The sequence below is a fragment of the Oncorhynchus mykiss genome, chromosome 5, assembly GCF_057628025.1.
Source record: "Oncorhynchus mykiss isolate SJ-2025 chromosome 5, ASM5762802v1, whole genome shotgun sequence".
Taxonomy (NCBI): domain Eukaryota; kingdom Metazoa; phylum Chordata; class Actinopteri; order Salmoniformes; family Salmonidae; genus Oncorhynchus; species Oncorhynchus mykiss.
The window spans coordinates 40,484,491-40,951,583 of NC_143026.1; the positions used below are offsets into that span (position 1 = coordinate 40,484,491).

General features: G+C 42.8%; 31 protein-coding genes, 1 long non-coding RNA gene and 3 pseudogenes across 50 annotated transcripts; 6 read left to right on the forward strand and 29 right to left on the reverse strand.

The window, feature by feature from the left end:
- Positions 1 to 39,084: 39,084 nt before the first annotated feature.
- LOC118964588 (5-hydroxytryptamine receptor 4-like) lies at positions 39,085 to 51,828 on the reverse strand. Its single transcript, XM_090236676.1, has 5 exons — positions 51,776 to 51,828; positions 51,371 to 51,517; positions 50,034 to 50,234; positions 41,235 to 41,388; positions 39,085 to 39,785 (listed from the first exon to the last, which is right to left on the reverse strand). The coding sequence occupies exons 1-5, from the start codon at positions 51,826 to 51,828 to the stop codon at positions 39,198 to 39,200; spliced, it is 1,143 nt and encodes a 380-aa protein (XP_090092802.1). The 3' UTR covers positions 39,085 to 39,197.
- An 8,906-nt stretch (positions 51,829 to 60,734) lies between these two features.
- Positions 60,735 to 96,396, forward strand: LOC149983271 (uncharacterized; annotated as a pseudogene).
- Positions 96,397 to 155,317: 58,921 nt separating this feature from the next.
- Positions 155,318 to 162,336, forward strand: LOC110523806 (dual specificity protein phosphatase 4). The gene is made up of 4 exons (XM_021602838.3): positions 155,318 to 156,182; positions 157,018 to 157,151; positions 157,842 to 158,061; positions 159,953 to 162,336. The coding sequence occupies exons 1-4, from the start codon at positions 155,795 to 155,797 to the stop codon at positions 160,333 to 160,335; spliced, it is 1,125 nt and encodes a 374-aa protein (XP_021458513.1). The 5' UTR covers positions 155,318 to 155,794; the 3' UTR covers positions 160,336 to 162,336.
- A 7,389-nt stretch (positions 162,337 to 169,725) lies between these two features.
- On the reverse strand, positions 169,726 to 284,870 carry LOC110523807 (poly [ADP-ribose] polymerase tankyrase-1). Of its 2 annotated transcripts, XM_021602843.3 has the most exons (27): positions 282,442 to 284,870; positions 280,252 to 280,476; positions 266,174 to 266,269; positions 220,875 to 220,911; positions 215,329 to 215,404; positions 190,675 to 190,769; positions 190,389 to 190,455; positions 189,744 to 189,930; positions 189,455 to 189,576; positions 189,240 to 189,331; positions 189,048 to 189,126; positions 186,017 to 186,188; positions 185,849 to 185,928; positions 185,196 to 185,341; positions 184,691 to 184,856; positions 182,947 to 183,166; positions 179,495 to 179,604; positions 178,165 to 178,353; positions 177,577 to 177,904; positions 177,264 to 177,343; positions 175,126 to 175,246; positions 173,608 to 173,705; positions 173,291 to 173,365; positions 173,033 to 173,138; positions 172,605 to 172,791; positions 172,189 to 172,345; positions 169,726 to 172,044 (listed from the first exon to the last, which is right to left on the reverse strand). In XM_021602843.3, exons 1-27 carry the CDS (start codon positions 282,869 to 282,871, stop codon positions 171,958 to 171,960), a joined length of 3,828 nt encoding a protein of 1,275 aa, XP_021458518.3. In that variant the 5' UTR covers positions 282,872 to 284,870; the 3' UTR covers positions 169,726 to 171,957. The 2 variants fall into 2 exon arrangements, with proteins under 2 accessions (XP_021458518.3, XP_090090933.1); XM_090234807.1 differs by lacking the exons at positions 266,174 to 266,269; positions 280,252 to 280,476; positions 282,442 to 284,870 and adding an exon at positions 221,153 to 221,402.
- Positions 284,871 to 287,232: 2,362 nt separating this feature from the next.
- LOC110523810 (heat shock protein 30) lies at positions 287,233 to 291,368 on the reverse strand. Its single transcript, XM_090234808.1, has one exon. The coding sequence runs from the start codon at positions 291,241 to 291,243 to the stop codon at positions 290,599 to 290,601; it is 645 nt and encodes a 214-aa protein (XP_090090934.1). The 5' UTR covers positions 291,244 to 291,368; the 3' UTR covers positions 287,233 to 290,598.
- On the forward strand, positions 287,310 to 288,143 carry LOC110523808 (heat shock protein beta-11). Its single transcript, XM_021602844.3, has one exon. The coding sequence runs from the start codon at positions 287,310 to 287,312 to the stop codon at positions 287,937 to 287,939; it is 630 nt and encodes a 209-aa protein (XP_021458519.2). The 3' UTR covers positions 287,940 to 288,143.
- An 882-nt stretch (positions 291,369 to 292,250) lies between the features above and the next one.
- LOC110515957 (heat shock protein 30-like) lies at positions 292,251 to 293,165 on the reverse strand. Its single transcript, XM_021594659.3, has one exon. It carries the CDS (start codon positions 293,032 to 293,034, stop codon positions 292,390 to 292,392), a length of 645 nt encoding a protein of 214 aa, XP_021450334.3. The 5' UTR covers positions 293,035 to 293,165; the 3' UTR covers positions 292,251 to 292,389.
- Positions 293,166 to 294,041: 876 nt separating this feature from the next.
- LOC118964590 (heat shock protein 30-like) lies at positions 294,042 to 294,982 on the reverse strand. The gene has a single exon (XM_036977488.2). It carries the CDS (start codon positions 294,823 to 294,825, stop codon positions 294,181 to 294,183), a length of 645 nt encoding a protein of 214 aa, XP_036833383.2. The 5' UTR covers positions 294,826 to 294,982; the 3' UTR covers positions 294,042 to 294,180.
- Positions 294,983 to 295,832: 850 nt separating this feature from the next.
- On the reverse strand, positions 295,833 to 296,747 carry LOC149983272 (heat shock protein 30). Its single transcript, XM_090234809.1, has one exon. The coding sequence runs from the start codon at positions 296,614 to 296,616 to the stop codon at positions 295,972 to 295,974; it is 645 nt and encodes a 214-aa protein (XP_090090935.1). The 5' UTR covers positions 296,617 to 296,747; the 3' UTR covers positions 295,833 to 295,971.
- An 875-nt stretch (positions 296,748 to 297,622) lies between these two features.
- LOC118964591 (heat shock protein 30) lies at positions 297,623 to 298,539 on the reverse strand. Its single transcript, XM_036977489.2, has one exon. The coding sequence runs from the start codon at positions 298,404 to 298,406 to the stop codon at positions 297,762 to 297,764; it is 645 nt and encodes a 214-aa protein (XP_036833384.2). The 5' UTR covers positions 298,407 to 298,539; the 3' UTR covers positions 297,623 to 297,761.
- Positions 298,540 to 299,413: 874 nt separating this feature from the next.
- LOC149983273 (heat shock protein 30) lies at positions 299,414 to 300,330 on the reverse strand. Its single transcript, XM_090234810.1, has one exon. It carries the CDS (start codon positions 300,195 to 300,197, stop codon positions 299,553 to 299,555), a length of 645 nt encoding a protein of 214 aa, XP_090090936.1. The 5' UTR covers positions 300,198 to 300,330; the 3' UTR covers positions 299,414 to 299,552.
- An 874-nt stretch (positions 300,331 to 301,204) lies between these two features.
- LOC149983274 (heat shock protein 30) lies at positions 301,205 to 302,121 on the reverse strand. Its single transcript, XM_090236643.1, has one exon. It carries the CDS (start codon positions 301,986 to 301,988, stop codon positions 301,344 to 301,346), a length of 645 nt encoding a protein of 214 aa, XP_090092769.1. The 5' UTR covers positions 301,989 to 302,121; the 3' UTR covers positions 301,205 to 301,343.
- Positions 302,122 to 302,995: 874 nt separating this feature from the next.
- Positions 302,996 to 303,793, reverse strand: LOC110523813 (heat shock protein 30). The gene is given in 2 exon segments (XM_021602848.3): positions 302,996 to 303,220; positions 303,222 to 303,793. Coding segments are annotated over 2 exon segments (663 nt in total). The 5' UTR covers positions 303,780 to 303,793; the 3' UTR covers positions 302,996 to 303,115.
- Positions 303,794 to 304,648: 855 nt separating this feature from the next.
- On the reverse strand, positions 304,649 to 305,636 carry LOC118964592 (heat shock protein 30). Its single transcript, XM_036977491.2, has one exon. The coding sequence runs from the start codon at positions 305,568 to 305,570 to the stop codon at positions 304,926 to 304,928; it is 645 nt and encodes a 214-aa protein (XP_036833386.2). The 5' UTR covers positions 305,571 to 305,636; the 3' UTR covers positions 304,649 to 304,925.
- A 941-nt stretch (positions 305,637 to 306,577) lies between these two features.
- Positions 306,578 to 307,361, reverse strand: LOC118964593 (heat shock protein 30). The gene has a single exon (XM_036977492.2). It carries the CDS (start codon positions 307,359 to 307,361, stop codon positions 306,717 to 306,719), a length of 645 nt encoding a protein of 214 aa, XP_036833387.2. The 3' UTR covers positions 306,578 to 306,716.
- A 1,007-nt stretch (positions 307,362 to 308,368) lies between these two features.
- LOC118964594 (heat shock protein 30) lies at positions 308,369 to 309,152 on the reverse strand. Its single transcript, XM_090236644.1, has one exon. It carries the CDS (start codon positions 309,150 to 309,152, stop codon positions 308,508 to 308,510), a length of 645 nt encoding a protein of 214 aa, XP_090092770.1. The 3' UTR covers positions 308,369 to 308,507.
- Positions 309,153 to 310,159: 1,007 nt separating this feature from the next.
- On the reverse strand, positions 310,160 to 311,100 carry LOC118964523 (heat shock protein 30-like). The gene has a single exon (XM_090236645.1). It carries the CDS (start codon positions 310,941 to 310,943, stop codon positions 310,299 to 310,301), a length of 645 nt encoding a protein of 214 aa, XP_090092771.1. The 5' UTR covers positions 310,944 to 311,100; the 3' UTR covers positions 310,160 to 310,298.
- Positions 311,101 to 311,950: 850 nt separating this feature from the next.
- On the reverse strand, positions 311,951 to 312,859 carry LOC118964595 (heat shock protein 30). Its single transcript, XM_090236646.1, has one exon. The coding sequence runs from the start codon at positions 312,732 to 312,734 to the stop codon at positions 312,090 to 312,092; it is 645 nt and encodes a 214-aa protein (XP_090092772.1). The 5' UTR covers positions 312,735 to 312,859; the 3' UTR covers positions 311,951 to 312,089.
- An 881-nt stretch (positions 312,860 to 313,740) lies between these two features.
- Positions 313,741 to 314,657, reverse strand: LOC118964596 (heat shock protein 30). The gene has a single exon (XM_090236647.1). The coding sequence runs from the start codon at positions 314,522 to 314,524 to the stop codon at positions 313,880 to 313,882; it is 645 nt and encodes a 214-aa protein (XP_090092773.1). The 5' UTR covers positions 314,525 to 314,657; the 3' UTR covers positions 313,741 to 313,879.
- An 874-nt stretch (positions 314,658 to 315,531) lies between these two features.
- On the reverse strand, positions 315,532 to 316,448 carry LOC118964597 (heat shock protein 30). The gene has a single exon (XM_036977493.2). It carries the CDS (start codon positions 316,313 to 316,315, stop codon positions 315,671 to 315,673), a length of 645 nt encoding a protein of 214 aa, XP_036833388.2. The 5' UTR covers positions 316,316 to 316,448; the 3' UTR covers positions 315,532 to 315,670.
- An 874-nt stretch (positions 316,449 to 317,322) lies between these two features.
- LOC118964598 (heat shock protein 30) lies at positions 317,323 to 318,136 on the reverse strand. The gene has a single exon (XM_036977494.2). It carries the CDS (start codon positions 318,104 to 318,106, stop codon positions 317,462 to 317,464), a length of 645 nt encoding a protein of 214 aa, XP_036833389.2. The 5' UTR covers positions 318,107 to 318,136; the 3' UTR covers positions 317,323 to 317,461.
- Positions 318,137 to 319,113: 977 nt separating this feature from the next.
- On the reverse strand, positions 319,114 to 319,911 carry LOC118964599 (heat shock protein 30-like; annotated as a pseudogene).
- A 992-nt stretch (positions 319,912 to 320,903) lies between these two features.
- Positions 320,904 to 321,701, reverse strand: LOC118964600 (heat shock protein 30-like; annotated as a pseudogene).
- A 993-nt stretch (positions 321,702 to 322,694) lies between these two features.
- On the reverse strand, positions 322,695 to 323,637 carry LOC118964601 (heat shock protein 30). Its single transcript, XM_036977497.2, has one exon. It carries the CDS (start codon positions 323,476 to 323,478, stop codon positions 322,834 to 322,836), a length of 645 nt encoding a protein of 214 aa, XP_036833392.2. The 5' UTR covers positions 323,479 to 323,637; the 3' UTR covers positions 322,695 to 322,833.
- An 856-nt stretch (positions 323,638 to 324,493) lies between these two features.
- On the reverse strand, positions 324,494 to 325,437 carry LOC118964602 (heat shock protein 30-like). Its single transcript, XM_090236648.1, has one exon. It carries the CDS (start codon positions 325,267 to 325,269, stop codon positions 324,625 to 324,627), a length of 645 nt encoding a protein of 214 aa, XP_090092774.1. The 5' UTR covers positions 325,270 to 325,437; the 3' UTR covers positions 324,494 to 324,624.
- Positions 325,438 to 326,276: 839 nt separating this feature from the next.
- Positions 326,277 to 327,205, reverse strand: LOC110523814 (heat shock protein 30-like). The gene has a single exon (XM_036977500.2). The coding sequence runs from the start codon at positions 327,058 to 327,060 to the stop codon at positions 326,416 to 326,418; it is 645 nt and encodes a 214-aa protein (XP_036833395.2). The 5' UTR covers positions 327,061 to 327,205; the 3' UTR covers positions 326,277 to 326,415.
- Positions 327,206 to 328,068: 863 nt separating this feature from the next.
- On the reverse strand, positions 328,069 to 328,922 carry LOC118964603 (heat shock protein 30). Its single transcript, XM_036977499.2, has one exon. The coding sequence runs from the start codon at positions 328,850 to 328,852 to the stop codon at positions 328,208 to 328,210; it is 645 nt and encodes a 214-aa protein (XP_036833394.2). The 5' UTR covers positions 328,853 to 328,922; the 3' UTR covers positions 328,069 to 328,207.
- A 937-nt stretch (positions 328,923 to 329,859) lies between these two features.
- Positions 329,860 to 330,810, reverse strand: LOC149983275 (heat shock protein 30-like). Its single transcript, XM_090236649.1, has one exon. It carries the CDS (start codon positions 330,641 to 330,643, stop codon positions 329,999 to 330,001), a length of 645 nt encoding a protein of 214 aa, XP_090092775.1. The 5' UTR covers positions 330,644 to 330,810; the 3' UTR covers positions 329,860 to 329,998.
- A 475-nt stretch (positions 330,811 to 331,285) lies between these two features.
- Positions 331,286 to 341,259, forward strand: carm1l (coactivator-associated arginine methyltransferase 1, like). 2 transcript variants are annotated; one of them, XM_090234812.1, is made up of 14 exons: positions 331,286 to 331,964; positions 333,162 to 333,287; positions 333,391 to 333,500; positions 333,594 to 333,698; positions 333,812 to 333,922; positions 336,589 to 336,766; positions 336,872 to 336,962; positions 339,561 to 339,642; positions 339,748 to 339,833; positions 339,972 to 340,061; positions 340,186 to 340,323; positions 340,432 to 340,521; positions 340,761 to 340,871; positions 341,004 to 341,259. In XM_090234812.1, the coding sequence occupies exons 1-13, from the start codon at positions 331,793 to 331,795 to the stop codon at positions 340,783 to 340,785; spliced, it is 1,404 nt and encodes a 467-aa protein (XP_090090938.1). In that variant the 5' UTR covers positions 331,286 to 331,792; the 3' UTR covers positions 340,786 to 340,871; positions 341,004 to 341,259. The 2 variants fall into 2 exon arrangements, with proteins under 2 accessions (XP_090090938.1, XP_021458528.2); XM_021602853.3 differs by lacking the exon at positions 340,761 to 340,871.
- pum3 (pumilio RNA-binding family member 3) lies at positions 341,258 to 354,118 on the forward strand. Of its 3 annotated transcripts, none has more exons than XM_021602852.3 (17): positions 341,258 to 341,462; positions 342,484 to 342,560; positions 342,685 to 342,906; positions 343,089 to 343,227; positions 344,524 to 344,599; positions 344,876 to 344,969; positions 345,092 to 345,158; positions 345,887 to 346,061; positions 346,244 to 346,347; positions 346,455 to 346,533; positions 346,619 to 346,717; positions 346,818 to 346,871; positions 346,975 to 347,198; positions 348,078 to 348,300; positions 348,549 to 348,636; positions 351,236 to 351,326; positions 353,614 to 354,118. In XM_021602852.3, exons 2-17 carry the CDS (start codon positions 342,497 to 342,499, stop codon positions 353,738 to 353,740), a joined length of 1,926 nt encoding a protein of 641 aa, XP_021458527.1. In that variant the 5' UTR covers positions 341,258 to 341,462; positions 342,484 to 342,496; the 3' UTR covers positions 353,741 to 354,118. The 3 variants fall into 3 exon arrangements, with proteins under 3 accessions (XP_021458527.1, XP_021458525.1, XP_090090937.1); XM_021602850.3 differs by lacking the exon at positions 341,258 to 341,462 and adding an exon at positions 341,971 to 342,130; XM_090234811.1 differs by lacking the exon at positions 341,258 to 341,462 and adding an exon at positions 342,095 to 342,144.
- Positions 354,119 to 356,223: 2,105 nt separating this feature from the next.
- On the reverse strand, positions 356,224 to 358,822 carry LOC110522940 (potassium voltage-gated channel subfamily V member 2). Its single transcript, XM_021601376.3, has 2 exons — positions 357,515 to 358,822; positions 356,224 to 356,532 (listed from the first exon to the last, which is right to left on the reverse strand). The coding sequence occupies exons 1-2, from the start codon at positions 358,820 to 358,822 to the stop codon at positions 356,224 to 356,226; spliced, it is 1,617 nt and encodes a 538-aa protein (XP_021457051.2).
- A 4,379-nt stretch (positions 358,823 to 363,201) lies between these two features.
- On the reverse strand, positions 363,202 to 378,894 carry LOC100136015 (ovary specific vitellogenin receptor). 2 transcript variants are annotated; one of them, XM_036977501.2, is made up of 20 exons: positions 378,411 to 378,749; positions 375,208 to 375,327; positions 374,049 to 374,171; positions 372,362 to 372,484; positions 371,816 to 372,187; positions 371,385 to 371,507; positions 370,885 to 371,007; positions 370,328 to 370,447; positions 370,010 to 370,135; positions 369,444 to 369,615; positions 368,733 to 368,957; positions 368,510 to 368,628; positions 368,246 to 368,385; positions 367,666 to 367,807; positions 367,110 to 367,259; positions 365,877 to 365,939; positions 365,298 to 365,339; positions 364,726 to 364,806; positions 364,285 to 364,454; positions 363,202 to 364,041 (listed from the first exon to the last, which is right to left on the reverse strand). In XM_036977501.2, exons 1-20 carry the CDS (start codon positions 378,475 to 378,477, stop codon positions 364,006 to 364,008), a joined length of 2,637 nt encoding a protein of 878 aa, XP_036833396.1. In that variant the 5' UTR covers positions 378,478 to 378,749; the 3' UTR covers positions 363,202 to 364,005. The 2 variants fall into 2 exon arrangements, with proteins under 2 accessions (XP_036833396.1, XP_036833397.1); XM_036977502.2 differs by lacking the exons at positions 365,298 to 365,339; positions 365,877 to 365,939 and having other exon boundaries at positions 378,411 to 378,894.
- Positions 378,895 to 381,863: 2,969 nt separating this feature from the next.
- On the reverse strand, positions 381,864 to 400,039 carry LOC110523817 (SH3 domain-binding protein 2). 13 transcript variants are annotated; one of them, XM_021602862.3, is made up of 13 exons: positions 399,813 to 400,039; positions 393,521 to 393,660; positions 392,382 to 392,484; positions 389,941 to 390,061; positions 389,779 to 389,846; positions 389,460 to 389,545; positions 389,303 to 389,380; positions 385,042 to 385,690; positions 384,791 to 384,911; positions 384,482 to 384,537; positions 384,205 to 384,280; positions 384,027 to 384,086; positions 381,864 to 382,695 (listed from the first exon to the last, which is right to left on the reverse strand). In XM_021602862.3, exons 2-13 carry the CDS (start codon positions 393,654 to 393,656, stop codon positions 382,558 to 382,560), a joined length of 1,692 nt encoding a protein of 563 aa, XP_021458537.2. In that variant the 5' UTR covers positions 393,657 to 393,660; positions 399,813 to 400,039; the 3' UTR covers positions 381,864 to 382,557. The 13 variants fall into 13 exon arrangements, with proteins under 13 accessions (XP_021458537.2, XP_021458534.2, XP_021458532.2 ...); XM_021602859.3 differs by having other exon boundaries at positions 399,174 to 399,833; XM_021602857.3 differs by lacking the exon at positions 399,813 to 400,039 and adding an exon at positions 398,295 to 398,670.
- Positions 400,040 to 402,080: 2,041 nt separating this feature from the next.
- On the reverse strand, positions 402,081 to 407,723 carry LOC149983276 (uncharacterized). The gene is made up of 2 exons (XR_016496053.1): positions 407,423 to 407,723; positions 402,081 to 403,519 (listed from the first exon to the last, which is right to left on the reverse strand). It is a non-coding gene; the product is annotated as an uncharacterized LOC149983276 (long non-coding RNA).
- Positions 407,724 to 438,398: 30,675 nt separating this feature from the next.
- Positions 438,399 to 442,786, forward strand: spp1 (secreted phosphoprotein 1). Of its 2 annotated transcripts, XM_021602864.3 has the most exons (7): positions 438,399 to 438,686; positions 440,065 to 440,178; positions 440,688 to 440,750; positions 440,900 to 440,953; positions 441,318 to 441,419; positions 441,631 to 441,936; positions 442,049 to 442,786. In XM_021602864.3, exons 2-7 carry the CDS (start codon positions 440,080 to 440,082, stop codon positions 442,487 to 442,489), a joined length of 1,065 nt encoding a protein of 354 aa, XP_021458539.2. In that variant the 5' UTR covers positions 438,399 to 438,686; positions 440,065 to 440,079; the 3' UTR covers positions 442,490 to 442,786. The 2 variants fall into 2 exon arrangements, with proteins under 2 accessions (XP_021458539.2, XP_090090947.1); XM_090234821.1 differs by lacking the exon at positions 441,318 to 441,419 and having other exon boundaries at positions 438,552 to 438,686.
- The last annotated feature ends 24,307 nt before the right edge of the window (positions 442,787 to 467,093 follow it).

The following is a 467,093-nucleotide window of genomic DNA, read 5'->3' on the forward strand; positions in this document are numbered from 1 at the left end:
GACTAGTTTGCTGTTTAATTTCATCTTGATTCCTCAGGCGCTGGTCCATATGGTTGTTCTTGCCAACATATAATGTGATCAGTCTTAAAGTATAAACTCTGAAACCTGGAGGACTCTGGGTGGAAATCAAACCCAAACACTGGACCTGAGACACCTCAGACATGAAGAGCCATGGAGATCACATGTTGATTGGCTTAATAATAATAATATGTTTTTCTTCTGACATGACATCAAAGAATGTTGAAATTGAGCTACAGTATATGATACAAACCACTTCTACCTTATTTCACAGGGGTCAGAAAACAGAACCTGGCATGAGTCCATGGGGTACTTGAGTATGCTGAATGTCTTACTGCCAAAACATGCTACGAAGGATTTGTTCTGCCTCTAAAAACAAATAAAATTGCATTTTTTAAACTATCAAATCCCAAAGTCCCAGATAGTTTCAAATGTAGTACAACCAAAGCCCATTTCTGGTGCAACTTGTCAGGGAATAGCAGCAGGCAATATTTGTACAAATGTAGAGCCATGGTACATTTAACAACTGTTTATTCCCAGACCAAAAAATAACAGAACAAAACATGTTTTTCTTTTTTACCTTTATTTAACTAGGCAAGTCAGTTAAGAACAAATTCTTATTTACAATGACCGCCCTATGGGACTCCCAATCACAGCCAGTTGTGATACAGGCTGGATATGAACCAGGGTGACTGTAGTGAGTGAGATGCAGTCCCTTTAGACCGCTGCACCACTCGGGAAACCAGGCACCCCAAAGGAAATTAAAACACCAACTTTCCAATCACCAGACCATTTTTCCGTGCCCCCAACCGATTGTATTTTTTTTGTTTGTTTATCTGCGTTGTTTTTAAATATTTTTTTTACTCATTTTGTGCATAATGTTGCTGCTACCGTCTCTTATGACCGAAAATAACTTTGAGATATCAGGACTGCGATTACTCACCACAGACTAGCAGAATCCTTATTCTTCTTTCACGACTCTGATGAGCCCGAGGCGGAGGATATACAGTGCCTTGCGAAAGTATTCGGCCCCCTTGAACTTTGCGACCTTTTGCCACATTTCAGGCTTCAAACATAAAGATATAAAACTGTATTTTTTTGTGAAGAATCAACAACAAGTGGGACACAATCATGAATTGGAACGACATTTATTGGATATTTCAATCTTTTTTAACAAATCAAAAACTGAAAAATTGGGCGTGCAAAATTATTCAGCCCCCTTAAGTTAATACTTTGTAGCGCCACCTTTTGCTGCAATTACAGCTGTAAGTCGCTTGGGGTATGTCTCTATCAGTTTTGCACATCGAGAGACTGACATTTTTTCCCATTCCTCCTTGCAAAACAGCTCGAGCTCAGTGAGGTTGGATGGAGAGCATTTGTGAACAGCAGTTTTCAGTTCTTTCCACAGATTCTCGATTGGATTCAGGTCTGGACTTTGACTTGGCCATTCTAACACCTGGATATGTTTATTTTTGAACCATTCCATTGTAGATTTTGCTTTATGTTTTGGATCATTGTCTTGTTGGAAGACAAATCTCTGTCCCAGTCTCAGGTCTTTTGCAGACTCCATCAGGTTTTCTTCCAGAATGGTCCTGTATTTGGCTCCATCCATCTTCCCATCAATTTTAACCATCTTCCCTGTCCCTGCTGAAGAAAAGCAGGCCCAAACCATGATGCTGCCACCACCATGTTTGACAGTGGGGATGGTGTGTTCAGCTGTGTTGCTTTTACGCCAAACATAACGTTTTGCATTGTTGCCAAAAAGTTCAATTTTGGTTTCATCTGACCAGAGCACCTTCTTCCACATGTTTGGTGTGTCTCCCAGGTGGCCTGTGGCAAACTTTAAACAACACTTTTTATGGATATCTTTAAGAAATGGCTTTCTTCTTGCCACTCTTCGATAAAGGCCAGATTTGTGAAATATACGACTGATTGTTGTCCTATGGACAGAGTCTCCCACCTCAGCTGTAGATCTCTGCAGTTCATCCAGAGTGATCACGGGCCTCTTGGCTGCATCTCTGATCAGTCTTCTCCTTGTATGAGCTGAAAGTTTAGAGGGACGGTCAGGTCTTGGTAGATTTGCAGTGGTCTGATACTCCTTCCATTTCAATATTATCGCTTGCACAGTGCTCCTTGGGATGTTTAAAGCTTGGGAAATATTTTTGTATCCAAATCCGGCTTTAAACTTCTTCACAACAGTATCTCGGACCTGCCTGCCTGGTGTGTTCCTTGTTCTTCATGATGCTCTCTGCGCTTTTGACGGACCTCTGAGACTATCACAGTGCAGGTTCATTTATACGGAGACTTGATTACACACAGGTGGATTGTATTTATCATAATTAGTCATTTAGGTCAACATTGGATCATTCAGAGATCCTCACTGAACTTCTGGAGAGAGTTTGCTGCACTGAAAGTAAAGGGGCTGAATAATTTTGCACGCCCAATTTTTCAGTTTTTGATTTGTTAAAAAAGTTTGAAATATCCAATAAATGTCGTTCCACTTCATGATTGTGTCCCACTTGTTGTTGATTCTTCACAAAAAAATGCAGTTTTATATCTTTATGTTTGAAGCCTGAAATGTGGCAAAAGGTCGCAAAGTTCAAGGGGGCCGAATACTTTCGCAAGGCACTGTACGGCTTCCTCGGGAACAGGCCACGACAACCGTGATCTGAGTGAAGATGAGACGGAGAAAGAGGCGCAAGAAAGCGGGCCGTCTTCTGAGAATTCGAAGGCAATCGAATAAACCCCCACTTCCCTCAATTCTGCTAGCAAACGTGCAATCTTTGAACAATAAAATAGATTAGTTACGAGGAAGATTAAACTACCAACAGGACATTAAAAACTGTAACATCTTATACTTCACGGAGTCGTGGCTGAATGATGACAATATCAAAATACAGCTGAACTGGCTGGTTATACGATGTACCGGCAGGATAGAACAGCGGCGTCTCGTAAGACAAGGGGCGACGGATTATGTATTTTTGTAAATAACAGCTGGTGCACTATATCTAAGGAAGTTTCGAGCTATTGCTTGCCTGAGGTTGAGTGTCTCATGATAAGCTGTAGACCACCCTACCTACTGAGAGAATTCTCATCTGTATTCTTTGTAGCTGTTTATATACCACATCAGTCAGAGGTTGGCACTAAGATAGCATTGAATGAGCTGTATTCCACCATAAGCAAACAAGAAAATGCTCACCCAGAGGCGTCGCTCCTAGTAGCCGGCGACATTAATGCAGGGAAACTTAAATCAGTTTTAACAAATTTCTATCAGCACGTTAAATGTGCAACCAGAGGGAAAATAACTCTGGACCACCTATACTCCACACACAGAGATGCATACAAAGCTCTCCCTCAGTCTCCATTTGGCAAATCTGACCATAATTCTATCCTCCTGATTCCTGCTTACAAGCTAAAATTAAAGCAGGAAGCACCAGTGACTAGATCAATAAAAAAAGTTGTCAGATGAAGCTACAGGACTGTTTTGATAGCACAGATTGGAATATGTTCCGGGATTCCTCCAATGGCATTGAGGAGTAGACCACATCTGTCATCGGCTTTCTCAATAAGTGCACCGATGACGTCGTCCCCACAGTGACCATATGTATATAATCCAACCAGAAGTCATGGATTACAGGCAGCATCCTCACTGAGCTAAAGGCTAGAGCTGCCACTTTCAAGGAGCGGGACTCTAACCCAGAAGCTTATAAGAAATCTCGCTATGCCCTCTGACGAACCATCAATCAGGCAAAGCATCAATACAGGACTAAGATTGAGTCGTACTACACCGGCTCTGACGCTTGTCGGATGTGGCAGGGCTTGCAAACCATTACAGACTACAAAGGGAAGCACAGCCGAGAGCTGCCCAGTGATATGAGCCTACCAGATGAGCTAAACTACTTTTATGCTCGCTTCGAGGCAAATAACATTGAAACATGCATGAGAGCACCAGCTGTACAGGAAGACTGTGTGATCACGCTCTCCGCAGCAGATGTGAGTAAGACCTTTAGACAGGTCAACATTCACAAGGCCGCAGGGCCAGACGGATTACCAGGACGTGCACTGTGAGCATGCGCTGACCAACTAGCAAGTGTCTTCACTGACATTTCAACCTCTGCCTGTCCGAGTCTGTAATTCCAACATGTCATGGCTCACATCAACACCATCATCCCAGAAACCCTAGACCTACTCCAGTTTGCATACCGCCCCAACAGATCCACAGATGATGCAATCTCTATTGCACTCCACACTGCCGTTTCCCACCTGGACAAAAGGAACACCTATGTGAGAATGCTATTCATTGACTACAGCTCAGCGTTCAACACCATAGTGCCCTCAAAGCTCATCACTAAGCTAAGGACCTTAGGACTAAACACCTCCCTCTGCAACTGGATCTTGGACTTCCTGACAGGCCACCCCCAGGTGGTAAGGGTAGGTAACAACACATCCGCCACGCTGATCCTTAACACAGGGGCCCCTCAGGGGTCCATGCTCAGCCCCCTCCTGTACTCCCTGTTCACTCATGACTGCATGGCCAGGCACGACTCCAACACCATCATTACATTTGCCGATGACACAACAGTGGTAGGCCTGATCACCAACAAAGGCGAGACAGCCTTGGTGGAGGTCAGAGACCTGGCCGTGTGGTGTCAGAACAACAACCTCTCCCTCAATGTGATCAAGACAAAGGAGATGATGGTGGACTACAGGAAAAAGAGGACCGAGCACTCCCCCATTCTCATCGATGGGGCTGCAGTGGAGCAGGTTGAGAGCTTCAAGTTGCTTGGTGTTCACATCATCCAACAAACTAACATGATCCAACCACACCAAGACAGTTGTGAAGCGGGCACGACAAAACGTATTCCCCCTCAGGAGACTGACAAGATTTGGCATGGGTCCTCAGATCCTCAAAAAGTTCTACAGCTGCACCATCGAGAGCCTGCCTGGTATGTCAACATCTCAGCCTCCAACCGCAAGGCACTACAGAGTGTAGTGTGAACAGCCCAGTAAGATCCCTGGGGCTAAGCTTGCTGCCATCCAGGACCTCTATACCAGGCGGTGTCAGAGGAAGGCCCTATAAATTGTCAAAGTCTCCAGCCACCCTAGTCATAGACTGTTCTCTCTGCTACCGCATGGAAAGCGGTACCAGAGCGCCAAGTCTAGGTCCAAGAGGCTTCTAAACAGCTTCTACCCCCAAGCCATAAGACCCCTGAACATCTAGTCAAATGGCTACCCAGACTATTTGCATTGCCCCCCCTCCCCTCTCCACACCACTGCCACTCTCAGTGGTCATCTATGCATAGTCACTTTAATAACTCTACCTACATGTACATACTACCTCAACTAACTGGTGCCCCTGCACATTGACTCATCTATACATAGTCACTTTGATAACTCAACTTACATGTACAGTGCCTTGCGAAAGTATTCGGCCCCCTTGAACTTTGCGACCTTTTGCCACATTTCAGGCTTAAAACATAAAGATATAAAACTGTATTTTTTTTGTGAAGAATCAACAACAAGTGGGACACAATCATGAAGTGGAACGACATTTATTGGATATTTCAAACTTTTTTAACAAATCAAAAACTGAAAAATTGGGTGTGCAAAATTATTCAGCCCCCTTAAGTTAATACTTTGTAGCGCCACCTTTTGCTGCGATTACAGCTGTAAGTCGCTTGGGGTATGTCTCTATAAGTTTTGCACATCGAGAGACTGAATTTTTTTCCCATTCCTCCTTGCAAAACAGCTCGAGCTCAGTAAGGTTGGATGGAGAGCATTTGTGAACAGCAGTTTTCAGTTCTTTCCACAGATTCTCGATTGGATTCAGGTCTGGACTTTGACTTGGCCATTCTAACACCTGGATATGTTTATTTTTGAACCATTCCATTGTAGATTTTGCTTTATGTTTTGGATCATTGTCTTGTTGGAAGACAAATCTCCGTCCCAGTCTCAGGTCTTTTGCAGACTCCATCAGGTTTTCTTCCAGAATGGTCCTGTATTTGGCTCCATCCATCTTCCCATCAATTTTAACCATCTTCCCTGTCCCTGCTGAAGAAAAGCAGGCCCAAACCATGATGCTGCCACCACCATGTTTGACAGTGGGGATGGTGTGTTCAGCTGTGTTGCTTTTACGCCAAACATAACGTTTTGCATTGTTGCCAAAAAGTTACATTTTGGTTTCATCTGACCAGAGCACCTTCTTCCACATGTTTGGTGTGTCTCCCAGGTGGCTTGTGGCAAACTTTAAACAACACTTTTTATGGATATCTTTAAGAAATGGCTTTCTTCTTGCCACTCTTCCATAAAGGCCAGATTTGCGCAATATACGACTGATTGTTGTCCTATGGACAGAGTCTCCCACCTCCCAGCTGTAGATCTCTGCAGTTCATCCAGAGTGATCATGGGCCTCTTGGCTGCATCTCTGATCAGTCTTCTCCTTGTATGAGCTGAAAGTTTAGAGGGACGGCCAGGTCTTGGTAGATTTGCAGTGGTCTGATACTCCTTCCATTTCAATATTACCGCTTGCACAGTGCTCCTTGGGATGTTTAAAGCTTGGGAAATTGTTTTGTATACAAATCCGGCTTTAAACTGCTTCACAACAGTATCTCGGACCTGCCTGGTGTGTTCCTTGTTCTTCATGATGCTCTCTGCGCTTTTGAAGGACCTCTGAGACTATCACAGTGCAGGTGCATTTATACGGAGACTTAATTACACACAGGTGGATTGTATTTTTCCTCATTAGTCATTTAGGTCAACATTGGATCATTCAGAGATCCTCACTGAACTTCTGGAGAGAGTTTGCTGCACTGAAAGTAAAGGGGCTGAATAATTTTGCACGCCCAATTTTTCAGTTTTTGATTTGTTAAAAAAGTTTGAAATATCCAATAAATGTCGTTCCACTTCATGATTGTGTCCTACTTGTTGTTGATTCTTCACAAAAAAATACAGTTTTATATCTTTATGTTTGAAGCCTGAAATGTGGCAAAAGGTCGCAAAGTTCAAGGGGGCCGAACACTTTCGCAAGGCACTGTACATACTACCTCAACTAACTCGGCACCCCCCTGTGAATGTTATTTTTTACTGCTGCTCTTTAATTACTTGTTTTTTTTATCTCTTATTCTTATCCATACTTTTTTATAACTGCACTGTTGGTTAGGGGCTCGTAAGTAAGCATTTCACTGTAAGGTCTACACCTGTTGTAGTCGGCACATGTGACTAATAAAACTTGATTTGATTTTATTTAGTTCTACAATATACGATGCTGATAGATGAAAACACTGACAAGTGAAATTACCATCCGGATCAGCCTCCTCGGATCCCTGGTATGTGGATGTTACTTGTTTCAATTTGTATTGGGTTTATTGGATTGAGGCCGAGACACACTGTTACATTTTCCAAAAATGTGGTTCTAAACTCAAAACCTTGATCATAACCAGATGACCATCAGTATGGTCAGAGCAGGACAGGAGTGAGAGGGACTGTGTGAGAGAGAGGGTGGTCTGTCTGAGGAAATGGACCCTGCTATTGGAGGAGCCTTGCTACAGTCCCTTCAGAGAGTATTCACACCGCTTGACTTTTTCCACATTTACAGCCTGAATTTAAAATGGATTAAATAGAGATGTTTTGTCACTGGCCTACACACAATACCCCCATAATGTAAAAGTGGAATCATGTTTTTCAAAATATGTACAAATTTATAAAATATGAAATTGAAACATCTTGAGTCAACAAGTGTTCAACCCCTTTGTTACGGCAAGCCTACATAAGTTCAGGAGTAAAAAGTTGCTGAACAAGTCACATAATAAGTTGCATGAACTCCCTCTGAGTGAAATAATAGTGTTTAACATGATTTTTTAATGACTCCCTCATCTCTGTTCCCCACATACAATTATCTGTAAGGTCCCTCAGTTGAGGGATGGTGAATCAGTACGTTTTGGATGGTGAATCAATACACCCAGTCACTACAAAGATACAGGCGTCCTTCCTAACTCAGTTTCCAGAGAGGAAGGAATCCGCTCAGGGATTTCACCATGAGGCCAATGGTGACTTTAAACAGTTACAGAGTTTAATGGCTGTGATAGGAGAAAACTGAGGATGGATCAACAACATTGTAGTTACTCTACAATACTAACCTAATTGACAGAGTGAAAAGAAGGAAGCCTGTACATAATAAAAATATTCCAAAACATGCATCCTGTTTGCAACAAGGCATAGTGCAGGAAAGTGGAAATGTGACAATGCAATTCACTTTTTGGGGCAAATCCAATACAACACATTACTGAGTACCACTCTCCATATTTTCAAGCATATTAGTGGCTGCAGCATGTTATGGGAATGCTTGTAATCATTAAGGACTGGGGAGTTTTTCAGGATAAAAAATAAACAGAATGGACCTAAGCACAGGCAAAATGCTAGAGGAAAACCTGGTTCAGTCTGTTTTTCACCAGACACTGGGAGAAGAATTCACCTTTCAGTAGGACAAATAACCTAAAACACAAGGCCAAATCTACACTGGAGTTACTTACCAAGAAGACAGTGAATGTTCCTGAGTGGTGGAGTTAAATCTGAAACCTGGAGGACTCTGGGTGGAAATCAAACCCAAACACTGGACCTGAGACACCTCAGACATGAAGAGCCATGGAGATCACATGTTGATTGGCTTAATAATAATAATATGTTTTTCTTCTGACATGACATCAAAGAATGTTGAAATTGAGCTACAGTATATGATACAAACCACTTCTACCTTATTTCACAGGGGTCAGAAAACAGAACCTGGCATGAGTCCATGGGGTACTTGAGTATGCTGAATGTCTTACTGCCAAAACATGCTACGAAGGATTTGTTCTGCCTCTAAAAACAAATAAAATTGCATTTTTTAAACTATCAAATCCCAAAGTCCCAGATAGTTTCAAATGTAGTACAACCAAAGCCCATTTCTGGTGCAACTTGTCAGGGAATAGCAGCAGGCAATATTTGTACAAATGTAGAGCCATGGTACATTTAACAACTGTTTATTCCCAGACCAAAAAATAACAGAACAAAACATGTTTTTCTTTTTTACCTTTATTTAACTAGGCAAGTCAGTTAAGAACAAATTCTTATTTACAATGACCGCCCTATGGGACTCCCAATCACAGCCAGTTGTGATACAGGCTGGATTTGAACCAGGGTGACTGTAGTGACTGAGATGCAGTCCCTTTAGACCGCTGCACCACTCGGGAAACCAGGCACCCCAAAGGAAATTAAAACACCAACTTTCCAATCACCAGACCATTTTTCCGTGCCCCCAACCGATTGTATTTTTTTTGTTTGTTTATCTGCGTTGTTTTTAAATATTTTTTTTACTCATTTTGTGCATAATGTTGCTGCTACCGTCTCTTATGACCGAAAATAACTTTGAGATATCAGGACTGCGATTACTCACCACAGACTAGCAGAATCCTTATTCTTCTTTCACGACTCTGATGAGCCCGAGGCGGAGGATATACAGTGCCTTGCGAAAGTATTCGGCCCCCTTGAACTTTGCGACCTTTTGCCACATTTCAGGCTTCAAACATAAAGATATAAAACTGTATTTTTTTGTGAAGAATCAACAACAAGTGGGACACAATCATGAAGTGGAACGACATTTATTGGATATTTCAATCTTTTTTAACAAATCAAAAACTGAAAAATTGGGCGTGCAAAATTATTCAGCCCCCTTAAGTTAATACTTTGTAGCGCCACCTTTTGCTGCAATTACAGCTGTAAGTCGCTTGGGGTATGTCTCTATCAGTTTTGCACATCGAGAGACTGACATTTTTTCCCATTCCTCCTTGCAAAACAGCTCGAGCTCAGTGAGGTTGGATGGAGAGCATTTGTGAACAGCAGTTTTCAGTTCTTTCCACAGATTCTCGATTGGATTCAGGTCTGGACTTTGACTTGGCCATTCTAACACCTGGATATGTTTATTTTTGAACCATTCCATTGTAGATTTTGCTTTATGTTTTGGATCATTGTCTTGTTGGAAGACAAATCTCTGTCCCAGTCTCAGGTCTTTTGCAGACTCCATCAGGTTTTCTTCTAAGATGGTCCTGTATTTGGCTCCATCCATCTTCCCATCAATTTTAACCATCTTCCCTGTCCCTGCTGAAGAAAAGCAGGCCCAAACCATGATGCTGCCACCACCATGTTTGACAGTGGGGATGGTGTGTTCAGCTGTGTTGCTTTTACGCCAAACATAACGTTTTGCATTGTTGCCAAAAAGTTCAATTTTGGTTTCATCTGACCAGAGCACCTTCTTCCACATGTTTGGTGTGTCTCCCAGGTGGCCTGTGGCAAACTTTAAACAACACTTTTTATGGATATCTTTAAGAAATGGCTTTCTTCTTGCCACTCTTCCATAAAGGCCAGATTTGTGAAATATACGACTGATTGTTGTCCTATGGACAGAGTCTCCCACCTCAGCTGTAGATCTCTGCAGTTCATCCAGAGTGATCATGGGCCTCTTGGCTGCATCTCTGATCAGTCTTCTCCTTGTATGAGCTGAAAGTTTAGAGGGACGGTCAGGTCTTGGTAGATTTGCAGTGGTCTGATACTCCTTCCATTTCAATATTATCGCTTGCACAGTGCTCCTTGGGATGTTTAAAGCTTGGGAAATATTTTTGTATCCAAATCCGGCTTTAAACTTCTTCACAACAGTATCTCGGACCTGCCTGCCTGGTGTGTTCCTTGTTCTTCATGATGCTCTCTGCGCTTTTGACGGACCTCTGAGACTATCACAGTGCAGGTTCATTTATACGGAGACTTGATTACACACAGGTGGATTGTATTTATCATAATTAGTCATTTAGGTCAACATTGGATCATTCAGAGATCCTCACTGAACTTCTGGAGAGAGTTTGCTGCACTGAAAGTAAAGGGGCTGAATAATTTTGCACGCCCAATTTTTCAGTTTTTGATTTGTTAAAAAAGTTTGAAATATCCAATAAATGTCGTTCCACTTCATGATTGTGTCCCACTTGTTGTTGATTCTTCACAAAAAAATGCAGTTTTATATCTTTATGTTTGAAGCCTGAAATGTGGCAAAAGGTCGCAAAGTTCAAGGGGGCCGAATACTTTCGCAAGGCACTGTACGGCTTCCTCGGGAACAGGCCACGACAACCGTGATCTGAGTGAAGATGAGACGGAGAAAGAGGCGCCAGAAAGCGGGCCGCCTTCTGAGAATTCGAAGGCAATCGAATAAACCCCCACTTCCCTCAATTCTGCTAGCAAACGTGCAATCTTTGAACAATAAAATAGATTAGTTACGAGGAAGATTAAACTACCAACAGGACATTAAAAACTGTAACATCTTATACTTCACGGAGTCGTGGCTGAATGATGACAATATCAAAATACAGCTGAACTGGCTGGTTATACGATGTACCGGCAGGATAGAACAGCGGCGTCTCGTAAGACAAGGGGCGACGGATTATGTATTTTTGTAAATAACAGCTGGTGCACTATATCTAAGGAAGTTTCGAGCTATTGCTTGCCTGAGGTTGAGTGTCTCATGATAAGCTGTAGACCACCCTACCTACTGAGAGAATTCTCATCTGTATTCTTCGTAGCTGTTTACATACCACATCAGTCAGAGGTTGGCACTAAGATAGCATTGAATGAGCTGTATTCCACCATAAGCAAACAAGAAAATGCTCACCCAGAGGCGTCGCTCCTAGTAGCCGGCGACATTAATGCAGGGAAACTTAAATCAGTTTTAACAAATTTCTATCAGCACGTTAAATGTGCAACCAGAGGGAAAATAACTCTGGACCACCTATACTCCACACACAGAGATGCATACAAAGCTCTCCCTCAGTCTCCATTTGGCAAATCTGACCATAATTCTATCCTCCTGATTCCTGCTTACAAGCTAAAATTAAAGCAGGAAGCACCAGTGACTAGATCAATAAAAAAAGTTGTCAGATGAAGCTACAGGACTGTTTTGATAGCACAGATTGGAATATGTTCCGGGATTCCTCCAATGGCATTGAGGAGTAGACCACATCTGTCATCGGCTTTCTCAATAAGTGCACGGATGACGTCGTCCCCACAGTGACCATATGTATATAATCCAACCAGAAGTCATGGATTACAGGCAGCATCCTCACTGAGCTAAAGGCTAGAGCTGCCACTTTCAAGGAGCGGGACTCTAACCCAGAAGCTTATAAGAAATCTCGCTATGCCCTCTGACGAACCATCAATCAGGCAAAGCATCAATACAGGACTAAGATTGAGTCGTACTACACCGGCTCTGACGCTTGTCGGATGTGGCAGGGCTTGCAAACCATTACAGACTACAAAGGGAAGCACAGCCGAGAGCTGCCCAGTGATATGAGCCTACCAGATGAGCTAAACTACTTTTATGCTCGCTTCGAGGCAAATAACATTGAAACATGCATGAGAGCACCAGCTGTACAGGAAGACTGTGTGATCACGCTCTCCGCAGCAGATGTGAGTAAGACCTTTAGACAGGTCAACATTCACAAGGCCGCAGGGCCAGACGGATTACCAGGACGTGCACTGTGAGCATGCGCTGACCAACTAGCAAGTGTCTTCACTGACATTTCAACCTCTGCCTGTCCGAGTCTGTAATTCCAACATGTCATGGCTCACATCAACACCATCATCCCAGAAACCCTAGACCTACTCCAGTTTGCATACCGCCCCAACAGATCCACAGATGATGCAATCTCTATTGCACTCCACACTGCCGTTTCCCACCTGGACAAAAGGAACACCTATGTGAGAATGCTATTCATTGACTACAGCTCAGCGTTCAACACCATAGTGCCCTCAAAGCTCATCACTAAGCTAAGGACCTTAGGACTAAACACCTCCCTCTGCAACTGGATCTTGGACTTCCTGACAGGCCACCCCCAGGTGGTAAGGGTAGGTAACAACACATCCGCCACGCTGATCCTTAACACAGGGGCCCCTCAGGGGTCCATGCTCAGCCCCCTCCTGTACTCCCTGTTCACTCATGACTGCATGGCCAGGCACGACTCCAACACCATCATTACATTTGCCGATGACACAACAGTGGTAGGCCTGATCACCAACAAAGGCGAGACAGCCTTGGTGGAGGTCAGAGACCTGGCCGTGTGGTGTCAGAACAACAACCTCTCCCTCAATGTGATCAAGACAAAGGAGATGATGGTGGACTACAGGAAAAAGAGGACCGAGCACTCCCCCATTCTCATCGATGGGGCTGCAGTGGAGCAGGTTGAGAGCTTCAAGTTGCTTGGTGTTCACATCATCCAACAAACTAACATGATCCAACCACACCAAGACAGTTGTGAAGCGGGCACGACAAAACGTATTCCCCCTCAGGAGACTGACAAGATTTGGCATGGGTCCTCAGATCCTCAAAAAGTTCTACAGCTGCACCATCGAGAGCCTGCCTGGTATGTCAACATCTCAGCCTCCAACCGCAAGGCACTACAGAGTGTAGTGTGAACAGCCCAGTAAGATCCCTGGGGCTAAGCTTGCTGCCATCCAGGACCTCTATACCAGGCGGTGTCAGAGGAAGGCCCTATAAATTGTCAAAGTCTCCAGCCACCCTAGTCATAGACTGTTCTCTCTGCTACCGCATGGAAAGCGGTACCAGAGCGCCAAGTCTAGGTCCAAGAGGCTTCTAAACAGCTTCTACCCCCAAGCCATAAGACCCCTGAACATCTAGTCAAATGGCTACCCAGACTATTTGCATTGCCCCCCCTCCCCTCTCCACACCACTGCCACTCTCAGTGGTCATCTATGCATAGTCACTTTAATAACTCTACCTACATGTACATACTACCTCAACTAACTGGTGCCCCTGCACATTGACTCATCTATACATAGTCACTTTGATAACTCAACTTACATGTACAGTGCCTTGCGAAAGTATTCGGCCCCCTTGAACTTTGCGACCTTTTGCCACATTTCAGGCTTAAAACATAAAGATATAAAACTGTATTTTTTTTGTGAAGAATCAACAACAAGTGGGACACAATCATGAAGTGGAACGACATTTATTGGATATTTCAAACTTTTTTAACAAATCAAAAACTGAAAAATTGGGTGTGCAAAATTATTCAGCCCCCTTAAGTTAATACTTTGTAGCGCCACCTTTTGCTGCGATTACAGCTGTAAGTCGCTTGGGGTATGTCTCTATAAGTTTTGCACATCGAGAGACTGAATTTTTTTCCCATTCCTCCTTGCAAAACAGCTCGAGCTCAGTAAGGTTGGATGGAGAGCATTTGTGAACAGCAGTTTTCAGTTCTTTCCACAGATTCTCGATTGGATTCAGGTCTGGACTTTGACTTGGCCATTCTAACACCTGGATATGTTTATTTTTGAACCATTCCATTGTAGATTTTGCTTTATGTTTTGGATCATTGTCTTGTTGGAAGACAAATCTCCGTCCCAGTCTCAGGTCTTTTGCAGACTCCATCAGGTTTTCTTCCAGAATGGTCCTGTATTTGGCTCCATCCATCTTCCCATCAATTTTAACCATCTTCCCTGTCCCTGCTGAAGAAAAGCAGGCCCAAACCATGATGCTGCCACCACCATGTTTGACAGTGGGGATGGTGTGTTCAGCTGTGTTGCTTTTACGCCAAACATAACGTTTTGCATTGTTGCCAAAAAGTTACATTTTGGTTTCATCTGACCAGAGCACCTTCTTCCACATGTTTGGTGTGTCTCCCAGGTGGCTTGTGGCAAACTTTAAACAACACTTTTTATGGATATCTTTAAGAAATGGCTTTCTTCTTGCCACTCTTCCATAAAGGCCAGATTTGCGCAATATACGACTGATTGTTGTCCTATGGACAGAGTCTCCCACCTCCCAGCTGTAGATCTCTGCAGTTCATCCAGAGTGATCATGGGCCTCTTGGCTGCATCTCTGATCAGTCTTCTCCTTGTATGAGCTGAAAGTTTAGAGGGACGGCCAGGTCTTGGTAGATTTGCAGTGGTCTGATACTCCTTCCATTTCAATATTACCGCTTGCACAGTGCTCCTTGGGATGTTTAAAGCTTGGGAAATTGTTTTGTATACAAATCCGGCTTTAAACTGCTTCACAACAGTATCTCGGACCTGCCTGGTGTGTTCCTTGTTCTTCATGATGCTCTCTGCGCTTTTGAAGGACCTCTGAGACTATCACAGTGCAGGTGCATTTATACGGAGACTTAATTACACACAGGTGGATTGTATTTTTCCTCATTAGTCATTTAGGTCAACATTGGATCATTCAGAGATCCTCACTGAACTTCTGGAGAGAGTTTGCTGCACTGAAAGTAAAGGGGCTGAATAATTTTGCACGCCCAATTTTTCAGTTTTTGATTTGTTAAAAAAGTTTGAAATATCCAATAAATGTCGTTCCACTTCATGATTGTGTCCTACTTGTTGTTGATTCTTCACAAAAAAATACAGTTTTATATCTTTATGTTTGAAGCCTGAAATGTGGCAAAAGGTCGCAAAGTTCAAGGGGGCCGAACACTTTCGCAAGGCACTGTACATACTACCTCAACTAACTCGGCACCCCCCTGTGAATGTTATTTTTTACTGCTGCTCTTTAATTACTTGTTTTTTTTATCTCTTATTCTTATCCGTACTTTTTTATAACTGCACTGTTGGTTAGGGGCTCGTAAGTAAGCATTTCACTGTAAGGTCTACACCTGTTGTAGTCGGCACATGTGACTAATAAAACTTGATTTGATTTTATTTAGTTCTACAATATACGATGCTGATAGATGAAAACACTGACAAGTGAAATTACCATCCGGATCAGCCTCCTCGGAACCCTGGTATGTGGATGTTACTTGTTTCAATTTGTATTGGGTTTATTGGATTGAGGCCGAGACACACTGTTACATTTTCCAAAAATGTGGTTCTAAACTCAAAACCTTGATCATAACCAGATGACCATCAGTATGGTCAGAGCAGGACAGGAGTGAGAGGGACTGTGTGAGAGAGAGGGTGGTCTGTCTGAGGAAATGGACCCTGCTATTGGAGGAGCCTTGCTACAGTCCCTTCAGAGAGTATTCACACCGCTTGACTTTTTCCACATTTACAGCCTGAATTTAAAATGGATTAAATAGAGATGTTTTGTCACTGGCCTACACACAATACCCCCATAATGTAAAAGTGGAATCATATTTTTCAAAATATGTACAAATTTATAAAATATGAAATTGAAACATCTTGAGTCAACAAGTGTTCAACCCCTTTGTTACGGCAAGCCTACATAAGTTCAGGAGTAAAAAGTTGCTGAACAAGTCACATAATAAGTTGCATGAACTCCCTCTGAGTGAAATAATAGTGTTTAACATGATTTTTTAATGACTCCCTCATCTCTGTTCCCCACATACAATTATCTGTAAGGTCCCTCAGTTGAGGGATGGTGAATCAGTACGTTTTGGATGGTGAATCAATACACCCAGTCACTACAAAGATACATGCGTCCTTCCTAACTCAGTTTCCAGAGAGGAAGGAATCCGCTCAGGGATTTCACCATGAGGCCAATGATGACTTTAAACAGTTACAGAGCTTAATGGCTGTGATAGGAGAAAACTGAGGATGGATCAACAACATTGTAGTTACTCTACAATACTAACCTAATTGACAGAGTGAAAAGAAGGAAGCCTGTACATAATAAAAATATTCCAAAACATGCATCCTGTTTGCAACAAGGCATAGTGCAGGAAAGTGGAAATGTGACAATGCAATTCACTTTTTGGGGCAAATCCAATACAACACATTACTGAGTACCACTCTCCATATTTTCAAGCATATTAGTGGCTGCAGCATGTTATGGGAATGCTTGTAATCATTAAGGACTGGGGAGTTTTTCAGGATAAAAAATAAACAGAATGGACCTAAGTACAGGCAAAATGCTAGAGGAAAACCTGGTTCAGTCTGTTTTTCACCAGACACTGGGAGAAGAATTCACCTTTCAGTAGGACAAATAACCTAAAACACAAGGCCAAATCTACACTGGAGTTACTTACCAAGAAGACAGTGAATGTTCCTGAGTGGTGGAGTTAAATCTGCTTGAAAATCTATGGCAAAACCTGAAAATGGTTGTCTAGCAATGATCAACAATCAATTTTACAGAGCTTGAAGAATTTTGAAAAGAATAATGGGCAAATGTTGCACAATCTAGGTGTGGAATGCTCACAGCTGTACTCGCTGCCAAAGGTGCTACTACAAACTATTCACTCAGGGGTGTGAATACTTATGTAAATTAGATATTTATGTACTTCCTGTTCAATACATTTGCAAAAATGTATTTTTTAAATATTTAATACATTTTGAATTCAAGCTGTAACACAACTAAATGTGGAATAAGTTTGCATTTTTGAAAATGTATTGACAATTATATACAGAAAACAAATTAACAACATACTTCCAGCATGCTTATAAGGAAGGGCACTCAACATGTGCAGCACTGACACAAATGACTGATGATTGGCTGAAAGAAATTGATAATAATAAGATTTTGAGAGCTGTTTTGTTAAACTTCAGTGCAACCTTTCATATCATTGATCATAATTGCTGAAAATAATTAAGTGTTATGGATTAACATTTTCTGCCTTATCATGGATGGACAGTTATCTATCCAATAGGGTTTTCTTTAATGGAAGCCTCTCTAATGCAAATTTGGTTGAGTGTGGTGTACCACAGAGCAGCCAGCTTGGACCATTATTGTTGTCTGTGTTTACTAATGACCTTCCACTGACCTTGAATAAAGCCTGTGTGTCCATGTACGCTCAACAACTCAACAGTATACATGTCGGTGGCAACAGTAAAATAAATAGCTGACGCTCTCGACATATCGCTCCAATCAGTTTTAGAATGGGTAACAAGCAATTGGCTGATGCTAAATATTTGAAAAATGAAATGCACAATTTTTGGGACAAATCACTCACTAAACCTAATCTGGATCTATTATTGAATCTATTACATAAATCTGTCGATGTGCCTTTGAGCAAGGCACTTAACCATAATTGCTCTTGTAAGTTGCTCTGCATGAGTGCATCTGCTAAATGACAAAAATGTAAAATACCCGATTTACATAGGTATTTTACACCCCTGAGTTGTTACATGTTAGAATCACCTGTGACAGTGATTACAGCTGTGAGTCTTTCACGGTAAGTCTCTAAGAGCTTTGCACATCTGGATTGTACAATATTTGCTTCAAGCTCTGTCAAATTGGTTGTTGATCATTGTGAGACAACCATTTTGATGTCTTGACATAGATTTTCAAGCAGATTTAAGTCAAAACTGTAATTCGGCCACTCAGGAACATTCACTGTCTTCTTGGTAAGCAACTCCAGTGTAGATTTGGCCTTGTGTTTTAAGTTATTGTCCTGCGAAAAGGTACATTCATCACCCAGTGTCTGGTGGAAAGCTACTGAACTGGGTTTTCCTCTATGATTTTGCCTGTGCTTACAGTAGCTCCATTCTATTTATTTTTTACCCAGCCACCACTTTGCTGGAAAATATGTAGAGTGGTACTAAGTAATGTGTTGTATTGGATTTGCTCCAAACATAACACTTTGAATTCAGGATCTTCACTCTGTCAATTCATTTAGTATTGTGGAGTAACTACAATGTTGTTGATCCATCCTCAGTGTTCTCCTATCACAGGCATTACACTCTGTAAATGTTTTCAAGTCACCATTGGCGTCATGGTGAAATCCCTGAGTGGTTTACTTCCCCTCTGGCAACTGAGTTAGGAAGGATGTCTGTATCTTTGTAGTGACTGGGAGTATTGATTCACCATCCAAAGCCTAATTAATAACTTCATCATGCTTAAAGGGATAATCAAGCATCTACAAATAGGTGCCCTTCTTTGTGAGGCATTGAACCCCCCCCCCCCCCGGTCTTTGTGGTTGAATCTGTGCGTGCAATTCACTACTCAATTGAGGGACCTTACAGATAATGAAGTAGTCATTCATAAATCATATTCACCACTATTATTGAACACAGAATGAGTCCATTCAACGTATGTGATTTGTTAAGCACATTTTTTACTCCTGAATTTATTTAGGCTTGTCAAATCAAAGAGGTTTAATTCTTATTGACTCAAACATTTTCTACAAACAAAGTTCCACTTTCACATTATAGGGCATTGTGTGTAGATTAGTGACACATCTAAATGTAATACATTTTAAATTCAAGCTGTTACACAACAATATGTGGGAAAAGTAAAGGGATGTGAATATTTTCTGAAGGAACTGTATATGTATATTTTGTACTCTGGTCTGGAAGGTCATTTCCTGCAATTTCATCCATTTTGCCATGGGTGTTTTGTACTGTGTATTTAAATACTGTATTCTCAACATACAGTACCAGTCAAAAGTTGACACACCTTCTCATTCAAAGGTTTTTCTTTATTTTTACTATGAACACTATGAAGTAACACATATGGAATCATGTAGTAACCAAATAAGTGTAAACAGATCAAAAGATATGTTATATTTTAGATTCTTCAAAGTAGCCACCCTTTGCCTTGATGACAACTTGCACACTCAAAGGCATTCTCGCAACCAACTTCACCTGGAATGCTTTTCCAACAGTCTTGAAGGAGTTCCCACATATGGAGGTGTGTTTTGGGTCATTGTCCTGTTGAAAAACAAATTATAGTCCCAACCAGATGGGATGGCATATCGCTGCAGAATGATGGCATATCGCTGCAGAATATTGGTTAAGTGTGCCTTGAATTCTAAATAAATCACTGACAGTGTCACCAGCAAATCACCCCCACACCATCACAACTCCTCCTCCATGCTTCATGTGGGAACCACACATGCGGAGATCATCCGTTCACCTACTCTGCGTGTCACAAAGACACAGAGGTTGGAACCAAAAATCTAAATTTTGGACTCATCAGACCAAAGGACAGATTTCCACCGGTCTAATGTCCATTGCTCGTGTTTCTTGGCCCAAGCAAGTCTCTTCTTCTTATTGGTGTCATTTAGCAGTGGTTTCTTTGAAGCAATTCGACCATGAAGGCCTGATTCACGCAGTTATAAGGGCACAAGGCGGGACCCAAATGCAGACACAGGAGGCAGATGATTGAGCTCTGAAATGTATTATGACAAAAGGGGTAGGCAAAAGGCAGGTCGGTGTACAGGCGAGAGTTCGTAAACCAGTTCAGAGTCCAAACAGTACCAGCAGATAGGCAGGCTTGAGGTCAGGACAGGTAGGGGTTCTGTAACTAGGTCCGAGTCCAAACAGTACCAGGTGATAGGCAGGCTCGAGGTCAGGGCCAGGCAGAGTGGTCAGGCAGGCAGGCTCAGAGTCAGGACAGGCAAGGGTCAAAACTAGAGAACTGAGAAACAAAATTGCTGGTTGACTTGACAAACAAGACGAACTGGCACAGAGAGACAGGAAACACAGGGATAAATACACCGGGGAAAACAAGCGACACCTGGGGGGGGGGGGGGGGGGGGGTGGAGACAAGCACAAGGACAGGTGAAACAGATCAGGGTGTGACAGCAGCAGTCTCCTCTGAACATTTGATGTTGAGATGTGTCTGTTACTTGAACTTAGTGAAGCATTTATTTGGTCTGCAATTTCTGAGGCTGGAAAGTCTAATGAACTTATCCTCTGCAGCAGAGGTAACTCTGGGTCTTCCTTTCCTTTGGCGGTCCTCATGAGAGCCAGTTTCATCATAGAGCTTGATGTTTTCTTCTTGAAATGTTCCGTATTGACTGACCTTCATGTCTTATAGTAATGATGGACTGTCATTTATTTTTGTTATTTCAGCTCTTGCCATAATATGGACTTGGTCTTTTACAAAATAGGGCTATCTTCCACAAATTAACTTTCAACATGGCACACCTGTTAATTGAAATGCATTCCAGGTGACTACCTCATGAAGCTGGTTGAGAGAATGCCAAGAGTGTGCAAAGCTGTCATCAAGGAAAAGGGTGGCTACTTTGAAGAATCTCAAATATAAAATATATTTTGATTTGTTTAACACTTTTTTGGTTACTACATGATTCCATATGTGCTATTTCATAGTTTTGATCTCTTCCCTATTATTCTACAATGTAGAAAATAGTACAATTCTAGAAAAACCCTTTAATGCGTAGGTGTGTCCAAACTTTTGACTGGTACTGTAGCTCATTCTAATATTTCTACTACTGTACAATGCATTTTAGGTACACTGTTTATGCACAATGCATATTTATTTATATACTGGATTCTTGACATAGCTTACTCTAATATATCTACTACTATACACATCATTCTTAGTATAACTGGTGTAAATTCATCTGTTGTATTTACATATAGATCACATTTGGATTACTGTTACACTGCTGTTTGGATTGTTAATTGGATTCATTTTTGACATTTCTAGATCATTTTTTGTATTATTTGTGTACTTGTTTGACATTTAACTCAATTGTTAGGAGCTAGTAACATAAGCATTTAGCTGCACCGGCTATCTGCTAAAAGTTGTACACAACCAATACATTTTGATTCTGATTTGTCAAATGGTACAGGGGCCCACTCAGGCCGTGAAAAGAAAACCGGTCATGTTACATCATGAATAAATGTTGCTTGTAAAAACAAATTCCTAGTCGCAGCTGTTATTATCTGAGTACAAAGTAGGACACTTTGCAAACTTTGTTAACAATTTCATTAAGAATTAATTATGAGTGTTGATGTGAAGGTGTATCATTTATGGAATGCATTTGATCTTTGTTATATGGAATGTTTGTCCAGAGTTAATTGTGTTGCTGCACAATGTGGAGGAGAGCTCGACTTAAATCAATTATCAACGCTCTATCAACAACTGTCAAAGCAAACACGCTGATATGGAATGCTCATATCAAGGCTAATTAAACGTAAATAAACCTTCCACAAACTTCATTCCAACTTAATCAAAACCAAGAGGTGATACAGTATCTGAACAATCAAAAGGTCTGTCCTTAAGATCACCGACTCTCCAGACATTACCGCGGACTGACCAAATCAAGTGTTCACATACTTCAATAATCCACTCACATTGCCACTCCGTACTGTTCGTCAGTATTACTCAGTGTTAATGGAACAGTGCATATTTATACTGGCAATTTGCTTGTAAGCAAAATCCTCCAAACGCAGATCCTGCCAAACGCCTGTCTTGAACTGGGACGGGAAAGACTAATCAACATGATCATTTTGGACAGATCTGGCAGTATCACCACCGTGGTTAGATTTGAACACTGACATCAGACGATACACATGAGATGATGTACCAGTTGTTTTGCTGTTACTATACAAACAAACATGATGGAAAACAACTTCTTTGGTTGTGAGTATCATTCTGAAAATACATGGGACCATGTCACTGAGCAGACATTTATTGTAATCAAATTAGTCCTGCAAGCTGGAGAAGAGACTGGAACCTTTTCCAGGTTACACGTGTTACAATGATGATTACTGAGATTGTCAAAATACAAGTCTACCACAAAGCTGCTCTTCTGGAGATGAAACCAACTACATTTCCAGAATTAGCTAGATATTTCAGTATGCTGTGTTGGGCAGACACGAGAGGCAAACCTGAAAAACAATGGATGTTTACTAGGACTAATCAATGTGACTGCCTGACAGCCGTAGTCAACAGACTGACAAGGCTGGCCATCAACCTGAGATGAGTTGATTTGTTGCTTCATAGACAAAACTTTACCCAAGTTTGACCAAATATGGAGATATCATTCTAGGAAATGGATCACTGTAGCAGGTGATATCGACACACAAATGGGTATTTTCTTGGTAAGTCACCATGGTGATAAACGCTGATAGGAAGGCTGATCATTTGGAGACAAATTGTTCAAGACAGCCTCATTCAATCCACTATTGTAATCAGCATAACAAAATGCTCTGTGATTTTAGAAAAAACAGGATTTGATGAATTCTAGTGGTATATCAAAAATATTGATCTCACTACTAACAGTGCAGTTGACTGCAAGGGCCGTAATACTATGTGGGGGGATTGTATATTTACTTTTGATCTCACACTCACAGGTTCTAACACCCAATATCCCTGATCAAGCCAGAACATAAATAATACCTTTCATCTCCTGATTCTCCTCATACATAGAAACAAGTGGAGACAGAGTTTCCCATGTACAGTAATGTAGTCAAGTCAGAGTAGGAATAATAGAACATGGCAATGTGATTCCAGAAGGTAACTTACCCTCTTCATGCAACCTAATTTCACTTCCATACAAAGAATTGTATTTAGGCGTTCAGGTCAGCAAAGTACAGCTGTTGGTGATTAACATTGGCAGCATGAGGGTACAATATACAATAGACTGCAACACGACAGTCTCTACAGAACACCTTCTACACTAGACAACAGAAGCCCAAAGGGTGTCCACCGAACCAGACCTTCACAGCGCTATCAACATATACATTTCATTAAACATTGTAGACATTTGCAGGATATCCCCACACATATAAATTGCAATGTATAGACTTGTTGAATTCTTTGTCACACACAACATAGTATAGGCACGTGTCTTTTTAAAATATCACTCTCTCTAAACCACGGAGGCTGTTAGTTGACATTTTAGGGTGCTACAACGACTGGGTTCCAGATCCATACAGTTAACATCTGCAGATATACATACACACATGCACAAACACACACAGTGCACACAGCTAAACACCTGTAATGTACCAAAGGTCAAATCTATGTAGCACTTAGCCTGCTTCTTTAGTGAGCTTCTTGAAATGCCTCAACCCTTCTGTCGGTCTACCTGGAAGGAAGGTTAATAGTAGTGTGCCAAATGGTGTAGTGATTACATTTAACATATCTTCTATTCTGTTAAGCCTACCCTTTACCACAATGAAGATGCACAACACAAAGGACGCTGATCATCATCTTTGTATCAGTTCATGACTGCAATGTTCATGGGAAAAGCTAATTGTGACAAAAGAAGCATCATGACCCGATGTAGGCTACAGTACGGCTGTGTCAGTGAGAGAATCAAAAAGAGTCCAGGTCTGTTTGAGGTGAAGAACATTAAACCCAGTGTTTCCCCAAGGATTGGTAGTGGTACTGTAGTGATAGTGGGTGTGGCCAATTGCACAGTCTTGGCTGCAGAGACAAAATGTTGCTGTTTTAAAGCTAATTTCCTTACATTTTTTCATGGGCCGGAGACAAATATGTACAGTTTTAAAGTTGGTTTTCTGCAATACTACACATTTTATAATGGGCTGAGAGAAAAGAAAACCGTTTTAGAGCTAATTTCCTGCAATTCTACACATTTTAAAGCTAATTTCCCATGCCTTATGCCATTCTTATGCTATCAGAGTGACTCAAACCTTACAACAAAATCAATGAAAAAAGTTCTTAGTAGCTAGCTAACTTTTTAATTTGGATCCCGCGACACAGTTGGCATCAGTTGCTGAGACTGGTAGCTTCTGTCCAGTGATCCTGCCATCCAAGGACGGGTCTGAGGAGCTATTTGGGCTTGCAGCTAACCTAGCTGCTAGCTAGCTGCATATCAAGCTAGCAGGGTTTTCTTGAGGGCTTGAACACAGCCAGCGACGCGGTTAGCCATTGTGTCTGGGACTGCGGATTGTCCCGGGTTTGTGACTGTCTAGATCCTTGATGTTTGTTGTTCTCAATCTGCCCTGTGACTTGCCCTGTCTCAAACTGCGAGGAGTAACAGAGTAACCTACGTTGCTAGCTACCATGACAAAGACCAAAGCCGACACCACCGTTGAGGACAGTGGTGTCTCTCTATCAAACGTGAAGGATCTTTTAACAAACAAAAATAGTTCTACAAGCTGTTGTTACAACAACAAGGAAATAGCTTAGAGTGTTTTGTCCAAATACTGGTAGATTCAACTAATACAAGAATGGACAACCTGACCAGAGAGATCCAGGACCTGAAGAACAATTTGCAGTTCTCCCAGGGTCAGCTCAATGAGTTGAAACAGGAGAACGGCAAAATGACAGCAATCTGTAAGTCATTGAGAGAGGACATCAGTTATGTATGTGAATCCATGATAAAAATGATGGATAAATCAGATGGAACAACATGGTTGTGGACGGAATTGCAGAATTTCCACATGAGAATTGGACGGAGTCTGAGGACAAAGTGAGGGAAATGATCTCTGAGAAACTGAAGATAGACCACAGGAAGATTGGAGTGCACACACAGGACTGGAAAACCCACCCCCGGCCCAGGTGACAGGCCCAGGCCAATAGTGGTAAAATTCCTGAGGTTCAGGGACAAGGTTCCTGAAAGAGCCAAGAACTTGAGAGGAATGTATATCTTCCTCAACTAACCTGAAGCTGTGCGCCAGAAGAGGAAAGAACTGATCCCAGCCATGAAAGCTGCCAGAGCGCGTGGGGACATTGCTTACATCCGCTATGACAGGCTCATTGTCCACCCTCCCTCCCAGAAGCCTGGAGGGGATGAGAGAGCCAAGTCTATGGGTTCGTAGTTTCAACCCCGCAGCACACGCACGCACGCACGCACGCACACACGCACGCACACACACACACACACACACACACACACACACACACACACACACACACACACACACACACACACACACACACCAGTTGATTATAATGTACTGCTGAATGTATATTTTTGTATCTTGCTTTGTATGCTATTTTCAGTATTATGTCTATCTCTGATAAGCTACCCAGGAAAGGGCTGAACATATTAATATGTGTAGCCTTAGAAATAAGGTTAATGAAATCAACAACTTGATAACATCAGATAACATTCATATTTCAGCCATTTCTGAGACTCATTTTGATGATACAGCAGTAGCAATACACGGATATAACATCTATAGAAGAGGCAGAAATACTTATGGGGGAGGTGTTGTGGTATATATTCAGAGCCATATCCCTGTAATTCTTAGAGAAGATCTTATGTCAAGTGTTATTGAAGTGTTGTGGTTGCAGGTTCACTTGGCACATCTAAAGCCTTTTCTTTAGGGGTGTTGCTATCGGCCACCAAGTGCTAACAGTCAGTTTCTAAACAATATGTGTGAAATCCTTGATAGAGTCTGTGATGTAAACAGAGAGGTCTACTTTCTTGGGGACCTGAATATTGACTGGTTTTCATCAAGCTGTCCTTTCAAGAGAAGGCTTCTTACTGTAACCGGTGCCTGTAATCTGGTTCAGGTTATTAATCAACCTACCAGGGTGTTTACAAACATACCGGAACAAGATCATACACATGTATTGATCACATTTTTACTAATGCTGTAGAACTTTGTTCTAAAGCTGTATCCGTACCCATTGGATGCAGTGATCACAATATAGTGGCTATATCCAGGAAAGCCAAAGTTCCAACAGCTGGACCTATAATAGTGTATAAGTGATCATACAAAAGATTTTGCTGTGACTCTTATGTGGATGATGTTAAAAATATTTATTGGTCTGATGTGATTAATGAGGAGCATCCAGATGCTGCACTTATTATTGATAAACATGCACCTAAAAATAAACTAACTGTTATAACTGTTAAGGCTCCATGAATTGATGAGGAATTGAAAAACTGTATGTTTGAAAAAGACAGGGCAAAAGGAGTCTGACTACACATCTGACTGGCTGAACTACTGCAAATTGAGAAATTATGTGACTAATCTCAACAACAACAAGAAGAAACTTTATTATGAAGCCAAAATCAATGATATAAAGAATGATGGAAACTTTGGAGTACTTTACATTAATTTATGGGCAGGAAGACAAATTCAACTCCATCTTTCATCGAATCAGATGGCTAATTCATCACAAAACCATTTGATGTTGCCAATTATTTTAATGATTACTTAATTGGCAAAGTGGGCAAACTTAGGCAGGAAATGCCAACAACGAACAGTGAGCCATCATATTCATGCGTAAAAAAACTATTAATGAAAGAAATGCATTGCAGGTTTGAATTCTGTAAATTTAGTGTGGGAGAGGTGGATAAATAATTGTTATCGATCAATAATGACAAACCTCATGGCATTGACAACTTAGATGGAAAGCTACTGTGGATGGTAGCTGACTCTATAGCCACTCCTATCTGTCATATCTTTAATCTGAGCCTAGAGGAAAGTCTTTGTCCTCGGGCCTGGAGGGAAGCCAAAGTAATTTCGCTACCCAAGAGTGGTAAAGCGGCCTTTGATACTATTGACCATGACCTGTTGTTGACCATAACCTGTTGTTGAAAAAACATACATGATGTGTTATGGCTTTTTTAGTGTGGATTCAGAGCTATCTATCTAATAGAACAAAAGGGTTTTCTTTAATGAAAGCTTCCCTAATGTCAAACATGTAAAGTGTGGTGTACCGCAGGGCAGCTCTCTAGGCCCATTAAACAAAGCGTGCGTGTCCATGTATGCTGATGTTTCAAACATATACTCATCAGCAACACAGCTAATGAAGTCACTGAAACTCTTAACAAAGAGTTGCAGTTTGTTATGGAATGGGTTGCCATTAATAAACTGGCCCTGAACATCTACAAAACTAAGAGCATTGTATTTGGTACAAATCATTCCCTAAATTCTAGACCTCAGCTGAATCAGGTAATGAATGGTGTGGCTGTTGAACAAGTTGAGGAGACTAAATTACTTTAGTCTTAGCATTACCTTAGATTGTAAACTGTCATGGTCAAAACATACAGATTCAATGGTTGTAAAGAAGGGCAGAGTTCTGTCCGTAATAAAAGAGATGGTCTGCTTTTTAGACACCACACTCCAAAAAGCAAGTTCTGCAAGCTCTAGTTGTATCTAATCTTGATTATTGTCCAGTCATGTGGTCCAGTGCTGCAAGGAAAGACGTAGTTAAGCTGCTGCTGGCCCAGAACAGAGCGGCATGTTTTGCTCTTAATTGTAATCAGAGAGCTGTTATAAATATTATGCATGCCGGTCTCTCTTGGCTAAGAGTTGAGGAGAGACTGACTGGATTCTTCTTATTTTTATAAGAAACATGAATGTGTTGAAATTCTCATTGTTTGCATAGTCAACTTACACACAGCTCTGACACACACACTTACCCCACAATACATACCACCAGGGGTCTTTACACAGTCCCCAAATCTGGAACAAATTAAAAAAGGGTACAATATTATATAGAGCCATTGTTGCATGGAACTCTGTTCCATCTCATATTGCTCAGATAAACCAACCTGGTTTCAAAAAACAGATAAAGCAACACCTCACAGCACAATGCCGCTCCCCTATTTGACCTAGATAGTTTGTATGCATTGATATGTAGGCTACGTGTGCCTTTTAAAAAAAATGTATGTAGTTCTGTCCTTGAACTGTTCTTTTCTATTGATATTCTGTATTATGTCATGTTTCATGTTTTGTGTGGATCCCAGGAAGAGTAGCTGCTGCTTTTGGAACAGCTAATGGGGATCCTAATAAAATACCAAAAATACCAAATATACAAATGGTTGGGGAGTAACGGATTACAAAAAAACGGTATCTGTAAATCTTTACGTTACCAGCAAAAATATTGTAATCAGATTATAGATACTTTCAAAAAACTAGATGATTACTTTGAGGATTCAATTTAAATTCAGAAAGGATGTGCGGGAAAAAAATCATTGACACTTCTCTGTTTTCTCATTGACATTCAAATCAGCATTGAAAAAAGGCACAAGTTTAAGTTTATTCGACCTGAGCGAATCTGACCACAAGTCAGAGACCACTATGATGACACACTATATTTAAAATGTATTTGGTGGATTGCGGGAAAAGAGCAGGAATGGGCTTTTTGTAGGCTACAGTCAAAGCTATCTCTTCCAATGGTGCAACTGCTGTCAGCATCCAAAGATTATCCAACTGAAATAAACGCTTGGAGGTCAGGATGACAGCAGTGGTGTAGTGTACGGCGATACGGATATCACTTATTATTGATATCTACATAGCGCATTGATGTGAATCACACTGATGCTCTCTCATTTAGCTATTTGTGTCTTACGGATTGTGGTTGTTGTGGATGGCTGTTCACAAATCTAAATGTGTATTTGAACCCAATAATGGTTGAATTAAAGAAGTTTAAGCTGCCTATCAATCATTGTTTTTGATACCAGTGGGCAGCAAGTGAAAAATGTGCTCTTGTAACAGCTGCATAGTTCAGATCCCAGCCTATGGAATAAACGTGGGGATTTTATTGCTCAGTCTAATTCATTTATTTATTTAAAAAAATGTAACCTTTATTTAACTAGGCAAGTCAGTTAAGAACAAATTCTTATTCACAATGACGGCCTACACCAGCAAAACCCAATTAAGCTCAGCCCTATGGGACTCTCAATCACGGCCGGTTATGATACAGCCTGGAAACGAACCAGGGTGTCGGCTCTAACATTGAGATGCGGTGGTGATAATGCAGTACAGGGCAGTGCTGATAAAAAAAATGGACACCTCCTCAAACTCTCACATTTTTGATAGACTTTAAGGGGCAATCTGTCGCTATATACATTTTTGGACTTATAAATTATATTTATATAACTGGTTTCCTTCCTCTCCGTCATATATATATATATAAATATAATTTATAAGTCCAAAAATGTATATATATATATATATATATATATATATGGCCAGCAACTGTATGTACATTTTAACATTTTAACAAAGTTCAATTGGTAACATACATTTTTGTCTTCTTCTATTGCCTATTAAGGGGAACGTAATCTAAAAGTAACTGAATGTAATCAGATTACGTTACTGAGTTTGTGTAATCCAAAAGTTACCGATTACAATTTTGGACAGGTAACTAGTAACGGTACCGGATTACATTTAGAAAGTAACTTACCCATCCCTGCATTTACAGTGCCTTCAAATAGTATTCACACCACAACTTTGTCCACATTTTGTTGTTGTTACAGCCTGAATTTAAAATGGATTACAATTCGATTTTGGTCACAGGCCTACACGCAATGCCCCATCATTTTAAAGTGGAATGAAGAATTTCTAAATGTTTACAAGTGAATTAAAAACAAAAAGCTGAAATGTCCTGAGTCAATGAGTATTTAACCCTTTGTTTATGACAAGCCGAAATAAGTTCAGGAGTAGAAATGTGCTAAACAAATCACATAATAAGTTACATGGATTCACTCTGTGTGAAATAATAGTGTTTAACATGATTTTTGAATGCTTACCTATGTACTATCTGTAGCCCACACATACATTTATCTGTAAGGTCCCTCAGTCGAGCAGTGAATTTCAAACACAGATTCAACCACAAAGACCAGGGAGGTTTTCCAATGCCTCGCAAAGAAGGGCACCTGTAGACGGTTTTTAACAAAGCAGACATTGAATATCCCTTTGACCATGGTGAAGTTATTAATTACACTTTGGATGGTGTATCAATACACCCAGTCACTACAAAGATACAGGCATCCTTCCTAAATTGCCAGAGAGGAAGGAAACCTGTCAGGGATTTCACCATGAAGCCAATGGTGAGTATAAAGCAGTTACAGTTTGGCTGTGATAGGAGAAAACTGAGGATGGATCAACAACATTGTAGTTACTCTACAATACTAACCTAAATTACAGAGTTAAAAGAAGGAAGCCTGTGCAGAATACAAATATTCCAAAACATGCATCCTGTTTGCAATAAGGCACTAAAGTAAAACTGCAACAACAACAAAAATGTCAAAGAAATGTATCTTTTTGTCCTTGAATACAAAGTGTTATGTTTGGGGCAAATCCAACACAACACATCACTGAGTACCACTCTTCATATTTTCAAGCATGGTGGTGGCTGCATCATGTTATGGTTATACTTGTCATTGGCAAGGACTAGGGAATTGTTTTGGATATAAGTAAATGGAATAGAGCTAAGCACAGGCAAAATCCTTGAAGAAAACCTGGTTCAGTCTGATTTCCAACAGATGTTGGGAGACAAATTCACCTTTCAGCAGGACAATAACCTAAACCACAAGGCCAAATATACATTAGAGTTGCTTGCCAAGACAACGTTGAATGTTCCTGAGTGGCCTAGTTACAGTTTTGAATTAAATCGGTTTGAAAATCTATGGCAAGACTTGAAAATGGCTGTCTAGCAATGATCAACAACCAACTTGACAAATTTTGAATAATTTAAAAAATAAAAATTTAGCAAATATTGTACAATCCAGGTGTGAAAAGCGCTTAGAGACTCACAGCTGAAAAACGTACAGCTGTTATCGCTGCCAAAGGGGATTCTAACATGTATTGACTCAGGGGTGTGCATACTTATGTAATTTTAATATTTCTGTATTTCGTTTTCAATACATTTTAAAACATTTCTAAAACAACATATTCACTTTGTCATTAGGAGTAATTGTGTGTAGATGGATGAGACAAAATATATTTAATACATTTTGAATTTAGGCTGTGGAATAAGTCAAGGGGTATGAATACTTTCTGAAGGCACTGTATATTTATTGCCGTGGCGGCGGAGACTGTCCACAGTTTTTGCTCAAGCTCTGAGGTAGAATAACTTAGTGTTCATTAGATTAACAGATACTGCATCTGCAGTAACTTCCCCTACACCCTAAAATTGTAATCTAGGAATGTCAAATGCAGAAACGTGTCCCAATGGTGCAGAGCTGTTGACAGGGATGTAGAGTTGCTACAGGAAGTAGTGTTGGTGGCCATATTGAGAGCAGTCCCAGCTAGCACATTTGGTTTCTTGGAAGTAATGGTAGCGTACATTTTTGGTTTCCCATTGGTTCTGGGAACGAAGATATATGTTTCTGAGAATCTAGTGTAGCACATAGGGATGTGTGAAACTTGCTCCTCAGCCTTAAGTATCCCGCTTGCTTTGCCTCATTAGCTAGCTTTTGAGGTGGTGCGATCGGCTACCCTTGAGGAGGGCGGTCACGTGTGTTTTTAAGGCAGAGGTCCCAAGTTCGCGCCAGGTATGGGCCGAATTGGGAGGAGGTAGTACTCCCTAAGCAAACAGGGTTACGTCCTTTACAGTGGTTCCTAGTGACTCGGATCTACAGTTGCACTCAGTTCAGTGCTGGGGTCACTGTTAAGTAAGTTTGAGGGGTGAATGTAGCACGTGGGGATGTGTGAAACTCACTCCTCACCCTGTAATAGGCCTACGTAGCGCTCATCTGCATCTTGTTTTGTTGCAGGCTTCGTTTTTAGTAGCCTAGCTAGGACTGTGTCTGTACACTTTCCCTCCGCTGTGCACTGTAAATGGGACAAACAAAAGCAGCGCGATTGAAGTTGATTTCACCGATGCCAGGACATAAGGCTCTAATTTGATAAAATAGATCTCAATTGTTGACTCGCTTATGTGTCCTGTTCGGCCCACGGGCCTTATGTTTGACATGTACGCTAGCCTATTAGCCACGCTATAACTACGTTATGACCGACTTGTGATCATTGCCCTGAAACAGTACATCCCGCCCGAATGGGTGGAGGCAGCAAACAATGTACGGGGCGGGGCGCCAGCTGTGATTTACAGCTATACATTTTTGGGAAAAAAGTGAATAAATGTATTGGTGAATTATATTAATCATGTATTGAACTGCATCCATCTATTGTGCCAATAATGCCTTACTGTACATCATGGATTTTTTAGTAAAGTAGAACCTATTTCAAACCTCTTATAAAGTTGGTTTTGTAGCATAAAGTAGGAATTTGATATTTTTCACTGATATTATGATTGTCTGTTTGTTTCATATCTGCAAAGTAGTTAATGCTGTCAGTTCCACTTTAACATTATCTGAACGTTCTGAGAACATAATTTAAAATAGAACCATAAGGAAACCTGTAGGAAACGTTATGCTGAAGTACTAATATTCCCACAGAAGAACGTTGTTTCTTAACGTTTTTTGAACTTTGAGAACATTCCCAATGCCAAACCAATTGGAGAACATTCCTAGAACAATACAAAAAAATGTAATTAAATGTAACCATGTTTGAACTTTTAGGAACATTCCATTAAAGTAATAACGTTGTTTTGTCATGTTCCTTAAATGTATTGAGGATGTTCCAAAGCCAAGCAACTATCCTACACCATTCCAATAACATTTTGGGAAGGTTGCAGGCAACATAACCATAGGACAACCATACTCTCACGAAGCTCTAAGAAACATATGGTTCTCAGAACGGTATGTGCTAGCTGGGGTAGGAGGCACTTATGTCTCTGTGGTGAACCAACACACTGAGAGTGAATGTATTTACTTTACAAATGAGCAACAGCAAACAAAGAAAGTAGGGGTGCTTGACAACAATGACAAAAATCCATCAAAGGGGCTTACCAAGAAACATTTCCAAAAGGACTAATTGCAGGCAGAAAGGAGCACTCAACAAAAAAGGCAGAGATCAATGTTTTATTTGCTCACTTTAATCCATTGTTCAGGGTAAGTACAGGTGATTTACTCATCCTGAACAATGGATTAAAGTGCTGAAACTCCTTTCTGCCTGAATTAGTCATTTTCTTGTAAGCTCCTTTGATTACTTTACAAATGTATTTCTCTCATACCACAGGAGGTTGGTTGCATCTTAATTGGGGAGGACGGGCTCGTGGTAATGGCTGGAGTGGAATCGGTGGAACGGTATCAAATACATCAAACACATGGTTTGGTGCCATTCCATTCGCTTTGTTCTCGCCATTATTATGAGCCATCCTCCCCTCAGCAGCCTCCACTGCTCTCAACCCTTGTGGGCAATAAAGATTCAATGGCACCTATAGAGTACACATTTTTATCCTAACCTTGTGGAATTCCCAGTCAAGCTAGGTTCCATTTGGTTGTGTTGACTCGTCACCTTGCCACCAATAGAGCTTATACACAGGAAAGCGTATGTCCTGGTGGAAAATGGATTCTGTAGCTACATCACTTAGATATAGACATTTTTAGATAAAACATAATCCATCCATGCTTTTATCTTTTTATTAACCTTTATTTATTTAAGTAGGCAAGTCAGTTAAGAACAAATTCTTATTTTCAATGACGGCCTAGGAACCCTAGTGGGTTAACTGCCTTGTTCAGGGACAGAATGACAGATTTGTACCTTGTCAGCTCGGGGATATGAACTTGCAACCCCAACACTCTAACCACTAGGCTACCCTGCCGCATCTTGGATGCAACAGTGATGACAAGAGAAGGCTACTTCTGGCAAGATGGTGGAATGCTTTCAAGATGCTAGAACATTGTGTTAGCGGTTAGCTTGAGGCAGTCTTGAAGATGGTGATATTGCTTTATTATGCGATGATGTGAAGTGTAGTTATTTCAGGTTGTAAAAGCCCAGGTAGCTACAGTATAGGGCTTGTAAATTGTTGAACAACATAGTGAAAGTTTTAACAGTGTTTCCACTATATATTCATTTTGAATCCTTCCCTTTTTGCTATGTGAATAAAACCAGAGTGCTCAGCGAAGTGCATCAAAGTGGATGGTAGTCTGTGTGTGAACCAAGGCTAAACCTGCTTTTCAGCCACAAGTACTTAATTCTCTGTGTATATTATGACCTTGCTACACAAGGCTTGGTTTTTGACGTGTAATGTCCTTATGCCTTTTTCCTGCAGATGACTAAACACACACTCTCTATCGACACTTTGTTCTGCTGCTGAAAGCAGCTTCAGAATAAACAAATACAAACTAGAGCAGCTAAAGCTACTAAGCAAAAGGAAATCCATAACAAATACTGAAAACAATGAATGCACAATTCAACACAGAATGGATTTTGACCATCCTATGTAGGCATTATAACATAACTAATAAAGTGTTATTCAACATCCTGAAACCTCGTGGAAAGACGACCAGTGCTCTATACTATGAATCAGGTTTGAGGAGTTAGCGAGGTCTAGGGAATACAAATTAGGAACTTCTTAATTTCTCCTCCCCAGGCACAATCAAATCAAATTTTATTGCTCACATGCGGCAAATACAACAGGTGTAAACTTTACAGTGAAATGCTTACTTAAGAGCCCATTCCCAAAAATGCAGAGTTAAAAAGTAAGACAAACATTTGCTAAATAAAAAAGGAAATAGTAACAATAAAAACAATAACGAGGCAATATACAAAGAGTACCAGTAACGAGTCAATGTGCAGGGGTATAAGGTAGTTGAGATAATTATGGTAATACAGTATGTACATGTGATTATAGGGGTAAAAGTGACTAGGCAATCACTGAACAAAATATAAACACAACATGTAAAGTGTTGGTCCCATGTTTCATGAGTTGAAATAAAAGATCCCAGAAATGTTCCATATGCACAAAAAGCTTATTTCTCTCATTTTTTTGCATAAATTTGTTAACATCCCTGTTAGTTAGAATTTCTCCTTTGCCATCCACCTGACAGGTGTGGAAATTCAAGAAGCTGATTAAACAGCCTTATCATTGCACAGGTGCACCTTGTGCTGGGGACAATAAAAGGTCACTGTTTTTGTCACACAGCACAATGCCATAGGTGTCTCTAGTTTTGAGGTCATGTGATATTGGCATGCTGACTACGGAGTGTCCACCAGAGCTGTTACCAGATAATTTAATGTTAATTTCTCTAGCATAAGCTGCCTCCAGCGTCGTTTTAGAGAATTTGTCAGTACGTCCAACCGGCCTCACGTGCATGACGCCGTGTGGGTGAGCGGTGGGGTAATGGTATGGGCAGGCATAAGCTACAGACAACGAAAAAAATAGCATTTTAACGATATCAGGAATCAAGGTAAGGCCCAAGTGCAGACTATGTGAAGTACCAATATTTATTTGAACCACATGGGCAGGCAAACGAGGCCAAGGTACAAGACGTCAGGCAGGCTCAGGTCAGACAGAGGTAGGTAATCCAGAGGTGGAGCAAAGGTATAGGACGGCAGGCAGGCTCAGGGTCAGAGAAAGACAGTGGTCAGGCAGGTGGGTACAGGGTCAGGACAGGCAAAGGTCAAAAACCAGGAGGACGAGAAAAAGAGACTAGGGAAAAACAGGAGATGAAACAAAAAGCTGGTAGGCTTGAACAAACAAGACGAACTGGCAACAGACAGAAAACACAGGTATATATACACAGGGGATAATGGGGAAGATGGGTGACACCTGGAGGGGGGTGGAGACAAGCACAAGGACAGGTGAAACAGATCAGGGCGTGACAATAGACGGCAATTTGAATGCACAGAGATGCCGTGGCGAGATCCTGAGGCCCATTGTCGTGCCATTTATCCACCTCATGTTTTAGCATGTTGCTAATATCTCTCTGTCCTAACATTTTTCCTTACTAGGAACTAGAACGAGAGAATCCTTTCATAATGTCCTCCCAAAAAATGACCTGCCCTATCCAGTCTACTTCCTCCCTTTTCTGACAGCTGGAGCAAAAGTCCTTTCACCCTCTTCCATGACTACAAATGCATTTGGAGCTTGTGTTTTAATTCCCAATGATAAAGATCAAGATAGATAGCTAATAAGACGTTTGCTAGCTGTTGATATTTGATTTACTTAGCTATACAGTAAAGTTAGCAAGCTAGCATCTCATCATATACAGTGGTCTACCTGTATGCTAGCTAATAATAATATATACATGTATATTATTATTACTTTTTTTTCAAAATGTATTTACTTCCATGAATAAGTTCTCCAACTACCTCTGTGTTTTGGAATCCTTATAAAAATCTCCAAAAAAACCCTCTCGCAAATATTCTGTCATCATCGCCTTCATTTGAGGAAGATGACTGCTTAAATATTTTATGAATCAAATATTTTTTTGTTTGTAAAAAATAGTAACGTTAAAATAACTACCATATTACACGTGTAATAATGACAGCATTTGCTTCCCAAACTATACGTTTTTCACAAGACTGTTTTGGACATTTTCAAAAGGCAAACTGGCACCCACAACCAACCATAGACATATTTATCCATAGATGTAAGTTTCCATTTAAGACAAAACTGTCAGCTATTCATAGTGTACCCAGGAGTTTAACAGTCAAATTGCCAGGGTTAGAGGTTCCAAAACCCTTCTATGGATTATTTCTATGGCCATAACACAACAAGCTTTTCCATCAACATGTTCTCTGAGCATTTCGTATTATTCTGTATGTAAATCCGACACACTCCATTTAGTGTGATATGTTTATTATGGTATGTATTCATTTGTGGATGTCCATGATATGATATGTTACGAATTACAATTCATATTATATGTTACAAATTTGCTAAACTTACAGTATGTTATGAATTTGCAAAACATTCAATATGTTACAAATTTGCAAAACGTATGATAAGTTACGAATTCTAGCTAGGTAGCTAGGTGGCTAACATTGCCTAGGCTAGGGGTTAGGGTTTAGGAGTTAGGTTAAAAGGTTAGGGGAAGTAAGGCTGTCCCCAACTAAATAAAATCTTGGTAGACTGAAAGTAGTCTGTTTTTTCGACCAATCAATTGGTTGACATTTTCACTATGTGACTGACTACTGACCACTTTAATGCTAGAAGAAAAAGTATCTTACGCAAAATCCGTAATGATTTTCCAACAGCTTCTATTAGTTGCAGTAATTTGATTCTGAGCGGAAAAAATAGACATCTGCTTTGTGTCTCAGACATTTTTTTAATAGAGAGACATTAGGGTGTCTCTAATACCGTTTGTTTTTCTGCCTACTATATTACACAAAAATGAATCCAAGGAGTAACCACTACAACTGTGAATATGGCCGCAGAGTTACCAGTTAAGAATGAAATGTTATTTTCCAAAACGTAATAAAATAGAAACACATGGACGGTAGACTTGTAACATTTTGTATGGAAACAAAGTCAATCATTATGTGAAAAACTCACAAACAAAACACTGAACAATAAAAAAAAAGGCTAAGTCACCCGGGGGAGAAGTATGTAAAACCAGCTACTTCTCTCTCTCTTCTCTCTTTCTCTAAACAGCCTTTGAGAAAGATAAATGATGACACAAAAAGATCACAACATCCGGCACCTCATCCGATTTCAAAAGGAAAACATAATCATAAAAACATGAATAAACAAACACTATCCCATTTCAAAATGCCAATGTGGTTTAAAAAGCACATACATACTACTTCTGGGCCAATTGACAATCCAGGATATAGTCACATGCATTTTGTTTTCCCCCCTCTGTATATCCAGTAGTGTTGATGAGGTCATATAGGCGCGGGCTGAGTGGCCTAAGTGCCTTCCTCACACATGGGCCTCTGAGTCTGGTAGAAGAGTACAGCACTGCTCAACGTGCCCAACCAAATTGGGTATGGAAAAAAACAGGGTATAAGAGCAAATCTAAATATCCCTAATGATGCCCCATCCTTTACTTGTCTTCACTTGACGATAACCTATTCTGGCTTCCTGGTTGTCTAATTAAACATTATTATTTTTTTAATAACACACAGACATTCAACAGTTAAACAAACTCAAGCTTCTGAGTTTGAGTTAAACTCTCACTATGTTGTTCAACAATTTAAATATTCATTCTTTGATGACCCTGATTGGAGAATAACCAGGTTTTCTCTTCAGACCTCAAACTGTCACACCCTGATCTGTTTCACCTGTCTTTGTGTTTGTCCCATAATTTTTTAAATGTTTTTATTTAACATTTATTTAATTAGGCAAGTCAGTTAAGAACACATCCTTATTTACGGCCTACCCCGGCCAAACCCTAACCGGAAGACGCTGGGCCAATTGTGCGCCGCCCTATGGGAATCCCAATCACGGCCGATTGTGATACAGCCTGGAATCGAACCAGGGTCTGAAGTGACGCCTCTAGCACTAAGATGCAGTGCCTTAGATGTCAAATCCTACCTGTTTTCCGTGTTTCCTGTGCTATAGTTTTTGTTTTTCTTAGTCTTCCCAGGTCTGACCTCTGCCTGTCCTGACCCTTATCCTGCACGTCGTGCTGTACCTGCATGACTCTGATTTGGATTACGACCCTTTGCCTGCCTTGACTTCTTTTGCCTGCCTTCATAAGGCATTGCAGTAACAAAAACGAGAGCACAGGAAACACAGGAAAACGCTGGTAGGACTCGACGGGACAAGCACAAAGACAGGTGAAACAGATCAGGATGTGACACAAACGTCTTGGGCAATATCTCATCTCAGATGAATCAAAAAGTATTAGAAGTAAGATGGGGCAACAGAGACTCAGCTTAACCCACCTATCTGAGAGAACATTATGTGTCTGTACCTGAGAGAGAATGATCTTAATTCAAGGCTAAATGATAAAAGGTAGGACACGTGTGGGTGGTCCAGTATCAGTTCCTTACCTGAGTGCGACGGAGGTCCCATTGACAGATCCAGAGTAGCGTCTGGTGGGGCCGTAGCTCCCCTGGCGTACGTATCTCTCACCACCACAACACAGTACCATGAGGAAGGCCCGTCTGAAGGCCCTGTTCAGGAAGGCGTAGAGAAAGGGGTTAAGGCCAGAGTTAATATAGCCAAGCCACAGCCAGGCGGTCCACATCTGCCAGGGCACACTGTAGTGGATGAAGGGGTCCACCACGTTGGTAATGAAGAATGGGGCCCAGCAGAGACAGAAGCAGCCCATGATGACAGCCAGGGTCTTGGCAGCTTTGGTCTCTATGCGCATGCGACTGGAGCCCTGCTGCTCGGAGCTGAGGTAGTGATGGGGGGGCGCCGAGTAGTGGGCGGAGCCTGCCCGCTGCAGCGTGCCGATCTGCCGCGCGTGGCCCATGGCGGTGATGTAGATGCGCTGGTAGGCCAGCACCATGAGGCCCAGGGGAACGTAGAAGGCCACAGCGGAGCAGATGAGAGCATGCGGACGGTTCACCACAAATACACAGTTGGTCTTGTTGTTGCTGCTGCTGCTGCTGAACTTCCTCTCCTCAATCTGGAGACAGACAGCATGCAGAGAGAGAACAAGCAATGAACGAGCAGATCCACATACAGGAAGAGGCATGTGCGTTCTGTTGTATCCACATATGGAATAGTGACACGCTTGTATCCCCTTCAACCCGAGAGTGTAACGATTGCCTAATGTCCATTTACTGACTCTCTTAAAACAAACTATGAACGGGTAGACGTTGACATATAGTATTATTTGTGTTCATAAACTGGTAGCTGTGAATTGTGCTCAGCACTGACTCCAGTGTTTAGATCTCAGTGCGCTTGGAATTTTCTTGGGTGTTTATGTCTATGTAAATGGTAGTGGTAGCTTTAGCCTAGGATGGTTCAGTGCACTTGGACGGCACTTACACTGAGAGAACAAAACATTAGGAATACCTGCTCTTTCCATGACATAGACTGACCAGGTGAATCCAAGTGAAAGCTATGATCCCTTATTGATGTCACCTGTTAAATCCACTTCAATCAGTGTAGATGAAGGGGAGGAGACGGGTTGAAGAAGGGTGTTTAAACCTTGCGACAACTGAGACATGGATTGTTTATGAGTGCCATTCAGAGGGTGAATGGGCAAGACAAAATATTTAAGTGCCTTTGAACAGGGTATGGTAGTAGGTGCCAGGCACACCGGTTTGAGTGACAAGAACTGCAACAATGCTGGGTATTTTCACACTCAACAGTTTCCGTGTGTATCAAGAATGGTCCACAACCCAAAGGACATCCAGACAACTTGACATAACTGTGTGAAGCATTGGCGTCAACATGGGCCAGCTTCACTGTGGGACGCTTTTGACACCTTATAGTCCATGCCCCAACAAATTGAGGCTGTTTTGAGGGGACAATGGTGTGCAACTCAATATTAGGAAGTAATGTTTTGTACAGTCAGTGTATATGGATAATTTGAATTTTGTAAACAATAATCAATGTCATCATTTGACAAAGATACGTTTTTTCAGATGTCAAAGGTGAAACAATGAGTCATTGTACTATTTTTAGAACTAAAAGAGGGCTTGTGTGTTTGCTCTCCCCAAAGAGCTTGATGCATGAACAGTTCATGATCTCAGCAGCTCAAAATCGGCACTATGTCAAAAAAACGTTTTAACTATTCAAACATACTGTAGGTCTCCAGTTTGATCTGTTGTGCTTGTTGCTGAAAAGGGCTGTGAATAGTGCAATTGTTTTATGACTACTACAACACCATTCTACGAGATTGAAATGTTATTCAAATAAAAAAATGTAATTCTTGATGTTAACCATGTGTCCTTCACTTAACAATATCTGTCCACATTTTCAAGGATCAACAAAGCAATTCATGGTAGCTCAAAACATCTAGCATGTAAATTGATTTGGATCAAACGATTTAGACGACAGAGCAAGACTCTGTCTGTAGTAGAACCATCGGATAGACAGGCAGGCCACAAGCTGCTTACAGACTTACAATGTCCTCTATGCCGATGGCATGCCAGCTTTGCATGATGGGAAGGAAGGAGATGAAGGAGGCGATGACCCAGCATCCCCCCAGCATTAGGGCCACTCTGACAGGAGTCATCTTAGTCCTGTACACCAGCGGCTGGCAGCAGATCGCATAGTACCTACAGTATCAAAATAATATAACAACATTATAACATCAACATCATAGATTCAACAGAGGACAAAACCTGTAATTTATTGATAGTGGTTTTCTGAATAACATTTATATCTACAGGCCACAAATATCTACCTGCTATTTACACACCAAAATATTGCCAATGATGACTCATTCCTTATTAAGATAATCTCATTACTTGTAATACCAAATAATAAACTAAACGGACACCCTCTATTAAATGCTTTAGTCCTATATAGGTGGATAAGAAAGACAAGCAGTGACTCATCACTTCAAAGACTACTTTTAAAAAATAAATATCCTTCTAATGATCGATTGCAGTTTGATAAATGTTACACAAAAAAATGTGGGTCATTTCTGTAATCCTGCACTGGGTCAATATAGTACCTACCGTGCTCCTACATCTACATTGCTTGCTGTTTGGGGTTTTAGGCTGGGTTTCTGTACAGCACTGTGTGACATCTGCTGATGTAAAAAGGGCTTTATAAATACATTTGATTGATGGATACCTGGCACTAGGTTATTTTGACCCAGCAGTGGGTTGGTTTTTACTCTTGCTGGGTTATTGTTATTCATGTATCTTTAACACAGCCGAGGATTATTTATTACTTTATGGCTGGGTTATCATTATTTGTATGTTTATTTACCCAGCAGTGTTCATTTCTTAGTTTCTTGCTGGGTTCTCTTTTTCTACCTTCTCTCTATTACAGAATCTGCTAATTTTCTTAAAGTACAAATACTGTTAACAATCAAAGTTACAACGTTACTACACAAATGTTTATTTTTCAGCTCTTAATTTCAACTACAAAATGAAGTCATGCAAAAGATAAAAAAAACAAATAAGGAACACACAAATCAACCAATTTTTTAAAGCACAATCCATCATTTGAATATCTCAGCAGCCCTACCAATTAAAGCTGAGGAATGGGGCTGAAGAAAAGTCACCACCCCACAACTCCTACCAGGTATACATTTTCAACATGATTTTATGTCAAACAACAACAACAAGGAAACATAATGTCTTCTGCTCCAGAGCCTGCCCATTCATGATGGTGAATGCCAGGGAGTAGAGGTGATTTGTCCCCGAGAGTCACAATGAAGGGTTCGGGTCTCTTGTTCTTTTGGTCGCCTGGCAGAGTTATTCAGCCATCTTTGTAACAACCTGGGGATTAGAGAATATTATAAATGTTGAAAAATGATCATGACACTTTTGCACAAGCCCGTGCACGCATGCACACACACACACACACACACACACACGCACACACACAAATTGTGGCCTTTCCTATTTCTCAGAATATGCTCTACTCCTATACAGTCTATGATTATTTTTTATGTTTTTATTTCACCTTTATTTAACCAGGTAGGCTAGTTGAGAACAAGTTCTCATTTGCAACTGCGACCTGGCCAAGATAAAGCGTAGCAAATTCGACACATACAACAACACAGAGTTACACATGGAATAAACAAAACATACAGTCAATAATACAGTAGAACAAAATAAAACAAAAAGTCTATATACAGTGAGTGCAAATGAGGTAAGTTAAGGAAATAAATAGGCCATGGTGGCGAAGCAATTATAAAATAGCAAATAAACACTGGAATGGTAGATCGGCAGAAGATGAATGTGCAGGTAGAGATACTGGGGTGCAAAACAATTGCTGTGTGCAGGACGTTAATCTGCATTGAGTTGAGTCCAGCTCCTTTGTGCATGGTTTACAGTGTCACATATTAAATATAATTCAATATTCCACATGTACAGTGGGTCAACAAAGTATTTAGCCAGCCACCAATTGTGCAAGTTCTCCCACTTAAAAAGATGAGAGAGGCTTGTAATTTTTATCATAGGTACACTTCAACTGTGACAAACAAAATGAGAAAAAAAATCCAGAAAATCACATTGTAGGATTTTTTATGAATTTATTTGCAAATTATGGTGGAAAATAAGTATTTGGTCAATAACAAATGTTTATCTCAATACTTTGTTATATACCCTTTGTTGGCAATGACAGAGGTCAAACGTTTTCTGTAAGTCTTCACAAGGTAAACACACACTTGATGGTATTTTGGCCCATTCCTCCATGCAGATCTCCTCTAGAGCAGTGATGTTTTGGGGCTGTTGCTGGGCAACACGGACTTTCAGCTCCCTCCAAAGATTTTCTATGGGGTTGAGATTTGGAGACTGGCTAGGCCACTCCAGGACCTTGAAATGCTTCTTACGAAGCCACTCCTTCGTTGCCCGGGCGGTGTGTTTGGGATCATTGTCATGCTGAAAGACCCAGCCACATTTCATCTTCAATGCCCTTGCTGATGGTAGGCTTTGTTACTTTGGTCCCAGCTCTCTGCAGGTCATTCACTAGGTCCCGCCGTGTGGTTCTGGGATTTTTGCTCACCGTTCTTGTGATCATTTTGACCCCATGGGGTGAGATCTTGCGTGGAGCCCCAGATCGAGGGAGATTATCAGTGGTCTTGTATGTCTTCCATTTCCTAATAATTGCTCCCGCAGTTGATTTTGCAGGTCTACAATTTTGTTTCTGGTGTCCTTTGACAGCTCTTTGGTCTTGGCCATAGTGGAGTTTGGAGTGTGACTGTTTGATGTTGTGGACAGGTGTCTTTTATACTGATAACAAGTTCAAACAGGTGCCATTAATACAGGTAACGAGTGGAGGACAGAGGAGCTTCTTAAAGAAGAAGTTACAGGTATGTGAGAGCCAGAAATCTTTCTTGTTTGTAGGTGACCAAATACAATGTGATTTTCTGGATTATTTTTCTCTCATTTTGTCTGTCATAGTTGAAGTATACCTATGATGAAAATTACAGGCCTCTCTCATCTTTTTAAGTGGGAGAACTTGCACAATTGGTGGCTGACTAAATACTTTTTTGCCCCACTGTATACTTACAGTATGACTTTCGGGAATCATCAATGCTTGGGCAGGCAGTCTTCTTTCCAACTTGTCACACACGTCTTTAGTATCTGTATCTGGGGAATACAGACGTAACAAGATTTTAGGGGGCAGTCAAAATGGACAAACGTGGATAAACATTTGAGATGCTACTTTAATTTCCATATGTAGCTGCCTGCACTCTGTACACTGGTGGTGGGATAAGTACTCTCAGGGCCATGCCGCCTTTAGTATCTGGGGGACAAAGACATGACAACATTTAAGTGGAGAGTCTAATTGGATAGTTTAAACTTGGCTGAACAATTGAGACACTCCTTTCATTTCAATATGTAGCTAGCTAGCTATATCCACCTATCGTTAAAGTAACTGTGCCTGCATCCAGACTGAGACTAGCTAGCTAGCTAGCTAACTCATGGAAATAATTAGGTTAAAAACCATACAGTAACTGAACCACCATAAAAGCATGAATTATAAGCTTGACAACTACTGTAGCTACCAATCATGTTAATTTTACTGCAATGGGCACACACAGAATGTTTCTTGGTACAAATCTACTTTGAACAAAAGCATACACCTTACACACATGGGTATGGGCTTCAAAAAGAAGAGACCTGCAACATGTCAGATATAGAATTGAAATGTATTTAATTTTAAGTTTGCATCCCAATACTATACTTGATCTACATCATATAAGACTGAAATTTAACAGAACCATTTGACATAGAAACACCAGATTTTTGGCAGTTAAGAAAACCCTATGTTTATTAATTATGAAATTATGAAAAATATTAATAATATTGCACCCATGAGGCCACTAGAGGGTGATTTGGTAATTTGACTACAGGACAGGGCTACATTAACTCAGAGAGAGGGAATACTCCTAGCTAAGTAAAATCTAACGTTTGGCTAGATAGATAGCTAGCTAAGATAAATTAGCTAGATACCTGAGAGGAAACAATGCTGCACACAGTAGGCCTACAGAAGAAAGGTTTTATTCAGGCACTGATATAGCTATCTTCAACAAAAACCTTACATTTCTGCTTTCACACACAGCACATGAAAATAGCTTGCATCATATGATGCAAAACGCAGCATCATATGATGCAAAATGGCATTATACAGGGGATGATTTCTGTATTTTGAAAGTTACATATCTTGAAAACTTGAGTGCTGACAAGCAAAACATTTTGGGACTATGTCAACAATCGACTAATGAAACAAATACCAAAAGATCATTTTGGGGTGGAGATTTCCATTAAGACCATCAAAACATTAAATACATTACACAAAATCAACTACTTCTATCAAAACATACAAATATGTCACACAATAGCCCATTAAATAAAGGGCCTTCAGAAGGTATTCACACCCCTTGACTTTTTTCACATTTTGTGGTGCTACAAAGTGGGATTAAAATGGATTTAATTGTCATTTTGTCAACGATCTACACACAATACTCTGTAAAAGTGAAAGAAATATTCGAAAACATTTTTTGAAATTCATGAAAAATAAAACACTAATATATCTTGAGTATATAAGTATAATTCAACCCCCTGAATGAAAACATGTTAAGCCGAAACGACACAGACAGACGTCGTCAATGGCGTCAAAATTTGCGTGCGAGAGTAGAGAGTCAATTCACATTACAATGCCTAGTGTATGCCAACTTAATGGTCATGAGAATCCATAATAAACTGTTGTAATATGTTATGTTCACTTTGTGAATTATTGTTGTGTGTTCCTTTTGACTAATCTTATACTGTATGTCCTATGGGAGCCCTGTACCTGCCTCCTGTTACGTCGGCTCACAAACATGAGGAGAGTTGTAGCTAATACACCCTAGCAGTTGATAAAGAATTTAGCTAGTCTCATTCTTTCTTCAAAACAGTATTCTCTCAAACAGAGTTCTGCGAGTTTCCCAGCCGTGGCCTGCATAGGCCATATGCCTGTGCTCAAAATCAACAAAGGTAGGCAAAACATTATTATTTTTAAATATGTATTACTGGCACTAGCAGCTAAACGTATAAACACAAAATAGACACTTTTTAAAAGACCAGACATAACAATTCACAAAATCACATAACAATTCATTTTACCAGCATTGCTTCGCGTACACGTAAGAAAAATTGACTTGTTTTCTAATTTGAAGCGCTTGATACCGTTGACGGCATTGAAGCTCGCGCCACGTCTGTTTTCTCTCATTCACTACCGTGCATTCTAATTCCAGCATGTACGCGCTCATTCATGCCGTAAACAAACTAAATGCTTTTCCTTTGATTTGGGCTTTAGAATCACCGTTGGCAGCGATTACAGCTGTGAGTCTTTCTGGATAAGTCTCTAAGAGCTTTCCACACCTGGATTGTGCAACATTTGCCCATTACTCTTTTCAAAATTCTTCAAGCTCTGTCAAATTGGTTGTTGATCATTGCTAGACAACCATTTTCAGGTCTTGCCATAGATTTTCAAGCATTTTTAAGTGAAAACGGTAACTAGGCCACTCAGGAACATTCACTTTCTTATTGGTAAAAAACTCCAGTGTAGATTTATCCTTGTATTTTAGGTTATTGTCCTGCTGAAAGGTGAATTTATCTCTCAGTGTCTGGTGGAAAGCAGACTGAACTAGGTTTTCCTCTAGGATTTGCCTGTGCTTAGCTCCATTCTGTTTCTTTTTCTTCCTGAAAAACTCCCCAGTCCTTAATGATTACAAGCATAAAATGATGCAGCCACTACTATTGTTGAAAATATAGAGAGTGGTACTCAGAAATGGTTGTATTAGATTTGCCCCAAAGATAACACTTTGTATTCAGGACAAGAAGTGGATTGCTTTGCCATATTTGTTGTAGTATTACTTTAGTGCCTTGTTTAAAACAGGATGCATGTTGTGGAATATTTGTATTGTGTTCAGGCTTCCTTATTTTCACTCTGTCAATTAGGTTAGTATTGTGGAGTACCTACAATGTTGTTGATCCATCCTCTTTGTTCTCCTATCACAGCCATTAAACTGTTTTAAACTCAGTTTCCTTCCTCTCCGGCACCTGAGTTAGTAAGGAAGCCTGTATCTTTTTAGTGACTGGGTTTTATTGACACACCATCCAAAGTGTAATTAATATATGCAACTTCACCATGCTCAAGGGGATATTCAATGTGTGCTTTTTTATTTTTACCCATCTACTAATTGGTGCCCTTCTTTGCGAGGCATTGGAAAACATCCCTGGTCTTTGTGGTTGAATCTGTGTTTGAAATTCACTGCTCGACTGAGGGACCTTACAGATAAATGTATGTGTGTGGTACAGAGATGAGGTAGTCATTCAAAAATCATGTTAAACTCTATTATACTCCTAAACTTATTTAGGCTTGCCAAAGGGGTTGAATACTTATCGACTCAGGACATTTCAGCTTTTAATTTGTTTTACATTTAAAAAGAAACATAATTCCACCTTGACATTATGGGGTATTGTATGTAGGCCAGTTAATTTTGTATTGATCCACTTTAAATACAGGCTTTAACACAACAAAACGTGAGAAAAGCCAAGGGGTGTGAATACTTTCTGAAGGCACTGCACTAACTACAACTATCAATATACCCTAACCTGGTTAACCGTCTTTGGCTGTGCCATTTGTTGATACTATAATTATAGTATGCACCATAAAAGGCAAGTAAATTATATTATCACAGCATGAACTGTATTATTTTGTCCTCAAATGTAATTCAGAGCATGAATATCCAGAAACAAAAGGCTTTATTTACCCTTTTCCATTTTAACTGAGAGCTGAACTATCTTCTTCTATGGGTCCCTCTACAGTACCTCTCCTTTGTCCTTTTCCTTGGCCTCTTACTTGGTCCATTCTTGCAAACAGCAACTCAGATTTGACCTCTTTTATACATAAGGACTGATTGCTGATTGAAACATTGTGCATATAAGTTTTGCACACGTTTAGAAGAGGTTCGCATTCATGGGAATAATTTGTATCAGCTGTCACCAAATGTTACATTTTGTTTTTCATTTTTCATGATTTACTCAACTTGCACCTTTTGTAGAGTGTTGTGTTTACTGTTTTTCAATAATGTGCTTAGCATTTGCATTGTGTGCGAAAGCAATAAGAAATGACTTGGAGATCAAGTGGACTCCAGTTTCATTAAAAGTGTCTTAGCAATCGAGAAAAACTGTAACCTGAATGGATGATCAGTAACGTTAGCTTTTTACTCACAGCTTTCAGTCAGCCACAACGCCTTGCCCATTGGTCCGTCAAAAAGTAATTCCACTCAGTGCCTGGCTGCACTGGTAGACTTGCTACAGCTGCAACAGTCCTCATTCACGAGCTTGCCGGATACGTTTATTCTTCTGGATTTGCCAGGAAAATTAACCCACTCACTGGGTCATCATATGTCAAGAGTACCAGTACTGAGGTGATGTGCAGGGGTACGGGATAATTAAGGTAACTATGTACAGTAGTAGGGGTAAAGTGACTCGGCAACAGGATTTTTAAAACTTTCACAACAGGAGTGTGAAAGTGTCTGTGTGACTGTGTGTAGTCAGTTGACTAGCTAATTAGCAGTCTTGTTCAGCAGTCTTATGGCCTGAATTCTTCGGGGCATGGATTCTACAAATTGTGTTAGTTTCAGTGACCGCGTGCCCGCTGGAGGAGCCGCTTCTTCTTGTTTTTAACTGATAAGCGTGGATCCCGTTGGGGTCGTGGTTGTCTGCTGCAATAGCCCATCCGTGAGAAGGACTGACGAGTTCTGCGTTCCTAGATACTGAGGTACTGAGACGGGCGCGTCTGGCACCGACGATCATGCCACGCTCAAAGTCACCTAGGTCACTCGTTTTGCCCATTCTAACGTTCAATTGAACAGCAACTGATTGCTTCAATGCCTGTCTGCCTGCTTTATATAGCAAGCCATGGCCACGTGACTTACTGTCTGCACGAGCAAAGCATTTTTTGAATGGGGTGGTGTACCTAATACACTGAGTGTATGTCCAAACTCTGAATCAAATAGGTTTCCCCAAAATAACATGGTCGCTGAGGTAAAACGTTTATTTTGATTGTCGATCTTGTGCATTTATCAACATTTCATCAGGTAGACTGACTTCAGATGTGTCATGTAAACAAGATTATTAGGAAATGGTTCTTCTTCCACATAACATGTAAACGTTTAAATCAAACTATTATATTATTCTGACTAGTCACAATAATCATATTATTGTGTGCCAATCGTGTTCTTATTGGTCAGTCACCAGTAGACCTAGACCCTGTCACACTGGCCCGCAAACTCCCCCAAATTAAAAATAATAATAATTTGTTGAAGGCCCACTGGAGGTCGGGGGCCCGGGGCCCTGCATACCTGTTCGGTAATCCGGCCCTGGTCCTGTAGAGAAGCATACATTAGATTTGTTTGGAGCGAGGGGGTGAGCTAGCAGGTGACTTACTCCAGTGACTTTTGACTGTATGGGGCAGGTGCAGGACAGGACAACATATCTGCTCATGTATCAGCCATGACAGGCTGCCATATGCTTAAGGACAGAGAAGGACAGAGAGGTGCTAGAGAAGGGCCCTCCAAGACATGTGCTAATGCTAACACACAGCTGGGTGCTAACAAAGGTGTACGGCTATTAGGCTGAATGGATGTATCAAGGTGACTGGGCTGGGGGGGCGTGGCAACAGTTTGCAATAGTTTTGCAATAATTACCAAAGTGAAGGGATGTTTTTCACTATGTTCATTGCTCACCTGTCTAGTGCTATGCAGCACAGGTGTAGGATAGATGCAGTGGTCAGAAACACATCCAACGAGGTCCTGACCAGACAGAAGATCTCCCCATACCTCCACTGACCTGTGGTCAGCTCAATGGCTGCAAATGGCATGACAACCACAGCAACCAGGAGGTCTGCAAACGCCAACGACACTATGAAGTAGTTGGTCTTCTTTTTCCTTGAGGCAGAAGGGGAACAAAAGCATTTTCATTCATTTCCAGAAAGGCGCATGAGTTGAATGCAAAGATAATAATATTTTTTTTATCTAGCTTTTAAAATGATCGACTGATCTGCACTAGACAGAACAACCTTTTTTTTCTCATAACTCTTTAAAACCATACCGCATAAACATAGAACATGACAGAAACAATGCCCGTGTCTAATGTGAGAACAGCTGCTTTGTTGTCACCCAATAGCCAGAACGTGGCATATTCATCAGTCTGTCAATCACACATCTCCTACTTCAATTAAATTCTGTCCAATATTTTTTTTGTACATGACATCATATGTAATTTTATAGAAAACAGTGCGCTTAACAAAAGGCCCATATGAGAATCCCCTAGAAGCAAATATACAGACTTGTTGACACACAGCAACAAGATAATGTTCTCTAGAGATGTTGGGACACAGGATGTAAACACAATTATACTATCCATCTCTGTGCTAAAAAGCACACTCTAAAGTAGTGGTTCTCAACTCCAGCCCTTGAGTACTTCCAACAGCACACATTTTTTGTCGTGCTTTAAAGGGGTCACATTTCCTCCTTTGAGCACTTAGGCAATTTCTCAATTGGATTTGCTCCTGAGTCCTCTCTCCTCCGTACTCTCACCTCCTTTTGAAAAGGGTCAAAGGGAATCGAGGAGAGGCGGCGAGGAGTGCTTGTATGAAATGAGACTCTCCTTCTCCGCTCGCACATCATCAGGAAAACTACGTTTACAGGGATGGATCCCGAAATAAATGTGTGAAGTGATGAAAACAAATTCAGTTAGTTGTGCAAGACATTTTATAAATAAAACAATAAGTAGAACATTGTTTTAGAACGTGTGCATGGTTTTCTCTTTCGACAAAACAAAAGCTGATTCAAAGGTGGTGTGGCAGATTTCAAAACTCTTCCGTGAAGGACACATGACTTTCCTCAATGAAAGGTGGCTATCGAGGAAGGGAGGATACTTTTTCGTTCGCAACTCGACCACTTATCGGATTCTGGGTCACGGAGGAGAGAGGAAAGAGGGTGGAGCATGGACATTTGCCCAAATTGGAAAAAGCCTTTGATTTGACAGGACGTGACCTACATGTAACAGGAAGTGGGCTTACCGAAGATGTCTGTCCTTGCAGAGCGCCACCATCACCAGCAGGTTTCCCAGAACAGTCATGATGATGATGATGGAGAGGAAGATGGTGAGAATGACCCTCTCCAGTGAGTTCAGTACATGCTCCATGTTTACCACGTCATCGACTGAACTACACAATCAAACAATTACTGTTATTAAGGTCATCATCATAACATCATTGGAATATGACTGATAAGACATGTATGAATGAAGACCTTTCATAACATTAAAAATATATATATTTTCAATAACAGAGAGCATTTGATGTGTGGGCTGTGTCGCCTCTAAATGGTATTTAGTTTAGATCTTTCATACAGACCATCATATCGCAACAATGAATTATGTTCCCTCTCAGGAAATAAAAGTGATTTGAATTTAAATGAATTACTCGTGTTCCACTGTGTGTTCGTACTGTTCAGGTGGGTGGGATTCTGTGGCCATCGCTGTTCATCTGCATAGAGGGTGCTAAAGGAGAGTCCTCCACACCAGTCGCTGTGGCCCTGAGGACAAACACAACTAGGCAGTTCATCACAGCTCTAATACTAACACTGTGAATTGTTCACATCTACAGCTTCAAGGCTGTACGATGTTACAGCTGTAATACTGTACGATGCTACAGCTGTATTACTGTACGATGCTACAGCTGTATTACTGTACGATGTTACAGCTGTAATACTGTACGATGCTACAGCTGTATTACTGTACGATGTTACAGCTGTAATACTGTACGATGTTACAGATGTAATACAGTACAATGTTACAGCTGTAATACAGTACGATGTTACAGATGTAATACTGTACGATGTAACAGCTGTAATACAGTATGATGTTACAGATGTAATACAGTACGATGTTACAGATATAATACAGTACGATGTTACAGATGTAATACAGTACGATGTTACAGCTGTAATACAGTACGATGTTACAGATGTAATACTGTACGATGTAACAGCTGTAATACAGTATGATGTTACAGATGTAATACAGTACGATGTTACAGATGTAATACAGTACGATGTTACAGATGTAATACAGTATGATGTTACAGATGTAATACAGTACGATGTTACAGATGTAATACAGTACAATGTTACAGCTGTAATACAGTACGATGTTACAGCTGTAATACAGTACGATGTTACAGCTATAATACAGTACGATGTTACAGCTGTAATACAGTACGATGTTACAGCCAATGACAGACTGCCCGTCTGGAGCACCGGGAATTTTCCCGGTGGGCCGCTTGACAATTGGGGTCGTTGCAATGCAAAATATAAATAACCCCAGTCCGCTTAAATAAAAATAACCAAGTGCTGTGTGTCTGACTGGCCTAGGCGAGCGGGCTGCCGGCCCACTGCCACTGCTGTTGGGTATTACATCTCTCCCAGCCAATTACTTTTGGTCCAGTCCATTCTAACTTTACCTGAGCCCTACCCCATTTCCTATCTCTGTTAAGTGGTGACATTTGGATAAATAGTGAAGCGGAGCAAGATGGACAACCAAAAAGAGAAAAACGTAAAGCTGGTGCTTAAAAGCAGAGAGAGAAGAGGTTGAAGTCCCTTGAGACTGATGCAGCCAAATGTTTTAAAATAACAAATTATTCATTTGGCGCCGTTACCAGTCAATCATCTCAGCCTCGTGGGCCTGAAGGCACTGGCAGCAGAGGGGAGAGAGAGCAGAGAGAGCAGCCCATTGAGCCCAGCGATACCAGTTCAACTGTTCGTCAATGTTTTGCAGGTGAACTGGTAAGACAATAGGGATAAGATAAACAATGTTTGGGTTTAGCTAGCTGGCTATTTAGCTATATCAGTTGCCTTTTGTTGAAACAAGCACTCGTCAATGTCACTTTTCGTGAACCGACCAATCACAGCCTGGATGGGGCGGGACATTAAAAAAAGGTTGACGTGCTACAGGAAACTTTTGAAATGTTGAACTCATTATTATGCATGAATGGTTATGATTATTGACAAGTTAGTACTTGGCATTATCAAATTAGAGACTAACCACCAATGTAGACCATTTTTCTTGCACAAGGATTTAATGACGGAACAAAACCTACAAAATTATAAATGTTGGATGTGTAGTTCATAAACTGCTGTATTGTTCAATTGGAATTAATATTATACTAGTAGTATACAGTATACTATTATATGAAATTATATGAATATATATGAACATTATATAATTAATATATTAATATTATACTAGTGGTATACAGTATACTATTATATGAAATTATATGAATATATATGAACATTATATAATTAATATATTAATATTATACTAGTGGTATACAGTATACTATTATATGAAATTATATGAATATATATGAACATTATATAATTAATATATTAATATTATACTAGTGGTATACAGTATACTATTATATGAAATTATATGAATATATATGAACATTATATAATTAATATATTAATATTATACTAGTGGTATACAGTATACTATTATATGAAATTATATGAATATATATGAACATTATATAATTAATATATTAATATTATACTAGTGGTATACAGTATACTATTATATGAAATTATATGAATATATATGAACATTATATAATTAATATATTAATATTATACTAGTGGTATACAGTATACTATTATATGAAATTATATGAATATATATGAACATTATATAATTAATATATTAATATTATACTAGTGGTATACAGTATACTATTATATGAAATTATATGAATATATATGAACATTATATAATTCATATATTAATATTATACTAGTGGTATACAGTATACTATTATATGAAATTATATGAATATATATGAACATTATATAATTCATATATTAATATTATACTAGTGGTATACAGTATACTATTATATGAAATTATATGAATATATATGAACATTATATAATTAATATATTAATATTATACTAGTGGTATACAGTATACTATTATATGAAATTATATGAATATATATGAACATTATATAATTCATATATTAATATTATACTAACATTATACTATTATGTTATAATATTATACTAATATACTAATTTATACTAATTACTCATCCAGGTCGAGAATAATGCATCTGCGGTGAACAGATGTAGATTGAGCCAAAGCCAGGATTCCACTGCCACCCAAATTTGTGATTAATTTAAGAGGCCGAAGTCAGGGGACCTAGATATGTTTTTTTAGCTTCCACCTCCAACAAAAGTGTGAAAAGTCTGTGGTGCAGAAGGTTTTTCTTTTATAAAGATGAGACCAACAGGAAGTGGCTGTCATACAGTGAAGAAAACCATGCTTTATTCTGCTTCATTTGTATGGCATTTGCAAAGCCCACCGAGAACAGCCCTTTCACGAATGGAATGGCAGACTGGAAGCATATCCATCAGGGAGTGGGAGAGCATGAGAAGAGTGTTATGCATAGAGGTCATGCTGAGGCCTACTTTCTAAGGTCCTCCAAAGGTAACATTGAGAGCCTGTTCATCAGCAGTCAGACTGCTCATAGAGAGCAAGTGAACAGAAGTAGGCAAGTGCTAGAGAGCATTATAGATGTAATTATAGTCATAGGCAAGAGGGGTCTGAGCTACAGTGGAACGCAGTCTGAAGCAGCTTATACGCTAGATGACAACAGCATTGACTATGGCAACTTTTTAGAGATTATCATTCTGCTGGGAAAGTACGACCTGTGTGTGAAAGAGCATCTCACTGCCTGCATAGAGAAAAGCAAAAAACTGCTTGAGTCTGGGTCAAGAGGGGGCAGAGGCTCTCCAATCACTCTATTATCAAAGACTACCATCGATAACGTCATTACCACCATCCAACCCACAATGCAGGCCACCATAGCAAGTGAAATCCAGGATGCTGGTATGTTTTCAGTCCAGATTGACACTATGCAGGACATTACAATGCAAAATCAATGCTCTGTCATAGTCAGATATGTGACGAACGTCATCCATGAGAGGTTTGTGACTGTTATGAAATGTGAGGCATCCACTGGACAATACTTTGTCCAGGCACTGAGTGAAGTACTGGAAAACATGAAGCTTGACATCAACAAGTGCCTTGGCAATTCCACTGATGGAGCCTCCAGTACGCAAGGCCAGTATACAGGCTTCCCTGCCCTGCTCTCTGCAAAGTCAACCAATCAAGTGCATGTGTGGTGCTATGCATACATTTTGAACCTTGTTTTGGCAGACACAACAGAGAGTGTCTTGGCAAGTGGGTCACTTTTTTCTCTCGTTAACAGCACAGCTGTGTTCTTCCGTGAATCCTACCAGAGGGTGAACATTTGGGAGAAGGAGAACAAGGACACAAGACACAGACATCTTGCTCCAATTGGAGAGACACGCTGGTGAGATAAAGACAGTGCCTTAAAGAAGGCCTTTGGAGCTTTTGGAAATCCAGATGAGAGTCTGTATGTTGATGTCCTTCTCACTCTTTCAACCATACAAGATCAGAAAAACATCAACACTACTGCACAGGTCAAGGCACAAGGATACATTGACGGGTTGCTGAAGTATGAAACAATACCTAAAGCTCAGATATTCCTCAGAATATTTCAGGCCACCTCACCAGTCTCAAAATATCTTCAAACAAGTGGAATGGACATTCTGTCTGCGCATCATATGTTTGTGTCTACAGAGGAGCAGCTGAAAGGAATGGCAAGAGATGTTGAAAAAGTCAAAGCAGCAGCAGACACATTTGTTCAGTGGGCCAACAGGAAGTTGCAGGAACGGGATGAGGAAACAGAGCTGGAGTTAGAGACCACTCTGCCAACGAAAAGGGCTTGAAAGAAGAAAACCATGCCTGGAGAGATTGCACAAGATGAGACTTTTACTGGGGCAGAGAGTGCATACAGGATTGGTGTCCATAATCAAATTCTGGATAGTCATAGATAGCATCCATCGGCGATTTCTGATGACACTTTGTATGCCGACATGGCTCTTCTGGACCCTAAACACTTTAGTCAGCTAACATCCAGTGCCAGTGGCCTTCCACAGACAGCCCTTCAAGAACTAAGCAAATGTTTGATCAAATCTGACAGCAGAGCAACGGTGGCCAATTTAAAGAGTGAGCTCATGAGTCTGGCAGAACAGTGGACTAGGTTAAAACAATCGGGATTTGAAGAATACACAACCAGGACAATGGAGGGTCATGGACCTGAAGGAAATGAAAACGAGGTGGAGATGGTTAACAAGAGCTGTTCATCTTGCAAGGACTGTCCAGCGTGTTGCTACCGTATTCTTAGTCAGTACAACCTATTGACTGACGTATACCACATAATGGGCCTTGTTTACAAGTTCCGACTTACACTGTCAGTAACCCAGGTAGCTTGCGAGCGGAGCTTCTCTACTCTGAAATTCATCAACAGTAGGCTCAGCACTCTAGCTCAACAGCACCTGGAGGCTTTTATGCTCATGGTTACTGAGCGAGATATTTTAATGGCCCTGGACAGTGACCTGGTTATAGATGACATTGCTGAGAGAAGTGAGCTGCTGCAGAAATTGTTTAATTTAAGGAGGTAGGAAATATGTTTATTTAAATTTTATTCTACGACACCAGTCTTTTCACCAACAAATGTATTCTTGTAATATTTATTTCACTGGTCAGATTGCTGCCAGTGCCTTTGTGCCAGTATCTGCTCCTTCTAGCCAGCCTCCTCCTGAGACCCTTGTTCTTTTTTTACATCTATTTTACTAAACTTATTGATTTAAATATTGTTCATGAATCTTGTTTACATAAAGTGTGGCGTCGGTTGTGTGGGTGGTGGTGTATCGCTGGGGGGGTTTTGGTGGGCCGGTCTGAGTCAAAAAGTCCAGGGCCATTTTTCATTCCCAGTCCGTCCCTGGTTACAGCTGTAATACTGTATGATGTTACAGCTGTAATACAGTACGACATTACAGATGTAATACTGTACGATGTTACAGCTGTAATACTGTATGATGTTACAGCTGTAATACTGTATGATGTTACAGCTGTAATACTGTACGATGTTACAGCTGTAATACTGTATGATGTTACAGCTGTAATACTGTATGATGTTACAGCTGTAATACTGTACGATGTTACAAATGTAATACTGTATGATGTTACAGCTGTAATACTGTATGATGTTACAGATGTACTACAGTACGATGTTATGGCTGTAATACTGTACGATGTTACAGCTGTAATACAGTATGATGTCACAGCCGTAATACTGTATGATGTTACAGCCGTAATACTGTATGATGTTACAGCTGTAATACTGTACGATGTTACAGCTGTAATACTGTACGATGTTACAGATGCAATACAGTACGATGTTACGGCTGTAATACTGTACGATGTTACAGCTGTAATACTGTACGATGTTACAGATGTAATACAGTACGATGTTACAGCTGTAATACAGTACGATGTTACAGCTGTAATACTGTACGATGTTACAGCTGTAATACTGTACGATGTTACAGCTGTAATACTGTATGATGCTACAGCTGTAATACTGTACGATGTTACAGCTGTAATACAGTATGATGTTACAGCTGTAATACTGTACGATGTTACAGCTGTAATACTGTATGATGTTACAGCTGTAATACTGTATGATGTTACAGCTGTAATACAGTACGATGTTACAGATGTAATACTGTACGATGTTACAGCTGTACGATGTTACGATGTTACAGCTGTAATACTGTATGATGTTACAGCTATAATACTGTACGTTGTTACAGCTGTAATACTGTATGATGTTACAGCTGTAATACTGTACGATGTTACAGCTGTAAGATGTTACGATGTTACAGCTGTAATACTGTATGATGTTACAGCTGTAATACAGTACAATGTTACAGCTGTAATACTGTATGATGTTACAGCTGTAATACAGTACGATGTTACAGATGTAATACTGTACGATGTTACAGCTGTAATACTGTATGATGTTACAGCTGTAATACTGTATGATGTTACAGCTGTAATACTGTATGATGTTACAGATGTAATACTGTACAATGTTACAGCTGTAATACTGTACGATGTTACAGCTGTACGATGTTACGATGTTACAGCTGTAATACTGTATGATGTTACAGCTGTAATACTGTATGATGTTACAGCTGTAATACTGTACGATGTTACAAATGTAATACTGTATGATGTTACAGCTGTAATACTGTATGATGTTACAGATGTACTACAGTACGATGTTATGGCTGTAATACTGTACGATGTTACAGCTGTAATACAGTATGATGTCACAGCCGTAATACTGTATGATGTTACAGCCGTAATACTGTATGATGTTACAGCTGTAATACTGTACGATGTTACAGCTGTAATACTGTACGATGTTACAGATGCAATACAGTACGATGTTACGGCTGTAATACTGTACGATGTTACAGCTGTAATACTGTACGATGTTACAGATGTAATACAGTACGATGTTACAGCTGTAATACAGTACGATGTTACAGCTGTAATACTGTACGATGTTACAGCTGTAATACTGTACGATGTTACAGCTGTAATACTGTATGATGCTACAGCTGTAATACTGTACGATGTTACAGCTGTAATACAGTATGATGTTACAGCTGTAATACTGTACGATGTTACAGCTGTAATACTGTATGATGTTACAGCTGTAATACTGTATGATGTTACAGCTGTAATACAGTACGATGTTACAGATGTAATACTGTACGATGTTACAGCTGTACGATGTTACGATGTTACAGCTGTAATACTGTATGATGTTACAGCTATAATACTGTACGTTGTTACAGCTGTAATACTGTATGATGTTACAGCTGTAATACTGTACGATGTTACAGCTGTAAGATGTTACGATGTTACAGCTGTAATACTGTATGATGTTACAGCTGTAATACAGTACAATGTTACAGCTGTAATACTGTATGATGTTACAGCTGTAATACAGTACGATGTTACAGATGTAATACTGTACGATGTTACAGCTGTAATACTGTATGATGTTACAGCTGTAATACTGTATGATGTTACAGCTGTAATACTGTATGATGTTACAGATGTAATACTGTACAATGTTACAGCTGTAATACTGTACGATGTTACAGCTGTACGATGTTACGATGTTACAGCTGTAATACTGTATGATGTTACAGCTGTAATACAGTACAATGTTACAGCTGTAATACAGTACGATGTTACAGCTGTAATACAGTACGATGTTACAGATGTAATACTGTACGATGTTACAGCTGTAATACTGTATGATGTTACAGCTGTACGATGTTACGATGTTACAGCTGTAATACTGTATGATGTTACAGCTGTAATACTGTACGATGTTACAGCTGAAATACTGTATGATGTTACAGCTGTACGATGTTACAATGTTACAGCTGTAATACTGTATGATGTTACAGATGTAATACAGTACGATGTTACAGATGTAATAGAGTACGATGTTACAGCTGTAATACTGTACGATGTTACAGCTGTAATACTGTACGATGTTACAAAGCCACTATTTACCCACTGTCTGGTACTCATGATTGAACAATGACTTTATAGAGGAATTCTATATCAGTCGTGAATATTTTTAACTCAGAAGTCCAGGAAAGTCCATCAAAGTCTAGGAAAATGGTGTTGTCATATTGGCAACAGTTATAAAGTTAATGTCATAACCCGCTATATCTAGTGTGTGTGAGGTTACCCTCATGTTACAGTATGATGATTCTGTGTCAACATATTTGAGAATATCCCTCTATGGTCCACATTTGGCCTTGATATAAGACAGCTACAGTAGATTACAACTACAGGCTGAGAAGGGATTTCCGGATGGAGATCAACAAGTATGGTCTGAATCCCTCAGACATTGACGAAGCAATTGTGAAAAAGCAAACAGAGGGCAGTGTCTGCACACAAATCTCCCCTGCCGCACAAAGCTCAGTGGCTCGACAACAAACAGAGACACATAAGCACACGTGCATACTGTGCACCCACACACACCTTACAGAACAAACACAACCCACCAGCCAATGGAATAACAAAATATCTGCTATATCTGTATTTAATCACATAAAAGGGAGCAGAGAAAGCTTTTAGACAACGCCACCATTTTCTTTGACAAACTATTACTCTAGAGGTGTCTACATTTCCGAACATAAATGTGTCATCTTTCAGACTGGGAGTTTAGTTAAACAGGAAGGTTCCCCTACACAACACGAGGAAGGGAGGCGAGTTTTGGCACATTGTTATTAACAGGGAGTCCTCTGTGGCCAAATTACATCTCAGCCTCCTAGGAGGGGGGGGGGGGGGGGGCAGTGGGTCCAACTCACACATGACTTCTTTGCCTGGAGCCCCTGCTGGGTAAATACATGGGGACAGTGAGAGTGATGTGGGAGTATGCCGAGATCCAAGTGGGTAAATACATGAGAAGACTACGGTGTTCACCATTCTAGAAGACTCCTCATTCTAATATAGATCACACCCTAAGCACTGCTCTTCAAAAGAAAAGCATGCCTCCCATATTGTCAAAAGTCCTCAGCAATGCACTGCAAGTGTCTTCCGTCGCCAACAGAGATGGCCGCCTCGCTTCGCGTTCCTAGGAAACTATGCAGTATTTAGTTTTTTTTACGTGTTATTTCTTACATTGGTACCCCAGGCAATCTTAGGTTTCATTACATACAGTCGGGAGGAACTACTGAATATAAGAGCAACATCAACTCACCATCATTACGACCAGGAATATGACTTTCCCGAAGCGGATCCTGTGTTCTGCCTTCCACCCAGGACAATGGATCGGATCCCAGCCGGCGACCCAAAACAACGACGTCGTAACAACGACGTCGTAAAAGGGGCAAACGAAGCGGTCTTCTGGTCAGGCTCCGGAGACGGGCACATCGCGCACCACTCCCTAGCATACTACTTGCCAATGTCCAGTCTCTTGACAACAAGGTTGATGAAATCCAAGCAAGGGTAGCATTCCAGAGAGACATCAGAGACTGTAACGTTCTTTGCTTCACGGAAACATGGCTCACTCGAGAGACTTTATCGGAGTCGGTGCAGCCAGCTGCATCACGCTGACAGAAACAAGCATCTTTCTGGTAAGAAGAGGGCAGAGGGTTATGCCTTATGATTAACGAGATGTGGTGTGATCATAACAACATACAGGAACTCAAGTCCTTCTGTTCACCTGACTTAGAATTCCTCACAATCAAATGTCGACCACATTATCTACCAAGGTAATTCTCTTCGATTATAATCACAGCCGCATATATTCCCCCCCAAGCAGACACATCGATGGCCCTGAACTAACTTTATTTGACTCTATGTAAACTGGAAACCACATATCCTGAGGCTGCATTCATTGTAGCTGGGGATTTTAACAAGGCTAATCTGAAAACAAGACTCCTTAAATTCTATCAGCATATCGATTGCCCAACCAGGGCTGGTAAAACCCTGGATCATTGTTATTCTAACTTCCGCAACGCATATAAGGCCCTCCCCCGCCCTCCTTTCGGAAAAGCTGACCATGACTCCATTTTGTTGCTTCCAGCCTACAGACAGAGACTAAAACAAGAAGCTCCCGCGCTCAGGTCTGTTCAACGCTGGTCCGACCAATCTGATTCCACGCTTCAAGACTGCTTCGATCATGTGGATTGGGATATGTTCCGCATTGCGTCCAACAACAACATTGACGAATACGCTTATTCGGTGAGCGAGTTCATTAGAAAGCGCATTGACGATGTTAGACCCACAGCAACGATTAAAACATTCCCAAACCAGAAACCGTGGATTGATGGCAGCATTCGCGCGAAACTGAAAGCACGAACCACTGCTTTTAACCAGGGCAAGGTGACCGGAAACATGATCGAATACAAACAATGTAGCTATTCCCTCCGCAAGGCAATCAAACAAGCTAAGCGTCAGTATAGAGACAAAGTAGAGTCGCAATTCAACGGCTCAGACACAAGAGGTATGTGGCAGGGTCTACGATCAATCACGGATTACAAAAAGAAAACCAGCCCCGTCGCGGACCAGGATGTCTTGCTCCCAGACAGACTAAATAACTTTTTTGCTCGCTTTGAGGACAATACAGTGCCACTGACACGGCCCGCTACCAAAACCTGCGGACTCTCCTTCACTGCAGCCGAAGTAAGTAAAACATTTAAACGTGTTAACCCTCGCAAGGCTGCAGGCCCAGACGGCATCCCCAGCCACGTCCTCAAAGCATGCGCAGACCAGCTGGCTGGTGTGTTTATGGACATATTCAATCAATCCTTATCCCAGTCTGCTGTTCCACATGCTTCAAGAGGGCCACCATTATTCCTGCTCCCAAGAAAGCTAAGGTAACTGAGCTAAACGACTACCGTAGCACTCACTTCCGCCATCATGAAGAGCTTTGAGAGACTAGGACCAGATCACCTCCACCCTACCTGACACCCTAGACCCACTCCAATTTACTTACCGCCCCAATAGGTCCACAGACGACGCAATCGCAACCACACTGCACACTGCCCTAACCCATCTGGACAAGAGGAATACCTATGTGAGAATGCTGTTCATCGACTACAGCTCAGCATTTAACACCATAGTACCCTCCAAAATCGTCATCAAGCTCGAGACCCTGGGTCTCAACCCCGCCCTGTGCAACTGGGTACTGGACTTCCTGACGGGCCGCCCCCAGGTGGTGAGAATAGGAAACAACATCTCCACTTCGCTGATCCTCAACACTGGGGCCCCACAAGGGTGCGTTCTGAGCCCTCTACTGTACTCTGTGTTCACCCACGACTGCGTGGCCATGCACGCCTCTAACTCAATCAGCAAGTTTGCGGACGACACCACAGTGGTAGGCTTGATTAACAACAACAACTAGACGGCTTACAGGGAGGAGGTGAGGGCCCTCGGAGTGTGGTTTCAGGAAAATAACCTCATACTCAACGTCAACAAAACAAAGGAGATGATTGTGGACTTCCGGAAACAGCAGAGGGAGCACCCCCCCTATCCACATCGACGGGACAGTAGTGGAGAGGGTAGTAAGTTTTAAGTTCCTCGGCATACACATCACGGACAAACTGAATTGGTCCACCCACACAGACAGCGTTGTGAAGAAGGCTCAGCAGCACCTCTTCAACCCCAGGAGGCTGAAGAAATCCGGCTTGTCATCAAAATCACTCACAAACTTCTACAGATGCACAATCGAGAGCATCCCGTCGGGCTGTATCACCGCCTGGTACGGCAACTGCTCCGCCCACAACCGTAAGGCTCTCCAGAGGGTAGTGAGGTCTGCACAACGCATCACCGGGGGCAAACTACCTGCCCTCCAGGACACCTACACCACCCGAGCCACTGCCTGTTCACCCCGCTATCATCCAGAAGGCGAGGTCAGTACAGGTGCACCAAAGCAGGGAACGAGAGACTGAAAAACAGCTTCTATCTCAAGGCCATCAGACTGTTAAACAGCCACCACTAACATTGAGTGGCTGCTGCCAACATACCGACTCAACTCCAGCCACTTTAATAATGGAAATTGATGTAAAAAATGATGTATCACTAGTCACTTTAAACAATGCCACTTAATATAATGTTTACATACCCTACATTACTCATCTCATATGTATATGTATATACTGTACTATATATCATCTACTGCATCTTTATGTAATACATGTATCACTAGCCACTTTAAACTATGCCACTTTGTTTACATATCCTACATTACTCATCTCATATGTATATACTGTACTCAATACCATCTACTGCATCTTGCCTATGCCGTTCTGTACCATCACTCATTCATATATCTTTATGTACATATTCTTTATCCCTTTACACTTGTGTGTATATGGTAGTAGTTGTGGAATTGTTAGGTTAGATGTCTCGTTGGTTATTACTGCATTGTCGGAACTAGAAGCACAAGCATTTCGCTACACTCGCATTAACATCTGCTAACCATGTGTATGTGACAAATCAAATTTTATTTGATGATTTTTGATTTGCAATAGTTTAGACATAGGAATGTCAAGCAGAATGCACTGCAATCCTGTGAAATAGTGCACAGGGTTTGCAGGTATCTTTTCATGACCACAAACCAAAAGGATTACTAGTAAATTGATAACGACCATGTGATTACAGTTCCCTGGAAAGTTTGTGTGACCGACTTCATTAGAGGTCGACAGATTAATCGGCATGGCTGATTACTTAGGGCCGATTTCAAGTTTTCATAACAATCGGTAATTGCCGTTTTTGGACGCCGAATATGGCCGATTTACATTGCATTCCTTCGGGGAAACTGCGTGACAGGCTGACGCGAGTGCAGCAAGGAGCCAAGGTAAGTTGCTAGCTAGCATTAAACTTACCTTATAAAAAAAAATCAATATTCACATAATCACTAGTTAACTACACATGGTTGATGATATTACTAGGTTAACTAGCTTGTCCTGCGTTGCATATAATCAATGCGGTGCCTGTTAATTTATCATCGAATCACAGCCTACTTCGCCAAACAGGTGATGTTTTAACAAAAGCGCATTGGGCAAAAAAAGCACAATAGTTGCACGAATGTACCTAACCATAAACATCAATGCCTTTCTTAAAAAAAATTGAAACCTGCATATTTAGTTCAAAGAAATTCATGTTAACAGGCAATATTAACTAGGGAAATTTTGTCACTTCTCGTGCGTTTATTGCAGGCAGAGTCAGGGTATATGCAACAGTTTGGGCCGCCTGGCTTGTTGCGAACTAATTTGCCAGATTTTTACATAATTATGACATAACATTGAAGGTTGTGCAATGTAACAGCTATATTTAGGCTTAGGGTTGCCACCCGTTCGATAAAATCTGGAACGGTTCCGTATTTCACTGAAAGAATAAATGTTTTGTTTTCGAAATTATAGTTTCCAGGTTTGACCATATTAATGACCAAAGGCTCGTATTTCTGTGTTTATAAAATTATAATTAAGTCTATGACTTGATATTTGATAGAGCAGTCTGACTGAGCGGTGGTAGGCAGCAGCAGGCTCGTAAGCATTCATTCAAACTTTATTGCATTTGCCAGCAGCTCTTAGCAATGCTTGATTCACAGCGCTGTTTATGACTTCTTCAAGCCTATCAACTCCTGAGATTAGGCTGGCAATGCTAAAGTGCCTATTAGAACATCCAATAGTCAAAGGTAAATGAAATACAAATGGTATAGAGAGAAATAGTCGACACGTCAAAATTCCTATAATAACTACAACCTAAAATTTCTTAACTGGGAATATTGAACAACCAGCACTAACCACACAGTATGTTCTGAGCAAGGAACTTAAACATTTTTTTTTTAAATGGCACATATTGCACTTTTACTTTCTTCTCCAACACTGTGTTTTTGAATTATTTAAACCAAATTGAGTATGTTTCATTATTTATTTGAGACTAAATAAATTGTATTTATGTATTATTTTAAGTTAAAATAAGTGTTCATTGTTCATTCAGTATTGTTGTAATTGTCATTATTACAAATATATACACTGCTCAAAAAAATAAAGGAAACACTGAAACAACACAATGTAACTCCAAGTCAATCACACTTCTGTGAAATCAAACTGTCCACTTAGGAAGCAACACTGATTGACAATACATTTCACATGCTGTGCAAATGGAATAGACAACAGGTGGAAATTATAGGCAATTAGCAAGACACCCCCAATAAAGGAGTGGTTCTGCAGGTGGTGACTACAGACCACATCTCAGTTCCTATGCTTCCTGGCTGATGTTTTGTTCACTTTTGAATGCTGGCGGTGCTTTCACTCTAGTAGTAGCATGAGACGGAGTCTACAACACACAAGTGGCTCAGGTAGTGCAGCTCATCCAGGATGGTACATCAATGCGAGCTGTGGCAAGAATGTTTGCTGTGTCTGTCAGTGTAGTGTCCAGAGCATGGAGGCGCTACCAGGAGACAGGCCAGTACATCAGGAGACGTGGAGGAGGCCGTAGGATGGCAACAACCCAGCAGCAGGACCGCTACCTCCGCCTTTGTGCAAGGAGGAGCAGGAGGAACACTGCCAGAGCCCTGCAAAATGACCTCCAGCAGGCCACAAATGTGCATGTGTCTGCTCAAACGGTCAGAAACAGACTCCATGAGGGTGGTATGAGGGCCCGATGTCCACAGGTTGGGGTTGTGCTTACAGCCCAATACCGTGCAGGACATTTGGCATTTGCCAGAGAACACCAAGATTGGCAAATTCGCCACTGGCGCCCTGTGCTCTTCACAGATGAAAGCAGGTTCACACTGAGCACATGTGACAGTCTGGAGACGCCGTGGAGAACGTTCTGCTGCCGGCAACATCCTCCAGCATGACCGGTTTGGAGGTGGGTCCGTCATGGTGTGAGGTGGCATTTCTTTGGGGGGCCGCACAGCCCTCCATGTGCTCGCCAGAGGTAGCCTGACTGCCATTAGGTACCGAGATGAGATCCTCAGACCCCTTGTGAGACCATATGCTGGTGCGGTTGGCCCTGGGTTCCTCCCAAGACAATGCTAGACCTCATGTGGCTGGAGTGTGTCAGCAGTTCCTGCAAGAGGAAGGCATTGATGCTATGGACTGGCCCGCCCGTTCCCCAGACCTGAATCCAATGGAGCACATCTGGGACATCATGTCTCGCTCCATCCACCAACGCCACATTGCACCACAGACTGTCCAGGAGTTGGCGGATGCTTTAGTCCAGGTCTGGGAGGAGATCTCTCAGGAGACCATCCGCCACCTCATCAGGAGCATGCCCAGGCATTGTAGGGAGGTCATACAGGCACGAGGAGTCCACACATACTACTGAGCCTCATTTTTACTTGTTTTAAGGACATTACATTAAAGTTGGATCAGCCTGTAGTGTGGTTTTCCACTTTAATTTTGAGTGTGACTCCAAATCCAGACGGGATGGGTTGATAAATTTGATTTCCATTGATCATTTTTGTGTGATTTTGTCAGCACATTCAACTATGTAAAGAAAAAAGTATTTAATAAAAATATTTAATTCATTCAGATCTAGGATGTGTTATTTTAGTGTTCCTTTTATTTTTTTGAGCAGTGTATATATAAATATTGGCCGATTAATCGGTATCTGCTTTTTTTTGGCTCTCCAATATTCGGTATCAGTATCGGCGTTGAAAAATCATAATCGGTCGACCTCTAGACTCCATAGAAGGAGCCAAAGTGACAAGAATCTGGGGACAGAATAAGTGGTGCTCATTTTTTCTCCCCTGAATCTGTACAACTGTCCCCTGGACATTCTAATAGAAATTACTAATCCAATTGAAAAGAAAAAGCATACAAATTTCTACCATGTGTTTCAAATTCCCAAGACAAAGGAAGATGAGCATTGTCATTATCAATTACAAGACTCAATATTGCTTTAATATTTCCTAAAAAGTCTGAATTGAATTGACCTTGCAGATGATGTCACGTTCTGACCTTAGTTCCTTTGTTTTGTCTTTGTTTTAGTATGGTCAGGGGGTGAGTTGGGTGGGTTGTCTATGTTAATTTGTCTATGATTTTCTATTTCTGTGTTTGGCCTGGTATGGTTCTCAATCAGAGGCAGCTGTCAATCGTTGTCCCTGATTGAGAACCATATTTACGTAGCCTGTTTTCCATTGTGTTTTGTGGCTGGTTATTTTCTGTTTAGTGTTGTGTTGCACCTTACAGGACTGTTCGTTGGTGGTTTATTGTTTTGTTTTCAGTGTTCATTAAAATATTTAAAATATGAACACTTACCACGCTGCACCTTGGTCCTCCTCTCCTTCCCCAGACGACAAGCGTTATAGAACCACCCACCAAGAAAGGACCAAGCAGCGTGGTAACGGGCAGCAGCAGCAGTGGCCGGAATTGCAGGACTCCTGGACATGGGAGGAGATTCTCGACGGAAAGGGACCATGGGCACAGGCTGAAGAATATCGTTGCCCCAAGGCTGAGCTGGAGGCAGTGAAAGCTGAGAGGCGGTGGAATGAGGAGGCAGCACGTCGGCACTGTTGGAATCCCGAGGCAGCCACAAAAATGTATTGGGGGGCGGGGGCACACGGGGAGTGTGGCTAAGTCAGGTAGGAGACCTGAGCCAACTCCCCGTGCTTACCGGAGAGCGAGAGGGACCGGGCAGGCACCGTGTTATGCCGTGAAGTGCACGGTGTCCCCGGTGAGTGTGCATAGCCCGGTGCGGTACATTGCAGCGCCTCGTATCGGCCGGGCTAGAGTGGGCATCGAGCCAGGTGCCATGAAGCCGGCTCAGCGCATCTGGTCTCCAGGGCGTCTCCTCGGGCCGGTGTACATGGCACCAGCCTTACGCATGGTGTCCCTGGTTCGCCAGCATAGACCAGTGCGGGCTATTCCACCTCGCCGCACTGACCTGGCTACGGGGAGCATTCAACCAGGTAAGGTTGGGCAGGCTCAGTGCTCAAGAGCTCCAGTGCGCCTTCACGGTCCGGTCTATCCGGTGCCACCTCCATGCACCAGCCCTCCGGTGGCAGCCCCCCGCACCAGGCTGTCTCTCCGTCTCCTCCCTACAGGTGCTCCCGCCTGTCCAGCGCTGCCAGAGCCTTCCTCCTGCCCAGCACTGCCAGAGTCTCCCGTCTGTCCTGAGCTGCCAGAGTCTGCCGTCTGTCCTGAGCTGCCAGAGTCTACCGTCTGTCCTGAGCTGCCAGAGCCGCCAGTCTGTCCTGAGCTACCAGAGCCGCCAGTCTGTCCTGAGCCGTCCATCAGCCAGGAGCTGCCAGAGCCGTCAGTCAGCCAGGCGCTGCCAGAGCCGTCAGTCAGCCAGGAGCTGCCAGAGCCGTCAGTCACCCAGGAGCTGCCAGAGCCGTGAGTCAGCCAGGAGCTGCCAGAGCCGTGAGTCAGCCAGGAGCTGCCAGAGCCACCTGTCACTCCGGCGCTGCCGGAATCTTCCGTCCATTTGGGACCCGTGGCTAAGGTCCCCAGTCCGAGGTCGGCGGCAAGGGTCGCCGCTCTTAAGAGGCCACGGAGGCGGTTAAGGAGGCGGAGAAAGACTATGGTGGAGTGGGGTCCACGTCCCGCGCCAGAGCCGCCACCACGGACAGACACCCACCCACCCAAACCCTCCCCAATAGGTTCAGGTTTTGCGGCCGGAGTCCCCACCTTTGGACCTTAGTTCCTTTGTTTTGTCTTTGTTTTAGCATGGTCAGGGCGTGAGTTGGGTGGGTTGTCTATGTTAATTTGTCTATGATTTTCTATTTCTGTGTTTGGCCTGGTATGGTTCTCAATCAGAGGCAGCTGTCAATCGTTGTCCCTGATTGAGAACCATATTTAGGTAGCCTGTTTTCCATTGTGTTTTGTGGGTGGTTATTTTCTGTTTAGTGTTGTGTTGCACCTTACAGGACTGTTCGTTGGTTGTTTATTGTTTCGTTTTCAGTGTTCATTAAAATATTTAAAATATGAACACTTACCACGCTGCACCTTGGTTCTCCTCTCCTTCCCCAGACGACAAGCGTTATAGAACCACCCACCAAGAAAGGACCAAGCAGCGTGGTAACGGGCAGCAGCAGCAGTGGCCGGAGATTCTCGACGGCAAGGGACCATGGGCACAGGCTGAAGAATATCGTTGCCCCAAGGCTGAGCTGGAGGCAGTGAAAGCTGAGAGGCGGTGGAATGAGGAGGCAGCACGTCGGCACTGTTGGAATCCCGAGGCAGCCACAAAAATGTATTGGGGGGCGGGGGCACACGGGGAGTGTGGCTAAGTCAGGTAGGAGACCTGAGCCAACTCCCCGTGCTTACCGGAGAGTGAGAGGGACCGGGCAGGCACCGTGTTATGCCGTGAAGTGCACGGTGTCCCCGGTGAGTGTGCATAGCCCGGTGCGGTACATTGCAGCGCCTCGTATCGGCCGGGCTAGAGTGGGCATCGAGCCAGGTGCCATGAAGCCGGCTCAGCGCATCTAGTCTCCAGTGCGTCTCCTCGGGCCGGTGTACATGGCACCAGCCTTACGCATGGTGTCCCTGGTTCGCCAGCATAGCCTAGTGTGGGCTATTCCACCTCGCCGCACTGACCTGGCTATGAGGAGCATTCAACCAGGTAAGGTTGGGCAGGCTCGGTGCTCAAGAGCTCCAGTGAGCCTTCACGGTCCGGTCTATCCGGTGCCACCTCCATGCTCCAGCCCTCCGGTGGCAGACCCCGCACCAGGCTGTCTCTCCGTCTCCTCCCTACAGGTGCTCCCGCCTGTCCAGCGCTGCCAGAGCCTTCCTCCTGCCCAGCACTGCCAGAGTCTCCCGTCTGTCCTGAGCTGCCAGAGTCTGCCGTCTGTCCTGAGCTGCCAGAGTCTCCCGCCTGTCCTGAGCTGCCAGAGTCTCCCGTCTGTCCTGAGCTGCCAGAGTCTCCCGCCTGTCCTGAGCTGCCAGAGCCGCCAGTCTGTCCTGAGCTACCAGAGCCGCCAGTCTGTCCTGAGCCGTCCATCAGCCAGGAGCTGCCAGAGCCGTCAGTCAGCCAGGAACTGCCAGAGCAGTCAGTCAGCCAGGAGCTGCCAGAGCCACCTGTCACTCCGGCGCTGCCGGAATCTTCCGTCCATTCGGGACCCGTGGCTAAGGTCCCCAGTCCGAGGTCGGCGGCAAGGGTCGCCGCTCTTAAGAGGCCACGGAGGCGGTTAAGGAGGCGGAGAAAGACTATGGTGGAGTGGCGTCCACGTCCCGCGCCAGAGCCGCCACCACGGACAGACACCCACCCAAACCCTCCCCAATAGGTTCAGGTTTTGCGGCCGGAGTCCCCACCTTTGGACCTTAGTTCCTTTGTTTTGTCTTTGTTTTAGTATGGTCAGGGGGTGAGTTGGGTGGGTTGTCTATGTTAATTTGTCTATGATTTTCTATTTCTGTGTTTGGCCTGGTATGGTTCTCAATCAGAGGCAGCTGTCAATCGTTGTCCCTGATTGAGAACCATATTTACGTAGCCTGTTTTCCATTGTGTTTTGTGGCTGGTTATTTTCTGTTTAGTGTTGTGTTGCACCTTACAGGACTGTTTGTTGGTTGTTTATTGTTTCGTTTTCAGTGTTCATTAAAATATTTCAAATATGAACACATACCACGCTGCACCTTGGTCCTCCTCTCCTTCCCCAGACGACAAGCGTTACAGATGATCATGCCATGAACGCAAATTTAACTTACTGTAAAAGCCTTGAATGAATCCCAAACCATTTACCAGCGCCTCCATATAAATAATTTACAAGTAAATATTCCAAAACAACTTCACACATCATGCTTTAAGAGGTCTGGCATGCTGTGGATTTACATGTGAGGAGGAGGAGTGTCAAATCTGGCCACTGGCCGCTTGGACGTCTCCATGTTAAAATATGATTCCCCTGTGGTGCTCTCATTGCTCAATGAGTGATGGTCCTGCTATCATATCTACAACCTATGGATTTCAGAATACACTGATAGACATTTTATTGAAAATCTTAGAACTGCATGTCTTTGCATCCTAAAATAGTAATATAGTTAAACTAGAACTGGATAAATAAAATCCTATTTTTTACTACTAAAATCTAGGAAAATAACACTTGTCGCCTTCATTCATTTTCATCCATAGTCCCATGATGTAAAATCTGGGCATTTCACTTTCCAGTGTGTTCAGGCATACTTCTGTCCCAACACATTCAGGCAAGGAGCCGAGTTTAACCCAAACAGACTTGCGGGAAGGGAAATTGAAGGGATTTTGAGAAATAGCATACTTGTAAAGTTTGTTTAAGAACCAATATACATGGGCTCCTTGTCAAACTTCTGTCCCACATTCATTTGTTACAAAGTGAGAGAATAAAAATAAGTAAATCAGAGATCCTGATATGTTTAAACCCCTGCCACCATCACAATCCGGAGTTATTGAGAAAGACCAAAACAGATTCATTGAATTACAATACATTACATTACATAACATTAGTGGAGGAATAAGAAAAAAGTTACGACAATGATCTGACACCTTCCCACACTGGCTGTCTTTACTGTGTGGCTGTTGAACAGGCAAACATGTTCATATTCTATACACCTCCACTGACCACTTGCCACAATTTGTTTAGTTTAGTGAATTTTAGAGTACGGAATATATAATCTAACCATGCTATAATCTCCACCACAGTAGTTTAATACAGTAAGAGTAAGTAACTGTAACAGTAGGTTGACAGTAACTGTGCATATGTAGGATCTTCATTTGAGCCAGTTTGGTACAGCAGGAAAATAATCGTGCAGCAACAGGATATGTAAATTATTATGTGGATTATAATTCATGTTAAAGCTCCCAATTCACCACTTTATTGACAACGTTTCGATTGAAACGTTGTCAATAAAGCGGTGAATTGAAAGCTTTAACAGTGTGCGGGCCTTCTTTGTCTATGCTAGTACTCTAATTTATCCCAGCACCTATGTTTTTAAGGTTGTGCGTATGACCACAAACTTGACTATAATTTATGGACCTTTTTGTAGGTGTTGACACATTTTTCATAAGGGAAAATCAAGTCTGACATTTTTAAGTTGAAATTACAAACTTCATAAACTTTAAAAAAATCTCTAATACACTACAACTAAAACATTTCCTGTATTGCAGGAAAGTTATCCTGCAACAGGGTGATCAAATGAAGATCTTACATCTGTACCAGTAGTTTGGACAGTGTGTTCCATGTACCGTATGTTCTATGTGTGTTCTCTGACATTTACTCTAATGGCTGACAAATTGGGCTTCTCCACCGTAATCCAATCGTATCATCTATTCTAATTCACATGACAAGCATTTCAAAGCCTCTCATTTTCTCCAGAAATAACACCATAAAGAAGACTTTTCCATGTGCTTAGGGAGACAATTTCACACGCTATTCAAACCAACGACAGGGACAGGATGCAAACCCAAACTCTCATTCCGTGCAAAGAAACATGTTTTATGAATTGAGCTACTTAGATGACTGTAATGATTTGTGAAGGAGTAAGTGACTATGCAGGGCCACTCAGGAGTCGTTGTGACGCGTGTGATGGGGGGTTAACGGAGAATGAATACAGACACACCAGGCACCATGGAATAAAACAGCTATTCGCTACCATCAGGCAGCTGTGGATGTGGTTTTCCCTCTATTCGGTGGAAACGGACTAAATCTCCATTCTCTCATGGCACCACATGGCAGCACTGTCAAGATCAATGATAACTAGATGCTTGGGCTAGGCACTGTAACTGAAGCTATTGAGAGTATGATACGTTGTTGGATCACACTTCTGCTAATAGCCTCTAATAGACACGACATCCTACTTATCAGGATGTGGATACTTTTAAAATGGAACCGAAGTGGAGCTTGGAAGTGGAAACAACCTGAAACAGAAAGAAACTAAGGGAAAGTAGTAGCAGAATCTTATGGGCATGCTACACTGAAGCACTAGTAGAGTCAAAGACTAGTAGAGACAAAGCCTAGATACTATCTTCCCGATCATGTCTGCTGGTGCCTTAAAAGACAGTGCAAAGTTTCTAATCCTACTATACCTACCTATACATGCAAACATCCTCTTGAGAGTATTTCAGCAAGGCTATACATGATGCTTTGGATATGAATGGAATGAAACAGGATTGGTCACAGCATAAGCATTCCTCCTTGGGGTTAACGTTACATCATCACTGGAGCTCTCCTAAACACTGCAGACCTAGTAGCAACTAACGTGTGTGTGTGTGTGTGTGTGTGTGTGTGTGTGTGTGTGTGTGTGTGTGTGTGTGTGTGTGTGTGTGTGTGTGTGTGTGTGTGTGTGTGTGTGTGTGTGTGTGTGTGTGTGTGTGTGTGTGAGAGAGAGAGAGAGAGTGAGAGAGAGAGAAAGCAAAAGGAAGAGAGAGAGAAAGTGTGTTTACTCTGTGCTGTGAAATTGATGTGAATGTTTGCCATTAACGGTTCAGTACTTTCTAGTCTCTTTTAACCTCCATTTAGATCCGGGGTGTTGGTTTAGCTGCGGACCAGCTAGCCTGATCTCTGCTCTAATGAAATCCACAAGGTGTAACAGTATAAAACCCAACAAGGTGTTATATATATACCAACCCAGTAAGTGGTAGGCTACTGTTTACTAAAGGGTGATAAAGTAACAAGGATCGAAGAAAAAATTACATTTAACGCGTTGATGAAATGAGCTTGCAGTCTATGAGAAAGTGGAGACATGAACAGTCCTGAGAGGCAGGAACAGGGACCTTGAACCTCATTTTAATATCTGATGATCATGGCATATTAATGGCATATGATCATGGCATATACAGTAGGTTCAGAAGTTTTGTGAAATAGTACAGTTGAAAAATATTTGGCAAATAGAAATCAAAACTGGATGGTAATTTAGAGATAGATGGGAGGGGTTGAGGGTAGCTGAATGTGACTAAAAACAAACAAAAGATAACTATTGTAAAATATACTGTGTCCGTAAAATGTATTTAGTATGTACATTAGTTTAGTCCAATTAGGGGAGGGGTGGTAGGGTTAGGGGAAAATAAAACATTAAAATATATTTAAACATCTATATATATATATATATATAAAAAAATATATATGGGGGATTTGAAATGATGCAGACAATTACATTGATAAAAGCCACAATCTATATTCAATTTTAAAGCTGATCTACCCCCTAAACAATAAAACACTTGGATTTGCCCTTTAATTGCCATCAAGCAATGAAATGCAATGTTAAGTTATGGACAATAGGCTAAACTGTTCTATGCCAGTTTGTATGAAAACTGGGTTAAGAAAAACAGTGCACTTTAATTGACAATGCTATGCACAAAAAGAGCAAGTGAAATATGTTACAGCTCTGTTCACTGTCAAATTAGCTACCCAGGTCACAAATAACAAACTAAAGGTAGCCTATGCCTAATCACGGACACATAATAATAATGGCTAGATAATTATCTCGATTATAACATGCATTAATTAGTGAATAAATATAATAAACAGCCTATACAATTCAGGGTTCGTATGGGGTTTGTGTACGTTAACAACCATAATAATGCCTACTTCAATCATAGTCGGGTATAAGAGTACATTTGCTGAAAGTCTCGTGCGTAATTGTGTTATGCACAACGACATTGCCCAAGCAGAATATCCTCAGGCTGTACTACTACAAACTCTTCAATTAGGTCATATTATTTTCGATGTAACCAATTCATTTTCAGTGTCTGAATAGCTACATAAACCCCCAATGCTACTGAGGTTTTCCAAATTTGATGTCAAAGTTTTCCTCACCTTTTAGGGGTCGGCAGCTCGGTTTTCGGGTTTGAACAGCTCCCTGGGTTGCTATGGACTCTCATATTCCATAGGTGTCACGGAATAATTAAACACACCAAGCAATGACCACTGAGTGCCATAGGAGCGGGAAAGTTACATGCCATGGTGCGCGAGCCGATGTGCAGGAGAACAGATGAGTGGATCACAGTTTGCAAATGAACTAAATTTCATTTCATTTCTACAGCTGGGCGGTAGATGGGAAACCCGCTTTTAACGCCAGTTTTTCTCGAATGAGAGAAAAGGTTGACTAGACCGTCCCCATGTGGTTCCAATAAGGAGACACTAGGAGACCACAACTTTCCCCCTGTGAGACACATTATTGTGTCAAATGCTGGAGACTTTGATTCATTTTTGTTTGGACAACTTCATTGTCCTCTTTCCCTCCATGCACTGACATTACTTGGCTCAGAATGTGCGAAGGTCTGCAGCTTCAAATAAAACAAAGTCATGTTCAAACAGTATTAGAGTGATTTTGCAACTATGGACACTTTTGGCATTTCTTATTTGAAATAAATACTTTTCATGAAATAAACTTTTATCAACAGAGATATTTTATAAGGAACCATATACCGGTATTGGCTGTGACCATTTTATTCGACAATACATGGATTTTTCACGAAACACAGATAGATGACACTGCAGATGACATTATCATCACATCATAAAACATTTAATTTTAGTTTAAAACTGAACGACAAGCACAACGGGTTTTGGGGTTATTGGGTTTATCTGTCTATAGGGATTGGTACTACCACATTAAGAAATAACAGAGTAATGGTAAATTGCGTTAGTTGTTAAAAAAATAATTGTGTTAGTTGTTAAGAAATAAGTGGGTGGAAATGGATATCTACAATATCATTGATTGCTATAAAGACAGTAAAATATAATTTGATAAGCTGTATTGAGCAGGGGTATATGAGCAGGGGTATACCCATTTTATACAGAAGTTGTTATTTTCTGATAGTAATCACCTTGAAATCCTCATTTCTGACACATTTTGTGGTGGTAATGACAGTGTTGGTTATGACAATTTGCAAATATATAATGATTTAACTGCCAGGCCATGTGGTTTACTTGGTTAATATGATCAGCTATCATTTTATAAATCCCAACCACAACATAATGAGATGTATTCTTTCAAATAGAGGACAATAGAGCCCCACAGTGAATGTGTCATAACACCCATAAAACCTAGTGGTCAGACAAGGAAATGGTTCCAATCGTTTTTTGGGGGGAAAAGCTAACGATTTGATAACCATGTCAATTTATTTCGGACAAGGTGACTTTTATCAATATCTTCGGCTCTACTTACTCTCAAATTGGAAAATGCTAATTAGCATCAAAGCAGACTACAAATCCTCCTGCACATCATCTCTAGCTGACACCTTTACTAACAGGTATTGTGTCCATTTAATAAAACTTGCCCAAGACAGTTCACAGAGTTGTCAATTTAAAGAAATGTCGCCAATTTATTAATTACTGCATTTAGCTAACATTATATAGTTAATCCAGAGATTCTTACCTTTGCCTCTCATCCAGATCATCATGACTCTTTACTTATCATGAGTAAAGAATGGCGCCAGAGGAGATGGCTGCTGTTTTACATACTTCTAACCAATTGTGCTCTTTTGTGTTTTTTTGCGTTGTTTGTAATTTATTTTGTACATAATGTTTCTGCCATCGTCTCTTATGACTGAAAAGAGCTTCTGGATATCATAACAGTGATTACTCACCTCGACGTGAAGGATTTACTCCAGATACCTGACCATGTCGGGTGCCTTGTGAGAATTTGTTGTCGAGTGAGTAACCCTCCTCTACCATCTTTCCTATTGGCCAATGTCAATCATTGGAGAATAAACTGGATGAGCTCCATTCAAGCCTATCCTACCAACGGGACATTCAAAACTGTAATATCTTATGTTTCACCGAGTAGTGGCTGAACGACGACATGGATAATATACAGTTGGCTGGTTTTTCCAAGCATCGGCTTGACAGAAACGCTGTCTCCGGTAAGACAAGGGGTGGCGGTCTGTTTCTGTTTGTCAATAACAGTTGGTGCACAAAATCAAATAATAAGGAAGTCTCAAGGTTTTGCTCGCCTGAGGTAGAGTATCTCATGATAAGCTGTAGACCACACTATTTACCAAGAGAGTTTTCATTTATATTTTATGTAGCTGTCTATTTACCACCACAAACCAATGGTACTAAGACCGCACTCAACGAACTCTATAAAGCCATAAGCAAACAAGAAAATGCTCATCCAGAGGAGCTGCTCTTAGTGGCCTGGGGACTTTAAAGCAGGGAAACTTAAATCTGTTTTACCTCATTTTTACCAGCATGTTATATGTGCAACAAGATGGGAAAAAACTCTAGACCACCTTTACTTCACACACAGAGAAGTGTCAAAGCTCTCCCTTGCCCTCAATTTGGCAAATCTGACCATAATTCTATCCTCCTAAATGCTGCTTACAAGCAAGAATTCAAGCAAGAAGTACCAGGGACTCGCTCAATACGGAAGTGGTCAGACGACACAGAGGCTAAGCTACAGGCCTGTTTTGCTAGCACACACATATGTTCCGGGACTCATCCGATGGCATTGAGGAACATACCACAGTGACCGTAAATACATAACCCAACCAGAAGGCATGGATTACAGGGAACATTCGCACTGAGCTAAAGGGTGCACCTGTCGCTTTAAAGGAGCGGGACTCTAATCCGGATGCTAAAAATAAATTGCGCTATGCCCTCAGATGAATCATCAGACAGGCAAAGTGTCAATACAAGACTAAGATTGAATCGTACTACACCGGCTCCAACGCTCGTTGGATGTGACAGGGCTTGCAAACTATTACAGACTACAAAGGGAAGCACAGCCGAGAGCTGCCCAGTGACACAAGCCTACCAGATGAGCTACAGTGCCTTGCGAAAGTATTCGGCCCCCTTGAACTTTGCAACCTTTTGCCACATTTCAGGCTTCAAACATAAAGATATAAAACTGTATTTTTTTGTGAAGAATCAACAACAAGTGGGACACAATCATGAAGTGGAACAACATTTATTGGATATTTCAAACTTTTTAAACAAATCAAAAACTGAAAAATTGGGCGTGCAAAATTATTCTCTATTGCACTCCACACTGACATTTCCCACCTGGACAAAAAGAACACCTATGTGAGAATGCTATTCATTGACTACAGCTCAGCGTTCAACACTATAGTGCCCTCAATGCTCATCACTAAGCTAAGGACCCTGGGACTAAACACCTCCCTCTGCAACTGGATCCTGGACTTCCTGACGGGCCACCCCCAGGTGGTAAGGGTAGATAAAAACACGCTGATCCTCAACACAGGGGCCCCTCAGGGGTGCGTGCTCAGTCCCCTCCTGTACTCCCTGTTCACTCATGACTGCATGGCCAGGCACGACTCCAACACCATCATTAAGTTTGCTGATGACACAACATTGGTAGGCCTGATCACCAACAACGAGACAGCCTATAGGGAGGAGGTCAGAGACCTGACCGTGTGGTGCAAAGACAACAACCTCTCCCTCAATGTGATCAAGTCAAAGAAGATGATTGTGGACTACAGGAAAAGGAGGACCGAACATGCCCCCATTCTCATCGACGGGGCTGTAGTGCAGCAGGTTGAGAGCTTCAAGTTCCTTGGCGTCCACATCACCAACAAACTATCATAGTCCAAGCACACCAAGACAGTTGTGAAGAGGGCACGACAAAACCTATTCCCCCTCAGGAGACTGAAAAGATTTGGTATAGGTCCTCAGATCCTCAAAAGGTTTTACAGCTGCACCATCGAGAGCATCTTGACGGATTGCATTACTGCCTGGTATGGCAACTGCTCGGCCTCCATCCGCAAGGCACTACAGAGGGTAGTGCGTACGGCCCAGTACATCACTGGGGCCAAACTTCCTGCCATCCAGGCCCTCTATACCAGGCGGTGTCAGAGGAAGGCCCTAAAAAATGTAAACGACTCCAGCCACCCTAGTCATAGACTGTTCTCTCTGCTCCCTACATGTACATATTACCTCGACGAACCGGTGCCCCCGCACATTGATTCTGTACCGGTACCCCCTGTAAATAGCCTTGCTATTGTTATTTTACTGCTGCTCTTTAATTATTTGTTACTTTTATTTATATATTTTTGGGGGTATTTTTCTTAAAACTGCATTGTTGGTTAAGGGGTTGTAATTAAGCATTTCACTGTAAGGTCTACACCTGTTGTATTTGGCCCATGTGACAAATACAATTTGATTTGATTTGTTGCTTTGCTATGGTCCCTGGTCGCTGAAGAGAGAGAGAGAATGTGTACCAGTCACAGAGGCACTCGCTGTCATTTTTTTTAACACAGCGCGATCAAGCTCGTCCCAAATCAATTGCAGTCGGGCTCCCTCACAGATACATATGAGGGGGGAGTACAAATCTTACAAGCTTGTTTGGCTGGTCTGTAGCTTATTCTTTAGATGTTTGGGGCTGCTTGTGAAGCATGATCAAAATCAAAGTGACTCTGGACTATCGCACTTGCCAGAGTCTTTAGGATGTCTATAGCTAGGTTTCCATCCAATTGACGACAGATTTTCATGAAAATATTCTAAAATCTGCATAAAAACAATACGCTCATTTCAGAGTTTCTTTGGGAAAATTTGGTGCCAGACAACTGAGCTTGAAGATTTTAATTTATTGGACATTTGAGGAATTTACCGACATCCATATGCCTTAAGATCCAACCTGGCTTCAGATTCGACCTGGCGCAGCAAGCATCATCAATAAACGAGGGATATTGGCCAAATGAGCCACATTTACTTAAAAACAGCCTGTAACAAATCGATGTGTAGCATACGCAAAAAAGAATTGTCCACCTCAAGGTTCAGCTGTCAGAGATTTGAGCACTAATTGCATCAGGGCATTGCATGCTTAGGCATATAGGCTTAGTTGTCCAATGCATGACATTAATATTTTAAACAAATATATATAGCCTATAAATTGGAAAAGAAGCTTAGCCCCAGAGAGACAGAAACTTTTGAATGGAACGTTCAAATCACAGGGCTTTTGCCCCGTTATTCAAATCACATTTTCACTGCAGCCTAGAGTAGAATTTTGTACTGGCTTGAAAACAATAGCGAATTATTAATTGCATTGTGGTGTTGTAGGCTAGTCTAGGTAGGATAATTGTATTGTCCCTAAACAAGATCAATAGGGGAGCTTAACTGTTCTTTCATGTGCAATGGGCTCTCCACTGGCAATCAGCTATCCCTTTTTGTTCTTGTGGATTCATATTTTTTTTACATTTATGCAGCTTTGAATGCTTTCTTGTGTGGTATGATTGCTAATTAGCCTATTGCACATCTGGATAAATGATCCACCTAGCACTATTGTCACTATGAATAGTGAATAAAGGGCAGGATGGACCATTAGACTGGTAGACTATACTGATCTGTAGTATAGTAAACGTTACCACACAGAGAAGCATAGTGCATGAGGGAAGTACCAAAACACCTTGACATAGGGAAAGAGCATGTAAGCAGATAAGGAAATGTGTCTAGGTTGGAAGAAATTATATAGTAAAACCAGAAACTAGCTAATGTAAACCAGGGAGAGAAATGCACTACCCTCCCCTGTGCCCAATTAAAAAAAACACAACCCTCACCAAACCAAAAAAAAGAAAGTTTGAACACCCCTCCCACCCAATCTGTCCCTTAAACTTAAATGCTTTGAAAGCTGACAAAAATGAAATGTTATTTGTGTGTGTGTGTGTGTGTGTGTGTGTTCTGGATTCTGTCGCAGTACATTTCAAGAGTGCTGAATAAGTAGTAATATTTACTTTGTCCGTCTTAGCTTGCTCATTAATGTCTTAATTGAAATTACAGATATCCTCTTGTCCGCTCATCGTTCCCTTATGCCATAGTTTATACATCTCAAATGTCAATTGTCAGAACCACATTTGTTTAAGCAAGTCAGCCATATCAGCTATCAACTAAGGCAGTAAATGAGGCTGAATGAAGTGTGTCGCTGCCACCGTTAGAGTGCAATTCATGCATTGTTTCGTGTTGTGTTGTGTAGTAGCTTTGCTGGCATGATCTAAAAAAAATTATATAGAGTTTGCACCACCAAGATTTACATGCTAAAATCGCCACTGGCCAAAATAGTACAGTAGTCTGAAACTCTGCAGAGGAGTGTGGGACTACTGGTGGGACTACTTGTGGGATTACTGGTGGGACTACTGGTGGGACTACTGAAGTCCATCCAGGAAGCGCTTTGCTGAATACTTTCGGTTGCGGTCGAGATATCAGGATGAGATAGCAGTGTGATAGGTCTGTGTAATATAATATGACAGCTGTCATAAACAAACAAATTGGGCGACTTTAGTCATGCTTTCAGTTAGATTGGAGTTTGTTTTATGGAATAGTTAGACAAATAGCCATTTTGATCTTTAAACTTGTTGCAGAATGGATAGAAAAGGCTATATGCAGAATAAACAGGTATTTTTTGCATCACTCCAACAAACTAGACCATGCCATCTAATCCAACTACTGTTTGGTTAAACTAAACATTGAATTACCACTGCAGAGTGATTTAAAACAATGTTGAAACTACCGGGCGACAAGTCTGGAGTTTTGCCGAGATGCAGTGACTTTTTGTGAACAACGAATTGAAAAGCAATCAAGATTGCCGAACAAACCAACAACCTTCGTCTGTTAGGAATTCTTTGTGATAGTCCTATTATAGCCCTATAATAGCCACTTATTCGCACACTTGTGTGTGTGCGCGTTGGTGTGTTGCAATAGCCTAATCAGTTGAACTTTGTCACGTTTGCCTAATAGGCTTACATTGTTATACATTAATACATTGTTTTGCTTTTCATAGCCTACATACTGTATCCGTTTAGACTTGATTTCTATTTTTAACACATTAGCAGGCAATGATAGGATTTAATTTATGATCATTCATCCATGGATTAGACAGGGCTTGGTAACTGACCATGTCATGAGATGCACCAGTGACTTTGTCTGGGGGAGTAGGGGTTCAATGCATTCCACATGAGGTTACAGTTTCTGGTCTGAATGTAAAATGATGACATTGTAGTCTAGTTTTGGACCTATCCCTTGCCAAACTCACTGGCTCCAGGTCATCTACAAGTCCATGCTAGGTAAATCTCCGCCTTATCTCAGTTCACTGGTCACGATGGCAACACCCACCCGTAGCAAGCGCTCCAGCAGGTGTATCTCACTGATCATCCCTAAAGCCAACACCTCATTTGGCCGCCTTTCGTTCCAGTTCTCTGCTGCCTGTGACTGGAACGAATTGCAAAAATCGCTGAAGTTGGAGACTTTTATCTCCCTCACCAACTTCAAACATCTGCTATCTGAGCAGCTAACCGATCGCTGCAGCTGTACATAGTCTATCGGTAAATAGCCCACCCAATTTAACTACCTCATCCCCATACTGTTTATATTTATTTACTTTTCTGCTCGTTTGCACACCAGTATCTCTACCTGTACATGACCATCTGATCATTTATCACTCCAGTGTTAATCTGCAAAATTGTAATTATTCGCCTACCTCCTCATGCCTTTTGCACACAATGTATATAGACTCTTTTTTTCTACTGTGTTATTGACTTGTTAATTGTTTACTCCATGTTTAACTCTGTGTTGTCTGTTCACACTGCTATGCTTTATCTTGGCCAGGTCACAGTTGTAAATGAGAACTTGTTCTCAACTAGCCTACCTGGTTAAATAAAGGTGAAATAAAAAAATTTAAAAAATAAAATTAGAAGATGACAGCTATACCCCTTTGCTTTCCCATTGAAAGAGGAAATTACAACTGATGGGCAAATGTGGTCATGATATTACTGTTTTTCAGAGAAATTATCGGTGTTCCTGAAAGACTCTGCTGATGTAATTCACAGCATGTTTTATTATATTTTTATTTCACCTTTATTTAACCAGGTAGGCAAGTTGAGAACAAGTTCTCATTTACAACTGCCACCTGGCCAAGATAAAGCAAAGCAGTGGAACACAAACGACAACACAGAGTTACACATGGAATAAACAAACATACAGTCAATAATTCAGAAGAAATATAAAAAAAATCTATATACAGTGTGTGCAAATGAGGTGAGATAAGGGAGGTAAGGCAATAAATAGGCCATAATGGAGAAATGTATGGAGACAACATAGTGACTGCTAATGCTGAGTTGATCCCCTAAACCTGCATGCTTTGGTGCTATTTGGATAGGTGAACTGATGGGAAGCCAGGCCGTCCCAAAAATTTAGTCTCTCTGTGTTTCATAATTTTCCTTCAATTCCCAAGAGGTTGAATGTGTCTCACAGGAGAAAGCATTCGAGCAAAACAGCATCCTTCGGGCTCTCTATTTGTAGGCCATCTATCTGCTGCTGTCTGGTCCAAACAAGTATGCTGCCCGTAGCATTGAAGCGTTGAGTTAAACTGAGCGAGTGTCACGCCCTAACATTAGAGCCTTTTTATTTCTCTATTTGGTTAGGTCGGAGAGTGATTTGGGTGGGCGTTCTAGTTTTTCTATTTTTTTGTTGGCCGGGTATGGTTCCCAATCAGAGGCAGCTGTCTATCGTTGTCTCTGATTGGGGATCATACTTAGGCAGCCGTTTTTCCACCTTTTAGTTTGTGGGATCTTGTTTGTGTGTAGTTGCTTTCTGCACTGCATGTAGCTTTACGCTCGTTTTAGTATTATTATTTTTTTCCGGTGTCATTTAAATAAAAGTAAAATGTATGCTTACCACTCTGCACCTTCTAAAACGCAGTGACAGGGTAGCCTGGTGGTTAGAGCGTTGGACTAGTAACCAAAAGGTTGCAAGTTCAAATTCCCCAGCTGGCAAGGTACAAATCTGTCGTTCTGCCCCTGAACAGACAGTTAACCCACTGTTCCTAGGCCGTCATTGAAAATAAGAATTTGTTCTTAACTGACTTGCCTAGTTAAATAAAGGTAAAATAAAACACGATCGTGACAGCGAGCTCAACTGTGAGGGGAAGCCAGCTTGGATTTTGGCATCACTTCTATCAAATCCCATTGAAAGCATACGTCATTGACATAAAAACTTGAATTGTTGTATCTCATTGTGTTGTTGTCCTCCGGTGGCTGGCTAGCTAAAATTGTCCTTTTCCTAAATTAGAAATGAATGTAGCTAGGGATTTTGACTTGTGGTTTTACTTAATTCTCCGTACTGGCCAATAATTATAATGGTGATTCTGATCCAACCATTAATTCATACATTGTTGTGCCCCTGGCCTGAGAGGATGGAAGATCAATATGTAGCTAACGTTAGATGTAGAAGACTATTGTTAACTAGCTAACGTTGGCCATGAATGCAAGTTAGGCTAGCGAGCAAACATTTTAGCCAGGTAGCATAGGACAACAACAAATAAAAGCGTGTACTGTATGACTGAGTTATAGACCGTTTCGTGACATGAAAGAGAGGAGGATGGCATTGGTGTTTCTCTACAAGTAGGGTGAGTCAACATGAACTCAGAACCATGGACAGCCACATCATGATTTGATGATGTTAAAATGTTGAAGTTTAAATGGTGCTGGAATAGTGGAGGCAGCTCCTGTTTTCTTTGCGACTTGCGGTAACTCTGTGGTTCTAAATCAATAGTTGTTTTGTGGTTCGAAAATGTAGGAAACATTAACTTGCTTGACCATGCTGTAGGGCAGGTTACTGCACATGCAATATGCTTTGTGGACTTCACCAGACAGAGGCTGGGATAAAACAAGGGTGTGGTTGAATTTATTCTGCCACTGTGTCTTATTTTTGTCTTGGCCTTTAGGCCTACACTGCATTCGGAAAATATTCAGACCCCTTGAGACTTTTTCCACATTTTGTTACGTTACAGCCTTATTCTAAAATTGATTAAATAGGTGTTTTTTGGCGTCAATATACACACAATACCTCATAATGACAAAGCAAAAACAGTTTTTGCAAATGTAAAAAATGTAATGGAATATCACATTTACATAAGTATTCAGACCCTTTACTCAGTACTTTGTTGAAGCACCTTTGGCAGCGATTACAGCCTTGAGTGTTCTTGAGTATGATGCTACAAGCTTGGCATACCTGTATTTGGGGAGTTTCTCCCATTCTTCTTTGCAGATCCTCTCAAGCTCTGTCAGATTGGCTGGGGAGCGTCGCTGCACAGCTATTTTCAGGTCTTTCCAGAGATGTTCGATTGGGTTTAGTCCAAGCTCTGGCTGGGCCATTCAAGGACATTCAGAAACTTGTCCTGAAGCCACTCCTGCGTTGTCTTGGCTGTGTGCTTAGGGCCGTTGTCCTGTTGGAAGGTGAACCTCCTTTGCCCCATTCTGAGATCCTGTGCACTCTGGAGCGGGTTTTCATCAAGGATCTCTCTGTACTTGGCTCCGTCCATCTTTCTCCCGATCCTGACTAGTCTCCCAGTCCTTGCCACTGAAAAACATCCCCACAGGATGATGCTGCCACCACCATGCTTTCCCGAAGGGATGGTGCCAGGTTTCCTCCAGACGTGAAGCTTGGCATTCAGGCCAAAGAGTTCAATCTTGGTTTCATCAGACCAGAGAATCTGGTTTCTCGTTGTCTGAGAGTCCTTTAGGTGTCTTTTGGCAAATTCCAAGCGGGCTGTCATGTGCCTTTTACGGAGGAGTGGCTTCCGTCTGGTGACACTACCATAAAGGCCTGATTGGTGGAGTGCTGCAGAGATGCTTGTCCTTCTGGAAGTTTCTCCCATCATCAGATCTTTCAGGGACCATCTGGTTCTTGGTCACCTCCCTGACCAAGGCACTTCTCCCCCGATTGCTCAGTTTGGCCAGGTGGCCAGCTCAAGGGAGAGTCTTGGTGGTTCCAAACTTCTTTCATTTAAGAATGATGGAGGCCACTGTGTTATTGGGGACCTTCAATGCTGCATAAATGTTTGGTTCCCTTCCTCAAGTCTGTGCCTCGACACAATCTTGTCTCAGAGGTCTACGGACAATTCCTTCAACCTCATGGTTTGGTTTTTGCTCTGACATGCTCTGTCAACTGTGGGACATTATATAGACAGGTGTGTGCCTTTCCAAGTCATGTCCAATCCATTGAATTTACCACAGATGGACTCCAATCAAGTTGTAGCAACATCTCAAGGATGATCAATGGAAACAGGATGCACCTGAGCTCAATGTCTAGTCTCATAGCAAAGGGTCTGAATACTTGTGTTTTTTATTTTTAATACATTTGCACAAATTTCTTAAAACCTGTTTTCACTTTGTCATTATGATGTATTGTGTGAGGGACAAAAATAATTGTATCCATTTTAGAATAAGGCTGTAACGTAACAAAATGTGGAAAAAGTCAAGGGGTCTGAATATTTTCTGAACGCACTGTATATATCCATTGAACGCACGGTCACAAGGCATATAAAATAACAGGTTATAGAGAAAACAATTCAATTATCACAACACATAGGGTAAAGCTGCTTCAGGCCTCCACACTATTCCTTATTTAGACCAATAGATGGAGTCATTGTACTGTGTTTCTTTATTTCTCATATACTATGAGCAGCTCCATGATGTTGTCCATTGTATTCTGTGTTTTTTAATTCATGCGAGGAGGCCTGCTTGCTGCTTCTGTCTATCACCAACCTCTTCACAGGAAATTGTCTCGACTCAGGGTCTGACCTCATCAGCAGGTAAAGACTTGGGTAAGACAAGGTGAAAATGTCATTACAAATAGGCATGAATTTAGGCTAGCAGTGTTTCTTTCCTGCACAGTGTTTGTGAAAAGTGATTATAGGGTCTTTCTGCAACGTAAGAACCCTTTAAAACCCCCAGTCACATGCCTTCATGCAGTCTTACTCAAAATACACCGGCAGGACCATACCAGAAATGTATGTTTTGTTCTACCACTTCTTGTGGAGTGTACCCCTTTTTTAAACAGCTGGGGACAGAGCTGGTGTTAGGGCTATTCCTAAACGTGAACCCACAGTGAGATTACAGGCTCGGTACCCTACACTTGCACAGTGAGATTACAGGCTCGGTACCCTACACTGGCACAGTGAGATTACAGGCTCGGTACCCTACACGGGCACAGTGAGATTACAGGCTCGGTACCCTACACTGGCACAGTGAGATTACAGGCTCGGTACCCTACACTGGCACAGTGAGATTACAGGCTCGGTACCCTACACTGGCACAGTGAGATTACAGGCTCGGTACCCTACACTGGCACAGTGAGATTACAGGCTCGGTACCCTACACTGGCACAGTGAGATTACAGGCTCGGTACCCTACACTGGCGCAGTGAGATTACAGACTCGGTACCCTACACGGGCACAGTGAGATTACAGGGTCGGTACCCTACACTGGCACAGTGAGATTACAGGCTCGGTACCCTACACGGGCACAGTGAGATTACAGGCTCGGTACCCTACACTGGCACAGTGAGATTACAGGCTCGGTACACTACACGGGCACAGTGAGATTACAGGCTCGGTACCCTACACGGGCACAGTGAGATTACAGGCTCGGTACCCTACACTGGCACAGTGAGATTATTAATATATGTTCTATTGTCGGATGCACCAGATAGGTGCAGTGAAATGTGTTTTACAGGGTCACCCATAGTAGTACGGCGCCCGTGGAGCAGGGTTAAGTGCCTTGCTCAAGGGAACGACAGATTTGTCACCTTGTTGGCTCAGGTATTTGGTTACGGGCCCAACCGCTAGGCTACCTGTACCCTACAATGGCACGGTGAGATCAGCCTCTGCCACCCATACTGTAGATTTACCCCTCTTAGACATGCTGCTCACACTGGGCCTCAATTTAACACATATTTTAGTCTCACTTCAAAGAATTTCCTGCCCCCTTTGCACATACAGTATATTAATTGATCAGAATGTGACTGTAGACCTTTCAACCCGCTGTCCTTCCCTTACAGGGATCATCTCATCTCTGGCTTCTGCACAACGCTGGAGGCTAAAGACAAGCACATGGACATCATTAAACACAAGCTGGAGTGTGAGAGACAAGGGCGAGTCCATAAACATGTTGTCATAGACACATACCTTGTGATCACATGTAGTGGGTCTTCTCTCCTCACTTTCATTGTCACTGGTTCTCAAAGCTCTATCACTTTCTCTCTTTCTCTCTCTCTCTCTCTCTCTCTCTCTCTCTCTCTCTCTCCCCTCCCCTGTCTCTCTCTCTCTCTCTCTCCTCCCCTGTCTCTCTCTCCCCCCTCTTTCTCTCTCTCTCCCCCTCTCTCTGAATAGCCAATCAGGTGAGTCCACTACATTGCTTGTTATCTCATCTCTCTCTGTCCATTCATGATCTGAGCTCTAGGGGGAGTAGCATGCCCACTTCTCTAAAGAAGTCTGAATGTAAAGGGAACATCATGTCTTTTTCTAGACTTATTATAGCCAATTGGGATCTCCCTGTGGCACGCAGTGACAATTACTTTCTTTCTTTCTAAATTGTTTACAATGATACGTCAGTATTTTCCCATATTCCCCACTTTCTGAAATCAAGCATGAGTATACAGATATCAACTCTATTTGTATTTTCCTTCCCATCCCAATGTATATTATCTCTGATATTAGGAAGGGTATTAATCAAAGCAGGCCTCCTACATCTCAGTCAGTGTTTATGATGCAGTTGCTGAAATGTATGGATTGTGTGATTAAAAATAAGTTATTGAATATTGTCTTACTCCCATCGCCAATTCATTATGGTCCAGTTGATGACGTCCATCTTGGAATAGTGTGACCTCATGCCTCTTTACGCATCAACTACAGCCCATGAGGGGAATTGATTGGGCTTAAATTGATTGACCCTCTTGTGTTTTCTGTGTGAGTGGAAAAAGTAATAGCTTGCATTTGCAATGGCTTAAAGTGTGTGCTCGGATGTTGTGTAATGTCTTTTTCATATTTTTTTAACACTGAGTGAGTGTGTACAGTTAGTACAATCTTTCTCAATTAAAGTTGTATTTTTTATTAGGAAAAACCCTTAGTCAATTGGACCGATGTAAAGATCTCTCCCTGTGTGAGTCCTGACCTGGAGATGTCGTTAATAAGAAGCGGCTTGAGACTTCAACCAGCCAGTGAGGCGCCGACACAACTAAGAGCAAGAAAAAACAATTACAAGTGTTGAGATTAATCAGACACAAACAGGTGATAATAGATGCATATTTAATACTAATAGCTCATGAATATCAATCTGTCGTACAGAGTGAACTGTCAGGGTGGGGAGGGGAGGATGGAGAGAGGGAGGATTGCGAGGGAGAGGAGGATAGAGGAAGGGAGTCGGGAGGGGAGGATGGAGAGGGAGATGATGAATAGAGAGAGGGAGTCGGGAGACGGAGGGGAGGATGGAAAGGGAGAGGGAGAGAGAGTAATAGAGAGATGGAAGAGGGAGAGGTAGGATAGAGCGTGGGAGGATAGAGAGAAGGAGTCGGGAGAGGGAGAGGAGGATAGAGAGTGAGATGGAGGAGAGGATCTAGAGGGAGAGGATGGTGAGAGGGAAAGGTTGGAGAGAGAGGGAGAGGGAGAAGAGGGGAGGAGGAGGAAGGGAGAGGAGAGGAACCCAGCTCCCAGTAGACCTCCCCCTCTCGACAGGTGGATGAATAATGCATACTTACACGCCCAGGTTATGATTGGTAATTGATTGAGGCATAAACACTGATGATGCAGGGCTGGAGTTGGGTGGAGGATGGGGGGGGGGGGGGGGGGGTGTTCGTCATGGGTGGAGGGAGGTTCGTCACGCCCTCCCCTCACCTGAGGAAAAGCAGCCACAACAATAACAATACCAGGAGAGTGAGAGAGAAGGAAAGAGAGAGTGGGAGAGAGAGAGGGGGAGGGAGAGACAGAGAGAAGACAAAAGTGGGTTAGCGAGAGAGAGAGTGAGAGAACGATAGAGTACTTTAACCAAGACCCAGGCAGCCAGCCAGGCATCATAGCCGCAAGGCCTCACCTGGCATCATTAAGGTGGCGGATTAAGATTCCCGAGCTGTCGGAAAGACGTGAGTAATCCTCTCAAATGGAACGAGGGAGTGTGCAGCGGCATTTTAAGCCTGTCCTGTTGTCGCTTGCTGGTGGAATATTAACTCTGAGGTCAGTGAGTCTTACTGTTCTCTACAATGACCTGACTGGGGATGATGTGGCTGAGCTAGTTTCCACTAACACTGTCAGACTATTGCTGGACTCTTTCTTTCCTACTGCACTCATTCACTTAGCCCTGGACTCTTGGACTCTCACACTTCATTCTGGGACCCATAGAAGACTTTATATTCCAGGACAGTTGCTGCATCATCTTTGTGCCAGCCTATGATCAGAGATGGAGTCGAGACAGCAACTGTTGAGATCCAGACCCATCTTTGCCCCATGTTGTGTTTATTTATTTCCCTCAGAACTTTGTGCCCAGAGCCCCGGCCAGGTGGGCCCATATGCTGTCTGCTAATGTGGTTATACATAAAACATCCACATCTGGCCTGCTGCCTGCCTCACTGCCTGGTAGCAGGATGTGATGTCACTGGGAATAAGTACTAGGCCTGGTGAGGGGTTGTAGACCTGTGATACAAGACTGTAGCTCCTCGGCTTCAATCAGCCATCTTTAAATGCCAGGGATCACGAATACAGACATCCTAAATATGTGAGGTCATTTTAGACCATAGAACTAGTGTACACATTGAGGAGATTTTTTTTCCACTCGGTTTTTGATAGTTCATTGGAATAAAATGTAAATGTATCTTCCCAGTCTTCAAATAGTTGTATTAGAATCGTATTAACCCAGATTCTCTGTCCCTGTACCATGATCAGTATTTATTTCAGAGAACAAGGATCAGTATTCATAAAAGGGTTTTGTCTAGCACTCTGCAGAGTGGTGACACGTTAAGCAATGTTTTTCAAAGCTTGTGTGTGTGTGTGTGTGTGTGTGTGTGTGTGTGTGTGTGTGTGTGTGTGTGTGTGTGTGTGTGTGTGTGTGTGTGTGTGTGTGTGTGTGTGTGTGTGTGTGTGTGTGTATGTGGCCATGCTTGAGTGAGTGCGTGTGTGACCTGTAGACATGCTCTCTGCTCTGCTCAGAGAGGAGGCTCTCTATCTCCCACTGGTAAACAGGAAGCAGATTCTCTATAATGACACATCAGTGCCTCTCTGTGATGGACTTAATGCCTTAACAAACCCCCCACTACCTCTAATTGAGTTAATGCAAGAGGGACAGAGGAGAGGAAGAAGGAATTCTTCCTCGGGATTCTCTCTCGGTATTGTGCCAGTCGAACACTAGTCATTAAGAATGATTACTGATTGCATACCAAATGTATGTTGCTATAATTAAATACCTCGGTTTGTTCCTGCCATGTTCATGTCTCTAGGATTTCTAGGAAAAGCAACCACTGATGTTGAGTTAAGGTCAAATTACTGCCCTCACAATGCAATGCCAGTCTCCCTCCAAAGGACACTACTCTGGGAGGCTTCCACATTCCCACGGGTTACGCTGCCATGTACATCAGCCACGCCATCAAAGCGACCTGGAGGTGTTGCAGAGGACTTCCTGCCAGAGAGTTGGGGTGGAAGGTGAGGACTTTACACATAAACTCTTCTCTTATTGCTTTTACAGTAGCATTATTCACTTTTCCTCTCAAACAGTGCATCAAAACAGTGTAGCAAAACAAAAGGGAATGAGCTCTCAGTGGAGGCACGCTCTGGGCCTGAATGTCTTGTCCCTGTCTGTGTACCTCTGTCCATGCCGTTAGCCAGACTGCAGCTGGAGCTAATCATTATTCTCTCTCTCTCACTCGCTCTCTTTTAGAATATAGCCCTTCAATCTCTCTCTCTCTTCTCTAATACCTTCAGAAAATAGCCCTTGTAATGTAAGGATTTTATGCTTTTGCCATGATTGAATGTTGAGATCGAAATTAAAGTTTCCATTATGCTGATGATCACATACTTTTCCTGGGTCAATCGAGCTGCCATCTGGCATTATAGTTTTATAGGAGGAACTTCTATATTGTGAGCTTATCTTGTCCTCTTCTGAAGGATTTAACTTCGAAAGGTGGTCCTCTTTAGCTCAGTTGGTTCTAAGCTGACATATGGAATTGTTTTGAGGTCATACCATGGATCATTTTGCTATTTCATTTAGAATTTTAGGACCCCTTTAGATACAAAAAATATATATATTTAAACGCTATTTGATAAAATATTGAATTTGGCCTTTTACTAATACTTAATAACACATTCATAAATGTCAAAAAAAGAATAAGGTTTTGAAGTGTCTGTCCTATATCTTGGCGATATAAGACAGCTCAGAAAATATATATATGTTTCCACATATTAAACCCCTTATTTTTGTTGGCACAAAATTACCTGTATACTTCCATTCATTTGTATGGGTTTAGACGAGTCACTTATGGGAGTCCTAGAGCAAAACGAAAATCCTGTTTGTGAGAATCTCCCCTTCCCATAATGGGGTCACATTAGTTTGTATCCCCAAATGGTTCGGACGCTACAATCAGAAGTTGGCACATCGACGGTACGGACTTCAGACGACTCTCCTGACACTTAATATTGTAACTACAATGTTGTTGATCTTCAGTTTTTTCCTGTCACAGCCATGCAACTCTAACTGTTAAATGTCACCATTGGCCTCATGGTAAAATCCCTGAGTGGTTTCCTTCCTCTCCGGAAACTGAGTTAGGAAGGACACCTGTATATCTGTAGTGACTTGGTGTATTGATACACCATCTGAAGTGTTATGAATACCTTCACCATGCTCAAATGGAAATTCAATATTTTTTACCAAGGTACCCTTCTTTGCGAGGCATCCTGCCTAAATGACTACCGACCCGTAGCACTCACGTCTATAGCCATGAAGTGCTTTGAAAGTCTGGTCATGACTCACATCAACACCACTATCCGAGAAACCCTAGACCCACTCCAATTTGCATACCGCCCCAACAGATCCACAGGTGATGCAAGTTCTGCTGCACTCCAAACTGCCCTTTCCCACCTGGACAAAAGGAACACCTATGTGAGAATGCTGTTCATTGACTACAGCTTAGCATTCAACACCATAGTGCCCTCCAAAGCTCATCAATAAGCTAAGGACCCTGGGACTAAACACCTCCCTCTGCAACTGGATCCTGGACTTCCTGACGGGCCGCCCCCAGGTGGTAAGGGTAGGTAACAACACACCCACCAAAGAAGTCAAGGGATGTGAGAAACTCCCCAAGTACAGGTGTGCCAAGCTTGTAGCGTCATACCCAAGAGGTTGTAATCACTGTTAAAGCTGCTTCAACAAAGTACTGAGTAAAGGGTCTGAATACTTACGTAAATGTGATATTTCTGTTTTTGTATTTGAATAAATATGCAAAAAGGTCCAAAAAACAGTTATTCCTTTGTCATTATAGGGTATTGTGTGTAGATTGATGAAGGGGAAGAAGGAAGGAAAAACAATTTAATACATTTTAGAATTACAACACAACTGAGTAGCTCAAACCCATTAAGAAGGAAAGAAATTCCACAACTTTTAACAAGGCACACCTGTTAATTGGAATGCATTCCAAGTGACAACCTCATGAAGCTGGCTGAGAGAATGCCAAGAGTATGCAAAGCTGTCATCAAGGCAACCTTGACTACTTTGAAGAATCTGAAATATAAAATATATATTTTTTTGTTTAACACTTTTTTGGTTACTACATGATTCCATATGTGTTATTTCATAGTTTTGATGTCTTCACTATTTTTCTACAATGTAGAACTGGTACTGTATATATATATATATATATATATATATATATATATATATATATATATATATATATATACGCTCCAAACTCTGACATTGCTCCTCCTAATATTATATATTTCTTAATTCCATACCTGTACGTTTAATTGTGAGCATTGTTGTTGTCACGGGTCCCTTCGGAACATTCATCACTCACACCTGTCCCTTATTCCCACTGATTAGTATCGGAATATATGTTCCCTTTGGTTTCCATTGCTGGGTCGATTATTGTTCCCATGTCCTTTGGTGGTGTGAGTACCTATGCGTTGGTGCAGCTGTTATGCTGCGTGCTTTATATATTGTGTATTATGGGTATCGTGTCGTTCAACGAGGTTTACCCTCGCTCTTTTGTTTGGGTACAGCCCAGTGTTTTTGTATACGTGTTTGTTTTGGGTGTATTAAAAACCACTATTGTGTATTCCTGCGCCTGTCTCCAAATGCTTAATATCAGTGTGACAGTTGTGAATTGTTAGATATTATACTCCACTGTTGGAGCTAGGAACACAAGCATTTCTCTACACCCGCAATAACATATGCTAAGTATGTGTATGCGACCAATAACATTTGATTTGATTATTCCTAGCACGCAATGACTTCAGAAAGCTTGACTCCACAAACTTGGATACATTTGCAGTTCGTTTTTGTTGTTTTTTCAGATCATTTTGTGCCCAATACAAATGTATGGTAAATAATGTAGTGCCATTTTGGAGAATATAATAATAATATATAATAATAGATTTTTACATTAATGTTAATTCTACAATGATTACGGATAATCCTGAATTAATCATAAATAATGATCACTGAGAAAGTTACAGAGGGTCAAAGATCATACCTCCAAGACATGCTAACTTAGTATGTCTTGGGGTTATGATCTTTGACCCTCTGAATTTTTATCTCTTATGATTATTCACGATTGATTCAGGATTATCCGTATTCAAGGTAGCAGACACACTAAGTGTTATTCATTTTATAAAGTCATTATTGCTAATCTTTATCAAGGGTGTCAATAATTTTGGACCCCTTTGTATCAGTGGAGGCTGATGAGGGGAGGACAGCTCATAATGTCTGGAACAGAGCTAAATGGAATCCACACTTAGTGTTTGGTGTATTTGATCCCGTTCCACTCCAGCCATTACCATGAGCCCGTCCTCCCGAATTAAGGTGCCAACAACCTATTGTGCACTGTTTATACTGTACAGCGCCTTGCGAAAGTATTCGGCCCCCTTGAACTTTGCGACCTTTTGCCACATTTCAGGCTTCAAACATAAAGATATAAAACTGTTTTTTTTTGTGAAGAATCAACAACAAGTGGGACACAATCATGAAGTGGAACGACATTTATTGGATATTTCAAACTTTTTTAACAAATCAAAAACTGAAAAATTGGGCGTGCAAAATTATTCAAACTTATTCAAACCTTAACAATTGCAGATTGAAAAAATTGGTTCTGTCAAGAGGAAAATCATACCATCCCTAATCATATCCATTCAATATTCTCTCCAATATTTTTCCTCCACATATTTATCTAATTATCTTATGTTGACTCAAATAATAGCAGAACGCTGTCCTTCATTTTCTTTAGATTAATCAGAAGTCCTACAGGGGAGGGGAAATATGAGTCAACAGTGGTAATCTGTTGATTAGCCATGAGTCAACTGTAGCTTCAAATGCCTGGGTGCAGTGAGTGAGTCTCTCTTGTCATTTCTACACTGCGGCAGTTATAGCATAGAGCATGATGCCCATGGCTAATCAACAGAACAGCGTGTAAAAACTCTCTCTTCCTGTCCACTTTCCACACCGGCAGATGGAGGCTTAATTTTCCCTGGAGGGTCCACCACTGCCCACCCCCATCCCAACCCCAACTCCGTGCCGTCCCCAGGCCTCTCTCCTCTCACTGAGCTCTGCTACCACCCCCCCCCCCCCAACCTGTCATCCCCTCTCAGTGGTCCAATTCCCTGCCCCCAGCAGAGGCCGTCACAGCTGGTGATATGGGAACAGGAAGTGAACTGCCACTCACTGTGACCTCATACAGGGCAGCCAGGCCAGGTCTCATCATGCATCAAACCCTGCAGCAGTGGGAAGCATCCGTGGGCTTCCGACTGACAATGAGGCCAGTTTGATTCACTCTCTCCACCTTTCTGTCCTTCTATTATTCTCTCTCTCACCGACCCCCCCTCATCATCATCATCAGAGCACCTACCCTGTTGCTGCTGTATCATTTCATGGTATGAATTTCACACATTATCAGTCACTTATCAGACATTATCACAGTGTTACCACAGAATTTCACTGTAACTCTATCATGACTGTATGACTGAATGTTGTCTCTTACCAGATCCTTGGGCTCTAAGCATTGACAGCCTTATCAACATTATCTCTGATACTCAGTTGTTCTCATGATAGAATAGAGATCGAGATGAATCCCCTAGATATACAGACGCTTGTGAAAGTCTGCACACTCCTTGCACAGTCTTCACATTTTTCTGCCTTAATAGTACATGTAAAAAGGATTATATTATATATATTTTTTCTTACCAATCTACACAACCTACTCCACAATTTCAAAGGGAAAGAAAAATAGTAGAACATTTTCCTAATGAATAATAATACAAAACCAAAGATGTGTTGATTGTGTTTGTCTTCACAACCCAGAGTTAATACTTGGTGGATGCACCTTTGGCAGCAATTACAGCTATAAATCCTTTTGAATAATATTCTACCAACTTTTCACAAATCTTAGGGCAACATATATCCAAATTGCTCAAGCTCAGTAAATTCTGCAGGCAATCATTGACGGACAGCAATATTCAAACCTCTCTGATTTTCAAGCAGATGTAAGTCAGGACTGAGACTAACCCACTCAGGAACGCTCAACACCTCTTGGAAAGCCATTCTGGTGTGTCTTTGGCATTAAAATTTGCGTAATGGTCCCGCTGAAAAATTAAATACTGAGACATCTTTTCCTCTTTTTACCTGGGCTTTGCTCCATTCATATTTATTTTGATTCGGAGAAACTCCCCAGTCCCTGCCAGTAACAAGCATACCCATAACTTGATGCCACCGCAAAACTTGAAAATACAGAAGGCGTCACTCTATCGTGTTGAGTTAGATTTGATGCAAACCTGTTTTTGATTTAGGTCAAACAGTACATTTATTTGATGTTTGTCTTGCGTGTAATGCCTGAACATATATTACAGAGATGTAGAAAATAGTAAAGGGTCTGAATACTTGAAACAGGGTTATAAATGCTTTGTGAAGCCTTAATTGAATATTATTTATTAGGCCTTTATTAAGCAGTGCTTATGCCACCCTTTATAAAGCACAGGTTTATGTCATATTTGACATTGGTGGTTATTTCACACAGTTATGCCACATTTATGAACCCTTTATAAAGCATGACATACGGTTCTAGATGATTTGTAACACGTTAATGTAGTGTTTATGAAGGCGTTATAAACTGCACTTCATTTAAAGTGGGACCAAATGTAATGTGAGAATTGCATTGTGAAAGGCATTTATTTGACATGAACGTGTATTGTAATGTGAAACATGGATTTCTAGGCGAAACACTAAGTTTGGTGAAACTGTACGATTTTGTGTGTTCTTAGTCTATTGAAATTGTGCTTAGCGTTTTCACACAAACTGCCTTTTGGATTATCTGTTTTGAATTTTGTACTAAGAGTTGTGAAAATGTACGACATACTTGTGGAAATTGCACCAAACCGTGTTGACTATAACTTGACATGAACAATTTTTGTAGAATTTGTATCCAATGATAGGTTGTGAGCATGTTAAGAAATATGTCGGTCCTACGGGTAAATCATCAGAAATGGGGGTAATGTAAAGCAGTTGACTGCTATAAAAACGTAGTACGGGGTTTTATGCCATTTCTGCCCCATGTAACATTGTACAAGACCACCTTTTCTTCACGTGACTTGTCAACTGATACATTATCACCTGTCCCTCTGCTTGAAATGTATCAACTTAGTGTATTAATACAATTCAGATAATGATTGGCATATATTGTTACATTCAAACCAGGTATTTCAGCAGTGCATTGTATACTACACTACATGTATATTCCAAATGGTAGAATATATATTGACTCTTACAACTTTGTCCTATTGATGCACACTGGCTGATGGAGAATGATTGGCGTATTATTTACAGCCTCATCCATATTTGGTTTTAACTTCAACCATAAATTTATGTCAAATTGATGCATTTACGAGGTAAAAATATAGAAATGTACAGTGTTCAGCAGTTATCAAATGAAATACATTAACTATGCACATAGTTATCTGTTTTCAGCAGTTTGATTAAGTTCATTGTATTGTTAACAAATTAGAATAGAATTTTGGAAAAGCAGATACATAGATTGAATATGTATCCAAATTGAAAGAGTAATTTGGTGCAGTGAACAAGTGACTTGTGAATTTGTTTGTTGTACTCAGTCAATTGAAAATGTGCTTAGAGTTTTGAAACATCGGTTTTGATTTTTGTGCCGAAGTGCTAAAAAAAAAACATTTGGGGGGGGTGCATTAGAACCCATTTTCATAAACAATAGGGGGGAAATTATATAAATTATATACATTTTTCATAAATGGACTGTTCATTATCTATTACTATTTTTTAAAGCATTGCAAAAACAAGAGGGAAGGACTATGTTTATGTGTAATGTGGATGAGTTCAGAACTACACAGGCTGGTTTTCAATCAGGTTGAGTTTAATGGGAGAGAGTCCATATGCTGCATAGAAAATAAACCAGCTAATAGGGTTTATGTTGTTGATTTTTGTTGTGGTGTTGCTCAAGGGAGGAGATGTACAGTCTGTTGTGCTGTCTGCTTTTCATGCAGCAAAGAAAAAATAGGAAGTAATTCAGCCATTCATTTCCACTTCTCACTGTAGCACTGCACCACCTTCAGGACTGGTAGACTGGAATGTGACGTTTTAGGGAGGACAGTGATGGAGAGATGTGGCTATCAACAATAAACTGCTTAGTACTGCTCTCTCTATCATCACTCCCAGAATAGAGGCAAGCTAATAAACAACCTATTTACAGTGCCTTGCGAAAGTATTCGGCCCCCTTGAACTTTGCGACCTTTTGCCACATTTCAGGCTTCAAACATAAAGATATAAAACTGTATTTTTTTGTGAAGAATCAACAACAAGTGGGACACAATCATGAAGTGGAACGACATTTATTGGATATTTCAAACTTTTTTAACAAATCAAAAACTGAAAAATTGGGCGTGCAAAATTATTCAGCCCCCTTAAGTTAATACTTTGTAGCGCCACCTTTTGCTGTGATTACAGCTGTAAGTCGCTTGGGGTATGTCTCTATCAGTTTTGCACATCGAGAGACTGACATTTTTTCCCATTCCTCCTTGCAAAACAGCTCGAGCTCAGTGAGGTTGGATGGAGAGCATTTGTGAACAGAAGTTTTCAGTTCTTTCCACAGATTCTCGATTGGATTCAGGTCTGGACTTTGACTTGGCCATTCTAACACCAGGATATGTTTATTTTTGAACCATTCCATTGTAGATTTTGCTTTATGTTTTGGATCATTGTCTTGTTGGAAAACAAATCTCTGTCCCAGTCTCAGGTCTTTTGCAGACTCCATCAGGTTTTCTTCCAGAATGGTCCTGTATTTGGCTCCATCCATCTTCCCATCAATTTTAACCATCTTCCCTGTCCCTGCTGAAGAAAAGCAGGCCCAAACCATGATGCTGCCACCACCATGTTTGACAGTGGGGATGGTGTGTTCAGCTGTGTTGCTTTTACGCCAAACATAACGTTTTGCATTGTTGCCAAAAAGTTCCATTTTGGTTTCATCTGACCAGAGCACCTTCTTCCACATGTTTGGTGTGTCTCCCAGGTGGCTTGTGGCAAACTTTAAACAACACTTTTTATGGATATCTTTAAGAAATGGCTTTCTTCTTGCCACTCTTCCATAAAGGCCAGATTTGTGCAATATACGACTGATTGTTGTCCTATGGACAGAGTCTCCCACCTCAGCTGTAGATCTCTGCAGTTCATCCAGAGTGATCATGGGCCTCTTGGCTGCATCTCTGATCAGTCTTCTCCTTGTATGAGCTGAAAGTTTAGAGGGACGGCCAGGTCTTGGTAGATTTGCAGTGGTCTGATACTCCTTCCATTTCAATATTATCGCTTGCACAGTGCTCCTTGGGATGTTTAAAGCTTGGGAAATCTTTTTGTATCCAAATCCGGCTTTAAACTTCTTCACAACAGTATCTCGGACCTGCCTGGTGTGTTCCTTGTTCTTCGTGATGCTCTCTGCGCTTTTAACGGACCTCTGAGACTATCACAGTGCAGGTGCATTTATACGGAGACTTGATTACACACAGGTGGATTGTATTTCTCATCATTAGTCATTTAGGTCAACATTAGATCATTCAGAGATCCTCACTGAACTTCTGGAGAGAGTTTGCTGCACTGAAAGTAAAGGGGCTGAATAATTTTGCACGCCCAATTTTTCAGTTTTTGATTTGTTAAAAAAGTTTGAAATATCCAATAAATGTCGTTCCACTTCATGATTGTGTCCCACTTGTTGTTGATTCTTCACAAAAAAATACAGTTTTATATCTTTATGTTTGAAGCCTGAAATGTGGCAAAAGGTTGCAAAGTTCAAGGGGGCCGAATACTTTCGCAAGGCACTGTATATTTGCTTTTATACTTACAAGACCATCAGGCTTGGTTGACTGAGCTGTTTTGTCGTGTACCTGCCTGTTTTTCCCTAAACCTTTATTTTAGCAGTACATGTGACTGAGATACTTAAAAAAAAAATCATAACATCAGTAGGTGTCCAACGTAACAACAGGTTGGACACAGTCACTCATACAGATATAATGAGCTAGCCTGTCTGCATTCCTGGTTCTTGTAACCCGTTGACTACCTGTGCAATATTGCCATGAGCTCAGAACCACTTTTTTTTTTTTAGCAAACATGGTCCTTCCTGTCTTATCAATTGCTGTGCTGATCAATGGAGAGTTCCTTACCTCTGTCAAATGAATATGTAGCTTAAAGTTATGCTTGTATGTGTATTTATTTTTTGCAATGAAAATGGTGACAGTGCAACAATACACATTTACAATAGGCCTTTATCTACAAATACATACAGCCTAATATACTGGACATATTTATATATAGTAATATGTTATTTTAATAATAGAACACTGTAAAGTCCATTACCCCCTATAAAGAGAATGAATTAGGCTGTTTGAGAAGGTTTGCCATTGAGCCCTCCATTATTGAATGTGAGCTGCAGATCTATGAATGAACCAGGGGGTATTTCTCCCTCTCCCTCTCCCTCTCCCTCTCTCTCTTGCTCTCTCTCGATGTCTCTCTCTCTCTCTCTAGCAGATAACTGTTGTCATGGCAACTGGCCACCTGACTGTGTCTTTACCGATGGGGATTCCCCTATCAAAGGTTCCTCTAGGATTTTTTTTACAGCAGCGGTGGCAAAGGCAGTGGGGGTGGGGTTGGAAGTGCTCTTTGCTGGGGTGGCCCAGCAAATGTTGTAAATGACTACTGTAGCTGGAAACGGCAGATTATTTATGGAATATCTACATAAGCGTACGGAGGCCTATTGTCAGCAACCATCACTCCTATGTTCCAATGGCACATTGTGTTAGCTAATCCAAGTTTATAATTTTTAAAGGCTAATTGATCATTAGAAAAGCCTTTTGAAATTATGTTAGCACAGCTGAAAACTGTTGTCCAGATTAAAGAAGCAATAAATTTGGCCTTAAGACTAGTTGAGTATCTGGAGCATCAGCATTTGTGGATTCGATTACAGGCTCAAAATGGCCAGAAACAAAGAACTTCCTTCTGAAAATCGTCAGTCTGTTCTTGTTCTGAGAAATGAAGGCTATTCTATGCGAGAAATTTGCAAGAAACTGAAGATCTCGTACAACGCTGTGTACTACTCCCTTCATAGAAAAGCGCAAACTGGCTCTAAGCAGAATAGAAAGAGGAGTGGAAGGCCCCGTGTGCAACTGAGCAAGAGGACAAGTACATTGTTAACTAGTTTGAGAAACAGACGCCTCACAAGTCCTCAACTGGCAGCTTCATTATATAGTACCTGCAAAACACCAGTCTCAACGTCAACAGTGAAGAGGCGACTCCGGAATGCGGGCCTTCAAGGCAGAGTTGCAAAGAAAACCCATATCTCAGACTGGCCAATAAAAAGAAAAGATGGGCAAAAGAACACAGACACTGGACAGAGGAAGATTATAAAAAAGTGTTATGGACAGATTAATCTAAGTTTGAGGTGTTCAGATAACAAAGAAGAAAATTTGTGAGATGCAGAAAAAATGAAAAGATGCTGGAGGAATGCTTGACGCCATCTGTCAAGCATGGTGGAGGCATTGTGATGGTCTGGGGGTGCTTTGCTGGTGGTAAAGTGGGAGATTTGTTCAGGGTAAAAGGGATCTTGAAGAAGGAAGGCTATCACTCTATTTTGCGACACCATGTCATACCCTGTGGACGGCGCTTAATTGGAGCCAATTTCCTCCTACAACAGGACAATGACCCAAAGCACAGCTCCAAACTATGCAATAACTATTTAGGGAAGAAGCAGTCAGCTAGTATTCTGTCTATGATGGAGTGGCCAGCACAGTCACCGGATCTCAACCCTATTGAGCTGTTGTTGGTATATCTTGACCATATGGTAAGAAGTGCCCATCAAGCCAATCCAACTTGTGGGGGGTGCTTCAGGAAGCATGGGTGAAATCTCTACCTCAACAACTAGAATGCCAAAGGTCTGCAAGGCTGTAATTGCTGACAATTGAGGAATCTTTGACGAAAGCAAAGTTTGAAGGACACAATTATAATTTCAATTACAAATCATTATGTATAACCTTGTCAATGTCTTGACGATATTTCCTGTTCATTTTGCAACTCATTTCATGTATGTTTTCATGGAAAACGAGGACATTTCTAAGTGACCCCAAACCTTTGAACAGTAGTGTACTGTAGGTCATAGGGTGCCATTTGGGACCCAGCTTCTGAAATATTCATCATGCAAAGAGAAGCTTGGCTTCTGACCAGAGTATTGACTGACTTGATCCTGTGTCTTTTCACCAAATGTTATGGGTCTTACTTTTTAGGAAAGAAAGACAGCTCAGGGGTCATCAGTCTGTGTGATGATAAGTCCCTGTGTCTCTATGCCCTTCACCGCACTGCAGACAGAGCAGCTGTAGAGGATCCTCCCCCACCCCCCCTTCATCAGCTGAGGCAGGGCGGCAGGGGGGCAGGGGGCTGCTCCGCTCTGACTCACTTCTGAATCCTCCCCCTCCCCAGGGTTTCATGGGAGAGAGCAGCATCCCTCTCACAAACACACACTCAGACGTTAACACAAACAGAGACATTCCACACAAGTGCACACACACAAACACACACCAATGGACATTGCATGGATGCAAAGAGACATATCGATAAACAGACATGTAAGAGATATGTAGACTACAGTACTTCAATCATAAGGCTAATACAACATAAGAATGGAGGCACAGCCATAGATTGATTTAAAACCGTTCATTTTATATGAATATGAATCATTGCGGCCACTCCAAAAAACATGATTACATGAATAAAGCATTTTGTCGAGATGTGCTTCTATTTTTTATTTTTTTATTTCACCTTTAAAGCGATAGTGCGTGATTTTCGCAATTTAGGCCCTTTTACTACTTACCCAGAGTTAAATGAACTAATGGATACCAACTTTATGTCTGCATGCAGTTCGATGGAAGTTGCTAACTAAGTGCAATTGCTATCTAGCGTTAGCGCAATTGCTAACAACATGCTAGCTGTTCCTCTAAGCTTCTAGTCATTGTGCTAGTTAGCAATGGTTTGTGAAACTACCTTCAACTTCCTTTGAACTGCAGGTAGAGACATACCAATTCTATCTATGAGTTCAACTGACTCTGGGTAAGTGGGAAAAGTGCTTAGTTACCTAATCTTGCACTGTTACACTGATCAATTTGATGTTATTTTAATGGACAAAAAAATGAGCTTTTCCTTCAAAAACAAGGACATTTCTAAGTGACCCCAAACTTTTGAACGGTAGTGTATCTAGGGCTCTATCTTGGGAACAGGGTGCCATTTTGAATGCAGACAGAGCCTCTCCTGCTCTCCTTATCACCTGCCTCTTCAAATCAATCAACTCGCTCTTTGAGGACCAACATCCTTCCTAGAGCCTCTTCATTTACATAAACCCTTTGAGACTCTAGCGCTTTCATCAACATACGGAGAACAGTAACCCCTAACACCTATAATACAGACTGGGGTTCTTTCCCTCTTGTCCTGATTGCTGTCGCACTCCTCTTCAGGCCTCGTCGTGTTTAATTAATGCAGAAGGAAAAGTAATGCCCCACCTCTTTTTGATGGTGTCCATTGCTCTCTTCCCGTCATTGAGTTCTTCTCTTTCTCTCCTCTGCTTTCTCATCTCTCTCCCCTTTCTCTTCTCTCCTCTCTTAGTTCCTGTCTTTTCTCTCTGTCCTTGTCTCCTCAGTGGACATCAGATGGAGTGAACAAGGTGCTGGGTTTCAGTCAGCTCTGAGGCTGGATCAGCCCTCTAAGCAACACTAATGACTGTCCGGTCCTGTTATAAAATGTCATGCATGGACCACAACCCTGATCTCAGCAGTCAGGAAGGCAGGGTAATCTCACTTCTAGGGCCCACTGACAATAGTACACCACTCAGACTGGAGTAATCATGCTGTAAGGCAAACAATCATTTCTTAGAATGTGGAATCTCTCGAATGTGCTTTAGAAGGTCATTTCCACAAAATCCCATAACTTGCTTGTTGGGACAGAGAAGAATATATAACTCGCAGCTGTGGAAACGTTATCTGTTCTATCATACAGAGGGACTGGAGAGGAGGAGATGCTTGCCCTAGTGTGAAAATAAATTGGCCTGAAGAAGGATGACAGTGAGATGTCCTGCTGCAGCTCATTCACACCTGGCTAGTAGTCACTGACAATGTGTGCTGTGCAGGAAGAGAGAAGAGCGGACCCCAAGAACACCATTCTCAGTGTAACATATCTAACATTCAATACGACGATGATAATGGCGATATATAATTTTACAAGAAAACATTCGGCATGCATCTCTCTTTCTGAACAACCAGACATTCTAGAGACTCAAACGCTCTAAGCTGTCGTCATTCTGGCAGACACTCTGACTGAACAATGACGGTTGTATACGTTCAGCTATTGTTTGTGTGGGCCGTTTTCAACCTCTGTTTGTTTCCCGGAGACTGTGATATGCTTGACCGCTGACATGTCATTCATCTGCAGGTGTGACTCATAGCAGAGTCCTGGACCCCTCCCTGCATCATAGTGACTGACTGCATACTCACTGGTACACACTGATAGAGATGGTGAGGCAAGTCTTATGTGCCTGTATGTTAGGTTGAGTGTAAAAAAAGACAAATCAATATACTGTATATGTTTCCCTACACTCTGTGGCATCTAAAATACTGTATGTTTGTTCAACGTGGTTTACATGATCACAGTTGCACAACTCCCAGGAAGTACAACAAAGGAGATGGAAAACCATTTCACACATTATAATAACAGTGTTGAAGCTGACCACAGCATCCGATGATCCGGTTGGAAAACACAGCTCTGCTGGATTTTGGAAGCCAGCCACTCAGAACCTGCACTTCATCTCTGTCCACTTAGTGCATTAGTCCACACTCCTGTCTCAGAGTAAGCCAATATGCTTCCTCTCACTCGGCTTCCTTCCTGTAATACTAGTGGAGAAAGAGAGCTGAAGTATATTCAAAAACGTGTCAGTTAATATGTGTGGTGCGGAGACGAGTAGGTTCCTGCTGTCAGTCTAACTGCTACTCTACCACCCATAGACAGGTAATACAGAATGAATGTAGGTAGCTAGTTATAGAAAATTATAAACTGGGGGGTTCGAGCCCTGAATGCTGATTGGCTGACAGCCATGGTATATCAGACCGTATACCACAGGTATGACAAAACATTTATTTTTACTGCTCTAATTATGTTGGTAACCAGTTGATAATAGGAATAAGGCACCTGGGGAGTTTGTGGTATATGGCCAATATACCATGGCTAAAGGCTGTATCCAGGCACTCTGCGTTGTGCATATACTACACCCCTTGGGCCTTATTGCTTAATTATACTCTGAAAAACAGACCATATGGACATATATTTTGATAACATAAGATGATGTCAATAATATGGATTTATGGATATCTACAAACCTCTGTTGTGTATTAAATTAAGAAACACTGACCGGACAGTTTTTTAGGTACACCCATCTCGTACGGGGTCGGACCCCTTTGCCTCCAGAACATCCTGACTTCTTTGAGGCATTCTAGTCAGAAACATTCCAACAGGGATGTTCGTCTGTGCTGACGCGATGGCATCATGCAGTTGCTGCAGATTGGACGACGGTACATTCATGGTACGAACAGCCCGTTACCTCAGAAACAGACCATTTTTTGTTTGTCGCACCATTCTTGGTAAACCCTAGACACTGTCGTGCGTGAAAAGACCAGGAGGGTGGCGGTTTCTGAGGTACTGGATCTGGCGTGTCAGCAACCGACGATCGTACCACGCTCAAAGGTAACTTTTTTTCTAACGTTAAATCAAACAGTAACTGAATGCCTCAACTCCTGCATTGGAGTCCAGCTCAACAATGTTTTTCCCAAGGTTCCTCCTCTCATTTACTCTCCTCTCATCGCTCTTATTCCTCTCAGTGTCAGTGAGATGCACCGTCATCGTTTCTCTTTTTGCTCCATGGATTTAGCATGATTCTACCAATGTCCCTTAAAAATAAGCAGCATTTGGTCTATGTAAATGTCCAACATTGCTGACCATTTAGATAGGAAAGATCTGTCTCCAGTGCCTGAATGTCTGTAGCCAGTTTCTCAGCAAGTAGAGCACCACTCAGGAGATAGAGACTGGTCTGTTCAGTAGGGATTGCTCTTGGCTAAAGGGATAACGCTGTTGCGGTGGTAAGTGTTGCTGTAGGTATTCTATTTGGCTGCTTGTAAACACAGGCCAGCTGTGCAGGGCCCTCTGTGGCGTCACTGCCAGGCAGGCAACTGTTAACTGGGACCATCAGACTGCGTCCCAAATGTCACCCTATTCCCTATGTAGTGCACTACCTTTGACCCTAGCTGTATGGGCCCTGGTCAAAAGTAGTGGCTTATAAAGAGAATAGTGTGCCATTTGGGATGCAGAAACTTCTGTCTGTCCAGGTGAGAAACAGGACAGGTGTGCTGCTGCCATGATGACAGTGAGGTGGGCGGGGATCCTCTTCCTGTTGCCGGTGGCTATGACGACGTGTGTACCAATAGTCTATATCCAGTGGTTTTGACAGGCAGGAGCCAGGAGTCTTAGCGTCTGGTCACCAGATCGCTCGCTGCTTATCAGTCAATGGAACAGAGATGTGTGACGGGCCCTGTTGACAGGGATATTGATGTCCAATGTTTGCTGTTCACAGTCAGGGTCGGCCGGTGGTGGTGACACAGGATGTCCAGTCATTACACTCTAAAAATATCACCAACACGGCAACGATTGTTTTAACAACAGCAGCTGCTTAAGCCCCCGCAGATCAGATCCTCTGTGAAGCTGTGAGGGAGCCTGGGTGCCTGCCTGTCATGCCTTGGCTGTGTCCCAAATGGCGCCTATTCGCTTTATAGCATACTACTTTTGACCAGGGCCCAAAAGGCTGTGGTCAAAAGCAGTGCACTATAGGGAATAAGATGGCAATTTAGGAGGCAGCCCTTATCCTGTCAGATCAGCCTACTTCCTCTGACGTACTGAGCTGAGTGTCTGTACTGAGCTCTCTGATGCCCACTGATAGACAAGGCTCTGGGAGATTGCCATCCACTAAGCAGGGAGTATGACTCACTCTCTATTGCTTTTCATCCAAGAGAACCAGTTAATGTCAGTCATATAGACGATAGGTACCACACTACTTCATTCAGCCCATCACTCACCCTGGGAATTGCAGATTTTCAGAACTATGCGGTAATACGAGACCCCCCCCCCCCCTCCCAAGGCCTAGAATCATGACAGGAGCTTGTGTATGCTTATGGACGTCATCAACTTCCAAAAATGATCATCCTTTTCCTGTTTAGTGATTTTATGATTTAGTGCATGCGGGCAGAGAGGGGTATTGTGAGGGATGGCTCAATCCTGATCCTGATAATGGAAGAGCTGATGCTGAAGTATACTTACACTGCCTCCTGCATACAGATGTGCTGGCTGACAAAGGCTGTCTTACGGCTGCTATGAGAACTGTTTTTCTCGCTTACTGTAGCTGTTTTGTTTGTAGGAAAGGAATGCACTCACTGCTCAATGGTGGTGTAGGTAGGCCTATAGTGAAAATATAGATATCAAGCTCATTATATATGAGATATTGTGTCTGCCTGAGTAACTGATCGTTGATGAAAGAGCGAGAGCATGAAGCATATCTTTGAGACGGGTACCATGGCAACAAACAGACATTGGTTTGAGAGGATGAGCTGTACTGAGTACTGTCTGTTTTATTAAAGCAAGCCATTTTACCGACCTCGGGTCAAAACCTCAAAGTAATAAAAGCATAATTTCAACGTGGATTTCACCCACTCAAAAAGACATCCAAAAGTTTGTTGAATTTCCAATGTAGAAGCAAATTCCATTGGATAAACAATGTCAGACATTTTGTTTAATTATACAACCGATTGTGTTATCACTGTGCTTCATCTAATAGCAGAACCAAATGACCTGGGGCCTCATTTATCAACCATGCATAAATGTCTTACTAAATTCTGGCATACATGGAGATTCTAGGATTTGCGTTCGCCACATATTATTTGCATTTCTCAAACGTGAACGAGCCCTACAACCCCGCCTGGAAAATGCACCCCATTCACCTTATATGGTAAAAAAAAAAAAATTGCTGTATGATTTGATGATGTTGGAACTGGACCATGGTAGTTCCTAAAAGAAAGCGCAATGGCAAATTTGATCACATTTCTGTAGAGGCGTGGGCAAAATGCTGCAGTGACTTTTCCAAACTAAAAATGCATACCGCCTAGCGTGTGCCAAACACTGGCCGCGCACTCTGCTAGATTGATTGCCCTTTCGAAAAATTGAAAAGTAAAAGCTGCAGTGCACACATCGATGCAAAAGACAAATTGTTGTTCAATATTTAGTTTATCAATGCATGATTGTGTTTCTATTTCCTGCCTTGCTATAGGCTCTGAAATTCAATAGGCTAGGCTATGATGTCGTTCACCTTAGCTAGAGATATCCAGCATGGGCTGCGTCTCAATCCACCTCATCCGCCAATGGTGGCCTTCCGCATCTAAGGTGGAGGGTGGCCCAGCTACCGTGGTGTTTGTCAGACCACGAGACCACGAGAAAATTGCTCTTCTCATGAAAACGTCTGTAGTGTCCGAACGGTTTGACCCCCTCTAACTAATTTGACCCTTTATGGAAAGGTGAGACTCTCACGAACACCTAGATGGTGGTTGTTTTGCTCAGAAGATTAACAACACTCTCCTGAACGTAGTAGCCCGGTACCAGTTAAAAACGTTTCTGGAAGTATATATGGAAGTGGTTTAGTGCCTACAAAAACGGGTTAAATGTGTCAAGAAAAATGTTAAATAGTTTCCTGATCTTTCTTCGATCTCTCAGATATAGGACAGACACTTCAAAATAGACTTCCTTTCGATTTTTTTATTTTTACTGTTTTACTGTTTTTTTCATGTATGAATCTGTTATTCAATGCATTTCTATTGGCTAATAGCAGTATGACCAAATTCAATGTTTCATAAAAAAATATATATAAACCTAAAAGGGTCCTAAAACTCTAAATCAGATAGCTAAACGATCCTTGGTATAACCATTTTAAAACAATTTGCTTAGTAGAACACCCCTCCCCCCAATAAAGGGGGAGGGGTGTTCCTAATCCTTTCCTAATCCTATCACACAGAAATACTGTAGCCTACCCATACTGTCACATACTGCCAAGGCTACCGGTCTATTTACTTTAGAGCCTGCTTGGCTATTGAATGAGTGATTGATGAATGGTACCCTACTATTGAATGAACGATTGATGAATGGTAGCCTACCATTGAATGAGCGATTGATAAATGGTAGCCTACTATTGAGTGAGTGATTGATAAATGGTAGCCTACTATTTGTTGTGTAGCGGGAATCATTTAAACCAGTTAAGTCAGAAAATGAAAGACATGTCCTGCAATATGATTATGATTTAGGCCTATATAACAAAAGTAAAATAAACATATTAGATGACATGCTGCTATGCGATCTCCTTACCAATGGCAAATGCACCCCCATTTCCCCCAAATGAACAAGAAGCCTATTTGCTTGCAATACAGTTGATCAACATTCTAGAAGTTGTGTGCAGGCAGGGGTTCTAGTTTTGCGTGGATACACACACGCTTACCCGTCAAGTTCAAAATGGATAAAACCCAACCTTTGCCGAAAAACTGGCGCACGCAGGGTTTAGAGTATTTTTTGTGGGCATGCACCTTTGATATAAAAGTACATGGCGCAGGGGACCGTTGCCGTTCGCGATTCTGTGCAGATAATTACAGCAATTGTGAAGATCTCCACAGACCTGCGATGACCTATACATGCTGTCTTGAACATGCACACTTTATATGATCACATAAGAAGACATTTATAGTTACAGTAACATCAACAGGTGGCCATGGATGTATTGCTCATTTTAAGGTGAATGTCACATTTGTTTGTAAGATAGCCTTAACTTTAGGCTATTTAATGTATTACAAAAGTACTATTGCATTGTGTTTGGTTGACAACGCAACCAAATATTAACATTTAATGGAGATGTATCGCCTGCTTGGATAGTTCCATCTGACTTAGTCTGGCTTTAATTCCAGTTTGTCTACAAATTAATAATCGATGTCATCAACCAAAAATCTAAGTTAAAGAATAGGACAAAATCAAATCAAACTGTTATGCACGTGAGTGAGGACCCAAAAGCGGTTTAACAAAAACAGAGTCCTTTAATGTCAAAACACAAATGAAACATAAAGTCCTTCTGAAAATCACAGAAGAGTTCCCCTTCTAGCAGCAGAGAAGAATAGCTGGGTTGTAGAGGACAGAGGTACCTGATCACACGTAGCCTCAGATGAACAGGCAGATTCCGACAGGACAAGGTTGAAGCAAACGAGACGATAGTTTGGTTCTGGCATGAGAAACTCAAACGAGAATCTGACAAAGACAGAAGCAGGAACAGAGAGAGAAATAGAGACCTAATCAGAGGGAAAAAAGGGAACAGGTGGGAAAAGGGTGAACGAGGTAGTTAGAGAAGATGAGGAGCAGCTGGGGGAAGGAGGGGAAGAGAAGGTAACCTAATACGACCAGCAGAGGGAGACGGAGTGAAGAGAAAGAACAGGATCAAGACATAATATGACAATACATGACAGTACCCCCCCACTCACCGAGCGCCTCCTGGCGCACTCGAGGAGGAAACCTGGTGGCAACGGAGGAAATCATCGATCAGCGAACGGTCCAGCACGTCCCGAGAGGGAACCCAACTCCTTTCCTCAGGACCGTACCCCTCCCAATCCACTAGGTACTGATGACCACGGCCCCGAGGACGCATGCCCAAAATCTTACGGACCCTGTAGATAGGTGCGCCCTCGACAAGGATGGGGGGGGGTGGAAGACGAGCGGGGGCGCGAAGAACGGGCTTAACACAGGAGACATGAAAGACCGGGTGGACGCGACGAAGATATCGCGGAAGAAGAAGTCGCACTGCGACAGGATTAATGATCTGAGAAATACGGAACGGACCAATGAACCGCGGGGTCAACTTGCGAGAAGCTGTCTTAAGGGGAAGGTTCTGAGTGGAGAGCCAAACTCTCTGACCGCGACAATATCTAGGACTCTTAGTTCTACGCTTATTAGCGGCTCTCACAGTCTGCGCCCTATAACGGCAAAGTGCAGACCTGACCCTCTTCCAGGTGCGCTCGCAACGTTGGACAAAAGCCTGAGCGGAGGGGACGCTGGACTCGGCGAACTGAGACGAGAACAGCGGAGGCTGGTACCCGAGGCTACTCTGGAAAGGAGATAGCCCGGTCGCAGACGAAGGAAGCGAGTTGTGGGCGTATTCTGCCCAGGGGAGCTGTTCTGACCAAGACGCAGGGTTACGAAAAGAAAGACTGCGTAAGATGCGACCAATAGTCTGATTGGCCCGTTCTGCTTGACCGTTAGACTGGGGGTGAAAGCCGGAAGAGAGACTGACGGAAGCCCCAATCAAACGGCAAAACTCCCTCCAAAATTGAGACGTGAATTGCGGACCCCTGTCCGAAACGACGTCTGACGGAAGGCCATGAATTCTGAAAACATTCTCGATGATGATTTGTGCCGTTTCTTTAGCAGAAGGGAGCTTAGCGAGGGGAATAAAATGAGCCGCCTTAGAGAACCTATCGACAACCGTAAGAATAACAGTCTTCCCCGCTGACGAAGGCAGTCCGGTGATAAAATCTAAGGCGATGTGAGACCACGGTCGAGAGGGAATGGGAAGCGGTCTGAGACGGCCGGCAGGAGGGGAGTTACCGGACTTAGTCTGCGCGCAGACCGAACAAGCAGCCACAAAACGACGCGTGTCATGCTCCCGGGTGGGCCACCAAAAACGCTGGCGAATGGAAGCAAGCGTACCCCGAACGCCGGGGTGGCCGGCTAACTTGGCAGAGTGAGCCCACTGAAGAACGGCCAGACGAGTAGGAACGGGAACGAAAAGAAGGTTCCTAGGACAAGCGCGCGGCGACGGAGTGTGAGTGAGTGCTTGCTTTACCTGCCTCTCAATTCCCCAGACAGTCAACCCGACAACACGCCCCTCAGGGAGAATCCCCTCGGGGTCAGTGGAGGCTACTGAAGAACTGAAGAGACGAGATAAAGCATCAGGCTTGGTGTTCTTAGAGCCCGGACGATAAGAAATCACGAACTCGAAACGAGCGAAAAACAGCGCCCAACGAGCCTGACGCGCATTAAGTCGTTTGGCAGAACGGATGTACTCAAGGTTCCTATGGTCAGTCCAAACGACAAAAGGAACGGTCGCCCCCTCCAACCACTGTCGCCATTCGCCTAGGGCTAAGCGGATGGCGAGCAGTTCGCGGTTTCCCACATCATAGTTACGTTCCGACGGCGACAGGCGATGAGAAAAATACGCGCAAGGGTGGACCTTGTCGTCAGAGAGGGAGCGCTGAGAAAGAATGGCTCCCACGCCCACCTCTGACGCGTCAACCTCGACAACGAACTGTCTAGAGACGTCAGGTGTAACAAGGATAGGTGCGGATGTAAAACGATTCTTGAGGAGATCAAAAGCCCCCTGGGCGGAAACAGACCACTTAAAGCATGTCTTGACAGAAGTAAGGGCTGTGAGAGGAGCTGCCACCTGACCGAAATTACGGATGAAACGACGATAGAAATTCGCGAAGCCGAGAAAGCGTTGCAGCTCGACGCGTGACTTAGGGACGGGCCAATCAATGACAGCTTGGACCTTAGCGGGATCCATCTTAATGCCTTCAGCGGAAATAACAGAACCAAGAAATGTGACGGAGGAGGCATGAAAAGTGCACTTCTCAGCCTTCACAAAAAGACAATTCTCTAAAAGGCGCTGGAGGACACGTCGAACGTGCTGAACATGAATCTGGAGTGACGGTGAAAAAAAATCAGGATATCGTCAAGGTAAACGAAAACAAAGATGTTCAGCATGTCTCTCAGGACGTCATTGACTAATGCCTGAAAGACAGCTGGAGCGTTAGCGAGGCCGAAAGGAAGAACCCGGTACTCAAAGTGCCCTAACGGAGTGTTAAACGCCGTCTTCCACTCGTCCCCCTCCCTGATGCGCACGAGATGGTAAGCGTTACGAAGATCCAACTTAGTGAAAAACCTGGCTCCCTGCAGGATCTCGAAGGCTGAAGACATAAGAGGAAGCGGATAACGATTCTTCACTGTTATGTCATTCAGCCCTCGATAATCTATGCAGGGGCGCAGGGACCCGTCCTTCTTCTTAACAAAAAAAAAACCCCGCTCCGGCGGGAGAGGAGGAGGGGACTATGGTACCGGCGTCAAGAGCTACAGACAAATAATCCTTGAGAGCCTTACGTTCGGGAGCCGACAGAGAGTATAGTCTACCCCGGGGGGGGAGTGGTTCCCGGAAGGAGATCAATACTACAATCATACGACCGGTGTGGAGGAAGAGAGGTGGCCCTGGACCGACTGAACACCGTGCGCAGATCGTGATATTCCTCCGGCACCCCTGTCAAATCACCAGGCTCCTCCTGTGAAGAAGAGACAGAGGAAACAGGAGGGATAGCAGACATTAAACATTTCACATGACAAGAGACGTTCCAGGAGAGGATAGAATTACTAGACCAATTAATAGAAGGATTATGACAAACTAGCCAGGGATGGCCCAAAACAACAGGTGTAAAAGGTGAACGAAAAATTAAAAAAGAAAGGTTTCGCTATGATTACCAGAGACAGTGAGGGTTAAAGGTAGCGTCTCACGCTGAATCCTGGGGAGAGAACTACCATCCAAAGCGAACAAGGCCGTGGGCTTCCTTAACTGTCTGAGAGGAATGTCATGTTCCCGAGCCCAGGTCTCGTCCATAAAACAGCCCTCCGCCCCAGAGTCTATCAAGGCACTGCAGGAAGCTGACGAACCGGTCCAGCGTAGATGGACCGACAAGGTAGTGCAGGATCTTGAAGGAGAGACCAGAGTAGTAGCGCTCACCAGTAGCCCTCCGCTTACTGATGAGCTCTGGCTTTTACTGGACATGAAGTGACAAAATGACCAGCGGAACCGCAATAGAGACAGAGGCGGTTGGTGATTCTCCGTTCCCTCTCCTTAGTTGAGATGTGGATACCCCCCAGCTGCATAGGCTCAGCACCCGAGCCGGCGGAGTAAGATGGTAGTGATGCGGAGAGGGGGGCAACGGAGAACGCAAGCTCCTTTCCATGAGCTCGGTGACGAAGATCAACCCGTCGCTCTATGCGAATAGCGAGTTCAATCAAGGAATCCACGCTGGAAGGAACCTCCTGGGAGAGAATCTCATCCTTTACCTCCGCGCGGAGACCCTCCAGAAAACGAGCGAGCAAAGCCGGCTCGTTCCAGTCACTGGAGGCAGCAAGAGTGCGAAACTCAATAGAGTAATCTGTTATGGATCGATTACCTTGACATAGGGAAGACAGGACCCTGGAAGCCTCCTCCCCAAAAACAGAACGATCAAAAACCCGTATCATCTCCTCCTTAAAGTCCTGATACTGGTTAGTACACTCAGCCCTCGCCTCCCAGATTGCCGTGCCCCACTCACGAGCCCGTCCAGTAAGGAGAGATATGACGTAGGCGATACGAGCTGTGCTCCTGGAGTAAGTGTTGGGCTGGAGAGAAAACACAATATCACACTGGGTGAGGAACGAGCGGCATTCAGTGGGCTCCCCAGAGTAACACGGCGGGTTATTGATTCTGGGCTCCGGAGATTCGAAAGCCCTGGAAGTGGCCGGTGGATCGAGGCGGAGATGGTGAATCTGTTCTGTGAGGTTGGAGACTTGGGCGGCCAGGGTCTCAACGGCATGTTGAGCAGCAGACAATTCCTGCTCGTGTCTGCCTAGCATCGCTCCCTGGATCTCGACGGCTGAGTGGAGAGGATCCGAAGTCGCTGGGTCCATTCTTGGTCAGATTCTTCTGTTATGCACGTGAGTGAGGACCCAAAAGCGGTTTAACAAAAACAGAGTCCTTTAATGTCAAAACACAAATGAAACATAAAGTCCTTCTGAAAATCACAGAAGAGTTCCCCTTCTAGCAGCAGAGGAGAATAGCTGGGTTAGAGTCCCCTTCTAGCAGCAGAGGAGAATAGCTGGGTTGTAGAGGACAGAGGTACCTGATCACACGTAGCCTCAGATGAACAGGCAGATTCCGACAGGACAGGACAAGGTTGAAGCAAACGAGACGATAGTTTGGTTCTGGCATGAGAAACTCAAACGAGAATCTGACAAAGACAGAAGCAGGAACAGAGAGAGAAATAGAGACCTAATCAGAGGGAAAAAAGGGAACAGGGTGAGCGAGGGTGGGAAAAGGGTGAACAAAACAGGGTGGGAAAAGGGTGAACGAGGTAGTTAGAGAAGATGAGGAGCAGCTGGGGGAAGGAGGGGAAGAGAAGGTAACCTAATACGACCAGCAGAGGGAGACGGAGTGAAGAGAAAGAACAGGAACAAGACATAATATGACAATACATGACACAAACTTTAAATGGCCTTGAATTTAGTCCTAATCCTTTAAATTAGATTTTTGGTTGAACTGGAGACCTTTTGGTTGAGATGTGAATCCAGCATATCAATTATTAATTTGTAGACAAACTAGAATTAAAGCCAGACTAAGTCAGTGGCACAGATGGAACTATCCAAGAAGAAGATACATCTCCTTCAAATGTTGATATTTGGTTGTGTTGACGACCAAACACAATTCAATATCACTAAATATCATTCCCTTTGAAATTAACCAAGCTTGAAACCCTAGGCCTCTTGTATTGTCTATGATTAGTTGAATCCTGGGTTGAACTGAAACTATAGCTGTTGATGACTTTGCAAATGATATATAGTCCTAGTCATTCGTATAGTCATTGATGATACATGAGTGATAAGTTCACATTTCATTTGCTCTGTTAAACCTACCCTTTGGAATGACTTCAATAGCAACAGTGAATCTATTTAGTTTTTAAGTGGTGATTGCACAACAGTCATTCTCCCCATAGCACATTGGTAATAGTCAGTGACAAATGTCATAGCTGGGCTGGGATTGGTTAAAACCTTGGTCGGGAGACTGAAGGGTAGCTGTAAATAGTTCCCTTGTCCAGTAGGAAGTGCTGTCTATCCTACTGTTTATTTTTTCTGATAGTGGATATAATGTTGAAGATCTGATGTTCAAAGGTAAAAATTCAAGGTTTGTCTATGTTGAAATTTGGTTACCATGATGACATAATCCTGTGGTTGAAATGTCACCCTCCAGAGAACACTTGAGAGTAAATTACATTGATAACCTTTTTCAAATCCAATGTATTTTCCACGTAAATTCCACGTCACAATACGTTGACAAACTATGTTGAAACAACATTGATTCAACCAGTTTGTGCCCAGTGGGACATTACTCTCCTATGTTGACTTGACTGCAATTCTCCCTTGTTGTGTACAGACAGTAACAGGTTTTGATGGTATATATAGGTTCCGAAGTGTCCACTGCGGTACTTGAGACAAGATTCACAACTCTTAAGTTTAGATCCTAGGTGATGGTGCATTGTAAATAAGTATATCCTACAGTATCTCGTCATGCCGGGGCTGCTAGCTAGCTGCAGTAGGCAGTGACAAGAACATTGAACCCAGACATATCCATTCTGAGGAGCTGGGGCGGGCTCAGTCATGGGACAGATGATGTTGGCTTAGTGAAATCTAGCGTGGCCAGCCCCCCAAACCTAGGTCACCCCTGAGGGGACAGTCCATTTGTCATCTTCCTTTACACATGGCAGCCTCCACACCCACACACACATCAGCAGGGCCAAGAACACTACTAATGTAGTGCTGAGCGATTAACCGACATTTGGTTAGTTGTTTAAAAACGAAAAAAATAATTGATGATGGTCGGTTCAATTATTTGAATTCCATTTCATTAAGTTTTTATCTGTGATCTCAATGCGCAGTTTCTACAGAGATACATCAGATCAAGACCAAAACTGTGTGATGAAGTAGGGAGTTGTAATTTCCAACAGGCCAATATTCTACATAGTTTAGCACGGCAAAGGTAGTAATTAACTAGAATTACTCTAATCCATTGTGCACTTACTAGTCCGGTCTGTGTGCGGCAGACACGGAGAGGGAGAGAAGAGACAGAAGACGCACGATCGAGAGGGATAGAGAGCAGTTGCTTCGTGAGGTATCTCTACCTGAAAAAACATGAGCTAAGTGATTGATAATTGGTATTCAGCAGTCATAAAAGTATACCTCGTTTACTACTAAAAATATAGTAGTAATATAGTAGAACTACTCAAATATAGATTTTGTCAGACAGTATAGGCAGCAGCTCTATAGAGATGAGATGATTAATTGGAATGAAATAATAAAGTCAAATTAAACAAATGTAATATACACAACTGAAATATTTTATAAAGTAAAAAATAATGTGTTTTTTTATGGTTAATGATAAGCAGTAATGAACATTCACTACCATCATGAGACTTTATTAATTGTTTTAATCTGTGTTGTTACAGTATTCAACCCACATAATGCATGGTGCATTTAATGTTTAAAAAAATATCCATAATCGGAAACCGTGATTATTTTTCTTTATAATCTAACAGAAACCGAACCGACCTCTAAAAGCACTAATTGCTCAACACCATTCTATAGGACCATGAGTTGTATGAGAGGTGACAAGATGTGTGTTTCAGAATCATGGATCTACTCTAAGTGTTGATTTATACGTAAACAAAATCATATACGTCCCTTTAAGCATAAAGGCATATATTAAGAGAAGAGACATGGGGTGTCTTTCAAAAACAGTCAATTAGTGTATTGCATGGAACCCTTCTTTAGCTTTTTAAATCAAATGCATTGGAATAGCCTCTTGGAATCCATTCGAAACATGCTCTCTGTATTCTTGTGATTTATTACCTGGCCCATCCCAACTTCAGCAGTGTTCTCAGTGGTCATTACTGAGGCACCATCACAAGAGGGGTAGCTGGCAGTTTCTGCCTTGGCCAGGCTAGTGATTGGGATTTGTGTGACCAGAGAGGAGACTCTGGAGAGCAGTAGGATGTAGGTCGGAAGCTATGAGTCATCTTCCCCCTTCCCTCTCCCTTACCCTCTCCCCTTACCGCCCCTGGCAACGGCACTCACTCAGAAGGAAAGAGAGGAGGGGCAAGGACGACCTGTCATTCGTGTACTGTTAGCATCAAACTGGTCACTTCAGAGATCCTGCAGTTGACGAACAGGACACTACGTCACCATATGTGACCCACCGGTCTTACGTAGCAAAATGTTTTTATTTTTTATTTTTACATTGGATAAAAGTAGAGACTCAGAGCTAGAAAAATAGTGTATCGTATACTGCTGTTGAGGAACAATGTGAAAGTGATTCTGCTTTGAAAGTTGATAAACTTTTGAGAAAATGGCCCCTTTTGGAGAGTTCTTCTTTGTCTACACCCGTTCAGCATCGTTCACACCCCACGGAACCCAAACCGGCTGCGCGAGTGTGCCATCGTGCATAAATGTATTTTGTCCCCCCACACCAAACGTGATCACAACACGCAGGTTAAAATATCAAAATAAACTCTGAACCAATTATATTAATTTGGGGACAGGTCGAAAAGCACGCGACGCGAGCTGTGTAGTCAGCCTGTTAGCCCTACCTATCTCTTTAAGGAATCACATGTAAGGCCATGTGCTAAACAGAGTAAGCTAAACAATTAACCATAATCCAAACCCATATTATTAGAAATAAAAACTGATTGTCATAGCTAGCCACCATGCATGAATTTGCAGCTAGCTAAAGCTAACTAACTAGGTTTAATGTTAGCTAGCTAGCTATAACTAACAATGCAAATGAATTTCTGAGATATAAATAATATTACTACACAGAACATACACGTATAATGTTAGCTCGCAAGCCAGTCAGCTAACGTTATCTAGCTAACAGTACACTTTAACTTGCAATGAAAACAACTTTCTGACGAAATTAGAAACATATAATATCTGAAAATGTAGCTAGTTTCTTAACCGTTTACATGAATGAATGCTTCTCCCTCTCTGTCATTGATGCCATGGTTGCCCTTAGTTTGAAGATGTAATCCAGAGACAGGTGTTTTATTACAACAGCTTTCTGTGTTCTCTTTTCAACTCCCTCCACATTCACAAACATACTCTGCTTCAACCGGGCATTCCACTGATTTCAACACTCGTTCAACTTCTTCCGTGACAGCAACACTGTTGATTGCTGTTTCTTCCCCATCACTGTAATCAGATAACTCTACAATGTATGATTCAATGAAAATGTTTTTTCCTAAATCAGGGTTTTCCTCATCGTCTGATTCGTTTTCAGAGTCAGAGAATGTCAGCATGGCCCGATCGTTCTCCAGAAAGTAGTCCCTCACAACTTTTTCCCACTGATCTTTGTCGATAGAGCCTGTTAAATTCAGGGCAGCAATATTGAGAGCGGTAGCAACACTTTTACAGTTCTCTTTCCAAAAAGAGGCCGTAGCAAGGATTATCTACACATGCTGAGCAGCTCATGTTATAGACAGAAGCACGCTACATGGCAGACCAATCCAAACTCATCTCGGCATGTCCAGCCCTTCCATTAGCTCAGCCAATCATGGGTAGCGGGAAGGTTCCCCCCTTTTTCCATGGCTAAACCAACTAGGCTCATAATTTAACAATTGTATTTGTATATTCAGGTGGCATACACATTTGTTATTAAGGCACATGAAAGATTGAGAAGGCATTTCTGCCAAAAAACGCACTTAAAAAAATGTTTACGTTCAGCTGCATCTCCTGTGAAGTAGTGACGTGGGTCACATATTTGGACCTCAGTAGCCAGATTGGCAAGAGTGATAGTTTATGTACCCTAATGTGTTTTGCTTAAAATAACATCTCTATTGAAGAGGGACATCTGTGCCTGTATTTCTGTTTCAGGCAGCGTGTGGGTACCTGCTCCAGTACTATGACTGGGACCTGAGCCAGTATAAATGGCTCCCTCCAGTATAAATGGCTGTGTCCTGCCTCACTGTCCCCCTCACTGTGCTTCACTGGGCTGGAGCTGGAGAGCAGTGCTTCAGACCTGCCTAATGGTACACCCCTAAAGACCAGAGCATGGACACTGAGAGGCAGGCAGATTAGATCAGGACAGGCCTCTCTATGGCAGTGGTCCTTGGTCCCCTGTATGTACGGGCCTTAGTCAGTACCAGTTACTCGATCTTCAGGTACTGACCTTTAAAGACGATTTCAATGTTGATATGGTTCACTGTTCACTTGTGGATACTGTATATTGTCCAGAACAGGACTGACAACAGAGGAAGTGTCATATCTCTGTTGTTGATGTAAACTGCTGCTTTTTGATTGTCACGTGGCTTTCAATGACTGGAACACAGGTACAGTATGTACTGCAGCCTACATTAGATCATGTTGGCCTATTTTAAGATTGTTGCTGTTGTTCTTGTTTATACGTGTGTTTATTGAGGATGCTTTAGGGCTGTCTCTAACACTGCGGCATTAGCCTGTCATATGAGTGGAGTTTGGGTTTGAAACAGTTTTGCAGCAGCACCAGCTGTCAAGGAATGCCCTCAGATTTCAGCATTGCACCAAGGGCTCCCCAAATGTTCTCACTCTCACTTAGCAACCAGAAGTGCTTAGCAACGGTTCGCCCCAGCGACTCAGAGCTACCCAGCCCATGTTAGTGTCTGGCTGCTAGTTATCATGCAGCTCTCATCCTCACACAGACAGACATCTTCACATTAAATATTTTGTTTATTATAGCAGATGGGACGAAAATAACGTATGAATGGCAATGAAGTGCAAGCTGTTTTGGGTGAATTTGAATATGTCAATGGACATCTTGTTTCAATATTTACTCAAAAATGATGGCAATGCTAGAGCACTTTTAAAGGTTAATTCTAAGTTCTGTGTGATATATTTGAATCCTTATTTATTTAAGACTACGATAGACTGAAAAGACGATGCTGTATCTGAACATTAGGATAGTTATTTGTGCCCTTTTTTATTAGCCTGATTGTGATGATATAAATCATTACTTATTTCTCCAGATCATGCAATGTACTCTGTATTAACCTCGAAACACAATTCCACTAGAGGTCATATGTCCTTGTGTTTTAAATGTGGTGTTATGAAGTACAGTTTGAAAGTTAGGTCAAATATTTATTATGCATTTACCGTGTACAGATTTCTTTCTACCATGTAACAATGGTTCCACTCTGTTTTTCTGTCAATCACAAGTAGAGAATCCCTGATGAAGCTATTTGAATGTAGAAACACTCACTGCCTAACGATGAGCATTTGCACAACAGTAACTCAGTTCTAGTTAGTGAAAACAAATCAATGAAATGTAAGCTATGCTGCCTATCCTGGATAATGTTCCTATAGATTCTACAGGACACTATTGTCCAGCACTGCTACACTGCACAAACCTCGTCAGCACACAGGAACGCACTTCAGACATCCTGCTTGTTCCCTCACAGACAGAGCACAGAAGGTTCTGGTAAGTAATAGCTTGTTTGTGAAAATGTAAGTAATGCAGGAGTCACTTCATTTTTTTTTGCTTTTTTCATGTGGAATAGTATGGACATTCCAAACTACTGGCCTATGTGTGTTTTGTATTCCTCCCTGTTTTGTGCAGAATAATTCAACCCATTCCATCTACGTTCTCACACACTGCTGTATTCATTATGTTGCATTAATGTAGCATTTTGCGCACATAGTTCTGTCTGTAGGCTCCTACCTCCTACTCTGCCTCCTACACGCAGGAAGCACAGTAGCACGCAGTATGCCTCCAGTAAGGGTACATAGCTCTATACATTCTGTCTGCAGAGGCCAAGGCCCATGTAATGAACTAGCGCTCAACACTGTCAACGGAAAGAAAGAACACATGTATGAGAATTCTTAGATGACTTTGAACGTGTACATAATATCACTCAGGCTACAAATACATGCGTGAAGTCCAGCTGAAACGGAAAACATACAGAGGCCCCCTACAAGATCAGTTTACCGCTCCTCGTGCTTCATATTTTCAGACTTCCTGTACAGTAGTACACTGGAGAGAAAAACGCACACCCACACATACATTTTAGCACCTCGAGATCCGGTGGTAGCTCTTCCTGTCCCTGACCTATCACCCCATGCCCTGTCATGGTGTTGAGGCAGTTATAGACCACTTCCTGGTTTTGTTTGGTCTGTTTCTCCACCCCTGATACAGGAGGTAAACGGGGAACCAGATGTCACTACAAAGGCACAGGGCCTCTTTTAATTACCATGCCTAATTAGAGCATGGCGGCTACAAGGAGCCCTGTGCCATTCAGCCTCACAGGACTGCCTTTCACATTGTAATCAGAGGAGGAAGAGGCCACAGGATACACCCCTGCATGGTCTGGAACTGGATACTATATGGACGGACACCGTAATTGATCTGCTTTGTCGTTATTTGACTTTAGCATGTTGAGCGTTTCCTGTCTTACATAGTGCTCCTTATATGGAGCTGTTTGGTGAAGATATAGGTCACTAAGACGGTTCAATAAACATTAGGACACAGCATCTGCGGTCAATGTAAATGAAGTAACATCCCAGTGCTGGGAGAAGACAACCATCCCTCCCTCCATCCTTCCGCCCATCGCTCCCTCCATCTCTTCCTTGGCCCAGCAGGAACCATGTCCAGGCACAGCCACCAGGGTCAGGTCAATTCCATTAGGACAGATTGAATTGGCTTCCTGTGCAGCTCTGGGACCGTAATAACCATCGTACCCAGCTTCCTGTGAGGCTAAGGGACCGTAATAGCAGTCACACACACAAACAGCTCCATGCTGGACCACAACCTTGAGTAAGGGAATGGAATGGCAGGAGGGTGGGGGGAGGCTGTCTGAGACAAGGATGGCTCTTCAGACTGTGAGGGCAGCATAATCAACAGGGCCATTGTGATCATTTAAGTGTGCATGCTTAGGCGTTATTAATGCGTGCTCCTATCTTATATGACCAGCCAACAAGCAGTACAGGCTTTCTTCCTCTGGCTGAACATACGATAAATGGCTACAATAACTTAAGCGATTGAATTTTAAAGTGTTGGTCCTGTCTGTGTGCATTTGCTGAATTGTTGGGAAGGGGACACATGCCTTCTCTCCTCATAGCTGGGACAATCTCTACCCTTCCATAGAACTATTCATGCTAACTGTAATGAATACTGCAAGCCCATTCACCACCACAGCTGAGTCATACACTCTATTTGCAGCCACTTGGAGGCTCATACCATGAATCGTTTTGCGCACTACATGCCTACTAATGTTATGGCATAATCTGCAATAAATCAATTACCGTCCTGAAACCACACATTTTTCACTGTCATCTCGGCAAGCACAGAAGATCATTTGTTTAGATTTTTCTGGCTTTATTGTCATATTCCATTAGGCAGGAAGTTAGAAGGTGATAAAGTAGACCATTAGGTTTCACAGAGACTCAGGGCCAAGTGTGACACCCACAGAGCCCAAGTACCAATAATCTATTCAATCTTTCAAGCAAACATGAACTGTGTTATATTACAGAGGCAAGTAAGAAGGAGAAGGATAGATACTCTGTAGTGGATATCTTACTATGCCATGTAAACTCAAGCCCAGTATACACCCACCTATACATACGTACCTGCTCTCTATGCTCCTTCCACTGATTGCTACTCACTGACACTCAGCACTGACATCCTCTGTCTCACTCTGCACCTGCATGCTCAGCTCAAGTACACACGCACGCACACATGCATGGACACACGCAACACACACACACAGACACAAGCACACACACACACTTCCTCTCTCTCTGATGTGTGAGTGTTTGCCTGCCTGGCTGGCTGGACCTCCAGAGCTGGCAAGAAGAGGGGCCATTACTCACTGGGGTGCCATGAACGTCTCTTTAATTGTGTCATTTTTCATCCCAAGAGCCACAGCTCTCTCTTGTCTCCTCAATCAACACTAGTCGTTAATTGCAACACTATGGAACAGCACTTGAGCTATTTTTACACCAGAATGACAACGGCACTGTGGAAAGGGGAAGAGAAGTAGGTTAGAGACAAGACAAGGTGAACCAAGGTGAAAAACATTTCCTGAAGAGACAAACAATGGATTGCATTTCATACTCAATCTACAATACCTGACAATATTTGAGAAAAAAACATGGCCAATATAGCTATTACTAAAAATGACATCTAAAATCCAGGAAAGGACTTTTCAGTCTCTTGGAATACAGTAAGGAGCAGTACATCATCAGTAAAAGTCAAAAGTTTGGACACACCTACTCATTCAAGTGTTTATCTTTATTTTTACTATTTTCTACATTGTAGAATAATAGTGAAGACATCAAAACTATGAAATAACACATATGGAGTCATGTAATAACCAAAAAGTGTTAGACAAATGAAAATATATTTTAGATTTTAGATTCTTCAAAGTAGCCACCATTTGCCTTGATGACAGCTTTGCACACTCTTGGCATTCTCTCAACCAGCTTCACCTGGAATGATTTTCCAACAGTCTTGAAGGAGTTCCCACATACTGAATGCTGAGCACTTGTTGGGTTCTTTTCCTTCACTCTGCGATCCAACTCATCCCAAACCATCTCAATTGGGTTGAGGTAAGGTGATTGTGGAGGCCTGGTCATCTGATGCAGCACTCCATCACTCTCCTTCTTGGTCAAATAGCCCTTACATAGCCTGGAGGTATGTTGGGTCATTGTCCTGTTGAAAAACAGATGATAGTCCCACTAAGCGCAAACCACCCCTTTAAAAAAACAGATGGGATGGAGTATCGCGGCAGAATGCTGTGGTAGCCATGCTGGTTAAGTGTCCCTTGAATTCTAAATAAATCACTGAAAGTGTCACCAGCAAAGCCCCCCCCACACCATCACACCTCCTCCTCCTGCTTCATGGTGGGAACCACACATGCAGAGACAATCCGTTCACCTAGCTAAGGCTACAACTGGGGAGTTTAGAGAGTATTTAGGATATTGTTATCCACTTCGGCACCAACGATGTTAGAATGAAACAGTTAGAGGTCACCAAGCGCAACAGAGCTTCAGTGTGTAAATCAGCTAGAAAGATGTGTCGCTTCGAGTAATTGTCTCTGGCCCCCTCCCAGTTAGGGGGAGTGATTAGCTCTACAGCAATCAATAGTTGAAAACTGTTTTCTGGCCCTCCTAGAAGATAGAATTTGTAGATAATTGGCCCTCTTTCTGGGACTCACCCACAAACAGGGCCAAGCCTGGCCTGCTGAGGAGTGACAGACTCCATCCTAGCTGGAGGGGTGCTCTCATCTTATCTACAGTGCCCTGCAAAAGTATTCAATCCCTTTGATGTTTTTACTATTTTGTTGCATTAAAACCTGTAATTTAAATGGATTTTTATTTGGAATTCATGTAATGGACAAACACAAAATAGTCCAAATTGGTGAAGTGAAATAAATAAAAAATACTTAAATAAAAAATTTAAAAACGTATTACAGAAAGTGATGTGTGCATATGTATTCACCCCCTTTGCTATGAAGCCCCTAAATAAGATCTGGTGAAACCAATTACCTTCAGAAGTCACATAATTAGTTAAATAAAGTCCACCTGTATGCAATCTAAGTGTCACATGATCTGTCACATGATCTCAGTATATATAACCTGTTCTGAAAGGCCCCAGAGTCTGCAACACCACTAAGAAAGGGGCACCACTAAGCAAGCGGCACGATGAAGACCAAGGAGCTCTCCAAACAGGTCAGGGACAAAGTTGTGGAGAAGTACAGATCAGGGTTGGGCTATAAAAAAATATCAGAAACGTTGAACATCCCACAGAGCACCATTAAATCCATTATTAAAAAATGGAAAGAATATGGCACCACAACAAACCTGCCAAGAGAGGGCCGCCCACAAAAACCCACAGACCAGGCAAGGAGGGCATTAATCAGAAAGGCAACAAAGAGACCAAAGATAACCCTGAAGGAGCTGCAAAGCTCCACAGCGGAGATTGGAGTATCTGTCCATAGGACCACTTTAAGCCATACACTCCACAGACCTGGGCTTTATGGAAGAGTGGCCAGAAAAAAATAAGCCAACATGTTTGGTGTTCGCCAAAAGGCATGTGGGAAACTCCCCAAACATATTGAAGAAGGTACTCTGGTTAGATCAGACTAAAATTTTGCTTTTTGGCCATCAAGGAAAATGCTATGTCTGGCACAAACCTAACACCTCTCATCACCCCGAGAATACAATCCCCACAGTGAAGTATGGTGGTGGCAGCATCAGGTACTGGGAAACTGGTCAGATTTGAAGGAATGATGGATGGTGCTAAATACAGGGAAATTCATGAGGGAAACCTGTTTCAGTCTTCTGGAGATTTGAGACTGGGATAGAGGTTCACCTTCCAGCAGGACAATGAACCCAAGCATACTGCTAAAGCAACACTCGAGTGGTTTAAGGGGAAACATTTAAATGTCTTGGAATGGCCTAGTCAAAGCCCAGACTTCAATCCAATTGAGAATCTGTGGTATGACTTAAAGATTGCTGTACACCAGTGGAACCCATCCAACTTGAAGGAGCTGGAGCAGTGTTGCCTTGAAGAATGGGCAAAACTCCCAGTGGCTAGATGTGCCAAACTTATAGAGACATACCCCCAAGAGACTTGCAGCTGTAATTGCTACAAAAGGTGGCTCTACAAAGTATTGCCTTTCGGGGGGGGGGGGGGGGGGAATAGTTATGCACGCTCAAGTTATTTGTTATATGTTTGTTTCACAATAAAAAATATTTTGTATCTTCAAAGTGGTAGGCATGTTGTGTAAATCAAATGATACAAACCCCCCAAAACTCCATGTTCATTCCAGGTTGTAAGGCAACAAAATAGGAAACATACCAAGGGGGGTGAATACTTTTGCAAGCCAGTGTATGAACATAGACAGGGTTCTAGCTCCACAATGAGATAGGGTGCAGGCCAGGCAGCAGGCTGTTAGCCACCCTGCCAGCTTAGTGGAGTCTGCCACTAGCACAGTCAGTGTAGTCAGCTCAGCTATCCCCATTGAAACCGTGTCTGTGCCTCGACCTAGGTTGGGCAAAACTAAACATGGGGGTGTTCGCTTTGGGCAATCTCACTGGAATAAAGATCTCCTTTATTCCTGTCATTATTGAAAGAGATTGTGATATCTCACATCTGAAAATATGTCTACTTAATGTTAGATCCCTCACTTCCAAGGCAGTTATAGTCAATGAACTAATCACTGATCATAATCTTGATGTGATTGGCCTGACTGAAACATGGTTTAAGCCTGATTAATTTACTGTGTTAAATGAGGCCTCCTGGTTTCACTAGCGACCATATCCCCCATGCATCCTGCAAAGGCGGAGGTGTTGCTAACATTTACGATAGGAAATGTCAATTTACAACAAAAAATATATTGTTTGGTCTTTTGAGCTTCTAGTCATGAAATCTATGCGGCCTACTCACTTTTTATAGCTACTCTTTGCAGGCCTCCTGGGCCGTATACAGCGTTCCTCACTGAGTTCCCTGAATTCCTATCGGACCTGGTAGTCATGGCAGATAATATTAAATTTTTGTTGACTTTAATTTTCACATGGAAAAGTCCACAGACCCACTCCAAAAGGCTTTCGGAGCCATCATGGACTCAGTGGGTTTTGTCCAACATGTCTCCGGACCTACTCACTGCCACAGTCATACTCTGGACATAGTTTTGTCCTGTGGAATAAATATTGTGGCTATTAATGTTTTTCCTCATAACGATGGACTATCGGACCAACATTTTATGACGTTTGCAATCGCAACAAATAATCTGCTTAGACCCCAACCAAGGATCATCAGACAACCCAAAAATCATCAGACAACCCAGACAATTCTCAGACAACCCAAAGATTCCTAGATGCCCTTCCAGACTCCCTCCACCCACCTAAGGACGTCAGAGTACAAAAATCAGTTAACCACCTAACTGAGGAACTAAATTTAACCTTGCGTAGTACCCTAGATGCAGTCGCACCCCTGAAAACAAAAACTATGTGTAATAAGAAACTAGCTCCCTGGTATACAGAGTATACCCGAGCCCTGACGCAAGCTTCCAGAAAATTGGAATGGAAATGGCGCTACACCAAATTGGAAGTCTTCCGATTAGCTTGGAAAGACAGTACCGAGCAGTATCGAAGGGCCCTCACTGCTGCTCGATCATCCTATTTTTCCAACTTAATTGAGGAGAATAAGAACAATCCAAAATGTATTTTTGATATTGTCATAAAGCTAACTAAAAAGCAGCATTCCCCAAGAGAGGATGGCTTTCACGTCAGCAGTGATAAATTCATGAACTTCTCTGATGAAAAGATCATGATCATTAGAAAGCAAATTACGGACTCCTCTTTAAATTTGCGTATTTCTCCAAAGCTCAGTTGTCCTGAGTCTGCACAACACTGCCAGGACTTAGGATCAAGGGAGACACTCAAGTTTTTTAATGCTATATCTCTTGACACATTGATGAAAATAGTCATGGCCTCTAAACCTTCAAGCTGCATACTGGACCCTATTCCAACTAAACTATTAAAAGAGCTGCTTCCTGTGCTTGCCCCTCCTATGTTGAACATAATAAACGCCTCCCTATCCACCCGATGTGTACCAAACTCACTAAAAGTAGCAGTGATAAAGCCTCTCTTGAAAAAGCCAAACCTTGACCCAGAAAATATAGAAAATATAAAAAACTATCGGCCTATAATCTCCCATTCCTCGAAAAAAAAATATTTAAAAGCTGTTGCGCAGCAACTCACTGCCTTCCTGAAGACAAACCATGTATACAAAACGCTTCAGTCTGGTTTTAGACCCCATCATAGCACTGAGACTGCACTTGTGAAGGTGGTAAATTACCTTTTAATGGCGTCAGACCGCGGCTCTGCATCTGTCCTCGTGCTCCTAGACCTTAGTGCCGCTTTTGATACCATTGATCACCACGTTCTTTTGGAGAGATTGGAAACCGGACAAGTTCTGGACTGGTTTAGATCTTATCTGTCAGAATGATATCATTTCGTCTCTGTGGATGGTTTGTCCTTTGTCCTCTGCTTCCGTTTTAGGACCAGTATTGTTTTCACAATATGTTTTACCTCTTGGCGATGTCATTCGGAAGCGTAATGTTAACTTTCACAGCTATGCGGATGATACACAGCTGTACATTTCAATGAAACATGGTGAAGCCGCCAAATTGCCCTCCATGGAAGCCTGTGTTTCAGACATAAGGAAGTGGATGGCGGCAAATGTTTTACTTTTAAACTCAGACAAAACAGAGATGCTAGTTCTAGGTCCCAAGACAATTAATCTTGATGGTTGTACAGTTGTCTCAAATAAAACTGTGAAGGTCCTCGGTGTTACTCTGAATGCTGATCTCTCTTTTGACGAACATATCAAGACATTTTCAAGGACAGCTTTTTTCCATCTACGTAACATTGCAGAAATCAGAAACTTTCCGTCCAAAAATGATGCAGAATGTATCCATGCTTTTGTCACTTCTAAGTAGACTACTGTAATGCTCTACTTTCCGGCCACCCGGATAAAGCACTAAATAAACTTCAGTTAGTGCTAAACACGGCTGCAAGAATCTTGACTAGAACCCAAATATTTGACCATATTACTCCAGTGCTAGCAAGGCCTGATTTCAAGGTTTTACCGCTAACCTACAAAGCATTACATGGGCTTGCTCCTACCTATTTTTCCGATTTGGTCCTGCCACACATACCTACACTTACACATACGGTAACAATACGCAGGCCTCCTAATTGTCCCTAGAATTACTAAGCAAACAGCTGGAGGCAGAGCTTTCTCCTGTAGAGCTCATTTTTTATGGAATGGTCTGCCTATCCATGTGAGAGACAGACTCAGTCTCAACCTTTAAGTATTTTTTGAAGACTCATCTCTTCAGTAGGTCCTATGATTAAGTGTAGTTTGGCCCGGGGGTGTGAAGGTGAATGGAACTGCACTGGAGCGACGAACCGCCATTGCTTTCTCTGCCTGGCCGGTTCCCCTCTCTCCACTGGGATTCTCTGCCTCTAACCCTGTTACCGGGGCTGAGTCACTGACTTACTGGTGCTCTTCCATGCCGTCCCTAGGAGGGGTGCTTCACTTGAAGGGTTGAGTCACTGACGTAATCTTCCTGTCCGGGTTGGCGCCCCCCTTGGATTTGTGCCATAGGGGAGATCTTTGTGGGCTATGCTCATCCTTGTCTCTGGGTAGTAAGTTGGTGGTTTGAAGATATCCCTCAGGTGGTGTGGGGACTGTGCATTGGCAAAGTGGGTGGGGTTATATCCTGCCTGGTTGGCCCTGTCCGGGGGTATCGTCGGACAGGGCCACAGTGTCACCCCGACCCCTCCTGTCTCAGCCTCCAGTATTTATGCTGCAATAGTTTATGTGTCGGGGGGCTAGGATCAGTCTGTTATATCTGGAGTATTTCTCTTGTCTTATCCGGTGTCCTGTGTGAATTTAAGTATGCTCCTCTAACTCTCTTTCTCTCTTTCTCTCTTTTCTCTCTTCTCTTGCAGGACCTGAGCTGTAGGACCATTCCTCAGGACTACCTGACCTGATGACTCCTTGCTTTCCCCAGTCCACCTGATCGTGCTGCTGCTCCAGTTTCAACTGTTCTGCCTGCGGCTATGGAACCCTGACCTGTTCACTGGACATACTATCTTGTCCCGGACCTGCTGTTTTCGACTCTCTCTCTCTTCCCCAACTGCTGTCTTTAACTCTGAATGATCCAAATGAAAAGCCAACATTTACTCGCCATGACATTTACTCCTGAGGTGCTGACCTGTTGCACCCTCTACAACCACTGTTATTATTATTACTTGACCCTGTTGGTCATATATGAATGTTTGAACATCTTAGCCATGTACTGTCATAATCTCCACCCGACACAGCCAGAAGAGGACTGGCCACCCCTCAGAGCCGGGTTCCTCTCTAGGTTTCTAGAGAGGTTTTTCCTAGCCATGGTGATTCTACATCTGCATTGCTTGCTGTTTGGGGTTTTAGGCTGGGTTTCTGTATAGCACTTTGTGACATTGGCTGATGTAAAAAGGGCTTAATAAATCAATTTGATTGATTGATTGATTGATTGATTGACCTATTCTGTGACTCACAAAGATACAGCGGATGAAACAAAAATCTCAAATTTGGACTCATCAGACCAAAGGACAGATTTCCTCTGGTCTAATAACCATTGCTCATGTTTCTTGGCCCAAGCAAGTCTCTTGTTATTATTGTTGTCCTTTAGTACTGGTTCTCCTCTGAACAGTTGATGTTGAGATGTGTCTGTTACTTGAACTCTGTGAAGTATTTATTTGGGCTGCAATTTCTGAGTCTGGTAACTCTAATGAACTTATCCTCTGCAGCAGAGCTAACTCTGGGTCTTCCTTTCCTGTGGCGGTCCTCATGAGAGACAGTTTCATCATATCGTTTGATGGTTTTCGCGACTGCACTTGAAGAAACTTTCAAAGTTCTTGAAATGTTCCGTATTGACTGCCCTTCATGTCTTAAAGTAATGATGCACTGTTGTTTCTCTTTGCTTATTTGAGCTGTTCTTGCCATTATATGGACTTGGTCTTTTACCAAATAGGTCTATCTTCTGTATACCACCCCTACCTTATCACAACACAACTGATTGGCTCAAACACATTAAGAAGGAAAGAAATTCCACAAATAAACTTTTAACAAGGCACACCTGTTAATTGAAATGCATTCCAGATGACTACCTCATGATGCTTGTTGAGAGAATGCCAAGCGTGTGCAAAGCTGAGTAGGTGTGTCCAACTTTTGACTGGTACTGTACATCTACATGACACAGGCCTCTCCTCTCCTCCGGGGATTTGATCAGCTCTACAGATGTAGGATCTTAATTTGATCTATATTGTCATAGCTAAAATAATCCTGCAGCAACAAGATTTAAACGTTTAGTCATTCATGTTGCTTCATCGGTGGTTAGGCTATTAGCTGCCAAAAGTAGGCTACATGAAAAGTGCAATGCTGTTAATATAACCGTGTGTTAATGTGGGCTTTCAGTGAATTTCTGGAAATCACAAAGCTCCTTTGCATTTCCTGCGGTGCAGGAAAATTCTCAGCAATGAAAGATTGATCCAATGAAGATCCTACATCTGTATCTCCAGTGGCAGGCAGCCGGCCGGGCGATCAGGATGGGCTATGTCTCTGGTGACTCACTACAAGGGAAGCTGACAGGCCACAGCCCAGCAGCATATCAAACAGAATGATTCATCCCTGTTCTATTCTTCCCTATAGACAAGACACACCTGGATGACTGACCTCTGACTATGTGATGTTACCAAAGCGATTCATCTCCTTCGTTCTATGATGAATGCAGTTTGAATTGGTTCTATCTAACAAGGACAAAATGTCCTTTGTTTCACTATTTGGAAAAGAAGCATCAGGATGTTATTACTACTCAGTTACTATGGTATTACTGTAGTCCATTATGTTCACTAATAGCTTTAGTTTCAGCAAAAACTCTCTTATCCATCAACTTCTTTGAAGGGTATGATAATACTTGCTTCAGTTGGTTTAAGTCAATATTAGACATTTAAATAACCAACTGTAGTCGGATTCTGTCTGGTTCTGCGGGAAACATATGGTTTCTCAGAATCAGCAGGCATTCCATACATAGAGGAGTTGTGTGACAAACATACACATCAGACTCTCCAGCCTCTCAAGTTTGTAGACGACACAACAGTAGTGGGCTTGATTACCAACAACGACGAGACAGCCTACAGGGAGGAGGTGAGGGCACTCGAAGTGTGGTGTCAGGAAAACAACCTCTCACTTAACGTCAACAAAACAAAGGAGATGATCGTGGACTTCAGGAAACAGCAGCGGGAGCAGCCCCCTATCCACATTGACAGAACAGTAGTGGAGAAGGTGGAAAGTTTTAAGTTCCTTGGCGTACACATCAATGACAAACTGAAATGGTCCACCCACACAGAGTGTGGTGAAGAAGGTGCAACAGGAGGCACCGAAACTTTTACAGATGCACAATTGAGAGCATCCTGTCGGACTGTATCACCGCCTGGTTTGGCAACTGCACCGCCCTCAAATGCAAGGCTCTCCAGAGGGTGGTGCGGTCTGCACAACGCATCACCGGGGGCAAACTACCTGGCCTCCAGGACACCTACAGCACCCGATATCACAAGAAGGCCAAAAAGATCATCAAGCACAACAACCACCCGAGCCACTGCCGCTATCATCCAGAAGGTGAGGTCAGTACAGGTGCATTAAAGCTGGGACCGAGAGACTGAAAAAAAGCTTCTATCTCAAGGCCATCAGACTGTTAAAGAGCCATCACTAACTCAGAGAGGCTGCTACCTACATACAGACTCAAATCATTGGCCACTTTAATAAATGGATAACTAGTCACTTTAAATAATGCCATTTTAACAATGTTTACATATCTTACATTACTCATCTCATATGTATATACTTGTATCTTATACCATCTACTGCATCTTGCCTATGCCGCTCGGCTATCACTCATCCATATATTTATATGTACATACTCTTATTCCATCCCTTTAGATTTGTGTGTATTAGGTAGTTGTTGTGGAATTGTTAGATTACTTGTTAGATATTACTGCACTGTCAGAACTAGAAGCACAAGCATTTCACTACATCTGCTAAGCATGTGTATGTGACCAATACGATTTGATTTGAGTTGATTTGGGGGGGAAAAGCCTAGTAGTACTTCAAATCTTCATCTGAATTGGAGCGGACTATACGGTCGTCAGCCTTATCCAATCATGAGTAGAGATGGCTGGCCTCACATGGTTGGCGTCATTCATATCATCAGAGTAAAGACTACTGTGTGTTCTACTGCTTCATTGAGACCAGAGCTTCATTCTGACCTTTGCACTGGGTCAGAGGGCCCAGGAAATAAGCATATTTATCCTGGTTGGGAAACAGGGTTTTACAAACACTCACTGATACATACCCAAACAAAAGGCCACTTGTTTCGGCGTTCTTGCTTTTATCGTTGCAGCAGACCAGACCAGGGCAGAGTTAAAAAGGGTAGGACATGTTTCTGATGTTCGTTTCACATCGAGGAGGTCAGCTGCCAAGCTAGTATTTGTCCTTATAAACATTGATTTGTGATGAACAACCAAAACTACTTTAGACTCTTTTAAATAGACAATGTTATTAGTTGCCTTGTTGCAAACACGACTACACCAATCACACTGTGTGGTACGAAATCAAATTGTTCCTTAGATATCCCCATGGTTCCTTGGAACCACATGGTGTGGTACGACATTCACATTTTCCTTGGAAAGTACAGAGGGTGGTTCTTTGCAATATAATGTTTATTGCAGTATCATCCGCTGTGCTACCTGAGTAGAAGACATATTGGGGTCGTTGTTAGGCAAGCTCCTCTTCCTCCTTCCTCAACAGTATAAATAGGCAGCAGATTACCTAGACAACTGTGAGTAGCTGTCATTAAGGCCTAGATTCACGCAGAGATAGTCATACGGCCATGAACAGCCCTCTCAAACAACGTCACGATTCCTTACTTGAAATTATCGCAGCACTTGTTCTGCATATTTTCTACCAGATTACTCATTCCAACCAGATTTGTTCAAGAACATTATACTGCAAACTATTATAATCCTTCAGACAAGCTGGACAGGAATAGTTTATGAAAATGAAAGGGTTGAATTACGGTGATTCTGTGCAGAGGTCCTCATTACTCCAGCGGAAGTTTCTCCCTGTATTGTGAGAGGTATACATAAGTAAGTCATTAAGTCATAGAAGTAATTATACGGTCAATAATGAACGGAACCTCTCTTCTGAAGGCAATGTTTTACCCTGAATGTATTGTCTTCACATGTACTTTTCGGCTTCGTTTTTTGTCTATCCTACAAGCATATTACCAGGGCATTCACATTCCCACTGAGGCGTTTCCACGGCAACTCATCTTCCTATCAGGAACCGACGTCCTTGATACCTCACCTCTCTCGTCTCCCTAAAATCACTCCAACCCACACCCCTGTCCTATGGGCCTACTTCTTTTGTACAGATTTCACTTTCAATCATTCTAACTGTCTCTGGATTCAGCCATGGGCGTACAGCCTAAAGGATGTGAGTAAGAGGAGAGGGCAGTGACTGGCACTGACTAATTAGGGCTTGAACAGGAACCTTGGCACCACCACCAAGGTTTGGTTACTGTTACTTTTGGTTTTCATTTAGTTTCATTTCCCAATACACACATCAGTAGAGGAGGTGCCTATCTTATCACCTTGCCCCTGTGTGAGTTATGCATTGCATTTTCACTACCTCATTATATACTGTCAGTAGCCCGCCCTCCCGCCCCACTCCAACAACTCACAGGTTCTCAGATGGTTGTCAGATAGTTGTCAGGTTTTTACAGCGGGTTCAGCCCACTGTGGCAGTTTGACCAACAGAGTCTAACAACTTTTGCTTATTATCTATTTCACTTGCTTTGGCAATGTAAACATCTGTTTCCCATGCCAATAAAGCCGTTTGAATTTAATTTAATTGAGTGCCATTCAGAGTGCCATTCAAGGTTACAGCTAGTCCCTCACTGGCTTTGTGTCGAATGTTGATTAATTCCCTTGGAATCCATTACAACATATTTTGATGTCTGTCGGCTGACTGCACAAGGATCATTTTATTATTGGCCAATAGTACACACACAGATGCTTGATTATCCATTCTAAACACTTTAGCTGTCTTGATCTGTAAGAGAAGGAAGCATACATGAATTAAAAGTCAGGAAAGGAAATTCAATCACTTGGAAGTACCACTGTCACATTAGTGAGAGGACTTTGCTTCCTCCCTCCTGTCCCCTCTCCTGTCTGTTTCGTCGCTATCACCCCTCCTGTCCCCTCTCTCACCCCTGGCCTGCTGGGGAGGGGACCAGGTGCCAGAAGTCTGCACGTTGAAGTCTGCCTCCTCCCTTCTAACTTTCACTGACATGAGAGGGAGGCTTCCTGTGTCTGGCCTTTGTCATTTTTTAGTCTAGCAAAGCATAAAAGAGAGGACAGCTCAGCGCATATCTTACTGAGCATAATCTGTCTTTTAACATAATTCAAAAAGATGAAGGCTGTAGTGCTTTAAAATACCAAGATCTTGAGCACTTGAGTTTTCCCATTAGAACACAGGCAATTAGCATTACATAACACACACTGGCTTGGTGGATGTGTGTGCCATTTAACGGGTCAGTATTCATTTGATTAAAGAAGGTTAATTTAGTTCAAAGTAAATTACATTTCACCAAAAAAAGTATATTGATTCAAATGTCTATTCAAAGCTTATTATGTTCTCATGATCTGAGTGTTGAAGAAATGTATCCCAGCACTGAAAGAAAATGTTGGCATGGCAAACACTATCATATCTGGCAGTTGTTTACAAACATATTCAAAGAAAACCGGTGACAAAACGAGGCCCATATTTTCAGTAGGAGTAGATGTGTCATCATCAGACAAGCTGCATTGCCTTGGTTACTGTGTTCCCAGCTATTTCTTAGTTTGTCTCAAACTCAAAGAGTGAGAACTTGACAGGTGATGTGACGTCGTGACCCCTCCCAGAAGCAGTATAGCAGCCTGTCCATGGCCACAGTGAAGGCAAGGACGTTAATGTTAGTAAACAGCTGGACAGTATAGTGTATATGATTCATGACACATCTCTGGATGCTGGTTCTGTGAATGCGTAGGACACGTCCAAGCCAGAGCATCAAAGGGTGCATATTTAATTTCTATCTCAAGTCATCATATTATAATGCCGCCTATAACCTCATAAGTTTACAAGGCTTTTGGTCCTAAGCCCACACATATTGCTATGTTTGGAAGGGCATCTTTTGACACATGCAAAGATTGCATTGTAGCAGAATCAGTATTCATCAGTGAATATGATTCATTGTTGACGAAGAGATGCTGCTATTTTGCAACTTCGACACTCCCCACTCACCGCTCTCTTCTTTCTGAAGAGACTTCCCATAAGAGATAGGTGAGCCTGGTGCATAGATATCCAGTTGCTTAGCAACAAATCAAACTTCATAATATCCAATATCCTGCTTATTATGGAGAAAATGGTTGTAGTGTGGCTGAAAAGGGTGCTGTAACCTTATCCAGAGAGAGAGAGAGAGAGAGAGAGTGGAGAGAGAGAGAGAGAGAGAGAGAGAGAGAGAGAGAGAGAGAGAGAGAGAAAGGGGGGTAACAAGGTCAAAGTACTGATCCACTTCCTGCTGATGTCATTTGCGATTAATGTCAGTTTTCTGCTTTCCTGTTAGTCAAGATACCTTGGCCATGAAAATAAATATCGGTATGAATAAAATATTGTTGTTAAGCACCCTTTGAGAGCTTTGAGGAAATGCAATATTACATGTACTTTTCTTCCAGGAGTAAGTAGGAAGGTTTGAAAATACTCTTGTACTTACTGTGTGTATACTTGTGAGAAGTATCCCATCTTTCACAGTATAAAGATCAACCCACAAGTCTTTCTCATCGAAACAAATCTACATAAATTACTGCTGGGTGATGTAAAATAGCTTACATGAGTATGAAAATATAAAGAGAGAAACACATGCACACATACACATACAGTACTCACACACTCACATTATCCCTGCTTCAAAGGACATCTGCATCCTTTTGTAAAATTGAATATCAAAGAGGTATCTTAAAATCTGCAATATATCAGTAGCCTACGCATGTAAACGCAATTGCAGGGTAACCATGACATTTTTGCTGTTGTTTTTGAGAGAGCCATAAGACAAAACCTGTACACTGACGACTTTTTGCAAATTGGGCATGTTGTTGCAACATGATTGTAGTCATAACAAGTTGAAATGACCATTCTTTTTGACCAGGGGGTGGGGTATAAGATAAGAGTGAAGAGAGAGACAGACACAATGCCTTCAGAAAGTGTTCATACCCCTTGACTTTTCGCACATTTAGTTGTGTTACAGCCTGAATTTAAAATGGATTACAATGAGATTTTGGTCACTGATCGACACACAACACCCCACAATGTCAAAGTGGAATTATGTTTTTAATAAAAAATGAAAAGCTGAAATGTCTTGAGTCAATAAGTACTCAACCCTTTTGTTATGGCAAGCCTAAATACGTTCAGGAGTAAAAATGTGCTTAACAAGTCACATAATAAGTTGCATGGACTCACTCTGTGTGCAATAATAGTGTTTAAAATGTTTTTTTTAAATGACTACCCCATCGCTGTATCCCACACATACAATTATCTGTAAGCTCCCTTAGTCAATTTGAATTTCAAGCACCGATTCAACCACAAAGACCAGGTAGGTTTTCCAATGGTTCGCAAAATTGGGTAAAAAAAAAAAAAGCCGACATTGAATGTCCCTTTGAGCATGGTGCAGTTATTAATTATGCTTTGGATGGTGTGTCAATTCACCCAGTGACAGCAAAGATACAGGTGCCCTTCCTAACTCAGGGATTTCACCATGAGGTCAATGGTGATTTTTAAAACAGTTACAGAGTTTAATGGCTGTCAAAGGAGATAACTGAAGATGGTTAGTCCACAATACTAACATCAATGAGTAAAAAGAAGGATGCCTGTACAGAATACAAGTATTCAAAAACATGCATCCTGTATACAATAAGGCACTGAAGTAATTCTGCAAAAAAATGGGGCAAAGAAATTAACTTTTTGTCCTGAATACAAAGTGTTATGTTTGGGGCAAATCCAACACAACACTGAGTACCACTCTTCATATTTTCAAGCATGGTGGTGGCTGCATCTAGTTGTGGGTATGCTTGTCATTGTCTGTAATATTGCCTGTGTGTAGCTGGTGTATAGAAGTCAGGCGCAGGACAGCAGATATGAGTAATAAACATATTTACTCAAGATTCCACAAATAATCGAGCCCACAATAACGGACCGTATTACAAAACAAACAAACAATCACTCACAGACAAACATGGGGGAACAAATGGTTAAATAATGAACAATCAATTAGGGAATTGTAACAAGGTGTGTAAGACAAAGGCAAAACCAATGGAAAATGAAAAGTGGATCGGCGATGGCTAGAAGGCTGGTGACGTCAACCGCCGAACGCCGCTCGAACAAGGAGAGGAGACAGTACCCCCCCCCCCCCCCTTGACGCGCGGCTCGAGCAGCACGCTGACACCAACCTTGGGGATGACACGGAGGATGAGGTGCAGGGCGATCTGAATGGAGACGGTGGAAATCCCGCAGCAACGAAGGGTCCTCTACCGGCACCCAGCATCTCTCCTCCGGACCGTACCCCTCCCACTCCACAAGGTACTGAAGGCCCCTCGCCCGATGCCTCGAGTCCAGGATCGCTCGAACAGCATACACCAGGGCCCCCTCGATGTCCAGAGGAGGTGGAGGAACCTCCCGCTCCTCAGACTCCTGGAGTGGACCAGCCACCAGCTTGAGAAGAGACACATGGAACGAGGGATTAATACGGTAATTTGGGGGAAGCTGTAGCCTGTAGCATACCTCGTTCAGTCTCCTCAGGACTTTGAATGGCCCCACAAACCGCGGGCCCAGCTTCCGGCAGAGCAGGCAGAGGGGCAGGTTTCGGGTCGAGAGCCAGAACCGGTCCGCCGGTGCAAACACCGGGGCCTCACTGTGGTGGCGGTCGGCACTCGCCTTCTGCCTCACGGCCCGTTGCAGGTGCACATGGGACTCCTCCGAGCACTTAAACCATTCGTCCACCGCAGGAGCCTCGATCTGGCTCTGATGCCAAGGTGCCAGAACCGGCTGATACTCCAGTATGCACTGGAAGGGGAAGAGGTTAGTAGATGAGTGGAGGAGTGAGTTTTGGGTCATCTCTGCCCAGTGGATGAACGCCGCCCACTCCCCCGGCTGGTCCTGGCAATATGACCGCAGAAACCTACCCACATCCTGGTTTACTCTCTTCACCTGCCCGTTACTCTCGGGGTGAAAACCTGAGGTGAGGCTGACCGAGTCCCCCAGAGGTTCAATGAATGCCCTCCAGACCCTGGACGTGAACTGGGGACCCCGATCAGAGACTATGTCCTCAGGCACCCCGTAGTGCGGGAAGACGTGAGTGAACAGGGCCTCCGCAGTCTGTAGGGCCGCAGGGAGACCGGGCAAATGGAGGAGACGGCAGGACTTAGAAAATTGATCCACAACGACCAGGATCGTGGTGCTGCTCTGTGATGGAGGAAGATCCGTCAGGAAGTCCACCGACAGGTGCGACCACGGCCGTTGTGGAACGGGTAGGGGTTGTAACTTCCCCCTGGGCAGGTGCCTGGGAGCCTTGCACTGGGCGCACACAGAGCAGGAGGGAACATAAACCCTTGTCCTTGGCCAAGGTGGACCACCAGTACTTCCAACTAAGGCAACACACCGTCCGACCGATACCAGGATGACCAGTGGAGGGTGGTGTGTGGGTCCAATAGATCAAACGGTCGCGGACAGCTGACGGAACTTACAGACGCCCAGCTGGACACTGGGGGGAGTGGGCTCTGTGCGTAACGCCCGCTCGATGTCCGTGTCCAGCTCACACACCACCGGTGCCACCAGGCAAGAGGCCAGAAGTATGGGAGTGTGATCCATGGACCGCTCCTCTGTGTCATACATCCGAAACAGTGCGTCTGCCTTAGCGTTCTGGGAACCTGGTCTGTAGGACAGAGTGAAAACAAAACGGGTAAAGAACATGGCCTACCTTGCCCGGCGAGGGTTCAGTCTCCTCGCCGCCCGGATGTACTCCAGATTGCAGTGGTCAGTCCAGATGACAAAAGGGTGTTTAGCCCCCTCAAGCCAATGTCTCCACGCCTTCAGAGCCTTGACAACAGCCAACAGCTCCCAGTCCCCCACATCAAAGTTTCGCTCCGCCGGGCTGAGCCTCTTCGAAAAGAAAGCACGGGGCGGAGCTTTGGTGGTGTGCCCGAGCGCTGAGAGAGCACAGCTCCTATCCCAGCCACGGATGCGTCCACCTCCACTATGAATGCCAAAGAGGGATCAGGATGAGCCAGCACGGGAGCCGAGGTAAACAGAGCCTTCAGGTGACCAAAAGCCCTGTCCGCCTCAGCCGACCACTGCAGTCGCACCGGTCCCCCATTCAGCAGTGAGGTAATGGGAGCTGCTACCTGACCTAAACCCCGGATAAACCTCCGGTAGTAGTTGGCAAACCCTAGAAACCACTGCACTTCCTTTACCGTGGTGGGAGTCGGCCAATTACGCACGGCTGAAATGTGGTCACTCTCCATCTCCACCCCTGAGGTGGAAATGCGGTACCCTAGGAAGGAGACGGACTGTTGGAAGAACAGACATTTCTCAGCCTTCTCAACAGTCTACCGAGCACCCTGCACACCAGGGACACATGCTCGGCGCGTGTAGCGGAGTATATCAGAATGTCATGGATATACACCACTACACCCTGCCCGTGCAGGTCCCGGAAAATATTGTCAACAAAGGCCTGGAAGACTGATGGAGCATTCATCAACCCGTACGGAATGGCGAGGTACTCCTAGTGCCCTGAGGTGGTACCAAATGCCGTCTTCCACTCGTCCCCCTCCTGGATACGCACCAGGTTGTAAGTGCTCCTGAGATCCAATTTTGTGAAGAATTGACTCGATCGCACTGGCGATGAGAGGCAGCGGATAGCTGTACCTCTCAGTGATCTGATTGATACCCAGATAGTCAATACACGGGCGCAGACCTCCATCCTTCTTCTTCACAAAAAAAGAAACTCGAGAAGGCAGGTGAAGTGGAAGGAAGGCTCAAAGTATCCCTGCCCAAGGGATTCAGAGACATATGCTTCCATAGCCACCGTCTCCTCCTGTGACAGAAGATACATTGGGAGACATATTCACCGTTCAGCAGGACAATAACCTAAAACACAAGGCCAAATATACACTGGAGTTGAATATTCTTGAGTGGCCTACTTACAGTTTTGACTTAAATCGGCTTAAAAATCTTTTGCAAGACTTGAAAATGTCAGCCTAGCAATGATCAACAACCAACTTGACAGAGCTTGAGGAATCTTTTAAGAATAATGGGCAAATGTTGTACAATCCAGGTGTGCAAAACTCTTAGAGACCTGTCCAGAAAGACTCACAGTTGTAATTGCTGCCAAAGGTGATTCTAATATATATTGACTCAGTGGGTTGAATACTTATCTAATCAAGATATAAAATGTGGAAAAAATCAAAGGGTATAAATACCTTCTGAAGGCACTGTATAGCCAAGCCCTACTCTATTTAGGAGTGAGTCAAGAGGCATATAAAGAAACATTAGCAGAAGCAGCAGCAGCAGTGTGGTGCAGAGGAGTCCACGTGTGCTGGGCCTCTCCACAGCTCCCTGGATCCAGGGGGTTTAGCTCTCACATGTTGTTTAAACCTCTTAAATGTAACCCACTCCACAGATCATGTGGATATCTTATTTGTCAGCCTGTGACCTATCGTTATTGATCACCAGCCCCGACAGTCAAAATGTTTTTACACAACGTTTACATCAAACAGCAAACATCTTACAAGGTAAGCTTCGATTTGGTCTGGGTTTGAGCTATAGCTACATGGGAGGTATCAAATTAATCCTTGGTTGGTAGAAACAAATCTAGCCTATCGCCAATGTTATCTGATGATGTATGACTTAATGGCAACATCGAATGTCCACCAAGTGATTATATCTTTGCGCATCAAAACAATTATGTTGTCTGCTTATCCATATCCCGTGTATGTCCCCAGACACCAGCACAATGTTTGAGAGAGGTTGGTGTTGTAGAAATGTTGTTTTTATAGTGAACAATAACTTTTAGGCACATCCAGTGTGCAAAAACACTTTGGAGAGTTTGAAAGGACACTTGAATGTACTCTGAAAACCCCCAGAACCTCATACTTTAACAAACAAACTGTTACAGGGGATATTTAATGATACAATATCATGTATGTACTGTGTGAATGCCCATTGGTTGACTACAATCCCCTAACATTAACAGTGCTGTATAGTTCAGTCTTAAGTGGATTCCAAGCATCTTTTCAAGACAGTCAAAGCCGGTGTCCAACTTGTGTCTGTCTGGCTTTTTCCACACAGCCAAAGCTCCTGTCTAGGCTGAGGCTCTCTACCCTCCATCCCTCCATCCCCAGCAAGTCCAGATTCAGGCGGTCTGCTCTGCTGTGCTATTGAGGGGATGAACATGGATTATCCCCGGCCCGGCCAGCCCATCAGGCCAGCCAAAGTGGGAGGCATGGGGAGAAGCAGTGCTAAAGAGTGGTAAGTGGCAAGCGAGCAGTGTGGACACTCAGGGATAAGGGAGCAGAAAAACACTCATATTAAAACCTCTTAAATGTAATGGAAAATGTACATTTCCGCCTAAATAGACATACCCAAAAGTAACTGCTATTCCTGTGTAATTACATGATTCTGACATGCAAAAATTGGTATATCTGGAAAGAAGACATCTGGGAGATTATCAGGAAATTAACAGAAGATGGATAGGAGTCACAGTTCAGAATACACAAGATCAAGCACATACAAAATAACATTTTCTTTGTTTTCTGTTTATTTTGAAAGTCATCTTTCATTGACAAGCTAAAAGTGAATTATTGATGACTTTGAAATCCCTAAATGCTCTTTGTTCAGTATAAAAACACAATTTCTACTCACTCAAACATTGTGGTGGTGTTATGGGGTATGAGGTTCTGCAATCTAATATCATCGAGTAACATCTTGTCAGTGGCCTGACCTGAACCCATCTGCTCCCATCTGCTTGACAAATTTGACTATACAAAACAGGGAGTTTGAATGAGGATACAGCAGTTTCCGGAGGTGTGTGGGTGGAATTTGTGTCTGAGCACACACACACACACACACACACACACACACACACACCTAAACACAGGGGGGGGGGGGGGGGGGCGATAGCGAGGCTGTGGTTCTGGGACTTATCGCATCTTTAGGGTCGTTCAGCGAAATGGGTGCCTTTTGTGTCCCTTTGGTATTTTCAGTACGTTGTCCACCAATTTTGAATTTTAAAAACCTGTTATGTTCAATAAAGTGTCCTTTTAATATAGACCACATGGATAATTCAATAAATCTGATTTCTTTTTTATGAATAAAGACTTGCTAAATAGCCAAAATGCAGTATTATGACATGTCCCTCTTTGCACTCCCTGTGACTACCAGGAAGATTTTAACCCACTTAACCCTATCAGTTTTCACCATCATTGCAAAGCGCTAGTTATTTTGTTGCTTTGACAGTCATTTCTGAAAATTATTTAATGTGATTAATGATTGATTTTAAGCTAAAAAAAACAATAACATGTACCTCATTTTAAGGTCAAACCTGTTACATGAACTGAACTCTCATTTTAATATGGTGAGACATAATTATAATTTTTTATTATTTAAAATGAATGCAAAACAGGGGTTCCCAAACGTCTTTGGCCCATGACCCCATTTTGATATCTGAAAATTCCCGCGAACCCAACCATGTGAAATAATGTATGTAATTAACAGCCAAAGTTAACATTTTGTTATTTGGGACTATGGCAGTCAATTGAAAAACATTCTAGCAGTATTTCTGATGGTCTTCTCAACTCACCATCACATACTTTTAATAATGTGGGGCTACGACAGTCAATTTCAAATGAGTCTGACATAAGAGACATTATCTCACTGCCACTAATGAGGTGGGTGTGCTTGATGCATGTCGAGTCAGAGCTTCTCAAAGTCAGGGGGCGTGGTTGATAATGCGCACCTCCTTTCTGCTCACATCCAACCTGGATCGATATTAGGTTTTAATGCAGACGAGAGCACTGCATCCAGATTCACACAGATATGAGCTGGCTAAGGGTAGCCTACCATGAGTTTTATGGTCAAATCATGATGTCAGTGATCTTTAGGTCAGAAAATCGGAGCTCTAGAAAGGGGCCTGAGTTCCCAAGTTGGAATTTCGAGTTGGATGACCGTTCAAAATTATTTTTCCCAGTCGGGGCTCTTTTCTTTCCGAGTTCCCAGTTGTCTTGAACTCAATGGTGCAGCTGTAGAACATTTTGAGGATCTGAAGGGCGCATGCCTAATCTTTTCAGTCTCCTGAGGGGGAAGAGGTGGTGTCATGCCGTCTTCATGACTGTGTTGGTGTGTGTGGACTAGAGGTCTAGTCTGGACCATGATAATTCCTTTGTGATATGGTCACCAAGAAACTTGAAGCTCTCGACCCGCTCCACTAAAGCACCATCAATCTGATGGGGGCGTGCTTGTCCCTTAGTCCACGATCAGCTCCTTTTTATTGCTGAAGTTGAGGAAGAGGTTGTTGTCTTGGCACCACACTGCCAGGTCTCTGAATTCCTCCCTATAGGCTTTCTCATTGTCGTCGGTGATCAGGCCTACCACTGTTGTCGTCAGCAAACATAATTATGGTGTTGGAGACGTGCACGGCCACACAGTCGTGGGTGTGCAAAGAGTACAGGAGCGGACTAAGCACGCACCCCTGAGGGGCCCCATTGTTGAGGGTCAGCATGAGGGATGTGCAGTTCCCTAGCCTCACCACCTGGGGGCAGCCCGTCAGCAAGTCCAGGATCCAGTTGCAGAAAGAGGTGTTCAGACCCAGGGTCCTGATCTTAGTGATGAGCTTGGAGGGCACAATGATGTTGAACGCTGAGCTATAGTCAATGAACCGCATTCTCACATAGGTGTTTCTTTTGTCCAGGTGTGGGGTGCAATAGAGATTGTGTCATCTGTAGATCTGTTGGGGTGATATGCGAATTGGAGTGGGTCCAGGGTTTCTGGGATGATGGTGTTGATGTAAGACATGACCAGCCTTTCAAAACATTTTGGCTACAGATGTGAGTGCAATGGGGCGTTACCTTGGCGTTATTGGGCACAGGGACTATGATGGTCTGCTGGAAACATGTAAATATTACAAACTGGGTCATGGAGAGGTTGAAAATGTCAGTGAAGACACTTGCCAGCTGGTCAGCGCATGCTCTGAGTATGCCCCTGTGGCCTTGTGAATGATAACCTGTTTAAAGGTCTTACTCACATCGGCTACGGCGAGCGAGATCACAGTCATCCGGAACATCTGGTGCTCTGATGCATGGTTCAGTGTTGCTTGCCTCAAAGCGAGCATAGAAAGCATTTAGCTTGTCTGATAGGCTTGTGGCACTGGGCAGCTCGCGACTGGGCTTTATTTTGTAATCTGTGATAGTTTGCAAGCCATGCAACAACTGAGAAGAGTCAGAGCCGGCGTAGTAGGATTTGATCTTAGTCCTGTATTGACGTTTTGACTGATGGTTTGATGGCTAGTTGGAGGTTGTACTGGGATTTCTCATAAGCATCTGCCGCTCCTAGAAAGCGACAGCTCTAGCTTTTAGCTCAGTGCGGATGTTGCCTGTAATCCATGGCTTCTGGTTGGGATATGTACATACGGTCACTGTGTGGACGACGTTGTTGATACACTTATTAATGAAGCCGGTGACTGATGTGGTAAACTCCTCAATGTTATCAGATGAATCCCGGAACATGTTCCAGTCTGTTCTAGCAAAACAGTCCTGTAGCTTAGCATCCGCTTCATCTGACCACTTCTGTATTGAGCAAGTCACTGGTACTTCCTGTTTTGAGTTTTTGCTTGTAAGCAGGAATCAGAAGGATAGAGTTATGGTCAGATTTGCCAAATTAGAGGCGAGGGAGAGTTTTGTTTGCGTTTCTGTGTGTGGAGTAAAAATGAGGTAAAACGGATTTCAGTTTCCCTGCATTAAAATCACTGGCCACTAGGAGCGCCACCTCTGTATGTGCATTTTCTTGGTTGCTTATGCCCCTATGCAACTCATTGAGTGCGGTCTTAATGCCAGCCTTGGTTTGTGGCGGTAAATAGACAGCTACGTAAAAATATAGTTTTTTTTTACCCTCTTGGTAAATAGTATGGTCTCCAGCTTATCATGAGGTATTGTAACACAGGTAAGGAGAACCTTGAGACTTCCTTAACATTAGAAATCATGCACCAGCTGTTGTTAAGAGACACACACCTCCCCCTTAACCTTACCAGAAGCTGCTGTTCGGTCTTGCTGATGCACAGAAAAACAGCTAGATGTACAGTATATTATCCTTGTACTTGTTCAGCCACGACTCCGAGAAACATAGGACATTGCCGTTCTTCAAGTCCCGTTGATAGAACAGTCTCAAATGGAGTTTCTTGTTTGTTCTGTAGTGATTGTATGTTCGCCAAAAGAACAGAGTGTAGAGGAGGTTAATTTACTTGCAGACACAGTCTCGTCAGCGTGCCCGCTTGTCGGCCTTCGAGTCCCGGGGATTAGGGCCTGGTCTGGTGCGCTGCTGACCCGTTGAAGTAGAAATCTTCATCCAAATCAAGGTTAGTGATTGCTGTTCTGATGTCCAGAACCTCATTTCGGTCATATGAAATGATGGAGGAAATATTATGTACAAAAAAAGTTGCACATCTCAAAAGGCACCGAGTTGGTGGAATGACCCAGTAGCAATAGTGACTACCCATTAGCCATCAGCTTCCCTGTGATCTGAGACCTATTTAGATAGATGCTGTCCACCACTCCTAAATATCAAAACAATTATTTGATTAAGCAACGGAAATACAACGTAAGGTTTTATTGATTGAGATACTGTAGCTTGCTTTTGTGGTCTGTCATAGATGTAAATATTAACATTGTGAAAACGTTTATATTTTCTATTTCTGGACATGATCAATTAACTCAGCCACTTACATTGGCAATGATTCCAGGATGAATTTCTCATAACGGTCATTATATGTTAGGAAACCCTCACTTTGAATAAATAGCCTGAGCACAATTGATCTGTTTATTTATTTAACCAGGTAAGTTGACTGAGAACACGTTCTCATTTACAGCAACGACCTGGAGAATAGTTACAGGGGATGAATGAGCCAATTATAAGCTGGGGATGATTAGGTGACCGTGATGGCATGAGCGACAGCTTTGGAATTTAGCCAGGACACCGGAGTTAACACCCCTACTCTCACGATAAGTGCCATGGGATCTTTAATGACCTCAGAGAGTCAGGACACCCGTTTAACATCCCATCCAAAAGACAGCACCCTACACAGGGAAATGTCCCCAATCACTGCCCTTGGGGCATTGGGATAATTTTTAGACCTGACAAAAGAGTGCCTTCTATCAGCGCTCCAACACCACTTTCAGCAGCATCTGGTCTCCCATCCAGGGACTGACCAGGACCAACCCTGCTTAGCTTCAGAAGCAAGCCAGCAATGGGATGCAGGGTGGTATGCTGCTGGCTATCTGTGGTGCTTGTAACTGTTGTAACAGCCAGCAGAAACATGCAGGCCATTGGGTATAACTGGAGAGGATAGAAGGGAACAAGAGAGACTGCTCCTCAGGACTAACTGACTAATTAGGAAAAGATTACTCAGCCCAACTGAGCCTGCGGTTTTCTTATTCTGTCTGCACTGCCTGGCATCTGTGGGCAGAACCCAACTGGCATGTCTCAGGCTGAGCAATATGGCTATAGGGGAAAAGCTATACAAGACTATAGTCCCTAGACAAAATAACTCATTATTCGAAGAGTTTAGTTAAAAAACACAATGTCCACCAATTTGTATTTTTTCCATCAGAAATGATTGCTTATGGGTACTTTCATGTGTGTGTGTTATTGCTCTCAGATTTTTCATTCATAGATTTTAGATATGTATTAAAATGGATTTAGTTGCAAACTGCTATATATCCATTGTTCAGCTGGAATGGAAAGTTCATGTCCTGTATATTTGACTGTGATAGGTGGTTGTCTCACCTAGCGATCTTAAGATAAATGTTCTAACGAACTGTAAGTCGCTCTGGATAAGACCATCTGCTAAATGGCAAAAATGGCAAATGTAAATATTTTACATACAGATCTCATATTACTATATTGATAATTTTTTTAAATGTAGTTATTTGTCACATTTGACTGTGTAAAACCTAGTAGTACTACTTATTTATCTGAGAGTGAGGCGGACATAGCTATTTGCTAAAATATGATTATTTGTCTGTCATTGAACAACCCCATGCCAAGATAACATGCTGACCAGACAAGTCGCGTGCGCGAGCATCGCAAAATAAATGTAGAAATCCATGTTATTCAATTATTGCACCCACACTGCTCGCACGCGCCAACGAGCGTCTGCGATGCCAAGGGCTAAAATAGAACTCCTTTCTATTTCTGACGCAGATCGTGCTGAATGTCCTGCCTCTTCCATCTCCTCATTGGTTTATAGAAGCAGGTACCCACGTGCCATCTCGTCATTGGTTATACCCACGTGGGTGATTGAAAGATTAAATGTTTTGCCTTGTCGTGGTAAAAGTGTAGATGCCAATCACCATATAAGTTCAAAGATGAAAAGGCCTGGAAGGAGGAGAGATGACTAGAAATGATTCGGTTGACCATTTTATGTGTGGATTAATTGTCGGAGTAGATGACCTTGTGCATTTCAGGTAAAATAACAACTCAATGTTTATATTCCAGTACAAATTAGCTAGCAACAGCAAGCTAGCTAAAATGGACAAATTAGCTAGCAAGTGCAAGCTAACTAGCTAAATTGCCATTCATGTTAAATACTTTTCGACCTGTCCACAAATTAATGTATTTGGTTTAGAGTTTGTTTTGATATTGTAACCTGCGTGTCGTGATCCCGTTTAGTGTAGGGGGGGACAAAATAAATGTATGCACGAGGGCGCACGCACGCAGCCGGTTTGGGTTCCGTGTAAGGTGATGAAAAAACACACCAATCTCTTTGATAAGTTCTTTACACAATAAAAGGTCATTTACCAACATTTCTAAAATGAATATATAGCATTTTGGAATGAAACTGTTCATTTATTCTGTATTGAGCAGAGTAGTGAACTCATGACCTCTTCAATTGTTGCGATTCGATCCACCTTTGTACACCAAATGAAATGGACCCTGCTCTGAGTCTGAGCTGGTTCCATCCAGAGTGAAAGGTCTCTGGCTTGCCTTTACGGGGTGTAGAAGCACAATGTTTGCCTTCCTATCCTGCTCTTACACTAATCTCATGGTCCCAGCCGCATAAAAGATGTCCTTTTAAACCAGCGAGTTGCGGATTCCATTTCCGCTCGTTACTGTGCATTGCACGTACCTCAACAACTCAAAGCCTGTATGACTGCACGGTACATAAAGAGAAGGAAATTGTCAAGTCACATAACATCCACAATGGAGTTGGAGCTGCAGATTCCAAAGTCCCAACCTCAATAAGCTAACAAGCACTGAGGTTAGGGTGAACTTTCCATGCCTGGACTGAAGTCTGCTGCCCAACCAATATACTATTTTACAGATCCAGCACCAGAAAACAGGTGAGAAGTCCACAGACGGGTTGAGGTTATTGACACAGTAACTAGGTCATTGATTAACTCAACAGATGTTCCAAAAACACCACTGTCGTTTAACGTCATACTCTACACGTGTCATATGAACTTTTTCTTCACTTAGAAATGGAAAAAGCAGCTGGCACGTACACTGTAGCCGTCTACATTACATTCACGTGGTTGGGTATCTTTCAAATCTACTTCCTCATGTATCTCATAGCCTGACATCGTGAATGATTTTATCCAAAGCCCTGCTACATGTTTTGCCATGATGAGAGGGGCAGCCCGTCTATGATCCAAACAAAACTCAGAGGGATTTCCACAGGAGCAAATTTAATTGAATGGATCTCCTGGCCTTTTTGAAATGGTTCTTGGTCTACCCCCCCACCTCCCTGCTCCCTCAGCCCAGGCCAGTAATCCCAGGAGAAATCAAGCTGTCTGGAGTTACAATCGAATCTAAAAGCCTGGGACAAATGACACACTGTATGACAAAAACATACATAACACATATGCAACCTGTCCACATGATGCACACATGCAACCTGCCCACCCATCACTATGTCTGCCCCATATAAACATATAGAAACACACACTTATACCAAAACACCACATACACATTCATAAAAACACACCACTTTCAGTTGATGCTTAAATACGGGATTAAAATGGTTTATGGAGAAAAGGTTTAGAGTGCAGGGTACAGAGAGATTTGTGAGTGGTTTCCATGAACCTGAGAAAGGGGGGTGGGAGAAAGAGAGAGGTACAGACGGAGAGAGAGTGGATGAACTGAGGCAGACGAACATACTGGTGTAGTCAGGGAGGGACACACAGCTGCCCTGAGAGGAGAAAGCAGAGAGAGGAGAGCGAGGGAGTGGGATGTAATTCCCATGGCTTCAACGGGTGACTCATACCCTGCACAGCATGCAAAGTGATGGATGTTTATCATTCCAATGAGGGAGGGAGGGAGCAAGGAGTGTGTGAGAGGAGGAAAATTAAGCTTCACTTGGGAGTAGTCTGTGTTTGGGAGGATGTGGAGGGAGGGAACCCAGCCTGTGTTGTGTGCCTGCCTAGGCGTCCTCTCCTGGGGTGTGATGTGATGGGGACCGGCGGATGGAGGGTGGTGGAGTATAATGACGTCAAACAGAACAGAGGAGGGCCACACACACACTAACACACACATCCAATGACAGCCACATCCAGCCGTCTCTGCACCCACTTAATATACCTTTCCCTTGTTGCCATGACGGCTGAGATTCATTGCAGCTCCCTCGCTGCATGCATACGTGGCGCTGGGAGCCATGGCGATAGCAGGACAAATTCCATTCTGACACTTCTGACCACTGTGCACATGTTGTCACACTCGCCTGGGTGTTCTGTCAGTGAATATCCTCCTTCTGCGCACACACACACACACATCTATGCCACCTCTTTCTCTCGTCCTCTCTGCTCTGAAACATTCAAGGCCTTCTATTCATTATTCAGCTGGTACCGCAATGCAACACTGCCAGTACGCCTGACACCTCAGGATGCTCACAGGATATTCTTATTTACTATTTGTCCTGTTATGCTGTCTTATTGTAACCCAGACACTACTACGATGTCTGTACCTATCTAGCCTTGTTGTATAGTAGCAGAGTGCAGTCGGTCTGTCCATCTCCTATGTGCCCTGCAGCCCAGGATGTTGTGTTCATTTTTACATCAACACGTCCGCCCTGTGTCACCTCATCTCCACCTCCACCTTACCAAAGCCATTCAGACAAAATCGACATGCAAATACCTGAGCGCTCTGAAAGGTTTTGTGTTAAACTATGCAAATTATACACTTTTACCTCAGAGAGAGAGAGAGAGAGAGAACAAAGATTCTACAGTAGGCTATGACGCTATATACAGGTAACTGCCAAAATAATGGAAACAATTGAGTAAATGAGGGATGCAAAGTGTATTGAAAGCAGGTGCTTCCACACAGATGTGGCTCCTGAGTTAATTAGCATGCTATCATGCTTAGGGTTATGTATAAAGACCCAATTGATTCTGGAGCGGCACCTGAGACAGCGTTTTTCACCACCATCAATGAAACACCAAATGATGGAATTTATTGTGAAAGAATGGTGTTGCATCCCTCCAGTAGAGTTCCAGACACTTGTAGAATATACCAAGGCGCATTGGAGCTGTTCTGGCTCATGGTGGCCCAACGCCCTATTAAAACAATTTATGTTGGTGCTCCCTTTATTTTGTAAGTTACATGTATGTAGGGAACCACTAACCTCTGTAAGATGAATGACAACGACATGTTCTCTGAATTGAAAGTGTTATTGTGGCCTTTGACAGATTTGAAGACTAATTAATGATGACACTTGAGTGAGAATGGGGCATTAGGAACTGGAACTCTCCAGAGACATTGAACCTTAATCAGACTGTAGTGACAATGACACCAGAACAAAGATTCAGGAAATCACTTTGTGGACACTCAATGTGGTGCCTTCATCTATTCCTTCAGATCTGTCTGAGGAATTCAATTATGCTTCCTTCTTTTAAAGCCGTGACTTCCTCCGTGAATGCTTGATCAAAACCACTCAGAGAGAGACAAAGTAGAGTGGACATGGAGGATAGATCTCCAGTAGATATCTGACAGAAATAGAACATATAGAGTGAGAGAAGAAAGAAAAGAGAGTGATTTTCCAGCATGACAAGAAATTGAAACAGTTCATTATTAATGATGTCGGTGAAAAAAGAATTTGGGGCTGATTATAATGGGATTTTTTCTGATAGGGAGAGCAACCATGCTGCAATTATAGGAGAAGAAACCAAAAACAATTTGAAACACTCAATAGGGTTTCTGGCACAACACTCCATTACTGAGGCTCATCAGCCAGGAAGAGGCGAAGCGAGAGCGATAACTGGGCCCAAAATCTGTCTTCTCCAGCAGGGGATGTTTTTCTTCGCTCACCAAGTGAGGAGTTTTGTATAGAGGTCAATGAGAGAATGTTGAATTTAGTTAACAAAAAATGTCTTATCACTAGTTACCTGGTCTAGCCTCGTCATCACTAGTTACCACAGCCACAAAGTCATAATCCCTGCCTATTTACTACATTTATCTTCTTAAATGTTGATTTTAAACCTATCCTTAACCACACTGCTAACGCTACGCCTAACTCTAACCTTAAATTAAAACCAAAAAGCAAAAAATACAATGAAAATTATACTTTTTCTGTTCACTAAAGTAGTGCACTGGGTCTTTACTAATCCTGTATTAGCCACTGACTGATATAACCATCTGAAGAGCCCCCCCCTTCACAGTGGAAGTGAGGGATAGCCTACTGATGAGGTGTGAATGTTCTAGAAGACATCTGCCATGGACCAGAACAGTGAAACTACTGATTGCTTGAAACTGAGAAAATCTGCATACCCTGCTTTCAACACTCTGATCCTGTTGCTAAAAACAAGTTTGGGCAAATATCATTGGTCATATCCTGCAGGATCCTGTAACGGCTGTGTGAGCAAACAAGAGAGGTATCCTGGCCCTCTGGCACCCAGTTGAGAGAAAGGGATTGGGGGAGGGAAAGCATCGTCTGTACCAGAGGAGGCTGGTGAGGGGAGCTATAGGAGGACAGGCCCATTGTAATGGCTGGAATGGAATCAATGGAATGGTATCAAACATGTGGAAACTCTGTTCTGTTAATTCCATTCCAGCCATTACAATGAGCACATCCTCGTATAGCTCCTCCCACCAGCCTGTACTGGTTGGTACCCTATCTACAAAGGTATATTACTTAGAATCTAAATCAAGAATGGCAACGGCATATAACACATTCATAACATTTGACCAATTTCTCTTCATATGAAGGAATATAAAATAATAAATGATTAAATAGCCTAGGCATGGTAGCCTATATATAATTACAGAAGATTTTGACTATCGTGGGAAAAGAAGTAGACTACTGCATTTTGCATTCATTCAGCAGAGAGTCAACACAATTTTCGAGGTTTGGCAGCGGTAATTTCATCTTCTGTCGGCTTTGATTGTTGACTTTTCATGAATGAAGAGAAAGGAGAGAATGGTTAATGAATGGTGCTAGCGGGTGACGTCACCTCCAGCGTGACGCCACCACCCATTCATAAAACGGATAGAGGTGACTGCTCGTGATAGTAATGCTCTCAGAAGAATAACAGCACAACATTGCGCAGGAGCTGCTCAGGATTAACGCACATCCAGCACTCTCTTCGTGTTCTTCAACACGAAAAACACGTTTTTTTCTTCATTATGGGGGAAAATATGGTTATCATGGATGAACTTTGCGAAATGGATTGCAACGTTTTGAAAAGGTTGTTGAAGGACGACAGTGCGAAATGTCTGGTGCTGGACTGCAGATCATTCCTGGCGTTTAGCGCTGGACACATTCGGAGTGCAGTGAATATCCGCTGTAACACAATCGTGAGAAGGCGAGCAAAGGGCTCCGTGAGTTTAGACCAGATTCTATCCGGTGACGAAGAGGTCAAAGCCCGGCTGAAATCAGGACTGTACTCCGCTGTGATCCTCTACGACGAGAGGACGCCCGACATAGACACGGTTAAAGACGATAGCACAATCACTCTGGTGCTCAATGCATTATACAGAGACACGTTTGGAACTGAAATATATCTACTCAAAGGTAAAATGATCACAATGCACTTAAGGTTATCAGAATTTAAAAACATGCCCAAATGCTGACTTTGTTTACAAATATAAATAACAACAATTAAATATCACATCTGTCTCATTATATCTGACAAGTGTGTTATTACCATGTTATCATATTGTCTCAATCAGTTTAAAATGGTAGGGTACATGTACTGCCGTTTTGTATTACTGCACAATTCAACCCACAATGGGCATTAGGCTCTAACAATGATGTAATGCGTAGAGAGCCACATCTGGGTGCACGAGGATGTGCCGCAGTGAGTATCTTGTGATCCTCAACAATTGGTTCATCGTCAAGATTTCGCATAACATTTTTATTTGATAATAGTTATTATTGTAAATGGCTCATTATCGCAATGTCATTATCCAAAATAGATTTAAATGACGCACACGCATTGAAGCGTGAAGTGTTGGCAGAAAATCACACGAGAGTATTTCTCAATAAATTATTGGAAGTTAATGGGGAAATGCAAAAACATTTAATCTATTCGAGTATTTAATAGGTTTTCAAATGTAATTAAGGCCTTAACCGTTAGGCATAGGCCTACCCAAATTATAAATGACATTATAAGAAATTGAAATTCAAATTATGATTGTGTTCTATAATGTTTTATGTAATTATTCAGAAATATTTTATTTGGTTGTTATTGAAAAAATGTATGATCTGTAGCCCTATCAAGCTAGGTAGGCCTAATTTGTAAATTATACAGTCGTTTTTTAACGCACACGGTGCGCTATTTTGTTGTGTTGAGAGTGTGGCCTGTGATTGGAATATCCCGATGTCTAACGGTAATCTCTTTTCACAGGGGGCTATGACACATTTTTCACGGAGTATCCCGAGTTCTGTTTGAAGACCAAAACGTTATCTTCGTTCTCTACGCAGTCCAGTTTGGACTCCTGTTCTTCCTGTGGAACTCCACAGACGTTGCACCATGACCAGGTAAAGAAGGTGCCATTGAGTGAAATACTAGGGGACTCGTCAATTTTGTCCATCCACTGGTTTCCGGGCTCGATAAGAGCACCAGTTATGCTTCCGTTTTTTCTCTCCCTCTCCCTCTCCGGCCTGTGTGACGAACAGTGACCCGGCCGACCTTCCCTATGCACATTTGTTTCACATAGCCCTTATCGATCATTTCTGCCGTTTGAAGCGGGACCATATCAGCAATGACATAACAGTTTTACATAGCCCTTATCGATCATTTCTGCCGTTTGAAGCGGGACCATATCAGCAATGACATAACAGTTTTACATAGCCCTTATCGATCATTTCTGCCGTTTGAAGCGGGCTCATATCAGCAATGACATAACAGGGCCCAAATCAATAAGCTGTCCGGAGATAAATAACTTGCTGGAGTTCAAATCATTGCCATTGGTGATTGGCCAAGATTTTATATGACCACATGTCAGACCCTATTACTGCTACCTTTGTATTAAAATCATTCACAATGTAAATTGTATTTATCAGAACCTTTTAATTTATTGTTAATAGCAAATTGTTAATAGGCCCCTTCTCCAGTCCTATTTATTGTGTTAATTTGTGATGTTTGAAAGAGACATTCTGACTGTAAAATATCCTCTATTCTCTCTTGGCCCTGTATTAATGCCCACTTTTGTCTTCTCTATGCTCCAGGCTGGTCCAGTGGAGATTCTTCCCTTCCTGTACCTTGGCAGTGCCTTCCATGCCTCCAAAAAGGACATGCTGGACGGCATGGGCATCTCAGCCTTGCTCAACGTGTCCTCTAACTGTCCCAACCACTTCGAGGGGGTCTACCAGTACAAGTGCATTCCTGTGGAGGACAACCATAAAGAGGACATCAGCTCCTGGTTTATAGAAGCCATTGAGTTTATCGGTAAGTTTCAATCTCTTAGAAGAATACATGGGACCTGTCCCGAATGACACCCTGTTCCCTATAGTGCACTTCTTTTGGCCCGAGACAAGGTAGTGCACTATAAAGGGAATAAGGTGCCATTTGGGACACAGACTAATGCCGCTTAATCATCATCATCATGAGCAGAAGGAGAATTACATGGTCCATGATGGTCCCTGTAGGACCCAGCTGCCGCATAGCCCAGTAGAATGTTAATTTGGTCATGTGATTGAAGGTTGTCTTCTTGCAGGGACGAGATTGTTACTTTAATTGATGGCTCTTCAGGAACATGTTGTACAGATGGCTCCTTTGGTAATTAATGCTAGTGTAGTGTATGAGTAATGGTTGGCAGTATCTTTCAAACCTGGGTGACGTAATGCATTTGACAGAACATTTTCATTTCATGCTAGGTAATAGCCTATCTGACGGGAGAGCATTTTAGAATAAATAATTGGTAATAAATAGAGAGTAAATCATGTGCTCATGCAGAATCTCAGTGTGTGTGTTGCCCATGCTCAAAATGCTTTGTTGATATGGGCGACGGAGGAAGAGGAGTGCTGAGCTATAGTTATTGCGGTACTCCAATGGTTAGGGATTACCATGAGGGAGGATAGGAGGGCGTAGCTCCTAGAGGTTCCATCTTGGTAGAATACACACACACACACACACATGAAAGCCTCTGCACTGTTCTGTGGAGAACCCAGTAGGCTTGAAGGTGTGTGTGTGTGTGTATAAGCGTGTATGGACTTGAATGCGTCAGAGCTAGCTGCTTAGGGAGTCTGACTCATCCACTGTTCTTGGGTGCGCCGCCTCGTTAGTTGGAGTTACCTGTGTGTGTGTGTGTACGCCAGAGAACACGACTGCACTTGTATAGAAGTGAATACTACATTTCTATGTTTTAATGAGTATTTATGAAATTCTATCTATGTGGAAATATGTGTGTATTACTACTCAAAATGGCCTCCCTGTGATGAGGGCATATCCCCTGTTGCTGCTATTTCTCATGGTGAGAAATGTTTATGTATGGAAAGGGCTGCTGTAGGTGTCTGGATGCAGGATATACTGGAAACTGTATATAAAATAAAGGAAACACCAACATAGTGTCTTAATAGGGCGTTGGGTCAACACGAGCCACCAGAACGGCTTCAATGCACCGTGGCATATATTCTACAAGTGTCTGGAACTCTATTGGAGGGATGTGACACCATTCTTCCACAATAAATTCCATCATTTGGTGTTTTTTTGATGGCGATGGAAAAACGCTGTATCAGGCAGCGCTCCAGAATCTCCCATAAGTGTTCACTTGGGTTGAGATCTGGAGACTGACACGCACATGCAAGCGTCCACACCCTAAACCCCTAACCCTAATTGTAAACCCTAACCCCTAAGCTTAAAATAGCCTTTTTCCTTTGAAACCCTCTTTCAAAGTCACCCATATCTGTTCTTCTAGCCATTGTAGCCAAAATAATGGGCAATTGGGCATTTTTATACGTGACCCTAAGCATGATGGGATGTTTTAATTGCTTAATTAACTCAGGAACCACACCTGTTTGGAAGCACCTGCTTTCAATATATTTTGAATACCTCATTTACTCAAGTGTTTCCTTTATTTTGACTGTTACCTGTACATTTGCATGTCTTTTCTCTTGGGTGCAGAGTGTTGCTGTTTGTGTTTTATAGTGCTACAGATTAATATATTGCTTATGAGACACTGAGGTGTAAGAGGCTGGTGTCTGCTTTTGTGGGGGGTCTCTATCATCAAAGCTTATGGACCATGGCAACAGATCATCCTGAGCACTATGTATTACCTATCATGTACATATTAATATCCTGGAGTCAGTTCTGAACCCCCTATCTCTTTGTCTTTCTTCAGACTCTGTGAAAGACTCTAACGGGCGTGTGCTGGTGCACTGCCAGGCGGGCATCTCTCGCTCTGCCACCATCTGCCTGGCATACCTGATGAAGAAGAAGCGTGTTCGCCTGGACGAAGCCTTTGAGTTCGTCAAGCAGCGCCGCAGTATCATCTCCCCTAATTTCAGCTTCATGGGTCAGCTGCTGCAGTTTGAGTCCCAGGTGCTGGCTACGTCATGTGCGGTGGAGGCCGCCAGCCCCTCGGCAGCCAGCCTGGGCCCCAAGTCTTCCTCCACCCCCACCTCACCCTTCATATTCAGCTTCCCCGTCTCCGTGGTAGCACATGGCCAGCCCAGCAGCCTGGCCTACCTGCACAGTCCAATCACAACCTCGCCCAGCTGCTGATGCCCTGCCCCCACAGACAGACATCAACACTGAACTGACCCAGGGGGCTCCTGTCAGCCCCATTTCTCTCACTATCCAGGGCAGGGAGAGAGAGAGAGAGTTTCTCTTCTCCTAACTTGGTGTAAGCTGAAAGGTCCATTGACAATGAAAAACTGAGGGTGCCTATGCTGCTGCCTGACTCAAAAAACTGTATAGAATATGACACACACACACTCATTCATCACTATTTGGTGAACATTAAATAAGCTTTTTCTGAAAACAGGCTCAAGGAGATATGCAGTTCCTGTGGTTTAGTGCGAAGGACGTGGCGGCAGACTTCTAAGTTGCAGTCCGTCTCTTTCATTTCCTGTGGAGTTTTCCAAAGCCTCTCCAGTCCTGCTGAGAGGGGTGAATGGCCATGAGCAGAGATGCAGAGAAAAGGAAAGAGCAAAGAGGGGAGGAGGGGGAAAGAGAGAGAAAGAGAGAGAAAGTGCGCTCAGTCATTTAGTCGCTTCCTGACGGAGAGCAGGAGGCCCTTCAGTTGTGACAGGTGCTCTACTAACGTCCTGTCCGGCTTCCTGTCCTCGACATCCCCATCCTATCTCCCATGTGCCCCCCTCCTCTCCTGGAGCAGGACTGCTGATGAATGAGAGAATAAAAGCGTCCCCCATGTGGAGGTGGAGAGGCCGTTGAGATAAAGAGACAAGCTTTCTGAGACGGTGCCAAATGAACGCCTGAGCCTCTGCTACATAGCCCCTGCTAATAGGCTCGGTCGGATGGACAGATAGGCTTTTGAGGAGAAAGTTTGTTTTTTTCTGTTTGTTGGTCAGTGCCTTGTTCAGAAAAGGTATAGGATGTTTTTTCCGGTGCTTTGGATGTGCTCAAGTGCCCCAGCGCCTTTCCTTTTCAAACAGACTGAGGCAGATAAGCTGGGAAATCACTAAACAACAACGTTTCAAGTCAACACTGCAATGCAGACAATGTAATCCCATCCGTTCCTCTCCCCCAAGTAGAGCAATAATCCGTTTCTCTCTTTTCCCAGTTGCCACCAAAGCACTACATTGTGTTGTGTATTTCTGATCATGTTTTTTAGCTTCATATGTATATTCACTCATCGATACAGACCAGATATTTCAGAAGTGTTTTTTTTGCCTTACCAATAATTATTTGTATAATTCTCAAGATAAGAATGTGTTGTTTTTCATCCTTTCATCCATATTGTCTGTTACATAGGTACTATTTCTGTCCAGACAATAGATGTTGATTGGTCTAATGCTTGTTGAAAGACGGAGGCTTAATTGGGAACTGACCTATGAACCTGACTTGTCTTTTTTGTCTTGTCACTGTCACTCCACCAATGTCTAGTAGATCCAGTCTACTTTCTAATTGGGATGATTTCCCAGCTACGCACAAACACCCCTAAGAAACAGACACTGGGATATCAGACATCACTGGGAAAAGATAAGGTAGAAAACTGCTTGTGTGTGCTGCCACTGGTCTGACTCCTGAGAAATGGTTCATTGTTTTCCTTTTCATGTTAAACAGACAGTTCTCTGAGCGTTTGAGACAAAATATTGCCTGGAAGCATTGGCCTAGGTGACGATCAGAGCCAGGAGCAAAGGCTTCTGGGGAAACCGGATTTAATTCCCTCCTCTTTTTTGAAGAATGTTGGCACCTTTTATAGAGCACTTTTAAGTGATGCAATACTGTATTATTTAATTGGTTTGCACATTATTGTTATACCAGGTGGTAACTGATTACTTTTCATACACTCATTATGTTGTTTTCTTCTTGAGCAAGGGTATGTAAATGATATGAAGATGAGAGGCGCTCCCTGGTCCAAAATCATTGAATAATGCAATACTTTTTACCTGTGTCAAGTGAAATGCTGTCGTCTCCTTATGGCAGTATCATTCATCAATTTAACATTTTTTAAAAACTTTTTTGGTTCAATTGTAAATGCTTTATTTATTTCTAAAATTCCATTGTTAAATACAACATTGTTCTTAAAAAAAAAAGAATCTCTGTGTCTTATTTGCACGAAACATCACACATGGTGTCTGGGAGGACTATATAGTGGTGGTATTTTTCATATTCATGAACACTTTATTACACAAACACCTTGGCCATAAACAGGCAGATGACTCATATTCAAATACAACCTTTAATGTAAACATTTTTGGTAGTTCTAATCACCAGATCATAATTGCAAGCACAGGTAATGTATCAAAATAATCAAAGGCATCTTACCAATCACCTCACAAGGAAAAGGCTGGTGTTTAGATGTAGCCAGCATTAGACTATGCAGCAATTTTTGCCGCAAAACTTGGATTGTGATGGTCTGTTTATAACCGGTGTTGGTCCTGTCTCAAGATCTGCACAAACTTCAGTGCATTGACCAGAATAGGGTTCGAGGAGCTGTGTTGCGTTTCCCAACATTAATGTAGGGTTATAACACCCCCTAGTGGGTGATCTTAATACTTCACATCCTCTTAAACCTCTCCATAGAAATCAAATGACATTTTATTTGTCACATGCTTCGTAAACAACAGGTGTAAACAGTGAAATAATTACTTGCAGAGAGAGAGAAAAAATAATGACACGAGGAATAAATACACAATGAGTAACGATAACTTGGCTATATACATGGGTACTAGTACTGAGTCGATGTGCAAGGGTACAACGTATTTGAGGTAGATTATGCACATGGTTGATTTTGCAAATAAGGGCATGTTAAATGTTTTTGAAAAGAAAACCTCTTGAAACTGCTTTTTATCTATCAGAATATCTTCACTCTGTCTGGAAACAAGATCTAATAGTGGTAGAGAACATACTATTTAACAATATAACAATTTTGATCAGTTATCAAATACCTGAGGAGAAATGTCATTACCACCAAGTCAGAAAATGGGATATTTTAGTTGAAAATGAAATTACAGTTTTTTTTGTGTTTTTTTTTACTATTTGGAAGTTTTCTTAATTATATGTATTCCTCATTGTCAAGTTTAAATGCCCATATATGCCTTGGTGATACTCAGAAACATGTTTACCACACCAATATCTTACTATTTTACATTATGTTAGGAATTATCTTAAGAACAAACATATAAGGTTCACATATGGGAAAAATCATCAATATCAATTGTAAGTTAATACACCGTTTCCTCAAAAAGATGTGCCGTGATGGTAATGAACTAGGGTTGTGGTAATGACAGAGTGTGGTGGAAAGGATATTTTATATAAAACTGATGAAAAATAACATTAAACAGTTTAATGTCACAGTTGTACATGTTCAACTTGATTGAAGACATAGAACACACCATTCAAAACCTCAAAAAACAAAGGTTACATGCCTCATGAACTTAAAGCATATTTTAGAACAATTTTGGGATTCAATGCATTAGGCAGAAATACATGTACAAGGTTGGAAACACTGTTTGACATTGAACAAATGACTGTTCACTGGCTGCAGTCTATTAATTCAGACTCGTGAGACAGGTGTGGGCTCACTCAAGATTAGGTTTTGCCCTTAATGCACTCTATTGCTTAACGAGAGAGCAATTTTTCTCCCAGACTGCACCATCAAGCATTATATGTCATTTTGTCACTGGATGAGGCTCAGGGACAAGCCTAAGCACATTCTCTGGTTGGTCCTCTCTCATTGGTCAAAATAATCAGTTGGCTCCCACACAACTCTTCGTCTTGACTAGAGTGCTACTCTCTGCATCAACATCTTGTATAATACCAGGGTAAAGGTCTTCATCATATTTCATAACACACCACTTTCCAATCAGTCTCTCCTGTATGTCTGCAATGGGCTGTATTGCGCTAGAAGATGGCTGTGATACTGTGCAGGTGGAAGTGGAAGGTTGTGCTTTGTCTGCTTCTGTTGGTTGAAATATCACGGTCTGTCCGCCAAAACAATCACATAGACGTGGAGACATTTGAGGGTCAGGTAGGTGTGGTGGTGTGTTCCTTGCCAGGTATGACTCCATAACCTCTTTTCTGGATAGTTCATCTGCTGTTTCTTTGGTTCATTTCCCATTTCCTCCTTTTTTTGCTTTTTCTCACTGGGAGAGTTGTGATATGGATTTCAGTTTACTGCTTTATTTTCTCTTGAGGTGTCTTTCTTTTTTGTTTCTTAAGATACTCCTGGTATGTTTGATTTTGTTTATATATAGTATGTCCTTGTCCTTTCCTTGGTTGATTTAGGGGGTATCTTATAGAAAAAATAAAAATAATTACTGTCAGTAATAACCATAGTAAGTTACATTACATAGACATCAAAATCACTCAATTATCCTAGCATTATACAAAATGTAATGGTCTTATTTAGAAAATAAGTGTTCAATTTAAACTTAAACATGATCCTATACAGTACCAGTCAAAAGTTTGGACACACCTACTCATTCAAGGGTTTATCTTTATTTAGACTATTTTCTACAATGTAGAATAATAGTGAAGACATCAAAACTATGAAATAACACATGGAATCATGTAGTAACCAAAAAAGTGTTAAACAAATCAAAACATATTTTAAATGTAATATTCTACCACCCTTAGACTGATGACAGCTTTGCATTTTTACGATATTTGGTCATAAATAGCAGGGATTCTAGCATGCTAACTCCAGCTGAACAGCTAGCATACAATGTATCCTAAATGCACATAATTAAAACATAATTTCAAAAATCTAACATCATTTCATGAAATTAGATTCAATTTGGTAATGACGTACAAAATTATCTTCTCAAGTCATATTTACCTTTCTTTTTATATCCTTTCCGGCATCAACATTTGAATCTCCCTCCGAGACATCAATGTGCTCCACGGTCACTATTTATAACCATGGAAACCAAGTAAACAAACTTAAGAAAAATATTATCATTATGTAATCAAATCAAATCGGTCACATACACATGGTTAGCAGATGTTAATGCGAGTATTGCAATTTTTTAAATTTATTTTACTAGGCAAGTCAGTTAAGAACAAATTCTTATTTTCATTGAAAATAAGATTTGATGCTGTTCAGGGGCAGAACGACAGATTAGTACCTTGTCAGCTCGGGGGTTTGAACTTGCAACCTTCCGGTTACTAGTCCAACGCTCTAACCACTAGGCTACCCTGCTTGTGCTTGTAGTAACTAATGGCCTTGAGATAGAAGGTGTTTTTGCAGTCACTCGGTCCCAGCTTTGATGCACCTGTACTGACCTCGCCTTCTGGATGATAGCGGGGTGAACAGGCAGTGGCTCGGGTGGTTGTTGTCCTTGATGATCGAAGAGCCCTCACTGCTGCTCGATCATCCTATTTTTCCTACTTAATTGAGGAAAATAAGAACAATCCGAAATTTATTTTTGATACTGTCGCAAAGCTAACTAAAAAGCAGTATTCCCCAAGTGAGGAGGACGTTCACTTCAGCAGTAATAAATTCATGAACTTCTTTGAGGAAAAGATCATGATCATTAGAAAGCAAATTACAGACTCCTCTTTAAATCTGCGTATTCCTTCAAAGCTCAGTTGTCCTGAGTCTGCACAACTCTGCCAGGACCTAGGATCAAGAGAGACACTCAAGTGTTTTAGTACTATATCTCTTGACACAATGATGAAAATAATCATGGCCTCTAAACCTTCAAGCTGCATACTGGACCCTATTCCAACTAAACTACTGAAAGAGCTGCTTCCTGTGCTTGGCCCTCCTATGTTGAACATAATAAACGGCTCTCTGTCCACCAGATGTTTACCAAACTCACTAAAAGTTGTAGTAATAAAGCCTCTCTTGAAAAAGCCAAACCTTGACCCAGAAAATATAAAAAACTCGGCCTATATCGAATCTTCCATTCATCTCAAACATTTTAGAAAAAGCTGTTGCGCAGCAACTCACTGCCTTCCTGAAGAAAAACAATGTATACGAAATGCTTCAGTCTGGTTTTAGACCCCATCATAGCACTGAGACTGCACTTGTGAAGGTGGTAAATTACCTTTTAATGGCATCAGACCGAGGCTCTACATCTGCCCTCGTGCTCCTAGACCTTAGTGCTGCTTTTGATATCATCGATCCCCACATTCTTCTGGAGAGATCGGAAACCCAAATTGGTCTACACAGACAAGTTCTGGCCTGGTTTAGATCTTATCTGTCAGAAAGATATCAGTTTGTCTCTGTGAATGGTTTGTCCTCTGACAAATCAACTGTACATTTCAATGTTCCTCAAGGTTCCGTTTTAGGACCACTATTGATTTCACTATATATTTTACCTCTTGGGGATGTCATTCGAAAACATAATGTTAACTTTCACTGCTATGCGGATGACACACAGCTGTACATTTCAATGAAATTTCAATGAAAATTGCCCTCGCTAGAAGCGTGTGTTTCAGACATAAGGAAGTGGATGGCTGCAAACTTTCTACTTTTGAACTCGGACAAAACAGAGATGCTTGTTCTAGATCCCAAGAAACAAAGAGATCTTCTGTTGAATCTGACAATTAATCTGTATGGTTGTACAGTCGTCTCAAATAAAACTGTGAAGGACCTCGGCGTTACTCTGGACCCTGATCTCAAGATCACAGGGGTGGCCTGTGAGCATATCCCCTGATCTCATATCAAGACTGTTTCAAGGACAGCTTTTTTCCATCTACGTAACATTGCAAAAATCAGAAACCTTCTGTCCAAAAATGATGCAGAAAAATTAATCCATGCTTTTTTACTTTAGGTTAGAATACTGCAATGCTCTACTTTCCGGCTACTCGGATAAAGCACTAAATAAACTTCAGTTAGTGCTAAATACGGCTGCTAGAATCCTGACAAGAACCAAAAAATGTGATCATATTACTCCAGTGCTAGCCTCCCTACACTGGCTTCCTGTTAAGGCAAGGGCTGATTTCAAGGTTTTACTGCTAACCTACAGAGCATTACATGGGCTTGCTCCTACCTATCCTTCTGATTTGGTCCTGCAGTACATACTTACACGTACGCTACGGTCACAAGACGCAGGCCTCCTAATTGTCCCTAGAATTTCTAAGCAAACAGCTGGAGGCAGGGCTTTCTCCTATAGAGCTCCTTTTTTATGTAATGGTCTGCCTACCCATGTGAGAGACTCAGGCTCGGTCTCAACCTTTAAGTCTTTACTGAAGACTCATCTCTTCAGTGGGTCGTGTGATTGAGTATAGTCTGGCCCAGGAGTGTGAAGGTGAACGGAAAGGCTCTGGGGCAACAAACCGCCCTTGCTGTCTCTGCCTGGACGGTTCCCTTCTCTCCACTGGGATTCTCTGCCTCTAACCCTATTACAGGGGCTGAGTCACTGGCTTATTGGTGCTCTTTCATGCCGTCCCTAGGAGGGGTGCGTCACTTGAGTGGGTTGAGTCACTGACATGATCTTCCTGTCTGGGTTGGCGCCCCCCCTTGGGTTGTGCCGTGGCGGAGATCTTTGTGGGCTATACTCGGCCTTCTCTCAGGATGGTAAGTTGGTGGTTGAAGATATCCCTCTAGTGGTGTGGGGGCTGTGCTTTGGCAAAGTGGGTGAGGTTATATCCTTCCTGTTTGGCCCTGTCCGGGGGTATCCTCGGATGGGGTCACAGTGTCTCCTGACCCCTCCTGTCTCAGCCTCCAGTATTTATGCTGCAGTAGTTCATGTGTCGGACAGCTAGGGTCAGTTTGTTATATCTGGAGAACTTCTCCTGTCTTATCCGGTGTCCTGTGTGAATTTAAGTATTTCTCTTTCTCTCTTTCTTTCTCTCCCTTGGATGACCATGCCTCAGGACTACCTGGCATGATGACTCCTTGCTGTCCCCAGTCCACCTGGCTGTGCTGCTGCTCCAGTTTAAACTGTTCTGCCTGCGGCTATGGAATCCTGACCTGTTCACCGGATGTGCTACCTGTCCCAGACCTGCTGTTTTCAACTCTCTAGAGACAGCAGGAGGGGTGGAGATACTCTTAATGATCGGCTATGAAAAGCCAACTGACATTTACTCCTGAGGTGCTGACTTGCTGCACCCTCGACAACTACTGTGATTATTATTATTTGATCATGCTGGCAGTTGCAATTCCAGGCGGTGATACAACAGGATGCTCTCAATTGTGCATCTGTAAAGGTTTGTGAGGGTTTAAGGTGCCTCCTGTTGCACCTTCTTCACCACACAGTCTGTGTGGGTGGACCATTTCAGATTGTCAGTGATGTGTACGCGAGGAACTTGGAAGCTTTCAACCTTCTCAACTGCGGTCTCGTCGATGTGGATAGGGGGGTGCTCCCTCTGCTGTTTCCTGAAGTTCACAATTATCTCCTTTGTTTTGTTGATGTTGAGTGAAAGGTTATTTTCCTGGCACCACACTCCCAGAGCCCTCACCTCCTCCCTGTAGGCTCTCGTCATTGTTGGTAATCAAGCCTACTACTGTTGTCTGCAAACTTGATGATTGAGTTGGAGGAGTGATTGGCCACACAGTCATGGGTGAACAGGGAGTACAGGAGGGAGCTGAGCACGCACCCTTGTGGGGCCCCAGTGTTGAGGATCAGCGATGTGGAGGTGTTGTTTCCTACCTTCACCACCTGGGGGTGGCCTGTGAGCATATCCCCTCCATATATGTATAGGCCTATACACTATGCATAATAAACACATCATCATACAAGCTCTAGGTCCATCCACATCATCTAGCAGAGAATACAATTTAGCTCTGTGTGACAAACAGGAGGATAGATTGCTTGGTTTGACCGACTGATTTCTAATGGGCCTTCTGAATGAGAGGATTGATTAAACATCCGTCTTTTCCTGCATGGGATCGCTGAGGTAATGGTCAACTCTGTCCTCACACCTATTCATCTCCCCCACTTTGCAGGAAATCAATTACCCTCTACAGGAATGCAAAGCATGGACAATACCGTTTCAGTGTCTAGTGAATTTTACCCTCTCCAGGAATGCATAGCATGGACAATACAGATTTAGTGTTTAGTGAATTTTACCCTCTACAGGAATGCATAGCATGGACAATACTGTTTCAGTGTCTAATGAATTTTACCCTCTACAGGAATGCATAGCATGGACAATACTGTTTCAGTGTCTAATGAATTTTACCCTCTACAGGAATGCATAGCATGGACAATACTGTTTCAGTGTATAATGAATTTTACCCTCTACAGGAATGCATAGCATGGACAATACTGTTTCAGTGTCTAATGAAGTGAATTTTACCCTCTACAGGAATGCATAGCATGGACAATACTGTTTCAGTGTCTAATCTAGACATTTCCATGAATGTCCTGTACAGTATGTAGTGTAGCCAATACAAGGCCCTGCTCCTTAAGCGGGACACTTATATGCTGTGCATTTAACTTCAACAAAAGCCATTCAAAGTCTAACATTAAGACCGAACAATCTTCAGTGAACTACTTCATCGTGAGAAAAGTAGTAGGGAATAGGCATTGGTCGGATGTGAAGTTATGTACTTTATTAAGACTCTACAACACTGAGGAGTGTTACATTAGTCTGCAGATCAGCTGTGAGTGGGTCATTGCAGGATCTTTCAGCACCAGGAAAACAAAATGAACCGGTGGTAAAATAAGATAAGAACTGTAGTAGGAAGTAGGTAGAGGCAGCGAGGCTCTCTCCAGGCGCTGTTGGTCTGAAGGAACGCGGGGGGGGAGATTGAGACCACGGTTCCATCCCAAATGGCACCCTATTCCTTATATAGTGCATAATCTTTGACCAATGCCAATAGTGTACTATATAGGGTTTAGGGCGCCATTTGGGACACATAATTGCCATTTGGGAATCACTCCAGGCTGTAGTAACAGATGCGTTAACATTCCGGTCAAAGCACAGGCAGTTATGGAGGACTAGTGATCCTAGCAGTGGAAACAATAGGGAAAGCACAGTACCACAGCAGCAAGATGCAGATAGAGCCCAGCTAGTGAGAGGAGACCGAGACACCGTCTTTCAATTCAAATCAGTCACTACTACTTCTGTCGCTTCAAACTGCCATCTCCCAGAGGATGGTAGACAAATCCACCAGGAAGTAAGAAAAGTTATTGTTTACGCCTCAGAAAGAGGACAAAGAGCAGAGGGACGAATATGGCAAATAGTGACTAAGAAAAGATGAAAAACACAGCTGCAAACAGTTCATCCAGGTACAATCTTAAGACGGTACAATTGAGAAACTCACTCAACTAAAAAAAATCTATTTCATCCCAGAAAAAACCCAAAGCATAAAAGATCCACAAAAACCCCCACTTAATTTACAGTACTAATACAGCCCACTCTTCATCCGTTAACAACATGGTGAGCTTTACAAAGGCATCGTCTGCTACACACTGTACAATACTGGACATCTTTTTTTTCAACGTTATTTTCAATTAATTTTCAAATAACTTAAAAATCATTCCCGTTAAAAAGTGCAAATCCATTAAAAGATGAGCTTGACTGGATGGGCGATGGTCATGAAAAGTCCGATGTTCAGTGTTTTCTTGTGCAAAGTAACGTTATAATAATACAAATAATAGTAATTATAAGAGTTTTACAGGTGTCATAGCTCGCTGTACTTTCTCACATAACTCCATTCGAGTCTCAATCCCACTTGCTTTTTGTTCCCAATCTGAAACCTTTTAGAGGATGTTCCATCAAATCCAGGAATGGAGAGAAAACCCTTAATGGTCCCAGAGAGGAATACTATATATCACCTCAACTTACATTTTTTTTTTTTTAATCAGAAAGGGGTCAAAAACCGGCAGGTCCCCCGTTTTGACATGGTCCCATTATAGTGTACACATCTCTAAAAACAAAGTCAAAACAATAACGTAAAACCAACTTGAAAATAATCATAAAATAATACAGAGCTAATTTCATAAATGAGGTCTAATGCTTTTATGAGTTTTTTGCTTAAAATATTAGTGTGCTGGAAAGGAAAGGGAGAGGCCATTGGTTGTCTTTTTAATAACACATGATCTGTGTTCGGGGTCTGTATACTGCAGCTTCCCTTGCCAGGCTTGTTGAAGACACATGGCTCTGAGTGAGGCTAGTATATGCACTACTACACCCACCCTAATCTCTATCCTTGTCTGAGGGATAGGTAGAGAAGCCTCTGCCCGGCTTCATTAGGGCAGCTAACACTCAGGTAAAGGCAGACTGGCATGGGTCCTCATCACAGACCCTAACTGCTCATCAATGAGCTGTGAGTCCCCATCTCTAACCTTAACCACTAACCAATGAGCTATGAGTACCCATCTATAACCTTAACCACCAACCAATGAGCTTTGAGTCCCAATGTCTGACCTAACCATTATCCATTTGGTTCTCTCTATTTGGCCTTAACCAGTGACAACAAAGAGCAACCATGAGCGAGAGACCGGGAGATGGGCACTAGGGGGCGACAACATGACTTGAGACAATTTCCCGGGAAGGCAACATTTTCATGTAAACACTGAAGTAGGATGAGGAAAGAATAAATGGGTGGTGGTTGTGAGAAACTGGTCGTTTATAGTGAAATGGAACAACAACAAAACAAGTGGAGGAAAGAAATCTTTCCAATGGTGTAGAGTTGAGTTAAGGGGCTGGGGTTTGTCCCGGCTCAGCCCAGAATGTGTGAAGTGTTTCTGGTAAGAGTCTCTGTGGTTGGTTCTTTCCCAGTAAAGGTGGGTGTGAGTTGGTCTGGTTCAGTCTGGACTAGGACTTCTGTTCTTCTCCGGCTGTGGATGAGGGTGTGCTCTCTGGCTTCAGGATCTGATACGTGATTAGGTACTCTGGGTACGCCTGAGGAATACAGTGGGAGAGGACAATCATTGTCATTATAAACACCAACCATACAGTCTCAACACATCTACAGTATGTGCTTTTCGACAGACTTGCACTGTGGAACCGTGGCTCTTGTGAAAGGTGTGTGTGTGTTAGACTGACCTGTTCTCCTCTGTAGATTACGTACTCTGCGTAGGCCAGTCCATTGACGCTGGGCCGGCCAATCACAGAGTGGTGTCCAGGGGGGGCGTGGGCCATCTTCATGGCACTGAACTGGAGGAAGGACTTACCCAGGGTCACCCTGCAGAACAACAACTGCCTGCAACACACAACAACCCAACACACACATACACACATTAGAACAAAACACACACCTCCCTGTAATAAACAACAACACACGCCAGAACATTACACAACTTGAGATCATTCATAACACACACACACATCGGAACAGCACATACAATTGGCTGCAATTCACAACACCAGATGGATTAGAAACAGCAGCATACACACAGCCTTTGCTTGCAGAACAGGCTACACATCACACATCATTAAGGAACGTCTGGAGTGAGTCTGACCTGTGGCAGACGTAGCAGGAGCGGTCTTTGTGAGTGGGGCAGCCCGTGCCCCCACCTATCCCGTACACGTACTGGTTACTCTTGGAGGAGTTCTCTGCAAAATAGATGCCCGCGCCAAACATGCCCCCGATGTAGGCATGCCGCTCGTCAAAACCCTTATGGATGATGGCGTTGATGAATGGAGAGCCTGGCAGAGGAAGGGGGGGGGGGGGCAACCCTCATTCAGAAACAAAAGTTGTAAGAGAAATGTCTCTCTTCAACAGAAACGATAGGTAAATGGTAGAGGTACTGGGTAAATGGTAGAGGTTCTGGGTAAATGGTAGAGGTACTGGATAAATGGTAGAGGTACTGGATAAATGGTAGAGGTACTGGATAAATGGTAGAGGTACTGGGTAAATGGTAGAGGTACTGGGTAAATGAAAAACTACCGTGGAAGAGCATGCGCTCGTTGTGGTGGTTGTGGTTTTCGTCAGCGATCTCTTTCTGTCTGTGCGAGTACCTCTCCCTCAACTTCTTATTCACCACCTTCTGGATCTACAGACGGACAGAGCGCACACAGTCAGACTCAACAGAACTGCCCACGTGCTCAAATCTTCGTCTTATTACAAGTGTTATTAGAGAGGTGTTTATTGAGGAGGAATAGGGATTTGGGGAGGTCGTCTCCTCTCCAGACGCCAACGACTCACCTTTAGGATGTTGTACCTGCTGAAGACCCCACCTGCGTTGCCGCCGTCCTGGTGCTCTCGGATCGTACTTTGCAACTGTGAGGACGGTAAAGACAGAGCTGTTATGACAGAGCTTTTGGTCCGATGTCCTTTCTTCTCCTAAGTCGACCGTGTCCACTTCTAACACTGATAGAATCTAATTGAACAAAGGCCTGTTTTCGATTGTCCGTTTGATTGAGGAAATTATCTGCATCGTTGCGCTGCCGACTGAGCAAGTAGCCCTTGGAACAATCTGCAGTGTTTACATGGTAGAGGAGAGCTATAGTTATAGCACATACCTCCTCCTCTACAGACTGGAACTCCTTATCGTCAGTGGCCAGGTCTATGAGCACCGTACCCTGACTGGCACAGTGGAACGTGAGGTACGGGTTAGCACCTGGAGCAGAGGGACGAGAACACAGCATATGAAAATAATTAATCATGTGAAATTGTATCAGGTAACAATGTAAATGCCCGCACCAAAGCCCGCTACCTCATCCTCCAACAAAGACGCTTCTCTATAAATTGCCTAATTGACCTTTTGTCCACTGTACTTGTTTTATTTTTTCCCACAAAGTAGAAATAAGGGAGCAAAATAAATAAATAAATAAATACAGTAAGGTAGTTGTTTGGGCTAAATTATAGATGGGCTATGTACAGGTGCAGTAATTTGTGAGCTGCTCTGACAGCTGGTGCTTAAAGCTAGTGAGGGAGATAAGTGTTTCCAGTTTCAGAGATTTTTGCAGTTCGTTCCAGTCATTGGCAGCAGAGAACTGGAAGGAGAGGCGGCCAAAGTAGGAATTGGTTTTGGGGGTGACCAGTGAGATATACCTGCTGGAGCGCATGCTACTGGTGGGTGCTGCTATGGTGACCAGCGAGCAGAGATAAGGGGGGACTTTACCGAGCAGGGTCTTGTAGATGACCTGGAGCCAGTGGGTTTGGCAACGAGTATGAAGCGAAGGCCAGCCAACGAGAGCGTACAGGTCGCAGTGGTGGGTAGTAAATGGAGCTTTGGTGACAAAACGGATGGCACTGTGATAGACTGCATCCAGTTTGCTGAGTAGAGTGTTGAAGGCTATTTTGTAAATGACATCGCCAAAGTCGAGGATCAGTAGGATAGTCAGTTTTACGAGGGTATGTTTGGCAGCATGAGTGAAGGAGGCTTTGTTGAGAAATAGGAAGCCGATTCTAGATTTAACTTTGGATTGGAGATGTTTGATGTGAGTCTGGAAGGAGAATTTACAGTCTAACCAGACACCTAGGTATTTGTAGTTGTCCACATATTCTAAGTCAGAACCGTCCAGAGTAGTGATGCTGGACGGGCGGGCAGGTGCAGGCAGCGTACATAGAAGATGTAGTGTAGTAGTGGAGTATAGATGACGCCTGTCCCATGCTTGACTGTTTGTTTTCAGTGTCTCATAACTCATTTTGATTGGTCCACAATGTGGTTTCAAAACATTTAAAAAAAAAATCTGTCTTTTGTATTACTGTGTCATAGTGGAGTGACACTTCAATACATTTGTCGAACTCCACGAGAAACCACAATAACACAGAGCTAAAGGTGGTGTCCTCTGAGTAGCAGGCTGTACTGAGAGACATTGGGTATGGGTAAGCAGCAGTGTGCATGTCTAGTATTACTTCATAAGAGGTTAAACGGCCCTCCAAAATAACCTTAAACGCTCGTGATTAAGCCAGTGTGGCCAATTAAGCCACTACATACTGTATAAGAGAGTTCTTAAATATTAAATCAATAAGGGATGAGATGAATGGAAAACGATCCGGCTGGCAGTATCTTGGCTGAGATCTGGCTCTCTGACCTTGCTGTCCTCCCAGGAGTCTCTCCATGCCTTTGATGAGTTTGTGGCGGTGACCGTAGGCGTTGATCCCAATCTCCTTCAGCTCCTCGTGGCCCATATCGGCCAGGACATCCAGTGTAATCTGCACGGAAACAGAACAATCAGCCAATCAAGAACAGGAGCTGAGACAGAGCATCCTAAACACAGCAAATCGGAGTGGCTCTCCAAAAAAATGCATCCAATCATAATATCATTAGAACGAAGAGACGGTGACAGTGCAGAGAATAGCAAGTCACAGATCGCTACGAATAATGTGACATTCAGAAAGAAGAATATCAACAAATTCCAGAAAAAAATAGTAGATTTATCTTAGTTCTCTGGTTAAATGTACTTGCTGGCCACCATTTCTAGCCCTGCAGCCGACCATGACCCATTTCTACCAAGATATGACAAGATATGGTTTTAGAGCCGTCTCTCTCCCTCTCGGTCTGTGTCAACCCTCACTCATCCGGCCAGTGCAGGGAGTTGTGTAAAATCTCTCCAGCCACTGAGGGGATACACTTAGCCAGTGGTTGAGGAGAAGAGAGGGGTTTAAATGGGTAACTCACTACTCAAATGCATATTCACTGATCAACAACACTGGAGAATCCGCACCCTTAACACAGCATCATCTAGTCTACTCACCAAAAACAAACCTTCAGATATGGACAAACAAACGCTCACACATAGAGAGAGTGTAATATAGAGAAACTATGAAGAGGCCGTGGTGTGAGTGTGGGGTAGGTTAGTGACTGTGTGTGGGGGGGACACACTTCATCATTTCTATTCCCTGAGCATATATCCTCTAAGGCTGAATCACCTCTTCTCTCTCTGACACTCCCAATCTCAAATAGCCTCCTCCTTGGCTATCCATCACAAGTAAGACAGGTCTGTCACACACTGACACCCGGGCCACTGGCCCTGTCTAATCAATCAGGAAAAGGAACTTCCCACATGTGAATAACATACAGATGTGATAACGCAGCACAGGAGGTTGGTGTCACCTTAATTGGGGAGGACAGGCTTGTGGTATATATGTTATTTAACCTTTATTTAACTAGGCAAGTCAGTTAAGAACAAATTCTTATTTACAATGACGGCCTACCAAAAGGCCAACTGCGGGACGGGGGCTGGGATTAAAAATAAAACAAAATAAAAATATAGAACAAAACACTCAACAGCTGGAGCGGGAATCTGTAATGCAGTGATAATGGTGAGAAACCAAAAAAAATCTGGTACGAGAACAAACCACTCCAAACCACTCTGTAGCTTCTCTACATCTGAAAGACTGGAACTTTTTCCTTTAGCAGTAAACCCTCCTTCATGTAACTTCTTCCTTTCCTTTCCTTTCCTTTCCTTTCCTTTCCTTTCCTTTCCTTTCCTTTCCTTTTCTTTCCTTTCCTTTCCTTTCCTGGCTGCTCTGATTCTGAACTTGTCTTTAGGAGAGACAGGAAGGTTGAATAAGGTCTGATTTGCTCTCCTCTCCTGACCTCCCTCCTCGCTCCCGTTCCCTCGCTGCAGGGATCCCTCTGCTCATCTATGTGCAAATGAGATCCCTCTCTGTTCCAGCATGGCTACCATGTCCCCAGCCTGATTTCACCTGACATGTCGTCCCGCACACCCCTAACACCACACGCTGCTCAGCGTGGAACCCAACATCCCCCTAAAATCAATCAGCGATGGGATGAAGAGGTCAGTCTAAACTACCCTGCCGGAGACACGGGGCACTTTGAGCTGCTGCAGACACAGGCAGAGAAAGAGACAGGGGGGAGAGGGAGGGAGAGAGAGAGAGTACAGTCTGCTCTGCAGCATGAGGGAAATTTCATAGTGTCTGGCCATGCAGCACGGTGAAGTCTGATTTCAGCCTGTCTGAGATGATCTGTCTATGCATAAGGGGGGCAAGTAATACTACTGACTGACTGACTGACTGGCTGACTGGCTGACTGGCTGACTGACTGACGGTCCAGTAAAAAGGCCAGCTGCAGACAGAGCGGCACGGATGACAGATTGACTGAGAGTTCAGCTTTTTAGACTTTTAGTCGTGAGTGACGGAGGTGCATGAACGGGAAACAGTAAAGGTGATTGGTTTGTACAGGGACCACTAGGATACGTGCATTTACCTGTTCCCTCTCGAAGATGTCGCGCAGGTGCTCCAACCCCAAGCTCTTCAGGAACTGGCTGATGTTCATGTCTAGGATGGCTGTTGAATAAAACACAAAACAGACAGTGTCAAATGACGGCTTAAATACGGTCTACTCAGACAAATCAGACAAACTCTTTTTCACACGTATTGCCGTATTATGGGAGTCTTCATTTTTCACATTGATGGCCTACTTTGTATGGTGATGCCGAGGGAAAATGTCCACTCTTGGCTGGATACAAAGTTGAATCATATTCTATCTGTGATATATAAAAGACGGAAGGGTTACGTACGCTGTCCTTCCTTCCTGTCGGACCCGGCGGCTCCGTCTGCAGGCCCGGTGGCTCCAGCCACAGTGAGCTCACTGAGGGGACCGGCCAGGTTGTCTATGCTGCTGGCTGCAGACAGGCAGGATGGCGTAGAGGCCGGAGAGATGTCCGCTGCACTGACCACCGAGCCGCTGCCCACCGAGCCGCTGACCACGGAGACGCTGCCCAACGAGGCGCTGACCACCGAGGCGCTGACCACCGAGGCGCTGACCACCGTGGCCTGAGGCTTGAAGCAGCTGGGCAGGGCGTCTGGAGGCATAGCATCAATCAGCAGCGCTCTGATGTCATCAGCCTGAGACAGAGGAGACAAGAAACAGACATGTAATGAGGATACTATGATAAACATATTCATTGATTTACACAGTAAACCATCTATCGCGTTCATCTGAAGGAAGGTCTTAATTGCCTAAAGTGAATTACTTCTCAATATCAGAACACGATGGAAATCCTAACAAGCTACAGTTGTGTATTCCAGAATTAAAGGGCAGAGTGACTTTGTGAGAGGCCATTTACCGGAGGTAATTACAAGTGTGTGTGCGTGGGTGTGTGTACCGTAGCCAGGTCCAGTGGCGTCTGTCCCTCCTGGTTCTTCATTGTAGGGTCAGCTCCGTGGGCCAATAGCAGAGCACACAGCTGGGTCCGGCCTTTCTGAGCCGCCTCGTGGAGGGGGGTGAAGGCCCACTTATCTGTAGCGTTCACACACGTGTTGTGCTTGATCAGGAGAGCAGCTATATCCACGTGCTGCGGGAGAAACAACAGGGACGCGTTAGGCTCAAATCTGAATGACCCGGAAGAAACAAATCCTTCAGTGAATGATGGAGTGAATCAGTTCAATGACTTAACTTAGTGAAAGAGAGAACTTAGAAACCCTATCAACGTCTGACGTTTCTAGTGTTCTGTGATCATCTCAGTGTTGAGCCGAGCCCACTGACATTTCATCATCACCACACACTGTCACGCACACCCACACAGTGGTCCTACGCAATATAGACGGGACAGGCCCAGTCAAGGTCAGCCAAGGCCTGCCTGCAACCAGCTGACCCATGGGCCTAAGGAGCACACACTCCACACCTACACAATGGAAGTCAGAGCAGCACACAGGCAGATAGTTGTGCAGCGGGAGCAGTTCTCGGGACCCATGCCAAGGGTAGCAGGCGCTGGACTGAACTGAGAGCCATCTCATAACCCAGGGCTGTTACGTAAAACAGACTGCTCCGAGCTTCCTACTACTGGACTAAATGGCATAAAGAACACAAACAACGGTCATTTGGACTGCCTATTAGCTTAACAAATGGCCAAGTTTCCCCATCTGTGTCGTCGCAATGGTCAGAGCTGTCCCTGAGAATGCGTTTGATTTAGGGTGGGAGAAGGTTTAGTTGTGGCTTGTCCCTGAGAATGCATTTGATTTAGGGTGGCAGAGGGTTTGGTTATGGCTTGGACATTTATTTTGCTTGTTTGATTTAGACCGAGGTTGTGTTTCCTGTCAGTGCTGCTGTGCTCTCTCGCTCTCTGTGACCACTCTCCGTATCATCTCCATATCAGCCAGTGTTCACAAAGCGCCTCCCTCAATGGGCCACGCCAGTGCTTCACTACTAAATGAATGATGAAACGCAGTGTTGTATGAAAAGTTGATGAGATTCTTCGGCCTTGGAGGGACCTCTACAGCACAACATTTACACGCCCGACACAATGTGTCACACTCAGGAACACAACAGAGTGTTTGGTATAAGCAGGGAGCACAGAGAGGCCGTGTGGGGGAACAGGACTAGAGAGGAGCTCTGATTGGCTCAGTAAATGTCATTGGCACACTGGTGTTTATAAGTAATAGTCCACTTTTTGGGCTGTGCTCCATGGATTGGAGATGATGGATTATGGCACTCACCCCGTAAGAGGCAGCGTTGTGGAGGGGGATGAGGCCCCCCTTGTCCTGGGCGTTGACATCAGCTCCATGCGCCAGCAGGTACTCTGCTACCTCCAGGTTATTGTAGCCAGCTGGTGGGGGGGGGGGACACACACAATGGATTAATGCAGACACCGAAATGTGCTCATATGTATTGCCATGAATGCCTCATTTGGTCAGCCAAAACTTTTCAGAGACCTTTGCGAGGAAAAGGGTGCAAAATGGATTACTCTGGCACCATGGGGCTCAGTGTTCCATCTGACACTGGTATCTCAATCGCTCTCTCCCTAGCTCTCTCTCTCTCCCTAGCTCTCTCTCTCTTCCTCTCTCTCCGTAGCTCTCTCTCTCTCCTTCTCAGTATTCTTTCAAGGTCTCAAACGAGCTCAGCTTCAAAGGAGAAGTGACCCTATACCACTGCAGCAATTTATGGTGTGAGAAATTGAACAGAAATCCAGAAATCGGTTCCGCAGCGGTGTGTTGGAGGCACGGTGAGCACACTGTTCCCTCTAGTTGACTCCCCTCCAGGACCCAGTCTAATTAACACTCATTATTAGCTTCAGCCCGATGCCGATCCACACACGGCTCTGGGCGTGTGCGTCGCTTACACTCTCAGACTCTCTCATTGCTACTTTAATGAGGAGACCGCTAATCAAAGTCATTCTCATAGATTAGGTCTCTCGCTCCTCTCAGCTCTTCACGGTGTGAACATGAGGGGGGGGAGATGTCTGCCTGGCACTCTCTCTCACACACACACACACACACACACACACACACACACACACTTCTTACACTATTAAACACACACATCTCTCCCAGCAGCAGGGTGTTTGGACTTAATGTTCTGCTAGGGGAGATAATTGAGCTGCCGTGTTATGGAGTCTAAAGACCTCCGAAACCTCCACTGCAGCACGGACCTCTAGTTAGCAGAATGGAAGTGAATGATAGACTAGAGACACTAAGTTTAAGTGGTATTATTGCATGTAAATGTAATTAAACGGTTGAATCACCACACACACACACATAGACAATCTTCATTTCCGCCGCGCGGTCGAAAGTTGCTAATTTAACTGTGAAATCAAGCTGCGGTAGAAAGTGGGTGAGCGCATGAAACGAGGGGCGTCTGTCCTGATCATCCGCCACCTAGAGAGAGGCCATACTGTAGTAAACACATGGTGTGGTGTGAGGTTTGTGTCAGGTCAGCCGTTGACTGTTGTCCCAGCCCAGGTCCGTTCCCGGTTGCCTCCTGTGACTGTTTGTTCACCCTCACCCATCTGTTGTCCCCCCTCCACTGAGCCACGGCCTTCCACGGGCACAGGGAGGGCAGACTTGTCCAACAGCCCTGGCCATCTGGCTACACACACTCATGACCATTCGGACCTACAGTGGGGCAAAAAAGTATTTAGTCAGCCACCAATTGTGCAAGTTCCCCCGTCTTAAAAAGACGAGAGAGGCCTGTAATTTTCATCATAGGTACACTTCAACTATGACAGACAAAATGAGGGTAAAAAAATACAGAAAATCACACTGTAGGATTTTTTATGAATTTATTTGCAAATTATGGTGGAAAATAAGTATTTGGTCACCTGCAAACAAGCAAGATTTCTGGCTCTCACAGACCTATAACTTCTTCTTTACGAGGCTCCTCTGTCCTCCACTCGTTACCTGTATTAATGGCACCTGTTTGAACTTGTTATCAGTATAAAAGACACCTGTCTACAACCTCAAACAGTCACACTCCAAACTCCACTATGGCCAAGACCAAAGAGCTGTCAAAGGACACCAGAAACCAAATTGTAGACCTGCACCAGGCTGGGAAGACTGAATCTGCAATAGGTAAGCAGCTTGGTTTGAAGAAATCAACTGTGGGAGCAATTATTAGGAAATGGAAGACATACAAGGCCACTGATAATCTCCCTCGATTTGGGGCTCCATGATCTCACCCCGTGGGGTAAAAATGATCACAAGAACGGTGAGCAAAAATCCCAGAACCACACGGGGGGGACCTAGTGAATGACCTGCAGAGAGCTGGGACCAAAGTAACAAAGCCTACCATCAGTAACACACTACGCCGCCAGGGACTCAAATCCTGCAGTGCCAGACGTGTCCCCCTGCTTAAGCCAGTACATGTCCAGGCCCGTCTGAAGTTTGCTAGAGAGCATTTGGATGATCCAGAAGAAGATTGGGAGAATGTCATATGATCAGATGAAACCAAAATATAACTTTTTGGTAAAAACTCAACTCGTCGTGTTTGGAGGACAAAGAATGCTGAGTTGCATCCAAAGAACACCATACCTACTGTGAAGCATGGGGGTGGAAACATCATGCTTTGGGGCTGTTTTTCTGCAAAGGGACCAGGACGACTGATCCGTGTAAAGGAAAGAATGAATGGGGTCATGTATCGTGAGATTTTGAGTGAAAACCTCCTTCCATCAGCAAGGGCATTGAAGATGAAACGTGGCTGGGTCTTTCAGCATGACAATGATCCCAAACACACCGCCCGGGCAACGAAGGAGTGGCTTCGTAAGAAGCATTTCAAGATCCTGGAGTGGCCTAGCCAGTCTCAAGATCTCAACCCCATGGAAAATCTATGGAGGGAGTTGAAAGTCCGTGTTGCCCAGCAACAGCCCCAAAACATCACTGCTCTAGAGGAGATCTGCATGGAGGAATGGGCCAAAATACCAGCAACAGTGTGTGAAAACCTTGTGAAGACTTACAGAAAACGCTTGACCTCTGTCATTGCCAACAAAGGGTATATAAAAAAGTATTGAGATAAACTTTTGTTATTGACCAAATACTTGTTTTCCACCGTAATTTGCAAATAAATTCATTAAAAATCCTACCATGTGATTTTCTGGATTTTTTTCTCATTTTGTCTGTCATAGTGTACCTATGATGAAAATTACAGGCCTCTCTCATCTTTTTAAGTGGGAGAACTTGCACAATTGGTGGCTGACTAAATACTTTTTTTGCCCCACTGTATACACACACACTGCGGGAATCTAGAATCCCACTTACGCCTGGCTTGAAAATACAGTGGATTCCATGAGGTCACACTAGACGTGGTATGGCATGTGACTGCTGCAGTGGATGGGAGCTGTCTTATTGGCCCATGACCATTTTGTGTGTGTTTTTTTTTTATTATGCTGATCTTAACGTATCTGCCATCATTTCACCGTGTATTTTTTCCATGTGTCACAATTTGTATGTTTTATCTTTAACCGCGCATTGTGGGAAAAGGACCCGTAAGCAAGCATTTCACCGTTAGTCTACACCTGTTGTTTACGAAGCATGGGCCAAATAAAAATTTGATTTGATTAAGCTAGTCATCAAATCTGGCCCTTTTGACAAGTATAACAGCCATTGATAATTGTTAACAGAAGTTCAGTAACAGACGTCCAACTAGATGGGTCTATGTGCCCCTGGCTATGTCTTACCTGCAAGGTGCAGGGGGGTGGAGTTGCGTCCCTGGGTGTCTCTACAGTTGATGTTCTCTGGGCTGCAGAGTTTCTGGACGCGGGCCAGACAGCCCTTCTTTGCAGCGTCCAGCAGGGCAGCGTCTCCTCTCAGCAGGTCCTGGATGTCCGTGTCCCCCTCCTTCACCATGTCCAGCGGAGTGTTGCCGTCACGGTTCTTCTTGGTCGGGTCCGCCCCATGCTGAGGGAACCAGCAGAGCAGAGAGGCTTGTCATGGATTGCTAAGGAAAAGCACTGAATATACACTCTTTCTCTATGTATTTGAACTGTGAAGCTACATTTTTACATTTGGCTCTATACTCCAGCATTTTGGATTTGAGATCAAATGGATTTGAGATCAAATCAAAAGTTCCTATTGGGGAAAAAAACTCCAAACAAATGCAAATGAATCCAACGAGTTTGTGGAGTCGCAAGCTTGATGTGATCATTGGGTGATAGGAATATGGGACCCAATGCTAAACTTTTGGACTACTTTAATACCCTGTAAGGGAATTTGCCATAATACCTATGACATATTCGAATAGGCAGACAAGATACATAAAGTGCTTTCATTTCTAAACGGTGAAACAGATATGTATGAATATACCCTCAAATAAAAAGTGACATTCTGTACTGTCGCGTTATATGAAACATTTGATCGCAAATCCAAAAAGCAGGAGTATAGAGCAACCTTTGTTATTTTAGCTTCACTGTCCAAATAGATATGGAAGGAAGTATGCCTCTTGACTGCTGCAGTTAGGCACAGTTAGATGTTTGGGTGATGGGCGAAACTAAACAAACAAGCTCTCTTTAGATAGAAATTGTCTCAGTTGATGATTGAGGTGACGGAGTCATTTCTTATCATGTGCATCAAGTTCAATGCAACACTTGTCCCTCTAACCATGAGGTGGGAAGTAACACGTTCCAGCAGCTCTTGGCGTTCTTGTAAGATAACGCTACCAAAAATAACTCCCCAGCTCACAGCTCAGACGCACATGTTTCTGAGGTCCTTGTGATTTCAGAACTCACATCAATTGGGACCTGCTTAACCCTAATGATGAACAAAACCATAAAAAAGGTGCTTACACACGGGACGCGGTAAATGGCAACTGAAACGAAAGAAGATCCGCCTACCGCGTGTAGAGACCAGTGGTCCCGGTTGTTGTCTGCTCAAATGTTGTCATTAAAACATTGCTTGATTGGCTGACAAGATGAACTCTGCTAATTGGTCAACCACGCCCGGTGGCCGCTCAAGACTTCGGACAATTTTATCTTACGGGCGCTCGAGCCAGCGGCACCGCTCATGAGTGCAAGCGCAACACACTGCGCCGCTTGCAAAACTTCTTGCGTTTTGCCGCCCTACCCCCATTGAAGTCTATGAGACCTTTGCCGCTCACTGCGGCCCGTCTCTAAAGCGCCTTTTAAACACCCTTCTCGAGTGATGTTTTCCTGACCGGAGATCTAATGAAAAAAAAGCCCATAAAACACAAGTGGTGTTCCTGTCTGCTATTCAGCCGTAATAAACAGTGTAACTACCACTGGGCTTTAACATGTGGTAAAATTCTAATACTGAAGCGTTATGACTTTCTACAGTACCTCTCTGTGAAAAAGGGCTTAAAACAGAGAGAGAGGGAGAGATGGAGGGAGACAGAGAGAGGTTTAGAAAGCGTGTGACAGTCTGCAGAGACTGAGGGGACTGACTAACTCGGTTTTAGACAGGACATACCTTGAGGAGCAGCTTGCAGATCTCATATTTGCCCTTGGCTGCAGCCTCGTGGAGAGGGGTGAACTTCCACAGGTCTGCTACGTTCACCGACGCCCCGTGTCTCACCAGCAACTCAGCCACCTCGTAGTGACCGTAGGAGCAGGCATTGTGCAGGGGCACCAGACCTCTGCACAGAGAGGGGGAGGGAGAGAGTTGAGGATAGAAAGTGATAGAGGGAGAAAAAGGGAGAGAGCAAAGGGAGACACAGAGGAGGGAGGGTTAGAAAGTGATGAGCTTCTACCTACTCTGAAATGTCTTGGGTCTAATATAAGAGACATAGCCTGAGGAAACACAACAGAGCGATAACATCTTTGATAGAGATTCTATATCATCTGGGGGGGGGGAGTGGTGGAGCGGAGAAGATGAAATCACTGCCGAGACAGAAGGTGATAGACAGACATATAGATTCCTGAGCAAACAAGATGGCTACAGAAAGACAACTAGCCAGCCAGCCAGAAAGACTCACCCCTTGTCTTTAGCGTGGACGTCGGCCCCATGATGCAGCAGGTACTCCACCACCGCCACACGGTTGTAGCCGGCGGCAAAGTGCAGCGGCGTGGAGTGACGACCCTCCAGGTCCCGACAATTCACATTCTGTGGAGAGCACAACGACTGCAAGGAGAGAATCAGTTTACATTCTGACAGTGGCACAGGAAGTCTGCAGAGAGCATGGTCACACACGCGTGGGAAGTGCACACACACAGAGAGGGGGAGAGAGAGAAGCAGTCTAAAGAGTGACACACTCAACATTCTGACAGCAGCACAAGCTGTCTGCAGGCAGAATGAGAGTATTAGTGTGAGCTGTGAGACCAAAGCCTAGTTCAGATCAAACCGGCAAAAGCAGCCGTGATGAAACTGGCAAGTTTTCAAAAACATTCTCAGAATATCTTGAGCTGAAGGCGACGCAGTCCAGTGAGTTCATACACCAGAACACGGAGTAGCAGAAAATCAAATAACAGTTTCCATATCAACGGGTCCTGGGCATGTCATGTAAACTTGCTTATTAGCCTTCTTTTTTTCCTGTGAGTCAGCTCGCTATACATATAGTAGGGACACACACACACACACACACACACACACACACACACACACACACACCGACTTAAATGAGAATCCTACCTTTACAGTGTCCATGTCTCCAGCTTTAGCTGCCTCCAGGAGACGATAGTCTACGTCAGAGTTCCTCACTGGTACATTTTCTGGGGGAGAGAGAGAAGTACAACGTCACAGTATCCCCGAACCAGTGTCTTAGAGTAACACACACACACGCCCTCTCGCTCTCCGTACCATCAAGTATCTGCTGCACGGCCTCGTTGCCCATCTGTGAGGCGGTGAAGCCCTGCAGTGAGAGGATGGAGGCGTCTGCTCCGTAGCTCAGCAACAGCCTGCAGGTCTGGAGGTGTCCCGCCATTGCAGCACGGTGCAGGGCTGTCTGCCCCAAGGTGTCCAGGGCATTCATCTGAGAGAGGGAGGGAGAAAGGGAGGGAGAGCAGAAAAGAGTGAGGAGATGAGAGGGAGAGAAGTTGAGAGTTGTGGGGATTGAGCTTTGCAACTAAATTCACGCATTTTGAAATGAACACAAACAATAATTAATCAGCCGAGCCCTCGGGCTGCTGGAGCTCTTCAGAGACTATCAGCACCGAGCAGGAACTGGGAGAGATAGTGTTATTATGTGTGTGTGTTTGGGAGGTCAACTGCATATGTACGTGTATAAATGTATGCTCGTCTCACTGTACAATTGTGTACCAGAGCCGAGCGTTTCAAGTCTGAGATGACTTCCTGCCTGACTTTTATATATTCTGCCCTGTCTTCGTTTCCCTTAGCTCCTGGGATATCCTCATTTCGATTTATTACTGATTGTACAACTCCAAATGAAAGGGGAGGCTCTGCCTAGAACATACACACACCACAGCGCTGCTCCCCACAGACCCACTGATCAGAGCACAGCAGCAAAACTCCAATACCAGGCGCTGCTCGACTTTACTTGTTAACCCTGCACACTCATGGGAATTGGCCTCTTTGAATAGGGCCAAATTGAAATGCTTCTAACAAAATAAACATGAGAAACATAATCATGGTAGAAATTGAAGAGAGATGACAGGGAAATGATCAGACCAAAAGGCGAGGACAACAGAGCTCATTTGACATTTTACTGTACTTTTTGCAGCGTTTGTTGCAAAATCTGATATATTCAGTAAGACTAGAACGATATTCATAGAAAACGTGGGGTAGGTTCAACATAAAACACCAACAATGAAAGGGTTTGAGTGAGAGGTCTCACTGGTGTCTCCAAGTGGTCACACACATCTCCAAAGTAGGCACAGCTCCTAAGTCATTCCAGTGCACTTTTCTGACTCAAAGAAGAGAGCCTTTAACTATAAAAGGTGCTTTCTTGAGCTCCCCTAGCTGTGCCGTTGAGGAACTAGAGCAAGGACATCCGTATTGTTTTGTTTGGAACACAGCCCTGCATCCCCACCATCACTGAATCACTGTTGTTGTTTTGTTTGGAACACAGCCCTACATCCCCCACCATCACTGAATCACTGTTGTTGTTTTGTTTGGAACACAGCCCTGCATCCCCACCATCACTGAATCACTGTTGTTGTTTACCCAATCCAAGAACGGTCCATTATAAATCGCAATCTGGGTCGGATGGGTATAATTTGAACGCTTGTCCTATTGCCGACATGACTAGCTAATTTAGAAAATACCATCGAAAGTTGGGCCCTGTACAATCGGCACTGCAAAAAACGTGGATGGAACCATGGAATCCAGACATAAAAATGGAATGAAATAATACTCAATAATGCTAATAATAACCTTTTGGTAGAGATGGAAAGGCTTTCCCAAAAACCGTCTCAATTAAATGCTAACTACTTAGTAGCCTACTCCTACCTGGCAGAATGACATCATGATTATTTGCATCAATCCAGTGGCCATGTGTTATGCAAACTCAACAATCACATGAGCGCTTGCTGGTGTGCACTTGCTTTAAAAGGTTCAATTCACCCCAATGTTTTATGTATTTTTCCTAGACTTCAAAAGTCGTCTCCTGATGTGGTTTAAGCATTGATGTGGACTTAGAACACCAAATGCTGTTGTTTTTCATTTTGAGAGCAGAAAAAAACATAAATTAAAAAAAAATTAAAATTAAACTTATTTTTTTGGGGCCTACACAACGCCCTTCGGGGAAACGGTAGTAATTTTGGTGCACATAGAATAGAGTCATTAGCGCATTCAGGTGTGTGTTTTGGGCTAAATTTCTTCACAGCATAGGCTAATTCTGTTCAGAGCAACCCAGGTTTTGGCATGTCATCCTTGTAACTGTACATCAAACATAGCGGTCATAAACATTGATACTGTAAATTACATGCACATTTGGAGTCGGAGACCCTGTAACATGTATAGCATGTTACTGCGCAGCCAATGCGTTCTAATACAGGCACTTAAAAGTGATCAAATCTTCCATTTACACACCGTATACCGGCAGCGAGTTTAACAGGCTGCCAGCTCTGCTCAGGGAAGTGCTGCGGTTTACCTTTCGTTGTCTGTTCCATCTGTCATGCTCCCTAACCAGCTAAGTAGTGCTGGGCCTCTGTGGGGGGGATAGCTACCTCCCCTTATAACTATGAATAAGACAAGCCCAGACATGACAGTCAAAATACCACTGTTTGGAGGCTTCTCTTCTCTGGATAGATACTCAACTGTCAAAAGCACCCAGGAGCCTCTCTCTCGTGTCCGTCTCTGACGTCTTTCTTTAGAAAGTCATATAAAAACACAACTCACGCTATTGAGAGAATTCCATCGAGGGAAGCTATCAAGAGGATTCTCTTTAGTGGCTGTCTGGCTTTGAAACATTGTGGAACTGGTGCACGTCTTTCACTAGGTCTGCATGAGGGAAGGACCGCCTGTGAAGGTGAGGATGGGCTCTTCAGGGGGGGGAGCTGGCAGGCTCTGAACACTCCATCCATCTGCTCATTCTTATCTGATGGAGCTCTCAGAAGCAGGCAGTTGATCGGCCAGGAGGACAGTCTTTCCCCCCAGTCCGTCCTGTCGTTGGTCTCAATAATACTATAAATGACTGAGCTCTAAAACAAGTGGTAACTTCAGACCCACCCGGACACTGAGGAGACAGATCTCAGCCTTCTTTTTAGTTAGAAAAACATCCTGTCTCACAGGGTCTGGGTTCACTCAAACGGCTGCAGATTTACACTCCGATTAAGTATTTTCCATTGAACTTGCCCCTTTTGCTGATACAAGCAGCAAGACCAGTAGAGAGCATGGCAGAAGGGATGGACGGGTGAGGTGAACACTGTACCTTTGCTCCATGTTTCTGCAACACCTCCATGATGTCATTGTGGGCCCTCTCAGCAGCCACGTGTAGGGGGGTCATGAAGCTGCAGAGACAGACAGACGCACACAGGGTGGGTCAACATCGTCATGATATAGCAGTGGTTAGAGGATCGCTTTAGAGGTCAGACAGAGTTCAGCTAAACAGGAAGAGACTCACTCCTTGTTCTTCTCGTTGACGTTGGCACCTTTACGTAACAGCAGCTCTGTGATCTGCTTCCGCTTGGGGTGAGGAGAGGCCACTGAGCAGTGCTGCAACAGAAGAGGAGGAGTCCATTTAACACTGTGTGGTGTGTGTGTGTGTGTGTGTGTGTGTGTGTGTGTGTGTGTGTGTGTGTGTGTGCGTGTGGGGTGTGCGTGTGGGGTGTGCCTCACCAGTGCCGTCTCGTGTGTCTGTGGGTGTTTGAAGTTGATGATCTCCAGAGCGAGGGACTTCTTGGCCTTGGCCACGTCTGCTTCCCGCGCAGCCTGGAGCAGAGTGTGCCCCTTAAACTCATCTACACAACACACACAGGGGGGAAACCATGTCATCACTTACACACATGCCATAAGACTTCCATTATTCTCCCAAGTCATCAAAGGGGAAAACTATTTCAGCATGTGAGTGCATAGGAGAGTCTATAGGTCAGTGTGTGAGTGTCAGTAAGTAGATGTCTTTTCTCACAGGTGAGTCTCTCTTTGAGCTCCGGGGTGGGGGCCATGTCCACAGCACTCTTCCCGTGACAGTTGACCAGGGAGGGGTCAGCCCCGTGGCTCAGCAGCAGAGAACACACCTCCACGCGGTTCTTCGAGGCAGCCTCGTGGAGCGGGGTGAACTGCCACAGGTCCATGGCGTTCACACACGCTCCATGCTAACAGGAAACAGAGAGGGCCGTTACACACCGTACACGTGGTGAAGGAAATAAAGTGGCAGACATGTTTCTGAAAAACTATGTTTTGAAATCCGAACGGGTTCAATAAGAGCAAAGAAAAACGGCTTATTAAAGTGTGAACACGACCCAGGTGTTACAGCGCTACTGACGCGATGTCTGACATTAAAACATGGCTTCCCTTAGACATGCCAGGCAGTCCTGAGACTTCATCTCAAAGACAAAGTGAACAGAGAATGAAGTCCGAGTCTGTCTGTCTCCTGTCAAAGGAGGAGAAGCCGGTCAGGCTTTTCGGCCTGTGACGAACCCCTCTGAAAACACCTGACAATAAAGGCTTTCTCAGGGCCCTCTATCTCTACCCAGAGCTAAAGGATTCTCACTTCCATAGCCGCCACGTAACAAGCATACCAGCACACAAAAAGCAGCATAGAGTTTCTAACCTTCAGCAGCAGCTCTGTGACTTCGTAGTGACCATAGGAACATGCATTGTGGAGAGGAACCAGACCACTGAGGGAGAAAGGAACACAGACAGCATTAGGTCATTACAGGGACAGAGCATTTATATCTCTGTGCAAATAGAAACTAAGTTCATTAGGTAAGGAGGTCGAATGAAGTGTCTCAGCAACGTGTGAACTTCAACATTCCAGAAACATTATTGGGGGGGACGGACGGACACTCCAACACGACACTCACCCTAAAGCGCATGCAAACAACAAACACACTTACCCTTTGTCCTTAGCATGTACGTCTGCACCGTGCTGTAGTAGGAGCTGGACAATTCTGACCCGGTTGTACCCTGCAGCCAGGTGGAGAGGGGTGGACTACAGGAGGGAAAGGAGAGAGAGAGAGAGAGAGAATGATCAGAACAAGACAAGGACATCTGAGAGTACAATCTCTAACTTAACCACAGAAAATACCTCCTACTGGGCAGGAGCACGATGCGCATTACAGCACCTAAAGCACATTAGCAACGCACCTTAGTGCTAGCCTATGAGCGTGTCTGTCTGGGGAGAGAAGTTGATGTGAGGTCCCAAAGAGGGAGGAGAGGACTCAGGATGGAATGTTTATCCGGAGGTCAGAGTTCACGGAAACAGAAGCGCAATTCTGAACCGGAGTCGGCAACATAAAGAGTTGATCTGGGAGGACAATATTCTTTAGGTCATTATAGTTAATGCTTCATATCAGGTGAAAACCTGGGGGGCTAGCCTGGGCTATAGTGTGACTGCTTTTATATCGTATCTTATCTTATCTTAACTTATCTCTGTGTGTGCATGTGTGTGTAACCTAAATGAAGTGCATCTCATCTCACAGATTCTGTCCTCCCACTGAATAGTCAAATAGATTACTTCACCTCATTGAAAACAATTAGTGCAATTAGGAAATTGCAGATTCAAGCTGGATCAAAAATGTGAATCAATGTCTTCCTTCAGAGCAGCCATGTGAAAGCCTCTCTCAGCTGTTTCAGCCTTGAGCAGAATGCTCTACACTGCTGAGTCAACAGCCAAGTAGGGAAGCTCTAGAACAATGGCTGCTTTAACAACACAGGGAACACGTTGATTTGCATGTTTTGTTGTGGACTGTCCTACAGTTGTGATTCTAGTAAGTTGTGGAAATGACTTAGCGACGTTTGTTGTGAAGAGGCAGTGGCAAGACAACACAGACAAAACAACAATCTGAAGGAGGAACTCAAAGGAAAAGGCAGCATCAAGGTCGTTCCATCAACAGAACAAAGAGATGAGCAGCGTAGCATCAACGTCATTCACAGAGACAGGAGTTAGCCTAGCGCCCGTGCATTGAGTGGGTATCAGAGACAAAATAAATGGTAATAACCAGACAGTGAATAAACAGAAAGCAGGAAAAAGAGAGGACCCCATCCCCCTTCATATATACTTTCTAGGTGAGGAACAAGTATGTGACTGGAGAATAGTGAACCAAATAAAGAGAAACTGTGCCAATGAGGCGTGCACAACAACAAACACTGACAATTTGTCATTGTTTCCTGCATTCCACTGATTACACAATTAAGGAACTGTGTAAATTGTCTACCCATAGATCATTTACAACTCTTATTTGGTCTGGACAATATTACCAAGATGCAAGAAACAAGCTTTCGTCACGTGCACATGATAAAAACAACAGCAAAGTAGACAACAAACCGAGTCAAGAACAATATTCAAATGTGTGACTCAAGCTATGGGATGGGCAGGGTGTCACAGTAAGGCATTACAGTAGCAGTTGCAGACAGGGGAGGGGAAGTAAGGTGGAATCAGGAACACCTCTTAGAGAAGGTTCGTATCCCAGGGTTCTTTATCCTGCCCCAAACTCACCTCCACCCCAAATCATAACCTTAACCCAGGACACAGCAGGAGCATTGGTGGGTGGATGAAATATGACCAACAAAAAGGCCAAGGTTCCAAAATGTGCACAAGAGGTATCTTAACTGATAAAACCATAATCCAAGAACCCCAAACAGAAATCAAAAGGAGTGCATCATCTTACAGCTGTTTGAAAATAACTTACCAGCATTTTTTGGGTCGTTGACTGATAGACAATGTCGGCAGAATCACAAATAAAACAAAACAAAAAAAAGGAAAACAAAAACACAAAAAAATGATATGAAAGCATCATGTTGGTATTCCAAGCTAGTAGAAGTTCCGTAGAACCCATTTGATTCCTCCCTGTATTTTCAGCTGTTCACTCGGCCTACGCGTTTATTATTATTTGAACAAGTTGTGGAGAACCGCGTGACTGCACTAGAACTTTCAGGGACAGTTGGTCGGGTGGGAGGTGCAGGTGAAAGGCATTAGCAACCATAACATTTACAGGACATTTGAACAGAATCTGGAGGGAGGCGACAGGGCTGTTCATCATCCTGTCTTCTCTGTCCCCATCTGGCCACAGGAAGGGTTGGGCCTGGCGTCATGGGGCACCAGTCAGCCCTGTTCTGTTCCACCCCCAGATAGATAATGCTACATGAGCAGGACTGGGAGGATGATTCAGCCAACACATGGCAGAGCAGAGCTGTTGTGTGTTATTTAGGACAGGATGCAATACTGGGCCTCTCTCTTCAACGTGACAGCTGTGAGTCATATGCTTTTATTTCTATGCTATTTAGCAGACACTTTTATCCAAAGCGATTTACAGCCATACTGAGGGTCTCAATACAAGACCGCTATAGAACCAAAAAAGCCATTGTAAGACTTCAGAACTAGCACCTCAGGAGAAACCAGTACCATGCACGTCTTGATTGCTGATTTTACAGTGAAAGTAATAAACCACTGTACAGTACATTCGGAGGGCATACAGACCCTTTGACTTTTTCCACATTACGTTACGTTACAGCCATATTCTAAAATGTATTAAATATTTTTTATTAATCCCTCATAAATCAACACACAATACCCCATAATGACAAAGCAAAAACAGGCATTTCTAAATATTAGCACATTTAAAAATATATATATGAAATATCACATTTACATAAGTATTCAGACCCTTCACTCATAACTTTGTTGAAGCACCTTTGGCAGCGATTACAGCCCAGAGTCTTCTTGGGTATGAAGCTACAAACTTGGCACACCTGTATTTGGGGAGTTTCTCCCGTTCTTCTCTGCAGATCCTCTCAAGCTCTGTCAGGTTGGATGGGGAGTGTTGCTGCACAGCTATTTTCAGGTCTCTCCAGAGATGTTATATCGAGTTCAAGTTCGGGCTCTGGCTGAGCCACTCAAGGACATTCAGAGGCTTGCCCCGAAGCCACTCCTGCGTTGTCTTGGCTGTGTGCTTAGGGCTGTTGTCCTGTTGGAAGGGGAACCTTCGCCCCAGTCTGAGGTCCTGAGCGCTCTGGACCAGGTTTTCATCAAGGATCTCTATGTACTTTGCTCCGTTCATCTCCCCTGCTGCTGAAAAACACCCCCACAGCATGATGCTGCCACCACCATGCCTCGCTGTAGGGACGCTTGACATTCAGGCCAAGGAGTTCAATCGTGGTTTCATCAGACCTGAGAATCTTGTTTCTCATGATCAGAATCCTTTAGGTGCATTTTGGCAAACCCCAAGCAGGCTGTCATATGCTTTTACTGTTGAGTGGCTTCCGTCTGACCACTCTAACCATAAAGGCCTGATTGGTGGAGTGCTGCAGAGATGGTTGTCCTTCTGGAAGGTTCTCCTATCTCCACAGAGGAACTCTGGAGCTCTGTCAGAGTGACCATCGGGTTCTTGGTCACCTTCCTAACCTAGGCCCTTCTCACCCGATTGCTCAGTTTGCCTGAACAGCCAGCTTAAAGAAGAGTCTTGGTGATTCCAAATTACTTCAATTTAAGAATGATGGAGGACACTTTTTTGGGGGACCTTCAAAGCTGCAGAATTTTTTTGGAACCCATCCCCAGATCTGTGCCTCGATACAATCCTCTCGGAGCTCTACAGACAATTCCTTCCACCTCATGGCTTGGTTTTTGCTCTGACATGCACTGTCAAATGTGGAACCTTTTATAGATAGGTGTGTGCCTTTCCAAATAATGTCCAATCAACTGAATTTATCACAGGTGGCTCCAATCAAGTTATAGAAACATCTCAAAGATGATCAACGAAAACAGGATGCATCTGAGCTCAATTATCGCATCTCATAGCAAAGGGTCTGAATACGTATGTAAATAAGGTATTTTCAGTTTTTTAAATTTTTTTTATGTGAAAGTGTCTAAAAACCTGTTTTTGCTTCGTTAATATGGGATAGCGTGTGTAGATCGATCAGAGGGAGAGAACAATGTAATTAATTTTAGAATAAGGCAGCAAAGTAACCAAATGTGGAAAAAGTCCAGGGGTAAGAATGCTTTCCGAATGCACCGTATATGCCCGACATAAAGCAAACCACAAAATAAACACCAAAATACCCACAAAAGGTCATTTTTTGTTTCCGTATTTTATATGCATCCCATACCAATGGCTAGACCAATGATAAGACTAGGCTATTTATCCCAGTTACATGCCACTATTCTCTAACATGTTGATATGATTCACACACCATTCTGACAAAGAGCCTTCTTTCACTGCATTTTTCATTAACAGTTTTCCCTTGTCTGCCAGTCTGTTTTTATTAGGCTGTGTCTAACCCAGGAATATTGCAAATTCAATGCATCACAGGGCTGCATCACCATGGCGACAGTTGTAGCCGAGGTTGGGCTCAATCGCTTAGGCTCCGCCCGTCAATCTGTCAACCCGGAGGGGCGGGGATGAGGGGAGAGGGGGAGGTAGGGAGGAGGGCGAGTCAGTCTACTGATAGCTAGAGCATCCCACTGGCTTTATACAGTACACAATCAAACACTGCAGCTCTAAAAAAACACACAAAAAAACACTTAAGGACACAATAACAAACCCTGTTGTTAAAAATAACTAAGTACTGCTTTCGCTCTCTCCCCCTCTGCAATCTCTTACATGGCTCATTGACAAGACCGGGTAATGTTCCATCTGCTTTCAGACACAAAGCTGTTCACTGTTAAACAACTGACTGGAAATTATTACAATCCGGCCTCCACTTTCGAGAGTCATCATGACCTTCCAGACAGTCTAGTCAACTACTACACAACTCACTACCCTGTCCCCACCTCTAATAACGTACCGTCCCCGCGGATATGAAATCAAACAACAGTTTTGATTTGGAACATGACGTACTGAAGTCATACAGATAGAGGAATTGCATGCTGGGGCATATTGTCTCGGAGGCCCGACGTGAAAACGTAGAGTTTTCATCTTCTAACCAAATCTTAAGTATTTGTAAGGGAACATCTGTGATGGAATAAAGCACTGTTTCATTTCCCGGTGGACATGGAGAGGGCAAGGCAAAGCTGAGCTGCTTGTCGGAGAGAATATGAGAGAGAGAGAGAGCGAGCGAGCGAATGAGTGAAAACGGATGTGGCAGGATTAACCTATTGTCTCCCAGCCCTTGGAGATATGTACTGTAGTGAGTCAGATAAAGGGAGAGAGAGGGGGAGAAAGAGAGCAGGTTCAGGAGGGTGGAGTGTTAGAGAGTACATGTCTGTGTGTACTATATTGCATTGTTCTTTGAACTGTTACTTGGCAGTTAATGTTGCCCTCTTCATCTCCAATACACAATGAGTACAGATACATCCACACAATAATACAATTGTGAATAATCAGATTGATATAATAGTTTGATTTAAACGTACACATGCTTTGCAAGAAGAACGATTTCCCTAATAATCTTTTTTACATGGACAAAAATCAAATAATTTACGTGACGGGAATCTGAAATGGAGAAAATCAGCAATCCAAATAAACGTTCCACCACAGCGACCATGTTATTTTTGTGACGCATATTTGATTCTGAGTTCGAACATACACAGTTTGTATGTGAAAACTATTTATATGATGCATACTGTTTTAAATCAGTGTATGCTTACTCGATTATGAGCTTACGTCGATAACCCCAAAAATGTCTAAGAAACAAAATACATTTGAATTTATCTTAAGCCTCTGTGTTTCATAATTGTCCTTCGATTTGCAAGAGGCTGAATGTATCTCACCGGAGAAAGTATCCGGGGCGAGTGAAACAGTGCCCCTCTGTCTCTGTATGTGTAGGCCATCTATCTGATGCTGTCTGGTCATAAAGACTGACATTGTTGCCACCCATGGCATTAAATGTAAGGGAAGCCAGCGAGTATTTGGCCTCCCTGGATAAAAAATAAAAAAAGTATTAAATAATATCCAATCTGCATTGATGTAAACTGAGTAAGCGCAACTGTGAATGGTCCTGGCACACAAAAAAAAAAATTGACAAGGGAAGCCAGTTTGGATTTGGCTTCACTCCTATCACATCACATCGCATCAAGAGAAATACGTCATTGACAGAAATAACTTGAATTGATGCATCTCATTGTGTGGTTATCCCCTGGTGGCTGGCTAGCTAGCTAAAATCGTCCCTTTCCTAAATTAGCCATGGATGGAGATAAGGATTTGGACTTCTGGTTTTACTCAATTCTCCATACTGGCCAACGATTACAATGGCAATTCTGATCCAACCATAAATTCATCCATTGTGCCCCTGGTCTGAGAGGACGGAAGTTCAATATTTAGCTAGTAGAAGACTAATAGTAGTAGAAGGCTAATATTAACTATTTAACGTTGCAAGAATTTTGCCAGGTAGCCTAGAACAACAAATAAAAGTGTGTACTGTATGACAGTCATAGACCGTTTCGTCAACATGAACGAGAGGATGGCATTGGCGTTTCTCTACAGGTAGGGTGAGTCAACATGTTTATTCTACTTGCACGAACGCACGCACGCACACACAAATCAGAACCATGGTCAGCCACATCATATTTAGCTAACGTTGATTGGACTTTTTGGTATGTTTAGTTGTCACTGCATTAGACTAAGCGTAGGTGATTTGATGATGTTGAAATGTTGAAGTTTAAATGGTGCTGGAATAGTGGAGGCAGCTCCTGTTTTCTTTGCGGCAACTCTCCGTGGATCTAAATCAATAGTTGTTTAGTGGTCTGAAAATGTTGGAAACATTAACACCCTCTCACCATTCTGTAGGTCACGTAACGGTTTGTTACATGCAATATGCGTCGTGGACTTCACCGGACAGAGGTTGCAAGGCATATGAACTAACATTATAGAGCAAACAAGGCAATCATCACTACACAAGGTGTAATTTGGCTTATTTTTGGTCTTGGCTTCCCCTGTGATTTTACCCACACACCGCTACTGCTTGTAGAGTCCATTCCCTGACCAATTAAGGCTCTTCTGAGCGCAACTCAATATAAGGAAAGTGTTCTGAATGTTTTGTACACTCAGTGTATATTCAGTCTTCAATTACACCAGAGATTGTATGACACACTATTCCATTAGACTAAACAGGGACATAGCAGACTTCCAAACTTAACTGGATAGCCAGTCGGTACTTTATGAAATCGGCACTAAGGTAAAATTGAATAAAATACGTTGTGTTTTTAAAATCTAAAAGCAGACTGCCAGGCAACCGGAGCATATACAGAGTAGCAGATAGGAGAGCGGCAGGGGTGGGAGTATGTCGCAAAGCTGTGATTCCTTCCTTTGCCATTACTTTCGTCAGCTCCAGTCCTTTGTCCCATTTTCTCTCCTATTTCCTTTGCCCCCTCTCTCTCTCTTTTCACAGAATTGTAACCTGTAACCATGCCAACAGTGACTGCTAGCTGTCAGCTGTTGCCATGGCGGCAGTGCATGCTATAACTACCATAAAATTGGTAGAGTGTGAGGTTTGGCCGAGGCACTGCGCTTTCCTGAGCGAACCAACTTACAGAGAATCTCTCTCTCCACTGAGATAACCATGCATCGACAGGCTTAACCCTGGGGACACACCACCAGCCAGGGAGGGAGGGAGGGTGACTTTGTCTTCATGTCCTGTTCCAGGGGATACGGTAGAGTAGACAGCCCGGTCCAAGGGGAGGCAGGCGAACACAAATGTTGGCAAACAGAGAGCGGAGGATAGCCCACTCTTTCCCTGGATCGATAATACATTAGGCCTCTCCACTCCCCTCCTCCGCCCTGCTGACGGCTAACTGCTGGGGGAGATATACGGCCCTGCCCCGGCCCCTATCCCCAGCCACTCTGTGGTAATGATGCATAACACAGCCCAGGTCCCGGGGGGATGGGTGCCCTGCCCATCCTCCAGACATAAAGCAGCACACTACATGCACACCTCTGTTAATGTGTCCTTCTGACCTCCATATATTCCAGGCTAGCGACTACGTAAACACAAACACCACCACCGTGCAGGTATCTTCCTGAAACCTTACAGCAGGCTATTTCTATTGGGTGCCCCGTTTCATGAGCCGATAGTTGACAAATGTTCAGAAAATGTACTTAATATTAAGCACATATTTAAACAGTCTGTTTTCCCATAGTACAGACAGTCTTCACACACCAAAATTGGGAGCCGTCTTAGCATGCTGCTTTCATCCAGAAATATGATGAACATCTTAACAAGCGCCTTTGATGAGGGCTACAGAGTGACTCCCTAATCGTTAGGTCTTTGATGTTGTAGTTAGCTGTGGCAGGCGCGTGGGTGGTACTTCACTGCCACCTTCTATTCCCATTACAGCTAGACTCAGACAAAACACAGAGTCAGGAAGGACAGCCGAGCAGGCGGCCTACATTTATATACGGTCAGAACATGGATCAAGAACATTTTCGAAATCACATACGCCTTGCAACTGATCTTTCAAACCTTGAGGCGGCTGCGGCACGATAACGGTGAACGATCTAAACCACACGAGGCTCAAAAGAAGCTCAGAATCCCTGAGTAGCAAACTCACAAAAGCTGCTAGTGTTAATTGGGTTGAAAAGAAACACTCACCCAGCATTGGCCGCAGACTCTATTCCCAGTCCAATCCTAGCCCTCACACCAGCAATAGATCATTTTTACGTTCGAGCCAGGCGATATCGTCAAGTAAATATTACCCCTGCCAACATGATAGCAGAGTGTAGGTGGACATTCTGCCAGTAGTTCTGATATAATCTTAATGGAATAACGTGTGTGTGTGTACAACGAGAGGCTAACAGTCAAGTCTATACACAGTAGCCTACACAGAGAGAACTGAGAAGTCTTCCCCCGGTACAGAGTGCGCTAATTGGAAACTATGGGCCTAGAAAGAAGCAGCTCAGTGAGATAAAGATGAAGGACTTGGTTCAGTAGTGGTGTTACCAACTCAATATCTATGCCATGAACCACGACAAAAAAACACCACTACATTTGCCTGCCGGGCTGCTTTCGCAGATGGTTCAAACAAGCCAAAACACTCCATATATTAAGGACCCTGTCTCAGTTAGGTCCTGCAGAACATAACGTAACATTAGCCCTCTCTGTACCACACTCAGGCATCTATGCTAAAATTTGTTCCTAGGGGCACCGGTGCTCCTAAATTACAATTCCAGGTAGCACAGTAAAATATCTAGGAGCATATGCGACCAAAATTGTAGCACTGTAGAGCCCTCTCTCACAGAACTAGTATGAATGAGGAATACATAAAAAGGAGAAAGAGGGGATAAAAAGAGAGGAGAAACCAGAAAGGTCAGTGAAACAATTGAGGGGGGACTCTCATGGCTGCGCTGCACATGTGTGGTGGAGTAAGTGATTGGTTTTTCAGAAGGCATTTTGATAATGCTCTCCAGCGAGCTGCCGCATCGAGCCGTGCCGCGTTAATAACGTCCTGCACTCCTGAGCTCTCCATCATCTTCAGACACACCCATGGAGTCTCTCTCGCGCACACACACACAAAATCGCACCCCTCTCTCTCGTACACACCACACACACACTGTTACTACAAACTTCCAAATGAAAGCTTCTGTTGGAGGCAGGATAGCGTAAAGAGGGCGGCTGGTGTTACAGAGACGCCTTTTCAAATGATGCTTTTGAAGAGTTGCTTCATTGCAGACTGAGTTAAGTGGCACACTCCTGTCAGCTTTGATGTGAATCATAGGCAGCAGTATGAATACCTGGCCGTTGTTTCGTATTCCTACTCCCTCCACAGGTATTGATGGTGGTTGTCACATTTGCCGGTAAAACCGGCGACAGATTCAGGAGTGGGCATTCCAATCTGCATGAGCTGATGATCGTCATGCATTTGGGACGTCGACTGCTCTTTCAGTTCACCACAAGGGAAAACAGCTGTCAACATCCAGCCACAAGCTTGACTCCCATCAGTATTCGTCACATTGCACAATGCACATTTGCACGTATGATCATTGAACCTGGCTGGCTATCAGTCCTCTCAGACGGGGGGGTAATGATGTGATCTTCCTCTCCATGACCCGCCTCTATGACCCAGCAGTGTTTTGGACTGCTCCGCTCTCTCCCCCGAAGGCTCTCGGAGTAAAACCTTTAATGCGTGGGCGGCTCAGGAAACGTACTTGGGCCTCCATATCCAGGACAAGGAAGCACAGAGGAGCATTAACTAGTAATACCGGAGCCTCGCTACAGCAGACTGGGTCAACACAATGGAGCTTACCTACCCATCTTGGCCTGACAGAGCCAGTAGCAGAACACTTATGCGAGGAGTGTTAGACAGCATTAACCCCTTCCTGGCTGGATCTTCTACTGCAGACTAAGGCCATCCAGACTAATCTACTGGATGCTACCTTTGGTCTATGACACAACTTGTTCTGCAGAATGTGGAGGACCAAAGACCTGAGATTGGTTTCTCTCTTCTGGTTAAATGTGGACCAGTGTAACACCAGGCACTGGTTACAGCATAGGCTGATGGGTGAAGAGGTGGGATGCCTACGCCCAATAATTACCCTTAATTACACAGGCAATCACCAGCTAATCATGACTATTAAAGGATGAAGCATAAGTGCCATCAGAGAAATTATCACCTCACAAACATCTCTTATAGGACGGTGTGAACCAGATGGTTAACGGATTAGGCTAGACGGAATCAGCTCTGTGAGAGAACACTAATGTAATGTGCCTTCAAGAAGTTTGCAGACCGCTTATCTTTATCCACATTTTGTTAAAGCCTCATTCTAAAATGTATTAAATGAATAAAAATAAGCAGCAATCTACACATAATACCCATTATGACAAAGTGAACAGGTTTTTAGAAATGTTAGTGAATGTATTAAAACAAAAAAACAGACCTTATTTACATAAGTATTCAGGCCCTTAGCTATGAGACTCGAAGTTAAGCTCAGGTGTATCCTGTTCCCATTGATCATCCTTGAGATGTTTCTACAACTTGATTGGAGTCCATCTGTGGTAAATTCAATTGATTGGAGATTATTTGGAAAAGCACACAGCTGTCGATACAAGGTCCCACAGTTGACAGCGCATGTCAGAGGAAAAACCAAGCAGTGAGGTCTAAGGAATTGTCCGTAGAGCTCTGTGAGAGGTTTGTGACAAGGCACAGATCTGGGGAAAGATACCAAAACATTTCTGCAGCATTGAAGGTGCCCAAGAACACAGTGGCCAGCATCATTCTAAATGGAAGAAGTTTGGAAACACCAGAAATATTCCTAGAGCTGGCCGCCTGGCCAAACTGAGCAATTGGGGGATAAGGGCCTTGGTCAGGGAGATGACCAAGACCCCGATGGTCACTCTGACAGAGGTGTAGAGTTCCTCTGTGGAGATGGCAGAACCTTCCAGAAGGACAACCATCTCAACAATCAGGTCTTTATGGTAGAGTGGCCAGACGGAAGCCACTCCTCAGTAAAAAGACACATGACAGCCCGCTTGTAGTTTGCTAAAAGAAAAGGCACCTAAAAGGCCATGAGAAACCAGATTCTCTGGTCTGATGAAACCAAGATTGAACTCTTTGACCTGAATGCCAAGCGTCACATCTGGGGGAATCCTGGCACCATCCTTACAGTGAAGCATGGTGGTGGAAGCATCATGCTGTGGGGATGTTTTTGGGTGGCAGGGACTGGGATACTAGTCAGGATTGAGGCAAAGGTGAACGGAGCAAAGTACAGAGAGATTCCTGATGAAAACCTGCTCCAGAGCGCTCAGGACCTCAGACTGGGACGAAGGTTCACCTTCCAAAAGGACAACGACCCTAAGCATACAGCCAAGCCAACGCAGAAGTGGCTTCGGGACAAGTCTCTGAATGTCTTTGAGTGGCCCAGGCAGAGCCTGGACTTGGACCCGATATAATATCTCTGGAGAGATCTGAAAATAGCTGTGCAGCAACGCTCCCCATTCAACCTGAGCTTGAGAGGATCTGCCGAGAAGAATGGGAGAAACTCCCCAAATACAGGTGTGCCAAGCTTATAGCATCATACCCAAGAAGACTCAATGCTGTAATCGCTGCCAAAGGTGCTTCAACAAAGTACTGAGTAAAGGGTCTGAATACTTATGTAAATGTGATATTTCAGTATTTTATTTTTTCAACATTTTTTGCTATGTCATTACGGGGTATTGTGTGTTGATTGATGAGGGGGAAAAAACAATTGAATTACATTTTAGAATAAGGCTGTAACGAACAGTTGAAGTCAGAAGTTTATACACACCTTAGCCAAATACAATTAAAGTCAGGATTTCACAATTCCTGACAGTTAATCCTAGTAAAAATTCCCTGTCTTAGGTCAGTTAGGATCAACACTTTATTTTAAGAATGTGAAATGTCAGAATAATAGTAGAGAGAATGATTTATTTCAGCTTTGATTTCTTTCATCACATTCCCAGTGGGTCAGAAGTTTACATACACTCAATTAGTATTTGGTAGCATTGCCTTTAAATTGCATAACTTGGGTCAAACATTTCAGGTAGCCTTCCACAAGCTTCACACAATAAATTCAGTGAATTTTGGCCCATTCCTCCTGACAGAGCTGGTGTAACTGAGTCAGGTTTGTAGGCCTCCTTGCTCTCACATGCTTTTTCAGTTCTGCCCACAAATGTTCTATAGGATGGAGGTCAGGGCTTTATGATTGCCACTCCAATACCTTGACTTTGTTGTCCTTAAGCCATTTTGCCACAACTTTGGAAGTATGCTTGGGGTCATTGTCCATTTGGAAGATCCATTTGTGACCAAGCTTTAACTTCCTGACTGATGTCTTGAGATGTTGCTTCAATATATCCACATAATTTTCCTCCCTCATGATGTCATCTATTTCGTGAAGTGCACCAGTCCCTCCAGCAGCAATGCACCCCCACAACATGATGCTGCCACCCCCGTGCTTCACGGTTGGGATGGTGTTTTTTGGCTTGCAAGCCTCCCACTTTTTCCTCCAAACTTAACAATGGTCATTATGTCCAAACAGTTCTATTTTTGTTTCATCAGACATTTCTCCAAAAAGTACGATCTTTGTCCCCATGTGCAGATGCAAACCGTAGTCTGGCTTTTTTACGGCGGTTTTGGAGCAGTGGCTTCTTCCTTGCTGAGCGGCCTTTCAGGTTATGTCGATATAGGACTCGTTTTACTGCGGATATAGATACTTTTGTGCCTGTTTCCTCCAGCATCTTCACAAGGTCCTTTGCTGTTGTTCTGGGATTGATTTGCACTTTTCGCACCAAAGTACGTTCATCTCTACGAGACAGAACGCGTCTCCATCCTGAGCGGTATGACCGCAACGTGGTCCCATGGTGTTTATACTTGCATACTATTGTTTGTACAGATGAACGTGGTACCTTCAGGTGTTTGGAAATTGCTCCCAAGGATGAACCAGACTTGTGGAGGTCTACAATTTTCTTTCTGAGGTATTGGATGATTTATTTTGATTTCCCCATGATGTCAAGCAAAGTGGCACTGAGTTTGAAGGTAGGCCTTGAAATACATCCACAGGTACACCTCCAATTGACTCAAATGATGTCAATTAGAAGCTTCAATAGCCATTACATAATTTTCTGGAATTTTCCAAGCTGTTTTTAAAGGCACAGTCAACATAGTGCATATGTAAACTTCTGACCCACTGGAATTGTGATACAGTGAATTATAAGTGAAATAATCTGTCTGTAAACAATATTTGGAAAAATGACTGGTGTCATGCACAAAGTAGATGTCCTAACCGACTTGCCAAAACTATAGTTTATTAACAATAACTTTTTGGAGTGGTTGAGAAACGAGTTTTAATGACTCCAACATAAGTGTATGTAAACTTCCGACCTCAACTGTAACTAAATGTGGAAAAGGAGAAGGGGTCTGAATACTTTCCGAATGCACTGTAACCAGGGCTGACCCCATTTAGTCGAATATTAAATTGTTTGGATCCATGGTCGACCAAGATCTCTTTAGTCGAGCAGTCGCAATTTATTTGTAATTTTTTTAATGGTGCACAAGACACCAGTCTGATTCGCGACTGTCTCAGTGGACTAATCCATTGCTGAGGCCACGGGGATGGAACAGTCCATCGCTCTAAGACATGTGATACTGAAATTGTCTACTGTGATTGTGAAATTATGTAAAAAATAATGTTGCAACACTAATACATTTAATATTAACAAATGCACTTTCTCCCGCGTTGTTTACAGGTCGCTGAAACATTCTTTAGTGCGCCGTAGAAGTGGCTCTTTTCCCTATGTTGCTACGTGCATTATAGCAGAGTTAACTTGTATATGGGGATTGAGAACATTGCAGCGGAGGCAGCAGCAAAGACGAGGAAACAGCCCATGCCTAATTGTCTAATCAAATTGAGGAGAGAGGAAACCCCAACTTAATTAGGTCTATAATAAATAGCCTAACTGTTAAATGTGCCTGGCTTTACAAATATGTATATGTATGTATGTATGTATGTATGTATGTATGTATGTATGTATGTATGTATGTATGTATGTATGTATATATATATATATATATATATATATATATATATATATATATATATATATATATATATATATATATATACATACACAGAAATAAGACCGAGCTTGCCTTTGTTGCCTGTTTGAGTGCTTGTTTAGTTGCCTACTGATTCGTGAGAACCAAGCATCATGCAACGGCAAAACAGATTTGGCTGTTTTTAGCCTTTACTATACTGTAATATTTTAACACACCCGGGGTGGCAGGGTAGCCTAGTGGTTAGAGCATTGGACTAGTAACCGGAAGGTTGCAAGTTCAAACCCCCGAGCTGACAAGGTACAAATCTGTTGTTCTGCCCCTGAACAGGTAGTTAACCCACTGTTCCTAGGCCGTCATTGAAAATAAGAATTTGTTCTTAACTGACTTGCCTTAGTTAAATAAAGGTTAAAATATATATATATATATATATATTTTGTTAGAATAGACAATTTATTTAGTGTTGTTTACACTGTTCCAAACAGGCAGGAAAAAATATATTTAATCTAACAGCATCTGTTTGTCACACATTATAAGCAAGCATCTCTCGGTCTTATACCCTCCATTTTATTGATCTCATTCTTATTGTTACAATTATCATTATAATAAATATTGTCATTCTCATTAGTAGGCTTTGTACTGTAGCCTTGTATAACCACCACCGAGCTGTAGGCCAGTCTTAAACTTAAACTGTAACTTACTTAGGCCTATATTTCAATATACACTGTGTCAATCAATCATTTGTTCATTCATGCCATCACACAGCATATGAGACATTCCTACTTTGAAATGCAATCAAGCATAATTAAATATCAAGGGGAGCTTTGAATAAGAAGCCTAAACAATAAATAAACTGCAATGCTGTTTTTAGTCTGCTGTAATAAAGGCTCCATATTTATTATTTTTCATTAGAACAGACATATTTATTTAGCGTTGTTTACTGTTCCAAATGGTCCCAACATTTTGTTATGTAATAGCAACTGTTTGGCACACATAATACTCACGCAACACTTGCTCCAATACCCTCCTCTTTCTTAATCTCCAGGATTTTCCACAACTAAGTCAAATTTCTTCCACAGATCTGACTTCCACTTTTCCTCCTGAGCAACCAGTAAACAAACCACTGAGTTGATTTTTCACCTGTTTGTTATAACCAATGTATTGATGTGATTATGGTCACATGCATGTGATGCTTACATGTATCAAATCAAATCCAATTACAAGTTAAGAAAGCAAATATTGAGGGAATAAGGGAAAGTTTCTCCGAAACAACATAGTGATTTGGGTAACAGTGTTTTTCAGTCAGAAACAGGCAGGAAACAAATGGCTGAAATGTTGCAGCTTCAGCACGAACAGCACAATAAACACTTGCTGTGGTACCTTGTCGCTGCAGTAGGGAGGAGAGGAGGCAATGTGCGCCAGTCACACAGGCACTCGCTGTAATTCTTTTTTTTTTTTAGCACAATGTGACCTCCGGGGTCTTTGACTCATCTGTGTGTCTTAATAATTTAATCAAACAGTGTGCTTAAAGCATCAGACACGCTCAGTGCATATGTAGTTGATTTTATTAAAACACATAGGGTGTGCCTGTCTATATATGGAAAAATAAGGTGAAACATTTTGACCAATCGATTGGTCAAAAGAACTGGACCACTCTCGGTCGACCAAGATTTTTTAAAGTTGGGGACAACCCCAAATGTAACAAACACTTGTGTGATGACGTAGTCCAGCTGGTGTCACGCAGAGACACCCAGGAACCTGAGCTACCCAATCACATGATTGATTCACTTAACTCAGAGATTCATCCTCAGCGTCTTATGCTCTCCATTGAAATTCTAAAGCCGATATAATTCCAAAACCGATAAAGCATTTATTTTAGTCGCCCCCTCTCTCATTTTCCCCTGCGGTACAATATGCGGAGGCGGATGTCACTTCGAAGTCAGTCCCTGAACACAGAGGCAGTGATGGTTATGACAAGCCTTGATGTTGATGACGGTTAAGACAAGGCAAAAAATGGTGAGGTTTGAGACAGGCCCGGTTCATTCGTCCTCAGCACATCCCACTGTTCCTAGGGCCGTTGGAGGGACAGGATGGCAGCAGGTTGTTGAAGTAAATTGAGATGCCATTGTGCCCGGGGAGACGGGCACGTGTCTGCTCTGCTCCTCACACATAGACAGACTGGATCTCCTCCTCCTGAATACTGGGCAGCTTCCGAAGGCGTTTGGCCGCATCCGGGTACTGGGTTGAGGCAAACCGGTCATTACAGGGAGCGTCTCATCTCAACGCTCCACTAAGCTTCCCGTCAGTGTCCACCCAAGGTAATTTCTTTACACACTACTGAAATGACAGAGCGGAGTTACTAACAGCAGACGCCAAGGGATAGGCCTTCTACAGATTCCTCCACAGTATCAACACCAACCAGTCAGAAAAGCAAAGTAAGGATTTAGTAAATCCAGCTACATAAAAGAGGATGATCAAAAACAACTAGGGCCTATTGTTCATGCCTTGAACCTCAATCTAATAGGGGTTTCTAACAACTAACTATACCAGTGCTGCAGACACCGCAGTAACCTAGATTAAAAACATGGCTGTTGGCAGGGGGTCCACGTATGGCTAATATCACAGGTTCGGAGTGGATTCATCACTTTACAACGTTCTCTAGTATCGCCTACGCCTCTTCCCCTCCTTGTTGTAGCCATGGAAATAGCCTAACACTGAGGACACTGCCAGGGACAGTATTCTCCATTTCCTATTGTCCCTGATCACCCCATCATCGCCAAGAGCCTTTTCTGTCCTGGGCAGCTGCAATATCCATGGTTGAAGCAAACTGTGACAAACGCAATGAATTTACAGAACAAACTGTGTTTCAGGCCATGAAGATATCGGAGGATGATAACAGCCCTTTGCTGCTTTTTTTTAAAACTCCGGGTGTGGATTCAACACAAAACAGAAGAGGAGAAATAGAAGAGAGACTGGTACAGCAACAGAGTCCCATGACAAATGGTGCCGCTCGGAAAGAGCTAAAGTATTCTATTATATACTTCAACAAAATAATGCCCCTGTAAGCTGGAAATGTATGACAAATGGAAAACAGAAGACTTGAGCAGCCAAGGGCGAGCTTCTCTTCAATTCTTTCCCTGGGTTATGGAGGCGGAGGGACAGAGAAGCGAGGTGGGGGGACAGGGGCAGAGGCAGCAAATGCGAGCAGTGGATCTTTAAAACGCACATAGGCAGACCACTAAGGAGATAAAAACAAGAAGCTAACTGAATGGGTTCAGGAAGCAATTGTGATCAACTTTTTATTTATTTAGCCGAGTATCAAAGGAGAGATTAGCTGGGCATGGAATGACTAGACAGGTGAGAGCATTGACTGACTGTGACTCTAGTCTCTTTACGGGGGGGGGGGGGGGGGGTTAAAGTAACATGTACTGCACCTGAGTGGTAGAATCTCCATGAAATAACCTGTGCCACAAAGTCACTTCTTAACTACCACATGCATGGCACACATCTCTGAATAAAATGCACCAACAAAACATCAGCAAGCTTAGTACATTTTCAAGTTCACTCTTCTCTCTCAAGGCGGGCCTTAGACCTTTACTTCCATTCCAGTTGAGTCGCTCATTTCTTTATTAGTTTTGACAACAGAAATTACAAGTGGAATGGGTTATGAGGACGGAGAATCCTCAGAACAGAATATCATTAGTATGCTAATCAGAATCCACACTTACAGTATTTGCATATTGCACGGAGAGATCACGCAGATGGCTCTATCTCTGGCTCACACGCTCAGTTCTCCCTCTTTCTTAGGAAGAAATCAGGACAATTTTGTGTTAGCATTAAGTTAAGTGGAGTCCAGGTAATTACAAACAGTGAGTTGCCGTGTACTAACCATCTTAGGATAGCTGAGAAGCTCCCCTTTAGAGGTCAGAGTGGGAAGGGGACGAGAACACACCTGACAGACTGGATGTAGCCTAAACACCGACAAAAAGCTCCCTTGGAAATATCTAGGAGCCCCATGAATTGCACCATGTCGGCTAAATGCTGACCTCTCACTTTCCCATAATCTCCTCCATAACTCCTGGGTCTCCCTCCTAGGTAAAATACCTGTGACTCACTGGACAGTCAAATAAAGGGCTATATAGTAGCAGGGAAACAGAGCTGTGGCCTTAGAAAAGGCTTACTTGGCCTCTCCTATCTGAAAAACTCTTAAAAACACAATTATAGTACCATCCGAACGAACACACATGGGTGTTTGTCAAAATACATACTAGCACAGGAGGGTCAGAGTACGAGTTCAAATCAAAGTATGCCAAACGGAGCACAGAGGGCACTTCTCGAATGCGTGCTCCGTTTGTACATATCTTGAAGCATGCACCGATGCAAGCGTCAACGGAAAGTATGCAAAGAAATATGACGCAACAACGTAAAAAGTTACCCACATTTTCTTGAAATCAATGGTGGCGACTATTTGAGCTGAAGTGAGAGAAAATACACTCCGACTTTGAATGAAATGTTGCCTATTGGCCTCCCGAGTGGCGCAGCGGTCTTAGGCACTGCGTCTCAGTGTTGCGGCATCACGACAGCCACGGGTTCAATCCCAGGCTGTGCCACAACCAGCCGTGACTGGGAGTTCCATATGGCGATGCACAATTGGCCCAGCGTCTTCCGACACATTGGTGCAGCTGGCTTCCGGGTTTAGCGAGCGGGTGTTAAGAAGCGCGGCTTGGTGGGTCATGTTAAGGAGGACGCATGACTCGAATTTCGCCTCTCCCGAGCTCGATGGAGAGTTACAGCGATGAGACAAGATCGCAATCACCAAATTGGGGAGAAAAAAATATGAAAAGTAATAAATAAAGAAATAAAAAATGTTGCCTATTCACCTCTCATATGTTGCCTGACTACAATATTTTAACTTCATACCTTAATAAATACATGCTGTGTTAATTTTGGCATGGCTACCATACCCACTGTGGTGTGCGTAGACCGCAAGCCATAGTAAGTCAATAGTTAACTGGCTAGCTACTACTGTTAGCTAACTAGATAGCCACAAAGAATTGTTAGCTAGCTACCCATGTAGAATTCACATCTATATTGGATAACATTGGTTTAAGGTCATTTTTGCCGGTTATACTATCTGGTTAGCTACATTATTACGATTCACATATAGCTAGCTGATAGTTATGAAGTAAAACTTTTGTTTTGTGTACATCTGGTTTCGTCTCTATTGCCATTGTCCTGGCTAGACTGCTGCTCCCAAGTGGCGCAGCGGCCTAAGACACTGCATCTCAGTGCTAGAGGTGTCACTACAGACACTGTGGTTCGAATCCAGCCTGTTTCACCACCGGCCGCGATTGGATGTCCCATATGGTAAAGCACAATTGGCCCAGCGTCGTCTGGGTTTGGCCGTCATTGTAAATAAGAATTTGTTCTTCACTGACTTGCCTAGTTAAATAAAGGTAAATAAATAAATACAAATAAAACGGAAGGTTCAGTGAATGGGTAAGTCCATAGTAAGTCAATAGGGCTAACTGACAAGCCACAAATAATTTTTAGCTAGCTACCCACGAAGAGTAAACATCTACTGTACCTTGCATAACATTAGTTTTAGGTCATTTCTGCCTGTTTAACTAGATAGCTGGCTAGCTAGATTACAACGATTCACATATACAGTATATCCAGCTGATAATTCTGAAGTAACACGTTAGCTTGGTGTACATCTTGTTTCGTCTATATTGTTGCCATTGTCCTAGCTGGAAGAAGGTTTAGTGAATGGGGCGATGCAGCGTGGGGTAATACAGTACGGGGAGTGAGAGTGTTTATTAAATGTTATGTTTTATGTGTCCTCCACACCCTTGTCCTCACAAGAGCATACTCAAGAGAACTTCCTTGGAGAATGCACGTGGAGCACGAGTGTGGGGAGCACGGTAGTACGCATATCGAGAAACACCGAGGACTCAAAAACCCAAAGCAATGTAACTAGCAGGAGCAACCCTCTCATCTGCCTTAGAACAGAATCTCTGAACCGACATGCTGTGCTGCCTGGGCCACAGCAACTCATTAGCACAGAGAGACTAACCGCACTGCACATTAGTGACGACTGTAAAGGAGAATACATTCTCTCTGTTCATAAACACTGAGGTCTGGGGAGCAACCAACTGGCTGGCTGGCTGGCAGGAACACTGCACCCTGCAGAGCTGTATTAGGAGGGCCGTGATCTGGCAAACACAGAACCAGCCATAAACATCCACAGCGTCTAGAACAGCACTGCTCACATAAAAGGCAGAGAATTGGCCAGGGAGGTGGAGGGAGGGATGGTGGCATTTTAATTAAAAGGAAAAAGGGGTAATAAAGAAAGGGGTCTTGAGATGGAGGCTATGGCGACAATCTTTGGGAAAGCTTCATTAGCATTTTAATATGCATCATTGTGTCAGTTATTATTATCGCTGTCATCGTACCCTCACGGAAATCAATCCAAATCTAAATGTCATTGCATGCCTCCTGAAGCAGGCAGGGACAGAATTCAGATATACAAAGCCACAGCACTGACAACCCAGCCGGGGGATGATCAGGAGTCATTGAATGCTAACGGCTTACTTAATAGCCATAACTACAACCTACACTGCTGTGGTGTAGGAAAACAAAGAACCTCACTGCAGAACCCCACACAGATCTCCAAATCCCTCTACCGGAATAATTCTAAACTATAAAACAGGTTATTTGGATCTTGGATGCTGATTGGTTGATAGGAGTTAGTAACCACAATCCCAGGTAATGAATTGACTCAACCCCACCTACATGTACAAATTACCTCAACTAACCTGTACCCCCGCACACTGACTCTGTACTGGTACCCCATGTATATAGCCTCGTTATTGTTACTTTTATTGTGTTACTTTTTATTATTTTTTACCTTGGTTTATTTGGTAAATATTTTCTTAACTCTTCTTGAACTGCACTGTTGGCTAAGGGCTTGTAAGTAAGCATTTCACGGTAAGGTCTACACTTGTTGTAGTCGGGGCATGTGACAAATACATTTTGATTTGATAATGCCTGTTAACAGCTCCATTTGAATCAATGCGCATCCACTGTCTGACAGCCTAGCCAGGTAATTTATACACTTCATCTCCCCTGGAAAAGAAACGTCTAGGCAATATTTCCCCATGCTACTACTCTAGCATTTGGTTTGCAACAGTCGAGGTTTGTCTAAAACTTGCTGTCTGCTTCTCCAATCCGTGCCATGCATATGAACGTGACAGATTCTCTGGTTATAATTAATATATCCCAAGAAACTGCAAAAGGAACAAAAGGTAAAAACAAACAAAAAATGCACATAGCTTGCTGTCATTTCAGCTGCTTGATGTGATTGTCTGTTTGCTTTAGTTGGCTAGGCTAGCAAAGGAGAACGTGCTAGTCTCATAGCAACCTTTATTGCTTAGACCAGGGGTGTCAAACTCATTCCATTGAGGGCTTTGTGTCTGCAGGTTCTTGGTTTTTCCTTTCAATTAAGCCCGAGACAACCGGGTGTGGGGAGTTCCTTACTAATTAGTGACCTTAATTCATCAATCAAGCACAAGGGAGGACCGAAAACCCGCATAGACTTGGCCCTCTGTGGAATGAGTTTGACACCTGTGGCTTAGAACTGTCCATGCCAATAGAATGGATGACCAGCCCATCTGGCTTGCAACTTCAGGATTCCTGAACTAACGACTGGCTTTTCTCAGACTATATCGTAAGGTGGAAGGATTAAAGCAAACAAATTGACTGAATAAAAAAAATGAAAACATGCCGTTAAATCTGTTTTTTAGTTATACGCTGGTAACCGTTTTATAAAAGCAGTAAGGGCCACGAACCCAGGAATTATCTTGAATAACACCCTCCTAAGGGCTGTTTTCCCGTCCCTCTGCTCTGCGTCAGGCCTAAGAACAGCCCTTAGTCGGGAGTTATTCACACGATAGTTCTCAGGCCTTATTGCTAAAATATTCCCAGGAAGATAGCTTTCAGAGAGAATAATGTAATGTTTGGATATGATGGATATCACAGCGTGTGGCTACACTGTACAGTCGTGGCCAAAAGCTTTGAGAAGGACACAAATATTCATTTCCACAAAGTTTGCTGCTTCAGTGTCTTTAGATATTTTTGTCAGATGTTACTATGGAATACTGAAGTATAATTACAAGCATTTCATAAGTGTCAAAAGCTTTTACTGACAATTACATGAAGTTGATGCAAAGAGTCAATATTTACAGTGTTGACCCTTCTTTTTCAAGGCCTCTGCAATCTGCCCTGGCATGCTGTCAATTAACTTCTGGACCACATCCTGACTGATGGCAGCCCATTTTTGCATAATCAATGCTTGGAGTTTGTCAGAATTTGTGGGTTTTTGTTTGTCCACCCTGGGGAGTTTCCTGGCCATGGACTCAAAATATCGATGTTTTTTTCCCCGAGCCACTTAGTTATCACTTTTGCCTTATGGCAAGGTCCTCCACCTTGCTGGAAAAGGCATTGTTCATCACCAAATGGTTCCTGGATGGTTGGGAGAAGTTGCACTCGGAGGATGTGTTGGTACCATTCTTTATTCATGGCTGTGTCCGTAGGCAAAATTGTGAGTGAGTCCACTCCCTTGGCTGAGAAGCAACCCCACACATGAATGGCCTCAGGATGCTTTACTGTTGGCATGACACAGGACTGATGGTAGAGCTCACCTTGTCTTCTCCGAACAAGTTTTTTTCCAGATTCCCCAAACAATCGGAAAGGGGATTCATCAGAGAAAATGACTTTATCCCAGTCCTCAGCAGTCCAATCCCTGTACCTTTTGCAGAATATCAGTCTGTCCCTGATGTTTTTCCTGGAGATAAGTAGCTTCTTTGCTGCCCTTCTTGACACCAGGCCATCCTCCAAAAGTCTTCGCCTCACTGTGCGTGCAGATGCACTCACACCTGCCTGCTGCCATTCCTGAGCAAGCTCTGTACTGGTGGTGCCCCGATCCCGCAGCTGAATCAACTTTAGGAGACGGTCCTGGCGCTTGCTGGACTTTCTTGGGCGCCCTGAAGCCTTCTTCACAACAATTGAACCGCTCTCCTTGAAGTTCTTGATGATCCGATAAATGGTTGATTTAGGTGCAATCTTACTGGCAGCAATATCCTTGCCTGTGAAGCCCTGTGCAAAGCAATGATGATGGCTTCCTTGCAGGTAACCATGGATGACAGAGGAAGAACAATGATTCCAAGCACCACCCTCCTTTTGAAGCTTCCAGTCTGTTATTCGAACTCAATCAGCATGACAGAGTGATCTCCAGCCTTGTCCTCGTCAACACTCACACCTGTGTTACCGAGAGAATCACTGACATGTCAGCTGGTCCTCTTGTGGCAGAGCTGAAATCCAGTGGAAAAGTTTTTGGGGGATTCAGTTCATTTGCATGGCAAAGAGGGACTTTGCAATTAATTGCAATTCATCTTATCACTCTTCATAACATTCTGGAGTATATGCAAATTGCCATCATACAAACTGAGGCAGCAGACCCTGTGAAAATTAATATTTGTGTCATTCTCAAAGCTTTTGGCCATGACTGTAGTATCCATTGTCACTAGAATGTTGTCAATACTGTACTAACAATCTGTTACTTATAATCAACATACTATAGAAACTGAGTGTCTGAAAAACAAATTTAGTAGAAAAGAGAGCGGAGGTACTATCCTCAACTCTGACCTATCTATGCATTATGATTACCTTGCAGCAGACAACCGGGTATCACAAATCCTCTCATTTCTCGTATGAAAGGTCTGTGAGAAGGGATGTCGTGGCTCCTATTAAGCCTCTTCTCTGGACTGACTTGGATCCTGTAGCTTTCCCTAAGCTCAGACCAGGCCTCTAACACTGACACCTGGAACAGGACTATGACATCAAGAGGGCCACATAGCCCTCCTCACCCTGTTCCACTTGTGTTCACTTACAATTACTACCTCCGCTGGCAAAGAATGTCTCTAGATTTACCTGAACTGATTGGTCCATTTCACTATGACTTAACGATTGAGTTGGAATATCATGGTTTGAGCGGGGATCGCTTGGGTAACAATGTGTGTGCAGACACGTGCGTGCTGGTGGAGCAAGCCCTTACCTTGCGGCCGTCGCTTGCGTGGCAGTTGACGTTTAACGGAGTGAGCAGGGCCATGAGCTTCTCTTCATTTCCACTCCTGCAGCGGAAGAAAACCATAGAAAATAGGGATCGAAAAAACAAAAAAATATATACCCTGCATTAGATATACCCCAACGAGTGAGCAAGAACGAGAGATAGAAACAGAAGGGAGGAGTGGAGGATTATCATTAACTAAAAAAGGAGAATAACAAAAGGCTAGGAGAGTAGAAAACTTGCCCAGGGAGTTGCCCAAAATGGACAGAATGGCGATCTAAACTAAAGAGCATTATTTATGTCTGCAGTCAAAACCAATCTTTAGATCTCTGAAAACACTGGTCAAGATAGTTAGGTAACAGAAAACAACAAGAGTGAAAAACACTGACGCAGTATAAATTATTTCCTTATCCCAACAGAAACTTCCTTTTTGCCAATGGCTATGCATGGCTGTAGAGAGATTCAGAGAGAAGGCTTCCGGATAACAGAGTCAGCATCTCTACCTGCTGTGGAGGTCTTTCCTGTGTTCTGCTCTACCATCCCAAAACACAGCAGGACATTACACATTGAACACACACTAACAGCCGGTCCTGAAGTCTGGTCCTAAAATCTGGTCCAGAGTGATGGTCCAGTGTGGTCAGGAGACATGTAAAGCCTCAGCGTCTCCTTCCAGTGTCACTGAAGCCAAGGGCCACCCTCTCCGCTCCACTCTCAGTTCTCAATGTGACTGTATGGCACTTCGAAGGATCCACAGTTAAGAGCCAGGGGGGTAAAAGACAGTCCTGAATATGGGATGGACAAAATAAAAGACTACAGTAAGGCCCTACTACTGTGCTGGGTCAGGGTAATCCTACTCATTCTCCTCTATCCGTGTGTCTCTTCACCCTTTGGCTGTTACCAGAAGCCCTGCTGCCTGCTCTGTTCTGGATCAGGGTGGCCGTGTCAGTCAGTCTTAATGTTGGCACGCTCTGAGAGTTTATTTATTAGGGATGTCCTCTGCCTCCTGTGGTTGGTGCACGGTGCCCAGACACGGTGACGGGAGGCCTGGCCAGGATGCACTACCCTGGCAGCGGAGCCGGCCAGTCTCCGCATTACCCAGATGACGACAACTCTTTAAGGCCGTCAGAGAAAGGAAGAAAGGGATCTTTCTCCCCCCAACTCTCTTTCTCTTTCGTTCCCCCTGTATCAACCTTTGCCAAAGTTCCTTCAGCGAAGATGCATTCATAGTCGGTGGCTTTGCTTTCTTCTGTTCCTCTCTTCTCTCCCCTCCTTCTCCTTCCGCCGGTAGACAACGCTAACTGGGCTTAAGTGAAAACAAGAGATTCTTAATTGAGATGCACAACAACATCCCAAGGTTTAGCAGAGAGTGGAGGCCACTGGATTAAAGCTAGTGTGTTTGTCAGTTTCATCTTCCTAATTACCAGGGCGCTAAGATGGAGCCCATACAGAGTAAACCTCCTGTCATAAGTCAATCAGCTATATGAGGCTCGCCCCCTCCATGATACAGACATCTCAGAAGAGCCTTATCCCTTACCGCAGAATAACCAATAGCAGGCCTCGTCTTAATAAGAAGTGCTGAAAGCAAAGCCCTGGATGGATGGAGCTCCATACAGTACATGTGATTGTTGTGGACATAGTGAGTGGTACATTTACACTCCATGGCAACCCCTCTCATCATGGTTTCAACCGACTAACTGCGTTCCCAGATAATGAAGACGGAGTCTTTATAGTTCTCATGTATTCAAGTTGGGTCTGCTGGCCAAGGGCCAACAGAGGCAGGCACTTCAGTATAATGAGCTGAATGTGACATACATGCCTTGCACCGCAAGACATGTTCAGGTGGTTCAAAGCACGACTATAACAGACTTTGCTATGCTGGGGTGGCCATTGTGGGAAGGAAACTGTGTGCGTGGAGCGACCACAACAGCCATTGTGGGGCAGCCTGTATGTCCTTCATTTGTAGGAACAAGAGAGAAATCCCCTCATGTTTATAGCGGACATGACAGGAGTTCCCAGTGGGCATAGGGAGTTCGTGTTCAGGCAGCAGGAGCACCGAGAGCTGGGCGGACAGAGGGTGGGAGCACAGAGCAGGAAACCAGGGAATCTCAGCTGTTCAGATGACAGGAGGAAGACTCAGTACTGCTCCTCTTCCTCTCGCTGGGGGCTTCACTCCTTCCCAGAGTGCACCTCTCGAGGGACGGCCGTGTGAACTGTGAACCCGCTGGCCAATCAGAAACATCCATCCACCACAACGGTGTTGTCATGTCAGTCATAACAGCGATAGAGAGAGAGATAACCCCTACTCTGAATCCCAGCCGCATCCGGACCAGACGGTCTATCTAGCCTTCTGTTGTTATCCCTGCAGCAGTTTATTTGTTGTTGTTGAGCGGATGGTAGAGGGCAAGAACATAATTACGAATAATGTATAGACTGCAAATTGACCGCAAGAAGCTCAAACACATATGTTGGACTAAAACATAATCATTTTAAACCTTTGTATATGATCACGTGTCATTCGATTATGTGTGGGAATACTTGAAAACAGATGTTTTAACTTAAAATAACTTGGAGCTGACTTCCTGGTGTTTTTACAGTATTTTATGTCCAACAATGAAAAGACAAAAACGGTTTGGTAATTTTTTTGCTCATAAAGCCACCATTTGGGGAACCCTGTCCAAAAAGGGTCCTTCCATATGATTTCAATCACTTTCTGACCGCACCCCTTTTGATTTGAACTAAACCTTCCATACACGTTTTCCCATGGTAGAAGTGGTCAGAAAAGGGGACTTTTTAGACATGAATGCCAAAAGATTCAGGAGATAGAGGTTCTCAAAGTTGACCCATTTTGCATACCCCACCCTACCATGAGACATCCATGTCGTTGTCACTGAAAAAGATAAACGGTTGAGTTCGACATAATTTGAAAGCTCACAAAACGGGTTGTCAAAGGATTGTATAATAAAAAATAAAAAAATATATACAGTACCTGTCAAAAGTTTGGACAGAACTACTCATTCATCTTTATTTGGACTATTTTCTACATTTTAGAATAATAGTGAAGACATCAAAACTATGAAATAACATATATGGAATCATGTAGTAACCAAAAAAGTCTTAAACAAATCAAAATATATTTTTAGATTCTTCAAAGTAGCCACCCTTTGCCTTGATGACAGCTTTGCAAACTCTCAGCATTGTCTCAAACAGCTTCACCTGGAATGCTTTTCCAACAGTCTTGAAGGAGTTCCCACATATGATGAGCACTTCTTGACTGCTTTTCCTTCACTCTGCGGTCCAACTCATCCCAAACCATCTCAATTGGGTTGAGGTCGGGTGATTGTGGAGGCCAGGTCATCTGATGCAGCACTCCATCACTCTCCTTCTTGATCAAATAGCCCTTACGCAGCCTGGAGGTGTGTTGGGTCATTGTCCTGTTGAAAAACAAATGATAGTCCCACTAAGCCCAAACCAGATGGGATGGTGTATCACTGCAGAATGCAGTGGTAGCCATTGCTGGTTAAGTGTGCCTTGAATTGTAAATAAATCACAGACAGTGTCACCAGCAAAGCACCCCCACACCATAGCACCACCTCCTCCATTCTTCATGGTGGGAACCACAAATGCGGAGACCATCCGCTCAACTAATCTACGTCTCACAAATACACAGCGGTTGGAACCAAAAATCTAAAATTTGGACTCATCAGACCAAAGGACAGATTTTCATCGGTCTAATGTCCATTGCTTGTTTCTTGGCCCAAGCAAGTCTCTTCTTCTTATTGGTGTCCTTAAGAAGTGGTTTCTTTGCAGCAATTTGACCATAAAGGACTGATTCACGCAGTCACGACTGAACAGTTGATGTTGAGATGTGTCTTGTTCCTTGAACTCTGTGAAGCATTTATTTGGGCTGCAATCCCTGAGGCTGGTAACTTCAATAAACTTATCCTCTGCAGCAGAGGTAACTCTGGGACTTCCTCTCCTGTGGTGGTCTTCATGAGAGCCAGTTTCGTCATAGTGCTTGATGGTTTTTGTGACTGCACTTGAAGATAGTTTAAAAGTTCTTGACATTTTCTGGATTGACTGACCCTCCATGTCTTAATGTAATGATGGACTGTCATTTCACTTTGCTTATTTGAGCTGTTCTTGCCATAATATGGACTGTTGCGTTTGAGACAATCAGTTGTGTTGTGACAAGGTAGGGGAGGGTATACAGAAGATAGCCTTATTTGGTAAAAACCAAGTCCATATTATGGCAAGAACAGCTCAAATCAGCAAAGAGAAATGACAGTCCATCAGGAATTTAAGACATGAAGGTCAGTCAATCCAAGAAATGTCAAGAACTTTTAACGTTTCTTCAAGTGCAGTCACAAAAACCTTCAAGTGCTATAACGAAACTGGCCCTATGAAGACCACCACAGGAAAGGAAGACCCAGAGATACCTCTGCAGCAGAGGACAAGTTCATTTGAGTAACCAGTCTCAGAAACGGATGTCTCATGGTAGGGTGGGGTATGCAAAATGCCTCAACTTTGAGGGCCTCTATCACATGAATGTTTTTGCATTCAGGTCTAAAAAGTCACTTTCTGACCACTTTACCACGGGCAAACATGTTTGGAAGGTTTTGCAGTCGGAAAGTGATTCAAATCAAATGGAGCAACCTTATATGATCCATTCTGGTTCTGCTCTGGGTCTCTGGTCGGTGAGCTAGCACCTTACCAGGGAACACAGTCCGGACTCCCGTCAGTGTGTCTTAACATAGTGTGTTCTGTGTTGATTGAATGACACGTCGCTGTCCTGCCACCCACACCAAGCAGAAGTAACAACTAACACTCCACACAGACAGGGGCCTTCCTCAATTGGATTTGCTCAACTCCTGCGTTCTCTGTCATCTCTCGCCTCCTTCTGAAAAAGGTCAAAGGTAATCGAGGAGTGGGAACGTGGACGAAAATGCTCTTGAGTGAAATGAGAAGCTCCTTCTCCACTCGCGCGTCATCAGGCCAATGACGTTTACAGGGGTGGATCCCAAAATATATGTGTAAAGTGCTAAAAAATAAATGAGTTGAGTTAGTTGTGCAAGACAGTTTATAGCTAAACGGATACGTAGCTTTCTGGTCTTTAAATGTGTGCATGCTTTTCTCCTCTGACAATACGACAGCTGATTCATAAGGTGGTGTGGCAGATATCAAAACTCTCCCGCGGTAGGAAACATTCGTGCTTCCTCGCCAAAAGGAGGCTGTCGAGGGGGATCTTCCGTTTGCCTACTAACCAATTGACACGTTCCTCGACCACATCGGTTTCCGGAGCAAGGAATTGAAAGGACGGAGGAGAGCGAGGACGGACTTCTGCCCAAACGAGAAAGGGCCACACACAGTCCACGTGGGTATCCCTTCACAATAACAACCCTCACCGTGCACCAGCTCCCAAACCACAAGCTCAGCCCTTTCACAACACCTGTCTGCTAATGCCGGAGGGGAAGAGGGGAGAAGGGAGAAAAGGAGGAGAGAGATGGAGAGATGATGAGAGGGGAGCTTGTACTCACCTAGCCGCCTCCAGGAGTTCGTCTTTCTTGTATTCACCTAAATGGTTGCAGAAAATCATAGTGTCAGAGACGGGCAGGGAGAGAGACGCACAGCAGCAGCACAGAGCCAGTGTCACAGTCGAGAGAGAGGCAGCTACGGCACAGAGAGAAAAGAGAGAAACACACACAGACACTGTGTGGGAGAAACACACACACACACACACACACACGGTGCAGCAGAGCACCCACACATTAGACAGAGAACCTTCCTCAATGCCTGCCTATTTCTCTCTCCTTACGGCTTTCTCTCGCTTTTCTCTCTCCCCCTCCCCTCCCTCGCACATCTCTCTCTTGGCTTGGGTGGCGTAGCTCAGTGCACACCCCTTTGGCTGATGTTGACGTGACGTTGGGCAGCCTGTGCACACAGCAATCATTCTCTAGGAGACGGCTTGTTTCAATCTTCAAATTAAACGGCTTTCTTTCTTTCTCTCACTCACACACACACATCCAACCAACGCCGCCCATCTCTCTCTCTCCTCCTGTTTTTCTGTTAGCACAGGAGGAGGGGTTGCAGTGATAACAGAAGAGAAATAGATATCATGAACAGAAGTGGTCCCACCCTCATCCTCCCTTCTCCCTCTCATCCCTCCAACCCACAGCCTTGCCCCCGCCACTACAGTCGCAACAAATTCCATCCCCCTCTCCCTCCTTCCGACCCCCCTTGATTTTCCTCACCATCAACCCCCCCATCCCCCGTGTGTGCGCTTTCTCTGCCAGGACCTGAGGAGACTGAGGGGGAGATGGGGAACGAGGAGGAAGAATGAATAACATGATGAAAGAGGAGTGGTTAAGGGTCCTGCGACAACATGCGTGGATTTGACAGGACATGCCTGAGGGGTGCCACAGAGATGGAGGGAGAGAGAGAAAGCATTCTGGAACACAAAAAGAATACACGCAGAGTCAGACACAGTGGCTTAATTGGAGGAGTCCTTTGTTTCCATTCCAACAACCGTGGATGTGGAGACAGGGAGGGAGGCTGCCTGGTGTTAAGATCAGAACACACAGAATACATCCGGGAGGGGGGGCTCGCTGGGGTTAGAAGACTATGGCTGGGATGGACTCCCATACAAAGAGAGGGGACATGTCTAGGCAGGCTTTTAGGTCTCTATGGACATAATACATTTATTAACTCAGAGACATATGGGCAGCAAGATCAAACAAACAACACCCCCTCCTCCCCTGAGATAAAGCAAGGCGAGAGGAGAGCACACACACCATCTTTCCTCGCCATGTGTTCTTAGTGTTGATGCCCCTGCACTCAGTAACCCTCCCTAATATTTGATTGGCAGCTGACGGGGACATAGTGATAGACTGACTGGAATGGCCGGACCCCAGAGGGCAGTTAATGGATGCCATGAATTACATTGTGTTTCTGTGGGGGAGTAGGCTGTGTGTATGTATATTCGGGGTACGGTTGCCTCAGTCAATATCAAACAGATGTAAATCTCATCTGAGGCATGCATGCGGTGCTCCCATCCATCTTTGCCAGAGCAGTGGTTGGTTTCCTCTGTCTCTGCTGTGGTGTGCCTGACTGCCTGTACTCTGACTCAGATTGGATCATTCTAACAGATATGACATTATCGACAGGGAGGAGAGGATATAAAAACAGCAGATGGCGAGGCAGAAATTAGCACGGCATCTAGGGCTGACCCCAGTCGACTGACTGGTCGATTGTTTGGTCGATAGGCTGTTGGTCGGCCAATATTATTTTTTTTAAGTCGAGCAGCAATTATATATATTATTATTTTTATGCCATGAGACACCGGTCTGATTCACGCATGTCTCAGTGGACTAATCCATTGTAGGCCGTGGGAGGGCACACCAGTATCACCAGTAGTACATTTACTGTTAATTCCCATCATTTCAAATCTACAATGTTTGGTTAAGGTCATTTCTGTTAATGCATTCAAAAAATTATTATTATAGTCTTTTACCGTTCTCATTGTCTGGAGTGGACAAGTTGTTTAAGGACCACACAACCTAGGCTACAGTTATGAGGAACAAGTTTTGGTTTATTTCATTCCATTTACGAGTTGTCAATTCATTCAATGTATTTTATTTGTAGCGCTCTGGTAAATGTTGAGTAAGGACCCGCACCAGATTATGCATAGCAGTAGGCCTAGGCTGCCTGGCCTGCGCGCAAATGTAGACCTATAAATGATAAATGTGCCCATTTGGGGATCTGATAGTATTTCTGATCGTCTTAACTCACCAACACTGTGGAACATATGAGTCATTTTTTCTTCACCTCAAACAGCAAGTAAACAAAAGTCTGTTTTTACATGTATTGAGAAAGACAACAAACAACAAACAAAAAAATCCATCTCTCTTTCAATCACTCGGTGTGAAAGGGAGAAAAATGTGTATGTTCTGATCCGGTTGATTACTTCTTATCCCTTGCACAAATAGCCTACAGCTCTGTCTATCTGGAGCTCACTGGCACGGGAAACTCTGAGGGCCCAGAATGTTTTATACAGTGGGGCAAGTTTCCTAGGGTGAGCTTCAGGCCAGACCACGTTGACACAATATTTCAAGTTCCTTGCAGACATGCCATGCATAGCCAATGTGATTAATAGGATATTCATTTTTTAAATCTGGATGTTTTCTACCTGCAAGTTGCAACGTTTTTATTTGTTGGCTTTATGTTAGCACTTTTTACATAGTTGGCAATGGTAATAGAAGTTCATTTTAGAATTTTGAATAACCACAAAGATTTTGAGATTCAAAGACTTTATTATGAATGAAATGACTGTTCCACAAAAATCATGACTGGCACGCAGATCAGTAGAAATGGTCAAAGATAAATTGTCACTCCAACAGGAAAAGGTTGCTGACCCCTGGTGTAGCCTGGGGAGGGGGGGGGGGGGGGGGGGGGACAGGGTTTTTCCTTCTGGTTATGCTATCTTGAACTCTGGTTCCCTCATGAGTAGGGTTGCAAAGGGTTGGAAACTTCCCGGTAATTTTACATGGTAAGTTAAGCCCAGGAATTTTGCTTAAATTCATCAAAAAAAGTTAGCTTATAACAGTGAACCTTTTTTTTGTGGGATACACACAAGGAATTTCTTGGTCTTGTGGCATATTTTGGTTAAACTATCTCAAATTCAATTGAATTGCAACCCCCTGCATGCACAGTGCATTCCTCCATCACATGCACAGCTGACTCAAGATCTTGCACACTTATGAGATGCTATTGAGCCCACACTACTACACTGTCTGAGATAAGGACTACATACTTTCTGGTAAGGTTTGATTACAATACTGGGTTGGTTGAATATATTTGATATGACATACATGATTTTTTTGTTAACTAGTAAATAGTGGCCTACAGCAAAGTGTGTTTAAAAAATGTCTAACTTAACAATTTCTGCTAGTTAGTTTTTGCTTCCATGTGGGTTTTAGCTTGCTTGAGCCTGCTAACTGAGAAGTGTTAATTCACCTGTTTCCATACATGTCAAATTTTAAAACATTTATTACAAAGGAGTTGTTTAATCTAACTGCTTCACTAAACTCAGCAAAAAAAGAAACATCCTCTCACTGTCAACTGTGTTTCTTTTCAGCAAACTTAACATGTGTAAAAATGTGTATGAACATAAGATTCAACAATTGAGACGAACTGAACAAGTTCCACAGACATGTGAATAACAGAAATGGAACATTGTGCACCTGAACAAAGGGGAGGGGGGGGGGGGGGGGTCAAAATCAAAAGTAACAGTCAATATCTGGTGAGGCCACCAGCTGCATTAAGTACTGCTGTGCATCTCCTCCTCATGGACTGCACCAGATTTGCCAGTTCTTGCTGTGAGATGATGCCCCACTCTTCCACCAAGGCACCTGAAAGTTCCCAGACATTTCTGGGGGGAATGGCCCTAGCCCTCACCCTCTGATCCAACAGGTCCCAGACGTGCTCAATGGGATTGAGATCCGGGCTCTTCGCTGGCCATGGCAGAACACTGACATTCCTGTCTTGCAGGAAATCACTCACAGAACGAGCAGTATGGCTGGTGGCATTGTCATGCTGGAGGGTCATGTCAGGAAGAGCCTGCTGGAAGGGTACCACATGAGGGAGGAGGAAGTATTCCCTGTAATGCACAGCGGTGAGATTGCCTGCAATGACAACAAGCTCAGTCCGATGAAGCTGTGACACACCGCCCCAGACCATGACAGACCCTCCACCTCCAAATCGATCCCGCTCCAGAGTACAGTCCTCAGTGTAACACTTATTCCTTCGACGATAAACACGAATCTAACCATCACCCATGGTGAGACAAAACCACGACTCGTCGGTGAAGAGCACTTTTTGCCAGTCCTGTCTGGTCCAGTGACGGTGGGTTTGTGTCCATAGGTGACGTTGTTGCCGGTGATGTCTGGTGAGGACCTGCCTTACAACAGGCCTACAAGCCCACAGTCCAGCCTCTCTCAGCCTATTGCGGACAGTCGGAAGGCAGTCATCAATGACCTTGGACCACAGAAGGTATTTGCACTGGTGAGAGACAATGCTGCGAACATGAAGGCTGCTTGGTCTAAAGTGGAGGATTCCTACCCTCACATCACACCCATTGGCTGTGCTGCTCATCAGGTAGTTCCTGGTGTAACTCGAGCAGTTGTTGTTGCCATCCTGTACATGTCCCGCGGGTGTGATGTTCGGATGTACCGATCCTGTGCAGGTGTTAGGAATGGTCTGCCACTGCAAGGATGATCCGCTGTCCGTCCCGTCTCCCTGTAGCGCCGTCTTAGGCGTCTCACAGTACGGACATTGCAATTTATTGCCCTGGCCACATCTGCAGTCCTCGTGCCTCCTTGCAGCATGCCTAAGGCACGTTCACACAGATGAGCAGGGATCCTGGGCATCTTTATTTTGGTGTTTTTCAGAGTCAGTAGAAAGGCCTCTTTAGTGTCCTAAGTTTCCATAACTGTGACCTTAATTACCTACAGTCTGTAACCTGTTAGTGTCTTAACGACCGTTCCACAGGTGCATGTTCATTAATTGTTTACGGTTCATTGAACAAGCATGGGAAACAGTGTTTAAACCCTTTACAATGAAGATCTGTGAAGTTATTTGGATTTTTACGAATGATCTTTGAAAGACAGGGCCCTGAAGTGCTGAGTTAATTTATTTGTACATGTATTTTTATTTTTTTTAACCCTTTCTTTACAGGAAAATGCCACGGGCACTATCTGATGTGTGGAGACATTTCACTGCAGCTGTAGATGGAAAAGCTGTGTACATTTGCAAATACTATGCCAAATCATATGTGAAGAACGCAATAAAGATGCAGAATCATCTGGCCAAGTGCATAAAGTTCCCTCAGAGCTCACAACAAGCAACCTCTGTCAAAAGTCCCTCTACTTCTATTCGAGGTGAAAGTTATAAATCAGACACCTTTTCAATGGCAACAGCTCATGGTGCTCCTGGAATCAGAAGTTTCTTTGACTCAATGGAGGAACATAGTCAGAGAAATGCTGATTAATGTCTTGCTCGAGATGTGTATGCAACTGGTTAACCTCTGACGCTCACAGGCAATGTGTATTGGAAGGGATTTCTGAATGCTCTTCGCCCAGCATACACCCCTCCAACCAGACATGCTTTATCTACTCATTTGCTGGATGCAGAGTTCAACAGAGTTCAAGTGAAGGTCAAGCAAATCAGAGAAAGCTGACAGTATTGCAATCATCTCTGATGTTTGGTCAAATGTTTGTGGGCAAGGAATAATTAACTAATCTCCACACCCCAACCAGTATTCTAAAAGAGCACAGACACAAGAAACAACAGACACACCGGTCTCTACATTGCAGATAAGCTGAAGGCAGTCATCAATGACCTTGGACCACAGAAGGTATTTGCACTGGTGACAGACAATGCTGCGAACATGAAGGCTGCTTGGTCTACCCTCACATCACACCCATTGGCTGTGCTGCTCATGCATTGAATCTGCTCCTCAAGGACGGCATGGCACTGAAAACAATGGATAAACACAAGAGAGCCAAGGAAACGGTTAGGTATGTGAAAGGTCATAAAGTTATAGCAGCAATCTACCTCACCAAGCAAAGTGAGAAGAATAAGAGAACCACATTGAAGCTGCCCAGCAACACCCGTTGGGGTGGTGTCGTCATCATGTTTGACAGTCTCCTGGAGAGGAAGGAGTCTCTCCAAGAAATGGCCATATCACAGTCTGCCGATATGGACAGCCCCATCAAGAGGATCCTTCTGGATGATGCATTTTGGGAGAGAGTGGTAAGCAGCCTGAAACTACTGAAATCTATAGCAGTAGCCATTGCATGGATTGAGGGAGACAATGCCATCCTGCCTGATGTTCAGACTCTGCTTGCAGATGTAAGAGAAGAAATCCGTATTGCCTTGCCCACTTCACTGTTGCTCCAAGCAGAGGAAACTGCAGTTCTGAAATACATCAAAAGGCGTGAAGACTTCTGCCTGAAGCCGCAACTTACATGCCGCAACGTACATGTTGGACCCCAAGTATGCTGGCGAGAGCATCATATTCCCTTTTGTTGTTCAGTGAAATCATCCCATATGAAGAGTCAACTAATTTAATTAAAGTTAAATTCGTAACTAAATTGAAAAACATATACTCTATTGTATCGATTTAATCATTCGCAAAGATCAACAAGGCCAATGGAGTCATCACTACAGTGTCCCGCCACCTTGGCCTGGAGGAGGGCAAGTTTCTTGGCAGTCTGGCAAAGTATACTTCCAAGCAAGGGCTTTGGGATGGAGATACGGCAGTCATGTCAACATATCTCATCAGCCACCTGGTGGTAGGGACTTCATGGATTTGAGGCTCTTTCCCCGGTTGCCTCCATCCTCCAAATCCCACCAGCACAACTGGTCCTTGTTTGGGAACACACACCAAAGCATGCAACAGGGTGACTAATACAACGGTTGAAAAATTGGTGGCAATTCAGGTAAATTTGAGGCTTAATTGAGCCTGACACCGAGCCATCCTGAACAAGGTTGGAAAGTGACAGTGAAGATGAGGCCTCGGAGTCTGATGTTCAAGAGGTGGACATTGAGGTCCAGGGAAAATATATGGAAGCCTGAGAGGAAGACAGTCTAGAAACTAAAGCTTTGGTTATCATTTTATAGATGTTGAAAATGTTTATGGGAGATAATGGATCATTCAATATTCCCTTTTGTTGTTCAGTGAAATCATCCCATGTGAAGAGTCAACTCATTTAATTAAAGTTAAATTTGTAACTAAATTTAAAAAATATACTCTATTGTATGGATTTAATAATTTGCAATTATGTCTACTTATGATAAGGTATAAGGTTTATGTTTGTCTCCATATATGGTAAATATATCTAATGCAAAAAACATTTACATTTAAATGGTATTAATATTTATTTGCATATATTCCCGTTAATTCCCACTGAAAGTTCCCACCTCTGAATATTCCCAAAATGTGCAACCCTACTCATGAGTCATTTGTGTGTCTTAATAATTTAATCAAAGTGTGCTTAAAGCATCAGACACGCTTGGTAGCCTAGTGCATTCGGAAAGTATTCAGACCCCTTCCCTTTTTCCACATCGTATTACATTACAGCCTTATACTAGGATACCATTTTTTTTCCCTCATCAATCTACACACAATACCCCATAATGACAAAGTAAACCGTTTTTTAGAAATGTTTGCACAAAATAATTAGTAAATGAAAAACCTTATTTACATAAGTATTCAGACCCTTTGCTATGAGGCTCAAAACTGAGCTTAGGCGCAACCTGTTTCCATTGATCATCCTTGAGAAGCTTCTACAACTTGGCGTCCACCTGTGTTAAATTCAATTGATTGCACATGATTTGGAAAGGTCCCACAGTTGACACTGCAAAAAACAAGCCATGAGGTCGAAGGCATTGTCCGTATAGCCTTTATGATAGGAGTGGCCTCCGCCTGGCCACTCTAAGTAAATGGGCACATGACAGCCCGCTTAGAGCTTGCCAAAAGGCATCTAAAGACTCTCAGACCATTAGAAAAAATTATCTCTGATCTGATGAAACCCAGATTGAAATTGTTTGGCCTGAAAGCCAAAGGTCACATCTGGAGGAAACCTGGCACCATCCCTACAGTGAAGCATGGTGGTGGCAGCATCATGCTTGGAGGATGTTTTTCAGTGGCAGGGACTCGGAGACTAGTTAAGATCGAGGGAAAGATGAATGGCGCAAAGTACAGAGAGATCCTTGATGAAAACCTGCTCTAGAACGAGCAGGACCTCAGACTGCGGCATGTAACTTCCAACAGGAAAACGACCCAAAGCACACAGCCAAGAAAACGTAGGAGTGGCTTCAGGACAAGTGTCCTTGAGTGGCCCGGACTTGCACACGAGCGGACTTGCACACGAGCGGCGGTAACTCACCAGAACTTCCAGAATTACAACCAGGATTATGACTTCCCTGGAGCGGATCCCTTGTGTCCCCAGAGCTATTTAACTTATTCCAGAGGCTGACCCAAAACAAAGCCGGCAAAAGAGAGGTACTCGAGGCGGTCTTCTGGTTCAAGTTAGGAAGCATGCACACCACCCACCGCTCCTGAGTATTTTACATGCTAATGTGCAATCTCTGGATAAAAAAATGTATGAGCTCAAGGCGAGAGTTATTTTCAGAGAGACACCAGGGATTGTAACATACTCTGTTTCACGGAAACACGGCTCTCTCGAGATACACTGTCTGACTCTGTAAAGCCAGTTGGGTACTCAGTACATTGCGCTGACAGGAACAAACATCTCTCCGGGAAGCAGAAGGATGGAGGTATACAGTGCCTTGCGAAAGTATTCGGCCCCCTTGAACTTTGCGACCTTTTGACACATTTCAAGCTTCAAACATAAAGATATAAAACTGTATTTTTTTGTGAAGAATCAACAACAAGTGGGACACAATCATGAAGTGGAACAACATTTATTGGATATTTCAAACTTTTTTAACAAATCAAAAACTGAAAAATTGGGCGTGCAAAATTATTCAGCCCCCTTAAGTTACTACTTTGCAGCGCCACCTTTTGCTGCGATTACAGCTGTAAGTCGCTTGGGGTATGTCTCTATCAGTTTTGCACATCGAGAGACTGAAATCTTTTCCCATTCCTCCTTGCAAAACAGCTCGAGCTCAGTGAGGTTGGATGGAGAGCATTTGTGAACAGCAGTTTTCAGTTCTTTCCACAGATTCTCGATTGGATTCAGGTCTGGACTTTGACTTGGCCATTCTAACACCTGGATATGTTTATTTTTGAACCATTCCATTGTAGATTTTGCTTTATGTTTTGGATCATTGTCTTGTTGGAAGACAAATCTCCGTCCCAGTCTCAGGTCTTTTGCAGACTCCATCAGGTTTTCTTCCAGAATGGTCCTCTATTTGGCTCCATCCATCTTCCCATCAATTTTAACCATCTTCCCTGTCCCTGCTGAAGAAAAGCAGGCCCAAACCATGATGCTGCCACCACCATGTTTGACAGTGGGTATGGTGTGTTCAGCTGTGTTGCTTTTACGCCAAACATAACGTTTTGCATTGTTGCCAAAAAGTTCAATTTTGGTTTCATCTGACCAGAGCACCTTCTTCCACATGTTTGGTGTGTCTCCCAGGTGGCTTGTGGCAAACTTTAAACGACACTTTTTATGGATATCTTTAAGAAATGGCTTCCTTCTTGCCACTCTTCCATAAAGGCCAGATTTGTGCAATATACGACTGATTGTTGTCCTATGGACAGTCTCTCCCACCTCAGCTGTAGAGCTCTGCAGTTCATCCAGAGTGATCATGGGCCTCTTGCCTGCATCTCTGATCAGTCTTCTCCTTGTATGAGCTGAAAGTTTAGAGGGACGGCCAGGTCTTGGTAGATTTGCAGTGGTCTGATACTCCTTCCATTTCAATATTATTGCTTGCACAGTGCTCCTTGGGATGTTTAAAGCTTGGGAAATATTTTTGTATCCAAATCCGGCTTTAAACTTCTTCACAACAGTATTTCGGACCTGCCTGGTGTGTTCCTTGTTCTTCATGGTGCTCTCTGCGCTTTTAACGGACCTCTGAGACTATCACAGTGCAGGTGCATTTATACGGAGACTTGATTACACACAGGTGGATTGTATTTATCATCATTAGTAATTTAGGTCAACATTGGATCATTCAGAGATCCTCACTGAACTTCTGGAGAGAGTTTGCTGCACTGAAAGTAAAGGGGCTGAATAATTTTGCACGCCCAATTTTTCAATTTTTGATTTATTAAAAAAGTTTGAAATATCCAATAAGTGTCGTTCCACTTCATGATTGTGTCCCACTTGTTGTTGATTCTTCACAAAAAATATACAGTTTTATATCTTTATGTTTGAAGCCTGAAATGTGGCAAAAGGTCGCAAAGTTCAAGGGGGCCGAATACTTTCGCAAGGCACTGTATGTTTTATGATTAACGACTTATGATGTAACTGTGATAACATACAGGAACTCAATTCCTTCTGTTCACCCGACCTAGAATATCTCACAATCAAATGCCAACCATACTATCTCCAGAGAGAATTTTCATCAATAATAACCACAGCGGTCTATATCCACCCCCCAAGCAGATACCACGACAGCCTCAAAGAAATCCACTGGACTTTACACAAACTGGAAAGCACATATCCTGAGGCTGCATTTATTGTAGCTGGTAATTTTTACTATAATTAAATGTCAGGAATTCTGAAAAAAATTAGTTTAAATGTATTTGGCTAAGGTGTATGTAAACTTCCAACCGTATATGGCATGGTCTACAGACAATCATGGATTATAAAAGGAAAACCAGCCACGCGGCGGACACCGACGTCTTCCGGACAGGCTGAACACCTCCTTCGCTCGCTTTGAGGATAATACAGTACCATCGACTGCGGGCTCCCCTTCTCCGTGGCCGACGTGGGTAAGATATTTAAGTGCATTAACCCTCGCAAGGCTGCCGGCCCAGATGGTATCCCTAGCCGCGTCTTCAGAGCACGCGCAGACCAGCTGGCTATATTCAATCTCTCTATATTCAATCTCTCCCTTTCCAAGTCTGTTGTCCCCACATGCTTCAAGATGGCCACCATTGTCCCTGCCACCCTAGACCTACTTCGATTTGCTTACCGCCCCAATAGATCCAGACGATGCAATCGCCATCACAATGCCCTGTCCCATCTGGATAAGAGGCATGTAAGAATGCTGTTCATTGACTATTGCTCAGCATTCAACATTATAGTAACCCTCCAAGCTCATCATCAAGTTTGAGGCATTGGGTTTGAACCCTGCCCTGTGCAACTGGCTCCTGGACTTCCTGAAGGGTCGCCCACAGGTGGTGAAGGTAGGAAACAACATCTCTTAGCTGATCCTCAACACAGTGGCGCCACAAGGATGTGTGCTCAGCCCCCTCCTGTACTCCCTGCTCACCCATAACTGAAGTGCAACAGCACCTCTTCAACCTCAGGAGGCTAAAGAAATTCTAAAACCCTCACAAAAGTTTACAGATGCACAATTGAGAGTATCCTATCGGGCTGTATCACCGCCTGGCACGGCAACTGCACCGCCCACAACTGCAAAGCTCTCCAGAGGGTGGTGCTGTCTGCCCAACCCATCACCGGGGGCAAACTCCCCGCCCTCCAGGACACCAACAGCACCCGATGCCACAGGAAGGCAAAAAATATCATCAAGGACATCAACCACCTGAGACACAGACTGTTCAGCCCACTATCATCCAGAAGGCGAGGTCAGTACAGGTGGATCAAAGTTGGGACCGAGAGACTGAAAAACAGCTTCCATCTCAAGGCCATCAGACTGTTAAACAGTCATCACTAGCACATCAGAGGCGGCTGCCTATAGACAAAGATTAGGAATCACTGGCCACTTTTAGAAATGGACCACTAGCCACTTTAATAATGTTCCGTATCTAGCATTACTCATCTCATTTGTACAAACTGCACTCCACACTATTCTACAGTATCTTTAGTCACTTTTAAATTGTGCTTACATATTGCATCACCCATTTCATATGTATATACGGTATTGTATTCTATACTACACCATTGACTGTTAAACAGCCATCTCCAGCACATCAGAGGCTGCTGCCTACAGACACAGATTAGGAATCACAGGCCACTTTAATAATGTCTCCGTATCTTGCATTACTCAGCTCATATGTGTAAACTGTACTCTATAACATTCTACGGTATCTTAGTCACATGAATTGTGTGTAAATATTGTATCACCCATCTCATATGTACATACTGTACTCTATACTATGCCACTGTATCTTAGTCCAATGCCGCTCTGACGTATCTGTATATACATTCTTAATCCTTTCCTTACTTAGATTTACGTGCATTTTGGATTTATGTTGTGAAACTGTTAGATATTACTGCACTGTCGGCGCTAGACGCACAAGCATTTCGCTACACCCGCAAATACATCTGCTAAAAACGTGTATGTGACCAATAACATTTGATTTGAACAAGTAAGTGGTCTGGGCACGTTAAGAGTTTCTGGCAAAACTATCACGACGTTGACTAATTAATATGCAGTTGGTAAGGGAAACTTTACAACAAAAAGCAACCATAGTCTATGAAGTCTGTGCAATTGACAGTGTGTGTGTGTGTGTACGTACACTGGTGCGCATGTCTGTGTGCATTCTACAACAATGCTGACTACAGGAAGACCGAGAGGACAGGGCAAAAGCTCAGGACACTGCTACCATCCACCTCTGCTGGCTTGCATGCAAATCTCCCACCACAGAGCAGAGTGGCTCTGTGCTGTGGATGTTCCCTCGGACAGCAGCACAGCAGTCAGTGCTTCTCCCTCCACAGCCTGGGAGAGCATGTGTCTAATAACAGCACTATAGAAACTAAGTGACCTTACTGAAACAGACAGCTCAGTCCACCTTATACTACGGTGCCTGGCCTGCCTGGCCTGCCTGGCCTGCCTGGCCTGCCTGCCTGCCTGCCTGCAACACTAATACCGGTTATTGGAGGACCTAGAAAAAGCCGATACCAATTAAATCGGCCAATTTTTATTTCTATATTTGTAATGATAACAATTACAACAACACTGAATTAACACTTATTTTAACTTATTAACATAATACATCAATAAAATCAATTTAGTCTCAAATAAATAATGAAACATGTTCAATTTGGTTTAAATAATGCAAAAACAAAGTGTTGGAGAAGAAAGTAAAAGTGAAATATGTGCCATGTAAAAAAGCTAACGTTTTAAGTTCCTTGCCCAGAACATGAGAAAGTTGGTGGTTCCTTTTAACATGAGTCTTCAATATTACCAGGTAAGAAGTTTTAGGTTGTAGTTATTATAGGAATTATAGGACTATTTCTCTCTATACCATTTGTATTTCATATACCTTTGACTATTGGATGTTCTTATAGGCATTATAGTATTGCCAGTCTAATCTTGGGAGTTGATAGGCTTGAAGTCATAAACAGTGCAATGCTTGAAGCACAGCGAAGAGCTGCTGGCAAATGCAGGAAAGTGCTGTTTGAATGAATGCTTACGAGCCTGCTGCTGCCTACCAGCGCTCAGTCAGATTGCTCTATCAAATATCAAATCATAGACTTAATTATAATATAATAACACAAAGAAATATGAGTCTTAGGTCATTAATATGGTCAAATCCGTAACCTATCATTTTGAAAACAAAATGTGTATTCTTTCAGTGAAATACGGAACTGTTCCGTATTTTATCTAACGGGGGGCATCCCGAAGTCTAAATATTGCTGTCACATTGCACAACCTTCAATGTTATGTCATAATTATGATTCTGGCAAATTAATTACGGTCTTTGTTCGGAAGAAATGCTTTCACACAGTTCGCAACGAGCTAGGTGGCCCAAACTGCTGTATATACCCTGACTCTGCTTGCACAGAACACAATCGAAGTGACACAATTTGCCTAGTTAAAAGACATTCATGTTAGCAGGCAATATTAACTAAATATGCAGGTTTAAAAATATATACTTGTGTATTGATTTTAAGAAAGGCATTCATCTGTATGGTTAGGTACACATTGGTGCAACGAAAGTGCTTTTTTCACGAATGCGATTGATAAATCATCACCCGTTTGGCGAAGTAGGCTTTGATTCGATGATAAATTAACACTCACCTCATCGATTATATGCAACACAGGACAAGCTAGATAAACTAGTAATATCATAGACCATGTGTAGTTAACTAGTGATTATGTTAAGATTGATTGTTTTTATAAGAGTTTAATGCTAGCTAGCAACTTACCTTGGCTCCTTGCTGCACTCGCGTAACAGGTAGTCAGCCTGCCACGCAGTCTCCTCGTGGAGTGCAATGTAATTGGTCATAGTCGGTGTCCAAAAATGACGATTGTTATGAAAACTTGAAAATCGGCCCTAATTAAATTGGCCATTCCGATTAATCGGCCGACCTCTATGTTGTACCCACTGTGACTATTAAAACCTTCCCTAACCAGAAACCGTGGATTGGTGGCAACATTCGCGCAAAACTTAAAGCACATCCCACCGCATTTAATCATGGCAAGGTGACGGGAAACATGGTTGAATACAAACAGTGTGGTTAATCCCTCCGTAAGGCAATCAAACAAGCAAACCATCAGTATAGAGAGAACGCGGAGTCGCGAGAACGTGGAGTAGCAATTCAGCGGCTCAGACACGAGAAGTATGTGGCAGGGTCTACAGACAAGAAACCCAGCCCTGTCGTAGATATCGACGTCTTGCTCCCAGACAAATTAAACAACTTCTTTGCACGTTCTGAGGACAATACAGTGCAACCGACACGGCCCGCTACCAAAGACAGGGTTCTCCTTCTCTGTGGCCGACGTGAGTAAAACATTTAAACATGTTAACCCTCGCAAGGTTGCCGGCCCAGATGGCATCCCTAGCCGCGTCCTCAGAGCATGCACAGCCCAGCTGGCTGGTGTGTTTATGGACATATTCAATCAATCTCTATCCCAGTCTGCTGTCCCCACATGCCCCAAGATGGCCAACATTGTTCCTGTTCCCAAGAAAGCTAAGGTAACTGAACTAAATTACTATGCTTTAAGAGACAAGTCAAGGATCATATCACCTCCACCCTACCCGTCACCCTAGACCCACTCCAATATGCTTACAGCCACAATAAGTCCACAGACGACGCAATCGCCATCACACTGCCCTATCCCATCTGGACAAGAGGAATACCTATGTAAGAATGCTGTTCATTGACTACAGCTCAGCATTCAACACCATAGTACCCTCCAAACACATCATTAAGCTTGAGACCCTGGGTCTCGACCCCGCCATGTGCAACTGGGTCCTGGACATCCTGACGGGCCGCCCACAGGTGGTGAATGTAGGAAACAACATATCCACTCCGCTGATCGTCAACACTGGGGCCCCAGAATTGTGCATTCTCAGCCCCCTCCAGTACTCCCTGTTCACCCATGACTGCATGGCCACACACGCCTCCAACTCAAATCATCAAGTTTGCAGACGACACTACAGTGTTGGGCTTGATTACCAACAACGGCGAGACGGCCTACAGGGAGGAGGTGAGGGGCCCGGGAGTGTGGTGTCAAGAAAATAACCTCTCACTCAATGTCAGCAAAACAAGAGATGATCGTGGACTTCAGGGGACAGCAAAGGGAGCACCCCCCTATCCACATTGACAGGACAAGCAGTGGAGAAGGTGGAGCATTTTAAGTTCATTGTGTACATATCACCGACAAACAAATGGCCCACGCGCACAGGCAACAGTGCCTCTTCGACCTCAGGAGGCTGAAAAAATGTGGCTCATCACCAAAACTCAGGTGCACAATTGAGAGCATCCTGTCGGGCTGTATCGAGCCTGGTACGGCAACTGCACCGCCCACAACCGCAAAGCTCTCCAGAGGGTAATGCGGTCTGCACAAAGCATCACCGGGGGAAAACTAACTGCCCTCCAGGGCACCTACAACACACAGGAAGGCAAAAAAGATAATCAAGGACAACAACTACCCGAGCCACTACCTGTTTACCCCACTTCCATCCAGACGGTGAGGTCAGTACAGGAGCATCAAAGCTGGGACCGAGAGACTGACAAACAGCTTCTATCTCAAGGCCATCAGATTGTTAAACAGCCACCACAAGCACAGAAAGGCGGCTGCCTACCTACAGACTTGATATCATTGGCCACTTTAATAAATGGTACACTAGTCACTTTAAGAATGTTCACATATCTCGTATTACTCATCTCATATGTATATACTGTATCCTTCACCATCTATTCTTTACCATCGCATCTTAGCCACTCTGTCACTGTTGACTTTATACTTATACATTCTTATCCCATTCCTTTACTAGATTGTGTGTATTAGGTTTTGTTGTGGAATTGTTAGCTATTACCCGTTAGATATTGTTGCACTGTCGGATCTAGAAGCATAAGCATTTCGCTACACTCGCAATAACATCTGCTAACCACGTGTATATGACCAAAAAAATTTGATTTGATTGTCTGTGTGTCTGTGTGTGTACACACACACGCACACACACACACAACTGAAGAATGAGGGACAAGTAGTGAGAAGACAGCATTTCAAGCATGACTGACTGACAGGTTAGCTGAGGGGTATTGTGACATAATGACTACCATAGAAGCAGGGGTGGGTCTGTGTCCACACTACCGATGCCCACCTCTACAATATCTCAGCTTTTAGATGGATCTCTAAAGGCACAGGGAAGGGACAAAAGAGAGACCGTTTCAATGCCATTCACTAGGTCTTCTCTAAATCTTCCCATCCACATTAGACATTTTCTATAGATTGTCAGCTGACTGGCTCAATTTGTTCTCATTCCCACCCGTGTCGGACTCTGATTAACCAGGGAAGTGAAGCAGGGAAGAGAAAGGGGGGTTGACAGGAGGAGGGTTGCTGTAGGATGGGTTCAATAACAAAGCAGAGCAGCCGCCCTCCGAGTAGGATGGGTTCAATAACAAAGCAGAGCAGCCGCCCTCCGAGTAGGATGGGTTCAATAACAAAGCAGAGCAGCCGCCCTCCGAGTAGGATGGGTTCAATAACAAAGCAGAGCAGCCCCTCTCCGAGTAGGATGGGTTCAATAACAAAGCAGAGCAGCCGCCCTCCGAGTAGGATGGGCTCAATAACAAAGCAGAGCAGCCCCTCTCCGAGTAGGATGGGTTCAATAACAAAGCAGAGCAGCCGCCCTCCGAGTAGGATGGGCTCAATAACAAAGCAGCGCAGCCGCCCCCCGAGTAGGATGGGTTCAATAACAAAGCAGAGCAGCCGCCCTCCGAGTAGGATGGGTTCAAAGACAAAACATTACATGGTCCTTCTGCCGCTAAAGCAATCTAGCCTAGTCGCTTAAACGTTTAGTGGTTCTAGCATTCAGATAGTTGGTGAGATCGCCTCTAAGTGTCTTCTTTCAACTAAGGGTTATTCTCGTTCGGTCAGCTGTGTCATTATTATTCAAAACAAATTAGATATAGCCAGCATAAACATTTATTTCCATTAGAAGTATTTCCATCATGGGATCGACACACTGCATGTATTTCTCTGCATGAGTTGTACTACACTGCTGCCATTTCAATGGCATTTGAGAACATCTTGGAAACATGAACACACTCGGTATAGGATTTTATGGCAAGGAAGATATCGGATATCGGTATCGGCCAAAAATGGCATAGGTACATCCCTATTTCCAACTATAACTGGACTAGGAGTATTACATGAAATATCTAGAATTCTAGATGTGATAAGGTGATCACCACAGCATAAAATGGTTAAAAAAGTACGATAACAGACAGACAGTACACTAGAAACTGCTTCTCCAATAGAAATCCCCAGTCATGCTTGAAGACGATGTCGTGGAGACGTTGGCTAGCTGAGCTCATGCACAGAAACACGTCATCGGGCATGACCGTGCAGGCCGTCAAATCAAAAGGCACTCGTTCGATATGAACGTCTTTTTGGCGAAAATGAAAACGTGTCAGTTGGTCACATTCCTGAGGATGGAGTAATAACACATTCAGCTACTTCAGACATTGGCTCGAATCTACGTTGTGTCTTTAGATTGAGAAAATGAACAACTAAAAAGGACGAATTTTTCACTTCTCCCGTTGACTTCCCAAACCCGCCTGGTCTGTCAAGTCTGCTTTGTGAAGCGTTACCGGAAGTATCACGATGTTGGGCCTCTGGGTTTAACTCTGATAATATGCTAGCTACATCCATAACAGCATTGTGGAGCAGAGAGACGGGCACAGAAACATTAGTAGTGGAGTAAATATGGTAATTTCTCCTACTGTACCATCCTCTCTCAGACGGGCACACACAGCAGAGCCAAGTGGAGCAGCCATGTGAAAAACTAGGCAATTACAGCTGGATGATAACGGCCACCAAGGCCAACAGCCTGGAAGATGAATCACTCCCTGTGCCATCACAAAGTGGAAAACCAGCAGCCTCACTGCCCGACCCGCTTGTGGGGACTAGGGAGGTTGAGTGCGCGTGCGCTCATCTGTTTGCTCATGTGTGAGCCTGTGCCTGCGTAGTGTGCATGTGCGCCTGTGTGTCCCGGAGGACGACTTCATATCCGTTCAGCCTGTCATCTGGCCCAAATGTTATGAGTGGAGGACATAAGGGGACAAGGAAGGAATGTTTCCGGGAAGATTCTGCATTTTCTCATGGCAACAGAAAATAGAGATATTGTGCTCTGCCAGAAGAAGAATGATGAGTGCTCGCTGGATATCTTAGGCCCGGGCCCATTCATCACAGGGGACCAATCGAAAGGCAGTCGCGACAGTAATCAATGAGCCTGTCACTGATAAGGAGAAGGTTTCTTAAGCACAAAGACACTTGCACTTTGGTATGCATTGTCTCTCCCTCTCACGCACACTCTCCCTATCACACGCTCAGAGAGAAAGAGAGAGAGCAAAAGAGGGAGAAAGATAAACAGAGATAAACTGAAAGAGAAACTGAAAGAGAGAGAAAACATCAAGTCAAAGAGTTTCTCTCTCTAGGGAAGGTTAAAGTCTGAACGGAGAGGATTTCTCCATCGTTCATATTTATTCACCCCTTATTTTACCAGGTGAGTTGACCGAGAATACATTCTCACTTACAGCAACAGCCTGGGGAATAGTTATAGGGGAGATGCAGCTAAATCTATAGGACGGCCTTCAGAGAGTCCTACCCGTCTGGCTCCCTCTCTGTGTCCCTCTTTGTCCTCCATCCTCTCCTCATCCTCTGTCCTGGGCTTAAACCTCTTCTGCTGTGGGTTTGCCTGGCACCCTGAAAGGCTTCGGTTCCAGCCCAGTAAGAGGTTTATCCTCTACACATTCACAACAGAAAGAGCTCCAGAAAGAGTCTTAGTGGCTCAAGGCGACAGAACAAGGTCCTGACTGAAAGACTACCTGAATGGGGCTGTTAAAGTGTGTAACACCAAGAAGTAAAACTCCATTGTAGAACACATTTCAATGCTCCAGCTCATTGTCTGCTTCTATAATTGATTCCTGGAAAGAAAAAAAACAACGGTAGTCAGAGAGATGGATGGTATAAAATAAAAAATACCTGTAGTGACACGTGTCGATTGGTTTCATAACCAAAACCTATTCAGAGTGCTTTTCCTTCTGTCCTTTCTCAGTTCCCTGTGGTGTGCTGGTCAGAGCTATATTATTACCTGAGTCACCGTGCTGCTGCTGCCTAACTGATGGCCAGGCTGGGTTGAAGGCTGCTGAGATCACTCCCATAGGGGAGCACTCTGACTCCTGAGACTCAATACACAGCACGCACACACACCCTTTCATAGACGTAGAAAAAAATATAAGCTAGGCTACACACACGCGCCAGTGATTGTTTACCTTGACAAGAGACCCTTCAACCTTAAAACACACTGAAACCCCTGATTCCTCTTTCCCATTTGCAATTACCCGGGTGTGCGACATTATCCCTCGCCAAGGAGAAGTGGCTGTTTGTGGTAGAGGGAGAGCCTCATGCCTCGTGGGGCCATGATTTAAGATGTTGTGCTTTATGACGCTGGTAAGATAGAGTAGATATTTACCTCAGCGGAGCAGAATGGGAAAAAACAACAGTAAAGGCAAAAGGGTGCTACAGATACAAATAACTCTGGAAGATCCATTACGGTCCAAGGTGAATTCACTGAACAATAACGCTAGCTACTACTGTAGCTGTGGGATTGAAATTCTTGTGTCTGGGGCAAACAATTAGCAGCTGGAAGGAGTGTTTAATAAAAAGTATACAGCCAGCTTCAAAATCAATACTCCATCTGCAGCGCCATTCATGCAAACCCTCCCTACAGCGTCGGCCCTTGGGAAACCAAGAGAGCTTGGCTACTCTTCAGAAACAGTGTTTCAAAACACAATCGTCTGACGATAGAGCCTATCAATTGACAACACAATCACTGGAATCACTCTTCTAAAGAGTCTAAAAATAGCCTAGAGATGCCCCATGCTTCAGTTTAGACTGGCATTCCTCCCGAGCCAAGGTTAGTGAGAGTGACAACCCCATTGGGCCCGGTCAAACAGTGATGAAGTGGCCAGTGAATGGAAAGCTACATGCCACATTATGTTAGTTATTACACAGGAGAAAAAGAGAAGGAGTAAGGAGATGATCAAGGTCCTCTCTTCCAGTGCACCGTCCGGTTAAGAGAATTGATCCTCCCCTCCCCCCTACAGGCAACCAGCCTCTGAATACCAATCACAGAGGTAATTAATAGGAGGAGTTAATGTTGCCTAAGATGGCAGTTTCTCTGAAATGTCTCTGTGAACTCCCATTACTGTTGCCCCCCCGAACATTGTCTCATCAGCAGAAATAAATGAGCTTTTTGGAGGAGAGAAGAGGCATGAAAAAAGAATGGGATCTTATCACCCCTGGAAAATCCCAACAGAGAAAATCTGATTTGAAAATGATTTAAGGGTAGGATGGTTTCTGTGGTAGTTTTTATTTTTCACTTGTGTGTGCCAACTAACAGGCTGGTGGTTAATAGGTGAAGAGCTGTGTGATATGACCTCCTCATGCTCTCCCAAAGCAGGAAAAACAGTCTCCGTGAGTAATTCTTCCACTTAATTAGCAAGTTGCCTCATTAAAACGGGACTCCGAGAGATAAGCCTAGATAGATGCTGCATTAGGTGGAACGCTAACACAAATACAAACCAATAAGATTATAGGAGCCTGATGATGAGCCCACTGTGTATAAAGTCCAGAGCCAACCATGACAGAGCGACAAACAAATGACGGATGAACAGGCTTTATTCAAAGCCAGGAATTAACTGGATTTGTTACATGTTCCTTCACATTACTCCCTAACCACAAGACCACACATCGCATACAAACTAGGGTTGTGACAATACTAGTATAGCCATGTTTTTTGTCCCATGGCAAAAATGAACACGAAGCAGACCAAACTCTTTGTTCCTTTAAAAATCCACTGTATGTAGAATATTGTGTGCTATAGTTTGGACTCTGGATGACAACATTTGTTTCCAACATTAGGGCTGTTTTCCTAAAGAAGTTAAACCCACTTCCTGTTTTGTTCCCTTGCCACAAAAGAACTAGAATCGCGATAATGGTATAGTCCCAGCCCTAATACAAACTGTGTGGCGCAGAAATGCACCTAACCCTCCCACTCAGAGTCGTTTTGAGAGGACAGTGCCTCAATCAGTCAGAGAGACAAAAGCCAGACAATAAACCTCCTCTGCAGTATTAGTGATTCAGTCATAGACAAAAAATCCCAGAAACAGCCTTTCACACTGAGGGGACTGGAATGGACCAAAAGCGCCAAGCCTCTCCTGCTCCAGATCAATGAGAGCAGTCTCCATAGCAGGGCCACTGCTGGCCTGGGTAGCTATTTCTGGAGAGCCAGTGGAAACCATATAGTCAGCCTGAACACAACCCCGTCCCCACCCCATTGCGGCTGGCTCCTGTTGTGGACCGGGCAGGGAGAAGAGGACGTGGCCTGCATCGCAATCAATGGGCAGGTGATTGAATAGCGTGTCAATTTTTTTGCAGTAACGCATTGGGCATCTGTGTGGTTAAAGAACTTTAACATTATCATGGCTAGACTTGCTACAAAGACAAGGAGCCTCTCTGCAGCCTCTCCTCTCTGCTGTCCTGAAGGCTCGCCCTTAGTGAGGATCAACACATCAGAATGACACTGAATCTCGGGATTTAGGACTCAGAGAACAATGTTTGAGATAGAGGCTTAACAAAGTAGGAGGACTGCGCAAATCAGAAGTATACCTAAGGTTTGGATAGCCAACTGGAGATTTCAATATTGTTGTTGCAGTTATCTGCCTTTGTGCTTTAATTTTTTGCAGAGAGAGAGAGACAGAGAGACCTCTACCTGTGGGAAAGGACGGAGAGGAGAGGTTGGTGGAGAGAGCGATTCGAGGACATGGTGCGTTTGCTCTCACAGATCAGAGCTGGCTTTCTGACCAAGCTAACATGACCAGAGAGAAGACTGACAGGAAACCAACCGTAGGGCTGTGAAGGTCTTGGAATTTGATGTTATGGTAAATATGAATCAATACATTAACAAATGCCAGGTTGAAGAGGCTCTGTCACATTTTCCTACTGACAACTTTAACAGAGTCAAAATAAAGAAATATGCCGACCTTTCCCTGGTCTGTTGGCTTTTCTGCATATAAAAAACATGTAATACAAATCGTATTTTGACGCACAAAACCAGTCCTATGGGTTTTGTCACACTTTTCCCGAAATATTTGCATAACGTCACTAACTCTGCTGCTGCGGTCATTCAACAGCATTGGCATATGTTCTTCAAAGAGAGGTGGCCGTAATGAGAAAAATAATGTAGCCTACTGAAAACAGGCTTTTTACCAGATTAAATCTTGACAGGAGCATTTGATTCTTATTAAAGAGATGGAGTCCAGACATGCTAACTTCGGGAAAACCTGGACATATAGGCCTATAGAGAGAGAATCAGTGAACTCTCACACCCCCTGTAAAAGCACCTGTCAATCAAAGCAACCAGCGTACACTACCGGTCAAAAATGATAGAACACCTACTCATTCAAGGGTTTTTCTTCATTTTTACTATTTTCTAGATTGTAGAATAATAGTGAAGACATCAAAACTATTAAATAACACATATGGAATCATGGAGTAACCAAAAAAGTGCTAAACAAGTCTAAATATATTTTAGATTCTTCAAAAAGCCACCCTTTGCCTTCATGACAGCTTTGCACACTTGATTTCTCTCAACCAGCCAAAATAGCAAATATTTCTCCTCCACTTAAAAGTTTTTTTTTTAAAACTAGGCCTACTTTAGGCATTACTGAAAGTAGGCTATAATATAATGAATTGACAAGTAAAGTATGACAGGGACAGCTATGTTATAGTATGAAGATGAAATGTCCAATCATTAAAATAGAAACCAATACATGCATCATGTCCATAACCTAGTTATCAGCGACACGGATTATTGAGGGGGAGAGTGTTGGAAAGAGTCTTCAAATACTGTGAGACGTCAGTATTTTTGGTCTCGTCTAGGGCAAAATACTGGTTAGGACCGGATCAGCATTGATTAGTGTATAAATTGAGTAAAGATTATGTATCATATTATACCATGCCAAATTGGAGAGGATTGGCGCATTGTCCATTTGACACAACATTAGCTCATAGCAGGAACAACCTTGTCGACTGCTGTTGAATAATTCATGAAGTCAGACACATCAACCTTTTTTAAAAGACCAATTTATTTATTTACTAGCAAGCAACAAAAACATACATTGTGTAAAAGAATGTCCACACAAACAATTGTTTTAATGAAGTGCCATAACACTCCACGCACATACACAGGGGCGGCAGGTAGCCTAGTGGTTAGAGCATCGGGCCAGTAACCGAAAGAAGAATTTGTTCTTAACTGACTTGCCTAGTGACAAAGGTTAAATTAAAAAACATTAGCATATTAGCTGCTCAAGCATCAAAGGACAGTTGGAAAGAGGACTAGATGTAGAAAGTTCAAGTTAGCAAAACAATTGCTTATAATCATTAGTGAACACTCCTGCTATTAGGTGATGTTGACCTACATGAAAATAAAAACAATTCATGAGGGTCTTGATCCATAAACGGCAGTTACACGGTTATTCAATTACCATCGCAGCCCTATCCAACTGTACAGCTCGCTGCCACTCTCAGACTTCATTCAAAGACAGCACATCGACACCAATATGTCAAATAGCTTAGGTGTATCCAGTGGATTTCAGAAGGATTTTGTCATGGCATCTCAACCGTATTGGGAAAGCACAGTTGGCTATAAGCATCTTCAATCCAGGTATAATGAAAATGCCAATGTAAAGAGCGGCAGCTGAGATACCTGAGCACTCACTACGCCATCAGAGAGATCTATCCCCCAGAGGACACACAACTAAACACAGTGGGGACCCATGAGGGCCATCTAGACCTTCGGAGAAGGCCTAACGATTTACGAAAATGTAGTTCAATTTATATTTCATCTTTACAATTGGAATATAAAAAAATATCCAATCAGGATTTTCTTTGGTGGTCCCCGGGTAGAAAAATCAAGCTTGGTCAGCCAGCCATAGGCTCAGCCTTCAGAATCTGGACAGAAGGCCTCTAACATTCAACTGTATTAGAGCAGAATTTTCGAGTGACAGTGGAATGAACCAATCACATTTTGACTTGTAAAGGGCGGGATCGTAAAAACAAAAAGGTGACGTGTCTAGGCTTTCTCAGAGGTCTACTGAGAGCACAAGAGGAAATCAGTGGTGCAAGCAGTAGTTTCCCCCGCTAAAGCAAGTAAAGTTAGCTGGCTTGTGTTGTAGTATTTTGACAATAACAACAGCGGCTGCAGCAGCTGTTATCAACGTCAAGGTGGATGCCCTCGCTAATTTGTTAAAAATCACCTTTTTCAAGATTAACTTTTCATCTTCTTTCAAACCTTATTTACAAATTATCATCTGGTGAGTGGCACAGTTTTTTGTTGCAGCTCGCTTGCTGTTAGTTATCACTTTGAAAACGACTGAAACGTAATGGCCAGATATAAACTTTATATCACCGGTTAGTGCGATTAAGCTGATGAAATTGAATTTGCAATCGGAAGTAATAGCTGGTTTGTTAATTTCATTTTTGAAAATGCTTTTGTATCGTTATGATTTCATGGGGCTTACTGGAGTGAATGGACTGCTTATTATTTAACATTAATTGATGCGTGACTGCTGTCGTCCGTCTATCAGCCGTGTCTATGTGTTCGACCAAAGCGGTCTCTCCTTCAGGCCAGTTGAGTGCACAGGTATTACGGTCGCTGTCCTTTCAGCACAACGAGCCTGTCACCTTTGATGTGCCACTGTTGTTGTCACTATTGGTGATTGTGTGATAGTGGCCAGCATAGGTGTTGTAAACAGTGTTTTTTTGTCTTGCTGGTCGCATTATTTTATGCTGTGTGTCACGTGTTGTGTCCATTTGTACGCAGCCGGAAGCGCGGCCAGGCCTGTTTGATTCATTCATGTCGTCATCAAAAAGCCTTGCTCCTCCTTCACTACAACTAGAATTGTCCGACTACAGAAGACATCATGTCGGGCGCTTTAAGTGATGCTATGTTTTTTGTTATTTTCTTGAGTTTGATACAACGTATTGGAAGATTTTTGGATCCTCTGAGGGCCTAGGTCCTACAGTGGTCCTATAGTCACGGTTCACCACTGACTAAACAGCCCCACATCTGTTTAACTCACCATCAGACAGGCCTGCCTGCCATCTCTCTACATCTGGGTTGCATAATACCTCCCAACTTTGGCAGCATGTCTCCCTGATTGTTAATGAGCAGCCGGACCTGTCTGGTCTGATGTGCTGCTCTGCATGTTGTGATCTGATCCTTCCACAGATGCAAAGCTTGATTTCTCACTATGGATAAGATACATTTTACATTCACCACCAAGCCTAGAAACTGCTGCTGGGCATTGTTGATGAGGTACATTTGTCATTTCACAATTAAATCTCCCACTGTGCCAATAGCACACTTTTTATAATGTACGACTCACTCAACACTGGTCACTTTAATATGGTTTTACCTTACATACTGTATTCTAGTCATAGCTCATTCTATTTAACTACCGCTATACAAACCAAGTCACATAAACGTCCATACACACACCATTCACATACATATTGTGAAAAGCAAGAGCAGCAGCATAAATTATACACGTAAGCCATCTGCATTGTGAATTCACATGGATTTAAGATAATTCATATGAACTCCTTAAAGTCAATAAAACCCAGAGAGAAGACAGAGCCGCTAGGAGACACCACCAGTGTGTAAGAGAACTAATCAATGGCACACAACGGCTGGTGGACCGGAATTTCCTCGCGATTAGAGTGCCAGCCAGCCCAGCCAACAGCTAGCACTCAGGAGCTAACACTTTGACATAATTAATCCTCCAGCTCTCCGTGCCTCCTGTCAGCAGGTAGAATAGGCTGACAGTGGCCTCTGTCCCCTCAGACAAAGACTTAAAAGGTGTGTTCCCTGGCCAAGAGTGTGTGAACTGATATTGAACCATACTTCCTCCCTATGGAGAGGGGGAGGAGAGAGAGGACAGAGGGATGGAGGGACACCCTAAGAGAACGGGAGTATGAAGATTGAGAGAATCTAAAATAGATGAAGCGCAATAAGACATTTCTAATATTAAAAAAAGGTGTAATATGTAAAAACCCCTCCGCCATTTCCTTGTTGCTAAAATTCCAACTTGACAGCTGTGGGAAGCATTGGAGTCAACATTGGCCAACATCCCTGTGGAACACATGACACCTCGTAGAGTCCATACCCCGGTGAATGGAGGCTGTTCTGAGGGCAAAAGGGGTGTGCAATTCAAAATTCAGGAAGGTGTTCCTAATGCTTTATACACTGTGTTTCACTCACATGTCTATGTGAATCTGGTCGGGGCGCCCAGAAGGTTACATACTGCAGCTTTAATTCATTGTAAAGTTATCCAGGTCTATCTAAAATGTGCGCATGGCTACATAATTACCTGGGGCAACACATGGGAGGTAGAAACTAGTCCCAGTCGTTCAACATTAACTTATAGAAGAAATCATACTCCCTCATCCACATTGAGCCGCCTTCCCTCACACACTCACTGTCAGTCGTGCAATGGTTGCAGTGCACTTTCCAGATCGAGTTAAACACACTGCATTCAACTGCCTTACATGATGCCATTACATCGTTATGTGCTATTATACTATTATACTTAACTTGTTTTTCCTTTTAATTGCGTAGAAGAAATGACCACATTCACACGTTTATTTGGGGATAAAAGGCAGGAAAATTAACAATAGCAAGCTTAAATACATCCCGCTTAGTTGGACCCACAAAAAAACGAATAACCACATCACGCAAGCCATTTCACTTATCCTGGTATTTAAGCTAAGCAAAGAGGAAGTAATAATGGAGTATACCTCTTTCAATAGTAATGGAGCTTGGAGCTCTGGAATAAAATGACAGGCGAGCAGTCATTTGCAAAAAGTCTTAAAAGGGATTTGCATTCTCAATGTTAACTCTTCAAGACCTAGAACTCAAGTAAAAAGGGGGAAAAAAAGAGTTCTACGCTAATACTAGGCCCATCTGTGAATCCCTCCTCACTGGTGCGCCCAGCACGTTGTCTGGAGACGGGAGAGGTTCTGGCTGGTGCATAGCTTCCTGCTGGGGCATAAGCTTCCTGCACATAGGACTAGAGTTGGCTCTATAAAGGACATTCAGAGATACAACTTTTTAAGCAATTAAGTGTTAAATGAGGCCTATGGCCATTTAACAACAACAAAAAATGACATGGAGGAAATAAAAGTCTCCTTGCTGTCAGATGGTGAAAGGGGCCAGAGAAAAAGAGGAACAGAGAAGGAGAGATAAATCCCCACTGTCAATGCCAAGGACTGCCTCAAGTCAGGATCATTAAACTGGCTTCTAATTGATGAGAAGAAGCCAAGGCATCCCAAGGACACAAGGACACAGGATAACGACCTGAAAGTCTTCCTTCCACTCAGAGTACGGAGAGGAGGATTATTCATAAATGAAGAAGAGGCCTTGCGCTTAGCCACTTACGGTACTGCAGTCTCAGTCAGACCAGGGACCTCCGTCCTTCAGAACAAAAAACACCCAAGGCTATAACATTTTTCTGGCTATCATAACAATCTAAAGCTTTGGCTAGCAATTACTCTACTCAATGACAATGGTGCTTTCTTAGAGGGAAGCTTTTCTCAACTGAGATCCTAAGCATCATTAGACTGCTGTGGTATAGAGACGTTGATCATGAAGCCAGAGCGTTAATAAGTAGACCTAGGCTAATTAAAATAATATCCAACATGGATAATCTGGGTGATAGCTAACTAGCTATTCATTATCTAGGAGGGCTGTAATTGAGGAATCCCTCAGTTGCCACCACGAGAGAAGACACACGGACATGCTCTAAGGGCTGGGAAAAGGTTGAAACTTTCCGGATCGCCGCTGCGTGCGTGTTCATTGAGATTTCCCAGCGACCTTGACATTCCATTTTCCACTAACAGCAAAGTCATTTTTGTGGTACAAGCTCCGGTCTGGCTTGTGTCAATGGCGTCCCCTGGCTACGTAAAAACCTGTCACGGTCACATTCACAGGCTGTCATAGCAACCGCAATTCATCATAATAACTAAAACTCTTGGAAAACGTCCACTTGAAAGTTCCATGCCTTGACAGGCAAGAAAAAGTATGTGAACCCTTTAGAATTACCTAGATTTCTGCTTAAAATTGGCCATACAACTTGATCTTCATCTAAGTCACAAAAAGAAAGTCTGCGTAAAATAATAACACACAAACAATAAGTTTTCATGTCTTTAATGAACACACCGTGTAAACATTCCCAGTGCAGGTTGGGAAAAAGTATGTGAACCCTTGGATTTAATAAAACTGGTTGACCCTCCTATGGAAGCAACCTCAACCAAACATTTTCTGTAGTTGCGGATCAGACCTGCACAACGGTCAGGAGGAATTTTGGACCATTCCTCTTCACAAAACGGTTTCAGTACAGCAATATTCTTGTGAAGTCTGGTGTGAACCGCTCAAGGTCATGCCACTGCATCTCAATCGGGTTGAGGTCAAGACTGACTGGGCCACTCCAGAAGGCGTATTTTCTTCTGTTGAAGCCATTCTGTTGTTGATTTACTTCTGTGTTTTGGGTCGTTGTTCTGTTGAGCTTCAATTGGCGGACAGAAAGCCTAACATTCTCCTTCAAAATGTCTTGATAAACTTAGGAATACATTTTTCCGTTGATGATAGCAAGTTGTCCAGGCCGAGACAGCAAAGCAGCCCCAAACCATGATGCTCCCTCCAGCATACTTTACAGTTGGGATTAGGTTTTGATGTTGGTGTGCTGTGCCTTTTTTCTCTCCACACATAGTGTTATGTGTTCCTTCCAAACAACTCAACTGTAGTTTCATCTGTCCACAGAATATCTTGGAACATCCAGGTGCACCTTTGCAAACTTCTGATGTGCAACAATGTTTTTTTGAACAGCAATGACTTCTTTCGTGGTGTCCTCCCATGAACACCATTCTTGTTTAGTGTTTTAGGTATCGTTGACTCGTCAGAGATACAAGCATGTTCCAGAGATATCTGTAAGTCTTTAGCTGACACTCTAGGATTCTTCTTAACCTCATTGAGCTTTCTTGCGCTGTGTTCTTGCAGTTAATCTTTGCAGGACGGCCACTCCTAGAGAGAGTAGCAACAGTGCTGAACTTTCTCCATTCACAGACAATTTGTCTTACCGTGGACTGATGAACATCAAGGCTTTTAGAGATACTTTTGTAACCCTTTTCAGCTTTATGCAAGTCAACTCTTAATCTTAGGTCTTCTGAGATCTCTTTTGTTCAAGGCATGGTTCACATCAGGCAATGCTTGTTGTGAATAGAAAACTCAAATTTTATGACTGTTTTGTATACGACAGGGCAACTCTAACCAACATCTCATCTCATCTCTTGGACTCCAGGTTAGTTGACTCCTGACTCCAATCATCTTTTGGAGAAGTCATTAGCATAGGGGTTCACATACGGTTCACATACTTCTTCCTACACTGTGAATGTTTAAACGATCTATTACATAAAAAAAATAAAAATACAATAATTTGTGTGTTATTAGTTTAAGCACACTGTGTGTCTACTTTTGTGACTTAGATGGTCAGAACAAATTTTATGACCAATTTATGCAGATATCCAGGTAATTCAAAGGGTTCACATACTTTTTTCTTGCCACCGTATGTATAATGTATGTATGTATATACATATACAGTGCCTTGCGAAAGTATTCGGCCCCTTTGAACTTTGCGACCTTTTGCCACATTTCAGGCTTCAAACATAAAGATATAAAACTGTATTTTTTTGTGAAGAATCAACAACAAGTGGGATGCAATCATGAAGTGGAACGACATTTATTGGATATTTCAAACTTTTTTAACAAATCAAAAACTGAAAAATTGGGCGTGCAAAATTATTCAGCCCCCTTAAGTTAATACTTTGTAGCGCCACCTTTTGCTGCGATTACAGCTGTAAGTCGCTTGGGGTATGTCTCTATCAGTTTTGCACATCGAGAGACTGACATTTTTTCCCATTCCTCCTTGCAAAACAGCTTGAGCTCAGTGAGGTTGGATGGAGAGCATTTGTGAACAGCAGTTTTCAGTTCTTTCCACAGATTCTCGATTGGATTCAGGTCTGGACTTTGACTTGGCCATTCTAACACCTGGATATGTTTATTTTTGAACCATTCCATTGTAGATTTTGCTTTATGTTTTGGATCATTGTCTTGTTGGAAGACAAATCTCCGTCCAAGTCTCAGGTCTTTTGCAGACTCCATCAGGTTTTCTTCCAGAATGGTCCTCTATTTGGCTCCATCCATCTTCCCATCAATTTTAACCATCTTCCCTGTCCCTGCTGAAGAAAAGCAGGCCCAAACCATGATGCTGCCACCACCATGTTTGACAGTGGGTATGGTGTGTTCAGCTGTGTTGCTTTTACGCCAAACATAACGTTTTGCATTGTTGCCAAAAAGTTCAATTTTGGTTTCATCTGACCAGAGCACCTTCTTCCACATGTTTGGTGTGTCTCCCAGGTGGCTTGTGGCAAACTTTAAGGACACTTTTTATGGATATCTTTAAGAAATGGCTTTCTTCTTGCCACTCTTCCATAAAGGCCAGATTTGTGCAATATACGACTGACTGTTGTCCTATGGACAGAGTCTCCCACCTCAACTGTAGATCTCTGCAGTTCATCCAGAGTGATCATGGGCCTCTTGGCTGCATCTCTGATCAGTCTTCTCCTTGTATGAGCTGAAAGTTTAGAGGGACGGCCAGGTCTTGGTAGATTTGCAGTGGTCTGATACTCCTTCCATTTCAATATTATCGCTTGCACAGTGCTCCTTGGGATGTTTAAAGCTTGGGAAATATTTTTGTATCCAAATCCGGCTTTAAACTTCTTCACAACAGTATCTCGGACCTGCCTGGTGTGTTCCTTGTTCTTCATGATGCTCTCTGCGCTTTTAACGGACCTCTGAGACTATCACAGTGCAGGTGCATTTATACGGAGACTTGATTACACACAGGTGGATTGTATTTATCATCATTAGTCATTTAGGTCAACATTGGATCATTCAGAGATCCTCACTGAACTTCTGGAGAGAGTTTGCTGCACTGAAAGTAAAGGGGCTGAATAATTTTGCACGCCCAATTTTTCAGTTTTTGATTTGTTAAAAAGGTTTGAAATATCCAATAAATGTCGTTCCACTTCATGATTGTGTCCCACTTGTTGTTGATTCTTCACAAAAAAATACAGTTTTATATCTTTATGTTTGAAGCCTGAAATGTGGCAAAAGGTCGCAAAGTTCAAGGGAGCCGAATACTTTCGCAAGGCACTGTATATGCACACACACACACACACACACACACACACACACACACACACACAGTGCTGTGAAAAAAGTATTTGCCCCCTTCCTGATATATTTTTTTTTTTGCACATGTGACAAATGTTTCAGATCAAACCAATTTAAATATTACACAAAGATAACCCAAGTAAACACAAAATGCAGGTAAGTTATGATTTCATTTATTATGGGGAAAAAAGCTATCCGAACCTTCATGGCCCTATGTGAAAAAGTAATTGTCCCCTAAACCTAATAACTGGTTGTGCCACCCTCAGCAGCAACAACTGCAATCAAGCGTTTGCGATAACTGGCAATGAGTCTTTCACATCGCTGTGGAGGAATTTTGGCCCACTCTTCTTTGCAGAATTGTTTTAATTCAGCCACATTGGAGGGTTTTCGAGCATGAACCGCCTATTTAAGGTCACGCCACCTCAATCGGATTCAAGTCCGGACTTTGACCATGCCACTCCAAAACCTTTATTTTGCTTTTTTAAAGCCATTCAGAGTAGGACTTGCTGATGTGTTTTGGATCATTGTCCTGCTGCAGAACCAAAGTGTGCTTCAGTTTGAGGTCACGTACTGATGGCCAGACATTCTCCTTCAGGATTTTTTGGTAGAGAGCAGAATTCATGGTTCCATCAATCACAGCAAGTCATCCAGGTCCTGAAGGAGCAATGCAGCCCCAGACCATCACACTACCACAACCATATTTGACTGTTTGTATGATGTTCATTTTCTGAAATGCTGTGTTACTTTTACACCAGATGTAACGGCCCTTCCAAAAAGTCCACAGAAAATTTTCCCAAAAGTCTTGGGGATCATCAATATGTTTTTTGCCAAATGTGAGACAAGACTTTACATTATTTTTGGTCAGCAGTGGTTTTCGCCTTGGAACTCTGCCATGGATGCCATTTTTGCCCAGTCTCTTTCCTATGGTTGAGTCATGAACACTGACCTTAACTTCTTGGTGACTGGGGGGCAGTATTGAGTAGCTTGGATGAAAAAGTTGCCCAGAGTAAACTGCCTCCTACAAATAAAAGCTAGAATATGCATATAATTAGTATATGTCTGTGAGTATAACATAACTCATATGGCAGGCGAAAACCTGAGAAAAATCGAACCAGGAAGTGGGAAATCTGAGATTTGTAGGTTTTCAACTCATAGCCTATCGAAGATACAGTGGGGTATTGGTCATATTGCACTTCCTAAGGCTTCCACTAGATGTCAACAGTCCTTAGAACCTTGTTTGATGCTTCTACTGTGAAGGGGGGCCAAATGAGAGGGGATTGAGCCAGGTATCTGGCAGAGAGCCACGAGCTCGTGACACGCGGTCATGTGAAAGTTAGCTTGCGTTCCATTGCATTTCTACAGACAAAGGAATTCTCGGTTGGAACATTATTGAAGATTTATGATAAAAACATCCTAAAGATGGATTCTATACTTCGTTTGACATGTTTCTACGACCTGTAATATAGCTTTTTGGACTTTTTGTCCGACCTTTCGGCTGGACTTGCACGCGCATTTGGATTTGTTTACCAAACGCCCTAACAAAGGGAGCTATTTGGACATAAATGGACTTTATCAAACAAATCAAACATTTATTGTGGAACTGAGATTCATGGGAGTGCATTCTGATGAAGATCATCAAATGTAAGTGAATATTTATAATGCTACTTCTGACTAATGTTGACTCCACAACATGGCGGTTATCTCTTTAGCTGTTATGATCTCTAAGCGCCGTACTCAGATTACGCCATGGTATGCTTTTTCCGTAAAGTTTAAATCTGACACAGCGGTGAGATTAAGGAGAAGTTTATCTAAAGTTCCATGTATAATAGTTGTATCTTTTAGCAATGTTTATGAGTATTTCTGTAAATTGATGTGGCTCTCTGCAAAATCACTGCATGTTTTGGAACTCCTGAACATAACACGCCAATGTAAAATGAGATTTTTGGATATAAATATGCACTTTATCGAACAAAACATACATGTATCGTGTAACATGATGTCCTATGAGTGTCATCTGATGAAGATCATCAAAGGTTAGTGATTCATTTAATCTATATTTCTGTTTTTTGTGACTCCTCTCTTTGGCTGGAAAAATGCCTGTGTTTTTCTGTGACTTGGTGGTGAGCTAACAATCGTTTGTGGTGCTTTTACGGTAAAGCCTTTTCGAAATCAGACACTGTGGCTGGATTGAGAATTTTATCTTTAAAATGGTGTAAAATACTTGTATGCTTGAGGAATTTTAAATTATGAGATTTTATTTGTTTTAGAATTTGGCGCCCTGCACTTTTACTGGCTGTTGGCGGGATGGGACGCTACCGTCCCGAATATCGCAGAGAGGTTAACTGAGGCAAGTGAGGCCTGCAGTTCTTTAGATGTTGTTGTGGGTTCTTTTGTGACCTCTTGGATGAGTCGTCGCTGTGCACTTGGGGTAATTTTGGTAGGCCGGCCACTCCTGGGAAGGTTCACCACTGCTCCAAATTTTCTCCATTTGTGGAAAATGTCTCACCTTGGTTCGCTGGAGTCCCAAAGCTTTAGAAATGGCTTTGTAACCCTTTCCAGACTGATAGATGTAAATTACTTTGTTTCTCATCTGTTCCTGAATTTCGTTGGATCGCAGCATGTCGTCTTGCTTTTTGAGTGATTTCTTGATTCAACAGGTCTGGCGTAATCAGGCCTGGGTGTAGCTAGTGAAATTGAACTCAGCTTTCCAAAAAATGTGATTAACGACAGTAAATTCATGATTTAACAAGGGGGGTCCAATTACTTTGTCACATAGGGCCAATGGAGGTTCGGATAGCTTTTTTCCTTTAAGAAATAAAATGATCAATTAAGGTGCATTGTGTGTTTACTTGGGTTATCTTTGTGTAATATTAACATTTGTTTGATGATCTGAAACATTTAAGTGTGACAAATGTGCAAAAAAATAAGAAATCAGGAAGGGGGCAAATACTTTTTCACAGCACTGAATAAATATATATATTATTTGTATATATTTATTATTTAACCTTTATTTAACTAGGCAAGTCAGTTAAAAACACATTCTTATTTACAATGACCAAAAGGCAAAAGGCCTCCTGCGGGGATGGAGGCGGGGATATTACAAAAATAAAAATATTGGACAAAGCACACATCACGACAAGATAGACAACACAACACTACATAAAGAGAGACCTAAGACAACACAGCAACATGGCAGCAGCACAACATGGTAGAAACATCATTGGGCACAGAAAACAGCAAAGGCAAGAGGGAGAGACAACAATACATCACACGAAGCAGCCACAACTGTCAGTAAGAGTGTCCATGATTGAGTCTTTGAATGATGAGATGGAGATAAAACGGTCCTGTTTGAGTGTTTTTGTGGCTCGTTCCAGTCCACTAGCTGCAGCGAACTGAAAAGAGGAGCGACACAGGGATGTGTGCGCTTTGGGGACTTTTAACAGAATGTGACTGGCAGAACGGGTGTATGTGGAGGTGAGGCCTAAGAGGGTTTTATAAATAAGAATGGGTCTTGCGTCGGGTACACAGAGATGAACAGTTTACAGAGGAGTACAGAGTATATACAGTGCCTTAGGAAAGTATTCAGACCCCTTGACTTTTCCAAATTGTGTTACATTACAGCCTTATTCTAAAATCTATTAAATACATTTTTCCCCATCAATCTACACACAATACCCCATAATGACAAAGCAAAAATAGGTTATTAGAAATGTTTGCAAATATATAAAATAACAAAAATAAACTGAAATATCAGATTTACATAAGTACTCAGACCCTTTACTCAGTACTTTGTTGAAGCACCTTTGGCAGAGATTACAGCATCGAGTCTTCTTGGGTATGACGCTACAAGCTTGCCACACGTGTATTTGGGGAGTTTCTCCCATTCTTCTATGCAGATCCTCTCAAGCTCTGTCAGGCTGGAAGGGGAGCGTTGCTGCACAACTATTTTCAGGTCTCTCCAGAGATGTCAGATCGGGTTCAAGTCCGGGCTCTGGCTGAACCACTCAAAGAAAGAGACTTGTCACGAAGCCACTCCTGCGTTGTCTTGGCTATGTGCTTAGTTGTCCTGTGTGGAGGTCAACCTACACCCCAGTCTGAGGTCCTGAGAGCTCTGGAGCAGGTTTTCATCAAGGATCTCCCTGTACTTTGCGCCGTTCATATTTGTTCGCTCCTGACTCGTCACCCAGTCCCTGCTGCTGAAAAACATGCCCACAGCATGATGCTGCCACCACCATGCTTCACCGTAGGGATGGTGCCAGGTTTCCTCCAGAAATGACGCTTGGCATTCAGGCCAGAGTTCAATCTTGCTTTCATCAGACCAGAGAATCTTGTTTCTCATGGTCAGAGTCCTTTAGGTGCTTTTTGGCAAATTCCAAGTGGGCTGTGCCACTTACTGAGGAGTGGCTTCAGTCTGGCCACGCTACGATAAAGATCTGATTGGTGGAGTGCTGCAGAGATGGTTGTCCTTCTGGAAGGTTCTCCCATCTCCACAGAGGAACTCTGGAGCTCTGTCAGAGAGGCCACTGGGTTCTTGGTCACCTCCCTGAACAAGGCCCTTCTCCCCCGATTGCTCAGTTTGGCCGGGTGGCCAGCTCTAGGAAGCGTCTTGGTGGTTCCAAACTTCTTCCATTTAAGAATTATGGAGGCCACTGTGTTCTTGGGGACCTTCAATGCTGCATACATTTTTTGGTACCCTTCCTCAGATCCGTGCCTCGACAATCCTGTGTCGGAGCTCTACGAATAATTCCTTCGACCTCATGGCTTGGTTTTTGCTCTGCCATGCACTGTCAACTGTGGGACCTTATATAGACAGGTGTGTCCCTTTCCAAATAATGTCCAACAATTGAATTTACCACAGGTAGACTCCAATAAAGTTGTCAAATCATCTCAAGCAGTGGTGTAAAGTACTTAAGTAAAAATACTTAACTTTTGGGGTAGGGGGCAGTATTTTCACATCCGGATGAAAAGCATGCCCAGAGTAAACAGCCTGCTATAAAGCCATAAAAGCTAGAATATGCATATTATTAATAGATTTGGATAGAAAACACTCTGAAGTTTCTAAAACTGTTTGAATGATGTCTGAGTATAACATAACTCATAAGGCAGGCAAAAACCTGAGAAAAAATCAGACCAGGAAGTGGGAAATCTGAGGTTGGTCGATTTTCAACTCAGCTCCTATTGAAGATACAGTGGGATATTGGTAATGTTGCACTTTCTAAGGCTTCCATTAGATGTCAACAGTCTTTAGAACCTTGTCTGATGCTTCTACTGTGAAGGGAATGAGTAAGGTCTGCCATGAACTGACCGTGCTCTGTTCCATCGCACTTCTGAAGACAATGGAATTCTCCGGTTGGAACGTTATTGAAGATTTATGTTAAAAACATCCTAAAGATTGATTCAATACATCGTTTGACATGTTTCTACTGACTGTTACGGAACTTTTTGACATTTCGTCTGCTTTTAGTGAACGCGCTTGGTGACTTTGGATCTAACAAAAGTAACTATTTGGACATAAATGATGTACATTACCGAACAAACAAACATTTCTTGTGGAAGTGGGAGTGCATTCTGACGAAGATCAGCAAAGGTAAATGAAGATTTATAATGCTATTTATTACTTTTGTTGACTGCATAATATGGCGGATATATTTGTGTCTTGATTGGGCTCTGAGCGCCGACTCAGATTATTGCATGGTTGCTTTTTCCGTAAAGCTTTTTTGAAATCTGACACAGCGTTTGCATTAAGGAGAAGTGCATCTAAAATTCCATGCATAACAGTTGTATCTTTTTTTTTTATATATATATATATATATATATATTTTTTAGGTTACCCCCTTTTCTCCCCAATTTCGTGGTATCCAATTGTTAGCAGTTACTATTTTGTCTCATCACTACAACTCCCGTACGGGCTCGGGCGAGATGAAGGTCGAAAGCCACAAGAGGTTGGCGCGCACTGTGCCTGGCCCGCCACGGGAGTCGCTGGTACGCGATGAGACAAGGATATCCCTGCTGGCCAAACCCTCCCTAACCCAGACGACACTAGGCCAATTGTGCGTCGCCCCACGGAACTCCCGGTCGTAAATTGATGTTGCTCTCTGCAAAATCAAAGGATGTTTTGGAACTTCTGAACGTAAGGCGCCAATGTAAACTCAGATTTTTGGATATAAATATGAACTTTACCGAACAAAACATACATGTATTGTGTAACATGAAGTCATATGAGTGTCATCTGATGAAGATCAAAGGTTGGTGATTAATTTAATCTATATTTCTGCTTATTGTGAATCCTCTCTTTGGCTGGAAAAATGGCTGTGTTATTCTGTGAATAGGCACTCACCTAACAATCGTTTGGTTTGCTTTCGTCATAAAGCCTTTTTGAAATCAGACACTGTGGCTGGATTTACAACAAGTGGTATCTTTAAAATGGTGTAAAATTCATGTATGTTTGAGGAATTTTAATTATGGGATTTCTGTTGTTTTGAATTTGGCACCCTGCAGTGTCACTGGCTGTTGAAGAGGTGGGACGCTACCGTCTCACGTACCCTAGAGAGGTTAAGTCGTTTTTGGGGTATCTGTACTTAACTTTTTTTTAAATTACAACTTTTACTTCACTACATTCCTAAAGAAAATAATGTACTTTTTAATTTTCCCTGACACCCAAAAGTACTCGTTACATTTTGAATGCTTAGTAGGACAGGAAAATTATCCAATTCAAACTTAAGAGAACATCCTGGTCATCCCTACTGCCTCTGATCTGGTGGACTGACGAAACACACATGTTTGTAAATTATGTCTGAGTGTTGGAGTGTGCCCCTGGCTATCCATAAATAAATAAAATAAAAAAGGTTGCATCTGGTTTGTTTAATATAGGGAATTTGAAATGTATACTTCTACTTTCAATTCGTAAGTATATTTGAGCAATTACATTTACTTTTGATACTTAAGTATATTTAAAATCAAATACTTTTAGAATTTTACTCAAGTAGTATTTTACTGGGTGACTCACTTTTACTTGAGTCATTTTCTAATAAGGTATCTATCTATACATTTACTCAAGTATGACAATTGGGTACTTTTTCCACCACTGATCAAGGACGATCAATGGAAACAGGATGCACCTGGGGTCAATTTTGAGTCTCATAGCAAAGGGTCTAAATATGTATGTAAATAAGGTATTTCATGTTTTTTTATATACATTTGGAAACATTTCAAAAAAAAAAAAAACTTTTCTCGCTTTGTCATTATGGGTTATTGTGTTTAGATTGATGAGGAACATGTTTAATTGTATCCATTTTAGAACACGGCTACAAAAAAGGGAAGTCTGAATACTTTCCTAAATGCACTGTACATATACAAACATATTTCCACACTATGAGGTTGGAATAATACTGTAAAATTGTGAAAATGATAATGTAAGCGTTTTTTAAAAAGACTTCCTAAATTTCCGCCTGTTTTGTTGGGATGCTGTTTTGGCCTTCCATGGTGACATCACCATGTGGTAAAGTAGTTAATAGACCAATAAGAAAGCGTTCCAAAACTCCCTGCCAATAACATCTAATTTTCAGTTTTCCCCTCCCACTCCCAGACAGTCATAGCAAAATTCTTGCTTGAGAAATTGCTAAGTCGTTTGTTTTCTATTAAAATGGCCAAAAAATAATCAGATACTTAATTGTTATCCAGAAATAATTTAAAATTGAGATAATAACTGCTTCAATGGACCTTTAACACTCCGTGAACCTATTGTCTCTGTGTAGCCTCAAGAGCAGCTGGTCTCTACGCACCCTCACTCTATCACTGTCCCTTTTAGCCAGCCTCTCTCTCCACTGCTCTCAGCGCCCTTCTCACTCCCTGTGATTCTAAGCACGGCGGTGGGGTGTGGTGGAGTGGGGACAGGGCGGCTGAGAGCTGGGGGCACTGGGGCAGACACTTCATCAGTAGCAGGTAGAGGTCCTGGCTGCAGTAGAGGGACAAGAGAAAGGGAGCGCCCACACAGCATCTTACTCATCTTGCTCAGATTTTGGCACTCTTATCTAAATCTACCTCGCATAGGGGGTAGAGCTACAGGTGCTACTGGGGCTAAACTTCAGAATCAAATCACGCACAGACCACTCAATCCGTGTCTTTCATTTGCAGAGATGCAAAGTCAACACAGCCAAAATGACATCCAAATAGGCACCCGATACTAAATGGGTGCAATGTCGACTTGCTTCAGCATGTACAATCCGCATAAATGTTCCTCCATCTTCTTATCTGCATGTCATTGTGTTCTGTTGGAGAGGTCTCCCATCATATTGGGGACCATCAGCCCCCCTCCAAGGGGCCGAAAGAACATCCTACACATCATACTGGGGCCTCTCAACATGCCTTGCATTTTTCCATCACAAGATGAGATGTGTGAAACAAAATTACACAATCCTTTTCATACCCAGAGTACAGCGAATTTAATTTCAAGTCGTCTGGAAAAAGTCAATAATTCAAAAGCGATTCATCCGAGTGTGGAGGACGACGTGGAGCAGCATGCATCAAGCGGTGTTATAAGGCGATTTCTTTAATGGAAGCTTTGAGGATCCAACAAAAGACTAACCCCGGGTGTCGTCCGTAACACTAAATTACTTCTAGCCGGGATTTGAAAATGCATTTTCGTGGCAGTTAGTTACGGATTACATGTAGGGATATATTCTCTGCTCAGGAACCGTGGCAACACTTCAAGCTTTGCTGGAACGGCGTAGATCTAAATTTGTCATCGCTACAGGATATTTGTTCCCCGTCACCCGGGTAGTTTATAGGTCAATATAATCTTTAATCAAACAGTGTACTCGCTGTTCGCTCTGGGGTAGAAGAACTGAATAACAGCTCTAAATCCATCCAAAATGCAGCCTGCAACTAGGAGTACACTACAGACAGGGGCTAACAGAAACACACGGTGCCACAGTGTTTTGAAGTACGGTGTGGACTCCCAGGTGTGGCATCTTTAAAAGAAGATATCATTTCTCATCTGGTGCCCTCTAGAAAACAACATGTCAATGTAAAACAAGTTAGACCAGAGTAGAGTATGATATACAGTCCTGTGGATGAGAGGAGTCAGTTTACTTTAGGTTGGTACGCGAATGTCCGTCTTGGACAGTTCCTAGACCGCAATAGTCAATCATAAGTAAATATAATTATATTGGCTGTTATTGCTGTGTATACACAGTACATCTAGCTTATTTCATATGACAGATCTATATAGATTGCATGTAACTTACCTCATTTCACAGACATAGATAACTGGTAGAACATACCAGATACCTTCATAATTACACTGTGTTCTTGTCCATGGGGTAGTTTGGAACAAAAACCTAGCCCATGGCCTCTAACACTGTTCTCACGGTGAGATGGTTATGGTTTGTCGCTTTGTGCCTTTTCACAGCCAAAGGCTTGGGCTTTTTCCTCGAGACATCAGTCCTGTTACTACTGTATAAGCCAACACCCAGAGGATGTATAACACAGCCAGAGCAACACCATGATCATTGAGCCTCTGCTTGGTCCTCTGTTCAAGACTAACCTTGAGGGGGATTGTTTATGTAACACAGTCAGCACAGTACAACGTCCACTCCATTTAGGTAGGCCAACTGAGAAATCACAACATTACCCTGCTATGAATGGGAAAAGCCTCGTAAGGGCCCTGCAAATAGTGTTCAGCTAATGATTTGACAATCTATTGCGACGTGTCCTTGGTTTTTACATATTATAAACGTATTCCAATGTCTAAGCTAAGTGCTGAATAAAAAAAAAGACATTCAACCCACATGCAGTGCCTCTGTTCTATTCTCCCCTTGTTTCATTGAAGTGCCATTGAGAGTTTGAGATGGTCTGCATAAAGAACATCCATATCGATCCAATCTGGCAAAAATATTGCAGAGGAAAAAAGAAGGACTCCTCGAAAGGTTGTCGGTCTCGTTTCCACTCGTGACATAAGAACTGAGCTCTATATTACAAGAGGAAGATTGTGCCAGGCGAGGAGATAAAACTAAGTGTCAGTGGAATCTCCTTTTCAAGATAACAGTCCTATAGTTTCTCTATCTCAGAGAGAGAAACTGTGTGTGTGTCTTGTTCTTCTGTCCTCGGTGGGGACCTGAAATCCCCAAAAGTCACCACAAGGATAGGAAAACAAGTAAAAATCTCCCTCATGGGGACATTCCCCACATCCCCGCGAGGACAAAAGCTATTTTAAGCTTAGGAGTTAGGTTTAGGGTTACAATTAGGGTTGGGTTTTAGTCAGGGGAAATAGGATTTTGAGTGGAAATCAAATTTAGGTCCCCACGAGGATAGAAAAACAAGTGTGGCGTTTATTCTAAATATCCAAATGAACATTAGTATTGGAATATACATATTTGCGAGAAAAAAATCCTATTTTAACATGTGTAGCTTGTTGTTTTTGTTGGCCAATCAAAGAGGCTCAATGTGTAGCAAGTGGAGTGAGAGTTCACTAACACAAAGCAAGATGGAATAAAGTTACAGAATTAAAATGTTACCGAATTGAGAAGTAGGCCACAACGAGCAACCAAAAGGTAGATTGTTGTTTTATCTGAATGGGGTTGGGAGGGGGGTAGCCTCAATTATCCTAGCTAGCTATAGCTGGCTAGCTTAGCTAGCTTCTCTAGTAGGCTGGACAGATTACATTTTTAACAACGCTTTTTTTCCGATAAAAGCTAGTTCATTGCATCCACCGTGGAGCCCAGTTTCATAATGTGACCATTTTTCCAAGCTGCTTGTCGTCGATTTGAAGTAATCGAGAAAAACAGGCCTTATTTTAGGTTATTTTTCACCCTGCCAGCTCCTATTAGTTCTATTGAGCACCAACTCGCCTTCCGAACGTTCTATTCCCAGCTTATTGTTTTACGTCACAATTCTTCGCTATTGTTGGCAATGAGACCTGCTCATGTTGTTAGAAGTTCAAATGTAAACAAAGAAATGAAACTGAGGTCGTCCTATTGATTCCTATAGGGGAAATCATGTCGGTCTATTTCGCCAAATATCTTGCAAAGTGTATATTTGGATTTTTTTCTAGTCAGACGTCATTTTAAAATCATGAGAATCTCCTCTTTCTAATTATGTAAATCTGGGCAGCGAGCTTGGTTGTCATCAAATGCTAGCCCCAAAATACTTTTTGCCCTTGGAACGCTGAGCTCCCCCATTGTTTTCCTATGGAGAGGCATGCCAGTCTGTCTATTTAGCCAAATATCTCACCATGTGTATATTTTGATTTTTTCAAGTCGGGCACCATTTCAAATCAGGAGAACCTCCTCTTTGTAATTATGTATGTCTGGGCAGCGAGTTCTTTTGTCATCGATCACTAGACTAGAAATAGTCAGAAGTTTATCTTTTCCTCTACTTTCATTACGCAGACATAAGCACAGTTGACACCATCGAGGTGCAGATGTTTACTTTCTACACAAGTTTTTTTTTTTTTACAGTTTTGTCCGACGAACAGATTGTAGTGGTAAAATAAAAAGGGATACATTTTTTGGTGCATTTTATGTGAAATGAAATTCTAAGCATCAATCCAGTCAAAACAGGCTCTGCGAATGTTCGATTCCATTCATTTGCTATGGGCGTGCGCTAGTGTTCCAGCTTAGCCAATATTATTTTGCTGTTTTTCAGACTTGGGCGAATTTTAACTCGCTCTATTGTCCAGCCTCTCTCTAGGCTACTTCAGTCAAGACGGGTACTGTTATGTGCGATGATAAATAACATTGTGGCTGCTACAAGTTAGCTTGTCTTGGCCGTAGCCGAGTTGCTGTGGCTAGTGGCTACCGTGACACTCCGTCTCCCTCCGTCTGCTCGCTCCAAGCCCCTTTACAGCTGCAGCAATAGAGTACCAGCCTCTCTCCCTCACGCAGCAGTGAACAGGTAAATAAAAAATCATTGTTTTTCAAATAAAAATTTAAAATAAAAATGTAACAAAACAAACTGTTTAATTTTTTTTTAAATCATGTATTTCAAATTTCCGGACTTAGGGCAAAAATTCATGATACTATTTGAATAGTACAATTGTTTAAAAACCCCTTCCCTAGTATGTGCGTATGTGAACACTGTTAGCTTTGCTCTAGGAGAGAGAGTCGGGGCCTTGAGCAGCATGAGGGTCGGACAGAGTGCTGGCGCAAAGTGCAGAGAGAGATAAGAAAAGTCGATATGTAACAATTATCTGGAGTACTCCAGTGACTGGAGGGGTTCTCCTCTCTCGCTGCTACACTATTTATACAGACAGTACAGTCCTCTCGGCTGCTCTTTCTCAACCCATGAAAGTCGTCTGGTGATTGTTGATAGCCGGGTCATGATACTACAAGGCCAGAGTTTAGTGTGACAGTGATGGGCATTTTCTACCTGGATCGCATCAGTTCACTGACAGTGTCTCAAAACGAAAGTCCAAGCAGGTGGTATAATTAAGATGTTGTATCATTATACATTCATCTCCAAGAAATCTAAACACACACGCACGGCTTAATACTGCGGTCTACACACAGCAATCAATAAGAGGAAGTTTTTCTCACGGTCATATTCAGCAACAGAGGACAAATTGGCAACAGTAAACAGTGTGTTGCTCTTCTTGCGTGCCACACTCCAACATAGTAAACACTTCCTGAGTGTGTAATGGTTCTGTCTGCTCTCGTATCATGTGAATGTTTTGTTGTTGAATACTGTTATCAAAATCAGTTCACGTTTGCATCACATCCAGAAATTCAAGACAAATAACATCCGCTCCGTGATTTGTTTACAAGGTGGGTGGAAAGCCTTTTAGGACAGTCTTCCACTCTGTATCGCACCTTAATTTATCTACCAGCCAGGGAATATGACGAAACCGCGTGAACAGAGAGAGCGTGAAAGAACAGCAACACAACGGAACAGCCTAATTATGGATTTGTCTTGACTGCTGAAAGGAGAGAATCACACAACCAACTCAGACACAAAATCAACAGATAAGACCATGGAAGAGGGTGAAGAATAGAGTAGTGTGGATACAAGTGGAGGATCATTCGCAGTTCGACAACTTATCTCTGGGGGAGAGAGAGAGAAGAGAGAGAGAGAGGAGAGGTGAGGCGCAAGAGGTCAGGTACGTAGGAAGAGAGAAAGAGTGGTAGAGGTAGAAAGAGCGAGGGGTAGAGAGACTGCTAGAGGAGAAGGTATGTAGACAACAAAGAGAAAGAGAGTGGTAGATACAAAGAGAAATAGAGTGGCAGAGGTAGAGAGCACGAGAGAGGGAGAGAAAGAGTGCAGTGGAGGTAGAGAGACTTCGAGTGATAGAGGTAACTTGAGAGAAAGAAAGAAAGGGAGTAAGAGAGGTAAAAAAATACATAAATAAAAATACAATAATAATCGCTCATCACTTACCAGTGAGCACAGCCTTGGCGGACGGGTCGGAAAGGTCCAGGGCACTCTTGCCGTCGGTGTTGCGAATGTTGGGGTCGGCTCCATGCTGGAGCAGCACTGTACAGGGGAAACACAGACAGTAGCTGAGCTCAGGCAGGGACAGACACAGACCACCACTGCTAACACCAGGACTAGCGCTGCCGCCACTGCTGCCCGCTAGCACTCTCTGGCTCCGCGGCATGCTGCCGACATAAACATACATCGCACACCAGTGGTGCGTCGTGAGAACGGAGGACCGGAGCGACAGCAGGCAGCAAGAGGGGAAAAAAACAACAGCCCAAACTGAATGCTGCGGCGGAGGTGAGGAGGAGGGAAAAAAGCCATATTAGAAAAACAGGCAGGAGGACTCGGGCACTACCATGTGACTCCAGCACAGGTATGAGAGCAGAATATCAAAGCCCGCCTGCCTGCCTTTCTCGCTCTAGCCCAGGGAGGGAGAGGGAATGAGAGAGAGAGAGAGCGAGCGAGCGTGACAATAAAAGAGCAGAGGGTTAGAGACAGAGTAAGGGAGGGGAAAGAAGAGAGACGGGGGGGGGGGACGACATGTTTCCCAGGGTGCAGCGTTTTAATCTCCCCCAGATGAGTGATTGTCTGAGTGGATGAACAGCAGAGCGCTCGCTCATAAGGAGACCAGCGGCCCCGAACTCTCAGCTCTATCCCGAAACACACACACGCGCACACTACCAATCACATCCTGCAACACTACTACGCTTCAGTCGTTCTTCACTTCACACACCCACACTGCTCTATGTATTACCAAGGTTTACACACTGAACAAAACAAAGAAGACACACAAAGGGAGAGAGGCAGAAAACTGCTCTGCACTCAAATCAGGGAGCAGGACAATGAAAGAAAGAGTCAATGGGGAGGGAGGCCGGGAGAGGAAAACAAGAGGGTCGGTTAAAGACAACTCCTACTCAATCTGGATCGCACCTCTCAAAATCACATACACCTTTTATACACAGCAGAACAGGGTGAGGGTGCTCGCTTTCGGAGCGATTTGTCATCATACGTATTCAGTCACGCAAGCAGCAGCAGCAGCAGCTTTTCTCAACATCGCCACTCGGATGATCACTTGGCTAAATGGGAGTCCATGTCTGTCTGTCTGCCTGCCCCTCTCTCCACGTCGGTGACGCACGCCACACGTTAACTCACCCATTCCTCAACACAAATGTGATTTAGCTCTGCACCAAATCACATTGTCTTCCACATCCACTCCTGTCCTACTAGCCTGGTAACTAAAGGAGCAGGGAGACACTAAAGAGAAAGTCCTGGTGGAAGAAAGAGTGAACAAATCCAATGAAAAGGAGCCCTCTGTAAAATAGACATATGCTGGGCTATAGCAGCAGTCTCAGTCCTGTAACAGATTAATATGCAGGTAGGCTCTCATACGCTGCTGCGTTAGCTGGAGGCAGAGCAGAGAGTCGAGGTATGACAGGCAGTCAGTGGGAGTCTGATGGAGGGGTGGCCGTGCTGGTGGAGGGGGCAGTGGAGAGAGGGATGGGGCAGTGTGGAGGGGGCTTGGTGTCGTGTCAAGGCGTAAATGATGGCAACGGGGTGATTAAGATTCGCAGGTGCTCCTCTGACAGCTTGCCTGCCTATCTATCTGTCTGTCACACATGAGCGAGAGAGGGAGCGAGAGCGAGCTCAGCTGTTCCTGTACAGCAACAACAACTCCTTCCCCCTCATAATGTAAACCCACATGACCTCCACCCTCCGAACACACACACATACCAAAGAGAGACACTCCCAAAGATTGAGTAGATGAGCCATTTGCCTTGCCATCACCGCTCACCCTGTTCCCATGGTGCTGCATGTGCAGCTGGCTAACACGGCCAATAACACCTACAACAATGATAAACGAGAGGGCGGGAGAGTGCTCAGCATACAAACACCAGCCACTGTGGAGTGACAGAGCTAGCTGACAAGATGGAGAGGATGGAGGGGGCCTGATCATATGATCCTGACACTTAGGTGCTGACACAGTGTATTGCGATTCTATACATATTAGGATTCCATACTACGATTTTATTGCATTATGATGTTAGCCCACGCAACCTCATACTGCCATCTGCCCGGTACAATTCTCCAACGTGCCAGTGGCCATCGAAAGGTGAGCATTTCCCCACTGAAGTCAGTTACAACAACAAACTGCAGTCTGGTCAAGAGCCTGGTGAAGATGAGCACGCAGGTGAGCTTCTCTGAGACGGTTTCTGACCGTTTGCGCAGAAATTCTTTGGTCGTGCATAGGGCTGTTGGGGAATCCCGTAATATCACCACACCGGCGGTCATGAAGGCAGTTCAATTCCAAGTGACCTTTTAGTCACGGTGATTAGGGTTCTCCAAGTGATGGTCATTAGTAGCCTACCAAACTTGCTAACTGTCTGGTATTCAAGCACTCTATTGTCCCTCTAAATCACTGACAATGCAAAGGTAATCAAACATCTAATCAAACACTTCTTGAGAGCCTGTGAGCTCATGTTGCTCAACATTTCTATAAGCTACGCGAGAAATGATAGTCGATATTAAAAAGAAGAGGATCCCATCATAGGCCAGACCTACTATATTTATTTCTAAACTTTCTTAATATTTAGCACATCGCTTTTAATTAAACAGGAGTATAAACTACCTGCCTGGCATGAAAATGAACCACGGAAAGGCGTCCTCCATTCGCTATTTAAGTGCATAGATGACATGCATTTTTCCCGCTGCCCCGTTTCGAGACAGGTGCATAATGGTCCATTCTAAATCAAAACAAATTTCACACATATATTATTTAGAATATGTGAAAACAAGATTAAATCAAGAATAGTCTGATGGGTATCAATGTTAGCCTATCACTTGTGAATGATGCCCCCAGCATAAGGCAAAAAACGATTCCTTTTTTTGCCGACTTTTTCGAATCAGTCGCACAACTCATGTAGCCTAGCCCATAGGCCTATGTGTTTAGATAAGGTTTCTATCACAACTAAAGTGGCCAAATAACGTATTAAAATGAAGCACATTAATCCGCTTTACAAGGTGTATAGCGCCTTAGTTGCATGCATAAGCAGCGTGAGTTAAGTTTGGGGAAAATAATTTGCTCCATAAAAATGCATCTTTATAATAAAAGCATTACATGCATAACCGCATTCGCGGTCAAATGATAAAGGTATTTTCCCGCTAAATGGAACATTTGTGCTTATAGCCTACTACCATGTGTGCATTGCTGCGCTTATAGCCTACTATCATATGTGCATTGCAGTGCTTACAGCCTACTACCATGTGTGCATTGCTGCGCTTATAGCCTACTATCATATGTGCATTGCAGTGCTTATAGCCTACTACCATGTGTGCATTGCTGCGCTTATAGCCTACTATCATATGTGCATTGCAGTGCTTATAGCCTACTACCATGTGTGCATTGCTGCGCTTATAGCCTACTATCATATGTGCATTGCAGTGCTTACAGCCTACTACCATGTGTGCATTGCTGCGCTTATAATGGAAGAAATAGCCTAATAGTTCTTTAACATTTTAAGCTAAACGTTCTGATCTGTTGCATCAGCCATATTGCGTTTTTTTTAAGTATTAATTTGGGATCTATTGCATCTCACAACTGTCCCAGACTATGTTTGGAATATTTATTTCTTGCACAGAATTTGTCAACTTTTGTACTATGGGGGATAGTAGATTGGCTTAGGCTAGTGCTTTTGCTGTTCGTTAGGCCTACTCATTTTGTTGGCTGATGAAATGTAAATGTGGACAGTTCTTCCAATATCTTCAATATGCACCTCAGAATTGGGTAAGGACCCGCGCAGTTGCATCCACGATGTGTCTGTCTTCACTTGTAGCCTGTATGAAAGACCCGATCACGTGATGGGGAGCCATGTGAGTGAGAGGCGCTCGGAGCGCGCAGCACTCAGGGAGAAGGGCACATCGCAGCACTCCAGACCAAGGTGCATTATGGCCACACAAAAGGGGATGCCGCCGTAAAATTCGAGGCATTATCAAGTGCTTGTCAAATTGTGAATGAAAGAGTGATGAAGTGTGTACAGCCCGCGCAAAAAACAAAGCAGAGCTCATGCCTTTCAAGCGACTTTTTTCAAAATCATCATTAGAGTAGCATCATGAAGCCTTACAATGTATCAAATATCGAAACATGTAGCCCAACGTTTGTAGAACAACAAAAGTTACATTAATACCTCTAAATTAAGCAAATAGGAGTACATATTTCTTTATTTACCTGTCAACACAGGTAAATAAATGTGCGCAATCTCAAATCATTTTATTTCCACTTTGTTCAATTGTATTCTTCATATTATAAAATAATGCCACGGAATTCTAAGCTAATCTTATCTGCTAAATTAAATAGTGTAGCCCACAGCCATTTGGCATAGCCAGATCAAGACAACTCAGAGTACGCAATTCTGTTCTGCTGAAATAGACTTCATTTTCTTCATATCATGCTTCTTTAGACCTGTCTAAAATAAATGATTGATTTATTGTGAAAGTGTAGGCTATATTATATGGATTTATTTGCCTTTTTAAAATGTAGATGTTCCAAAGGTCTGCATCAGTGGCTTGTAGGCTATGTGTGGAAGCCAGGAGATGCTAAATGTCTTTATGTTAATTAAGAGTCAATTATCGTGAGACCGACAGTTAATTGCTTGAAAATCACCGGCTGTCATGACCGACACAGCCTTACTTGTGCAAACCCACAGATACATCATCTGTCCCGGTGGCTGGTCTCAGATGATCCCGCAGGCAAAGAAGCCAGATGTGGAGGTCCTGGGCTGGAGAGGTTATGCGTGGTCTGCGGATTGAGGCCGGTTGGACGTACTGCCAAATTCTCTAAAATGACGCTGGAGGCGGCTTGTGGCAGAGAAATTTACATTAAATTATCTGGCAACAGCTCTGGTGGACATTCCTGCAGTCAGCATGCCAATTGCATGCTCCCTCAAAACTTGAGACATCTGTGGCATTGTGTTTGTCAAAACTGCACATTTTAAAGTGGCCTTTTATTGTCCCAAACACAAGGTGCACCTGTGTAATGATCATGCTGTTTAATCAGCCATACCTGTCAGGTGGAGGGATTATCTTGGCAAATGAGAAATGCTCACTAACAGGGATGTAAACAAATTTCTGAACAAAATGAGAGAAATACACATTTTGTGCATATGGAACATTTCTGAGATATTTTATTTCAGCTCATGAAACATGGGACCAACACTTTACATGTTGCATTTATATTTTTGTTCAGTATAATATCGTCCAAAATAATATTGTGGTATGTAACTATCGAGTCCAAATGTTATTAGTCTCTGTGAGAGTGAGAAATGTGTGTAGTAATTACATTCTGGCATGAGATGAGCAGAGTGAGTGTTTTTATGTTAATGAACTGGCACTGCTGAAATTAGGCTAAAGTCACTTAATGGTTACTGCTTAATTTCTGCTGAAATTATTTTCATTCAACATAAACATAACACACAAAAATATGTATATAATATCTGAGATAAGCAAAAGCATGAGTGAATATCTCCTTACATGCCCAGTTCTGAAGAACAGCAGCTCACAAATCAACAATCTGTATAGCTAGATTTCCATCCAATTGGCGACAGACTTGTGAATATTAAAAAATATGTTAATTTTCCCCACCAGTGTGTTTCCACCAAATGACAGTGCACACAAAATGTTCTTTTTTTGCTTAACTTCTCATGTATCAAACAAAAATCTAAAGTGCCATGTGCATCACATTTAACTCCAACCTAGATTTATTTTCACCAAAACTGTTGCGTTAAATAGCAAATGTGCCTACTCTATATTTATGTCATGAATATGAATTCAGAGGGCAGAAATCATTAGGTATTAAAGCATTAGACCTCTTACTAAAAAGGCTTCAGTCATGCAAAAGCTATACTTAAATCTGAACTGGTTCTCTAGCAGATTAGTAAGAATGGCTCACCCGATTTCCCTTTATTCAGATTATAACCTCACACTTTCAGTTATTATATAAATAATCTCCAAAATATTGCTATTTTTAAAACAAACCATAGAAAGTTACTTGCAATTTCAATTTAATCCACCAGAAAAGACAGAACAAATATGACAACCAATATTATGGTGAAAATGGTATAATCTTTGTAAATTATATCATAAATAGGGTTGGTGGAGTTAACCTGTTAGATCTCTAGGGGCGCTATTTCATTTTTGGATAAAAAACGTTCCCGTTTTAAGCGCGATATTTTGTCACGAAAAGATGCTCGACTATACAGTTTTGGAAAGAAAACACTCTGAAGTTTCAGAATCTGCAAAGATTTTGTCTGTAAGTGCCCCAGAACTCATTCTACAGGCGAAACCAAGATGATGCATCAACCAGGAATTAGCAGAATTTCTGAAGCTCTGTTTTCCATTGTCTCCTTATATGGCTGTGATTGCGCAAGGAATGAGCCTACACTTTCTGTCGTTCGCCCAAGGTCTTAGCAGCATTGTGACGTATTTGTAGGCATATCATTGGAAGATTGACCATAAGAGACTACATTTTCCAAGTGTCCGCCTGGTGTCCTGCGTGGAATTCGGTGTGCAATTGCCAGCTGCTCATACTTTTCCATTTGATATAGGGGAGAAACCATGTGTCCAAGAACGATGAATCAATGAAGAGATATGTGAAAAACACCTTGATGATTGATTCTAAACAACGTTTGCCATGTTTTCAGTCGATATTATGGAGTTAATTTGGAAAAAAGTTCGTGTTTTGAGGACTGAATTTTCGGATTTTTTTTGGTAGCCAAATGTGATGTATAAAACGGAGCTATTTCTAATACACAAATATTTTTGGAAAAACTGAGCATCTGCTATCTAACTGAGAGTATCCTCATTGAAAACATCAGAAGTTCTTCAAAGGTAAATTATTTTATTTGAAGGCTTTTATGTTTTTGTTGAAATGTTGCGTGCTGGATGCTAACGCTAATGCTAACGCTAAATGCTAACGCTAAATGCTAACGCTAGCTAGCTACTTTTACACAAATGATTGTTTTCCTATGGTTGAGAAGCATATTTTGAAAATCTGAGATGACAGTGTTGTTTACAAAAGGCTAAGCTTGAGAGATGGCATATTTATTTCATTTCATTTGCGATTTTCATGAATAGTTAACGTTGTGTTATGCTAATGAGCTTGCTGATAGATTTACACAATCCTGGATACAGGGGTTTTTTCATAGCTAAACGTGACGCAGAAAACGGGGCGATTTGTCCTAAACAAATAATCTTTCAGGAAAAACTGAACATTTGCTATCTGAGAGTCTCCTTATTGAAAACATCTGAAGTTCTTCAAAGGTAAATTATTTTATTTGAATGCTTTTCTGTTTTTTTGTGTAAATGTTGCCAGCTGAATGCTAATGCTAAATGCTACGTTAGCCATCAATACTGTTACACAAATGCTTGTTTTGCAATGGTTGAGAAGCATATTTTGAAAATCTGAGATGACAGTGTTGTTAACAAAAGGCTAAGCTTGAGAGCTAGCATATTTATTTCATTTCATTTGCGATTTTCATGAATAGTTAACGTTGCGTTATGGTAATGAGCTTGAGTCTGTATTCACGATCCCGGATCCGGGATGGGGAGATCAGAAAGGTTAAATCACACACGCAGCTAAAAAAACAAAAACATATGGACCCTAAATTACAACCAACAAATTGCAGCATTACAGCAAAAATGGAAGTCGCAAGTGGAATACGGAGAAAGTAAGGAACTGTCTGAACTGGTGAAGAGGCTACACAGAGTCGCCTCTTCACTGTTGACGTTCAGACTGGTGTTTTGGGGGTACTATTTAATGAAGCTGCCAGTTGAGGACTTGTCTGTTCCTCAAACTAGATACTAATTTTCTTATTTAACCTTTATTTAACTAGGCAAGTCAGTTAAGAACAAACTCTTATTCACAATGACAGCCTAGGAACAGTGGGTTAAGTGCCGTGTTCAGGACGACAGATTTTTACCTTCTCAGCTCGGGGATTCGATCTAGCAACCTTTTGGTTACTGGCCCATCATTGTATTAGATCTTTTTCATTTTGAAAAATTAGCTTGAGCGACAACATTGCGTCAATGGTCAACTGGTGGCTCTCAGAGTGATATGTGCGTAATAGACAAATGCGGCCATTGTTTCTCTCGCGCCTACTAAGAAGCCAACTGACCCGGTTGATATATTATCGAATAGATAATTGAAAAACACCTTGAGGATTATAAAAAACGTTTGCCATGTTTCTGTCGATATTATGGATCTAATTTGGAATATTTTTCAGAGTTGTCGTGACCTCAATTTCCGGTCGATTTCTCAGCCAAACGTGAAGAACAAAACGGACCTATTTCGGCTACAAAAATTATCTTTATGGAAAAAAATGAACATTTGCTATCTAACTGGGAGTCTCGTGAGTGAAAACATCCGAAGCTCATCAAAGGTAAACTATATAATTTGATTGCTTTTCTGATTTTGGTGACCAAGCTGCCTGCTGCTAGCTAGGCATAATGCTATGCTAGGCTATCGATAAACTTACACAAATGCTCGTCTTGCTTTGGCTGTAAAGCATAATTTCAAAATCTGAGATGACAGGGAGATTAACAAAAGGCTAAACTGTGATTCAATATATTTCACTTGTAATTTCATGAATATGAATATTTTCTAGTAATATTTTTTATCCGTTGCGTTATGCTAATTAGTGTCAGTTGATGACAATTCTCCCGGATCCGGGAGCGGTAGTTCCAAGAGGTTTTAAGAGGCTCCTCTGTCCTCCACTCGTTACCTGTATTAATGGCACCTGTTTGAACTTGTTATCAGTATAAAAGACACCTGTCCACAGCCTCAAACAGTCACACCCCAAACTCCACTACGGCCAAGACCAAAGAGCTGTCAAAGGACACCAGAAACAAAATTGTAGACCTGCACCAGGCTGGGAAGACTGAATCTGCAATAGGTAAGCAGCTTCGTTTGAAGAAATCAACTGTGGGAGCAATTATTAGGAAATGGAAGATATACAAGACCCCTGATAATCTCCCTCGATCTGGGGCTCCACGCAAGATCTCACCCCGTGAGGTCAAAATGATCACAAGAACGGTGAGCAAAAATCCCAGAACCACACGGGGGGACCTAGTGAATGACCTGCAGAGAGCTGGGACCAAAGTAACAAAGCCTACCATCAGCAAGGGCATTGAAGATGAAACGTGGCTGGGTCTTTCAGCATGACAATGATCCCAAACACACCGCCCGGGCAACGAAGGAGTGGCTTCGTAAGAAGCATTTCAAGGTCCTGGAGTGGCCTAGCCAGTCTCCAGATCTCAACCCCATAGAAAATCTTTGGAGGGAGTTGAAAGTCCGTGTTGCCCAGCAACAGCCCCAAAATATCACTTCTCTAGAGGAGATCTGCATGGAGGAATGGGCCAAAATACCAGCAACAGTGTGTGAAAACCTTGTGAAGACTTACAGAAAACGCTTGACCTCTGTCATTGCCAACAAAGGGTATATAACAAAGAATTGAGATAAACTTTTGTTATTGACCAAATACTTATTTTCCACCATAATTTGCAAATAAATTAAAAATCCTACAATGTGATTTTCTGGATTTAAAAAAAAAAGTTTGTCTGTCATATTTGAAGTGTACCTATGATGAAAATTACAGGCCTCTCATCTTTTTAAGTGGGAGAACTTGCACAATTGGTGGCTGACTAAATACTTTTTTTGCCCCACTCTATGGGGGAAGGGAAATTAGGCAGACAATTACATTGATAAATTGTCGATTCTATCTGCAATATTAAAGCTGCTCTACACACTAAAAAAAGTTTTACAAAATAATTCTAATAATAATGTGCCTACTCTGGTCTTGGTACGTGCGCTCAAGACAACAGCTTGCAGATACAGTGCGGGTATGCTAGTCTACGTGATGACATTATTGATAATTTTAATTGTCAAATGGCAGTCACGCATCGATCATTATGTCATCAGAATCAGACCCTCACAATATACAGTTGAAGTCTGAAGTTTACATACACCTTAGCCAAATACATTTAAACTCAGTTTTTCACAATTCCTGACATTTAATCCTAGGAAATATTCCCTGTCTTAGGTCAGTTAAGATCAACACTTTATTTTAAGAATGTGAAATGTCAGAATAATAGTAGAGAGAATGATTTAAGCTTTTAATTATTTCATCACATCCCCAGTGGGTCAGAAGTTTACATACACTCAATTAGTATTTGGAGGCATTGCTTTAAAATTGTTTAACTTGGGTCAAATGTTTTGGGTAGCCTTCCACAAGCTTCCCACAATAAGTTGGGTGAATTTTGGCCCATTCCTCCTGACAGAGCTGGTGTAACTGAGTCACATTTGGAGGTCTCCTTGCTCGCACACGCTTTTTCAGTTCTGCCCACAAATTTTCTATAGGATTGAGGTCAGGGCTTTGTGATGGCCACTCCAATACCTTGACTTTGTTGTCCTTAAGACATTTTGCCACAACTTTGGAAGTATGTTTGGGGTCATTGTCCATTTGGAAGACCAATTTGCGACCAAGCTTTATCTTCCTGACTGATGTCTTGAGATGTTGCTTCAAAACACCCACGTAATTTTCCCACCTCATGATGCCATCTATTTTCTGAAGTGCACCAGTCCCTCCTGCAGCAAAGCACCCCCACAACATGATGTTGCCACCACTGTGCTTTACGGTTGGGATGGTGTTCTTCAGGCTTGCAAGCCTCCCCCTTTCTTCCTCCAAACATAATGGTAATTATGGCCAAAATGTTATATTTTTGTTTCATTAGATCAGAGGACATTTCTCAGAAAAGTACAAAAGGCTTTTTTTATGGCGGTTTTGGAGCAGTGGCTTCTTCCTTGCTGAGTGGTCATTCAGGTTATGTCGATATACAACTTGTTTTACTGTGGATATTTGTTTCCTCCAGCATCTACACAAGGTCCTTTGCTGTTGTTCTGGGATTGATTTGAACTTTACGCACCAAAGTATGTTCATCTCCAGGAGACAGAACGCGTCTCCTTCCTGAGCGGTATGACAGCTGCATGGTCCCATGGTGTTAATACTTGCGTACTATTGTTTGTACAGATGAACGTAATACCTTCAGGCGTTTGGAAATTGCTCCCAAAGAAGACCAGACTTGTGGAGGTCTACAAAAACAATTCTGAGGTCTTGGCTGATTTCTTTTGATTTTCCCATGATGTCAAGCAAAGAGACACTGAGTTTGAAGGTAGACCTTGAAATACATCCACAGGTATGCCTCCAATTGACTCAAATTATGTCAATTAGCCTATCAGAAGCTTCTAAAGCCATGACATAATTTTCTGGAATTTTCCAAGCTGTTTAAAGGCACAGTCAACTAAGTGTATGTAAACTTCTGACCCACTGGAATTGTGATACAGTGAATTATAAGTTAAATAATCTGTCTGGAAACAATTGTTGGAAAAATTACTTGTGTCATGAACAAAGTAGATGTCCTAACTGACTTGCCAAAACTATAGTTTCTTAATAAGAAATTTGTCAAATATTCTCAATAATAAATGTCTGGAAAGACAACAGAACCATCAAAGTCGAGAGGAAGTTTTAATCGGAGTACGGCACATCAACTTAATTCAGATCATTGCCCACCAGAGAGAATAACGTGCTCATCCCTGTGCCACGATGCACATTTCACAGCAGAGAGACTGCAACAAGAAACTTCATTCTCAAGAGCCAACAAATATAGTAGTCAAGCATAATTCAAAGAACCAGATGCTAAAAAGCACACGCTCTGAAGGCATATAGACAACTCGTGTCTCAACACTTGGTCAATGCAGGGATAATTCCATTACAGCAATGGTAGAAAATAAACTATTGCCAATATATACAGTGCCTTTGGAAAGTATTCGAACCCCTTGACTTTTTCCACATTCTTACGTTACAGCCTTATTCTAAACTTGATTTAAAAAACTATTCGTCCTCATCTACACACACTACTCCATAACGACAAAGATAAAAAACAGTATTTTTTTGCGCTAATTTATTCAAATAAAAAACTGAAATATCACATTTACATAAGTATTGAGACCATTTACTCAGTACTTTGTTGAAGCACCTCTGGCAGTGATCACAGCATCGAGTCTTCTTGGGTATGACGCTACAAGCTAGGCACATCTGTATTTGGGGAGTTTCTCCCATTCTTCTCTGCAGATCCTCTCAAGCTCTGTCAGGTTGGATAGGGAGCGTTGCTGCACAGCTATTTTCAGGTCTCTCCAGAGATGTTAGATCGGGTTCAAGTTCGGGCTCTGGCTGGACCACTCAAGGACATTCAAAGATTGTCCCGAAGCAACTCCTGCGTTGTCTTGGTTGTGCACTTAGAGTTGTTGTCCTGTTGGAATGTGAACCTTCACCCCAGTCTAAGGGTTCTGAGAGCTCTGGACGCTGAAATACATCCCCACAGCATGATGCTGCCACCACCATGCTTCACCATAGGGATGGTGCCAGGTTTCCTCCAGAAGTGACGCTTGGCATTCAGGCCAAAGAGTTCAATCTTGGTTTCATCGGACCAGAAAATCTTGTTTCTCATGGTCTGACAGTCTTTAGGTGCCTTTTATTTGGCAAACTCCAAGCGGGCTGTCATGTGTCTTTTACTGAGGAGTGGCTTCCGTCTTTTCCCTCTACCATAAAGGCCTTACTGGTAACGTGCTGCAGAGATGGTTATCCTTCTGGAAGATCCTCCCATCTCCACAGAGGAACTCTAGAGCTCTGTCAGAGTTAACATCGGGTTCATGGTCACCTCCCTGACCAAGGCCCTTCTTCCCCAATTGCTCAATTTGACCGGACAGTCAGCTCTAGGTAGTTAGAAACTTCTTCCATTTCAGAATGATGAGGCCACTGTGTTATTGGGGACCTTCAATGCTGCAGAAATGTTTTGGTACCCTTCCCCAGATCTGTGCCTTGACACGGAGGTCTCGGAGGTCTACGGACAATTCCTTCAACCTCATGGCTTGGTTTTTGCAATGACATACACTGTCAACTGTGGGACTTTAGACAGGTGTGTGCCTTTCCAAATCATGTCCAATCAATTGAATTTACCACAGGTGGACTCCAATCAAGCCATAGAAACATCAAGCATTGATCAATGGAAACAAAATGCACCTGAGCTGAAATTCAAGTCTCCTAGCAAATTGTCTGAATACTTATGAAAATAAGGCATTTCTGTTTTTTTATACATTTGCAAATATTTCTAAAAACCTGTTTTCGCTTTGTCATTATGGGGTATTCTGTATAGATTTCTGAGGAATTGTTTTTATTTAATCCATTTAAGAATAAGGCTGTAACGGAACAAAAAGTGGAAAAGTCTGAATAATTTCCCGAAAGGCACTGTAGGTCAAAGTAAGTGACAGAGAAGGGACTGTGGCTCTAGTTTCTGCCCCGAGAAATGGATCTGGCCTGATGTTCTTTTCAATGGTGTCTGGCTTCCTCCCTGGAGACAGGGAGACTGTTAGGGCCAGACCATTATGGGCTGGTCAGAAAATGTCATTATGTCATTGAGATGTGATTCTGTTGAGATCACTAGGGGTGACATGTTCGTTTCAGGGCAAAATAACCTGACTGTAAGACTTGATGATACAATACGCAGCAGCAGAGCAACAGACCATAGACTCTCCTATCACTTTCTACAGCAGTTAGGCTATTATATGTTCTGTTATAATCTCCACCCGGCACAGCCAGAAGAGGACTGGCCACCCCTCATGGTTCCTCTCTAGGTTTCGTCCTAGGTTCTGGCCTTTCTAGGGAGTTTTTCCTAGCGACTGTGCTTCTACACCTGCATTGCTTGCCGTTTGGGGTTTTAGGCTCGATTTCTGTACAGCACTTTGAGATATCAGCTAAGGTAAGAAGGGCTTTATAAATAAATTTGATTTGTTAATTAAGCTGTTCATAACACAGGAGCCTTAGATTTGGATTCAAAGATAGCTAGGACTATTTTAAATGTGATTCAAGTGTGTAAAGTCAGCACAAAATGCAAGGTAAGCATAAAAGTTGCATGTCGTCGTAGATGTTTCTTACCGATGCACACGTCTATTTTGCCCTTGATGGCAGCCTCGTGGAGAGGTGTGTAGTTCCAGTTGTCCCGGGCGTTTGGGTCGGCGCCCTGACAGAGGAGCAGGCTGACCACCTCTGCGTGACCAAAGGAGCAGGCGTTATGCAAAGGGATCAAACCTCCGTCATCACAGGCGTGAACGTTGGCCCCAGTCTGAAGGAGGTGCTCCACAACATCCTTCCTCCCAAATCCTAAAAAGTGGAAAGATTGTGCAAAGTGTTTTTCCTCCTTACACAAATGGGTCTCTAAAACAGTGAAACACAACCTGTAATCATTGTTGAACATATTTTATCGTTTTTTCTGATAAGACATACTGGTTGTGTATCACATATACTAAATCAGTATGGTAAGCTGCAGGCTAAAGTTAAAAATAGACTTGGTTTCCTCCATTGTAATCGCTCCTCTTCACCCCAGCTGCCCAACTAACCCTGATTCAGATGACCATCCTACCCATGCTAGATTACGGAGACGCAATGTATAGATCGGCAGTAAGGGTGCTCTCGGACGGCTAGATGTTCTTTACCATTCGGCCATCAGATTTGCCACCAATGCTCCTTATAGGACACATCACGGCAATCTACACTCTTCTGTAAATTGGTCATCTCTGTATACCCGTCGCAAGGCCCACTGGTTGAAGCTTATCTATAAAACCCTCTTAGGCCTCACTCCCCCCCTATCTGAGATGGGTGGGTATAATTTGTGGAACATTCCAATAGGAATCTGTTCCAAAAACTTCGTAAAGTACAAGGTTGCCAACAAACAATGCATACAAAGTAACATGATCAATCCACCTAAATACCGAATAGGCATTAACTCACCATATAGCTTATTCTTAATGTTTGTCGATAGGCTACCAGAGTTACTACAGACATTTTTCAGAATAAATATGGTGAGTAAAAAACCTCATTAAAATAGCCATCTCCCTAGCCTGGTATCTTATTCTTATTGTTGGCAACCTTGTTATTTACGAAGTTTTTGGAACAAATACCCGTTGGAATGTTCCACAAATTATACCCACCCATCTGAGACATCTACTGCAGCCCTCATCCTCTACATACGACACCCGTTCTGCCAGTCACATTCTGTTGTTTTTTTTACCATGTCGACCTTGCAACCTTTCAGTTACTAGTCCAACGATCTAACTACTAGGCTACCTGCCGCCCCTGTTAAAGGTCCCCAAAGCATACACATCCCTGGGTCGCTCCTCTTTTCAGGTCGCTGCAGCTGCAACAAACACTCAAACTGGACAGTTTTATCTCAATCTCTTCATTCAAAGACTCAATCATGGACACTCATACTGACAGTTGTGGCTGCTCGTGATGTATTGTTGTCTCTCTACCTTCTTGCCCTTTGTGCTGTTATCTGTGCCCAATAATGTTTGTACCACGTTTTCTGCCTGGAAAGGCCTGTGTGTTTTGCTTACAACTTGCTGGCTAATACAGTGCTCCCTCCCCTAGCAAAGTACCTCAACTCCACAATGACTTCATCCACGGAGTTGAGCACGATATACCTTGTCCTCTGTTTGTCCTTGTCATTTATTTGCTTAAATCCACACTTTTTAATAATACGTGCATATTAATATATACAACCACTGGAAGGTGTACTCAATATTTTTTCTCTACGGTGGAAACGCAGAACATGTTCCAATAGAATCTCAAAAAAGTTTTTTTTTTTTAAGTTAAACTCGGTGGTGGTATTTGATTAACGTTTAATTAAAAACTTAAACTATATATTTTTTAAATCAAATAAAGAAAACGCAAGCAACAATAGAAAACAAACATTGGTACATGGTAAAGTTGTATCGAATAATTTCAATTTTTTGTTAAGTATCTAGTGCATATCAACTCGAACGAGTCGGAGGTTAATTTAAAAAACGTATCTACGATTAACTCCGTGGATGAAATCATCGCGGAGTTGAGTTACTTTACCAACCCCTCCCTGAGTCTAAATGTAGGCTAGTTGGCTCGGCATTTTCAACAAGTTAGCCTAACGTTACTTAACTAGTACGCGAAGTTTGTTAGCTAACAATTTAGCTTGCAGAAGTTAGCCTCAGAAAATGTAGCTAGTTAGTTAGCAATTTACTCAAGTAACGTTCGTTGGCTAGCTATGTTAGCTAAACAAACCAGCTCGTAGCGAACATTCGCCATCGACGTTACCTGCAGCGAAGTGTAGCGGAGTGGATTTCCGCCCAGCCATGTCCTTGGCATTCACGTTAACCGTATCCACCAGCCTCTTCACCCGCGATACGTCCCCATTACGACAGGCTTCAAACAGCTCTCTGAAAGTCCCGCAGTCGCTGCCCCCGGGGCTGCTATTGCTATCTGAGTCAGGACTAGAGCCAGCGCTGCTGCTACCCCCGGTGGTAGTGGAGCTGCTGCTGCTTAGGGCCGGGGCGGGGATATTGGGGGAGGCCGGAGTTAACTCTGGATCCCCGGCACTGTCTACTTCAGCACCCGCTAGCACCGAAATTATGCCACCACAGGGAACGGGAGGAGACTCCGGAGGAGTGAGTGAAAGAGAAATACTGCGAGGTGGCGAGGATATGCTCTGCTTTTGCTGTTGGGAAGAGCGACGAGACGCCGCCATTTTTACAGCAGTCCCACTGGCAACAAAAAATATATTGGCTAAACTTCCTGGAAGCGGAGACGCTAATTTCCGGTTTCTAATGTCAGCAGTGAAAGTCGCCCATGAAAATATTTTTAGAACTGGCTTTCAAAACGTTTTTTTAATCGTTTTTTTTTACACAGCCTATGGTTTAATCAAATTGTCTGATTAAAGAGCTTGTTATTCAATTGCCATAACAGTTTATTTTTGCTCTTTCAACCGAATAACTAGGCATGACATGGGTGAGACTTTCTCTCCTACACATGCACAGCAAATTCAATGGTTTTATAACTTCCATGGTCTGATATCTTATGTTTTTAGTGTCAGAGACAATAGTGTGTATAACTTCTAACAGCTACTATAGCTATATTATAATCAACCTTTACATTTTTTGCACTGTACGCAACCCTCAAAATAGCAGAAATAGACTGTCATATATGCTAAGGAAGATTCATTTCACTGAACACAATTTCCCTCTCGTCTGTGAAATTCAGTGTGCACGTACTGCACGATGAGTCATCCACAGTATTTCCCTATGCAGATCACATTTTTCACTTAATCTAAAGTAGCCTGAATCACCAGCAGGCAGGACTGCCTGTACTGATATTGAAATGGACGAGAATATGAAACATATCTAACAGGCAAAATCCGTTTCAGAAAAAAAAAACACTTTATTGCATGACTTAAATAGAAAATTACATTTTCAATGAGCAGTTGAATTCAGTGTCAGTCAGGTTGGCCTGATTACTTTTTCTGCCTTGACATTCAGAGCCTTGCAAATTACATATGAAAAAATGAAAGCTATTTGAATAACTATAGTCTATAGTGACAATGGTGAAAATGTACATTCTGCAACCATTCCGGTCTTACCCATTTCAACATTGTAAGCCTATGGTTTTTTGGCGTGTATAAGGTACAATTATGGGAGAAGTACTCTTGACCTGGAGTGCTGGGAAACACACAGGGAAGAAAATGTACTCAACACAGATAAAGGACTTGGAATATGTGCCCTGCTTCTTCTATTACTGAACAGATAAAGAAAATGACTCATGTGCAGGGTGACACCCAGTGGAGAACCGTGGCAAAAACAGGAATGTTCCTGAAGACACTGGAGCTCCAAGTGGCAGGATAAACACTGAGCAAAAATATAAACGCAACATGTAGTGTTAATCACATGTTTCATGAGCTGAAATAAAAAAAATACCTGAAAGTTTCCATACACATAAAAAGCTTATTTCTCTCAAATGCATACATTTGTTTACATTTCTGTTAGTGAGCATTTCTCCTTTGCCAAGATAATCCAGCCACCTGACAGGTGTGGCATATCAAGAAGCTGATTAAGCAGCATGATCATGACACAGGTGCACATTGTGCTGGGGGCAATAAAAGGCCACTTTAAAATGTGCAGTTTTGTCACACAACACAATGCCACAGATGTCTCAGGTTTTGAGGGAGCATGCAATTGGCATGCTAACTGCAGGAATGTCCACCAGAACTGTTGTCAGAGAATATAATTATAATTTCTCTACCACAAACTGCCTCCAACGTCGTTTTTGAGAATATGGCTGTACGTCCAATGTTGCGTTTATATTTTTGTTCAGCATAAAAGCTGTGAAACTCCCACTGCTGAGACAGAAACCAATGCAACCAATACAGTGCCATCTCAGAGCAAGAAGATTCAACATTGACTGAAGATGCTGTGCTCCCAGGAAGCTCCACATCGATGCACCAAATAATCCATTATCTGCTGAGGAGTAGGTGGCTGAGAGAGTGGTGCCCATCAACTGTAGCCTGCATGTGACAATGCAACAATCCCTCAACTCACAGACAGAGGGCAGCACCACAGAAGACAGCACCACAGACACACAGGAAAATGAATAGACAGGCTTCTAATCTTGTCTTTGTTTTTTTGTCATATGTTTTTTATAACATCTCTGGAATTATGTCTTATATGTTTAGTTTTGTGACCCAATAAAAATGTGCAAAATATATGTTTTTTTGTGTACCAACAAAAAGCACAAAGGTTTTAACTTATTTCACATACAATATTTAAGTCACAGTCTTTATCAAGTAATTGAAAAGGACCTGCTGTAACCCTAACAAAGGTCTGTGAAAACCCAGATATCTTATGTCAGGCTTCCCCCAACTGGCAGTCTGTGGGCCAAATTATTTGATACTTTTTTTGTTTTTTTGTAAACCAACGGACGTAAAAGCCTGTAAAAACTCCAGCAAATCATCTCCAAGTTATTTACATTTTGGAAATCTATTACAAAGTATTACCACGTACGCTGAGTATACCAAACATTAGGAATACCCATTACCCTCAGAACAGCCTCAATTCGTTGGGGCATGGACTCTACAAGGTGTCAAATGTTGACTTCAATGCTTCCCACAGTTGTGTCAAGTTGGCTGGATGTCCTTTGGATGGTGGACCATTCCAGATACACATAGGAAACTGTTGAGCATGAAAAGCCCAGCAACATTGTAGTTCTTGACACAAACTGGTACCGCTGGCACCTACTACCATACCCTGTTCAAAGGCAATTAAATCTTTTGTCTCACCAATTCACCCTCGGAATGGCACACATAAACAATCCATGTGTCAATTGTCTCAAGGCTTAAAAATCCTTCTTTAACTTGTCTCCTCACCTTCATCTACACTGATTGAAGTGGATTTAACAATTGACATCAACAAGGGATCATAGCTTTAACCTGGATTCACCTGGTCAGTCTATGTCATGGAAAGAGCAGGTGTTCTTAAGTAAATCCAACGGATGTCTCACATGCTGCTGTCACACTCAAACGGATCTTAGCTATACGTCCAGTCTAATGACTAAGTCACACAAAGGCAAGTTTTTATCATGTTAGAAAAAACACTAGCCTATGACAAGAGACAATTTTTTAAGTAGTAAAGTGGGATAGCAAGACTAATTTAGTAATTTTCCACAACAGTACAAATTAGTTTTAATTATGTTCCGGGGCCCTGACCATCCGCTCAAGAAAAAATCGTCCCGTGGCTGAATTTAGTTGATGATCCCTGTCTCGTGTCATAGTCCTGATTTAGATTCAGCCCTCTAGCTGCTCCTTCAAAAGTGTCACGCCCTGACCTTAGAGAGCCGTTTTATTTCTCTATTTGGTTAGGTCAGGGTGTGATTTGGGTGGGCATTCTAGTTGGTCTGTTTCTTTGTTGGCCGGGGATGGCTCACAATCAGAGGCAGCTGTCTATCGTTGTCTCTGATTGGGAATCATACTTAGGCAGCCTTTTTCCCCACATGTGTCTGTGGGTAATTATTTATTTTCTGTGAGTGTTTGAGTGCGCCATGGTTGCGACACGGTCTGTTTCTGTTTACTTGTTTTTTTGTGAAGATTTCAGTTCGATTAAAGATGTGGAATTACATGGACGCTGTGCCTTGGCTCATTTATGACAGGGAGTTTGAAGACAGCGAACGTGACACAAAGGCTCAGTGTGTTTCATCTGATGCCATGGTATAGGAAGACAGTAACTCCTTCTTCTCATATAGCAACTTCCTGTATGTTCCTTAACATTTATTGATCGGACATGGCATTAATCTGTGTCCAGATCAAGTTTCCTTTGAAATATTTAATTAACTTGGAGAAGTTGCTGGAAATAGGGTCTTAGCTGTTTTTGTACATTCAAATCGAGCATATTATTACATTATAGATTGTGACTCATTGTGCACACTATGAATACACACTATGAATAATTTTTGGGTCGTGTGATGTTCTCTCAACAAACACAACACTATATTTAAAGACAGAGTAAGGAAGCAATGTTGTCAGTGGGTGTCAATTTCAGAGTCACATCCAAGAAGATGGTTGAGGGAAATTGAATACTGACTCAAGCTACATTATTACAATGTTAATACATTTACTACATGTCATATCAATAAGGGGAAGGGCACTTGTAATTCCTTTTATGTCTGTATCACTTTTAAGGCAGAACCATATGTTATAACTGTTATCCTCATAAGTACAGTGATTTCAGGAAAACTTTGGATGTGTTGTCATGGGGGAAAGGTTATTCATGGACAGAAATGACAGCATGACAAAGCAGCTGTTGTAGATTACTTGCTCACTTTGGAGGCTACTCTTATTTAAAGGACGTTATGTGGCCCTGCGACTCTGACCTGCTTCAGCGGCCACTCTGTAAATAGAACAACGATATATCCCTAAGGCATTTGGCAGTCAGACTGCACTATTACCCAGGGCTTGTTTTGGAGAATGACAAAAGTTGCGTAGTCATAACACTCAGACGTTGGAGTCGGAGGAATGCTACTGGAACTTTCCATTTGACAGTATAAAAGCTGTGAGCCCTAGTCTGCTGGGGACAGAAGCTCGCGGAGACACAATCAGGGAGAAGAGACCAACTAGCAGAAACGACGCAGATTCGATTTTGAATATGCTTTGCCCCAGCATGATGCAGTCTTCCCTCAACCCAATGAGCCCAATGGGCCCCTTCATGGACTTCCACTGGCCTGTCCGCAGCCTCTGGCCAGAGACCCGGCCTCTCTTCTTCCAGATGGAGCAGGAAATGATGCGAAACATGCAGGAGATGAGGCACAATATGGAATATATGCAACGACTCCACCAAAAGATTTTCGAAGACATTGATGGCCCATTATCTTTAACTGACTTCAAGCCCATCGCTTTCCAGATGGGGAAAGAAAACAACCGCTTTGCCCTGACACTGGACACTAAAGACTTTTCTCCAGCGGATCTGTCTGTCAAGCAGGTGGGCAGGAAGCTGAGAGTCAGTGGGAAGACGGAGAAGAAGCAGGACGACGGGAAAGGCTCCTTCTCTTACAGATGCCAGGAGTTTAAACAGGAGTTTGACTTGCCTGAAGGGGTGAATCCTGAGACAGTCACCTGCTCTTTGAATGATGGACAGCTACAGATTCAGGCACCAAAAGTGGCTGCTGTGACGGAAAGCAATGAGAGAGTGGTTCCTATCACTTGTTCATCAGCATTAACATCACCCGGGGCTGCCACTGAGAGCACTGCTGTGGAGGCAGAGCCCAAGAAGGACTGATTACGATGACTCATTCATGATATTGCTGTAACCATTCATTTTATGTTTGGAAAATAAAAATAACTCCCATGAATACCATCATTTCTGTACTATCTCAATGAAATAACTATTTTGTCAAATTTGATGAATTCAACGTCAATAATTATCAATGGCATGGAATGTAAAGCCAATATTTTAGCATGTTCAATAAAGTTTTTTTTAAAATTGTGTCCCTGGAGTGGGTATGCTGGGTATTCCCTGGCCTGGTTTTGCTGCCATTTCAATACATGTCTTGAAAATCAATTAGTGGATTGAAAGACTATGTTTTGATATTATAACAGAGTTGAGTTTTATAAGAGTAATGTAGTTAGTCAAAATGAGCGCAAACAGGTTCCGGGTACATATGTACTGTATGGTCTGTGTGTGTCTATGTTAGTGTCATATTCACACTCTTCAAACTACGCTAGAGAATGTCTGAGGGTCACAGGAGTTGAGTGGTAGTAGTGTTCCCACCAGTCACCATGATATCGCTGAAGAGACCCTGCCATATCTGAACTATTTCTCAACACAATGTAAGTAAAACATTATGAGGAGTGTAAATACTCTACATCAAAAAGGTGACCAACCAGGAAATGATCCCAGGACATGAACATGTAATTGAAATGAAAGGTCTGGTGAGGTTTTAATGAACTTACAGGATTTTCCTGATTAAGTCAATAATGATTTCCTTATACATGAACAAAAATATGGGCTTGGATCCATCCAAAATGTTAAATATAGTTTCCTCTAGCTAGCATACTTGGTGGGTGGCAGGGTAGCCAAGTGGTTAGAGCGTTGGACTAGTAACCGCAAGGTTGCAAGTTCAAACCCCTGAGCTGACAAGGTACAAATCTGTCATTCTGCCCCTGAAAAGGCAGTTAACCCACTGTTCCTAGGCAGTCATTGAAAATTAGAATTTGTTGTTAATTGACTTGCCTATTTAAAAAATACTGTAATATTATCTTTAATTTCAACGAGGGAATTGAACAACTCTATTAGAAGTGTACTGAACATTTTATTGTGTAACAAAACGACAGAAAGACATTATTTCAGAGACAATCTAATAAAAACATGTAATGACATTTAGAGAATTAATTAGCAAAACAAGATAGTCTATGAATAATACTTGAGGCCAGGCTTTAGGCAATATGTATTTTGTCCATAGACAATTGATACTTGTGTGTCTGTGGTTCTGTCTTCTGTGGTGCTGCCCTCTGTCTGTGAGCTGAGGGAGTGTGGCATCTTCACATTGAGGCAACAGATGATGAGCACCACTCTCCCAGCTACCTCCTCCTCAGCAGAAAAGGGATTATTTGGTGCATCAATGTGGAAAGTTCATTTTTGATGAGAAATAATGGTGAGACAGGGAGCAGGTGACTGTCTCAGGATTCACCCCTTCAGGCAAATATAACTCTTGTCTGAACTCTTGGCATCTGTAAGAGTAGGAGCTTTCCCCATCACCCAGCTTCTTCTCCGTTTTCCCACTGACTTTCAGCTTCCTGCCCAACTGCTTGACAGACAGCTCCTCTGGGGAAAAGTCTTTAGTGTCCAGTGTCAGGGCAAAGCCCTCTCCATCTTTATCCAGCTTGTAGGAGACTGGTTGGATGGCCAAACAAACTTTCCTGTCATTGCCATAGTTCTCCACTGGGTGACACACTGAAGGGGAAGTGGTGACGTCACTCCAGCCAGCTTCTAAATCAGGTAGTTCAGTAACAAGCTGGATGGAGTCCACAGTCCTGAGATATTAGTGGTGCTGTATTTAAAGCAGGTCACCTTTTATTGGTTTCACTGGTGAATGATTCACTTAACTTAAATATATTTATGACTTTTAAAAGTATTTTGAACCATATTGCTTTTCACATTTACAGTATTGATGGATCATTTGCAATGCATATTCTGTAACATGCAATAGTATCAGCAAAGTCGAACAAAATTGGACAAAAGATCACAAGCTACGTTTTAAAGAGTTTTCACCACAGGCGTCATTGCAAGAAAGGTCCAAATGTAATTGAACACATTCTAAAATAATCCACGGAGAAATCATATTTTTTAGAAAGAAATTCAGATTGTACAGCATTATGAAATTGGTCATGTGTCGATTTTATGTTCCTATAACATTGTTGAAAACGGAAAAAATGTTTGTCTGGCATTATGTTTATCATATATTTACATCTGTTTTTTAATAACTAAAAACAATATTTTCTAGTTGTGGAAACTATTCACTCACATTCAATGATCTAAAACAGGACACTTGCTCAAAAAGGCCTACATTGCAAATCCTGACAAGTCCACATGACATTTGTTTTCAGAAGTCAGGTTTATAAACATGTCATAAACATGTTAGAATCAGAACATTTTCAGGAGAGCTTTTTGAAATTTGGATTTATTGAAAATGATCATTGAAAAATGTCAGGCCAGTGAGCCTTTTGGAATGTTAACTTTTGATGAGAAATAAAGGTCATTATGTTGATATCCGTTGAAGAGATCATAACAACTGCAATATTCTGTCAAATGGTATATTTTATTGATTAAATTAAAAAGCATATCATATTGATTGTTACAAGATATGAAATGTAAATGCATACAGTTTCATAACATGAAAAATATGTATTAGAAAATGTTTCATCCAGTGAAATAAAAATCAGTCCTCTTGTGAAATGGTGTTCTCTTGTTTCTTCTGTGTGTCGGTGATGCTTCCCTCTGTCTTTGACAGGAATTGTGGGGTTTTCACATCCAGGCTACAGTTGATGGGCACCACTCTCTCTGCCACCTCATCCTCACAAGATAATGGATTCTTTGGTGCCTGAATGTGGAGCTTCCCGTCATGAGCCAGGGAGCAGGTGACTGTCTCAGGATTCACCCCTTCAGGCAGATCAAACTCTTGTCTGAACTCTTGGCATCTGTACGAGTAGGAGCCTTCCCCATCATCCAGCTTCTTCTCTGTCTTCCCACTGACTTTCAGCTTCCTGCCCACCTGCTTGACAGACAGCTCCTCTGGGGAAAAGTCTTTAGTGTCCAGTGTCAGGGCAAAGCCCTCTCCATCTTTATCATGCTTGTAGGAGACTGGTTGGATGGTCAAAGAGGACGGGACATTGTCCAACTCTTCAAAGATCTGCTGCTGGAGTTTTGCCATAAGCTCCAGACTGCTCTTGATCTCTAGCAGGTTTCTCTGTAGTAGATCCCGCTGGCTGAGAAGAGGTCGGACCTCTGGCCATAGACTGCGCACAGGCCAGTAGAAGTCCATCAATGGGCTGAGGGAAGACTGGAATCCTCGGGAACACAGCATCTTCAGTCAATGTTGAGTGTTGAGTCTTGTGTGCTCAGTGTTGGATGTATTGGTTTCTGTCTCGGCAGGGGAAGTTTCACAGCTTTTATATGCTGCCACTTGGAGCTCCAGTGTCTTCAGGAACTTTCCTGTCATTTCCACAGTTCTCCACTGGGTGACACACTGCAGGGAAGTGGTGACGTCACTCCAGCCAGCTTCTAAATCAGGTAGTTCAGTAACAAGCTGGATGGAGTCCACAGTCCTGAGATATTAGTGGTGCTGTACCTAAAGCAGGTCACCTTTTATTGGTTTCACTGATGAATGAATCACTTAACTTAAATATATTTATGACTTTTAAAAGTATTTTGAACCATATTGCTTTTCACATTTACAGTATTGATGGATCATTAGCAATGCATATTCTGTGACATGCAATAGTATCAGCAAAGTCGAACAAAATTGGACAAAAGATCACAAGCTACGTTTTAAAGAGTTTTCACCACAGGCGTCATTGCAAGAAAGGTCCAAATGTAATTGAACACATTCTAAAATAATCCACAGAGAAATCATATTTTGAAGAAAAGAAATGCAGATTGTACTGCATTATGAAATTGGTCATGTGTCGATTTTATGTTCTTATAATATTGTTGAAAATTGAAAAATGTTTGTCCGGCATTATGTTTGTCATATATTTACGTCTGTTTTTTAATAACTAAAAACAATATTTTCTAGTTGTGGAAACTATTCACTCACATTCAATGATCTAAAACAGGACACTTGCTCAAAAAGGCCTACATTGCAAATCCTGACAAGTCCACATGACATTTGTTTTCAGAAGTCAGGTTTATAAACATGTCATAAACATGTTAGAATCAGAACATTTTCAGGAGAGCTTTTTGAAATTTGGATTTATTGAAAATTATCATTGAAAAATGTCAGGCCAGTGAGCCTTTTGGAATGTTAACTTTTGATGAGAAATAAAGGTCATTATGTTGATATCCGTTGAAGAGATCATAACAACTGCAATATTCTGTCAAATGGTATATTTTATTGATTAAATTAAAAAGCATATCATATTGATTGTTACAAGATATGAAATGTAAATGCATACAGTTTCATAACATGAAAAATATGTATTAGAAAATGTTTCATCCAGTGAAATAAAAATCAGTCCTCTTGTGAAATGGTGTTCTCTTGTTTCTTCTGTGTGTCGGTGATGCTTCCCTCTGTCTTTGACAGGAATTGTGGGGTTTTCACATCCAGGCTACAGTTGATGGGCACCACTCTCTCTGCCACCTCATCCTCACAAGATAATGGATTCTTTGGTGCCTGAATGTGGAGCTTCCCGTCATGAGCCAGGGAGCAGGTGACTGTCTCAGGATTCACCCCTTCAGGCAGATCAAACTCTTGTCTGAACTCTTGGCATCTGTAAGAATAGGAGCCTTCCCCATCATCCAGCTTCTTCTCTGTCTTCCCACTGACTTTCAGCTTCCTGCCCACCTGCTTGACAGACAGCTCCTCTTGGGAAAAGTCTTTAGTGTCCAGTGTCAGGGCAAAGCCCTCTCCATCTTTATCATGCTTGTAGGAGACTGGTTGGATGGTCAAAGAGGACGGGACATTGTCCAACTCTTCAAAGATCTGCTGCTGGAGTTTTGCCATAAGCTCCAGACTGCTCTTGATCTCTAGCAGGTTTCTCTGTAGTAGATCCCGCTGGCTGAGAAGAGGTCGGACCTCTGGCCATAGACTGCGCACAGGCCAGTAGAAGTCCATCAATGGGCTGAGGGAAGACTGGAATCCTCGGGAACACAGCATCTTCAGTCAATGTTGAGTGTTGAGTCTTGTGTGCTCAGTGTTGGATGTATTGGTTTCTGTCTCGGCAGGGGAAGTTTCACAGCTTTTATATGCTGCCACTTGGAGCTCCAGTGTCTTCAGGAACTTTCCTGTCATTTCCACAGTTCTCCACTGGGTGACACACTGCAGGGAAGTGGTGACGTCACTCCAGCCAGCTTCTAAATCAGGTAGTTCAGTAACAAGCTGGATGGAGTCCACAGTCCTGAGATATTAGTGGTGCTGTACCTAAAGCAGGTCACCTTTTATTGGTTTCACTGATGAATGAATCACTTAACTTAAATATATTTATGACTTTTAAAAGTATTTTGAACCATATTGCTTTTCACATTTACAGTATTGATGGATCATTAGCAATGCATATTCTGTGACATGCAATAGTATCAGCAAAGTCGAACAAAATTGGACAAAAGATCACAAGCTACGTTTTAAAGAGTTTTCACCACAGGCGTCATTGCAAGAAAGGTCCAAATGTAATTGAACACATTCTAAAATAATCCACAGAGAAATCATATTTTGAAGAAAAGAAATGCAGATTGTACTGCATTATGAAATTGGTCATGTGTCGATTTTATGTTCTTATAATATTGTTGAAAATTGAAAAATGTTTGTCCGGCATTATGTTTGTCATATATTTACGTCTGTTTTTTAATAACTAAAAACAATATTTTCTAGTTGTGGAAACTATTCACTCACATTCAATGATCTAAAACAGGACACTTGCTCAAAAAGGCCTACATTGCAAATCCTGACAAGTCCACATGACATTTGTTTTCAGAAGTCAGGTTTATAAACATGTCATAAACATGTTAGAATCAGAACATTTTCAGGAGAGCTTTTTGAAATTTGGATTTATTGAAAATTATCATTGAAAAATGTCAGGCCAGTGAGCCTTTTGGAATGTTAACTTTTGATGAGAAATAAAGGTCATTATGTTGATATCCGTTGAAGAGATCATAACAACTGCAATATTCTGTCAAATGGTATATTTTATTGATTAAATTAAAAAGCATATCATATTGATTGTTACAAGATATGAAATGTAAATGCATACAGTTTCATAACATGAAAAATATGTATTAGAAAATGTTTCATCCAGTGAAATAAAAATCAGTCCTCTTGTGAAATGGTGTTCTCTTGTTTCTTCTGTGTGTCGGTGATGCTTCCCTCTGTCTTTGACAGGAATTGTGGGGTTTTCACATCCAGGCTACAGTTGATGGGCACCACTCTCTCTGCCACCTCATCCTCACAAGATAATGGATTCTTTGGTGCCTGAATGTGGAGCTTCCCGTCATGAGCCAGGGAGCAGGTGACTGTCTCAGGATTCACCCCTTCAGGCAGATCAAACTCTTGTCTGAACTCTTGGCATCTGTAAGAATAGGAGCCTTCCCCATCATCCAGCTTCTTCTCTGTCTTCCCACTGACTTTCAGCTTCCTGCCCACCTGCTTGACAGACAGCTCCTCTTGGGAAAAGTCTTTAGTGTCCAGTGTCAGGGCAAAGCCCTCTCCATCTTTATCATGCTTGTAGGAAACTGGTTGGATGGTCAAAGAGGACGGGACATTGTCCAACTCTTCAAAGATCTGCTGCTGGAGTTTTGCCATAAGCTCCAGACTGCTCTTGATCTCTAGCAGGTTTCTCTGTAATAGATCCCGCTGGCTGAGAAGAGGTCGGACCTCTGGCCATAGACTGCGCACAGGCCAGTAGAAGTCCATCAATGGGCTGAGGGAAGACTGGAATCCTCGGGAACACAGCATCTTCAGTCAATGTTGAGTGTTGAGTCTTGTGTGCTCAGTGTTGGATGTATTGGTTTCTGTCTCGGCAGGGGAAGTTTCACAGCTTTTATATGCTGCCACTTGGAGCTCCAGTGTCTTCAGGAACTTTCCTGTCATTTCCACAGTTCTCCACTGGGTGACACACTGCAGGGAAGTGGTGACGTCACTCCAGCCAGCTTCTAAATCAGGTAGTTCAGTAACAAGCTGGATGGAGTCCACAGTCCTGAGATATTAGTGGTGCTGTACTTAAAGCAGGTCACCTTTTATTGGTTTCACTGATGAATGAATCACTTAACTTAAATATATTTATGACTTTTAAAAGTATTTTGAACCATATTGCTTTTCACATTTACAGTATTGATGGATCATTTGCAATGCATATTCTGTGACATGCAATAGTATCAGCAAAGTCGAACAAAATTGGACAAAAGATCACACGCTACGTTTTAAAGAGTTTTCACCACAGGCGTCATTGCAAGAAAGGTCCAAATGTAATTGAACACATTCTAAAATAATCCACGGAGAAATCATATTTTTTAGAAAGAAATTCAGATTGTACAGCATTATGAAATTGGTCATGTGTCGATTTTATGTTCCTATAACATTGTTGAAAACGGAAAAAATGTTTGTCTGGCATTATGTTTATCATATATTTACATCTGTTTTTTAATAACTAAAAACAATATTTTCTAGTTGTGGAAACTATTCACTCACATTCAATGATCTAAAACAGGACACTTGCTCAAAAAGGCCTACATTGCAAATCCTGACAAGTCCACATGACATTTGTTTTCAGAAGTCAGGTTTATAAACATGTCATAAACATGTTAGAATCAGAACATTTTCAGGAGAGCTTTTTGAAATTTGGATTTATTGAAAATGATCATTGAAAAATGTCAGGCCAGTGAGCCTTTTGGAATGTTAACTTTTGATGAGAAATAAAGGTCATTATGTTGATATCCGTTGAAGAGATCATAACAACTGCAATATTCTGTCAAATGGTATATTTTATTGATTAAATTAAAAAGCATATCATATTGATTGTTACAAGATATGAAATGTAAATGCATACAGTTTCATAACATGAAAAATATGTATTAGAAAATGTTTCATCCAGTGAAATAAAAATCAGTCCTCTTGTGAAATGGTGTTCTCTTGTTTCTTCTGTGTGTCGGTGATGCTTCCCTCTGTCTTTGACAGGAATTGTGGGGTTTTCACATCCAGGCTACAGTTGATGGGCACCACTCTCTCTGCCACCTCATCCTCACAAGATAATGGATTCTTTGGTGCCTGAATGTGGAGCTTCCCGTCATGAGCCAGGGAGCAGGTGACTGTCTCAGGATTCACCCCTTCAGGCAGATCAAACTCTTGTCTGAACTCTTGGCATCTGTACGAGTAGGAGCCTTCCCCATCATCCAGCTTCTTCTCTGTCTTCCCACTGACTTTCAGCTTCCTGCCCACCTGCTTGACAGACAGCTCCTCTGGGGAAAAGTCTTTAGTGTCCAGTGTCAGGGCAAAGCCCTCTCCATCTTTATCATGCTTGTAGGAGACTGGTTGGATGGTCAAAGAGGACGGGACATTGTCCAACTCTTCAAAGATCTGCTGCTGGAGTTTTGCCATAAGCTCCAGACTGCTCTTGATCTCTAGCAGGTTTCTCTGTAGTAGATCCCGCTGGCTGAGAAGAGGTCGGACCTCTGGCCATAGACTGCGCACAGGCCAGTAGAAGTCCATCAATGGGCTGAGGGAAGACTGGAATCCTCGGGAACACAGCATCTTCAGTCAATGTTGAGTGTTGAGTCTTGTGTGCTCAGTGTTGGATGTATTGGTTTCTGTCTCGGCAGGGGAAGTTTCACAGCTTTTATATGCTGCCACTTGGAGCTCCAGTGTCTTCAGGAACTTTCCTGTCATTTCCACAGTTCTCCACTGGGTGACACACTGCAGGGAAGTGGTGACGTCACTCCAGCCAGCTTCTAAATCAGGTAGTTCAGTAACAAGCTGGATGGAGTCCACAGTCCTGAGATATTAGTGGTGCTGTACTTAAAGCAGGTCACCTTTTATTGGTTTCACTGATGAATGATTCACTTAACTTAAATATATTTATGACTTTTAAAAGTATTTTGAACCATATTGCTTTTCACATTTACAGTATTGATGGATCATTTGCAATGCATATTCTGTGACATGCAATAGTATCAGCAAAGTCGAACAAAATTGGACAAAAGATCACAAGCTACGTTTTAAAGAGTTTTCACCACAGGCGTCATTGCAAGAAAGGTCCAAATGTAATTGAACACATTCTAAAATAATCCACGGAGAAATCATATTTTTTAGAAAGAAATTCAGATTGTACAGCATTATGAAATTGGTCATGTGTCGATTTTATGTTCCTATAACATTGTTGAAAATTGAAAAATGTTTGTCTGGCATTATGTTTATAATATATTTACGTCTGTTTTTTAATAACTAAAAACAATATTTTCTAGTTGTGGAAACTATTCACTCACATTCAATGATCTAAAACAGGACACTTGCTCAAAAAGGCCTACATTGCAAATCCTGACAAGTCCACATGACATTTGTTTTCAGAAGTCAGGTTTATAAACATGTCATAAACATGTTAGAATCAGAACATTTTCAGGAGAGCTTTTTGAAATTTGGATTTATTGAAAATGATCATTGAAAAATGTCAGGCCAGTGAGCCTTTTGGAATGTTAACTTTTGATGAGAAATAAAGGTCATTATGTTGATATCCGTTGAAGAGATCATAACAACTGCAATATTCTGTCAAATGGTATATTTTATTGATTAAATTAAAAAGCATATCATATTGATTGTTACAAGATATGAAATGTAAATGCATACAGTTTCATAACATGAAAAATATGTATTAGAAAATGTTTCATCCAGTGAAATAAAAATCAGTCCTCTTGTGAAATGGTGTTCTCTTGTTTCTTCTGTGTGTCGGTGATGCTTCCCTCTGTCTTTGACAGGAATTGTGGGGTTTTCACATCCAGGCTACAGTTGATGGGCACCACTCTCTCTGCCACCTCATCCTCACAAGATAATGGATTCTTTGGTGCCTGAATGTGGAGCTTCCCGTCATGAGCCAGGGAGCAGGTGACTGTCTCAGGATTCACCCCTTCAGGCAGATCAAACTCTTGTCTGAACTCTTGGCATCTGTACGAGTAGGAGCCTTCCCCATCATCCAGCTTCTTCTCTGTCTTCCCACTGACTTTCAGCTTCCTGCCCACCTGCTTGACAGACAGCTCCTCTGGGGAAAAGTCTTTAGTGTCCAGTGTCAGGGCAAAGCCCTCTCCATCTTTATCATGCTTGTAGGAGACTGGTTGGATGGTCAAAGAGGACGGGACATTGTCCAACTCTTCAAAGATCTGCTGCTGGAGTTTTGCCATAAGCTCCAGACTGCTCTTGATCTCTAGCAGGTTTCTCTGTAATAGATCCCGCTGGCTGAGAAGAGGTCGGACCTCTGGCCATAGACTGCGCACAGGCCAGTAGAAGTCCATTAATGGGCTGAGGGAAGACTGGAATCCTCGGGAACACAGCATCTTCAGTCAATGTTGAGTGTTGAGTCTTGTGTGCTCAGTGTTGGATGTATTGGTTTCTGTCTCGGCAGGGGAAGTTTCACAGCTTTTATATGCTGCCACTTGGAGCTCCAGTGTCTTCAGGAACTTTCCTGTCATTTCCACAGTTCTCCACTGGGTGACACACTGCAGGGAAGTGGTGACGTCACTCCAGCCAGCTTCTAAATCAGGTAGTTCAGTAACAAGCTGGATGGAGTCCACAGTCCTGAGATATTAGTGGTGCTGTACTTAAAGCAGGTCACATTTTATTGGTTTCACTGATGAATGATTCACTTAACTTAAATATATTTATGACTTTTAAAAGTATTTTGAACCATATTGCTTTTCACATTTACAGTATTGATGGATCATTTGCAATGCATATTCTGTGACATGCAATAGCATCAGCAAAGTCGAACAAAATTGGACAAAAGATCACAAGCTACGTTTTAAAGAGTTTTCACCACAGGCGTCACTGCAAGAAAGGTCCAAATGTAATTGAACACATTCTAAAATAATCCACGGAGAAATCATATTTTTTAGAAAGAAATTCAGATTGTACAGCATTATGAAATTGGTCATGTGTCGATTTTTTGTTCCTTTAACATTGTTGAAAACGGAAAAAATGTTTGTCCGGCATTATGTTTATCATATATTTACATCTGTTTTTTAATAACTAAAAACAATATTTTCTAGTTGTGGAAACTATTCACTCACATTCAATGATCTAAAACAGGACACTTGCTCAAAAAGGCCTACATTGCAAATCCTGACAAGTCCACATGACATTTGTTTTCAGAAGTCAGGTTTATAAACATGTCATAAACATGTTAGAATCAGAACATTTTCAGGAGAGCTTTTTGAAAATTGGATTTATTGAAAATGATCATTGAAAAATGTCAGGCCAGTGAGCCTTTTGGAATGTTAACTTTTGATGAGAAATAAAGGTCATTATGTTGATATCCGTTGAAGAGATCATAACAACTGCAATATTCTGTCAAATGGTATATTTTATTGATTAAATTAAAAAGCATATCATATTGATTGTTACAAGATATGAAATGTAAATGCATACAGTTTCATAACATGAAAAATATGTATTAGAAAATGTTTCATCCAGTGAAATAAAAATCAGTCCTCTTGTGAAATGGTGTTCTCTTGTTTCTTCTGTGTGTCGGTGATGCTTCCCTCTGTCTTTGACAGGAATTGTGGGGTTTTCACATCCAGGCTACAGTTGATGGGCACCACTCTCTCTGCCACCTCATCCTCACAAGATAATGGATTCTTTGGTGCCTGAATGTGGAGCTTCCCGTCATGAGCCAGGGAGCAGGTGACTGTCTCAGGATTCACCCCTTCAGGCAGATCAAACTCTTGTCTGAACTCTTGGCATCTGTACGAGTAGGAGCCTTCCCCATCATCCAGCTTCTTCTCTGTCTTCCCACTGACTTTCAGCTTCCTGCCCACCTGCTTGACAGACAGCTCCTCTGGGGAAAAGTCTTTAGTGTCCAGTGTCAGGGCAAAGCCCTCTCCATCTTTATCATGCTTGTAGGAGACTGGTTGGATGGTCAAAGAGGACGGGACATTGTCCAACTCTTCAAAGATCTGCTGCTGGAGTTTTGCCATAAGCTCCAGACTGCTCTTGATCTCTAGCAGGTTTCTCTGTAATAGATCCCGCTGGCTGAGAAGAGGTCGGACCTCTGGCCATAGACTGCGCACAGGCCAGTAGAAGTCCATTAATGGGCTGAGGGAAGACTGGAATCCTCGGGAACACAGCATCTTCAGTCAATGTTGAGTGTTGAGTCTTGTGTGCTCAGTGTTGGATGTATTGGTTTCTGTCTCGGCAGGGGAAGTTTCACAGCTTTTATATGCTGCCACTTGGAGCTCCAGTGTCTTCAGGAACTTTCCTGTCATTTCCACAGTTCTCCACTGGGTGACACACTGCAGGGAAGTGGTGACGTCACTCCAGCCAGCTTCTAAATCAGGTAGTTCAGTAACAAGCTGGATGGAGTCCACAGTCCTGAGATATTAGTGGTGCTGTACTTAAAGCAGGTCACATTTTATTGGTTTCACTGATGAATGATTCACTTAACTTAAATATATTTATGACTTTTAAAAGTATTTTGAACCATATTGCTTTTCACATTTACAGTATTGATGGATCATTTGCAATGCATATTCTGTGACATGCAATAGCATCAGCAAAGTCGAACAAAATTGGACAAAAGATCACAAGCTACGTTTTAAAGAGTTTTCACCACAGGCGTCACTGCAAGAAAGGTCCAAATGTAATTGAACACATTCTAAAATAATCCACGGAGAAATCATATTTTTTAGAAAGAAATTCAGATTGTACAGCATTATGAAATTGGTCATGTGTCGATTTTTTGTTCCTTTAACATTGTTGAAAACGGAAAAAATGTTTGTCCGGCATTATGTTTATCATATATTTACATCTGTTTTTTAATAACTAAAAACAATATTTTCTAGTTGTGGAAACTATTCACTCACATTCAATGATCTAAAACAGGACACTTGCTCAAAAAGGCCTACATTGCAAATCCTGACAAGTCCACATGACATTTGTTTTCAGAAGTCAGGTTTATAAACATGTCATAAACATGTTAGAATCAGAACATTTTCAGGAGAGCTTTTTGAAAATTGGATTTATTGAAAATGATCATTGAAAAATGTCAGGCCAGTGAGCCTTTTGGAATGTTAACTTTTGATGAGAAATAAAGGTCATTATGTTGATATCCGTTGAAGAGATCATAACAACTGCAATATTCTGTCAAATGGTATATTTTATTGATTAAATTAAAAAGCATATCATATTGATTGTTACAAGATATGAAATGTAAATGCATACAGTTTCATAACATGAAAAATATGTATTAGAAAATGTTTCATCCAGTGAAATAAAAATCAGTCCTCTTGTGAAATGGTGTTCTCTTGTTTCTTCTGTGTGTCGGTGATGCTTCCCTCTGTCTTTGACAGGAATTGTGGGGTTTTCACATCCAGGCTACAGTTGATGGGCACCACTCTCTCTGCCACCTCATCCTCACAAGATAATGGATTCTTTGGTGCCTGAATGTGGAGCTTCCCGTCATGAGCCAGGGAGCAGGTGACTGTCTCAGGATTCACCCCTTCAGGCAGATCAAACTCTTGTCTGAACTCTTGGCATCTGTACGAGTAGGAGCCTTCCCCATCATCCAGCTTCTTCTCTGTCTTCCCACTGACTTTCAGCTTCCTGCCCACCTGCTTGACAGACAGCTCCTCTGGGGAAAAGTCTTTAGTGTCCAGTGTCAGGGCAAAGCCCTCTCCATCTTTATCATGCTTGTAGGAGACTGGTTGGATGGTCAAAGAGGACGGGACATTGTCCAACTCTTCAAAGATCTGCTGCTGGAGTTTTGCCATAAGCTCCAGACTGCTCTTGATCTCTAGCAGGTTTCTCTGTAATAGATCCCGCTGGCTGAGAAGAGGTCGGACCTCTGGCCATAGACTGCGCACAGGCCAGTAGAAGTCCATTAATGGGCTGAGGGAAGACTGGAATCCTCGGGAACACAGCATCTTCAGTCAATGTTGAGTGTTGAGTCTTGTGTGCTCAGTGTTGGATGTATTGGTTTCTGTCTCGGCAGGGGAAGTTTCACAGCTTTTATATGCTGCCACTTGGAGCTCCAGTGTCTTCAGGAACTTTCCTGTCATTTCCACAGTTCTCCACTGGGTGACACACTGCAGGGAAGTGGTGACGTCACTCCAGCCAGCTTCTAAATCAGGTAGTTCAGTAACAAGCTGGATGGAGTCCACAGTCCTGAGATATTAGTGGTGCTGTACTTAAAGCAGGTCACATTTTATTGGTTTCACTGATGAATGATTCACTTAACTTAAATATATTTATGACTTTTAAAAGTATTTTGAACCATATTGCTTTTCACATTTACAGTATTGATGGATCATTTGCAATGCATATTCTGTGACATGCAATAGCATCAGCAAAGTCGAACAAAATTGGACAAAAGATCACAAGCTACGTTTTAAAGAGTTTTCACCACAGGCGTCACTGCAAGAAAGGTCCAAATGTAATTGAACACATTCTAAAATAATCCACGGAGAAATCATATTTTTTAGAAAGAAATTCAGATTGTACAGCATTATGAAATTGGTCATGTGTCGATTTTTTGTTCCTTTAACATTGTTGAAAACGGAAAAAATGTTTGTCCGGCATTATGTTTATCATATATTTACATCTGTTTTTTAATAACTAAAAACAATATTTTCTAGTTGTGGAAACTATTCACTCACATTCAATGATCTAAAACAGGACACTTGCTCAAAAAGGCCTACATTGCAAATCCTGACAAGTCCACATGACATTTGTTTTCAGAAGTCAGGTTTATAAACATGTCATAAACATGTTAGAATCAGAACATTTTCAGGAGAGCTTTTTGAAAATTGGATTTATTGAAAATGATCATTGAAAAATGTCAGGCCAGTGAGCCTTTTGGAATGTTAACTTTTGATGAGAAATAAAGGTCATTATGTTGATATCCGTTGAAGAGATCATAACAACTGCAATATTCTGTCAAATGGTATATTTTATTGATTAAATTAAAAAGCATATCATATTGATTGTTACAAGATATGAAATGTAAATGCATACAGTTTCATAACATGAAAAATATGTATTAGAAAATGTTTCATCCAGTGAAATAAAAATCAGTCCTCTTGTGAAATGGTGTTCTCTTGTTTCTTCTGTGTGTCGGTGATGCTTCCCTCTGTCTTTGACAGGAATTGTGGGGTTTTCACATCCAGGCTACAGTTGATGGGCACCACTCTCTCTGCCACCTCATCCTCACAAGATAATGGATTCTTTGGTGCCTGAATGTGGAGCTTCCCGTCATGAGCCAGGGAGCAGGTGACTGTCTCAGGATTCACCCCTTCAGGCAGATCAAACTCTTGTCTGAACTCTTGGCATCTGTACGAGTAGGAGCCTTCCCCATCATCCAGCTTCTTCTCTGTCTTCCCACTGACTTTCAGCTTCCTGCCCACCTGCTTGACAGACAGCTCCTCTGGGGAAAAGTCTTTAGTGTCCAGTGTCAGGGCAAAGCCCTCTCCATCTTTATCATGCTTGTAGGAGACTGGTTGGATGGTCAAAGAGGACGGGACATTGTCCAACTCTTCAAAGATCTGCTGCTGGAGTTTTGCCATAAGCTCCAGACTGCTCTTGATCTCTAGCAGGTTTCTCTGTAATAGATCCCGCTGGCTGAGAAGAGGTCGGACCTCTGGCCATAGACTGCGCACAGGCCAGTAGAAGTCCATTAATGGGCTGAGGGAAGACTGGAATCCTCGGGAACACATCATCTTCAGTCAATGTTGAGTGTTGAGTCTTGTGTGCTCAGTGTTGGATGTATTGGTTTCTGTCTCGGCAGGGGAAGTTTCACAGCTTTTATATGCTGCCACTTGGAGCTCCAGTGTCTTCAGGAACTTTCCTGTCATTTCCACAGTTCTCCACTGGGTGACACACTGCAGGGAAGTGGTGACGTCACTCCAGCCAGCTTCTAAATCAGGTAGTTCAGTAACAAGCTGGATGGAGTCCACAGTCCTGAGATATTAGTGGTGCTGTACTTAAAGCAGGTCACATTTTATTGGTTTCACTGATGAATGATTCACTTAACTTAAATATATTTATGACTTTTAAAAGTATTTTGAACCATATTGCTTTTCACATTTACAGTATTGATGGATCATTTGCAATGCATATTCTGTGACATGCAATAGCATCAGCAAAGTCGAACAAAATTGGACAAAAGATCACAAGCTACGTTTTAAAGAGTTTTCACCACAGGCGTCACTGCAAGAAAGGTCCAAATGTAATTGAACACATTCTAAAATAATCCACGGAGAAATCATATTTTTTAGAAAGAAATTCAGATTGTACAGCATTATGAAATTGGTCATGTGTCGATTTTTTGTTCCTATAACATTGTTGAAAACGGAAAAAATGTTTGTCCGGCATTATGTTTATCATATATTTACATCTGTTTTTTAATAACTAAAAACAATATTTTCTAGTTGTGGAAACTATTCACTCACATTCAATGATCTAAAACAGGACACTTGCTCAAAAAGGCCTACATTGCAAATCCTGACAAGTCCACATGACATTTGTTTTCAGAAGTCAGGTTTATAAACATGTCATAAACATGTTAGAATCAGAACATTTTCAGGAGAGCTTTTTGAAAATTGGATTTATTGAAAATGATCATTGAAAAATGTCAGGCCAGTGAGCCTTTTGGAATGTTAACTTTTGATGAGAAATAAAGGTCATTATGTTGATATCCGTTGAAGAGATCATAACAACTGCAATATTCTGTCAAATGGTATATTTTAGTGATTAAATTAAAAAGCATATCATATTGATTGTTACAAGATATGAAATGTAAATGCATACAGTTTCATAACATGAAAAATATGTATTAGAAAATGTTTCATCCAGTGAAATAAAAATCAGTCCTCTTGTGAAATGGTGTTCTCTTGTTTCTTCTGTGTGTCGGTGATGCTTCCCTCTGTCTTTGACAGGAATTGTGGGGTTTTCACATCCAGGCTACAGTTGATGGGCACCACTCTCTCTGCCACCTCATCCTCACAAGATAATGGATTCTTTGGTGCCTGAATGTGGAGCTTCCCGTCATGAGCCAGGGAGCAGGTGACTGTCTCAGGATTCACCCCTTCAGGCAGATCAAACTCTTGTCTGAACTCTTGGCATCTGTACGAGTAGGAGCCTTCCCCATCATCCAGCTTCTTCTCTGTCTTCCCACTGACTTTCAGCTTCCTGCCCACCTGCTTGACAGACAGCTCCTCTGGGGAAAAGTCTTTAGTGTCCAGTGTCAGGGCAAAGCCCTCTCCATCTTTATCATGCTTGTAGGAGACTGGTTGGATGGTCAAAGAGGACGGGACATTGTCCAACTCTTCAAAGATCTGCTGCTGGAGTTTTGCCATAAGCTCCAGACTGCTCTTGATCTCTAGCAGGTTTCTCTGTAATAGATCCCGCTGGCTGAGAAGAGGTCGGACCTCTGGCCATAGACTGCGCACAGGCCAGTAGAAGTCCATCAATGGGCTGAGGGAAGACTGGAATCCTCGGGAACACAGCATCTTCAGTCAATGTTGAGTGTTGAGTCTTGTGTGTTCAGTGTTGGATGTATTGGTTTCTGTCTCGGCAGGGGAAGTTTCACAGCTTTTATATGCTGCCACTTGGAGCTCCAGTGTCTTCAGGAACTTTCCTGTCATTTCCACAGTTCTCCACTGGGTGACACACTGCAGGGAAGTGGTGACGTCACTCCAGCCAGCTTCTAAATCAGGTAGTTCAGTAACAAGCTGGATGGAGTCCACAGTCCTGAGATATTAGTGGTGCTGTACTTAAAGCAGGTCACATTTTATTGGTTTCACTGATGAATGATTCACTTAACTTAAATATATTTATGACTTTTAAAAGTATTTTGAACCATATTGCTTTTCACATTTACAGTATTGATGGATCATTTGCAATGCATATTCTGTGACATGCAATAGCATCAGCAAAGTCGAACAAAATTGGACAAAAGATCACAAGCTACGTTTTAAAGAGTTTTCACCACAGGCGTCATTGCAAGAAAGGTCCAAATGTAATTGAACACATTCTAAAATAATCCACGGAGAAATCATATTTTTTAGAAAGAAATTCAGATTGTACAGCATTATGAAATTGGTCATGTGTCGATTTTTTGTTCCTATAACATTGTTGAAAACGGAAAAAATGTTTGTCCGGCATTATGTTTATCATATATTTACATCTGTTTTTTAATAACTAAAAACAATATTTTCTAGTTGTGGAAACTATTCACTCACATTCAATGATCTAAAACAGGACACTTGCTCAAAAAGGCCTACATTGCAAATCCTGACAAGTCCACATGACATTTGTTTTCAGAAGTCAGGTTTATAAACATGTCATAAACATGTTAGAATCAGAACATTTTCAGGAGAGCTTTTTGAAAATTGGATTTATTGAAAATGATCATTGAAAAATGTCAGGCCAGTGAGCCTTTTGGAATGTTAACTTTTGATGAGAAATAAAGGTCATTATGTTGATATCCGTTGAAGAGATCATAACAACTGCAATATTCTGTAAAATTGTATATTTTATTGATTAAATTAAAAAGCATATCATATTGATTGTTACAAGATATGAAATGTAAATGCATACAGTTTCATAACATGAAAAATATGTATTAGAAAATGTTTCATCCAGTGAAATAAAAATCAGTCCTCTTGTGAAATGGTGTTCTCTTGTTTCTTCTGTGTGTCGGTGATGCTTCCCTCTGTCTTTGACAGGAATTGTGGGGTTTTCACATCCAGGCTACAGTTGATGGGCACCACTCTCTCTGCCACCTCATCCTCACAAGATAATGGATTCTTTGGTGCCTGAATGTGGAGCTTCCCGTCATGAGCCAGGGAGCAGGTGACTGTCTCAGGATTCACCCCTTCAGGCAGATCAAACTCTTGTCTGAACTCTTGGCATCTGTACGAGTAGGAGCCTTCCCCATCATCCAGCTTCTTCTCTGTCTTCCCACTGACTTTCAGCTTCCTGCCCACCTGCTTGACAGACAGCTCCTCTGGGGAAAAGTCTTTAGTGTCCAGTGTCAGGGCAAAGCCCTCTCCATCTTTATCATGCTTGTAGGAGACTGGTTGGATGGTCAAAGAGGACGGGACATTGTCCAACTCTTCAAAGATCTGCTGCTGGAGTTTTGCCATAAGCTCCAGACTGCTCTTGATCTCTAGCAGGTTTCTCTGTAATAGATCCCGCTGGCTGAGAAGAGGTCGGACCTCTGGCCATAGACTGCGCACAGGCCAGTAGAAGTCCATCAATGGGCTGAGGGAAGACTGGAATCCTCGGGAACACAGCATCTTCAGTCAATGTTGAGTGTTGAGTCTTGTGTGTTCAGTGTTGGATGTATTGGTTTCTGTCTCGGCAGGGGAAGTTTCACAGCTTTTATATGCTGCCACTTGGAGCTCCAGTGTCTTCAGGAACTTTCCTGTCATTTCCACAGTTCTCCACTGGGTGACACACTGCAGGGAAGTGGTGACGTCACTCCAGCCAGCTTCTAAATCAGGTAGTTCAGTAACAAGCTGGATGGAGTCCACAGTCCTGAGATATTAGTGGTGCTGTACTTAAAGCAGGTCACATTTTATTGGTTTCACTGATGAATGAATCACTTAACTTAAATATATTTATGACTTTTAAAAGTATTTTGAACCATATTGCTTTTCACATTTACAGTATTGATGGATCATTTGCAATGCATATTCTGTAACATGCAATAGTATCAGCAAAGTCGAACAAAATTGGACAAAAGATCACAAGCTACGTTTTAAAGAGTTTTCACCACAGGCGTCATTGCAAGAAAGGTCCAAATGTAATTGAACACATTCTAAAATAATCCACGGAGAAATCATATTTTTTAGAAAGAAATTCAGATTGTACAGCATTATGAAATTGGTCATGTGTCGATTTTATGTTCCTATAACATTGTTGAAAACGGAAAAAATGTTTGTCTGGCATTATGTTTATCATATATTTACATCTGTTTTTTAATAACTAAAAACAATATTTTCTAGTTGTGGAAACTATTCACTCACATTCAATGATCTAAAACAGGACACTTGCTCAAAAAGGCCTACATTGCAAATCCTGACAAGTCCACATGACATTTGTTTTCAGAAGTCAGGTTTATAAACATGTCATAAACATGTTAGAATCAGAACATTTTCAGGAGAGCTTTTTGAAATTTGGATTTATTGAAAATGATCATTGAAAAATGTCAGGCCAGTGAGCCTTTTGGAATGTTAACTTTTGATGAGAAATAAAGGTCATTATGTTGATATCCGTTGAAGAGATCATAACAACTGCAATATTCTGTCAAATGGTATATTTTATTGATTAAATTAAAAAGCATATCATATTGATTGTTACAAGATATGAAATGTAAATGCATACAGTTTCATAACATGAAAAATATGTATTAGAAAATGTTTCATCCAGTGAAATAAAAATCAGTCCTCTTGTGAAATGGTGTTCTCTTGTTTCTTCTGTGTGTCGGTGATGCTTCCCTCTGTCTTTGACAGGAATTGTGGGGTTTTCACATCCAGGCTACAGTTGATGGGCACCACTCTCTCTGCCACCTCATCCTCACAAGATAATGGATTCTTTGGTGCCTGAATGTGGAGCTTCCCGTCATGAGCCAGGGAGCAGGTGACTGTCTCAGGATTCACCCCTTCAGGCAGATCAAACTCTTGTCTGAACTCTTGGCATCTGTACGAGTAGGAGCCTTCCCCATCATCCAGCTTCTTCTCTGTCTTCCCACTGACTTTCAGCTTCCTGCCCACCTGCTTGACAGACAGCTCCTCTGGGGAAAAGTCTTTAGTGTCCAGTGTCAGGGCAAAGCCCTCTCCATCTTTATCATGCTTGTAGGAGACTGGTTGGATGGTCAAAGAGGACGGGACATTGTCCAACTCTTCAAAGATCTGCTGCTGGAGTTTTGCCATAAGCTCCAGACTGCTCTTGATCTCTAGCAGGTTTCTCTGTAGTAGATCCCGCTGGCTGAGAAGAGGTCGGACCTCTGGCCATAGACTGCGCACAGGCCAGTAGAAGTCCATCAATGGGCTGAGGGAAGACTGGAATCCTCGGGAACACAGCATCTTCAGTCAATGTTGAGTGTTGAGTCTTGTGTGCTCAGTGTTGGATGTATTGGTTTCTGTCTCGGCAGGGGAAGTTTCACAGCTTTTATATGCTGCCACTTGGAGCTCCAGTGTCTTCAGGAACTTTCCTGTCATTTCCACAGTTCTCCACTGGGTGACACACTGCAGGGAAGTGGTGACGTCACTCCAGCCAGCTTCTAAATCAGGTAGTTCAGTAACAAGCTGGATGGAGTCCACAGTCCTGAGATATTAGTGGTGCTGTACCTAAAGCAGGTCACCTTTTATTGGTTTCACTGATGAATGAATCACTTAACTTAAATATATTTATGACTTTTAAAAGTATTTTGAACCATATTGCTTTTCACATTTACAGTATTGATGGATCATTAGCAATGCATATTCTGTGACATGCAATAGTATCAGCAAAGTCGAACAAAATTGGACAAAAGATCACAAGCTACGTTTTAAAGAGTTTTCACCACAGGCGTCATTGCAAGAAAGGTCCAAATGTAATTGAACACATTCTAAAATAATCCACAGAGAAATCATATTTTGAAGAAAAGAAATGCAGATTGTACTGCATTATGAAATTGGTCATGTGTCGATTTTATGTTCTTATAATATTGTTGAAAATTGAAAAATGTTTGTCCGGCATTATGTTTGTCATATATTTACGTCTGTTTTTTAATAACTAAAAACAATATTTTCTAGTTGTGGAAACTATTCACTCACATTCAATGATCTAAAACAGGACACTTGCTCAAAAAGGCCTACATTGCAAATCCTGACAAGTCCACATGACATTTGTTTTCAGAAGTCAGGTTTATAAACATGTCATAAACATGTTAGAATCAGAACATTTTCAGGAGAGCTTTTTGAAATTTGGATTTATTGAAAATTATCATTGAAAAATGTCAGGCCAGTGAGCCTTTTGGAATGTTAACTTTTGATGAGAAATAAAGGTCATTATGTTGATATCCGTTGAAGAGATCATAACAACTGCAATATTCTGTCAAATGGTATATTTTATTGATTAAATTAAAAAGCATATCATATTGATTGTTACAAGATATGAAATGTAAATGCATACAGTTTCATAACATGAAAAATATGTATTAGAAAATGTTTCATCCAGTGAAATAAAAATCAGTCCTCTTGTGAAATGGTGTTCTCTTGTTTCTTCTGTGTGTCGGTGATGCTTCCCTCTGTCTTTGACAGGAATTGTGGGGTTTTCACATCCAGGCTACAGTTGATGGGCACCACTCTCTCTGCCACCTCATCCTCACAAGATAATGGATTCTTTGGTGCCTGAATGTGGAGCTTCCCGTCATGAGCCAGGGAGCAGGTGACTGTCTCAGGATTCACCCCTTCAGGCAGATCAAACTCTTGTCTGAACTCTTGGCATCTGTAAGAATAGGAGCCTTCCCCATCATCCAGCTTCTTCTCTGTCTTCCCACTGACTTTCAGCTTCCTGCCCACCTGCTTGACAGACAGCTCCTCTTGGGAAAAGTCTTTAGTGTCCAGTGTCAGGGCAAAGCCCTCTCCATCTTTATCATGCTTGTAGGAAACTGGTTGGATGGTCAAAGAGGACGGGACATTGTCCAACTCTTCAAAGATCTGCTGCTGGAGTTTTGCCATAAGCTCCAGACTGCTCTTGATCTCTAGCAGGTTTCTCTGTAATAGATCCCGCTGGCTGAGAAGAGGTCGGACCTCTGGCCATAGACTGCGCACAGGCCAGTAGAAGTCCATCAATGGGCTGAGGGAAGACTGGAATCCTCGGGAACACAGCATCTTCAGTCAATGTTGAGTGTTGAGTCTTGTGTGCTCAGTGTTGGATGTATTGGTTTCTGTCTCGGCAGGGGAAGTTTCACAGCTTTTATATGCTGCCACTTGGAGCTCCAGTGTCTTCAGGAACTTTCCTGTCATTTCCACAGTTCTCCACTGGGTGACACACTGCAGGGAAGTGGTGACGTCACTCCAGCCAGCTTCTAAATCAGGTAGTTCAGTAACAAGCTGGATGGAGTCCACAGTCCTGAGATATTAGTGGTGCTGTACTTAAAGCAGGTCACCTTTTATTGGTTTCACTGATGAATGAATCACTTAACTTAAATATATTTATGACTTTTAAAAGTATTTTGAACCATATTGCTTTTCACATTTACAGTATTGATGGATCATTTGCAATGCATATTCTGTGACATGCAATAGTATCAGCAAAGTCGAACAAAATTGGACAAAAGATCACACGCTACGTTTTAAAGAGTTTTCACCACAGGCGTCATTGCAAGAAAGGTCCAAATGTAATTGAACACATTCTAAAATAATCCACGGAGAAATCATATTTTTTAGAAAGAAATTCAGATTGTACAGCATTATGAAATTGGTCATGTGTCGATTTTATGTTCCTATAACATTGTTGAAAACGGAAAAAATGTTTGTCTGGCATTATGTTTATCATATATTTACATCTGTTTTTTAATAACTAAAAACAATATTTTCTAGTTGTGGAAACTATTCACTCACATTCAATGATCTAAAACAGGACACTTGCTCAAAAAGGCCTACATTGCAAATCCTGACAAGTCCACATGACATTTGTTTTCAGAAGTCAGGTTTATAAACATGTCATAAACATGTTAGAATCAGAACATTTTCAGGAGAGCTTTTTGAAATGTGGATTTATTGAAAATGATCATTGAAAAATGTCAGGCCAGTGAGCCTTTTGGAATGTTAACTTTTGATGAGAAATAAAGGTCATTATGTTGATATCCGTTGAAGAGATCATAACAACTGCAATATTCTGTCAAATGGTATATTTTATTGATTAAATTAAAAAGCATATCATATTGATTGTTACAAGATATGAAATGTAAATGCATACAGTTTCATAACATGAAAAATATGTATTAGAAAATGTTTCATCCAGTGAAATAAAAATCAGTCCTCTTGTGAAATGGTGTTCTCTTGTTTCTTCTGTGTGTCGGTGATGCTTCCCTCTGTCTTTGACAGGAATTGTGGGGTTTTCACATCCAGGCTACAGTTGATGGGCACCACTCTCTCTGCCACCTCATCCTCACAAGATAATGGATTCTTTGGTGCCTGAATGTGGAGCTTCCCGTCATGAGCCAGGGAGCAGGTGACTGTCTCAGGATTCACCCCTTCAGGCAGATCAAACTCTTGTCTGAACTCTTGGCATCTGTACGAGTAGGAGCCTTCCCCATCATCCAGCTTCTTCTCTGTCTTCCCACTGACTTTCAGCTTCCTGCCCACCTGCTTGACAGACAGCTCCTCTGGGGAAAAGTCTTTAGTGTCCAGTGTCAGGGCAAAGCCCTCTCCATCTTTATCATGCTTGTAGGAGACTGGTTGGATGGTCAAAGAGGACGGGACATTGTCCAACTCTTCAAAGATCTGCTGCTGGAGTTTTGCCATAAGCTCCAGACTGCTCTTGATCTCTAGCAGGTTTCTCTGTAGTAGATCCCGCTGGCTGAGAAGAGGTCGGACCTCTGGCCATAGACTGCGCACAGGCCAGTAGAAGTCCATCAATGGGCTGAGGGAAGACTGGAATCCTCGGGAACACAGCATCTTCAGTCAATGTTGAGTGTTGAGTCTTGTGTGCTCAGTGTTGGATGTATTGGTTTCTGTCTCGGCAGGGGAAGTTTCACAGCTTTTATATGCTGCCACTTGGAGCTCCAGTGTCTTCAGGAACTTTCCTGTCATTTCCACAGTTCTCCACTGGGTGACACACTGCAGGGAAGTGGTGACGTCACTCCAGCCAGCTTCTAAATCAGGTAGTTCAGTAACAAGCTGGATGGAGTCCACAGTCCTGAGATATTAGTGGTGCTGTACCTAAAGCAGGTCACCTTTTATTGGTTTCACTGATGAATGAATCACTTAACTTAAATATATTTATGACTTTTAAAAGTATTTTGAACCATATTGCTTTTCACATTTACAGTATTGATGGATCATTTGCAATGCATATTCTGTGACATGCAATAGTATCAGCAAAGTCGAACAAAATTGGACAAAAGATCACAAGCTACGTTTTAAAGAGTTTTCACCACAGGCGTCATTGCAAGAAAGGTCCAAATGTAATTGAACACATTCTAAAATAATCCACGGAGAAATCATATTTTTTAGAAAGAAATTCAGATTGTACAGCATTATGAAATTGGTCATGTGTCGATTTTATGTTCCTATAACATTGTTGAAAATTGAAAAATGTTTGTCTGGCATTATGTTTATAATATATTTACGTCTGTTTTTTAATAACTAAAAACAATATTTTCTAGTTGTGGAAACTATTCACTCACATTCAATGATCTAAAACAGGACACTTGCTCAAAAAGGCCTACATTGCAAATCCTGACAAGTCCACATGACATTTGTTTTCAGAAGTCAGGTTTATAAACATGTCATAAACATGTTAGAATCAGAACATTTTCAGGAGAGCTTTTTGAAATTTGGATTTATTGAAAATGATCATTGAAAAATGTCAGGCCAGTGAGCCTTTTGGAATGTTAACTTTTGATGAGAAATAAAGGTCATTATGTTGATATCCGTTGAAGAGATCATAACAACTGCAATATTCTGTCAAATGGTATATTTTATTGATTAAATTAAAAAGCATATCATATTGATTGTTACAAGATATGAAATGTAAATGCATACAGTTTCATAACATGAAAAATATGTATTAGAAAATGTTTCATCCAGTGAAATAAAAATCAGTCCTCTTGTGAAATGGTGTTCTCTTGTTTCTTCTGTGTGTCGGTGATGCTTCCCTCTGTCTTTGACAGGAATTGTGGGGTTTTCACATCCAGGCTACAGTTGATGGGCACCACTCTCTCTGCCACCTCATCCTCACAAGATAATGGATTCTTTGGTGCCTGAATGTGGAGCTTCCCGTCATGAGCCAGGGAGCAGGTGACTGTCTCAGGATTCACCCCTTCAGGCAGATCAAACTCTTGTCTGAACTCTTGGCATCTGTACGAGTAGGAGCCTTCCCCATCATCCAGCTTCTTCTCTGTCTTCCCACTGACTTTCAGCTTCCTGCCCACCTGCTTGACAGACAGCTCCTCTGGGGAAAAGTCTTTAGTGTCCAGTGTCAGGGCAAAGCCCTCTCCATCTTTATCATGCTTGTAGGAGACTGGTTGGATGGTCAAAGAGGACGGGACATTGTCCAACTCTTCAAAGATCTGCTGCTGGAGTTTTGCCATAAGCTCCAGACTGCTCTTGATCTCTAGCAGGTTTCTCTGTAATAGATCCCGCTGGCTGAGAAGAGGTCGGACCTCTGGCCATAGACTGCGCACAGGCCAGTAGAAGTCCATTAATGGGCTGAGGGAAGACTGGAATCCTCGGGAACACAGCATCTTCAGTCAATGTTGAGTGTTGAGTCTTGTGTGCTCAGTGTTGGATGTATTGGTTTCTGTCTCGGCAGGGGAAGTTTCACAGCTTTTATATGCTGCCACTTGGAGCTCCAGTGTCTTCAGGAACTTTCCTGTCATTTCCACAGTTCTCCACTGGGTGACACACTGCAGGGAAGTGGTGACGTCACTCCAGCCAGCTTCTAAATCAGGTAGTTCAGTAACAAGCTGGATGGAGTCCACAGTCCTGAGATATTAGTGGTGCTGTACTTAAAGCAGGTCACATTTTATTGGTTTCACTGATGAATGAATCACTTAACTTAAATATATTTATGACTTTTAAAAGTATTTTGAACCATATTGCTTTTCACATTTACAGTATTGATGGATCATTTGCAATGCATATTCTGTGACATGCAATAGCATCAGCAAAGTCGAACAAAATTGGACAAAAGATCACAAGCTACGTTTTAAAGAGTTTTCACCACAGGCGTCACTGCAAGAAAGGTCCAAATGTAATTGAACACATTCTAAAATAATCCACGGAGAAATCATATTTTTTAGAAAGAAATTCAGATTGTACAGCATTATGAAATTGGTCATGTGTCGATTTTTTGTTCCTTTAACATTGTTGAAAACGGAAAAAATGTTTGTCCGGCATTATGTTTATCATATATTTACATCTGTTTTTTAATAACTAAAAACAATATTTTCTAGTTGTGGAAACTATTCACTCACATTCAATGATCTAAAACAGGACACTTGCTCAAAAAGGCCTACATTGCAAATCCTGACAAGTCCACATGACATTTGTTTTCAGAAGTCAGGTTTATAAACATGTCATAAACATGTTAGAATCAGAACATTTTCAGGAGAGCTTTTTGAAAATTGGATTTATTGAAAATGATCATTGAAAAATGTCAGGCCAGTGAGCCTTTTGGAATGTTAACTTTTGATGAGAAATAAAGGTCATTATGTTGATATCCGTTGAAGAGATCATAACAACTGCAATATTCTGTCAAATGGTATATTTTATTGATTAAATTAAAAAGCATATCATATTGATTGTTACAAGATATGAAATGTAAATGCATACAGTTTCATAACATGAAAAATATGTATTAGAAAATGTTTCATCCAGTGAAATAAAAATCAGTCCTCTTGTGAAATGGTGTTCTCTTGTTTCTTCTGTGTGTCGGTGATGCTTCCCTCTGTCTTTGACAGGAATTGTGGGGTTTTCACATCCAGGCTACAGTTGATGGGCACCACTCTCTCTGCCACCTCATCCTCACAAGATAATGGATTCTTTGGTGCCTGAATGTGGAGCTTCCCGTCATGAGCCAGGGAGCAGGTGACTGTCTCAGGATTCACCCCTTCAGGCAGATCAAACTCTTGTCTGAACTCTTGGCATCTGTACGAGTAGGAGCCTTCCCCATCATCCAGCTTCTTCTCTGTCTTCCCACTGACTTTCAGCTTCCTGCCCACCTGCTTGACAGACAGCTCCTCTGGGGAAAAGTCTTTAGTGTCCAGTGTCAGGGCAAAGCCCTCTCCATCTTTATCATGCTTGTAGGAGACTGGTTGGATGGTCAAAGAGGACGGGACATTGTCCAACTCTTCAAAGATCTGCTGCTGGAGTTTTGCCATAAGCTCCAGACTGCTCTTGATCTCTAGCAGGTTTCTCTGTAATAGATCCCGCTGGCTGAGAAGAGGTCGGACCTCTGGCCATAGACTGCGCACAGGCCAGTAGAAGTCCATTAATGGGCTGAGGGAAGACTGGAATCCTCGGGAACACAGCATCTTCAGTCAATGTTGAGTGTTGAGTCTTGTGTGCTCAGTGTTGGATGTATTGGTTTCTGTCTCGGCAGGGGAAGTTTCACAGCTTTTATATGCTGCCACTTGGAGCTCCAGTGTCTTCAGGAACTTTCCTGTCATTTCCACAGTTCTCCACTGGGTGACACACTGCAGGGAAGTGGTGACGTCACTCCAGCCAGCTTCTAAATCAGGTAGTTCAGTAACAAGCTGGATGGAGTCCACAGTCCTGAGATATTAGTGGTGCTGTACTTAAAGCAGGTCACATTTTATTGGTTTCACTGATGAATGATTCACTTAACTTAAATATATTTATGACTTTTAAAAGTATTTTGAACCATATTGCTTTTCACATTTACAGTATTGATGGATCATTTGCAATGCATATTCTGTGACATGCAATAGCATCAGCAAAGTCGAACAAAATTGGACAAAAGATCACAAGCTACGTTTTAAAGAGTTTTCACCACAGGCGTCACTGCAAGAAAGGTCCAAATGTAATTGAACACATTCTAAAATAATCCACGGAGAAATCATATTTTTTAGAAAGAAATTCAGATTGTACAGCATTATGAAATTGGTCATGTGTCGATTTTTTGTTCCTTTAACATTGTTGAAAACGGAAAAAATGTTTGTCCGGCATTATGTTTATCATATATTTACATCTGTTTTTTAATAACTAAAAACAATATTTTCTAGTTGTGGAAACTATTCACTCACATTCAATGATCTAAAACAGGACACTTGCTCAAAAAGGCCTACATTGCAAATCCTGACAAGTCCACATGACATTTGTTTTCAGAAGTCAGGTTTATAAACATGTCATAAACATGTTAGAATCAGAACATTTTCAGGAGAGCTTTTTGAAAATTGGATTTATTGAAAATGATCATTGAAAAATGTCAGGCCAGTGAGCCTTTTGGAATGTTAACTTTTGATGAGAAATAAAGGTCATTATGTTGATATCCGTTGAAGAGATCATAACAACTGCAATATTCTGTCAAATGGTATATTTTATTGATTAAATTAAAAAGCATATCATATTGATTGTTACAAGATATGAAATGTAAATGCATACAGTTTCATAACATGAAAAATATGTATTAGAAAATGTTTCATCCAGTGAAATAAAAATCAGTCCTCTTGTGAAATGGTGTTCTCTTGTTTCTTCTGTGTGTCGGTGATGCTTCCCTCTGTCTTTGACAGGAATTGTGGGGTTTTCACATCCAGGCTACAGTTGATGGGCACCACTCTCTCTGCCACCTCATCCTCACAAGATAATGGATTCTTTGGTGCCTGAATGTGGAGCTTCCCGTCATGAGCCAGGGAGCAGGTGACTGTCTCAGGATTCACCCCTTCAGGCAGATCAAACTCTTGTCTGAACTCTTGGCATCTGTACGAGTAGGAGCCTTCCCCATCATCCAGCTTCTTCTCTGTCTTCCCACTGACTTTCAGCTTCCTGCCCACCTGCTTGACAGACAGCTCCTCTGGGGAAAAGTCTTTAGTGTCCAGTGTCAGGGCAAAGCCCTCTCCATCTTTATCATGCTTGTAGGAGACTGGTTGGATGGTCAAAGAGGACGGGACATTGTCCAACTCTTCAAAGATCTGCTGCTGGAGTTTTGCCATAAGCTCCAGACTGCTCTTGATCTCTAGCAGGTTTCTCTGTAATAGATCCCGCTGGCTGAGAAGAGGTCGGACCTCTGGCCATAGACTGCGCACAGGCCAGTAGAAGTCCATTAATGGGCTGAGGGAAGACTGGAATCCTCGGGAACACAGCATCTTCAGTCAATATTGAGTGATGAGTCTTGTGTGCTCAGTGTTGGATGTATTGGTTTCTGTCTCGGCAGGGGAAGTTTCACAGCTTTTATATGCTGCCACTTGGAGCTCCAGTGTCTTCAGGAACTTTCCTGTCATTTCCACAGTTCTCCACTGGGTGACACACTGCAGGGAAGTGGTGACGTCACTCCAGCCAGCTTCTAAATCAGGTAGTTCAGTAACAAGCTGGATGGAGTCCACAGTCCTGAGATATTAGTGGTGCTGTACTTAAAGCAGGTCACATTTTATTGGTTTCACTGATGAATGATTCACTTAACTTAAATATATTTATGACTTTTAAAAGTATTTTGAACCATATTGCTTTTCACATTTACAGTATTGATGGATCATTTGCAATGCATATTCTGTGACATGCAATAGCATCAGCAAAGTCGAACAAAATTGGACAAAAGATCACAAGCTACGTTTTAAAGAGTTTTCACCACAGGCGTCACTGCAAGAAAGGTCCAAATGTAATTGAACACATTCTAAAATAATCCACGGAGAAATCATATTTTTTAGAAAGAAATTCAGATTGTACAGCATTATGAAATTGGTCATGTGTCGATTTTTTGTTCCTTTAACATTGTTGAAAACGGAAAAAATGTTTGTCCGGCATTATGTTTATCATATATTTACATCTGTTTTTTAATAACTAAAAACAATATTTTCTAGTTGTGGAAACTATTCACTCACATTCAATGATCTAAAACAGGACACTTGCTCAAAAAGGCCTACATTGCAAATCCTGACAAGTCCACATGACATTTGTTTTCAGAAGTCAGGTTTATAAACATGTCATAAACATGTTAGAATCAGAACATTTTCAGGAGAGCTTTTTGAAAATTGGATTTATTGAAAATGATCATTGAAAAATGTCAGGCCAGTGAGCCTTTTGGAATGTTAACTTTTGATGAGAAATAAAGGTCATTATGTTGATATCCGTTGAAGAGATCATAACAACTGCAATATTCTGTCAAATGGTATATTTTATTGATTAAATTAAAAAGCATATCATATTGATTGTTACAAGATATGAAATGTAAATGCATACAGTTTCATAACATGAAAAATATGTATTAGAAAATGTTTCATCCAGTGAAATAAAAATCAGTCCTCTTGTGAAATGGTGTTCTCTTGTTTCTTCTGTGTGTCGGTGATGCTTCCCTCTGTCTTTGACAGGAATTGTGGGGTTTTCACATCCAGGCTACAGTTGATGGGCACCACTCTCTCTGCCACCTCATCCTCACAAGATAATGGATTCTTTGGTGCCTGAATGTGGAGCTTCCCGTCATGAGCCAGGGAGCAGGTGACTGTCTCAGGATTCACCCCTTCAGGCAGATCAAACTCTTGTCTGAACTCTTGGCATCTGTACGAGTAGGAGCCTTCCCCATCATCCAGCTTCTTCTCTGTCTTCCCACTGACTTTCAGCTTCCTGCCCACCTGCTTGACAGACAGCTCCTCTGGGGAAAAGTCTTTAGTGTCCAGTGTCAGGGCAAAGCCCTCTCCATCTTTATCATGCTTGTAGGAGACTGGTTGGATGGTCAAAGAGGACGGGACATTGTCCAACTCTTCAAAGATCTGCTGCTGGAGTTTTGCCATAAGCTCCAGACTGCTCTTGATCTCTAGCAGGTTTCTCTGTAATAGATCCCGCTGGCTGAGAAGAGGTCGGACCTCTGGCCATAGACTGCGCACAGGCCAGTAGAAGTCCATTAATGGGCTGAGGGAAGACTGGAATCCTCGGGAACACATCATCTTCAGTCAATGTTGAGTGTTGAGTCTTGTGTGCTCAGTGTTGGATGTATTGGTTTCTGTCTCGGCAGGGGAAGTTTCACAGCTTTTATATGCTGCCACTTGGAGCTCCAGTGTCTTCAGGAACTTTCCTGTCATTTCCACAGTTCTCCACTGGGTGACACACTGCAGGGAAGTGGTGAGTCACTCCAGCCAGCTTCTAAATCAGGTAGTTCAGTAACAAGCTGGATGGAGTCCACAGTCCTGAGATATTAGTGGTGCTGTACTTAAAGCAGGTCACATTTTATTGGTTTCACTGATGAATGATTCACTTAACTTAAATATATTTATGACTTTTAAAAGTATTTTGAACCATATTGCTTTTCACATTTACAGTATTGATGGATCATTTGCAATGCATATTCTGTGACATGCAATAGTATCAGCAAAGTCGAACAAAATTGGACAAAAGATCACAAGCTACGTTTTAAAGAGTTTTCACCACAGGCGTCACTGCAAGAAAGGTCCAAATGTAATTGAACACATTCTAAAATAATCCACGGAGAAATCATATTTTTTAGAAAGAAATTCAGATTGTACAGCATTATGAAATTGGTCATGTGTCGATTTTTTGTTCCTTTAACATTGTTGAAAACGGAAAAAATGTTTGTCCGGCATTATGTTTATCATATATTTACATCTGTTTTTTAATAACTAAAAACAATATTTTCTAGTTGTGGAAACTATTCACTCACATTCAATGATCTAAAACAGGACACTTGCTCAAAAAGGCCTACATTGCAAATCCTGACAAGTCCACATGACATTTGTTTTCAGAAGTCAGGTTTATAAACATGTCATAAACATGTTAGAATCAGAACATTTTCAGGAGAGCTTTTTGAAAATTGGATTTATTGAAAATGATCATTGAAAAATGTCAGGCCAGTGAGCCTTTTGGAATGTTAACTTTTGATGAGAAATAAAGGTCATTATGTTGATATCCGTTGAAGAGATCATAACAACTGCAATATTCTGTCAAATGGTATATTTTATTGATTAAATTAAAAAGCATATCATATTGATTGTTACAAGATATGAAATGTAAATGCATACAGTTTCATAACATGAAAAATATGTATTAGAAAATGTTTCATCCAGTGAAATAAAAATCAGTCCTCTTGTGAAATGGTGTTCTCTTGTTTCTTCTGTGTGTCGGTGATGCTTCCCTCTGTCTTTGACAGGAATTGTGGGGTTTTCACATCCAGGCTACAGTTGATGGGCACCACTCTCTCTGCCACCTCATCCTCACAAGATAATGGATTCTTTGGTGCCTGAATGTGGAGCTTCCCGTCATGAGCCAGGGAGCAGGTGACTGTCTCAGGATTCACCCCTTCAGGCAGATCAAACTCTTGTCTGAACTCTTGGCATCTGTACGAGTAGGAGCCTTCCCCATCATCCAGCTTCTTCTCTGTCTTCCCACTGACTTTCAGCTTCCTGCCCACCTGCTTGACAGACAGCTCCTCTGGGGAAAAGTCTTTAGTGTCCAGTGTCAGGGCAAAGCCCTCTCCATCTTTATCATGCTTGTAGGAGACTGGTTGGATGGTCAAAGAGGACGGGACATTGTCCAACTCTTCAAAGATCTGCTGCTGGAGTTTTGCCATAAGCTCCAGACTGCTCTTGATCTCTAGCAGGTTTCTCTGTAATAGATCCCGCTGGCTGAGAAGAGGTCGGACCTCTGGCCATAGACTGCGCACAGGCCAGTAGAAGTCCATTAATGGGCTGAGGGAAGACTGGAATCCTCGGGAACACATCATCTTCAGTCAATGTTGAGTGTTGAGTCTTGTGTGCTCAGTGTTGGATGTATTGGTTTCTGTCTCGGCAGGGGAAGTTTCACAGCTTTTATATGCTGCCACTTGGAGCTCCAGTGTCTTCAGGAACTTTCCTGTCATTTCCACAGTTCTCCACTGGGTGACACACTGCAGGGAAGTGGTGACGTCACTCCAGCCAGCTTCTAAATCAGGTAGATCAGTAACAAGCTGGATGGAGTCCACAGTCCTGAGATATTAGTGGTGCTGTACTTAAAGCAGGTCACCTTTTATTGGTTTCACTGATGAATGATTCACTTAACTTAAATATATTTATGACTTTTAAAAGTATTTTGAACCATATTGCTTTTCACATTTACAGTATTGATGGATCATTTGCAATGCATATTCTGTAACATGCAATAGTATCAGCAAAGTCGAACAAAATTGGACAAAAGATCACACGCTACGTTTTAAAGAGTTTTCACCACAGGCGTCATTGCAAGAAAGGTCCAAATGTAATTGAACACATTCTAAAATAATCCACGGAGAAATCATATTTTTTAGAAAGAAATTCAGATTGTACAGCATTATGAAATTGGTCATGTGTCGATTTTTTGTTCCTATAACATTGTTGAAAACTGAAAAAATGTTTGTCTGGCATTATGTTTATCATGTATTTACATCTGTTTTTTAATAACTAAAAACAATATGTTCTAGTTGTGGAAACTATTCACTCACATTCAATGATCTAAAACAGGACACTTGCTCAAAAAGGCCTACATTGCAAATCCTGACAAGTCCACATGACATTTGTTTTCAGAAGTCAGGTTTATAAACATGTCATAAACATGTTAGAATCAGAACATTTTCAGGAGAGCTTTTTGAAAATTGGATTTATTGAAAATGATCATTGAAAAATGTCAGGCCAGTGAGCCTTTTAGAATGTTAACTTTTGATGAGAAATAAAGGTCATTATGTTGATATCCGTTGAAGAGATCATAACAACTGCAATATTCTGTCAAATGGTATATTTTATTGATTAAATTAAAAAGCATATCATATTGATTGTTACAAGATATGAAATGTAAATGCATACAGTTTCATAACATGAAAAATATGTATTAGAAAATGTTTCATCCAGTGAAATAAAAATCAGTCCTCTTGTGAAATGGTGTTCTCTTGTTTCTTCTGTGTGTCGGTGATGCTTCCCTCTGTCTTTGACAGGAATTGTGGGGTTTTCACATCCAGGCTACAGTTGATGGGCACCACTCTCTCTGCCACCTCATCCTCACAAGATAATGGATTCTTTGGTGCCTGAATGTGGAGCTTCCCGTCATGAGCCAGGGAGCAGGTGACTGTCTCAGGATTCACCCCTTCAGGCAGATCAAACTCTTGTCTGAACTCTTGGCATCTGTAAGAATAGGAGCCTTCCCCATCATCCAGCTTCTTCTCTGTCTTCCCACTGACTTTCAGCTTCCTGCCCACCTGCTTGACAGACAGCTCCTCTGGGGAAAAGTCTTTAGTGTCCAGTGTCAGGGCAAAGCCCTCTCCATCTTTATCATGCTTGTAGGAGACTGGTTGGATGGTCAAAGAGGACGGGACATTGTCCAACTCTTCAAAGATCTGCTGCTGGAGTTTTGCCATAAGCTCCAGACTGCTCTTGATCTCTAGCAGGTTTCTCTGTAATAGATCCCGCTGGCTGAGAAGAGGTCGGACCTCTGGCCATAGACTGCGCACAGGCCAGTAGAAGTCCATCAATGGGCTGAGGGAAGACTGGAATCCTCGGGAACACAGCATCTTCAGTCAATGTTGAGTGTTGAGTCTTGTGTGCTCAGTGTTGGATGTATTGGTTTCTGTCTCGGCAGGGGAAGTTTCACAGCTTTTATATGCTGCCACTTGGAGCTCCAGTGTCTTCAGGAACTTTCCTGTCATTTCCACAGTTCTCCACTGGGTGACACACTGCAGGGAAGTGGTGACGTCACTCCAGCCAGCTTCTAAATCAGGTAGTTCAGTAACAAGCTGGATGGAGTCCACAGTCCTGAGATATTAGTGGTGCTGTACTTAAAGCAGGTCACCTTTTATTGGTTTCACTGATGAATGATTCACTTAACTTAAATATATTTATGACTTTTAAAAGTATTTTGAACCATATTGCTTTTCACATTTACAGTATTGATGGATCATTTGCAATGCATATTCTGTGACATGCAATAGTATCAGCAAAGTCGAACAAAATTGGACAAAAGATCACAAGCTACGTTTTAAAGAGTTTTCACCACAGGCGTCATTGCAAGAAAGGTCCAAATGTAATTGAACACATTCTAAAATAATCCACGGAGAAATCATATTTTTTAGAAAGAAATTCAGATTGTACAGCATTATGAAATTGGTCATGTGTCGATTTTATGTTCCTATAACATTGTTGAAAACGGAAAAAATGTTTGTCTGGCATTATGTTTATCATATATTTACATCTGTTTTTTAATAACTAAAAACAATATTTTCTAGTTGTGGAAACTATTCACTCACATTCAATGATCTAAAACAGGACACTTGCTCAAAAAGGCCTACATTGCAAATCCTGACAAGTCCACATGACATTTGTTTTCAGAAGTCAGGTTTATAAACATGTCATAAACATGTTAGAATCAGAACATTTTCAGGAGAGCTTTTTGAAATTTGGATTTATTGAAAATGATAATTGAAAAATGTCAGGCCAGTGAGCCTTTTGGAATGTTAACTTTTGATGAGAAATAAAGGTCATTATGTTGATATCCGTTGAAGAGATCATAACAACTGCAATATTCTGTCAAATGGTATATTTTATTGATTAAATTAAAAAGCATATCATATTGATTGTTACAAGATATGGAATGTAAATGCATACAGTTTCATAACATGAAAAATATGTATTAGAAAATGTTTCATCCAGTGAAATAAAAATCAGTCCTCTTGTGAAATGGTGTTCTCTTGTTTCTTCTGTGTGTCGGTGATGCTTCCCTCTGTCTTTGACAGGAATTGTGGGGTTTTCACATCCAGGCTACAGTTGATGGGCACCACTCTCTCTGCCACCTCATCCTCACAAGATAATGGATTCTTTGGTGCCTGAATGTGGAGCTTCCCGTCATGAGCCAGGGAGCAGGTGACTGTCTCAGGATTCACCCCTTCAGGCAGATCAAACTCTTGTCTGAACTCTTGGCATCTGTAAGAATAGGAGCCTTCCCCATCATCCAGCTTCTTCTCTGTCTTCCCACTGACTTTCAGCTTCCTGCCCACCTGCTTGACAGACAGCTCCTCTGGGGAAAAGTCTTTAGTGTCCAGTGTCAGGGCAAAGCCCTCTCCATCTTTATCATGCTTGTAGGAGACTGGTTGGGTGGTCAAAGAGGACGGGACATTGTCCAACTCTTCAAAGATCTGCTGCTGGAGTTTTGCCATAAGCTCCAGACTGCTCTTGATCTCTAGCAGGTTTCTCTGTAATAGATCCCGCTGGCTGAGAAGAGGTCGGACCTCTGGCCATAGACTGCGCACAGGCCAGTAGAAGTCCATGAATGGGCTGAGGGAAGACTGGAATCCTCGGGAACACAGCATCTTCAGTCAATGTTGAGTGTTGAGTCTTGTGTGCTCAGTGTTGGATGTATTGGTTTCTGTCTCGGCAGGGGAAGTTTCACAGCTTTTATATGCTGCCACTTGGAGCTCCAGTGTCTTCAGGAACTTTCCTGTCATTTCCACAGTTCTCCACTGGGTGACACACTGCAGGGAAGTGGTGACGTCACTCCAGCCAGCTTCTAAATCAGGTAGTTCAGTAACAAGCTGGATGGAGTCCACAGTCCTGAGATATTAGTGGTGCTGTACTTAAAGCAGGTCACATTTTATTGGTTTCACTGATGAATGATTCACTTAACTTAAATATATTTATGACTTTTAAAAGTATTTTGAACCATATTGCTTTTCACATTTACAGTATTGATGGATCATTTGCAATGCATATTCTGTGACATGCAATAGTATCAGCAAAGTCGAACAAAATTGGACAAAAGATCACAAGCTACGTTTTAAAGAGTTTTCACCACAGGCGTCATTGCAAGAAAGGTCCAAATGTAATTGAACACATTCTAAAATAATCCACGGAGAAATCATATTTTTTAGAAAGAAATTCAGATTGTACAGCATTATGAAATTGGTCATGTGTCGATTTTTTGTTCCTATAACATTGTTGAAAACGGAAAAAATGTTTGTCCGGCATTATGTTTATCATATATTTACATCTGTTTTTTAATAACTAAAAACAATATTTTATAGTTGTGGAAACTATTCACTCACATTCAATGATCTAAAACAGGACACTTGCTCAAAAAGGCCTACATTGCAAATCCTGACAAGTCCACATGACATTTGTTTTCAGAAGTCAGGTTTATAAACATGTCATAAACATGTTAGAATCAGAACATTTTCAGGAGAGCTTTTTGAAAATTGGATTTATTGAAAATGATAATTGAAAAATGTCAGGCCAGTGAGCCTTTTGGAATGTTAACTTTTGATGAGAAATAAAGGTCATTATGTTGATATCCGTTGAAGAGATCATAACAACTGCAATATTCTGTAAAATTGTATATTTTATTGATTAAATTAAAAAGCATATCATATTGATTGTTACAAGATATGAAATGTAAATGCATACAGTTTCATAACATGAAAAATATGTATTAGAAAATGTTTCATCCAGTGAAATAAAAATCAGTCCTCTTGTGAAATGGTGTTCTCTTGTTTCTTCTGTGTGTCGGTGATGCTTCCCTCTGTCTTTGACAGGAATTGTGGGGTTTTCACATCCAGGCTACAGTTGATGGGCACCACTCTCTCTGCCACCTCATCCTCACAAGATAATGGATTCTTTGGTGCCTGAATGTGGAGCTTCCCGTCATGAGCCAGGGAGCAGGTGACTGTCTCAGGATTCACCCCTTCAGGCAGATCAAACTCTTGTCTGAACTCTTGGCATCTGTACGAGTAGGAGCCTTCCCCATCATCCAGCTTCTTCTCTGTCTTCCCACTGACTTTCAGCTTCCTGCCCACCTGCTTGACAGACAGCTCCTCTGGGGAAAAGTCTTTAGTGTCCAGTGTCAGGGCAAAGCCCTCTCCATCTTTATCATGCTTGTAGGAGACTGGTTGGATGGTCAAAGAGGACGGGACATTGTCCAACTCTTCAAAGATCTGCTGCTGGAGTTTTGCCATACGCTCCAGACTGCTCTTGATCTCTAGCAGGTTTCTCTGTAGTAGATCCCGCTGGCTGAGAAGAGGTCGGACCTCTGGCCATAGACTGCGCACAGGCCAGTAGAAGTCCATCAATGGGCTGAGGGAAGACTGGAATCCTCGGGAACACAGCATCTTCAGTCAATGTTGAGTGTTGAGTCTTGTGTGCTCAGTGTTGGATGTATTGGTTTCTGTCTCGGCAGGGGAAGTTTCACAGCTTTTATATGCTGCCACTTGGAGCTCCAGTGTCTTCAGGAACTTTCCTGTCATTTCCACAGTTCTCCACTGGGTGACACACTGCAGGGAAGTGGTGACGTCACTCCAGCCAGCTTCTAAATCAGGTAGTTCAGTAACAAGCTGGATGGAGTCCACAGTCCTGAGATATTAGTGGTGCTGTACTTAAAGCAGGTCACCTTTTATTGGTTTCACTGATGAATGATTCACTTAACTTAAATATATTTATGACTTTTAAAAGTATTTTGAACCATATTGCTTTTCACATTTACAGTATTGATGGATCATTTGCAATGCATATTCTGTGACATGCAATAGTATCAGCAAAGTCGAACAAAATTGGACAAAAGATCACACGCTACGTTTTAAAGAGTTTTCACCACAGGCGTCATTGCAAGAAAGGTCCAAATGTAATTGAACACATTCTAAAATAATCCACGGAGAAATCATATTTTTTAGAAAGAAATTCAGATTGTACAGCATTATGAAATTGGTCATGTGTCGATTTTATGTTCCTATAACATTGTTGAAAATTGAAAAATGTTTGTCTGGCATTATGGTTATCATATATTTACGTCTGTTTTTTAATAACTAAAAACAATATTTTCTAGTTGTGGAAACTATTCACTCACATTCAATGATCTAAAACAGGACACTTGCTCAAAAAGGCCTACATTGCAAATCCTGACAAGTCCACATGACATTTGTTTTCAGAAGTCAGGTTTATAAACATGTCATAAACATGTTAGAATCAGAACATTTTCAGGAGAGAGCTTTTTGAAATTTGGATTTATTGAAAATGATAATTGAAAAATGTCAGGCCAGTGAGCCTTTTGGAATGTTAACTTTTGATGAGAAATAAAGGTCATTATGTTGATATCCGTTGAAGAGATCATAACAACTGCAATATTCTGTCAAATGGTATATTTTATTGATGAAATTAAAAAGCATATCATATTGATTGTTACAAGATATGAAATGTAAATGCATACAGTTTCATAACATGAAAAATATGTATTAGAAAATGTTTCATCCAGTGAAATAAAAATCAGTCCTCTTGTGAAATGGTGTTCTCTTGTTTCTTCTGTGTGTCGGTGATGCTTCCCTCTGTCTTTGACAGGAATTGTGGGGTTTTCACATCCAGGCTACAGTTGATGGGCACCACTCTCTCTGCCACCTCATCCTCACAAGATAATGGATTCTTTGGTGCCTGAATGTGGAGCTTCCCGTCATGAGCCAGGGAGCAGGTGACTGTCTCAGGATTCACCCCTTCAGGCAGATCAAACTCTTGTCTGAACTCTTGGCATCTGTAAGAATAGGAGCCTTCCCCATCATCCAGCTTCTTCTCTGTTTTCCCACTGACTTTCAGCTTCCTGCCCACCTGCTTGACAGACAGCTCCTCTTGGGAAAAGTCTTTAGTGTCCAGTGTCAGGGCAAAGCCCTCTCCATCTTTATCATGCTTGTAGGAGACTGGTTGGATGGTCAAAGAGGACGGGACATTGTCCAACTCTTCAAATATCTGCTGCTGGAGTTTTGCCATCAGATCCAGACTGCTCTTGATCTCTAGCAGGTTTCTCTGTAATAGATCCCGCTGGCTGAGAAGAGGTCGGACCTCTGGCCATAGACTGCGCACAGGCCAGTAGAAGTCCATCAATGGGCTGAGGGAAGACTGGAATCCTCGGGAACACAGCATCTTCAGTCAATGTTGAGTGTTGAGTCTTGTGTGCTCAGTGTTGGATGTATTGGTTTCTGTCTCGGCAGGGGAAGTTTCACAGCTTTTATATGCTGCCACTTGGAGCTCCAGTGTCTTCAGGAACTTTCCTGTCATTTCCACAGTTCTCCACTGGGTGACACACTGCAGGGAAGTGGTGACGTCACTCCAGCCAGCTTCTAAATCAGGTAGTTCAGTAACAAGCTGGATGGAGTCCACAGTCCTGAGATATTAGTGGTGCTGTACTTAAAGCAGGTCACCTTTTATTGGTTTCACTGATGAATGATTCACTTAACTTAAATATATTTATGACTTTTAAAAGTATTTTGAACCATATTGCTTTTCACATTTACAGTATTGATGGATCATTTGCAATGCATATTCTGTGACATGCAATAGTATCAGCAAAGTCGAACAAAATTGGACAAAAGATTACAAGCTACGTTTTAAAGAGTTTTCACCACAGGCGTCATTGCAAGAAAGGTCCAAATGTAATTGAACACATTCTAAAATAATCCACGGAGAAATCATATTTTTTAGAAAGAAATTCAGATTGTACAGCATTATGAAATTGGTCATGTGTCGATTTTTTGTTCCTATAACATTGTTGAAAACTGAAAAAATGTTTGTCTGGCATTATGTTTATCATGTATTTACATCTGTTTTTTAATAACTAAAAACAATATGTTCTAGTTGTGGAAACTATTCACTCACATTCAATGATCTAAAACAGGACACTTGCTCAAAAAGGCCTACATTGCAAATCCTGACAAGTCCACATGACATTTGTTTTCAGAAGTCAGGTTTATAAACATGTCATAAACATGTTAGAATCAGAACATTTTCAGGAGAGCTTTTTGAAAATTGGATTTATTGAAAATTATCATTGAAAAATGTCAGGCCAGTGAGCCTTTTGGAATGTTAACTTTTGATGAGAAATAAAGGTCATTATGTTGATATCCGTTGAAGAGATCATAACAACTGCAATATTCTGTAAAATTGTATATTTTATTGATTAAATTAAAAAGCATATCATATTGATTGTTACAAGATATGAAATGTAAATGCATACAGTTTCATAACATGAAAAATATGTATTAGAAAATGTTTCATCCAGTGAAATAAAAATCAGTCCTCTTGTGAAATGGTGTTCTCTTGTTTCTTCTGTGTGTCGGTGATGCTTCCCTCTGTCTTTGACAGGAATTGTGGGGTTTTCACATCCAGGCTACAGTTGATGGGCACCACTCTCTCTGCCACCTCATCCTCACAAGATAATGGATTCTTTGGTGCCTGAATGTGGAGCTTCCCGTCATGAGCCAGGGAGCAGGTGACTGTCTCAGGATTCACCCCTTCAGGCAGATCAAACTCTTGTCTGAACTCTTGGCATCTGTAAGAATAGGAGCCTTCCCCATCATCCAGCTTCTTCTCTGTCTTCCCACTGACTTTCAGCTTCCTGCCCACCTGCTTGACAGACAGCTCCTCTTGGGAAAAGTCTTTAGTGTCCAGTGTCAGGGCAAAGCCCTCTCCATCTTTATCATGCTTGTAGGAAACTGGTTGGATGGTCAAAGAGGACGGGACATTGTCCAACTCTTCAAAGATCTGCTGCTGGAGTTTTGCCATAAGCTCCAGACTGCTCTTGATCTCTAGCAGGTTTCTCTGTAATAGATCCCGCTGGCTGAGAAGAGGTCGGACCTCTGGCCATAGACTGCGCACAGGCCAGTAGAAGTCCATCAATGGGCTGAGGGAAGACTGGAATCCTCGGGAACACAGCATCTTCAGTCAATGTTGAGTGTTGAGTCTTGTGTGCTCAGTGTTGGATGTATTGGTTTCTGTCTCGGCAGGGGAAGTTTCACAGCTTTTATATGCTGCCACTTGGAGCTCCAGTGTCTTCAGGAACTTTCCTGTCATTTCCACAGTTCTCCACTGGGTGACACACTGCAGGGAAGTGGTGACGTCACTCCAGCCAGCTTCTAAATCAGGTAGTTCAGTAACAAGCTGGATGGAGTCCACAGTCCTGAGATATTAGTGGTGCTGTACTTAAAGCAGGTCACCTTTTATTGGTTTCACTGATGAATGATTCACTTAACTTAAATATATTTATGACTTTTAAAAGTATTTTGAACCATATTGCTTTTCACATTTACAGTATTGATGGATCATTTGCAATGCATATTCTGTGACATGCAATAGTATCAGCAAAGTCGAACAAAATTGGACAAAAGATCACACGCTACGTTTTAAAGAGTTTTCACCACAGGCGTCATTGCAAGAGACGTCAAAATGTAATTGAACAGGACCTTTCTTGTCATTGCCATAGTTCTCCACTAGGTGACACACTGAATGGACGTGGTGACGTCACTCCAGCCCACTTCTAAATCAGGAAGTTCAGGACCAAGCCCAATTTATTCCACATTCATCAGGACTTCGTCCTGCTGTGCTTAACGCTCCTATGTTTTCAATTATATCAATAGACTAAGCTGTCCTCTTTAGTGTCATTCAACATAGTAAAAAAGTGAACAAAATAGAACATGAGTGAAAGTCAGTTTTAATCAAGTGAAAGTGTGTTCATTATTATGTTAGAAAAAGGTGTTTTCGCCCTGAATTTGGAAGTTATCCAAGCATTGATGATACAAATATGTATTTGCAGAAATCTAAAATAAACTTTTGTCTATTCAGATTCTTCAATGCCTTAGCCTAAATTGCTGAACTAGATTAGCTAAATCTAGCCATGGTTAATATATATATATATATATATGTATATGTAGAAAAATAGTTTGTAACTTCTCTTTTTGTTCAAAGCATATTCCTGTACACAGTCTGTCCCCGCCCCTTGACTCCTACCAGAGCTCCTTCCCCTCCCACCTCAACCAAACTCAGACACATCTACAGAACCTTACTACAGAAGTTACGACAGCTGCGACCATGGAGACCATGGAGAGGGGTTCAGAAGTGACCTGTTTTTCCATCAATCTGTTCACGGTGAATGAGGACCAGGTACAGGGAGAGATACAGGTGGCTAAACAGAGGCAACACCAAGGCCTTTCTCTACAGTTGAGCACAGGGCTGGAGGAGACAGTGCTCACTATTCAGGATGGTAAGTACACATGCAAGAAACAAGAACAAGCTAATAAATCAAATTACAGTTTTTTTTTTATCACACTAGCTCTTTCCATATGAGTACAACCAAGAAGAAATAGTGATGATGCTCTCTTTATTTCTGAATAAAATTGCCAATAGCTTTTTTTTTCTAAAGATTAAAAAAATAAATGTATTGCCCTCTCTCTGGTCTATGAGAAGCCCATGTATGTGTATGTGTGTGGAGTGTATGATATTTTCCTACAGTCTTTCCCATGTGGCAATTTTACTTCTTTCTGTGTGGTCGCTGGACAGGCAGTGCTGAAAGGTCTGTGAGATTTACTACCCAGTTGTGTGCACCATGTGTGTGTGTATGTGTGTCTGTGTGTGTGTGTGTGTGTGTGTGTGTGTGTGTGTGTGTGTGTGTGTGCACGCGCGTACGTGCGTGTGAAGTCAAATCAAATCTAATTGTATTTGTCACACGTGCAGTATAGGTGTAGACTTGATTGTGAAATGCTTACTGACGAGCCCTTTCCCAACAATGCAGAGTTAAAAAAGCTAATTAACAAATAAAAATAGAAAACACAACAAATAACAACAATGTAGCTCTATACAAGGAGTTCCTGCACCGAGTCAATGTGCAGCGGCACGAGGTAGTTGAGGTGTACATGTCGGTAGGGGTAAAAACTAACCGATCAGGATAGATAATAGTAGCAGCAGCGTATGTTGAGAGTATGCAAATGTGTGTATGTGTGTATGTGTGTATGTGAGGCGTCAATATGCATGAGTGCGTGCGTGCGTGTGTGTGTGTGTGTGTGTGTGTGTGTGTGTGTGTGTGTGCGTGCGTGTCTGACTCCGTTGTTATGGAGTTCTACTGGACAGTATGTACCTAGACTGTGTTTTCCTATACGATGCGGTACAGTGGGCCTTACCGCTATATCTCTCTTCCTGCTGGTGCACAGGATCAGATAGGGCCGCTACACATTAGAAGCCTCGTGCTGCCAGAGTATGCTGAAGGATTTCTTAGGTTAATGTCTGACATTGTTATTTATGGTTCCTTTACTGATACGTTTGCAAAAGGCCAAGAACAAATGAATGGACTTGGGGTAGATAACTCAGAGGAACAGCCCCCTTGATAATGGATGACACAGAATACAGAGATCTTGTATTTGGGTGTATTTGAATTAACTGTCTGTTGTGTTTTTTTCTTTTGCAGGTGATGGGGTCTGTGTTTTCAAATTCACAGTCACCAGGGAAACAGACTGTTGTCGGGTGGGCACCCAATCTTTCCTCATAACCGTTGGCTGCCTGAGCGTTCTCTTGCAGTTCAGAACACAGAGTGGTAAGGGCACACATGAAACGACTCACGTTAGCTAAGGTGGGAGCCTCCTTTACACCGTCAAAAAGAGTTTTCATGCATCAAGTCCGTTGTTTTCTGACCCCAGAGTTTCAGGAGTTCCACATACAGCTGAGGAGAGAAGAGAAGTCAGCAGAAAGGCAACAATCCGTGTTTGACCAGAGAACAGAAGACTCCTCAGCCCTGCAGTACTTCCAGGTAGTTTTACTGTACCCGTCAACTCGGCCCGCAGAGAGACAAACTGGTGGTGTACTAGGTTGTGAATGAACCTCGTCCTCCCTTCTTCTGTAGTTTTATGGCTGTCTATCACAACAACAGAATATGCTGCAGGATTACTTGCGGACAGCCACGTATCAAAAGGCCATCCTGCTAAACGAGATGGACTTCAAGGACAAGGTAAGAGTGGAACCACATAACCAAAACCACACGTATCCATTGAACCTGATCATGTCTTACATTTTGTCTGTTACTGCATGCGGATGTAATGTCTGGCTCCTTCCTGTACCCAGATAGTACTTGATGTTGGCAGTGGATCAGGGATCCTGTCTTTCTTCGCCATCCAGGCAGGAGCGAAAAGGGTATATGCTGTGGAGGCCAGCCCTGTAGCCAAATTTGCGGAGGTAAAGGCATCTCTTTTACCGTTCACCCTTACGGCCTACTCTGGCAGCATCTGATTGTTTTCCTATCAACCTTCCAGGAAATGTGAACGCTCACGTTAAACGAGCATCCTTTTGCACTTTAACATGCGCTATCTGGCATTTTCAATCTATAGCACCAGAATTCTTAATAATTGCTCAAATGTGTGTGTTGTATGATGAATAGGTAGTTACTTCAGTAACGTCATTGGTCTGTTGAGATGATTGAACGTTCTATGCTGCTTTGATATCTGATTTATGTTTCTGCTGTTTTAGCAGCTTAAACCACTTACGCCTAGAATGAGAAGGAAAACCTTACGGCTTTGACCAGTGAATAAAGTCATTTGTATTGCTTGGCCCGAAACACCCCGGGTAAAGATGATGAATCACTTATCACAGCCCTAATCACCTGTGTTGTCAACACATCTAGCTCAAACCTCATGGTGTCTACATGGAGCCAAGGACAAAGCCTTGATGAAAACCACACAACCCTGGAAATGCTATCTCAGCGAAAGTCACACCTCCAGAACAGAACAGCCCCCATAAAACGGACCTCGTGCTTCACACACAGAGCATGACATTCTGAGGGTGTAATGGTTTGAGGCAGCTCTTGGCCCAGAAACCAGCTTGAGGGTGAAGGAAACATATTTTCATGGATGGATGGCCTCTAGCTTAACAGTCAGGCATAGTTCTCCCTGTTCTATTTCTACTCTACTGGTGCTTGTTTCTAGACTGCAACCAGATGTGTCCCTTCATATTTCTTTCCTTGCACATTGCAGCTTATCTGCCAATAGCCGAACCGTATACTCAGTTGGACAAAATGGTGGACCTCCATAATGTATTCCTGTTGGGGTGGTTGCATGGTCTCTCTGAGCAGGCTGAATCCCTATCACACTGTAGGCCTACACTGAGGTCTATATAAACAGTGTGAGCCAGAGCCTGGGACCACCCCTGTGGACGCATGGCCAGCGTCAGTGTGCACGTGCATGTGCATGGGTCACTGCCTCACAAGAACGCTCCACAGGCCAAGGTCTGGATTAAACAGGAAGGGTGCTCTGCCACGGTGTGGGATGATGACCTACGCAGACAGCAAGAGAAAACCAACCAGTGTGGACAATGTCCTTTTGAAACAATATTATGAGGGGCTCCGTCACACTCCCAGTCAGAGGGTCTAGCCTGGCCAGCATGACCTGGTTTATGTTTTTAATACACCATATGCTTCAGTCTCTCAGTAATCGAAGACACAGCAGTCTGTTCCTCTCACTCAGTGTGCATGGAGAGCATTTCCATGTAAAAGGACCCATGAGCACCAACATGTGAGCATATCAAATTGTGTGTCAAATGAAAGCTAAGAGTCTATATTTGGGGGAAATGAAGGCATATATACAGTTCTCTACCATTTGCCATCCTAAAAATCTGGACTAACAAACTGATAGAAAGGGTTCTTAGACCACAACATCAACCAGTAAAAGGTATGAGAAATACATCAGAACACAATGTTGAAGTAAAGACCCCTCCAACTAATATCAATACTTATGTTTCGTTTTGGATAAATCATTTGCTTTGAGAAACTTTGTGCCTTGTGATTCCGTTACCAAAACCCCACATATCTTTAAGACATGTTTTAATGTCTCTCATGAGGAGGGACGATAGTGAAAGTTCACAGAAGTAACAAGTAAAGGTAGACCTACCAATTAGTTACTGTGTAGTGTTTTTACTAATATCAAGTTTGTTATGAATTATTAAGTGATTAAAACTCTGAATTCTGTTACCAAATCGGAATTACTGCAATTGAATTGTCTACAATGGGAAATCATAGTAGTCACAAATCACAGTTGGGTTCACCTGCTACTGTCCTCCCTTTAAAACAGTGTTAAAACAGTCTAGACAACCCCTCTCTCTCTCTCTCTCTCGCTCTCTCTCTCTCTCTCGCTCTCTCTCTCCAGTGAATGTCTCCTCTCCCAGATCTTAGTGAAACCTACCATGACACCTACCACCTACCCTCCTTCCATTTACTGTAACAAGCCTCCTCACCCACTGAGCAGACGTGGTCCACATAGAAAACTGAGGGAGATTTTACCGTAATTCTGTGGCCAAATTTAGCATCTGCCCAGTTCTTCCAGTAAATGTGTTTTTGTGAAATGTTCTGTGCAAATTGTTCAAAGTAGTTATTGTGCACAAAGTTGTATGGTTTGATAACTGTTTAAATCAATTGTTTTGTTTGGCATACATTTTAAAGTGAAAAAATCGGAGTCGAAGCGTAATTCCGTTACCATGGAATTGCCCTGGAGCAGCAGCCCAGCAGCTCTGGCATCATTAAAGTAGAACTCCCTGTTTACACAGCAGGGAAGTGTAATGTACCAGAGCACTTCATGGGAGAGTTTGCATGCACGAGGGTTTACCAAAACACAATTTGTCAACAGCTAATTATTTCTTGCTAATTTTAGACAGCAGATTAATGCAATTTCAGGTGAAGAAACAAGCTACAAACACCCTTAATCCAAGACATCTGCTCTCAAATGTACTACACAGGATGTCATCATCAAAGCCTCAGACGTGCAGTGGTGCATCAGTAAGATCGGACCCTGTCTGACTCAAAAAACAAATGTCATTTTTGGGGGGGACAGCAATGTTTTGTGTTTTCCCTTCAGATGCTTGTAAAGAGCAATAGTCTGTCAGATAGGATCATAGTCCTGGCTGGAAAGATTGAGGAGGTGTCGTGCCCTGAGCAGGTGGACGTGATCATCTCAGAGCCCATTGGCTACATGCTTCTGAACGAGAGGATGCTGGAGAGCTACCTCCACTCCAGGAAGTGGCTTAAACCCAAGGGTCAGTTGAATTCCAACAGAGGCTATTTTCCATGCTGTGATTGATCTGTTGATAGTTTTGTTCAGCTAATGTTACACAAAACATGTCTCTCTTCTACCTATTCAGGTATGATGTTCCCAACCTGTAGTGACATGCACCTCGCTCCCTTCACTGACGAGCAGCTCTACATCGAGCACTATGGACGCTCTAGCTTCTGGTGAGAGAATTAACACAACGTTTCAGAATCTGTTGCGTGTCATTCCGGCACCACAAGGTGGAGGCTGAACTCAAATAAACGTTCTTATTAGTTTTGTATTCTGGATTAGTGCTGCTTTCCATAGGGGGTTTCACAGTTGGCATCAGTGCTAACTTAACTCGTACTTAACTGTGACAGCGGTGTGTGTGTGGCTGCCATGAAAACACAGTGAACTGCTGTATGAGATGAGCTCATAGTGCTCTCCTCCCCCCTCTCTCCTCTCCTTCTGGGGAGAAGCAGAGCAGAGCAGAGCAGGATGCCAGTGCGTTAACAGACCATGATTGACCCCGCCTCACACCCCCACAAAGCCTCTCAGTCTGGGCCTGGCCCTGCCTGACGCTCCCCTCCCCTCCATCTCCATGAGTCTCTGTGACTGTTTACAGCTGTGTCCATGAGGGTTTATTTGACATCCCCCCACAGAGGCCTGGGCAGGCTGTGGGGCTACGCAACATGCCAGGAGGCTAATCGGCCCCCCACCCACCCGCAGCTCCAGGTCCGACTGGCACTGGGCTGTGACCCCAGTCAAGCGGGTTTCCTGTCAACGTAAAACGCTCCAGTTCAGTCCAAACCTGACTCACACATACCCTCTCGAACCCCCTCTACTCAGATAACTGTCCTCACACTGCCAGTGGCAGAAGACACAGAGACATAGAGAGAAATGTAAAGAAAATATCTGCTGCTCAAATATTGTTGGTTAGAGAAAGCGCAATATGTCTTTGCCTGTAGTTTTCCTCCCTCACTACACTCAACACATGACCGCAGATGCCATGCTTACATGGAGATACCGGATAGATGTTGCAATGCTCCTCTGTGAACCCTCTGCCTTCCCTCTCACTTACACACCTACACTTCATGACCAAAAGTATGTGGACATCTGCTAGTCGAACATCTCATTCCAAAATCTTTGGCATTAATATGGAGTTGCCCCCCCCCCCCCCCCCCTTTGCTGCTATAACAGCCTCCAGTCTTCTGGGAAGGTTTTCCACTAGATGTTGGAACATTGCTGCGCTGCGGGGACTTGCTTCCATTCAGCCACGAGCATTAGTGAGGTCGGGCACTGATTTTGGGCGATTAGGCCTGACTTGCAGTCGGCATTCTAATTCATCCCAAAGGTGTTCGATGGGGTTGAGGTCAGGGCTCTGTGCAGGCCAGTCAAGTTCTTCCATGCCGATCTCAACAAACCATTTCTGTATGGACCTCACTTTGTGCACAGGGGCATTGTCATGCTGAAACAGGAACGGGCCTTTCCCAAACTGTTGCCACAAAGTTGGAAGCATATAATTGTCTAGAATTTCATTGTGTGCTGTAGCGTTGAGATTTCCCTTCACTGGAACTAGCCCGGACCATGAAAAACAGCCCCAGATCATTTTTCCTCCTCCACCAAACTTTACAGTTAGCACTATGCATTTGGGCAGGTAGGGTTCTACTGGCGTCCGCCAAACCCAGATTTGTTCGTCGGACTACCAGATGATGTAGCGCTATTCATCACTCCAGAGAACACGTTTCCACTGCTCCAGAGTCCAATGGCGGCAAGCTTTACACCACTTAAGCCGGTGCTTGGCATTGCGCATGGTAATCTTAGGCTTGTATGCGGCTGCTCGGCCATGGAAACCTATTTCTTGAAGCTCCTGAAGAACAGTTGTTGTGCTGACGTTGCTTCCAGAGGCCGTTTGGAACCCAGTAATGAGTGTTGCAACCTAGGACAGATGATTTTTACATGCTAAGCACTTCAGCACTGTGCCTGTTCTGTGAGCTTGTGTGGCCTACCACCACGCGGCTGAACCGTTGTTGCTCCTAGACGTTTCCACTTCACAATAACAGCATTTACAGTTGACCGGGGCAGCTCTAGCAGGGCAGACATTTGACAAACTGACTTGTTGGAAAGGTGACATCCTATGATAGTGCCACATTGAAAGTCACCGAGCTCTTCGGTAAGGCCATTCTACTGCCAATGTTTGTCTATGGAGATTGCATGGCTGTGTGCTCGATTTTATACACCTGTCAGCAAAATGTGTCTGAAATAGCCGAATACACTCATTTTAAGGAGAGTCCACATACTTTTGAGGTTATATTGTATATCACCCGCACCAGTTCACTAGTGCTGACAACATCCTCACCCAAGCTTGAACATACTGAAAAGGTTATTTGTGATAATCTAATACTTCATCTCACACACATCTTGTGTTTCACATGCAAGTCTTTTACACCACCCATTTATAACAATACGGGACCAAAGACACTTCACCAAGATGGGACGTGCAATGAAATCAACGGTGTCATATATACACTTCACTTTTCCCCTTGAAGCTGTATAATGTTACAAGATAGTGGTCTGCATGCCTTTTCCAGCAAGAGGGCTATGGTGTCTTTGATCCACTACTATGAGGGGATGACAAGCCTTTTCAGTTTTTAGGAATGCAGAAATCATTCTTAGCTTGGTGCTCATACATTTTACAGCATGAATTTCAGTTGTGTCTGCCTGGACAAGTTAGACTTAAGCGCAGAATCTTCTGATCTAATACATTATGTGCCTTGTTGTTCTGCCACACTCCATTGCAGGCACCAGACCTGTTTCTATGGGGTTAACCTGAGTGGTCTTCACAGTTCTGCAGTTGATGAGTTTTTCAAACAGCCCATAGTTGTGAGTACCTCGGTTCAATGAGGCTATAATTGCGTTCATGCTGATATATACTGTGAAATAATACAAAGATGTTCAATTTGCCTCATTGTCCTCATTTTGTTGTAGGACACATTTGAGATGTCGATTCTAATGGCAAAATCTGTCAAGCACTGCATCAATTTCATGGAGGCTAAAGAAGAGGACTTACACAGGTGATTGTCAACAACAACACAAATGTAATTGCGCGGCTCTTATTATGAGCTATGAAACTGTATTGGCAGATAAGAGAAAATCTGCGATAATGACAGAATGTCGCTGTAATAAACATTCCATTTCACTATGTCTTGCAGGATGGAGATTCCATTTGTGTTTAAACTGCTCCAGTCTGGACTGATCCATGGGCTGGCCTTCTGGTTTGACGTAGCATTTATAGGATCCAAGTAAGACCGCTTGGAGTGATGTTTTTCAATGATTTTCATTGTTAAAAAAACAAACAAGTGTTGTCTCAGGCTCCAGGGGGTACAGTAGATATACTCTGTTCATTTGAGTCCTTTCTCTCTGCAGGATGACAGTGTGGCTGTCCACTGCTCCTAGTGAACCTCTGACTCACTGGTACCAAGTCCGCTGTCTCTTCCAGACCCCTCTGTTTGGCAAGGTGGGACAGACTCTGTCCGGATCTGTCCAGTTCATAGCCAACACAAGGTAAGCCGGAGAAGGACAGTGTCTGTACAATATAAATGGAATGTGGGAAATGGAAACAATATTATACAGAGATTATATTGGTTGCTTTTTGCTCTTCATCTCTACCAGGCAGAGCTACGACATTCACATCACAGCAGTAGTTGATCAGTCAGGCTTCAAATCTGGCAACAGTTTGGATCTAAAGAACCCTTTCTTCAGGTGAGCAGCTGCTATTTGGTTCAACAGTGAGATTCAATGATGTCTTATTCTTCTATGTATGCAGTCTATAATGTTGGTCCATACCAGGTTCATAGCAGAAGCTTAAATTCTCTTCATATCCTTTCAATTAATACAGCTTTTGGTAGAAGCGAGTAGATATGGTAGTATTGTTATTTCCTACTTGCCTAATGTGCTCTGTAGTGTGCCTGGACTACACCTCTGTCTGTCTGCCTGTTTAGGGTACACAGTTGGCTGCTGGTGTAAGAACCTCCAGACAATGCAGGAGCAAAGAGTGTGGACAGACCCTTTACAGAGTAGAGTGTGGCACAAGCCCCGGGACTATAGGCTAGGTAAAGTACACCTGAACTGCCCTGCGGGGTCAGTAGTGTAGTCCATTACATATCCCCTTTGTAGGAAAGTGCATAGTTCCAACAGGAGTTTGACTTTGTTTGTTTAGCTAAACATGCATTTTCTTTCCAAAGGTATGCCTGAAGTGATGATCACCAATCAAGTTCCAGGAGCCTTCATGTCCTTCGCTATAAAACTGTCCATGAAAGAACTTTGAATGTACATGAATATGTTTTTATTTTGCATAAACATATAGCCAACGCCGGCATTTCATGCATTATAGTGTACAGGGACATCAAGTGGATCTACAATAGTTATGCACTAAGAGAGATACACGTGTATGTATTGTAAACCTGTGATACAAAACCAATAAACTTGTGTTATCCGTAACAATAACCTCTCATTACTTCTCTAACCAACACATATCTGGTTCCATTTCGGTCCCTGGCTCGTTAGCTCTTACTTGGATTTGAAAATAATTGATTTGAAGGGACAGGTGGAAACAACATGCTGGTGACGAGTGACTTTCTTGGGCTATTCAGGGGATAGATTGAGCCATGACTATACGTGACTTAGGCTACTTAGCTACTACAGTAAGTATCAGTTTTTATCTATAAACACATAGATATCATAAATGTAATATAATGATTTATCAGGTACAAAAACAGGCACCGGGTCATGTCTAGATGGATTGCAGCTAGCTTTTGTCAAATTTACGCCGTTTTTGAATTTGTTTTGCATTTTACGTAACCCTAAACGTAACCTAATTCTCATAACCGGCTACGTTAATTCTCCTAACTTGCTGTGTAAATTCTGCAAAACATGATACGAAAAGTCAATTTTGACAAAAGCTGTTAGACGTGTTAGGGTAGGAACGCCCCAAGTATCCCAGATTGCACTAACCACCCAGGGTCGTCACAAGTTACCACAGCCAAAAAATGTCATAAACCCCGCCTATTTCTACAATGTATCTTCTTCAAATGTGATTTTTTTTAACCATAACCTTAACCACACTTCTAATCGTAAACCTAACCTTAAATTAACATAAAACAGCAACATTTTGTTTTCATGAATGTCTACGATATTGCCAATTCTGACTTTGTGGCTGTGGTAACTAGTGACAACCCAGGCACAGCACAATATGCCGTATCGTTCTAGTATTGTCGCAATAAAAAACAACCCATGCATTTTACGGCAGTCAGGACGTTTTCTGATTGGAAGGTTCATGCCGTAAACCGTTAAGTTCAGAACGCATGTCAAGGTATGTAGCTAAACGTGTGTATTTTGTCTTCTGCATAGGAAAATGCTAAAATAATGTTGTTAACGTGACTGTTTTGTCAGTGAAAATATCTCTACCAGACATGTTTAATTATTACACCTCATACCTTACCAGTAGTTCTTTCTGGCCTGCCAGGTTTAGTAACTAACGTTAGCAAGTCAGCTGAACGCTAACTAACTAGCTGCTATTGCTAGCTAGGTACTGAGGTTAGCTGGAAAACACATGGCAATAGTACATACAGTAATCAGTATTCAAGCTGGAACTATGATTAGTCGATCGTCTAAGGTGCAACTACCTACTGATCATGCGCGCTTTTTGTCTTTTCCTTTGAATAGTGAGTTCTTGAGAATGGAACCCAAAAAGAAAATATTTTCCCCTAAAGGTGGCAAGAAGTTAATACAGAAAGGAAAAGGTAAGTTAATACGTAGAAGTAATACTACTACTAATATGAATATTATACTTGAAAATATTTGTTTAATGATGTGCTGGTAAAAACAATGTGTAGGCCTAACTGACTAACTACAAACTCTGTTCAGAAGGTACAGGTAAACCGGGGACCAAACCAACAGGTAAATCACCAGGGAAGAGGCCATTTAAACCCCACAGTGGAGAAAAGGGCAAGACGTTTGAGAAGACTGGAGGAAAGGGGGCTCCACGGAAATTCTTGAACAAAAAACCCACAGATGGAAAGTATATCAAACCCACAGATGGAAAGTTCACCAAAAAGCGAAAATTCATACCTGGGAAGGCTGAGGAAGGTATGAAATATGTACAACAGCCAATTATCAAACACTTTAAATGGGCTACATTTTGTAATGGCTTGCTGGAAATGTTTTAACAGTATTTAAAAAAAAAAAAAGGGGGTCTATTAGATTTCTTCATCTTTGTATGAATAATCAGTCATCACACCAGTGGTGTAACGCTTGTCTTGTTTGTTCAGGTTCTGAGGCCAAGAAGCCCAAATGGGACGAGTTCAAACAGCAGAAGAAAGAGCTGAAACAAAACCGGCAGCAGACTGAAAAAAAGGAGAGTTATCAAATAGTGAGCAGAGCCAAGCAAGTGTGGGAGATGGTCAGAAGGTAGGTTAAACCAGCTCCTACATTAGTTATTGTACCAGCGGTCTAACAAAACTTCAAATTTAGGATTAAGTTGCATATATTTATATCGTTAGTTGTCACAGTGCTATACAGATACCCGCTCTAAAACCCCAAAGAGCCACCAATGTAGAGGCACGGTGGCTAGGAAAAACTCCATAGAAAGGCAGGAACTAGGGTTGAATGCTGGGAACACGGTTAATTTGCCAGGATTTGCCACACAAAACCACTACCAATTCCCGGGAAAGTAACTGCGACAAACAGGTCAAATATAATAAATGATTTCTATGAATAGCATAGCGGGAAATGGAACTGTTAAATAATATGAGACATCTGGCTTCCCTTACGGACTTTGCATGATGAATCATCAACGCTCCGGGTGAGGACAGACAGACCATCTCAGTATGGAGCGCAGTTCACAATGCACGTAGACCTATCATCTCATCATGGTAACTTTTTGGTAATATTAGTGGTAACATTAGGGGTAATATTATGAAAGGTGTATATATATGAGTCAGCCTACTAATTATGCAAATAGGCCCTATTGTATTTCAAAATCAAATTCGCTAGCCTATACTTATAACTTTGAAGGCCGCATGTGCAGCACCATTATCACGTGTTCGCTCACCTACTTTATCACGGTTTGAACGTGCGTCATTCCAGTCCGGTTAATACAGTACAGTAATACAGTTCACACAAGATTAGCCTACTGGAACTAGTTACATCCATGGGCTTTGTTTTTCTGCAGTAGCCTATATCAAATATTTATTGGAGAACAGCACAATCATTTGTGCTTTTTTGTGTGCTAAGCCTCATAAAATGTCTTTAATGTAGGCCTCAGGTAGTATCAGGCTTGAATTTTCAGTCTAATCTCTAATCTAATCCCGACACGGGATTTATATGCTTTATAATGCTTTTGAATAACACTTAACACTGGTTTTGTCTGGAAATACTGGGATACCTGGGAGAAAGGGGATTTATTCTCGGGATGGAACATTTGTAAAACACCAGGGAAATATTCAACCTGAGCAGGAACCTAGGAGGAAACCTAGAGAGGAACCAGGCTCCGAGGGGTGGCCAGTCCTCTTCTGGCTGTGCCTGGTACATGGCCATTCTTCAAGACATTCAAACGTTCATAGATGGCCAGCAGGGTCAGATAAAAACCACAGTGGCTATAGAGGGTGCAGTAGTTTAACACCTCATGACTAAATGTCATTTGGCGACAGCAACATTTTACGCCTGTACTTATTATTTATTAAATGTTCCTCTTTTTCAACACAGGAAAGATTGCAACAAAGAGAAGAGGATCAAACTCATGAAAGAGCTTCAGGAACTTGTGAAAGGAAAGATAAAAACAGTGAGTACAGTCTTAACATTTACACTGCTGGAAGGAGCCATTCAAATCTATATTTTACTGTAGATTGTGCATTGTCAATCACGACAATGTACGAATTAAAAACATGGCACAATGGAGAATTTGTTATCTGCTGAAATGATTGGACAGACCATGCCTGTCAACACTTGAGTACAATAAAACAATTGAGCACAGTAGACTTATTCAAATTAGTTTACAGTGCATGGCATCCCAATGCTCAAGTTTGCAGGTAAAGATGAAACGTTTTTTCTCTTTCAGATAGCATTTGCTCACGACTCCACCAGAGTCCTCCAGTGTTTCATCCAGTTTGGGAACGACGAGCAAAGGCGGGAGGTTTTTGATGAACTCAAGGGTCGGTGGTTTGCTCTGTTCTACCGTTCTGTTCTAACGGTCTGTTCTTCTGAGTGTGGTCAGTTGTTTTTGTCACGTCAATCACAATGCTCTACATCTCAATGATGTTATTCTTCTCCCTAGATGATATGGTCGAGCTGAGTAAATCAAAGTATGCCCGAAATATTGTGAAGAAGTTCTTAATGTATGGGTAAGTGTGCCTTTTTCTTCCTCCAGACAGTTTGTTTATACATGAAGTCGTCGCACTAGCGATGGATGTATTCTTTCCATATCATCAGATATTGTGTTGATGGCATTAGATCCTAGCAGGAAAGCCGGCCCAAAAAATATAGTAAAAACAACAAAAAGGGTCATCTTGTTGAGTAAATCACATCATTGTAAATCTTTGTATGGATATGATTCAACAGTAATCCTTTGTGCTCGCGTGCCATTGTCATTTCAAGTTGGTAGTGCTGCTTGATCTGATCTGTCGTTGGAATTTCCTGATCATTTGTTTAGGACACATTTGAAATGGGAATCAGGTCAATAATTCCAAACTTTACTCATTGTAATCTTCCTTGTAATCGTGACCTTTGCTGAAGATAGAAGTTGTTTTAAGTACAATCTAATGCATGGCTCTGCTATTAAAGGATGGGGGAATGTTATCCCGTTATGAAGGTGTATCTTGTACGGCGAATATAAAGGTCATCATTTGATTGATTTACATTGTGAACACTCATCTCTGCATTTCCTGTCATCTTCCATGTGTAAGATTTGGAGAATGATATCTGGGGAGAAAATTCAAGTCTTTGATCTCCATTGAGTCTCTCTACTCACTGCTAGTTTCTGATAGGGCAGTGTTGTTACATCATAATGAAGTAAACCTGACGGGTCTCTGAATGAAAATCTGACGGCAGGTGTGTGTATCCTCTGCCACAGGAGCAAAGAGCAGGTTGCGGGTGTGATGGTGGGCTTCAAGGGGAAAGTGAGGCAGATGCTGCGTCACTCTGAGGCGTCGTCGGTGGTGGAGTACGCTTACAACGAAAAGGCCATCCTCTCCCAGAGACTCATGCTCACCGAGGAACTCTACGGAACCACATTCCAAGTCTTCAAGGTCAGGACACGTCTCACACCTCTCCCACGAGCACAGTGTAATAGTGTAGTTCTCAGAGTCCGGAAATCCCTTCTCTCATAATCTGGTTACCAAGATATCTTTCTGATTGCTTGTCTCTGTGAATATCGGCCGGAGAGGATGTTATGCCGAATTGTACTGACAGTTGGCATGTTTGTTCACAGTCGGCAGTGTGCCCCACGCTAGAGAAGGTGCTGGAGGCGAACCCAGACAAGGTTAATGGCATTTTGGAGGAGATGAAGCAGATCCTTACCCCCATGGCCACAAAGTGGGTATTATTGAGCACATATACAGCTCTAACCCTCCACAAGGGAAACCGAGATAATAAATCCAGATACTGCTTTTGATTTCTGTCCGTGTTCTCTTCTCCCACAGAGAGGCTGTGATCAAACATTCTCTGGTGCACAAAGTGTTTCTGGAATTCTTCCTGCATGCCCCAGCCAAACAGAGGACTGTAAGTAAAACCACCAATGGCTGTAGAAATGACTGAGCGAATCCTACCATGTTTCTAATATCATTTTGATCATGTGATTTCACAGGAAATGATTGAATCAATAAGGGAGTCTGTGGTGTATATGGCCCACACCCACGATGGAGCTAGAGTAGCAATGCACTGCCTGTGGCATGGGACACCTAAGGTGAGTATTCACTCAGGCCTTCTAGAGAGATGAGCCTCACCAACCACAAACTAGTGTCTGTTCTTTGTATGTACAGTGATTTATTTGTTTTATCTTTCAGGACAGAAAAGTCATCATTAAAACCATGAAGACCTACATTGAGAAGTTTGCAATGGTACTCAAGACAACAACAAACAGACAATATTTGATCGCCACAGTCAGACATGCAAATATGTAAACGTGTGACTTACTGATTGGTTTGTTGATTTTCTCTTCAGGGAGAGTTTGCGTTCTTAGTCCTCATCGCTGCCTTTGACTGCATAGACGACACCAAGCTAGTGAAGCAGGCCGTCCTATCAGAGATTTTTGCTTCCCTGCCTGATGTCATCACTAATAAGAATGGAAAGAAAGTTCTGCTGTACCTGCTCAGCCCGCGAGACCACGCCCACCTGTTACCTGAAATCATCCAGGTGCTGGAGAAGGGGGATGGAAACGCCCACAGGTGAGTCCTGCCACCACCTACCAATCATTCTAAAGGTGTCCGCGTACTTCAGTTTGGTTGGTGCCTAGCTGGATTTGGCTAGGTGTACCGAACGAGTGTGCTTGCATACTCGCTTAAAAGACCTTCACTTGGAAAACGAGAAAAAAAGCGGCAATAGTATTGTTTGTCCAGTATACACTTCCTCAAAATAGTCAATTAATCTAAGATATCTCAAGAACTCTGTCATTAGGCGGCAGGTAGCCTAGTGGTTAGACCGAAACGTTTCTAGATCGAATCCCTGAGCTAACAAAATTTTGCCCCTGAACAAGGCAGCTAACCCACTGTTACCCGGTAGGCTGTCATTGTAATTAAGAATTTGTTTTTAACTGACTTGCCTAGTTAAATAAAAATGTTGACGTTTTTGCAGAGGAGATCTTAGTTGTGTAATATTACATTTAACTAAAATGTTTGGCGCAATATTTATTTGTACTTTTTATTTTCGCATGAAAATGAGTCGGCGCTCATTGAATGACACTTTATTGAAGAATCCCAACCGTTGACAAATCACAGATGAGGGGTCGTGGACTTCGGCTACCGACTTCTGGCTACTGCCTTCGGGTTGCCTCGAGACAGATGTGTGTGTCCGAACAGCCGAAAACCCTCTGACTGAAGTCCAAAACGAACAATATATGCTCTAACTCGTCCGATCTGCCTTAACCAGCTAGTTAGACTAGAACAAAGGGAGGTTAACTGTCCAAACCTTCCCTAGAGTCACTTAACATACCTAAATTGCTATTTTGAACCCAATTGGACAGACAAGATTAAAGAAATGCTGTCTATGCTTCATGCTTTTCATAGCCTGTACTTTAAATGTTCTCCATCCGTTCTCTGTCCCTTCAGCAAGAAGGATGTTGCCCTTCGCCGGAAGGAGCTCCTGGAGGCGGTGTCCCCGCACCTAATTCAGCACCTGTGTGACCACGCCCGCACTATGGCAATGGACAAGGCCTCCAGCGTCACAGTCACCGTCATTCTGGGGTCCGCCATTGGGGACCTGCATCCTGCCATGGAGGCTGTGGCTGAGCTGGCTGCTGACGACTTCACACCAGGAGGAGTGGAGGGGCAGGTGAGGAGGGGTCAGGGGCATGGTGTGCCTGTCAAATTCAAGTAGGAGAATGTCTCTCATTGGTGAGAATTTCATTCGGTTTTGAAGTCTCCATTAGGTTTTCTTCAGTCTGTCTGGTCAACTGCAGGAGGATTGTCCAGGCTTGGAATCGGAAACACTTGAAGGGCAAAATCTGTTTCTCTCTTCTGTCCTCTGGAAAAACCATGGTGTTCAGTGTGAACATGTTTTGTCTGTTTCCTGTTCTGTAGCTGCACATGGCTGAACACCCTGCTGGGCATCTGGTGCTCAAATGGCTGATTGAACAAGACACCAAGATGAAGGAGGTTGGGAGAGAAGGTATGACCGTCTGTAAAAAAAAAAAATATATGTATATATCACCTCTGGGGCTGACCGTACATATGACCTCAAATACACTCCCCTACGTATTTATTTGAACAGTGAAAGTTACACTTTTTAATTTGGCTCTATAATCAAGTATTTGGGATTTGAAATCAAATATTTATATATTTGATGAAATTGAAGTTGGCCTTACTGCTATTAGTCCATATAAATGCATTGAATAACAGGTTCATACATGGAAAAACAGATAATCAGAAGGAAGTTTGTTTTAAAGTGTCTCTTTTATATCTAAGAAAGGTCTGGATTTTTTTTATTTTTTATACCATAACTATAGGCACAACTACTTCCATATGCATTGCATTCGGAAAGGATTCAGACCCCTTAACTTTTTCCATGTTTTTACATTACAGCCTTATTCTAAAATGGATTAAAAAATGTTTTGTCCCTCATCAATCTACACACAATACCCCATAATGACAAAGCAAAAACAGATTTTATTTGAAAGTCTCTTGAAGCATGTTTGGCAGCGATTACAGCTTAGAGTCTTCTTGGGTATGACGCTACAAGCTAAGCACACCTGTATTTGGGGAGTTTCTCCCATTTTGCTCTGCAGATCCTCTCAAGCTCTGTCAGGTTGGAAGGGGAGTGTTGCTGCACAGCTATTTTCAGGTGTCTCCAGAGATGTTATATCAGGTGCTGGGCCACTCACGGACATTCAGAGACTTGTCCGGAAGCCACTACTGCGTTGTCTTGGCTTTATGCTTAGGGTCATTGCCCTGTTGGAAGGTGAACCTTCTCCAAAGTCTGAGGTCCTGAGCGCTCTGGAGCAGGTTTTCATCAAGGATCTCTATGTACTTTGCTCTGTTCATCTTCCTCGATCCTGACTAAACTCCCAGCGATACCACCATGCTTCACTGTAGGTATAGTGCCAGGTTTCCTCCAGACGTGATGCTTTGCATTCAGTCCAAAGAGTTCAGTCTTGGTTTCATCAGACCAGAAACTCTTGTTTCTCATGGTCAGAGAAGCTTTAGGTGCCTTTTGGCAAACTCCAAGCAGGCTGTCATGTGCCTTTTTACTGAGGAGTGGCTTCCGTCTGGCCACTCTACCATAAAGGCCTAATTGGTGGAGTGCTGCAGAGATGTCTGTCCTTCTGGAAGGTTCTCCCATCTCCACAGAGGAACTCTGGCGCTCTGTCAGACTGACCATCAGGTTCTTGGTCACCTCCCTGACCAAGGCCTTTCTTCCCCCGATTGCTCAGTTTGGCTGGGCGGCCTGCTCTAGGAAGAGTCTTGGTGGTTACAAACTTCTTCCATTTTAAGAACGATGGGGGCCTCTGTGTTTTTGGGGACCTTCAATGCTGCAGACATTCTTTGGTACCCTTCCCCAGATCTGTGCTGACACAATCCTGTCTCGGAGCTCTACGGACAATTCCTTCGACCTCATGGCTTGGTGTTTGCTCTGACATGCACTGTCAACTGTGGGACCTTATAGACAGGTGTGTGCCTTTCTGATGTCCAATCAACTGAATTTACCACAGCTGGACTCCCAAGTTGTAGAAACATCTTAATGGAAACAGAATGCACCTGAGCTCAATTTCAAGTCTCTTAGCAAAGGGTCTGAATACTTAAGTAAATAAAGTATTTCGGTTTTGAATTTATACATTTGCACACATTTCTAAAACCTGTTTACGCTTTGTCATTAGGGTATTGTGTGTAGATTGCTGAGGATTTTTTATTTATTTAATCCATTTTAGAATAAGGCTGTAACGTAACAAAATGTGGACAAAGGGAAGGGGTATGAATACTTTCTGACCAAGTACTAAACTTGGACTACTTTAATACACATGTTAATTTGTCCAAATACTTATGACACTTTCAAAAGGGGGTCTAGATACATGAGTGCTTTCATTTCTAAACGGTAGTACTGATATGTATGAAAATGCCCTAAAATGAAAGGTGGCAGTGCTAGCTGAGCCTCTAGAGATCCTGGTTCGAGTCCAGGCTCTGTCGTGACCGGGAGATCCATGGGGTGGCGCACAATTGGCACAGCGTCGTCCGCGTTAGGGGAGGGTTTGGCCGGCAGGGATGTTCTTGTCCCATCGCGCACCAGCAAGCCCTGTGGTGGTCCGGGCGCAGTGCACGCTGACACAGTCGCCAGGTGTACGGTGTTTCCCCCGACACATTGGTGTTGCTGGCTTCGGGGTTAAGCGGGCATCGCGTCAAGAAGCAGTGCGGCTTGGCTGGGTTGTGTTTCGGAGGACGAGTCCCATCGCTGCCACTCCCCTATTGACAAGACTGTAACTACCAATTGGATACCATGAAATTGGGGAGAAAGGGGGGTAAATTGTTTTTATAAAATTGAAGGTAACATTCTGTACTGTCGCCTCATGAAACATTTGATCTCAAATCCAAAATGCTTGAGTATAGCGCCAAATTAAGTTTTATCTTCACTGTCTATAAATAAATACATAGGGGAGTGTATGATCTTGAAACAGTACTCCACTCAAAGACAATGCTAACATTGGCTGTATGCGTGTCCATTTGGACCTGTGACTCTATCCTGTGTCTTCCTGACCATGACTACTGTGTCTTCACAGAGCGTTTCTCCAGGGTCCTGTTGGACAAGGTAGGGATGGACAAGCTAAAGACGTGGGCTGCAGTGAACCGTGGGGCTATCGTGCTCTGCTGGTGAGTACCTCTACACTGTTCGATCTAATTCCTCTAGCCAGTCACAAACTGTAGCACTATCGACAAATACTGCAAAGCAAGCAAACTGGTGCTTTTTGATTTAGTTAACCTTTATTTAACTAGGCAAGTCAGTTAAGAGCAAATTCTTAATACAATGACGGCCTACACCGGCCAAACCTGGATGACGCTGGGCCAATTGTGCGCCGCCCTATGGGACTCACAATCACGGCCAGTTGTGATACAGCTACAGCCTGGATTCGAACCAGGATGTCTGTAGTGACGCCTTTAGCATTGAGATGCAGTGCCTAAGACCGCTGTGCCACTCGGGAGCCCAGTGCTTAACGGTAAAAAAAAACAAATGGAACAGAAATGATACCAGCTCCTTCCTAGGAACTCCCTCCATTTGAACTTTGAACTTGTCCCGACTTTAAAATCCAGTCCTTGCGAAACTTGTAAACCAGGGATTGGAACCGGTTCAGGGAACAGAACCGTAAAATGTTTTTTTTTTTTACGAGGAACAGAATCGCGAACGAAGGTGATCTATACTGTTCCAGAACAGAACCGTTATTTTAAAAGCATGGGAACCGGTTAATAACATTATTTTTAGGTTCCCGGCATTTTTTCCCCCAGTCCCACAAAACATAAAGTGCCTATGCCTCACTCTGGCTGGATTTTTTTTGTCTGTGCGTGTTGGCAACCCGCCCCTTCCCCCCCAGAGCTTAATCTAGTAGCATACTGACGTGTGATTGATTCACTGATGTGTGATTCAGATATTAGGTTGATATTTTTAATTGGAAAGAATGGATTTAACATGCTAATTTAAAATGCTAATGAAGGATTCTATAGTTATCATGTCTCACATTGGATTTATTAACTACAAAAAGGTATGCCGTGTTCTGCACACACAAGCTTGTGACGTTTTAGACATTCAATGTTCCTTCATAGAAGCCTTCTCCGTAGGTATAATTGTGGGCCCAATACAGATAAGGCAAACGAGATGCCCAGCACTTCAGGCCAAGCGTACTCCTCCACCCTCTCGCTCTTTCCCCACCCGCAACATTAGTCTCATCTCGCACCCTACACTCATCTGTCCAATGAATGTAAATGGCTTGCCTGCTCCATAGCGAGCTGCTCTGTCTGAAGTCATTTAATGTAGAAAGGAACAATTATAAATTAGTTTATTTATTTTTGGTTCGAACCGGTTCAGAACTTTATTTTGCTGGTCGGAACAATGAAAGGGTGGTTTTGTTCAGAACGGGGGGGAAAAACCTGTTATAAACAGATTGAAACTAGAAGTGCTTAGAAATGTGTACCATGACAGCAAAACTCACTGAGCCATGAAAATGGTAATTGAACTTGGATCAAGGTCTCTGGAGGCCAAACACTTCAGGAATACCAAACACCATCACAAAAGACTAGGCTTAGTGTTTGTCTTGATTTAAACATTTAAATCTTCCCATCACTATAGATGTTCTGCTTGTCTTATCATCCTAGCTGTTGCCAGTGAAATTGAGTGTAAAGCGAGAACAGGCAGGCGTCAGCTGGGGGTTAAGCATGTCTTACAGGGTGGCTGTTTGTATTCATTCACCATATCACTGGGTGCTGTGGGTGAGAAAGGGGCGTGCAGTTGGGCACAGCTGCCCATTGTGAAACAGCAACACAAGCCGTGGATTACGCTTCCTCAATTCCTTGGCTTTCGTTTTCTTCTCTCATTTCTCTGCCTCTCTTCTCTAGCCCCTGTTCACTCTAGCCCCCACCCCTTCCTCCAGTCCCTCTCTCCTCTCTTGTCCTGTGCCACTGTCCCGCCACCTCCTGCAATGTCTTTGTGCCCATTGTCCTTCTGTAATCTCTAAGTCTCTAAGCAGTGAGAGATTTGTCTGATTCACTCTCTAAAGTCTACATTTATAGCTGTAGCCTGCCATATCAAATCAGTTTTTCTCTTAGGATTTTTTCCCAGCAGCGGTGGCAGTTAGCGGAGTCGGGGGGCTTCCGGGGGCATATCTATACATCTACATTATAAAACTTTTATTTTGTAATTATCTTTTGCAATGTCGACCACAAATTAACAAGGGGCAGTGCACTGCTGCTCAATGCAAATAGGGGAAGCACTGCAAATAATTAGATTTAATTCTCGATGTTCACTAAAAATAGTTTGACTTGGTTAACTTAGTATGGGTAGAAATGTTTCACTCACCAGGTATGAGATGAAAGGAAGACGTTTGTTTTGTAATGTGGTTTATGTGTAAAGGTTACCTTCACCAACATATCTGTTTTTGTTTTTTCACAGTCTCCTGAACAGTGCAGATGAGACTGTTGCAGAGGAGGTTAGGGAGGCGTTGAAGGCCTACGCTCCAGAACTACAGAAGATCCAGAACTGTAAAGGAGTGGAAGTTCTTTTGGAGAAACTGGCCTGATACATATTTCATGATGTCTATCCTCAGAGACAGTCTACCCACTTACTTGTCACTTCTTCCCAACTGGAGTAACAGGTTTTCATTACTTCACTGGGGTTTATATGGTTTTCTATCCATACTGTCCACCCAGTCCAATGACCTGACCATCCTGGTGAAATAGCGTGAAGAGGGAAGAACAGAGGATGCTTATTTGTACTGCATTTTTTTGTCCAAATAATTCCGATATGCTTGTTTGTAAAGCTGTGGTGCAAGTATTTTAAAGGTAAAAGATACCCACACACTGGCAGGCAGTGAGTTTGTATAATTTGTAACTGACCTGTGTTTTTGATTTGTGCTAGCTGACTGTGGTGCTGGAATAAACAAAAATGTTGGTTGGTACACTATCGTTGTGTGAAACTTTCCATTGCCAATGAATTTGTCAGTAAGCAAATGTTAGAAGAATTCTTTCATATAAATCCAACCATAAATGCATTCCCTGTCACGTTCCCTGACAGGGAACCTCAGTCCGTCACCTTTATGCCCCATTAAGTCACCAATCTGTGTCCCGGCCTGTCAGACTGCTCGTAGCCTATTCATCTGTGAAGGAAGCAGAAGCCAGCTTGCTCACTAGTGGGTCCTGCTTAGATTCCATCTGTCCAGGTCTCTGATTTGGATGGGCCCAGTCAGCCGAGAAACAGCTTTTTCCTTCAAGACCCAGCATTCTTCTCATCAGTTTAGAGGATTATTAGTGGCTGCCTGTGTGGCCGCTATTCGGGAGATTTTAGTCACATTGTAGTAGTCAGTCTGACTTGCGCTACTTCTGAGGATTCTGTCCAGTGGAGACAATTTGGCCATTAGGCAATCAAAAACACCTGAGAGCTGTGCTGTCATGTTATTTTGATCTTTCTCTTTAGCAAAAAGTCCGCTTTCTGCTAAGTGGAAATACAGCAATGTATGGGTGGCTGGTGAACATTGTGAATGACAAGCGAGAGGTTTTTCTCTGCCCACAATCTGTCCATGAAAATAAGCGCACAAAGTGAGGAATTTCTGTATAGTGGTCAAATTCGGTCATAAGTGTACTTGCTAATTTGCTCTAAAATAAGTTTCATAGTGGTTAGGTTATGATTAATTAATGTACTGATATAAGTGGACACGTGGCATTTAGGCAAAAAATCAAACACTAGGAGTTGTGCGTGTTGTCATAGAGAGGACTCCTAGCTATAACCTGTTTTAGCATGGACATTGAGCGATTCCACCATTTTTAAAGTCAACCGGTTGGGGAATCCTATGCGTTGGGAGCAATCAGCCAATGAAGAAATTATTACTTTAAAATGGAGATGGCCTCAATGGTGCTGCTCATACGGTCTGTCACAGACACGAAGATGAGTCTAGAGCCTGTTCACACACATATCTACCCTCTCATTGGCTAGAATGGTCCCACCTGATCTCGCCTCCCCTGCCTTCTGTCTTTGAGGAAATGTATTTCCATTGTTAGAGCGGTCACTTGACTATCTTGTCAATATAATAGACAATCTTTGGAGAGTACTTGAGGTTTTCCAAATATGCATAAAGAACATTCAATATCACTGTGACCTATTCTTTTTTTAAATGTTCTAGCTAGAGCAGAAACATTGCAAGCTGTTCCATATAAAGAAATCGGCATTGGGAAGATCCAATCTTACACAGATTCCCATACAAGGGGGGAGGGGCTGAGTATTTAACCTGGGAATGGCGTGGTATAAAAATGTCAAATATGCATTTCAAAGGCCTTGTTTCTTCTGTAGGAATTAATTGTTTCTAAACCTCAAATGTAACTGAAGGAGAGTTTTAACATGGTAAAGGGAAAACATTAAGAATTAATAACGTACATGATATCTTTCTTTGTCTGCAGTATTTTTGCTACAATGCAAGGTTGCCCTCCACTCCGTGGGAGCATTAAAATTCAAGCATGTAATTTCATAGAATCTCAGAATGCTTGGCAATGCTGAAATCTATGCAAGCAATAGCCTGAAATTAACCAGTTATACAGTAAACATAAGCCTTGTTTATACCTGGTACTGACTTGCGTCCTTTGTCCTGATCTTGTCCACATTCTATTTGTGCTCACACTTTCAGAAATGTGTCTACACATGGTTTTAATGTCTCTCATCCATCCACTGTGTCTGCATTGTGACCAGATTTCTTGGTCCCCCTCTGTATGTAAATTATTTGACAGCTATTCTTTCATAATGACGATTTAAATGTTTTCATTGTCCATATCGGTCTACACTTGTAAGTGTGCCTGACAACCTCAGGAGGTAGTCAGGAAGATCTGATGACAATCGGATCACATTGCATATTTTAATCGTCTACACGGAATATGTGGGCACAATCAGAATATGGACAAGATCAGGATAAAGGATGCAGTTTAGGGGCAGCTTTACAGGACTAGAGATGCATAGTAACTCCAGCTCCCTTGGAACCCCACTTGGTAGAAATAATTTCATGCTGTCACAGCAGATCTGTTAATTGAATGGAAAGTCTCCCATAGAGCTCTGAGAACATTCACCAGTGTGTTTATGGACTGCATCGTCACAGCATTTGGTAAACTTCCTGGCCGCCCTCTTGGCGAACCTGACCTTGCCCCGAGCCTTCAGTGTGGAGCTGTACTCATAAGACTTCAGCTTGGTGTAGTAGTCTGAGAACTTGTTGTACAGGATGGAGATGGGCATGCCGTTCAGAATGATCCCAAAGGAGATGCAGGCGAAGGCAAACAGCCGGCCCAGGATGGTCTCTGGAAACATGTCTCCATAGCCCACAGTAGAGATGCTCACCTGAGGGAAGGAGAAGGCCAATGGTCATGTTATCTGTGAACATTAACCGAGTCGCTACTGAGCTTGCTAACATTTCCAGGAAGTTACAACTTGGACTCAGATTCAACTCGCAGTGCATAGCAGTTTTAACTTTGCTTTGCAATCTGAGCCCCGAGTTGACCCTTTGTGATATGTGTGTCACTGTGCTTACTAGAGGCCTTGGAGGAGGCCGAGGAGAGCCCATGTGAAAAGCTTTATTAGGAGGGCGAGTGACGTAGTTCGTTTCTGGGGACATATTCGACCTCCGTCTGAAGGCTCTTTTGAAGCATTGTTTAATGGAATTACAGAACTAAGGCACTAGGTGGGTCTACAGTCAAATGACATACGACAGATCAATTCCCATGTCATCTTGTTCCATTAAATAAGGTGGAAGTGCCTCAAGGGAAATCCCTAAATGCCTCCCCTGGCAGTGAGAGGGAACCGGAGTCCAGCCCTCTTCAATACCATTGTATCTATTAGGCAATGGAAAATAGCTTCCACATCTGCTGAGTCAGCCCTAATGAAACAAGATCAAGACGTAAGGGCAGGACAGGCTATTGGCAATGTGAAGGTGTCTCTTAAAGGTAACCGTGATAATAGGCTACTGTACTTGATAAGTGTGTGATGAAGATATCTATTTCTGGCTGCATGTTCGTAATTAAGGCCAACTTTAGTTCTAGGTGGAATTGAATCTGCAGGTAAGAATGAATCAATGTTGCTCCATGCTGTGTAAAACCCAATTGTGTGTGTGTGTGTTTAACAGTACCACATAGTCACATAGAAAGATACTCAGCACTGAGCAAGGTCAGAATGTGCTGAATAATGATAGTCCAGAATTTCCTGTGATATTGTAATAATACACAGTACAAACATTTCCAAATAACTAAACAAATCAATGAAGGTAATGCAATAATATTAAGCAAATTACTTATAATGACCAATGAAATAGAATGGGGTGACTTACAGCTGCCCACCACCATGCGTGAGGGATGCTTGTGAAGTTGGTCTGATGGACATCATGCTCCACAGTGTACACCATGGCAGAGAAGGTGAGGATTCCCATGGCGATGAAAAGGAATAGGCAGCCCACCTGCTGGTAGCACTGGCGCAGCGTGAAGCCGAATGCTCTCAGCCCCGTAGAGTGGCGTGCCAGCTTCAAGATACGGAAGATCCTCATCAAACGCATGATTCTCAGCACCTGGCCCAATTTGCCCACCCGGCCCACCGTCTCGATGTCTTGGTGCTTCCCGTAGTCGTCGTTCTCGAAGCACTCCAGCACCAGCTGCAGGTAGAGGGGAAAGATGGCAATCAGGTCCACCCCGTTCAGGACGCTTTTCCCGAAGCGTCGCAGGTCCGGTGTGGACACCAGACGCAGCAGGTACTCCATGGTGAAGAAAGCGATGCAGAAGGTTTCCACATGCTCCCCGTAGGTCTTCCCGCTCAGCTGTCCCGTGGGGGTGTTGTACTGCATCTCCTCCACCGTGTTCAGCGTCATGGCCACCAGGGACACCAGCACGAAGAAGCTGGAAGCCAGAGCCATGAGCTTGGCGGTGACAGAGGAGAAGGGTTTTTCCATCAGGTTCCAGATGATCCAGCGCGTCTGGCCAAACGCCATGCCGTGGAACAGGTCCTCATTCTCTTCCATCTCCACCTCGGCCTCCAGCTCCCGCTGGATCTTCAGCTGCTCATTGAGTTCATCCTGGCGCTCCTCAAAGGAGATGCGGCAGCAGCGGTGTGTGTTCTTGATCCTGACGCCCCAATAGTTGATCTCCTCCAGGAAGTTCCTGGGACACAGCTCATCCTTGATCCAGAGGACGCCCGTCCGGTAGAAGTTGAAGATGCTGTGGAAGATGTCCGGGTCCCTGTCGAAGAAAAACTCGTTGTTTTGGACAACATAGTCATCACACAGGTCCAGCTTTCTGTTGTGGTCTGTGCATGTCGCCAGGCGGCCGATCCTGGTCTTGGGATACTTGGCAGCAACCCTGTATGAGATCTGATACTCCTTCCCACCTACGTTGATGTTCAGCATGTAGTTCTTCACAAGAGAGGAGAGACCTCTTGTTGGGGAGGCCATTACAACATCTTCCTCGTTTTCGTACTCTGCATAGATGTCGTAGATGTCTCGTCTGAGCTCTTGCATGGAGTTCCATTGTTTCACCAAGTTGTTCTGGGTGAGGGGAACATTGTAGTCCTCCTCTGGGTCCTTGTATGTGGGGCCTGTCCCCCCCACTTTGTAGTTGGGGAAAAGGCTCCGTCTCCTATTCTTGAACATTCTGGAGTCCTGTGCTGGGACCTGGTCAGACACGCCGGCTCACTGAGGGGCGTGGAGGCATTACCACAGGTCTAATACCCTCTCCTGAGTCACCCACAGCAGTATACCAGCAGAAAGAAACAACCCTGACCGTCTAATGTTGCTGACTGAGGATCTGGGTGCTTAAAGATTTAAATACTATTATCCTCTTCCAGTCGCTTTCCCCTCCACCCTGACGTCTTCCATTTGCCTGACATTCACAGATCAAATTGCCTAGCCACAGCAGGGGACACACTGTGCTGTATTATAGACCATTACTGACCTCCTGGTTGGTAGTAAAAAATAAAAAAAATTTAAAGGTGAGGATGCAGCTTAAATCCAGTTTGTTTCAATGATTCTAACACTATCCCGTCTTATGTCATCTAATAGTCCTAAGGAAGTCCTAAGGAAATCTTTCCGGTCATAGCTCATGTGATGTGTTTTCATCTACATGCAGCTACTAATAGTCTTAAAACCCCTGGCTTATGTGGAGTATTATAATCCTAGAGGCATGATAAAATACGATAACACACGCCTAATGTCTACTGGCATTAACATGCAGAGCAGGACATCTCCAGTTTAGCTGTGGCCTGCTGCCAGCTGCACTGTATGGTACTAACTCATTGCTTACCACCAAGAGGCACCAACCACTTTCTCTCATTGCAAATAACTAAACAATGGCAAATTCCTACGGACCAAAGCCACGGGAAGTAGGGGTGCTGAGGGTGCCGCAGAGCCCCCTGAAAATCGGAATAAAAAAATATACTTTTTAAAAAAAATTTTAAAGGCAGTACGCTGGGCCTTTACAAGCCCTGTGTTAACGGACCAATATAGCATCTGTCGCACAGGCACTTGTTTTTTTTATTCAGCAGCGCCCTCAACAGAAAAATGCCTGTGGCTATGGTACTCTTGTCACTTTGCTGTGACCCTTTAATCCAATCTGGTGCAAGCAAACTAGTTAAAAGTGCTCTGAAGTAACCTGCCATCCTAGCCTTTGTGTAAACTCTGTTTCAACTACGCTCGTTGTGGGCTTAATCCAGTTAACCTTTTTGACTCTACACAGCATATTGTACTGCACTCTGTAACGAGGGACCCTGGGCATCTTTTTTTGTTGTGTTTTTCAGAGTCAGTAGAAAGGCCTCTTTAACGACCGTTCCACACCATTAATTGTTTATGGTTCATTGAACAACCATGGGAAACAGTGTTTAAACCCTTTACAATGAAGATCTGTGAAGTTATTTGGATTTTAACTAATTATCTTTGAAAGACAGGGTCAGCTATTTTTTTTGCCGAGTTTGTGTTTTGTGTTAAAACAAAAGGTGTGGTTGAATTTATTCTGCCACGGTGTCTTCTTATTATCTCGGCCTTTAGGCCTATATATCACAGTCGCAAGGCAAATTAATTGACAGATTATAGAGCAAACAATGCTATTATTGCATCACATAGGTTGTAATATGGCTTTTGGGGGAAGGGGGGCTTGGCTTCCCCAGTGATTTTACCCACGCACCACTACTGGATCTTCAGGTCAGAAAGTCAGAGCTCTAGAAAGAGCCCAGAGTTCCCGAGTTGGTTGACCATTCAAAACTATTTTTCCCAGTTGTCTTGAACCCACTGAAGTCGGAAATCTGAGATTACCCAGTTTCCTGTTGTTTTGAATGCAGCATTAATGCTCAGAGGAAGACGGCAGGGTATTCACTTTAAGTCAGGAACCAAAACTCCTCCGTAGTGACCCATGAATGCATTCAGTCACATGACAGCTCGATCAGCTGTTTCGATTTCACTTACTCGCATGTCAACTGAGCGAGGATCACATTCAAATGGGGATTGGGAAGTAGGTCCCAAAATGCTCTTCTAAGCGTTGAGGCTCTGTGCAGGCCAGTCAATATCTTCCACACCAACCTCTAAACAAACCATTTCATTATGGACCTCGCTTTGTGCATTAGGGCATTGTCGTGCTGAAACAGGAATGGGCCTTCCCCAAACTGTTGCCAAAGTTGGAAGCACAGAATCGTCTATGCTGTAGCGTTAAGATTTCATTAAGATTTCCCTTCACTGGACCTAAGGGGCCGAGCTTGAATCATGGAAAAACAGCCCCAGACCATTATTCCTCCACCAAACTTTACAGTTGGCACTATGCATTGGGACAGGTAGCATTCTCCTGCTATCCGCCAAACCCAGATTTGTCTGCCAGATGGTGAAGCGTGATTCATTACTCCAGAGAAGGCCTTTCCACTGCTCCAGAGTCCAATGGCGGCGAACTTTACTCCACTCCAGCCGACGCTTGCCATGGCTGCTCAGCCATGTAAACCCATTTCTTGAAGCTCCCGACAAACAGTAACTGTGCTGACGTTGCTTCCAGAGGCAGTTCGGAACTCGGTAGTGAGTGTTGCAACCGAGGACAGGTGATTTTTCCGCACTACGTGAGCTTGTGTGGCCTACCCCTTCACAGCTGAGCCGTTGTTGCTCCTAGACATTTCCACTTCACAGTAACAGCACTTAAAGTTCACCGGGGCAGCTCTAGCAGGGAAGACATTTGACAAACTGACCTGTTGGAAAGGTGACATTCTACTGTATGATGGTGCCACGTTGAAAGTCACTGAGCTCCTCAGCAAGGCCATTCTACTGCCAATGTTTGCTATGGAGACTGCATGGCTGTGTGCTCGATTTTATACACCGGTTAGCAACAGGTTTGGCTGAAACGGCAGAATCCAGTGTATATACTGAAAAAATAAACACGCTACAATTTCAAAGTTTTTACTGAGTTACAGTTCATAAGGAAATCAATTAATTGAAATAAATGAGTCCCTAATCTATGGATTTCACAACTGGGAATACAGATATGTATCTGTTGGTCACAGATACCTTTAAAAAAGGTAGAGGTGTGACCCCCATTTGACTCATGCAGCGCGACACATCTCCTTCACGTTGATCATACTGTTGTCCCACTCAATGGCTGTGCGAAGTTGCTGGATATTTGCGTGAACTGGAACACAGTCGTACAGGTGGATCCAGAGCATCCCAAACATACTCAATGAGTGACATGTCTGGTGAGTATGCAGACCATGGAAGAACTTGGACATTTTCAGCTTCTGGGAATTGTGTACAGATCCTTATGGACATGGGGCCCATACATTATCATACTGAAACATGTGATGGCAGCGGATGAATGGCATGCAATGGGCCTCAGGATTGTCACGTTATCTGTGCATTCACATTGCCATCGATAATGTCAATGGTGTTCGTTGCTTATGCTTGCCCATACCATAACCCTTACCATTGAGCACTGTCAAAGTTGGGAACAAACCGCTCACCCACATGACGCCATACACGTGGTCTGCAGTTGTGGCCGGTTGGAAGTACTGCCAAATTTCCTTAAGACGTCGAGGCGGCTTAAGATAGAAATTAACATTCAATTCTCTGGCAACAGTTCTAGTGGACATTCCTTCAGTCACCATGACAAGTGCACGCTCCCTCAACTTGAGACGTGACAAAATTGCACATTTAAGAGTGGCCTTTTGTCCCCAGCACAAGATGCACCTGTGTAATCATGCTGTTTAAATCAGTTTCTTGATAATGGATTATCTTGGCAAAGGAGAAAAGCTCACTAACAGCCTTTTGTGCGTATGGAGAGCATTGAGCTGAAATAAGATGGCATTAAACATGAGACCAACACTTTCCATGTGCATTCATTTTTGTTCAGTATATATATATATTTAGAAAGTGTATTTTAATGCCCTACTTTTGAATAGTTAAACATTTCCTATTTTAGTATCGGTACATGAGCTTATGTCCTCAAGTATGTACATCAGGAAAGGCAGTTTGACAAACCTATGCAGCATTACCATTTCATGAAAAATACCTTTGGGCATGTATTAGGCAGAAATCTACATTTTACCCTAACAGTCAAGAGGTTTACTTGGATTATGATATCCTGTAGATCAAAACAATCCATATTGCCATCTGCAATTGTTATATCAGGCACAACTATGCATATGTTAATGCAGTTGAAATAGGCTGTCAATCATTAAAATAATGCACTCTCGAAAAGCTACTAGGGCCACTACCTTAGACCAACAAATGACTAGGTTGCACTCAGATTCTCTACCAAACTCCAGAAGTTGGTACATTTGTACTCCCCCCCCCCCCCCCACACACATTGTAAAATCATTGGTTTTTAGTGCATGCATGATATCCTCAGACCAGTCAATTCCTTTTTGAATTAACGAGGGGAATGTATGCTTTGGGAGAAAGGAGGAGATTCAGAATGTACCAATAAGTGGTAAAGGGAAAGTCAAGCAGTGGCTTTTTGAATGACTTATGGGTCTTACGGAAATGTGTAAATGAAAGAGTCTTGTTTCATCTTAAGTGTTTGCAAATCATTTTATTCACGACACAGCATTTAGTCCCCCTGCACATGGCTAGAAAAAGTCACAGCAACGGCACAAACATACAAAATAGTTTAACAAATTCAGTTTAAATACATCTTACCCTACCCTGGTACTATGCCCAACCATAGCAAAAATTGATTTCAGTCAAATGTATACAATCTTATTTACAGCAGACCATTTGATCAAAGTGCTTCAGTCCTGATTCTGTTCTTAGGGGAAGAGGGTTTATGTACAATGTTTTACAAATGCTGTAGTAACATGACCTTCCTTAGCTCTCATCTTCCCAGCACAGAATCACACAAAAAAGCTTTATAAGAATGTGCTTCTGGAGATAATGTTCATAAGAAACGTACATATTTTAAGACAGTACTGCCTAAAATATTATTTTCATAAATATTCAGAGAAACATGTTCAGTAGGGGACTGAAGGTTAGAACCAGTATCGCGCCCTGCATGGCCTCACTTCAAAGGACGACCAGTGTACTGAACTAGACGCAAGGTCGCACGTAGTAGAATCTTTGAAATGTTTTGGGGCTAAGGGGGAAGGAGTGGGGATATAAGAGGCCAAGCCCCCAAAATCCCTTGCCACTTTGGACACACTTGGTGTGAGTAGGACAATTCATACATCATTCACACAACTAATGACAAACATCCCCCCAGAAAACACAACTTAATGCACTTTAGAAGGCATCTGGTTGTAGCTCTGTTAAAGAAGCAGAGGTCGTTGGCATGGAGACCAAAGGTAGAAGAAACCGACGGGGTTCACTTGGCAGATTGGTTATGACAAGTCATCTTCTGTATTCACAACTGATATCTGGAAGGAAGACAAAAGCACAATGGAAAGTGGACCTTCACAGGCAGAGAATCTAAACAATTTACCGATTGAGGGCTAAAGTAGTCTGGCTACTAGCAACAATGAATGGGATTTCCCCCTTAGGGGACAGTCTGCAAGTAAACGTAAGGTGATAAGTCACAATGCAAAAAGGGATTGGAAGTTCACACAATCAAGTAGTTAATTACAGAAGTGAACACGCGACTGATTAAGGAGACTACTTACTGCTGGGTAGGTGTGGCCTATATTGGAGGAGTGCCTGCTGATATCAATGTTGAGGTCGTCTTCGGTGGTTTTCAGGTACACTGGATTGTCAAAGTTCATGCTCTTTTTATTCTTCAGCTGCCAGTTACGCCACATCAAGTAGCCTCCTGCAGCAGCCATGGCCAGGAACACTGGGGACAGGAGCCAAAAGTGGGATCAACATAAGCCATACTGTAGTTTAATATCCAGCTAGCCAGAGCCAAGGTTACACAGCAGCGGTGCAATTCAATGGTAACCTGAATAAATCACCACAGCCAATCAACAACTACTATAACTAGGAAAAACCATTGAAGTATTGCTCACCCACCCACTTATCATACAGTTGAGTGTCCTTTAAAAAGTATGAGTCATCGACAGCTGCAGGAGAGAGATGCGGGATGGGGCAGTGACAGCGGTACTTACACACAGGGAGGATAACCCAGGCAGCTGCAGATCCTCTAGCTGTAGAGTCCACCTCACGGATGGATGTACTGACGTTGGCTTCTACAACAAAAAAAGTTAGTCTGAATGAGAGTCGGTCCTTTGAGGGACCACGTAAACACAGAACCATACTGGTTCGTGTCGCTATTAGTTTATTTTAGGGTAACCAATAATCACGGTGTACCAAGAATAACCTTGAGGGCCTAAAGTACAATAGACACAACTGGTCATGGAAATAATACTTCTAGGAAATGGAACATAGGTGATATGAGAGTTGGTAGTGACATGACTTGCAAACAAGTTGGTGAATGGAAGGGGGGGGGGGGGCAGAGAGAACCAGCTTTTTTTTCCTTCCCTGCCCATCTGCCAATAGGGTGGCTCTGATCCCTCTGGCAACCCCCTGGTGGGCAGCTGGGCTCTGGAACATTATGTGGCCATCAAGAGCTGGCAAGAACAGGCTGACGGACCAGTAATTTGGCACAAATCACAGTCTAAGGAAAACTACCACTTCTTTTCACCAAGGGCTCAATCAGGGAAGGAGAACTGGGGCTTACCAGCAGGGACAGGTTGGGGGACAACTTTTGGCACCGTGATCACTTTGAACAAAAAAAACTGAGATCAGTGCAACAAAGGCATCTTACAGAAACAAAAAAAAGGCCTAAACAAATGACTTAAAAAGCAGGCTAATCAAATAAATCCACTACAGATAAAATGCTATATTTGTTACTTTAATTGTGGTCCTTAATTATGCATGCATCCACTGGTTAATTGTAGACGTCACTTAAATCTACCGTTTAACATTCCTGGGTGGATGGCAATAATAGCTACTGCCAAAATTTACTTTGACAGTACAGGAATGTCTAACACTCCAGACATCTTGACTGACCAACTTCCCCATCACCACCTCACACCGCCCCAGTAGAAGGCTGAAAGCTTAGGCTAATCACCATGACGATGGGTAGCACAGGGAAGCCAGACCAGAGTCATCCAAGAGTAAAATTAAAATCATTGACATCTTTTCTAAGAGCCCAGAAGGCCATGAAACTAGACTACTGGGTCCTGAGTCGTGGCTATAGCCAGGACACGCATGCAGCCCCAGCCGCACATGGCATGCGGGCGGTTGACATCTTTACCTTGGGGGTCAGTGGGACGTATTAGAGCTTTCCCATCATCCTTTGAGGGAGTAGAAGGGCTCACTGTCATAAGAGAGCAGAGTATTGTAACGCTTTGGCAAAACTTCAATCACAGCTTCACATTCTGACTACAGTTGCATGTTACCATGCAGCTTTTTCATGTTACTTTATGTCACAAATTAATTCCTAGCGGAAAAACAGGAAAGCGGAGCAACGCGAAGCACAGAAGCGTTTGAAAAAAAATTGCAGAAGTGATCCAAAATTACTAGAGGGAAATGAAATCAATTTCTATACTACTGTCCAGCTAACCATAGAGCCTTGTTCAATTGCCAAAGGAATTGGCGACAAAAAGCAGGAAATGTTAAGGCCTATATTACTCTATAGTAGTGCAAAATCTGAAGGCTGCTCATGTAGGATTATGAGCGGCATGAATGAAATGAAGCAGGAGAGACGATTAGAGCAGACAAAATATTATCCACACTTGACTTATAACTGAGCCTAAATTACCACAAGAAATAATCTTTATTCATTGATCATTTAATAAAGATCTTTATTAAATTAAGAGCATAGACTACACTGCATGACAAGTATAACAGTATTTTAGGCGATAGATCTTGGTTAATGGCAGTGAGGTGCACAGCCTGAGCTTTCCCCGCTAGTACCCTCACTAAGCAAATCCGACCCCTTTGTCTCATGCAAATGAAAAGCGTCAAGCACACAGTCTATATCCTAGCATTCCATCAATTACCAGACAAGACACCTATTTGGGGAGAACACATGTTGCTTTCTGGATCAAATCTAAAAAAAGCAGTATATAAAGCATTCAAGTGACAGGAGTCCCTCTAATTGGCCCCTACAATAACCCCCTGTCCCCTCCGCACCCCGGGTGGTTCATTCAATCAAACTGCTTTTAAAAAGCCTAGTGCCATCTCAACTATATTCCCAAACATCAGTGGCTCTGAGAGGGGAAGAAAAAGCAGCAGAGGCTTTTAGAAGGGCAGTTGGGATGAAGCAGAAGACAGGCAAACAGAGGGCCAGACAGCCTGGCTACAGCGGTCAGGCTTCACAAGCAACACAGAGGGGAAAGAAATGCTTGGGTGACAGAATGGGAGTTAAAGGCCTCTAAAGAGAGAGGGCTCGTACAAAAAAAAAAAAAAAAAAAAAAAAAAAAAGGCATCACAGCACAGTTTAACCCCTCACTGCCCAACCGGATGTTAAGGGTAAGGTACTTGCCTGGTCGACAGTGAAGGCCGTTTGAAGCGAGCGTCTGGCCTTTAGGACACACGCACGTGTATTTGGGGGAGTATTTGTTGATCTGTGGAGCTGGCAGGCACATGTAGGCACAGCCACCGTTCTGAGCCTTCTCATTGCACCAGTTTGTCCCTGTGTGGAATCAAAATGGAGGGAACCAGTTAGCCACTGCCTGTGCCCCATACTTCTAGGATACATTACGTGAAGAACTACGCTACTTTGCCTTAAAAACGCAGATCAATCTAGTCACACCTACATGACAGCATTTTGATGTCCTAAAATATCCTAGTCAGAGTGTTTTTTTTTAAAGCATTGAGAGGCTAGCCAGTTAGGGAAAGGTCAAAAACAAGGATCCTGCCATGCACTAACGGTTACAGGGGTCAATGGAGTTGACTGAAGACAGTTACATATGAGTGTGGAGCTGTGAATTTCACAGAGGCAGCAAACACAGCCCTCTCGCCCTGTGATCTAGGCTAACTAATATAGCCTGATCACTGGGGCTTGGGAGAGAGAGAGGGCTAACATCTGGCAGCCTTACCAGGCAGCTGGATTAGCTCGTGGTAAACAATGATGTCCTGTGGCTCGTTCAGATTGCTTGCCAGGGTAATCACATCAGAGCCTGTGAACTTGTTTGCTCCGTAGATTGCCTCGTTCTCCCCATCTGTCCAAAACACTCGATCCTGAAACAAAACCAGTCACACACTAAACCCCAGAGCAGATGCCAGTAGAAATGGCTTGGGACCTAAGCTTCAGAGAAGGAAATACTTTTGAAGACACCAAACAGATATTTATTCTAACAGTAATTCTGTCAAATGCCACCAGGGGTAAATGCCGTTGATCACCACACAGAGAAAATCATGGGGTTTACAGAAAACCAGTTATGGTGAAACCAACTAAACACTTTGAACAGAGATTTAGCAAATGACCAATTATGAATGTCAATAAAAGCATGTGTTTGCTGGGTAGCATTAACACGAGAAGCAATCCAATTGTAGACGCAAAACTACAATCTGTCAATTACCCTGCCAGTGTATTAGTTATAATAAGTAGCTTTCGCACACTTATATACACACACACACACACATTTCACCACCCTCACAGCGCATCGAGAGCCATACCTCAAACACAGTGACAGCGAAGGGGTGAGCCAGGTATCCTGGGGACTGGAGCACTTTCCTCCGGTTGTCTCCGTTCAGGTCGACACTAGAGAGCATGTGCAACTTTGAGTCCACCCAATACAGTCTACTCTTGATCAGGTCTAAGGGAAGGAAATGAATACACATCACACCCTGTCGCCGTCAAATCAATTGAACCTGCTCAAAGGGTAAATGCACATGAGGTATAATGCAGTGACGGGCCAATCAGAATCCAGCTTCACCCACCCAGGGTGATGCCATTGGGCCACTGAATATCAGTCTCGACCAGGACCTGCCTGTCAACCCCGTTCATGCCCGACTTCTCAATCTTAGCTGGTTCACCCCAATCTGACCAGTACAAGAATCTAGAACACGGGCAGAGAGGAGATCAAATCGTTATAAGGGTAAAGAAAGGTGGAAGCATTCAGGAACAGAAATGCAGAACCCCCATTAAATACAGTAACTTTACCCAGAGAGTGGATCAACAGCGACAGACGCAGGCTCTTTCAAACCGCTGTCAAAGAGAACTTTCCGTTTGGTGCCGATGAAGTTGGCCACAGCTATGGTCTTGGTACCGAGGTCTGACCAGTAGATGTTCTTGTAGATCCAGTCAACGGCGATCCCCACTGGTGTCTGGACGTTATCTATCACCTTCACATGACTTCCTACATCTCCTCGCTTATCCAACACCGTGCTGGAAAGACAAGGGATTGAGAAACATCTGTGCTCGGTTTGAAGTTACTCATTGAGCCAAAAAGAAATGTAGTTTGTAGGGTTGAACGGTTTACTGCTGGGAAGTATAGCGAACATATGCTCAGTGAACTTTGGCCCTGGTTACCATGTAAAACTGATTTCATACGTCTGTCAGAAACCAGTGATAACAGGTCAAGGTGAACACAGACTCCATGATAATAGACCATCTATGGGCTGAGACTTAATCCCATAGCTACCTGAAGACGGGACCCATAGCTACCTGAAGACGGGACCCATAGCTACCTGAAGACGGGACCCATAGCTACCTGAAGACGGGACCCATAGCTACCTGAAGACGGGACCCATAGCTACCTGAAGACGGGACCCATAGCTACCTGAAGACGGGACCCATAGCTACCTGAAGACGGGACCCATAGCTACCTGAAGATGGGACCCATAGCTACCTGAAGATGGGACCCATAGCTACCTGAAGATGGCCCTCTGGCTCAGGTCTGCCCAGAAGAGCGTCTGCTGGGTGAAGTCTGCATCCAGTGCCACTGTGTTCCGCAGCTGCTCCACGATCTGCGTGTACTCCCTCCTCTCCAGACCCAGCTTCCGGATGTCCCTCCGGTTAGTGAAGATCAGACAGGGCTCCGTGCCTTGAGGGAGCCACAGACACTCATTCATAATGACGATACAATGGAGCCTTTTAAGTCAGTCCTCATGTCAGAACAACACTAATCACGAGTCACCGAGTCAGGAATGGCACAAAAAAACATCCCCCAGCTGGACTTCAGATCAAGGTCATTGCAAACTATATCACTGCTTTTCCATTTGAGCTTGGACTACAATAAATAAATAAAATATATAGCAGCTTGAGAAGTCAAACACATTGATCAGGACAGATCGACATGGAGTACCGAGTCCATTGGACCGGATGCCCATTAGTGACGCCGCGTTCCTCTAGCGTGCCAACGTCTGCCTAGGCATCCCTCTGCCATGTGCTCGTGGTGGTACAGCATGGTGTATACACGCCAGGCTGAGCCAACTTACCCACGGCCTTGCACACTCCCGTGGTGGGGTCCATCTGGTAACTGTTGTGGCACTCGCACTTATACCCTCCCTTCAGGTTGATACAGATCTGACTACAGATCCCAGGATTCATACACTCATCGATGTCTGCAGGAAAGGGAAAAACATGAATAGTCACTAACAGTAGGAGGTCAATGAATTTAGTTGTGAATACCAAGTCAAATGTAAGAGATGTAGTACATCTCAATACCCAGTTAAACGTCAGCTGAAAACACCTTTCTTTCGCATGAGAGTTAATATCAAATAGTGTATGGGTTAATGATTAGATATGGCTCCTACCCCCGCAGGTTTTACGGTCTATGAGCTGCAGTCCAGGGGTGCAGTCACACTCGTAGCCAATCACCATGTCCCTGCACATGTGGGAGCAGCCGCCATTGTTCAGCAGACACTCGTTCAGGTCTGAGACGGGAACAGCAGAACAGTGGTTACTCATGCCCTTTATTCACAAACAAAGGCCTGCCTGAAAATCAATCACATCAGTGGACTGGCTTCGGCTGGCTGAACGATAGCGGACTAATGGGAATCGCTGTAGCGTAGGACGAGTTTGACAAGGACAATACGAGGTATCCGACATGGGACAGGTCAAAAGGGTAAAATGTATATAGTAAGTGGTATACACAAACAGACCGAACACTTGCGTCAACCCCATAATGTTCTGCGGTCTACAACCAGGGCAGTATTGCAACTTGCAAGGCAACCCACTCCAGTGAAAGCACTCATGGCTCTTCATCGTGACTGAACAAATCACAAGACTACACACACACTAACTGATCTCATCCTCGCGTCGCTTCTACTGCTTAATTATAAACAGGTTTGGTTCCCGTCCATCCACTTACTGCACTCTTTGATGGGCTCGTCGCTCCAGTCAGGACAGTCCCGGGCCTTGTTGCACACTTTGCTCATCTCGATACACTCGCCACTCCGACACTTGAACCTGTCAGGGCCGTTGCACTGCGTCACTGAGTCGTGAAAGAGAAAGGTGACATTACAAACCGGTGAGGCTGTTAAACAGGTACAGTGACACAATGGAAGTGGGTGTAGGAGATTGAGTCGACCGTCTACAAATGTTGTGGATGTAACCATAGAAACACGGAGTGCTTAATTGCACGTGCAACCAATGCAATTCATGTGACGGCTTGAAGTCAATACTTCCATAATCTCATTGCTGTAATCCTGAATATCAAATTATAGTATTTATTGAGCATATTTTGCCCCAACTCATACAGGAATGTCTGAACGCCGACGCAAAAATGACCTCGTTTGTGGAAACGTTCTGTAGTGTAGCAACACCATGTACATTCGTTCGGGACGACATTACTTCTGGTTGAACACTCACAGTTTTTGCAGTTGACTTCGTCGGTGCCATCTGCACAATCACGCAAGCTGTTGCACTGTCTGCTGCCGTGGATACAGGTGCCGTCCTCGCACTTGAACTGGTCTGGCCTGCAGGTACGAACAGCTGGAGAGGAGAGGACACAGACCTGTCACACCATTTAACCCTTAACTCCATTTGCACTCAATACTTACACCACGGTCATAACCATAAAAAAAAACAGAAACCCATGACAGCTGCTGTGGACACGGAGTATAAAGACAAGCACGTTTCTTTTATGGCCAGATCCTTTTATTGCAATATTGTTTTATTGTAATAGAAGGCTCCATTTATGATCATATGAAAGCAGCGCAATCTGACCTGTGTAGCAAAAAAAAATATCGGCTGGCCTGCTGGAACTTGCAGGTGGTCTGATTAAGCCGCTCCACACTTACGACAGTTTTCTTCATCACTGCCGTCCTTGCAGTCGGCGTCTCCGTCACAGCGCCACTTGCGGTGGATGCACTCCCCGGAGCCACACTGCGTCTCGCTGGGTGAACATTTAGCCGGGGGCGTGGGGTGGCGACCACAGCGCTGAGGGGATTCGTCCGATTGGTCCTGGCAATCCACGTCGTCGTCACACACCCAGCTGCCAGGGATACAGGTGGCGTTGCCACACTGAAACTCGCTGGGGCCGCAGGACGACGGGGCGCACTCCTGCTCGTCACTCGTGTCGCCACAGTCGTCCTCGCCGTTGCACACAAAGTTACGGGAGATGCAGCGGCCGCTCGCACAGGTGAACTCCAGCGAGGCGCACGTGATGTTACCTGTGTGAGTGAACGGAGTACTCAGTACTGTGACGCCAATGTAGGAATCAACAACCATGTACTCCTAAATTAACTGTTGCTGCTTGGAGTCATTCAAAAATACACAGTAAGGAAATCCACCTAGCGGTTCGAGGGACACCTCTCGCCCTACGGCTACATGGCAAATAGACTCACCGCAGTTAATTTCATCCTCGCCGTTATCGCAGTCCTTCTCTCCATCACACTTCCAAAAGACCGGGATGCATTGGGTGGACCCGGCGCCACAGCTAAACTCATTCACACGGCAGGTCCTGGTGTCTGCAGGGCACATGGATGGAGAGGGAGTGAATTTATAGACCTTTAGTGCTGCAAGTGTTTGGAATGGGAAATGCTTAACACACAATTCTGCAGGGCGCTGGGCTAGGCCGGCTAATGGAGCACTGAGCGATATATTGAGCCGAGCACTGAGTCGACTGCCTCTGACAGCAAACGTAGGCGGTTAGACAAATGTTATACATTTTCAAATCAATTGATCTTGATGTGTTCAACAAGATTAGATTGAGATTAGTGTGTACACTCCCTCACTTTACAGGGTAGGTACTGTATAGAGCAGATTACGAATGCTTCCTTAACTAGGCTGAGAGTCCAGAGCACGTCTTCGAGCCCATTCAAAACTCCTACAAGCCTCTATCTAGTGGCGATTGGCACAACGCCTGTTGGTTAGGAAGCAAACCTAGAGGAATTTAATATTTCAATCAAAGACAAGCCATCAGGAACTGACCTACTAATCATACCATTGAAGCAGAGGAGACAGACGAGTCATGTGTAACAGGGATATAGGAAGGTCTGGTGAGAGTGCTCGCTACCAAAATCAATGAAACTATTTCTGAGAAATGCATGTGAAAGCATGCTGGGCAGTATCAGTCAGAAGAGCTTGTGAAGCATTAGCTCCACATCGGCGAAGAAAACTCATACTGCTCCTAATGTAACATCACACACACACACACACAACGGGCTCAGAGAGTAATGTACGATGGCAGATGAACTGACAGACCCGTGTTGGAAATATTCTTAACGTCACATCAAATCAACATTTTATAAAGCCCGTCTTACATCAGCTGATGTCTCAAAGTGCTGTACAGAAACCAAGGCTAAAACCCCCAAAACAGCAAGCAATGCAGGTGTAGAAGCAGCCTCGTGTAACCTAATGCACTTTTGGGAGCGAATTGCTTAAGACAACTGCTTCTAACTAAAGGACAATTTTGGGAGAATTAAGAGTTCCTCAATATTTAAATGTGGTGACTCACATCCTCACACAAACATCACCATGCCTACAGACAGAGCGCTTTTCCGACAGCTGGTCAAACAAACCAGTGACGTCTTGACCTGCACGTACACACAAACCACCCCAAATAGGACTGACACCCTGCTCATTGTGTACTGCAGTGGAATACATTGCTGCTGCCCACATCACTGGGAACAATCCCGTTTGGAACATTAAATGAAGGCTTGTAATGTGGCCACCTGGTCTCTATGCAAGTCGAACTATGCGAGGGTGCACGGAGGACATGCACTTAAAGCAGTATAGCGGAAAGAGCCAGAGTAACCTGATCTAATCTGGATCCAAAGCCATATCCACAAACTGACACAGCTGTTGCATTGGCTGACCGTGGGAGGCACATGGTGAAACTGTGATTAAACGCCCGTGTGAGATTGACAACCTGACCCACTTATTATGGAAGACACAGTATAATGAAAAGTTGGGTTAAATTGCAAGTGAAGGCAACATTTATTTTAGACAGGGATACATTTCTCAACTGAATACGAAGATCAGAAGGAAAGGGAGTCCCAATCTGGGGCTGGCTTGTTGCAGGTCACTTACGGCAAACATCCACGCTCTCGTCAGAGCCATCCTCGCAGTCTGGCTCACCGTCGCAGTGCCATCTCTTGGGGACGCATTGGCCATTGCGACAGACAAAATCCACCTCCGCACAGGTCTTACGAACTGCAAAGGCAAAGCGGCATCGAGTGTGTTAGTGATACAGTATGCGAGCGTCAGAATCAGACCACCAAGCAGCAAGTGAAGCATCTTGGTCTTTCAGTGTGAGGACAAAATCCGCCCCAAAGTACCAACCAAAATATCACAAAGAGCCGAAGGTCAGCTCCGGACTAAACCAATATAAGGATTGACAATGTGCCCTTTAAAATCATAGTCACTATAGTGTATATTTAGTATAGTGGTCTATTTCAGGATTTCCAAATGTGGTTCTGGGGCCCCACTACACAGCTGATTCAAATAATCAAAGCTTGAAGATGAAGTGTTTATTTTCAATCAGCTGTGTAGTGCTAGGACAATAACCAAGAGGTGCACCCAGGGGGCCCTCAGGACAGAGTTTGGGGAAATCCTGGTCTATTGCACTGAGCATAGTATTAGTCAAACAGACCTCCACAATGGCAAAGCACTCACCCTCCCACATACCCCACCCTATTTTCAGTCACTTCATGTCCACTGTGCTAAAGAGCCTTCTCACAGGCCATTCCTCCTTGTGACTAGATTGCCACCTATTGCCAGAGGCCCCTCTAACTCTTATGGAAGTCCCATCAACATTAATGTCACCAGGGCTGTGTTGGTAATGTATACAGTCAATAGAGGGATCGACGGGCAGAGAGACAAAGGAAACAGATGGGCAGGTAATCCATAGTAACACTAAAGTGGTTATGTCAGCACAGATTTCATCAAGACCGCAACACACATCCCTTTCTACAGCAACCTCTTCTTCCCTCCATCCTGCTCCGTCTCATCCCCCATGACCCAGATAGCACAGAAAATCAAGGTGACACTCCGTTTGCCCAGATGGGGCTCGTGGGCGCGTCTCCATCACGGCCATTTTTAGCTCTCCAGAACCGGCGCCACTTACACCAGGTCATGATAACCCCGGTGGATTCAGACACAGCACCAACGGGGCCAAGATTAACAGGCTATGCCACTGATTTATCACCGATCTGATGAAATAGTGTGAGAGGCGGTTCATGCTTCTCACCACAGGTGTGCTCGTCACTGCCGTCGGAGCAGTCCTCATCCCCGTCACACTGCCAGACAGATGGGATGCAGCGGCCATTCCCACACTGGAACTGACTGGGCTCACATTCTGTCTTCGATCCTGTAAGGAACAAGGAAATACTCATTGCACAACAATGTAGAACTGGCGTTTGCGTCCCCAGGCTTCAAGGACTACAACATTCCATCTCGTTAAGCACTAAATTGAAAGTCCTGACCTGGGTCGTGTCTGTAGGACACAGAAACACAAAATAAGCCATCACTACATGCACACATTCAGCCAATCGATGGTTAAGGCAAAATCAAAAGCCAGAGTCAAATTCTAAAATGACTGTCTATGGGGTTAATATTGACAGAGGGAAGAGAGTTCATTTGACGTCAACAATAACCCACTGTGCCCTAGGTACCAGCCAGCCACAGTGAAACACGGCATATGGCTCCTGTATGACAGAGTGGCTGTTGCCAGCCAGCTACGAGCCTGTGCAGAGAGGAGAAAGTACAGCCGGACCATGTCTAATGACCCCCTGCTCCTCAGAGTGTGCCTGAGTGACCTGCTCAGCATGGTACACTTCTGCAGCATGGAGCTAACAGACCTGTGTGACGGGAGGCCAATACCACCAGCACAATAGTCTGCCTGGGACCGACTAGTAATTGTCCTGGGCAGTGGCCAAAGGGTGTCCGAAATGGCACCCTATTGCCTAAATAGCGCACACACTTTTGAACAGACGCCTCGAGTCAAAAGCAGTGCACTAAATAAGCAAAAGGGTGCCATTTTCAGACAGCCATTTTCTAAACAAGCCAGCAGATCAGGCTCTTGAAGGGTAGAATGCCAAAGAACGATCAAGAGGGTCATATAAAGCAGAGCGCTTGCAGTGTGGACATTAGCATAAGTCTCAGGGGCACTACCAAACAAGTGGCTGATATGGGTCCTCATACACACAGGACTACACATAGTAGAGAGATTACATTAATCAGTGCCACTCATGCCCAAACCGTCCAGTGATAGTTCCAAGGCAAGGACCGGTGTGTAGCAGCAGTGCTCCTAGAGTGGTTCACACTACAGCTAAACCAATGACCCCCCCCAAACCGCAACTAGAATAAGGCTGGTCCTGAGGGGCAGGGCATCAAAATGAAATCCCAGGCCAAAATAAATGGAGACTTGCATAATCATACACACTGAGGCTGAATCATGTGAATATTAGTCATTAGTCAACTGTATAGGTCCTACTGCTCGTCTGTTCTATGGAGCAAGCACAGCTCACAGCAGGAGTTACCTCAGATACATCTCTGCTATTGTAACACATTTTGTGCTGCGGTTGCTTCACTGAAAAGCCTGGGGCAGTGGATCTGTTGATTAAAACTTGATAGTAGGTAATAACTTGGACGAATACTGAACAAAAATATAAATGCAACATTTTACTTTTCATAGGAAATCAATCATTTTAAATAAATGCATACGGCCATAATCTAGAGATTTGCATCTGTTGGTCACAGATCCCCCCCCCCATTTTAGAGTAGCCTTTTATTGTCCACAGCACAAGATGCACCTGTGTAATTATCATGCTGTTCAATCAGCTTCTTGATATGCCACACTTGTCAGGTTGATGAATTCTCTTGGCAAAGGAGAGATGCTGACTAACAGGGGCATAAACATTTGAGAGAAATACACTTTGTGTGTATGGAAAAAGTCTGGGATCTTATTTCAGCGCATGAAACCAACACTACATGTACACGGATCTAAAATATAAACGCAACATTAGGGAATAAACCCACCAACCAAACTAAAGCAGGCGTACTAACGCCTATTGGCAGCTTGCTGATCGGTCTCATTATTTATCATTTTCAAATTAATTGTAGGCTTCAAGTGTTTGCAATTGTGCAATCATTAATAGCAGAAGGTCTGAAACATTCCAAGGAAATATGTAATTAGTGTTAGATCAATGTCATTGTGAAATGTATGGTTAATACTCAAATGACCAGTTTCCATAATGAAAGCCATAGGGCAAACATTAACTGTTGTAGGTAGGCCTAGCCTACTCTTATTTCATTGTATTATACTTTTAATTGAGTAACAAGAGACATTTCAAAAAATATGCGCATCTTTCATTCAGGCCCATTGTCTACTTTGATTGACAAACTAATTTCCGTTCGCCACAGATTGTGTCCTTCTGTAGTCCCTGTCCGCTGTGGTGGCCTACAGTCTGAAGACAACGCGCTTTTGAGCACTATTGGTCTCAGTATCACAACCAAAATGGAGAATAAAAGCCTTGGTCCTTGGACACAGCTCCATTTTAATTAGGTCAAGGAGAACCTAATTTGCGTATGGTCTCGCTCAATTCACGAAGTGAAAACAATCGGAGATGCAACAACAAAAGCCCCCGACACTAATAAAATGTTATTTTCACGGTGTGGCAAAACATACCCCTTCACGCTCAATGACAAAGCTAAACACTTCATAGATGGTCTACATACCGATAGGGTAATACGCTTAATCGCCAATGCCATGCACTGCGATCCAATAGTCCGCAAATAATAAGTCACCTGTTCTTTATAAATTTGTTCTTTATAAATCCCCCCCGAAGAGAAGAATGTGGTGTTGCTACGCTGTCCCACTGGCCAGTGTGAAACAACATATCAATCCATTGAAGGCTCGCCCCAATCTTCAGGAATAAATGATCACTGGTGGAACATTCTGTAACCTACAGAGAGCGAATGTTAAAGAGAAGATTCCAAATACATCCCACCCCCCTATATCAGTACTATCGACTTCAGATTCATTGCAACCCAAACCAATTACCCACACTGACCATTTAAAAAAAACGACGGTATATGTTTCTAGTGTAACGACCACGTAGCCTACATAAACACAGGCCTTTTGCCTGGCCGCATTTAAAACGACCGACACCTAAAGACTAAAAGCAATTATTCTGGAGTTTGTCAAACCTAGGCATTTTATCGGAAACGCCAAATGTTGGAATAAAACAATATGCTGAGGGCACTGAAAACCCGTCTGCCCGTTTTGTGCCATATTCGTAGAACGAAAGCAAGGTTGAGTATTACATTGCCGCTGTCAGTCCTGTGTAAAGAAACCATAGGCAGGTGTAATGGGCATAACCAACCCGGTGTTGTACCAACACATTGAAATAGACCACAAAACGTTCAGACATGTACAATTAGGCTACGTACCGTGTACAACACCACACTGCTGAAGACATATTGGTAGGATAAGGAGCCCAAGAATAGACGTGACCATTTCGCAGTGTGAGCTGGCCTGGTCGTTCTGCGCGGATATTCACACTGCTACGGATACGACACCTAGCTGGAGAAAACAAAAACCTAGCGCCAACCACGCGCTTTTTATCTCATTTAGGCAACACCGGTCAGGCTCTCCCTCCTCTCAAGCTGGTCATCGAGCTGCAAGCCATGTCCTAATTTACTGATAACATCAACCTGCACCAAACAACCGCGCCAGCAGAGCTGTGTGTGAGCTTTCCCCCCCTCCTTCAAAATGTCATTTTACAAAACAGTAACCCTTTCCCTGCCCACCGGTGATGTTAGGCTATGTGTAATGCTATTCTGATGGGAAGTGTTTCGATGCATATGCTATTACAATTCATAACTGTAGCCGAGATGAAAATGTATGTATGATTGTCAAGGGGCAATTGCGGTTAGCTGAGTGATTGATTGACCGATTGATTCCACTAATTGGTTAATTGATTGATTACTAGTCAATCTAGCGTGAGTGGGACATATCACTGGCCAGACTTCATGGGACTGTGGATAAAAAATAAAGGATCTAGCCAATAACAGCACATAACTGCAGTAATTGCAGTCAACTTACAGAGCAATTGAACATACTGTTTGAAAAGTGAAAGAGTGCAATGAAAGCCAGCCATACAGGGGTTAATGTGGACCCATTTTTAAGCTACAAGTTTCTGATATCTCCTTCTTGTTATCCATCCACTTGTTTTTATCATGAAGACTATTGGGCAGCTGATGAATCTCCCTGCAACTTGCCTGTTCTGTAATAGTAGCGATGTACCAGTAACACAGCTGGAGGCACTTTCTGTCCTAGATTCTGCAGGCAGACCAAAACAAAACTGTAATAATGTGCATCATCATGGAATCTCTCTCTCTCTCTCTTTCTTTTTCTTTCTTTCCCTCTCCATAATTATGAATCCATAATTTAGTGCTGTTTGAAAACATAAACCCAGCATTTAGTGTTAATTGCAGACCTTGATGTTCAGATATTGTACCGTCGACACGTACACTGAGCATACAAAACATTAGGAACATCTGCTCTTTCCATGACCTAGACCAGGTGAATCCAGGGGAAAGATATGATCCCTAATTCATGTCACTTGTTAAATACACTTCAATCAGTGTATATGAATGGGAGGAGACAGGTTAAAGGATTTTTAAGCCTGGATACAATTGAGACATGTATTGTGTATGTGTGCCATTCAGAGGGTGAATGGGCAAGACAAAAGATTTAAGTGCCTTTGAACGGGGTATGGTATAATAGATGCCAAGCGTACCGATTTGAGTGTGGGAAGAACTGCAATGCTGCTGGGTTTTTAACGCTCAACAGTTTCCTGTGTGTATCAAGAACGATCCACCAGCCAAAGGACATCCAGCCAACTTGACACAACTGTGGGAAGCATTGGAGTCAACATGGGCTACCATCCCTGTGGGACGCTTTTGACACCTTGTAGTCCATGCCCTGAGCAATTGAGGCAGTTCTGGCAAATGGGTGGTGGTTGTGGGGTGTTCCTAATGTTTTGTACACTCAATATACATTTACAGTGTAGCAAACAAGTCAACTCACGTTAAATAGTATGGATTGGAAAAGTTGTGCTACCTTATATTGAATGTGAAATGGTGTGTGCACTATTCTGAATCAAGTTAATACTCTCCTATCTCCAGTGAAGTAACATTTTCTACAAGAATTGTGAGACGTGCCCCCCGAGTGGCGCAGCGGTCTAAGGCACTGCATCCCAGTGCTTGAGGCATCACTATACACTCGGGTTCAATCCCAGGCTGTGTCATAGCCGGCTGTGCCGGGAGACCCATGAGGCGGTACACAATTGGCACAGCGTTGTCCGGGTTAGGGTAGGGTTTGGCAGTCTGGGTGTCCTTGTCCCATTGTGCTCTAGTGACTCCTTGTGGTGGGCTGGCCACCTAAGCCGACTTTGGTCACCAGCTGTATGGTGATTGGTGTGGCTGACTTCTGGGTTAAGTGAGCAGTGTGTCAAGAAGCGATGCGGCTTGGCATGGTTGTGTTTCAGAGGACGCATGGCTCTCTCCCAAGTCTGTATGGGAGTTGCACTGATGGGACAGGATTGCACCTACCAATTGGGGAGAAAAAGGGGTAAAAGTACAACCAAAAAAATATCTGTATTTTTAACATCAAATATAATTTGATGGAGTCAATTTCCACTGCCAACTAGCCTTTAAAATGCTAAATGTAATGGATTTATACATATTGGATGCTATCATTCTTGTGGTGTTGTCTGTAGGCGCCCAATATTCTCTGTTAATTAATTTACAGCGATCGAGTCTTGTAATCCTGCCTTCATAAATTCCAATTTGCATTAGTGTTCGTTCGCGCTGAATCCCATTTAATGAACCAGTTGAAGAACAGTGCACTAATATCCTGTGCTGATAACATGGTGATGCTGGTGGTGATATGGCTGTGGCAGAGTAGAGGGGAAAGGGGGAGAAAAGACAACAGACAATAAGAAGTGATTTAGCTAGAGCGCTAAATCTCCTGGCATCCTTCCCTGTCAAGGTCTGATAGATACACTGTTATATAATTCTCCTCTCTGAGTAAGACGGGGAAATATTGAATATTAATCACGATACCATTATAATGATTTACTTAGTGTGCATGTTTAACGAACCAGTGTCTCTGCTGCTTGTGTTGCTGCTGTATCAAGGCATTCCTTTGGGAGGCTTTTATCTGAACCAGTGTCTGCTCATCACTATCAGTGAGTGATCTCTGTGTGATTTTGCTGCACGTGCCCTCTGGGCTGGAGAACAACACACACAACACAAGATTACAACATAGAAATATCTAAATCAAATCTACAGTTAAAAAAATAAGAGCTACAATAAAATAACAATAACGAGGCTATATACAAGGGGTACCGGTACCAAGTCAATGTGCAGGGGTACAGGTTATTCGAGGTAATTGGGGTAATATGTACATGTAGGTAAGGGTAAAGTGATAGGAGCTTTGATTTCACCTTAAATACTTTCTACTGAACAAAGTATACTTGTAATTATGTGGCTGTTTATTATTGTCTGTGACTCAACATAAATCATACCCGGACTATTTTTTCATAATAAAAAAAAAACTGTAGGCAACAGTAGGATCTATGTAATTCTTATTTTCAATGACGGCCTAGGAACAGTGGGTTGACTGCCTTGTTCAGAGGCAGAATGACTTATTTTTTACCTTGTCAGCTTGGGGATTTAATCTTACAACCTTTCGGTTACTAGTCCAACACTCTAACCACTAGGCTACCTGCCACCCCAGTTACATGGCACAGCACCAAACAGCGCCACCCAATAGAATCGTCACCTGCCCTCTGCTGTTATCCAGTTACACATAAAAAAAAACCAATATAATCAGACATTTTTTAACACAATTTTTTTTTACAATGCATTTAATTGACATATCACAAATGGACAGTTCTGTACAGTGCAATAGGATGTGTGGACAGTTTGATAGCATACTGTCATCATTATCTAAGCGTTTAAACTTTTTTTCTGAAGATAATATGATACATTTCATAAACTTTATGGAATAAATAAGTGATTTACACATCATTGGTCCTCAATGCAAAACCAGTGTTAAATATTCCGACATTAATGTGCAGTGAACCCACAAATCTTCACATTTGCTTGTATTCTGAACAACACTACAACAGTGCTATCCAGTGTAATGACAGACCTTTAGAGTACTAGTCCTGCAGTAGTCCTCACATAATACAACTTTGTTCGGTATATAGAGCTCATTGTCCTCCTCACAGATACCATATTTTCTTCACAACTGCAACCATGTGCACTCGTTGCACCTCTGCCCAAGCGTTGTTTCGGGCTAGATCCCATGCCATGACACTCATCAGAATCACTCCAACAAATACTCAGGCTTGGTTACAGATATGCACCAATCTGACTTGCCCTACAGGGGGCAGTGTCATTTTGTTTCTACCACAGCAGGTTTCGACTGTAGTTCATGACAGTTGCAGAACCGTATTAGATACCCAAAAGGAGAGAGTCCGTTTGAGCGGATGAGGCAATGGCCTCAGGTAGAGTCAGGACAGGGTCATCTGGGCATGATGTAACCATATGGCTGCTGCAGACACAGAGAGTCGTGATTGGGTAGAGGGTGGCTATAGTAGTGCTCCACTAGGGCCGACAGGGAGGAAAATGTCATCTCAAACTCCAGGAACACCCGGGAGTCCTAAACCATAAACACATTGAAATTCACATCAAACAAGACAGATATGGTACTGGAATCCTATAATTTATTATTGATTGAGTCAGACAATCGACATGCTAGACAGCCTTAACCAAGATTTGAGTTTTAGTGAGGTCCGGTAGCTTAATTTCTATACAATTAAAAAACTTACAAATGCTATTTGGAGAACAGCAAAAGCAAGCAAAAAGGACCCCAGCCATTATCACCTTGGCTGCTGTAGGTTCATTCACCTCAGTCAATCTACAAACATATAGCCTATTAGCCACTGTAATGTTATTCCCCTGAAAGGGAGGAAATATGAGAAATGATTCACACCGACACGTGGCATCAGCGACATTTTTAGAACTGAACTGTTAGCATTTTAATGTTGGCCTATGGGGAAGATAGGCCATGTGGAGATGTTCATATTGAAACATGTCTTTTGAAGTTCCTAACTTGTTTGATCAAATTAGTACCGATTGTCTCAGGGGACCCCACATGGGTGCCCAACCCCAAGTTTGGGATCCACTGTACTAACCTCTCTGCTCCTCTCTCTCCGTCTCCTCTGCTTCCTCCTGCTTACATTGCAGACTGCCTCAGCCTCACCACATCACTGTCTGTCTCAGTAGCCTACTCTCTATAAAGCAAAGTTATTATGAGAACTTTGTAGGCTAGCGTATTTTTTTGCTCCTGCTGAGGTAGGCTCTGTTTAACGTTAGCTTCTTAATTCATCCTTCTAGCTGGCTAAGTAATACTAGCCAGAGCCTTCAACGTTACTGCAATAGAAGTGTGTGCCGGCAGTTAGCCACCTGATTGACTGACACCTCTATAAGCGACTATTTACTAGTCATTCTCTGAGATTCATTTTCTGTTTGTTTGGGGGATGTTTGTAGACATGGCAGGAGTCGAGGGATGCTTTTAAAATGCGGATGGTTTTGGTCATGTTTTTTTCCCCCCCAGTATCTTGCAAACACGCTATCTGCAGGGTCTTCAGTTGCCTTACTTGAGGATACTCTGATCTGGGGTAGTTAGTTTCTCGTCTCAGGCCGTTTGAGAGAGTGGTGAATGTGCTGCTAAGAAGGCTTATCCGGGAGGCAAATCCAGGGGGACGCAGGCGAACGTAACGAGCCTGGATCAACGTTCTGAGCTTTGATCAACGCTGGGGTAATATTTCGATGTTGACCCGTAATTGATTTTCTTTATTGTGTACAAAATATATATTTTTATTATCATATTCTTTTCTTCTTCCAAATGATAAAAAATGACCAGACCTCTGTGTACTCGTGTGTAGTTACGGGCATGGGTAGACAGAAAGTAAAGACAGTGGTTCTGACCTCCTCAAAGAGCCTGTAGTTTCTGGCCTTGCACAGATCCACATCCCACACCACCAGCACCTGATTCAATGAGAACAAATGTACATTATTTACTAAAGCAGTTTCTTTTTAATATTCATTGTGTGATGTGTGGTGAATCCCTAGATGTTTTATGCATCACAGCATGCACATGTTGTACCTTGGATGTCTTTGATCCTGAGTTCCTGAAGCAGTAGAGACCGTCCTGCGGTGAACTGGAGCTTTCCATAAATAACCTGCAATTAAAGCACAATAGTAATGTATTTTAGTAAGACTGCATTCAGACGTGCTCTGCTCTTCTTCCAAGAGAAAACAGAGACGTGATTGTCAGAAGGAGATTGCCCGATCGAACATTAGTGGGCGTTAAAGACTGTTACACAACATGGAACAAGGAGGATTTAACAAATGTTCAATACAGAAAGAGTTTATTGTCTTACTTTTCAACACTGCTTGTTTCTGTTATGTCCACAAACACAGAATCTGGTAATTGAACCTGAGGTCAGAAACATGTGTCAAAAACAACAACAACAGACATAAAGGAGGTTAGAATTGTGTCAGCAGGCCAAGACTAATCTGTAGTACACGGAACAAGATTGTGCGATGAGATTATGGAATTTGCAGTGAAACAAGGGCATGCACTCGCCACCGAGTAAAGACACTAAACTAAACACAAAACATAACAGATGTGTTTCTCTAGTAGCCTGTGTACACAAGAGTGATAGTTGATGGAGAATATGGCCACTTACATTCTCATAGTCTTCATCAGAGTCATCGTCGATGTCCTTGGATGGACCCCTGTTCTTTCTTAAAGAGGCAGGCACCTCGTCCACTGAGGTTCGGAAGCTATGTCCATCTGGAGAGGATCTTCTGAGAAGAAGTGGGTGTTTTAACCTTCATCTTAAACGGTGCTATATATTTTTGCATGATTACAATATAACAACCTTGAAATCAAACTGTAGTTTTCAGAGCAAAAAGTAAAGCCTTTGCAGACACTTACTGTGCTGACCCTCTTGGTTGTTTAGGCATGGTTGCCGGACATGGAGATTTCGCTAGGAGGGGTGGCTTGTACTGTCCAGGCGTGTGGTTCAGTGCTGGCGAGGCCTGTGGTGGGAGATCTGGTGTTGACCTAGTGCTGTGGCAGTAGTTTCGAACACTTGGGATGTGACTGGGTGTGTTGCCATGGTAACCAGGTGGTCTAGGATTCAGTCCCATTTGCCTTTCCAGGTTGATGCAGATGGGCAGGGTGGCGGGAGACTTGAGGGTCACTGGAACATGGGGCTTCTTGTCTCTGTGGTCCCCCACAGGTAGGGTGGAGATGGACGTCTTCGCCATCATCATCTGCTTCTGAAGGCTGGCAATGGGAGTGGGAAGAGGGGTCTTAGGGCCCCTCACACTTCTCTCTGGGCTGTCCTTGTTTGGGATGTCCATGTGTCCATGTTGGTTGTGGCCGACCTCACCCAGCTTCGGTCGAGGTAAGACCGGGGACATTTTCTTTGGAAGGGGGCTGGAGAGAGTCCTGTTGGGGACAGGGACAGGGGCAGGGGCAGGTTGGGGGAGACCTTTGCAGAATCCTGATTTTGATTCTTGTCTAAACTGGCATGGGAGTGGAGGAGGATGGTATGATGGTGGTGGAACAGTTAGTCTTCCTTCAACAGTAAAAAAATAAGATATTCAGTGATAGGTACTAGAAACAGCAGGAAACATGGACTTCCTAAATTGTTGACAACTTTGTTGAGAGTTGAGAGACAATGTTGTTTCAGTGGTAGTTATCGTTTAGCTATAGATACAGTGCCTTCGGAAAGTATTCAGACACCTTGACTTTTTCCATTTTTTGTTTAGTTACAGCCTTCTTCTAAATTCTCATCAATCTACACACAATACCTCATAAAGACAAAGTGAAAACAGGTTTTTCTAAAAACCTTTTTCTAAAGGTTTTTTCTTAAAAATCAAATTATTTGCATAAGTATACAAACCCTTTGCTATGAGCCTCGAAAATTGAGCTCAGGTGCATCCTGTTTCCATCAATCCTCCTTGAGATGTTTCTACAACTTGACTGGAGTCCAACTGTGGTAAATTCAATTGTTTGGACATGATTTGGAAAGGCACACATCTGTATATATAAGGTCCCACAGTTGACGGTGCAAGTCAGAGCAACAACCAAGCCATGAGGACAAAGGAATTGTCCGTAGAGCTCTGAGACAGGATTGTGTGGAGGCACAAATCTGGGGAAGGGTACCAAAACATTTCTGCAGCATTGAAGGTCCCCAAGAACACAGTGGCCTCAATCATTCTTAAATGGATGAAGTTTGGAACCACCAAGACTCTTCCTAGAGCTGGCCACCCGGCCAAACTAAGCAATCGGGGGAGAAGGGCCTTGGTCAGGGAGGTGACCAAGAACTCGATGGTCACTCTGACAGAGCTCCAGAGTTCCTCTGTGGAGATGGGAGAACCTCCCAGAAGGACAACCATCTCTGCAGCACTCCACCAATCAGGCCTTTATGGTAGAGTGGCCAGACGGAAGCCACTCCTCAATAAAATGCACATGACAGCCTGCTTGGAGTTTATCAAAAGGCACCTAAAGACTGTCAGACCATGGGAAACAAAATTCTCTGGTCCGATGAAACCAAGGTTGAACTATTTGGCCTGAATGCCCAACGTCAAGTCTGGAGGGAAGCGGCAGAGACTGGGAGACTAGTCAGGATTGAGGGAAAGATGAACAGAGCAAAGTACAGAGATCCTTGATGAAAACCTGCTCCAGAGCGCTCAGGACCTCAGACTGGGGTGAAGGTTCATCTTCCAACAGGATAACGACCCTAAGCACACAGCCAAGAAAACGCAGGACAGACTTCAGGACAAATCTCTGAATGTCCTTGAGTGTCCCTGACAGAGCTTGAGAGGATCTGCTGAGGAGAATGGGAGAAACACCCCAAATACAGGTGTGCCAAGCTTGTAGTGTCATACCCAAGAGGACTCGAGGCTGTAATCGCTGCCAAAGGTGCTTCAACAATGTACTGAGTAAAGGGTCAGAATACTTATGTAAATGTCATATTTAAATGTTTTCTTTTTATAAATTTGCTATTTTGTTTTATAAAAAACAGTTTTTACTTTGTCATTATGGGATATATTGTGTAGATTGATGAGGGGAAAAAACAATTTAATCAATTTTAGAGTAAGGCTGTAACGTAACAAAATGTGCAAAAAGTCAGGGGGTCTGAATACTTTCCGGATGCACTGTATACATATACACACTACCGGTCAAAAGTTTTAGAACACCTACTCATTCAAGGGTTTTTCATTATTTTTACTATTTTCTGCATTGTAGAATAATAGTGAAGACATGAACTATGAAATGAACTATGAAATGACACATATGGAATCATGTAGTGACCAAAAAAGTGTTAAACAAATCCAAATATATTTGAGAAATGAGATTCCTCAAATAGCCACCCTATGCCTTGATGACAGCTTTGCACACTCTTTGCATTCTCTCAACCAGCTTCATGAGGTAGTCACCTGGAATGGATTTCACTTAACAGATGTGCCTTCATAAAAGTTAACTTGTGAAATGTCTTTCTTTCTTAATGTGTTTGAGCCAATCAGTTGTGTTGTGACAAGGGGTGGTGGGGGGGGGAATACAGAAAAAAGTCCATATTATTGCAAGAACAGCTCAAATAAGCAAAGAGAAATTACAGTCCATCATTACTTTAATACACGAAGGTAAGTCAATCTGGAAAATGTCAAGAACTTGAACGTTTCTTCAAGTGCAGTCGCAAAAACCATCAAGCGCTCTGATGAAACTGGCTCTCATGAGGAACGCCACAGGAAAGGAAGATCCAAAGTTACTTCTGCTGCAGAGGATAAGTTCATTAGAGTTACCAGCCTCAGCAATTGCAGCCCAAATAAATGCTTCCCAGAGTTCAGGTAACAGACACATCTCAACATCAACTGTTTAGAGACTGTGTGAATCAGGCCTTCATGTTCGAATTGCTGCAAAGAAACCACTTCTTAAGGACACTAATAATAAGAAGAGACTTGCGTGGGCCAACTAGCACAAACAATGGACATTAGATCTTTGGAAATTTGTCCTTTGTTGGAACTTTTGGGCTCCAACCGCCGTGTCTTTGTGAGACATGGTGTGGGTGAACAGAAGATCTCTGCATGTGTATTTCCCACCGTAAAGCATGGAGGAGGAGGTATTATGGTGTGGGGGTGCTTTGCTGGTGTCACGATCATCGTATGGAGGGGACCAAAGCGCAGCGTGGTGTGAATACATTCTTCTTTAGTGAAGGAAGAACTCAAACAAAACAACACTGCGCTAACGTGCAACATAACATAGACAATAACCCACGAAATACCCAAAGAAGATGGCTGCCTAAATATGGTTCCCAATCAGAGACAACGACAAACACCTGCCTCTAATTGAGAATCAATCTAGGCAACCATAGACCTACATAAACACCTAGATGGTAAACAACCCCATAAACCTACAAAATCCCTAGACAGTACAAAAAAATATATAAAGAAAACAAAGAATACTCAGGTCAGGGCGTGACAGCTGGTGACACTGTCTGTGATTGATTTAGAATTCAAGGCACACTTAACCACCATGGCTACGACAGCATTCTGCAGCGATACGCCATCCCACCATTTGTTTTTCAACAAGACAATGACCCAACACACCTCCAGGCTGTGTAAGGGCTATTTGACCAAGAAGGAGAGTGATGGAGTGCTGCATCAGATGACCTGGCTTCAACATTCCCCTGACCTCAACCAAATTGAGATGGTTGGGATGAGTCGGACTGCATAGTTAAGAAAAAGCAGCCAAAAAGTGCTCATCATATGTGGGAACTCCTTCAGACTGTTGGAAAAGCATTCCAGGTGAAGCTGGTTGAGAGAATGCAAAGAGTGTGCAAAGCTGTCATCAAGGCAAGAGGTGGCTATTTGAGGAATCTCAAATATAAAATATATTCAAATTTGTTTAACACTTTTTGGGTTACTACCTGATTCCATATGTGTTACTTCATAGATTTGATGTCTTCACTATTATTCTACAATGCAGAAAATAGTAAAAATAAAGAAAAACCCTTGAATGAGTAGGTGTTGTAAAACTTCTGACCAGTAGTGTATGTACGGTCTCAAATGGAGCCAAATGGGACCATTAGTTTGAATTGTGATGACATGCCAGTCCCATCAAGTGCTGTCTATCACAGTTATAGCACCTTTCAGCACCAAACTCAAATATATTTATTATTTAGTACCTGTATAAGTTGGTGGGCTATCTGGTTTTTCATAGTCATCTTCGTCCTCATCATCTTCTTCATCCTCTAACATATAATCTAGGCAAGAAAACACACAAAAAATTGTCAGTGCACAGAATTCATTGTATGAAACAATGTTGTGAGTGCTGTCACTTACTGTCTCCTGGGTCATCACGGGCATAGGTTACGTCCATGGGGCTCTCGATCGATCCATAGAAGCTGTCCGTATCACTTTCAGAGTCACTATGTCAACAGAGAGAGGACCACATCAATCACCTTCTATTGAATTGATTCACTGATCATGCATTCGCTGACTCCCCTTCATACTTTTTGTAACACAGCAAGAGATATCCTACAAGATCAAACCTGCATGCTCAGAAAGTTAATTGGAGCATGCAGCCAAACTGTCTACCATTTATCAGAAAGAACAAGTGACCGCAGGTGGTATGTTTGTGTGAAGGGATGTGTTGACTTACTTTGGAATATGTGAATCCATTCTGTCATTATAGTGATCAATTTCTTTTCGCAGGTTACGCATCCATTTCTGTTAGTAGACAGAAATAACCGGGATTACATGATCTATGTATTGCTGTAATGTTACTAGGAATGTGAGAGGTTCTGTACATTTCACCCCTCACCCTTCTCTCTTCCTCGTTGGCTGCTGAGAAGCAATAGGTCCGGTGCTTCTTACTGCTGAAGTGGACGATTTTGAAGGGAAACACGTTGTTGGAGGTGGTCTCTTCTGCTGCCCTCATCACCCTGCCAACGAGAGAAATAGAAACTGAAACCGCACCTTGGAGAAGACCACATCCACATCCAGTATAATAGATACACAGACGTAGGAAAACACGGTGCAGTAAAGCCTCCTCACTCTGACCAATCCGATTTCACATTTCGTAGGTTAAACCATATCAGTGGGTTAACTCATTTATTACTATTACTATCACATTATTGCTGTGACAAACATTCCATGCCGTCTATGTGATATTGTGTACTGTTGGAGCTGTATGGGCCTGCTGGTCTGGCCATGTATCAGTGTACCAGGCTGCTAAGTGTTTACTACTACTGTTAGTAGTAGTTGCAATTACTATTCCCTCTAATGTTATTACTGAGATATTTCTGTTTGTACAAGTGGCATGCTGGAGCTTGTCTGAGCGGTTGGCTGTATATGCCCTCACCGGCTAGTAACTTCTGATGATTCATTAAGCTCTGGCCACTATAGTGTTGTCCTGTCAGAACTGGATGTTAAGGCCCATATCTATACACTTTGTCACCACAGACACAAACACACGTGCGGACACATCTGCTTCCGTATGACGATGTTTATATGATTGTGGATATGTTCGATGGCTGCACAACACTTCAAGATAGAAAAACAAAATGGGAGAGTCCGTCACTACACAACTTGCATCTCCTTGAGACGGCAGGTGATCCTGCTCTGACATGAGGTGCACAGGGCGGATCCCTGGAGAAACTCCCCAAGCTCCATGAATGGTTGAACTTGTGATAGGTGACTGTTAAGGGATTTTTTTTAATCAATAATGACTAATTATGTATACATTTCAATCAGGACTGACTAATCAGAATACTATTATGTTACTGTATGGATGTATGAATTTTATTTTAATCCTAGTACTGAATATAATGTGTGTAATTATAATCAAGAATTAGAACAATGACTGTCTGTACCTTGGTAGAAATGAATGAACTTATCGTCAGACTGGCTAGAATGCTTATCTACACAGGAAGACCTTGGTTCAGTCATAAATTATCTAAATTGGTGAGAGACGATGCGGGAAGGCTTGAGAACTATACAGCCTTTGTACCAGAGTGGAGAAGAGACGGGACGTACTATGGTTTGCACAGATGAATATGGTACTTTCAGGCATTTGGAAATTGCTCCCAAGGATGAACCAGACTTGTGGAGGTCTACAAATGTTTTTCTGAGATCTTGGCTGATTTCTTTTAACTTTCCCATGATGTCAAGCAAAGAGGCACAGGGTTTGAAGGTAGGCCTTGAAATACAGCCACAGGTACACCTCCAATTGACTCAAATGATGTCAATTAGCCTATCAGAAGCTTCTAAAGCCATGACATCATTTTCTGGAATTTTCCAAGCTGTTTAAAGGCACAGTCGACTTAGTGTATGTAAACTTCTGACCCACTGGAATTGTGATAAGTGAAATAATCTGTCTGTAAACAATTGTTGGAAAAATTACTTGTGTCATGGACAAAGTAGATGTCCTAACCCACTTGCCAAAATTATAGCTTGTTAACAAGATATTTGTGAGTTTTAATGACTCCAACCAAAGTGTATGTAAACTTCCAACTTCAACTGTATATATATAAATCGGGGTATCCAATTGGTAGTTACAGTGCGCGCATCCGAAACACAACCCAGGCAAGCCGCACAAGCCGCAATAAAGTTCCCTGTGTATGTTAACTCTCTGTGTGGTTGCTTTATTCCTTTGACTGGGAAAGGTTTTCAACGAGTCACAGACCAGTCAAATTGCTATATTAAAGCTCTATTTATGCAAGGCCAAAGTAGAGAGAAGAGACTCCAGATGTGTAATTACACAGTTACACAGTTCTAACGCTACCCCTATGGCACTGCAGCATGCCCCTTCAGGGGGAAGCAGTAGAAGGAGAAACTCAATGGACCACCACAGGCTAGGATTCCTCAGTGTCCACTTTCACTTTTCAAAATGTCAAACAAATATGGAAAAGAGGTGGTTTAACAGTGCCGTCTCTATTACTGACTTGTCACCTATGTAGGAATTAATATGACGAGTCCCCCCTGTGTTAGGTATTCGTAAGCGAAAACCCCTGACCTTTATAGAGAGGCTCTCATTTAGCAGGAAGTGGCACTCCGACACTTCAGAAATGCTTTCACTGTCAGCAGACTTTCTCATCTGATCAGGATTTCTCAGCTTAACAACCGATTGCAACGGACAATGCCAGCCGTATTACAAACATTGATAATCATATGTAGGCCTATGGGAGAATGCCAACATGTTTTGCCAAAGTCTATTCAAATGCAGGTGCAAATGACAGCTGCATGACAATAGTGGACACTGACCTGTTGTAGCCATTGAGAGAGAAAGCTCCTTGTGGTGCAGGACTGGTACTGCTCTTGAAATAATACACACATCCCCTGTGGATGATTATATAGCGAAGAGGCCCTGTAAGAAAGAAAGATAACGTAAGGGAAAGTCTCACACATACAATAACCTAGGTATGATAGCAAGTATAAAGAGTTTCATTCTAAAATGCTATATATCCATTTTCAGACATGTTGGTACATTTAGCCTTTATTGTTGAAAGAAATTATGAAAGAGATTGGTGTGTTCTTTCAATATTTAATCATGGCATGAGGTCGTTCAATGAGAGACATCAAATTGGCCCACCGTCGTCCGGGTTTGGCCGGGGGGTAGGCCGTCGTTGTAAATAAGAATTTGTTCTTAAACTAGTTAAATAAAGGTTAAACAAACAAACAAAACACAACATGTATTTGTTTAAAATCTATCACTTGATGATTTCATTTCAGAGACAAATAAATAATAATAAATAATAATTTTTTTGCAAAATGCTATATATCCGCCTCACTCTCAGATAAATAAGAAGCACTGCTACGCTTTATACAGTCAAATATAGCAAATAACTACAAGAAATGTACAAATGATACATTTGTGACATCAATATTTATTTATTTTTAATCAATTAAATACAGTAATATGAGATCTGTATGTAAAACATTTACATTTGACATTTTGGTAATTTAGCAGACGCTCTTATCCAGAACGACTTACCACATATCACATATCACATATCACATATCAAATACCGGATAAGAACATTCCATTCCAGATAAAACATTTATATATAGCGTTACACATCTAAAATCTATTAATGAAAAATCTGAGAGCAGTAATATTTACACACACATGAAGGTACCCCTAAGCAATAATTTCTGATGAAAAAACACAAATGTGAAAAATAGGTGGATATAGCGTTTTGGAAATAAACTTGATATGTTGTTCCTAATTTGATGAATCTCCAACCCCGCTCGAGGGGTGATGAACTAAACGTTGTGATGAGATGAAAGTATGCAGTGCAACTCATCTCAGACCTTTGTCAGAATCCCTTGGTGCAGTGCACATTAATGTGCCATGAAAGTTATATATGTAATGTAATGTTATGTACTGTAGGGCTACTCACACTTCATAAGGCTGAACTGGCTCCCTCCCTTCTTGTGGAGGTACCCAGAGTGGCATACGCCTCCTGGCATGGTGAGCAGGTTCTGGGCCCCGATGGCCCTCATTGGAACAGGCCAGTAGATCTCTGCTGAAGACATGTTTCTGAGGAGGACATGGAGATAGAGAAATAGCACGTCAAATACCACATTACACATCACAGAGCTGGCAGTGGTCTGAACGTATCTAACTTGACATTTCTGAGATGCAACGCTAAAATAATATTTCAGCTGCTGCATTTCTCATCGAACCCAAGTCTGACAGTGAATTCTAAACCCGATTGCATCAAAACAGCAACATGTCAATGAACAAACGGCACAAGGACTTGAGAATTGGGACCATGTCAACAAAATATCAACAATCAAGAAGAAGTAATACTACTTCCCATCGCAGCTTTGAAACACCTCGGTCCTTGAGAGCCTCTTACATCCTGACCCAACAACTTTCTCTCCACTTTGAAAGTTAGAAGGGTTCTGCGGCTGTCCCCATAGGATCATCTTTTTTGGTTCCAGGTAGAACTCTTTTGGGTTCCATGAAGGACCCTCTGTGGAAAGGGTTCTACATGGAACCAAAATGGGTTTTTCAAGGGAACACAGCCAAACTGCCCTTTTCGGTTCTAGATAGCACCTTTTTAGCACCTTCAAATGAGCAACGGGGTTCCCTTATTAGCACAGACAAATAACCTTTTTCGCTTCTAGATAACACACTTTTTTTTCTAAGAGTTTAGACTTATAAACAAACAAACAAAAAACAAACACCCCAGCCAACAGATCTGCTACCCAACCTAAAACCCCAGTCATAATACCTGGGTACCCCAGCAGCAGCTTACATCTTCTCCTGAGGGTCTGAACTGCTGAGCTCTTCCTGAGCATGCGGGTAGTTGAGAGAACACACTAAGACAGACTCAGAGAGACACACACACACCACACTCTCCTCTAAATCTCTATACCCCAATACAGCCAAAAACCTGCAGTCTCGAGCCTTGACCCTAAACCAGACAAGCAAACAGGAAACTGGACGTTTCCTCTGTAATGTGTCTCATGTCCTTTCAGAGCTGTTGATTGCACCCTGTGTGGTATGCTTCCTGCTTGGCAGCCCTGTGTGCCTGCCTGGTCTTTCCTTGGCCTGGCGATGGCTGCCTGCCTTCTGGGAGGGACAACTGCCTCCAGACACAAAGACAAATATACTAACAAGGGAAGAAAAATAGGCAATTTTACACATTTTTACAAATGACTGCCGAGCACCAACGGAAGGGATTGGGTTTAACATTGAGATCCAAGGGACAGGTGCAGGGGAGTAGTGTCTGACTGTTAGAGGAGAATGGAAAAGAGGAGACCGTAAGCTGCATCTCTCCCCAGAGTAAATCAGAGGTCGTTGAACTTTCCAAGAGAAGAAACAGCCAGGCAGGAAGGTTCAATAAGGATGCAGGAATATAGCTTAGTCTCCAGGCAGCAGGTAGCCTATTGGTTAGAATATTGGGCCAGTAACTAAAAGGTTGCTAGATCAAATCCCTGAGCTGACAAGGTAAAAATCTGTTCTTCTGCCCCTAAACAAGGCAGTTAACCCACTGTTTCTAGGCTGTCATTGTAAATAAGAATTTGTTCTTAGCTGACTTGCCTAGTTAAACAAAACCCCAAAAATGTCTGATTAGTGAATTAGGCCGGGGAAGAAAATGATGAAGTGTTCCTGAAAAATGTGTTTATGCTCCTTTTCTTTAGTGTCTATATTGGCACCTGATGAGGCAAGCAGATTGGAGTGTTTAGGATGCAGCAGGCTGGCTTGGTTATTTCTGACCTGTTTGTGGTGCCTGCTCCAAGTGGACTTAAAAGGACAACAGCAGCCTTTATCTGTCCTGTTGCCTTATTCTGATGTTTGTGTAGTTTCCACTGGAAAGCAATAACCACTGTTCAAAAGGCATACAGGGTGTGGGACCTATGGACGGATTCACCCTGACTGCCTGCTCTGACTATTTGTGGTGTTGGATATGTGTGGTTGTAAAGAGGACTAGGAACTTGTACGCTCTTATTTACAATGGAAGACTGCATGAACAGAATGGTCCCTTGGTTTGCATAATTCCTAACTCGTTGCAGTTAATAACAAACCTTATTAAAGGGCATCTACGTGGACAATACATTGGAGTTGCAAAAAGTCATCAAGGGTAACATTTCAAGCACAGGATTATGTTGTCATGGTAATCCATTTTCAACATTGACAAACCTTTATAAAAATATGTTGAATTTCCACCATTGAAACATGTTCATTGGTCTATCCACTATCAGAAAAAAAAGAACAGTTAGCTGGGTATAGTAGTGAGAGAGAGACACTAATCAGGAACTGCCAGGAACTTAAATGTAAACAGGAGTGGCAGGTATAACATACCAGGTTATTATTCAAACCTACTTCCTACTGCTGCCAGGAACAATCCACAGGAAAAACCACTCAACATAACCCACGGTTCTCGAGGAGAAACTAAATGAAACAAAAGCACAATGTCAACGGTTCACAGTGTGCTCTCACCTACTGCGAGACACACTTCTCTGAATGGCTACTCATAACAGGTACAGTGAGCAAAACATCAGTATCCTTAACTGTATCATAACCTTTGACGTACATGTCCCAGCCACAGTGTTACCAAATGCAACTTTATGATTACATCTCTGCTCTTGCAGACGTCTGCCCAGCTGTTGGTGAACAAAAAAACAATTGCAGGTGGATCCACCACAGTCCTATGAAGAATGTTGACGAGCACAGTCTCACAGGTGTACAACACTCACGACTGTTGGACATGTCTTTAAAGGAGAAGTCCACTAAAAAACTATCTGTTGGTATTCGTTTAACTAGTCCACTGTTGATACAGTCCCAAAATGTTGCATGTCAGCAAGTTGTCAAGATATAGAACTTTCAAAATACAGAAAGTGTCACGGTATGATACATTTTGGGAATGTATTAACAGTGGAATAATGAAAACAAATAACAAAATTATAGTTTTTGAGTGGTATTTTCCTTTAAGGAGTCGGCCTACTCCACAGGCCATATAGGGGAACGTGATGAGTTTCCGACAACACATAGTACTTTCATTTCTTTCAGCCTTCACTCATTACATTCCACGCTGTAGCAGCAATCATTTCATTTTGCTTTTGTGGGGGGCTTGGCTTTCTCCCGCATCACTTCCTGTCTCCCAATATGAGCATGTTCTCCACACAGGGAGGCTGTGTGTGTGCCCAGAAAACAAATACTGTAAAAAAGCAGCAACATGACAAAACAAGAACCAACTCCTCTCTTTGGAGATTCAGGACTAAGTTTTAGTTTAGGGGATGTGTTCCTTTTACTTTCCTGAACATGTGAATCACAATCAGAGAGTAAGAAAGTGATCAAGTGAAAGTGCACGTTCCTATATAGGAGTGCCCAGTGCTTAATTTGAGTACCTCTCCGTTTTGGTCCACATAAGCCTGCAACTCTCATCTCGCCAGCATTGCACTTCATCATTTATTTCCTTATAGAATCGTAGCCACGCGAAGGGTTCGAAGCTGCAGCACGCCTGATAAATGTAAATACATTTAAATAAAGTTACTGCTGTCTGTTCAGAAATAAATGAAATAATTCAGAATAGCCTACTACACCATGAGGAAGCCTCAAATTTGGCCACAGAGGATAAATAGCTTATTTTAAAAATAGCCTAGTGGAGTGTAGCCCAATAACAAGGCATAACCTACACTTGAGAAATCGGTCAGTGAACAAACAGCATGCAGACAAAACTTGCCTTTCGCAATTGTTCAAATAGCCTACAATCGCGGCAAAATACAGGTTGGAAAACAAATCGCTCCTGCTGAAAAGAAAATACCTGTCAGCTGTAGGCGACCAAAATATTTGATAAACTTCCAAATATTGTTTTCCAAGTAAAACAAGAGAGAGGCTTTTGGCACGAGCACATAGGCCATCACCAGCTAGTGAGCTGTGCGTCATTGGGTGAGTCAGTGAAACTGAAAAGCATTTTTAGGACCATCATTTCCTCCTCATTTCCCAGTTGTCTTGAATGCACTGAAGTCGGAGATTTCCCAGCCCCGAGTTCCCAGTTGTTTTGAACTCAGCATTAAAAAAAGATTATGCCAAAGTCTCCAGTCATGTAAAAGGACGTAGAAATGCATGAAATGCGTTTATTTTCACAGACCCCAGGCCACATTTATTTCGCCCCATGTGTGCAACTTCTGTAAGTGCCATTACGCAAATGTGATAATATTCATGCAATGCTCCCCAGGTCACCCACCTCTCATGCTCACTTTTTGTTCCGACACCTTCCAATTTACAAATTAAGCACTGTGAGTGCCCGTGAGACTGTGATCTTGTTTCGTGTAAACAGGACTCGATATGACTAGCACACCAATGGTTGGATGTAAACAGTTGAACACACAAAATAACCGTTGCTTCATAACTCTGCTGTCCAGCAGTTAAATTGATGACATATCAGTGTGTTCGTTTCCTCATAAAGTCATTGTTAGGAGAGGTTGATAGTTGCAACAATCCTAGCCATCCTCTTCCACACCAGTAGGGGTATTTTTAATCAATACCAGGAGCTTGAGATCAACCGGACCTCAATGGCACCTTAATAATACAATCGTCTTTCTCTTTCACTGCATCACCAAATACTCAGAAACTGAGTAAGTAGGAAAGTAGGTAGGAAAAGAGGTAGGAAAAGAGGTAGGAAAGTAGGTAGAAAAGTCAGAAAGAATTACGCCACTTACGTGCTATTCCGTTCCCAACACATTCTCACACTGGGCTCGCTTGCAAGGAGAAACAACATATTTTCTCTTACTGACACATCCATTGATGTTGCAGGGCACTTCTCGCTACCATGTTATCTCTGGCAGGTCGTGGAGACAGACGGAAGACAGGGACAGACGGACAGACCGCCAGAGTGTGCTGCTGTACAGATATATAGATTGATACTCCAGACAGACAGAGCCTGGAGGAGCAGTCTGTCTGTGGTCTGAGGAACTGCCTGCCTGCTCAGACGCATCGACTAACTTCCGGAGGGCCTCGTCTCAGAGCCCACACTCCACATTGGCCGACGCGCCTGAGCAGCTACTTCCTGCCCTTAGCTCATCAGCCAACAGTGCCACAGAGCTGAGTGTTGGGGGGCTTTCCACCTCCAGCACCATAGAACAATGAAATGGACACAAACAAAATATCCTGAGTGCCACTATGACCTATAGACAGAACACCATGTGTCCTGTATTCTACAGTGTGTATCCAAATCACATGCATCAGCGAGTAATACACTATATCAAGCATGTGTAATAACATAAAATAAATATATATTACACAGTAATAGCACTAACTACTTTTTGACTTTCTAGTGTCGTTTGAGCCACATCCTGTGTAGTCCCAAGACCAATAGCCAAATAAAAGACATAGCTGGTTGACCAGGAGGTTAGTTTCTGGTATTAGCATGGCCTATTTAGAAGTGTTCCATGAGTTTCCAAGGAAATACCTAAACACGAACAGATTTGAAAGATGCTGCACAAGGAAAAACACTGTGTTCCATAGATCTTTCCACAAAACAGACTATTAATATAACCGGCTGCTAAATTCTGTTTACTTGACGGGAATATGGTGCTTACCCATTGAGACCTGCAGAAGAAGACTGCTCTCTCTTCTGAAGATCCGTGGTTTGCAGTGAACACTAGGCCACTTCCTGCACGCCTTTAATGCCATAAAGTAGGGTGACACCCTCCAAATGTAGAGCTCCAAGGCGACATATGTGCATACTCAGAACACTAAGAGCAGCTTGTCACACCCCCGTGTCTTTAGACCATTGAAGAGAAATGTGCGCTGCTCCATATTTGGATACATTGATTCAAAGTAGTACAATGGTGAGACACCCCTATACTTGATATAATGAGGTTCACTTCGCATGGTTGTTCCACTGTCAGTACACTAAACTTCACAAACAATTATGGCCTTTGAAGTCGATAATCTCATTTGATACAGTATCAAAGCCGTTGTAGTAGTACAATCATTTATGGGCCCATGTTTCCTATGGACTTATTTCATGTTAGAGAAAATATACAGTAAGTGAGTATCCCCCTGAATGCAATCAAAACTACAGACAAGCTGAACGACAGAATAACAGACCACAGTCAGTTGTAACCCGTACTGTACATGGCCGTAGCCTGACTATTACAATTTCTCCCGTGTTGCTTATAGTAGTCGTCTGGGTCAAGGCTGAGCGAGAGCTTGTGAAAGAAAGTGAGACTCACCATGGTGATTCCTGCTAGAACAGAACAGGCTATTAGAGTCATGTGCCGTCATGTCATCGGACAGACCACAGAGGAAGTACTTGGACTACCTTGTCAGTTTGCGTAGAGGATGGGTTCGCTCTCACAACAGATGGGCATTCTAGTGTAGTTTGTGTATCACTGACTGACTGACTGTCTTCTCCTGGTAGCTTTTTACATCCTCCTGCCACAGAGGAGGCTGGTGGGAGGAGATATAAGAGGATGGGCTCATTGTAATGGCTAGAATGGAATCAATGAAATGGTACCAAACACATGGAAACAAAGCGTTTGACTCGGTCCCATTGATTCCATTCCAGACATTTCAATGAGCCCGTCCCCCTATAGGTTCTCCCACCAGCCTCCTCTGCCACGCCAGCCTATCATGCACGACCATCAAAGCACAAGAGTTGGACACCAGAAATACCACTTTGAAAAAATACACACTTTACACACTTTAAAGGGGCAATCTGCAGTTACTACAATAAATCAAATGTACCCATTGATCCTTGAAGAATAAAATGTATAAATGCCTCATGAGCTCAGTTCAACTGTTGTACAACATCAGAACCCCAAAATATAAGCTGGTTTTACTCAAGGTAAACAAAGTAAACGTCAACAAAAACTATATAGCGTCAAAACATGGTTGAAACTAGAATTTTGCTATCATGGATGATCAGTCCTTGCATCCATAGCTCTGTCTAGGAATCTGAGAGTGTTAACATTTCTCCAGCCCCACCCCTCAGCTTTTTACCAAAACAGGGGTGGAGAGAACGCTTTGTTATTGTTTCAACTGCTGATTCCCTCTTTAAAATGCTTCTCAAAAGACATCTTCTTAACTGTCATATAGGAAAAGAAAGTAACTTGCATTGCTCTTTGGTAAGGGGTAGCACATGCACACACTGTACGGCGCGATAGAGCTGTGAGAATGGAGAAGTTGGATATAGTCTAAAAATGAACGTTTCTTTACTTGTTGCACAATGTCTCATGTCATGCCATCTCTGAGTAAAAACCAATTGCAATGTCTCCAACTCTGCATTTATTTACAGTACTGAATCCACAAAGTACACTTCATAGTGTATAACAATGGGAGATCCACAAAGTACACTATGGTGTATAACAATGGGAGATGACATCATTCTGAGTTTTTTTGTGGTTTGTTCCTCTCTAGGTTTCTTCCTAGGTTCTGGCCTTTCTAGAGAGTTCTTCCTAGCCACCGTGCTTCCACACCTGCATTGCTTGCTGTTTGGGGTTTTAGGCTGGGTTTCTGTACATCACTTTGTGACATCAGCTGATGTAAGAAGGACTTTATAAATATATTTGATTGATTGATTGATTGTTTTTCATGACTATTATGGTTCCTGGTCTCAATCAGAATATCACATGGAAGCAGTTCCTTTTGATTACCTCAATAAATTGCTCCCGCATGTCATTTTATTATCGTTAGCGCATTTAATGCTAAAAAATGAATGAGCCAATCACGGCAAAGCATTGCCTGTCCCTTCACAACCCCATGTCTGAAATGCTCCCATGACTGAAATGCTCTGTGTGTGGGCAGTATAGGCCTACTGTGGCATTTAAAGAGTAGGTTTAAGTTGGTCATGTAGAACGCTGGAGCATCATTGGACTGTAGAGAGTGCAGAGGTGGTGGCCCAAAATAACACGCTTCAGCCTCTAAGCAGCTCATTTGCATAAGTATCTCAACCACAGTCTTGAAGTAGTGTCTGAGGATAGGAGTTCTCAATTTAAGTTGTTAGGTTATGACAGAATAGTTGTGTCTGTTCATCAAATAAACACCCACGATCTTGCTAATGTATTAAGTTAAGCAAGCTTTTTTTCACCTAAATTCTAAGGCTATTGTTTTGTGTTTAAATCTCTTTTCTCCTTCTTGTAAGATTGACTTATATGGCCCAAATTAATTGCGTTTCATTTTATTGTGAGTTTTTAAAACAATACCTTCCCTTCTACTACTGTTATTCCATGAGCTTTAATTCATTTTGATTGCCCTTCCTGAGGATGATACAAGATGAGCGGAGAGTTTGCTTTTGTGGTTGTCATTCCACTTAGCCACTTTAACTCTGTTAAAAGCTTTGTTTTTAGGACACACTGTGAGAGTTATGCTGGTGTTATACTGAATTATGCTATTTTTCTACTGAATTAGACCGAATGGTCATTCTGGCAGGTGTTAGGTGGTCCTTTGCATGGGGTTTCCTTTAACATCAGTCTTCCAGATAGATGACACAGACACAGGAACCTTGGTATAAAACTCTTTAGTAATACAATGCAATTGCAGACAGAGATTCACATACAGAATACCTCAGTAGTCTATAGTAAACATCTGTGTGGCAAAACAGGAGACAACCCTCCTTATACTAGTTGGTGTGGACAACCTACATCAATCATTCCTTAACTTTGTGGCATTGGATTAGATACAAAATATGTAAAATGAGAAAAACATGTCTAGATTGTGGTTTCTCACTCTACTATCTCGGCCTTGAGGCTGCGTGACTATCAGCAGGTGCAGACAAATCTCAGCCTGAGAACTAAAGCAGTACAACTCCATTTACCCAGTACTTTTCCATCATTGCGCATTGCAAGTATACAAAGGTTATCACATATATACAGTAATCATGGCATTGGGGTAGCCCCACACCTGACCCCCAGGGTAACCCCCAACATTCCCCCCTTTGAGACTACCTAGTCTCATATAACCATGTACAGAAATCGACGTTAGACATCTGGAACTTTAACCATTCACATATAGGGAGTATAGGAATCATCCTCTGGGTCAGTTGGGCAAGCAAGAGGGTCATGGTTGGGGTCAACACCAGTGGCATCATAGTATTCATCATAGGAGGCAGGTAAAGCCAATACCATTAAACCAGGCATGGTCTTCTTCACTGCCCATTTACCAAGACAACAACAAATCTAAACACAACAAAAGTCTATCAACACAGGAACTACAAATGATAAGATAACCATTCAAATCTGGCCCTTAACATTTCCAAATATCCCAGTGAGCCATTTACCCATCGTGGACAGAACACTCGTCACTAGGGCTGAGAGTATTAGAGAGCTTGGACATATCAAGCAGGATTTTGGTCCACAGGCCTGATCTGTCTTTGCCATTTGTCTACTCATTGAACCAAACAACTCTCTCATGGATTTGGGTTTAGACAAAATCAACACCGCAGTCCCGTTTGGGGACACTTTTCTACCTAAGTCTCGAACAAACTTTACCCACGTGTTGACAGGGCCGGCTTCACCCACACAAACAAGTAGTGTGGATAGAGCCAACACAGTCAACCACCAATGACCAACCACATGCTGTCATCTTCCCTCTCTTATACCCCATAAGGGTTTGTTTATTTACAACATAATCTTGCTGATCATGTAAAACAGTTGGTTCTTCGGGGCTTTGGTCTTGACTCACATCTGCTTCTGCCTCTTGTTTCAGGCTGTCTGGCTCCATCATCTCCTGTGGGCTGAACACCTTCTGGCAGTGGGACAGGTGGTGCCAGCCGGACCTTTCTTGAACTCTGACCGCCGTTGTTGTTGCCATTGTTACCTTGAATGGCCCCATCCATCTTGGCTGGTTCCATTTTCTAATGTGGACCCGGATTTTGACCCAGTCGCCAACCTCCACAGGCAGGCAGTCGGGGTCCTCACCTGGTACCTCCTCCTGAGTTTTCCTAGTGTGAGAGTGGAGAGATCTGACAATAGTAGTTAGCTCTTTCATATACTCCAAGTGTTCTACTTCAGCTAGAGTGAGGTCTATTTGTCTGTCAGTCATGGGTCTGGGTGCGGAAACATTCATGCGTCTTCCTGTCAACATTTCATGTGGTGAACACCCCAAGCCATTATTAACACTACTGTGCATTTCATTAACACCAGTGGTAAACAATCCACCCAAGATTTCTTGGTGGAGTGGCATGCCTTAGCTAACCCTTGTTTAATGGATTGGTTAGCTCTCTCGGTAACCCCATTACTCTGGGGGTGGTAGATGGACACAAACTTCTGGTCCACTCCCATCATTATGGCTACCTGGCTTCACTCCATCACCAGTGAATTGAGTACCATTGTCTGCACATAAAACCTCAGGAACACCAATTCGAGGTATTATCTCCCTCACAGGTAGCTTTGCTACTGTCTTAGCATCACAGTGTGTGGTGGGAAATGCCTCCACCCACCTGGCGAATCTGTCAGTAAGGACTAAACAGTACCTTTTCCTTTCTTTTCTTCCTACAAGATCTATGAAATCCATGGCAAGATGGACAAATGGTCCTCTTGGCGTAGGGAAATGACCTGGTTTTTTGAGGTGTTCCTTTGGCAATGTTAAATTGTACGTAGCACATCGAAACAGAAAGTGTTTCACATGCTGAATCAAATTTGGGTAAAACCAATCCAAAGAAATTGCCTCTATCATATCCCTCCTTGACAAATGGGCCATACCGTGGGCCACTTGGCAAACAGAGGCGATAAGACAAGCTGGCGGACACGGTCTGTCTCCAAATTTTAGAAACGGGGTCAAGTTTACAACCCTGCTGTTGCCATATCAAATGAGAACCAACATCCAAAGCCTGTTTAGATGACAAATCATCAGTGTCTTTCCCAACAGTAGCAGAGAAGAACGTGGAGTGGCTATGACACTTTGAGGCAGCCAATTTAGCAGCCTCATCTGCCATAGTGTTACCCATACTCAAAAAATCTTCCAACCCAATGTGAGCAGCAACCTTCACAATAGCCAAAGCAGAGGGCAGCATCATAGCCTCCAAGAGATCTAAAGCCAAAGTTCTATTACAAATAGGACTTCCACAAGCATTGTGAAAACCCCTACTCCTCCAGACACCACACCAGGAGAGACAAACCTCTACTCCTCCAGACACCACACCAGGAGAGACAAACCCCTACTCCTCCAGACACCACACCAGGAGAGACAAACCCCTACTCCCCCAGACACCACACCAGGAGAGACAAACCACTATTGCATAAGCAGAATCAGAGAAAAATGAAACCCTTTCCCTTCTCCCATTTTACAGGCAGTGGTTAGCGCCAAAAGTTCAGCCTGTTGAGCTGAGAAAGTATCTGGTAATGGTTATTGTATGTGAGTGGTTCTATCAATTGTCACAAAACTAAACCCTGCATGTTTCTTCCCTGTAGTTTGATCTATATATGCAGAAGCGTCAACGAAAAGCTCCAAGTCAGCATCAGTCAGGTTAGTGACAGAGAGGTCAGGCCCAGCCTTCATTGGTTTGGGACAAACTGTCTCTGCACTGCCTTTGGTTGAATTTGTCATGGTGCCCCGTGATTTTGTTTGAATCAGGTTCTATGTAATGTGGACTGAGTGACTTATCTGTATGGTACTGTAGAAAACCCCCAGTTCTATCCCCGTATACGGGTAGTAGAACCTAACATAGGATGATCTACCCAACGCAGTTCTATTTCCTCTAACCCCTCTTCTTCTTCAGCTTCACTACGTTTATCCACTAACCACGCTAGTCTAAATGGTCCCACGTATGTGTGGTAAATAACCACAGTTGGTTTCAATTGTATTTTAACTTTAGTACGGGGGTCTCCCTGTCTCCTCTCTTATGGATGTAATGGAAGAGTAAACTCACAACATGTCTTTCCCAATACGCAATTCACAAATGTATCCCTTTCTTGTACTAGTCTTAAAGACCAGTCTAGATTTATTTCAGTACATAGAAATTCTTGATATTGACAAGCATATGTCCATTCACTGTTATCAATACACTCAACTCATACAACAATTGTCCCACACCAAATATATAACCCCACCAATTATACATATATCAAAACAATACCAGTCTTCCCTCGGGTAAGAACACCATACATAAAACCAGTGTCTTCCCTCAGGTAAGAACATCATACATAAAACCAGTGTCTTCCCTCAGGTAAGAACATCATACATAAAACCAGTGTCTTCCCTCAGGTAAGAACACCATACATAAAACCAGTGTCTTCCCTCAGGTAAGAACATCATACATAAAACCAGTGTCTTCCCTCAGGTAGGAACATCATACATAAAACCAGTGTCTTCCCTCAGGTAAGAACACCATACATAAAACCAGTGTCTTCCCTCAGGTAAGAACATCATACATAAAACCAGTGTCTTCCCTCAGGTAAGAACATCATACATAAAACCAGTGTCTTCCCTCAGGTAAGAACATCATACATAAAACCAGTGTCTTCCCTCAGGTAAGAACATCATACATAAAACCAGTGTCTTCCCTCAGGTAAGAACATCATACATAAAACCAGTGTCTTCCCTCAGGTAAGAACATCATACATAAAACCAGTGTCTTCCCTCAGGTAAGAACATCATACATACAACCAGTGTCCTCCCTCAGGTAAGAACACCATACATAAAACCAGTGTCTTCCCTCAGGTAAGAACATCATACATAAAACCAGTGTCTTCCCTCAGGTAAGAACATCATACATACAACCAGTGTCCTCCCTCAGGTAAGAACACCATACATAAAACCAGTGTCTTCCCTCAGGTAAGAACATCATACATAAAACCAGTGTCTTCCCTCAGGTAAGAACATCATACATAAAACCAGTGTCTTCCCTCAGGTAAGAACATCATACATAAAACCAGTGTCTTCCCTCAGGTAAGAACATCATACATAAAACCAGTGTCTTCCCTCAGGTAAGAACACCATACATAAAACCAGTGTCTTCCCTCAGGTAAGAACATCATACATAAAACCAGTGTCTTCCCTCAGGTAAGAACACCATACATAAAACCAGTGTCTTCCCTCAGGTAAGAACACCATACATACAACCAGTGTCCTCCCTCAGGTAAGAACACCATACATAAAACCAGTGTCTTCCCTCAGGTAAGAACATCATACATAAAACCAGTGTCTTCCCTCAGGTAAGAACATCATACATACAACCAGTGTCTTCCCTCAGGTAAGAACACCATACATACAACCAGTGTCTTCCCTCAGGTAAGAACACCATACATAAAACCAGTGTCTTCCCTCAGGTAAGAACACCATACATAAAACCAGTGTCTTCCCTCAGGTAAGAACATCATACATAAAACCAGTGTCCTCCCTCAGGTAAGAACAACATACATAAAACCAGTGTCTTCCCTCAGGTAAGAACACCATACATAAAACCAGTGTCTTCCCTCAGGTAAGAACAACATACATAAAACCAGTGTCTTCCCTCAGGTAAGAACACCATACATACAACCAGTGTCTTCCCTCAGGTAAGAACAACATACATAAAACCAGTGTCTTCCCTCAGGTAAGAACATCATGTGCATAAAACACTTTCAATCACTTGTCACCCAGTACCTCAGCACGGACTAATAATCTATAACCAAGTTCCTCACACAAGGTTCCATTAGACCCTCGGGAATTTCTGACTATTACACCTGGGGTTCTGGGACATTTATCATATTCATCTTATTATGGGCTTCTACATAAATGTAGGTATCGACTGTTCCTGTAATTATCAACCCCATGAGTGAGGTGCCACTTACGTACTGGAATGAGTCATCAACCACACGGTGCTATTTCTCATTTCAGACTTCTGGTTTAACAGGCGTCTGCTTACCTCATAATTTGATGTGCTGCACAGCGGGACGAAGATCATCCAGACGCAGTGGTCACTCACTCCTGGCAAGCTTGCCAAATGTTGGGTGGTCCTTTGCATGGGGTGATGTAAGTTTCCTTTAACAATCAGTCTTCCAGATAGATGACACAGACACAGGAACCTTGGTATGAAACTCTTTAGTCATGCAATGCAATTGCAGACAGAGGTTCACATACGGACTACCACAGTAGTCTATAGTAAACATCTCTGTGGCAAAACAGAAGACAACCCTCCTTATACTAGTTGGTGTGGACAACCTACCGTCAATCATTCCTTAAGATTGTTGCATTGGATTAGATACAAAGTATGTAAAATGAGAAAAACATGTCTAGATTGTGGTTTCTCACTCTACTATCTCAACCTTGAGCCTGAGTGACTATCAGCAGGTGCAGACAATTCTAAAGTAGTACAAAACCATTTACCCAGTACTTTTCCATCATTGCACATAGCAAGCATACAAAGGTTATCACATACAGTTGAAGTCAGAAGTTTACATACACCTTAGCCAAATACATTTATACTCAGTTTCACAATTCCTGACATTTAATCCAATAAAAAATCCCTGTTTTGAGTCAGTTAGGATCACCACTTTATTTTAAGAACGTGAAATGTCAGAATAATAGTAGAGAGAATTGCTTATTTCAGCTATTATTTCTTTCATCACATTCCCAGTGGGTCAGAAATTAACATACACACAATTAGTATTTGGTAGCATTGCCTTTAAATTGTTTAACTTGGGTCAAATGTTTCAGTTAGCCTTCCACAAGCTTCCCACAATAAGGTGGGTGAATTTTGGGCCCATTCCTCCTGACAGAGCTGGTGTAACTGAGTCAGGTTTGTAGGCCTCCTTGCTCGCACACGCTTTTTCAGTTCTGCCCACAAATTTTCTATAGGATTTAGGTCAGAGCTTTTGATGGCCACTCCAATACATTGACTTTGTTGTCCTTAAGGCCATTTTGCTTTTTACTTTGGAAGTATGCTTGGGGTCATTATCCATTTGGAAGACCCATTTGCGACCAAGCTTTAACTTCCTGACTGATGTCTTGAGATGTTGCTTCAATATATCCACATAATTGTCCTCCCACATGATGCCATCTATTTTGTGAATTGCACCCTCCTGCAGCAAAGCACCCCCACAACATGATGCTGCCACCCCCGTGATTCACGGTTGGGATGGTGTTCTTCGGCTTGCAAGCCTCCCCATTTTTCCTCCAAATATAACGTTGTTCTGGGATTGATTTGCACTTTTCGCACCAAAGTATGTTCATCTCTAGGAGACAGAACGCGTCTCCTTCCTGAGCGGTATGACGGCTGCGTGGTCCCATGGTGTTTATACTTGCGTACTATTGTTTGTACAGATGAACGTGGTACCTTCAGGTGTTTGGAAATTGCTCCCAGACTTGCTCCCGTTTTTTCTGAGGTCTTGGCTGATTTCTTTTGATTTTCCCATGAAGTCAAGCAAAGTGGCACTGAGTTTGAAGGTAGGCCTTGAAATACATCCACAGGTACCCCTCCAATTGACTCAGATGATGTCAATTAACCTGTCAGAAGCTTCTAAAGCCATGACATCATTTTCTGGAATTGTACAAGTTGTTTAAAGGCACAGTCATTTAGTGTATGTACACTTCTGACCCGCTGGAATTGGCAGACAATGAATTATAAGTGAAATAATCTGTCTGTAAACAATTGTTGGAAAAATTACTTGTGTCATGCACAAAGTAGATGCCCTAACCGACTTACCAAAGCTATAGTTTGTTAACAAGAAATTTGTGGAGTGGTTGAAAAATGACTTTTAATGACTCCAACCTAAGTGTATGTAAACTTCCAACTTCAATTGTTTTATACAGTAATCATGGCACAGACAGACATAATTCCACCTCGGCAGTTGAGACACCCACCGTTTACACTTCTTCTAATACATACTGTGACCCTGAGCCCAAGCATGCTGGTGTCTTTACCCTGTGGTTAGTTTGTGCATGCAAACATACAGACGCTTACACATTGTGCAAACAAAGGTCAAATTCAAGCTTTCAAGATGCACAGGTTTTTCTTATGCATTGCTAATGGTAGTAACACAAAGGATTAATTATGAACAAGTCACAAACTTAACCACTACAGGATGTGAACTGCCACTGGGCCATCTCTCTGCTGTTACATTGTATGTACTGTACGTTATACCAACCTCTATGGTTAAGTGAGAGCCGAGAAACTAAACACAAGTGTAGTTACTGGCAAACCTGTGATGACTAATTCATGACCAGAGCATATGCTAACTGTTCAAGATGCTCTGTACTACAGTATTCAGTCTACTGTGCTTCCAATTGTCTAGAAATACATAGATAGCCACTTCTGCCTAAAACAGTCGACTCTGTGTTCTGTTTCAACAGCAGTAGCTGTCTTCCCTCAACAACAATCACTAGACGTTTGGCTAGTCCTTTTTCAGCTCTACAGTAGTTCAGTCTCAAAGATTTTCAACGCATTACGACCAACATATCTCACGTATCTGTCTAAGAATAGCACCGGCGGAAATTGCTCTTTGACCCTCTTTCTTCTCGTTGCATTGCAACTTTTTTTTTCTGCATTTCTAATTGAAATGACTGAAGTTAAAACATGGTCAACTTATCAAGCTTTACAGAAAGCGGAGCTATGTTTACATCCCGTTAATAAAGAGGTAAGGAAGAAGAAGGTGTGTGGTATGGGGAGGGGATGTGATGTGATGTTTCCCTAACAGTGGGAAAACAGAAAGAGAAAATTAGGGATATATGTATAGTTATGTATAATTGTTTAACTACAGGAACCGTAGATGTGAGTGAAATAGCTGTAAGTAGCAGTAGAAGTACTGTTGTCCATTAGTTTACTGCAAACAGGGTAGAGGTTAAAATGATAAAAATATCTTTAAAAAATATGGGGATTGGAAACAATTAAATGGAACGTTGTGGTGGTAACTTCGATCAGCCTCCGCATCTCACAGAGCAGAGCCTATAATTACACATAGGGCAGAAGCCACATTGCTACGGAGACTTTACTCAGTCTCTCAGAGCTACTGTATGGCTGACACAGCACCGTCCTCAGTTAGCATTTGGTGTGAAAGTAACAAAGAGTGAGGAAATGCAACTACAGCTACCATGAAAAAGCCACATTTACATTATTACAAATTTACATTATACAAAACAACAAAATAACCAGACTGTAATTTTTTTTTTTAAAGAGTCTATTCTCTCCAACAGCAATGTATAACCTGCTTAGCAATTTGTATCTATGAGTCCTGTTGGTGTGCGCTGGTCTGGCACATATCATGCCTAGCCACCGACGGGCCTATGAGATCAGTCTGGAATATGATTACCTCTGAAGCAGTCAGGCAGATAAGAGGGCTGCAAGGGCAGTGGTGAAGGTTATAGGACACTGAGCCCACAACATGGACAAACACTGCTCTCTAGTGGGGCTAAACAACCCCAAGGCATACACGAGTGAGTACTGTCCTCTGGTGGTCCTACATCCCTACGGCACCCGGCCTTATTAGTAAACAGTCTACTGTGCACATTGTAGGCAACAGGGAAGAACATTGACATCTGGTGGTACAAGACCAGTAACTGCTAAAAAATCCATGTCTAAGCTTGCAATCAGCATGCGTGTACTGTATACTGTAGGTTAGGAAGCTACTGTGACCCTGACCCGTCCCCACATAGATACAGACCACGTCCAATGTTCTAGCATCCTTTTGCTTGGTGATACTGTATTATCAATATAATTGATATGGTTGTTTGGGGACAGTGTAGGACATAACCTTCAGAACAAAAAAAATACCTTGAAGAGGGGGTGGCCAGGGGCTGCAACTCCATTTGATTGAGTTTTTGGCCTGCGATAAAGGATCACCAGGACCCTCGCTCTACAGTCTACAAGAAAACAAGATGGAGCGTATTGAATAGGGAAGGAAGCTATATTGTAGCTTTCCTCCCACTCTCAACTTTAATAAACACTCTGAAACAGACGTTTTATGAGATCCGCAAAACTTGTCAGGAAATGAAAAAAAAAAGAAACAAGTATAGCATCAAATAAAATCTAAAACCCCTTTAAATCCCAAAGAAAGGACAGAGGTTCCTATACTTAAACTTTAACATGCTAAGTTTACTTTTTATTGCTGGAACAGCACACCAGAAAACATATCTGTGAATTGCATATTGTATTTATTTAGGATATTCGCTCTCCAAAGTCTTGCAAAGCTCTGGGTCATGACTTTAGGATGACGCGATATTATTAGAATCAAATCATTTACCTGTAGAACAGTCAGGTACATGTGACAATATGCAATGCAATGAAGACTTAATCCATAAGACGAATAAAAGACACACAAATATATCAATGAAACCTTACCGCTTTAACATTGGTACGGTTTATTCAAAATCATATCAGTTGTCATGGTCACATGTAATATTCCCTCTGTAAACATTTTCATGGATATATTCACAGATCAAACCTCCAGAGACTCTGTATGAGGTACTATATGACTACACAGGTCAGAGAGCTGAAATCAAGTCCAATCTAATCACTTGTTTACATACAAATGAAATATCTCTGCCAACTACACCATTTTAGCATTTCAATTTCAAAATGTTATGGTTAGCAGTTCACTTTGGGACATTTGAAGGGACCATTTGAAAACAAGTTTGGTGGGGAGGAAAACAGTTGGGTGAGAGTCACGTACTCTGGCACAGTAGGGTATACAGAAAGACAGATATAGCTGAGTACGTGGCAAGGGCTGAAAGCATTTTCAACTTCTGGGATCTATTCAAACATGACATTTAGCTGTCGCTATTTAGGGACTCACTCAGTTAACTTCCATAATGTACAGTGGCCTACTATCAAAAGCCATTAGTCAGTGGGTAAGACGAACGCAAAGATAAAGATAAGCACCTGCTTATGGGGAAGTATCACACAAATACACTACTGTTCACTGCAGTCTACGGTAAAGGGCAAAACAAAAAGGAAGTCAAAAAGGAAGTCCTGAAATAGACAGAATTGCTGTCCAGGACAAGACTCGAAACAACATGTTTCGAAAAGCAAAATACTCAAAGGCATCAACATTTCCCACCACATTTTTCTGCCATTCCTAGGTTGGGACAGGTCACTGTTATGGGCGTTCTCCCGGGTTGCCCATATAAGGGCATTTCCTTGTTCTTCCTTCCCAGGGTGAGGGCCTCTGTGCTGGGCTTGGCTGCTCTCAGGCTCAGCCTCCTCTGGGACTCACCCCTGTAATTGCCCCTGTGGGGGCAGAAGCACATAGCACCGGCGCTAGGACACACACACACACACACACACACACACACACACACACACACACACACACACACACACACACACACACACACACACGCCACACACACCAGAACCACATGGAACTGCTTTCCTGGACCTCCTTTCTGCCTCTCAAACCGGGGACAAATACTGAACATAGTCAGTGTATGCCAAATACTGTATTCAATGTGTGCTTGATTTAGCTTGGAGTTTGCTCTTCGGGCAGATCCATTGGTTTTATTCAGCATTATGTATTTGACCCTGGTCTGCTGCCCATATTGCAACACTGGAAGGGAGAGGACAACAGGGACCACTGAGAGAGAATCAGTGTTGGGGGTTCTGAAGTAACCAAATGATTTGAATCATTGTGTTACAGTTACAGTAAGCTTTTGCCAGTCAGCACAGACAGCCCAGCAGCAGTTCAGGGTCAGGGACACCACATACAAGTTACAGTATAATTGATAAGTGGTTCACATGCAGTCTCATCTGCAGTCTCATCAGGGTCGTGGTGAAGGGACTGAGGTCATGCATCTCACCACTCCCACATTGGTCAATCACCCTCCAGTGACAATGCAGATCCAGACCACAGGTTGAGGGAGAGGAGAACGCAACAAAGTAAAAACAGTAGCCTTAGCTAGACGGCCACATCCTGTAGATAGGTTACTGACTTCCTTGTTTACATTTCAACAGACTTGCTTGTGTTTGAGATGCTTAAGACCAAACCGCCTTGTCAATGTCAACCTAATGATAGAAACTGTTAGTAGTTGATGTTATTCTTTAATAACGCAGATCCCAAAGCAAATCAGGGGGAGGAAAATTGGTTTATTCAAAGCAGACGAATCATGCTTGGAAGTAGATGTTAGATGTTCATGCTCCCCTGTCCTCAGTGATTCTCTCTCAGTGATTCTCTCCTGTGAACAAATGGACCGGATGTAGTTTATAACCCAGCCCTAGCCTGTGGTTGACCAATTAGAATTCCTTGCAATAAAACTGGGCCAATGGCCAAATAACAAGTATACTATTTCAGACTCAATATATAGGCAAATTCCTCCCATGTCTCTGCATTAATCCCTTATTACAGAAAAAAAAACACTATTTCCCTTGATCGTTTAATGACCTATTATTATTGATCTCTCGTCCTATATCTCTGCATTGTGTATTTATCTTCAAAATATTCTTATAAAACCTTTTGATTTTATTTCAACTACAACACTCTGGTTTCCTCCATTTTTTTTACGTTTCATTTCATTCTGTTTTGGACACTCGGAGTGTCTCACAATACTGGATCTCAAGGACATTCTGTCTGGCTGCAGTAGCTCTCATACAAGCTTCGAAAGCTACACGTAAAAGGGATTATGGAAATCCTACTGTGTTGAGATAAACATTAAGACATGCATGCCTTCACGCACACATGCACACGACACCCATTCATGTTGACTTGTTCTTTTAATTTGGACTTGTTCTTTATGTCTTCCTGTCAAAATACATCTTAGTATATAAACATTTAAATAGACTAAAAGCAATCCCAGCCATGGAGTCTCTCTCTATAAAAGGATGTAGTAGTAGTAGTAGTGCTGTGGCAGTTGTTGGCCAGAGACAGCAGTGGCCACATGGCATGCCACACACATAAATATACATGTTCTTCAGCCATGAGGAATGATTATTAAAGATACACGCAAACCCTCCCAAATGTGTCCCATCTGTTCAGTATTAAGGGAAGAGCTTTGAGAGAATGCGGGGATAGCTTATTGTGGACATGCAAAAGGTACAGCACTGTAGCTGTGTATGTTTGTTTTTTTATGCAGCAGAGTCCTTAGGAGAAAAAAAAACTTCAGCCTCTAGTGATGTTGACCTTTTATGTAATACACACACATGCATGCATGCACACACACACATAAACAACACAATGCATGCACTACTTTCACAAAAACCTTAAATGCTTTTTTGAGACAGCAAAATTGCTTCATAGTTCACCTTCTTACATCCCAGGCCTTGAACACATTAGAGTTTCTCCTCCGTCTCAGTAAACATTTTCAGAGTCAGCAGCAGAGTGAAGCCCTTAGCGGAGTTAGCTACAGTAGGTCTCTATGGAGTTGGCTACCAGTGGAGATCACAGGAGGTTGGTGTCACCTTAATTGCGGGAGGACGGGCTTATGGTAATGGCTGGAGCGGAATCGGTGGAATGGTATCAAATACATCGAACACATGGAAACCATGTGTTTGATGCCATTCCATTCGCTCCGTTCCAGACGTTATTATGAGCCGTCCTCCCCTCAGCATTCCCTGATGAACAACCCTCTGAAGCCCAATCCCCAACCCATTCATCCAGACTCCGTCTGAGCTTCACGGACCACTGTGATTCCACCACTGCACAGTGCACACACACTGGCCCTAACCCTACAACCACTGGAGACTATGGTGATTCACCCAGGCCTCTACACATATACTTTTTTCATTGGTATCACTGGTGTTCCCAACTTTTAAAAGTTAGGAGCACCAAACAGTATTTAGCACTAGGAAAAGAGATTGAATACATTTGATTTAGCTACAGGCTACATTAGGCCTTTATTATTCCTACTTTTGGAGGCATTTGTGTTACAAATCCCATTCAAGTCATGGTACCTATATTAGCATTTTTCCTGCTTCATGTTCAAATCATCTATAAGTGACTTTGTTGAGCTTCACAATCAATTTTAGATATTTTCAAATTATTTAGACATGATGCGCGAACATTGCTAATATCGGTACCATGACTTGAATGGGATTTGTTTCACAAATGCTAAAACATTAGCATTTAGGAACAGTGCCAGGGAAATAAAACCAAAGCACTGATTGCTGTCATACTTTGTCCATAGACTGCTTCCAGGGTAAAGAAACCATTTTGTAATTTGAGTGAGCTATCCCTTTAATATCTTTATCTGTAACACAATGATGAGAGAGCTGATGCTCCAAGAGTTGCTGAATTTCCTCAGGTGATATTAACAGGTGAGGTGAAATTATACAATGTTTGGACTATGCTTGCGCTGCTCAAATGGAGCCTTATAACAGATAAGCTCACATGATACAAATATAGCCTTGCAACAGATGAGCTCAGATGATACAAATGTAGCCTTACTACAGATGAGCTCAGATGATACAAATGTAGCCTTGCAACAGAGGAGCTCAGATGTTACAAATGTAGCCTTGCAACAGATGAGCTCAGATTATACAAATGTAGCCTTACTACAGATGAGCTCAGATGATACAAATGTAGCCTTACTACAGATGAGCTCAGATGATACAAATGTAGCCTTACAACAGATGAGCTCAGATGATACATATGTAGCCTTACAACAGATGAGCTCAGATGATACATATGTAGCCTCACTACAGATGAGCTCAGATGATACATATGTAGCCTTACTACAGATGAGCTCAGATGATACATATGTAGCCTTATTACAGATGAGCTCAGATGATACATATGTAGCCTTACAACAGATGACACAAAACAACAATACAAAAGTAACGACTTTGCTCGCTAGATCCCAACCCTGTTAGGAAAGTACGCTCGGCAGACAGGCGCCCCTCCAAAGCACCAGTTTTTACTCACACACCAAGCTGCAATTTAGAGCCCTATATGTATACATTGCAGCCACTGGTCGAGGCTAACATTGCTTTGTGGAAATCTCATGATATGAATATGAATGATCATATTATCATATCATAGACGTATGTGATTGATTTTTTGAGAAATAGAGGTACTTCTATGTACATAACCAATACAGTAACACCCAGGTTTGTGCTTGGTCATTCGGTTCCTCTCAAAACATCTGAATAGTCTGATGATGCCCAGATTATATCTGTTTACAACTTCTTTGGCACTCTCCAGGACCCCAAGGATTTTATGAGCACGTAACCAGTTGTGATATTGTGTATGTTTTTTTCACTTTATATGTAACTTATTTTGTACATGATGTTTCTGCCACCATGTCTTATGACCGAAAATAGCTTCTAGATATCAGGACAGCGATTACTCAGCCCGTACTGGGGGAATACTTTTTCTTCAACAAGTCGGATGGGAAGGATTTACTTCAGACACCCGACAAGGCTCTCATCCCCGCCATTCGCAGGAGAAAGAGACGGAGGTATCGGGAACGAAGGTCCGGGTGCCTTGTAAGGATCTGATGCCGAGAGGGTAATCTACCTTTTCCATCAGTCCTATTAGCAAACGTACAATCAATTAATAATAAAATAGACGAACTACAAATATGTATATCCTACCTTTGTAAACAACAGCTGGTACACGAAATCTAAGGAAGACTCGAGGTTTTGCCTGCCTGAGGTAGAGTATCTTATGATAAGCTGTAGACCACACAATTTATCAAGAGAGTTTTTGTCTGTATTCTTTGTAGCTGTCTATGTAACAACATAAACCAATGCTAGGAGTGACCGCACTCAATGAGCTGTATACGGCTGTAAGCAAACAGGAAAATGCTCATCCAGATGCGTCACTCCTAGTGGCAGTGGACTCCCTTGTGTAGTCTTAACATTCTGTATACTCCCCTTGTCCTAAGGGTAAAAAATGACCCGCCTTCACTAAACTCCTAAAATAAAGCAGCTTAATTGAATTTTAAACCCCAAATATTTTTTTTCATGAAGAAGTAACCTGTCATTCATCACAAACTTTATGAATATCTGGGTTTTCCCTCTTCACAATGCAGAGAGACTGCATTTAATCAGTGGACACCACTCATTTTTATTACAACACACCTGTCATAATTGTTTTCTTTACTAAAGTAGATGTTTATTGCTAAAGGTACTGCATAGGTGTGCACGTACATTTCTTTAGCAAGAGATAGCGTTTGTATAGCCTAAGAAAGTAGCACAAATGTGCAGAAAGTATTTGTATTTTTTATTACATTTAAAAATATATGTACCCCGTTTTCTCCCCAATTTCGTGGTATCCAATTGTTTAGTAGCTACTATCTTGTCTCATCGCTACAACTCCCGTACGGGCTCGGGAGAGACGAAGGTTGAAAGTCATGCGTCCTCCGATACACAACCCAACCAAGCCGCACTGCTTCTTAACACAGCGCGCATCCAACCCGGAAGCCAGCCGCACCAATGTGTCGGAGGAAACACTGTGCACCTTGCAACCTTGGTTAGCGTGCACTGCGCCCGGCCCGCCACAGGAGTCGCTGGTGCGCGATGAGACAAGGATATCCCTTACCAGCCAAACCCTCCCTAACCCGGACGACGCTAGGCCAATTGTGCGTCACCCCACGGACCTCCCGGTCGCGGCCGGTTACGACAGAGCCTGGGCGCGAACCCAGAGTCTCTGGTGGCACAGCTGAGAAAGTATTTTTGAATGCTTTCTATTAGAGGGAAACAGTAACACTCTTGTAAACAGTAACTTTTTTGGCACCATAGTGATATATTCTTATATACTGTACAATGAGGAATTCAACTACAAAATACTAGTCTTCTCCCAATTTTTTAACCATTGCCCCCACCCACAAGGTGTATAAACAACAACAATAAATAAGAATAAAATAATATAATAGATACAAAACAAAAATGTGAAGAACATAAATCAATCAACTCTAATTAGCACATGTAGGACAGTACGCAAGTGTGTGTGTGTGTGTGCATGGACTTTGCAGATATATTTCTAAGCACATATTATTTGTTTTACAGTCCTTCTTTGGGGGAGAGAATTGGCATCTCCTCCTCTTGCCTGCCCCAGCTGCAGCCTCAGGTGAATCAGGACAAGATTCAGCCCCCTGAACAGCTTTCACAAGCGCTGCAGAGGCTACTGTGCGGGGGAGGCGCTCCCTTCTTTGAATGTGTGGGGTTACAAGTGCCTTTCCCAGCTGCTTCAGGAACACCCTCCTCTTGTTCCACTTATCAGGCATCCAGGTAGGGTTGATCTTGTTCCATATCACGAAGGCATTGTATGAGGACACATCAATGATGTTATGGAAGATGACCAGGTTGTCCACGCCTCCTTTGTTGTGGTTGTAGTTCAGGATGATGGCTGGCTTCCTGTCCTCACGATCAATGATCTCAGCTGTTTTGTGCAGTGTGCTCAGGAAGGCCACATTCTTGTTCCTCTTTGGGAGGTAAGTAACTAGAGTGGTGGTGGGGGTGAAGGCAAACTTTGATGAGATGGCACTCTTTGTGAGGAGTGCAGGAGGGAGCTCAGGCTTGTTCTTTCTAACTGTGCCAACCATGGTGATCTTCCTCTTCAGGAGCTGCTGGCTGAGTTCATAAGAGGTGAAGAAATTGTCACACGTGACATTGTGCCCCCTTAGTCCATCTGTCACATTAAGCACAACCCTCATCCCCTGGTTCATCTCCGGGCCTCCACTGGTCGGCTTCCCTGTGTAGACTTGCATCTTTCAATTATAGCTGGATTGTGAGTCACAGGCCATCCATATATTGATGCCATATACTGCCAGGAAAGGATAGCGACCTTTTGACAAGAGATTACTACCAGTAATTAGTATCAGTGTCACTGAAAACAATCACATAATTCAATGATATTACAGCAATACATAATAAAATGAACAGTGAAAATCACTGACATTGCAGGTGTGAACCAATTGCTCATCCACTGTTGCCTCAGGCCCAGGGTTGTAGAGGTATGGTAGATGCTCCACCCACTTCTCCCACACCTCTCTTATGGCCGCCAGTTTGTCTGTCACACGTCTTGCAGGTCTTGACTCACGGTTATCAAATCATAGAATTCTTGAGAAAGTGTGAAAGACTTCCAGTGGCATCATGGCATGGAAACTTGCCTTTCCACTCTCTGCATCCCAGAGACCACATGTAACCTCACCTCGGGACCTATACACACCCGCTAAGATTAGCAGCCCTATGTAGGCACGCAGGTCAATCTCATACATCCTTTTCTAGTTGTCTCCATATTTACGGAAACCCTCCAAATTTGTCATCTCCAGGATGATTTTTTTCGATGGCTGGTGTGATGAACATGTAGAATGTTGAGGCGATGTCCTGGGCATGGGCAACTGCATGTCTTGTGGGCCCTGGGGTCATCCTCATGACATGTTGTGCTGCCATCCTGCCCTGGCTGTCATATGGTGACAAAGACCATGTTATTTTGCTGTTCTTTGATAAAAATGTCTCTCTTTCAGCTTTGGGGATTTCTTATTCATCTGAAGATGATGCATCGTGCTCTGGGTTGTATTCTTCTCCATCTTCTTCTTCAGATACCTCCTCCTCTTCTAAATCATTGTTCTCTTGCTCCTCCTTGACATCTGAAAAAATCTGATCTACGACCTGTTGGGCAATGAAACGCGCACTCATGGCTTCAGTAAAGAGAGAACTGAGGGGACTGTCATCTGCAGCACCTTTATAGCCTCTGACTGCATTCCCCATTAGTAGACAATGCTTTCAATACATTTTGATTTTGTCTGAAATGTTGTTTATTTTGTCTGAAATTGTTTTTATTTTGTCTGGGAAGTTGAGTCATGTGTGGGGTCATGAAGGGGTCGTGGAGGGGTCATGTGTGGGGTCATGGAGGGGAGATGCTGCACATGCACAAGAAAGTTTTAGTTTTGTCTGAGTTCAGTTAGTAGCACACATAACCTCAATTTGTGTGTGTGTGTGTGTGTGTGTGTGTGTGTGTGTGTGTGTGTTTGTGGTTTTTGTGGTGTGTAAATGATTTTATAACTGCTGGGTCAAAAATGACCCTAAGACAATCTTTGTACCCTGGTGGTGTACAGCTTTCATGGAAATATGAACAAAGGCAATGTTAGTGCGTCTGGCCCAGTACATAACTGGAGCCAAGCTTCCCACCATTTAGGATTTCTATACCAGGCAGTGTCAGAGGAAGGCCCTAAAAATGGTCAAAGACTCCATCCACCCTAGTCATAGACTGTTCTCTCTGCAGCCGTACTGCAAGCAATACCTGAGCACCAAGTCTAGGTCCAAAATAGTTTTTAACAGCTTCTACCCTGCAACCACTCAGTCAGCTGTATAAAGAAATAAGCAAACAGGAAACCACTCACCCAGAGGCGGCGCTCCTAGTGGCCAGATATTTTAATGCAGGGAAACTTAAATCAGTTCTACCAAATCTCTATCAACATGTTAAATGTGAAACCAGAGGGAAAAAAATCTAGATCACCTGTACTCCACACGCAGAGATGCATACAAAGCTCTCCCTCACCCTCCATTTCGTAAATCCGACAACAACTCTATCCTCCTGATTCCTGTTTACAAGCAAAAAATAAAGCAGGAAGCACCAGTCACTCGGTCTACAAAAAAATGGTCAGATGAAGCAGATGCTAAACTACAGGACTGTTTTGCTATCACAGACTGGAACATGTTCCGGGATTCTTCCGATGACATTGAGGAATACACCACATCAGTCACTGGCTTTATCAATAAGTGCATTGAGGACGTCATCCCCACAGTGACTGTACGTACATACCCCCATCAGAAGCCATGGATTACAGGCAACATTCGCACTGAGCTAAAGGGTAGAGCTTCCGCTTTCAAGGTGCGGAACCCGGAGCTTACAAGAAATCACGCTATGCCCTGCGACTATCCATCAAACAGGCAAAGTGTCAATACAGGGCTAAGATTGAGTCATACTACACCAGCTCCAATGCTCGTCGGATGTGGCAGGGCTGGCAAACTATTACAGACTACTAAGGGAAGCATAGCCGTGAGCTGCCCAGTGACACGAGCCTACCAGATGAGCTAAATCACTTCTATGCTCGCTTTCAGGCAAGCAACACTGAGGTATGCATGAGTGCATCAGCTGTTCCTGACGACTGTGTGATCACGCTCTCCATAGCCGACGTGAGTAAGACCTTTAAACAGGTCAACATTCACAAGGCTGCGGGTCCAGACGGATTACCAAGACGTATGTTCTGGGCATGTGCTGACCAACTGGCAGGTGTCTTCACTGACATTTCCAACATGTCCCTGATTGAGTCTGTAATACCAACATGCTTCAAGCAGACCACCATAGTCCCTGTACCCAAGAACACAAAGGCAACCAGCCTAAATGACTACAGACCCGAAGAACTCACGTCCGTAGCCATGAAGTGCTTGGAAAGGCTGGTAATGGCTCACATCAACACCATTATCCCAGAAACCCTAGACCCACTCCAATTTGCATACCGCCCAAACAGATCCACAGATGATGCAATCTCTATTGCACTCCACACTGCCCTTTCCCACCTGGACAAAAGTAACACCTATGTGAGAATGCTGTTCATTGACTACAGCTCAGCGTTCAACACCATAGTACCCTCAAAGCTCATTACTAAGCTAAGGAACCGGAGACTAAACACCTCCCTCTGCAACTGGATCCTGGACTTCCTGACGGGCCACCCCCAGGTGGTGAGGGTAGGTAGCAACGCATCTGCCACGCTGATCCTCAACACTGGAGCTCCCCAGGGGTGTGTGCTCAGTCCCCTCCTGTACTTCCTGTTCACCCACGACTGCATGACCAGGCACGACTCCAACACCATCATTAAGTTTGCAGACGACACAACAGTGTGTGCCTGATCACCGGCAACGATGAGAGCCTATAGGGAGGATAGGGAGGAGGTCAGAGACCTGGCAGTGTGGTAGTGTGGTGCCAGAATAACAACCTATCCCTCAACATAACCAAGACTAAGGAGATGATTGTGGACTACAGGAAAAGGAGCACCGAGCACGTCCCCATTGTCATTGACGGGGCTGTAGTGGAGCAGGTTGAGAGCTTCAAATTCCTTGGTGTCCACATCAACAACAAACTAGAATGGTCTAAATACACCAAGACAGTCATGAAAAAGACACAAGAAAGCCTATTCCCCCTCAGGAAACTAAAAAGATTTAGCATGGGTCCTGTGATCCTTAAAAGGTTCTACAGCTGCAACATCGAGAGCATCCTGACCAGTTGCATCACTGCCTGGTACGGCAATTGCTCAGCCTCTGACAGCAAGACACTTCAGAGGGTAGTGCATACGGCCCTGTACATCACTGGGGCAAAGCTGCCTGCCATCCAGGACCTCTACACCAGGCGGTGTCAGAGGAAGGCCCTAAAAATTGTCAAAGACCCCAGCCACACCAGTCAAAAACTGTTCTCTCTACTACCGCATGGCAAGCGGTACCGGAGTGCCAAGTCTAGGACAAAAAGGCTTCTCAACAGTTTTTACCCCCAAACCATAAGACTCCTGAACAGGTAACCAAATGGTTACCCGGACTATTTGCATTGTGTGCCCCCCCAACCCCTCTTTTACACTGCTGCTACTCTCTGTTTATCTTATATGCATAGTCACGTTAAATATACATTCATGTACATACTACCTCAATTGGCCCGACCAACCAGTGCATTGGCTAACCGGGCTATCTGCATTGTGTCCCTCCACCCGCCAACCCCTCTTTTTACACTACTGCTACTCTCTGTTCATCATATATGCATAGTCACTTTAACCACACCTACATGTTCATATTACCTCAATAAGCCTGACTAACCGGTGTCTGTATATAGCCTTGCTACTCTTATTTTCAAATGTCTTTTCACTGTTGTTTTATTTCTTTACTTACCTACACACACACACACACACACACACACACACACACACACACACATTTTTTTTCGCACTATTGGTTAGAGCTTGTTATTTTACTGCTGCTGCTTAATTATTTTTTTACTTTTATTTTCTATTTTTTATTTGCATATTTATTTGTAAATTTTTTATCTTAAAACTTTATAAAGCATTGTTGGTTAATGGCTTGTAAGTAAGCATTTCACTGTAAGGTCTACACCTGAATTATTCGACACGTGACCAATCACATTTTATTTTATTTGACAACCACCCATAAAGGGCACTAGAGTACATCAGTGTTCAGAGATGGCATTTGATGCATCCACTCCGATACCAAGATTGCCCTTTACTTCAGCATCCTGTTTTGATCACTCTGTGTTCCTTGTGTGTAGGCCTAGGTCTGTGTTGGTCAGTGGAAGTGGCCCCTGAGTGTCTCCTTACGGTCTGTTTAGGCTGCAGCTCATGCATGGACACACAACAGCTAGACGCCCTACTCTGGACCCAGGCCTGTCCCTGTCCCTGTTTACACTCATAAAACCCCATGATGCCTGTGTGGGTGTCAATTTAATCCTGTTTACATCTCCTTCCTCAATTCCTTGAAAAAATACTAGATTTCCAACTAAACTGCTGTGAGCCCACTTTTATATATAGGCTAATTTGTTTTTAGACAGTCTGAGACCAAGAGGCCCTTTGACAGACAGAAACACACATATTTAAAAAAATAAAAAAATAAATAAATGTTTTATAAGGGAGGGTTTTTCCATGCAGACACATACCGTGCAGCCACTGCAGCGGTGTCAAGAAGACAGTTGAATTCTGCCACAGGAGTCGAGAGTTGTCCCGCTATGACACAGTGTTGCTATTTCTAACTGTCATTAATAAAGAGATGCTCCAGTCAGTCACGACTTGTAGTGTACAGCTCTATACACAACAGCACGGAGTCTGCTGGGTCTGTTTTCCCTGTTTAAGACTGTGTTAATTAGTCACATGTAAAGAGGCAGCTGACTAATGACCCTGTGAGACCGCATTGTGACATTTCAAAGTGATTAAATGAAGCAAGCGGCCCACTCAGTCAATCAGTCAGTCAATAAGTCACACTGTCAATGGCACATGTCTGAGCCTGCCGACATTGCAAACCCTTGCAGACAGATTAGACGCTGTTGATGATACATTAACGTTACTCTGATTTAAAACATCTAGGTTCAATTTTTGTATGCATGTACAACAGAACCCCTATCTACTGACATGATGTGACACACTGCTGTCAAAATAACACAACAGCTGCCAAGTTTCACTGGATATCTTCCCATTTTTACACTTGTAGCCGATGTGAAATGGCTTTGCACTAGCAGCGTTCAGTCGGGTCCGTCACCTACTCTGAGACACTGAAGTAGTTGTTTCCCTTGCTTCCCAAGGGCCACGTCTTTTGTGGAGTGACAGTTGACGATGCTTCATAAATGACAGGTGTCGATATTCAGAGGTTTCCTGGATGGAGAGGGACGAAAGCGACACTGTTACACATTTACACGAAAGACCCCAAACATATTTTCAGATGCAGTTAATAATCATGCTGTGGTAGTCATCTGTAATATATATATATATACATGCAATATTTCAAATAACAATAAAAAACATCTTAATTTTCAATCATATACTGAAGACTTCCTGCTTCGGTTCGTCAGTTGTTCCACTGGCGGAGAGTTGCACAATCCAGACCTGCTAGTAATGTCTATTACTGTCCAGTGTTTCTCAGGATGCAGGCCTATCTGGTGGTCACAGAGCTAGCCAGGATCTCCTATTCTGATCAGTTTTCCCCTAATGAAAATCCACATTTACTGCTTAATGGAATGCTTTTTATTGCATGGTCACATATAAACCGTGTTCATTAAAAACGCATGAATTAGTCGGAGTAAAATAGTAGAACATGTTGTATGGATAAATGTATTAGCTACTGCTTAGAAATGTGCAACTGTTCATGTCACAGCAGTGAACGTAACTTTATTCAAATTTGATTTGTTACGTGCGCCAAATACAACAGGTGTAGACGTCATTGTGAAATGCTTACTTTACGAGCCCTTTCCCAACAATGCCGAGTTAAAAACTATGAAAACATGCTAATAAAAATACAAAATAGAAACACAATAAATAACAATAACACGGCTCTATACAACCAGTAACGAGTCAATGTGCAGGGGTACGAGGTAGTGGAGGAATTCAGACCGCTTGACTTTTTACACATTTTGTTACGTTAGAGCCTTATTCTAAAATGGAATAAATACTTTTTTTTCTCTCAGCAATCTAAACACAATACCCCATAATGGCAAAGTAAAAACAGGTTTTTAGAAATGTTTGCACATTTATTAAGAATAAAAAACATAAATAGCCTATTTACATAAGTATACAGACCCTTTGCCATGAGACTCGAAATTGAACTCAGGTGCATCCTGTTTCCATTGATCATCCTTGAGATGTTTCTACAATGTGATTGGAGTCCATCTGTGGTAAATTCAATTGATTGAAGATTATTTGGAAAGGCACACACCTGTCTATATAAGGTCCCACAGTTGACAGTGCATGTCAAAGCAAAAACCAGGCCATGAGGTTGAAGGAATTGTCCGTAGCGCTCTGAGACAGGATTGTGTCGAGGAATAGATCTGCGGAAGGGTACCAAAGCAGCACAGAAGGTCCCCAAGAACACAGTTATTGTTGTTAAATGGATGAAGTTTGGGACCACCACGACAATTGTAACTGGCCACCCGGCCAAACTGAGCAATCGGGGGAGAAGGGCCTTGGTCAGGGAGGTGACCAAGAACCCAATGTTCACTCTGACAAAGCTCCAGAGTTCCTCTGTGCAGATGGGAGAACCTTCCAGAAGGACAACCAGGCCAGAAGGAAGCCACTCCTCAGTAAAAGGCACATGACAGCTCACTTGGAGTTTGCCAAAAGGCACCTAAAGCCTCTCAGACCATGAGAAACAAGATTCTCTGGTCTGATGAAACCAAGATTCAACTCTCTGGCCTGAATGCCAAGCGTCACGTCTGGTGGAAACCTGACACCATCCCTACAGTGAAGCATGGTGGTGGCAGCATTATGCTGTGGGGATGTATTTCAGCGGCAGGGACTGGGAGACTGGTCAAGATCGAGGCAAAGATGAACAGAGCAAAGTACAGAGAGAGCCTTGATGAAAACCTGCTCCAGAGCATTCAGGGCCTCAGACAGGGGCAAAGGTTCACCTACCAACAGGACAACAACCCTAAGGACACAGCCAAGACAATGCAGGAGTGGCTTCGGGACAAAGGTTCACCTACCAATAGGACAACAACCTTAAGGACACAGCCAAGACAATGCAGGAGTGGCTTCGGGACAAGTCTCTGAATGTCCTTGAGTGGCCCAGCCAGAGCACAGACTTGAACCAGATCAAACACCTCTGGAGAGACCTGAAAATAGCTGTGCAGCGACACTCCCCATCCAACCTGACAGAGCTTGAGAGGATCTGCAGAGAAGAATGGGTGAAAATCCCCAAATACATACCCAAGAAGATTCAAGGCTGTAATCATTGCAAAGGTGCTTCAACAAGTACTGAGTAAAGGGTCTGAATACTTATGTAAATGTCATGTTTCAGGTTTTTATTTCTAATAAATTAGCAAAAATGTAAAACTGTTTTTGCTTTGTCTTTATGGGGTATTGTGTGTAGATTGATGAGGAACAAAAACAATTGAATCAATTTGAGAATAAGGCTGTAATGTAACAAAATGTGTAAAAAGTCAAGGGGTTTGAATACTTTCCGAATGCACTGTATGTGGAGAGTGTGTGTGAGTGTGTGTGTGTTGGTAGAGTCTAAAGAGTCTAAAAAAAAATTGTAAATGCCATAGTCTGGTTAGCCCTTTGATCAACTATTCACTCTTATGGCTTGGGGGCAGAAGCTGTTCAGGTGCCTTTTGGTCCCAGACTTGGCATTCCGTTAATGCTTGACGTGCGGTAGCAGAGTGAACAGTCTATGGTTTGGGTGGCTAGGGTCTTTAAGAATTTTCCAGGCATTCCTCTAGCACCGCCTGTAGCGCCTTGCGATCAAGGGCGGTGCAGTTGCCATACCAAGCGGTGATGCAAATAGCTCTCAATGGTGCAGCTGTATAACTTTTCGAGGATCTGATGGGCAGGACCAAATCTTTTCAACCTCCTAAGGGGGAAGAGGCGCTGTCATGCCTTCTTTACAACTCTGCTGCTGTGAGAGGGCCATGTTAAGTCCTTAGTGTTATAGACACCGAGGAACTTGAAGTTCTCTTCCCACTTCACTACAGCCTGTCTATGGATGGGGGCGTGCTAGCCCCTCCTTTTCCTGTAGACCATGATCAGCTTGCGTTGAGGTAGAGATTGTTGTTCTGTCACCATACTGTGAGGTCTCTGACCTCCTCCCTGTAGGCTCCAGTTGGAGGGGGAGGTGTTCAGTCCCAGGGCAGTTCCAGGGTCCCGAGCTTGGTGATGAGCTTTGAGGGGACAATGGTGTTGAATGCTGAGCTATAGTCAATGAACAGCATTCTCACATACAGTAGGTATTCCTCTTCTCCAGGTGGGATAGAGCAGTGCAGAGTGCAATAGAGATTGCATCATCTGTGGCTCTGTTGGGGCAATATGCAAATTGGAGTGGGTACATGGTGTCTGGGATGATGGTGTTTGATGTGTGCCATGGCCAGCCTTTCAAAACATTTAATTGTTACAGATGTGAGTGCTATGGGAAATAGTAATGTAGTACATTATAGTAATGTAAGCAGGTTACCTTGGAGTTCTTAGGAACAGGGACAATGGTGGTCTACTTGAAGCATGTTGGGATTACAGACTGGGACAAGGAGATACTGAAAATGTCTGTGAAGACGCATGCCAGCTGGTCTGTGCATGCTCTGAGAATGCACCCTGGTATAGCTCTGACTGTGCTGATACATACTTTGTTGAGGGAAAATGTACTTGATATGATTGTGATGTGTTGTTGTCTCACCTAGATATCTTAAGAGGAAAGCACTAATTGCAAGTCTGGATAAGTGTGTCTGCTAAATGACTGAAATGTAAACATTCGTCTTTGCTTGCGGAGCTTGGGTAGCCCGAATAATGGATTAGGGTCACGTGTAAACAAGGGAACAGCTGAGTCGCAGTGGAAGTAGGAGCAGAAATCAAGGTTGAAGTCGAAGTTAGTAGCTGTTGATTTATAAGGACTTGGCGGTCATAGGTGATAACGGTGGGAGCTTTCTGTACAAAAATAAGTAAGGACAAACACAAAAAAAAGTCACAAAATAGCAAAGTCGGGTTTGAGCACGTTAGATGTCGACCATCTCTGTCGGCGCCATCTTATTCTGAGAACCAAACATGTATTGGAAGTGTATGAGGACAACATCTAAAAAGCTATCTGGACAACAAGTTGTTAAAATAATTGCATTGTTGTTCTAAAAGTAATGATCAATAATTAAAGCGCATGACAGTAAAGACTTTGAATGACCTTTTTCCTGGTAAGGTTTCCTCCCAGCAGCCCCAGTCCCTTACAGTAAACCAAAATAATATAACCCCACAGAGGTGGAATTCCCCAGCAGCAGTGGTGACCAAAATCTTGTCTGTCTGTCTGTCTACAGACAGTCTTGTGGCTGAGAGTCTGACTATGTGTCTCAGTCATAATGGTACATGTGAGGGATGTGTTGGTCATGAGGGATTTGGTGTACAGAACTAGGCAATATTTCCCCAAACAAACAAACCGACCTTACTGTTGCGGAATCACTGTGATGCTGCTTAGACAAATATCGGTCTCTTTACAGTTGGAATCTTGCTGAAGCAAAAAACTCTCTGTCTGCCTGGCACCTGGCCCTCCTGGGAGGCAGAAATACCCGATGGATGTCGTCTACAATTACGCCTTACTTGAATGTGGAGACATGACAGTAGTGTCTTCCCGAATGTTTTTTCATCACAAAAATATGATAGTTTTTATTGCGTGATCAAATATGTTTGATAGAATACACAGGACCTCTACAAACAATGTGTAAAAACAAGATTACATAACAGGCACATTTTACTACAATTTTACCACTCTTTCCCTCGACATACTTTTTTTTGTCCAAGTGAACAATGTCGGAGCAAACTTTACAACTTGTTTTACCAGGGAGCTTGTTAAATATTATTGGAATACCCCAACATAGTATCACACCCATTAACCCAATACCCAACCACTTTATTCTCTCTACAAGAAAACACTGAGTACATAGTAGAGTGGTTCCTAAAACCCATAATGACATACCGTATGCCATACATGCATTTGTATAGCATTGACATGTTTGGGTAACAAGTCAGTCAGGCTGTCTCTAACCTGAAACCAGGTGACATTGAGATCATGAAGGCAGCAGGTATAGGGCCTGTGTTGTCGACACTTACAGCTGACTCATCACAATCTCTCCCAGTGTTATAAGTGAGGCATGACCTTAGATAATTGCGCTTGTTTTTCCTGCACCCACACATTTCTTATTATGTTAGTGGCGAAATAAATGAGTTTGTTTTAATGATAGTGTTGACTTAAAATTGGAGTGCTTTCAGCTCCACATGAGCTGGATTATCAGTTGGACTTCAGCCTGGTTTGATCTAATCCTTCACCCGTCAGTCTTAACAAACCATACTGCACTCAAACTGTCATCGTGTACTGTAAGACCCGTGAAACGTGTCTCTAAACCGCCTGAGAAGTGAAAAAATACACGGTAGCAGCGTGTAGGTGTTATTACTAGTATACATGTTTTATCTTGTCAAATATAATAATATATGCCATTGAGCAGACGCTTTTATCTAAAGTGACTTACAGTCAGGTGTGCACGCATTTTACGTACAGTGGCCCCAGGAATCAAACTCACAATCCTGTTGTTGCAAGCACCATGCTCTACCAACTGAGCCATACAGGACTAATAACTGCTGCGCTTAGCAAGATGTCCGAATTCTGATTTAGTCATGTTCTTTTCACCCATCAACTTCTTTTGAATGAGTTGTGACAACGTTTCTTTCTCGTAGCACCTTATACACCATGCTATATAGCAAAGAATCTTAGCATCACATGTAATGCTATGTTCCCATTTCCACAAGTTTCGTGGCCATATGAATGTAATCTCACAGTGCCCATGTGGTTTGAGGAAAGTGTAGAGTTGCCGTGCTAGTGCATAGCCAACTGTAGTAGAACTGTGTCCAAATGAATAGCTATACAACTGGGCCTCACCCTGAATGAGCTAGAATAATATGAATTATATACCCAGACTAAAGTAAACAATAGAACTAATCCATAGCCTGAGAAACAGCCCAAACTAAACATATTACAAGTGTTTTTCTCACTTGAGCATAACCATTGTGGACATGAGAACAAACTTATTCATCACCCAAATCAAATTTTACAAACGTATTCATCAACTTCAATTAGAACAAGAATGTCTCAACAAGATTTTTCGGGATCCACCCTGAGCTCCCTCCCAGACAGGAAATGTAATGTCCTATTGCAGTCTATTTTCATACTGCATGGTGGTTAGTACTGTAAAAGAGTGGGCGAGATTTATTTCTCTCTGCTGGTAAGGTGGCAACAATATTCTTAAGAGTTGTTGCACTCCTAAATTCTAGTTAAAAGTAGTGTTCTGCTGAATCTACTGAACAAGATGCATACTGTTTAGGACATAAAGAAGAAGATTGGGTGTACGGTAAACCATCAACACTCTACAAAGGAGACAATACAACTACTGTAACAATAACACGGACAGTTGAAGGTCAAATAAGTGTCTTTCTAATTGAATATATAAAGTCCGCAAATACATCCAAGCAATCGTCTGGTGAGGTGGGCTGTTGGTGGCGTGTCTGTCTGCTGATCAGTGGACCCATGGAATTACGTCCTGGGTTCCAGGAAGTGAAGCATGCTGTAGAGGTAAAATAAGAGACAAGAAGAATGGCAGTCCAGTCACTGTGGAAACTGGGGGTGGAAACCATGAATATTGCATACACCTCAACCAGCACCTATGTGGGATCAGAGAAAACAATGACCTAAGATTGACTACTTCAGACGAGTACAGTACTTTGGTGACCTTCACAATAACAGACCTCGCACTGGGAGGAGATTACAGTTCAACATCTAGTTTTGATTTACATTTGGTTGGATTTGTCAACTAACGTGAATTCAACATGAAATCAACTAAATAATTCACCATGTCATTGGATTAAGGTTAAAAATTGGGTGAAAAAAAGACGAAATTCCCTTAGGTTGATGATTTTTTTAAAATCCAATCAGTATTCCACGTTGAATTTTTTGTTGTTGAAATGACCTGGAAACAACATTGATTCAGCCAGTTTTTGCTGTTGTTTTTTCATGAAAATATTTACAGATTTCCTTGCAGAGGCCGAAGAACAACAAGATTCAACATTCTAGACACTTTCAGGTTCTAGGGTGTCTAGGCTATTAACACAATTTCTATTGTTTTTCTCCAATACAAAATCATTAATTGTATTGTTTTTCAAAGTACATTTCAGTAGCTGTATGTCCTGTTCCGAGTATAAAAATACCATTTATGTAGACAAATGTCTGAAAGTATTTGTTTTGTGGTGTCGGTTCTTGGCCCAGATAGTTTCCTCAAGGCAAGAAGCATGGCTCCTCTGTTTTTACAGGGTTTCCACATGATTAATTGTATTATTCTTATTGTGCTTTCGGTTTATATTTCAACAGTAAAACCATTGGGTGTTTTACATTGTGACAACATCTGAGAGGGACACCAAACATTTAAAGCTGGATTCCCATATACCGCACAATATATTTCTCTGGTTATTTACTTAAATAACTGTACACTGACTTTGTAGAATAATCCGAACAATGCATATGCTATACAACAGTTATGTGCCAATGTATGTGACAGGGCTTGACCTCGAATCAGTACAGAGCAGGTATGCTGCTCATACTTGTTTCATTCAACTTCTTTATCCCCAGACATACTTTGACATGAAATGGTTTGGGATACACACTATATATGCAAAAGTATGTGGACGCCCCTTCAAATGAGTGGATTTGGCACAGAGCCCTGACCTCAACCCCATCGAACACCTTTGGGATGAATTGGAACGCTGACTACGAGCCAGGCCTAATCCCCCAACATCAGTGCCCGACCTCAATAACGCTCTTGTTTGTGGCTGAATAGAAGCAAGTCCCTGCATCAATGTTCCTGCATCAATGTTCCAACTTCTTGTGGAAAGCCTTCCCAGAAGAGTGGAGGCTGTTATAGCAGCAAGGAGGTGACCAACTCCATATTAATGCCCATGATTTTGGAATGGGATATTCGTCGAGCAGGTGTCCACATATTTTAGTCTAGGTTATGGCAAATAGCTCTATCTCAGACAAATTGCCTTTGACTTCATTCATACTCTCCCACTTGCAAAAAATAACTGAGGACGGACTTAGTGTAGAAATCTAAAGAGATGGTCCACGTCTGTTTATTTCTCCATGTTCTGTTCATTTTGAGTAGGGCTTTTGATTTTGTCATATAAACTCAGCACTAAAAGAAACGTCCCTTTTTCAGGACCCTGCCTTTCAAAGATAATTTGTAAAAATCCAAATGACTTCACAGATTTTCATTGTAAAGGGTTTAAACACTGTTTCCCATACTTCAATGAACCATAAACAATTAATGAACATGCACCTGTGGAACAGTCGTTAAGACATTAACTACTTACAGACGGTAGGCAATTAAGGTCACAGTTATGAAAACTTAGGACACTAAAGAGGCCTTTCTACTGACTGAAAAACACCAAAAGAAAGATGCCCAGGGTCCCTGCTCATCTGCGTGAACGATCAAGGAGGCATGCAAGGAGGCATGAGGACTGCAGATGTGGCCAATAAATTGCAATGTCCGTACTGTGAGATGCCTAAGACAGTGCTAAAGGGAGACAGGACGGACAGCTGATCGTCCTCGCAGTGGCAGACCACGTGTAACAACACCTGCACAGGATCGGTACATCCGAACATCACACCTGCGGGACATGTACAGGTTAGCAACAACAACTGCCCGAGTTACACCAGGAAAGCACCATCCCTCCATCAGTGCTCACACTGTCTGCAATATGCTGAGAGAGGCTGGACTGGGGGCTTGTAGGTCTGTTGTAAGGCAGGTCCTCACCAGACCTGACCGGCAACAATGTCGCCTATGGGCAGAAACCCACCGTCGTTGGTCCAGACAGGACTGGCAAAAAGTGTTCTTCTCTGACGAGTCGCGGTTTTGTCTCACCAGGGGTGATGGTCGGATTCGTGTTTATCGTCGAAGGAATGATCATTACACCGAGGCCTGTACTCTGGAGCGGGATCGATTTGGAGGTGGAGGGTCAGTCATGGTCTGGGGCGGTGTGTCACAGCATCATCGGACTGAGCTTGTCATCATTGCAGGAAATCTCGACGCTGTGCGTTACAGGGAAGGCATCCTCCTCCCGCATGTGGTACCCTTGCTGTAGGCTCATCCTGACATGACTCTCCATCATGACATTGCCACCAGCCATACTGCTCGTTCTGTGTGTGATTTCCTGCAAGACAGGAATGTCAGTATCCTAACATGGCCAGCAAAGAGCCCGGATCTCAATCCCATTGAGCACGTCTGGGACCTGTTGGATTGGAGGGTGAGGGCTAGGGACATTCCCCCCAGAAATGTCCGGGAACTTTCAGGTGCCTTGGTGGAAGAATGGGGTAACATCTCACAGCAAGAACTGGCAAATCTGGTGCAGACCATGAGGAAGAGATGCACTGAAGTATTTAATGCAGCTGGTGGCCACACCAGATACTGACTGTTACTTTTGATTTTGACCCCCCCTTTGTTCAGGGACACATTATTCCATTTTTGTTAGTCACATGTCTATGGAACTTGCCCAGTTTATGTCTCAGTTGTTGAATCTTGTTCTGTTCATACAAATATTTACACATGTTAAGTTTGCTGAAAATTAAAGCAGTTGACAGTGAGAGGATGTTTCTTTTTTTGCTGAGTTTAGTGAAGCAGTATGTTACATTTTTGACCATTTATAAAATAGATGATTTATTGACTTTCTCTTGGTGCAGTCCCACAGACTAGTTCGTCACAACTACAGTAATATGAAAGTTTTGTCAAGTAACGTCACGACTTCCGCCGAAATCGGCCCCTCTCCTTGTTCGAGCGGTGTTCAGCGGTCGACGTCACCGATCTTCTAGCCATCACTGATCCATTTTTCATTTTCCATTGGTTTTGTCTTGTCTTCCATCACACCTGGTTCCAATCTCATCAATTACATGTTGTGTATTTAACCCTCTGTTTCCCCTCATGTCCTTGTCGGTGATTGTTTGATTGTATGTTTATGCAAGTTATGTGTTGGTGTGCGACAGGTTTTGTACCCACTTTGATTATTTTATGTATTTTGGTTTTTGGAGTTTCATTAACTTTTATTAAACGATTTTGTTTATTCCAAGTTCGTTCTCCTGCGCCTGACTTCCCTGCCACCAACACGCACCCATTACAAGTAATGTGATCTCCTGTCTTTCAGCATGTCACACTGACTGTACATGTATGAATTTGGGAAAATTCCACCACCCAAACACTTATATAAACCTATGGGGGTTTATGGAGACATTATGAAGACATTATGCGGTTAACACAGGCTGACAAAATAGTAACACACACACACTGTTAATGACTGCATTGAAAATGGGGTTGTCTGGGAGAGTTCTTGTCATAGTGGATATTCAACTCTCATCCACCACTTGGCCGCCTGTACCAGGTTCAGTAGCACTCTATTTGGATAGTCCATCTGTAGATGCTCTACAGACTATCTACAGACTAGCATTTTCAATTTACTTACCCTAACCTTAGTCATTATCCTAACCCAAACCTTAACCCTTATCCTAACCCTAAACGTAATCTTTACCCTAACCCTACAGTAGCCCTAAGGCTAACCTTAACCCTTATTCTAAACCTTATCCCCAACCTTAGCAAGCAGTTGCTTATCAACAGATTCTTGATAGTCCATCTGTAGATGCTCTACATACTATCTGGACTATCCAAATCTAGTCGGACCCTTGGTTCTTTCACTGTATGATAGTTAAGATAATACCACATTTACAGGCTTTGGGTCAACAGCAGGAAATTCCTCACTGTGAATCAGCCTGATAGAGACCACATCTGATCTCAGCTTACTATTAACACTCTTGTATATTTTTTTACGATAACAAAAATTGATGGCTTAATTAAATATTCCTGTTAAACACTACACAATCTGCAATGACTTTAAAGAATATTTCCAAACTAAATGACCACAGAACGGGATGGCCCGGGCCTAAGATGCATTTAACGACGTTGCTGCATGTCATTGAACACGGGTTCCACTTTAACGAATGACCTCAGCTTCATAAACTAATGCTGTGCATTATGGCTCACTTTCCCTGATTTCAGCTTTGCTTTAAGGCAGCCAAACCTGCCAGCTCTGCATTGACCAGACTAGGATTACAGTAAAGTCCTCAACATGCTCTATGGAGATCGTAAAAGTGGTTCTCCTAAATCTACTGCAGACTTTCCACAATGCAAAGTATATCAAGAATACGGGTCCTGTGATCCAGTGATGTGATATCCACATTGATAATGAATGGTGTGTTTCATGCCTGGTCTGGGACTGGTCCAAACACACTTTCTTTCTTTCTTTCTTTCTTTCTTTCTTTCTTTCTTTCTTTCTTTCTTTCTTTCTCTCTCTCTCTCACACTCACACACACACACACACAGCTTTTTCTATACTGTGTAGTAAATCAGATAATGATTGGCCTCGGGTGTCACGTAATGGGGAAGTTCTAAAATGTTCATGTCATTATTTGTGGTGTTGGTTGGGATCACTTCATTTGAATGGCATTGTTTGTTGATACGAACGTTGAAGTACACGCTCCAGAGACTATAGGTGTTGGGGTAATGATTGACTGGGAGAAAGTGTCTCATCTTGGGGTGGTGTTAGAGGTGTCTTGGTGTTCAGCTCCTGGTGAACCACTGGTTGATTTGACAGCCCGGGAATATCAGATATCTCAGTGAGAATTCCAGACACAACCTGAAGAAGATGGAACTGTTGTGACTTGACATCAAACCAGATGAAAACGTAGCAAATGCAACATGTTTCAACTTGACGCGTCCACTCTCACGCTTTCCAGACATCTGTCTGGGAGTTTCACTGTACATGTCTGATGTTGTGTGTTGTCTGCCTTTTTACAACATTCAGTTATACACGAATACACCCTAAATCATTCCACTGAACACCAAAGCCACTGGAGGCTATTTTATTATGATCATACCGTAGGAAATCAAGCTATAATGGATTACATTCAAAGTACTAAAGCAGACTCAACATGTAGCAATGCATACTCCAGCGAGTACGTCAGACACCTGTCAAACACTAACACAGGAATCCTGACAAGTTAATTGCAGGGTTAGGAGAGATAGTTTGACAAAGAAAGCAGTCAGGGGTGCTACCTTAGTCTCATACCTACTACTTTAGTGGGTCATATTTCAATGCTCTCTAACTTTTATGAGAAGTAATCATATTCTAGAATTCAGAGAATGCATACTGTGGGTGTCTGGAAGTTCTCTTCCTCAATGTGCACAAGGATTACTCCATATCCTTGCACTCTCCATACAATGTATATTTTCTATAAAATCTAAAGCAACATGTAAAGTGTTGGTTCCATGTTTCATGAGCTGAAATAAAAGATCACTAATTTGTTTACATCCCGGTTAGTGAGCATTTCTCCTTTGCCAAGATAATCCATCTACCTGACAGGTGTGGCATATCAAGAAGCTGATTAAACAGTATGATCATTACACATGTGCACCTTGTGCTGGGGGACAATAAAAAGCCACTCTAAAATGTGCAGGTTTGTCACACAACACAATGCAAAAGATGTCTCAAGGTTTGAGGGAGCGTACAATTGGCATGCTGACTGCAGGACTGTCCACCAGACCTGCACATCCGGCTTCTTCACCTGCGGGATTGTCTGAGGGTGTGCTGAGGATTATTTCTGTCTGTAATAAAGCCCTTTTGTGGGGAAAAACAAATTCTGATTGGCTGGGCCTGGCTCCCCAGTGGGTGGGCCTGGCTCCCCAGTGGGTGGGCCTGGCTCCCCAGTGGCTGGGCCTGGCTCCCCAGTGGGTGGGCCTGGCTCCCCAGTGGCTGTGCCTGGCTCCCCAGTGGGTGGGCCTGGCTCCCCAGTGGCTGGGCCTGGCTCCCCAGTGGGTGGGCCTGGCTCCCCAGTGGGTGGGCCTGGCTCCCCAGTGGGTGGGCCTGGCTCCCCAGTGGGTGGGCCTGGCTCCCCAGTGGGTGGGCCTGGCTCCCCACGGCTACGCCCCTGCCCAATCATGTGAAATCTATAGATTAGGGCCTCATGAATTTATTTCAGTTGACTGATTTCCTTATATGAACTTTAACTCAGTAAAATCTTTGAAATTGTTGCATGTTGTGTTTATATTTTTGTTCAGTATATATTATTTTCTTTACAACCTTTCATTTATCAGATTAAAATGGGTATACCAGTAGTGATAGTCTAGCTTCACAGATAATGGCACTGAGTCGCAGAGTCACCCAGTAAAAAGAAGACTGAGGGTCAAAATGAGTCCAAACTTATCTTCCCAAGAAACATGCTGATTGGGGTGTAGAATTGTGATGTTAATGCTGGCTAATGATGTCTTGCATTGAGGCCAATGGAGATGGGAGAATATGTCCTCTCTCTACACTGTTAAATATACATGAATGTATTGATTCACTTAACACTTCCACCTCCACTTTGACTTTGGCTCTTCTTTGACTGTGGCTTAAGGACGAAGTGATGTTAGTGTGTATTACCTTACAGACCCACATGAAAGTTTTTGTACTTCAACCCTGGTTCAGATGCTGAAACATCCTTAACTAGTAATAAAGCCAGTATCTCAACATTTAGTGTTTTCTAACGTCATGTGACTGTAAGCACTGTCATGTATTTGATCTCCATTTCACAGGGCTTGTGTCCTCAGTTTATTTCTGTAACAATACAGGATATGTGTTTTTTTTCCTTCCTCTGCCTTGTCGATTGGTGAATGTTTGCATTGAGTGGCCACACTAACCACAGGAAGAGTGGGAGAGGATAGGTGGGACAGAAGTGGTAAACCTCATGACATCACAAGGCACAAGCCCTGCTTCCATTGGCTGGAGCTGGAGGCAGCTGGGTTTATAAGCCAACCAGCAGCCTCCGTTCAGCAGCATCCCATCCACATCCAAACTGAACTGTGCTGTTCCTCCTCTGGCATCCAAGAGAATAGTGAGCAGCTCTCCACTCATCCTGACTGACTAGTGTAGTGCTATCCTGTGGATTCTCTGACGAACAAATCCAGGTAAAAACAACATGGCTTATCACTGATATTGGTGCTCAGGTGCACAGATGTTATTGATTCTTTTTGGAAACTGAAGGAGGTATCACATAGACAATGTAACTATGGCGGAGTACATTCTGACATTGACATGTCATGCATGTGCTTTGTGCACATTAAGAAATTAAAGTTTAGCCCGTCTACATGCATAATCCTCTCCCGTAAAAAGCTCAAAGAAAATCGTGGGGAATGTTATTACATTTTGTGCAAAGATTGAAAAAGCTAGTTAATTTCAGCACTTAGATAGTAAAATAATACCCTTTCAATGCCTAAATGCTTTGTACATTTGGGGCTTTTTATGTAAATGAGAATAAATGCATTATGGTTAGTGGCAAATTCATAATTCACCAGGAAAGAGAGCTTGGTGATCTGTTGTGATAGTAAATATTTCTGGTAACCTGATAGATAGAGTCAGCTCAATCATAAACTAGGTTTTATAGTGTTGGAATGATGAACGTGACAGCAGGAAGAGGAAGCTCTGGGCTCAGCTCTCAAACCCACAGCTAATTTATTGTCAACTAGTTGACTCCTATGTTCCAAGACTAAACCACAGCATTTAAGTGCTGCTGTGAGAACAAATAATAATAACAGCAAAAGTGAAAGGCTGGATTAGTTACTTCTGAAGTCAGATCTCATCTACACACAACATCCTCTGGGCATCCCTAGTAGTATCTCTCGCCTCCGTCACACTTCCATCTGTCAACACCACAAATTTAAGGGCTCTTCATTCTGGAACCCAAAGATCAAATGACAAAGTAGAGTTGGCTTCCAAAATAAAGCTGAGGGGCGTTCATCATGTTCCCCGCCTCCCTGGACCGACTGTGGTCTTCCAGACTTCCACTTTTAACTTAGGGAATTATACACTATGCAGAGATCATTATAGGTATAGCTAAAACACTGCCTACTTGATGTAATGTTGTTCTAGCTGAGAGTAGCTCAGCTGGAAAACAAGGGAGACGCATGGGGGTAGGATAGCTAGGCTAGGCTGGATGTCATTAGCTGGGAGCGAAGCCCACGTTGTCTGCCAACGGTTAGGGACTGACTTTAAAATGAGTGCACTTCCGCCAGAGTTCCTCCACTTAGCCATGGTGGAGACTCATCATGGCCCATGGTTAATTCTCCCTGTATACTAATCAAGTATTTAATGGTTTAACCATTACAAAGCAGGACTTCACAGGCAATTTGCAGTCTAACTGCCTCCCATCCAGGCATTTCTGCTGTAATTGAAAAGAATGGATCACATTTTCAGTTTAAAAGGGAGTTAAATGTAGCTAACATACAGCTTTCAACACAGTCTGTATCTTCAGTTCACATAATTTTGCTGGATTCTCTCTCGTTTCAGATACACATTGTGACAATGAAGGCTGCAATAGTTTTCGCCCTGCTCTTTGCAACGGTCCTCTGTCGCCCGGTGAAACGCTCATCCAGCAGCAGTTCAGAGAGCTCAGAGGAAGTGGTGAGTGTTCCTCTCATATGAGAACAATATACGTTGACAGACAATGCGAACGGACAGACAGACGTGTGCTTGGTATCAACTTAAATGTATGTTCATGGGCCTCCCGAGTGGTGCAGCGGTCTAAGGTGTCTCTACAGACCCGGGTTCAATCCCAGCCTGTGTCATAACTGGGAATCCCATAGGGACCGTGCACAATTGGCCCAGCTTCATCCGGATTAGGGGTTTGGCAGGGGGGGTGCTTTACTTGGCTCATCACACACTAGCGACTCCTTGTGGAAGGCCGGACACCTGCAGGCTGACTTCGGTGGTCAGTTGGTGCAGCTGGCTTCTGGGTTAAGCGGACGGGTGTTAAGAAGCGCGGTTTGGCGGGTTATGTTTCGGAGGACGCATGGCTCGACCTTCGCCTCTCCCAAGCCCGTTGGAGAGTTGCAGCGATGAGACAGGGGAGAAATTGGGGAGAAAAAGGGGGTAAAAATTGTGAATAAATAAATGAATATTCATGTTGGCAGGTTAAACCAGCTCCGGTGCTTCGGAAAGCCCTAGTAGATCTCACCCAGGTTGCATCTGTACAGGTAAGAAAGAGCATGTTCACCTTATTTCAGGGTACATTACTTTATAATCTGTATGTGGATTGAAATGTATACATTTGTCCTATAGGGAAAACTGCAATAAATATGACAGTTGTTATTGAACTCTTTTTAATGCTGCGGTTTTCTTGTAGAATGTGGGTGCTGGTACAGCATCAGACGAGAGCTCCGACGAAGATGAAACAGAAGTAAAACATCATTCTGTTGTACCATAATTAAGCAATAAGGCCCGAGGAGGTGTGGTATATGGCCAATATACCATGGACACAGCCCTTAGCCGTGGTATATTGGCCGTATACCACAAACCCGAGGTGCCTTATTGCTATTATAACCTGGTTACCAACGTAATTAGAGCAGTAAAAATAAATGTTTTGTCATACCCATGGTATACGGTCTGATATACCACAGCTGTCAGCCAATCAGCATTCAGGGTTTGAACCACCCAGTTTATAATGTAGCATAAGATGCTAAATCCCTCTTACACCTGATATAGTTGTCTCTATCTGTACTTGTTGATGACATGCTGATGGGTCCTGTTTTTCTATTATCCAGGGAGCTGATCCTACATCAGACCCAACAGTGGACAGCACATCATCGACAGACAGTGCAGACAGTGACGAAAGCAAGGACAGCACAGGCAGCACAGACAGTGATGTAATACACCAAGTATAAAACTATTCATATGTAGGATATATTGAGTCACATTGTCACGTGTAGTTACGGCTCCAGTAAGTCTAAAGGACCACACAGACTGTAGTTTATAGTTCAAGGAAGACGTCTAGGTAACCTTGACAGACAGGAGCGTTCACTAAGCTCTTATTTTAACTTCACATCTTATGAAGGTGATGTTGTGATGTGTTTTCAGGACACAGAGGAGTCAGAGTCCGGGGAGGCAGACACCACCGCTGCCCCTCCCACCGCGGAGCCCAATGTTGAGCCCACCCTGGCTCCCACCGAGGCCCCCATCTACGACGACGGACGCGGGGACAGCATGGGCTACCCCGGTGACTACAAGAAGTCCATCTATGTAGATACCAACAACATCGAGAAGGGACCCTCCCCATACAAATATTATGGAAAGATGGACGAGGGCATGTATGCTGGCAAGAAGGTGTCCGTCTATGACACCGGGCTCGGAAACGAGATTGAGAAGACGCTGACCGTGTTCAAGGTACATTTGTCTCTCCTCTGTTAGAATTTTCCAGCTAAAACGCACAGGCATTATTTCCTTCCATTTAGTTGTAAGAATTGTCTCTAAACATCCTTCCATCACCTCTCTCTAGGCCCTGCAGGTGCATGATTTGATGGAAGAGGACACCAGCACCCCCGAGGTGGAGAGCCAGGGTTTGGATGTCTCCAGCGGGACAGCCGAGGAGCCCAGCCTGCGCCAAGCGCACGTCGATGAAGCCAGCCAGGACACCGGTCCCTCTGAGAGCCCCGAGAGCCAAGGAGCTGAGAGCCTGGAGGAGGAAGAGGCAGAGAGTGCCAGCGCTAGCGCCAGTGATGTGACTAGTGAGAGCACCAGTAGCGCTAGCAGCGACGGCACCAGCGAGAGCACTAGCGCCAGTGATGAGACTGACAGCAGCAACAGCAGTGAGGAGGCTACAGCCACGCCCGGGGCGGCAGACAGCGACGAGAGCCAGGAGAGTGACAGCAACTCGGCTGAGGAGGCGGCCACAGAGGCTACCATAGATACCGACGCTCCCGTTGTCATAGTTGCCTAGTAAAGGCCTGTCTCTCTCATCCTGCTGCTGTCGACAGTGAAGAATGCTACCAGGACCAGGACGGTGCTCTATGACCTTACATTAGGAGGTCAGAACAGAGAGAATAACAAACAGACGGCCCTTAAGGTCTAATACAGTACATCAATACCTGATTAGAGCAATACTAGCCAACACATCAGGACATACAGAACAGTAAATTTTTTCAATTGCACAATTATTTACACTACATGTTGTTTGTCCCATTTTTACTGTATGTATAATGTATCGTTTCTAAATAATTTCCTTTTTTTCATAAAACGCATGGTGGGTCTGTTATTTCACATTTGTATACTTTGTTGTATCTACTGAGCCATTGATCTCTGTGTATAGTACTATGCAGAGACTCATACATTACGAGCTAAATTACAGACTCAGCATTCACAGTTGTGTTCACCAGAGAAAGAGACTAGACACACAGTATTCTTTATGACATGAGGGCCCTCCTAAACCACACTCCATCACACACCATCCTTCAGTTCATTCTGAGCTGAAATATGAACAAAAGGCCCTGTCACAGTCAACGTCTCATTCCTTACCCGAATGTCTCATCTAATGAGCTGTTGCCTCAGTCAGGAGGAAGACAGAGTTCATAAGAAGCTATGAACTCTTAGCAGTGTAGCACAGCAGATAACCACACGAGAGTGGAATGGATAACACCACTGTCAAATCAAATCACATCAAATTTGATTTGTCACATACACATAGTTAGCAGATGTTAATGCGAGTGTAGCAAAATGCCTGTGCTTCTAGTTCCGACCATGCAGTAATATCTAACAAGTAATCTAACCTAACAATTTCACAACAACTACTTTATACACACACAAGTGTAAAGGAATGAATAAGAATATGTACATAAAAATATATGAATGAGTGATGGCCGAACGGCATAGGCAAGATGCAGTAGATGGTATAGAGTACAGTATATACATATGAGATGAGTAATGTAGGGTATGTAAACATTATATAAAGTGGCACTGTTTAAAGTGGCTAGTGATACATTTATTACATCAATGTCCATTATTAAAGTGACTAGAGATGAGTCAGTATGTTGGCAGCAGCCACTCAATGTCCTGGAGGGCAGGTAGTTTGCCCCAGGTGATGCGTTGTGCAGACCTCACTACCCTCTGGAGAGCCTTACGGTTGTGGGCGCAGCAGTTGCCGTACCAGGCGGTGATACTCTCGATTGTTCATCTGTAAAAGTTTGTGAGTGTTTTTGATGACAGGCCAAATTTTTCAGCCTCCTGAGGTTGAAGAGGCGCTGCTGATGTTGTATAGGTGTTTTGTTGACATTGAGTATGAGGTTATTTTCCTGACACCACACTCCGAGGGCCCTCACCTCCTCCCTGTAGACCGTCTCGTCGTTGTTGGTAATCTACCACTGTAGTGTCGTCTGCAAACTTGTTGTTACCTACCCTCACCACCTGGGCGTGGCCCATCAGGAAGTCCAGGACCCAGTTGCACAAGGCGGGGTTGAGACCCAGGGTCTTGAGCTTAATGACGAGTTTGGAGGGCACTATGGTGTTAAATCCTGAGCTGTTGTCAATGAACAGCATTCTTACATAGCTATTCCTCTTGTCCAGATAGGTTAGGGCAGTGTGCAGTGTGATTGTGATTGCGTCGTCTGTGGACCTATTGGGGCGGTCTAGGGTGTCAGGTAGGGTGGAGGTGATATGGTTTAAATGTTTTACTCAGGTTGGCTGCAGTGAAGGAGAGCCCACAGGTTTTGGTAGTGGGCCATGTCAGTGGCACTGTGTTGTCCTCAAAGCGAGCAAAGAAGTTGTTTAGTATGTTGACTAATAAAAACACTGTGAAACCAAAAAGTAAAACATTTCTTTTGTAGAAATTACATTGTCAGAACATAACACTTTTACTCATAATTCATATACAGTGGGGAGAACAAGTATTTGATACACTGTCTGTAATTTTTTATCATAGGTACACTTCAACTGTGTGAGACGGAAAATCCAGAAAATCACATTGTATGATTTTTAAGTAATTAATTTGCATTTTATTGCATGACATAAGTATTTGATACATCAGAAAAGCAGAACTTAATATTTGGTACAGAAACCTTTGTTTGCAATTACAGAAGATCATACATTTTCTGTAGTTCTTGACCAGGTTTGCACACACCGCAGCAGGGATTTTGGCCCACTCCTCCATACAGACCTTCTCCAGATCCTTCAGGTTTCGGGGCTGTCGCTGCGCAATACGGACTTTCAGCTCCCTCCAAAGCTTTTCTATTGGGTTCGGGTCTGGAGACTGGCTTGGCCACTCCAGGACCTTGAGATGCTTCTTACGGAGCCACTCCTTAGTTGCCCTGGCTGTGTGTTTTGGGTCGTTGTCATGCTGGAAGACCCAGCCACGACCCATCTTCAATGCTCTTACTGAGGGAAGGAGGTTGTTGGCCAAGATCTCACGATACATGGCCCCATCCATCCTCCCCTCAATACGGTGCAGTCGTCCTGTCCCCTTTGCAGAAAAGCATCCCCAAAGAATGATGTTTCCACCTCCATGCTTCACGGTTGGGATGGTGTTCTTGGGATTGTACTCATCCTTTTTCTTCCTCCAAACACAGCGAGTGGAGTTTAGACCAAAAAGCTCTATTTTTGTCTCATCAGACCACATGACCTTCTCCCATTCCTCATCTGGATCATCCAGATGGTCATTGGCAAACTTCAGACGGGCCTGGACATGCGCTGGCTTGAGCAGGGGGACCTTGCGTGTGCTGCAGGATTTTAATCCATGACGGCGTAGTGTGTTACTAATGGTTTTCTTTGAGACTGTGGTCCCAGCTCTCTTCAGGTCATTGACTAGGTCCTGCCGTGTAGTTCTGGGCTGATCCCTCCCCTTCCTCAGGATCATTGATGCCCCACGAGGTGAGATCTTGAATGGAGCCCCAGACCGAGAGTGATTGACCGTCATCTTGAACTTCTTCCATTTTCTAATAATTGCGCCAACAGTTGTTGCCTTCTCACCAAGCTGCTTGCTTATCGTCTTGTAGCCCATCCCAGCCTTGTGCAGGTCTACAATTTAGCCCTGAGCCCTACACAGCTCTCTGGTCTTGGCCATTGTGGAGAGGTTGGAGTCTGTTTGAGTGTGTGGACAGGTGTCTTATATAGGTAACGAGTTCAAACAGGTGCAGTTACAGTGCCTTGCGAAAGTATTCGGCCCCCTTGAACTTTGCGACCTTTTGCCACATTTCAGGCTTCAAACATAAAGATATAAAACTGTATTTTTTTGTGAAGAATCAACAACAAGTGGGATGCAATCATGAAGTGGAACGACATTTATTGGATATTTCAAACTTTTTTAACAAATCAAAAACTGAAAAATTGGGCGTGCAAAATTATTCAGCCCCCTTAAGTTAATACTTTGTAGCGCCACCTTTTGCTGCGATTACAGCTGTAAGTCGCTTGGGGTATGTCTCTATCAGTTTTGCACATCGAGAGACTGACATTTTTTCCCATTCCTCCTTGCAAAACAGCTCGAGCTCAGTGAGGTTGGATGGAGAGCATTTGTGAACAGCAGTTTTCAGTTCTTTCCACAGATTCTCGATTGGATTCAGGTCTGGACTTTGACTTGGCCATTCTAACACCTGGATATGTTTATTTTTGAACCATTCCATTGTAGATTTTGCTTTATGTTTTGGATCATTGTCTTGTTGGAAGACAAATCTCTGTCCCAGTCTCAGGTCTTTTGCAGACTCCATCAGGTTTTCTTCCAGAATGGTCCTGTATTTGGCTCCATCCATCTTCCCATCAATTTTAACCATCTTCCCTGTCCCTGCTGAAGAAAAGCAGGCCCAAACCATGATGCTGCCACCACCATGTTTGACAGTGGGTATGGTGTGTTCAGCTGTGTTGCTTTTACGCCAAACATAACGTTTTGCATTGTTGCCAAAAAGTTCAATTTTGGTTTCATCTGACCAGAGCACCTTCTTCCACATGTTTGGTGTGTCTCCCAGGTGGCTTGTGGAAAACTTTAAACAACACTTTTTATGGATATCTTTAAGAAATGGCTTTCTTCTTGCCACTCTTCCATAAAGGCCAGATTTGTGCAATATACAACTGATTGTTGTCCTATGGACAGAGTCTCCCACCTCAGCTGTAGATCTCTGCAGTTCATCCAGAGTGATCATGGGCCTCTTGGCTGCATCTCTGATCAGTCTTCTCCTTGTATGAGCTGAAAGTTTAGAGGGACGGCCAGGTCTTGGTAGATTTGCAGTGTCTGATACTCCTTCCATTTCAATATTATTGCTTGCACAGTGCTCCTTGGGATGTTTAAAGCTTGGGAAATCTTTTTGTATCCAAATCCGGCTTTAAACTTCTTCACAACAGTATCTCGGACCTGCCTGGTGTGTTCCTTGTTCTTCATGATGCTCTCTGCGCTTTTAACGGACCTCTGAGACTATCACAGTGCAGGTGCATTTATACGGAGACTTGATTACACACAGGTGGATTGTATTTATCATCATTAGTCATTTAGGTCAACATTGGATCATTCAGAGATCCTCACTGAACTTCTGGAGAGAGTTTGCTGCACTGAAAGTAAAGGGGCTGAATAATTTTTCACGCCCAATTTTTCAGTTTTTGATTTGTAGTTTGAAATATCCAATAAATGTCGTTCCACTTCATGATTGTGTCCCACTTGTTGTTGATTCTTCACAAAAAAATACAGTTTTATATCTTTATGTTTGAAGCCTGAAATGTGGCAAAAGGTCGCAAAGTTCAAGGGGGCCGAATACTTTCGCAAGGCACTGTAATACAGGTAATGAGTGGAGAACAGGAGGGCTTCGAAAAACGAATAGGTCTATGAGAGCCGGAATTCTTACTGGTTGGTAGGTGATCAAATACTTATGTCATGCAATAAAATGCAAATTAATTTCTTAAAAATCATACAATGTGATTTTCTGGATTTTTGTTTTAGATTCCGTGTCTCACAGTTGAAGTGTACCGCTGTATTTGCCTCAAATATGTCATACCATATCTATGTAGGACAGCTGGTCTCCAACAAGTAGATTGTGAGTTAGCAATAGCTTACAGCCCACCTATGAGTATCTCACCAATCAATTCTGAAAGTACATGCATTTTTATGACAAACTGTCATAAACATACAGTCCCTGCTACTAAACAATCAAAGCCAATTTAACATTATCCCATTGCTGGTTTGCCACTATTGCCTTCAAAAGCCAAACGTAACACAATACACATTGCCTTGTCTCATGCCCTTCGGCACACTTCTCACACCTAGGAACCTCCCTCCAACACACTGCTGCCACGTGCCCTTAAGCCTGACACCTGTAACAACGTAATGTATTCGGCACAAAAGCTTGTATGGGATAACTTATACAGTATATCCTAACATCACTTTGTAGGGCAAACACTCAACATCAAAACTCAAGAGAACAGACATCGACTCTTCTGTTCCACCACTCACGCCACCCTGTCTCCGACGAGCATCACAAACACTGTAAATCTTCCCCTTCAGTTGGTCAACTTTCACATGTTCTGCTAGACCAGCAATCACTCAAATCAAATGTATTTATAAAGCCCTTCTTACATCAGCTGATATCTCAAAGTCTGTACAGAAACCAAGCCTATAACCCCAAACAGCAAGCAATGCAGGTGTAGAAGCACGATGGTGAGGAAAAACTCCCTAGAAATGCCAAAACCTAGGAAGAAACCTAGAGAGGAACCAGGCTGTGAGGGGTGGCCAGTCCTCTTCTGGCTGTGCCGGGTGGAGAATATAACAGAACATGGCCAAGATTTTTTAAATGTTCATAGATGACCAGCAGGGTCAAATAATAATAATCACAGTGGTTGTCGAGGGTGCAACAGGTCAGCACCTCAGGAGTAAATGTCAGTTGACTAGGCGATCATTCAGAGTATCTCTACCGCTTCTGCTGTCTCTAGAGAGTTGAAAACAGCAGGTCTGGGACAGGTAGCACGTCCGGTGAACAGGTCAGGGTTCCATAGCCGCAGGCAGAACAGTTGAAACTGGAGCAGTAGCACGGCCAGGTGGACTGGGGACAGCAAGGAGTCCTCAGACCAGGTAGTCCTGAGGCATGGTCCTAGGGCTCAGGTCCTCCTAGAGAGAGAGAAAGAAAGAAAGAAAATACTTAAATTCACACAGGACACCGGATAAGACAGGAGAAATACACCATATATAACAAACTGACCCTAGCCCCCCAACACACAAACTACTGCAGCATAAATACTGGAGGTTGAGACAAGAGGGGTCGGGAGACACTGTGGCACCAACAGGCAGGATATAACCCCACCCACTTTGCCAAAGCACAGTCCCCACACCACTAGAGGGATATCTTCAACCACCAACTTACCATCCTGAGACAAGGCCGAGTATAGCCCACAAAGATCTCCGCCATGGCACAACCCAAGGGGGGGCGCCAACACAGACAGGTAAATCACGTCAGTGACTCAACCCACTCAAGTGACGTACCCCACCTAGGGACGGCATGGAAAAGCACCAGTAAGCCAGTGACTCAGCCCCTGTAATAGGGTTAGAAGAAGAGAATCCCAGGGGAGAAAGGGGAACTGGCCAAGCAGAGACAGCAAGGGCGGTTCGTTGCTCCAGTGCCTTTCCGTTCACCTTCACACTACTGGGCCAGAATACACTCAATCACAGGACTCACTGAAGAGATGAGTCTTCAATAAAGACATAAAGGTTGAGACCGAGTCTGCATCTCTCACATTGTTAGGCAGACAATTCCATAAAAATGGAGCTCTATAGGAGAAAGCACTGCCTCCAGCTGTTTGCTTCGAGATTCTAGGGACAGTTAGGAGGCCTGTGTCTTGTGACCGTAGCGTACGTGTAGGTAGGTACGGCAGGACCAAATCGGAAAGATATGTAGGAGCAAGCCCATGTAATGCTTTGTAGGTTAACAGTAACACCTTGAAATCAGCCCCTGCCTTAACAGGAAGCCAGTGTATAGAGGCTAGCACTGGAGTAATATGGTCAAATTTTGGGGTTCTAGCCAAGATTCTAGCAGCCGTGTTTAGCACTAACTGTCACGACTTCCACCCTTCCCTTCACAAAGAAAAGAGAACTCTCCCCGGGGCTCCCGCCAGCTTCTCCGGGATCGGTCGCGTTACCGCACTGGACGCCTCGCGGCGCCCATCTCCGCCACTCCGGATTCGGGGATCTGAACCCGACTCCCTTTCGAACGACTTCCACCGCCCCCTTGAACTTTGCGACCTTTTGCCACATTTCAGGCTTCAAGCATAAAGATATAAAACTGTATTTTTTTGTGAAGAATCAACAACAAGTGGGACACAATCATGAAGCGACATTTATTGGATATTTCAAACTTATATATTATATATATAAATATTGAAATGGAAGGAGTATCAGACCACTGCAAATCTACCAAGACCTGGCCGTCCCTCTAAACTTTCAGCTCATACAAGGAGAAGACTGATCAGAGATGCAGCCAAGAGGCCCATGATCACTCTGGATGAACTGTAGAGATCTACAGCTGAGGTGGGAGACTCTGTCCATAGGACAACAATCAGTCGTATATTGCACAAATCTGGCCTTTATGGAAGAGTGGCAAGAAGAAAGCCATTTCTTAAAGATATCCATAAAAAGTGTTGTTTAAAGTTTTCCACAAGCCACCTGGGAGACACACCAAACATGTGGAAGAAGGTGCTCTGGTCAGATGAAACCAAAATTGAACTTTTTGGCAACAATGCAAAACGTTATGTTTGGCGTAAAAGCAACACCCTGAACACACCATCCCCACTGTCACACATGGTGGTGGCAGCATCATGGTTTGGGCCTGCTTTTCTTCAGCAGGGACAGGGAAGATGGTTGGAGCCAAATACAGGACCATTCTGGAAGAAAACCTGATGGAGTCTGCAAAAGACCTGAGACTGGGACAGAGATTTGTCTTCCAACAAGACAATGATCCAAAACATAAAGCAAAATCTACAATGGAATGGTTCAAAAATAAACATATCCAGGTGTTAGAATGGCCAAGTCAAAGTCCAGACCTGAATCCAATCGAGAATCTGTGGAAAGAACTGAAAACTGCTGTTCACAAATGCTCTCCATCCAACCTCACTGCGCTCGAGCTGTTTTGCAAGGAGGAATGGGAAAAAAATTCAGTCTCTCGATGTGCAAAACTGATAGAGACATACCCCAAGCGACTTACAGCTGTAATCGCAGCAAAAGGTGGCGCTACAAAGTATTAACTTAAGGGGGCTGAATAATTTTGCACGCCCAATTTTTCAGTTTTTGATTTGTTAAAAAAGTTTGAAATATCCAATAAATGTTGTTCCACTTCATGATTGTGTCCCACTTGTTGTTGATTCTTCACAAAAAATACAGTTTTATATCTTTATGTTTGAAGCCTGAAATGTGGCAAAAGGTCGCAAAGTTGAAGGGGGCCGAATACTTTCGCAAGGCACTGTATGTCACAGGCGTCCTCCTCTTCATCTGAAGAGGAGGCGAGAAGGATCGGAGGACCAAAATGCCGCGTGGTATGTGTTCATGATGAATATTTAATAAAAGAAAACACTGAATACAAACTATACAAAAACAATAAACAAATAACGACCTTGACGCTATAAATGAGACCTGTGCTGACACAAGCAACTAACATAGACAATCACCCACAAACAAACAGTGCAACCCAGGCTACCTAAGTATGATTCTCAATCAGAGACAACTAATGACACCTGCCTCTGATTGAGAACCATACTAGGCCGAAACATACAAATCCCCAAATCATAGAAAAACAAACATAGACTGCCCACCCCAACTCACACCCTGACCATACTAAATAATGAAAAAACTACGGAAATAAAGGTCAGAACGTGACAATATATGTTCGTCAAAAGAGAGATCAGGGTCCAAAGTAACACCGAGGTCCTTTTATTTGAGATGACTGTACAACCACCAGTGTAACAAAACGGTGTGGTTAAAGCCTTAGTATCTACGATTTCGGGCACCTACAGAGATTGCCGCCTCGCTTCGCGTTCCTAGGAAACTATGTAGTATTTTGTTTTTTTTACGTGTTATTTCTTACATTGGTTTCATTAGGTTTCATTACATACAGTCGGGAGGAACTACTGAATATAAGAGCAACTTCAACTCACCATCGTTACGACCAGGAATATGACTTTCCCAAAGCGGATCCGGTGTTTTGCCTTCCACTCCAGAGACTGTAACGTTCTTTGCTTCACGAGAACCATGGCTCACTCGAGATACACTAACGGAGTCGGTGCAGCCAGCTGGTTTCTTCACGTATCGCGCAGACAGAAACAACCATCTTTCTAGTAAGAAGAGGGGCGAGGGCGTATGCCTTATGATTAACGAGACGTGGTGTGCTCATAACAACATACAGGAACTCAAGTCATTCTGTTCACCTGACTTAGAATTCCTCACAATCAAATGTCGACCGCATTATCTACCAAGGGAATTCTCTTCGATTATAATCACAGCCGTCTATATTCCCCCCCAAGCAGACACATCGATGGCCCTGAACAAGCTTTATTTGACTGTTTGTAAACTGGAAACCACATATCCTGAGGCTGCATTCATTGTAGTTGGGGATTTTAACAAGGCTAATCTGAAAACAAGACTCCCTAAATTCTATCAGCATATCGATTGCGCAACCAGGGCTGGTAAAACCCTGGATCATTGTTGTTCTAACTTCCGCAACACATATAAGGCCCTCCCCCGCCCTGCTTTCGGAAAAGCTGACCACGGCTCCATTTTGTTGCATCCAGCCTACAGACAGAAGCTAAAACAATAAGCTCCCATGCTGAGGTCTGTTCAACGCTGGTCCGACCAATCTGATTCCAGGCTCCAAGACTGCTTCCATCACGTGGACTGGGATATGTTTCGTATTGCGTCAGACAACAACATTGACAAATACGCTGATTCGGTGAGCGAGTTCATTAGAACGTGCCTTGAAGATGTCGTTCCCATAGCAACGATTAAAACATTCCCAAACCAGAAACCGTGGATTGATGGCAGCATTCGCTCGAAACTGAAAGTGCAAACCACTGCTTTTAACCAGGGCAAGATGACCGGAAACATGACCGAATACAAACAGTGTAGCTATTCCGTCCGCAAGGCAATCAAACAAGCTAAGCGTCAGTATAGAGACAAATTAGAGTTGCAATTCAACAGCTCAGACACAAGAGGTATGTGGCAGGGTCTACAGTCAATCATGGATTACAAAAAGAAAACCAGCCCCATCGCGGACCAGGATGTCTTGCTCCCTCGCTTTGAGGACAATACAGTGCCACTGACATGGCCCGCTACCAAAAGTTGTGGACTCTCCTTCACTGCAGCCGACGTGAGTAAAACATTTAAACGTGTTAATCCTCGCAAGGCTGCAGGCCCAGATGGCATCCCCAGCCGCGTCCTCAGAGCATGCGCAGACCAGCTGGCTTGTGTGTTTATGGACATATTCAATCAATCCCTATCCCAGTCTGCCGTTCCCACATGCTTCAAGAGGGACACCATTGTTCCTGTTCCGAAGAAAGCTAAGGTAACTGAGCTAAACGACTACCGCCCCGTAGCACTCACCTCCGTCATCAAGTTTGCAGACGACACTACAGTGGTAGGCTTAATTACCAACAACGACGACACGGCCTACAGGGAGGAGGTGAGGGCCCTCGGAGTGTGGTGTCAGGAAAGTAAACTCACACTGAAAGTCAACTAAACAAAGGAGATGATTGTGGACTTCAGGAAACATCAGAGGGAGCACCCCCCTATCCACATCGACGGGACAGTAGTGGCGAGGGTAGTAAGTTTTAAGTTCCTCGGCGTACACATCACGGACAAACTGAATTGGTCCACCCACACAGACAGCGTTGTGAAGAAGGTGCAACAGCGCCTCATCAACCTCAGGAGGCTGAAGAAATTTGGCTTGTCACCAAAAGCACTCACAAACTTCTACAGATGCACAATCGAGAGCATCCTGTCGGGCTGTATCACCGCCTGGTACGGCAACTGCTCCGCCCACAACCGTAAGGCTCTCCAGAGGGTAGTGAGGTCTGCACAACGCATCACCGGAGGAAAACTACCTGCCCTCCAGGACACCTACACCACCCAATGTCACATGAAGGCCATAAAGATCATCAAGGACAACAACCACCCAAGCCACTGCCTGTTCACCCCGCTATCATCCAGAAGGCGAGGTCAGTACAGGTGCATCAAAGCAGGGGCCGAGAGACTGAAAAACAGCTTATATCTCAAGGCCATCAGACTGTTAAACAGCCACCACTAACAGTGGCTGCTGTCAACATTCTGACTCAACTCCAACTCATTTTAATAATGGAAATTGATGGAAAAAATGTATCACTAGCCGCTTTAAACAATGCCACTTAATATAATGTTTACATACCCTACATTACTCATCTCATATGTATATGTATATACTGTACTCTATCATCTACTGCATCTTGCCATCTTTATGTAATACATGCATCACCAAGAGGTAAAATATATAGTGAAAACAATAGTGGTCCTAAAACGGAACCTTGAGGAACACGGACATTTACTGTTGATTTGTCAGAGGACAAACCATCCACAGAGACAAACTGATATCTTTCCGACAGATAAGATCTAAACCAGGCCAGAACTTGTCCGTGTAGACCAATTTGTGTTTCCAATCTCTCCAAAAGAATGTGGTGATCGATGGTATCAAAAGCAGCACTAAGGTCTAGGAGCACGAGAACAGATGCAGAGCCTCCGTCTGACGCCATTAAAAGGTAATTTACCACCTTCACAAGTGCAGTCTCAGTGCTATGATGGGGTCTAAAACAATAATTCCTTTCAATGGCACCCTTTTCTTGAGAGCAAAACAGTTCACATCTCTTGTCCCCATTCGTTTGAAGTGGAGTGCCTGTCTGCTCCCTCTGACCAGCAGAAACACAAACAATTATCACAAGACCACTTCTGGTTACCGTTCTTTTAAGGCTGGGAGCCGCTGGTGAAGAAGTCATGTGCAGGAGAGCAGAGAGTTGTGAAACAAGCGCACACTTTATTTGGCAGGCAAAGTGTACAGTGCGAGAAATCACAACCTGATATATAGTTTTAAACAAACAAACCATCTACGTGAACAACATACACGGAACAAACCAGATATACGCGAAACACCACGTAACACAAAACAATTTCACACAAAGACATGGAGGGGAACAGAGGAATAAATACATGCAGTGTGATTAGGGAATGCAAACCAGGTGTGAAGCAAACAAGTCAAAACAAATGGAATGATGAAAATGAAGCGGCAATGTCTAGAAGACCGGTGACGTCGACCGCCGAACACCGCTGAACAAGTCGTGACGCCTTCACCGATTCTACAGCACCCAACTCTGTTTTCACCCACTCTGAAACCACAAATGGATCAGCCAAAAGGCAAGGGTCCACTTTTTCAAAAAATGTCACTCCTACCGTCACAGACTCATCTTTATCCTGACCCTCAGTACAAGCCTCGGGCTCCAAGAACTTCACCACTCCTACCACCTCCTAATTCGCCCTCACTTCCATTTCTCGTACAGCTCACTCTGCTAACACTTTCTACCATTCTTCTTTAACAAACCAGCTCCCTTTTATCCACCATTCTTAACCGATTCAAGCTCACCCTCTACGACCTCCTCTGCCTCTCTTTTTCCCTCCATTCTTCCTATGTATTCCATGTATACGTCTCCTTATGATAATATTGTACTTCCCCTAACATGCATCTCGTTCTTGCCCTCTCAAGTGACGCCCTTCCCCTCGCTACCTGGGGAACCCTGATAGCAAAGTTAAATCGTCTCCTGGTTTAATATTTATTGATTAACTTCGGAGACCTGTAAAAAGAACCGTGCGTCTATGATCTCGTGAGAGTAGCCTGGCTCAAAATGTTCCTCTGCCCAGAGTACCTTAGGCCCGTTCTTTTCTGGGTCTCCCAATATCCCAACTCAACACATTCATCTCTTGCTAGTTGCGCATTTATAGGGGAATTATACAACCAAAAAAAAAAAAAGATTTAATGAAATGTTTTATTTTTTTTGTTCTAAAAAATGATCTTCTGTTGTGATTTAAGAATTGGTATGGACTCAGAACATCCACAGATGAGGACGAGAATCGCTACACATTCGTTGTTTCTCTATAAGTAATTGTAATAGTGAGAGTACATGTTTTTTTAAGAAATCCCAAACCAGGAAAAAACAAATAGGGAAAACAGAATTCAGGAAAATACCAAATAGCATTTTAGGGGGGCTCCCTTATAGTTGTTTATTAACCATCATTTTACCAAGTATATTGAGAGAAAACATGTTGTACAGCAAGAACCTAGGGAAGACTTGCAAGGATGAAGGAAAAGAGAAGAATGTGCCTATTTGAAAGTTAAAAGAATGCTCTCATGCTGGAATAGGTTAGAGACCCCTGATGTGGAAAATCCACCACAATTGTGTATGTCATAGTAGTCATATAAGTCAAGACATATTCAAATACACTACTGACATAAGGCAAAACATACAAAATCTCACCAGATACTCGTTAGATTTTTGTATAAAAAAATATTCTTATGCCATACAAGATTCTTATTTGTTTTTCATTACTCTTTTCCATTTGGGAATGTACCTATAATACTATTCTGAAGCTGACAACAAAAGCTATAAATCCATTCAAAACTGTAAATACATTCAAGTAAATTTTCCATACAACAAATAATGATAAACTGGAATAATGTAGCTTGAATTCTGACTAGTATTTATAAACATTTAAAGGCGGTCTCCTCTGCTCTCTGTGACTGGAGGGGGAGTTGCTGGAGCGGGAGTTGGCGGAGCTGGAGTTAGAATGTCCTCAGTGACACATGCAGTAACGTCCCCTGGTGAAGGTGTCGTTTCATTGATGACTGGACCATTTGTGGACATTTCTATCACCGGTGGGATAGTTGACATGGCAGCAGTGGGTGGGTTCACTGTGGCTGGAGCAATTGGTCCAGGTGTCGTCCTCTCAGGGAAGATCTCCTCTGAACTTGATGCATCAGATTCTGAGGACTGGTTGGATTCTGAAGATTCTGAGGAAGACTCCGTTGATACTGAAGAATCAAAGGCCTTTGGTGATCCCGGGCCTCTTCCCTTGCTGTGTCTGAAGACATCCTCAGAAGAGTGACCCCGCTCGTACCATTTCAACCATTCCAATGGATTTGATGCTTTATGGCCATTATGGTGTCCAGGCCTGCCAAACTGTGGAGTGAACAAAACACAAGACAACAGCAACTGAAAAATACTGTAACGATAGCCACTACCAGGGGAGCAACTTTGGTTTTATGGAAAAGGAAGGAAAATATCAAAATGTTCACCCACTTACCGGTTTTGTGAATGCTATTGTGATACACACAACAAGAAGTGCAGTCCTCAGTAGCTCCATCTTTTACACTTATTTTCTGATTTAAAAAAAATCAAAAATCAAATATAGTTTACTCTGAGGTCCTGTATGAGCCTACTGTGGAGGAGAACATAAAATGGACAGACATCCAAAGCTGGAGTTAATATAGCCAGTGTCAATGAGTAAACCAAGGGTTGGGCAGCCATCTAATCCTTGGAATGTTGCAGGAGGATGACTTGGCCGGATATTTCCCACTACAGTAGAATAGGCTTTCTGACTGTGTGTAACACCCATCTGCCATTTCATCACTGAAAATGTTCCTCTCTGAACTCCCAAACTGAAATAACTCCAGTGTAAACAAAATAGTAAATCATCTAGGCAGCCCCTCCTTTGTTGAAGAGATCCATTGTGTTGAAACATCTGAAAATGAAAAAAGCTGCTACGATATCTGTCACTAGAAGGATTCATATATTTGCCAGAAGCAACACTGTGGTTTTATTTTACATAGTTTGAACTATTTGATTAGTCAGGTTCTAGCCTCACTAGCTCAAACTAGTGACGATAATCATTTAAACCACAAGCTTAGCCAACAATATATCATGGAAATTCCCTGAAACCAACTAATTTATGATTCAAAATGTGTAGACATGCCTTGCGGCAGGTAGCCTAGCGGGTAGTGCATTGGGCTAGTAACTGAAAGGTTGGTGGTTCAATTACCCGAGCCAATAAGGAAAAACCTCTGTTGATGTACCCTTGAGCAAGGCACTTAATCCTAATTTTCTCCAGGGGCATCATACTACTATGGCTGACCCTGTAAAACAACAGCTCTCCCTGGATCCTGGTATGTGACAATATGTTACTCATTGACACTGTCTATATTAACTCCAGCTTTGGATGTCTGTTTATTTTATGTTCTCCTCCACAGTAGGCTCATACAGGACCTCTACTCAGAGTAAACGATATTTAGATTTTTTGACTTTTTTTTTAAATCAGAAAATAATTGTAAAAGATGGAGCTACTGAGGCCTGCACTTCTTGTTGTGTTTACACAACAGCATTCACAAAACCTGTAAGGGTTTTCGTCTTCCTCCTCTGACGAAGAGGAGTAGTAGGAAGGATCGGAGGACCAATGTGCAGCGTGGTAAGTGTCCATTTTAATATAAAAAACTGAACACTACAAAAATACAAAATAACAACGTGAATGAACAAACGAAAATCGAAACAGTCCCGTATGGTACAGACACAGGAAACAATCACCCACAACTCAAAAGTGAAACCAGGCTACCTAAGTATGGTTCTCAATCAGGGACAACGATTGACAGTTGCCTCTGATTGAGAACCATACCAGGCCAAACACAGAAATCCCAAAACATAGAAAAAGGAACATAGACAGCCCACCCAACTTACGCCCTGACCATACTAAAACAAAGACATAACAAAATAACTAAGGTCAGAACGTGACAAAACCGGTAAGTGGGTGAACATTTTGATATTTTCCTTCCTTTTCCATAATTAGTAGTAGTAGCCAGAGGTGCAACTTTCACTGGGAAATTGTTAATTGTCCCCCCTGTCGGGTAGGCTGTTTGGAGCGTTTATCCGACTGGATTAAAAAATATAAGAATAATTATGTCTATGCTGTGGATGTTAAATACATTTTAAAATTAAGATACTGTTTGGTGGCTCCTCAGACCCTCTCACTACACACACAAAATCAAACACTCAAATGATGCTGATATACACTGAGTGTACAAAACATTAGAATCAACTTCCTAATATTGAGTTGGACCCCCTTTTGCCCTCAGAACAGACTCAATTCGTTGGGTCATGGACCTCTACAAGGTTTCAAAAGCGTACCACATAGAAGCTGACCCATGTTGATGCCGAGGCTTCCCACAGTTGTGTCAAGTTGGCTGTATGTCCTTCGGGTGGTGGACCATTCTTGATACACACAGGAAACTGTTGAGTGTCAAAAACCCAGCAGCATTGCAGTCAGACACACTCAAACTAGTGTGTCTGGCACCTACTAACATATCCGGTTCAAAGGCACATTCAGCCTCTGAATGGCACACATACACAAGCCATGTCTCAAGGCTTAAAAATCCTTCTTTAACCCGTGTCTCCTCCCCTTCATCTAGACGGATTGAAGTGGATTTAACAGGTGACATCAATAAGGGATTCACCTGGTCAGTCTATGTCGTGTAAAGAGCAGGTGTTCTTAATGTTTTATATACTCAGTGTATTTTGATACCTTGCCTTAGAGATCTTACAGCACAACAAAAACAGTTGAGTATCAACAGCTAGTGTTAACTAAACAGTGCCAATTAAAACAGATATCAACACTACAAAGTAGATACATTTCCTGGGACATTCCCCCTGACTGTGTTTCACTGAACCAATCATCATCATCATCATCATCCTTCTTAAGGAAAGTTTCTTCCCAGAACCAAGGTTGATGACAAATGGGGGAATTTTGGTGCCACTGAGTCAGAGAATAGGGATAATGTGTTTACATGTCTAATGAAAATTCCTTGTTAGAAACAACTCATTGTTAATTACTGTCGAAGTGTAAACCTACTGGACAAAAACTGGTTGAATCAACGTTGTTTCTGTGGAAAACTGATTGGATTTGAAAACGTAAAGGAATTTAGCTTCCCCCTCGCCCAATTTAACCTAAATCCATTTTTGGACATTTTTGGTTGATTTCACGTTAGTTGAAAACTCAACCCATTGTAAATCCAAACTAGACGTTGAACTGACATTCCTTGTCAGTACCCTGTCAACCATTTTCAATAATGTACTATATTGAGACTGATGACAATGACAAAAAGTCAATTAAATCCAGTCATAGCTGCTGTAATCTTCCCATAATCTCATGCAAGGAGCTGTCAAAAAGGTAGCTGTCAGCGTCAGTGGTGTATAGGTGAGGACGGAGTCAAGTGCAGGAAACAGAAATGAGGAAAAATAACGTACTTTACTCGGGAAAAATAAACAGTACAATAAATTCACATAGGGATAACAAACCCTAACACAAAACAGGAACAATCACACACAAAATATAATGAGAACCAGAGGGTTAAATAGGGAAACAATAATAACGTAATGGGAACCAGGTGTGTACAATCAAGACATAACAAATGGGAAAATAAATGTGGATCAGTGGCAGCTAGAAAACCGGTGACGAACAAGGAGAGGAACCAACTTCGGCGGAAGTCGTGACAGTAGCAGTCTAAAATGGAGATAGAAATATCTAGGGAATCTATGTAATGAAGAATTATGGTTTGTTAAGCAATTTCCTTTTATAACGTCAGAAATATTGACTTACAAGTTCAATCTTGCCCAACCTGTTGCATCCAGGGTGGTTCCTCCATGTCCTTGGTTTCAACCACCGACAGAGGGTAGATGTGAGGACGCAGAGCCTGCAAGCAGATCGATGGCACAGTCCCGGGGCGATGAGGAGGGAGACAGGTGGCGCAGGTTTTGGAAAATACTTCCCGCAGGTCCTGGTATACCTCCAGGATGTTGGGCTAAAGGGCAACCACAGGACTCTCAACCAACGTGGAACCACAGGGGACGGGAAAGCAGGTCCTCCGGTATTTGGGTCCCCAGTCCGTAATTTTCATCCTCGAGCATGAGATGGTGGGGTTATGGCGTTGAAGCCAAGGGAGGCAGAGGATGATCTTGTGAGCTGGTGATGAAGGCAGTGTTCTCCTGGTGGATGGACTCCACAGTGATGGTGAGTGGTTTGGTGATGTGCGTGATGGTCCCGGAACCTAGTGACCGATTATCGAGGGCTTGACCTGGGAAAGGAGAGGAGAGCGGGGATGAGGTGATGTTAAGAGAGGAGGCAAGGGTCTGGTCAATGAAGTTCCCCGCGACACCGGAATACACTAACGCTGTAGAAACAATACAATACAATCACTAGTGTGATTGACACCAAAAAGGGTTTGGCGGAAAGTGATGAAGAGGGGATACTCACTCCTGCCATAGGAGGTGGAAGATCACGTGATCGTCCCTCTGCTCTCGTGGATCCCGAGTTGGGACGTACCGGACACTGCTGGAGCTGGTACCCTCCTTCACCTCAATAGAGACAGAGCCCCAGCTGTCTTCATCTGCGTCGCTCCGCCACGGAGAGGCGTGTGACCCCTACCTACATGGGTTCAGGATCTGATCCAAAGTGTTCACTGGGGGAGGGGGGGAAGTGAGGAGAGCACCGGCGCTACTGAAATAGGTTATCGCGATGAGTGTGTCCACGGAGAGGTTGTCATCTCGACAGGACAGTGCCGGCTGGACCTCCTCGCACAGTCCTCTTCAGAATAGGGTATGAAGCTCTGGCTCATTCCATGCACTGGATGCTGCTACTGTCCGGAAGGTGAGCGCGTACTCGGCAGCCATCTAGTCTTCCTGCCAAAGTTGGAGTAGGCACTCACGTCCCTCTCTGCCCTCCGGTGGAGGATCGAAGACAGCCATGAACCCCCTCATACAAATAAAGCTCCTCCTCTCTAGGAAGCCACGGCATTTAGATGGGGTGGCATCATATTTATCCGGGGTCGTGGTGTTGACGAAGTAGGTATCCATTCTCGTCGACCGACTGGGAGATGTTCTGATTTCCTGCTGCTTCCATTTGTAGAGGGAGTTTTCTATAACGTAGACGCTGGGAGTCGAGAAGCAGGTGCAGGTGGTAAGATTAATACAACAAAGAACATGGAACAATACAACATAGGAGTAGTGTCTTGACATGAACACAGAAACAATACTGACTAGGGAATGAACCTAAGGGAGTGCCAGATAAAGGGGAGGTAATGGAGTCCTGGTGTGCCTCGTGATGAAGCACAGGTGCGAGTAATGATTGATGCCAGGTGCGCTTAATGATGCTGGGCACACCTGTATTTGGGGAGATTCTCCAATTATTTTCTGCAGATCCTTTATCAGGTTGGATGGGGAGCGCTGCTGCACAGCTATTTTCAGGTCTCTCCAGAGATGTTAGATCGGGTTCATGTCCAGGCTCTGGCTGGGCCACTCAAGGACATTCAGGGTCGTTGTCGTGTTGGAAGGTGAACCTTCACCCCAATCTGAGGCCCTGAGCGCATCAAGGTTTCTGTACTTTGCTCCGTTCATCTTTGCTTCCATCTTGACTAGTCTCCCAGTCTGCTGAAAAACATCCCCACAGCATGATGCTGCCACCACGCTTCACCGTAGTGATGGTGCCAGGTTTCCGCCAGACGTGACGCTTGACATTCAGGCCAAAGAGTTCAATCTTGGTTTCATCAGCCAAGAGAATCTTGTTTCTCATGGTCTGAGAGTCTATAGGTGCCTTTTGGCAAACTCCAAGTGGGCTGTCATGTGCCTTTTACTGAGGAGTGGCTTCCATCTGGCCACTCTACCATAAAGGCCTGATTGGTGGAGTGCTGCAGCGATGGTTGTCCTTCTGAAAGTTTCTCCTATCTCCACAGAGGAACTCTAGAGCTCTGTCAGAGTGACCATCCGGATCTTGATCACCTCCCTGACCAAGACTCTTCTCCACCGATTACTCAGTTTGGCCAGCGGCCAGCTCTAGGAAGACTCTTGGTGGTTCCAAACTTCTTCCATTTAAGAATGTTGGAGGCCACTGTGTTCTTGGGGACCTTCAATTCTGCAGAGATGTTTTGGTGCCTTGACACAATCCTATCTCCGAGCTCTACAGAAAATTCCTTCAACCTCATGGATTGGGCTTCTCTCTGACATGCACTGTCAACTGTGAGACCTTATAAAGACAGTTGTGTGCCTTTCCAAATCATGTTCAATCAATAGAATTTACAACAGGTGGACTCCAATCAAGTTGTAAAAATATCTCAGGAATGATCAATGGAAACAGGATGCACCTGAGTGTCTGAATACTTTTGGAAATAAGGTATCCGTTTTTTTTTTTTTATGCATTTGTTTTTTCTCTTCTTCATTATGGGGTATTGTGTGTAGAATACAAGGATCTTTATAGTAAGGCTGTAACATAACAAAATGTGGAAAATGTGAAGGAGTCTGAATACTTTCCGAAGGCATTGTCTGTACAGTACATGTAGGTAGAAGTAAAGTGACTATGCATAGATAATAAACAGAGATGCAAAAAGTCCTGGTAGCCATTTGCTTAGCTGTTCAGAAGTCTTATAGTTTGGGATTAGAAGCTGTTAAGAAGTCTCTTGGACCTAGACTTGGCACTCCAGTACCGCTTGCCGTGTGGTAGCAGAGAGAACAGTCTATGACTAGGGTGGCTGGAGTCTTTGGCAATTTCTATGGTCTTCCTCTGACACTGCCTGGTATAGAGGGGCCTGGATGCCAGGAAGCTTGGCCCCAGTGATGTACTGGGCCGTACGCACTACCCTCTGTATTGCCTTGCGGTCGGAGGCCGAGCAGTTTCCATACCAGTCGGTGATGCAACCATGCTCTTGATGGTGCAGTTGTAGAACTTTTTGTGGATGTGAGGACCCATTCCAAATCTTTTCAGTCTCCTGGGGGGGAACAGGCGTTGTCGTGTCCTCTTCACAACTGTCTTGGTGTGGTTGGACCATGATAGTTTATTGGTGATGTGGACGCCAAGGAACTCTCAACCTTCTCCACTACAGCCCCGTTGATGAGAATGGGGGTGTGCCCGGCCCTCCTTTTCCAGTAGTCCACAATCATCTCCTTCGTCTTGATCATTTTGAGGCAGGGGTTGTTGTCCTGGCACCACACTGTCAGGTCTCTGACCTCCTCTGGCTGTCTCATCGTTGTCGGTGATCAGGCCTACCACTCTTGTGTCGTCGGAAAACTTAATGATGGTGCTGGAGTCGTGCCTGGCCGTGCAGTAATGGGTGAACATGGAGTACAGGAGGGGACTGAGCACGCACCCCTGAGGGGCCACCTTGTTGAGGGTTAGCGTGGCAGATGTGTTGTTACCTACCCTTACCACCTGGAGGTGTCCCGTCAGGAAGTCCAGGATCCAGTTGCAGAGGGAGGTGTTTTGTCCCAGGGTTCTTAGCTTAGTGATGAGCATTGAGTTCACTATGGTGTTGAACGCTGAGCTGTAGTCAATTAATAGCATTCCCACACCGGTGCTCCTTTTGTCCAGGTGGGAAAGGGCAGTGTGGAGTGCAATAGAGATTGTGTCATCTGTGGGTCTAGTGTTTCTGGGATAATGGTGTTGATTTGAGCCATGACCAGCCTTTCAAAGCACATTATGGCTACAGATGTGAGTGCTACGGGTCAGTAGTCATTTAGGCATGCTATCTTAGTGTTCTTGGGCAGAGAGACTATGGTGGTCTGCTTGAAACATGTTGGCATTACAGACTCGGTCAGGGACAAGATGAATTGTCAGTGAAAACACTTGCCAGTTGGTCAGCGCATGCTCGGAGTACACTCCTTGGTAATCCGTCTGGCCCTGCGGCCTTGTGAATGTTGATCAATATCAGAAGCACACATTCTTTACAATCACAGACACTCACCCCAAAATTGACTCCCCTTGTTTTGTCATCCACCTATGTTGAGAGAAAGTAATCTAATATATCAGAACTGATGTTCAGGTGACGTACCATTTTGATAAATGTGTTACATTCTTTTAATCACGCACTTACTGGGGCAGCAAGACAGAAGCTCACAAGTAGAATAACCGTCATTATAAGGCTCCCTGTATGAAGGATAATCAGAATTTTATAGATCAGAATTACCTGACAGAATTACCTGACATGCCATTTACAATGAATAAAGTGAATCTACAAAATGTTCAAAGAGTATGAATCCAGTTAGATGACTGTGTATCCTATAATTCCAATTTGACATCTTAGTGGGCTTATATAAATGGTTATATAAATATTCTGACCTATCCAATCAGATCACTGCCCTGTTATTTGTTTAATTAGTTTCACCCCAAAAACAAAGTCCCACCATAACTTAATTCAATATGAATCACTGCTGGACAGGAAATAACAGTATTGATGTATTTTCTGAGGTGAGCATATCATAGAAAGGGTGGAGCAATGCTGTGATGGTAAAGTCTAGACTTGATTCTGGTGGGTTCAATTGTAATTTGGGATTGTGGAAAAAATAAATGAGCTTGGTTTGAAGTCCAATTCACTTTCATAATGTTTAGGTAGTTGTCACGTTTACTCCCGCTCCCCCTATCTCCTGCGCTGGACGTCGTCAGTTGTCTCATCATTACGCACACCTGCCATCATCGTTACGTACACCTGTGCCTCATGACACTCACCTGGACTCCATCACCTTCCTGATTACCTCCCCTATATCTGTCACTCCCCTTGGTTATATCCTCAGGGGTTATTGACTCTGGTTCATGTCTGTAACCCACCTTTGTTTGTGTTTGTGTGTCTTGTTTTGGGCGAGATATTATTACATTTTCACTCCATATACTTGCTTCCTGACTCCCAGTGTACATGTTACAGTAGTGGCTTTAGGTGTTTCATTATAAATGTTGACATTTGGATTGGTTCATGTGGATCATGTTGGTTGATATCATAGTGATTTCTATTTTTCATTATAAACTGGTTGGTTTGAGCCCAGAATGCTGATTGGCTGTGGTATATCAGACCGTCACGGGTGTGACAAAGCATGTATTTTTACTGCTCTAATTAATTATTGGTAACCAGTTTATAATAGCAATAAGGTAGCTCAGGGGTTTGATATATGGCCAGCTAATTGCTGTATCCAGTCACTCCGTGTTGCATCGTGCATAAGAACAGCCCTTAGCTGTGGTATATTGGCCATATACCCCACCCCCTCTGGCATTATTGATTTTATATTGTACAAGTATACTGTTCTGCTTTTATCATACCCCTCAAAGCCCTCATAATCCTTGACCAAGCGCTTTATGCTAAAAGGATGTAGCTAATCCCATAGAGTAGACACCATTAGATTCCCAGTAGAGCAGTGTTTCCCAGTAGAGCAGTGTTTCCCAATCAGGGGTACTAGGACACAGGGGCTCCTTGAGAAGACTCATGAGACCACAGGGGTACTCTGGGCAGAGCAATATGTACTTGGTGGTACAGTAACCAAAAAAGGTTGGGAACCACTGATATAGAGGAATAACTGTAGCCCACATTAACTCCATACTGAGATGAAATACTTTAGCATTGACATGATTACAAACACTAACCTCAAATCAGTAAGCTGTGAGGAGAAGATATTACACTTGGTGCACACTTTATTTCTATTTTGTTTATTACATCAATCGGTGTAATCCATGATGACAGTATCGGGTTTCATCACACCGTTGTGCTGTGGTTAGTTAATCATTAAGCAAGTAATTAAGCAGCTAACTTATCCAGAAGAGGTAAGATACCCTATCTTCTCTATAAATTACATTTCATATACTGTATACTTTTCACAAAATCCCAAAGGTGTATCGTAATCAACATATAATGGTGAGTAAGTCAGTATGTCATTGTCCTTCTCACAGAACAAACTTTTCAGTGTATGTCTTACTGCTCTGGCAAGTCTAATGGATTCTGAATAATAGCTAAGCACTTGAGTATTGCTATCTGTCTGACACCAGGGGACACAAGTGTATAAAATACATTTTCTGTTTATAATACTATAATATAGGTGGATCAACAAGAACCTGAAAAGAGTGGAAATGTTGAGGTAAGAGAACATTGCCATGTCTTCTTCACACTTTAAAGCATGTCTGTACTTACACGGCCATAGTGACGTTGTATTATCTTTTAGGGGGAGGTGGTGTTGGGAAAAGTCTCGCTCATGATTTATTTCTCATATCATTGATGATGTCTTCTCTCCCAGAGTCCAAGCCTTATTGGAGCTCCATTGGCCCAACCCACTGGCACTACAGCTACCACCCGGACCATCACCAAACAACCCCTACAACCCTTACTACACATACCCCAACTACTACAACCCTTAGAACGTGTTCAACATGTATAACTACGGATTGAACCCTACTATAAACAACCCTCTCAGTGCCTACACTCTGCCCCCATTGTGACCAGTCTGCCCAAGCTAACCCGCTGAGGGGAGAGGAATAGGCCTACTCATCATCATGTGGAGGTCTCATGAGCTGTGCGGTAATTTGAGCCATTTCTCAATACAAGAAAGACTTCAATCAACATCAGACATATCGTTTTTTTCGTTGTAGGGGCAAGGTGGATTTCAATTGTTTTTTAAATAGTCAAAAACTGACAGTAGAAAGCAATTTCTTGCATGAGTCAGGTTAACGTCTTTGTACTGAAGCC

Excerpts from the sequence above, each read along its gene's own strand:
- LOC110523810 (XM_090234808.1), bottom strand. The coding sequence starts at position 291,243 with ATGCTGTGTTCCCGAGGATTCCAGTCTTCCCTCAGCCCATTGATGGAC.
- LOC110523808 (XM_021602844.3), top strand. The coding sequence starts at position 287,310 with ATGCTTTGCCCCAGCATGATGCAGTCTTCCCTCAACCCAATGAGCCCA.
- LOC149983273 (XM_090234810.1), bottom strand. The coding sequence starts at position 300,197 with ATGCTGTGTTCCCGAGGATTCCAGTCTTCCCTCAGCCCATTAATGGAC.
- LOC118964590 (XM_036977488.2), bottom strand. The coding sequence starts at position 294,825 with ATGCTGTGTTCCCGAGGATTCCAGTCTTCCCTCAGCCCATTGATGGAC.
- LOC149983274 (XM_090236643.1), bottom strand. The coding sequence starts at position 301,988 with ATGCTGTGTTCCCGAGGATTCCAGTCTTCCCTCAGCCCATTAATGGAC.
- LOC118964591 (XM_036977489.2), bottom strand. The coding sequence starts at position 298,406 with ATGCTGTGTTCCCGAGGATTCCAGTCTTCCCTCAGCCCATTAATGGAC.
- LOC118964603 (XM_036977499.2), bottom strand. The coding sequence starts at position 328,852 with ATGCTGTGTTCCCGAGGATTCCAGTCTTCCCTCAGCCCATTGATGGAC.
- LOC118964594 (XM_090236644.1), bottom strand. The coding sequence starts at position 309,152 with ATGCTGTGTTCCCGAGGATTCCAGTCTTCCCTCAGCCCATTGATGGAC.
- LOC149983275 (XM_090236649.1), bottom strand. The coding sequence starts at position 330,643 with ATGCTGTGTTCCCGAGGATTCCAGTCTTCCCTCAGCCCATTGATGGAC.
- LOC118964588 (XM_090236676.1), bottom strand. The coding sequence starts at position 51,828 with ATGGCCACAGAATCCCACCCACCTGAACAGTACGAACACACAGTGGAA. Across the intron at positions 41,389-50,033 it reads TGCTGCATAGCACTAGACAG|GTACTATGCGATCTGCTGCC; the intron begins GTGAGCAATGAA and ends TTGATACTGTAG. Across the intron at positions 39,786-41,234 it reads CCATCGGCATAGAGGACATT|ATTGAGGAGAGGAAGTTCAG; the intron begins GTAAGTCTGTAA and ends GTCTGTCTCCAG.
- LOC110523806 (XM_021602838.3), top strand. The coding sequence starts at position 155,795 with ATGGGGGAAAATATGGTTATCATGGATGAACTTTGCGAAATGGATTGC. Across the intron at positions 156,183-157,017 it reads TGAAATATATCTACTCAAAG|GGGGCTATGACACATTTTTC; the intron begins GTAAAATGATCA and ends CTCTTTTCACAG. Across the intron at positions 158,062-159,952 it reads AGAAGCCATTGAGTTTATCG|ACTCTGTGAAAGACTCTAAC; the intron begins GTAAGTTTCAAT and ends GTCTTTCTTCAG.
- LOC110522940 (XM_021601376.3), bottom strand. The coding sequence starts at position 358,822 with ATGTTCAAGAATAGGAGACGGAGCCTTTTCCCCAACTACAAAGTGGGG. Across the intron at positions 356,533-357,514 it reads ACGCATGGTGGTGGGCAGCT|GTGAGCATCTCTACTGTGGG; the intron begins GTAAGTCACCCC and ends TCCTTCCCTCAG.
- LOC118964592 (XM_036977491.2), bottom strand. The coding sequence starts at position 305,570 with ATGCTGTGTTCCCGAGGATTCCAGTCTTCCCTCAGCCCATTGATGGAC.
- LOC118964595 (XM_090236646.1), bottom strand. The coding sequence starts at position 312,734 with ATGCTGTGTTCCCGAGGATTCCAGTCTTCCCTCAGCCCATTGATGGAC.
- LOC118964597 (XM_036977493.2), bottom strand. The coding sequence starts at position 316,315 with ATGCTGTGTTCCCGAGGATTCCAGTCTTCCCTCAGCCCATTAATGGAC.
- LOC118964602 (XM_090236648.1), bottom strand. The coding sequence starts at position 325,269 with ATGCTGTGTTCCCGAGGATTCCAGTCTTCCCTCAGCCCATTCATGGAC.
- LOC149983272 (XM_090234809.1), bottom strand. The coding sequence starts at position 296,616 with ATGCTGTGTTCCCGAGGATTCCAGTCTTCCCTCAGCCCATTGATGGAC.
- LOC110523807 (XM_021602843.3), bottom strand. The coding sequence starts at position 282,871 with ATGGCGGCGTCTCGTCGCTCTTCCCAACAGCAAAAGCAGAGCATATCC. Across the intron at positions 183,167-184,690 it reads TCTGCAAGCTGCTCCTCAAG|CATGGGGCGGACCCGACCAA; the intron begins GTATGTCCTGTC and ends TGGTTCCCTCAG. Across the intron at positions 173,366-173,607 it reads TCCAGTCTGTAGAGGAGGAG|TTGCAAAGTACGATCCGAGA; the intron begins GTATGTGCTATA and ends CCGTCCTCACAG.
- LOC118964601 (XM_036977497.2), bottom strand. The coding sequence starts at position 323,478 with ATGCTGTGTTCCCGAGGATTCCAGTCTTCCCTCAGCCCATTGATGGAC.
- LOC110523814 (XM_036977500.2), bottom strand. The coding sequence starts at position 327,060 with ATGCTGTGTTCCCGAGGATTCCAGTCTTCCCTCAGCCCATTGATGGAC.
- pum3 (XM_021602850.3), top strand. Across the intron at positions 342,907-343,088 it reads ACCTGGGAAGGCTGAGGAAG|GTTCTGAGGCCAAGAAGCCC; the intron begins GTATGAAATATG and ends TTGTTTGTTCAG. Across the intron at positions 343,228-344,523 it reads GTGTGGGAGATGGTCAGAAG|GAAAGATTGCAACAAAGAGA; the intron begins GTAGGTTAAACC and ends TTTTCAACACAG.
- carm1l (XM_090234812.1), top strand. The coding sequence starts at position 331,793 with ATGGAGACCATGGAGAGGGGTTCAGAAGTGACCTGTTTTTCCATCAAT. Across the intron at positions 336,767-336,871 it reads GAAGTGGCTTAAACCCAAGG|GTATGATGTTCCCAACCTGT; the intron begins GTCAGTTGAATT and ends CTACCTATTCAG. Across the intron at positions 340,062-340,185 it reads GTAGCATTTATAGGATCCAA|GATGACAGTGTGGCTGTCCA; the intron begins GTAAGACCGCTT and ends TTCTCTCTGCAG.
- LOC118964598 (XM_036977494.2), bottom strand. The coding sequence starts at position 318,106 with ATGCTGTGTTCCCGAGGATTCCAGTCTTCCCTCAGCCCATTAATGGAC.
- LOC118964596 (XM_090236647.1), bottom strand. The coding sequence starts at position 314,524 with ATGCTGTGTTCCCGAGGATTCCAGTCTTCCCTCAGCCCATTAATGGAC.
- LOC118964593 (XM_036977492.2), bottom strand. The coding sequence starts at position 307,361 with ATGCTGTGTTCCCGAGGATTCCAGTCTTCCCTCAGCCCATTGATGGAC.
- LOC110515957 (XM_021594659.3), bottom strand. The coding sequence starts at position 293,034 with ATGCTGTGTTCCCGAGGATTCCAGTCTTCCCTCAGCCCATTGATGGAC.
- LOC118964523 (XM_090236645.1), bottom strand. The coding sequence starts at position 310,943 with ATGCTGTGTTCCCGAGGATTCCAGTCTTCCCTCAGCCCATTGATGGAC.
- LOC100136015 (XM_036977501.2), bottom strand. The coding sequence starts at position 378,477 with ATGGTCACGTCTATTCTTGGGCTCCTTATCCTACCAATATGTCTTCAG. Across the intron at positions 370,448-370,884 it reads CGAGCCCATCAAAGAGTGCA|ACCTGAACGAGTGTCTGCTG; the intron begins GTAAGTGGATGG and ends TTCCCGTCTCAG. Across the intron at positions 367,808-368,245 it reads TCGCTGTCACTGTGTTTGAG|GATCGAGTGTTTTGGACAGA; the intron begins GTATGGCTCTCG and ends GTTTTGTTTCAG.
- spp1 (XM_021602864.3), top strand. The coding sequence starts at position 440,080 with ATGAAGGCTGCAATAGTTTTCGCCCTGCTCTTTGCAACGGTCCTCTGT. Across the intron at positions 440,751-440,899 it reads CCCAGGTTGCATCTGTACAG|AATGTGGGTGCTGGTACAGC; the intron begins GTAAGAAAGAGC and ends GTTTTCTTGTAG. Across the intron at positions 441,420-441,630 it reads CAGGCAGCACAGACAGTGAT|GACACAGAGGAGTCAGAGTC; the intron begins GTAATACACCAA and ends ATGTGTTTTCAG.
- LOC110523817 (XM_021602857.3), bottom strand. The coding sequence starts at position 398,377 with ATGGATGTGTCAGTAAGAGAAAATATGTTGTTTCTCCTTGCAAGCGAG. Across the intron at positions 392,485-393,520 it reads CCAGTTCAGCCTTATGAAGT|GGCCTCTTCGCTATATAATC; the intron begins GTGAGTAGCCCT and ends TCTTTCTTACAG. Across the intron at positions 389,847-389,940 it reads CCAACGAGGAAGAGAGAAGG|AAATGGATGCGTAACCTGCG; the intron begins GTGAGGGGTGAA and ends GTCTACTAACAG.